The 576716-nt window shown below is 38.4% G+C and overlaps 6 protein-coding genes and 1 long non-coding RNA gene across 23 annotated transcripts in view; 3 read left to right on the top strand and 4 right to left on the bottom strand.

The window, feature by feature from the left end:
• Nucleotides 1-27336: 27336 nt before the first annotated feature.
• On the bottom strand, nt 27337-27886 carry LOC137268923 (uncharacterized). The gene is made up of 2 exons (XR_010955053.1): nt 27749-27886; nt 27337-27597 (listed from the first exon to the last, which is right to left on the bottom strand). It is a non-coding gene; the product is annotated as an uncharacterized lncRNA (long non-coding RNA).
• Nucleotides 27887-33112: 5226 nt separating this feature from the next.
• On the bottom strand, nt 33113-71498 carry LOC137268871 (neprilysin-like). Its single transcript, XM_067803454.1, has 23 exons — nt 71388-71498; nt 65304-65378; nt 59229-59425; nt 54529-54561; nt 53615-53776; nt 53041-53124; nt 52275-52477; nt 50463-50642; nt 48896-48982; nt 45062-45201; nt 44332-44425; nt 43182-43310; nt 42512-42610; nt 41730-41807; nt 40480-40583; nt 39282-39340; nt 38770-38821; nt 37187-37254; nt 35989-36119; nt 35552-35617; nt 34483-34581; nt 33924-34000; nt 33113-33578 (listed from the first exon to the last, which is right to left on the bottom strand). Exons 2-23 carry the CDS (start codon nt 65375-65377, stop codon nt 33479-33481), a joined length of 2316 nt encoding a protein of 771 aa, XP_067659555.1. The 5' UTR covers nt 65378; nt 71388-71498; the 3' UTR covers nt 33113-33478.
• Nucleotides 71499-81670: 10172 nt separating this feature from the next.
• Nucleotides 81671-87159, top strand: LOC137267573 (proteasome subunit beta type-6-like). The gene is made up of 6 exons (XM_067802056.1): nt 81671-81798; nt 82882-82949; nt 84786-84917; nt 85033-85162; nt 85994-86138; nt 86913-87159. The coding sequence occupies exons 1-6, from the start codon at nt 81697-81699 to the stop codon at nt 87041-87043; spliced, it is 708 nt and encodes a 235-aa protein (XP_067658157.1). The 5' UTR covers nt 81671-81696; the 3' UTR covers nt 87044-87159.
• A 2703-nt stretch (nt 87160-89862) lies between these two features.
• LOC137268000 (ankyrin repeat domain-containing protein 49-like) lies at nt 89863-95154 on the top strand. Of its 4 annotated transcripts, none has more exons than XM_067802465.1 (5): nt 89863-89969; nt 91314-91398; nt 92417-92513; nt 92905-93065; nt 94613-95154. In XM_067802465.1, the coding sequence occupies exons 2-5, from the start codon at nt 91327-91329 to the stop codon at nt 94946-94948; spliced, it is 666 nt and encodes a 221-aa protein (XP_067658566.1). In that variant the 5' UTR covers nt 89863-89969; nt 91314-91326; the 3' UTR covers nt 94949-95154. The 4 variants fall into 4 exon arrangements, with proteins under 4 accessions (XP_067658566.1, XP_067658565.1, XP_067658567.1 ...); XM_067802464.1 differs by having other exon boundaries at nt 89867-89969; nt 91302-91398; XM_067802466.1 differs by having other exon boundaries at nt 89867-89973; nt 91302-91398.
• Nucleotides 95155-112565: 17411 nt separating this feature from the next.
• LOC137268869 (agrin-like) lies at nt 112566-515577 on the top strand. 7 transcript variants are annotated; one of them, XM_067803446.1, is made up of 37 exons: nt 112566-113173; nt 251679-251714; nt 326663-326875; nt 383493-383729; nt 463374-463589; nt 464934-464984; nt 469831-470046; nt 470270-470379; nt 474767-474869; nt 475187-475278; nt 478170-478284; nt 480083-480301; nt 482246-482366; nt 486323-486435; nt 487486-487635; nt 490158-490250; nt 491386-491550; nt 492130-492270; nt 493432-493668; nt 494796-494951; nt 496959-497090; nt 497240-497392; nt 497962-498163; nt 499211-499423; nt 499965-500104; nt 500695-500802; nt 500963-501100; nt 501434-501556; nt 501861-501978; nt 502496-502607; nt 504178-504195; nt 507227-507343; nt 508485-508671; nt 508987-509068; nt 509899-510138; nt 510294-510397; nt 511016-515577. In XM_067803446.1, exons 1-37 carry the CDS (start codon nt 112714-112716, stop codon nt 511162-511164), a joined length of 5580 nt encoding a protein of 1859 aa, XP_067659547.1. In that variant the 5' UTR covers nt 112566-112713; the 3' UTR covers nt 511165-515577. The 7 variants fall into 7 exon arrangements, with proteins under 7 accessions (XP_067659547.1, XP_067659550.1, XP_067659549.1 ...); XM_067803450.1 differs by lacking the exon at nt 112566-113173 and adding an exon at nt 210687-210752; XM_067803449.1 differs by lacking the exon at nt 383493-383729.
• A 26295-nt stretch (nt 515578-541872) lies between these two features.
• LOC137268873 (D-glucuronyl C5-epimerase-like) overlaps nt 541873-576716 on the bottom strand; it is a 307371-nt gene continuing 272527 nt past the window's right edge. For all 8 annotated transcript variants that reach the window (XM_067803455.1, XM_067803456.1, XM_067803457.1 and 5 more), the window contains 5 exons: nt 555184-555330; nt 552587-552785; nt 551349-551520; nt 549670-549906; nt 541873-548985 (listed from right to left, as the gene is read on the bottom strand). In XM_067803455.1, the coding sequence (XP_067659556.1) occupies nt 547952-548985; nt 549670-549906; nt 551349-551520; nt 552587-552785; nt 555184-555299 (1758 nt within the window). In that variant the 5' untranslated portion in view covers nt 555300-555330 and the 3' untranslated portion in view covers nt 541873-547951. The remainder of the gene's footprint in view (nt 548986-549669; nt 549907-551348; nt 551521-552586; nt 552786-555183; nt 555331-576716) is intronic.
• Nucleotides 576514-576716, bottom strand: part of LOC137268878 (short-chain dehydrogenase/reductase 3-like) — a 308772-nt gene continuing 308569 nt past the window's right edge. The window contains exon 6 of the mRNA XM_067803467.1: nt 576514-576525. The gene's annotated coding sequence lies outside the window, so the exon portion shown is untranslated. The remainder of the gene's footprint in view (nt 576526-576716) is intronic.

Genomic DNA, 576716 nt, shown 5'->3' with positions numbered 1-576716 from the left:
GGTATATTTCTCCCGGTCACTTAATGTGTCTTTTGTCAGTAGTTACAATTCATAAATCTGTTGTAAACGGGCTAGTTCGCAGCATTTCTCTAGTACTGTTCCACCTGCAACGTGACGACCTTAGAGGAGTCGAATCTCAGTTCAGTGAAAATGTGCGGATAAATGAACAGACGCATTAAGAGTATATTCTATTCTAAGTAGTCTCTGAACCAGTCGCATGACCCGATGACCTTTGATTAGCTGACCACTAAAGCATTGTTTTCATTTATGTTTCCAGGAACATAAAATGTTTATATATCAAAAAACGTATAAAAAATCCCCGAATAGTACTCCTCAAGAACCACATTAGTCAATAACATTGATGTTGAAGAGGAACAGGTTTTATAGATTGACAACTTCTTCATTGCAATGGATGCAACATTACAGTATAGTACTTGATAATGCTGTTAGATTCTTCACAGAAATGTCCCGTCCATTACAATAAAATTGTCAATCCATACAGATTGTTCCTCTTCTTCATACCAACCTCAACATGCCACGTACAGAGGAAAGCAGACAGCGTGCATTTGTTGAAGCAACAGTTAAACATAATATGTACTTACGCCCTTCAGAGAAATCACATCTCACATAATCGATAAACTACAAAAGGACACATTTTTTTCTCCCAATCCTCCGCACGACCAGCATGTCCAGCTCGGATTATTCCTAATCTTTTCTGGGTGCAGTTTGAATCTCCCATGGCCCACGGAGCCATTTCATTCATGGAAGAAGATATCTCGAACCCAAGTCGAGACATTATAAATATTGGTTTGGCTACATGATTATGTCGTAAACGGTGAACGGACATTTAGTCCGATCCAGTGACATCTTTTGGGTTGAATTGTGCCAGACTCGGTGCCTCGGGGAGGTATATTGTTTGCAGCTTCACTACATTTCCGTTCAACCAAGTGTGGACAACAATTATCAAACAAAGTTGCATAGTTTGAAACACTGTTTGTAGAACTCTCCTGTTCCATAATCTGCATCAATCTTACAGACCTTCCAAATTCTGGACTCTGGAGGGTCAGAAGCCTCATCTACAATGTTCACACAAAGGTGTTGTGAATGTCATTCTTACCTATCTCTTCTTTCAAAACTTAGTTTTGATAGAAACATAAAATTCCGTTCCTTTTGAATTGGATGCTAAATTAGATGGGGGGTTTAAATGAGGAAAATTGAGACGGAAGGGAAATCAATGTGCTTCACGGACTATCAGCTTCAGGGAAACAACAGTCAACTGGACATCTTTGATTCAGTACACTGTATCGTAATGAGATATTCATGTTACATCTACCGCATGATGTCTCTGTGAGACTCTTGATAACCAGCACTGACTATAGTCCGGACTGATTCAAGCACTCAAGCATGTATTAGCACACGCAGATACACGTATATGTCTCTCGCCACAGGGCCAGTCCCACCTGTCCGGATTGTTTCATGTGCTGACAGATAATCCCGGATGGGCAGTAACGTTTTATCTTTGATGTACCATCTAGAGTCTGCATTGGAAAGTTACCGGGCAAGTAGGAGCAACATATATTAAGTTATATCTTTATAAGGGTTAACAGGTTAAAACGATAACACATTTTAACAACATTTTAACACTGCATTTAATGTTTCATAACAAGACATTCTGACATTCATGACAATGTAAATACACTATGAGGATACATATAAATGATAATCAATAGCCAGTAATATGTGACACAGCATCGAGGTACTGCACAGAAGATTTGTGTCCGCCTAAAAAGTGTCTCTTATACATGTCCAGTTGACGCTATTTTCGTTTTTTCAACAAATTGCACTTCTGGACGTTCAAAGTTGGTGAAAATGCTGGTCGGCGATAGGCTGAGATGTAGAGTTTCAGCATGGGATTTCACAATTCTTAAAAAGCGTTCATATCGTGTCTCGGTCCCCGTCTGATGCCAGGAGGAAGTTGTCGCCGGCCGTAGTCTTGGTGTACATCTCTGGAAGTGCAATGTCAGGGCGATGACGTTGAAGAGCACGTCTTGTCTTGGCCCTCGCTCAGTACAAAGAAGATTTTATTGCGGGATAGGTTGGGATATGACTGATGACAGCGTCTTCATCTCCATCTCCTCGCAGACCTAAATGAAAAAAAGCATCAGTATTAGATTTGTACAATATACTTGCACATACATTCATGTAAGAAAATTGAAATTTAACTTTAAATTTAATCTTGACATGTAAGAAACAAGTAATTATCTGTTATTTATTCTATGTACATGCTCGGCATTGATTTTGACGACTTCTGACCAAGATGCTTCAGATGAATTCGTCGATCTGGATCCTGTCGTTGTCATCTGGGTGGTTGTGAGAATTGTTGTAGGTTGTCACCAGGTTCTGTGTGTTGATGGTGCAACGACAAGTCTTCTGATATTTCTAGTGAATTCCTAGACTTAATACAAAATTTGTACCCAAAGTAACCTAAATATTGACCTCCACGACCGTTAGGAATGAAACGAGGAATTTGTTCATTTGCCATAGCTGCAATGACATAAAGCATACCCATTTCTTATTTATACCCCATCTAGTGAATTCGTTCCCTTTTGGAAAATACCACCTGGCCACTGAAAACTCACTGAAACTTATCATAACGAGCCTCAACCCAAGCGCAAGATTTAATCCGTTTACTCTGCATTACCTGACCAGATAAGTGGGACTACCCCTCGCCACAAACGTGCAATAATGTAAAACGTTATACATATTTAACCTCGTATATCAGTCTGTCAGTTCGTGATTCCCCAGTTGCACGGTGTCAGATGGGATCGTTGTCACTAATTACATTGGCTGGACCTTGACCGAAGATTGAGTCTCAGGTCATAGAGCATAGCTCTCCTTAAGATAAAAGTCATTTCAGGCTTCAGATTTCAGCTCTCTTTTAGGTAACAGTCACTTCAGGTCTGTACTGTATATTGTCTGTGCCTGTAAGCAGCACGTAACTCATCATTAGCCATTCCGACAAAAAATACCACGCTTGGGGTGAATTACACGAAACGCAACCCCAACAAAACCGATGTCCTTCTCTAATCATAGAACGTACGCCGGCCGGCAAAGTTACAAATAGATTGATCACTTCCGGTCATGCGCCATAGTGTCTGTGTGTGTGATAACTACACAGTAACCTTGGTACAATTCTGCGGCCAACGGCGTCCTTGTAATTGGAGGATGCTGACGTGATGAAAGCCTTGGATCAGCTGTCAGGATCAGCGTCATGACAGCATACATACAAACTGCCACGAACTACGTACACTTTGCTCTTTCCCTTACAGTAGGTTGTTTGATGTCTGGCAGTCTGCATGCTCAGTCGTCTGTTACACTCATGGTGAACTTTTTCTGGATGCAATGAAATCAGTTAAATATTAAAGGCACAAGAAAGACGCTTCCACTTGTTGCCCTAAGAAAGGGTCGACAATACGCGCTTTCCCTCACTGTCTCTCTTTCGCTCACACTCTCATTCTCTCTCTCAACATATGCACACACACACGCACACGCAAACACATACACAAACACACAAATATAACGAACATGGCAACATGCACTGACACCACTCATATGAAGTCATACGTTATTGTGCAGTGTAGGTAGTCTTTACAGTGAAATAGTCTCGTAGTGATTTTCATCCAAAAGAGACCACAATAGCAGCAAATGTATAATCATGGCGTCTGAGTGTTTTGACGACTGTGCTGATAGGCAACGTGATCAGGAAATGAACGCTTCTTTCTCATTTACCCATCCTCACATAACTGCCCTTTCCAGAGACCACAGAAAGCATTGTACTGTAATGATAACACTCTTAATGGCAAACTGTGGAATTAGGTTCTGTATATGGTTAAGCCATATTTTCAAAGACAATGCAGCAACCTGATCACATATTGGATTTCACAAACGTTATGTAGCACTGCATATGAGAAACGTTGATACAGTAACGCATCACATGGATTTCCTTGGGTTTCCAGTTTCAAATTGCTCTTTATACTCTGAAATCTAAGTTTCATTTCAACACACACGTTTCCTAAAGGTCGTGATGTAGTTAGGGGAGGGGGGGGGCGGAGAGGTTCCTGTTTTGATGATAGATTTAGAATAGGCTTTCAGCAACATATACTTGAAGCGGAAGGTGACTATGCTTTTCGTAGGCCGAAATCGGATGAATAGGCTAGTCCAAACTCGAATATTTACAGACCACGGGAATATTGCTGAGTGTGGCGTAAAACCTAACTCACTCACTCACTAACTGCATTAGCCTTGTGTCTAAAACTGAATAAGGTTTTCGTAACAACAACATCACATTAAAGATATCATTCCTTTTCACCATGTGGTTTTAGATAGCACTGAAAACAACCAATCGATTTCGGTAGAGCTGCTTTTATCTCGATTCTACGTCCAGTCACGTAAGGTCCAATGTGTGTTCAACTGAGAACGTCTCTGTGTAATTTGAGCTATCAATTGAGACGCAGTACTGAGACTTAAGTTTTAAAAAATGTTTAATTATATCATTCAAACATGACACGGAGGATAAATGAGAAGAATCTGTTCTCAAAATCGTTATGAAAAAATTGAGGCAATTTTCGAGTTAAGCTTGAGTTTAATAAGATAAAGAGAAGCAGGTGTGTCGAGGATGTCACGCTAGTTATCAAGCATAGCTGTTCTTGACCACAGAACGGTAAACAGAAACGATAGGAAATATGTTCCAGAAATTGGCATGCCCTTGAAAAGGGTCGCATGGATACTGATGTTGAATCAGACAGGGTCAGTAGTGCCCCGTTTCCCTCGTCATCATGCCATGTTTGTGGAGTCACAAGCTGATGCCCATGCTGTTGATCACCAGATTGTCCGGTCCAAATTCGGTTATTTACAGGCTGTTGAAATACAGCTGAAATATTGCTGAGGGCAGTGTTAATCAATAGACAACAACTCTTCGGTGGGGAATTGACACATTGGACCTGTTATATCCGGAAATCCTAATCGCCGACAATAGAAGGTACCATGTCACAAAAACAGTTTTCACATTTGGACACACAATTTCCTGACTTAAACATATTCGGCATGCTTAAGCACAGTCACCATGCAGGTATTAGCTTGCCCTTTCATGTCAGAGATAAGTAAACGAAGTCCCCAATGTACATGTTTGATTCGAATACTTGATATTCCAGAACAACCGGGAAATAGGGGAATATAGTATCGTATTTCTCGTAACACAAACTAACTGAATTAAAAGATACCCTTTACCCATATAATTCGATCCCACTCGAAAGTCCATTCATGTCCTGCAGAAATGTCACTTTTATACAAAGACGCAGGGATCATGAAACTTCATCTCAGCAATTGGCAGCCATGAAAACCGATACATTGTATCCGCCCGTGGGGACCCGACAGAAGCACTGACATCAAGAGGGAAGAGTCAACAGTTTTCCTCGGACCATGATTCTCACGAAACTGTATAAATGAAATGGTATTCAGTTGCATGTGGTCTGAAGTGAGAGACATCACGTCGAGTCTCCTGGCAACTTCTTTATTGCAGTGTTTCGGTGCAGTGCTAGTAAACGGTGTTAGCATCCTCCCAGAAACGTGGACATCCATTGCAATAAAGAACACTCCATATAACCTCTTCCTCTACATCATAGTAACTTGTAAGTGTCACTTTAAAAAATAAAACAAAACTATAACTACAGTTGAGCATACTAAATGTACTTACGCCCTTAAGAGCCACCACATCCCACACAATCGATAAACCACAAGAAGACAAATCAAATTTTCTCAGTCCATTGTTTTTGGCATGGCAAACCCGTCCAGTTCGGATTATTCCAATGCTTTCTGGGTACAGTTTGAATCCTCAGTGGTGCCATTTCATTCATTGGAGAAAATGTCTTCAACCTAAGTGAGATATAAAGAATTATCAGAGTCCTCATATATGCCTGCCTTGTTTGCCAACAAGTCGAGACATTATAAGTATTGGTTGGGCTGAATGATGATATCGTGAAGTGTTCACAGAATTTAATTAGATCCGGTGTCTGGTAACTTAAGGGTTGAGTTCCGCTAACCCAAACAGGGTTAACTGAACACTCGGGAGGTATCCAGGTTGTCCTGTTATTATGGGACGGAACAATTAAAACATTTTGGTAATATTTTTGACCGATTTAAGAGGTGGATTAAAAGTAAGATATCATAGTAACTGTTTGAATTATGTAATGTCCGTTTATATATATGCAAAGTCAGGTTATATTACTTGACACAAGGGGTTATCTCGAGATGGGCAGCATGTCAATGTCTGTTTATTGTAACAGGACCGCAATGACACAAATATTGAGTGCGTCTAACGTTTATCTAGTGAAGCCCATCAAGAAACGAAACCTTTTTCTCTTAAATTCTAATCATTGCACTACCACATCTCTCAAACATACATTCTCAAATGATATTTAATCATATATCATTGTTTGTGTGATTTTGAATGGAGATTTTACCAGGATGCATTAAGTCGTTTGGAATAACAACGTTTATTGTTTATCAACGTCTCAGGACTGCCTCCATATACAATATGTTAGGTAAACTGCGACATCCATCTGTGAAGTGGTCCAATTTCATGATTGCCGTCACAATCTATGGGATTTCATTTCCTCCTGGACCTAGAACAGCATTTCTTTGCATTTGTTTGACAGATAGATTTATATTGGTTGTTCATGGGGTCCGAACCCTGCCTTTCTATACGTTGATCCAATGGCTGTGATCAGTTAAAGGGAGGCTACCCCCAATTTTCAGGGTGAGTACACAGAGTATATTCAAAGAGAACTGAAGTTCTGTATTTCGATCCTTTCATGAAAAGTTATATGCATGTTTGCATCTGGCCGTTCGACAATCGCTTTGTCTCTAAAGATATTATTATTTGGATCAAACAATAACATCTTGAGAAACAGTCATCTTTGAGTGTAGTATACAGTCAGTGGAATATCCCAGGTATGTACCTGCTATATTAAGACAATAACCTAAAACCTTACACCTATTTAACCTCACTTTCTATGATTCTGGTATCTCATGATCTCCCGATTTCACAGAGTCATTGAGATACTTGTCACTAATTACATTGGCTGTACCTTGACCGAACTTTGATTCTCAGATCCTGGAGCATAGCTCTCTTTAAGATAAAAGTCATTTCAGGTTTAGTCCGTACTGTATATTGTCTGTGCCTGTAAGCAGCACGTAACTCATCATTAGCCATTCCGACAAAAATACCACGCTTGGGGTGAATTACACGTAAGGCAACCCCAACAAAACCGATGTCCTTCTCTAATGATAGAACGTACGCCGGTCGCCAAAGTTACAAACAGATTGATCACTTCCGGTCATACGTCACAGTGTCTGTGTGTGTGATAACTACACAATGACCTTGGAACAATTCTGCGGCCAACGGCGTCCTTGTAATTGGGGGATGCTGACGCGATAAAGGCGTTTGAAAGTCAGCGTCATAACAGCAGACATGCACTCTGCCACGAACAACGTACATATTCCTTTTTCCTTACAGTTGGCTGTTAGATGCCTTACAGCCTGTGTGATCAGTCGACTCTTACAACCATATAGAACTTTACCATGAGACAATTAAATCAATTAGATATTCAAGGCGCTTGTTGCCCTAAAAAAGGTCGACTATACACGCCTTCTCTGAGTGTCTCACTCTCACTCTCACTCTCACTCTCCAGACCCCGACATACACACCCCAACACACACACGCGCGCACAAACATACACACACAACGAACAAGGCAAAATACACTTACTCCATTCATACTAAGTCATATGTTATTATGCAATATCGTGTGAAACTGTGTGAAACTGATGTATTATTCTAACTCTATCGCTAATGTCACAGTAGCAGCAAATATATAACCATGGGGTCTGGGTCTTTTTGACGACTGTTCTGATAGGCAACGTGATCAGGAAATGAACGCTTCTTTCTCATTTACCCATCCTCACACAGCTGCCCTTTCCAGAGACCACAGAAAGCATTGTACTGTAATGATAACACTCTTAATGGCAAACTGTGGAATTAAGTTCTTTATATGGTTCATCCATATTTTCAAAGACATTCCAGCAACCTGATCACATACTGGATTTCACAAAGGTTATGTAGCGTTGCATATGCGAAACGTTGATAAACTAACACGTTAGAGGTTTATTTCTTCATATAGCATATCACTACTGGCACATTTCACAAATTGGGAATTGTGTCCCTAACAGCTTACCATACTGATAAGCTGACTGCCAGCAGCTACATCCGGGGCTCTGACACACGCTGCTCCTGCAGTCTGTGCACTCAAGTGATACAAAGACTGCACGTGTCATATGCCTGACACACACCATGCTGGCAATGGTCGATACATGTACTTTCTGTAATTACAGGTATGCAAGTTTGTTTAAATGAATTGTTCATATTAATACAGTTTCTGCAGTTAATGTATGAAATGTCTGTTAAACAAAGTTCGGCCTAACTACAGTTCCAGTGGTAGGCAGATAGGGAACGTAGAAAAAGGACTTTACTGTGGAGAGATTAGTGAAGAAATGAGCAATGCTGTTTTTCAAGTCCACATCGATTTATTTGGAACAGACCATGACTTTATGCAAATTAGTGTGCGATAATATTGTATTATAAATGACTTTTGAAATGCCCATTCTAAAATTAAACTCAGCTTCATTATAAACCACCAAGGCGTCTCACTTTCACAAAATGAGGAAACAGGTAAGAGAAGTCGTCTCATGTGTCAGCACAAAAAATACTAATATTTACAAAGAAATTTTTATGAGTAGGTTTGCATCATCCTTGTGTCTAAAAACTGAACAAGGATTTTGTTACAACAACTTGACATTAAAGATATCTCTCCTTCTTACAAATATATCAATACTTTTCACCACGTGTTTTTAGATAGCACTGAAAACAACCAGACTCCAATCTATTTCCGTAGAGCTGCTTTTATCTCTATTCTACTTCCAGTAAAGTTAGGTCCCAATGTGTATTTTGTATGATACTAAGAATGTGTCTTTTGTAATTGGAGATATCATTTGAGACGCAGTATTGAGATTTAATTTGCAAAGAGCTGTTACTTTAATGACATGATTCAAACATAACATGGAAGCAAGATAAGGAGAAATTGTTATCCACATTGTTATGAAAAGAATATTTCAGACAAAAATGTCGGTGTTGAGCTCGAGTATAACAAAACAAAGAGAAGCATGTGTGTCGGGGGATGTCACACACTTTGCTGTGCTTGACCATGGAACGGTAAGCAGAAACGATAGGAAATAAGTTCCAGAAATTGGCATGCCCTTGAATATGGTCACATGGATACTGATGTTGAATCAGACAGGGTCAGTAGTGCCCCGTTTGCTGCGTCATCATGCCATGTTTGTGGAGCTGATGCCCATGCTGTTGATCACCAGATTGACCGGGCCAAATTCGGTTATTTACAGGCTGCTGAAATACAGCTGAAATATTGCTGAGGGCAGTGTTAATCAATAGACAACAACTCTTCGGTGGATAACTGACACAAGGGAAACATTTGACCCGTGATATCCGGAAATCCCAATCGCCGACAAGAGAAAGCACCGTGTACATGTAGGTATCGTGTCACAAAAACAGTTTCCCATTTGGACACACAATTGCCTGACTTATACATCTTCGTCATGCTTAAGCACAACCACCATGCTGATTTTAGCTTGTCCTTTCATGTCAGAGATAATCAAACGAAATGCCTTTGTAATGTTTGATTCAAACACTTAATACTACAGAACAATTGGGGAATATAATATCGCATTTCTTGTGACATAAACGAACTGAATTTAAAGATAACCTTTAGAAGGAAGAATATTTATATGCGCCAACTGTTTTCCTCGGACCATGATTGTCACGAAACTGTATAAATGGAATGATATCAACTTTCATATGATCTTCAAGTGAGTTTTGACAAGTGCCCGGTTGCACCAACGTTGGCCTTAGTCGACTTTATTGTTCTGTTCTACTGAAATATCGTCTCTCTTTAAAATGGACACCCCCACTTGGACACATTACCAACTCTGTAATGATGTCGCAAAACTTTATGAAGACAAGTTTACCAAAACAGCTACCCAAATCTGGATAGAGCTATTACACGTCTTTAATGACAACGTGAAACCAGACCTTGTTAATGCGAAATCTTCTCTACATATTAGCAGCGAGTTCATTTGGGTTCTAACTTAAACGATGTATATATTTGCAGCGGGTATATTAACAATACTTGGTTCTTATCAGATATCAAATGCAGTTTTTAACAAATACTCAGATAACGTAAACCTCGGAGCATCAACATGGTATTAGTTTGTCTATTAACCCATATTTTTACACTTTAAAGGAGAAAATACACTATTTATGGGACACCTTAACCTTGTTTAATATCTTGTCTGAAGTATTCCTTGAAAACATTCACTACTTAAAGATGAGTTTTCGAAGCAACTAAATGCATGCCAAAGTGCATTATGCATTTAATTATGAATGATGAAACTAAACTGATATTTTCCAGAGACAGTAGATATAGAACCCCCCTGGTGAACTAAAGTCTCTCCCAGAAATTGAAAAGTGTCACAAAAAAATATTGCTTCAACTTCTGCTGGAAGTTCGGTGAAACTGATTTCTGTAATACTCTGATGTGTGAGCGAGTATTGTTTTACCCCACTTTTAGGAATACTAAAGTTGAAATTTGAATAGGAGTTTGAAATGTGCGACAACAACAAGCGACATGGGTGTTACAACTTCCGATAGAGTTTAAGTGCACCCGACTTCTGAAATAACCCGTCAAGGGATTATGAGTTGAACGGGACAGTCAGCACATTCATCAACTATAAGCTTCATTAAAGGAGAGGGGCCTTGTCGTCGTAATTGAAATCAGTCCCACCTTTGACCTCCCACTTCCTTTTTATTTGGCTTCACTATAATGACCTGCTAATCACAAAGTGACGGATAGAATGAACTTGTATATTTCTCCCAGTCACTTGCTATGTTATTTCTTAGTAGTTTACACTACATCTTTCTGTTTTAAGCAGACGAGTGAGCCTCAGTTTATTCCAGCACCATTCCATCTGTAATATGGCGGCTTTGGGAGACCCGCATCTTACTTCCTTAAAATGAATAGATGCTTTTGAAAATTGAACGATACATTCAGATTCACTCTATTCTCAGTAGTCACTTAACAACCATGATCCCATCCCATTTGGTTGGCTGACCAATAAAGTAAGAACAGAATCACAATTGTCAGTAACATGCATGTTTGGCAACTTCTTTAGTGCAGTTTTTCGGTGCATTGCAAGGAAACGATGTTAGCATCTACCCAGAGCCGTCGCCACCATTGCAATAATGAAGTTGTCACTCCATATAACCTCTCCCTCTTCATCACAGTAACTTCTAAATGTCACTTTAAAAAATAAAACAAAACCCTAGCTATAGCTGAGCATCTTCTACAGCATCTACGTACAGAGGAAAGCATACAGCGTACATTTGTTGAAGCAACGGTTGAACATAATTATGTACTTACGCCCTTAAGAGCCACTACATCCCACACAATTGATAAACTACAAGAAGGCAAATCACATTCTCTCAATACTTTGCTCGTGGCACGACCAGCACGTTCACCTCAGATTATTCCTAATCCTTTCTGGGTACAATTTGAATCTTCAGCGGTGCCATTTCAGTCTTTGGAGAAAATATCTTCAACCCAAGTGAGACATAAACAATTATCACAGTCCTCATATATGCCTGCCTTGTGTGCCAACAAGTCGAGACATTACAAGTATTGGTTGTACTGCATGATAATATTGTAAAGCGTACACAGAATTTAACCCGATCCGATGTCAGGCAGCTTAAGGGTCGAGTTGCGACAACCCAAACAGGGTTAACTGAACACTGGGGAGGTGTACATATTGGCCTGTTATTATGGGAGGGAAAAATTAAAACAATTTGGCAATATTTATGACTGATTTAAGAGGTGGATTATCATCGTAACTGTTTGAATTATGAGAAGTCCGTGTATGTATGTGCAATGTCAGGTTATATTACTTGACACTAGGGATTATCTCGAGATGGGCAGCATGTCAGTGTCTCTTTATTGACCCATGTAACAGGACAGCAATGACACAAACATTGAGTGCTTCTAACGTTTATCTAGTGAAGCCCATCAAGAAACGAAACCTTTTTCTCTTACATTCTAATCATCTCACTACCACATCTCTCAAACATACATTCTCAAATGATATTTAATCATATAGCATTGTTTGTGTGATTTTGAATTGAGATTTTACCTGGATATATGAAATCTTTTGAGATAACGACGTTTATTGCATATCAACGTCTCAGGACTGCCTCCATATACAATATGTTATGTAAACTACAACATCCATCAGTGAAGCGGACCAGTTTCATCTATGGGATTTCATTTCCCCTTGGACCTTGAATAGCATTTCTTTGCATTTGTTTGACAGATATATTTATATTGGCTGTTCATGGGGTCCGAACCCTCCAATTGCTGTCATCAGTTAAAGGGAGGCTACACCCAAACCATATTTCAGGGTGAGTGCACAGAGTATGGTCAAAGAGAACTGGTGTTCTGTATTTCGATCCTTTCATGAAGAATTACGTTTCATGTTTGAGTCTGGCTGTCAGACAAGCGCTTTGTCTCTGAAAACATTCTATTTGAATAGAACAATAACATCATGGGAAACAACCATCTTTAAATGTAGTATACAGTCAGTGGAATATCCCGTGTATGTACGCTGCTATATTAAAGCAATAACCTAAAACCTCACACCTATTTAACCTAACTTTCTATCAGTCTGGTATCTCATGATCTCCTGATTACACAGTCATTATGATACTTGTCACTGATTGCATTGGCTGGAACTTGACCGAACATTGAGTCTCAGGTCATGGTGCATAGCTCTCATTTAGGTGAAAGTCACTTCTGGTTTGCACTGTACGCTGTCTGTGCCTGCCAGCATCACGTAACTGGTCATTAGCCAATCCGACAGAAACAATAACACGCATCGGGTTCATTGCACGTAAAGCAACTCCAACAAAACCGATGTCCTTCTCTAATGATAGAACACGGTCGGCAAAGTAACAAATAGATCGATCACTTCCGGTCATGCGTCACAGTATCGTATGTGAGTCTACTACACAATGACCTTGGAACAATTCTGCCGCCAGCGGCGTCCTTGTAATTGGGGGATGCTGACGTGATGAAGGCAATGAAAGTCGTGCCAGGATCAGCGTCATAACCGCACACAAGAAAATGTCACGAACAAAGGACACTTGCTTTTTTCCCTCTCTATTGGTTGTCTGACTTCTGTCATTCCTCGCGTTCAGTGGGACCTACCTTTCTATTGATCGAGGTCTACTTTACCCTGAAAGAAAAATTATTAAAATCAATGAAATATTCAAGGCATAAGAAAAAATCTTGGGATTGCTGAGGTATCGTAATTACCAATCCACCTAAGGTCAACCCTACCCTTCCCAATACCTTTCTTCTATCTCTCCTAACATAATTAATGATGCTTTATTGCACAATGCGATTCATGCTTGTGTGGGGGCATTTATATTTCTCTAACCAGATCGCTGTTGTCATAATCCCTGCAAATAATGACTCCTACTGTTTTTACCAGAATGGAACAGTAAAAGCAAATGCAAATTTAATGACAGATAAGTGTTTTGGGGAATATGCCAATAGGCAACACGAACAGGAAATGAAAATTTCTTTTTCATTTCCCGTGCTCAAGTAGCTACCCATTTCAGAGACGCCATAAAGCATTGCACTGAAAAGATAAAATTGTTTATGGCAAACGGTGAAATTAGATTCTATATATGGTTAATTCATTTTTAAAGGGAATTCTAGCAGCTTAATCACATGTTGAATTTTAATAGCTTATGTAACACTACATTGGACAGTGTAGATAAACATGACGTATTACCCATTTATGTCAGTAATTAGGGTCGTGGTTTCACAGGTCAACCGTATTGACGTCGTGCATAAGTCGGTATCAACGGTACAACCACTGTGGTATTGTTGACGTCACACATAGAACTTTGTTCGTGAAGTTCAGAGCTCGTGATGTGTGACGTCACACATACATCACTGTTGACGTAACTCAAACAGTAGACAACTCGGTCTTGCTGAAGCTGTTTGGCTGGTTAATCGACTGATTGTTTTCTGGTGCTTGTGTTTCATAAGTTCCAACATTGCCGCAGTAATACAAACTATCCTTTGTCTGCAAATACAAGAAATAATGTTTTCTGGATGTCACTTACATAACAGTGTTTTAATATATATTTCACTATGGAAGCTTTTGAGACGTATTCTAATGAAAAACGTTATGGATCTAACTGTTTTATTGTCTGCACGACGTTTCTGGGTTACCCCTTGCCCCTTCGTCAGGTGGATTCTAACTAAGATAGTCTAGCGATATACAAAAGTTGGGATAAGATACTAAAGGTTGGGATGGTGCTGTAACTGTGGAAATAACAGGTGATTAGTGAAGTCTTGTGTCTAATTAGACCCTAGTTTCTTCGAAGTATAATTGGCAAAACTACCAGACCATCCAGTCACTGATATAATGACCAGGAATATGTGTTAATAAGGCAGCGACCGTTTTAGTCGCCTTTTGCAATAATCATGTTTCTGATTACCATCTGATCTGTGACACCGAACATTGCCTAACAGCGTCCCCTCGTTTGTCTTCATTGACCACGGAATGATACAGAAGCAAGACGATCATTAAAAGACTCTACATGAGGAAACCTCTCATTTGTTTGCGCACAGACTGCTTTTTCAAGGACTTAAGGACAATAAACATCTTATATTAGGGAATGTCATTATGTGTTTACGGGTGACAGTTATATTTGATAGGGTTATGGGTCCGCTGGTAAAACCTTTCCACGTTCTGACAATCTCAGTTACAAAGTTTGGACATATTTCCCTGCCAACAATCATTAAGAGAAGAGGTGACGGTATCGGTGGCATTTCGGTGTTATGTCATGGCTATGCAGCTGGACAGTAATTGACATGGCCCAGGTGTCTAGGATAGATAACGATGTCACTGACAGAATGTCTTGTTGCCATTTCAGGAGAACTGGGGAAGGCTGCCTAGACGCCAGACATTGAATGACTCCATCAGAATGCGTGTATATGTCGATTTGGTATCCATTAAAGTGATGGACTCAAACAAACCATCAAGGAAACAAAACTGTTTAACTTTACAAAGTCACTATTTTAGACTTTTATGAAACGAGGTCTTGAGATCAGGTTGATTACTATGTATATATAATTATATATCTATTCTGATGCCAGAAAGGAAGTCTGTCGTTCCCAATATATGGGGAATGCACGAAGGCAAGAGACGTCAAGACAAATTCATTAATTTGAGACTTTCTGCAACATGTACTGTATTGAAAAATATAGTTTTACTGTATATCCCTTGATCCAAAATCGTAACATAAATTTCTGGGGTTTTTTCATCTTAAACACAAAATGTTCTACAAGAACGAAAATATGTTTGTGGATTCCCAACTTCCTTGGATCTCAGAAACTTGAAGAAGGATTTTTGTTAGAGCAACTTGACATTTAACATTTTTCCTTCTTTTTGCACATCAAAGCTTTTCACAACCTATTCTAAAATAGAACCGAAAACAACCAGGCTCCGATTCCTCGTAATTCGGATTGCCATTTGAGACGTAGAACTAAAACATATTTCTAAAAAAGCTGATGTATTAATGGCGTGATTCAAACATGCCGTGGAAGCAAGATGAGAAGAATCTGCTCCCAACAATATTAAAAAAATGTGAGACAATGAAAAACGGTGCATCTACAAAATGTTGTGAATACATGTACAGAGCTTGTGTTGAACTGCCAGTATAAGAACACAAATAGAAGCAGGTGTGTCAGGGTTGTCACACTAATTACTGAGCGTAGGTGCGTTTGGCCGCTGACCGGTAAGCGGAAATGATAGGTAATAATAGCTCCTAGCAATCTACAAACTCAACGAGGAATGTTATTGAATATACAACTTCTCTATCATAAATCTGTGCGCCATTTCTACGAAGTTCCTTACACGGCCATCAAGCAAGTGTTAAGAGCTACACTGGAACGTTGCTCTAAAGAAATCTCCTTATCCAAAACATTAGCTTCTAAATACTTCTCAAAGAAATTTATTGACGTACCTTTGAATAAGGTCATACGAAAATGATGTAGAGGTAGAAAAGAACAGTTGTGTTTCACTTCTTATGTCATGTTCGCGGAGCTACATTACTGCTGGCGATATTGGTCAACATACGCTGTAATCAGCACTACACACATACTGTACCCATTGATGTGCGCTGCATGGCTTTCAGTCACGATATATGTATGAATCTGATGTAATCTTCATGATCAAGCACAAATGGGGGCATGGTGGGCGAGATATCTAAGGCACCAGGCTAGTGATCCAGCGAGGTTGAGGTGTCGAGATCGAGCCCACCTTTGACCGGGTGTAAAAACCTTGGAGTCAGCTTTCTGTACAGACTCTTTCAGTGTTGTCACAACCCCTAGTGTACAGTACACAATCCTGTGCACTTAAAAGAACCCACGAATCCGTTGGTATATGACCAGATGGTGGCCACATGAACACATGCATACACCTAGTTGCGGGTACAGCAACGTGCAGTAAACTTAGACAAAGTGCTGTGACCATGTGTCCCAGTCCACCCAACTCTCAACTGGGTACCTCGTTAGGATGAGAGCCACAATAAATTCGGTGCGCCTGGTGGCAGCAAGAGTTGTATACTCCCTAGGGAGTTGAGATTGAAAAACGATGTGCTGTTGAGATTGACATCCAGTGATCGAGGGGAAAATACCAGCGCCTTGAGCATGCACTTGTGCGTGGATATGTGCGCTATATAAATATCCTATCTATCTAATAAAAGTATCTATCTAAATGTACCTCACTCCAGCAATATATGTATACTTCTTTGATATAATCAACATTTTTACGGACGCGATCCATGTACCTCTCTAATATAATCTGCATAATTTTCATCAACATACATGCACCTTCCTGATAAAATCTGCATAATTCCCTTCATACATGCACCTCTCTAACATAATCTGCACAATTGCCATCTGCATGCACACACAATATCATATATCAATACACAAGATACAATATCACATAGGTGCAAAACAAGAGCGATCAATTTCGTACGTGGTCATTCTTGTTCAAAACATATCATTGAATGATTTGGTTAGTTCAAAGCGACAAAATGAATTGCTTCTAACTGCAAAGTATTCTGAACGCATAAGCATATTTCATGTTCCTGTTCCAGGGTGGAACATGTCACAAATACACGCAAAGCCAAATGAGTATTTCTCTCTTGCGAATACGGGTACATATGAATCTAAACACGACCGCATCGTTAGATGTCACTGAGTTGTCAAATCTGAAAATGGCCACTGACCTGTATATATTTACTCCAAGAAAGCGTCATAGTTTCCATACCTCCTGCATCTGAGATACGTTCATTCATGCTGAATGTCTCCCTCTAATTGTATTTCCTTTACTTGCACTCTTCTTCGGTGCTTGTTTTACCATGTTGTGTCCCACCTGCATCCTCAAAATATACTGAGCAGGGAAACAAGCCATCACATGAAAGCACAAGTGTTCCTCTATTTTTTCCCAGTTTTTTTTTTTCACAAGTTGCCCAAATACAAATCTTGTGAAGAATCCTGGAAACAAATAAAAGAAAACCTGTGCTTTTATGTGATCCTCCCAGTATATATACCTTAAGTAAGTATAAATTGGGGTACAAAAGTTCCTTGAGTTTGGGAATTTAAAAAAAACGCACACAGAAATATCCCGTTTTCACTTACCCGTGTGTAGGTTCTTTCATTTGTCAGTTTCCATTCATGAGACAAGTGCAGAAAGGGTATCTGTCACCAGCAATCAAAATATGGAATGCTCAATGGACATTTCCGCATTCTATACGTTCTACTCAGTACATAGGGCAAATATCTCGTGTTTTTATCTGCCATGGTCGTCAAAAAGGGACAATGTTTTATATAATACAACCACCGGCCTTTGAAAATGACCTACAAAGAGGACACTAAACTCACTGCCGTGTATTACCATTTGTCTTGAGTGAGTTAATGATTTGGTATCAACGAGTAAAAGCGAGTTTGATTCTAAGTCTTTCATGAGTTTAATAAAAATGATATTTCCCGGAAGCGAATTTAGTATTCTGTCTATTACTCTCCAAAATAGATTGAAATGTTAGTCGTATGTAATGAGACCCAGTGTAATATTGCCTATGTATACTCCACAGGCAAGTGATAATACCTTACGATATTTCTGCTAGTTCTGTACCGCATAAGTCACATATCTTGAGCACGTCAACCTTTATTGCAGAAGTGTTTTTCTTATTAGCCTTTGGGCAAGAATGTCAAACGAACGCAGATACAATCATCTCCAAGCACAACTAATGTATTGGAAACACTTTTCAGCGAGTAATACGATCAGAATTAACCCAGTTTCGGAGTGAAATCATGGTTGCCCTTTGGATTTTCATGTATGTTAATGTATATTTGTTATCATGGGAGAGTGATATAATGTATATTTGTTATCATGGGAGAGTGATATAATGTATATTTGTTATCATGGGAGAGTGATATAATGTATATTTGTTATCATGGGAGAGTGATATAATGTATATTTGTTATCATGGGAGAGTGATATAATGTATATTTGTTATCATGGGAGAGTGATATAATGTATATTTGTTATCATGGGAGAGTGATATAATGTATATTTGTTATCATGGGAGAGTGATATAATGTATATTTGTTATCATGGGAGAGTGATATAATGTATATTTGTTATCATGGGAGAGTGATATAATGTATATTTGTTATCATAGATCGATCAATCGATTGAGTGTTTGACTATTTGTGGTGTGCGTTTCATCGTCCATTTTAGACGGGAAAAAACTGAAATAATCTTTCCCACAATACAAATTAAATCGTCATGCTCGCAGTAGATATAGATTCATAAAACTTGATTTTGAAAAACGTGTAACCTCTGCGACGCATGTGATGTTGGCGATGTAGTTCATCGCAATTTCTTTTCTCTGCCCTTTTTTCAAACTTCACGGGAAAACGTATCTCCCAGACCATTCTGTTATAAAACGTACGTGTGAACTGAAAACGAATTAGTGTTTCAGGACAAATACATGTATGTTTTATAGGCTATCATGAACTGTTTTGAAAAATGAAAGCTTTATGTTTTCACAATCTACTGCCATCTAATTTTGTCACCTGCAAAATCTTTTTGTTCATGATTCAAAAACTGCGAGTCGCATGTAGTTTTTATCCTTTAACTTGATGAAAGTAAACCATAATCTAATTGATTCTCAAGCTGACTTTAGACCTTGACGCTACGATTTAAAAAATGGCGGCGCCCTGTCGCGGACATACGCCAGTCGGAGAATAAAATTAATGCTGTCTGGGAATGCTTTCACCGATTTACAAAATCTGAACTACTTTCTACTGAAGGTAAACTGTGTAATTGATTGATAGACAGTGGGATTTTGCATGGCAATGCTTACAACATAAAACACTTTCACTCTTGGAGGAGAGGTGGGTGCCAGATAATACTACTTACAATATTCTTGTCACTTCGACCACAATCTCGATCGCTTCCGACTAAAAAATCATTATGTCACAAGTTGTGTCATTTAAAATCCCTTTGGTTATTAATCATTTACTACAACTAATAAATGGTTTTGATCTTTTTAATTCGATGAAAACAGATCTATACAGCATCTTCTACATTGGAAGTGAGGTGGGTGTCGAACCACCCGGTTTAATTCGTACAGGCTTCCACAACGCTCGCTTCGCACTCACAAACAACATATTTAGCACGTACTTAGGGGTCCCATGGAAATCCGTGCATGGCGATACCATCACCCGACACCTGGAAGCATTTGACTGCAGCCCAACGATTCGGCGTGTGTTTGTTGACGTCCAGAAATCAGCAAATTGACGAGCTTGTTACGTATAATTATGTATTCAGCTCTCGTAAGCCTAAGATATCGTAACTTTTCTCGTAGCATCCGTAACTCCAGTGTTACAGCATAGGAGGTACAATGGCTACAAGAAAACTTACGAGATGTTAGGCTTAAGAGAGTTTTGTGAAACTGGCCCCTGTCTGTGGTTACGTTGGCCTGCGAGAATGAAGGAAACAACTTGACACTTTTAGACACGTGGTATTGATTAACCACGCGTTTTTAAAGAGTGAATTTGGTGGTTTGCTTAAGACTAACCACAAGTCTTTCAATAATGTGAAATTTATGTTTGTCTAGCAGAACTACGCCGCAATTTATGTGATATTGTCTGTTTTAATGGGCCATGGCGACCTAGAGACACACTCGGTGGCGGTGACTGTGACCGGGCAAGCCCGTCGTCCTTGACCTCGGTCAGTCTCATATCGACATCGTCATTAGCAATCTTGGTTAAGAAATTAGTAGTCACCAAAAGACTAGCCGCCAAATAATTAGTAATGTTTGTTCGCCTGGATGTTACTTGTTGATACTGAGTTGATATTTTACCATCAAGGGTCAATATCTTAAACAATATAATCATTAGATTTCCGTTATTTTTGATCGATTTGTAATGTGTTCGAGTTAAAGGGGTTTTATATATCAACTACTTGTAGCACGACTTTTGAAGTTATTTCTCACTCCGATACAAAATGACGAAGTTCATGTAAAAACTTTTCTTCATCACTTTTAAATACCCTTCAAAGACCTTGTAATATGAATAACACAGCATACGTTTACATTCAGACCTCGTCTGATTGTGTTTAGATATGTACAGTGAAACTGTCCTGTAAATGAATAAGTAAGTAAGGTTGCACGCTTCTTTAAGTATTCCATAAATTTCACAAGAAGAGCATACACCTGGTACTAGGGGCGGTGGGGTAGCCTAGTGGTTAAAGCCTTCGCTCGTCACGCCGAAGACCCGGGTTCGGTTCCCCACATGGGCACAATGTGTGAAGCCCATTTTCTGGTGTTCCCCTCCGTGATATTGCTGGAATATTACTAAAAGCGGCGCAAAAAACTGAACTCACTCACTCACTCACTCACTCACAGGCTCAGCGCGTATTGTAACATAACATACAGTGTATTTCGCAGCATTTGAGTTTTGATTTGCATTTTTGCCTTTGTGGTGCATCAACGCACATAAAACAACGTAATTTGTAATTATAAATAAACAAATAAATAAATAAGAAAATGAAAGTCTTTCATATGTAATGGTAAAAAAATGTGTTTATTGTTTATTCGTTCTTTAACTTTATATATACATATAATTATATATATATATATATAGAGAGAGAGAGAGAGAGAGAGAGAGAGAGAGAGATCGGCTGCACCCTCCATCATTCAACTCTTCAGCCACAAAGTTCACTGCACGTTGCTGTACCTCTTACACCGTACACGTGATCCGGGTTAGAATTAATCTACCCAGACTAAGAGGCTTCTAAAACGATCGGGTGGTCAGTCTCGCTGACTTGGTTGACACATGTCATCAATTCTCACTTGTTAAGATCGATGCTCATACTGTATTACCGGATTGTCTGATCCAGATTCGATTATTTACACCGCCGCCATGAAGCTGGAATATTGCTGAGTGCGGCGTAAAACTAACCTCATTCTTATTCCGAGTATCCCGGCCGAAACTTAAAAAGAGCTCTGGCCTGTTCTGCTCTTCTCTGCTCTGCTTTGCTCTGGTGCACTGGGCCTTCATTCTGAATATATAAATATTTGTCCGGATCTAAAAGCGTTTCCTCAATGGAAACATTAGATAATGAAGATATAATACACTCACGATACGACACAGTATCAACTGGACGTTTACATCATCATGATGCCATCAAACATCCATTTTTTATTTTTTTCATTTATTTTTTTCCAATTGTGGCATAAATCATCCAACGCATTAGATAGGCTGTTGTTAGCTGTGCATAGATTACTTCCCGCCAGTTGTCACGATAGAGCTCGTCAATCACGCCATTAAGCATTGCACACATACATCTTTGAAATCTATTTTCGGTTGTCAACGTTATCTCGTGTTTTTCGTTCTCTGATCCTTGTCACGAATGTCTCAAATGAACTTCTTCTTCAGATGAAGCCTCCAGGGCATAAAGAGAGGAACAGTAGGGGTTCCGTAACAATGTCATATCTAAAGACGTCAGAAGATCATATATGTTATTACCCTGCCTGGACTGAAGGGGGTGGAACAACGAGTGGATGGGTGGGAATTTATTAAGCTACGGTAAGGCATCACGCACACTCGTTACTATGTAAGTGTGCAATGAACACCGTTTCATCTCAAGTCATTGCAGAGTGAGACCTTGCACACGCAAACACACGCACACTCAATGACTCTCACGCACACTCACGCGCATACGCACACTCAAGGTATGGTAACCAGCAATATCCTATAAAGGGACCCAAACATACCATAGCACGCCCACCATGTGCTTTGAAAGCTTCCATCTAAAATATAACCTGCTTTTGCCGTAGTTAAGGGGTCAGTTAAGATTTTCACACCCCAGAGGTTTTCATTTGTCTCGGAAAAGTCAAAGGTATTGACCGTGACCTCGCGTGTACATAAAGTGGTTGAAATGAGGTTTAATGTCAAGCTGAAGATTAAAGCTCTGACACAGTTACCTACATGCACCTTGTATGAATGAGTCACTGATTCCTTAAAAATGACATTAAAGGCATAAGTGTACTTGTGATTTTCATGCATGCTTCCTTAACGTCACTGCAATTTCGTGGAGCGGTGAGATAGCCTAGTGGTTAAAGCGTTCGCTCGTCACGCTGAAGGCTCGGGTTCGATCCTCCAAATGGCCTTCAATGTATGAAGCCCATTTCTGGTGTCTCCGGTGTAATATTTCTGGAATATTTTTAAAAGCGGCGTAAACTAAACTCGCTCATTCTTGGCAATTTCGTATGATGCACACATGAATGCAATCCTCAAGTTTTTACATGTTATGATCACGTAACAACATCCCGTTGGTAACACTCTATGAAAGACATCAGCGTCGCAAGCAAAGGGGTACAATTTATGCTTGTCAACTTCTTTCTAATGTTTTCTGACAGACACGAAGAATATGTCACAACCACGGATATAATATGGAATCAACTGGTCCTGAAATCATAATATTTTTCAGAGTTTTCCGCAAAAACTGTAATTCAGTCCAAGAAATTGCTAACGCCATGCGTGCTCAATGCTCTGTGGGTGCTCAACGCAGTTTAAAGAGACCTATCCATCATTCACCGTTGATAGCTGGCGGCTCTGCCCTGACAGTATAATTCAGTATAATTAAACATCTTATCAGCACACACGTACATAACTATATTAATTATTCACAAACTCGTTGAGATCCGGGTGATGATTAGGTTTCAGTAGCTCATGCTTGTCGTAAGAGGCGACTAACAGCGTCAGGTGGTCAGCCTCGATGACTTGTTTGACACATGTCATCGGTTCCCATTTGTGCACATCGATGGTCATGCTATTTATCACTGGATTGTCTGATCCAGACTCGATTATTTACAGCCCGCCTCTGGAACATTGCTGAATAGGGCGTTAAAGACAAAACGTGCAGTGGAAGTCGCGGTGGCTGAGTAGGTTAGGCGGCTCACTTTGTGTGCTGGCGATTAGGTGCCTGACTCTGAGGGTGCGGGTTCGAATACCGCATGGGACTCAACCAAAAAAAGTACTAGAATTTGTACTTTAATTAGGAAGTGAAATCCCAAATATGACATATGCTGAACACGTTTATATTGTTATTAAATACAACAACTTCAGGGGACCTATATGATTATTTCATTTAAAAGTAGCATTTCATACCTCGACAACAATGGGCTATTCCAAAAAGAGTTTCTGTAGTGTGTAAAAAGAAAAATAACGATGAAAATCAATTGCCAGGGAAAAAATAACATCCGCCCATAAATCAGAGTTAATGAAAATCTTTCAACACGGTATCGAAACATAACTCTCCTAGAAACTGTTGCTGAAGGGCTGCAAACACAACGTCTAACTGACGTCTAACTAATTTAACTGGAAACTGAAGATCAGTCTGGGTATTCGTTAACAAGTGGGTTTGCTCCAGGGAATATACTGAAACGTAAACATTCATATTTTCGGACCATGTAAAGCATGTGCTTTCAAACATCCTTCGTTTTCCCTGAAAGCTTCCATCCCAATCGTTGGTTATACGGATACACACTTTTTATTAAAAATAAACAATTATTCGTTGTTTTCATCTTCAGGACGTTTCTGTCTGGATTACTGAGTGTTCGTTTTACACGGATTAGATTAATACCAACCTTGATTAAATTTGAACGTAATCAGACTTGAAACACTTGATATACCAGTGAGTGATCAATGAAATGAATATAATAGCATTTGATGAAAAGAACAAAATATAAATATTTATTTCGATTCACTCAAAGAATTGTTAAAAGCTGTGATTTCTAAAACTCGTATAAGCTTTCTTTCCAAAATACAACACTGGTTAAGACAAGGCTGGGGCGAAGTGCCTCGATATACAGCAATATGCCAGACTTCCTAGATGCCTTGTCATTCTTCCGTTTGTTATTGTGGCCTGAGCCACTTCGGTCACATCCGTCTTGACAGTCTTCATTACGTCAAACGGACATCATACACCACCGGTCAAAAACAACTTCCTCTTTTTAGCTTGGGAAGCAACTTTCTTTTCTGCATTTTTGCAACATTTACATTTTGTCAGTGGACATATGTATGAACGCATGATAGTGTTGTACACTACTAGTCAAAATCAACTTCCCTTTGGTTTGTGACAGAACTTTCCTTCTCTGTTGTGACACGATCGCAAAATCTTTGTGGCAATATCACGACACAATCAACGTATCAACCTTAAAGGTCACATGCAACCAGATTTAAACACAATTATTACTTATTCATCACATATAATTTACACTGTTGATTGGGGAAAACACAAATGAACAAATTATATGAGTACAATAGCGAATCAAAAGTTGCAATATTTCATGCTTGGTTTACTCCCCTCGAAACGAAGCAGCGGGAGACCGAACCCAGTCAGAGCGAGTGACTGTGCTCTCGAGCGAAGTGAGGTCTTTCACTGGCTGGTAGATTTGCTGATAGGCTAAGAGCTGACTGTGTGTATATACAGATGATCTGTTTGATCTGGCATTTTAGAAGACTGGTGGATAATAAGAAAGTAAGATTCTTTACGGATAACAACTCCTTTTATTGTATAAGATGCGGGCGGTGGGGTAGCCTAGTGGATAAAGCGTTCGCTCGTCACGCCGAAGTCCCGGGTTCGATTCCCCACATGGGCACAATGTGTGAAGCCCATTTTCTGGTGTCCCCCGCCGTGATATCGCTGGAATATTACTAAAAGCGGTGTAAAACTAAACTCACTCACTCACTGTATATGATGCGACGTTATATTTATTACCGAATATTTTTACCGCTGTCAAACAAAAGTGACAATGGTATAGAAATTCCTACAGAAACGTCGCACCATATGCAATAAAAGAAGTTGTTATCCATAAAGAATGTACATAGAGATTATGGGTTTCGTAAATTAATGGTCTGTGTATTTGCGTTTGACCCAATCAACAAATACTGTCGTAGTGAGATGGTGAACTACTACGTGACAGCAGAACGTGAAATTAACAATCTGAGTTTGCACCAGTTTCCGTCCGATCTAGTCACCCGAGAAAAATGCATGCAGTTTGTTTTGCAGCCTACATAAAATAATAACATATCATGTGTACAAGTATCACACCTGCCTGTCTGTGTAATTACATAACGTGACAGAGACAGACGTCAGGTGCACGAGCCATAAATCAATGTTCAAACTGCATGTGGTAATGGTTGAAGTTGTGTATTGCACGTTGTCATTAGCAGACAGGCAGGCAGACACATAGGTGTCAATAAAACAGACACTGAGTTTTGTCTGACAGAGACTGCTTGTCACAATCAACATACAGTGGAAGCTGTCTAATTCGGAGTCGACTAGAACCGACTTTTGTGTCCGAATTACGAGGAGTCCGAATTGGACTGGTGAGAGTCTAGAGTTAGCTCCCTTGACCGCGAGATACGCATGCACGGTACTTTTACCATGGTGTAACATGTTTTCGTGTGAATAGCGCAAAAGGTGGTCATGGGCATTATTGCGAATTCAGTAGATTATCAAAACTGTAATTACGTCAATAAATATCACCTCATCTTTTATAAATAATTTATTGTTAGAAAATTGTTGTTGTATATTTTTGTTTCCATGGACATGCTCCACAGACCATTTTCAAGCCGAGCTACTTTCATCCGTGAAATTAAAATTCCTAATGCTACTTTTTCTTGAATTCATGGTTTGCAAATCTGCATCCAAGTATGGGTCCAGTACATTATTGTTACTGTAGACCCAAGATGCTTGTAGTCACAAGACACATCTTTTGTTCTCCAACTTCGACCACAGTCTTGCACGCATCACTTGTGTTTTTACGACTCTCCTTCCCATTTCAAGCCGCTCGAACCTAATCTCTGCGCAGGCGCTATGGGCGCAGCGCAGCACAGTTGTTGGAACCACTTTTAGCCCCAGCCCTGGGGTGAAGTTAGTGAATTGCTTGAACTCTGATTTAGCTAGGATTTCTTCATCACGATATTTTTTCAATTTTTTAAGTTGAATTTGCATTTTCGACAATTTGTTACCTTTCGGTATGGACTTACAGTATTAGAATCTGTTGTTAGAAAGTTGTGTTTTGCGTTGCATATGACCTTTAAATAATGGTGACACTACTTGAGCGTAATGGCGAAATCGGTCATTGTACTGCCATGACACAATGGTAGCATTTCCGGTTTGCAGTCACGGAGAAACTTGTACAAATTCGCAGCATTAATCTTTTATGTGTCAGTAAATGAGTATGCCACATGTGAGAACGTTTTACATACAATCCCGGCGAACTCGTTAGATTATTCCATGATAAACAGAACTGAATATGCACTCCCAGTCGTATGTGAAGCTATCGTATGTGCGCAATGTGGTTTTGTAATACTGGAACCTCTCTATCCACCGCGAGTTCACCTCACCTAGGCGTCAGTTCACTTGGCTCTCACTTTAATGGAAGCTCACTTCAAAATGGTGCCAGGCCACTTCATCAGTGTTTCACAAAGAATTTTCAGATTAAAAATGTTTTATTCATACAAAAAGCGGGATGGCAAGCGTATTCTTTACGACTATCTCGTACAATTATCACAAAACAGCGCATGGCACCAATTCACCCGAGTCTCAGTACATCCTCATATCTCAATCGTGTCCTCGCCTAGGCGACAAAAGATCCTGATGCATCGCTTTCTCATTTGTTGGTTGAAGAGACGTCGGCAGATCGGACAGTGGAATTTGGTCACTTGACCGGAAGTGATTCCAATTCTTGAGACTGAAAATATTACATCCGGTTCGACGTCAACAATTCGAATGCTAAACGTATTATAAAATGTAAACCTTATATTGTATTTCCGTGAAAAACACCGACTTGTTACGCGCCTGACAGACTAACCGTAAAAGGTGTAATTAGTGTTCATACATACCCACCGAACATGACAACACTGTCATGACCGCCATGATGACTAGAGCAACATACACAGAACGCATGGTAGAAGGTCCCCCTTGCCTGCGACGACGACGATTGTGACTCTGATCACAGCAGGATACTCAACACTTCAGATTACACACATCTTGATTCACGAGTGAATCAGTGGACAAATTAGGTAACACGCTGGTTCAGTTTTATGAGCATCTTCTTGTGTGATGCGTCACGTTGACATCAAACGTCTTCCTGTTGTGCAATAGGTGTTTTAGGGGAATTTCCAGCGTTCTCAGAAAGAAGTGAGAGACGTTTTTCACCGAACACCGGTTTTACAAGTTTGAGAGTATAACATGTATCTTGTCATATAAAATGAAACTCTAGCGTTGGAAGACTGGCGATGTTCCTGTGGGTGATAAGCTCATAAAGGACTGTTAACCTGATGATAGTCTGTTTGGTGAAGGTATGATGATAACGGACTGTGTTAAGGAGGGGATAATCTCATGACAGACTGTTTCATGGGAGGGGATAATCTCATGACAGACTGTTTCATGGGAGGGGATAATCTCATGACAGACTGTTTCATGGGAGGGGATAATCTAATGACAGACTGTTTTATGGAAGAGGATAATGTACTGTCGGACTGTTTTATGGGAGGGGATTATCTAATGACAGACTGTTTTATGGGAGGGGATAATCTCATGTCGGACTGTTTTATGGGAGGGGATAATCTCATGACAGACTGTTTCATGGGAGGGGATAATCTAATGACAGACTGTTTTATGGAAGAGGATAATGTACTGTCGGACTGTTTTATGGGACTGGATAATCTAATGACAGACTGTTTTATGGGAGGGGATAATCTCATGTCGGACTGTTTTATGGAAGAGGATAATGTACTGTCGGACTGTTTTATGGGAAGGGATTATCTAATGACAGACTGTTTGGTGGGAGGGGATAATGTACTGACAGACTGTTTTATGGGAGGGGATAATCTAATGACAGACTGTTTTATGGGAGGGGATAATCTAATGACAGACTGTTTTATGGAAGAGGATAATGTACTGTCGGACTGTTTTATGGGAAGGGATTATCTAATGACAGACTGTTTGGTGGGAGGGGATAATGTACTGACAGACTGTTTTATGGGAGGGGATAATCTAATGACAGACTGTTTTATGGGAGGGGATAATCTAATGACAGACTGTTTTATGGAAGAGGATAATGTACTGTCGGACTGTTTTATGGGAAGGGATTATCTAATGACAGACTGTTTGGTGGGAGGGGATAATGTACTGACAGACTGTTTTATGGGAGGGGATAATCTAATGACAGACTGTTTCATGGAAGAGGATAATGTACTGTCGGACTGTTTTATGGGAAGGGATTATCTAATGACAGACTGTTTGGTGGGAGGGGATAATGTACTGACAGACTGTTTTATGGGAGGGGATAATCTAATGACAGACTGTTTTATGGGAGGGGATAATGTACTGACAGACTGTTTTATGGGAGGGGATAATCTAATGACAGACTGTTTTATGGGAGGGGATAATCTAATGACAGACTGTTTTATGGGAGGGGATAATGTACTGACAGACTGTTTTATGGAAGAGGATAATGTACTGACAGACTGTTTTATGGGAGGGGATAATCTCATGACAGACTGTTTTATGGGAGGGGATAATCTAATGACAGACTGTTTTATGGAAGAGGATAATGTACTGTCGGACTGTTTTATGGGAAGGGATTATCTAATGACAGACTGTTTGGTGGGAGGGGATAATGTACTGACAGACTGTTTTATGGGAGGGATAATCTAATGACAGACTGTTTTATGGAAGAGGATAATGTACTGTCGGACTGTTTTATGGGAAGGGATTATCTAATGACAGACTGTTTTATGGGAGGGGATAATCTCATGTCGGACTGTTTTATGGGAGGGGATAATCTCATGACAGACTGTTTCATGGGAGGGGATAATCTCATGTCGGACTGTTTCATGGGAGGGGATAATGTACTGTCGGACTGTTTTATGGGAAGGGATTATCTAATGACAGACTGTTTGGTGGGAGGGGATAATGTACTGACAGACTGTTTTATGGGAGGGATAATCTAATGACAGACTGTTTTATGGAAGAGGATAATGTACTGTCGGACTGTTTTATGGGAAGGGATTATCTAATGACAGACTGTTTTATGGGAGGGGATAATGTACTGTCGGACTGTTTTATGGAAGAGGATAATGTACTGTCGGACTGTTTTATGGGAAGGGATTATCTAATGACAGACTGTTTTATGGGAGGGGATAATCTCATGTCGGACTGTTTTATGGGAGGGGATAATCTCATGACAGACTGTTTCATGGGAGGGGATAATCTAATGACGGACTGTTTCATGGGAGGGGATAATGTACTGTCGGACTGTTTTATGGGAAGGGATTATCTAATGACAGACTGTTTGGTGGGAGGGGATAATGTACTGACAGACTGTTTTATGGGAGGGATAATCTCATGACAGACTGTTTCATGGGAGGGGATAATCTCATGACAGACTGTTTCATGGGAGGGGATAATCTAATGACAGACTGTTTTATGGGAGGGGATAATCTCATGTCGGACTGTTTTATGGGAGGGGATAATCTCATGACAGACTGTTTCATGGGAGGGGATAATCTAATGACAGACTGTTTTATGGAAGAGGATAATGTACTGTCGGACTGTTTTATGGGAAGGGATTATCTAATGACAGACTGTTTTATGGGAGGGGATAATCTCATGTCGGACTGTTTTATGGAAGAGGATAATGTACTGTCGGACTGTTTTATGGGAGGGGATAATCTAATGACAGACTGTTTTATGGAAGAGGATAATGTACTGTCGGACTGTTTTATGGGAAGGGATTATCTAATGACAGACTGTTTGGTGGGAGGGGATAATGTACTGACAGACTGTTTTATGGGAGGGGATAATCTAATGACAGACTGTTTCATGGGAGGGGATAATCTAATGACAGACTGTTTCATGGGAGGGGATAATGTACTGTCGGACTGTTTTATGGGAAGGGATTATCTAATGACAGACTGTTTTATGGGAGGGGATAATCTCATGTCGGACTGTTTTATGGGAGGGGATAATCTCATGACAGACTGTTTTATGGGAGGGGATAATCTAATGACAGACTGTTTTATGGAAGAGGATAATGTACTGTCGGACTGTTTTATGGGAAGGGATTATCTAATGACAGACTGTTTTATGGGAGGGGATAATCTCATGTCGGACTGTTTTATGGAAGAGGATAATGTACTGTCGGACTGTTTTATGGGAAGGGATTATCTAATGACAGACTGTTTGGTGGGAGGGGATAATGTACTGACAGACTGTTTTATGGGAGGGGATAATCTCATGACAGACTGTTTCATGGGAGGGGATAATCTAATGACAGACTGTTTTATGGAAGAGGATAATGTACTGTCGGACTGTTTTATGGGACTGGATAATCTAATGACAGACTGTTTTATGGGAGGGGATAATCTCATGTCGGACTGTTTTATGGGAGGGGATAATCTAATGCCAGACTGTTTGGTGGGAGGGGATAATCTAATGACAGACTGTTTGGTGGGAAGGGATTATCTCATGACAGACTGTTTGGTGATAGGGGATAATCTAATGACGGACTTTTTTTATAGGAAGGGATTATCTAATGACAGACTGTTTGGTGGGAGGGGATAATCTGATTACAGACTTTCTGATGGGAGGGGATGATCTAATGACGGACTGTTTGGTGGGAGGGGATCATGTACTGACGGACTGTTTTATGGGAGCGGATAATCTGATTACAGACTTTCTGATGGAAGGGGATGATCTAATGACGGACTGTTTGATGGGAGGCGATAATCCCATGACGGACTGTTTGGTGGTATGGGATGATCTCACGACAGACAGATAGGCAAGTGGTTAAAGCTTTCGCTTGTCAGTGCGAAAGCCCGGATTCCCTTGTCCAGTCATTCTCTTCCCACAGAGGTTACTCCTCTTCCTACGTAACCTCTGTTCTAATACGGCCATATTTCCCGGTCATCGAGAAATCCCTTGCGGCAAAAAATCGCAACAGGAATTGTCTCCCTTGTAACTATCCAATCAGAACACGCGTTAAGTAGACTTAGGTCCAATATGGCGGCCCCCATGGAGTTGGTGCGCAAAGTACGAAGGAAAGATTCGGTATTTCATGTTTAACTGAAAATCAGAAACTGGCAATAGAGAGTGCAGGGCTCAATGGCCAGGATATGTTTGTAGAAACAAAAACTGGTCGTGGCAAGTTTTCCCGCTGCATTCGGAAATTACCGACATTGTGCGAATTATCACTCTTGAAACAACGTCTCTGATTCGACAACTAAATCTGAATACCTCCAATCGCGAGTCTTGAACACTCGCACCATGAAACTGTCGTATTAGAACAGAGGTTACGTAGGAAGATATGACAGGGGTAACCTCTATGGGAAGAGAATGTTGTCCAGTGTGTGAAGCCCATTTCTGTGTCCCTGACGTGATATGAGAATATCGCTAATAGTGGAGTACCTTCTCTCCTCCTCCCACAGCAGACACAAGCAGTAAGAATATGATAATAAAACAAAGTTTTGCATCTATCATTTTTATATTATTAATCTGTATAGGTATCTGAGCAAAGTGGTGCATGCTATAAAGAATTCATAACCACAAAAATTGGGGTTCTGGCTGGTGCTCTTTACACATTCGGGACCCTGACTGTTGACCTGCCTGACGATCCTGACAGAATCGGGATTCTTGGGATACGTAGAGGACCCGTGAAGGTTCAGGCTAGAATTCAGTAACCTATGTTTGTCGTAAGAGGCGACTAACGGGATCTGATGGTCAGGCTCACTGACTTGTTTGACACATGTTATCGTATCCCCGAAGGACCATGCTCACGTTGCGAATCACTGGATTGTCTGGTCCGCCATGTAGCTGGAATATTACTGAGTGTACGTTATGCACCAAACCAAACCAGACTTACGCACGCTCAGAGCTGTTACTGACGAGCACACCTAGGCGCAACACCGATATTTAGTTACCTTCAGGGCGACACTTCCACAAAACCACCTTACATGAATGCACGGCTGTACAACGCTTCTTTCAATCCATATCTCAGTTGTTCCTTTTCATGCAGATGACGTTTGATTGAAAAACAAATTTGTTCCAGTATAAAGAGACTCCAATATTCAAAAGCTATCTTAAAAGACGTGTCCACAGACATCTTGTTTATTGTGGTGGAGCAACAGTTAATCGTGGTCACTGTTTATTATCTTCTCTTGCGAAAAAAATACAATATGAATGTATTATACATAGATAATATATTGAACGTAATATTTTATTTCCATTCTCTAGTTACAAAATTCTTACGCGCACGCACACACACATACTCGTATACGCACGCCAGCTTGAGCGCTGAGAGTTATATTATCGGTTAGTACACAACAGGGCATGAAACATGCAATTTCACACAACATAATTAGATATGTGGAATAATGAATCTTTCTTTCTTCATCCGGACAATGGATCAGAAACGAGGTCCCATGTATACACAGATATGTTCAGTATGTATTTTCTGCCGTAGTAGCGTTGACCCCCAACTCGCAACACCCTGATGTAATGCCTCTCAAGCTAGTTGGAATCCGAAGCACGGCGCATGCGCACGTTGGTACACAATCGCAGCTTGCAGTTTACCAAACTCTGCATTTCTTGGTGGGGTTCATGTTGGATCCTAGCTTACAGTTAAACGCCTCGGCAAATTCCGGCAGATTCTGCAGTGGAGACACCGCTCTGAGGCAAAAAACATTCATGAATCAGAAAAATCATTTTGTAGTTTTATACATGTATATTGGGGTAATCAGTCCCACCATTGTTTTTACCAATACGTTAACGCCATACATAACGGTGGTTGCACTAGATAGCTTTGTGAAAGTAGACCCTTTGCTTCGTTTCTCTATGGAATCTTAGCTATGCTGGTGTTTTAAATGTTCATTTTTTTAAACTCTGATTGCTTTAAATTAAAAATCGAACTTAAAGTCAGAATTAAACATAGAGCTGAGTCAATAAAGCGCTCATAAAATCTCCATTTGCTGTCGTGGCGTCACCAAGAGGGGCAGGTTAGTAAGGTTGACTTACCTGAGTCTGTTTGGGCTGTGGTAGTCGATATAGATAAGCCGTATCGCTCTCTGCCTTCTGATTTTAGTGCACCAGACCTGGGAACACAGAACGCCGGCTTTACGTCACAGCATCAGAAACCAGTCTCAGCTTTGAGACCTCAAAATACAAAGTGTGTCTAGTTCATTTAGAAACGCCTTGCCATAATCTCATCAAAGTTCGATATACAGACTCGGGGCAAATAATCAGCTCTTTTCCTCACCTGGTAGGCTGTCATGAGTTGCTCATTGAGTCACACCGCTTTTAGCAATATTCGAGCAATATCGCGCCGGGGGATACCGGAAATGGGTTTTACACGTTCTACCCATGTGTGGAATCGAACCCGGGTCTTCGACGTGAGGAGCGAACGCCTTAACCACTGGGCTACCCCTAGTTCCCACACACATACTAGTATTGCCGGTGTGTTGTAAGCGTGTATGCTCTGGCTCACATGAGCAAGGATACCCTAGTTTGGTATAAATTGGTCTCAGCCAGTCAGAAGCTTCCATTCATGTGTGAGGTAAATATCTGCAGTGCCTACCTGGGCCCAAGACAGGAAGAACAGTTGGTTGTGGTTCAAGCTCACTCCCGGCAGAAGCGGTTCCTCAGCTCCTCGCTCAGCGACCCACTTTCGGTACGCCTGGAATACAACCAGATTGTCTATACGTGCAGTTGGAGAGCTGGTGAAGGAAACTATGCTTGACAAGAGTTAGCAACATTCCAAACATATCAAGACAGGGTCAGAATTTTCGAATCTTGACCAAACGAACCAGTTGTTAAAGATTCAAACAAAAAAAACCAAACCCCGGATCGCCCCCGCGGACCAGTGGGCAGAGAGTCTGCCTGGATGATAAATGGTTGATCTCACAAACCTAACCTACCCTCCACATTACATCCCAACCTCCAGCATATTATGTGAATATATATCATTAATAAAATAGGGGATATTGGATTTACAACTTCGATAAAAGGCAAATAATGAAGCCACGGAGGAAACAGATGATGAGAAAAAAGGGAAAGTGCGACAATTTATTCCATGCCTTTGGAAATGTTTCATCTGTACTGATATATACATATATCTCCTGTATTTGTCTATTTATACAATGGTAATAAACATTCGAACAGAAGACATCTTTTCAGTGCTGTCGCAGAGTACACGTGGTAATCGTGACTGAACGCTATGTCACTATTTGACCTTGAGACGGCGGAAATCAGCTGCGTGACTTCGTTTTGAACGTTATATTTTCTGTTTTAAGTATGGCATATGATGTGAAGCCCATTTTTTTTAATTTCCCGGGCCGTCAAATAATTCGTGTGAGTGAGTATGGCTTTATGCCGCCTCTAGCAATGTCACGGAGGAGGGCACCGGAAATGGGCATCACACATTGTATGTGGGGATCGAACCCAGGTCTACGGCGTGACAAGTCAATGGTTTCACAACTAGGCTACCCTACCAACCGTTAATGAAATGTAATCGCAGACAGACCCGCTTAAAGCGTTCGCAGGGTTCGATATATATATATATGGTATCCTCGCAAAGTGGAGTATCCCAATCTTTTTTTGAGTGGTATATGTACAGACTTTACCGATGTTTAAAAAGATGTACTTACATTGAAGCTCTGTTTTACTCCGCCACTGTCGGCGATGTCTTCGCCTATGGTTAATAACCCGTTGACCTGAAAGTACACATAGATGAGGTTGTCATAGCAACAGACATGGTGGCCTCGAGGAATAGAGCCTAGAGCGAGGAATGTCGGAGGTTCGATTGTCACACCTGATATTAGTCACACCTGATTACGTTATTTGTTGATACCCTGCCTGGAGCTAGTACAAGTGAGTGATTTTACTTATCATTAGCAATATCCCGGTGTGAGGCACCGGAAATGGGCTTCGCCCTTTGTACCCCTGTATGGAATCGACCCCAGGTTTCAGCCTGACGTGCGAACGCAATAACCACTAGACAACCCTCTGCCCGCCTGGTGCTAGAAACTTAGAGGACAGATAGGTGAACACGAGATCAAATCAGTCAATCAGTCAATCGACGTACGTTTAGACCGGCTTCGGGGCTGACGAAGCTTGACGTCTGGTTCACGAAGCATTTTGTGGCATTCTGGAAACGGTTTATCACTTCCTGGTCCCACCACTGTCGCAGGTTTCCGTCCTTGTCCCTCTGTCGGCCTGAGATTGAAGAGGAATAACAAAATGTAATGGGCATAGTTACCTCCCCTGGCATGTCACATAGTTACCTCCCCTGACATACCATGTAGTTACCTCCCCTGACATATCACGTAGGTGCGTCAACCAAGAACCGGCCCAGACTGGTTATGATGTGAACTGCAAGCGCTACGTTTCTTCCCATTACTGGGTTTTTCTTCAGTAAATGGTCGCAGGTCGCATGTTAATTCCATGCTGAATTCTTGACTGGGATCCTGTTTACCTCAGGAGGCCTCAAATGGTCCACGCATTAAAATATTCGTCAGTATCGAATGAAATGAAGATGAAAATGCATGTCCGATATCTAAGGACGTACGGAGGAAAACATTTATGTTACTAACTTTCTATGGTCTAATAATCCATCCTCAGTACTTTTCGTTACACTCCACCACTGAGTCTAACAAAACATTATGGAAGGTCGCGTCAGGTAACCTTTGAGATTGACCAATTAGAACACAGCTTACTAAATCGTGAAAGTGCACATTCGCACATACCTTATGACCTTTTTATCTCGAAAAGGTTCGTATCCGAACGATTCCGAATGCTATTTAGCGTACGATCGCTTCCGGGTGATGCACACGGCGTACGTGCAGCCATGACAACGTTGAGTAAACAGTCGCTGAAAATCGCTGTGTTTGGCAGTATTCAAACATGTCATCTTGCGAAAATATTAGCTAACGGTAACCACGTCCACAGAAAATCCAAAGCGTATATGCTGCAGGTAAAAAAAACTCTGTGTGTTACATGCTGATTTTTGTTTCTGGAGAGATCTGTGTCGGTGACCTGAATATTTTGAAAGTCCCTCCGATCCCTAAATAGTAGCCGTTGTCTGATTGGTTAAATCTATTTAACCGTCTCGCGTTTGATTGGACGGTCATTGGTCGCTCAAAGGTTACCTGACGCGACCTTCTACTAGGTTTTGTAAGACTCAGTGGTGGAGTGTAACGAAATACACTGAGACTAAGTTTACTTAGACTGATCCATAACTGACAACACATCATATACAAATTCCATTTTAAGACACAGCTTACCGTAGTTGTCGAATCCATGGGTAATTTCATGTCCAATGACGCTACCCACTCCCCCAAAGTTGATTGAACTGAAACACACGAAGTTAGAGATTAAGCATTCTCAGTTACAGTCCAGGATATGTCAGAAGAACCCACTGCTTTTTAACATACTGCTTACATAAAGATGCAATCTCATTAAATTCAAGTGATTTACGAAGCCCGTTGCGTGTATATCTGCTAACCCTACATAGTATGATTAAATGAGTGAGTTAGCAATTTAGCAATTTAGCAGCTATTTCACGACGTAAGACACCAGCAATGGGGAATCGAACCCGCACGTTTAGCGTGACAAGAGAATGGGCTTACCATATGGCTACCCCAGCTAAAACATGATCATGACAAATTACGACTGCGTTTGTCCTCTAGCCGGCTATACAATTTATTTCGTTTACCACCACGCACAGGCAAACTGTAGCGCAAATGGGTTGCGCATCTTAGAGAAAATTACCAGTCCTCCAACATGCGAGCGAAGCGAGCAAAGGTTGGCAACATAGTTTCCTCGCTTAGGTTCGAAAAATATTTTTCATGTCGAAATAAAATATCGCCACCATCAAAAGTATACACCCATTTCTTCGCTGGGCTGTACTCTCACATTTCCAACCCCACGTTGAACAATTACTCACGTGAAATATTTTTTATTCAACATTTTAAGCGCAACTCGTAAATCAGACCGTTCTTCCAGTTCAACGGAGTGAAGGAACAGATGGTATTATTCTACATTGAACACTTACAGTTACCTCCCCAGCTTTATTCACACATTACGCCAGTAGTGTTTTTATGTAGAATAAATGTTACGAAAATTCTACCAATAGCGACGACAGATAAGACAAATAAACTCCAACAGGTTCATGATAAAATTAGGTAGTATGGTATGCTTTTCAAATATCCGCTTATTCTTGTTACGTCACTCCGTCCAACCGGAAGCTGGCAGGGGTAATGGAGGCGAAGAACGATCTGAATACAGCGAGCGGCACTTTAAATGTTAAATAAAACATATTTCACGTGAGTAATTAGTAAACATGGGGGTAACCCCATTTGCGCTACAGTTTGCCTGTGCACCACGGTACGGACGCACAGTTTGATATAACGAAAGAAAATCCCAGAAGGATTCTTAGTGCAAATACCCACTCGATGGTACTCCCATATGGGTGTAAATGACTTGATGCCCAGAAAAGGTAAGGTCTAAAAATAACATGACAACATAGCCACGCGGTATTATTGTTTACATTCGGAACTGCCCTTTTAGCTCGTTTCCGATGTAAAGCAAGCACATGTGCTGAATGCTTCTTTCACTCGTCCCAAGAATTACAGGTGACCTCCGTGGTATTCCCTAGTATTGTATCGCAGAAAAATTCTGATTTTTACTATATGGATGACGAACACAATCTCCAAAGCATTTTGTTAAATGGGACCGAAATCCAGTGTGATACAATGGCATTCTCAAAAAATCGTTCCTACAAGAACGAAGATCGTTACATAAGCATGAGAAGTGCACTGGCTATTTTTAAGACAAAGACAAAATTCACACTGATTGTCCTACTTACCTGGGTTGGCTTTCGCTGTAGAATGGCGGCTGAAGAATACCGGCAGGAAATACTAAAATTGAAGCAAACATGATAACCATTATAGATTCCATAATTTCATAACGTAATGAAATGTTATCAAATGATTAATGTTTGCTTCACGTTTCAGTGGTACAAACAGGCAGCTTCTGCATCAGCAGGGCGATGGCGTACATGGTGGTTAAAACGTTCGTTAAAACGTCACGGCAAAAACCTGGGTCTGATTCATGTGTAAAGGCCTTGTCTGGTGTCCCCCCGCCGTGATTTTGATGGAACATCGCTAAAAACGGCGTAAAACTAAACTCACTCATTTACTTGCATCAACATCGGTAAACCGCCTGGCTTCTGGGAGTGGTCATGCAGCGCCAGCAAGAGATATTTTACGCCCGTTTACTACGGTTTGTTGAGGGTTTCATGTTTCATTTTGACAGTTATGGGATATTATGAGATATGAGACTCTTGGACTTGTTTTGTACTGTACTGTGTCCACTAACCAATTTCATTCCATGAGGGGTTATAGAAGGCATTGATCACAGCAGGTTGCACCAGCCATCTGTAAACAAACAACTGTAGTCTACAAACATAGACGGATAAACACAGAAGGTAATAGAAAGCAACAAACATGGGTGAATGAATATAGACAACATCGTGGACAATAAACCTACGTTAGTAGTTTAGCATAGGGGTTGCTATTGCTATATATCACACACCTAGATCATTGTTAAATGAATATCCACAAATATCGGACAAGTAGATCTGAGCACAAAATACGAAAAAATATATTTAAAAAACCAACACATTTCACATTAGTGGTGACTGATCACATAATTTTAACAGCAAGACAAAACACCGTTGTGAACATACTAAGAGAGCAGCCCATGAATACAGACCAAACTGTTTTTAGAATTTGTTACAGCATTTCATCGCAAATGTTCATTTGGGATATTATCGATTACAGAATTTTCTTATTGATGATCAGGAGGTTAAATAAAACCCGTGAAGATCCAGGTCACAATTGATCTTCAGCAACCCATGCTTGTCGTAAGAGGCGACTAACGGGATCGGATGGTCGTTGCCGTGGTAAACACATGTCATCGTATCACAAATGCGTAGATCGATGCTCATGCTGTTGTTCACTGAGGTCCAGACTCGATTATTTACAGAGCGCCGCTATATAACTGGAATAATGCTGAGTGCGGCATAAAAGTAAACTCACTCGTCCACTCACTTTCATAGGGCAATAATTAATCTGTCAAGTCATGCCAGTTTAACTAAAGCAGTTTGAAATCATCGACACTGTCACTTCAGCACTGTCGCACACTGCCCTAAATAATCAACATTGTTTCAAATGTCATCGTCTCGAGAACTACTGATGTCAGAAACATCACAACCACAGTCACTTAAATACCCGTGCCAGTCAACATTGACTAAGTGTGGAAGCTGTCATAACCGGCATCTGTCCAATCCGGCAAGTTGACGACACTAGCATAAAATCTCAGTCCAGTCTGCTGCTTGTACATTTATCGTCAGCTCTACATTTCGGCACGTTGACTAAACCGGATTAATTCTTCAGTCCCAATGAGTGCCGATTTAGACAGCTTCCACTGTACTCTGTTTTATAACGTCTTTCTGGCATAATACATCGGATACCAACAGCTGCGTATGTAACATAGCACCAGTTTTCTCACTTACTGGGATCTGTCTACTTCCTGTCGGAGTTTACGCAGATTTCTTCTTGAAGCCTGTTGTAGCTCTAGTTGGACGTTCTCAAAATACAGACTTGAGTTGAACACATACTGAAAAATCAATTTTACGGTATTTAAAGATTCTGTCTGATTAATCAGTTTGTAAATATACCAACCAATCATCTGTTTTGATGTAACGTGCCTTGGTGTTATCAGTTTATCTTTCAGTTGATAAAATCACGTAACTATTTATCCCTGTCAACAAAATAACGAGCGCAATCATCAAAATACTCAGATATATCACACCACAACTATTGAAGCGAATAATAAAATTACACGCATCAACAATTAAAAACAAAACAATTACATCACTGAAACTGTCAGTGTCTTTAGGTGCACCATTGCCCAAAACAATAAACATTGTAAAGACTTTCTTAGTCTCAATAAACACCAATGCCCCCAAACAATCGACAGTGTTAAATTATCCCGGTGTTAATCATCACCATTGCCCAAAACAATAAACATTGTAAAGACTTTCTTAGTCTCAATAAACACCATTGCCCCCAAACAATCGACAGCGTTAAATTATCACGACGTTAGTCATCACCATTGCCCCAAAGACCTATTACAATTTCAAAGATCGCCACTATCAGAGACTGAAACACTTCGAGAATTAGTAACAATAGCCGTAACTACCTTGTCAACGTTAATACCACCTAGAATGCAGTAGTCACCACATGACCGAAATGCTGGGAGGTTCCATTTTCACTCACTCACTCACTCACTCACTCACTCACTCACTCACTCACTCACTCACTCACTCACTCACTCACTCACTCACTCACTCACTCACTCACTCACTCACTCACTCACTCACTCACTCACTCACTCACTCACTCACTCACTCATACGGGATCGCGTGGTCAGGCTTGCTGACTTGGTTGGCACATGTCATCGTGTCCGAAATGCGCAGATCGATTATTATATACAGATATAATTGGATTATTGCTGAGTTCGGTGTTAAACAAAAAACAGATGAGCACTCACTCATCTCACTGAAAGTAGCATCGTTATCAAAACCGAAAAGTCGTAACAACAACCCCCCAAATATCCTAAAACATCTCAGCTTAAAAAATGTTTACCTGCATCAGAAAACCTACAAACAACGAACACCTATCACAACGCCAGTTCCAGAAACCCATCGCCATCGAAGTACACACACTGTCAGTGCAAGCGTGGATGTCTACAGTTACGTACGTGTCTATATTGGTCATCAAGGTAGCTGTTGTTCTTCAAGGCTTGCGGATAACCAATCTTCTCAGTCATCACCTCCGCCTTAAATATTAAATATTAAATATTAAAACAAAATCTGCAACATCAACTTACATTATCATTGTATTTAGACACATATTTTTACTTTCGTATTCCTCTGTTCTAATCAACATTCGTTTATGCGCTATTTTGGTTTTTGATCATCCTTATTTTGGGGGGCTTTTGGGGGGCTTTTGTAGCCTATATTGGTTATAATTCAGATTATTTTATGCGTGGTGGGGGCTGAGGAAAGGATTTTGTAAAGATAAATTGGATAATTCAACATGGCACAACAGCAAATACCCAGTGCTTGTTTACCTTTTAATGCCAGATTCAAAAACGTACGTTCCATTTTTTATGGATACACAACTGATAAACCGCTGCTTTCTCTTCTGTGGACCTTGGCCTGCTTTCTCTTCTGTGGGCCTTGGCCTGCTTTCTCTTCTGTGGACCTTGGCCTGCTTTCTCTTCTGTGGACCTTGGCCTGCTTTCTCTTCTGTGGACCTTGGCCTGCTTTCTCTTCTGTGGACCTTGGCCTGCTTTCTCTTCTGTGGACCTTGGCCTGCTTTCTCGAAGCAATCTTTACTAAGGTTAACCTTAACTCTCTTTCTTTAACCTTGCACTAAGGTTACCTTAGTGACTTGCTATCCTTAGTGTTTTGTGACGCGAGACCCTTGTCTCAAACTCACTCATTCACTCACTCACTCTAAACCCACCCACTCACTCACCTTTTCCCTCGCGACAGCTCTGGTGGCGTCATCAAGCCAGGTAGCCTCTTCCATGAGGTTATTAAAGGAAGACCTCAAGTAGGAGATCATATTTAACATCTGTGATTGGATAAAATAGACGGCATCGCATTAACAGAGATAATGATCTGAGTATTTTCGTAAGGATATCATGCGTACCTCCTCGAATCAAAACTCTGCAGAAGATGTTACGCTTTCAGGTTTCAGATACAGTTGGCGAGGAAGGATATTTTCACTATCCTATCTAAACAACATGAGAAACCCTCTCTGATGCCTTCTGACATCATTGTGAAAATTGATTTTTGTGTTACATAAGGTATAAGTTGTTTTTCAGAAATCTGGTTCGATTCCCTAGATAGGTACACAATTTTGAGAAGGATGGAATGTTGTCGACAGTAAAACCTCATGCACTCACTTCCAGTAGATGGTCGGGGTGGTGGGTAGCCTAGTGGTTAGAGCGTTCGCTCTTTAAGCCAAAGATTCGATTCCCAACAAGGGTACAATGTGAAGTCCATTTCTGGTGTCCCCCGCCTTAATATCGCTGAAATTCACACACTCACTCAATTCCGGTGCTCCCGCTGTGATACTGCAGAAACATTGCTAAAAGCGGCGTAAAACTAAGCTCACTCATACAGCAGATGATCACACTTACTTTGGATTTCGCTGATTCCTTAAAGTGGACGTCAACGTAGAGACGACCTACAGCCAGCATCATGACGCTGTTGACGTATGTGCTGCACACCTTCCAACGCGGAGGTTCTACTGAAGTTCCATATAACGCCTGAGAATGAAATGGTTTCAATTTGCGGCATATAGAATTTTAAACTATTGAAAGAAGAGACGAGAGGCAAGGACACTTCAGTACCCTTCATCATTCAACCGGGATCAGTCGCCGTTTTGCAACGCTATCGTAACTTTACGACTCCCACACCTCAAAATAGACTTACGACAGTCGTAGCACTACGAAGGCGTTTTGAAACGGAGCCCCGACCCGTAAACATACAGGGCATAGGTTTTCGAAGCTCTCTTAGCGCTAAGATATAGTCGTAAGTACCATCCAGTAACATTAACTTACGACTAAGAGGGTTTCGAAAATTCATGCTCAGGGCCCCGTTCCTCAAGACGGTCGTGGCGATTCCACAGTCGATGGTCTATGTTTAAGCATGGGAACTTCGACTGCCGTTGCACTAAAAGCTTTGTGGAAGGGCCCCTGACCCGTAAAGATACCAGTAACTGTTGAACGTTAAGAGTTCGTCATTTAATCACAAATGCGGTTCTGTTTGCTGATCTATACACATTCGGGGCCTGACTGTTGGCCTACACATAGTCAGGTCCCTGACTGATGATCCCCACACAATGTGGCGATTTATGTAGGACCCTCGACGATTCGGGTTAGAATTGATCTTCAGTAACCCATGCATGTTGTAGGAAGCGGCTAACGGTATCGGGTGGTCAGGCTCGCTGACTTAGTGACATGTTATCGTATTCCAGTTGCGTAGATCACTGGATTGTCTGGTCCACACTCGACTATCTACAGACCGAGAATATACTATCTATCTACAGCTAGAATATTGCTGGTGCAGCGAAAAACTTAACTCACTCACTCAATCAATCAATCATATGCATATATATTCTTAGGTTAACAAGACACAACTGAGTTTCCCCATCGAAAGATTTGTTTGCTTCGTTTGGTCATAAATGTATTCACCAAGCAATATCTTATCACCCTACTTTCGAAGAATAGACTTAATACGATATACATAGTTGTATGAACAGCTTATGTTAGTGCTTCTGTGTGTTACCTTGTTGAATACATTGATGCTGTCGCGGAACGAGGAGTCAAGCAGCTTCGTTGCCTGCCTAACAAACATCCATATAGCATAGTTGGCCAACACTCTGGAACATACAAGGGATTATCGTTATAACAAAACTCTCTCTCTCTCTCTCTCTCTCTCTCTCTCTCTCTCTCTCTCTCTCTCTCTCTCTCTCTCTCTCTCTTGTCCCTTCCGTAGACTGTCTCAGTTTGTGTCTCTTACTCTCTGTCTCTCTCAATCCCAGTCTCCGTCTCGTTCATTCTCTCCATCTCATTCTCTCTCTCCCTCTCTATCTCCCATGCACAGACACACGCACATATACATATGGGTATTAATATAGCGCTATAGTGCATCCCATCTGCATACATGCATGCCCAGAGTGCTTTGTTTTCCCCCGATCACAGGATGTTAATCTCAACGGCACATCGTATTTTCAATCTCAATTCCCTGGAACTCTTGCAACCACTAGGTACCCGTTCACATCACGGTAGACTAGGACACGTAATCACAGTACTTTGTCCAAGATATACCTCATGCTGTAGTGCAACTTGGTGTTAGCACGTAGGTCTATTCATGTAGCCATAATTCATGGGTTCTTTCACGGGTACATAGCAATGAAAAATCAGACGGGTCTTCGGTCCTTTTGAGCGCTATGATCATTTCTACCAAACTGTTATACCAGGCAAAAACTAATCTCTAACTCTGCAGCCTAAATTACCTCTTCGGTGTATTCTCCAGGAGAAGGAATAGCCTCTCAAAGTATGGAGGAGACCAGTTGATGACAATCTCCTCAGCGCTGATGTTGATGCCCACGCCTTCCGCCGACATGATGTCACGTGTGTATTTCAACCAATCAAACTGGTGGGATAAATACCATCGTTCAAAGCATCTATACACATGCTATAAATAGAGCAGTGCTGATTGATATTTGTATACTTGCATATTTTACATTTATTGGATTTTTGTTTGGAGAGAAATTTAAACTATGTACTCATTGGAACAAATAAGGGAACGTTTGAAAGTAGAGTGTATTCTCTTTCAGATCCCTTTACAAGGTATGCATTGCACTGTGGGTGAAACTTTGGAAAACGATAAAGGAACATTTGTACTTTCACGTGTTCCCTTATTTGTTTCAATGAGCATATTATGAAGCTTTCCAAAAGTTACATTTTAACATAAGAAGAGGCAAATATTACAGCTTTTAGATTCAGTTATGCGCGTGCCCTTTGCTAAATGCTCTTGATCATATCAGGCAAAAAGCACATTAGAATTTAGTTCCTTTAGAACACTACACACATGGCCATTTGACGTACAGCGAAAAATACCTGGGAAATTGTAAAAATACTGTTTTTGAAAAAAAATCCACAGAAAATGATCCACAGGCACTTTATACTCGAATAGGAGGCGTGAATATGGAATATTAGTACTTTTTTGATAGAAAATAAAAGTGACGAGGAAAGACCATTCTCTTTTCCCCACATACTGGGCACAAATTAAACTCGGTTGGGCAATTCGAAGTTTGCAATACGATATATTGGGGTACACTTTTGGCAATCTCCGCTACGACGATCGGTAATTTTCGTGATGAAGTAAAAAATACTATTTATATATCCTTTTGATTACTCGCCCGTGGAAGATACTGCAGTGTAATATTAATTTTGTACGGCAGTATTACACAATATAGTACAAATTCTATGGATAGCAACTTCTTGGGTTTATAAATAAAAATAGTGAAAATAAACCCAAGAAGAACCCATAAAATTTGTACTGTATTACTATGCCAACTTGCAACAATGTTGACGTGTGACATCACTACCGATGACCGATTTCTTTCAAAATGGCGGCTTCGCTGACAAGAGTACACAAGATGTTGCGAGGACGTTTTCCTCGTTTCAGAGATCTTTTGTACATAAATGTGAGATGTAAGTAATCAGAATTATTCTGACTATCTGTGTATTGTTATATGTTCTTATCGTTTACATTGTAAATGACGGAAGAAGCCAGAAATGCCGATAAGTACCGTTGTCGTTCTGCGTGATTTTGCGTCAGTCATGGCGTCACGCTGCACTAAAAGTTTGACAGTTTCTTATGAATTACCAAATTATTTCATTGTATCTATTTCAATTTGTTATTTTTTGCTACGATACTCTTCCCCTGAATATACTAAGCGTATTGAGCCATTGTAAGCAATGATTAGAGGGCTGGATGTTGGAAAATTTCCGAAAATGGTACCAGTGTAAAATTGGAATTTTTCTTTGTTTACATTTCAGTCAAGCGCTGTCTTTCGATCACAGCGTTCGTTTTCATACAAAGTATATATTGTTTCGTTTTGTCTAGACAGTTGGTAGTGGTGACAAAGACCATTTGTAATTTGATTCTAAGATGCATGGGGAGTTCAATGATGCATTTGTCGTAGCTAACTATGAAGTATACATGATGTAATAGGCTTCTCAATCCCGGCCTTCTCGAAACGTGATTTTGTAAACGCTATCCAATATGGCGGAAAGCGCACTTCGACGTTCGTGTAAGTGTATTTTCGAAAACATCCCAACCGATTCTGGGTACATCGGTGACGTTTCAGAATTATCATTCCTGGTTACATGAAAACTTGATATCAGTGATCATTAATATGCTGTTTTTGAAATTCATTACTCCCAGTAATTATCCGATTTTCACATTTCAAAACATACTGCAAATAACGCTGTGAATCTCGATTTTGTACAGTTTGAAAAATGGCGACATTTACGATGAAGCCTATTTTGAAAGGCGATTTTAAGCACTTTAGCTTGGTCTCAGATAATAGTGGATGGTATCAAGAAACTGGGAATTTTCCGCAAAATTCAAAACTGTGAAGTACTTATATATGCGTGGTATATTTAGAATTTTATTGGACTTCCAAGTGAGGTATGTAGAGGAAGGACATATATGTCCCTGTGGCATCCAGGGGGTTTTTAAACCGTGTAATTGTTGATATATTCAGAACACTATTTCAGTGATAAAACCATTCATTTTATATTTTGGCTAAAAAGTGTTGAATTCTGACACAGAAGCCGATATCTTTTACACATTGAATGGAAATTAGGTTAGATATATACTAATCAGCAACCAGAGTAGTCTTTTTTCCGACGTCACTAAATGCACAAAACATGCTGTGACGTCAACTAAAATGTCGCATTATTTTCAGTTATTTCATTACGTTTGAAAATGTGGCTGTTACTCCGTTAATAATGATGGAAAATTAATAAAAATACATATACACAAACAGGAGAATATGGGAATCTAAGAACTAAAATATGTATCGGATAGGGACATCCAAATCGCTATTGCCTGATTTTTGATGTAGTACACTTGCATCTTTTCTTACAAATTGTGAAACTACCAAAAGGTATCCTCTCACATTGGGGAAATTTGTATTGGAATAGTTTGGTTCACTGTGAACAAAACATCACGAAAATATACTGTCCATATCCACAGCAAATTCTCTCCATGTGATCGGAGTTACATTGACCTAATGTAAACCATAGCTGAGTTATGCCCCCTTATCTTTATACGTGCATGACCTCTCTGTCGACGTTTGACGTCATAGTAGAAAATCGATTTTTGACATTTATTGCGGGTCATTTTTGATTTTGTGAGTATGACGTTATGCATTAGCACATACATCCATTTCATATACACTCATGTCGTTCAGATATCAAGCTGTATTTTCTTCGCTCACACTTTCCGTAAAGATGCCAAATTAAAAAATCGTAGCAGAGTGCTTTTATTGGTGCACGATAAAAAACTGAGAAATTTACTGTTTTTGAACACACACAAAAGTTTTGGACAACTTTTAGCAGTGTATATTTCTCAAACCCCTGAGGTAGCCGCAATTATATTTATACCAACGGATAGGAAATCAAATATTCTACATGTCTGTGCAATTTCATAGCCGTACGCAGAACCTGGGCCACGCGATCGCAAATCTCGCACAACGTTCACTTTTCAAACTTTATGAAAATGTGCGCCTGAAAAAAAACTCGGCATCCAGGGGGTTAAACCATATGAATAAAAATGGCTGGGTAGCAGCACTCGTTGTAGGGATAAACAAATTGGTTACATTTTCAATTGATCTTTTGTACAACAAGATCTGTGTCTTTACAGTGGCCGGTGACATTTTATTACTATAAATCATGTGTCACAGTTTCACAATATATTGCAATAGAGATTGCAATACACAAATACATATCACAATATACCGCAATGCCAAAGTTTGGAAATACCCACAGGTAAAGTTCACAAATAGTTTAGTGGCAATACAGTATTACAGTATTCTGATCCGCACGTTCTACAGTAACGCATCGGCGCTCAAAAACATTTACACTAGATATAAATTTAGATATACATTTTCTGATATAAGCTTCGAGCTCAATGTTGCATTGTCATGGTCACCCATCCTTGTGTATTCACAACCATTGTCCACGTTTGGGACCGCTACAGGTATCACGTGACACGATGACGTCCTATACCACGTGTACAAACAAACGGAAACACATGCCGTCTCAAAACCCACCTGTGAGTAGTTTTGCGCCATCTCTGCGAGGGACATCGGGTTGTACTGCTTGCTCTGGTCCATTCGATCAGCGAGCGGTACAGTAATCTAAAATAATAATATCAACAATAAATATAGGAATACTGATTTTTCATTTGCTAACAAAAAATACAAATATCGTTTGCAATATTTTATTGGTCGGTTGGTTTGATCTTTAACACAGCAATATTCCATCCATAGGCGGATCCAGGTGCACCCCTGAACCTCTCCCATTTTCCGGAAATTTTGTTAAATGGCCATAGAAACTCGGGTAAAAATGAAGCAAGCAACCCCCTCAACCCCCACCCCTTTTTTTCAAAAAGCTGTATCCGCCCCTGCCAGCTGTATGTAGCCAATCTAGTCAGGGCCAAACAATCCAGTGATCAATATCGTAGCATCGACATACTCATATATATGATATCTGAATGAATGAGTTTTGGTTTTATTCCGCTTGCATCAATATTCCAGCAATAACGTAGCGGTGGACACCAGAAATTGGGTCCACATATTGTACCCATGTGGTTAATCGAAACCAGGTCGGTGTGACGAACGAACGAACGCTTCAACCACTTGGCGACCTCACAGTCCCAATGGAATATCTGAGAAAGTCACAGGTGTGAATACAGACAAGGAATGTTTTTTGATAGGTGATGTACCTGGTAGACTTGTTGTTTTGGACCTTTGTTTGTGAGTGTTCTCAGCCTGATAACGTTAAGCACAGGCAATCTGCAGCACAAATGGAGATACTCAACAGAAAGAAACTGAACAGTCTTCGTATAGGCCTGTGCGTCAAGGTATGTACATTTTTTGCCAATTTAATTTCTCAATTGTATGCATAACTATAGTTAGGAGAAGACAAGGCACCGAACCTTTCAGTTCGTGATGACCGTTCGTTGTCCTCATTTCGACACGTACCCGGAATCGTGTGGTTCGTTACATTCGTCAGTTGTAAGCGGCTTTTGAATAGGTTTGAATAGTTACCCAACAACCTGTATAATTCAGATCCATCATTCAGTCCATCATTCAGTTGTTCGTAGCGCTAAGAATTCTGAACTATTCGTTCGTAACGCTACGAATTCTTAACTATTCGTTCGTAGCGGTACGGATTCTTAACTTTGATCGTTAGCAATGTGTTAAGAATATGTTAAGAATGGATTTACATTTCGAGAATAGCTAGTCAGTTTGCCGTAGAAATGGGCAACAGGTGGCACCGCCAGATTTACCCTTGCAGGTTTTCTGTGAATGCTAGCTAGCCAACAGCTTTGTCGGTTCGAATCCCAGATTGACATCATGGTCATCAATCAACGCAGTTGGGATACGATGATCTGCATTATTGTACCAAGTCAGTTAGCCTAACCACCCAATCACGTTAATCGTTTCTGACAACAAATATAGGTTGACTGAAGACCAAATCTTCACTGGTACGCTCGCTCCTTGCGCATAGCGTCGGTGCCTGCGGCTGATATTTTGTATCATTTTTTGTTCACTAAGATATTCCTATTTTTACTCTTGTCAGATAGCATCTGTTCTATTCTCGTTTAATACTCACATTCGCTATTTCTATCTCGAAGTCAACGAGATCTCGGATCTGATCTCTGGCGTCGACCGGGTCCGCCCCCAGCGCGACGGCAGTCCTGATGATGTAGTCCTCATAAGCTTTCAGTGTACTGCTGTTTCGGGCCCCCAAGTAGTACTGGCGTCCAGATAATCCTAGGTGCGGTTGGTCGAACTAGACGTATATGAAAACGACACTACATGTTATCAGGCAGAAGAAAAAATATTAAGAGCTTCTGGTTTTAAGGGAATAGCGGTTGCTGCCAATGTTTGAAGTGTTAGTAAAATTTCGGAGGAGGATCACTTGATTAGAGTTACCGCCCCCCCCCCCCCCCCCCCCCCACGGAGTCGTTCCGTGATTTCTGGCATTCGTCACCATTCGTTCCTTCCCGTAGCCTCCAAGAAAGATTTATCCCGGAATCAGACGAGTGGGTCTCGAATGCCAATTTCAAAACAAGATGACCTTTCTTTCACTCGCTTCTTATACAGTGCAAAGTTAGAGACAAATCAGAAAGCACATAGTGGGGCTATCTCTATTCAAGAACTGTAACATCCCCGTGCGTCTGACATTCGACAATGGCCTGTTCTGTACATTCGTACACACATTCTTTATGAAGAAATTATTTACAAGTAGATGGTATAGTCCCTATCTCTCTTTACATGATATCGCCCCAAACATGTTTTATGCTTAATAAGCAAAGCTGAAGGTAAAGACATTCTCTGATTTGATTCTATTTCTCATTTAAACGATCATAAATACTATGTGCTTATATAGTCATTCTTTCTCCAGAATAACATTGACAGTTATCGCTCACATAGACACAATCGACCACACAGCCGACAAGACAAATAGCGGTCAGTAGTCTGAATTCTAACAAATAGTTTTGCAACTTTGTCGTGTTATTGATGGAAGAACCATTCACAGTCGTAATTAACATTTATTGAACAGACCACAAACGGACGACAAGCCAAATGGTACCATGGGTCCCGAGGTACGTAGCGCTACGACATTCGTAAGTCTATGGTAAGCTATAGAGTTACGACATGTCGTAATCTTACGAACGCTTTGTGGATCGGCACTCTGGTTCCCGATGCGTTCTTAGAGTTACGACATGTCGTAACGTTGCACATGCTGTAACAGTTGCATGGCAGTGACGTTAGCAGCATTCATTACGACAGACATGGCCAACATAGTAAGTTTACGACGGGCCATTAATGGCATTATCAAGCCCGTTGTTAGGTGACGTCATAAGTAGCTCAGCTGTTGAAGTTCAATCACCTACGGCTCGATTGAACTTGGGTTCATTATTGACCATATATCTGGCTCACATTCGTCACATGTGCCTGCGCCATTATGCACTTTCCTGCCTGTGCCATCCATAACTATTGTACCATAAATTACAACATACAGCAATGAAAATATCGACTTGAAGTCTAACGTTGTTGATCTCTGAAAACAATGGCGGCTGGTAGTATGAGCAAAGGTCAAGGTCGAATGTCGTCACCCTCAATTGTGACGTCATCTCTGTTGTTCTATGACGTGCCTATATTTGTAAAATGTGTGTCAGTGACCTCCGTCGTTTTGTTGTTGGCAGTAAATGCTTCTAAACCGATGCCGCTGTTTTTATTCTTATTTTATTAAAAAGTCTATTCATTTTAGCTATAATAACGGTAACGTTATTCTTCAGGGCATTATCCTCCTTCGTCGGAAAGACCTCGGGCTTCTGCAAATGATAACGCCCTGAAAAATAGCGCTACCCTTATATCAATCCAGGAACTGTGCTGTAATATCCAGTCATCAACGTACCAACAGTTTTCTAACAGTGGTGTTGGCGGCGTCCGTTGAGACAGACATGTAGATGATGGGGACGAAATTATAGGAAGACAGCTTCACCAGAGTGTCCTCTAGGTTGAAGGCTGACTCGTTCCAGGAGGAGGAGAGCACCGGCCAGCCCCCAAACTGAGGCAGGGCGTCGACAAGGGGCTTCATTTTGCGCTCTTCTATTGCGTCTGCAATAAGTGAGGAAGGATCACAAGTCGTAATTCAGCTGACCAAGAATATACTTGGATCAAAATAAAATGGGTTGCAGGATTGTGTACCACCACTGTCACAAAGACGACGGAATACACTGAGTCCAAACTACTTCATAAGACTATGCAATCAACAGATTACATAAACAAAAAGGTCAAGCAGTTATTATAACTTTACTGTGATGGGACAAATCCAGCAAGCAGGGTTATCCTACTCACGGTCGTACATACAAGTGCAGTTGGAATACCAGACTGCCTGACAATGATGATGATGATGATGATGATGATGATGATGATGATGATGATGATGATGATGATGACAAAAAAGATGGTCATGTGAAGTAGTATGAATTACCTTAACGACATGAAATTCAACATGTTTAGGTGAAGTTGTCGAAAGCAATACTCTTGAAAGATAATACCTTGTCAAAAAAGAAGTCAAGTGTCAAGAAGTCACTCTAGCAATCAGCGGACTACCCTACTGTGCTAGTTATCTGATCATTGGTGTTAAAAATATAGGTGTTATGATTAAGTGTCCAAACCTAGGTCCATGCATGACTTGTACATGTTCTTAGCTTCTTTAACAGAAGTGGGTTCTCCCTCTGCAGAAGGTGCTTCGAGTAGATCTGGAATACAGTGGAATTGCAGGATTATTTCCAATATGTATAGTTTTGGTCAGAATCGAGAAACGTGTTCCGTGGTTTACTTTTCATCAAAAGACTATCTTGATAAGGATGGGAAGTATTCCATATTGAAACTAGATTACCGATTCCACAAGACCACCTGCAGTGATTGTCTATGACTCTCGTCCATATCATATACCTATCAATACCATGAAAACGTTTACTGAAACAATGGATGCAGTTTGTAAGAAACGCTAATAAGTGTACGGTAAGCAATGAAAAAGTTTACTGAAACAATGCTTGCAGTTTGTAAGAAAACGCTAGTAAGTGTGCGGTAAGCATTGAAGGTCAGTAACGGATTCTCTTTAAATTACTGCACGTGGTTGTCGTGGCAACAGGTTTTCTATCTTCTTGTGAGTAGTTAGGTATGACAACACTAAATGACTGCCACTGATTAACATGAACCATCTCTACTTTACAGACGTGACATTACTTTGCAGTTTGATGAGCAGACTGTCGTCGAGGATTGTAAAGATATCGTTGGTAGACTTGTCTTCAGCGATGATGTTCTTTTCCATCCACGAGCCGCAGGCGAATTCATAAAAGTTGTCACAGGGGTCGGCGTTCATGTTCATCATGTCATTGAGACGAGCGGCTGGTGATCAGAAATTCACTTGTTTAGAATCGCTTGACCACGTGAAGTGAATTCAATATCATAATGTTGTTTGTTTTGTTTGTTTGTTGTTTATACATTAACAACATTCTAGACGTTCGCTTGTCATCTGTAAATAATTTGAGCCTGGACCAGACAAGCCCCAGTGGTCAACAGCATGAGCATCGATCTACCCAATTTGGTATACGATGGCATGTGTCAGCCAAGTCAGATATTATTACCACCTCTTTCAAGCATGGTCTGCTGAAGGCCAATTCTAACCAGAATGCCCCTCGGTATTGTAATGACACAATATGGGATATAATTCTGAATTATTTTATCTGAGGCTACAAGCTTTTCCATGCCCCATCTTGAGCACTGAGTTAGTCTATCGCTACTATTTCTATTTGTCACTATTAACTAAGATTAATGAGTGAGTTAATGAGTTGAGTTGAGTTTTACGCGCCGTACTCAGCAATATTCCTGCTATATGATGGTGTCTGTAAATGATCAAGTCTGAACCAGACAATTCAGTGATCAACAACATGAGCATCGATCTTCACAACTGGGAACCGATGATATGTGTCAACCAAGTCAGCGAGTCTGACCACCCGATCCCGTTAGTCGCCTCTTACGACAAGCATAGTCAGATTTTATGACAAGCATGGGTTTGCTGAAGGCCTATTCCACCCCGGGGACCTTCACGGGTCCTAAGATTAATTAAAATACTGCGATGAAATTAATAACTTTCTTACCTGTGGCAACACATCCAGGTGTGAGGCAAACAGCTGAAACAAGAAGTATATTTTCAATGACACAGCCTAATGCTTCACTCCAGAGAAATGACCTCCCGGGTACACTATGTGTGACGCGCATTGATCTGATAATACTCAAACATGTGTAAATGCGACATAAAACATGCAAATAATTCACTCTGAATGCCGTAGTGGACTGTTTGTGATGTAGTGATTTTGAAATGGTGGTGTTATGTTAATAATATATGTATTTGTTTTGTGTGTGTTATGTTCATGATATATGTATTTTTTTATTAACACTATTGTTTATTACAAGCCAATAAAAGGTTCTCGTTTTGGGGTTAATGTGGATATCGTCTTTGTTCTGTACATCTTAATATATCTTAATAATGATGTAAGGGTTTCACTGGTATGATTTTTTATTTCTTTTTATGTTCATAGTATGTATTTTAATAGTTCATTTGAACGTGGTTTTAGCAATATTCCAGCCATATCATGACAGGGACACAATAAATTGCGTTCACACATTGTACCCATGACGGGGAATCGAACACGGGTCGTTGGCATGACGAGCGAACGCTTTAACCACTAGGCTACCCCAACGTCTTAATACAAAGTCACGCAAGAACACAGAGTCTTATTTAGATGTTAGAGGGATAAATTCGTTTTGGCTGAGTGACAGGGCTGTATAGCATTTCCATAGTTAGGTGACATTAACGTTCTTTTGCCGAAGATTTAATTGGCGCTTCAATCTGAACTGATTTCACATTCCAAACACATCGCGAAAATCTTAAGAGTTTTGTCCCACAGGTGATCTAATGAGTGAGTGTCTATGGTTTAAAGCCGCCTTTAGGAATATTCCAGCAATATCACGGCGGGGGACACCAGAAATGGGCATCACACATTGTACGCATGTGGGGATCGAACCCGGGCTTTCGACGTGACCATTACCCACTAGGTTACCCATCGGCCCAGGCCTCACAATATTACCTCCAGTTTTAAAGTGATGAAGAACACATTAACGGATTGTGAAATAAAAAAATGGGCTTCACATCTTATACCATGCTTGGAAACAGAAAACAAAACGTTCAAAACGCCTTCACACCGGTGATTTCCGCCGTCTCAAGGTCAAATAGCGACGTGGCGTTTCGTCACCATTACCACGTGTACTCAGCGACAGCACAGAAAAGAGGTCTTCTGTGCGTATGTTTATTACCATTATATAAACAAATACAGGCAATATATATACCAACCGTTTCGACGCTGTGGGCGACTATAAAACCCAAAACTTTATGAGACCGACGTGATAGTATTGTACACGTCCTATATCTCATTTAAGTAAACTTTTATCGGCGGTTATACGGGTACTGAATGTGGGTGTAGATTACACGAATGTCAATGATGGCTTACGGTGAATATCAAACGTTTTGTTCATGGATGCTACTAACATCAATCATGTCACAAGCGCAAGGCTTTTAAAGTCGCCATGTGATCAGACTCGGATCAGTTATATGAAACGACATGGTCTGGCATCTGCTTCACGTCTACGACACTGGGGCTGTAAACGCCTGCATTTGCCCCTGAGATACACATCACAATTGTAAATTTTGCATTCGGATACGTTTCTTGTTTCGTATCAATGTTGCGATCACAATTTTAGTGCGTGATGTTAAGAACATTTTGTTTGAAGCGTGTCATGTCTGGCTTTATTTGAGATTTATCTTTGATAATGGAGGGAGCTCTGACTCTCATATAGAACTCTTAATGGAGCTTTTAATAGTCACATAAAACACGAAGTGAAATAATGACTTCAGTTTCAGTCTGGCCTTGCGTTTATAGGTGTGTACGTGCGAGAAAGAGCATACTGTCCGTTCAGCTAATGTCTTCACATAGGGGGGTAAGTTTCTGAATAAATTTTCTCTCATGTATTTACATATTTCCGTACACTTCGGAAAAGAAATATTCAAAGGATTTCTCTGATTCTGATTTTGTGACATTAGTATTTGTAAGTACATTGATATTTGAATATAATCGTTATGGCATCTGAGACTGGTTGAGTGAGTTTTAGTTTGGTAATAGTTTTACGCCGCCTGTAGCAATGTTCCAGCTAGATTGTGGCGAGGCACACCGGAAACAGGTTCCATTCATTGTGCCCATTTTGAGAATCGAACCAGGGTCCTCGACGTGTCGAACAAATGCTACAACCATTGGATTACCCCGACGCCCTGCACGGGAATGCAACGTCGTTGATTTGGAGACTATTATTTTTGTATGAACGTGGTGGTGTACAGGGTATATCTGATTACAAACGTAAAGTGTTTTATTGCAACGTATTCTATTCCGTGACAGTTACTTCACCACCACACCCAAGAATGAAACACTAAAACTAAGACGCGCCATCGTTAAGTAACTGAAAATAACTGGCGAGTCAGTTTTGTCTCGACAAGGTTACATTTAAAATAATAAAACATTTTTCTCAAGTGTCAGGTTTGTTCGATGTTTACCCAACAATATTCCAACTGTATGGAAACGGTCTGTAAATAGTTGAGTCCGAACCAGGCAATGAGGGATCATTGCTAAACGCCCTTAAAAAAATCTTCATTTTCAAGAGGTGGGGGGCCCGAACCCCTTTAACATCACACACACGCGTGCCCGCACACCCACACGCCCGCACGCCGCGCACATAGACACACTTTTGATTCGCCCATGCTGCGGCCACATGAATACTCACGATCTACGAAGTTGGGAACCGATGACATGCGTCAACTAAGTCAGACAGTCAGATCACCGAATACCGTTAGTCGCCTCTTACGGCAGGCACTGGTTGTTAAAGACCAATTCTAGGTCATCTTCACAGTTTCAAGTGTTTGGAGGGAAATAGTATCGAAAACTCAGTATCGAAAACAAAAGCGATGAGAAAGAAACTATTTACCATCCCGCAAGAACTATCAATTTTACATTCACACCAAGAACACCACAATGGACACAAATGGCTGTTAAAGCGTCAGCCTCTTTTGTGTCTGTCTTAGGACAACAGAATCTGCGTTATATAACGTGGAAAGGTGTAAAAGCTTGAGTTGATTCGCATTTAAGATGCTAAGGTGCAAAATTAAATTTAACGTCACTTTATATCAGCCACATAGACACAAGCCGGTCGAGAAACATTTCTTTTTTCCTGCCGAACCTGAGACCGTGTCGCGAAATATATGTAACTTTATAATGTAACATTGTAGTGAGTAAGTAACGTATCGCGCCGTTTTAGCAATATTGCAGCAATATCACAACAGGGGACACCAGAACCTGGCTTCACACATTGTGGCAGTATGCGGAATCGAACTCGGGTCTTCGGCGTGGCTAGCGAACGCTTTAACCACTCGCCTCTGTAGCAATATAGATATGTGGCATGACCAGAAATTATTTAAAAATTTAGGAATATGTTTAATTGGATTTCTAGTGTAAACAACCTTGACGAGCTATCAGGTGCTTGGTTTCATTCAAGAGGGACAACTCCGTCAATCCTTTTAACATTAGTTTGTGAAGAGTTATCCCCCTTCCTTTACTTGCTAGCAGACGACATTTTCAGCGATCCTCCTAATTGTAGAGCATTATAACAAGGACGTAAGATCACCTAAAGTGATTTCAAGTAGAACAGGCATCCCTTTGTCCACTGTTTATCGTGTTTTGAAAAATATTGCAAATGGATATGGCACTGAGCACCATGGAGGCGCAGATACACTCAGAAAATTGACTGTCGGAGGCGGCTTGGTATTGTTGTTTCTAGAAACTAACAAAGGAGTGAAGAAAACTTAAGGCTGTGTATGATTGATAGCGGAACTTTGGCTGTCTGTAAGGAGAAAATTGAAACTGAGCAGCATGCAATGGATTGGCAGAAAAGTCGAGGATTCTATCACCAATCATGACACCTGAACAAAAGCAGCGAATGTTGAGTTGGTGCATAGAGCACAGAAATCTTAACTGGGACAATGTGATTTTCTCAGATAAACGTACCCTGAAATTCTGTACCAAATTAATTGAGAAACCTTTGTATCACCGCCCAAAGTACAGACCGAAATATAACCTGTTGGGTGACATATGTGTGTTAGGGGCAACACCCCTCTGTGTATTTGAAGAGAATATGAACAGTGAGCGGTACAGATATGTCCCTATGTTCTCAGGGACATTTACTCTATCTGCTCACATGTTCTATGGACATTTTTTGGATTTTCCACCAGGACAGCCAACCAAAACTTCGTTCAAATTATTCACATTCGGACCCAAAATACGACATTATTAGATTGGCTATAGCCCTGACCTAAATCCAAAAGAAAACGTTTGGGGTCTCAATAAGAAAAATCTGACAAATTTTGGTAGTATGTCCCGCCTCACTGAAGCCTGCATATTATTAATATAATTATAAATACTAACCTCTCACCTCTCTTTGAATTTGGAGTCATCTTCTGCTAATATTCATATTTAATACGTACGTAATGAATGAAAAAAATACACTCTTTAAGTTCTCAATAATTTCTGGTCATACAATGTCTACAAATGTAGGGCTGCTGAGTATCTTAATCCACCCATATCCCCATCGGATAAATATGAGAAATCCATTGTGCTTTCATGGAAAATATAGAGATTACAAGACGAGTGGATGTGTTAATTATGGGAAAAAATAGAAACACTTATTTGTATAGTCTCACAGGTTAGTTTGCCTGGCTTAGGAGACGTATTTGGCATCACGTGTGCGTGTTCGTTAGGCGCAGCGTTGTTCCGCTCGACAGCCAGCACGACGACCACGACGAGGAGGGCAACGGCAACGAGGAAGCAGAGAACTATCAAAGCCACCATCTTCTTTTCCATTCCAGACCGACGATTCCACCAACTCCCTTTGTCAAATCTGTGGAATAAAGTTAAAGGAGTTAAGGAAGCCTCCATGATGTTTGGGGCGTTAGGGTAATTTGGAGGCTTAACGGTTCGCTCGGCAGGCAGGAGATCCGATTCCCCATATGGGTACAGTGTGTGATGCCCATTTCTGATGTCCCCCGCCGTGATATTGCTATATACGGCGCGAACACTCACTCACTCACTCACCCGAGTTATCGTTCTTGGTTTGTCAGCTCCTTGCCCTTAGTCGCGTTGAGGAAAAAGTGGTAAATATGGAATACTGTTGGGGACATTCACGCGAAAATGCTATGTTCCTAAAACACGAGAATGCGTCATATTGCAATTTTTCACGCACTCGCTCACTTTTTGTCGTATGTTCTCTTATATAAGAGGTAGGAGATCGTCACTGTTTTTTTTTTAAGTTTAAATTAAACCGATTAAAAATATTTAGGAGATTTATCGGAGATTTATCAATGTTGGTATGATATTATTGAATGTTTGGAGCGTGCATCACCATTTGCACTTCCTTATTTGGAATGTTGTCGCTTTTGAAAAATGACTGGTGTATGGCATGTATACGATTTTCATTTTAAAACAAACGACTAGAAACAAACACTAACAAATGTGTAATGCAAGATGAGTGTCAAAATTAATGTGTGATTTCTCGACCTTCTTGAGGAAACGTCAAGATCAAGAATGGGACCCCATGCACGTGTATGGGGCTACTGCGGTGTGCATGTGCATATCGCGCGTTGTGTTTAGGGGTGGTAATAGAGGGAAATGGTGGTGCGTTCATAAGATGTCTGTCCTTGAAACGTTTGTTAAAGTTTACACTTCACTATTCACATTGAAAGTTCATTATCCCCTACTTTTTTAAGAGTATAGTATGCTCCTACTACTTGTTCTGAAACAGTTGAAAGATAAGAATAATACCACAAATGACATATCTGTTTCCATGACAACTACCACTTCTCGTTACCGAAAAAGCAAACTGGATCTTTTACGGATGAATTTTAAAGAAAACATCAAAATAAATCTATTAAGCGTATAATATATTATTGAGAACATCCTTGGCTAAAGCCGCTCTCAAATATGTTATTGAAGAAACGTTCTCATGCGAAATGTTCAAAAAACATATATCATCCATTCAGTATGCGTTTTATAATTGCTGTTATGGCTTCGTTTCGCAAGGGAGACAACTTCCATCGGCCGCACAACAATGCATTATCGCATATGCCAGCAACCAGACCTATATGTTTTTGTTAAAGTACATGATACATACCCAGGTGATGACCACCTATGATGGTTTACTTAACTCTGTCGAGACAACACCTGGGGCACTTTTTAATTCAATATTCAAATCATAACAATTATGCGCAACAGGAACCGAAGGTGACCATTAGTTCACTGAACCATGCATTAGACCTAGGTGTTTGTCATTCACAAAATATGCAAATCGCAATGTACTTTATTCGTCTAAGTGTATGTTGATGTGAGTGGGAATTATGTTCGTAGCAAAGAGAGACAGATAACACTCAGGCATGTATACTGAGACAAACAAATAAAGGAACATAGGAAAGTTCAAGTGTTCCTTTAAAATTTGCCAGGCTTCAACACCGGCACTGAACAGTGCTGTGGGACAAAAGGTTCACTCTCACTTTTCCAGAGTCTACTAAAAAATGTATTGTTAAGACAATATCATACCACATCAATGTATCTCGCCTTAATATAAATTTCACAAATTTTGTTGATAAAGACTATGGTTCATCTGGACTAAGTGTTATCAAAACTATCAAAACACTAACCCCTGTCAGCCAAATCCCACTATGTGAGAGACCCGTTTCGACAGAATCAGGTTAAGCGAGAGGACGCACAAGGGAATCTGATCTGCTTCATGGCAGTGTTCACTTATTTATTTCCCTCAGTATATATGATTTCAGTAAATACATTCTTCGTTGGGGTATCATGAGTCGGGAGGTTGTTTTCTATCCGATCTTGATTAGCCCTTCCCGTACCTCCACGTGTCTTTTGTACCATTAGGCTTAATGTGCTTTCTTCGCATACTTTATAACATTCCAACTTCCTGTGTGTTTGTTCACCCACGGCTGGATCCACGTGTTCCTGTCTCTAACACAATGATATGTCTATACAGGATATGATATTACCGTATTACTCTAATAAGCGCCGGGTGAAAAGAAGCTCACTAATAATTTCGGTAATTACTCCGGGTAAACACAAAAATCGCCGGACCTCTAAATAAGCGCAGGGTCAGGAACCCTGGGCGGTTATGCTAGGTAATACGGTGTATACAATCAAACAGCCTCTCCGTGCCATGCCATTTCTATCTCACACAGTGCGGCGAAGCCGATGGTTAAAACGGTGTCATAAAGGCCGTCTGTCTGTATAGATAAGGTTAAATAAAAAAGTGAAATGTTTCTCGGGCATCGGAGCACAATTTCTTATTGCTATTTTGCAAAAAATAATTTTGACTTTGCCGCATCCCGATCATCCATTTGTCCTCTAGAAGAATGAATGTCTGTAAGAACGAGTGTGACTGAATCTACACCTCATTAACGCATGTTGAACTTCCCAATCAGTATTTCTAAAAGAAAAAAATGAAAATGTGTTTCTCCCTCGTCACTTTTTTCCTATCAAAAATTTAAAATAGCGGTTCTACCGCCCTCGTCGTTTTTGAAAAAATCTGCCAGAGGAACATTCAGTTTATATATGCAACCTAACTGTCGCTGACATAAGTCTGCGTAACGTCTACGGTGTCTCTGAAGACTGGTAGCTTGTCCTTTTCTCCAACCCTGAATTCCATGCTGAAATAGTGAGTGAGTGAGTGAGTTTAGTTTCCCGCCGCTTTTGGTAACATTCCAGCAATATCACGACAAGGGATACCAGCAATTGAGTTCACATGTTGCAACCATGTGGGGAATCGAACCATGGTCTTCGGCGTGACGAACAAACGCTGTGACCACGAGGCTACCGCGCCGCCCTTAACGTTGTAGAAAGCATGGAGTTGCCACAGTTTCGAGTTTCTGAAACTCCGATATCACTGGTGTTACTTCAGTTTAATCATATGCCTTGCTGTCAACCTGCAATACACCTGTGCAACATACCCTTGAGACATGCGGTCTGTTTTTCGTTTCAAGAACAGCTCTAGCATAACGCTGACAAGAAGAATGAGTGAGTGAGTTTAGCTTTATGTCGCCATTAGCAATATTCCAGCAACGTCACGACAGGGGACACCAGAAGTGGGCTTCACACATTGTACCCATATGGGGAATCGAACCCGGGTCTTCGGCGTGACGAGCGAACGCTTTAACCACGTGGCTACCCACAGTCCCGCTCACATAATATCTTGTTTGAAGACTTTGTTATCATTCTAATAACCTAGCTTGTAAAAATGCAACCCTGATACATTTGACGTCATATTAGCAAGATAGATTTCCAGAATGTCTATTACTTTCTTTTGAATTTCTAATAGAGAATTTAAAAATATAAATGTTAAATTGGCAGTTAGATTGAAAGCTTCAGTGTCATTTAAATGGTCTCAAAGATAGCAGCCAGCTAAACTGACCAGTTAGTACGTGTCCTTCATAAATGTATATGAGAATCTCTGAGCGTCCTGATTCTCTGCCATTAAACAGTTGCCTGTTCAAGTGCCGGTTTGCTTCCCATGACACACTTTGTGATTAGAGTATAAGCAAGTCTTTCAGGTGTCCAATTCCTCTGCTCACCTTAATCCCAAAGGACATCTCGAACATAACTGGGCGCCGTTGAGCAAAGCGATTAAGGTGATCGTAACTCCCATACATTAACACAGACTTACGACTGTCGTAGAGCAAAGGTGGCCGAAACTCCCATACCTTAATACAGACTTACGACTGTCGTAGAGCAAAGGTGGCCGAAACTCCCATACCTTAATACAGACTTACGACTGTCGTAGAGCAAAGGTGGCCGAAACTCCCATACCTTAATACAGACTTACGACTGTCGTAGACTGTCGTAGAGCAAAGGTGGCCGAAACTCCCATACCTTAATACAGACTTACGACTGTCGTAGACTGTCGTAGAGCAAAGGTGGCCGAAACTCCCATACCTTAATACAGACTTACGACTGTCGTAGACTGTCGTAGAGCAAAGGTGGTCGAAACTCCCATACCTTAACACAGACTTACGACTGTCGTAGACTGTCGTAGAGCAAAGGTGGCCGAAACTCCCATACCTTAATACAGACTTACGACTGTCGTAGAGCAAAGGTGGCCGAAACTCCCATACCTTAACACAGACTTACGACTGTCGTAGAGCAAAGGTGGCCGAAACTCCCATACCTTAATACAGACTTACGACTGTCGTAGAGCAAAGGTGGCCGAAACTCCCATACCCTAATACAGACTTACGAGTGTCGTAACGCTAAGGTGATCGTAACTCCCATACCTTAACACCATACCTTAAGACAGATATACGACTGTCGTATCGTCAAGGTTGTTGGGCACAACTGCATCCTGAAAGGATGTCCAAGGTAGTCTCTCTCGTTTCACTAATTCACGTGTCTATCACAATCTAATTTCACACCATTATATATGTTTTAAGATCGTAAAATAATTTAAGAAACCACGAAAAAGATTTTCCCTTTAATTGTCCGATATGTTAGATGAAACTGTGAAAATTGGGGCTACCAAAGATAAGAACCCTGGATATTTGATAAAAGCCCTTGGAAGTGTTTGTGTATGTTGGTGGGGAAAGTAATCGCACTGACTAACATTATGCAAATTACTAAAGGATAATGTCCCAGTTTCCATATTGAGCTATCATTACAAAGCCTGCACGTGGTTGGTAAACTGCATCCAGGCAGTCAATGTTAGTCTCCCTTTATGACTCACGTTATAGTATGTCGTATCATTCTGGTGTCATGTGAGAAAACATGAAATCCCCTGCTCCGCGCAGCCGATCACTGACATGCATTCACATCACGAGTCGTGACCTGAGGCGCCCATATTGAACACGGGTCATTTTCAGTTTGTTATCATTCGTTTCATCCGCATATAACAGAATCTCTTTTGTTTGCTAGGTCAGTTGTGCGTGCCTTAAGCGTGTCCATTAATCTAAATGTAACCAAGTAGAATCTCTCAATATACGGATATCACGAATACGTTTGTGACGACTGGCGGACATAACAAACTGGGTGTTTGGGGGTGGGGGGAGAGGAGACATGAAAGGGCAGCCCACTTGCTGTATACTTTAGTCGCACAGCGTATGACGAGTCATGTACATTACAAAGAACAAATGTTAGTGGTCCTTTTGAGTTTGTTATGACCAAAGAATACTATAATTCACATTAAAGCAGCCACAGATATCACCATTATTCAGCAGCTTTCATATACATGTATTCAAGACACGCTGATCTCCCTACAGTTGTAATATATGCTCATGGCGTTGCATGGAAACGTGCTGTCCATTCGTCTCATGCGACGCACTTCCCGAAACACACTTAGGCCAGTGGACACGGGAAACATGATTGTGGGTTCGAATCCCAGGTTTCCTCGACTACGTGTCTAAGTTTGTCAGTGAGTATCACTGAGACCTGCATCACGGCATTTCCTCACACGAGAGGTAGGGTAGCAGTGTGGTTAAAGCGTTCATACGTCACGTCGAAGATCCCAGTTCGATTCCCCACATGGGTATAATGTATGAAGCCCATTTCAAGTGACCTCCGCCGTGATGTTGCTGGAATATTGCTACAGGCGGCGTAAAACTAAATGCACTCACTCGCTCACACTTAATGCTTCGACCAACTGATGTAAGTGCACTAATGTTCAAAACAGTGTAAACCCGTGCTGGTCTTGGTCCCTTTTTTAAGAACTAGCATTATATCATCGTTCTTACGTGATAGATTCCGGATACAGAACATGTTTACTTCCGGTGACGCTTTGGAGACTTCCGGCCTTACTTCCGTCCATTCTGAAATGGAAATAGATAAACATTGTGTAGACAATGCTTTCCTGGAAAGAAATATCGCCTCGGGGATATCAGATATATCATTTTCATTCTAATCTGATCTGATCTAATCATTGCACAGAGTATCTCTTGATCATAGGGGTGGTGGGGTAGCCTTGTGGTTTGGGCGTTAGCGAAAGACCCGGATTCGGTTCCTTAGAATGTGTGAAGCCCATTTCTGATGCTCCCAACCTTGACATTGCTGAAATAATGCTAAAAGCGGCGTAAAAGTAAACTCACTTACTCATAACTGGAGCCATATTACTAGAATCGAGCCAAAAGAAAGACTTTTGGTGGATTCAGTGTTGCAATGAGACACAATTCCCTGGACAATGAAGAATGCACCTTCCCATGATGACCACCCTAATATGAGCATTCTCGCATGTCCTCGTAAGCAAACATGTCTACTTGTTCACGCGTTTATGAGTTGGGATGGGTTTATCTACGTTGTTAAATTATTCAAGTCATATCACGGCCCGCCAAGGTTAATACGGGAGGAAAACCCGAAGTAATGCCTGTCCATAGCATTTACCATTGCTGAGGAATTGAGTGAGTTTAGTTTTACGCCGCTTTTAGCAATATTCCATCCAGCTCATGATGGCGGTTGGGGAAGGTGGGGGGTTGGGGGCACCAGAAAATGGGCTTCACACATTGTATGGAATCGAACCCGGGACTTCAGCGGTACGAGCGAACGCTATAACCACTTGGCTATCCCATCGCCGCTTATCAGTTTGAAGCCAAGGAGCACATAAGAAGCTCACAAACCTACCAACATAATCAGCGAAAATCTGTTTACGTGTCAGGCACGTTTAGGTCCAACACAAACTAAGTTAACAAAGAATTGTGTAATTCAGCGCGAAAATATTAAACTGAACACAATCAATCGTGGTGGTTTCATTCGCATGGTCACGTATGACCTTTTGGGTGGCTCTTGTCGCAGTGGCCCCTGACGTTCACCTTGACACTGCGTGTTCTTTTTCTTACAGACGTGCTGGACAATACGACCTACTTCCCTGTCAGTGGTGCCCATGCGTGTTTCTGAAAATACCTTGTTTACAGGACACAAATTATCCACAAAATCTACACTAACCGACCGACCAAATGGAAACCACAAGGGGTGAGGTTTCAAGTGGTTTGATGGGTAACCCAGCCATTAAAGCGTTCGACCAGAGTTCGATTCCCCGTATGATATAATGTGTGAACCTCATTCATGGTTTCCCCCGCGGTGTAAAACTAAACTCAGTCATTCATGCGTTGACACAAAAAAGCAAAGGAGGCCATTATCTACACAGCTTTTTATTCATGGGTATGAATGAACGTGCATGTACCAGTGTAAGGGCAATATAACAGTGAACTACCATTGAAGTCATAGGTCCTACTTACATTGCCCTAACACTGGTACATGCACATAAACTTTAAGCTTGAGAGGGATCTACTTATTAAACAAGAGCATTGTCCTCAACGTGATAAAATACATTTATACCCATGAATAAAAAGCTATTTTTTTCATTCAAATGTGCCGACTGACAAGATTTATTAGAGGTTTGAGTCCAGAATATAAAGAATGGGGGCGGTAGCGTACCTGAATGGTCAAAGCGTTTGCTCGGCATGCCAAAGACCCGGGTTCGATTCCCTACATGGAGAAGTGACTCATACATATCGTCACTGTGGCCATTAAACAAATCTAAATATCTGTTTAGCAGATCGGTGTATCGTTTACACCCTCAAACCTGCAGAGACTGTCAGCGACATCATCCTTTCGAGTCTCGCGGCACCCGGATAAGAATTTTGATTTTTGTTTTGTCTTACGCAGCTGGCAGAAATATTCCAGCTGTATCCTTCTTGTATATGAACAACTCCGGGTTGATAATTATGAGCAGCTTTAAATTTGTCTTTTTCTTGTAACGCCTCACTAAGCAATATTCAAGCTATATGGCGGCGGTCTGTAAAAAACCGAGTCTGGACCAAACAATTCAGTGATCAACTCATTAGTATCGATCTACGCAACTGGTATACGATGTGTCAACCAGGTGAGCGAGCCTGTCTCTTCCGACAAGCATGGGATGCTAAGGACCGATTCTGACTTCACAGTCAGCCTGTATCCTCAGACTCCTCAACACGCAATAAACCAGCATGGGCCAACATTAAATTTGTGTTCTTCATAACATTCTTGACCTATTTGCCACTGGCTGTGTTGGATACATGTGTTTAGTGTCTGAAGCCACGAAAGCAAAACAAACAAGTATGATTTTACGCCGCTTTTAACAATATTCCAGCAAACATCAAGGAGGGGCACACCGGAAATAGGCTTCACATATTGTACCCATGTGGGGAGTCGACCCCGGGTCTTCGGCGAGACGAGCGAACACTTTCACTACTACACCACCACACCATCCCGAAAGCAAAGGGATCCTGGACATTTGTCATGTACAATGTCATAGGGTTGGACAGTGTGAAATGTATGAAGCTGATTTCTCTTCGCTGTAAATCAGGTAAAATATATTGTGCATTATGATCACGATCACTTTCTGTTGCCATGCGTCGCAGTATTGGTGCAAGACGTAATGTTGCCTTACTGACACGGTTCTGAAATGCAATCATTATTGGATCAGAAAGACGGTATGTTAAGCGGTTCCGAACCATGAGAGCTGACCTTCTGAGTTTATGAATGACGTGACTGAGCATGTAAATGTTTGTCAATGCCTTGTGGAAAGCCACAAAGTATACTCTACATTTGAAATTTACATCTGGATTGCAGGGCTTTGAAAGGGAAACTAAAATGGTAATATAGTAACGTGGATATTCTAGGCCATGTGTCTGTCAGCAGACTTAATATATGTTAACACATGTGTGTACCAACACGCCCAAAGGCTGTATGCCTCGTTTTACACTAAAGGTTTGGATACGCGTTACACCATGACGGTAAAATGACAAGCGTTACCTGTGCACGCTCTAATTCAAAAATGCTATTATCTGTGGAGGTATTTTCGTTATATTTTGATTTTATTTTAATCCATTCATCAAAATCGATATGTCAAATAGTACAATAACAATATTATCATCTTATTGTGATTGAAAAATAACCACTTCACGGACGTTGTGAAACGTCATTGTAAAACGTTGTAACGTTGTAAAAGTGTACACATCACATGACATTGACAATTATTAAACTTGTGGAGTCAAACAACAAACAAACTCAAACTTGCAAAAAAACATTCAAAGTCTTCAAAAATAAATTGGGGGTTTAGTCACTAACGAACGAATGGACGATATTTTATACAATATGAAGACTGTGTTAAACAGATTAGTGCGTTAGTTGACCCTGCTCGAAAAACAACAATACAATGTCGACGTTGATGTGTGAGACACTGCCCATGGGTCGGACCTGACCTACTGACCAGGGACCTTGCACTAGATTTTCGAAGCGCTCTTAGCGCTAAGATAGTCGTAAGTGTTATACATTAAAATTAACTTACGACTATCTTTGCGCTAAGAGAGCTTATATATATAAAAAATATAGCCCCTGATCCACAAAGTGTTCGTAACGTTACCCGTCGTAACTCAACAGTTAATCATAGGGTTACGAACGCCGTAGCGCAATGAACGTTACAAACGGGACCCAGGGCCTAGATTTTCGAAGATTGCTTAGTTCTAAGATAGTTGTAAGTTAATGGTAATGTATAGCGACTTTCTTCGCCTTAAGAGAGCTTTGAAAATCAGTCCAGGCCCAGTCTTCTTAATCACGTTATGGCCATATCAGGTGGAATGACATTAGCTCAAAGTATGTAAAAATGAGTCACACAACACCCCTGACCCTTCTACATCACACATTTCTATACAACAGGGTGCCATTGTGTAAAACAAATGTGGTGGTACGTCTGTCTTAAGACATAAGTGATACGATCACTTTGTTCAGTAGCTCCCTGAAACCCGTTTCGCGCAGTTATCGTAGCGCTGTAACACAGACTTGCGACAGTCATGCCGCTACGATAGTTTTCAGGGCCCAAAATTTCGAAGCCCTCTCAGCGCTAAGATAGTCGTAACTGCCATACATTAACATAGACTTAAAACTGCCTTATCACTATGAGATCTTCGACAATCAAGGCTCTCACACGGGACCCCGAGTCTCATTTAACGTAGATGATCTTCACTCCTATACTTTAACACAGACTTACGACAGTCGTAGCTCTACGATCACTTTGGGAGAGGGGGCCAAGGTCTTCTTCACCACATTGTAAATTTCCAAGGGGAATACAGTGTGACTGTCATGTAAATTTAGTTCACCTGATACATTCCAGACACTAGATCTGTTTTAATAAGAGCTGCTTCGCATAAGGAATTGTACTTTTGAAAGTCGCACTTGACATTAAATTGTAAAATCTTTAAAAAACCTTATAGCCTGAAACAGTCACGGAAGCCTCGTACGCATTTCTTGGGTTTGTGTGTATGTATTTGGTATGTCTTGTGTGGTTGCTTAGGGTTTTTGTTTCCCTTTCGCTTGTTTGCTATTTGTTGTGTTTGTTTTGTTCATTTCTGATGGGGATGCTGTTTTGTTTTGGTTAGGGGAAGGGGTGGGTTGTTGTTGTTTGGTTGGTTGGGTTTTTTTGTTTTGTTTTGTTTTGTTTTTGTTTTGTTTTTTGTTTTGTTTTTTGTTCTGTTTTGTTTTGTTTTGTTTTTTGTTTTTTGGGGGGGTTTTTTGGGGGGTCACTCGCAGCCACCATGAAATACGAAGGTATACTGGACAAAATAAGTTAGGCATATTGGTGTCTTTTATATGTAATATTTTATCCGTGTGTCAATGAATAAATACACCATTATTCATAATTTTAAATTTTACTAATATCCGTAACTATTTATGGCCAGTATAAATATTTTCGCTCTATGTGTGGGTCATGGATGAGAAAGTCTGAAATGCCTGCTGACCACAGGTAGTGGTTTGATGGAGGTTTTATTGCTAAACAAATTCTTCCAGATGGCTACACCATCTCCTAAATGCACTTGAGCTTATCAAAAGCCCGGTTTAGCCCTGAGGTCTGGTGACGAGCAATGTACAATCTGCGAAGTTGGGTAATGATGTAACTTGCAAAGTGAAATGAATCTTCCTAGAATTGCCCTGGGGTGGAAAAATAAATCTATGGAATAAATTACACAGGTGGAATAAACTCTATCAATGGCAAGGTTACTTTAGTCCTACTATCAACAAACACGCGTGAACTGATTTATTCTGAATGACACAAACTACATAACTTTAACTGTTACTTACAATGTTACTTTTACTGTTACTTTAACAGCTGCTATATTTCTTACTTTATCTGTTACGTCAACTGATACTTAATGCGTTAATTTAACTGTAACTTTTTATTACTTACTTTATCAATCACTAACTATAACTTTATCTGTTACTTTAATTGTTTCTATATCTGTTACTTTGACTGATAATTTATTTGACACTTTATCTGTTACTTGATCTGTTACTGAATAGATAACTTAACCGTTACTTCATCTGTCACTGTGTCACTGTAACTGTCACTTTATCTGTTACTTCTGCTGTTAGTTCAACCATTACTTCATCTTTTACTTTATTTGTTCACGTTAGACACTGAGAAAGCTCCCCATACTTCATTCCCCTTGTGCAGAAGAATGCCGTCAACATTTGTAGCCGGTGGAGGATGGGGTGTGTGCAAAATGTTCTTCGTGTGGACTACATTCTGGGGTACTGACACCGGTGGAAATCGTCCACTATTTGTAATGAATTTCCTCATTCATCAGAGATTTGTTTGACAAATGTGCGTAAACATTCAGCCAAAACATTGGACTTAACCATCAACTTAGATACTTCATTAAATGGCTGGAAACAGTCATCGGAGACAATGGAAATTTAAGGTCTAAACAACAAAGGTATCCGCACCTAAAACATATCCATTTTCTTTTGTCCAGTTGTAAAGTTAAATGAAACAAGGCTGCTTTACCTACCTCCCCACTGTTGTAGCTAAGACGCGTGAAATCCCCTCCGTCTATCCCTGAACACCGTGTCGATGATATGACATATCCTACCCGAGTGAGTCAAATATCTTACGCTCACTCACTCGCTACGTGACCCGTCTTTGACCCGACCGCATGTATTGTCATCTGACAGAGGCTTAGATGAAAACGGGCGGAGGGACTCTGAAAAAAGTATACATGTACGGGTCACGTCAGACGAATATATACTATTTAAAAGAATTTAAACAGTCGAATCTACATGACTATGAATTCTTTGGGAGGCATTCAAGAAGTTGTAAAGGTGAGGGTGAAGCACGTGCTCTGAATACTCAACTTCGACGTCTCGGTGTACATGCTAGCGTTTGCTTGATAGTGGCGTTAGTGTCTACACCGACACGTAATGTCGTGTTCATTGCCAAAAAGGATGTGAACTATTCATAGAGCTTGGTTAGCTTTGATATCATTCCATGTACCAAAGTCGTATCCATTGGCGGATACGTCATGTTATTAAGCTGGGAAGAATGGCTTCATGTTATTAAGCTGAGAAGGTTTACTCCGTGTTATTTAGCTGAGGATGCTTTGTTGTTGTTAAGCTGAGGGTGACTTTAAATTGTTTAGCTGAGAAGGATAACTTTATGTTGTTAAACTGTGAGGGACAACTTTAGGTTATTAAGTTGTGGAGGCTTACTCCGTGTTGTAAAGCTGAGGATGATTTGTTGTTGTAAAGCTGGGAAGAATGGCTTCATGTTATTAAGCTGAGAAGGTTTACTCCGTGTTATTTAGCTGAGGATGATTTGTTGTTGCAAAGCTGAGAAGGATGGTCTTATGGTATCAAGCTGTGAGGGATAACTTTATGGTAGTAAGTTGTGAAGGATGAGATGTGTTATTAAGCTATGAAGGGTGACATTATGGTATTAAACTGAAGGATGAGATCTGCTATTAAGCTATGAAGGATACCTTTATGGTGTTAAACTAAAGGATGAGATCTGTTATTAAGCTATGAAGGATGACTTTATGGTATTAAACTGTGAAGGATGAGATCTGTTAATAAGCTATGAATGATGACTTTATGGTATTAAACTGTGAAAGATGAGATCTGTTAATAAGCTATGAATGATGACTTTATGGTATTAAACTGTGAAGGATGAGATCTGTTATTAAGCTATGAATGATGACTTTATGGTATTAAACTGTGAAGGATGAGATCTGTTATTAAGCTATGAAGGATGACTTTATGGTATTAACCTGAAGGATGAGATCTGTTATTAAGCTATGAATGATGACTTTATGGTATTAAACTGTGAAGGATGAGATCTGTTATTAAGCTATGAAGGATGACTTTATGGTATTAAACAATGAAAGATGAGATCTGTTATTAAGCTATGAAGGATGACTTTATGGTATTAAACTGTGAAAGATGAGATCTGTTATTAAGCTATGAAGGATGACTTTATGGTATTAAACAGTGAAAGATGAGATCTGTTATTAAGCTATGAAGGATGACTTTATGGTATTAAAGTGTGAAAGATGAGATCTGTTATTAAGCTCTGAAGGATGACTTTATGGTATTAAACAGTGAAAGATGAGATCTGTTATTAAGCTATGAAGGATGACTTTATGGTATTAAAGTGTGAAAGATGAGATCTGTTATTAAGCTATGAAGGATGACTTTATGGTATTAAACTGTGAAAGATGAGATCTGTTATTAAGCTATGAAGGATGACTTTATGGTATTAAACTGTGAAGGATGAGATCTGTTATTAAGCTATGAAGGATGACTTTATGGTATTAAAGTGTGAAAGATGAGATCTGTTATTAAGCTATGAAGGATGACTTTATGGTATTAAAGTGTGAAAGATGAGATCTGTTAATAAGCTATGAATGATGACTTTATGGTATTAAACTGTGAAGGATGAGATCTGTTATTAAGCTATGAAGGATGACTTTATGGTATTAAACTGTGAAGGATGAGATGTGTTATTAAGCTATGAAGGATGACTTTATGGTATTAAAGTGTGAAAGATGAGATCTGTTATTAAGCTATGAAGGATGACTTTATGGTATTAAACAATGAAAGATGAGATCTGTTATTAAGCTATGAAGGATGACTTTATGGTATTAAACTGTGAAAGATGAGATCTGTTATTAAGCTATGAAGGATGACTTTATGGTATTAAACTGTGAAGGATGAGATGTGTTATTAAGCTATAAAGGATTACTTTATATCATTAAATTGTGATGGATGAGATGTGTTATTAAGCCTAAAGGGATTACTTCGAGTCGTTAAACTGAAATGGATGATTGCATGAAAAGCAACTTCATGAAAAACGAAGCATTTATCACTATTGCTGGTTTTAGGACGTCACGAAAGGAAGCCTCCAGGTGCTACGTTACGTCCTCTATTACGAAATGCCACTGAAGCATAATCATCCACGAAAGAGATTCCACGATTCAGGCTCATCTTCAAAGAAGTCTAAAATGAGACATCACAGATGTACTAGTCCAAGGATGAGGTGAACAGACATTCACATCCTACAAACATTTCACGGGAAAAAGATGATTCTTGTATTCCGACGAACTCGGGCAGTTCAGCTTGAAGAAACCAGGCATCAGAATTACGACCTCGCTGTTCCCTGGGCAAATGTACATTGTAGAAGGTCAGACACTCGTTGTAGAAAGTCAGACACAGATTGTAGAGTCTCAAATGCACACTGTTGCAGCACAAACATACAATATTGCAGGGACAGACACATTGTAGCAAGGCAAACGCACATTGCAGAAGGGCAGACATACATTGTAGGACAACAAATATACACTGTAGCGTGGCAAACATACATTGTAACGGGACAGACATACATTGTAGAAGGGCAGACATACATTGTAGCAGGACAGACATACATTGTAACAGGGCAGACATACATTGTAACATGGCAGACATACATTGTAGCAGGGCAGACATACATTGTAGCAGGACAGACATACATTGTAACAGGGCAGACATACATTGTAACAGGGCAGAGATACATTGTAACAGGGCAGACATACATTGTAACAGGACATATATATATTGTAACAGGGCTAACATAAATTGTAACAGGGCAAACATACATTGTAGCAGAGCAGACATACATTGTAACAGGGCAGACATACATCGTAGGAGGGCAGACATGCATTGTAGCAGGACAGACATACATTGTAACAGGGCAAACATACATTGTAACAGGACAGACATACATTGTAGCAGGGCAGGCATACATTGTAGGTAGGCAACCATACATTTTAACAGGGCAGACATGCATTACAGCAAGGCAACCATACATTGTAACAGGACAGACATTGTTTCAGGACAAACATACACTGTAGCTAGGCAAACATACATTGTAGAGAGGCGGTCATACATTGTAGCAGGACAGACATACGTTGTATCATGGAAAACATACATTATTGAAAGCCAGTCACACATTGTAACAAACAACTGCAACATTGTAAGGTGTCAGACAGACACTGTAGTAAGACAACCAAACATTTAGGGGGCTAGACACACATTGTAGTAAGAAAACCAAACATTGTAGTAGATGCAAAGATACAATGCTGCAGGATAAACATACATTGTTGAAGGCCAGACGTAAATTGTAACAAGGCAAGCATACATTGTAGAAAGGCAAATACACATAGTAGGATGACAAACATAGATTGTAGGAGGACAAACATACATTGTTTAAAGGCAAGCATACATAGTTACAAGAAGACAATTATACGATGTAACGGGACAAAGATACACCGTAGAAAGGCAAATTTACCATGTTCGCGAACAAACATTGTTAAAAGGGGTCGACATACATTATATCAAGGTAAACGCAGATTGTAGAAGGACAAATACACATTGCTGCAGGATAAATATACAATACAGAAAGCCAGATGCACATTGCAGCAAGGAAGTAGGGGAAATATGCAATGTTGCTAATGTCACATACACTGCAGCAGAACAACCCTACTTTGCATAAAGCCAGTCACACATTATGCACATATTTTGTAACGAAGCCAACACACATTGTGGCAGGACAATCACTCTGTTGGAAGACAAGCACACATTGTACTTAGCCTAGACGCGGATTCTTGAAGGACAGACATACACTATATGAGTGGGAAACACATGTTTACCGCAGAGAATAAAACACAGACATAACACTAACGCTTCAGGGGAATCTGTTACAGGGCCATATAACAACGTGTGTAGATGATATCGGTTGCCTGGCAGGGTGCCTGAACGGATAGCTGAATTTACAAGAAAGTGATAAGAGCATTTTGATTATATTTGTGTTTTTATCCGACTCTTAAAGAGGTGAGTTAGTACCCGTTTCTTTTCGCTCTACTTAGCAGTGATAAACTAAACCAATGCCCAAAAGAAACTATACACCACAAAATATTACAGATGAACTTACAACAATGTGAATTAAGTGATAAAACCATATTGAGCCATGACACACACGAACAGACCCATCCCTTCCGGGAACCAACGGCGAATCAAGTAAACGAATGGTCGAAACGTCGCAGAAAACTTGACGACGTGTGATGTTCACTGATGCCACTATCATTTGGTCCTGACACTTTTGTCCCATCTTACAACTCCTGTTGCCTATTCATATTAAAAGCTAACCGAATAGGCCAGTGTTATTGTCTATTCATACAACTCACTACTCGAAGAGGAACCTGCAAAACTTTAATCATTCTATACACCTTCTACACAAGGCATTGAAACTGATGCCAAGCTCTGAAGTCAAGATCCAGCAACATCATACCAAACCAAGTCAGGAATGTTGAAAAGAAATTTGAGAAGGAAATTAAGAACTGATTTATATGTGATTCTGTGTGTTTCCAGAGTTTGAAGGTGAATGTGGTATGCCATGATATTTTTCCTGTTTGTCAAGAAATGGCTTTTTCTGAAATTAGAGTTGAATGAGTGATTTTGCCATTTCGAGAAATATCAAGGAAAATCTAGATTAGGGTAGCCCAGATATGAGGCTGCAACCAATGTGTCATTAGAAACTCTCCGACTCTGGTTCATTTGCATTTGTTATAACTCAGTCCCAACTAAGGATATTTCTCCTCCTTTATCCTATTTTTCATCTTCTAAAAATTGCATGTAGTTAAAGGAGGTGCTCGTGTTTGCACAAACGTTACCTCCCTTGCTTTAACTCCTCCCAGTATCGCACTGTGAAAGGAGACAATAGCATACAACCAATCAAGACCAGCGTTGCTTGTCTAAAAGGGAGGTAAATCTGTTAAGCCAAGTGAGCACGATTCATAGTTACTTCCCTTCAGCCGTCTAAAGCACGGGTTATCACATTCAGCGAGTGACATTGGCTACAGGTAACAGAAAAAATGGTACAACCCAAATGAAAATGAATTTGTCGATGAGCATCCATGTCCACAGTGTATATTTTCCGTACCTTACGAAAGGTTAAGGTTGATACATGAAACCTTTCATGCATCGTTGTCTGCATCTCCCTCAGATCTCTGAACTGAGTGTGACACCGTGGTGGGGATGAATATGTAGTTGCCGTATGCACTCCTCTTTAAATAAAACAGATTTTATGGAATAACACCTGATTCAGTTAACAAGGAAGATTTTAATAATTTGGAATGCTTTATGATACAGGAGGAATCGATATTCGCGAACCATGAAATTGCAGAAGGTAGCAACTTGTGTACTGAATGAAATGGACTCGGTCAGTCCTGAAAATAAAAGGGATCTGAAGTCCTGGTCACATACAACACTTTACCTATCCGGGCACTTGCCATAATCCTTAATCCTGACGTGCGTTCATCCTCCATTCACCTGCTTCAGTTCAGTGACACAAAACACCAATTCAAGAGTCTTCAATAACCTGTTTTTCAATACACTAATACCAAGACACTGCCACAAACACATCATAAAATGCACAGTGCTCAATACACTTGTCCAAGGGACACCTGCGGTAGTTTAGTCAGGCAACACTATAGAACGTGCTGGAAGTAACTGCCCCCGAACTGTTGGCTGATGTCTGCTTGACCATGCAGCCTTTGTCACTATGGGTGAACATACACTTACATCCATGTCTGTTCAAGGTCAAGCTATGCAACAAACAAAGCAACAAACCACTTGACCTGTCAACAGTAGAATGGGTTTTAGGGAGCCTTACGTGAGCGAGTGAGGGAAGGAGTTTTGTTTAAGCAATATTCCAGCTATATCAGGGAGGGGGACTACAGAAATAGGTTTCACGTATTATACCTGTATGGGAAAGTGAACCCGGGTCTTCAGCGTGACGACGAACGTTGACCACTTGATTATCCCACCGTCCCTGAAAGAAGCCCATAGTAAATTTTATCATACTGCTGTATGCCTATAGAAGGCAGTCTGTAAATAATCGTATATGTACCAGATAATCCTGTGATTGACATATGTCTTTGTAACTGGTTTATAGTGAAATGAATCAACCAGGTCAGCAAACGAAGGTACAGTGAGCTCTGACACGGCAGGCAGGCAGGCAGGCAGGCGGGTGGGCAGGCAGGCAGGCAGGGGGCAGGCGTTCGGGCTGACAGGCAGGCAGGCAGGCAGGTATGTAGGTAGGTCTGTAAGTACTCGAGCCTGGGCCAGACAATCCAGTGGTCAACAGCATGAGCATCAGTCTACGCGATTGGAATACGATGATCTTCACGAGAGTTATTTAGATAATTATTTCTTCTTTCTGTCACGAAAACCCATAACCCATTTATCTCCAGAACTTCGACCCGTGAAGGTCCCGGGGTAGAATAGGCCTTCAGCAACCCATGCTTGCCATAAAAGGTGACTATGCTTGTCGTAAGAGGCGACTAACGGGATCGGGTGGTCAGACTAGCTGACTTGGTTGACACACGTCATCGGTTCCCCATTGCGCAGATCGATGCTCATGTTGTTGATGACTGGATTGTCTGGTCCAGACTCGATTATTTACAGACCGTCGCCATATAGCTGGAATATTGCTAAGTGCTACGTAAAACTAAACTCACTCACTCACTCACCCAGAACTTCGAGGAGCAACTCGAAGCCATGCATGGTGTGATGACGCATTTGTTTTTAAAATATACTTTCTGAATGCATTTTGCCTGAAAGATTATGGTCACCTGAAGCTTTTCCAAAGAGTAAAGACTATTTTTGTTCAACAAAGTTCTACAAATAAAATAATCGCTTCATCTGCCGTATGGTAAATATGTATTCGAACGTTTGTGATGTGTGTTCACCCCCAGGGTTACTTGCATGTCAACTGGTTTCGTTTCTTTGTTACTCGACGGAAGATGCTATTCAAATAGATCGATTATTTAATTACTGGAAGTCGTGGACTAAATATAATAGTTGATTTGTCTACTGCTGTGTTAAAGCAAATGAAGCAGAGTCACTGAAAAATTAACCAGCTCGTATGTTTTTTTAATTTTTGGGCCACGCCGTTGGTTGCTTTTGAGAACTCATTACTTTAACGCCAAACCATTTGACAGATTCGGGCTTTTATGTCCGCTTCACGCTTATATCTGCACGAATTCCATTTGAGTCTAGTTTTAGGCCGCTTTTAGCGATGTTCCAGTAACGTCACTGCGGGTTACACCAGAATTGGACTTCGCACATTGTACCCATATGGGGAATCGACACCGGGTTTTCTGCGTGACGAGTAAACGCTTTAATCACTGAACTAGATATATTGGTTCATGGTATATTTTGTATTAAAGTATTAAAGAAGGTAACCATACATGTTGCTGAAACATGAAACAATAAAAGAATTGTTATTCAATTTAATCAAGTCATACGACAAGGCTGTTGTGGGTTGTGACGTTCATGGACTAACCGTCACCATTACACCTGGATTTATGACACAACATTTTCTAATTGACCTGGACATGAGAAATGTCAAAGTCAGCACATATTGCTAAAAACACTCCACGCCTTCACACACAGGGGTGAAGGTGGTTCAGTCGTTCTGTCTTTGTTAGCGCCAGGGAATACGAGAGTTGACACCAGTCATTGGTACAGATAAAAAGTAGTTAACTGGGTACCACGTGAATGAGTGAGTGAGTGTAGTTCTACGCCGCTTTTAGCAATATATTCCCACAATATCACATCGGTGACACCAGAAATGGGCTTACACAAAATACCCAATTTACGGAATCGAACCCGGATCTTGGCTGCTTCGCCGCCCCTCATCAAGTCAATGACAACAAATAGACGGGAATAGCATGACTATGATAACGATGATGAGTTTAGTTTTACGCCGCACTCAGCAATATTCCAGCTATATCGCGGCGGTCAGTGAATAATGGAGTCTGGACCAGACAATCCAGTGATCAACAGCATGAGCATCGATCTTCGCAACTGGGAACCAATGACATGTGTCAACCAAGTCATCGAGGCTGACCACCCAATCCCGTTAGTTGCCTCTTACAACAAGCAGAGTTGCCTTTTATTGTAAGCGTGTGTTGCTGACGGCCTATTCTACCCCGGACCTTCACGGGTCATAAAACAGTTGACATGAATGGAGTAGCAATTATTGTGTTTGATGCATTTTACCTGAACAAATAGGGATGGTTGCCGTTTTTAGTCAACAAACAACAATAATTCTTGTACGTCCAAGTACTTGATAGTACATACACATGAACACACACGTTAGACGCAAGGTTTCAGTCAGGTTTATGAACGAGGACAGAAGCTATGGGATTCCCCCTCGCTTTAACAAATGCTGGTCCGTAACTCAGTTTGCTGTCTCGCTGACAGTTACTGCATGCCTGCTTCCGCTCACGCATTTGCTTGAGTGAGTGAGTGGGTAGGTGAGTGAGTTCAGTTTTGCGTCGCACTCTGCAATATTCCAGCTATATGGAGGCGGTTTGTAAATGATCGTGTCTGGTCCAGACAATCCAGTGATCAACAGCATGAGCATTGATCTACGCAGCTGAAATAAGATGACGTGTCATCCAAGTCAGCGAGGCTGACCACACGATCCCTTTAGTCGCGCCTTTACCAGTGTGGGTAATTGAAGATCATTTCTCACTGGATCTTCACGGGTCGTATTTGGCTTGAGACTCATACTTGTATTACTCAAGTCACACTCTAAAACTGAAAACTGTTTTCATAAGGAATGAAAAATCCGTTAAATATCACACAAGTAGTTCTGTATACATCGACGTTTCTGTACTGAATAACCGACACTATTTCTTGGAAGGCAGGAAAGACTGGGTTTACCTCGGGGAATAACGGGGACTATTTCCTGGAAGTAAAGAAAGACTAAATTTACCTCGAGGAATAACGGGTATTATTTCCTGGAGGGCCAGAAAGACTGAGTTTACCTCGGGGTAAAACGGGTACTAATTCCTGGAAGGCAAGAAAGAATAACGGGTATTATTTCCTAGAGTTAATGAAAGAGTGAATGTTAATTACAGATAATGGCACTGGTACATACCACAGATGATGTGTTGAACGAAGGAAAACGAATACTATTTCCGGTATGAAATGAAAGCAAGATGCAAAGAGGATTAACAGATACTGTCACAGAGTCTCTCAAATTGTACATGCTTCTAAATAAACATCGTCATCACACACACACATCACACATCCCCGACCCTTTGTTGCAATCACAAAACGTTGCAATCACAAGACGTTGCAATCGTCGCAAGCGAATAGTTTACAGTAGACGTTGAATTTTTAAATATAATATCTACCATCTCCATTCAAACAATCGTACTCAAGTCGTTTCTGAGTTTCTGGTAAGGTTTGTTCCCAGAATCTGTTTAAAACCCCTTCCAATGCGTGCTGCCCACCACAGTGTCAGATTGTCTTCGTTCAAGAGAAATGCTAACAAAACCATATTTCAACATGCTTTTCAAAGTTTCGATCAGATTTTACGTTTTAGAACGTATGCGTTGACAATTGATTAAATTGGACCATCGGGAAGTTTAATTATTTTTAATTTTTGAAAATGTGGAAACGTGAAGGTTTACAATGACTGAATACGTTTGGCTGTTGATATTTCACTTCAGAAAGTAGGAAAAAATAATTTAAGTCCAATGTACAAAAGGGGACAATACATCAAGAAAGTGAACAACAAAAAAAAACACCATTTATACAGATATAACATGTACTAGTGAATTTCAGTTGCCCAATATGGTTTGTTATTTAAGAACATACTTAATTTAAGTATTGATGCATGGTGATTCTACTCCATGACGGATGTAAGATGAACGCTGCATGGAGCTTTGCAAGAAGTTACGTCCCTTGCACTCAAGTCCCGCAACAAACAAAATGGCTGCAACCATGATGACCAGCAAGTTTGGTGCAGGGTCTTCTTCTGCCGTGAACGGCGATTTAACACCAGACTGGCTGAATGCAGAACTTACAACTGGTGTAAGTATATACAGGGACAGGCGACATATGTTAAAAGCAGGTGTACGTTCGTGATATCAATGATATGATGCGTCCTCGCCATTCACATGCTCGCTCCTGAGGCTGAGATTTCCTTACCCTCATCGTGCATTGTCATTTGTTCGAAGCACGGTCATAGTGACGAAGGTCTTGTCTTTGAGAAAATGTTGAACTTGCTGTGTGATTAAAGATCCCAATGTTTTCTGTTAGGTTTATGTCGTATTCTTTTGAGGTTCTTATTGAGATCAATGTAAGATATCCATTAGACAACAAACACATTTTCTGAATTTAACGTTTGGTTGAAGTACTCGTAACTCTTTCATTAATCCTTGGATCCTATCTCCAGTGAGATACCCCAATACAATGATTAGTTTTATTAGTTTTAAAAATCTTGTTCAATGTAAAACCTTACACAGTCCATTGAGACGCTTCTTCCAAGTTAAGCATACTTTTACATTTTGGCAAGGTACCCCTTAGTTTCTGAGCCTAGTATTAGTTCTGAGTTAATGTTTGGCCTAGCTGCCTTTCTGTTTAGCAAATTAATGTAATTTGAAATAAGAATCATACATAAGAATTCAATGAATTTCAACAGAGAAATATAAATACTATATGATGTAAACATTCAGATGATGATCATTAGTGAAAGAGACTCTGATTATTTGGTAATTTTTGCCTGAGGTCCCATGAATAGTATTGCTAAGTTAGATTCTCTATGCATGCTACTTTGCCTTGTGGACACAATGTGTGAAGCCCATTTCTGGTGTCCCCTTGTCATGATATTGCTGGAATATTCATTAAACATGTTAAAAGAGGGGAACACACCCCACCCCCCCCCCCCACCCCAAATCCGCTCTCTCACTATGCATGCTAATTAGCCCATCTTAGGTCCTAGGAGGCAGGTAAATTCTATGATGAAGTTAAAAATTACTACTCCTGATAGATCAGTCTGTGGTTTCAAAATGAATTGAAACCTTGTAACCTTGTTTACCGACAAGAAGTTAGAATAGTCAAAACTTTTTCCGCAGTTCTCTCCTTCATATGTTTATCTCCTTCATATGATTTCAGACAACAATAGCAGCAGTTGAGTTTGATGGTGGAGTGGTGATTGGAGCAGACTCCAGAACAACTACAGGGTAAATGGTTTACTTTGGGATATTTTTACATTTACAAAAACACAGAGATGCTGGCTTAGCCCAGCTGTTAGAATTTGTTCATTACACCAAATGCTTGGGTTTGTTTTTGGAGAGACCCATGAAGGTCCCGGGGAGTATAGGCCTTCAGCAACCCATGCTTGTCATAAAAGGCGACTATATTTGTCATAATAGGCAACTAGCGGGATTGGGTGGTCAGACTCGCTGACTTGTTTGACACATGTCATCGGTTCGCAATTGCTCAGATCGATGCTCATGTAAAACTAAACTCACTCACTCACTCACTCACTTTTTGCACAGGTACTAAAAGAAGTCCATTTCAAGTGCACCCACCATAATGCTGCTAGAATATTGCTACAAACGACATAAAACCTGGCTCAGCGAAACAGTAAAATAAAACTGTCTCCTATTGTTATGCTTTCATGATGTTCATTGACATTCATAAATGTAAAGACATTATTATTTTATTATTATACTAACATTTGTAGAGTTGTGACAATATGCCCATGCCACGATACGATACCTATCACGATACTGGTAGTCTGATACATATGATATGATACGTATCACAATATTTTGTCCTTGTATACAGAAAAATAGAAGTACTGGAAATAATGTGCTGTTAAGCTATCATTACAGAGAAGGTATTCTTCTCCCAAGAAAAATAAAACACGTCATCATGGAAGACATTTTATTAAAAATGTTTAGCATGTGTCAGAAAAGTAGTGTTTCCCCAAAAAATGGAACAGCAGTGATCAACATTGGCACAGCTGACTTTTTTGCACAGATAACAAAATAAATTTGTGAAAATTATCTCAGTCGGAGCATGTCCATGGCAATATTTTCCACGAAAATCTAAATGGAAGTGGGAGACAGTTTTCGTAGACTGCTAAGTATGTAAGTATCGTGTTAGATCGATACATGACATTCGTATCGCTGTATCGTATCGTGCAGCTCTTGAATCGTGATAACTTGCGTATCGATTAATCATCACAACTCTAAACATTTGTATAGCGCCTGTATCCAGCGCAGCTGTGCAAAGGTGCTTTGTTTTTTCCCTAGATCACGTTATGTCAGCCTCAACATCATGTGGTATTATCAGTTTCAACTCCCTGGGATCATAGTTCATGCAGCTCTTGCAGACACTAGACAAATTCTTCCAAGTTTTATGCATGTATTTCTGTGGCAACCATGTCATGTACCAACGGATTCGTGGGTTCTTTTAAGTGCACAGGATTGTGTACTGTACACCAAGGGTTGTGATACACTGAAAGAATCTGCACACATAGTTGACCCTTTACACTGATCACAGGTAGGCTTGATCAGATCACCTCAAGCTCTGGTGCCTTAGACAAGGCAGCTCATTCTAAACACTCCAGCCCCACTTTTGCAATCAGTTCAGTGTGTTAGGATACTCATAAAAATATATAGAAGCATTTCCTTATATACAGTCAAGCCCCCTGTTTATCCGAACGCTTGTGTTGTTATTGAGATTGTCCAGATAAGCGAAATTTCGGATATCTGAACCACGGGCCATGTGTACAAAGAAATGTACAAAGAAATTACAAAGAAATGAACATAGTAGGCATCAGACATAATCTTCCTTGATTACACATAAACAAATATCAGTGCATACAATGTCTCATACCTGTTCATGCAGTTATGCTCGCTTGAACAAATTAGGATTAGCCTTTTGCACTGGCTGTGTAGAAAAGCAAGAGGACTTTACTTTAAGTAACAGTTTGAGGTTCTCACTGTCGCCAGCACACTCGTAGTAGCTAATCAGATCTTTAAATGTTGATGCTTCGCATGTTTCAGATCTTTCATTGCCAACCGAGTGACTGATAAGTTGACGAAGGTGACCGACTATATCTACTGCTGCAGATCTGGTTCTGCAGCTGACACACAAGCAGTTGCAGACATTGTCAAATACCATCTCAACTTCTACAAGTGGGTCTTCGTTAATGTCTTCTCGCAAATTTGTAGAGTTTTTTGTTTTCCAATAATCGACATTGAAATTATTCCAAAATAGATGTGTATAAAACTATTTTCTATTTTCTCTCAGAATGGAAATGGGCGAGGAGCCGGAGGTGAAGACAGCAGCCAATGTATTCCGAGACCTGTGTTACGAACACCGTGACAACCTCTCAGCGGGCATCATCGTCGGGGGCTGGGATAAGCGAGAAGGGGGACAGGTGAGTTGATGATGACCCTATGTAATATTAACCCCCCAGAACGCCCTATGGAAAGGTAAGTATTTAAATGTCTAAAATACATTTTAATAAATATGACCACCCCTCAGAATAACTAGCATCATTTGAAAATAAGGACTCTTAGGATAAAATGCACTAAAAGTTGGGTTCAGAAAAATGTTACTGGTATTACTACTGGGCCCTTATTCTCGAAACGTTCATAGCCTTAAGAATTCTTAACTGTGATCGTAGCCAATGTCTTAAGAATGGGCTTAAGAATTTGTAGGGCTACGAACGGTTCGAGAATAGCTAGCCTGACCATTACCAATGAAACAGTAAATCTTATATTACATGCTGTTAGTTGAACAACACGATAGATATGTGGACACTTGACCCTGGTTCGGTTCCCTGCGTGGGTACAACGTGTGAACCCCATTTCTGATGTCCCCTTCCATGATATTGCTGGAATATTGCTTAAAATATCCGAAAACTGTACTCACTTATGACCTACTCACTATACTCCAAAGTTGTGTGGAATCCGAGAAGGTCTGGGGTAGAATAGGTCTTCAACAACCCATGCTTGCCATAAGAGGCGATTCTGCTTGTCGTAAGAGGCGACTAATGAGATCAGGTGGTCAGGTTCGCTGATTTGTTTGACACAGGTCATTGGTTCTCAGTTGTACAGATTGATGCTCATGCTGTTGATCACTGGATTGTGTGGTCCAGACTCGATATTATTTACAGGCTGCCATCATATAACTGGAATATTGCTGTGTGCGGCATAAAACTCAACTCACTCACTCACTCAATATTGTTGTGTGGTCCTGTTTGCAGGTGTTTTCTATTCCCCTTGGTGGTATGCTGGTGAGACAACCATTTGCTATTGGTGGATCAGGCAGTACCTATTTGTATGGCTATGTTGACTCTCAGTTCAAACCTGGACTGTCCAAGGAGGAATGTCTGCAGTTTGTAGCAAACGGTAAACAGTTTGCAACTTTGACCTCTGTCCAGAGGCTATAATTGCTTCTTATCAAGCATACACTATGACTGAACTCTCCTGAAAATATTGACAAATATGAGTCCAAGGATACAATAATGGTTGCAGTTTCATGAAACGTAGGCCATATTAACTGTAGCTGCTGACCATATTCTGTAAATATCAAATCACTGATTGATATTATGAGCAAATACCTTTGGCCTCAGGGTAATTTTTCTTGCAGTCATCCAGTACAGTACAGCTCTTGCATTGATCAACTCAGCCTGACTAGTGACTCAAAAACAATGTCCCCACAAGCTTTTGGTGTCTAAATGAAAGTGACCCAAACTGTCAGTAACTTCAAAACACTGAAGGCTGTTGGTATCCCTAAAAAAGTTCCACAAGCAGCTTGTAGCTGGCTGAGAAATCCTGTTGAGTAGTTCTAATGTATGTGTTGATGATGACATTTGATCTTGTGTAGGAATGCTTCTCATGAGAAGCAGATAACAGGATCAGATGGTCAGACTCACATGGCTGACAGGTTATTGTATCCCAGTTGCATAGACTGATGCACATGTTTTTGATAACTGGATTGTCTGGTCCAGACTGAATGATTTACAGACCATCTTCTTGTTGCTGGTGTTGTCATTTTGATAATGCCTCACTAGGACTGATCAATGTCAAAAATCAAGAAATTAAGGTATAGCTCATGTTTTCCTCCATAATTTTCAGTGTAGTCCATGCAAATGTTTATTTGTGATTTGTACGTACTTTCAGCTTTGTCACTTGCCATGAACAGAGATGGTTCCAGCGGTGGTGTTGTCCGCCTAGCCTCCATCACGAAGGACGGAACGGAGAGATTCACACTAACAGGGGATCAGATCCCAAAGTTCTATGAGGGCCATTGATCTACATCTCTAACTTAAATCTGTATCATAATTTCACACACATCAGCTTGTCCATGTTGTTCTTGAGAAGAGCTTTGTGCTATGGTTATAATCTGAGATAAAATACTGTGACATCATTTATGAGTTTGTTGGTTCTGTGACATCATGTGACTGTGACATCATGGTGTTGGTGTATGTTCACAGCAATGACTGAGTTTGATGTTACACCACCTTTAGCAGGTAGCCACAAGAAATGGGCGTCACCCATTGTACCCATTTGTGGATAGGAACACAGTATGACAAATGAAAGCTTTAACCACAAGGCTACCCCACTGCCCCATAGGTTTACAGCAGCCATTGCTGGTTGTGAGCTTCCTGACCAGAGACTTGGGTTCAGTTCCCCACTTTTCTTGAGTTCTCCTGCAGTGATATTAAACACTCACCGTGAGATGTGAACAAAAGGGTCAAGTTGTCAGGCTTGCTGACTTGGCTGACATGACACTGTACCCTGATCGCGTGGACAGTTATTCAAAATATTCAAAATAATCACTGGATTGTTTGGTCCAGGTTGCCATCGTGTACCTTTGTGTACTTATGTGGTGTTAAGCTTCAGTCCACTAACTGCAAGGTTTATCTCTGACAGTGCAATAGGGTTGATATGGAGACGCTTGTGTGTACAGTGTATGGAGCTATGACGTTACAATCAATATTTCTTGTCTCAGCAGGAATGGTCTACCAAGGTCTCGGTGACATGCAGAGTCTGTGAGGTGTTGGGAATAGAGACAGGGCCAGTTTGAAGGGTTGTTAGTCGTTTCATTCCCAGTTCATGTCATCATGAAAGACAAAAATGTTACTTGCTGCCCAGTCTGGTCATAGGATAACACTCAGGGCAGTGGGTTAGCCTAATGGTTAAAGCGTACGCTCCTCACACAGAAGGACCCAGTTTGATTACCTACATGGGTACAGTGTGTGAAGCCCATGTCTGGTGTCACCTGTCGTGGTATTCCTGAAATATTGCTACACGCAGCGTAAGACTAAACCCACTCAAAACTGTCTGCTTGAAGTCGGTTTGTCTCCAATGAGAAACGGGAGCATGGTATAGGTCGAATTTCACGATAACTTCTGCATAAATCCGTACAAGAACAAGCGCATATTCACACGCAGACACACCTGCATTCAGTCAGTATGTGAGTTTAATTTGAAATCACGCTTTCGTCACCACGAGAAGTTATTCTTTTTAAAGCAGACTGATTTTACTGGCCGTTGTGTCACCATGAGTTTTGGGTTAACATCTGTCAGCTCGTGCAAATCATCAAACGAGTAGAAACATTTCACGCCCCTTCCACAAACTGGCTTCATTTGGCCAGAATTTAAAAAGATGCCAAAGCGATTGTTGTGCTACGACTTTCGTAAGTCTATGTTAGAGTACGTCAGTTACGATCACATTAGCAGTACGATCCGTTTGTGGAACGAGACACATGCAGAACATTACAGGACACGTCTATTGGTGTACTGTCCAGCGGTACGAAACCCATGTCAACCTACTGAAAACACTCACGGATCCCAGAGAGGGGTTCATGGAGTTCGGACCTCACCCCTTAAAATTCCTGGTTCCGTCTATGGAAAATATTAATTTTCACCAGTTTGGGCAACGTCATGAGATCATGAATAAAAACTGAACACTTCCGAATTATCGACATTGCAAAATAATGGAACAGGACTTGGCAATGCAGACCAATAGTCGTGAGCACGGACAATGATCCGAACTCTCAATGCAACAGTCAACCAGACCACAGGCAAAGTGTAGCGCAAAATGGGTTGCGCAGCAGAACGAAACTGACCAGTCTTTGTATATTTTCGTTCTGCTGCGCAACCCATTTTGCGCTACACTTTGCCTGTGACCAGACGACACATTCTAATATCCCACTACGGACACCCCAACAAATGTATACATCACAGTCCATACAAATCTATAACATTTGGCAATCTAGAATACTGCAAAAAATGAAGATGGTCCCTGGGTGCCTTTTTCATCATATCATTTTGCTTATATAAAGCTGAACAACCATTTTGCTTTAAAATACGTTCTTTTAAAGTGACTAGCTGTTTTTTTGTGACATTCGAAATACCTCGTGTGTTATTTTTGTTGTTCCTGATTCAGACGTTTAAGAACATGACAATATGCTTCTTATACAATGTCTTTACTGCTTGCAACGCGTTTATTGGGACAATGCCTGTCCTTCACCACCCGAGGCACTGTTTTCAACTGGTCGAATGGCTGCATGCACTCACGGCTCCATTACATGTACATTTACTCAAACTTGATTCAGTGAATGGAATTTTATAACATTCGATTTATTGATTGTAATCCTTTAAATTATATTTTGAGCACCGTCTCCATTGAAGACCCCAGAATCATACGAGTTATCATTTTTCTTCATCAGCCGACGGTGGTGTTCTAGCCATGTGGTTAAGGCGTTCGCTCGAAACGCCGTAGACCCGAATTCGATTCCTAATAGTGCCAAGCCAATTTCTGGTGCCCCCGCACCCCCTCCCTGCCACGATAGTGTTAGAAATCTAACTTAAAGCGGCGAAATATCCATTCATTATTCCATACTTGTCGGGTGGTCAAGCTTGCTGGGGTATCTCATTGTATCCCATATGCATAGCTCGATGTCAGTAGCTGGAGTGTCTGCTGTTCGTTTGAGTATTTTCACGCTTCCACCAAACCGTTAAACATGCGCACTGGACGTTTTGGGGACTGGATGATTTTATAAGCGACTCGTCGACTTTGGTACAAACTCGTAACAGCGCGTGGTTATGCAGCGACTCCTTCTAAAGGACAAGTAACTCCGCATGGCCTTACCGAAGTAAACATATCGATGACATCGCGCGACTGAGGTGTGTAGTCAGAATTTGCGGCTTTGTCTGGAAGTGCTTGAAATCAGTAGGTATGGGGAGTACTGCACTTTACCGGGCGCTCTTTTTCAGATGAATTTAGGGCTTCGACCCTAACCCCTATCCCCCCTAACCCAAATCCTAAAGATCGTATGGGGTGCCAAACCCGAAGCCCAAACACTAACCCTAAGGATCGTGAAGGGTGCCTAACCCCAAACCTAAGGATCGTAAATGATGCTGCTCCCGGTAAACTGCATTCTAGCCTTTGTATGTATAACACACCATTCATAATAGATTAATCTTACCTTCATCGTAACAACAGATTTGTTCATTTTAATGTTCAGTCAACACCACCAAATGAAAATCGATCACATTTTGATACAATAATTGACATTTTATGAAACGGGAAATTGAATATGCGATTGAACATAAATATGAATTATACATTCAGTAAACTAGAACAGGTATAAAAACACAATCAGTGAACTTATTTCTGTGTTGGAATGTTACACCGTGGACTCCATTTGAGCAAATATATGGTATGTACATAGGGTACCAGTCAAATCGCCTCAGGGACAAAACGCCCCGCCAAATTTGGTCAAAACGCAACAGATTTTTTTGTCAAATCACCACACGTTTGGTCAAGTTGCCCCAAGGGGGCAGTCAAACTGCCAAAATTCATATCATATTGCTTAATAATTGCCATAAATGCACAGTTATTCTCTACGTCCATATTATATTCCTCATGTAATGTTATGTAAACAGAGGGGGATACGGACAGAACTCTTTCCCATCAGCACCAAACTTCTTTCTGGCATTATCTTCAAAATTATTCTGAAATTGAATGTGAACAAATCTGTCCTTTTCGAATCTATAATGCGACAGAAACTGCTTTGTTAAACACTTGCCTTGAAATATGTGTATTTATACCATCCAAGGCCGTAGCATAGCACAAGAGCAGATATGGCTAATCTTTTTAAGTCCTGTTTCCAGTTTGAGAAGTAAATATATTGTAACACAAAGTTAGACATAGGGCTTCATATCTAAGGCCAGTACTGTAGGCAAGTTTATGCTTTGTCCCTTTGTGTTGTTTGTAAGCAAAATGTAGATATATTAATATTGTCAGATGATGACACACACATTTAGCTGAGGTGGACTAGGTGTGAGGCAGAACTGGGTCAGGGACATTTTTGGAAAGTACTATGCCATGTGTACTGAACAACACCTGTGGCAGGAACCAGTGAAAATCAAATGTGTTTGAAGATGAGCACTCAGGTAGAGTTGAACCAACTGAACTTTTATATGTTTATTGCTATAGAGGTTTTGCTTGTAGCACTTGAAAAGTGCATAGAGAATGTGTGCAGCAATAGTGATCTTTCAGTCCTGTCGGCAGACACAGATGAAAGATGGCTGAACCTGATGATTATGATGATATTCCTGACCAACTGGACCCTGAGTGTGCTGATGTTCTTCATAAGGTTAGTGATGTGAGCTAGAAGGTTAGGAAGGAAGATCGGAGCTAGAAATCAACTCAGGGGCACCAGAAATGGACTCCCTACTTTGTATGTATGTTAGGTCTTTAGCTTGATGGTCAAACACTAGCACTGGGTTTTCACACATTGTACCCATGTGGGGAATTATCCGATAACGCCCTAGCGCTTCAACCACAAGGCTGGGTGACCAACCCCAGTGCATTCTCTTCCCACAGAGGTTACTTGTCATATCTTCCTACATACCTCTGTCCTGATATGTCCAGTTCTCGTAGAATCCCCTCGCAGCAAAATATCACAACATGAATTTTCTTCCTTCTTTCTATCCAATCAGAACATGTGTTGCATCAATGTTAATGTAGCATGACTAATACAAGCAAATGTGGTGCCACAAATACCCCTCCTCTGTCGGGAATTGTGTTGATGTGACGCACAAGACATTTAATCGCTAACGTGTCCATTGTCAATGAAGGCGATGGAGACGTCGTTGTCTTGCCATTACATGACTGAGTTCTGTCTAGAAGAAGCATTTGTGCATCATGCTGGGGAAGAGGGTCTTGTTTTCCTGAAGCACATGGATATTATCAAGGCCTTTCAAATTATCTTTTTTGAAACAACGTCACTGATTGCACAACTATATCTGATTGCAACCAATCACAAATCCTGAACACTCACACTGTGAAAGGGCCATACTAGAACAGAGGTTCGTAGGAAGTGCAATAACCTCTGTGGGGAGAGAATGCCCCCACTGAAGCTTTGTTGTCATCATACGATTATAGTGTTCTTTTTGCCCAAATTCCGATTGTGTGAATTCAAATTCTTTCATTCCCAATTTTAGATATGATCTTGCTATTAAGCACCATCAAACACAACTGTGCAACTTCAGGGATCAAAAAGTACAAATCATGGTTTGAAATGTTGTTTCTTTTTTTGGAAGCATTTAAGGCGTTAACTGGTATTTAAGAGAACCAGTGTTCAAATTCTTCATTGCAACCTAATGTTTCAGATATTACAAGCTAAGGATGGTGAACCAAACAAGTTCCAGAGTTTCTGGGAGAATGATGAAGATGACGTCAGTGAGTTCACACAGGAGGAGATTGAAAGTGAGTTGTGGAACTGTCAGGCTACCTCTCAGAGGTCAAAAGCATGCAAGCTAGATTTCTTCATCCAGATGCTACAGATTTGCTATGCTGACTTGCATACCATAACACAAGTGGCCCAGATGTTTCAAGTTCTGATAATTGCTGTACAGAGTTGCATCCCTTAGATGAGATTGGATGAGGTGATCCTGGGCTATACAAGATGTATGTGCCCTTTGTTTCACCAAAGTGTTTAATCTTATTACATCTTACTTGATACACGGTTCATGATATGGCTGAAATCCTGCCAGTGTGACTCACTATCCACGTGCAGAGAAATGGGTCAGCTCCCAGCATTAAAGTTGAACTTAAGGACCAGTATGTTTGAAGAGCTGACTTCACTTGCATATTTCAGATGACCCTGAAAAGAGAATCTTGTGGGCTGCTGAGAACAACAAACTTGCAATTGTTGAGGAGATGTTGGGATCTTGTCCGCGACTTGTCCACTCCCATGACGTAGATGGCTACACACCTCTACATAGAGCATCATATAACGGACATCTCGACATTGCCAAGGTTATCCTCTGCCTCATAACAATTTAAAGCTTACATGCAATGCAAAACACAACTTTTCAGATTCTGATACCTTCCAGTATGGACTTACTGTAACAAATTATCAGAAATTCAAATTTGACTTAATATTTTCAAAAAACCAGCAAATCGAGTTCAAACAATTCACTAGTTTAACCCCAGCATGGGGTGGAGTAGTTTCAACAGCTGTAATGCTCTGCGCATGCACAGTAAATAGGTTTGCACAGCAGGTTCTACTTGTTACATAAAAGAGAAACATGTTGGTTGTGATATGAAGCCTCTTTCACTCCATATCAGATCGTATTGACACCTGTCTCTCTGCCTGCCTGTCTGCTAATGACAGTATGCAATATACAACATCAATCATTGACCAAATGCAATTTGAACTAAACACCTATCAGGCTGTACACCATCACCAAAGAACCTTGAGGGTATAGGCAAATGAAGCCTCAATGAAAGTCTTTGTTACGCTCACTGACCTGCTCTGACTTGGTTTGATTACCGAGGTGCTTCGTTTCAAGCATAGTAAGCCCAAGTACAAATTACTGCACTTTTGATTTGCAATTGTACGCTTTTAATTTTGTTTATTTGGTTTTTCATTATCCGCAATTTATTATTTATGTCATGGATAAATGATAATCATGTTTTAATTATGCTTATTTTGGGGGGTCGCAAGACTTTTTCTGTCTCGAGTGTAACTAAATATACTTTGTCCATTTGACATATGTTAAAGGTCACATGCAACCAAAAAATCAAACATCATTAAAACACATTTATCACTTATTCATGACACATAATATACATTGCTGCTTTTAAAAAACATTTGAGATGTTTATATTCAGTGTATCTCCTTTGAATAGCAGTAACCAATGCTTGTCTAAGAGTTGACTTTCTCCATCAGGGCTAGGCTGAATGACTGGTTTCATAACATCTTGCCATATTACCTTACCATATTACCTTGCCATATTACCTTGCCATATTACCTTGCCATATTACCCTCAACTTTACTTTAACTATATCCTTATGTTTTGAGTAATCAGTTGCTTAAGAACATCTGATAAAAATGAACAATTATGAAACAAGACACTAACTTACTGAAGTCAAATTTATCTTAATCATCTGAATGTTTACAATGTCTGTGTGATGCAACTCACCTTCTTGCAATCAGATTAGTTTTTAACTAGAGGGGAGTGATGATTATTTTAGAGGGGATTCACCCATTTTGTTTTGAGGAGGTAGGGGGACATCAGTTCTGTACACATGTACGAAGGGGGTCAGCAGTTTTGTGCATAAATCTATTGTAAAATTAGGCGAAGTGGGGAAGGGGATTGTTGATTTTGTACATGACATTGAGAGAGTGGCAGTCACTACTTTGTAGGTACATTTTTGGGGGGGTCATTCACTTGTACATGCTTCTCCATGAAAGCCATCATTACCCCCACCCCCACCCATAATTTGCCATACGTCTGGAACATTGCTATGTGTGGAAAACAAACAAACTGAAAGCAAATTGGTGTGTGATATTTTTCCAGTGCTTGTATTCCCATGGAGCAGACATCTCAGCAAAGACAGTGGATGGTTGGCAGCCATTACACAGTGCCAGCAGATGGAATTCGACAAGTGTGGCTAGTTTTCTACTGGACTGTGGTGCTGATATTAATGCTCAAACAAACGGAGGATTAACTCCCTTACACTTAGCCTCCTCAGAACAAGACAGTCGTGAAACCCTTGAACTCTTGTTGATGAACCCCTTCATCGATGCCAGCATTAAGACTAAAGTAGGAGAGACCGCTAAGCAGATTTGTCAAAGAACCAGTAGCCATCACTGGTTGTTTGAGATTGTAGATGACAGTGTGAATAAGATTTGATTTTTAAAATGCTTGAATTATGAGCTTTAAAAAATGCAACAATTTATCTAAGATTCTTGACAAGGTATTCATTTTGAGTCAATTCAGAAAAAAGTATTTTGTTCAAAATTAGAATTTTTATATTTTTCTAAATTCAGACATATTTTAACATTGAATTTTAACTCTGCACGCAATGAATTTTAAACATTAAAACCTTTTCCTCAGTATTTTTCTTGTTGTTCCTGTCACCTCACGTGCTTGAATCAGAAAATGTTGAATTCCAGTTTTGGAACTTTTAGTCGTGCATATTGATGGGTCCAAGGATGGTGGCGCAGTAGCTTGTGCCACTGTCATTGGATCCCGAACAATATCTTCTAGATTGCCAGACAACAGTTCTATTTTCACAGCTGAAGCAAACGCCTTACTAACGGCTCTTAAATATATTCAAAGACACCCTAAACGTAAACAATATATAATCTATTCAGACTCTCTTTCTTGCCTTCAGGCTATTAAAAATATTTCTTGCAAACATCCACTTTTAATAGAAATTATTGAATTGCATAATGATCTTGCTACTGGCCAATACGACATCGTCTTCTGTTGGTTACCCAGCCATGTAGGGATCTCTGGTAACACATTGGCTGACCTTGCTGCTAAGGCAGCACTCAACAAATCTGTGACAGCATTGCTTATTCCTCACAGTGATTACAAAGCGAGCATTAGATCTTATATCCGTGATCTGATGCAGAAGAAGTGGGACACCCAAGTGGGTATAAATAAATTACATGAGATAAAACCTTCCATTGGTTATACCCACTTGGGCTGTCAGTCCAGATTTGAAGAGGTTATTTTACGACGATGTCTTATTGGCCATACTAGATATACTCAGTCATATCTTTTAAAAGGTGAGGATCCTCCTTTTTGTATCCCTTGTGATGAGAGAGTCACGGTCAAGCATATTCTGCTTGACTGTGTTGAATTCTCCATCACAAGGGATAAATATTTCAATGTCAAAACTGTAAAGGATCTTTTTACAAACATTAATTCCCATTTAATTATAGGTTTTTTAAAAGAAATTGATTTTTTGATTGAATTTTGAACATGTTCTGTAAATAGATGTATTTTAATTCTTGGTTGTTTAGACTTGTAACTAGAATTGTTAGTGGCTGTACCCTCAAAGGGGGTTGAAGTATTGTAAAATTATTGTCCTCCTGAGAGGGTACGTAAGTCCACAAACAGTGAAAGTAAATTCTAAATTTCCAGGTTTTTAATCGTAGAATAAATGTCTTTTTATTGTATGGCTAGATTTCACAAATTGCTGACGGCTGAGGGAATGATGTAAATCCAGCTAGGGTCCATGCAGGTAGCAAAGGTACTGTAAGTCCCCATGGTCCCTAGTATGGTGATCTACCTTCAGTTGTTAGCAATCTATAGCCCATTTTTACATTGTATTGTCCTGTATAGATAAATTGTTTTAGGCATAGTTACTAGTTTTATATTATAATCTGTGATATCCTAGTTGTTTTACTGTCCTTCGCTGACAGATTTTATAATAGACATATATTTCATTTTAGTATTGAATGTTCTCGTCACGATATGGCTGAGATATTGCCGGTTAAATATTAACTCACTCACACTCGCATACATGGGGGTGAATAATGGCCACTGACTAGGTCCTAACAGGGTCATGAGGAGGTTGTTATATAAGATGGATTTTTATGGTATTTCAGAAAGTGATGTTGATGCAAATGGGCTATTGGTGCAATAATTTCCCCTTGATGCCATCTTGTGTAATATCTAAGGTGGTATTATAAGTGTTTAAGGACCACTAAACTCAATTTTTGGGTATTCTTTTTATCACTGCATATGAAAGACTTTTGGTTAGTCATAAACGAAACACCATTTTTTTTTTTAAAAAACCCAACTTGTAGTTAATTAATACCAAGCGCTTTAAAAGTTGCTGAAAAGCCCTCTGCTTCTCTGTCGCCCGCAAACAAAACGGCAGACAAGTTACGTAACTCTGTCGCCAGAGCTCTACAGTGACGTCGTAGAAGGAACGGTTTCCAGCTAAATGTATAGACAATGTGTAAGAAGCTCGTCATTTTGCTGATTTCATGACGTCACCAAAGACATGTCGAATTGTTGTGTTGACGTCAATTGTTCCTTCGGTTCGGGTGATGGTGTCACTATGCTCCACCAGACTCCGTAGTTTGTGCTTAAATTGGTTGTTAGTGTGTGTGAAGTGAGCTTTGTGGAAGCCTGTGGTGCATACTAAATCGGATGGTTCGCCCCTACCACGCTTCCAAGATAGAAAATGGAGTTCAAGTTTCATCGAGTTCATAAAATAAAGACTGCTTACGACACACTGCTGACCAAAAGGATTTTGCATGGATATAACGCTTTCTTCCTCGGAAACGAGGATGTGGTCGAAGTGACAATATTATGGTAAGTAATATTATATTGACCCCTTATATTGACCGATTCCAAGAGTGAAATTGTTATGTTATAAGCAATGTCATGTAAAATCCTAATGCCCATCAATAAAATACATATTTTACTACCACTAGAAAGTAATTTTGATTTTGTAAGTCGGTGAAAACAAACTTAAATAGCATTCATCCTCACACAGGGCGCCGCCATTTTTGAAGATCGTGAAGTCACGGGCTAAAGTCCGTTAGAATTATTGAGATTACGATTTGTTCTCATCAAGTTAGAAAATCAAAACAACTTTTACTGGTAGTTAAATATGCATTTGAATCATGACCAAAAGGAGTTTGCATGACACAACTCTTAACATAAGGACTTCTTCCAAGGAAACAAGGTGGGGGTCGAAATGACATTTATATTGCAAGCAATGTTATATTAACCTCCACCTCACTTCCAAGAGTGAAATTGTTATGTTATAAGCAATGTCATGCAAAATCCTATTGTCCATAAAAAAAATACATATTTTACTACCGGTAGAAAATAATTGTCCTTTTGTAAGTCGGTGAAAACAAACTTAAATACCATTCATCCCAAGACAGGGTGCCGCCATTTTTGAAAATCGTGTAGTCAAATCCATTTGAATTAATGAGATTATGTATGGTAAGTTAGAAAATCAAAACTACATAAATATGTATTTGAGTCATTACCAAAAGGAGTTTGCATGACACAACCTGTAACATAACCTATGCGAGGTCGGGGTCGAAGTGAAAATACTGCGCGATAAATTTCTTCACTTGCTAAATTTACTTAGTTTGTAACGTTCACTCACCAGTATGTAGACACTTGTCAAATAACGTCTTTATACTTGGTCTCATAATCCAAATTACTTTATAATCATACTTGTACGCATTTGCGAATGTATAACACGAATGTAATATGTAGACATTTCATAGTTTTCCTGTATGAATCATAATTCGTACGCACGCCCTAGTGTATGTTGTCTGCATTATTACACTTAACGACGAAAACAATGATTCTGTTGAAAGCTACGACAACTTATTAAAAACAAAAATTAAAATATTAAAATTTAAGTTATAAAAACAATGTCAGGCTATTACCTTCTTCGAGGAATGTATCCATCAATATCCACAAAAACAAGTGATATATAATTCATCTGCAGATTTCCCAAGTGATGTGTCTTTTAACAGTTTAATATACGAAAACGTGATGTATCGTTTCAGGTTTTTCACATTGCTGTATAGTTTCATTGGTTACCCGAGATACCACACCTGGCAACTAATTGCATAATGTGCGTCATTCTTGTTAAAAAGTTATTTAGTAAGCCAATAATGAGCAATCAATGTATTGGTGGTCAATCTTTTGAAAGAAGGGTGTTGTTTTACAGAGACACACACACGACAGAGTGTATTCAGAATAGATTAGTAAATGTACATACGTAAACGCTACCTTTTGACAAATCCTCCATTTAAATCCCCATAAAACTAATTAATCAATCAGCGTGTTATCGGTTAATCCTTTGATAGATCCAGACAAAAGAAATTCCAAATGGGGGCCTTTGTCGGGTAATCTAAGTGGCGTTACCACTAATTATACCTGTTATAAATTTACTAACTGAGAATCAAGTGAATGATAACAAATAACGTGTAGGTTTATACCACCTAACACGGATTACAACCTAGTGACACCAAGTAATTTTGACAGAATCTATGAAAACAAGGGTTGTAACTCGAAAACTAGGCAAAGCAGGAGACAAAACTAAATGATAGCAGATTGTGAGAACATATAGCTTTCATATTTCTCAACAGTTTTCCCGATTTCAGGTTTGTACAAACCTGTAAACGAAATAGTTTAACCCCTGAAATGTAGATGAATACTGCACAGACCCTCATTTCTATACCCACTATTACGTCACGGAGAGGCGCCGCTCTGATTGGTTGAAATTTCGTTTGCGGCTGAGAATTGTGCACTGTTGACAAAAAGGTCGATTTAAGGTAATTAAAGATCGAAATGAGCAGTTTTAATGACAGGGTTTCATTTGTAACGATGTCAGCAAGTGATTTTGCATTTGTACCCTATTAGAGTATATGTGACCTTTAAAATTTGGGTACTGGCGTTATTACCAATGGTTACAAGTGTTTCCATCGAGTCAACTATGTTACCAGAAATATCACAAACTTGGTTTTCTTGGGTCTTAAATGTTTGTTGTTTTGAATGTTCTGTGTCCACTTGAGTGTTTTCGTTAGCTGTGATGCTAGAACTTTTAAAACTTTCTCACCAGATTTCCTGTTTTATGATAGCTAAGAACTAAAGAGGTCATGAGCCAGCAATTTGGGGCAGAATAAGTATGAAACAAGTAATGGGAAGTACATGTATATGGGGTCTGTTCTTACGCACAATGCGAGGTCACAAACACATTGTCAAAACTTTAACTTTCTAATTTACATGTGGGATTTAGGTTTTTACTGCCGTGACTTTCCGTTAATAAGCAGATATATTCAGGTGCTATACCTACAACATACACGACCTTAGTATTGTATTTATTTGGAAAGCCCTGAGTGATGACTTACAACTATAAACAGGTCGAATGCAACTTTATTTTGAGTCCAGATGTTTTATAAGTGTCGTTTGAAGCTGAGACATTGTTCCAGTGCAATAAGAGCAAGCATTAATTGTCTGACTTACATATTTCACAGGAAGAGAGTTTGCAATAGTGTGGAATCAGACTTATGAAGGTAACTGTGCAGGTTCCGGCTAGAACAGTGGTGCATTTCATGAAACAACCTTTACTAAGGTTAACCTTAACTCACATTCTTTAACATTGCACTAAGGTTACCTTAGTGACTTACCATCACCTGAGTACTTTGTGAAAGATCTTCAGCGACCCATGTTTGTGGTAAAAGACGACTAACGGGAGGATGGTCACAGGCCCTGACTTCGTTGACACTACCATCATACCCCAGTTGTGTAGGTCAGTGATCTTTCTGTTGATCACAGGATTGTCTTGTCCAGACTCTATTATGGGAATATTGCTGAGTGAGAGATGAAACTAAACTCACTCACGCTTTGAAAAAGTTGTTGAAATAAACTTTGTCAGTTTCATGTTTAAGGGTTGCCATAACTGATGCCGATCTAAGACCACAAGGGCAATAAAAACAGGTTGGTGCTGTCAAACTTGGAAACTTAACCAGGGTGAAGTTACTATCCAACGAACAAAACAAACAAATGCACGTGTATGATCATATCTAAACGTTGGTGTTTGTGCTGACGTCGTTGCAGCTTTGTTTGTAAAGATAGGTTACTGAAGAAAGGTCGACCTAAGGATCCACCGAAACCTTCAAGATAAGTGAAAGGAAGGAAGCAACTTTGTGTCAAGTGTTCTTGCGCAGTGTCAAAGCGCACGTAAAATATCTTCTTCGAGCACTGCCCGGGCTTGTTGATCCCGAAACATTCTATACAGGACTATAAATCCCCAAGCCCTGCAGCTGATTGGCAGAAATCACAACTATTTCTCAGATAACTTGACCTGAATGGGTCTCACAGTCGTGTTTCAATGAAATGAAAAAATGTCAAGGACAAACTATCTCTTTCTTCCGTGGATGCATGTCTGGCTTTGTCCCTGGATCTGCCAATGCTTTGATTTGAACGCAAGGATATGACTTCTCATGTCCATTTAAAGCTTGGATGTCAAATCAGCTGCAACAGACCCGTGCCGCTTATGTTCGGACACTTGTCGTTATTTCCATGAACTGACATATTCATTTAGTGTAGCATAAAAAAAATCATGAATTTTCGTAAGAACAAAGTCAAATTTTACACATTTGTGAGGAATCAGCTTACCTATACAATCATATAATTTCCGTTTAATTTTCCGTTGTTTATTTGTCTAATGACAACGAGTTGAGCAATATATGCACAGCGCCGATAATTCCTTTGACATGGCGGCCTATAGGATTGTGCCTTGAGGATCCATACGTATGTTGATGTCATTAGCTAAATTCTGGTCGGAAAACTGAACTGAATTTATGTATGCAGTGCAGACATGATTTCACATTTGGCTATCAAATTTTACAACGATCCACCCCAAACTCACTTCATGAAAATTATTTATGCTTCACTGAAATAAAATGCAAGTCTATGGAAATTACGTCAAGTGTACGAATATAACTGGCACGGGTCTGAAATCTGTGAGAACCGGATGGGCCTTTCACTATTATTAAAGTTGTCATAAGCACTTAAAATATGGTAGTTATATCAATTGTTTGTCCATTCCTTCGCAACTGCCCAAACATGTCAGTACAAATACGTGATGACTGGGCGATATATTTATCCATGAGTAAGAAACATGAAACTGATATGTCTGTCCACAAATGTCCGTCCCGCCTGTTACACCTCCTTGTCTCGTTGACATACCTCTGGAAATGTGCCAAGTGTACCCTGTGCGTCTCAGATGTGTCGGCCATTGAAGATCAGACAGCCATCGTGGATTTTTATTTGATTTTATTTGATAAGCTGCTACATCACTCAGTAAGTGAGTGAGTTTTACGCCACTTTTAGCAATATTCCAGCAATATCACGGAACAGAAAATGGGCTTCACTCAGTTTACCGACGGGGAATCGAACCTGGGTCTTCAGCGTGACGAGCGAACGCTTTAACCACTAGGCTACATCACTGCCCTTGTTATATCATTGACAACCTTCACCTGTCAGAGAGGACCTATGGTACCCCATCAACCGTTGATCATGACGTTCAACAAGAATAAAAAATATACATGACTCTGATTTAAACGTTTTATAAACAGCGTTTTTCTGGTGAATGAGATAGTTTTACGCCGCTTTATCAACTACTTCAGCAGTATCGCGGCGGGGGACACCAGAAATGGGGATTGTATCCATGTGGGTAATCGAACCAGGGTCCTCGACGAGAGAAGCATTAACCACTAGACTACCTGGAGATTTATATAAAATATAGGTTTCTTGATATAGTCGTTTGTTATTGTCGGCATTAGAGATTCTTTTGAAGTGGATAAAAGTAAGAGAGGATCCTTTCTGTTGTTGCAGAAATTCTTTGCACAATTTATGTCACATGGATTTCTGTGCATGTGAAGAAAATTCCAACAATATCAGAAATGGGTGAGTGAGTGAGCGAGTTTAGTTTTACGCCGCACTCAGCAATAGTCCAGCTATACGTCTGTGAATAATCGAGTCTGGACCAGACAATCCAGTGATCAACAACATGAGAATCGATCTGCGCAATTGGGAACCGATGATGTGTCAACCAAGTTAGTGAGCCTGACCACCCGATCCCCTTAGTCGCCTCTTACGACAAGCACAGTCGCATGTTATGGCAACCAGAAATGGGCTTCACACGTTGTAACAATGTGGGGTATCGAACCCGGGATTTCAGCATGACGAGCGAACGCTTTAAACACCCCCACCGTCCCGTATGTTTCTTTGACCTTATGTTCGTTATGGAGATTTCATTCTAGTTTATATGTTGTCTGTACAAAATACCCCTTATGTTCACTAACATTACGAAAGATGGCGGACACCCGCATAATTCCTTGACAATATATGCGTGTCTTAAAGATGATTCCAAAAAAGTCGATGTCCGTTTTAGAGACGATTCCATAATGGTCGATGTCCGCTTTGGAGATGAATCCATTATCTTCGATGTCCGTTTTACCGATGAGTCCATAATGATCGATGTCCGTATTAGAGATGATTCCATTTCGATGAATGCCCGTTTTAGAGGTGAATCTATTTTTATACATGTCCGTTTCGAAAGAAGGGGGATACCCGCATAATTCCGTGACAATATACGTCCTTCTTGAAGATAATTCCAAAATAATCGATGTCCGTTTTAGAGACGATTCCATGATAATCGATGTCGTTTTAGAAATAATTCCATAATGTTCGATGTCCGTTTCAGAGATGATTCCAGTTTGATAAATGTCCATTTGCTGGCGGTTCGATGATTATAGAATGATTGACTTAGATACGAATCCATTTGTTGGATGTCCGTTATAGGTGATTCCTTAATGACAAATATCCGTTTGAGTATGTGATTTCACAGTACGTATAGACAAACTCGACGGGGCCACACTGCTCATGAATTTGGCCTGGATATGTATAAACCAGAGCCATGCTTAAGGATCGATAGTATCGCCATGTATTATCAGTGTATATCACACCTAGTTGACGCCCTCCTTGACTAACATTTATAGCGTACTACACACTGTGTTGTGTTATGTTGTTGACAAGTGCTACAACAATATTTCACTTTATACACCTGTTGTATACCGGCCAATCATTCCGCTCTGTTTAACCCTGGTCAAATATACGTTTAACTTACCCACAGGAAACTATAGCCCCTGTCACTGCTACACATCTTAAAGTTCAAGCAAAAGTAACAGTAATATTGGAAAGTAGGGAATAAAATAACGCCCGGAAATTGTGTCTCAGCTGAAACTCTTCGTCAGATAATGTAACGTGAATACTTGGGCTTTGAGTAAATCGATCGTCAGTTTCAGTGTGAGTGAGTGAGGTGGTTGGTTGGTTGATTGGTTGGTTGGTTGGTTGTTTTTGTTGCCGTTATTTAACGCTGCATTCAGAAGTATTTCAGCTATATGGCCTGTATATGGTCTGAAAATTATCGAGTCTGGACCAGACAATCCTGTGATAAAAAACATGAGCATCAATCTACGCATTTGGGAAAAGATGGCGTGTGTCGACTAAGTCAGCAAGCCTCAGTCCCAATCGCGTTTGTAGCCTCTCACAACTGAGTGAGTGAGTGAGTGAGTGAGTGAGTGAGTGAGTGAGTGAATGACTAAAAGAGTGAGTATGGAAAGATGTTTAACGGCGGACTATGTGTATCTATAGACCACTGGACAGATATAGCACCACGTAGAGCCGGATTAGAGTCTGGCTTCAGGGACCACGCTTGTCGTAAGAGGCGAATAGTGAGTTCGAATGGTCGTAGTCGCTGACTTTGATAAGTGCTATTCAGTGTGTCACAATGCGTATAGACCGGTGCCGATGATACCCGTCACTGAATTGTCTGGCCCAGACACGATTGATTACAGACCGTCGCCATGATTATTCCTGAGTGTGGCATTAAAGTGAGTAAGTGAGTGAGTTTAGTTTTACGCCGCACTCAGTAATATTTCAGCTATATAGCGGCGGTCTGTAAATAATCGAGTCTGGACCAGACAATCCAGTCATCAACAACATGAGCATCGATCTGCGCAAAAGGGAACCGATGACATGTGTCAACCAAGTCAGCTAGCCTGACCACCCGATCCCGTTTGTCGCCTATTACGATAATCATAGTCGCTTTCTATGGCAAGCATGTGTTGCTGAAGGCCTATTCTACCCCGGAACCTTCACGGGTCCAGTGTGGCATTAAACAACTTGGAAACAGTAAATTTATTAAAGGGACACTTCGCCTGAAAGTCTGAAATATAGATAATTTGAAGCGCGAACACCAGGCACCCAGGTACAGGGAACCAGGCCACTCCGGTAACAAACAGGGCGGGATTTCTGAATTAAACAGCACCCGCGAACCTGAAGTGAGTGAGTGTGTGGTTTTAGTTTCATGCCGCTTTAAGCAATATCACATCGGGTCACACCAGGTCCCGATTGCTCGAAATAAACTTAAGTTTTACTTAAATTTTAAAGCTCGAGCTGAGCTCGACAAAATGAAACAGCTGAAGCTTAACTCAGCTGCCTTTATAAAATACAAAACTCAATACATACTTAATTGATCTATCAACCAAACTAAAAGTGTATCGTGTGTTTGAGTTAGATATTGATTTCAGTTCATTCTAGGAAATGGGTTTGAGTACAAACTCAAGTCAAAACTGAGACTTAAGTTTGTTTCGAGAAATCAGGGCCAGAAATAGGTTTCACATATTGTACCCCTGCGGGGACACGAACCCGGGTCCTCGGCGTGACGAGTGAACGCTTTAACCACAAGTCTACCCAACCCCTTTGGATCGCAGAGGAATGAGTCAGTGAGTGAATTTTGCTTTAAAACGCATCATCTAGATAACAGCGACGATCCTGCCTGTGGTTTTGTTCCCCAAGAACAGTGCAAGATGAGTTCTAATTACTCTTGAGGACGATTTTACAAAAGCATTAGACAGAGTGTCAGAATATTGCTACACGCTGAAACAGCAGCTATGTAGCAGGGAGGAAACTGACCAGTCTTCCAATTTGCCTGCGTTTTTCTCTCTGTTACGCAACCCTATTTGCGCTCCAGTTTGCCTGAGGTACATGCGGTTAATGTCATATCCCATATATTCCTGAGTGTTGCGTTTATGTGTTTCCCAAGGAGCGCAAGTGTGTATTAAGCCACATGTTATTTGATCCAAACTACAGGACACTAAACCAAGAATGCGAAAATAATTGTGTGAGGCGGGCGCTTATTTCAAAACGAGGCTCCCCAACCTCGGTCCTGAAAAGATGAAATATGGTATGTTTGGAACGCAGACTGCAGGAATTTCCTCATATGAAACAGACGCCCAAACCAACTTCAAGTAAACGATGAATGTAGTGTTACATTTCTTTCTTTGCAAAGGAAAAGGTCCAGTTTTCATTTTTATTTATTTGTTTTTCATTTTATTTCACGTAGCAGTCTGTGGGAATTTGCTACACAGATTTTCATAATTTAATCGTGTTTTGTTTGTACGTTTGTAGATGCGACAGTCGGTCTGGTTTCCATTGTCTGCAAAGCGCAGCGCACCAGACACCAGGAACCAGACCGATGTCTGCATTCAGGTCCAGGCAGATCAGTGTGTTAATTACGGCGCTGTCAACCATGAACCTTTAAATAGTGAACCAGAATTTTAGCCTGACAGCCTGATCCAAATGATGGCTGCTTCTTACGACCAACTGTAGTGGTCTGGGGACCCATTGTAGACCCTGTCACCACGGGGTCCGGTTTTTAATGGGACAATCTCCTATTTCATGACGATTTTATTTTGTCTATATATTTTATTGCTTGGTACTTTCGGAAACTATTTTATCAGTGACCTACTATATAGAGCAATCGGAAATCCTAACCAACTGAATCTCTCTGACCCAGTGCCCTGTGAGGAACTGCACAACTCGTTGTTATCTTTTACTGTCAGGAAACGCGAGATATTAGTTGAAATTATCAATGGCGGCGGTGTAGCCCAGTACTTAAAGCGTTCGCGCGTCGTGCTCGTCACGCGGAAGATCAGGGTTCGATTCCTCACTTTTGTGTATTGTGTGAAGCCCATTTCCGCTTCACCTGCAGTGACATTGTTGGAATAAGAATAAAAGCGGCCACAAATATTGCTTACTCACTCCGTAGGAAGTCATCACGAACACAGACAGGCTGAACATAACAGAGGACATGAAACGAGATGCAGAAACTGCCAGTGAGTCTGGATTTAAATCCCAGATGGGACCAAGTTAAAACATTGCTTACACAACAGTGTCGGTACCTGTTGACAGGGTTCCGTCCTATTGCGCAACTTAGTACAATAACCAGTCCAGAATTTTGAGACTAATTCATTTAACTGGGTACATAAATAGCCATCAGTATACATCTAATCACTCGTATATACTACGTTCCTTCTGATCCTTACAAACACTTCGTACAACGTGCTCTGTCGTAAAACGGAAATCTGGATATCGTGGAAATCTCAAAACGAGACTCTGCCGCTAGAAACGTTTGGCGGTCTGGTACGGAACAGATATTATATCAATCTCACTGTGCGTTACAAAACTACACTGAATAAGCGTGAAAACCACATAACAGGTGTAACTAGTGATCCAGGTGCATTGTAAATCATTTTACGACCTCATCAAACAGGGACAGTCTGTGACGTCTTAGTTAAGGTCATACTGTCTAAACCTCACCATAAGACATAGGCACACGGTATTATTGCAGTTTAAAGTTTGTGAATACGATTTTCTTAAGAAACAAGGAACTGGAATTCAATGTGACCAGAGTTGTTTCTGGTGCCTATTTTCACCTTCACTCGGAAATTCGGATCGGTTGAAAAAGGCAGGTTATTGAGACTAATGTTACGTTATTACACACACACACACACACACAAACGTTATATAGGTAAGTAATTGTTTTACAAAACGTAGTAAGACATTTTTAATGCAGTAAATGATTTTTGGTGTACACTCTAGTGTAAAATTGAGGTATCACGACATATTTTGGAGAAGAAATATGTGAATCCCAAAGTTTTTAACATGGGACCTGACATGAAACATGACTACTACCATGAGGGGCAATTGTTAAACATTTTATATGTCGAGGATATATCATGATATCAACCACTGGTTTATCTCTTCTTCATCCCATGAATCTCAGAACTAATAGATAATTACAATGTGTGACCACCTAGACAGTGCGTGTTGCCGATTGTTCATTCTCTCAACCACTGGTTGAAATTACCAAGACTCATTGAGTAATGTGCCAGCATGGCGTTGCTGAAATATCTCTGGTGCGGTGGGGTAGCCTAATGGCTAAAGCGTTCGTTCGTCACGCTGAAGGCCCGGTTCTAAAAGTGGCGTAAAAGCCAGCTCACTGGCTGACTTTCGGCATCTCTTCACTCTCACTCATGGGATTGGCGCGAGACACTATAGTCTACCACCTACCATTCAGGTGACAATTTAGCTCGCCTTGTCTCGTCACATTTATCAAAGATGAAAACAAATATCGCTTGAGTACGCTTTGAAATTCAGATCTACAGGTGCGCGTCATTAATGCCACCAGACAAAGGATTAAAAACCAAGTTTCACACCTGTCAAAATGACACCTATAAATAATAGTTCTGAAATATGAAGGAAGTAGAAGCAATAATGAAAATATTTGGATGACATTTACACAAATTAAAAAGGGTAAATGGCGATATATCACGAGTTAGCATGACATTTGGAGCCACACAGCTTCCGGAAATTTGAATTTGTCACCCACTCTGCGGAGGTACCATCTAAAGTGTAAGTGATTAAGTATCAGGTTTAAAACGTAACATTTACCGTTCATTTATTACAAGAAAAACGTGTTCTTGATAAATCTTACTGTATGTTAAATAATATACATGTATAGTGAATTAGCCGATGTTCTTCCCTTGTCACGCCTTGACCTGGGTTCGATTCCCCACGTGGGTACAATGTAAGAAGCCCATTTCTGATGTCCCTATCTTTGATATTGATTGGACGCGGCTTAACGCCTTACACCGGACTATTGAGCGAATTATTTTCAGTCAAACAAAAACCCCAAATCCATCACGTATAAACATGGTGAATAAGGCGACAATGTAATTGTGCCGTAATTTTTCTAACGGTGGCAAGAGTCGTCAGAAGGTGACATATCCCCCCGGCCCCCACATATTTGAAAGGACCAATCATCTGAAGGCTACATCATAATTTTTTAGAGTAAATTTGAATCGTTTCCGTGGAAATCATGAAAAATATGAGTGCCATATATCTGTAAACAGCAAAAGGCACCAAAGGATCTGTCTCATATATCTGCCAAGATCTGTTGAAAGGTATCAAATGGTTTTCGACTCCGGAAACGAAGTCGATCCCTCCCTTTTGAGACAAAGTCCGAATTGTCTCCATGGAAACCGGGGAAAATAGAAATGTCGAAACTTTGTAAATAGCAAAAGGCACCACTTTGTGGTCTGCCTCACGTATCTGCCAAGATTTGCTGAAAGTTTTCGAGTTGTGCTCCAGAAACAAAGCCCATCCCTCCATTTTGAGATTAAGTCAGAATCATTTCTGTGGAAACTGGGAAATGATAAATCACAAAAGCTTGTAAATAGCAAATGACACCACTTTGGGGTCTGCCACACATATCTACCAAGTAACACTGACAGATATTTCAAACTTTTTGAGATGTGCTCCGGAAACGAAACACACCTCTCACTTTTGAGACAAAGTCCGAAACATGTCCATGGATATCGAGAAAATGGTAAATCACAAAAACCTGTGCATAGCAAAAGGCACCACTGTAGGTTCTGATTGATATATCTACCAAGTTTTGCAGAAAAAAAACGTTTTGTTTTTTATTTATATTGAATAGTTACGGACAGACGGACGGACGGACAGACAGACGAGGCCTCGTCTATGAAAGGCAGTCGGTGGTCGTAAGTTGTCTGCATTTCGAAAAAATAGCACGCAAACTAGCGCGTTATTTACACTTGTGCTCTGTGCGTTCATGAATCTGCTTTTGTATGAAACAGGAACTTATACACTGATAGTATTTGAGAGAGTGGGTTTAGTTTTACGCCGACTTTAGCAATATTACAGCAATATCACGGGGTGGGGAGACAGGAAATGGGCGATGTGGTTTTGAATGCAGTATTGGTGCCAAACATTCTGTAAAGGGTCGACCCATATTCTGAGGATAATTATGGTTTATCAGATCAGTCCAGTATTTACCTGTAATCACGGCCAGTTTACTTGTCCCCATTTTGAGGTGATGTGATATGGGGTTTAACGTCGTACTTAAGAATATGTCGTTGATGTGTCGCGCATGCATGCTTATATTATGTGTGGTTACTTGTACTAGCCCAGGCTTAAGCTGGTTTTATAGTGCTATCCCAGCTTTGGTGGCTGAGTGGGTTAAATTGCTGACGGTATGTGCTGAAGATTAGGATTAGGTGCCACACTATGTCCCGCCTTGGCCCCAGGTTCGATTTCGCACATAGGTGAAATGTGTGAAGCCCATTTCTGGTGTCCCCAACCGTGATAATGCTGGAATTTTGCGGAAAGAGGCATAGAGCCACAGTCTTTCAATCGCCAGGGAGTGGGATGGGACACAGATGAGACTCTATGCTGATATGATTGTTATCAACCTTCTCACGACATGCATCACTTATCTTTTTTCACTTTATACGTGTTACACAGCTACTTCATGGTACCAAGGTGACGTTGAATTCACTTCCTTCGTAAGTGTAACGGTTGGGTAGCCGAGTGGTTAAAGCATTCGCTCGTCACGAATATGACCCGGGTTCGATTCCCTTCATGGGTGCAATGTGTGGAACCCATTTCAGATGTCACCCAGAGGGTGCGATGACTGTGTGGATCAGATATCTGACTTTGTGTGTTGGCAGTTAGGTGCCTTACAACGAGAGTGGGGGTTCGAATCCCGGAAGGCACGTTCATCAAGAGACAGATTTGAATGTCCAAGGAGTTATAGAAACATAACTGTACGTATTTCTATGAACAAGATCGGCTATATTCTTCCGTATATTCTTTTCATATAGGAAATCGACAGCCTCGGTTGTATGTTTCCGACTAATTCCGGTCTGTGTCATTCCCCACCTGTAGCACATGACACAAACACACGCACAGTCGAAGAAAGTGTTCGTCTGAAACAACACGTGGTAGATCTCTTCGGGTAGCAGGTCCCTCACCTCGATTTTCTTAGGATATTCCTCGTGTTGTAATATACAACACGCGTGAGATTGCTGTTTTAAGCTGCACCCACCAATGCTCCTGATAATTCAAGATTTCTGTTTACTAGGAAAGAGTAACATGCAAATTAAACTCTTTCAAAAACACCCTTGAAGATCCGGGCTAGAGTTCCACATAGACTAACTCTAACCCCAACCACCTTTATCATGAAAGTTTATTTATTATCCATTGAAACTCTCGTGAAAATTAAGGGTGCACACAACCCCTCCCCTTCCCCTTCCCCTTCCTTCTCAAGAGTGTGCACACTTCCTTTCTCAAAAATCTCTATCCCCCCTATCTACTGCGCTGGTCTTCGGTAACCCATGCATGTAATTTTAAAGCGACTAACGGGATCGAGTGGTAAGCCTTGCTGACTTTAATTTCTATGCTGACTTGGATGACACGTTCCATCGTATCCCATTTGCGCAGATCGGTGTTCATGCTGTTAATCAATGGATTCTCTGGTTCAAACTCGATTATGTGCATACCGCCAACTTATAGCTTGAGTATTGCTGAGCGCGGCGTAAAGCTATTCTGACTCCCTTGTTCAGAACTTCAAACAAGACATATAATTAGTGAATTGCATACGGAAGTGCAATTTTGAAATAACTGGCTGCCCAAGCACTTCTAGTTTCGCCCATAAAGCGTCACTACTGAAACATATGTCTATCACCAATCAGCTCAGATGTCATGACTAATAATAAATCTGTAGTTGCCGTTGGCCATCGCACCTAGAGAGACAAGAACGTATGTCATTGCGTCAGATTTTACGCCGCTTTTAGCAATAATTCTTCCACGACACGGCATGGAATACTAGAAACAAGATTCATGCATATAACCCATGTGAGAATCGCTCCATGGATCACAAACGGTCACTGTTGCACGGACGGACACAGCTGTTTGAAAAGGAAGGGTGGGTGGGTGCATACCATAGAGAAAGAGGGGGTGCACACTTCATTTCCACCACGTGAGTTTCAATAGCCATATAATAAACTTTCAAGACGGGGTCAGGGAAGACCTCTGCACCAACACACACCTCGTTTAGCCCCCTGCCTTCCCCCACCCAGTCTGTGTTAATACGTACGCAATGTGAACTGATTCCTGCATGATTGAGACCCTGTTATCTAAACAATCAGTCCTCCGCACGCGCTCGTAACATTTGCACCAGCTTTCGCAAAACATATGTCCGGAGTGACGGGTGTCAGTGTATATGACGTCTATAGATGATGACAAGTAAAATACGTTTCATTGAGCGGAAAGGAGAACACGCGACATTTGACGGTTTTCGGCAAACATCTGAAGATCACTTTCGCCTGTTCATTGATGATGATAAAAAACATAAAAGCTTTCACGAAATTATGAGGAAATCCAGGGTTGACTCCTCATCTGTTGTATCAAATCGCAACCTGAATTCTTATTTAAGATTTGTCCTTCAAGTGGTTTTCTAACTGCCGCAAAGCATTACGTTCGCTCTTCACACATTAACACACACACTTTACAACCATAATACACTTAGATATACAACAAACGTGACCGACATCCCAAATGAAAAAAAAATGCATGAATGAATGCTATGTTTAAGATAGGTCTATTTTCCCTATCGTCACTGAGCATACACGTATAAAATATGGGTCGCATGCTACAGTTGACATCCTGGGTCGATTGTTTGTCGTCTGCTGTGTCGTTTTGACAGGTCGGTACAACTCGGATATTTCCGCCACATTCCGGGCGGTGTCGGGAAGTCAGTGAATGACAGTGTCTCGCCTGAGATATCACCTGGTTCAGGTAAAAGTTTGTGCATGGAGTATAACTGAGCAGCTGACGGATTTTTACCTGGATAATTTCGTCCGAAGAGGAAACAGGGAGGAATCTGGGCAGTGGTTTACACAGTCATGGAGTTAAGTCGATCGAGCAAAGGGAGACTTTGTCTAACGGGACTCGTACTGATAGTTAGCCTTCAGTTTACCTGTGGTCGACCAAAATCACCATGCGTTGATCAACCCCTTGAATACCGCGAAGAAGTGGCAAATGTTGTTATATCGGGAACTGTTAAAGAAATTATGCCCGATGCTAATGGGAAAAACATGTATAAGAGTGAAGTTGAAATTAAAAGGGTCTTCAAAGGTGACAACGTTGTAAATGCTCATGTAAATTTCGAGGACCCGGTGACCCATCGTAAAATGCTCATGATCAAAGGTTTCGGGGATGAAAGCATTTGTGACAGTGAAGTTCGAAAATTTGACACAAGGATATTTTTACTAGATGATGGTGCCAACGGTGATTTGAAACTCAATTCAAGTATCGTCCGAATATCGCTTCGGAACTTGGAACACATGGATGCCCTTGTGAAAGGTAGGAGTTTTCTGACAGAGATTTCTCGCCGAACTTTTGACAATTTGCACTGGGATTACACATAATCCATGTTGATACCTTTCAGTGGCACACAACTTTGTTTCAGGTTTAAGTAGAAAAGAGCTCAGTATGTCTCAAAACAGCAAAATTCTTGACAGCCCAAACTTGCAGTGTTTATTACACTGCACGTGGATATTCACACCCAACACGGTGCTATAAGAATTCTATATTTGTCGCTGATTCGACAGTAAATATGTTTTTTTCCAGCCGTCAGCATGTTTCCCAGCAAGTAATTCTATTTTGTATTTTGGGTAGTTTGTGATATTGTAAACACTAAGTGAGTATACAAACAGACAAAATCTGAGATTAGACTATAGTTTTTCATTCATGTTCGTTTCAACATTTTGGACGGACCCCTCGAGTGTTATGTAGCGCTTGTGGAATGTTTTGACTCTCTTAATTCGGTCACGGATTTGTATGATTTATTATTTGTACGCAGAAACAATACGCCTGTTGGGCGTAACGTCTGTGAATCTCACCCCGAGAACTTGGAACAGCGTTTGGAAAAAATTATAACGAACCCGTGCGGTATAATAATCACCTACATGTCAAATGTTCCGCTATAGGCACACGTTATCTTGAACAGTCCCACGTGTAGCATATCCGTAATCCTTTTAAATCACGACACATGCCACTACGGAAAAAACCTGTGATACCAAACTGACCCAGTTCATTAACCCTTTATCAGATGTCACTGCCATAAATAGCGCTTCTGCAATTTGCTGACACAGTGAAATCTCCCTCAGCCATGAAACAGTTCAACAGTAATGGGTTGAATTAAATCGTGTACTTCTCACATCATGCTCATGTTAATTGATGTGCTTGAGTAGGTAACACCTCCTGTCTAAGAGGATCAGTATTGGTGTTAATCACATCATTGTAGTATAATTAGTGTTAATGGGATAAGCATGGGAGATAGATTAATGCACTGTATGAACTAAGGGAGGTCACATTAGTCAGAGAGTGGCCCTAGTGGTTCTTGGGAATTATCTCTCATCAACACACGCTTATCACTGGGATCTTGTAAGCTCTGATATACAATTCTTAAGCTGGTTGGTGTGCTTTCTGTTTTATTTTTTTCAGTATTGTCAACAGTTAATGGTTGCAAAAAATTACATCATTTATATTCAGTAAATTCAGGCTTATGAATTCATTCATTCATGTATTTTGGGGGGCGGTGGGGTAAAACAAAGCTCTAAATTTACACTCCCAAACTGTGATTTCTTTTTCATGTTTTTTTTTTGTTGAGAAGATGAATTAGAAAATCCTTAGAGTGCTATCATCATTTTAAATAAACATGTGGAAAAATATTTAAATATTAATAATTTGAAAGATCTGTATGTAAAGAATCAGGTGCAAAATATTTTGTTTAGTTTAAAGTATCAGATTCATATTTCTGTCCTATATGGAAACACACAACACACAGAAAATAATGTTAATGTGACAAGCAAAACTATGATTTGTAACAACCAGATGTGTACATGCAAAACCAATGTTGGTAAGCAGAATAGCATGAAATGAGCCTTTACATCCTTGTAAAATTGAATATTTCAGCACGATACTTATAACCCTGCTCATTTTTTGATGAAGTGTTCATGAACTAAGACATGCTGTGTGGTTAAACGTATATGCACTGTGGGGTTTTATGAGCTGAAGAAAGATAGTACCCCATGGTATAATGTTTTTAAAAGAAAGAAAAATCTCCCTTTTTCAGTAGATTTTCATAGAAAAAATCTTTTCTGTGTCACTTATAACATGTTTGATGGTGTGGATTTTATAGTTCCCTTTAGCATTAGAATTTAACAAAGTTTTAAAATAGTGTAAAAACCATTAATTTATAAGAAGGTGTTCACAGACAAAGACTTAGTTTGTGTGGCCTAATAATCTATATCTATATCTGTGTGGCTTAATATCTATCACTACCAACAGGTGCCCCTTGGACAATACACAGAGTGTGGCCTGTAGCAAGGATATGTTTTTATGCCATGCCTTTTATGCATGACAGCAGAAGACTACATATCTGACCATGATAGTGCAGGAAACTGGATAGGTTTATGTCTCGTAGCAATGCTAAACTGATCCATGTTGGTTATGGCCACAAAGAACAGGAAAAAAGATTGGATATGTTTCTGTCAAATTCACATGCGTGGAAGTTTATTGTCTGAGATGTTTTTATGAGAAGCTTTAGAAGGTGTGATGTGAAGGTGTAGCTTTACAGCTGGTTTAGTCATGAAGGAGAGAGGAATTTGTATGCCTTGTGTCTTGTTTGCAGATGTTTTTTTCTGCTTTATTTGAGGTTCAGACAGAATATGGAAGTACATTTTAGTAAGATATTCATTTTACTGTTCACTGCAAAATAGTAACTATCCATCTGTAACAGATGGTAGAGATTGGAAAATGTTCAATATGAGGGGAAGTTCACAGTTATTTTATTACTTTAGCTATCCTACACTTGTCTGTTTGAAAAATGTTCAGTGGTATTTAATGTTAATACATGTGCTTTTATGGGCTTAAGTTACAAGACAAATAGAAAGTTTAAAAGATTTAGGTGTTACTGGTGTTACAGAATAGGGGGTGTCTGGGTTGAAGTTTTGGGAAAACTAAGGTCATTAATTTGCAGCTGAATCAAGATTTAGCAAACTAAAGATATAGTGTGTAAGGTTGATAAAAGTAGGAAGTGAGAGATTTATGACATATGAGTGAATATATGAGTGTTTGAGTATGGCTTGCATTGCTTTTAGCAATACTCCAGCAATATCACGGTTTGGCAAGCCCGAAATGGGATTCACATGTCCTGCCCATTTGGAGACAGACTCAAAGTTTGGTGTAACAATTAGATTTTGGTGAAACAAGTGATGTCTCTTACTTATAATACACAGATTTTGCTGTAATCTTCTTGGATTTGGTTTTTTTAGGAAACCTGGCGCTGTTCCTCAAAGTGATTGTAGCACTATGATAATCTGTACGGGAGTTACAATCATCTCAGCAATATGAACACTTTGAAGAAAGGGGCCATTGACTTTCCAGACTTTCCTGACTTTCCTAAGTTCATTGCAGACATTTTTATTGAAATATGCTGCTTCCATTTGGGACCTAAAATAAAATATGCTTTACTTGGTACTTGATTAGTGTGTGTTCAGTATAAACATAGCTTGCTGTACCAGGTTTAGGTGTCCTGTCATATAGTGTTTAATATTCATAGCATGAAGAGTTTTACCTGAGGAAAGCAGGGCAGAGTTAAGTGAAACACTTACTCCACAAATTAAGATAGTTTACATGACAAAGCATAATTCAGCCCAGGTCAGGTTGACAGTGTGTGAGTTTGCCTGTTGTCTGGGTTCACACACATTAACACACATACTCACACATCATTAACCAAACTTTGGGTCAGTTATGGAGATTGGTGCTTCAACACTGGTTGGAGGACATTACACCTCCAAACAGTCGCCTTTTAAGCCCTATTGGCTTGTTGTTTGAGACTGCACAGAGCAGTATTCCACCTATATGTCGGTGTCTGTACAAAATCAAGTCTGGACCAAATACTCCACTGTATATGACAGATTTGTTCAAAAAGCAGTAAATGGGTACCCGGTGGTATATGTCGTACTTTGACCTTCTAGTAACTCACAGGCAGCTTGGGTTATCCATGGTAATAATGTTCATTATGTCATATGAGCATGTCCCCATAGTGTAGAGTTTAGCACATATTAGCGAGCAATTGTTACTATTATGACACTACTTTATACTCAGGACTCTAAAACAAAGTGTTCACTGAGTTCTGACTCCGTTTTCTTGGCCTCAGTAAAACCCTGAGTAATTTTCATGTGTGAACACACATTTTACATTAACGTTTTCTTCCTTCTTTTCTTGATGAAGGAGTAGGAATATGCCGTGAAATATCCTCATCCTCAAATACAGAGACCCATGAAAGTCCCAGGGTAGAATAGGCCTCCAGCAACACATGCTTGCTATAAAAGGTGACTTTGCTTGTCGTAAGAGGCGACTAACGAGATCAGGTGGTCAGACTCGCTGACTTGGTTGATACACGTCATCGGTTCCCAATTGCGCAGATCGATGCTCATGTTGTTGATGACTGGATTGTCTGGTCCAGACTCGATTATTTACAGACTGCCACCATATAGCTGGACTATTGCTGAGTGCGGCGTAAAACTAAACTCACTCACTCACTCACTCAAATACAGAATTTGACTTCCAGATATTCTTCCCCCTTTAATACATAAAGTTGTCTGGATAAAATGATAAATAATTATTTTACAAAATGAGAAATTTGAAAAGATTATGAATGTTTGTTTAACGATAGCTTAGGTCATAGGGATATTCAAGTATTTTTTAAAGTGTGCAATATTTCCTCTTAATTCATCCACCTCGGTAACTTTTGTATCTGCCTACAGCCCCTTTGTTTCCTAAATCCATGCTAAGTTAGATTTCATGTTGATTGAATTGTGTTTTCGAAAAGTGTCAGGCTTGATCACTTGTGACAAAATATTTTGCTGATAACGCGCAATTATCTGCTAAATCTAGGAGATAGGATTCTTTGTCTTTCAATCTGCGAAGGTAGAGGAAGTTAGATTTCGTGCCGATTAATTTGACATCTTATGTTCGGAGATTACACTGTCTGCTGGGATCTGCTTTTCGTCACTTGACGCTAAGTGAAGTCACTCGCACGCTAACGTACACGTATAATGTTCATATATGCTGGGAAACCCTTGAATGGAGAAACAGGATCGCATAATTTGATCTAACAATGAAGATGGTATATGAATGTATCCTTGTGTAAAATCCTTGGTGGATAGTGTTGCGGCTACTTGCCTAGGGTACTACAGTTTCAAACTTAAATGTGTCAAATTTAGTTTGTGAAAAAGATTTGGTTAAGAGGCTCAGATAATGATGGTTCTGACGAGTAACCGGCAGCTCAAAGTTCAAGGACTTGTGCAAGGTTTTAAAGATGTACAATTCAAATTTAATTTGTTCTCTTTTGACTGTGTGTCTGTACAGCTGTAGTACACATGAAAATAGAAATAAAATGGTTTTTGGCAGTTTGTTTTGCAGTTTTGAACATAACTAATGTCTGACTGTTAAATTTTCTATGACTATTGTTTTCCTGTACTTTTGTTTTTAAAACCTTCTGTAATATCCTCTGAACTAAATGAGTTTACAGCAAATCATATCATTTTTAAACCTTGAAATTTCATCAAATTCAAAATGGACATTTGTGATGCGAGCTACAGAATGCAAATGAGATGTGATCTCCATAGGTTCACAGACATAATGTATTTTATGAAAATACGTCATATGCTACTCATCCTTTACTTCTTTCAGCCTAAATGATGTACAAAATAATTTAGGACTTCCAGGTTCATTTTTCCTATATTCTTTTTGAAAGTTTACAAAATGAAATTTTTGAGTTCAATTATAGCTTGGATTGTAATAAAGAAATGAATGCCCAAGAAACATTTCATTTCTATTTCTGGGAGTGCTTTAATACTTTCACATGAATTGCCATTAAACAGACTTTCAGAATGGTACATTTGTGTGTAAGGCGAGTCTTGATGTAAAAAACTGTGGTATTCCAAAAGGGATTATGAAAATCCTGATTCATTTCATAATAAGTTTTTCATCACCATTGTGTGTGTATGCAATTTTTTCAATCATTATGCATTGATATCTCATTCTTACTGTTTGTCTTATGAACAATTCTCTTGGAACAGTGAATCAACAGGCTGGTTCATGACAGTATTTGCATTGCATCACCTTTATGCGGTTCTTGAAGAATCACAGACTGAGTTTGTTCTGTTTTACTTCCCATACATTTTCACAGTGCAGGATGGTAAACATTTTGAATTTATTTGAATTTATTTAACCCTCAAAACATTTTGATTTTTACACCCATATAAGAAAAGATATTATGAAGTATATAGTTTATTTGTTTGTTATATTTGTTATTGTTATTATATTTGTTTGCAAGTTTTTTCTCATTTGATTATGTGAATCCTCTCTTTTATTAAGTGCACAGAACTAACAGGGAGGTTTAAATGAGATACAGAAACTAGCACATAAATACTGAAAGGATCAGTTTAGCTTCAAGTCTTTCATGCTGAAGGCAGGATGTGATACAATGTGTGGATATTGTGTGGAGGTTTATAATGGATTTGCCACCACTGTAGTGTAACAGATAGATGCATGGTTCAGATCATCTACACTGAGGAGCAGCTCAAGGCAATGGAAGTATTGGCTTACACCTTAGAAATTATACACTGCAACAGCCACAGATGCTGGGGTTTCAGAAATTATACAGTGCAACGACCACAGATGCTGGGGTTTCAGAAATTATACAGTGCAACAACCACAGATGCTGGGGTTTCAGAAATTATAGAGTGCAACGACCACAGATGCTTGGGTTTCAGAAATTATACAGTGCAACGACCACAGATGCTGGGGTTTCAGAAATTATACACTGCAACAACCTTTGGATGCTGGGAGGGTTCAGAAATTATGTACTGCAACACCAACAGGTGCTTTGAGGTTTCAGTTTTGTACTGCAAGAATCACAGATGCTTAGGGGTTTCAGAAATTATACACTACAACGCCCACATATGCTTCAGTCAGTAAGGATGACAGTCACTCACAACTCATTGGCAAAACCAGTTATTGAAGAGCTCGGCACAGTATTCTAGTTTGTTACAAGCTTACACGAAGCGCTGTGTTAAAATGACCCCATTGGTATTCCTGTTCTGAACTTCTCACACTTGCTGCAAGAGATACCATAATGAGATTACAAAGGTTGACCTGCTTGTCATTATTCCTTGACAATGACAGTTGTCCATGCTGTCAACCATTTGTTCCCTAGAAAGGAAAGAACTCAACTTTACTTCAATAAGTTTACCCATGGAATAAAACAACATTCACACACGCTGCTTCAGTAGTTAGCAATGATAACCATCCTACTGTCATGGGTTCTTGCAAATCTCTGTCCACATTGTCAAAGGCTTGTGTAAATTTGTGACACCACAAGATATGCTTGAAATGTTGATATGCTGGATTAGTCCATACCAGAATAACTGAATTTCTTGATAGAATTGATGAACAAGTTGTGTGAGGCGCCAAAATTCTCTACGGGCAGTTAGTTATGTTGTTACATTTGTAAGCGATGTATTCATGCCATGATCTGACCTAAATGAAAACCATCTATGATATGAATCACATATAAGTTTTTTCTCCAGCATGAAACTGATGGTGTAACTAAATTAGAAATTTTAACAGTAACATATTCATAAATAGCCACAATATTACTTATCAGGCTAATAGAAATTGTTACTCACTGACCCAAACAGCTGAAGAACAAACTCACTCACTCAAAGTCTCTGATTAAACAAGTAATCTCAGCTGATTTGCTGCTGCTGAAGAATTCCCAAAGCTACCCAAACCCTAATTCCTTAATAAATAATTACCAGCTTTTCTTCACAACCTCGAATTTTGCTTATTCCCTGGGTCTGGAGAGGGTCAATGGATCCTTGAACACAGAAGCTCGCCACAACACTGTTGGCATGTGATATTAATGTTGTCACAGCATGTGGCCCTGTTGGGAGTTCAGGTCTGATAAACTTTACCTAATTCTCTCGTCTTTTATATCAGTGACAGTGAAATCTGAAACTGGGTATGTGGTTTAGTGAACAGTTTGGATGACTTGAGTGTACTGTGGGTGCTCAGATCACTTTCAAGGAGAGTAAGACTGTGTTGTAGTGCAATAATGTCCTATTACAATATATAGATGTTCTACATTATGTTGTATGAAACTGTTTGTATGCATGGCCCCTATATGCTGTTATGCTTTAAGGTTTCAAAATGACATGTGAGAATCTGTTTATATTTTATCAAAAGTGTGTTTCTAATCCTTTTTGGCTACACATAGTTAAAACGTTTATTTTCATTTCTTTTTGAAAGAAGCAGCCTTTAGAATCTAGGTGATGTGAAGTTCAACTTTGAGTTTAAAATTATTTTGTAGACAGAGAGGTGTGTGTGTGCATGCATGCATGCGCATGTGTGTGCATGCTTGTGTGCATGCATGTGTATGCATGCACTTTTATGCATGTGTATCAGAACTTATTTTATTAATTAATTAACTTAATTTATTGTCTTTTGAACTGATGCAGTCAGGTAATTGAACGACTGACCTTGAACTGTCTAAACAAAAGAATAAAAGTATAAAGTAATAAAGTACAAAAATATTTCTTATCTGTGATATACGATAAAAACTGTTCAGCAACAAAACGTCTGTGTTGATACCATACATCTCTTATTCCTGGGGTGCTGATGTAGCCTAGTGATTAATGTGCTCGCTCATCATGCCAAAGACTCAGGTTTGATTCCCTACAGAAGTACAGTATGTAAAGCCCTTTTTCGTTGTCCCTGCCATGATATTGCTAGAACATTGCTATAAGTGGCATAAACCTATGCTCACTCACTTATTTCATCCAGAATGATGATATTTCCATTTGTCTTTAACATCACTGAGGTATACCTGATTGAATGTCGTCTGCCCAGAGGGTTGAAGGTCAATGGTTCAGTCTCTGGCAAGGTCATGTCGGAAGGTCATTGAAAGATGGTACTTATTATTGTCCTGCCTGATTCCCAGCATTAAGGGAATAAAACGAGGAAAGGTCAGCTTGTAGTGGGGTACTGTCAGACTGCAGTATTTAAGTGCATTAATCTGTCACCCACAGCCAAACTACCCTCATATCCTATTAACATGTACAAACATATCTCTGAAGTTAAAATGGCTGTCAGTTCTAAACGAAATTTGTTGACAAGATCCAGGTTTGTAGATTCTTGGCCATTAGGGCAGCGACGGAAAGGATTGTTGGTGATAATTCATTCCTTGATGTCCACACCAGTGTTGACTCTTAATCTAAGGTGTAAACCACAAAGCCATAAAGCTTGTACGAGCTCTGTGACGTTTAATCTGACATCTGCCATTATGAAGATATATATATAAGTCAACACAGGAGAGTGGAAGAGTGGACGTGGTCAGTGCTCGGACAGATCCTGGGGTCACTTAATTCTATAGGTCTATATTATATATATATATATATATATATATATATATATATAGGTCTATATGATGAGGGCTCTATAACTTAAGTGTAAGGATTTGAGCTGGTCATTTACTTCAGTGAATGAATGTTTTTTTAGGGTGTTGTGTTCATTACAATATTTAGTTTACAGCATTGAGTTGAGCATGATTTGAGACATAATAAAAGTGTTCATTAAATTGACTGAGTGAATATTGCTTTAAGTCGCTGTTTTAATGTTTTCATTTGAAATATTTTTTTTTATTTTAGGCTTTGAGTTGAGCGTAATTTGAGCCAGAGTGAATATGTTCATATGGTTGAGTGAGTGAATCTTGTTTTAAGCTACAATGTTGTTCCAGTAAACAAATTAAAATGAATATGTAGTATGAGTGCCCTGGGAAATGAAATCGAAAGAGTTAATGCTTATGAGAACCCCCAACTGATTAATTTCACGAGGCAGTAAATATTAAACTCATTTCAAATATAATTTACAGAACTAGCAACAACTGTTTATTTGACATTTGCTACGTCTTCATACACCCTATTACATTCTGAAGAGCTCAAATTGCGTAATATAGGGTTGTTGTTAAGGACTTGCGTGCTTTCAGATTTATCTCTTTTCAGTTTTAATTTTCAAAATATTATATTGCTGAAGTCCAAACTTTACAACTGATACAAAGAAAGTTTTGGTTTCATGATGATGCTTAAAACAGTTTAACATTTGAAATATTTAAGGAGTTTTTAATGACTGACATACAGCATTTCCATCCAATAATTTTGTATAATCTTGACTTGGAAAGTATAATTTTTAGCTTGTGACTAAAAAATGAATTAGTTTTGTGTTTAGTTATTAAATGTATTCCTACAGAAGTGACCAAGTGAACTGCTTCATATCAAATTCCTTAATATATATTTTCAGGGGCTAAATTTACTTTTATTTCAAATTTCAAAACTGATTGGCCATAAAGTCAGAAGAGTGTGTCTTCAATTGCCACCAGACCAGAAACGCTGGGTTTTCACGACAGACGCACACTATAGCAGGATTAAGACATTTGTGTTGGTCGCTCAAGCATGGATTTCAACTCGCGTCAGATAACCTTAAGGTCCATCCTTTACAGAAATAGTAGACAAGCTGTGGCCGGCTGTATATCACGGGTGACTTGACCACAGCCTGGTGTGCACACATTCCTGTGTGTAGAGCAAGGATTTATGCAGAGGTACAGCTCCTCTTGGCTGACCTTTGTGTTGGCATGTACACGATTTGTTCTCTCATGTATGCCTCTTCGTATACCAAGCCTGGATTTGGTAAATGGTGCATTTTATGGTTTTTCTTGAATAGTAAAAAGTGCATATTAACTCTCCAAACATTTTCAAAAACTCCCACTTTTCAAGAACAGTTAGTGGCAATACCCACCAGCCATGACAAACTAACTAGACATGTGAAAATTATTTTGTTCATTTGCTTCGGTTTAGCGATGTACATATTTTTTAGTCAGTGAGAGAGTGAGTATTGCTTAATGTTGCATCAGCAATTTTGCAGCTATTTGTAGTGATTCTAGACAGTTCATAAAGGATGTTTGATGTTTGGTTAACCATCAAGAAGTTATGAAATATAGACTGGACATGCAACATATGTCATATTTGGGATTTCACTCTCTTAGTGTAATCATAGACTGGACATAAAGATAATCTTGTGAAGTCCTAATCATAACAATATTTATAAGTTCACAACTTGTGATCTGTTAACATTAAAGATAACACGCCTTATAACCCTCACCCCATGTATTATTATATCACGCCTTCATTTGTTTTGCTTATGTGTTATAAATATGTTTTAAACACTACTGTCTTATAAGCCAGGATATGGCCAGATGTTAAACAATATTTTTAATGTTTGTACTGTTGCATCATAATTTTATGTTTAACATGTAACTAATTCAGTCTGTCCTTTGGTCTACCTGCCTGCCTGTCTGTTTGTCTGCCTGTCTGTTTGTCTGTCTGTATATGTGTATGCTGTTGTCTTGGGGTTAAACAGACAGTAAACTTAGTGTGTGTGGAGCCAATAAAATGAGTTAACACTGAGTCTACCAATAAGGCCATCTTTGAGCAATCTGTTCCTTTTTTATTCACTCAAGCTTTGTGTTAAACTTGACGTCAGTAAAATCTTAAGTCTATTGGTAAATCAAGGACATGTTCTGTGACAGTTTATCTGTGACAGTTTATCTGTGACAGTTTACTACACAATATATTCATAAACTCTTTAAGCACGCCTCATTGTGAAAAGGGGTATGTAATTTGAAGTGTCTTATTAATGCCATTAAAATCAGACTGTTTACTTTGATACAATTTCTTCAGCGTTATGAAGTGAAGATCACATCGCAGGATCTTGTTTTGAGACGAACTTTCTAATCACCCAGTTTGCATGAAGTCTTTTTACTTCAGAACAAGTGAACTAAACTTTCAGATCGATGTATGTGATTTCTTTGTCATAAAAACTTGTGTAAACTATGAGTTTCGAATGCAAAGCATGGAGCCATGTTGCTGATACGTTTTATATGCTTTAAACATTCCATTGTTTCCACTAAGTACTCAGGCTTCACAACATACTATCAAGGTTGTGTTTGGGGATTTTTGGTTTCATTCACAGAAACAAGACACTGATGAACTGAAACTGGATTGTGTTTGAAGCTGGCATGTCACTGGCCCAAGTATTCTTCTTTTAGTTTGGGCAGTTAAAGTTTTTTGTTTTATGCAAAAAAAGAATTGTATCTGAGTATAGAAGTTCACTGTGGTGTGAACCCATGCCCAGCTGCATGTTTTTGTGTGAACAGACCGCATGATCAGATCTGGATTATGAGTTTTTTCAAATTCGATATGAACATGCAGGGATCCAGTTTGTGATGAGGGTATGTTTGTGATGAATCAGTTTTGGTGGCTGTAAGGCTCAGCTGAATCCATGCTAGCCATTTACTCCCTCTTGAACACAACCACATCTTGGGCTCCATAGTACATATTTTGTTAGATTTCATGCGGACATGCAGAGGCCCACCACAGGCACCAATATGGCAGCCATAAGATGTTTGAGGTTAACACAGTCAGAGAGCTGACAAGATACAGTGTCTTCTGTAGGATGACTCAATGACCTGTTTCATGTAGACAGTCATTTCTTGGCTGAATGTTTTTATTGTTCTTAGAGTTCTAATGTATATATGTCTGCAACATGTAACTCTATCCACGGCTTTCACACCACCATCAGATAGTCTTATCCCCATGGGATTAGCAAGAAAGACAAGACTGTTGGTGTAAGCAAGCCGTCCCGTACACCTGTCGACATTGTATACATCATCTGACAAGTCACCGGATACTGATGCTTCGTCCATCCCTATTGTTCACACCAAGATCAAATGGACATCCACAGACATGCTCATTCATGTGAACAACTTCCATTTTTTAAGGTCCATCTTAAATAGAAGGGCGCTTATTCTGTTTGAAAACATGCCGTCTGCCCAGATAGCAGACTGTCATGCAGTCTTGTATCTGGCTGATCAACTGGAAAATCTTTTATCCTGTCTACCTCTGTTTCCCTTCCGGCATCTTGAAATCAATTTACCTATGTATACAGTTTCAGCCCTAGACTGAAGTCAAAAAGGTTTATGATAAAATGGGATTAGCATCCTGTCGAGATTCAATTCCTATCTTGAAGGGTCATGGCCCCACAAAGGGGCTAATACAATGGTATTAAATGAGACATGGTATACGATTTGCAAATTGATGATTAAGGAAATCTGATAATAGAATTTAGAATTCTCTCAGGCTGTTTAGTTTGGCCTTTTTATTTTATATTAAGGTATATAGTGCATGCAAGATAGCTTCTCTGTTCATTTGGTTTCCACTGCAAATTATAATTTTTGACATAAATTTTAATGATAAAATTGTGATGATTGCAGCCAAAATTTCAAACAGTAACAGTTCATATGTGGAAATGATTTAAACAGTTTTTTTATGAAAGAATGTAAATCATAAATGGGTCAAGTGTATTCTATGTTGAGTTAATATGTCATATTGTTAATTGTTCCCTCATCACGCTAAAGACCCGGGTTCGATCCCCACATGGGTGCTATGTGTGAAACCCATTTCTCATGTGCTCAGCACTTGTTGCAAATTGCTAAAAGTGGCGTAGAACCACACTCACTGACTCACCACTTACACAATTTTCTTTAAAATGTTTCATTTTGTAGGCTTATGTGATACAATAGTTCTGTAAACAAACATGTCTTGACTGGGCACACAGAACATTTTTCTGATCACAAAGGAAAATTGGTGCAAGATAAAGACTGAGGAAAATGATTCAAGGAAAATACGTATTGGGTGTTGACAGTGAATAAATTACAATCAGCAATGTCAGTTGAAGCACTTCATGAACTTTGTATATGAATAGTAATATCTGCAACAGTTCCAGGTAATACTGTCTCCAGTATTTATCTTACATATGTCTTACAGGTAATACTGTCTCCAGTATTTATCTTACATATGTCTTACAGGTAATACTGTCTCCAGTATTTATCTTACATATGTCTTACAGATAATACTGTCTCCAGTATTTATCTCACATATGCCTTACAGGTAATACTGTCTCCAGTATTTATCTTACATATGCCTTACAGGTAATATTGTCTCCAGTATTTATCTTACATATGTCTTACAGGTAGTACTGTCTCCAGTATTTATCTTACATATGCCTTACAGGTAATACTGTCTCCAGTATATATCTTAATATGCATTACAGATAGTATTGTCTCTAGTATTTAAACATATACCTTACAGATATTGTCTCCAGTATTTATCTTGCATATGCCTTACAGGTAATACTGTCTCCAGTATTTATCTTGCATATGCCTTGCAGATAATATTGTCTCCAGTATATATCTTACATATGCCTTACAGATAATATTGTCTCTAGTATTTAAACATATGCCCTACAGATAATACTGTCTCCAGTATTTAACTTACACATGGTTTACAGATAATACTGTATCTAGTGTTTGAGCTACACAGTCTTAAACATAATACCATCTCCAGTATTTAACTTACGCAGGCTTACAGATAATACTGTCTCAGATATTTGAGCTACACAGCCTGATAGATAATATTGTCTCCAGAAATTAACCTGCACAGGCCTTACAGATAATACAGACTCCAGTATTTAACCAACACAGCCTTACACACAATACTGTCTCCAGTATTGTACCAGCACAGGCCTTACACACAATACTGTCTCCAGTATTTTAGCTTACATATGCCTTACAGATAATACTGGCTCCAGTATTTAATTTACCCAGCCTTACAGATAATACTGTCGACAGTATTTAACTTACACTGCCTTAAAGACACTACTGTCTCCAGTATGTAACCAACACAGCCTTACAGACACTACTGTCTCCAGGATGTAACCAACACAGCCTTACAGACACTACTGTCTCCAGGATGTAACCAACACAGCCTTACAGACACTACTGTCTCCAGGATGTAACCAACACAGCCTTACAGACACTACTGTCTCCAGGATGTAACCAACACAGCCTTACAGACACTACTGTCTCCAGTATGTAACCAACACAGCCTTACAGACACTACTGTCAACAGTACAGGACTTGGCAAAGCCTTCCCTACCATGCTGTCAGTTTGGTTTACATAGTTTGGTTTACATTGCAATGGGTTTACAAGCACTGGACTGCAAAGAAAACTGTTTATCACATTGATGAATGCACTCACTCCCACTGTGTGTGAACAGTGACTCAGTACCTGCAACATTTGGCTGATCTGCTCTGTTCCAAACCATCGTACACTACCCGGACATACATTGCAGAGAATAAATAGTTCAAACTATTTGTCTCACTGTTAATTGGTTCTATGGTTGGTGTTCAATGTCAGGTTTATTCGAGAAATGGTGTATGTATGTAAATAATCACCCAGACAATCCCGCGATCCACAGTATGGGCATCGATCTATGCAATTGCGACGCGATGACATGTGCCAACGAAGTCAGTGAGTCTGACCATCTGATCACGCTAGTCGCCTCATACGACAAGCATGGGTTGCTGAAGACCAGTTCTAACCCAGATCTTACTGTTTAACTAGCACAGTTCTTACAGACAATGTGAAACTGATCAATTCTGTTCCAGACCAACATCGTCCATTAGGAAGGTATACTGCAGACAAGAAATAGCTGAATTTCTTACTCTGTCATAATCTGGTATCATGTCATTACAGACTGGAACTGACCTGAATGAAATAAATTTAAGTAACTGTCAAGTTGATTTGAGATTAATGTTAAATTTTTCAAAATTTTTGTAATCCACAAATGGAAAATTTTTCATCTTATTTTAGAAATATTTTCTTTGGTCTGCATACAATTAAGGAACAGTCACACATTGTATAGAGATTTGCTATATATGGATGGAAAGTGAAATATAGTTTGAAAACCATTATATGCAAAAAATGGTCATAAAGGAGGCTAACAAACAAACACTACGTCAGGGACATTTTTTTTTTACTCTGTATCTGTAGCAATAGTTTCAACTTTTGAAAAAAGGCAAAACTATTTCTCTAAATAATCAGGACACACAGAAATAACAAGTCTGCTGTAGAATATTTCTGGATACTCATTTTATCTGATACATCAGTACCAGGAAGCATTTTGTTTTTGTGTCAAAACAGATCCACCCGTTGTTATCTTTTCTTTAAAAATCTGTCTGAACTCCATCCTGCTAATCTTTATTAAGGTAAGATAACAAGAGGTAGGACAATCGGATTCAGGGCAGGGGAAGTGTTTTCTAGCAAATGTACTGAAGTGAATCCTGCATAATGAAACCTGTGAGTCACTGAATCTCTTGAAATGACCTGAGCATATCATAGAAAGATTTAGCACAATCAAAAGGGGTTGCACTTCCCTAAATCATCTCACTCACCTATGAGTTCCTCTAAGACTGACAATTTAATGTTCTGGAGAAGTTGGTTAATGTCTGCAGTCTGTAAAACTATCATGTATTCATATATACACTTTAAAATGGTTTTGTTATGAAACATAATGTGTTTTTAGCCGAACAAATATTGCTGGTGTACTCTCTTCAACCAAATATAATATATGCTTTGAAGCACAGACTGAATAAATATTATGTCTTAACTAGAAATCCCACACTGCCTCCAAAGAATACCAAATGAAATGTTTATCTCTCAAAATGAAATAAGGTCCTTAATATTAACAATTTATGAACCATTTAATTTATGAAAGTGTTTGATATTGAGAAAATAATGACTCTACGTTCTTAAACCCAGAAATGTTGTGAAGGCTGGACTTTGATAAATACCAAGAGTAAATTAGTTTCGGGTTTGGTCATGAAAGCAAGAATTGTAAAAACAGGAGGAAGATATTTACCACCTCACAATGGGCTCCTACACTATAGGAGTGGTCGTGCACCGTGATAGTCTCTACTTTAGATTGGCTGGGCATTCCAACAGCACAGTTCATTCACAGGTGAAGTAAGGACCTTCACCTTTGACCTGATTGTCTTCGACATTTACTTGTCGTGAAATATGACTTCTGAGATATTTGGTGTATGAATTATGAAAAATGTGATCAATAAAGTAAAGAGATGAATTGTGACAGATATGTTTTTAAAAGCACAAGAAATATGTTTTATCATTTGTGATACATATGCTGCTGGTCGGAGAAATTTCATTTATGAAATATGAGAAACATCATGTTTATAAGAATGGCAGTCTTTGATCTGAATCATGAGAAATATCCTGGATTTATTATAATATATCCTGTGTGAAAATGAACCAACACCTGATTGAAACATGAGAAATATGTAATATGAATGATAGGTAACCTTGTTTATTAATATTAATATAAAAAATGTTCCACATGAAATATGAGAAATATCCTACAGAATCTTCTGCATGTATGCTGTTTAAAAAAAAAGAAATATCCAGTATATGATTTATGATGAATAATCCCATGAAATCAAAGAATTATCTGATTGAAATATGAGAACTGTATAATGTGGATTATTAGATATATCCTCCATGAATAGCACAACGGTAATATTTGAAAGAAATTATGTAAAGTATCAAAATTATCACAATTACGCTAAACTTAAATATACTAGGTCAGTTCACGCAAACCAAATGCACTAATTTGAAATTATGAAAAATGATCAAATAAGAAAATATGAGAAATGCATAACATGATTGATAATAAATGAATAATTAATTAAATAATAATTATTAGTAAAGCAACATGGGTAAAGCAAGATGGAAGTTAATTTGCATTTTAGAATATGTGCAATGTTTTGGTTAAGAAAACATTATTTTCATTAATGTCTGAAGTTAGTGAGAGATGGATTTGTAAACATGGAACAAGAAATACCAGTGTAATCTGTGTTCATGTAATCAGTTCAGAGCAGTGTGATAATGTATTAATTATATGACATCAATCACACATTATTGTTTCGTGTGGCGTCTGTGTGGGCAACAGACGAGTGTCGTACCGGGACGAGTAATCTGATAACGGCTGACATCAAAAGCAGTGACAACGCTAATCACTTGTAGATCACCTTGATACAGTATAACAATATTGAGGTTCAATAGGTCGTCAGGATGATCTAAACTCTCCTGGGGCTGTTTGTCAACATTTGCACGACACTCTGTTCCATGTCTGCCATGTTTTTCTACATGTTTCTATCTTGTTTCTTCATATTTCTTTGCCAAAGGCATAAACCAAAAGCTTCTGGCGTTAATCTTGTGTGCTTGGTGGTGGGTTTTTGACATTGATGAAAATCATTTTTAGCTTTGCATGTACAGTTCTTAGAGTTCCTACCCGCTTGATTGCTCAGTCTTTTAGTCCTTCGCTCACTCACTCACTCACTTACTCACTCACTCAGTCACTCGGCCTAGTGGCCTAGAGGCCTAGAGGTTGAAGCATAATGATGGGAAAGCTACAATAACTTGTTGAACATAAGGGAATTGTATGATACCCAGAGAGTTGACTTTGATAATATGATGTGCTGTTCAGGTTGACATTCAATAATCGAGAGAAAAACAAAGTGCCCTTGAGCAGGAGAGCTATGGCGCTATGCAATTAGATTTGTATTAACACGATAATATTAATAATAAAACATTTGTTCGGAATGCCAAAGGCCCAGATTCAATTCCCTGCATAGGCACAATATGCAAAATCCATTTCGGGAGTCCCCACCTTGATTTTGCTGGAATATTGCTGAAAGTGATGTAAAACTCATGCTCACTCACTCTATGAGGAGTTGTTTACATGGCTTTTTTAAAATAATGACTTCCATATTCCTTTTAAATGTTGTATTCTTGAAATTGCCTGTTTGATATTCAAACTACAAGGAGCCCACAGAAACATTTCTTTTGAATCAAGAACAGAAGTGTTTCGTTAACCTGGTTCAACACACAGCGGTCATTTTTGGCGGAAGAGGCTCTTTTGACTGAGAGAGCTCCACCTGTGTTAATTTCAGCAACACAGAGCCCCTAAGTCGTTAATAGTGTAAAGAAACCGAATCGGTCTGGTCCTGATTTCTGCAGGACAATTGACCCAAGTTCTCACAAGGGTGATAAGTGTTGACAAAGAATTGTTGCCAAATTGGACTGTACGAGCTAGTTACACAGGTGAATGCCTTTCCCTAAATTACCCACAATGCTTATTGTACGTCTTTATCGTGTGTATGCTAGTAACCCAGTAATTTTACTTCTACTTGTCACAATGTACATAGATTCAGACACCGTCTGGGAGAGTGCATCCTTGTTGCTTGTCTGGAGCTTGTGTTCAAAAGATGACAGGGGGCTGGATGTTGTTTAATATTGTGAATTGGCTGAGGGGTAGGCATGTGGGTAAAGTGTTTGCTAATTACACTAAAGATCCAGATTTGATACCCACATGGATACAATGTGTGTAGCTCATTTCTGGTGTCCCCTGCCATGACATTACTGGAATATTGCTAAAAGTGGCATAAACCTAAACTCACTATTGTTGTCAGTATTTTTAGTATCATTTTAGAATGTGTCCATTCTGTTTGCTGTTGATAAAGGGAGTACCACAGAAATATGTCATGAGTTGCTTTAGGAGAAAAGTTCAAAAACGGCTAAAAGAATTATATGTTGTCATAACAGCTTATGATGTGAAGACCTTAATTAAGATGATTAATCAGAGAATTATCTGGACCTCTTCACATGCAGATATTCAGTCAAAAATATCCAACAAATGTCAGTAACAACTCTCAAACTGGAAATAAAAATGGTGCAAAATATCGTATGGTAATGACTGTCAAGACAGTCTGCCTGCCTGTCTCATGTTATATCTTTGCACTGGTGATTTGTTGAAGCTCTTCATTCATTTGTTTAAATATTACACTCATATACTGTTATTTCGAGTGCCATCAAAATATAGTATCTTCATTCTTTCAAATTTAACACTTTAAAGGTAACCCTGTCATGATGTGTCCCCATGAATAGCTGTTACTATTGCTTACTGTCAACAGAAGGTTTCATTTTAAACAGTCATTTAACTCATTCATGTAGTTTACTAAATGAAAGTAAAATTCTGCAATAATTCTGCAATATTATTTATATTTTGCCCCAAACAGAGTGATTTTTGTGATAGATAAATGCAGAATTAGAATTAAGAAAATACCTAACACACAATACAAGATTTAGTAACCTTGTGTCCCAGAGTTCACATGCATTCATGTAAATAAGTTTGATTTATGGAGCCCCCTTGTGTTCTACAGTGTGAAACGTGTGTGATACGTATGTGTACTCTGTGACTGATAACACAGGACCATGTTGAAATATTATGTATGTAAATGTTTGAGAGTTCAAACGGCTGCTCAAGAAATATGCTTCCGTTGCAATTCTTCCTACTCACTTGTATATGATCTTTGTCCTATACCCGCATACCGGCATACCTGAAATGTAGGTCACAGACTTCCATGCATTCGCTTGTGTCATTCTCAAGTGCGATATAACTCCATTTATTTTTTAACCATTGCTTGCAAATCTACAGCTTGCTCACCTGGGTTTCAATTAACTAGTCTTGATTCAATCCTCACCTCACGACATACCTTAAGTGGCATTCACCCGATATTGAGCTGTGCAATTCAGGTCACGAGTGTAGTCTATTCATTTGTATATAAATAATCTTTTTCACGTAACACATTCAGACCGATTGGGTGAAAATAGTCTGTAATGTGTATCATTCTGTTGCTGGCATGTGCAAGTCTTTGTGGGCGTGTTTGTATGTGTGTGAAATCTCACAGATCAGAAGTCATGGAGAAAGGGTTGTTACTCTAAACAATACACAATATTTGGGTTGTTTGACGGATCAGAAGTATATGTTTTGCTGTAAAGTTTATTTGATGTAAAAGTATAGTGTAAAGATTGTAAAATTGTTTATTTTATTCATGAATGATAATTGTTTCATGGACTTCAGCTCCGATCTACAAAGTCTTGGTAACATTTCAACGTGTAGTGACACAACTTTATCATGCATTTACGAATGCTGTTGTACTGTGAACGCTTCATGGATCGAGACCCTGGTACGAACACTTTTGTAGCTCAAGAACAGTATGTATGCTTGTACATGCATATGTCTCATAGTACGAATATACTTTATGGCTGCACTGACACGGATGCCAATTTTTAACGCACTTATAAAATTGTCATGGTTGTTGTGGGCTCTACAATGCAACAACGTGACACAGTTTAACATGAATAAATATCCCACACTGATTCAGTATCTGACTCCACGCTGACCAGTCCGTGTTGTACCCATTTAAAGCCAGGGCTAGGCAGGGAAAGAAAAAGTACCATCTTAATGTCCTTTTGTTTTATATATACTCTCGCCCTTGCAGATTCTGAATCCACTGGAGCAGTTTATGACATACATACAACACATATCTAACACAAATGCCTTGAACAGTCAGTTTATTAATAAATAGAAAGGTTAAATTGAAACATATATTGTCTTCCATCTTAAATAAAAAATTTATTTGATTTGAGAAAACATGGTTAAAAGAAATACATAAAACCATGTTGTAGATAGAAATCTGAATGCTCAGAGAGTCAGCAGGTACAAAAACTTCAGGACTATTCCGCTACACTGTCGGTTCACTTAACAACAGTCCGTGAAGACGTTATAATGGTTACAACTGGGTCCTTCTTTTGGAGCAGTGATGCAATGACATGTAATTATATCCCTCAAAAGGTTTAAATACAGTAACCTTGAATAAATCACAGTCAAAATTAAGAATGAATGTCAAGACATCCCATCATTAGCCCAATATTAAAGTTATAATGGATCCCTCAATTCCAATATTACAACACGTTTCAAGGACACACAGGTCATACCAGTGGGGTGTTATGTGACAGTCATAAAAGAATTCTTTTTTCAGTTCAACTGGTTTATTCTGACCTGTTCAATTTTTATATTGTTAGAGAATGTTTTTAATAATGTGCAAGCATGTTTTACCTGCTATATACATCTCTGATGTTCATTACAGTTACATAGGCTAGTTGTCATTGATAATTCATTCATTCATTCATTCATTCATTCATTCATTCATTCATTCATTCATTCCCTAAGAAGTTACACAGTTTTATTAATTCAATACACTTTTAATTTTACCTTTTTTGTCTGTTTTCATGTTTCCTAATGTTGACTGTCATTTAAATCAGCATCTTTTTTCAACTTTTGCAAACTTCGTGCTGTGACTTTTTCCATTAATTTCAGGAACAGTAAAACCCCAATATTTCAAGATGTCAATATATAGTTCTCTGAAAATTGTAGATGCATGTTGGCTAAAATATATTCATCTATTTAGAACTTAATTGTATGGAATTTGAAAAGTTGGAAATGCATTCTGTGTCATTGCAGAATTTCTGCCAAGAATTGGATTCTAGGTTCAACCTGTTTGAATTTGTCAGCACCGACCTGTTTATTTTGTTTTCACAGTCTTAGACCTGCATCAGTTCCTACATTACTTTAACACTAATTTGACATGCATCATGGATGAAGTTGGTTTCAAGAATTCTTTCAATGTGTTGTGTGAAGTAAATGTTTTTTAAAACCAGTCAGTATTTATAATAGCTGTGTCATAATGGTCTGTACACATTATACCAGAGAAAGAGAACAAATTGTTGTAAACCCGGGCCAGAAAGTGTCTTTGCAGGTAACTTATTACGATTTCTCTCATACTGGCCCAGAAAATAGTACATCTTCCCTTACTGGGTTAGGTTGCTTAGCATTGTAAATATGGTATTGCAATACACTCTTACCTCTAGTTTCAGTAAACATATTATATATCATACAGGATTTAGTTTTGCACTTTTCATGCAAAATATTTTAGCGTAAAAATTTATGCACTGAGAATATGATGATTAATGAGCCAAATACTATTGCCAAATTTAGCAAAAACAGCCATGTGTGTTGTGGCTGCCATTGAAATTGGTCACATGATCAGTTTTGACCAATCATAATGACAGATGTTTTCTTACAGCTGTTAGTTTAGGCAGTAAGTGATTGCACGAATGACTAACTACACCATGTACGTCTAAGCTTTCAACTCCATGAAATTTGCACCAAGCCCAAAACAGTGTGTTTACAGTATATTTTTTTAAAGTTATCTCCACTTGCCTTATAGACTTCAAACTTTTGCCCAGCATCAACACACTCCTTTCTCTAGGTGTTTTTTGATGAACAGTAGATTTATTTTACCTGATAATATTAAGAATTGGTGCTTGAAGAAGTAGCTGGATAGTGATCGGTGGTGTAAAAAATGGAGAAATAAGTGAAAAAATGTGAGGTGAATTTTGTAGTTGAAAGAGGACATTTGAAAATATTTTTTCGCCGTCCCAATTTTGATTGGACCATGATCCTTTTAACTGAGACTTTCAAACACCACAGAAGAATATTTCTTTGTTAATTCACTGTTATCAAAGTTAAACAGATTGTCTGGACATTATTGCTGCTAAGTATGACTGATTCCTAGATGAACAGCCACCACTTTGAATGGGACATGCTTTTCTGAATGAGATAATATCTCTATAAGTAGCATTTTAGAAACTGTATTGATACAATACCACGTACCATCAACACAAAGTCAAGAAATGACACATGATTCAGTGATCCTATGTACATATGCAACTTTCTGGGTTGAGTTTTCAGTGAATGAAACACACAAGAATTACATTTAAGAATTTGAAAGGATGCTCCAGAGACTTCATTGAACATTCAAGAGTTGTGGACATCAAAGATGTGGAGTGGAATGCACAAAGTTGTGCATGTTGGTGGAGTTGATGATGTTGAATAGAGATGAGGATGAGGTCAGGGGGCAGTCTGGCCTGAGTGATGGGAACAGTAATCTTGTGGTAATCCTGGCTTAGGTTGGTGTAAGTCTGTGATGGGAGATTTTTGTGAGCAGCCATGTTGACACACTTGTGGTCTACCTGTGTCTGACATGTGATCAGATCTCCATATGTGACCTTGGTAACCTTTGCACCAACTGACTGAAACTCTGATGGTGCTGATTGGTCTCATTCACGTTTGCAAACCCAAATTCTCAAAAAGATCATTCAGATTATCTGTAACATTATGATAACCGATGGTATCTTCTTCGAACAGAGGACATCCTGTTTCCTGACATTTGTCTGGTTCTGTGCTTTGATTTTTATTTTAACCCCTCAGATTTATTTATTTTTTTACTGATTGATTTGGGTAACTGGGGCATAGTTTTAAAATTTCTTTAAAGCCAAAATGTAGATCAACATTGTAACATGTACATTGCCATCATATATTAGAGGCAGTTGTGAAAGTAATAAAGTATCAGAAAGTGACACTGTTCCTGAATCAAACACACTTTTTTATGAAAAGAAAATGAAGGTATTAAAATGAAAATTTGTCCTTCTTGTGATTTTCAGAGGTGTCAAGCATATTAAAGATAATGAAAACACAAGTGGTATTACCCTGAGCTGCAGGGTAACATTCATTATGGACGTCCATTTGAATCCAATCCAACTGTAATCCAATTTAAAATGCAGCCATTGAAATAAAACATGAAAGTTATGAAAAAAGGCCATACAAACGTGCTGCATAGAAATTATCAGACTAGATTCTTAATTCAAGTTAATGTTATCTTCAGTTTTCAGATCTGTGTTGCAGTTGGACCGGCCCCAAGACAGAATCATTGCAATTTGATTGCAATGGCTTGTACATGTTTTGAATTAATGCCTGAACTTTATACTTGCATTGTAGGAAGTAGGTCAGTAAAGTGTCAATTGGTACAGATAATCTTCAGCTGAAACAATAGAGTGATGTCATAGCTGTATTCTAACTGCAGACAAAACAGTGTTTGAAGTATAACCTGAAGGTTGCTCACAGCTATTTAAAATTTCTGCTGACTATTTAAAAATGGAACCATTTCATTTGATAATGTTTTTAAGAAAATAGCATTTAATCTCATAATACAAGGATTTCATGTGCCAGTGGTACATCTATATGTGAAACTAAATCCTATTTATGAACTTCCATTTAATATACCAGTCATCCTTGTTTGTAATAATGACATGCAGGAGTAAAACCCTTTGCAGTTCATATTTTAATGTGAAAAACTGTCCATTCTTGAATGACTTTATCTTTACACCCATTTCCTGGTTCAGATCACCTCATTTGCACAATTTGTAAATTCTTTTAAGTTATGAATGGAAGGCATGGTGGCTGAGTGGGCTAGATGGCTGACTTGGTGTGTCTGGCAATTTGATGCCTGACTCTCATGGTGTGGATTCAATTCCTGGATGGGACACTACCCAACAAAAGTACTAGAATTTGTACTTTATGGAGAAAGTGCATTCCCAAATAAAACATGTTACCATGTTTTTGAAAAGGTATTTTGCTGCAATTGGTGGCAAACTTAATTTGTTAAATTATAAAGTATGATGAACATTAGATGTTTACCTCATTTTCAGCAGTGTTTCAAAAGAAGTACTTTTCTACCATGCTATCAGCTGGAATTTAAAACATACTCTCTTCCAAACACATATAATATTCTTTCCATTCCTATTGCCTAAGGGAAAAGGTACACATTTCCTCCTTAACACAGGGAACATCTGTGTCTAAGGTATTTTAATGTAACCATATTGTACATACCTTTGTTTTTACCTGCTCAGGTAAGATAAATGTCACTTGTTCAGGTGAGACTGCCTAGGTCATGTTTAAACAGAAGAAGAGAAGAGACTGGGTTCACTGAAATTATCTAGCCTTGTCTGTTACTAGAAAATTTAATACAATAATTATGTGAAGAGTATACTCTAGTTTAAAAGAGTGATTTTGACTCCAAATTTGTTTTGACCATCAAATTCATTGACTGCCTCTTTGAACAGTGAGTTTGATTATGTATGATTCCACTTTGAACAATGTCAGTTTGTTATTTGCTAGAAAGCCTAAAGTCATGTCAGTCCAAGGTCTGTGTTGGCCATATTAGGCCAACTCTAGTTTAAAAGAGTGATTTTGACTCCAAATTTGTTTTGACCATCAAATTCATTGAATGCCTCTTTGAACAGTGAGTTTGATTATGTATGATTCCACTTTGAACAATGTCAGTTTGTTATTTGCTAGAAAGCCTAAAGTCATGTCAGTCCAAGGTCTGTGTTGGCCATATTAGGCCAAACCAATTTTATTTAATTTAAAAATACAAAATAAAAGTGAATTTTCCCTGCTAAAAAATAAAATCCTAATGTTTTTATTGGTCCAAAATGTAAACTTACAAGAATTTTTTTTTTTTTTCAGATTGTCTTTTGCCCCATATACATTTCATAAATTGTAAAATACTTTAAGTATTTAGAAGGAATATTACTTTAACTGGTGATTTTATTTCTATTTTCTTTTCCTTTTTGTCTTATTTTTCTGAGGACAAATATCCGTACAACAAGAAATAGCACTGGTTTGGCCTTAGCAAAACAAGAAAACCCTGAGAGAACCTGGAATTAAAATCCACAGTTGTTCATATCCTGCATCTCTTAAGCAGATAACTCTGCACAGCAAATTGTAGAGCTGTTTATGACTGTGTTTCCCATGTGATTTGAAAATGTTCCTAAGTATCATGAAAACAAGACCAGGTGTTGTTAGTATCTGTGGAAAAGATGATGTAATGATGAGGGGCAATGGGGTTAGGCCTGTGGTTACTGCATTCACTTGTCATGCTTAAGAATCAGGTTTGATTCCCCATTCAGGTACAACTTGTTACCATGATATCACCTGCTGTGATAGTGTTGGAATGTTGGAATGTGAAACTAAACTCACTCACTCACTCACTCACTCACTCACTCACTCACTCACTCACTCACTCACTCAAACAGCCAACCAACAACCCCCTCACTCACTCAAAAAGTCAGGGGGTTGGTGGGTGTGCACAAACATAATATGGCTCAGAAAGAATTCCACACCCTTAGAAGATTAAATGCTGAAATCCTTCGGTTCAGGATTATCATCATTCCTCGTAGGCTCTTTCCTATGTCTCTGTGAATTGCTGCTTAAGAAAGCAAGGGAGGGACTGGGCTGCCCGCTGATTGTGGCATGCTTTGGGCCACTAGAAATGTGTCACAAGTATGATGTATTTCTTCTCAAGAGGTGTTTCTTGGGAAGGTGGGAGCATGGTGTTGGAATGGGACAACATACTTATCATGTTTGTGATGGTAGATCTTTGTATACAATCCGAAGTGATATTCTGTCACTCAGGGTATCATGGGACCTATTTCAAGGCCAATAAATGCATGTCCAGGCCAATAGTTAAAGGCACAATGTCACACTTTTACGACAATATTTTGGTTTACAAAATATACAATAGGCCATATGCACTCACTTTCGCTTCCTGCTCTTACAGTAAAGGACTTATCATCCCGCACAACTTGCCTGAAATTGATAATTCTAATTTTGAGGCAAGCAGCTTCCAAACAGACAGTATGCCATATATGGAATGTAACCAAAGCTCCATACATACGGCTTTGTTGGTGTTTGCCCAAATGACCTCAGTGACAAGTTGCATTGTAGGATGTGTGTAATTAGGGGTTGCTTGAAATAATCAGAGTTGATGAGAGTTGATTTAATACAGTGTGCATTAATTCATTCAAACTTTTTAATTTCATACTGTAATCTTAATACATACTTTTTCTTCATAACAAATCATATGCTAGCTTTGTTTTGAGCTGATAGTAAGTATTAATGAGAGAAATCCAGTATTCATTTTGAGATAAGTGTCACATGTTAGTGTGCCTTTAAGGAAGGGATAAGTTCAATTTAACGCTTTAAAATCAGTTGTCTTACAAAATAAGAGCAACATTTTCATAAGCCCTTGAGTGGTCACTAAATTTAAAAAAATCAAATTAGTATTTAAATTGTTAAACATCAACAAACCCGAGATGTTTGTGGCACATAATTTAACCTGAGATGGAACAGAATTTTCTTTATATATCTCTGTCCTCTTTCTTCTCTCAACCAAACAACAAGCAGAACAAATCAAACAGCTATCTAAACAACTGCCTGTCACACTCAATCACGTGCGCTTGCTCCAGAACATGTGTTGACAGCTGGTCAAGCTGTCCATCCCGGTGTTTGTATTCAGACATTACACTCTGCTCCTTTGTATTATCTCCCTTAGTCCCATGTCCCCAGTACAAGGCTGACACACCTCCCTTCATGTCCCCAACACAAGGCTGACACACCTCCCTTCATGTCCCCAATACAAGGCTGACACACCTCCCTTCATATCCCCAGCACAAGGCTGACACACCTCCCTCCATATCCCCCAATGCAAGGCTGATACATATCTCTCCATATCCCCAGTACAAGGTTGACACACCTCCCTCCATATCCCTCAATGCAAGGCTGATACATATCCCTCCATATCCCCAGTACAAGGTTGACACACCTCCCTCCATATCCCCAGTACAAGGCTGACACACCTCCCTCCATATCCCCAGTACAAGGTTGACACACCTCCCTCCATATCCCTCAATGCAAGGCTGATACATATCCCTCCATATCCGCAGTACAAGGCTGATACATATCCCTCCATATCCCCAGTACAAGGCTGAAACACCTCCCTCCATATCCCCAGTACAAGGTTGACACACCTCCCTCCATATCCCCCAATACAAGGCTGACACACCTCCCTCCATATCCCCCAATGCAAGGCTGATACATATCCCTCCATATCCCCAGTACAAGGCTGACACACCTCCCTCCATATCCCCAGTACAAGGCTGACACACCTCCCTCCATATCCCCCAATACAAGGCTGACACACCTCCCTCCATATCCCCAGTACAAGGCTGACACACCTCCCTCCATATCCCCCAATGCAAGGCTGATACATATCTCTCCATATCCCCAGTACGAGGTTGACACACCTCCCTCCATATCCCCAGTACAAGGTTGACACACCTCCCTCCATATCCCCAGTACAAGGCTGACACACCTCCCTCCATATCCCTCAATGCAAGGCTGATACATATCCCTCCATATCCCCAGTACAAGGTTGACACACCTACCTCCATATCCCTCAATGCAAGGCTGATACATATCCCTCCATATCCCCAGTACAAGGTTGACACACCTCCCTCCATATCCCCAGTACAAGGCTGACACACCTCCCTCCATATCCCCAGTACAAGGCTGACACACCTCCCTCCATGTCCCCAATACAAGGTTGACACACCTCCCTTCATATCCCCAGTACAAGGCTGACACACCTCCCTTCATGTCCCCAATACAAGGTTGACACACCTCCCTTCATGTCCCCAATACAAGGCTGACACACCTCCCTTCATGTCCCCAGTACATGGCTGACACACCTCCCTTCATATCCCCAGTACAAGGCTGACACATCTCCCTCCATATCCCCAATACAAGGCTGACGCACCTCCCTTCATGTCCCCAATACAAGCCCGATACATATTCCTCCATATCCCCAGTACAAGGTTGACACACCTCCCTCCATATCCCCCAATGCAAGGCTGATACATATCCCTCCATATCCCCAGTACAAGGCTGACACACCTCCCTCCATATCCCCAGTACAAGGTTGACACACCTCCCTCCATATCCCCCAATACAAGGCTGACACACCTCCCTCCATATCCCCAGTACGAGGCTGACACACCTCCCTCCATATCCCCAGTACAAGGCTGACACACCTCCCTCCATATCCCCCAATGCAAGGCTGATACATATCTCTCCATATCCCCAGTACAAGGTTGACACACCTCCCTCCATATCCCTCAATGCAAGGCTGATACATATCCCTCCATATCCCCAGTACAAGGTTGACACACCTCCCTCCATATCCCCAGTACAAGGCTGACACACCTCCCTCCATATCCCCAGTACAAGGCTGACACACCTCCCTCCATATCCCCAGTACAAGGTTGACACACCTCCCTCCATATCCCTCAATGCAAGGCTGATACATATCTCTCCATATCCCCAGTACAAGGTTGACACACCTCCCTCCATATCCCCAGTACAAGGTTGACACACCTCCCTCCATATCCCCAGTACAAGGCTGACACACCTCCCTCCATATCCCTCAATGCAAGGCTGATACATATCCCTCCATATCCCCAGTACAAGGCTGACACACCTCCCTCCATACTCCCCTACCCTCTTTGTAGAGACAACAGCATGTTTCAGGGAAAATATTCTGGTCTTCTTGTATTCATTACACTCACTCAAGTGTTAAATTTCATATCTTTCAAATTCCCCTCTGTGTAGCACTGCTGCTTTTTATGAGAAGTTGAGATCCCTTCTTCTACTTAGCCCTCCATTCATGTCCAGTCTCAGCACCATGACCAAAGAATTTTCACATGCATCACGGAAACAGATGTGCATGTGTTTTTAGTTTTCTTAGAACATCATCCTGTTTTTGTCAAGTATTTTTCAAGCATTGAAATACTTAAACTTCAAATATTTATTTTGACAACAGATTCAACTTTGAAAATGTTTTTGTAATTTTGAACTTGACAGTAACACGACGATGTGTGTTTGGCAGAGTGCTGAGCCTTTGTGCCTGTGCTTGTGGGTGGTTTGTTAACAAAGACTGTCTCTATGCAGAATACAATCCCTGGGTTATAAGTTCATGGGAGGAGACAACCTGAGGAACAAGGCATGATTTTGAGACGCTGTGTGCCAATGACCCTAAAAGCAAGCAGAAAAAATCAGGTTCTTATTTCCCGACTCCAATGTGATTTTGTTTTTACTGTTTTTACAAAGAAAATAATGATGATGATTTCTTCGACTTCAGTCGACATTCAACATTTCTTTCTATATAAATCTTATACTATATGGAGTAACAATAATGAGTAGGATATATTTTTTACCAAAATTATTTTCATTTGTTTCATTTATTACATGATACATGGTGAAAAGCCCATTTCTGCTGTCCCCACCATGAATTGCTGGAATATTGCTCAATGTTTCTTGTGAAACTCACTCACTCACTCACTCACTCACTCACTCACTCACTCACTCACTCACTCAGGTTCAGTTACAGGGCTTCAGAAACAATGCACCTGTGTTTGATGGATGAAAATAGAACTAACAAGGAATAATCAATTGATCAGGACGATTTCATACGTATTTTGATCAGGACATATTTTGTGCCAGCTATTTCCATTGGTTGATAGCAGCATTTCTCATTCTGACAAAGTCTTGTAACATTTGTACATTTCGGCTCACAGCTTGGCAGATTTCCATGTGTGTTTTAATCGGAAAGATTTAAAAATGCACTATCGTGTAGAATGTTCGGGTAGCGATTTGCCATTTCCATAACTGAAGTTTTACATAGCATAGGCGGATAAACAGTGAAAAATTAATTGACATGAACATGTGAAAACATGTCAGTATTTATCCATGCCTGCTGAAATACTCATTAATCAATTCCACATGAGGATCTCACATTTCTAGATGAGCAAGCAGCTAAATTGACCAATTTTCAATTATCCTTTTGATTTTTTTGTGCTTAATCGACCCACAGTACAAAGAACATCAATAATGTATTTTGATTTTGTTTATCAAACATAGAAATACCATTTCAATGATGATTATCGAGTGATGGCAATGACAGTGGAAAATTGGACGTTGATTCCCAAAGGTTTTAATGTTGATAAAGCAAACTTGATCATAATCAACAGCAGATTGTGGTGAGATGAATTATTTGAAATCAATTATGGAATAATCTTGATTTATTTGATGTTTGTCTTTTATTTGTACTGCTGATTATGTTAACGCTAGATATTCAGGATCACGGCTAATGGCAGTGTGAAACATGGTATTGACATGGAACTATTCTTCTATTGTGAGGACAGTATTGATACACTCAGCTTAATGGGGACCTCATTCACTGACTTGCAGTGTGTTATTCTAAATGATTGCGAAATTGGCATATCATTTCACTCGTTTTCCTTGTTTCCTTTTTTATATTAATTTCTTTTTTGATGAAAAAAAGTCATTCTTTTCATTTTTGTATTTTTATTTATTTCTGTGTTTAGTTACTATACTAAACAAAACAGGTTAGGGATATTGGTATTTTCATGGTTGATATTTTATCAGTGTGTCAGTGAATATATAGATCATTATTCATAATTTCAAAATATACATATATCCCTAACTACTTTTGTCAAGTATATATCCCTACTGTGATCAAGGTTAGGAGATCAGTATATGCATAAATGTTCATGGTCACAATACACAAGGAGCAAGGTGCATACGCTTGTGTGGCTTTTCGTGTGTGTGGGCGGGGATGTGGGTATGGGTGTGGGTGTGCTCGTGCATGCATGTGTTTTGGCAGTATTCTGATCAATTTCAATAATCAAAGATTCAGGCAGCAATGACCAAATGGTGGCAGTGACCAAATGACCAAGCAATTGATCACATCTTCTCATAATCGAACACAAACGATTTTATCACTAGTGTTTTAGTGTTTTAAACATTTGACAATGGAACATATCATAGAAGATGTCAGGACATGAATGCATGTTTAATTCTTAGAAAACTTAATTCACTTACTGAAAAGTCATGACTGCATATTCATGAACACTGCAGGAAGTTCATGTTCAAGGTATAGTCATTCTTTGTAACAACTTGCACCATTTTACATTTTACCGTTGCTAAATATAACAATGGCAAACCACATTATACTTATCTGCAGTGACATTCTGAATAGAAGAATAAAAAATGGAAAAAAAAAAAAAAATGACCCTAACCAACTATTTTTTGATGATTTCTCATTGGGAATGAACCAATCATCAGTTGTGAGATTTCACCTGCCACAGTGTGTGTACAGACATAAGTGTTGGGAATTGATTAATATCTCATAATTGATGATTCGCTCATTACAACCAATCAGTCATCAAACATAATTGGTTAGCTTCATTTATCAAATTTTCCTGTAAGGTTTCTTAATGCACAAAAGTTTGGGAACTTTTTTGCAAATAAAGATAAATTTAATCATGACTTGGAACAGGATCATAGTGCTAATAATAATATTATTTAATAACAGAGACAAACCAGCCTTTTAAAATATTGTTACTGCAAGCAAGTGTTCCAAAGTTGTTTGTGTTCGATTATGAGAAAACATAATAGATTGCTTGGTCATTAAGTCACCATTAAGTGACCAAACATCGATTGTTTCAATTAATTGGGCCACCACTAGTACATATGTGTGTTAGTATGTTTGTACCAGTCTGGATTCATGCTGGTTTGAATCTTCACTCATACACAGTATTCTGATGACAAGTCCTTCTTTAATTCCATTAACACTGCTCATTAAACAAGCATTCAAATTTAATATCATTTCAGTCTCATAACAATAACAAATATTTCTGTTCCCCAAAATCATACAATGCCCTTTCCTGTTGTTTCCTAAAGTTCTGATATTTCAGTAATAACAGATGAGCTTTAGAGAAAGATAATTCTATATTCAAACAGTTTAGTTACCTATTCTCATAGCACTAGTATTCGGTATTTGTACTTGTATTTGTACGCACGATGTCTATTGTTCGATTTTGAGTAGCTCTGAATTCATGCTTTGAAATATCCCCTCTTATAATTTAATGACGTGTTTGTTATCAATTGAGACAGAATTATGCCTTCACTGTGGAATTTTTTATCTAATCTGTGTCGGCCTGTTGACATAGTTCCAGAACGTGAGGGGAATGACCTGATGTGGTCGTTGAGTCTGGACAATCCTGTTTCACTTCATTCATTATATTAAAGATCCTTTTGTGAACTGTTAATATTTTGACTGCAGTCTGTGTAAGGTTGACTGGATGAGTGGGTGAGTGGGTGGTGGGTAAGTGAGTGAGCGGATTGGTGGATGGGTGGTTGGGTGGGTGAGTGAGTGAATGAGTTGGTGATTCATTCACTGGTGAGTTATTTACTGAATGAGTGAAAGTGGTTTAGTGAATCAGTGAAAATTGTTTAGGGAATGGGTTTGTGATATAGTGAGTGAAAATGATTTTGTTTGTGAATGAAGGAGTTGATAATTTAGTGAGTGAATGAAAGTGAACTTGTGAGCGAGTAAATGGGGCTGGTACAGCTTTGAGAAAGGGGGCTGCACCGTTTTCACGAGAGTTTCAATGGTTATTTAAAAACTTTCAGGACAAAAGACAGAGGATGATTGCACACAGCTGTACCAACCATTTTGAGTTAAGAGTGTGAATGAGTGAGTGAGTTTAGTTTGGGTTGAATGAATGAGTGAGTGAATGGGATTTTCGAGTAGACATTGAATAAGTACATGCTCCATTTTTGTTCTGTTAATATTTGACTTGATGTCTGTCTAGGACTGACTGAAAGGGAGCTGGTTGAGTTCTGAGTGAGTGAGTGAGTGAGTAAATGAATGGAGGATGAGTAAGCAAACGGGTGAGTGGATGAGTTAGTGAGTAGATGAATGGATGAGTGAGTGAATGAGTGGTGGATGAGTGAGTGAATGAGTGGTAGATGAGTCAGTGAGTGAGAAGGAAACAAATGAGTGAATGAGCTCATGAAATGATGACTGAATGTCAGGGTTTGGGTATGCGCATACAATAAGCAAGATCATGAATTTTCTTTCCTGAAATGTTCAGACTATCCACTCAGTCTCCAAACTAGGACAATTAAGGTAAAAGAACTATTGTTAAGTCATTACTACAGAGACACACACAAGTTGCACTTCCCGAAACAAAATTAGGCATTCAGTTTTGGTAAAATATCCAAAGTAAACAAAATATAATTTTAAAACACCAGTGAAAATCAAGAGAGCAAATTAATGTTTGGTTAACAGGACAAACAAGAGTTTTTGTAAACCTGAATGTTTGCCTTGGCAACCTACTGAATTATGAACCAATCAAAGAGATGGTCAAGGGGAAAAACTGGTGTCACCTTTTAGAATGGTAACTGAAGAATGTATTTCAAAATTATTCTATTTTGTTTTGAATAGTTTTCCAGAGTTCCCTCTGTTTACTTGCGATTGTCTTGGTGTTCTAAAATAAAATCAGCATCAATAGTTAAACTTTTGCAATCTCGGCTGATCAGCTTAAAAGGTTAGTATACATAGTTACCAAGGTAATAAAATATGGCATTGTGCAATATTCAGTTACTTATCCTACAACGTAATTTATCAAAGTGTGATGGTGGTGATACAGTTCTTAAGCAACTTGGACCAGATGTAGGGGTCTCAGTGTGCAGAGTTGTGCAGCTTAGGTTTGGCAGGAACTGAGGTTGGAATCCCAGCTTGATTGTTGTTGTTTCTGGGAATGTATGTATTATGCCCATGCTTGTGGGTTATCAAGGTGTCTCACAGTGTGGAGTTGCTCCCCTTAAGTTAGCCAGGAACTGAATTCAGGGGTTTGAATCCCAGTTTGATTGATCGTATTTGTGGTTTTTTAGTCAAACAGGAAACATTTAATTCTCTTATCAATCTTTCTTCTGACTTGAAGCCAACACATCGTGGTATAACTAAAACCTAACTCACTCGGTCATTCATGTTATACCAATCATGAGCACAATGTATATCTGGATCATTTAGCCAATAATGAACACTTAAAGGTAGATTCCGATTGATCAATCATATATGAAACTAATTTGGTGTAAAATTACCCCTAGCTGAGCCAATATGTGAGTCTCGCTCCAGTGATTACACACATTTGTTTGCTTCTCTTGTAATGCTAAGTGATTGTAATACCTGCTCAAAGATTTGTAATTCAGTACAGTTGACACACATGAGTTACTTCCCTTTGAAAACAGGAACCGTGTCTTAATACTGTTTTGTATTGTGGTTGACTTAATGTGAAAGTGTTTCATGTTGGAGCCATTGCTACTGGTATCCTTTCGCTTGTGAGCTGTATTTCAAATATTTGTCAAACAAACCTTGATAGTTCCTCTGTAAGTGGGATTATTTGGATCTTGTAATTGGTCAGCTGTCATCCAGAACTGACAGGGTTCATTTACTGTTTGGAAATCTCTAATAACTTTCACAGTCCTTCATTCATTGGAAAATATTTGGTGGATAATATTTTGATTTTAGGCCACACACGATGTGATTGTTTGCATTATTTCTTATTGCCAAGATGCAAAGTAATATAAATATGTTTTCTGCTCAAATGACTTTTGTTGCCATTCATTCATTTCAGTGTAAATGTTTATTGATATTTTAGACAATACATTTGTTTTGCTTGTTTAAATTATTATTTAATGCTAATAGACAAATCAAACAATTGTTTATGTTTCGGAGTTAGTTTAGGGTTAATATATATATATAATGTATATATTTATATATATATAAAGCAATGAAAAATATTTTTAAAAAACTCAATTTATCATTTGTAAATATTATTATTACTGTTTGCTTTAAAAGGTGAGTGTTTTAGTATTGGTTGGCCATTCAAGAATATTCCTTTATATGGTAACTTCCTGGATACACATTAGATAGAGTAATGTATTTTCTGTGTATTTCACCCGTTCATATCAATACGTATTTCGAGAAATATTATGACAGTGAAAGATGTTTCCAAGCATTTCATTATATAGGACATAATATTCAGCATTTCTTCTTGATACAATAAGAATTTTATTTTCTCATTTCCATTACATATTTAAGAATTGATGAACTCCTGACATGTATATCATGATATGCCTCACAACAGCCAGTATCAGCTCCTGTGCTTAGTACCCTTGCCCTCCAGATCGCTGTTTACTTTCACATTTTTGATATGTTTGTTCAGGCAACATCACAACTTTGTGAGAGGTAGGCAGCAGACAGAGTCAGTCTGCTGGACCACTCTCCTCATGTGAAATGTTTAAGCTGAACCCAGTCTCCTCTCCATAGCCAAAAGTAGGAATGTTAAAGTGTTAAAGTATACGACTTACTAACATCAGAGGACTCTGACTATCGTGAGTCTATGTTAAAGTATAGGAGTTAAATACATCTTAGGTCTGTGACTGTCGTAAGTCTGTTTTAAAGTATAGGAGTTACAAACATCTTAGGTCTGTGACTGTCGTAAGTCTGTGTTAAAGTATAGGAGTTACAAACATCTTAGGTCTGTGACTGTCGTAAATCTGTGTTAAAGTATAGGAGTTACAAACATCTTAGGTCTGTGACTGTTGTAAATCTGTGTTAAAGTATAGGAGTTACAAACATCTTAGTGCTGTGACTGTCGTAAATCTGTGTTAAAGTATAGGAGTTACAAACATCTTAGGTCTGTGACTGTCGTAAATCTGTGTTAAAGTATAGGAGTTACAAACGTCTTAGGTCTGTGACTGTTGTAAATCTGTGTTAAAGTATAGGAGTTACAAACATCTTAGGTCTGTGACTGTCGTAAATCTGTGTTAAAGTATAGGAGTTACAAACATCTTAGGTCTGTGACTGTTGTAAATCTGTGTTAAAGTATAGGAGTTACAAACATCTTAGGTCTGTGACTGTTGTAAGTCTGTGTTAAAGTATAGGAGTTGCAAACATCTTAGGTCTGTGACTGTCGTAAATCTGTGTTAAAGTATAGGAGTTACAAACATCTTAGGTCTGTGACTGTCGTATGCTGAAGTTATGACAGTCTTAGCGCTTAAGTTATTTGTGAAATGGGTCCAGGGCCTAGATTTTTTAGGCTCTCTTAACATTAACTTATGACTATCTTACCACTGAGAGAGCTTCGAAAATCTAGGCCCAGGGTTTTATTCCAGATAAAGACATGGTACAACAACGATTAGTTTCCGGAATATAGATAGCTCCAAGATTGCAACATGAATGAAGCCCAAGTTACACACTGAACTGACAATCTCACAGTTTACCCAAGTGTTTATCTTGGGGTGGTAATGGTTGTCTGGGGCAGTGCCTGGGTAGGGATAGAAGTATTGGCATGGGGGTTGATGTGAAGTGTTTGACAGGGGTGGTTTATGAAACATAGAGATAAATGATAGAGGTGAGAGGACCTCCACATCCTAAAAGAGTTTTTAGGAATATTGGAGTCTTGGTATCTGGTTTGAATGCATTCTTAATCAACTTAAATTGATTAGGGATCAGTAAACAAGCTGTCAGCATATATGAACACCTCTCCCTTGCAGAAACACATTATGATGACATAGTGATGATGTTAGTGATGTGTAAGCTGTACATAGTTCATATGAGACAAGGTATGTCGACATCATGAACTTAGAGGAAATACATTAGCTTGAGAAGGGCGCATGAAGCCTGGCTGATTTTACAATATACAAATGAACAGATTAAAGAATCTGCATATTTACTGGTACAGTTGCGTGGATATTTGTGAGTAATACTCAGTCTAATGTGTATGCTTTTTGGTAAAAATACATGTTATTTTGAATACAATGTATTCTAATGTATAATGTAAGGAAAAAGTGAAAACTGTCTTCATTTGCGAGTCCACGTCAGCAGACTCTCTGAGATATATCTTTCATATTTCTGAGCACTGGCATCTCTGATTATGTCGTGACTTTTATCTGAAAGCGCAGCTTGGCGTAGACTAATTTTTTTTATTTTACATTATACAAACACTGGCATATTTCTTCATGCATGACAAACAGAATTGACTTCCGTATTTTCTTATGTTTTCTTACATCAAAATCTGACAGGATAATGAATGTGATTCTCAGGACAAAGATTCATATTAAATCATACATGTTCCTTTGAGTGAAGATAACACTATAACCAGGAACATGTATAATTAATTCACTACCTGACAGGTAAGGGTAAGGGTGAGTGCAGTATGTAAACATGTGCTAGCAAATGTGTGCATGCTTTGTTTACTCTGTGAATGACAAGATGTTGTTCTCACCTGTGTGAGTAATTAACGACCCCATCGTCAAGTTGTTAACGTCTGTTGATGTCACTTCTGTGGCAAGAATGTTGATTGATGTCTCTGTTGACAAATTACTGATGTTATAAGGAATTCTCTGGATAAACTGTTTCACCGCTAATTTACCCATACCTGGCTGAAACAGTGAAACTGATGAGCAGACCAAAGCTTCCCACAAGGAAACATTATCATTAAATGTTTGCTGAACACAAAAAACCCTAATAATCTTGATTCCATTTAATTTTTCCACCTGTGAAAAAGTTTTTGGAAGTTATCTGTATACAATATATTTTTAAAAATCTGGTCGAAACCCATGAACTGATGAAACCCATGAACTGGTGAAACCCATGAAATGGTGAAACCCATAAACTGATGAAACCCATGAAATGGTGAAACCCATGAAATGGTGAAACCCACAAACCAGTGAAACCCACCAACTTGTAAAAAACATGAACTGGTGAAACCCATGAACTGGTGAAAACCTGAAGAATTCCTGTCAATGAACCCGATCTTTTCCTGTATGATAAAGCCAATGAACTTGTTTATATCACTGAATTTTCAGTCCCTTTTCACAGCAAGCCGATTGTCAAGATTCAGGAAAAGCATTGTAAATATACAGACCTCATCTTTGAAATGTCATCAGGCTTGCCATTGTTTTAGGTGCCCTTGGTTTGGTACCTCCTGATGTCTTGGTACAGATCAGGAGAGTGCCCGGGTTCTCCACCAGTATCACGGTCCTTCTGACACTCCGGGTTATGCAGAAGGCTGCAGTAATGGGGCATCTACGTTTTCTCTGGAAAGGTCTTGGTGGGTTTGACACTATTTTGAAGGCAGCATTTTCAGGGAGAAGTCCCATTCAAAGCTGCGAGTGGAAGGGATCACCTGAACCTTTGCTGCATATCTGTCTTGATCTGTTGAACATAACATTGCTGGAATATTGCAAAACGTGGTGTAGCACTCAACTCACTCACTCACTCACTAACTCACGACAATTCTAAGGCAAATGCAGGGATTGGGAAAGGCAGGGGCTATGGGCTGTTTTGCACATTAGAATAAAAAATAGCCCATTAAAAAGTTAACTACTGATGCGAGGGCAGTTGTACATTCTAAATTCAAAAAATGGCTAATGATCCTGAAAATGGACCATTGTCAAAGTTCTCTTCCCAATTCCTGCAAATGTTCTGAAATGCCTAAAGAATGTAACCCATAGCAAACTACTGTAAACAGCCAAATTTTCGCGACCGTTTAATTTTCGCGAACTTTGTGTCAGACTTGACATGACATGACACAAGAATAAAAACATGCAATAATATAGATATATCATACACTCTATTCAGGTAAGTCAAAGACACAAAAACAATACAGGTGTCATTGCTCAATCACGTGTCACGGCTGGGCTAATCTGGATTAACATGTCTCAATCACATTCTATTTTCATTGCTCTAACACCTGATTAAAAAGGATTAATTCTGAAATCAATTACATGAATATGTTGTTAGATCAACAGGTTTAGTGACCATCACTCGCGAGAATTTAAAGGCGGGGAAATAAGACAGTCTACAGTACTTCACTGGGCCACCCATGCCCTCTTCTACTGTATTAGGGTCTGAAGGGTATCCTTGTGGTGGAAATTTGCACCTGTCAGACTGAAGGCCTAGGTTTAATTCCCATAAGTGTTCAAAGAACATTTATGATATTCTGAAATGTGATATACCTGATTTTAAGAGACTTATTTTAATCACTCATGCTGCACAAGATATAGATCAGGGAAGCTCCAAACTGGAATTGTAGGTTTGCTGTTCATTCAGTTATGAAGAACATTTAATAAGAAATGAAAGGACTGGAATATTGCTAAAGACAACATAAACTATACTCACTCACTCACTCACTCACTCACACTCTCACTCACTCACTCACTCTCACTCACTCACTCACTCACTCACTCTCACTCACTCACTCATAATGGAAAATGTGATATAGCTCAGAAAGAATTCCACACCATAGGAGATTACATGTGAAATGTAGAAATGGCGTTCTTGCCGTCAACCATTGGTTTGACATGGCTACAGATTTCGTTAAAGCCTAAATGGTGCCACCATATGCTGGGCCTAGGTTGGTCCTCCAAGACATTTATGATATATTTTTGCATAATCTCCTTCAAATAACAATCATTCAGTTACACTTATGAATGGAATGACTGATCATTGTGTCATGTTCATGCTGTGGAAGGAAAGAAGAATATGATTTAAATGAATGAAGGAACTGAGTGTTTATGTCTCCACCATGTGGTTAGATTTCCATCAGCAACAATGACAATCACGCATCTGTGTTCCACACAATTGTGTTCCATGCTTCAGAAGCCTGTTGTTATATAATAAGTGCGAGACATTTGTCAGGTGTTGTCAACATGGAGAGTGTATACAGAGTTGTGGATGGGCATCCATTCTATTTTTCAGTTTGGATTGTAGTGTTTAATTTTTAACCATTTACAGTTTTATATTTTTATATCATATGTACCACACCCTACCATCATACTATCTCCCACCCAGCTGCCCAACATATGCCTTTGTATCAACTCTCACGCACTCTACAATCGATATGACACAGAGATAAATTTAAGGTAGCTGGTTTTCCTACCCAGACCTGTCAGAAACCCAGCTATCATAAATATATCTCCGCATGACATTTACCCGCCCTTATTATGATACTATTTCCAACCCAACCACCCTAAATATCCCTCATACCCTGCTGTCCAAATAACTTCCACTGAGCTAACCTGAATATATTTTTATATCAACTCTCACCCACCTTATGACTATCTCCCACCCAGCTGCCATACATACATCTTTGTATCACTTCTTTTCCACCCTGACCTGTGAAGATCTGGGGTGAATATGTCTTCAGCAACCCATGCTTGCCTCGAAAAGCGACTATGCTTGTCGTAAGTAGCGAATAACGGGATCGGGTGGTCAAGTTTGCTGACTTGGATGACACGTCATTGATTCCCAACTGCGCAGATCGATGCTCATGCTGTTAATCACTGGATTGTCTGGTCGAGACTTGATTATTAACAGGCAGCCGCCACATAGCTGGAATATTGCTGAGTGTGGCGTAAAACTAAACACATTCACTCATTCTCTCCCAATCTACTTTACAAATATCTTCCACCGCACTACCCTACATGTATCTTTTATCACATCCTTCCCACCCTACTATCAAATGATCTTACACCCAGCTACCCTATCTGTATCCCAACATCACATCTCTCTTACCCAGCTATCCAAATATCTCCCACCATGCTACCTTAAACATATCTTTATATCAGCTCTCATTCACCTACTATCCTACTATTTTCAACCCAGGATCATTTCTATAGTATGCATCGCCATGACTTTAGGTAAAACTGAGAGTCTACCAAACCACAAGCTACCATACATATATATCTCTACATCACATCTTTTCTATTCTGCTATCCAAATATCCCTAAATATATCTTTATATCTTCTCATACCCCTCTACTCCAACTTTTAGTATCCTACTATCTCCCAACCAATTTCCAAACCTTATTTTACATCACACCCCTCCCACCCTGCTGCAATCCTTTGCAAGGCTGTTTGCAACATGGGCTCTGTGTCTCAGTATTCCATGTGTGTGGACTATTAGCTGCTCTTCGTGTCACCTCACAAGGGGCAAGCCCTCGTCTAGTGGGGACATTTTTTACGCCTCGTTAACACCGTGTGACACGGCTAATCAAATTCCTTCCTCCCACCAACTGACAAATTCAGAGGTCATTTTTCGCTCGTTTGTTTCATGAAGAATGGTTGCCTTTCCGTTCCTGAGTCTTGTTTGCGAGACCGTCACATGCATTGTATTCAGTTGGGATCATTTCTGAGGTATTTTGTCTGGGAATTCTACCCCGATTTAAAGGTGCACAAGCATTGTGGGGAACTATGGGTATATTTAGCTACGTGAATTATGGGGAGTAAGTGGGGTGGGTACGTCTCACAATGGTGAAATTGATTGTATTTGTGATTTCATCTGACACAGCTTGACACCCCAGGGTCTGACCTTGACATTGTCATGCTCACGTCAACCCTACATTGTGGGTGCAAGTCTGCAAGGTGTGTCAACTTGATGACAAGAAAAAAAATACAGGGACTCAAAACTGTATTAAATTTCCATCAGCCTAGAAGAAAAAAGATGTATGTTTAAATTTTGATTTTGCAAAATGAATATATAAATTATGACCATTAAAATTATAATACATGGTAAGCTTGCTAGTGTGAGTATTTGAATGAATAAGTTGGTTTAAACATGACTTTGTACTTTATGAGGGTTTTATTACATTATGTAGGACAGTCAGTGAGTGAGTTTAAGTTTACATCTGCACTCAGCAATATTCCAGCCATATGGCAGCAGTCTGTAAATAATTGAGTCTAAACCAGACAATCCAGTGATCAACAACATGAGCATTGTTCTACACAGTTGTGATACAGTGACATGTGCCAGCCAGGTTAGCCAACATAAGCACCTGATCTGGTTAAGAGATTTAAGTTTTTACTGTCTTCAACATTGATGAAACCATTTAACACAAGTATTTGTTGATAATATTTCACGCTGCAAAAATTAAAATCAAAATCTGGACAAATAAGGATTTTACCCAACGATCTACACTGCAAGATTACAGTCTGTTAAAGAAAGTCTGATGAAGAAACACAGATAGGGCAATATGCAATGTAATGAAGAACAATATAACAAAGTATACAGCACCTGACCATCCATGGGATGAAATAAATATTTATTGTTGCAAATGGCATCTTAAAGGTTTATGGTCTGGCTTAGTGACTTCTTGATTGCATGTCAGCTTAACCTGCTGTTCTTAATATCACTCACTGGATTGTCTGATCTAGATAAAACTGAATGAATGAGTTCAGTGTTATGCTACTTTTCGCAATATATCAGCAATATCACGGTGGAGATAAAACATTGTGCATATATGGAATTGAACCCAGGTCTCCAGCGTAATGATTGAACATTTTAACCACTGGGCTACCCCACCACCCCATGTGAAAATTTAAAGATATTTGCGAGGTGTTTTCACATACAGTCATTTGCAGTGGTAAACAAACATAACAAGAATTTAAGGAATAGTTGTTTGCAAAATGTCAGTATATAAACAAGTTGTTGATGTACCCAGCAGGATTTCATTAAACCTTGACACAGAAATTTAATCTCTTAAAGTTTGGGCTTAGAAAATGTGATACAAAAGACTTGCTAAGTTGATTACGAAATATTCTCATCAAATCTGATAGGGCCCCTTTACACACTGACGGAATCTTCCCACTATTAAAGAGTCTGTTCACAATATCGCCTACTTTTGTGATCAACACGTACCCTGAACTCTGACTAGCTGGTGACAAAACATGAGAAGTATGTGAACAATCCCGACATGACACCGGACACCAGCACCGACACAGACAAGTCTCGTAATGTCTGCTATTTTCATATCCCTTTAATCTTAGTACAGATCTACCAGTCTGGCTTAAATAATGTTAAGCCACCCAAACCGACAACTCACATGTAACCCTCGTTCATTGACCCCAGCAGTTTGCGAGTACTTCAGCGATCAAGTGACTTTTTCTTATAGCATTTTGATAGCACAGGTTTTCTTTTTGTTACAGTTTATTGTTATTTTGTGTGAAGATCCACAATGCCCTGTTTCATGAGAGGCTTTTGTAGCTACTCAGGAGGGAGTTACACTACTGATCACAATTAAATACCACTTAAATACAATATGGGGCACAGGCGGTTCAGTCTTAGGTGTCTCAGTGCAAAGTCGTGAAGTGCTTCGTTTAGTGGTATCAGGATCCTTTGATAATGTACCTGAATTTCTGACTATGGTGTCATAGTTTTGCTTGCTAAATTGCCTCCCTTAGTTGTATCAGGATCCTTTGATAATGTGTATGAATTTCCTTAAAGATGTCACAGTACAAAGTGCTAACTTACTTCCCTTTGTTGTAGTCAGGATCCTTTGATAATGCAAATGGATTTCAGATTAAGATGTCATAGTACAAAGTGCTAAATTGCTTCCCTTTTTTGTATCAGGATCCTTCAATAATGTATTTGAATTAAGATGTCATTAATCAGAAATTTTGACACATTATCAAAGTATCCTGATAAAATTAAGGGAAGCAATTTATCACATGAAAGAGTGACACTTCTTGATTAATCAAGGACAATTTGCCATTGTACATGGCAATTTCTGCTGTAGGGTTTGCTATAACTAAATATCTAAACATATAGTACTGTAGTTCTCAGGAATGGATCCAAAGGGGCAAGAGTGTGTGCACCTAAACTTTGTGTGTTATCTCGGTTTGCTTGCATTGAAAAAAAAAAGTACTTGCCACAAGGTTTACATGCAGATGCACACACATTCCAAATCAGTGCAAAAAAATTAACCCTCATTTCAGCTCATCATCTTAAGTATGTACAGAGTCATGCAAAAAGTATTTGGACATTTGACATAATTTCCATAAACTTTCATGTTAATTTAGTGTAATATAAAAGATTTTCATGAATTCAATTTTCAAAAGATCTAAGTCAAATTTTGCTCATGTGTGAGGAATCATCTTACCTACAATCACAATTTCTGTTCAATTTTCTTTTGCTTTTTTTATCAAATGGCAACACATATCTACAGTGCTGTGAACACATTTAACATTGCACCCTATGGGATTGTGCCTTGGGTAATCATACCTTTGTTGATAAATATGATTTCATTAGTGAAATAGAGGTCAGAAAATTATATGCAAAGAGCAGAGGTGATTTCGCATTTGCCTGTCAAATTTTACAAAGATCCATCATAAACTTACTTCATGAAAATTATTTATGATACACTGAAATAACATGTAAGTCTATGGAACTTTTTGCAATGAATGGATATATTGCTATTCATAAGATAGATGGGAGAATTTGGTGGGATCACACAATGAGACCGGATGTGTATATTTACGTTAATACAGACATAATGATTAAAATAATTTTCTCAAAACCATTATAGAACATGAAATGTCTTTTCTCTTATGAACACTCAAGGTCATAAAAAGTCAGTATGAAAATAAATAGCTTTTAAATGGCATGGATTAAGGATGACAAAGAAACATCCATATTTCAATAACCTGTATGATTCATAGAGGCCCTACGTTTCCTCATAAGATCAAACTTTATAGCAGTTCATCCACGTACAGTGTGAAAATATCACACATTTTTCCGTCCTTTTTGGCCTGGTCGGAAATCCTTTTAAGCCATAAATGGGCCTTTCAGTATGAGGACTACTTCATTCGAGTGTGTAAAACGAAACTCAAAAGCACCGTCAAATAATGAGCCTGTGTCTGATGAGGAGTCCCCGTTGAGTGCCCTTCTTGTGGCCCTTTAAGTTTTTCTGCATGTTAGCCCTGAACTCATACCCCGCTGTGTGGAGTCGGTGCTGTGTGGAGTCGGAACCGGAGCTAATGCCACCAGAAGATGGTGTCATCAAACTATACAACAGAGGCAATACTCTATAGCTATCAGCACAAGCTCAGGTGTGAACACAAGCATGGATTTTGACACCAGTGTTGCTGTCTGTGAGATATTTTCACTTAAATTCTTTGGCACAATGTTCCGACCGCATGAGCGATCTGTCACAAATGACCTACCCTTGTCTTCGACTGAGGGTTGCTACAGGCATCTTTTGTAAATCATGTTATCTCATGATGGAGAGATTGGAGATAAATTACCATAAATCGCTGAATAAATGAGACAGTGTGTGAATGTTTGCTAAGGTGTTGTGAGTGTTTGGCGTTGATTTACCTTATTGCCAGAGGGACTATCTAAATGCTGTCTTTATTGGCTTAACTGGTTAAATAAGTGAGGAAGGATGGTATGATAGAATCTGAAATATGATATCATCATTGTCGTCGTCATCATCATCATCATCCCTATCACTATCACCATCACCGTCTTTTTTGCTTTTATATCGTTCACCTGACAAATCAGTAACGATGTACTCGGAAACATTGTGTTCCTCATAAAAAAAGTATTTGACATCCATTGATAAGTATGTGATGTGTATCACTTCTAAGTCATTCAAAGACTTGATCAGGTTTAAAAAAAAAATAAAATAATTAAATCTTATAATTAAAACATTAAAATCATTAAAATAAATGGATAGGAAAGTCTGAAAAAAATTATGCTAACCAACGTTTTTCGATGATTGTTGATAACAATGTTGGTAACAAATACATCTTCAACCAATTCCCAACACTACGAAAATGTTCTCACTCACTCACTCACTCACTCCATATAATCAAGACTTCCTACCCTTAACAAATGATCAAAACTTTCCATTCGTTAACTCACAAAGAATGAAAGAAAAAACATGAAACAATGCACAAGTAAATAAACAAATGAACGACAAACTTGATTTCTTTTTAAACCACTGCATGTAATTGGTTTAGCTGCAGACGAATATGGTGTTTGTATACATGTTTGTAAGTTGACAAGCAATTTTCAGCTAATTTCAGTTAAACTACGACCATTAGATTCCATTCAATCCATTACAAGTCCTTCAAACAGAGATGTATGTAAACAGCACTCGAGAAGGAAATTAACAACCAGACCACTTCATTTCCCCCCAAATGACCGCTGTAATCTTGCTTGACCGGAGCTGGAGTGTCCCTCTTGTCCAGTGGGTATTGTTATTAGAGTGTCGCATATCATTTTGTGGGTCAAAGTTCAGCCAAAAGGTCAAATTGTATCAGAGGACTTTGACAGTGCAAGTAGAAGAGGTTTTAATGTTTACCAGGGTGAAATTTAAGATGGTTGTAAATGGGGATATTGAGGATCAGACCAATATGGTGCACTCTAATTAGGGTATGATTATGGCTGGCCATTTGAAGGTGATTACAGGTATTTACGGGTGTTTAACTGACCACATGGGCAATTTCCCTTTCATGGCCATACTGTGGACATTTCAACCACTTATTATCTTGGATTAACTTAATCTCCACATGAAGAGGGATTATCATACATGATTCTATCGGCAAGACTGATATGGGTGCAAAGTGCGTTAGGAATCTACTTGGTATTAAGTGAATTGTTTTTATCATCCCTCTGCCCAAGTAAACCCAGAACACCTAAAGTAAATGATTATTTGTCTGAAACAGATTCTCTTTCAGCTGGTTTCATATGTAACAAATATCTTAGATTCTTTCACTACCATTCTCTGTTGGAGCTGGCTATTTGCTATAGATCATGAAATTGATAATCGTTAACACTAATTATCAATTGATAATTGATGTATATCAGAAAAATACCTTTGTACAAAATTGCCCCAAAAAGTATCTGAACATAATTTACAAGCAACCTGTGAATAAAAACAGAACTTTGAGCATTGTGTGACGGAAACTGTATTTTATCACTAAAGATTGCATAAGATATATTCGATGATCCAAATTACTTATCTATAACCATTATTAATTTTTCCTATTTTTTAGCCTGGAGAATTCAAAGTCTTATATTTCTGTTCCATTGCTTGAAACTATGGCCCTATTCATGGGAGCGAGGAGGGCGAGCTGTCTAAGGCGCCAGCCTAGTAGTCCAACGAGCTTGGAGGTGCCGGGATTGAACCCACCTGTGACCAGGTGTAAGAAACCTTGAGTCAGCTTTGTTTGCAGACTCTTTCAGTGTTGTCACAACCCCTAGTGTACAGTACACAACCATGTGCACTTAAAAGAACCCATGAATCCGTTGGTGTATGACCAGATGGTGACCACATGAATATGTGGAATCCGTTGGTGTATGACCAGATGGTGGCCACAGAAATACGTGCAAACACCTTGTTGTGGGTACAGCAATTTGCAGTAAACATGGCCAAAGTGCTGTGACTATGTGTCCCAGTCCACCCAGCTGTGAATGGGTACCTCGTAAGGATGAGAGAGACACGTTTAAGTCAGTGCACCTAGTAGACTGCAAGAGTTTTATGTTCCCAGGGAGTTGAGATTAAAAATAAAATGTGCCATTGTGATGAACATCCAGTGATCAGGAGATAAACAAAGCATCTTTGAGCCCTGATAATCATATTATTGATCACTGGATTGTCTGGTCCATACTCGATTATTTAAAGACTGATGCCATACAGCTGAAATATTGCTGAGTGTGGCCTAAAACTAAACTCAACCACTCAACATCATGTATCAGCACAGGATTGCTATCATTGCTTTGTTCGTTATTTGATTCAAGTGATCTATCATTATCAGTGGTCACCTGTTGGATTAAACTTTATGCAAAAATATTCATGTGAAGTCTGATACTCTGATGAAGCCTTGGTACAAATGATTGCAGGTGTTTTACTTAATCTAATAGGATCTCTAAAATATCTTATTTATTCAGATCATAAAATAATTATAAGTAAAACACAATGATTGTGCTCTTGTCTGTAAGCTTTTGTGTAATGATGTGCACAACTTATTATCTGGTGTTTGTGAGGTAAATTACGAAACAGACCGAACTTGAAGATACAAGGCCTTCAGGGTGAGAATGTTGACATCAACAAAATCAGTTGTTAAAAGTCTGTCATTTGAGTAGTATTGGTCTATAAGGTACTTTCAGATACACTGTTTAACAGCACTGAAACAAAGAGAAAGTGTAATGTTGTTTATGCTCCGAAGAGTTATCTCCCTTCTTGTGAGCGGCTTGTTTCCATTTGGAAACCAATTTTCTGTCAAATCTTTACATCCGTAACATCACAAGGCTTTATCTTTTAATAAATAATATTTTGAAATAAGTTCACTTGTATTTATAACTTGTTTTGATGAAACCTCTAAAACAAAACTGAAATGAGAACAGAAATACAGCTATTTTTAACAAGTAACAAATGTGCTCTCTCTGTTTTAAATGGAAAAAAAAAACACAACAATCTGCTATTCATAAAAAAATATAAAAAAACAATGAATGATAAATATGTTTATATTTCTACTCTGACCTGAAAAACACTTATTTCTGCTTGTTCATTTGTTGGTTTTCAGACATAAAATAATTTTAAAGTTGAAGTATACCATAGAAATATAGAAATATTTTGGGACCTTCTACAGTCAATTTTTAGAAAGGTTTTGTAAGCAAGTAAATATATTGATGTTAATGTAAGTACGCTTTTATTTTTACGTCAAACATTCCATCTCCAATTCAGTCTTCCCATTTTATATCACTATACCTACCCAATCTCACTCACTCACTCACTCACTGGGACACTTTGTTCATGGGATAGTTTAGGGCTGGGTATTGCCAAAATGTTTATATTGTGATATGTTGTGATATGTGTTGGTGTATTGCAGTATGTATTACAATGTATTGTGAAAGTGTAACACATGGTTTAAGGTGCTGAAATTACTGTTTCCTTTCTTTTAAAACAATGTCACTGGTCCCTGTGAGGACTGTGAGGATGTGATTGTACAAGAGAAATTGAAAATGTTTCCAATTTAAAGACTTTACTCTTAAGTTTGAAACTCAAGAACAATCGTCTGCAGTGGCATCCAACATTTTGGTTTGTTTAACCCTACAACAAGTGCTAGTACAATCTATGTATATATATTTTTTATATGCTTGAAAATGCAATTATATGACCAATAAACATTCTTAAAACTATTAATATGGATGTATAATAATATAACAGAAAATGTTATTAATATTTTTGACTGCATCATGAAAAGTACTGGTCATGCGCAAAGAAATTGCCAATCATATCAGGTGAACTGGGTTCAATAAAAGTGTACCGCAATATACGTGTTGTGAACTTCACATTGCAGTTTACCACAGAGCCAGTATTATCGCCCACCCTGATATAGTTGCAGGTTAACTTTTCTCAAAATGTCCACCAAAAAATCATCAATGTGATGATGAGACATTGCTTCATAACACCAAGGTAGTCTACAAAGTTAAACATACAACAAAAGAAACGATTAAGCCTGTCATATATCTTGTCAAGTTTATTTACACCACTAACACTTAATTGTCACTTACATTTGAGCAAAGTATATACTGTCTCTCAAAAGCTCCAACATCATTATTAACAGATGGATGATTTCAATAATAACCCAGCCTGTGAAAGAACATTTGGACACCTGTGACAGACACCTGTGACAGACACCTTAACAGAAACTCACATCCATTCCATGTATATCTATTGTAAATTATAATAATTTTGACAGGCATAATCAGACTGTCATCGACTTAAATATACACTTGACATGTAAAAATCACGTTGTATATCCTGGGAAGATGACAATATCCTTATCAAAAGTGGAGTGATGTATTCTGAAAGTTTGAGACACTAGATCGCTATATAATTTGCAAGAAATCGATTCATATATCCTGAGGTTTTCATGTGGACATTGAAAACACTGAGGTTGTGGTTACAAAACGAGAATTCATTGATAACTTTTCCTCACAAACTATTTTTAATTTCTAGAGCTGCAAAAGATATTAAGAGAATTTTTCACGCTGAACATACAATGCAGAGTCTGTTTGTTGTCAACCACTTCAAGCAGAACTTTTATATGCAATAAATTATCAGAGCTCTTTTGTGTTCTAAGCCTGGTTGTATAAGCAAAATGAAAGGTAAACCATTTGTAAACTTTATAAATGGATTCTTTTTCAAGAGAGATTTATTGTTTAACATGAAAACAGTTTTACAACCTTTCAAACAGTAGCTGCCGGCACAAATGTGGTTTACCCAAAATGCATTGCAAGGGAATCAAATACTGATCTGTATTATTATGCTCATCACAATGGTTGCCAGGGTCAAACAAACTCATTTTTTCGTTAGGGGTTGTTGGAGCAGCACAATGGTTAAACAGGGTTTGCTGCCAAATACCTGGGTTAAGTGCACCACATAGATAAACACTGAAACCCAATTCTAAGTTTTCCCTGCTGGGATATTGCTCAAATATTGCTAAAAGCAGTGTGACCTTAACAGGACTTACCTACTTCTTGCTCTCTAAGGAAGGTGGGGTAGGCTAATGATTAAAACGTTCACTTGTCAAACCAAAGACCCAGGTTTGATTCCCCACATAGGTACAATGTGTGTAGTCTATTTCTGGTCACCCACAATGTGATACTACTGGAATACAAGCCAAGTCGCTCGCTCACTCACTCACTCACTCACCATCCAATTACTCTCTCACTCACAAACCTACCTACCCACTCACTCACTGATTATTATAACTTCTTATATTACTGTCATGTGGCAAATAGTTATTCAAGATTCAAACACATCTGTCACACATTTTCTAGTGTTCAATCCCTCTTCTACTGTGCCACCCCCTGAGACATGAAGCCATATTTTATCAGGGGCATCTACTCTCATATAGATTCCTAATATATTAGAAAAGGTATTGAAAGGTTTGTAAGTTGAAATTGGTGTAGAAAATCCTGCTTGTATCCGTCGTATCCACCATTAAGTGAGACAAGGCAATAATGCTTGCTTACGAAATAATATTTCTGATGTCCCTGTCATGATATTGCTGGAATATTGCTAAAAACAGAATAAAACTGAACTCATTTACCCACTCAAGACCTCAGTTGCTGGGGCTCTGCGTAGATCACAATTAATCTGCGTAAGGCACTATCAGGGGCAGTTGGATGCTCCATGTAATTCAATGACAGCATTGCATAGAATTTGAATGTAAGATTATTATTGATTACTATGTTCTTACACATGCAAATACTCATGCAATACAATCATTATTTCGCACATTGTAAGTTCTTGATTTTATTTTTAAATTGTTTTAAATTTTATCATAGTCAGATTTTGAATAATTCTCTCCTTTCTTTTGATAATTCAAATTAAAAGACAATTGTATGGTAACGTGCAATGGATTCATTCCTCAAATCAATTGATTGAATAGCAACTAGAAAAATATGTATAATTATTGCTTTGGTGAGATTTTGAAAAGAAATATTGAAGTGCCACTTGGTAAAACGTTAATTCAATGTCTCCATGATTGATAACTATATTGACAGCATCTCGTAATTCTAACTTTGAGAGCTGATGGTGCAGTAAGTTTTAAGATCTGGATAATTCATCATCTGCCATGATCACTATCATTAGCTGATCAATCATGTTGTACCGATATTATCAAAAATGCGTAACGAGGCATAATCAAGTGTGATTCAAATCACCCAAGCTGAAATTGTTTCACATTATATTTTTGCGAATTGTTATTTTACTTCACGAAAAGTGAAAGTTACATGTGTTAAGACTGAAGAAATCCTGAATCGTCAAACTGATGTCATGTTCTTTTTGTGTGTCTCAAATGTTCATTTGTTCTTTCAGTAGATTAAATGTTAAAAAATTAATTATATGGCTCATTTAATCTCTGTAGAAATGCTTGAAGATTTCAAATTTTGAGGGAAATGGAAATTGTGTGTGCTCTCATCAAATATTTTGAATACTAAATTATGTTCTCTAAATAAAACAGTTGACCATGACAGTATCCAAACTTTATTTCCAAAACCACAGTGTCCATTGTCAAGATGTTCCAACTGAGCTCAACTTCAAACACCACTATCCAATGCCAAATGTCTTCTGTCACAACGTTGAAGCAAGTTAAACTCCATACACTGTCAGAAATACATTGTGTCATGTAATGATGTTCCTTTTCAGTTCAACCCTAAACACGGCTAACCACGACATAATATCCTCATTAATCGAATTCCATCAACATTTTTTTGTAAGATGAATATTATATGCTTCACTGGCATTTTAGAAGATGATGTTTGATGAACAGAGAGATTTTTCTGGGTTATGTCTTGTTTTTATTCTGGAGTACAATGTTTCAAGGACTGATATAGCTCCATAGTCAGATAGAACTACCATTCTATCATTCTGCTTGATGATGGGGCTAGAACAAGCCCTGTAATGTTGTACTCCAGAATAAAAAGAAGATGTAACCCAGACAAATCTCTATGTTTATCAAGATGAATATTGACAATGACAACAGAGGTGATCTTTAATTAAAGGGTTCCTTTAAAGATCAGTTTTATCATGAGTTAATTGATAAGAGCCTCATCAGATTCCTTAAATATGTATAGCAAAATTTATTTCAGAATATGTTGTCACAGAACTTCTGCAGATCATGCAAATATTTTTACTACAAAGTCGTCGAAAAGTTATGGCTGGAAAATATTTAATGCACATAAAAAAAGTCTCATCAAGTTAGTTAGAGGCATGTCATATTATGTCAGAGCTTTGGTATGTTTGAATCAAAGTCAAACTAACATCCTCTCTCTTTTGCTTGAAATATCCATCAGTCTGTTAGCTGGCAGCAATATCTAATTTGGGAATCAACGAAAGGAGCATCTTGGTGGACCAACTGGCTTAATTTTCCATTAACCCAGTTAGGATGTAATGAAAAGTATGAGTGAGTAAGTTCAGTTTTACACCACTTTTCACAATATCCCAACAGCATCACCGCTGGGGACACCAGAAATTTCCTTCATGCATTAAACACATGTTGGGAATCAAACCAGGGTCTTCGGTGCAATGAGATAATGCCATAAACACCAGAGTACCACACCAGAAATTTCCTTCATGCATTAAACACATGTTGGGAATCAAACCAGGGTCTTCGGTGCAATGAGATAATGCCATAAACACCAGAGTACCACACCAGAAATTTCCTCTCTCTTTCACTTAAAAACTATGTGACTAACTTTTGAAAACATGAAATTTCTTATTCATCTGAAAAAAAGTTCTGCAAGTGACAGAAACCTGTCAATTTTGGATCAGACTGTAGGTCTGACTTCATTAAACTTCAAATTAGCTTTTTTCTGATTAAGGAGCCAGTCTTTTAACTAAACCAAATACAATACCAAAACCTGGAGACAGAAATGCTAAAATTACTTCAAATATTATTTTGCTGGTTTATCTGGCTTGTGAAAAATTATTTCACACACTTTAACTCTTTCACTCTGATTTAATATGTAAATGTCGAAATGACGTAAGAGAAAAGTTCAAACAGCGATCCTACATATCTGAAGCCCCCATTAACATGGAAAAAAAGTAATGCACCTTAAATGCTCACTCTGTTCAAGGGCCATAACTCTTCTTGATTTGTCATGTTTGACTGCAGACATTTTAAGGTGCTTCGGTAGCCTTTGTATGTTAGGACATTGACTGCCCACAGACATGGCACCGATCAAACAAAATTGCAGAAATTGTTTGAGTAAATCTAGGTACTGTCTGGAATGTCAATCTTCTTTTGGGAGCTCATTTCACAACAGTGTGATGAAGATTGTGTAGCTTTAGTTATGTAAGGTCTGCAGTGTTCTTTTATGGTTCACTCAGCAATATCCCAGCTGTATTGCCGTGACCGGTAAATAATCAAGTCTCTGATAGACGACCCAAAGGCACTGAGTGTCAGAAACAGTCCAGACTGTCTGGTTGTTATGACACACAGTCATCCAAATGATAATCCTCATCCATTTTATGTCCCCACTAATGATAAACATGGGTTACTGAATTGATTGGTTAGGGTGGGCAATGAGATTCAGCTTTTAGGCTTGATCTTTAATCAAATATTCTTCATATATAACTCTTTATGACCTAAAATGCAGATTATCAAGGTCTGGGTTTTTGCTAAGAGTCTCCTATCTGTCTGCTTTGCCAAAAACAAGCATCTGTTCTTAGCACTAAGAGAGGTCAGGAAATGATTGAAGAACATTTCAAGATCAGGTGCTTTTCTTGAGAACATCTGAAAAGGATTCATCAACAGTGATAGCTTCTGAGTAGAAGAGAATGTTTTACGGGAATTGTTATTGATATGCAAGAAATACTGCCATCTGGGACGAAGCAGACGCATGGCATATTTCCAGAAATCTCTAGAATCCCTTGATCTTATGTGAGAACCGTTTTTACACATCTGATCACACATTTAGCCAAGAATCAGGTTTTTTTATGTAGTTACAATGCACATAAGCACCATCATCAAAACATGCAACGTGTTTAAGTTGTGTCAATGTGACTCGTTAGTGGTACGATTCAGAGTGCTTTCACATGCCGCTGCATACACTTAACACTTGGAGAAGAACCAGGAGCACAGATATTCCAGTTTCGTCTACAAAATAGCTTTTAAATATTCTAGAAAAAGCTGCAAGTTAGGACCTGGGGTTATAGTTTCCTTGTTCACGCTAATTATGTTTAAATTATTCTACCCATGAAGATCCTGGATAGAACAGATCTTCAGAGACCCATGCTTGTCGTACAAGGCAACGAATGGGATCGGGTGGTCAAGCTTGCTGACTTGGTTGACACTTGTTATTGTATTCCAGTTCCACAGATCAATACTTATGCTGTAGATCACTGGATTGTCTGGTCCATCCTTGACTATTTACAGCTGAAATATTGCTGAGTGCAGTGCAATATCAAACTCACTCACTTTAAAGTATTCTGTACACTGTAGTAATTTATAAAGATTTTTAAAAATTGGTAAACACCTAAGTGATTTTTAAGTTAGCAACTGAAGTTGATATACTATGATATAAATCAAATAATGTATGCTACCCTCATACAACTAATTCTAACATAAATTTCCTGTACCTCATTGCTGAGATAGAAGATCAAAGTTTCAAAAGACATGAAATACTGTACCACCTGCCATACAACTGATTCTAATTATGCATTTTTAAAATCATATTGTCTCACATGAATATGACATTTTATGATATATAGGTAAATGGGTTACTGTTTGCTTGCTGAATGTAAAATAACTAATTCTTTACAGTTTTAATTTTCCATAACCTCTTCAAAGTGAGATGGCCAATTAAGTTCTGAAGACATGAAATGTTTTCCTTCCACATGAAGCTGACATTTCATGGTGTTAATGATATACTACTTGCTTGTTATAACAAAACTGATTCTTTAAATTTTCTATAACCTCATAACATGCACTGAAAGTCAAAGTCCTAAGACAAAATATAATGTCATATCAGGTTTGTTAGAGACATGAATACTGCATTTGACCAAAGAGGAGGTCTTGTCGTGGGCAGTGCATAAAGCATTATCAGTTAATATAGTCCAAGGCCAAGAACATTCTGTTGTATGGTTGTATCACCATTAGAGCAATGGCTGCATCTGGCCTCATGGTATAAACGATGTCTGTTACAGAATCTGGAGACATCTGACATGTAGGTTTCTTGTAGCTTTTCATCCAACAAAGATTTCAGTAAACTGAAAATAATATATTAGTTCTCAGCTGACCTTCTTGTACAATGCTTTCAATCTTGACCATATGCGGTCACATCTGAATATAGAAAGATGTGGACTGGCGTCTGATTGGTTCATGTTCTATGAAACAGGTTTTAGAAGAATTTCTTCCCATCGACTACATGGTTGTGGAACAATTTACCTACAGATGTAAGAAATTGTACTTCACTATCATAGTTTAGATCAAGCATAATAACATCATATAACTCATCTCCTCTGCACTTTTCCTACGGCATTAGATAATTTAACATTTTACATACTCAGTTATGCCATGAAGCTAGTAGATTAAGTTAAGATATGTACAGAGCAGGGCTAATCACTGATCCAGTGGAAACCAGTGCAAAAATGTTCTATTTCTTAGAATGTTCTTTGTACAGTCAACATAGAAAGGTCATGCGTAAAGCTATTCAAGATGTATGTGGTAGTAATTTTGTGATTACGTTATCTTTTATTTTAAATGACATTGCAGATCTGACAAATCTTAAATATGAAATTATATGCAAAAATGTGCATCAATACATGTGCAAATCTAAACGATTCCAGTAGTCTTCTCTCTATACACCTTTTGTATTATAACATTTCCCTCTGTTATCCTTCAATCTAAATTCTCTGTTTCTAATAATTTCTTGTGATGTAATTAGTGATTGTAAATATCTTTTGAGAGGGATTTTATAAGTTGAAAGAACTTGTCCCCAATACTTTTCACATTGTGAATAAAGTATGTTTAGACTTAACTAAACTAAAAGAATTTAGGAAATGGTGACGCTGTGACTGTTTCCCTTATTGTATAGTAGTTTAATTATATTTCTTGTTGCTGCTTGCGATGAAGTGATGATGAAGATACAGGCAGAGTAAAAGGAGATGATGCCACAGGTGGTTTTACTGATGAAGGTGTTTTAGTGAAGGTATTCATATTGGTGCATGCAGATAGGCGCAAGAAAGGTGTTTTGATGATGTAACTCTGCGTTTGTTGTGACGAAGATGTAACACCAGATGTGGAGTGAAGCTGTTGTGATGATGGTGTTTTGATAAAGGTTTGGTGATGAAGATATTATGATAAAGTGGTAATGCTGTGACAGTGTAATGATGTGTTAGTGAGTGAGTGAGTCGAGTGGTATACCACTTATATCATATACCAGCAATATCACGACAATGACATCATGTCATCATGAAGATATGGTGATGATATAGTGATGATGAAGAATCAGTAGTGATAAAGGTTGTGATGAAGATATAATACCAATGATGACTGTGATGTTGGTGATGAAATGTGATGAGTGAGTGAGTTGGGTTTTAATCCTCTTTTAGCAATATACCAGCAATATCACAGCAGTGGACATCAGAAATAAGCTTCACACATTGTAGCCATGTGGAAAGAGTGATGAAGTAATTGAAGAAAGGTGTGATCACAAAGATGGTTTGATGATATAGGTGATAATTCCTTTTGCTGTTTTCAAATTGGTGTGAATTGTGTTTTGTTACATTTCAGTTGAAACTGAGTGACACAACTCTGTCTTTTTTTCTGAAACTGATGAATATTTTTGCATTAAACTATGCATGTGAAGTGACCACAAGCTCAATTATCGCCTTTTTAGATTTTGAATTGGTATCATTAATTTTGTTTCCAGTTAAACAGTTTAACCTATGTACTAAAACTGGAGGGGCATGTCATTTTGCTTTGTGCTTAAAAAAAAACAGTCAAGTTGTAAACCAATGTCATATGATTCCACATTGTGTGGCCCAGTGAAATATCTGCTTCATCACATGTCCACTCCAAGTGAGAGTTCATTTCTGCTATACATTTGAGGAGTTATATAGCACATACCACTTAGATACCGAAGGAGTCATTTCAGCAGAAGGCCCTCTCCGCGTTACTCCACTTACTCACACCAGTGAGTACATTGTGTGCTTCCTACCCAGAAATGTCAAACACTGGTGCTGACACCAAACATGCGATGCACTATTGGTAATTACATTGTCCCAAACATGACGTTGTGTGTGTCATGATAAGTGACAGTTTTCTGTGGTCAATTACGCTATTGACGAAACACTTGACATAGTGGGACTTTCCGGTCATTCGCTTATTTCACAAGCTTTTACGTTCATTACCCTTTAGGAAATTGCTGCCTAAATAGCGTCTTCAAGGCAATACTTTTAGATTTATTCTTTATCAATTAGTATGCCTCTCCTGAGAATAATAATCAATTATTTGAGAATAACGGTTGGAAAAGTTGTTAGGAAGTCAACTTCAGTGGATTGCCTTTAAAGGACGAGGGCCAATCATGAGTCTGTTTATGCCTAAATTAGCCGTGTCTATCTAGCCGGAGCCATTAATGACATTGACAATTATTGGAGATGTCATTACTGGTTTGTTCATCAACAACATTTACAATAGTTTCATTCGGGAGATTTTACCAGATGATTGGCGCTAAATCTCTCGGTGAGGATTTTCGGTCAGAACAGTTGGTTTCCAGTGTAGGCATTTGTCTGTGTGAAGGGTCTGTAAGGACAGCTTTGTTTATTTGTTTGTTTCAGGTTATCAGTAGGCAAGGAGTCTGGATGATGCCAAATTCCATCTCCTCCCTGTCATGATACAGCAGCTATGTCTTTGAATTAACCCAGGTAGCCAGTTGTGGGATTCATGGCCTGTAACAACTGAGGAATGTTTTCTGATTTAATCCCTGACAAAAATGCATTTAAAGATACTTGTTGTTTCCTTGCCTTGATGTTAAGCTTTGATAAATATTTCTTGCAATTCAAGCAGATGGGAGTGATTGGTTTAACAAGGCAATGGAGGTGCGTATTGCATGTGAGAGTCAGATGTATGAACATGGCTGGTCAAAAAGTGGTGACACCAACTAATCTTAGACATGTTGCTGGACAGTGCTCTTCATCAGCATTTCCAGTTATATTACTCAGATAGTTCAACAAGTTCAAAAGCAACAGGTCCTTGAAGCATACTGGGGTACAGCAAATTTGAGCTTGTCATTACTGGCATAGCATTTTCCATGGAGATGTTCCTTCAGTTTTGGAAATAGGTGAAATTCGCTTGAGGCCAGGTCATATGGAGAATGAGGAAGTTCTTCGAAGCCACAGCGGACTTTGCCAATCGAGAGGTGTGAGACGAAGCATTGTCATGTCAAATCAGAACTCCTGCCCTCAACATCTCTCACGTTGTACTCATATGTATAATCAGAAAACAAAGTATGCCACTTTGGGCAATATTCCAACAATATCACAGTGGGGACACCAGAAATGGACTTCACACATTGTACCCATTTGGGGAATCAAACCCAGTTCGTAGTGTGATGAGCAGAACTTTAACCATTATGCAAGCCCCTACTCAAAATGAAAGTAGTCTTAGGCGGGAACAGTTAAATATTTTTGGCACAGCCTGATCATTGACCAGAAAAGATCCAGTCATGGCAACTCTAGATTTAAATATGCTGAAAAGAACCGTAACTGCTTAAAAGACTCACTAGTTGGATAGTCTGCTTGTTTCAATGCCTTGATTCTATGTCAATGTAAGCCAGCCTCTTTTAAAAAGCTTCAAATGATCTCAATCACTGGATTATCAGCTCTAGACTTGTTATCTATAGTTGGAAAATTTAATGTGTAAAATAAACATTGCGATAATGGCTTTCATGTTTCGAAGATCAAAAGGTAGACTCCTCTGTCTGATGTCATGGAACTGCGATGTCAGAAATCTGACGCGACTGACAGTAAACATTTACAACAATTATCAGCCTCCCGATGTCCCTGGTGGCTTGCACATTAATGGAGATTCTCAAATAGATGCTTTCCGAATAATGGACAAATGAACACCATGTAACTAACAGTTGGACTTGTTTTTCTGAGAACTAAGGAATTGAGCTCAGAGACTGCACATGTAGTCAAACATAATAACAGGTTGGGTTCTTATCAGGGCAAATTATGTATTGATGTTCCTTCATTACAAAGACTTGCTGAATTAGGGTAATATCACAAGATCATATGCCTGTCTGGTGTGCTTCTGTCAATAAAGGAGGAGAGTTGTGTACATTATCATATTAACTGGTTACGTTGTTATGATCCATAGGGTCAGTATGTCTCAGAACATGGATGATGTAATATACTGAAGAGCAAAAGAAATGCAACTCTGAGCTGGCTCTATGGGTTTTTATTTAATAGAGGACATAAACATGAACTCTTACCTTTATGAGGTTTCATTTTTTTTAATCTTGCGTTTCTTTTGATGTTCAGTTTAGTTTTGATTGAGTGAATAAGTGGTGCATGCTTGGGTAGGTAAGTGGGGTTTGGGGTTGGTCAGTGAGTGAGTGAGTTATTTTTTTTTGTCACTCTACAGATCCTCAATTCTTCAACCTGTGAAGATCTTGCTTAGAATCGGTCATGCTTTTAGTGAAGAGTGACTGATGGGATCGGGTGAATGGCTTGCAGACTTTTGGTTGACACATGTCATTGTATCCCAACAGATCAGTGCTCATGCTTTTGATCGCTGGATTGTCTGGTACAGTCTCGATTATTTTCAGATCGCTGCCATATAGCTGGAAAGAATGCATAAAAAAAAACAACAATCCAAATCAAGTTTTTTTTTTAAATAATCAAATAATTGTTGTCAAATCATATGTTTACTATAGTATGGCATTGATACTGAAATGAGATGAAATTCACATTCAAGATTCTTGCATACATATGTGAGGCGAAATAGGGTTTTATCAATTAATTTCATATGATGTGTGTATGTGTGACTGCTTATGCCAACCCAGACTGAAGCTGGTTTTATAGTGCCAGCTCACTGAGATAACATACCGTATATAAGCATGTATACTTCACACAAACATATAATACTGACTCCTAGCCAACCAGTTCTTTGTTGTATCCATTAATGCTGAGTGCTATGCAGGGACCAACAAGTAACGTCTTTCAACGTGTTTGGGTATGATGTAACCTGGGATGAACCTGCGATCTTCCACCCTTCGGGTGGACACTGATGTGTGACTGCTAATGTTAGTTCACTCTTGTGCTGGTTTTATGGTGCCATTCCACTGAGGTACATGAGACTGTTTAACATTAACCTTCGATTTAGACACAGTTATACTGATCCTCACCCATCCAGTCCTTGATTTACAGCCATAATGCCTCGTGCCAAACCTGTTCCAAACAAGTTCCAACACTGGACATATTTTGGTATGATATGACCAAAGATCAAAACTTTCAAAGATCATGTTTCTTTTCCCATTCTCTGTCCAAACCATGATTCAGTGAGTGAGTATAGTTTTAAGCTGCTTTTAGCAATATTCCAGCAATATCACGACTAGGTGTGGGGAATCAAACCGGGGCTAGCAAATGCTTTAACCACTAGGCTACCCGCCCCCCCAATTATGAAGCAGAGGTTTAAACCTATAACATGCAACATTATCATTGATTGAAATGTTCATTTCTGAAAGCACCATTCAAAATTCACATCACTGGACTATTAAGAAACAGTTTAACTAAGAGAGGGAATCATTTGGTTTAATACTTAATCATAATGTCAGTTTGGGCAGTTTGTCACAGACTTTAAGATTGACTGACTTAGTATAATGAGAACCATGAATTATATTTATATACTATCCTGTTATTTTGTTCACAAATTTATGTAGGTAGAGGATATCAGTGACCCTGTAGTCTTGGAAACACTGCGTAAATGGAAAGGCTGAAATGAATGTCAATATGTCTTAAATTTCAAATTAGCAGTGAACACATTTTTTTTGTCAGTGGTTATATTTACAATAATTGATATTTAAGGTATAAATGTACTATTGAATTTGCCATGCATTTATAGTTAAATGGAGGGTGTCCTATAACTCTGTATATTTCCATTTTATCCTGCCCTTTCTGCAATGCTGAAGCCGTAACTCTGTAACTCTGTATATTTCCATTTTATCCTGCCCTTTCTGCAATGCTGAAGCCGTAACTCTGTAACTCTGTATATTTCCATTTTATCCTGCCCTTTCTGCAATGCTGAAGTCCTAACTGCAGCAAGTCTAGATTTCCTCCGAATTTTCTCTTTAGTTTACAAGGAATTATTTGTTTCTATCAAAATTATTTATTGTAACTATTTTTCCCCAAAACGAAAGGGGAAAATTCATAAACTTAGTGTTTACCTTTTCAACAATACTTACAATCAGAACCATAGAGCAAGTAGCACAAATTTTGACTGAATGAATTCAAGAAATGTTTATGATATAACCGATTCATGAAGGTCCAGGTTAGAATGGGCCTTCAGCAACACATAAAAGGTGACTTGGCTTGTCATAAGGCGACTAACATGATCATGTGGTCAGGCATGCTGACTTGGTTGACACATGTCATTGGTTCCCAATTGCATAGATCGGTGCTCATGCTGTTGATCGGTAGATTGTGTGGTCCTGACTCGAATATTTAGAGACTGCTGTCATATGGCTGGAATATTGCTGAGTGCAGCATAAAACTAAACTTACTCACTTATGATATAACCGTCTGACAGTAAGTGAGGGAGAGTGGTTTCACAGTGATTTTAGCAATGCTTCAGCAATATCATGGCAGGGGACACCAGAAATGGGTTTCACACAAGTACCCATGAGACCTTTGACATGAAAAGCAAACACTTCACCACTATACTATCTCACTACCTCTTACTGTTAAGTTGACATTCTAGACTGTGATGGATGTCGTCAAGAAATGTAGAGCTTGTCAACAGAACTAAGACAGTATTGACAGGTTCAGCATGATGTGGCATTGTTTGTCATTTTTCCTTTTTCAAATGAGAATGATAGGGGAGTTTTATTTTTATCATATGGAGCTCATATCTAAAGGTTGGTTGCAAGTTATTGATATGGGGAATATTATTCCATATTCCAGATGTATTGTCTTCCAGTTCAGATGAGTCTCAAGAGATACAACTTGTACATTTTTTGTGTTTCAGGTATAATCTTACTCACTCACTATATTTTACCTGAAGCAAAACAATGTTCACATTTTACTATAATAATCTTATGATTTACCTGAAACACAAAAAACGTACAAGATTCACTGAACTATTTTTGTAATCTGTAGAAATTGATCTGTAGTTCATCAGCTTTGTTTGCTTGAACACTGAGAAAAAAAAATCATGTTTTTAAAGTTTAGTTTTGAAATAATAAATAATAAAGCCCTATTGCTCCCGTTACCTGACATTGTACATAATGAAATCATGATTAAAATATCGTAATCCAAAATATTGGTGTTTTTTAAACACATTAGTGTGAATATTCAATTTTTTAAGTAAAAATAATGTCCCTCATTTGTATTAATAACACCAGGTAGGAGGTAAGATTGGGAGGATGAGTAGTGAGTAGGTGTGCAGGTGCAGTATCAGATTCAGGTAAATACTTGAAGTCACTTTATTCCAGGTAGCTCACCAGGTACAGGTTACTGTTATGTTCATTAGAGCCTACCTGAAGTTTTAGTTTTGAGTGTCATCTTTGTGAAATCCTTAAAGTTCTCCTTGTTTTGGGTCATAAACATGCAGGCATATTAGAACTGAGTGGGTGTACTGATCATGAGTAGGTGTATTGGCAGTGAGTGGGTGTACTGATCATGAGTAGGTGTATTGGCAGTGAGTGGGTGTACTGATCATGAGTAGGTGTATTGGCAGTGAGTGGGTGTACTGATCATGAGTAGGTGTATTGGCAGTGAGTGGGTGTACTGATCATGAGTAGGTGTATTGGCAGTGAGTGGGTGTACTGATCGTGAGTAGGTGTATTGGCAGTGAGTGGGTGTACTGATCGTGAGTAGGTGTATTGGCAGTGAGTGGGTGTACTGATCATGAGTAGGTGTGTTGGTAGTGAGTGGGTGTACTGATCATGAGTAGGTGTGTTGGTAGTGAGTGGGTGTACTGATCATGAGTAGGTGTGTTGGTAGTGAGTGGGTGTACTGATCATGAGTAGGTGTGTTGGTAGTGAGTCGGTGTACTGATCATGTATAGGTGTATTGGCAGTGAGTGGGTGTACTGATCATGAGTAGGTGTATTGGCAGTGAGTGGGTGTACTGATCATGAGTAGGTGTATTGGCAGTGAGTGGGTGTACTGATCGTGAGTAGGTGTATTGGCAGTGAGTGGGTGTACTGATCGTGAGTAGGTGTATTGGCAGTGAGTGGGTGTACTGATCGTGAGTAGGTGTATTGGTAGTGAGTGGGTGTACTGATCGTGAGTAGGTGTGTTGGCAGTGAGTGGGTGTACTGATCATGAGTAGGTGTATTGGCAGTGAGTGGGTGTACTGATCATGAGTAGGTGTATTGGCAGTGAGTGGGTGTACTGATCATGAGTAGGTGTATTGGCAGTGAGTCGGTGTACTGACAATGAGTAGGTATAGTGGTAGTTAGTGAGTGTACTGACAATGAGTAGGTATATTGGCAGGGAGTGGGTGTACTGACAATGAGTAGAAATACTGGTAATGAGTGGGTATACTGACAATGAGTAGGAATATTGGTAGTCAGTGGGTATGCTGATAATGAGTAGGAATATTGGTAGTGAGTGCATGTACTGATCATGAGCAGGTATACTGGTAGTGAGTGGGTGTTGTGACAGTGAGTAGATATATTGGTAGTTAGTGAGTGTACTGACAATGAGTAGGAATATTGGCAGGGAGTGGGTGTACTGACAATGAGTAGGAATATTGGTAATGAGTGGGTATACTGACAATGAGTAGGAATATTGGTAATGAGTGGGTGTACTGACAATGAGTAGGAATATTGGTAGTCAGTGGGTATGCTGATAATGAGTAGGAATATTGGTAGTGAGTGCATGTACTGATCATGAGTAGGTATACTGGTAGTGAGTGGGTTTTGTGACAGTGAGTAGATATATTGGTAGTTAGTGAGTGTACTGACAATGAGTAGGAATATTGGCAGGGAGTGGGTGTACTGACAATGAGTAGGAATATTGGTAATGAGTGGGTATACTGACAATGAGTAGGAATATTGGTAATGAGTGGGTGTACTGACAATGAGTAGGAATATTGGTAGTGAGTGCATGTACTGATCATGAGTAGATGTATTGGTAGTGAGTGGGTGTACTGACAATTAGAAGGTATATAGGCCATGAGTTGATGTACTGACAATGAGTAGGCATGTTGGTAGTGAGTGGGTGTACTGACAATGAGTAGGTGTATTGGAAGTGAGTGGATGTACTGACAGTGAGTAGGTGTATTGGTAGTGAGTGGGTGTACTGACAATTAAAAGGTATATAGGCCATGAGTTGATGTACTAACAATGAGTAGGCATGTTGGTAGTGAGTTTGTGTACTGACGATGAGTAGGAATGTTGGTAGTTAGTCGGTGTACTGATAAAGAGTAGGAACATTGGTAGTGAGCTGGTGTACTGATATTGAGTATTTGTATTGGTAGTGAGTGGGTGTACTGACACTGAGTAGGTATATAGGCCGTGAGTTGGTGTACTGACAATGACTAGGCATATTGCTAGCGAGTATATTAGTACTGACAATAGTTACTTGGTGTACTGATGAATTAGTCGTTCTAGGATGTATTACACTGAATGTGTGTATCAGTAAGGACAGGTGGTTGTCTGTAATGAGTGGGTGTATTGATGATGACTTTATTGATTGGCAGTGAGTAGGGGAATGGAATGGATGACTGACAGTTAGCAAACAGTAGGTGGATGGGTGGATCAGCAGTGAGCAAGCAGTTGACAAGTTGCGAGTTTCCTGTCACGTCATCATAATCCATACAATCTGGAAGACATTTCCAAGCGACTGACATCATTCCAGAAAACTATGTAAAATCCCTGGTTCACTCTAGTTATAACCTTTCAGGTGTCAGTACCAATAACGTTTTCCGACAAATATGTCTACGCCCGCCTCTCTATATACTTCGTCCTCTAAAATATTGCATGCTGGGATATGACTAATTCGCATTTCAAGGCTGCTAAAACTCACACACTTCACCCAATTATGTCTTATTCAATTATGTCACAATTACTGTCTTAAAATTCAGCAGTGCAAAGGACAGCTGGGTAGCTCCAAAGACCTCATGTCTATTGCCAACAATCTAATGTTCATTCTTGGCACCAATGCAAATTTGCTTCACTACTGGCGTCTTAGTTGGAGCTGCCTTCCTAGTAATTACCTCGTTTCTTTTTCATTGCTGGTGTTTTATCGTTTAGTTTAACTAATTAACAAGGCCTTTGAATACAGCTTTTGTTTGAAAATTGCTAGGTGACAGCTCTCTTGTATGGCAACCCATTTTCACATATATTGAGAAATTACCCGTATTTAGAGTTAAATTAAACATATCTTGAACTGAATTAAATTTTTCCTGAACTTACTGGAAGACTTAAGAAAGTCTTGCATAATGATAATTATAGCATATTTGCAGTACAGTTATGGAATCATTAAATGAATTAAACATATGATAAATAATTGCTGATTTTATGCCGGACTGATAACAGTCGAGATGTTGCTGAAAAAGTACTGATCTGACATAAAATGTTAACACTCACTAGTTTAATGACATTACAAGAGGATTATGTAATTTTATATATTCTGAATTGTGTGATTGTATTCCTGAGGTTCATAACTCTCCTTTTGAAATGGTTTCATGCGGTTGTTCTGGTACCTCACTCACTGTGCAATGCAAAGACATTTATATCTTGTAAAGACATTTAATGAAAACATCTGTTTTGCACATGTGGATAGAAACGATTGATTTTAGCTATCATGATTATATACAATATGATGGTAAGTGTTCATTGACATCATAAACACTTTTAGTGATATCATGAAATATTTTTCTTGATATCTGTATCATTTTAAGGGATTTGTTATTGTACTTCGATATCAGAAATTCATTCAAGATGTCTTCGATTATTTACTTTTATTTATTATTACTTATTTTCTGTTTATCTAAAAACATTATCGAAGATATTGACAACATTAGTCTGACTGAATGACTTAAATAAAATCTGCTGACACTGACAAACTGTTCTAACCACAGTGCCCCTTTAAGTCTAAGTATTTACATTTGTTTTCTCACAGAAAACAAAAACCCACAAGCTCATTAAAGAGTTCCCAGATTAAAAACAAATATTTGGTATGCGAATCTAACAGTAATTTACTTTTGCAGCGTTGGATGATATTACCCACCTAAAGTAACGCTTTCCCCATCAGCTTGGCAATACATCTTGCCTCTGTTTTGTTCTAGTGATTTCATTGTTGACATGCCAAATTAAAATCGAAACAAATTCACTTGCGCTGACATCTCCAAACAATTGTCTCCAGCATACTTCTAATAGCCTTTAAACCAGCAAAAACAGGATGCTCTTTACGACAGACCATTTTCATGCCCTGTTTCCAAGACAGGGAAAAATGTTTATAGTTTCTGGAAAGTTTTTAGTGTATGACTTAATGACTTCCCCCTTCTTTGGCTGTATCCTCCCTTTGGAACCGAATAGGAAACATAAAACAGTGCACTTTAGGACAAAAGAAACAGCTACGTGATATGTCTACTTGTTGACGTGTCAACGATTGGCAAGGTCTCCACAAGGTTTAACAGAACTCTCTTGATTGGACGAGTTGGCCAAATTGAGCAATTTAATCTTTGTAATGGAGAAATGTGAGCACAAGGCTTGCTTGGTAGATGCGCAAGCACGAATGATTGATGTTTCTTCTCTGCTGGTATGCTGATTAAGAGCAATATTTCAAACACTGCATACGTTTCACAGGGGTGGAGTAAATACAGGCTCTCCCCATTTTGTCAGGGATCCTGTTGTACGCTTTATTACCATCTTAAAGGGCGCAATCGTGTTTACCAAAATAATTTATTTGCAACTGGAAAATGATTATTTCTGTTTTGACTAAGACTGCTAATTAAATCTTACAGCTGAAATGTGTGAAATATTTTTTGGTCAAATATTTATCCAGTTTCAAGAACTGAAAAGTATGCAGGATCACAATTTTAGATTGAGAAAGTCAATTTCCATTTTATATTGTTTTTGTCTTCTTTCAACATTGAAAAACAATGTGTCAAAATCTGACGGTCCCAGGAGGGAGTAGTTGGTACGAGCTTGTGTCTGCATCTTCTGATGTATCCGACACTCAACATATGACCATGCACTCTGTCTTTTAAAGCAGTTGAGTACTTTCGTCTCTGTCTTAATTGTGCATGACAGCTCTGACGTTCAACTTCCACTGACATTTCGGTACTGAACTCTACCGAACTCCTTGCTGAATAGACGTTTTGTCTCAAGGAATATTCCTGCACTCATAATTTACAAAATGTAATATTCTACCTGTTTCAGAACTAAAGTTGGCCTTTGTTGAAAGTTTCTGATGTTTTCATTGTTTAGATACTGACATGTTCTGAGAGTCATGAATTCGCATGTACAATACAAAGTCACGAATTCACAGATGGTGATAATTATGTCAGTACCTTAACTAGAAACAAGCAACACACAGTTGAGGCCTCTGAAAGTGTAGATGTGAGATTTGTAGTTGCGTTGGTCTTATTGTTCTTCCAAATGTCATGAAATTGAAAACCATTTTCATCAGTTTGGCGTTGGTATCCAGGTCTTCACATTTTAATCAGTGACTCCTCTGAAAATGAGACTTTGTCTCTGGTACGTATAAGTAATCAACTTGTAGCTCTGGGAAATTGTTGTTTCACCAGCTTGGGTCAGATCTAATCCAGGCTGTCAGACATAAAAGTTGGACATCTGTTCATGATGAACTTGTAGAAATGTGCCATGTGTGAAGCCTGTTTCTGGTGTCTACCATTGTGGTATTTCTTGAATATTAGCAAAAGCAGTGTAAAACCTTGCTTGTTTGCTCAATCAATCACAAACCCCATTCCTCATAAGAAATCTGTGATAAAAGGAGTGTCAACTGTACAATTCTGGCTACACGAGCGTGTAATTGTATCAAGAGTATTACAACTGTTTAGTGTTGTTTGTAAAGAATTGAGACTAGACGAGACGATCCACTGATGGTCACTATGTGATACAACAGTCAGTAAGTGAGTTTAGATTTATGCTGCACTCAGCAATATTCCAGCTGTATGGCAGTGGTCTGTAAATAATCAAATCTGGAATAGATATTCCAGTGGTCAACAGCATGAGCATCTATCTGCACAATTTAGAACCATGTGACATGAACCATTTGGTTGACATAGGTCAACTAAGTCAGCAACCCTGACCACCCGATCTGTTAGTTGGCTCTTGCAACAAGCAGAGTCACCTTTTATGGCAAGCATGGGTTGCTGAAGGCCTATTCTACCTTGGGCTTTCATGGGTCTTGTTATGCAATAACTGCACATGTGTTTATGAATCACTATGAAATAGCTATGATACCAGGTGAGTGCATCCTTGACCACCGATGACATCCATCATAAACATGTCCAGTCAACTGTTCACGGAAACGAATTTGAAAGTGCATGGCATCACTCACAATAGGGAATGCATCGGACATCATTCTTGTCACTGGTGCATCAAATTTGGAAATTTCCACCACACGTCTTCACTAACTTTTAAAACTTTTACTGAGGATTTTTGTGTTGTAACATTAATCAAACAACTTTTGAAAACAGTGGCATGATTCTCTTTGAAATATTGGAATTAATACTTAGACATTGGAAGGACTCTTCACATAGACAAATCAAATTTGTTTATGACAGCAAGCGGATTATCACAAGCAACAATTTAATTCCTCATTCAGATCAGTCTCCACCCACAATTTGAACTAGTTCCTCTGAAATTAGAGGGGATAATTTTCGAAGTATTATAAGTGAGTTTGGTTTGGTCTGTCTGATTACTTTCCAAAACTGGCCTGGTTATTGGAAATGGAATGACAACAGGAACCAATATTACAGCAAAGTTTCACACATCGTGGAATATATTGTATATCAATGTTTGTAAATGTCAGTCCACTGTCTGACAGATATTCGATCACATCTGTCTACTAAATAATTTATGAAACACTACATTACAATTCATAGATAGTGTATATTACCAAAACGAAAATATTTAAGGGGGAATCTGTACATATGACCTTTGTTGTTAAGTGCCTTGTTGCTGAAAATGAAACTGTTTTTGAATTCATTGAATCAAGATTTTGATGAAAATTTTGCATTTTGTTAGTTGAATATTTGTGCACTCTTTTCACTATTTTGTTTCTTGATATATATATATGTCCATGGAGCTCGGACAAATTTCTTTTCTCAATGACAATCAGGAATGACCCTTTAAGTAAATGACATGGAATTCTAACTCATTTATTCAGGTCTTCTTACAATGTTAGGAATGTATCTTTAAGTCAGTCAGTTTTTTTTATATTAAATTTTTTTCATTGTAAAATATGTTCCTTTCGGAGTCAAGTTGTTATTGAGTTAAGTTTTCCTCTTGTAAATTAATGTTCCCCCTTTCTTTAATGTTCAGTTCTCATTCTTTCTTATGGATAGTACCTTTAATTCTGTGACAACAGTTATGAAGGTGTAATTGAATGCTCAACTTGCAGTGAAGATTGTAGCTTTAATTCTGTGACAACAATTATGAAGCAGTAATCGAGTTCTCATCTTGTGGTGAGTATTGTACCTTTAATTCTGTCACATCACTACTGAAACAGTTATTCAGTTTCATTTTGTAGTGAGCTATGTACCTTTAATTCTGTGACACCATCACCGAAGAAATGTTTAATTTTCTCATCTTGTAGTGTGGGATGTACCTTTCATTCTGTATGACAGCATTACAGAATCAGTTATTAAATTCTCATCCTATAGTGAGGAATGTACCTTTAATTCTGTGACAACACTTGTGAAGGTGTTATTCAGTTCTCATGTTACAGTAAGGAAAGCCCCTTTAAGACGTGTGGTGTTACTTTTGTTCAAGAAGGTGGCTTCAAAACCGGCACTCCCCACAGGATGCAGTTTTTCAAAAGTGTTTCTAATAATGTGCAGCTTGAAATACGTAAATGTGACATGATCCAAACACCCTTAGAAACACTAGTAGTTAGAACATGTCAAATAATGTTCAAGTTTATTAGGGTATAGATCAAAATATTTCCAGAGGTCAGCTTCCATGGAGACCAAGCACTGAAGAATACTCTTAGGGGAAAACAATTCCTTGAATGCTTTCACAAGTTGACTAAACTGTGCCGAGAATAAGATTGTATGATGTATTTCATCAGTTGATCAGCTTTGACAATCAGAAGAAATGAAGTCAGGCTCGTGAAGATCGTTAGCATAAGATTCAGAATCAATGTTTGAGCAAGACGAGCAGAGAGAGAGTATTTCCCTTGTAAATGATCAGGTAGTCACCGCCATGAGAGTTTTCATACTGTACCTGAAAAAACAGCTGTAATTTATACTGTGTTTTGATGAGCATGTCGTGTACAACAAATAGAAAATGTATTTATTGCTTGTGCAGCAGTCGTGAATGATGACTAGTTCTGTTGGAGAAGTTCCAGTAGGATATTTAACACGAGTATTGCTGCTCTGCCGATAATGAAACTGCTCCATGTGCCCGCATCATTTATCAGGAAAGGAGTCGTGTTCATTTTGGCGACAGTGCTAATTTAAAATTTAGAAACATTTGTAATGTTTGTGATAATTTGTGGCAATGTCTTTTAAAGTAGAGTTTCAAACTATGGTGTCATTTATCTTCAGTGCAGTTTTAGATTTTGAGTAGTTAATCAGACCTCTGTATAAGTCAGGCACTAGAAAAACTTGTGTTCAAGGAAGCCTGAGTGTTGAAGAAGGAATTTGATTATATTAAGTGTATTTATTAAATAATAGTCATTTTCTTGATTGTATAAGTTTATGGTCACTTGATTGAATAAGGTTATGGTCACTTGTTTGAATAAGGTCCTGGTCACTTGATTGAATAAGGTCATGGTCACTTGATTGAATAAGGTCATGGTCACTTGATTGAATAAGGTCCTGGTCACTTGATTGAATAAGGTCATGGTCACTTGATTGAATAAGGTCATGGTCACTTGATTGAATAAGGTCATGGTCACTTGATTGAATAAGGTCATGGTCACTTGATTGAATAAGGTCCTGATCACTTGATTGAATAAGGTCATGGTCACTTGATTGAATAAGGTCATGGTCACTTGATTGAATAAGGTCATGGTCACTTGATTGAATAAGGTCAAGGTCACTTAACTGGAGAATATTATGGCCAAATGAGGTTATAATTTGTACCTGTTGGCATGGGTATCATCTGGAAAATTAATAAATTATCTAGCATTAAGTGTTTGACCACATGTTTTGAGGGTGTTAAAAATCCAGATTCCATATGAAATAGGGAATTTTTAGTGCAAATTTAATCTATTATTCCACATGAATTTGAAATGGTTCAGAGTGAGTGACTATGGTTTTATGCCACTGTTCCAGCAATATCACAGAGTTTGGACACCAGAAATGGTACAGATTGTACCTAGAAATGGTTCAGAACACTTTTATGTTGATGGTGAAGCAATTCTTAAAGTAAAACTGCTTTTAGAAAATCAGTATTTAGACAGAAACACTGTTTAACGGAATCATCTAACCACCAAGCTTGCGTAAACGAGTTTGGAAATTTTCAATGTTGCACATACTAATGGAACAGTGTTCCTCTTTTGCAAGAACAAATTATGACCAGGGCCTGAATTCTGAAAAGAAACTTAAGTCTTTACTCAAATTTCAGAGTCAAGCAATTTGAAACAGACAAATTTCTAACTCAGCTGTTTTGCTAAAACCCAAAAGTCACAACTCAAATAATCTGATTCAAACTGTCTACTTTGTTTGTGTTTTCGCAAATTTGTGTAAAAGATATAACTTCAGTCAAAACTCCAACTTAAGTTTGTTTTGAGAAATTGGGGGCCAATTGGTGAGTGCCTCTGTGCATGACCTGCAGTAATAAGGTGATGATTGGTTTTTAAAATGACATTCAAAATTGAATGAGTGAGATTAGTTGTGGGATTAGTATCTTAAACACATACTCCATTTTGGATACTGTCATGTCTTGAATGATGATCCATCATGCGTATGGGCTGATTAGTTCTCACTGCCCCCTGCTTATCGTAAACCTTTGGGATTGCAGTGAGGCATAAGTACCAGCATGTCATGCTTTCAGTAAAACCTTTTAGGATTGTAGTGAAGTATAGGAGAAAACACGCCTCCGAGGTTTTGGTAGACAATGTGAAAGCGGAGGGGGAGGGATTTCCCGACCCTGATGATTTTTACATTGTCTGCCAAAACCATGGAGTGTTTTCTCTGACATATGTACCGTCAATAATGGATAATTACAATGTAGATGATCATTTAATGAAGCGCATGTAAAATCAATTTAATGACAGTAACTGTGAATAGATAATTCAACCTCACATCCTTCTTTGGCCTGGTGGCTGTGTGGTAAAGCATCTGCCTTCTGATCTGATGGTTGCAGTTCCAGTCTTGCTTGGAAAAACATTTACACTTTGAGCTTAATTTTGAATGATATTTTTCAACTGATTTCAAATGCTCATATATCATTTGAATGTTGATGTTCATATAGGGTTAGGAAAAGATGATTGCACAAATTAAAACCTGGGTAGAGGTTTTACTAACAAAAAGTAAAACATAGAAAGAGGTCTTTCAAGTGAAAAGTAAAACCTGTTCCTGCAAAACATAAACCTCAAATGCAGTTATTCTGTGAAAACAAGAGATGACCAAATATATGGTGAGAAGCACACTTCAGGTTTATGTGAATATGTCCTAGCCCATCATGCTTACAGTAAAACCTGTCAGGATCCTAGTGTATACTATGTCCTAGCTCCTCATGCTTACAGTAAAACCTGTCAGGATCCTAGTGTATACTATGTCCTAGCTCCTCATGCTTACAGTAAAACCTGTCAGGATCCTAGTGTATACGATGTTCTAGCCCCTCATGCTTACAGTAAAACCTGTCAGGATCCTAGTGTATACTATGTCCTAGCTCCTCATGCTTACAGTAAAACCTGTCAGGATCCTAGTGTATACTATGTCCTAGCTCCTCATGCTTATAGTAAAACCTGTCAGGATCCTAGTGTATACGATGTTCTAGCCCCTCATGCTTACAGTAAAACCTGTCAGGATCCTAGTGTATACTATGTCCTAGCTCCTCATGCTTACTGTAAAACCTGTCAGGATTCTAGTGTATACAATGTTCTAGAACCTTGTGCTTACGGTAAAACCTGTCAAGATTCCAGTGTATACAGCGTTCTAGCCCCTCATGCTTACTGTAAAACCTGTCAGGATTCTAGTGTATACAGTGTTCTAGCCCCTCATGCTTACAGTAAAACCTGTCAGGATTCTAGTGTATACAGTGTTCTAGCCCCTCATGCTTACAGTAAAACCTGTCAGGATTCTAGTGTATACTGTGAACTAGCACCTCATGATTACAGTCAAACCTGTCACCAGTATGGTGAAACATATGTCTTATCACCTCATGCTTGTTCATTGTATGAATTGTCTTGATGAGTGTAGGTGCTGACTATAAAGAGGGGTAAATGGTGACAACATTTGTCCCCATGATTTCTTTGCCAGTGTTCCTCTGAGGTATGGCAGTGGGTTAGCCTTGTGGTTAAAGCGTTCACTTGTCACACCAAAGACAAGGGCTGAGTTCCCCACATGGGTACAATGTGTGATATTGCTGGAATATTGCTGAAGGCAGCATAACACTAACCTCTCTGTCTGACTGTTCCTCAGAGGTATGGATAATTGCTTAGGTTGTTCATTATTTTCCTGAACCAGACCATGTATTTACAGCACTTAGGATGAAAAACACAACAGAAAAGACTCTCAAAGGAGGACAAGTCTCCATATTCTATTGACATTTCCAGAATGTCATTAGTCTAATGTGAGACACTATGATTTTGCGTCCATGTAAAATTATTTAATTGAATGATATAAATGTACATTTGGCAGACAAACAAAATGTTTGGGACACATGAATCAAAATTGCTCCGACTGGCAATTGTCGGAAGCCAACAACCTCCTTTACTCACAGACATCTTGGTTGTATGGACAAGTGCTGCACTACTCATACAATTGACACCAGCTAATGACATTGACCATCCCAGGCTGCCTGTGTATGGATGACAAGAGCACAGAGCTCTCTGAGCACACAGTCGGCAGAACCAGTTGACCATCACCTATAATTTTCATCACCACAAGCTCTGTCCAATTCCTTCCTGCTGAACTGGAATGGACAGTGGGGTAGCCTAATGATTAAAGAGTTTTCCTGTCACATCAAAGACTTAGGACAGAATCCCATATGGATTGTATATGTACAGCCACTCTTTGTGGTCTCTACCACAAATATAGCTTGACTCTTGCTTGAAGTATAGCTAACTGCACATAGAATCAGTGGAACTACTTATTTCCAATAATCATCCTAGGCAGAATGGTAGCCAAGCGGGGAAAGAGACAATCCAAAGACTTTAATTTGTTTCCCATGAGGTGTGATGGTTCTTTTTAAGTTGGATTATTACCTGAAATATCTCTGTGGGGATTCTGGTTGCAACCACAGATGCCAAAGGGTCAGGTTTGGTGATAAGTTGACTGGTACTTGTCCCCAGCATGGGATGTTGCTCTTAATATCAATCACTGGTTTGTTTGCCCCAACTGGCTGCTTTATGCATCAGTATGATTACACAAGTGAAGCTTTAGCCATTAGACTGCCCCACTGTCCCTCAGTAACAATTAGGTAACTGATAAATATTGCAATAGGCACTGTGGAATCCATGTCACACACAATCATATATCCTTGCTCCAAGCCCTGTGAAGATCCAGGGTAGAAAAGGTCTTCAGAAACTCATGCTGGCCACAAAGGGTGACTGTTCTTGTTTCTAAGGGACACTAACAAGACTGGATGGTCAGTCTTGCTGACCTGGTTGATACATCATCGGTTCCTCATTGCACAGATAGATGCTTATACTGTTGATTACTGGTGAACATCGATCTGCACAATTGGGAACCGATGACATGTGTCAACCAAGTCAGTGAGTCTGACCACCCGATTCTGTTATTCGCCTCTTACATAGTCGCCTTTTATGGCAAGCATGGGTTGCTGAAGGCCTATTGCACCCCAGACCTTCACTGATCTTGTACTTAGAGCATGTTTTAGAAGTGAGTTAGTGAGTCAAAGTGTTACACTGCAACAGTGTTACTTCAGCAATGTAACAGTGTTTTGGAAGTGGGTTCTCCAACCACAACTGGCAATGGTCTTTGGAGTGTTCTGAAAAGGTGTTCCCAGTAACAAGTCCTCATTGTCACTATGATTGCAGGCCATGTTAATTTTGGTTCTTGACATTGTTGCTCTCATCAAGGGTCGTACCATTTGTTAGGATGGAATGGATTCAGCACCAGCTATGCAATTACAGCAGAACCTTTACTTGCGTAGCTGTTTATTTGACAGAGGATACTTTAAAAAGCACTTTGTCATTTACTAATGAAACTTGGTCCCCAAACTACAATGATTAGGCACTGATTTGATTTTAGTTTGTCGAGGAAATGTGGTAAATGCATTAAGTGTTGTTAACCCTATGCTGCCAAGGCAGTTCTCTCTGTAACCATAACACCATCAGACAGAATTATATAGGCTATTGGATTACCTGGCTATCACACATTCACAATACTCGCAATAATTGACAAGATATTTGGTATTGACGTATCCACATCGCTTGTTCATCCATTTGTCTCATACCTTATCATCTTCTTGAAGATCATGGTTCAAACTTGAGGGAGTTCAGTTTCAGCCTGCTTTTAGCAATATTCCAGCAGTATCACACCGGGTACACCAGAAATGGGCTTCACACATTGTACCCATGTAAGGAATTGAACTCAAGTCATTGGTGTAACTAGCAAACTCTTCAACCACAGGACTACCCAGCCACCTTTAATCAAATGAGTAAAGATTTTAATCTGCTTTTAGCAATGTTCCAACAAAATCACATTACAGGCACCAAAAGTGGGATTCACATGTCATACCCATATAGTGAATGAACCCAAGTATTTAGTGGGAGGAGCGAACACTTTAACCACAAGACTACCCCACTGTGAAATTCAATATGTTCCTTCTGATGAATATTTCACATTGATATATACTGAAATAATGTTTATCAAAGAATGGGACATTCTGGAAGGAAGACATTTTATGTTAGCCATTATTCCTTTAGATAAGTTTCATCCTAACTTGAAGTCAGTGATTTCAAATTGACAAGTAGTTTGTAGAAGATACATATAAATCTTCCACACAGTAAATGTTGGAGAGGTCAAAGTCTGATAATATTTTAAAATAACTTCATATCTGAAATACAGAATTTATAATGAAGAACAACTACAACTCAGTGTATTATATTTTTATTGTATCTGAGGATAAGTGTCTTAAACAAGAGGAGTGCAAAGAAAAGGAAGAGGTTTAATATGAAATGGAGAATATGGACTTTGTTAGGTGTGTTTGTGGTTTAAAGGAGGATATGTTGGTATGTGACCAGATGGTGGCCACATGAATACGTATACCTCATAGGGATGAGAAAGCCACATTAACTCGGTGCACCAAGCAGCTGGAAAAGTTGTATGTTCCCAAGGGAGTTGAGATCGATAATTGTGCCATTTGAGACTCAATGATTCGAAGGGAAAACAATGAACCTTTGAGCAGGTGATCTCGATTTGGGGAACAAATACATAAATAAGTAAAATAAATAAATAAATAAATAAATAAATAAATAAATAAATAAAAGGTGCACATGTCATTATAAACAACAACAGAAATACTTACCATAAGTATTATGAAGTCAGCTCAACCAAACGTCCCAATGCATGCTGGTAGGAGCCAAATGCAGAGCGCATATCCACAGCTCACCTGACTTGGCTGTGATGACTGTCACAGATGTTGGCTGATGCTTATTGTTGCAGGTGGAATTATTATTGTTTACATTAATTATAATAACTTGAAAAAAGGTTTAATAATTTCATGACCAGATAATTTTATTTTGATGCATTTTTGCTTCTTTTTTTTTTATATTAGTGAAATCCAAACCGTCCTTGGACTACAATCCTGAAGATAAGGGCATATGCTAGATACAACTGTAATAAAATATGAAGGTCGCATATAACACTGAATTTTTTTTATAAATGATAATGACTTTAATAAATTAGAAGAAGACTATGAACCGGAAATGATAAACCCAGTAGCACTTTACACGGGCATAACTGAAGTGTCACCACAAGTCACGAGATGAATACACATTCCAAAGAAAATGATGTGGAATGCCTCATATATCTCATCTGCAATATCATGTATATATCTCATTGAATTTCAACCAATTTTTCTAATATAGCAATACAATAAAACAATACCTTGGATGCATAATACATCATTAAGGTACTGTTATGCCATTGTGAAGATAGACACATCCATTCATTCAAAACAGTTTGGTTAGGGAACATGTATCAAACAAGTTGAAAGTGCTTCCGTTTTGCCTAATTCTAGATGAAATTAAAACTTTGCTTATTTCAAGTAGAAATGTGTTTATTTCAAGTAGAAATGTGTTGTTGGACATGTTTCCATGAAATTAAAATACTCATCAAAGCTACAACTGAAGTCTATGAAGTTACTCTCTCAAATTTCGAAGGGGCTTTGGTAAAGCCCAGTGGTTAGAGCATCGGCTCATCACACCTAAGACATGGGTTTGATTCCCCATTTGGGTACAATGTGTGAAGCCCATTTCTGGTGTGCCCACACGATCACATTACTGGAATATTGCTAAAAGCAGTGTAAATTTCACTCACTAAAATTTCAAAGATGGGACAACAAAATATTTTCAGGAAGAATATATTTTCATGTTATGTACAAATTAACTAAAATCCTTTTCTGTCATGGCTTTAAGGACCTTAGCAATAAAATGTCAGCAGATCTAAGGGTGATGTACTGTAAGCAAAGTTTTCTTTCCATTTTAAAATAGCAACAGTCTTGATAATGAGATAAGTAGAGTACATCAGAGATTGAAAAATCCTGTCCTTTTGACTTTCTCACTCCCAAGCACGTGATAAAGGTCAAGTGAAAATACAAACACTCTAGGGGCTTGTTTGAAAAGACAATTTTCTTTTGCTACAGTAAGTAATACGACACTGTTTCATGTGTAATCAAGCATATGTTATTATTACTTTATCTTCTCTGTGTGGTTGAAGAGATACAAATGTCACCATGTTTGAAAAAGTCTTATTACCATTTTGTTTTGATGGGAGTTTTGACAATTTTATGAGGAGGCTTGTTTTGACAAATTTGTATGGAAAAGTACAAAGTTAAAAAGCACTATCTGATCTGAAGTTTTTGGAACCATGAAATATGGCAAGTTACGTACAATCTGAAAGGTGCTGTGCCAATTTTCTGATATTGTAAACCAAAAGTTACTGTGTTCTGTAGTCTGATTGGTTGAAAAACATGATTAAATGGTATTAGATTCCCAGAAACTGAAAGACTATTCACCACGTATTGAAACGTAAACAATTGTTTTGTTGTGTCATCAACAGTGGTGACGTCATTCAAATCATATTGTGACGTAAAGTTAGAATGACGTCACAAATGAGCAACTCCAGACGCTACCACGAGAACCAGCTGAAACGGCCAGCTGATGACACTTCACTGCTGTGTCTGTATTCGCTGTAAACGAGTGCAGACACTAAAACCCCTTTCGTTTACTTTTGTGTTTACAATGTCGATAAACATCATGTGTTGGCCAATTTCCAGGTGTTATTGAGTATTTGAAGCATGGGAATACTTCATTTGAAACCTGCAGTCTCTAAGAATGAAAAATCTTTTATGAATCACTGAAGGATAAAGTATGTTGATTAATCATGAATACCATCAACCAAAATTCATTCATTCCAAGTTATAGCCCTTGACAAGTTTTTTGACAAACCACCTTCAGAAACAAGCTAGGTGTTATGCATCCATTGTCTCAAGAATTCATATTTTACATTGTTTTGACATATCCCAAATAGGACAAGTTTCTTGGAAACCACTATGAATATTTTAAGGACATTTTGTATGCATTTTTAACAGATATATTTGGATCAGAATGAGAAACTATCATTAAATAATCTCATTTGGTCTTTTAAATATGGTGCTTGAAACTGATAAATCCTTGTAAAAAGTATAATCATAAGCTGATGTCTGTATCAAATATATATTATATATATATGAGTCATGAGCCTTGTTTGGTTAAATATTTTGCATTTGCTGGGATGAAGGTACAGTTCATTTCAAGGGCATAACTGAATTATTTTCTTTATGTATCTTTGAATATGAAACAAATAATTGTCTAACTGTTGTTCTTTGATGTTCAGAATAGTGAATAGATTGTTGCCAATACCAAACCTTTCATTGTTTGCCTTCGAAACTGTGCTAATGTTAGGACTGGCGTCTATCATTCCAACAGAAATCAAAATTATTTTTTCCCAACTGTTAGCAAGCAGTGATGGTGGGAGATATGGATGACTTTGTCTTCTGGCTTATAGACCAAGATGTTCAGATGACCTTTGTTTGGTTTGTTTGATGTTTGTTTGATCTTGTAACAAATCAGTCTCAGTAAACATTATCTGATTTTACATCTTATTCTAAATGATTTGCTCAGTTGTGCAAGCCTGAAATTTATAAAGGTAATGGTATGGTTGGTGTCAGTGTAGTGAATGAGTGAGCGAGCGCGTGAGATTGGTTTTATTCTTCTTTGGGCAAGATTCCAGCAATATCACAGAGAGTGAGTGAGTTTAGTTTTACGCCACGCTCAGCAATATTCCAGCTATATGGCGTCAGTTTGTAAATAATCGAGTCTGGACCAGACAATCCAGTGATCAACAACATGGAACATCGATCAGCGTTATTGGGAACCGATGACATGTGTCAACCAAGTCAATGAGTCTCACCACCCAATCCCGTTAGTCGCCTCTTACGACAAGCATAGTTGCCACGCATGGGTTGCTGGAGGCCTATTCTATCCCAGGACCTTCACGGGTCATATCACAGAGAGGGGCACTATGCTGCGCTTATCAATATCATAGCGAGGTACACCAGAAAGTCGCATCATGCAGGGAATTGAACCCCGGACTTCAATATGATGAACAAACACTTTAACTAGCTCTTGTCAATGCAGTGTCATTACCAGAATGTTAAATGGACGGTTATGTTTTCATTTTGTTCACATACTGAATGAGCACAAAGCCATTATCACTACAGTTTGGTTGAGTTTACAGTATTGTTTGAAATTGGTTTGTTGAATATTGACTAAATTGTATATGTAGTACCTGGGTGGTCATTTTCTCAATAATGGGACATTTTTAGTGGATACAGTTATTCTTTTTCATGCATGACTTCTAACACAACAGACACAAATCAATAATATTTACACAGAACTGCCTGTTTAATATGCTGTCATTCTTATACAGTGGGTAGTTGTAAAATCAGGATCAAACTTGAAAGTGGAAGGTTATTACAAAACATTACTTTGTATGGAAATGTGATTTGTTACTATCTATGAAATGATTTTTTTCTTCTGACAAAAGTTAAAATTACAACAACAAAACCCTAATTCCACATCAGTAAGAAGAAAGCACAGTTAGTTGTATGCGTCTGTCTGTATTATGATGAATCGTTGATGAATAGTTCTCAAGATGATACTAATTTGTACAGAAAGGTAAATATATCCTGCCCCGAAAGTGGCACTTGAAGGTCAGCAGAGTAGCCCAATTTTCAAAGTGTCCACTCGTCACACTGAAGATCCTTGTTCGATTCCCACATGAGCACAACATGTGAATCCCGTTTCTTGTGTCCCGTCCTGTGATATGGAATAGTACTAAAAAGCGGTATAATACCATACTCACTCACTCACACTCCAATGGCACTTGTCACAAATACATGCAAATGCATGTAAACTGATAACCCCCAAAATACACAAGAACAGCACAAGTTTCTTCTTTTTTGTCATTGATGTGTCAAATTTGGCAAGTTTTCCCACTTGTCTGCAATAAATCCTTCAATAGGCATTGCTGGGGTATAACACATCATTTGGTGGCATGTTCTAAATGGAAAGAGAACTTCCAGAACTCCAAACCGCAGACATTAGCTGAACTGATTTAAATAAGACCCCCAACATGAGTTCATGAGACCAGTTTTAGGAACATCACCCTCTCATGGCTTGAATAAATATGGCAGAAACTAGACTTAATCAAATTAATTTGATACATCGTGGCAAGAAAGGTTCGCTAAAGCATCAATGACCATAAATATTTGATTCCATTTCTGTCACTCAGTCTTACTGCATAATTTTATTTCCATCCTGTCACTTTTCATTTTATAATAAGTGACAAATACCTAAATCTTGAAAGCATCCTCGGATTTATGTACGTCTATTTGAGTCAGTATTTTGTCTGGAATATGTAATCAAATCTGAACTCCTAATCCCAAACCAATATGTCTGCCAACATAACCTGTTGTCTTCGGATGATTCCAGTGACCTACTTATCGCTGTCCACACAGCAGGATTAGCACAGCGCTGTGTATACTTACCGCAGTAATCCATGGTAATCTACCCGGCATGAAACTGCTTACTTGGAAACATCTAGATTTTGCCACCATAACACTGCAGATAAGTGGTCCCATTATGAAATCCCTGAGTCAGCAGATTAAACATATCAAGAAAAATCAGCTGGGTTTATACGCCTGTTTTGTATTAATTGCCAACAGCATGTTGATATTTCATGGCCTTCTCCAGAAAGCACTCTGTGAATTATGGTAGAATTTTTGCCCAACAAGATAAATTTTATCTGACAAATAAATGAAGATGGTTTTCCATAATGGTTTAGAATGTCAAGTTTGTCCAGGATAGGGAGTGTGGGTTGTGTCTCTTATGATGTGGATGAAGTCACTGATGTAACATGTGATGGGAAAATCAATACAATCCTTGGGGTATAATGGTGACATTCAAGTGTGATATCACACATGATATCACACATACACTTCCAGAAACCAGGTGTCATTGAAGAAGAACAGTTGCTGTCATGATGGAATTTCTGTGTTTTAAATTTAATCATTTCCATGTGTTTTTTCTGTCTAAAAGATAAAAAATTGTTTGTAACTAGAAGCAGGATTGCTGGAAGATCCAGCCTTGGTTAGACAGTTTCTACATAAATAAATCTTCTAGCATCTTTAGACCTCAGTTTATCATTGTTTATCAGTTTTGTCACAACTATGAGATATATTTTGTCTGTATTTTTTACAAACAAATCATTAATGCCTCTGTGTGTTAAATTCATGATCCATGTGTGTGGTGGTGTCTGGTTCTGTGTATTGAGTTCGGGTCACAAATAGGTGATGTTAAGCAACACTTTTCAGTCATGAAGAGTCCTTGGGTAATTAGCTGTGTTTGTCATCTTGACTCTTTTGTGTTTCTGAGATTTCTGTCTTGCCCCACAACAAATCATCTACTTGGTCACACCTAATAAAATCAGTTTGTTCAAAATTGCCTCTGTTAACCCAGCAGAAAATGGGTACCCGATGGGATGTCAAATGACCTTCTAGCACCTCCCAGGCAGTTTCGGATATCTGGGGTAATAATGTCGATCATATTGTTTGCTCTTTGAGTTTGTCCCTGTGCCATGGACTTTAGTGCTGTATAAGTGGCCAATTTTATTTTTATCATTAAATGTATATCTTGAGATAAATGATGATAATAAACTATAACTTAGTGCATGAAAAATATAATTGAACATAATGATTTTTTTCTGATTTCATTCATATTGTGTCAGTGGAAATCCTGAAATAAATATAACGATGCTACAGCTCACTCACTCATGCCATAGGAATTCTGGGTAATAAATTGGTTCCTGCAACCTATGCTGGTCTGAAGAGGCAAATAAATGGCTGTGTAGTCAGACACTGTCTGTGTTAATGGCGTGTCAGTGTATTCTGAAGACTTGGGTCAGGATCATTATATCAATGGCTGTATGCTCTGGTCCAGTCTCAATTATTTACTGTCTCCAGTAGTACAGCTGTTTTTTGTGAATGCAGCTTTAAACAACAATCAAACAAATATAGATGAATTATTTTCAGATGTATTTTCAAACAGGGGGCATTCTTTGAGGACACTCACTCACCTACCCACTCACTCACTCACCCACCACCCACTCACTCACCTGCCCACACCACCTGTAAAAACACCTATTTTCCCACTGTCACTCCTTACCCATAAGGTATATCCCCATTTATTTATTTCTCAGATATCGTAATTACCACAGCTATATGTTTAATGATGCCTGTCTCCACCATTCCGAAGCATTAAAACCATAATACCAGTCTTGAAATGTTTGTTCATGAGTACATAACATCAGCAATTTGAAACAAAAACAAACCTTTGATGTTTTGTTGGTTTTACACTTTCAATGAGATGCTATCACGATCCAGCTGAAGTGGATATTATCAACCCATCATTGTTTATCCTGTAGGTGCTTCGCTACTGTTTAATCCCCACAGTCCTTGTTAATGACAATAGCAACAAAATAATAGATTACTGCTAACTAAATTACAGTTCCGCTTTGTTGTAGTGGTGAGACCAACTTAGATCAAAAACGCTGAAACACAGAATAAATGCATTACCATGTCACGTCCAAGCTGTCAGTCATTTTCATTGATGATGATACCTGCACTTCAATGAGAGAGACAGTGTGTGCCAAGGTTTGTTTGTAGCTGTGGCTTGTGGGAATTAAGTAAAAGTGACTGAGTGAGTTTACGTTTATGCCGCTTTTAGCAATATTTCAGCAATGTCACAGCAGGAGACACCAGAAATGGGCTTCACGCATCACCTGGGTGGGGATTCAAACTGGGTTTTAGGCATGACAAATGATCGCCCATGGCCCAAACAAAAACTTAAAAGCATTCCTCTCTAATCAATTTTGTTTTGTATGTATATACAGTATTTTTGTATACCAAACTCATAACAAAACAATATCCGATAAAATATTCATGATGCCTAACTTTAGGTCAGTACATGATAGACGAAAGTCCTCCCCCTCTAATGCCTGTGCTTAGGACAGATACATTTCAGAAAGTAGGTCTTTGAACTATCCAATTTTTACAGATAACCCTTAGAAAACAATGTTTCTAAGCGTGCCATTGAGGCACTTGGAACCTATTTTAACTGTGTCTTTAAGATATCGATCATGCTGTTGCCATACTAATGCAATGAATATGACCACAGTGGTGTATGTATCTCTATCACAAGCATAACTCAGCCATGATAATGCCTTGCAATGATGTATATTTGGACAGTAGTCATCTTCTGGTGGGTAGAGGGTGTAGCCACGTGGTTAAAGCGTTCGCTCATCATACCAAAGGATTGAGCTCGATTCCCCGCATAGGTACAATATGTGAAGCCCATTTCTGGTGTACCCTGGTCAGATAAAAATGCAGGATTTAAAGGTCACATGCAACGTAAAACACAACTTTGCAGATTCTGATACCTTTCGGTATGCACTTACCGAAACAAATCATCAAAAATGCCAATTCAACCTATATAGTTGGAAAAAGAATGCAATAAAAAAAAGCCTGTGAAATAGGAGTTCAAACAATTCACTAAATTTCCCCCAGTGCTGGGGGGAAAAGGGGTTTCAACAGCTGTGCTGCACTGCGCACATAACGCATACGCAGTGAATAGGTTCATGGAGCTTGAAACAGTATGCCTGCCTGGAGTATGAGGTCATGAGCAGTAGTCTGAAACTTGTTGGTTGTGGTAAGCAGCCTCTGCCACAGAGAAAGTTCAATGTCTGGTTTATTGACACCTATATGTCTGCCTGCCTGTCTGCTAAAGACAATATGCAATACACAGCTTCAATCATTAACCACATACAGTTTGAACTTAACACCTATCACGCTATGTGCCATAAAGAAAATAAATTGATTTATGTCTCGTGCACCCGAGTTCTGTCTCTGCCACATTATGTAATTAGGCAGGTGTGATACTTGTACACATGACATGTTTTTATGTCCATGGGTTGCAAACAAACTACATCCATTTTTCTCTGGACTGGATCTGACGGAAACTGGTGCAAACTCTTGTCAGTTTCAAGTACTGCTTTGTATTTGGACGAATGACAGTTTCCAGCCACGCAGTAGTTCACCATCTCTACTGAGATGATATTTGATTGGATTGAACGCAAATTCAGAGAACGTGTATTTACAAAACCCAACATATCTATATATATTTTATATGGATAACAACTTCTTCAAGTATATATAATTTAGTGTGACAACAGTATATGAATCCATACTAAAACCATGCATCAAGTACAATAAAAGAAGTTGTTATCCGCAAAGAATCTTACTTTCTTGTGACTCACCATACTTCTAAAATGCCCATCAAACAGATCATCTTTCTGTACACACAATGAGCCCTCAGCATATGAACCAGCCAATCAGAAGCTGTTGTTTCACTTGAGTGCACACCCACTTGCTATGACTGGGTTCGGTCTCCTGAGGGATTCGTTTCGAGGGAAATAAGCCCAAGTACAAAATATAGCACGTTTGAATCGTCATTGTATGCTTATAATTTTGTTTATTTGTTTTTTTCACAAACAACAATGTATATTATATGTCATGAATAAGTTATAATTGTGTTTTAATTATGTTTCATTTTTGGGTTGCATGTGGCCTTTAGGTGATAACCAGTGTATTCTTTTCCACCCTTCTTGCAAATTTTTATTGCTGGAATGTTGCTAAAAGCAGCATAAAACTAAACTCAATCACTCACTCACTCACTCCTCTGTCTCACTCACTCACTTCTCAGTAAATGCTCAGTGTGTTTTCCAAACAGACATATTCAGTCCCTTATTAACTGTGAGCTCAGGGTATTCTGCCAGGTTGATTTCTGGTGGAAATGGCTATTGCGTGTCCGATGTAAATGGATTGCCATCCTGAAACATCAAATAGTCGTTTACAGAGCTCTTTGTGTCAGGTCATTTATTTGTTTGATGTTGTGCCCTTGGGCACCGGCTTTATCTGCTCCACAGATCATTGTTTGTTTGCATTGTTTTGTTGTGATACTTGACCACACAATGTGATAATACAGCTGGCCACTTAGTATTCTGGTGCACGGATTTTCAGTACTTTGTAAATGTTTTTAAGTCTGCTATATCAGCAAAAACACTTCAATTATTGATTAATGATAATTAGTCAATAGGCCATTTAGCTGTAGTTTTTTTACAGTGTAATGGTGGAGCAGTTCTACTTCACATGATGGTGTGATAGTGATTGATGTCGAGCTGATGTATGGTGACTGTATCATACCATATATCCTGGCTCGATCTTTGAGATCAGAGTCCAAATATTTGCTGACTATCCCAGTTACCAAACTACAGTTTCCTTAAATGAACAGAGATACTTTTCATTTGCAGCTGCGACTGAGTGGAATCAGTTACCAACATACATTAAAGACTGTGACACTTTCTCTCTGTTTAAAACCAGACTCAAAACATATCTATATAGTAAACATTCTGTGATGAGTCAAGTCAGTGAACCCTTGGACTGTGCACTTAAAACGTGAAATATTCATGGAGTCAAGAGCAATATAAATGGACTATAATTGTTATTATTATTATCATTGTCACAGGCAAAGGATTGATTGAGAGAGTTTAGCTTTACATCCGTTTTTAGCAGTATTTTGTCAGTATCATGGCAGGGGACAATAAAAATGGGTTTCACACATTCTACCTATGTTGGGAATCAAACTCAGGACTTCTGTTTGACCAGTGAATCTTTAATAATTTGGCTACCTCGCCACCCCTAAGCAAAGGAGAGTAGACGGATGGTGTAACAATGTACGAGGTTCCTGCCCATACTGAAAGACATGTCACAGGAAATACCTTCACTCCAGCAGTTGATGCGTTCAATGAAAGAATGAGTTGATAATGTGACAGTTAACCTTTAGTTTTATACTCCCCAGGAAGAAGAAAGGAAATCAAAAGAGTAAGTGAGTGAGTTTAGTTTTATACTGAACTCAGCAATATTCCAGCAACATTGGGAGTAGTCTGTATATAACTGAGTATGGTCCAGACAATCCAGTGATTAACATCATGAGCATCGATCTACACAACTGGGATAAAATGATCTGTCAACCAAGTCAGCAAACATGACCAGCTAATAGCCTTAGTTGCCTCTTATGACAAGCATGGCTTGCCGACGATCAATACTAAACCGGATCTTTATGGGTCACAAAATTCTCATGGATCTCTTAACATTGGATCGTATTAATAAGGATCTAAAACAGCTGATACGAATTAAAATATGTAGATATTCTTTAGAATAGAAATCTTACATCAGTTTAGCTGTATCTTGATTATCCATTTGTTGGTGTAATTTCACCTGCGATGGGAGCCATTAACTAATGGTGGTGTGGTCTGTATCTTTGTGGCATTACTGACCCTTGGGCAAGGATGACTTGGTTGTTGATAGTGCATTTGACAACTAATTCAATCAACACAAACATGTGGGATGTCAGAAATTTATGGTGGGACATTTGCAGGAGATGCTCAACACGTTCTGGTAATGTAACCACTCCACATTTGTCGGCCATTAATACCAGTGCCCAAGTTGTGAATCTGGTTCATAATGGGTCCCGAGTTCCACCTTGTGGTTGTACGAGCTCGTGAATGGATTTTATCCTGCTTTGAACAGTGTTCTGGTCATGTTTTTGGAGAAAAGCTCAAACTGATGGAGGTCCGAGATGTGTACCACCTTATTACAGGCATGGTTATGGTGCTGACACTGTTAGAAACATAATCTGGATGAACCAGAATGTGAATGTGAACCCTCAATTTTAGGATATAGAATATATAACCTGGGAAAAGTCCCATTCACTGTCTGGGCTGCATGTAGAACGGGCAAGGGTCCAGAGCTGATTATGAACCTTACCCACCTGACTGTGCCATGTTCTTCTGAACTGGCTTTGCTGCCTACTATCTTTAACCTGTAAAACATAATGGCAGGAGAGTGTCCACCAGGATCACAGCCCTTCTGACACTCTGAATAATGCAGAAGGCTACAGTTTTTTAAAGTTCCTTGTGGGTTCAACTGGGCAGTGTTTCCTAGGAGAAGTCTCATTCGCTATCCTGGCTGCCTATAGACAGGGCAAGGGCCCTGAGGTGATGATGAGTCTTTCCAGCCTGATCACCCGAACCCTCTCTGCTGAATACTATTTTTATTTAATTTGTAAAACATTATAATAATTATCCAATTAACCATGTCTTTGGTTATTTTCAAAGCTGACTAATCTGAAAATTGGATCAGACTAGAACTTCTGTGGTCTCTGGTCACGCCGAAGACCCAGGTTCCAAACCCCACATATATATTGCTATAAACAGCATCAAATTATACTTAGTCACTTCATTATAGGAGTAACAACATAGTGGTTTTAGTGTACCTCTTGTCCCACTATGCTGAACACTGAGATTTAGTTGATTCATCATTTGTTTGCCGTCTTCAATGAGGGAAGAATGTGGGAGCTAGGTGTCAGTCTCACAACATGTCAGCTTGTTGTAGGAGCTCTGATTCTCATAGATGCATTGTAGTGGAACTTGTCAACACAAACCTTGGGTTGACAAACCTGGAAATATAATCATCAAGATTATTTTATTCATAGTCACAATCCTAGGTTTCCTGCATATATTAATGATACTACTTCATATTGAACTAAGGTACAGTCCGTTTGGCTCAAAAGCGGACTGATGAATTACAGTGTAACTCCAAAACTAATAAACATAAAATATTCAATGAAACGCTGATCATAATCAAAACATCACACCAACTCTGTGATTTTTTGTCATAAAAGTGAACAAAGAATGTTGAACAATCATTAAAATATTGGCACAGTTCACTGTTTGTTACAAGGGAGGAGTGCAGAGAAAGGAACAGCCAGGTGTTCGAGAAGTTTAAGTATAAGTATTTATTTATTCATTAACCGTTGCTGTGCCATCTCCATACTTTCTCACACATCTGGCTGTCCCTTTGACGGGCAGCCATTGCCAAAAGAAAAGCTTAGAAATAACAATCTCACTCCCCCATTTCAGGCAAGTTTATGTTCTGACTGATAATGTTACATGCTAGATAGAAATGCAGGATTTCAGTGATAACTAATGTACTCTTATCCACCCTTCCTGCAAAATGTATGAGGTAGCCTAATGATTAAAGCATTCACTTATCACAGCAAAGACCTGGGTTTGAGTCCCCACATGGGTACAATGTATGAAGCCCATTTATGGTGTCTCCCACCATGATATTCCTGGAAAATGGCCCCAAGCAACATAGAGCCATAGTTACTCACCCATTAATAGGTCTTGGAGAAGTAGCATATACAGTTATGATGTTAGCATGGTACAGTATCTTGTTTCAGCAAATGGAGATGTTCTTATCAATGTCAGATGTGATATTGCTGGCATCTTGTTAAAAGATCATAAAACAATACTCACGCAGTATTTCATTTTGAATGTTTGGCTTAGATAAAACAAATTGGAATTGCTGTTGAAATGTGTGCTATGCTTCAAAAATGCCCTTGGCTGCTTTTTGACGTCTGAATTTAAATGTAATCAAGAATATTGAACTGCATTTTTAACTATGCAAGAATAGTAACTTGCCCTTATTTTTATTACATATTCATAACGATGTAGTTATAAAAAAATATATCAACAAGGTATTTAATATTCATGTTTATTGGACTATTTATCAGTAAGTGATAAATAGTAAAGAAAGATAACTCTACTCAAAATTTAATAGCTTTTTTTTTTTGAGCAGATGAAATCCAAGTTTATATGCAGTTTGAAACCATAAGCGGAAATTATCTAGTAGATCTCAGACAAGTAAGGTACCATTATCTGATTGCCTGAAATGAAAACTGACATTGACGTTGGTCCGTGGAATTTTTTAACCCCAGTAGTCCAACAAACCAACATGGAATCCCGTGTGCACAAATGCGTTGCTTATCAACAGCTGATCCAAGAGAATTACCCATATGGCATTTCCTATCAATTCAGGGTGACAAAGGGTCCCAGCTACCTATACCAGTAATCTTTCATTGGTTGCATGGTCAGACTCTTTGATTTGGTTGATCACTCATAATATCAAACAGTGGATTATCTTTGTCAGTCTTATTTGTGGACTAGCTTCTATTATGTGACAGGAACATTGATGAATGTGGTATGAAACAACCAATCCAACAAATCCAAATGGGTTATATTAAGAATGTAGATATATGTATGTTTTGGTGTGACGAAACATTTTGAAAAGGCTTAGTAGCTTAGTGGTCAAAGCATTTTCGTATCACCCCAAGGACATGGGTTTGAGTCCCCACATGGGTACAATGTATGAAGCCCATTTTCTGGTGTTCCCTGCCCTGCCATTGCTGGAACATCGCTAAAAGTGGCGTAAAACTAAACTCACTCACTTACTTGATTCCCCACATGGGTACATTGTTTGAAGCCTATTTCTGGTGTCCCCTGCCCTGCCATTGCTGGAACATTGCTAAAAGCAGCCCAAAACCCAAAATTCAGTGACCACTTTTGATTAACTGAAAGGTGAGCTTCAGAACCTCATTTCAAGTCACCTCTTTCGTTAGACTCATTTTCAAATGACAATGACCTGTATTTATTTCTACATACACCCATCTTCATTTTTTACAATGACTATGCGTTTCATTGGGTTTGGATGGTCATCAGGTTTACTTCAAACTCCAGAGCTCTGAGCTTTCCTTTTCGGAAATAATGCCAGCATTCTTATTTGAAAAGTTAATTAGAACCCCAGTTTCTCAAAGCAAGGATAAGATTCATCAGAGGCAGAAAAATCTTGGCGTTAGAAAATTCAGATGCATGCAGTTTCTGATTTTATGCTGAATTTACGTAGTATATATTTATTTCAAGGCAAGAACAGTAATTTCTACTTTGATCTTTTTAAATGAATTTGATCGTGACAAGTTCATGTGATAACTCTCAAATGAAATGTTTTGTTTAATCAATAATGTTTTCCATGGACAATTTGAAGTGATTTATCCATGAAATTTCATGAAAGCATCAAAAGCATTAGCACTGAACAAAGCAGTTTTTAGAAAAAATTAAATTAGCTGTCATTTTTAAGTAATAAGTGAATTTTCATGGTCTTTTTCAGCATAGGCATATCATCACTGAAATTATTGTTTTTAATTATGAGTGAGTGAGTGAGTTTGGTTTTGTGCCGCTTTTAGCAATATTCCAACAATATCACGGCAAAGCACACCAGAAATGGGTTTCACACATTGTACCCATGTACCTAATAGAACCCGGGCCTTCGGCATGATGAGTAAACAGTAACCATTAGGCTACCACACTGCCCCTTGTTTTCAATAAGCTGTATATAGAATTTTTATTTGTTTTATCTTACTTCAATAGTAAATGTTTGCAAGAAACTCTTTAGATTGGTATCCCAAGAGTTAATGTAATGGTTTGGCACAAAGAAACTACACAACACATTGGTTCTGGAAACTAATATTTGGTGACAGTTGTCACGATATGGCTGGATATTGCTTGAAATGATATCAGATCACACTCACTCACTCAGTCACTCACTCGCTTACTCACTCAATTATGTGATTGTCATGTGGTATAATTCAGGACTACATGTAAGCATGTGTGTCACACTTATTGTCATGCAGACAAACACCTGTTCTGTTGTGCCACCCCTGAGATGCCACATTTGGACACAGATACTCTACTCCAACACAGTATCCAAGTGTGACAGTACCTACATGTCAAGCTCTAATCTGAGTGTCAACAAGCGCCATCTTTTATCATCTTTTGTGTGATGAGGTTGGGATCAAACCTCAAACCTTCCCAATCTGACACCCCATCCTGTAGACCAAGGGTTGTGGGAAAGCCTTATGGTTTACGTGTCCACTCATCAAAGTGAAGATCTGGTTCCATACCCCACACATGACACTGGATACAATGTGTGAAGCCCATTTGTGGCGTCCCCTGCCATGATATTGCCTGAATATTTCTAAAAGCAGCACAACACCTGATACTCACTCACTCTCGACCGTAAGATGGTTTTGCACACCTACTAGTTGATAGCCAGCATGTGAGTGTTGTGGTCTGTCTCTCACTCTACAAGTCAGTGTATTGTTTACATGAGGTCTGACCTCTCCATGAAGTAGATTAAGAGGGATTAACGAGCACTCACTGATTAGATTAACAGCCAACATAAATGCTGTGTGAACATCAAATATTTATTCCTCTGTCTTCAGGGGAGCATAATGCGGTTAGTGTCGTGTCCCGAGAAAATTGGGAGAAAGCAATCGTTGAAGTATTCTTTTTGGCAGAATTTTATGAAATATTTTAGTTCTCGATGCTTTTTTTTTTTAGATTTTTCTTTATCAAAGTGAAATTTATGAAAGTCGACTTTTTAGAAAGATCCGGTTCTTTTTCCCATTCTAAGGTCTTGTTCGCTTCCAATCTGATAATGTAAAACTAATTTCAATTTGCCAAAATGGATGTGATCATTTTTTACTAACATTAGCAATATTGGCCTGCGAGAACTCAAAGCTGAATTTCTGAGGCATGTTTTCAGCTATACCTCACAACACATCATAGGGACAGAACTTTGTAGTGTTCTTAATGCAGTGATGTTATATGTTGAACTGGGCTCTTATTCTTGAAACGTTCGTAGTCCTAAGAATTCGTAACTTTGACCGTACCCAATGTGTTATGAATAGGCCTAAGAAGTTCGTAGGGCTACGAACGTTCGAGTATTGCTAGCCTAGTCAGTATGTTTCCAGCTTTATATAGAGGTAAACAAGCTTCTGTTTGTATGGGGCGGTGGGGTAGCCTAGTGGATAAAGCGTTCGCTCGTCACGCCGAAGTCCCGCGTTCGATTCCCCACATGGGCACAATGTGTGAAACCCATTTTCTGGTGTCCCCCGCCGTGATATCGCTGGAATATTGCTAAAAGCGGTGTAAAACTAAACTCACTCACTCACTCACTCTGTTTGTATGACGGCCTATCAACAATAAGACACATTCAGACTTAATCCAGCATCCCCTGGAATATATGTATCAAATGCAGGATAGTGTTATAACAATGTGACTTAAATAGTCAGACTTTCACAATCTTTACTCTTCTCGCTCCTATGCAGTAAACCTGTAAAGATCCAGGTAAAAATTCATCTTCACCAATTCATGAGATCTGGTGGTCCAATGTGCTGATTTGGTTGACAATGTCATTTGTCATGTGCTCATGCTGTTGATCACTGTATTGCCTGGTCCATACTTTATTATTTGCAGCTATATAAATGGAGTGTTCCTGACTGCAGTGTCAGTCAGTTAATCTGAATGAAGGAATGGATCAATCAATCAATCAATCCACCCATCAATCAACCAATCAATCAATCAATCAATCAATGAAGAAAATAATGGACAACACGTCAAAGTCCATTGCCACCTAGATATTTAATTGTCTTATCATTTTACAATGACAGATTGAAATGTACAAACTGTATAATTTCAATGAGCTGCCAGAAGGTATCATGCAAAACAATTTTCAAATAATTTTTTAAGGTCACTTAACCCAAATGTGCTGTTATATGTGGGTATTAGATTTTCTGACATTATTTAGCCACTACGCTGTCAAGTTTTCACATCATGTGTAATCAAGCCTAGCATTTGGACTGGTGAGCCATTCCTTCAGTGCAAGTCTGTGCCAGTGTCCTACAGGTTCAGCAGAAACTCAATGCTTTGACTGTGTTGCACCTCGGTGACTTGCTTCGGTTTCTTAGTAAGCAGTTTGATTGTGACAGATTTTTCTGGAATCTATATGCCTTACTTTGCTGACTTACACCATCCTTGAAATACTGCTCACCTGGATCTTCACAGGTCTACCCCCATGTCAAGTCTCATGACCCAACTGACACTGGGTAATTGTACCCCAACAGGAGGTCGTTGGTCTTGCTATCAACCACTGGTTCAAGTCAAGTTCTTTACAGACAATTCTTGTTCATCCAGCAGTTTTTTATCCTGTTTTGGCTGACCATCATCATTGATCTTATAAACGTTGGGTGAAAACAGGTAAATTGCTGACCAAAGCATATAAGTTTCACGTAAACAGTCTCATCCATCACCACCTCAGGCTCTCATTTGGTTCAAACTGCTTCCCTTTGCTGTAGAAGGTGGAACTTAAAATGGCCATCATTGAGATATTTGATATAGATTCCTTGGCCTTTTTCGGTTCATTTCATTTCATTTAGTCACATTAGCTTTCATTGTGTCCAAAATTAAGGCTTTCTGAAAATACTTTCAATCTGCCAGTAGTCCTGGGCCCCGTTTCACAAAACTCTCTTAAGCCTAAGGTATCGTAACTTTTCTCGTAGGATTTGTACCTGGCATACTGTAACATAGGAGGTGGAAATGCTACGAGAAAAGTTACGAGACCTTAGGCTTACGAGAGTTTTGTGAAACAGGGCTCTGGTTTGTAAGTCTGTTGGGAATAACTGTGTCATGCCTCCTAGTCTCAGCTGAAGACTCGCAATAAATCTTGGTTGAACTCGTCAGACCAGTGTATCCCATGTTGGCTATTATACCCTCGTGGTAGGAAAGCCGTGAAAACAGCTCTGTCTTCCAACTTTTGTCTCAAAAATCCATATACTTTCATTTCAGAACCATTCTTCCTAAAAGTTTAACAAAATATAAATTTGGATCACAGCTTGTTATTATTTTGATGCCTCTTGTTAAAAAATTTCAGTTTTGTGTGTCATTTTCAAATCGGGGCCATAAAATTGTTACAGTTATCTTTGTTGAATTTATTGTCATAAATAAAATTAGATGAATAATCACTAACGTGCAATCAATTATTATTCAAATGGAAAAAAATCATATAGCCAGTTTCATCATTATTTTTTCATAATTTTCAACAAAATTATGGCATGTATACCTGAACTTGCAATTCAAATAATCACAATTAACCATTCCTCCCAGATGTAATGTGTAATGAAATATCTGTGATAAAATATTAATTAAAACTCTTTAATTATGAAATATGAATCTGTTATCAATGAAGCATGCATCCTGATGAAGGTAAACTGCTTGACTGAAATCCTGTTCTGTCTCTACAACAGGTAGCAAAAGATTGTCGAGAAACTAACACCCATCCAGTCAGTATTGATTTCTGTTCAGTGAACGCAGTGAGGCTCTTGCAGTAGCGTTCTTCCTGTATTGGACGCTAGTGGAAATAGCTACACTGATGGTCAAACAACTGTAGTATGGTCAGCAATACGAATATGTATAGATTGTGTTACAAGGTTGGCAACTTGCAGTCACCTTTTATGTGGCACCTTTGTCAACGGAAGTGGTGACGGGATGGTGACGATCCTGATGTTTATGTTGGAGTATAACTGACAAGTGTTGTCATTTTGTGTGACAAAGTGCATGGGAATGTTATTTTTTTATTATGCTGTTCATTTGTGATTGAGACCCTTTCCAAGGATGTCTATAACAACTGTTGCTACGCTCAAGAAACGGCACTTTCTTCCTCAAAGTGTCCGTAAATGTGTCCGAGCAAATAGACTTGCTCTACTTTGCTGTTCATTTGGAATATTCTGGTGTTCTCTAGCAGTTGTCATGATCCTGCAGTACTCCAAACTAATGATTGAAGGTTTGTACACAAGTTTACTAACAAACTTTTATAATTACATTCACTGTTATATGCTATAATCAGTTTTAATATCAGGAAAACAGGATATTTCCATTGTCATCTAATTTCAAACAGCTGAAGATTAGTATACATGTTGTAATTAATGGCAAAGTCAATTAACCTGTTAGAACTGTGGAGGTGGTGGAGTGGTTAAAGCATTCATTCATCATGTTGAATAACCAGGTTCGATTCCCCACATGGTTACAATGTGTGAAGCCCATTTCTGGTGTCCCCTGTCATGATATTGCTGGATTGTTTGCTAAAGGTGGCATAAAACTAAACTCACTTGCTATAACAACCGTGGTACTGTTGTCTCCTAATTCAACGCCATTATCAAACTGGTTATTGTTATAATGAAGAAATCAATCATCTGCGGTGTATTGTCCAACAACCCAGTGACCCTCTAAGACCCAGTGTTTGTAATTATCCGCTGAGATTTCTATTTCAAGTCGCATCAGAATCTTATCAATTTCAAGACTTCCCAGACAAATATTTGTTGATAATCATTGAAGAATCAGTGTGTAAATATAGTCAAACTACATCCATCCCTGCAGTTTGTTTGGAATCATATATATTTACAGATGAACCGTTTGTGTCGATGATAACAATATTTGGTTTCAATTACTATCTTACTCTGAATTATTTGAAAGAAGACTATTCGGGAAAGATAAACTTCAAAGTTTTCTATTTTAGGAACTAAGCAAGTTTCTCCTAAGGAGATTTACCATCATAGAAAACTGAACATTTACGTTGTGTTGGCCATTGGCAAGCTTGTTCCATATCCACAGCAGTGTGATTTCACCTGTTTGCCATGTTCTAGATTGGTGAATAACAGAATCACTGCTACAAGTAAGTGAGTTTCACTGGAACAGTAGCAGAGCATCACAAAACGTCTGACAGTGTGACAGTATGACAGAAATTATCCTTCCACTTTAAAGTACATAGCAAAAGTACATTTATTCATTTGACGGGAAGGGTATTGGGGTGAAGGTATCTGCTCATCATTCTGAAGATCTGGGTTCAATTCCCAACATGGGTACAATGTGTGAAGCTTGTGTGTGGTGTTCACCGTCTTGATATTGCTGGAATACGGCTCCAGGCAACAAAGAGTCATAATGACTCACCCAGTAATGGGTCTTGGAAAATAAGCATGTACAGTCATGATGTTAACATAAAACAGTATTTTGTCTCAGCAAATGGAGACATTCTGATTTATGTTAGGGTATTTAGTTATTTTTGCATTGCATTGGTGTCTGCAAGAAAAGTTAATGTGTGTGTTTTTTTTGGTTTGGTTTTTTTAAAATTATTTTGATGAATGACTTCTGTTTGCATAAGGTTTTCATGTGAAGCCTAGATCCACAAGAAGATATTCCTTAGGTGATAAAAATCAATATGTCCTGGTGTATATTCCTGGAAATTGTATCTCAATGCTTTGTTGTCCATCACTTATCATGACATCACAGTCAAATGGCATTGCATTACATTACATAATATTCCTCTGAGGCTGGTTAGTAGCACTTTTCACTCAGAATGCTGAAAAAGCTTCAAAATGTGGTATTGGATGATTGATAGAACTTCTTGCTTGACATACCAATATGTCATCATATCCCTGTTACCTAGATCGATGCTCATGTTGTTGATCACTGGACTGTGTGGTCCAGGCTCCATTATTTACCAACTGATGACATAAAAATGGAAAATTGCTGAGTAAGTTATCAAACACCAAACAAGCAAGCAAAGAAAGAAACAAACAAAAATATTGCATTATTTGATATATAAGCATTAAAGATTAAAACTTTACCAACTTGTGTTGCTATATCTGTTTCACATTTAGATTCTCGGCCTAACAACATCACTGATCTATAATAATTGTTTGACTGACATTCTACAAGTTGTAGAACCAGTATATACCGGTATGACTTTATGGAAAACATGTTCTTGTTTATTGCGTGGAGCAGTGTTTCAAAACATGCTTTTAGGTTGATAGTTTATGAATCTACACACTATGAATGAAGTTGCATGCTTAATTATTGATCTGTAATGCCTCCTAAATTTCCTCCACCCTGAAAAGAGTTAATTCCCTACACAGGAACAATGGGTGAAGTTCATTTATGGTGTCCCCAAGTGACATTTGTTAGATTTTAGATTACACTTTCTCAGTAATTTGGCACAGATTCCATAACACTTTGAGGGGCGGTGGTCTGATGAAAGTTTTTGCCCACCACCCTGAAGATCTTGCTTCGATTCTCCATATGGGTACAAAGTGTGAAACCCATTCCTGATGTCTCATGCTGTGGTGATGCTGTAATATTGCTAAGAGTGGTTTAAAGCTCAAGTCAAGTTGTGGGAGTTTGAGACAGATGAACTGCTGGTGACACTTTGCATCTTTCCAAGAGAGTTGGTTTGAAGCCCAGATGAAACTCAACCCAAAACAATCAGTACAAATGTGTGCTTCACTGAGAAAACATAATTCCAAATATATGTTTAATTTTGACTACTTTCTAGAGGGCTTTGTGGATGTGTATTTGCAGGTAAAAAGTCACAATGTGTTTGTCATGCTAACAAGTCTAGAGTCAGAGCACAAATAATTGTTATCATGCTGTTCAAGTTTGCATGTGTTTTTGTAAAAGTTTCACATGTTTCAAGTCCCAAGTTCTGAGTCTCTGTGTTCTAGCAACTTAACAACACCCCTTTAAGACCAGTCCCATGTGTTACAAGCGATAGGACAGTCCCTAAGTCTCTGTCCCTGTGTTCAAGCAAATTAACAACGCCCCTTTAAGACCAGTCCTGTGTTACAAGCGTTAGGACAGTCCCTATGTCTGTGTCCCTGTGTTCTAGCAAATTAACAACGCCCCTTTAAGACCAGTCCCATGTGTTACAAGCGATAGGACAGTCATCTCCCGATAATCTATTATTGTGTCAACTCTCTCCATGTACTCCAAGCATGGAGCAGGCACAAGACCATATCAGCGGTTCAGACTTTGTCAATAATAAAGGAGGAGAAGCTAGCTCAGTGGTTAAAACAATGGCTTGCCAGTCCTGAGATCTTTCTTGTTTTAAATATATCATCATTGCAAAAGAATACCCGGTCCTAGCTATCATCAGAAACTAATTCCATTTTGTGTAAAGGAAGTAGTGTAAAATAATGTAAACTGGTGGTAATGCCAGGTGTTCGCAAAAAGGATAAGCATGTCCTGCCTGACTTGTGGCACCTGCCATTCACAAAATTTGTTTCGGAAAAACAGCTTTAATATGGTCCCTAACTGGTCTAAACCTTGGTGATTAATGCTTATGCATCAGATGTACAAGCAGGACTTGTTCTATGATATATTGAAATTAAGTCATTTCAGCAAGACCAAAATCAAATATTGAATAGATGTACGAAAATAGACATAAAAGGATCTTATTAAGAGGCATCCCATTTTTGGACAGGCTAAGCTCTCTCATTGCTAGTCCATGCACTGTGTTTAAGATGTAAAGCCTGTTCTTCTTTTTTCCTCATAAATTTGTGTTTCTCTCGTAAATTTGTTTTTTGATCTGTAGTTCTGGGTCTTTTTTGTTTTGCTTTTTTTTGTGATATGTGGTCCTGTACATAGAGTTCAGGTCACAAATCAGTTAAAGTTAAGGCATGTTGGTCACAGGAAGCCCTTTGATGGGTGACCATGCTTATGACCTTGACTCCTGAAAGTTACAAGGACTTAAATCCTCCCAAACAATAAAACACATGTGATACATGCAGTTTCACCCTAAGAATGTGTGTCTGTTTACCAAGTAGTGAATGGGTACCTGGTGGGATAAGTCATGTTAATGTTCTACCGCCTCACAGGCAGGCAGCTTAGGTAATCAGGGTGAAGGTCAAGTGCATGGAAACAGGCGCTTTATAAATGCTCATTATTATGAGTGGGATACTGTATGTCCTTTCTATCTAAGCAATTGGATTGTGTACCATAAAACTAACATAAAATTTGCTTTTCTGTGTCTGTATGCATATGAATCATTGTTTCAAAGTCAAATCATCAGGCCAAAAAGTTCTGAGGTACGTCCATGATCGATTATCTTTCAATGTCCATCAATGCCAATTTATTCCAACAATTTACCCACCTGAGAAGTACGGTATGGAGCCCAAGTCACACATCAGTTAAAGTTAAGGTATGTTGGTCGCAGACTGTCCTTTGGATGGGGGACCATGTTTGGCAGTTTTGACACCACAGAGTTTTGAGAACTTCAGTCCTGACCCAAAACTAAACACACATGGCATATGTAGTCTCATCTTAGACAAGTGCCTTTGATCACCCATCAGTGAATGGGTACCTGGTGGGATAAGTCATATGACTGTTAAACCATGCAAGTGCCTTACAGGCAGCTTGGGTTAAGTGGGGTGATAATGTTTTAACGCTTTACGATGCACAAATTGAATGACAGTTTTCAAGGGAGAAGTTCTGTAAACTGAAGTTATAAGAAAAAGTTGTCTAAAGCAGCAAGTTGAGAAAACTATCCAGAAATGAAAATTGTTGTAGCCACTTGTCCTGTAGTACCTGACACTTGTGTGTTGTAGGCATTATTTATAACAGTACACATGTCCGTAGAGACATTCCAGTGATATTGTCCTTGGATTCTGATTCACAGGGATACAGGTGATTGGATACCATTAGAGACAAAGTATGTTAGGTGTAAAGTGAAAAATAGCTGTAAAAATTGTATTAATGGATGTAAAACATTAGTTCATGTTCAGGTTGGAGAGAGACAAATGTGTAAAGCCCATTTCCAATGTGCCCTGCCCTCCTTATGATTGAAGATTGCTAGCACTAACCAAATGCCTGACAATGGCTACCTGAACTAGACACCATGTTGTAAGGACTGCCTCGAAATGGTATAAGGTATTGATGTCACCCACCTCGCTTGCTCACTCACTTACTCACTCACTCACTAATCCAAACATCCAAATCTTCCTCACTCACTCATTCACTAACCAAAATTTGCATGTTCTCTCACTCAGTCACCCAAACCTTGCTCGCTCTCTAACTCAGTCATTCACTTAAACCATGCTTGTTTTTTCACTCTCTTTGTATGTCTTTCACTCACTCACTCAAGTTTGATTCTCGCTCACTCATCCAAAGCTTGCTCATTGACTCATTCACCCAAACCTTGCTTGCCTTGTCACTCACCAAAACCTTGCTTGCTTTGTTTGCTTGCTTGCTTGCTCACTCACTCACTCACCCAAACCTTTCTTGCTCTCTCACTCACTCACCCAAACCTTGCTCTCTCACTCTGTCCTTATGTCTTTCACTCTCTCATTCACATTAGATGTCTTGTATTGATGATAATGACCTTTAGATATATCAAGGTCATCAAGACAAGACATCATTTACAATATCATATCTCCATTACAGTGGATGAACAGTCTTATAAATAAGCATTCATGCCTTTTTCACCATTGATTCTGAATGATATTTTCTCACACATACGAGGAGATACTGTTTACATGGGTGAATGATTCAGGGTTGTTTTACACCTTTTTTGAAAATATTTCAACAATGTCGTAATAAGGAACACCAGAAATAAGCATCACACAACAAACTGCAACACAACACAACAAACCACAATACCATAAGGTTCTACATCACTCCACAATACGTGCTGCAATACAACACAACACAACAAAAAACTTCACAATACAACAAACCACAGCAACACAGAACAAAGCTCCACAGTGCAACAAACTGCAACACAACACACTTCAACACACACAATACATCACAACACAACACAAATCACGCCACAAGACACCACCCTGTAAGAGGTGAGAAGAGTATTAGGTGGTCACAATGAAGGATCTTTATGGATAATGCTAAGGGAAAGAGCCGTAGTTGAATGTGTTCATTGCCTTTTTCACCATGGTAACAGACAAGTAATAGGCTTTAAATGACACTCTCCTTTACAAGAATATAAAATTTTCAGATATTTCCAATAATGCGTCAACTTTCAGTCTGTTTGAATTTTGTCATTGATTTGCAGATGAGACTGATTATTTGTGAAGACCTTTAGCCAATAACATTGTGAACATGCAAACATGTGGGACATGATGTCATGGAATTTTTAGAATTCAATGATTTAACAATCTTTTTCTGCATTACAGACAGAGAAAAACTTCAGCATAAAAAGTGCATTCTCTGAGGGTATTATCCATTGTTTGACTACAAGATATAAAGAAAAACTTACTCGATAACTGTCCAGGAAAATTAAGTTTTCCAGTACGCTGATAACTGGTTGTGTTCAAGCTGGTGACATGAAAAAAAAAAAAATTTAAAGATTTTGAATGTGTTACTGTCACAGACAAATGAAGCCATGCTATGGTAGAATAAATTTTGTAATTTACAAAACATGATATGGATAAAGTAGAACATGCATTCATTACATATCATTGGTTCGTTGATTTGTTGTTTAACTCTGCATTCAGCAAAATTACAGCAATGAGGCAGTGACCTGTACATGATGAAATCAGGACCAGACAATCGAATGATCAACAGCAATGAGAGATTTTAGAATGATTTTATTTTTAAATCAATATTGACAAAGTTCTTGAAATTCTATGTCGTTCTCATTGAATATTGTGTATGATCTTAATTCTTGTTGCCTCTTTCCATTTGGTTGTCACAACTGTCTCAGTGGTTTGAGTTGTGTCCCTTGCCTGTATGAGGATATGTTGCTCATGGGTAAATTTCCAGATTCCTCGCCACCAACAAAATGTACCTCTATACCACACCCTGCCATATACCACTTAACACTTTTGTACGATCTTGCCATTCAATGTACTCCTATTCACCCCACCCTCCTACATGCTTCATTAGAGGGGTTGGGAGAGTAGTCCAATAGTGAAAGCGTCTGCTTGTCACCTCAAAGACCAAAGTTCAATTCCCCATGTGGTACAAGGTGTAATGACCATTTCTGGTGTCCCCTGTCGTGTTTGTGCCCGAATGTTGGCTAACAACAGAGCAAAACCATAATCACTCACAGTCACTCATTCACTCACTCACTCACCCTCTCACTCACTCATTCACTCACGTTCTCATTCACTCACTCACCATCATTCACTCTCTCATCTTCACTACTCACCTTCATTCATTCTCACTCACTCACTTAATCCAACACCATCAAACACCCCACCCGCAAAGCCCCATTCCCCTACCTGTCCATCCCCACTAACCCCCATTCCCTTCTCCTATGGAATCAACCACATCGAAAACATGAACATATAAAACACCCGTAGCAGCATGTCAGTTTTATCACATTCCACGACCCAAACAACCATCGCTGAAGGCTCATTCATCTCCGTAAACATCATCCAGTATTCATGATGTTGGTTTGTGCATCAAGAACTGTATAAAACACCAAATAAACTCCAATATCCCCAAACAACTGTATCAATGCAAGGTCTATCACCGACATTTGATTACCATAAGTATTTAAACACCTATTAGACCAGTCGTGGTCGTATGCATCATGTCTAGACTCTGCAAGTAACATGGTCAGCTTGGAAAACTTAATTGATAGCCAAACATTGACACAGGTATTCAGATCTAAGAGCACTGGGTCTAAAAGGGAGGTTTCCCATTTCGGAACAACCACAAATTTCGACCAGTGTCAGAAACGAGAGTGGCTTGGGGGCCGTCACATTTTTAGTGAGAGTTGTGTGTTTTTTTAACATAAGGACTCTTCAGTCATCTTATAGCATGTATCATGTGACTTTCTTCTTGAGTGAGTGAGTGAATCTAGTTTAGTTTTATGCAACACTTGGCAATATTCCCACTGTATGACTTGTAAATAATCAAATCTGGACTAGACAATCCAGTGATCAACAGCATGAGCATCATTCTACACAAATGAGATACAATGGCATATGTCAACCAAATCAGTGAGGCTGACAACCTGATCCCTTTAGTCACCTTTTGTGACAAGCATGGGTTACTGAAGACCAGGGCCCCCTTTCACAAAGCTCTCGTAAGCCTAAGATCTCGTAACTTTTCTCGTAGCATTCGTACCTCCTATACCATAACATAGGAAGTAGGAATGCTACGAGAAAAGTTACGAGACCTTAGGCTTACGAGAGCTTTGTGAAAGGAGCCCCAGTTCCAACCCAAATCTTCACTGGCTTCTCCTTGAGGGGGTGGTGTGTCAGCCTAGTGGTTAAAGCATTTGCTCATCACCCTGAAGACCCGGGTTTGATTCCCCGCATGGTTATAATGTGTGAAGCCCATTTCTAGTGTGATATTGCTGGAGTATTAGTAAAGTGGTATAACACTAGCTTCACTCACTTCTCCATGACATTGACCAAAGCACCAAAGAGCATTTTCAAAACTCAGAGTTTATCAAATTTGTCACTTTTCGTTCAGGATACTAAGGTGAATATTTGAAAATAACATGTATGTTGTCTCACTTGACTGCAATGATTTGTTATGGAGAAATCCTGATCAGAAGCAAATGCATACAAATGTTATCATACATACGCTCAACATCATCCTTTCTTCCTTGAGAGGCATTTAAAAGTTGGGGCAGTTAGGAAGGATGACAATATATGAATGTGTTGCTGTGAGAGCAATGTTTCGGTGTAGGTTCTAACACCATTATCAAGCAAGTGATCATTTGCTTGATGGTAGCCTACACCGAAACATCAGTCTCTTAGCAATAAAGAGGTTGTTCATCCATATATTGTCATCTTATCTCCCCCACACAACTTAACTGGGTAGTCTAGTGGTAAGAGCATTTGCTTGCTACACTGAAGACCAGAGTTCAATTCCCCACATAGGTACAGTGTGTGAAGCCCATTTCTGGTGTCGCCCCCCTCATGATATTGCTGAAATATTGCCAAAGATGCCATAAGACTAAACTCACTCACTCACTCAGTGTAATTCCAGAGTGAAAAAATTAAATACTGATAAATAAAAGAAATATTTCCTCGTGTACGTTGACCAAATCAAACAAATTATGTCAAATGAGAAAATCATGTATTGAACTACACAAATTTATTTTTCTTTGATTTTGGCCACAGCTTATTAGTAAAATCTGTGAAAGGACATCGTGGCAAGTGTTTTTCAACAACAACAAAAGATATTGTGGTGTTAGGAAGCCAAAAACCCTCTGCGTGATAATTACAGACAGTGTAGACTGAACAGGAGGGTAGTTGCGGCTGAGGTGACGGAGATATTGAAGATTTGTAGTGGCTATAGATCGTATTGTCAAGATGGATTGGCTTGTGTAACCAGCTACCTGTGACAGTGAGAAATGTTGGCCCTTTTTTAGCTCGACTTTTTACCTGCTCCATGAACAAATTGAACAAAAACGATTCAACATTTGTTTTTATTAAACATTAGTGTAAAACCATTGTCTGTGAATATATGAATTCTGGTCTGACATATGCGTTTGGCGACACTTTGAGTCATTGATCGATGTGGATATGAATTGCAGACTGTCTTCGTTCAATCTGTCAGTTGGTATAAACTACCGTATCTGTTTTACTGAATCATGCATGATGGACATTAAAAAAAAATGTGATACAAGTCCACTGCTAGTCATTTGTTGAAAATCCATGTATATATTTGGCTTGGGATAACACGTTCTTCGGTTTCCTATTCCGGATCTGCTTTTTCAGATTTGAAATTGATATGTTGATATTTAAAGGCTTTAGCTAATATGACTGAAAGTCTGTTGAGCATTTTTCAAACCACATCATCTGTCATTGGATTCTTCAGAGTTGTACTTTTAATTTTGTACCTATGCTCTGAAACCATAAACTGGCTGGACCTGAATCTTTGCTTGAAAGGTTCCAGCAGTAGTGCCACAAAACATTCTGGTTCACCCTTTTAGCATTAACACCGCTTATGTTTTCATAATTAAAGTGAGCTATATATCATTCTACTGAAGGTTTAGTAACTAATAATTTGTTAAGGAAAGAGTGATAGTCAATAATTCATCAGTCATGCTGAAAATAAAACTGAAATGTAAAAAACTACCCACACAAAAAAACATGATACTTGAAGTATATTTAGCCACAAGAGAAATACAACACCCAGATGTACAGAAGGAAAATGCTTTGAGGATGTTGTCAGCCATTATTGGATTCTGTCATAGACCTTGCTCTTTTCTGTCATCTATAGCTCATTTGTCACTGGCACAGCATTAAGATGTGTTCCTGAAGTGTTAGAAACCTAAGATTCTGCGTTCAAATCCAATATTCATCTTCTAGAAATTTTGCACACCCCATACCCATATTTCAAAGCAAGCTTTACTGAAACTGTTATTCCAAGTAACTGTTCACTCTGTATCACAGTCTTGTCTCGGGATTTCACTTTCCAGAATGGAACAAAATCTTTCCATGTATCTTATTTCACATATGAAAACCCCAGCAATTCCAGTCCAGAACAGTCCCTAATATATGGGTTAGAAATTATCTTCAGCAACCCATGCTTGTGGTAAGACGCAACTAACAGGACCAAGTGGTCAGACTTGTGGAGTAATGGTTAACCCAGTTGTGGAGATCAGTGCTGTGCTGGTGATCACTGGATTGTCTGGTTCAGACTGGATTTTTCACAAACTGACACCATATTGCTGGAACATTGTTGAATGTGGCATTAAACAACATACAAAACCGTTCAAAACAGGCCGTCAAATCCTTTTTTTTGTTGTAAGAGAAGACTTATCCTGACTGGATATTAGCACTGTCCAGTCACTTTGTCATTGTGCCAAATTCTTTGATTGCTGCTCATGGTATCAACCACTGGTTTGTCTAACACAGATTTGATACTAAGGATAATATGACATGTCTGAATATTGAAAGTTGACTGAACTAAGGTTCATTCACATGACAACATTGTTAAGTTACTTTCTTGCATGTTTTTTATGATGTAGTATTTCCCCAACAACATGCTATATAAGTTTATATTTTGATGAAAGCAAAAAAAGAAATATTGTGCAGCAAAAGGGTACGTATTCGCATGTCAGCAGTCATTTGGTAGCTTCAGACCCTGAATTAAACATCGTGAGGATAGTTTGTCCATGACACTAATACTGTAGTGAGCTGCCTTTTGTGAAAACATGTTTATCTCTGGATTATGGGTTATTTAGCGTGTTGCATGTCGAGAAGCATTAGGTGGTAATGTTGTCTAGATGAGTACAGGATGTATCTGTGTAATGTGTTTATAAATATGATTTTGGGGTGATTGAGTAATTTAACCAAACACAACCCTGTTATTGTGAGAATAGCTAAATCTGTCAAACCTGACATCAAATTTCGGAAAGTAAATTTCTTTGTGTCAAAGTGTGTCCGGCCATTTGTACAAAATTCGGTGCCCTTTGATATTCCTGTGTTCCATTAACAAAATATTTTTGTGTGTTTTTCTTTTATTTAAATTGCTTGTTTTCTTTGTTTGTTGTTTAATACTGCACTCAGCAACATTCTAGCTATTTGGTAGCAGTCTGTGTATGATCAAGTCTGGACTAGACAATCAAGTGATCAATATCATGAGCATAAATCTTTGTAAATGTGATAGGACAACATCTGTGGTTCAGCACATCTGTCCACTGATCACATTAGCCACTGCTTTCGACTAAGATGGGTTGCTGAAGACTGATTCTAACCCAGATCTACATGGGTAGAATCTTGCTTGACCCATGGTAAAAAATTATATATGGCACAAGGTCTTCTGAGGCTAAAAAATGTCTTGCACACTACTGCAAAGCAAGAAATTGCTTGTGTGTTTAATGTCAGTCGTGAGACACAACACAAGTTAACTACATCTCACTGAAACAGGTTTGGTTTTAGGTTTTTGGTGGGTTTTTTTTTTCAGTTTGCTTTAATTCCTTAGCGATCACAAATTGAAACATGATATATTTTTTTATTGCAGTATGAGTTAGGCTAAGGCAGATATCCTTGTTGTTAGACACAAAAGATCCATATTTGATTCCCTACATTGGTACAATATGTAAAATCCATTTTTCTGCCCCCTGCATGATAATGCTGGAATATAGCTAAAAGAAGCTTAAAACAATACTCACTTAGGAAATTTGATCTGTAACCTACAGCCTTCACAGAACACTGAATCATTTTTAGAATGGAAAATGTATTGGGCCAAATCGAGCAGTTTGAAATTTCTTGTAATCTTCCACAAAGTAAATTTTAGATGAGTTCAAAACCCAAGTTCTGCTTTAAGAAGCAGATATAAAAATGGTCCTTATTTTAAACTGATAAGAAAGCTCACATTACATTTAATCTTTTTCCAGTGAAAGATTAAGGTGCCACGTCAGAGGGAAATATCAGTATTTTCACAAATCGTACAGGGCAGTTGACAACATATGTTTTTAACTATTGATTCAGTGGAAACGACAAGATGGTTTGGAAAGGGTTTGAGAGATTCACATTTTATAACATCAAATGAACACTCACTCATAAAATATTTTTTGCGTTGGATGATTTCCATTATTGAACATTTAGAGGCATGATATCTGTGTGTACATATATTTGTCTTTGGTTGGGAGAAGTCAGTGCAGTACATAGTTTTCAGCCATTGATTGAGGAGTGGTATTAATGTATTTCTAATGCAAACAGATTATTCACTAAGCCTTGTTTATTTGGACTTTTTGATATGATACTGTCTAGGAAGACCTAAGTACAGGCACAGAGAATACCATGAATAATACTGTTGTCCACAAAACTGCATGAAACAAACAAGAAATTTTTTTGTGTCCCCTTACTGACATTTTTAAATGAAACAAACCGTCACTACTACATATACACTGAGAAATTTCTTTCGGACATTTTTATTATTCTGTAAAAGCACTTATTGCCTCTGTATTCATTTAGTATCTGGTGTGGTGGTTTAGCCTGGGGCTTAAAGTATTTGTTGCCGAAGATTCGGGTTTGATTCACCGTATGTGTGAAGAAGACTTGTTCTGATATCTGCCATGGAGCCATGATATGGCTAAAATATTGCTAAAAGCAGCATTGCTATGAATGGTTAAAACATCTGCCTGGTGAGTGGCATTCAACGGGTTCCTTCCTAGGCATGGCATACGAAAAAATATTAAAACATGGTTATTTTTGTTGCCCTTCCTGGTGCTTGGATAAAACCTGTCGGTGCGTGTGTTTCGTATCAGTGATATGTGCTTGTTAAATTGTGGCATGGGATCTCCTGAAATGAACATTGATTGAATTGGAAGCAGAGTCAAAGATTGAAATGCTCAAATTCTGGCAATAAAATAGTTGATCATACAATCTATGTCAAAATATGTTGATGTTTTCATTTATCAGTTGGCCCATAATGGTCCGGGGTAGAATAGGCCTTCACCAACCCATGCTTGCCATAACAGGCAACTTTGCTTGTTGTAAGAGGAGACTAACAGGATCAGGTGGTCAGGATTGCTGACTTGCTTGAAACATATCATTGGTTCCCATTTGCGCAGATTGATGCTAATGTTGTTGATCGCTGGATTGTTTGGTCCAGGCTCAATTATTTACAGACCACTGCCATATAGCTGGAATATTGCTTAGTGCGACATAAGACTAAACTCATTCACTCATTCATCATTTAGAATGTACAGCAGCTTTAAAGATTAAATACAGCTTGAGATATCATCTTTTAAAGTAAATATGCATTAAAATTGTTTTTAAAAAATGGTTTGTCATGACTGGAACTTTTTTCCATGCAATAAGGCCAGCCATATTGTCATGTGGCCATATCACTAATCTAATACTGCTAACAGGCAACTAATGAGATCTCACTGATTCAGCTTGAGAAATGCAAATATCCCAGTTGTGTAAATCGATGATCATGATGTCAGTCACCGGCCAAGTCCACAGCTGTTGATGAGTATGTTAAACCACAAAAACAATCAAAACAAAAGAATATAGATCATGCCATCATAAATATCACTTTTCAGGGTAAAGTGGGTAAATGTTTTAGGGATTAATGACTCTAAAACCCAAAAACCATCATTCGTGGAAGGTGGTTGAATAACCCTGTGGTTAAAGCATTTGCACGTCTCACTGAAGACCTGGGTTTGATTCCTCAAATGGGAACATTGTGTGAAGCCCATTTTTGTGCCCATTCCCCAGCTGTGATATTACTACAATATTGCTAAAAACCGAGTAAAACTGAAACACTCACTCACTCAATCACTCACTCAATCACTCACTCACTCACTCACTCATCTTTGGGAAAAATACAAAATGTACTCTCAACTAACTTGTAATCACCTTCGTCATCAAAAGCTATGTCAGATCAACTAACAGCTGGAAAACTTGTCAAGTTTAGCCTGTAATTCAGCCTTGTGATTCTAAGATTCAGAATTTATCAGTATCTAACAAGAATCCAGATATCTGTCAGCATCTTTTGAAGAAAAAGATGCAAAGGTTTTTACATTTGTCATTAGCTGTATTACTTGATTCGTTTCTTAAGAGAGGGGAGGTTGACTTATTACTGCTGAAAATAAGACTTTGAAGTTTACATCAAAAGCTTAACATCGGCAGGGAGGGTTTGACTTGTCTTGTTACGATGATTGACATATCTGAAACTGTCTTTTTTCGGCATTTGGGGGTCCTAGGTGCAGGAATGAAAATAGGTATGAATGAATTTTATAAACTGTTCAAGTTGGAATGAAATCACCACCTTTGTTATTTTATGTTAAAATGATGGTTCACTCCACCATTTCTTGTTTCTTGATATTGTTAGAATATTTTTAAATGTAGTGTAAACAGTGAAGTAAAAATTTGATCACTCACTCACTCACTCAGGTCCCTGTGAGGTATGGCAGCACATCCACACTGCATGACATGCTGTGATAGTAAAGAGGTTCGTGTATTCTAGTCCAGTCAACCCATCCTGCAAACTAAAAACCTAAAAGAAAGTCCGAAACTCATCAGTACAGAAGATTTTATGCATTTTCCCCCAGCATTAGCCCGTCATCTTCCCTGGGGACTTAAGTCATCATAATTAACGATGTACTTAACCTTGCACTTAATGCTGCAGCAGCTGAAATTGACGATCAGCTGATGAAATCGATGTCCTTTCATGCACTCTAGAATCTGTTAAGTAGTGTAGGTAAATACAGTGCTTACTCATTTCGCAGTAATCTGAAATGGAAAAAAATCTCTTCACTTATCGTCGTAGATGGTTGAAAGAAATTCCAACACCAGGTTTATGAATGACAAGATCTCCCGCTTGTATTGATTTTGGGAATAATGCAGGCTTTTTTTATCTCATTTCTTCACAGCAATTGAATATGTGGTTAATCCAAACTGTCACTGTAAGGTATACTGGTGATATTAGACTTGTCAGCCTTTTAAAGGGGCAGTGCCCGCCTCTTAGTTCTCTGAACTATGCTCTCACCGAACAATGGAAATAGCAGCAGGTGATGTGGTCATTTCAAAATTGAAAAAAAACAACATTTTTTGTGAGTGAGTGAGTGAGTGAGTTTAGTTTTATGCCACACTCCGCAATATTCCAGCTATATGGCAGCAGCCTGTAAATAATCAAGTCTGGACCAGACAATCCAGTGATCAACAGCAGGAACATCAATCTGCGTAATTGTGACATGTGTCAACCAAGTCAGCAAGCCAGACCACCCGATCCCATTAGTCGCCTCTTACGACAAGCATAGTCACCTTTTATGGCAAGCATGGGTTGCTGAAGGCCTATTCTACCCCGGGACCTTCACGGGTGACATTTTGCTTGAAGTATGTATTTTGATATTTCATGGTCAATGAGAATTTTTGTCTTGATAACTCAGTTGCTTTGTGTGTCTATTGAGATCATTTTCTTTTATAAAAGTGGATAAAAATAAAAGTTGGAAGAAAGATTGAATTTCTTTCTTTGCCTGATTGTAGGTGTGTGAAATAATTCATAGTTTTCAAATAAGGAAAGGAGGTTTGATTTATAAGTCATCGATACATTTTCATTGCAGTTGTAATACCTATTTGTGAATGAAACACACTGAAATGTGTTTTTGTTATACAGGGATTGAATTTTTTTTTTCAAGTGTGCCGCATGGGCACTGTCATGATAATTTAAGTGTGCCATGTCAATTTCAGGTGTGCCATAAATTCACGGTCTATTAAACTGAACTTCAAACCATTACACAACTTGAAGTGAATGTTCAAGTTGATAATATATTGTAACATTCAAAATTAAATGAGTCAGTCAGTCAGTCAGTCAGTCAGTCCATTCATTCATTTATCCATCAATCAATCAATCAACCCATCCATCTGTCCATCCGTCCGTCCATCAGTCCACCCATCCATCCATCCATCAATCAATCAATCAATCAATCAATCAATCAACCAATCAGTCAATCCAGTCACCTACCCAGGACAGCAGGCTCCAGTCCCCTTCATTCATGCTCTGTACATCATCGCAGCATATCGATACAACCCTGATCATTTGTATCAAGTTACAAATACCTGTCAGTCATCTTGTATTGATATTTCTATTATTTTGGAAAATCAAAAACATTCTCACGAATTAATAAAATTACATGCTCCTAACATTCATACATTTCCATTTGTGGAAGATTGATCAAAAGAAAAATGAAACCCTTTTGCCATAAAATGAATTTAAAGGACCTATTCCATTCTAATTGCCTGTGATTGATGACACCAAGTTACAGAGCTACGCCTCAAAAACATTCCCTAAAATCATTTTTCATGCTTTGTGTTATCACTTATCAGATGTTTTTGAAAGCCTTAATTGCATTTGAACTGAAAACTAATTGAATTCTAGGTCTCATAAAAATAATAAAAAATGTTTGAGAGATGTGCATCTTTAACTCACCTGATATTTGTTTGTTTTGACTCAACAGGTGCTTTTGCTAGTATAGGTGAACTATTTTATAATGTGAATTAGGAATTTTCTGTTATTTAGGAATCAAGGGTACACAAAGTTGTTTATTGCTGTGGTTGCCGTGACAGATTTCAAAGGGTGTTTAGGAGTTTCACATTGTGATCTTACTCGTGAAGATCTTGGTTCGGATTGATCTTCAGTAACCCATGCTTGTCATATAAGGCCACTAACAGGATTTGGTGGTCGGGATCACTTACTTGGATGGCATGTGTCATCGTATCCCAGTTGCGTAGATTGATGCTCATGCTGTTAATCACTGGATTGTCTGATACAGACTTGATCATTTGTAGACTTCCTCTATGTAGCTGGAATATTGCTGAATGCTGTGTGAAACAACAGTTAATCAAACAAATCAAATGGCGTCATTGTGTCTCATATGCGTAGATTGATGCTCATGCTGTTGATCATTGGATTGTCTGGTCCACACTTCATTATTTACAGCTTACTGTCATATAGTTAGGATATTGCGGAGTGTGGCATTAACCAACCAACCAAATCACTGTGTAACCTGGTTCAACGTATCCCAAAAGAATTTGTGTTCATACTATCAACCATTAGTATATATAGCCTATATCATTAGGCTGGTTTACTTGATTTTGATTTGTTAATCATTCAGCTTTTAGTACCACCGAGGGGATTCAAGGTGAAAATTGGTCTCCAGGAATCTTGTTTGTTGCTGGAAGCAACAAGGGGATTGGATGTTTAAAAGAACCTGAAGACAATGGTCTTAAATCTGTGTTAAGGTGTAGGAGTTAATAGTTAATAGTTAATAGTGCTAAAATCACATTGTATGATGGCATCCATGTCTACAAACTAGATTGCCTATCACTGCACTCCAAGGGAGAAATTTATATGTTTTCTCAAAATGTTGTCTGGTGAAGGTTCATTTATGAAAGGATCATTATGATATATCTCAAATGTCAGAGAGTGTGGCTTCATGTAACAAACACATCAATTATCTTAGGAGATTTATAATGTATTACAGAAAGGGGCATGTGGGGTTTGATGGAATTTACACAGGACTTAGTGGTATGGATGAGGTACATGGATACTGGGTTGGGTTGGATGGTGTGGGTTGAATTATGTCAGTTGGGTGAATGATGTGGTTGGGTGAGTTCATGGTGTGTTATGGGTGGAGTTGAAGGATGTGGTTGGGTGAGTTTATGGTGTGGTATTGATGGGGTTGAATGGTGTGGTTGGGTAGGTTGATGGTGTGGTATTGATGGGGTTGAATGGTGTGGTTGGGTGAGTCCATGGTGTGTTATCGATGGGGTTGAATGGTGTGGTTGGGTGAGTCCATGGTGTGTTATCGATGGGGTTGAATGATTTGGTTGTGTGAGTTCATGGTGTGTTATGGATGGGTTTGGATGGGGTTGAATGATGTGGTTGTGTGAGTTCATGGTGTGTTATGGATGGGTTTGGATGCTGTTGGGTGAGTTCATAGTGTAATGTGGGTGGAGTTGAATGATGTGGTTGGGTGAGTTCATGTGGTATGGGTGGAGCTGAATGATGTGGTTGGGTGAGTTCATGGTGTGTTATGTCTGGGGTTAAATGGTGTGGTTGTGGCTGAGTAATGTGGTTCTAGTTGAATGATGTAGTTTGAGTGATGTCAACATGGTTGAAAATTGTGGATGTGGTTTGATAGATGTGGCTCTAATTGAATATGTAAAGTGGGGTTCAGCTTTTCTTCCAACTGCCACACTGTAAGAAAACTGAGGTTTTAAACCCAGTTCACTCACTAACACAAGTACCTAAATACATCATTGACACTACACTCAACACAGCCAGTGAAGAAACAGAACTCAGCAAGAGCCAGCATCTTTTGTTGCCCATCCAACAGCAAAGTGCAAATAGTCAGCCTGACCTGTTTATCCGTAGGGCAAACCTGAATATAGCTGTCTGTGAGACTCATCTGAAAGACACATGTATGTATTTGATCAGTCTGATTTAAACATAGGTTCTAGTGCCCTCGAAGTCATATGACCTGTGATTCTGATGCAATTGTTAGATATCATGCAATGTTTCTTTGACAATAAGCTCTAGGGTATGGCATGGCAGGCTGGCTGCATTTGGTCTGAGATGTATGATAGATATTAGATTCCAACAGATACCACCAATTTCAGCGATTATGATGCATCTGTCTAAGAATAGCTGAGAAAATGACATATCTTCCATATTCAAGCTCATGTTATGACATACATATTGAATATTGGCATTCAGTTCAGTTCCTTTCCATCGAGTGAGTTTGGGCAAAACAGCAGTTGAAAATGTCAGTGGCCCCCTACTCCTCTTTAGCCATGGTCATGACTACCACTCCTTTCCTCCTGCGTTTTCAAGACTGTAGCACATCTAACCTACAGGCTAACCTGTAAAAAAGGTGATAAAATATATCTGGGCCTAGATTTTCGAAGCTCTCTTAGCGCTAAAATAGTCGTAAGTTAATGTTTATGTATAGCACATACGACTATCTTAGAGAGCTTGAAAAATCTAGGCCCTAGTGGTTGGGTTCCATTTTTCCATTCTTGCTGTCCATCCATTTCTGTTCTCTTCACTCACTACTCTTGTTCATCTGTCTAATTTTCCGTCTATCATTTACTTTCCTTCAATCCACATTATCACCATGACAGCAGGTATGTCCATATTTGTCCATCCTTCCATTTTATTGCCATGACAACAAATACTTCCATCTCTGTCCATCCATCAATTTCACCACTGCTGTTTGGCTTAAGACTAATGTTTAGTCCCTAAAGATATGAAATCTAGTTCACGGATTAGTACATGTACCTGACATAGGTGATATCTACTTTCACGTCTAGTATTGATTCTCAGCCAAAGGTCAGACCTGCATATTTACAAGGAAAGTTGTGAATTGCCAATTTATGAAGTGGTTGAGAAGATTAGCTGTTTTCAGTGCTCTGACAAGGTGAATTTATTGCTGCTTATGATTAAATAAAGCTGGAATGTATGTCATATCCTCTCAGCTTGATGTGCGGAAAGCCAGAAAGAAGCAGGGTTTTTGCAATATGTTGCCTGATTACAGTTGGTCTTCAGCAATCCGCACATGTCACTGTTAGCAGTAGATAGGAACATGATATTTATTGCTCTTGATACTTGCAGGGTATGAAACTCCCAATGCTTACAGTCACACCATAGGGCTGTTTAGATGAAATCTTGCTAGCTCTGACGAAAACTTACCTGCCCTACAAAAAAAATATTTTACTTCCTATAGTTAAATATCAAACTCTCGCAGTTTGTGTTGAAAATAACCGGTCCCAGGCGGTTGGGCAGGTATTTTTGGATGCTGATAATAGGAAAGTATACACTTATTTAATGTTAAAAATAGTGTGGTCGTATGGCTACAGCCTTGGTGGTATCATGGTATGGTGGAGCAGGTTCTGGTATCGTGGTTTTATAAATATTGTGCCAGTAGCAGACAGTATCCTGTGTAGTTGTAGAGATGGCAACTGGTGTTTTTTGTAAATGAGAAGAACAATTCAAACAAACCTTTTCACTTTTTCCACATTTCAGTTTTGCTTCAGTGTGCAAGTTTTTATCTCCGTGTTGTGTCGGTGGAGGCTTTGACTGAAATTTGTCATGGTGCTCTATTACAGAGCAGTACTTTCAAACCATCCAGTGTTTCTCCTCCAAAGTTGGCAAATAGATAGGTCTAGTTGTAAACTGATGCCTTTTGGTGCTTGTGCATCTTTGGATAAAATACATTTTTGCATTTCCATGGCAACTATTTTGAATTTGACTGAAATTGGTGGTATTGATCCTCTCCAGAACAGAAATATAAAGCCTTTCAATACTCGCTTTCTGCTTTGTGGGTATCCAAGAGTGAGAGAGTTTAGTATTACACCGCTTTCAGCAACAATCCAGCAATATCTCAGAAGATGGCATTCAAGAACCTAATGGCATAAATCAAGAGTACCACTCTTTATCAACATTGCTGAGGTATTCCAAACCGTATTTATTTTAAATAGTCAAAACTACTTGATATTCAGGAAGAATATTTTACCATTTCATGGGATATTGGTGAGTTTGTCTTCTTGTTTTCTTTCTAAACACCAAACCCCCAAATATTTAATGACTCCATAATGACAAGGAGAGCTTCATGGCTCAATCTGGTGTCTAATTTTCTGGTTTTAGGTGTGTGTGCTGCTTTTAGGAATGTCTGACAGGTTCACACGAAGACAATGAATACCATGCATCTTTGGTTGGTGGGCCTCTTCCAGTTGGAGTTAATGCAGGAAATTAGTCTATTTTATCCTGTCGTTTTCCACAGTGAGATAACCACGGTAACCCTTGCATAAACACTGCTCAATCTGGTATCTACCTCTCCAATCTCCTGTGTTAATACCTTGATTATCTCCCTTGATGGACTCTCCAGACGAATGTGATATTTGGTGTGTGCAGGCGATTACGTCTGGCGACTACTATCGAGAGACATCATCTCATGTTGCTGTGTCTTGGTGTCTGGGTTGGTGTGTAATTAGTCATAATTGATACATTGCAACAAGGGGAGTGTGGTATGCATCTCTGAACTGCAACACCTGTCATTGTTCGTAATGAATGTTGAAACTGCTGTGTTTGTGCCGATCATTTGACTGCACTGACCCTGTGTTCAGACATCATTGTGGGAGTTGGGGTAGCCTAGTGGTCAAAGTCGTTACTCATCATGCTGAAGAGCCAGGTTTGATTCCCACATGGGTACAATGGGTGAAGCCTATTTCTGGTTTCCCCTGTCTTGACATTGCTGAAATATTGACAAAAGTGATATCAAACTCACTCATTCACTCAGACCTGATTGGGATTCCAGGAGGGGAATTGCTGCTGGTGTGGTTGTTACAGATTTGAATATCATGTTCCAGGCAGTGGTTGATATCATGAGCGTCAGGGAGAATACTAACATTCAGCCAGGTCACAGATGTCAATCTTCAGTCAAAGAGACTTGGGTGGTCTGTTGTCTAGGTGATAGAGGTGCCACATAGCTGCATCCTTCTGTCTGGCAGGAAATTCATCATCACTCTGCTCATTTAGTTTCCTTTATGTTTTATACTTCCCTCACTGGTTACAATCACTCACTCACTCATGACATGTTATGAATTGCTAAGTCCATGCTTGGATGTGGAAATCAAAGATTTTTTTATAAAATTTGACAATCGGGTAATACAAAGCTTACTGAATGCTACTGAACACGAAAGTCAGAAATATTCCAGTTAAATCCTGACAATATGAATGAACTAGTCAGGCGAGAGCATACAAATGAAAAAAAAAATAGGAACAATGATCTTTCCCATTGGAGTATTAGGAAGACAGTCATGCCTCCATTTTTAAATAACCTGGAATTTCATAACCTTCTCAGAGCTCCACGAAGCAATTCAGTAAAAAAACAAAAACAAAAAGGAACCAAGAATTTCAATTGCTTGTTGTTTTTCAACTTTTACGACATCAAGTAAATTATCGTTTTACTCGAAGCATCATTTTATTGTCATTTTACATGAAACTTTGATGGGAGACATTAGACCCGATTACACTTTGTGTTTTTAATGATTTCTCACCGGTCAGTAAACCATCCAGGATCTATTTCTCGTGATTGTTCAGCTACCCAACTTATGTAATTCATGTAAAGAATTTCCCAGAGGTGGTGGTTGAGGTGGAAGTACTTCACGCAATGAAAACACTTGACATGGAAATCCATCATGGAAGTGTTAGGACCAGGATGAAGTAGGATGGAAATTACAACACGATATGTAAGAGCTTTATGATATAGCATCAGTTCCTGTTCTGTTCCCTAAAGGATATAGCATTGATCCGACATTTGTGGCTGCTGTTTCTTCACTCAAGATGAACATTCTCCACTGGACGATACATCTTCAGGGATCTTCTGTATTGTTATTTGTTTGATTGGTGCAGGATCTCATGAGAATTTCACCTTTTGTCTGTATTTATAAAATATATAACATCAGGGGCCCAATACACAAAGCATTCCTAGCACAACATTGTGTGTAAGAAAGTGATATAGTATTGGGTCATGACGTTATGAACGTTAGCAGAATGGGACCCAGATCGATCAGCTTAAAGTACAAAGGCTTGCTGAGCAGTTTTAAGATTTTATCAAAAGTTGATATGATCATCCAACAATACAGGTGTGATTCTATCCAAAGTCTAAAATGATTCTTACAACTTTTTCTCTTTGTTAGCTGTATCAATCAGAAAATGGAAGAAAAACAATGTATGGATGAACAATGGCGTGTAACGTTTTGGTGTAGGTTCCCACACTGTCGTCAAACATCAATAACAGATTCTTTATTACAATGAGAGGAACCTGGCGTTGATGCTTGATAAGTGTTGCTTGATAATGGCGTTAGAGCCTACACTGAAACATGGCTCTCACTCTTATAAAGAAGTTGCTCATCCTCAGGTTGTTATCTTTCCATACGACTCTACTCTAATGCTTCCCAAAAGAGATAATATTAATTACAGCTGCAGTGATTGTTACTTGTTTAAGTGGCATTTTAGAAGCTGAGGTGTATAAATAGGACAAATTGTTATGGATAACAACTTTTCAATACAAATTGACAACGGTCCTGCTTGACAACAGTACAAGAATCTGTATCGAAACGTTGCAATCATGCAATTAAGAAGTTGTTATCCATAACAATTTGTCCTATTTGCAGTGATCGCATGTGTCTCTTGTGCACTACAAATGATCTGTTGTTGTTTAGGGCCACACTCAGCAGTATTCCAGCTATATGGCAACTTCAAATGATATGATACTGATTCGTTTCTTAAAAGGTATGATGCAATTATTTAAAGGGATAAGCACAGAGAAACAGTTACAGCAAACTATTATTATTACAAACAGATGGTTAAAAAGAGTTTATTTTGTATCCAGGCCATTTATTCATATTTTAGTCAAAATGAAGGAAATGAAAGCTTTTTGTTAAAACCATAGTTTCTGGCACTGGTCCCTGTTTGTCAAAGCGATCATAACCCGAAGCTGATGATGACCATCATACTTCAACAGTATGACAACTTAAACAGTATGACAACTTCAACGGTATGACAACAGTCATAGCGTTATGATCGCTTCGTGGAATGAGATCCACAAGATGTTAAATAAATATTATAAAATGTAAGCAGGTATTAGTAGCATAGCTTGCCATCCTTAGTGGCTTTTAGGTTAGTGATGTCATTAGATTGTGATGTCATGGTAAAAAATGACATCACAATGTTTTTCAATTGATAATTGTGAATTGCGGGTTAGAATTGGTCTTCAGTAACCTATAGTTGTCAGAGGTGACTAATGGGATAGAATTGTCAGACTCGCTAACTTGGTTGGCATGTTGCGTAAATCGATCCTAATGCTGTTAAACACGGGATTGTGTGGTCCAGATTCGAATATTTACAGACAGACGGCATATATCTGCAATATTGCTGAGTGCAGCATTGAACAACCAACCAACCAACAATACCACACATAATCCTGTAGAACCACTTAAGGATAAAAGATCCTGATGGTTTGTGTTATGCCGTGTAATAAAACATTAATCTACCTGTTGTTGTCGTTTGAATATTCCTTCATTCAGCACAAGAAATCTCCATGGTACCATATATCTAAAGAGAGGTCAGCTTGTTGTTGTTTTGATTGCTGTGAGATGTATCGTATTATCATGCTTGCGATGAGTGCTTGTAATGAAACATTCATGGTATTCTCACGAGGGACTGTTATACTAAAGTAACGTTCTACTGATAGATGCTAAAGATTGACTTGGGTTGATGGTCAGACAACACTTTACAATTCAGTCTAGACATGTAATGTATGCTTTTAGAAAATCGGAGACCTTGTTTCTGTGTAGTTGGGCTAATCGTCATCACAAAATTGGCCACAAAATGGAAGGCACAGACAAACAGGGTATCAAATTTACTATGACTCCCAATTAGCCTGGGGAAGGTGCACCTTTAAAAAGAGACTGCTCGATATCTAAAGCACTTTTTCCGAGTCTATCAGTCGAGGCATGGTTACTCAATGCGAAAGTGGTCAAATGTAACCTATGTTATATTTGGAGCTATACCTTGTTAGAAAAGTACAGATTCTTGTACCTTTTTTTTTGAGTTCAACACCCCACCCTGAGGCATCTGATGGCCAGTGCACAAAGTCAGAAAATTTACTTCAGTTTGAACATTTTTGCAGTACAAATAGTGCCATTATTAATACATATTTGTCTTCAACGGCATTTCATTTTAAATATGTTAGCAATATGAAGGTAGTCTATTAAAGAGAAAGTAGTGTATGAATCTGAATCCACTCCAAGATAGATTTTTTATCTGCCTGGAATATTACTTTTCACCATTGAATCCAACTTTTGTATCTGATTCAATATGAGCTGTGCAACATGTGCTCTGGAATGAGGCTGTGTATTACACCTTGATGAGATGGAGCTATATTTCATACCTGGATTGATGATAATGATAGTGATAATAATATTTCACAGTCTGGGCTTTGTGTAGAGGGACAAAGGGCTTTAGTTGATGATGAGTCTTACGTACCAGCCTGACTTTGACAGGATCACACATAATTTAATCTTCTTTAATTTACTACATATTCATCTTCATCTGTAAAACATAAATTTAAATGTCAACTTATAATTCACCTTTTCCATGCACAAGACCCATTCTCAAAGTGCTAACAAAGTGAATGGATACCATGCATCCATGCACACCCATCCACCCCCCACCCACCCACACCACGTATATTCCTTAATTCCTTAATATTTTATAGTAGTCCTATATATTAAAAAATAAGGAATATGTACTCCCAGTGTTGAAAAATTATCTTGAGCCCTGGTCATAGTGCAGTTAAAAGATGAGTCTTGAACAGTCATTTCAAGGAATTAAAGTCAACTGCTGATTTAATGGGTATAGTTCTTGATTAGAGGCAAAAGATTTCCTTCCAAACGTTTGCAATTTGAACTGAGACACAAGAGTAGGTTCAGATTCTGAAAATGGAGCTGTCTTTCTTGAGTGTAAGAGTGTAAGCATTCTGGACCTTTACCATTGATTCATTTGTACACAAAACACAATATTTTAATGTCTGTTCTTGATTTACCAGGAAGCCAGCGCATGTTTTTCATGATACTCACTGGTGTTAGGTGGGAGTGTTTAGATGTCGGTATGATTCAGAGGTCTGTATTTTGGACATTTTATATATTTGAAAGCAGTGGATGAAACCAGAATCAGCATTTACTACTTTTGGCAGTCTGTAATTCATTGAGAGCCATTCAGTCCAGTGATTGGTCATGAACAACATATGGGATATCATGATATCAGCCAGGCGAAAATATACAATCATCCAATCGTATTTATAAATCATGTCTTACGATAAATAGTGGTCACAAAAGACCAGACGAAAACAGGATTGTGAATGGAAACAGGAAAAACATTATGTATAATGGTTAGTATTCATGTGACAGACTGTGGTGTCAATCTTCTATCAGAAAGTATGCATCCAAATCTTGAAGGTTGTATTTGCCTTGTCTGTCTGTCTTAAGAAACATCAGGTAATTTTCTCTGCCTAATGAACTTCTGACATTTCTCATTGAAGAAGTTCAATTCTATGAACTCTAACAAATGCAAATGTTCCTGGGGAATAGAGCAAGGATGTGTTGTTTTTCAGCAAAATGCATCAGATGTTTGCGAATTAGTTTATTCGCCATGGAAACAGACTGCTTGAGTTTTTATAATAATACAGGCTGTTGTTGCTTGTTCATTTGGAATGTGGCCAGATCTTGTTTTGCCAATTAAGATGCAAAACACAAACTGAATGTCAACTGCAAAATTAATTGTGTTGTTGTGTTACAAGTCGAGTAAAACATGGTGATATCTGATCAGACTAGATCTCCAGTACCCCATTCTGGTCATGAGAGCAAATAAATGACTAGCTCACTCACTCACTCAAACATTATTGTTACTTGTACATTACCATATTGTCAGTTCCAGACTCCACTATTTACATATTGCCATCATACAGTTGTTATATTGCTGAGAGTTAGAGTGGGTGTTATATATTCAGCCCAGTTCGGGTTCTGGATCTGTGGCAATAATATCAGTAAAAAGGCAGTGTTAAAACATACATAGTATCTCTTTCCTTTCATTGTGTCAGGTATGGTTTGAATCATAGATTTGTACCTACAATACCTGTTTCTTTCATTTTTTAATACAACTGAAGAAAACTGGTATTATTACTTTGCTGAACACCTAGATATCTGCATTAAATACTGTTGAACACCTAGATATCTGCATTAAATACTGCTCAAAGATATCTGCATTAAATACTGCTGAACACCTAGATATCTGCATTAAATACTGCTCAAAGATATCTGCATTAAATACTGCTGAAAGATATCTGCATTAAATACTGCTGAACACCTAAATATCTGCATTAAATACTGCTCAAAGATATCTGCATTAAATACTGCTCAACACCTAGATTTCTGCATTAAATACTGCTCAAAGATATCTGCATTGAATACTGCTCAACACCTAGATTTCTGCATTAAATACTGCTCAAAGATATCTGCATTAAATACTGTTGAACACCTAGATATCTGCATTAAATACTGCTGAAAGATATCTGCATTAAATACTGCTGAACACCTAAATATCTGCATTAAATACTGCTCAAAGATATCTGCATTAAATACTGCTGAACACCTAGATATCTGCATTAAATACTGCTCAAAGATATCTGCATTAAATACTGCTGAACACCTAAATATCTGCATTAAATACTGCTGAACACCTAAATATCTGCATTAAATACTGCTCAAAGATATCTGCATTAAATACTGCTGAACACCTAGATATCTGCATTAAATACTGCTGAAAGATATCTGCATTAAATACTGCTGAACACCTAAATATCTGCATTAAATACTGCTCAAAGATATCTGCATTAAATACTGCTCAACACCTAGATATCTGCATTAAATACTGCTGAACACCTAGATATTTGCGTGAAATACTGTTGAACACATAGATATCTGCTTTAAATACTGGTCAAAAGATGTAAATGTGGAGTGGCCAATATTGAAGTGACTTAAATATCCAAGTAAGCGGGACAAATGTCCAAGTGTCCTTAAGTGGCATTTAGAAGCTGGTATGAAGAAGTGGAACACTTTCTATGGATATGCAAGAAAGAAGTTGTATATCCATAAACATGTTCCTCTTCAAATGTCCACGTGACTTAAATGACCAAGAGACAAATGCCCAAGTGACTAAAATGTTGAAGTGAGAAAAAATAATCAAGTGACTGAAATGACGAAGTGACAAATACCCAAGTGACTAAATTGTCCAAGTGACAAGTGTCCCAGTGACTTAAATGACTATGTAACAAAATTTCCAAAGTCCAAAGTCTGAGTGACAAAGTGACATAAAATGCAAGCGATAAGTGTCAAGTGATTTAAAAGTCTTAGCGACAAACACTCAAGTGACTTAAAAGTCTGAGTGACAAAGGGGGCAGTGGGGAAGCCTAGTGGTTAAAGTGTTCTCTCGTCACATCGAAGACCCGTGTTCGATTCCCCACATGGGTACAATGTGTGAAGCCCACTTTCTGGTGTCCCCCACCATGATATTGCTGGAATATTGCTAAAAAGCGGCGTATAACTAAACTCACTCACTCACTCAAAGTGACAAAACATGCTAGTGAATTAACAGTTCATATGACAAACATCCAAGTAACAAATGCTCAAGTGACTTAAAAGTCTGAGTGACAAGTGGATAATATTCAAGTGACAAATGTCCAAATGACAAATGCTCAAGTGACTTAAACATCAAAGTGACTCATTAGCAGGTTACGTAAATCTCATTCTATTCAGTCCAACTGAGTGAAATCCTCACTTCTTGCTTATGATGTCACAAAGAATTTTAACCACAACTATCTATCAGAAAGATTCAATCCATCAATGAAATCTAACAGATGGGAAAATGAATACTTTGACCTGTTACTTAAAAATTCCAATTTAGATTCAAGTAACATCATCAATTCCAATAATATATCTAATTGATCTTATTGGTAATTCTGTGATGACAATGTGATGAATTATTGCATAAATTATATTCATATAAAGAATACATTCAATCAGTGGTCATTTATTTTTACGTGTGATCTCATTTGCTGACCCTTTACCCTCACTCCTAGTGCCTAATTGCAATTGACATCTGTGTGATTTGGAATCGGTTGATGGCATGCTTAGAGACGGGGACCACATACCTAGACTGATGGATTCTACTGTTTCATCCCCTTGGGATTCTGGGTAGCAATAGTTCCTTCATCAGCCCTTGGTCATTAGAGATAAGGATCCTTGGTCAGTGGAGATGTGTAGGAAAATGTTAGCATCATCAACTGAGGATCTCATCCAGAATATTGCTAATTTGCTGATTTGCCATAAAGGAACAAACAAACATGTGATTAGATTGAGCATTTTGGGTTGTCAGTGTGGTAGCTGCAGATGCTGTCAACCACTGTATGGCAGTGGGGTAGCCTTGTGGTTATAGTGTTTGCTGCTTACACCATGGAGTGAGTGAGTAAGTGTGGACAAACACCACTATTAGCAATATTCCAGCAGTATCACGGAGGGTAACACCAGAAATGGGCTTCACTCATTGTACCCCTGTGGGGAATTGAACCCGGGTCTTCAGTGTGATGATCAAATGCTTTAACAGCTAGGCTAACCCCTACGATCCCAATATCATGCCAAAGAGCCAGGAGCCCGTTTCACAAAACTCTCGTAAGCCTATGATCTAGTAACTTTTCTCGTAGCATTCGTAGCTCCTCTGTTGCAGTATAGGAGGAACAGTGGCTACAAGAAAACTTACAAAATCTTAGGCTTACAAGAGTTTTGTGAAATGGGGCCCAGGTTCAATTTCCTATATGCGTACAATGTGTGACGTCCATTTCTTGGTGTTTGCCTCCATGATATTGATTGTGTATTGCTAATCCAATATCCATGGCCATACTGACTCACTCAAAGAACATATTCACTTACACATTTTTTTTTTATACAAACATGGAGTCACAGTTGTAACTGGCAATAGAGTCAAACTGACCACTGGGAACAATTGGCAGACAAATTAATGGGATTATAGTCCACAGTTCAATTCTTCGGCACAAGTCATTCTTAGTTCAGATCAATTGGAGAGATAAAGAAGTGTCCGCTGGAACTAAATTGTCTGTTGTGACTGTCAGATTGACTTCTCACTGTGATGGGTCCCAATCCACAAGAAGCATTGAGGTAGCTGAGTGGTTAACGTGTGGGCTCTTTACACATTAGACCTGGGTTCGATTCCCACCATGAGTACTGTGGGAGAAGCCCATGTTTGGTGACTCCTGCCATGATATTGCTGGAATATTATGAAGCCCATGTTTGGTGACTCCTGCCATGGTATTGCTGGAATATTATGAAGCCCATGTTTGGTGACTCCTGCCATGGTATTGCTGGAATATTATGAAGCCCATGTTTGGTGACTCCTGACATGGTATTGCTGGAATATTATGAAGCCCATGTTTGGTGACTCCTGCCATGGTATTGCTGGAATATTATGAAGCCCATGTTTGGTGACTCCTGCCATGGTATTGCTGGAATATTATGAAGCCCATGTTTGGTGACTCCTGCCATGGTATTGCTGGAATATTATGAAGCCCATGTTTGGTGACTCCTGCCATGGTATTGCTGGAATATTATGAAGCCCATGTTTGGTGACTCCTGCCATGGTATTGCTGGAATATTATGAAGCCCATGTTTGGTGACTCCTGACATGGTATTGCTGGAATATTATGAAGCCCATGTTTGGTGACTCCTGCCATGGTATTGCTGGAATATTATGAAGCCCATGTTTGGTGACTCCTGCCATGGTATTGCTGGAATATTATGAAGCCCATGTTTGGTGACTCCTGCCATGGTATTGCTGGAATATTATGAAGCCCATGTTTGGTGACTCTTGCTGGAATATTACTAAGAAGCATCATAGAACTAAATTGACTCACTCTCTCCCAATCTACACATTCGCAAAGTTCTGATCTGCTGTAACCTTAGTTCACCATACACGTACATATGTAGCAGCACTACACATCCATTGTGGACTATAACCCTGATAATGTTATAGACATATTCCAGAAAAGCCTATTAAGAAGCTTTTTGGGATGATTGCAATATTTCTGAATGATAATATATGGAAAAGAGCAACTCATCTTGCTGGGTTTGGCGATGTTAGCTACAGTTTTTTATTCCTATACAGCTTAGAATGAGTCGTCATCAACCCATTGAGGTGACTTGATGCCACAAGTCATTATCTCCAAAAGTAATTGCTGGGGTTTGATTCTCATGACATAAACCCCGGATAATCTGGCATCAATTATTTATTGACTGCTGTCATGAAGTTTGATTCTGGTGTTATACAGCAAACACATCTTATCATCAGAAAACACACGAGATCATCTCGTTCTAAGTTCTCAAACAAATGTTTTCAGTGGAAATAGTAATTTGTAACTCTTATGTTCGTGGAGATTGTACCTTTCATACCTTTACAAATTGTTGGTCCAAGATTACTCTCTGGAATGAGACCAAGCTTTTAAGTTTTCATGGGTTTGAAGCTCCTGTCCATAATGAACTCTATAAGTCTTGTCATTTTCATCATCATCAGACCACTGAAGGTCTGGGATGGAATAAGCCTTCAGCAACCCCTGATTGCCATAAAAATTCGACTAACGGGATCAGGTGATCGCTGACTTGGTTGGCACATGTCATTGGTTCCCACTTATGCTTATTGATGCTCATGCTGTTGATCACTGCATTGTGTGGTCCTGACTCAATTATTTACATTTGACCATCGTTGTCGTCATCATCATCATCATCATCATCATCATCATCATCATCATCATCTCCATCATCATGTCATCAAGATTGCTTTCTGGTGTGGGATCCAGGTACTTGTTTTTCCTGTGTTTGAATCCCATGTCTGTGATGACTACTCTTGGTGTTTCCACTCCATCAACCAGTTAGGAGTTCTGCCCATATTAGACAGTTCCGAAAAGCAACAATTTGATTCACCTCCCTCAAATTGTGAACCTTCATCATTCTCAAACCTTCCATTTTGCATGGATCTTCCATTCTGCAGTTGTTTTATGTGTCAGTTCCTGCAGGATCATGTCGACATGAGTGTATTTACTTTATATCAACATTACTCTGAGGGAATACTGGGTTGCTAGCTGAATAACTCAGCTGTCCACATGCACAATCCAATGATTCAGGGTTTTGCCCACATGAGGGATTACGGTTGTGAGTTGTCCGTCTGCTGCAACAGATTGAGATAATTTGAGGGGATTTTATTTCACAGCATAAGTTGACATAAATATGAATATGTAATGGAGAAATCATTTGAATCTGTCTCTTCCAGAAGTAGAATTAATGAATGACATCAAATTTAGATCCAGGAAACAGATTCATGTCATTTCTCTGCCTGAAACCGTGATATGGTTGACAAATATTTTCTCTGTACTCTGGGATGATAAACCATAGTTGCATCATTACCTGTTATACTGACCCATGAAGATTCATAAGAAGCGACTAATAGGATTGGGTGATCAGGCATTGTATCCCAGTTAAGTAAAACAATGCTCATGATGTCGATCACTGGATTGCCTGGTTCAGACGTGATTATTTACAGACAGCTGTCATATAGCTGGAATACTCCTGAGTGCATCGTAAAACTGAACTAACTCACTCACTTGTCAAATTGCACGTTCAGAATGGCTATGAAGTGTGCATAGCTGCAATGTTCATGCAGCCTACACCTCAGTTTATTCATTCATTCATAATGGCTACTAAATTCCTCCAAATCAGTGCCACTAACAAATGTGTTATGTCATCATGATGCTTTTGTCATCAGCGAGTGTCTAAGTTTGTTTTATTGTCTCTTGGAACAGCATTACCATTATGTCGTACTAGAGGAGAATAATCAGGGCTTACTTGCACAAAATGATCATAGTGATATGTTGATCGTAACTTCCATACCCTATCATGGACTTAAGGCAGTCTTATGGCTAAGATCACTTTGTGCAAGTGAACCCAGGAGCAATGCAGGTCACTTTATCAAACCCATAAATATGGTAATAATTTAAATCTGCAATCAGTGAGAAACCTTAACGTGACTTCACAAGATCTTGTTTTGAAACTGACCTGATCATTTCTGGAAGGGTCTTCTTCATCTCGGGAAAACTGTGCCACTCATGCCCAGAAATTGGTCATGTGTCAAATATTCACTACACTGATATATCACTTTCTCCAATTGTTTGTGGAGTCTTAGGCAGAAAGATGGTTCTGGCTGATTTTAGTAATATTCCAGCAATATCACGACACTGAAAAGGGACTTCACACATTGTACCCATGTGGGGAATTAAAACCTGGGTCTTCAAGATTGTGTCAAAGATGGTTATTAATAAGACTTTTGGCATGACATAGCAAAGGGCAAGCAAGCAAGCAATTTAGGAGATAGGTTCAGGGATTTCAAACCCCAATCCGCCAATTACTTGTTGTAATTGTCATGTATTCAACCTCATTCAATTATCACCAGTTTAGGTTAAAAAATAAACTTAAAAATTTCGAAACTATAATTTACTTCGTAATTTTTCAGTAAACATTCACACAAATTAGGTGCTCATTTCAGTGAGATTTCAGGCCATAATGTTATGGAGAAAATATCTTTAAAGTATTCTCACTTTTACATGCACCCTCTGCTGACCTCATTACAAAAGTTGTGAGATGCTCAGCATGAAGCTGGGTTCTCATCATGTTTCATTATGGCAGAATGCAAGAAACAGATACAGCACCAAATTATTGACCTACTTTGGCCCCAGATTTTCTCAGCTGTTAAAATCAATTTAGAAGGAAGTGCTCCCATTTTGGTCTTTGTTGTGACAGGTTCTTCATTTCCGTATGGAAATAGTTTTGTCCAAACCATCCCTGCCCAATCCTTCATTTACACTTGTTGAACAATTTGTTTCCATGTCAGCTTTTTTCAAAGCCTGGAATTGATTTTATTCATCTTCATATCAATTTATTTAAGTTTTTCCCCGAAAACATGTTTATTAAAGTTGATCGATAAACGGTGACATTAACTTTTTTGTTTAAAGGAGAATTATAGTGTCTGGGGGTGGCAGGAATGATTGCTTGAATTAGAGGGGAGATATTTTGGGTTGGTGGAAAGTATCTGTCGAATGTTTGTTTAATATGATTGCTTTGCTGTACCAGGTGTACTACTAATATTTGTATGGCTTGAAATAGGTTCAAGATTCCTGATGAGTGTTTACACAATAATTACTCACTCACTTACTCAGTATTTGAGAAAAGATTTGCTTTGACAGTCAAGATGAGTTCTTTGAGATTCAAGATTTACAATGCAAATGTTTGGTGTGTCTGTAGATGTGAATAACTGTGTCAGGACAATGTGAGTCTTGGTGCCTTCTGTGTAAATAGAACATGAGGTCATGTGTTTTAGTGAGGTTGAAGGGGTCATTGTCAGCACAGGTACTATGGAAATGTACCCCAGATACTTTTCTGTATACAGAAATGTACCCTAGCCAAAGTAAATCTATAGAAATGCACCTGGTACCCTAAATGGCAGACAAGTCCACTTTTCTCAAGCCAAGACAGAAACTGGTGTTGTTCCAGATCGCCTGACTTCCTGGGCATCAAAATTCATTTCATTTGCCTTGTATTCTAGCACAATTGAATATGGAGCTAATACTTTACAACTGAGAGCCGAAGGAAAGTATATTGTTATTTGTAACAAACACACACTGACATGTTGAATTTTTCCGCGGGTTGAAAGGCAGGAATAAAGTATGTTTGAGAATTTCTGTATACAAAAAGGCAACTGTGGTACATTTCTTAAGCCTAAGTGAGAACTGGGTGATGGAAGATAAAAAAGGATAAATTTAATAGAGAGAGTATCAGAGTGAGTGATTGCATGTTGTTTTATGCATTATATACAGTGATGATGCATTATGGCTGCCGTATGTAAAGATGATGGCAGATGTTTGAATGAGAACTGTTTCATTGAATAAGGAGCTGATTAGGAGAGTGAGTGTTTAAACCTGGGATTTGAGTTGTTCTGTGATTCCAAGCCACCATGGCAGGATACATGTTCAGCTTTCTCTTGTATTTCAGTCTTCGTTGAGGCATTGAGTCTGCAAGTGAATTCTGCCGCATTAGGAATTCTTACATTAGTAAACAGTGTTGAGGAAAAAAGGTTTTGAAATAGGTTAGTTTGCATTTGTAAACGGCATGTGAGATGATGTGTTAACCCATGTAGTACAGATTGCCTTGTCACATTGTGCTGTGAAATTAAATGCTGATAGTGGGATTTTTAGGAGGATGGCTGTAGTTGAGAATGGAAGTAGTCACTTGGATGATGGAAGTGGTAATTTAGAGGATGGTTCTGGTTGAGAGAGGAAGTGAGCCCTCAGATGATGGTAGTGGAAATTTGAATGATGGTTCTGGATGAGGATGGAAATAGGCACTCAGATGATGGCAGTGGGAATTTGGAGGATGGTTCTGGTTGAGAGAGGAAGTGAGCCCTCAGACGATGGCAGTGGGAATTTGGAGGATGGTTCTGGTTGAAAGAGGAAGTGAGCCCTCAGATGATGGCAGTGGGAATTTGGAGGATGGTTCTGGTTGAAAGAGGAAGTGAGCCCTCAGATGATGGCAGTGGGAATTTGGAGGATGGTTCTGGTTGAGAGAGGAAGTGAGCCCTCAGGTGATGGCAGTGGGAATTTGGAGGATGGTTCTGGTTGAAAGAGGAAGTGAGCCCTCAGATGATGGCAGTGGGAATTTGGAGGATGGTTCTGTTTGAGAGAATAACTGAGCCCTCAGGTGATGACAGTGGGAATTTGGAGGATGGTTCTGGTTGAAAGAGGAAGTGAGCCCTCAGATGATGGCAGTGGGAATTTGGAGGATGGTTCTGGTTGAGAGAGGAAGTGAGCCCTCAGATGATGGCAGTGGAAATCTGGAGGATGGTTCTGGTTGAAAGAGGAAGTGAGCCCTCAGATGATGGCAGTGGAAATCTGGAGGATGGTTCTGGTTGAGTGAGGAAGTGAGCCCTCAGATGATGGCAGTGGGAATTTGGAGGATGGTTCTGGTTGAGAGAGGAAGTGAGCCCTCAGGTGATGACAGTGGGAATTTGGAGGATGGTTCTGGATGAGGATGGAAGTAGGCACTCAGATGATGGCAGTGGGAATTTGGAGGATGGTTCTGGATGAGAGAGGAAGTGAGTCCCTGGAGGATGGGAATTTGGAGGGTGGTTCTAGTTGAAAATGGTTCAAATTACTGGGCTGGAATGAAGGTGATAAATATGCTAGGTGCTGAAATAACAGGTCACAGGATGCATTTCTGCTCCATTAGCCCATTATCACTCAGTGTTGTTCCTGACAAGTACAGTCCTGAGTGAACATATTTTAAAACTGTGACACATCATCTCCAACAATACTGTTACATAACTCCTCTCTTCATGATTCAACCATTAAGCTGCGAACATGTTTGTAGAATTACCCCATTGCATCATGGGATACCTGTTCAAACACAATCAGTCACGACACACCGTCTGTCATTAGTTGTGTAATCTGCGCTAATGCTGAACAGGAATTTGATGCCTGACCCACAGTTCAGCTTGCCCCAAGGGTACAGCAATGTTTTATGAGTGGCTTAAAGCATTATGGTATGTTTCCATGCATTTGTGCATTTCTTATATACACAACACCAAAAGTTAATTGTACCTTCTGAATACATTGAATGATTCCCCATGTGAGAAGATTAAATCAGATATGACTGATAGTTTTTAATGCATCATGTTTTTTTACAAATGACATGTCTTACTGGTTCGGAAAGGTTGAGTTCACAGCAACCTTTCCTTGGGGTACAAGGTGAATGAATGGATCTCATTGGTCCACCGTAGTGAGTTTGTAGATTGGGTGTCGCGATAGCACAGTACAGTAAACTGTACTAGTATATAACAAACATACTTATAATGACAGACATGACAAAACTATATCTGGATGGTCAGAGTTACTGACTTGGTTGACAGATGGAGTTGTATCCTAGTTGCATATATTGATGCTCATGCTGTTGATCAAAGGATGTGGTTTTGGATGTTGAGTAGAATGTCACAGTTGTCTTTCACCCTTGAAGACCTCCCATGCTTGTTGTGATAGATGAACAGAAAATGACATTTTTTTCTCTTTGAAATATTGTTATTATCAATTCAAAATACCTCTTTACATACCACCCACAATATTTCAGACCATTTCAACCAGAATTTCAAAACCTTTGTACATGTATCAATTTTTAAATAAAATTTTTAAATATTTTGCAATAAATTTCAGTTTTAAATGTCAAATTTATTTTTGTCTTGGGAGTAATGTCTAATACTGATGATTTATTCAATTTTGTCAACCATTTTGTAGCTGAATCATGAGGCTATTACAGAGAACATTTTGGGCAAAGGTGTTACCTTTGACATTATCACTGAAACATTGCTGGTATCCTGCTCCCTTGATATTGCTGTAATAATGCTGAGAGTGAAGTAAAACCATGCTCATTCACAATGATTATGATGCTTTTCAGCAGTGTAGATTGGTCAACTAGAGTTGCATCCCTTAGGTAGTCAGGATCTGCTGAATGAATATTGATCCCATAATCAGCCCAGTTATGCAGCTGGGTTGTCAGCATTCAAATAGAAATCAAATATGATGTTTGACTGTCACAGTATTGTTTATAATTGGTAATTTGAATATATTCACATATCAAGGTTCCAATAAACAATGATATGGATATTGAATTTGAATGTTTTCAACACTGAGTGGAAACAAACAGGAAGTTTGTAAAACACCATCTGTGAAAGTCAAATGTTATATCTGCTCTCTGCAATGACAAATACTCAGAACCCATTCATGAATTTAGCTCTCCTTTAATGGAAATACTGAAAACAATCATGAATTGCTGATTAATAATTACATACCTGCTAAAAAAAAAAGCCAAAGAGTTAGATCATTTATGTAAAATGTTTGTGAGACAGAGATGGTAACAGTAAAGTCATTCCCAAACAAAAACTATGATTGTGAATGAGTCAAGGTATTCATGATGCAGAAAAAATAAACTGTATTATCAAGATGATAATAAAACTAGCCTATGTTCAACAAAACAGTGTTTCACAAGAATGGTTGGCGTTAATAATGCCTCAATATGCAGATCTTTTTGAGGAGCCACGTTTTCCACGGAAGTTTATACTTCATACAAAAATTAACTTGTGTAGTGAAAATATTTGTCTTGAAAATGGTTATGGTAAGATAAGTCTAAGTGACTATAACCTTCTAGCGCCAGGCATCTTGGGTTTTCCAGGGTAATAATATGCCTGCCTTGACTATTAGCACTATCAGCATTCACCTCATGAGTGGTGTTTCTCCAAATATAAATGTTTCTCCCAATATAAATGTTTCTCTCAATATAAATGCAGATATTATTATTATTACACAGTTCTCTTGACCTTGACATCCATTGTAACCATGTAACCATGTGGTTTAATGTTTTTCTCATATCTATAGCACTCGAAAATAGCTTTAACTTCCTGAGTTTAAAGGCACAATGTCACACTACGCGTCTCTAAAGTTACCAGATACATTTCTCTCAAGAAAACAGGAACTTTCAATCTTCAGGGAAGTTACCTTATAATTTATTCCCTCAAAATTACATGTTTTGATTACAGTATTAAATTAAAAAGTTTAAATCAATTGAATTGACTCTTCTGCCCACTTCCAGCAAAGCATTATTTCACATGGACCTTGTAGAATTATGTTTCTTAGAGTGCTCTTCACGAAGATCCTATTCACAACTTCTAATTTAAACTAGTTCAGCAAACACTGACAACACCGAGTGCCATGTACAGATTTTTTTGTGTACAGAGCAATTGGTTACATGCCATATGTGGCAAGTGTTATCTGTTTTGAAGATATGTATCAAAGTTTCAGTTATCAGTTTCAGGGGATCGTAAGTCTTTTATTGCCTCAGTAGCAAACCACTACTTATGCCCCCAATATAAAAAATATGATTCAGGACAAATTTTATGGATAGCAACTTCTTGAGTTTATTTTCACAATGTTTCGGGGCTTATCCTAGCCCCCTCATCAGGCTGAGCTGAACTGAACAGTAAGGCTTAACTGTTAACTGTTAATTCAGACAAGTCTCACGTTGTGAAAATAAACTCAAGAAGTTGCTATCCATAAAATTTGTCCTGTATTACTACGCCAACTTCTGAATGCCTTTGAAGAATCACATGTAAAATATGAGTCAAATGTTGCGGAAAATGTGAGACATTGTGCCTTTACGTGTATGCATAGTTTTTTTTCTGTCTTGTAATGCCCAACTTTTTGTATTCATGATTTTCTGGCTGGAAATTATGAAAAAGAGAAAAGAACATTTTTGTATGTTGTACATGTATACGTTCAAAAACACTGGATTCATGTATTTTGCACTTTAGTTTGTTTTACGTTTTATATCCACTTTTTAACCCCACACAGAAGTTTCTGGTGAGCATAAATATTGTCTATATTTCAGTGCTTTTCTGATTTGTTCCATTTCTCATTTCTGGGGCATTATCAATGCTTCCAATGATGCTCATAGACTCCCCCATAGTGTAGCAGCATCAAAGCTAGAATGAAAGGATACTGTGTCTGGACAGATGTGAATGCTAGGCAGAAGTGTTAATTTCAAATGGGAGCTTGTTACAAGTAAGAAGACAGAAATGAGGCATTAGTTGGGGTAAACCGATCACAGTTGAACACGCATGTGCCATAAATAAAAATGACTTGCAATTGAAACCAGGAGTTGTAATGTCTGCAGAACTTTCAGCCTGTACAGAATTCTCGGTGATATATGGTGGTCATAAACATGGACGTGGATAGATTTGTAAGTCATGTCTATGAATGTCCATAAAAAGTGGTGGTCCTCACTGAAATTGTCCATGTCATGTGGTCTGAAGGATCAGTAGTAGTCGTGTATCTTTTAGTCATGTAAAACATTGTCCATTGAAGTTGTGATGGTTGCCAAGAATGCACATGAAATCTAATTGGTTGTCCAAATGTAGTCATAGAATCTAGTTGTAATGTCCAGGAACATCCATGAAAGGAGTCAAGACTGCTCGTAGCATCTGGTAATGATGGAACCTAATTGTAATGTCAATAAATATCCATCAAATATGGTTGACAAGGAGTAGTCATGATCAAAACCATGAATTCTAGTTGACAGAGTATGTAATTGTCATACCCAGCACTGGCCATGAAGTCTGGTGGTCATGGTCAAGTGGAAGCTGCTCACAGTTTGGGAATTACCATGGACACTGTGCACAGTTGTGAATCTGCATTCACATGTGAACAGGTTAAGAATTTTTATGACTAAATGACTGGTTAATATAAAAAATTCCTCTTCCTCGCAAGCAGTTGGTATTGTTGATATGACATTGTGTTGTGTCAAAACTAAGGTGGTTCATATTGCTTACATTTAGTCATGGAATGTTGGCAGACTTAGAGAATGGATATGCCCCAAGAGATTGACTAAACCTCTGAGAAAGAAATATATAAGAGCAATGGTGAGAGTGTATTTCAGACTTGGAATAATAAGTCATATTGGAATCGATTAGTGCATTTCCACCATCATGGATGGAATTCGTGGTCATCAATGAGAATGTCCGAATAAGCTGGCCATCCTGACCACAAATGTCCTGGATTTGACCAGGATTGATCAGGACTGGTCTTGACATCATGGTGAAAGTGTAAGTTGATCCCATGAACATAAGCATCATTGAACTGTGACGATTAATTTGGTTACAAACACAAAGAGTTGATTCGTTTTGTTGATTGGTAATAAAGTGCTAATATCTTTATTTTATTTTCCAGATATACCTTACAAGAAGCCAGATCTCCCTAAGAAATGTGAGTAGACAAATGAAACATTTGTTATCAAATTGTGTTCAGCTTTGGCCATGTCAGTAACAGGTACGACGTTTACAGTTTGGTAAATGGTAGCCAAGGATATCTACTGAATCTGATGTTGAGGATCAAGAATAGAATTAATACACTCAAGTCTCATTAATCCCACCTCCGTTTTTCTGACAACAGGCTTTATCCAACGCTTTTGTTGGTAACAGATTGAATAAATTAAACTTATTTAGTCTGACATCCTCGTTAATCCGACAGTTTGTTGTGCAACGAACAATGCCAGATAAATGAAATTTGACTGTATGTGATCAGAACAAATGTCCATCTGGTCTATAGGTGATCAGCACAAACATCCATGGAATCTGTACATGATCAGCACAAATGTCCATTTAGTCTATAGGTGATCATCACAAATGTCCATTTTGTCTATGGGTGATCATCACAAATGTCCATGACATCTATATGTGATCATCACAAATGTCCATTTTGTGTATAGGTAATCAGCACAAATGTCCATTTTGTCTATAGGTGATCAGCACAAATGTCCATGGGGTCTATATGTGATTATCACAAATGTCCATTTTGTCTATAGGTGATAGCACAAATGTCCATTTTGTCTATAGGTGATCAGCACAAATGTCCATGGGTCTATATGTGATTATCACAAATGTCTATTTTGTGTATAGGTGATCAGCACAAATGTCCATTTTGTCTAAAGGTGATCATCCCAAATGTCCATGAAGGCTATAGGTAATTATCAATATGTCAAAATTTGTCTATCCGCCAAAGATAAATGGTACCTGACCGACACTTGTCTAGTAATCTCTATTTCACATACATTCAAGTATTCTCATTTTCATGAAAAGACATCTTTTCTGAAATCAGAACGAAAGTACAGCAAATCATTTCAGTTCTACATGACTTTTCGTTACCTGGACTTGAGATTTTGAAAATCCTGACACTGCCTACTAGAGAGTACCCCCTCAAACATTGAGGTGTGGAATAACATTAGTTATGTCCTGACAGTTGAGTATCTGAACAAAGAACTATATAACAGATATAAACTGGAACTAAATATGTATATGAAATTAGTATTTCGTGTGTTATGACACTTTCTCACTACTAGTAGCCCTTTCATTATACATATTATTGGATATTACAATTTTCAAGACTGAAATGGATGATAAAGAAATGTTAGAAGTCAATCATGCAGGACATGACAGAGAAACTTCGGGCAGAAGGATGGAAAAATATGGCTGCATTACATATGTAATTACATATTTAATGATTATACCATGTTTTTATGAGACATTGAGGAGTATGTAAGTGAATGAAAGCAGAGAAAATTGCATCTATGGCCTCCATTCCACATGAAGCCAGTAAGTAATGAGGAACTATAAACCTTAACGCAGACAGAAGGAAAGGTGACCTTCAACTGCCTAGAGTCCACACACCAGCAGGAAGTTAACATGAATGTACGAGTGTGTTATGTGAGAAGACCAGTTCGCTGGTGATAAAATACAATTGATTTTAACTTAAGAGTTCATCAGTACGAGTCAATCCCGTAATTGCAATTCTTAGCTCAATTGACCACCTATAGATCTCCAAAACTACATCCGAACCACTTAAAACACTGGTCGCAATAGCAATATGTTCATGAACCAGCCATGCACTTTCAGTGTTGGCAGTGTATAAATTTGGAGCAAAACTGCATCCTTGGTCAGATATTTTGGGAGTGGTGTCATTGATGTATGTCATTGAGGTGTCTTAATGACTCCAGCAAGGTATGGGTCTCTAATTTATTGTTCAATACTGTATCTTCAAGTCTAATGTTTTTGACCTCAAAGCCATCTAACTTGGACATTACTGAAAGAGGTACTTTTGTTTTCTTATTCCCATGTATTAGACTCTATTTGTTTGATATTTGTTCTGTTGTAAAGATTGCTCAGTGGTAATGAAGTTTGGAAAATATTTTGAATGCATATCTGTTGCTTTTTGAAGACTATAAAAGTTTCTTTGGAGACAACTGAGTGAGTTAAAGTTTGATCTGCCTTTGGCAATATTACAGCAATATCATGGCAGAGGACACCAGATGTGGAGATTCAAACCCAGGTCTTCAGTATAACAAATGAATGCTTTAACCATCAGCCTAACACACCACCTCTCATTGTTAATATGGAATCAACAGACAACAAAAGTTAATACTACAGGAAATGTTTAAACAGTCCAAAATGAGACACTGTGCAGTTTTAGGTTATTCTGATAATAAATTGTGGTTTAGCCTAGCAAAGGTGCCATGTGTTTGCTGATAACACAGCAATAAAGAGAAAACCAGTTTCACATAATGGCATTGAAATTAGAATTTGAAAATGATTTGCAACTTAAAATAAATAAAAAGTTTTGTAGCCTGCCATGGATTCTTAGTTTACCAGTTGAGGTAAATCAGGTACCATAAGTTTGTTTATTACCTCATTATTTTTTCTGTTCCATTTGTTTTAACTTGTCTCATGCTGATAGTTCATTGGAATCTATTGAGGTTAGATGAAATTCAGTCAAAGAAGATTAGTGTTCTTATACACCAGCTTGTTTGTGTGTGAGTTCTTGACCAGTCTTTGTTTTATTCACTGGACAGTGAGTGAGTTTAGTTTTACTCAGCCGTATTCCATCTATATGGCAGCTGTCTGTAAATAATCGTGTCTGGACCAGACAATCCAGTGATCATCAACATGAGCATCGGTCTGTGCAACTGGGAACCGATGACATGTGTCAACCAAGTCAGCGAACCTGACCACCTGATCCCTTTAGTCTCCTCTTACAAGCATGGGTTGCTGAAGGGCTATTTTGTCCCGGACCTTCATGGGTCTCCTCTGACAGTGGGGTATCCAAGTGGCTAAAGCATTGACTTGTCATGCCAAAGACCCTTGTTCATTTTCCTACATGGGTAAATGTGTGAAGCCCATGTCTGGTGTCTCCAGCTCTGATATTGGTGGAATATTATTAATTGTTGTATAAAAACCTCACTCACTCTGGACAAGGATCACCAGGCAGGGTAACAAGAAGTGCCATCTTTATCAATTTTAGGATCAAAACAATCATTATCTATTCTTTGCATTTTTCGAATTTTTTTTTAATTAAAGACGACTGGTATGTTCTTACTGTGACTGATGATCTATTTTTTATAGCATAAAAATATGTAGCATTTTATATTTTTAAAAGTCACTATCACATCTGACCTTTAAATGGACAGATACTAGTTTGTAGAATAAAGTATCTTCAGGAAAATTTAAAATCATACCTTTGAGGGAACAGTCAGTTTATTTTAGAATGAATTATGGAACAAATGTGTCAACATTGTAAACCTGACCTATATTAAAAGTTAAATGCTGCATCATACAAGTGGTCCATTCTGAATATGATAATCAATGCAAGGCGCCCATTTTGTGGGGGATTGCCTTGAAGACAAATACCACACCTTGTTAATTTCCTTATTATACACTCATCTAAGTGATAAGTATATACCGCTATATTATTATGAGTATCCATCTAAACGAAAATTCAGTTGAATTACTTTCCAGTCATGATATTTTTTTGTTTAAAAATCAGGCAGTTTAGTTAACTAAAATGTTTGAAGTCTGCAATGCAAACCTTCCGCTTGTACAACCAACCGCAGTTTTTTAATCATTTGTGTAACTGTATTATGGGCATGGTTGAGAGTCTGAATCTAACCTATATGTACTCTGTTCTGTAGACTGGCTGGCTACGACGCGTAACTAACCTCCGATCACACCCTAATGGTCAATAGTTGTTCATCTTGTCAACCACCAGTTGACACCTCAAATGTTTTTTTGATGAATCGGGTATTCTGAGGATAGAATCACCCCCATCAACCGATAAATGACAAACAAGGCAACTGGAGTTGCTTATGATATCAATCATTGGTGTGAGCCCCTCTTTTTTCACAGTCTGATATTGTAAGTTGGATTTTGGATTTTGGATTTTGTTGTATTCTAATATGACACAGGACAAAAAGTGATAGGTTCCCTTGTCTGAAATACCTTCAGGAAAAAGGTGTCAAAGTAGAGGACTAATTCTGAATATGAACAATTTTGACATATAATTCCATTTCATTTTTGAAAAAGTGAGTGAGTAGTTTTATGCTGCACTCAGCAGTATTCCATCTATATGCCAGTGACAATCCAGTGGTCAACAGCATGAGCATAGATCTGTGCAATTGTGAACTAAACACTCAATCCCATTAGTCGCCTCTTATGACAAGTATAGTTGCCTTTTATGGAAACTTGGGTTACTGAAGACCTGGTCTAACTTGGATCTTCATGGGTCCACTTGAGAAGGAGCCTAGGGACCAAAGTGAGCAAGTTAATACTGAACCTGAGGATTGCAAGACTTGCTTCTTACAGGGCTTTAGCATTGCAGAAAGGGCTAGCAGAAAGGAGGGGAAAATAAAGCAGCTGAAAGACCTTATGGACTAGTGATGTGATTAGAAGATTTGCCTGCCCTACCAATAACTTGGTTGGATTAAAAAAATGGGTAAAATGGAAGAAACAAATCTCTCTTAGAATCAAATTGCTGCAATAGCCATTTGAAATTATTTACCCTCACTGGAACAGAGCATCTCCCACACAACATATATTATTAATATTTGTGAGTCAGTCCTTTTAAGACAGAGAAATAATCACTGATAATAATTCTATACATCTGAAAATATGTGATCTATTCATTTTTTTCAAACTTTCTGCTATTTTGATTTCTTGAAATAGATTATGTAGTTTCTCTTATCTAAAATATTTCAGTTTGCAAGAAAAACATCATGACATGATAGTGATCCTTTCCACAATATTCAGAGGACAGTTTATTTATGACAAAGATGGAATATTCCGAAACCTGAAACTGGGACCGGGAAATTTAATGTATTTTTTCGAAAGATGCTAGAAATTGAATAGCAAGTCCTAATTCAACTGTCCAGTGTGTTGAGATCCATGGCATTCATTGCTGAGAAGACACAGTTGGTTTGCAAACGATATGGCCAATTAACTTCCTGTTCGTGTCTGGCTCTGATAAAATCCCCTTTGAAGATGCTGACAAGAAATGATGAAGATGAGATGAAGATGCTGTCTGTCAAATATTACGTTATATAAATATGCCAGAGTATTCTGGGAAATCCCAGAAACAATCTGTGGAGTAGGACTTGTTTCAGAACTTACCAACCCAAAAACCTATGCTAATATTTTGAAAAATGTCTGCTGTGGCAGACGACAAATTTCCTCGATTACTTCCATAACAATACTCTTGATATTGCTTTGTATGCTTGGTGCTTTGAGAAGCCTGATTATTCCTCATGAAGTTCCTCGTCATTGGCAGAGTGCACACAATGCCAACAATTCTATTTTCCGAGTTTTCGAGCATCTAACTCAGTGACAGAGATGCACTGTAGACAGCCATGGCCATTTGAGATGTACAATCGTGGTCCATTAGTGTTAAATCATGCTACGTACCAACAATATCACCAAGGACCACTTAGCTACAGGAAAGAAAAGATATTATTTATGAGAGTTGTCCCGAACGCTGCATTGAATTCCCAGATTCCATATATACACCATTCTCAACAATTGTCAGGACATTTTGGTAGCAATTTTTTCTGACCTCACTTTGAATTTATCTTATACTGCAGAGCAGCAATCGGTTTTTATGGGCCAGTCCCAGCTCAACATAAGGAATATCATATGGCCAGTAATGCTGGTTTATATATATTAGATTGCTGGATTCGTTTTAGGGATGATTACTGGGATAGTGAATAGGCCTCTTTATGGGTTTGAAAGAGGTATGAATAATACAGCATCGACACTGAAGTAAGTATGAAAGGATTTATAAAACTCTCAAAGAGTATTGCATTCAGTTTCGTTTTCAAACCTATTCTTTTCATATGAATTGAAACTGAATCCCCTAAGTTGATTCGAAATATATCTTGAATGAATAAATAATATATATCTTGACTGAAGAAGCAGCCTTTGGAGCTGTTGCCAACAATGAAAAGATAAGACATTTGATTTGCACCCTCCTCGATAAAATAGGACATGGCTTTTTACAGTTGAAATCATAGGGCATAGTTTATCGTTTTCTGGTTTAAACTATTATTTCAACTATTATTTTAAATTTACATTTTTGTAGTCATTGAAAAAATTTAAAGCCGATAAAAATGTTTTGTTTATGTTTCATGGTACAAAGGCATAAAGTTTTTTATATCATTTTTGAAAGGATCAATGCATGCCCATAAAGTTTGCCTTCAAGCTAAGGTATTTTGTAAAACAACCTGAAACTTTGTGAAAAACACTTGGTCATGAAATAAATGTTGTCTGTCAAAGAGATGATGAAAGGTTACTGTATGCTTTATAGGTACTTCTCTTCTGCTGATGGTTTTGTAAAAACAGCAACCTCAAAGATACAATGTGTCTATTAAGTGCAGGTGCACTTTGTTAAGTAAAATAAACTTCTTTTGACTCAAATACAATGTATATGGTTCAAGACAAAATAACTTCTTGTGGAATTACGATCACGTATATGCCATCTGCTTCTTTAAGTGGTACCAAGTCATCATTATATTTTGTTTGTTATGTTTTTGTTTAATGGCACACCTGGTAAAACCTGAAATGTGGATCAGATCTTTATGCAGCTCATAAGATTATAAGAACGTTATTGAGGAAGATTGTTATTAAAGGGAAATTTGGGGGGTAATTTGATGGTTTGTTGTTCAGCACCATATTTAGCAATATTCCAGCTATGTGGCAGCAGTCTGTAAGTAACTGAGTTTGGACCAGGCAATCCAGTGATGAAGAACATGTGCATTCAATGTTGGTAGTCGCCTAGTATGGCAGGTCTGGGTTGATGAAGAGCAATTGATAATATGGATGGATAATACTGAAAACAACAGTAATAACAATAATATTGTGCCTCATATCCAGCTCTGAACAGAGATGTTTGAATGTATACACAGGTGTAATAAATACATTCATCCATTGTCTGGGCTTTTGTTGTACCTGTTTATTCAGAGAACTGAATTCATCCATTATTCTCAACATGCAGTTGAAACAGTTAATACTGATTCAGTTATGTGGAAATTTTATATAAACAGTTGTTTGATAAATAACTCAAGTCTGTTGAGTCTGGAAATACAGTGAACAGATTCCCAAGATTTCTCCATTGCAGGGTTGAAATTGACCTTCAGTAACCCATGCAACTAATAGGATTTGGTAGTCAGGCTCCCATTTGTGCTCATTCTCTTGATCACTGCATTTTCTGGTCCAGATTCAATTATTTATAGACTGCCGCCATATAGCTGGAATATTGCTGATTCTGGCGTAAAAATAAACTCACCCATTCATAGACATAAATTTATGTACAGTAGTCAAAACAGTTCATCAGTAGACCGGATTCTTCTTTAAATGGTATGTTTGAGTTGGTGTTATGAAGGAGGGACATAGGATTGAGGACATACAACTTTTATATTACAATTAATAGGATGCTTCAGTGATGATTCTAATACTATCATTGATCGAATAATGTGAACTAATGTTACCAAGAAGGACATTGTTCGCGGAGAAGCAGGAAGACTCTGGGAATTTTCAGCTTTTGCATTGTTGAATCTACGCTACATTCATACGCTTACCAGAGAGTTCTTATACATTTAAGATGTGTTACTGTTCAAGTGGAATAGGATTCCATTGAATTTGATTTGAAGACCACTCAAAGATACTGGGACAAGGATGTGGCAGCATCTTGAAACAATATGCCAGTTTCAACAGCGCCACCGTCTACATGCTGGTAGACATAGAGGAACACTTTTCTCAAATGTTGCTGCCAGGGTTTTGAGATTTTAGGTGCTAACTTCCTGTCGGGTTAGTTGGGTTTTTTAATTATTCCATTATGCAAATGGAACATAATTGCAATTCCAAATATGGATTAAGGCTCACATGCACAAAGTGATTTTAATGTTACCACTATGTTACGATTATGGGAGAGTAAGGGTGTTACATTGCAGTGCTTTTGTTCACATGGGCCCTGAATTGGACAGATGTGCTGGGCTCCTTTTGCACAAAGCTGACTTACAACAAAGGGAATCGTAACTCTCATGCTTGAATACAGGCTCAAGATGGCCATAGTGCTAAGATCAGTTTGTGCAACAGGGCCCTCGTCAGTTCAAGGCCGCTTGTCAATGGAAACTTAGAATTGTTTCTTTACATAATGTAATGATTGTAAGAGGCAATTTGGATGGTTGGATGGTAAAAGTCACAGACTTAGCTGATTACATGTCATCACAGACCTTTGACGCTGATAGTATCAACCAACTGATTGTCAAGTCTAGCTTTGGTTATTCACAGGTCACCATCATTCACAAGGCTAACTGGAAATTATTTCAATGGAACTCCACATTTCCACAGGTTTAATTTTCTCTCAAATTGGAAATGGCTGTCTGGTGCACAATAAGCATCCCAAATGTCCCTGGGCAATATATTGTATTTCTGTACAGAGATTAATAAGGCTTCAGTCAGGATCAACATCATCGGAGGAATTGTCTGCTGGTCACCTGGTCTATGTCAAGCACAGTCATCATTTGCCTTTTTTCTTAACATGCAAATTTAAGGAATTGTTTTGGACACAATCCAGATGTGATAATAATGTCATGGCCACAGTGGAATGATGATGGTGTATTTGGCCTGGTTTCAATGCAGTTAGAGAAGGAAATTGTTAATGTTGTCTATTAGTTTGCTTTTGTTTTTGAATTGAAATCTTAAAAAGTCTGGATGCCAATGAAATGTCAAATAGGACAGCATCCCCCTCTACACCATGACCCCCTCCTTATACACACCCTAACTTCCTCCTTACACACCCTGATCCCTTCCTTAAACACACCTGACCCCTTCCTTAAACACACCCTGACCCCTTCCTTAAACACACCCTGACCCCTTCCTAAAACTTCCTGACCCTCTCCTTAAATGCATCCTGACCCCTACCAACCACACCCTGACCCCCTTCTTAAATGCACCCTGACCTTCTCCTTAAAAACACCCTGACCTTCTCCTAACACACCCTGACCCTATCCTTAAACACACCCTGAACCCATCCTATACCCTATCTGGAGAGTTTGAAATGTTGAATGATGTGAGGGCCTGAGGGCGAGTAACGAAAGGAGGGGGCCTCACAGAAAGAGTCATTAGTCTGTGTTAAAGACCAGCAGATGCAGCATGGACACCAGTAACTTCACTGTGTTGGATGAAATGGACCCTGGGCTCATCATATAATGATGCCTGGCACAAATACACAAAATGGTCCTGGACCTTGCAGTACCGTTTATCATAGTTTGATGGTCTTCCTTCCGATGGTGGTCTGTCTGGATAAGTTCAGGATTTCGGCCTATCTCTATTGTGTCCAAATACAATGTGATTGATTGCCATGGCTCCATGTATTGCGCTGCAAGACATCGATAGATATGAAATGCATTGCTCTCATTCTGATTGTGATACAGCAGAAATTAATTGATGCCAAGTGATGTTTGATACTGGGCAGACGTTTGACAGGACACACTAAAATTACATGTATATTGAATATGTAGAAAGGCCTTTAGGTACTTTTGACCTTTTAAATGATACTTTATTGAACAGAATCTTGAGTTCATGACTTTTGATTGCATTTAAAGGTGAAGGTCTCTCATAAGTCATAATTGTGAGGAGTCCATTATATTCAGTCCATTTACGTGCAAATATATTGTTACGAAAGTGCACATTTACTTTGATGTATGGTTGTAATTCAGTGATGGCAAACCGAAGACAAGGTAGATGAAATTGACTGAATGTACAGTAGTTCATGAGAATACAGCACATGTTAAACATGGAGATGGTGGTTGAGGCATTCTCTGGTGACATATCTGAGAAAGACTCATCTTCAAAATGCATTTTGTTTCTGAAGAAAAAATATACATAGGTGAGGATCATTCGTATATTAAATTGTTTCTCCTTGTCATTTGCCAAGTATTATTCAATGCATTTGTCATAAATTTTCAAGTAACAGTCCTTCACAAATTGTAAAATTTGGGTCAGCAAACCAGTGGTTGATAGCATATGCTTAGGTGTCAGCACCCAGGGAAACTTTTAATCTTTACTCTCGCCTTGACATGGATGATACAGAAATAGCATGTTCGTGATGACCATGTCAGTGATGACCATGTCAGTGATGACCATGTTAGTGATGACCGTGTCAGTGATGACCATGTCAGTGATGACCATGTTAGTGATGACCATGTCAGTGATGACCATGTCAGTAATGACCGTGTTAGTGGTGACCGTGTTAGTGATGGCCGTGTTAGCAATGACCGTGTTAGTGATTGCCGTGTTAGCGATGGCCGTGTTAGCAATGACCGTGTTAGTGATGATCGTGTTAGTGGTGGCCATGTTGGTGATGACCATGTTAGTGATGACCATGTTAGCGATGACGTGGTAGTGATGACCATGTTAGTGATGGCCATGTTAGTAATGTTAGTGATGACCGTGTTAGTGATGACCATGTTAGTGATGACCGTGCTAGCGATGACTGTGTTAGCGATGACCGTGTTAGCGATGACCATGTTAGCGATGACCATGTTAGTGATGACCATGTTAGTGATGTTAGTGATGACAATGTTAGTGATGACCATGCTAGTGATGACCGTGTTAGTGATGACCATGTTAGTGATGACCGTGTTAATGATGACCGTGTTAGTGATGACCATGTTAGTGATGACCATAACCGATGGAAAATTATGTATCATTGGATTCATGAATATCGGGGATAGAATTGATCTTCAGCAACCCATGCTTGTTTTGACATGTCACTAATGGGATCGGGTAGTCAGGTTTGCTGACTTAGTTGACATGTCATCATATCCAGGTCGTGTAGATCAGTGCTCCTGCTGTTGATCACTGGATTGTCTGTCTGTATAGTTGGATTATTGAGTGTGCAGCATTATACAACAACCAAACTCAAACTCGAACTCATCACACCCAAAGTCCCTCGAGGAAAACGTTACGTTTATCCCCCCAACAATGATGCTCTTAGAACAATCTCGTACCAAATGACCTCCCCTTGGGTCCCCTTCTCTGTGCACACTGCAGTGCTTGCTAAAGTGAATTTCATGTATATATTAGTTGACACACACCTAGTCTGTACAGACAATTGAAGTTTATTCTCTTGTCTGATGCTGAAGGCCAAATTGGCTTTCACCGTCACCTGGAACTGCCAGACATAGAATTTCCTTGTCTTGTCTCCAGATGACCGGGATTTTTGACAACCAGGCTGGTTAGAAACTGAAACCATGACCTTGACTGTATTCCTGTCTGTCAAGCTCAACTGATATAAATGAGGAGAAGCCCATCCAGTGACAATAAGTAGCCTCATCTTTGATGGGAAAGATAATTATTGCTTGTCTGCTGGTCTGACTCCTGAAAGAGATGGTTGCATCAAAACTGATATATTGAGTCATTCGGAAGTCATCCAGTTGTTTGTGGAGATGGATCTGGTAATAGAATGGTAACTGTGCTTGAATAATGTTTTTGGTCTTGGAAATGGCAGTCTGTTTCTTCAGTGACATTTGTTGCAGTTTTTTACCATAGATTTATGTAAAATCTATAGAATATGGATGATATTCACAGACATAGTGATGAATCCAGATCCAAGTAGGTCCCATTTCATGGCATGTTTGAAAGATGATTCGATGATTGGCTCATGATAGGTCATGGTTAAAGTGTTTGCTTGTCATGCCGAAGGTCTGAGTTCGATTTCCCACATGGGTACAGTGTGTGAAGCTCCTTTCTCATGTCCTCCACTGTGATATTGCTGGAATTTTCTTAAAAACAACGTCAAAACATACTGACACATATTGAAATTTCTTGATATTTCTTTTTCTTTTTTCACTTTACAGGTAAGATCTTAAAATGAAATGTTTTAGTATGAAACAGAATTATTTCTTTAATATGTTGAAAAATAAATGTCTACCCAATTTGGCTGCACAATGAATGGCTCAAAGCAAGTCTGAATGAATACTCTCAGTCTGTCTATTCCTGGTGCAGGTATAATGATGACAGCTCCGAGGATTATGTCAAACACGGTATTTACAATGACGTACCAAATTAGGTCCTTTTCTATGGCAAATAGTGCTGGCTGGAAGATCAGACCCTAAGAATGTAAACATTGTTACAGTTTTCCTGAGAAATTTTCTCCCAAGTTGTTCCTTAAACATGCTCTTCGAAGGGAAGATCTAAAAAAAAATGGTATTAGTCGATAATGTATTCAAAGCTGATGAAATCGATCACTCTAGACCGTGATCAGTGTCTAGAGAACAAATGTAATTAACTTTCAAAGTCATGTTCTTTGATTTGCCTGCCTCAGCAGGTTTTGAATTAGCAGGAACGTTGAGAGCCAAAGTCTAGTGTACGTTTTCTCTGACACATTCCCAATTGACATTTGTCTTTAAAAAAGACATCTCACTTTTGCAGCCAATAAATGCAAGTTAGGCCTTTGAGATCTCCACACTGTGAGTAGAAACATCTTGTAGTTGAAATAGAATTACCAGCTGTATTCAACACCAACAGTTGTACTTGTGTTACGGAAATAAGTGTGTTCTTATAGGACTCTTACTGCAGGTATTGATAAATCAACAGAAATGGGTCATTTATCTACTAGAAAAGAAGAGAGGTGAAGTGGAGTTTTTGGGTTGGCATTTCATTGCTGCTCTAGTAATTCAATATCGACATTATTGCTTACTCTAACTCTTGGCTTTTCAGCTGGCAAAGAAGGTTCTGTTCTTACCTCCCATGAGATGTGTTTTTTTTTTACATCTGGCACATGACAGGAACTTGTTTAACATCTGTATTGTTTTATTTATTTTGGTGATTGGCTTCTGTTTTTATCAACTGCACTTTATGCGTTAACTAGGTTTAGGTGATTGTCACCTGTTTGGCAATTTTTCTTAAGTGTTAACTAGGTTTGGGTGATTGTCACCTGTATTTGGCAGTTGTACTTAATGTGTAAACAAGGTTTAGGTGATCATCACATAAGGTATGGGTGATTGTCACCTGTGTTGGGCAGATGTACTTTTTATGTCAGTTAAGTGTTGGTGATTGTCACTTGTGTTTGGCAATTGCACTCAATGTGTTAACAAGTTTTAGGTGATCATCACATAAGGTATGGGTGATTGTCACCTGTGTTGGGCAGATGTACTTTTTATGTCAATTGAGTGTTGGTGATTGTCACCTAAGTTTTGGTAATTGTACTTTTTATGTCAGTTAAGTTTGAGTGATTGTCACCTGTGTTGGGCAATAGTTTTAAATGTGTTAAACAGTTTTAGGTGATCATCACATAAGATATGGGTGATTGTCACCTGTGTTGGGCAGTTGTATTGTTTATGTCAGATAAGTGTTGCTGATTGTCACCTAAGTTTTGGTAATTATACTTTTTATCAGTTAAGTATGGGTGATTGTCACCTGTGTTGGGCAATTTTACTCAATGTGTTAACAAGATTTAGGTGATAGTCACCTGCTTTGGGCAATTGTACTTTATGTGTTTACACGGTTTGTATGATTGTCAGCTGCTTTTGGGAATTGTACTTTTAATGACAGTTGAATTTGGCTGATTGTCTCTGGTGTTTGGCAGTTGTACTTTTCGTGACAATTGAGTTTGGTTTGATTGTTATCTAAGTTTGGCAGTTGTACTTTTTATGTCCATTTTGGGGGGTTGATTGTCACTTGTGTTTGGCAATTGTACTTTGTTTTATGTCGATTGCTTTTTAGTTGATTGTCACCTGTGTTTGACAATTGTGCTTTTTTGTCAGTTGGGGTATGGTGAATGTTACCTGTATTTGGCAATTGTGCTCTCAGTAAAAATTAGGTAAAAAACATAGGTTTTTATACTCAAGATTTATGATTTATTTGTCCAGTTCCATTTTAGTGTTACATCTGACCACTTTCTAAATGGCATTGTGTATTCCTGTGATGCTGATGTCTTATTCTAACCAAACTCTAAGAAGATATGGAGTTGCCAATAAATGCTCATTCTCTTAAAAATTAACCAATCAATCTAGAAAAGAATCAGCTGAAACCACACTATGGGGTTATCAAATGTCAAAAATGATTGGAACCTGGTTTGAAGAGTTGCTTAGGTCCTGATTTAACCCAAATCCATAAAGACTTGGAGTTACCACTCAATACTTTTTGGTCAAGAAGGAACAAATTAACCTGAAAAAGAATCAAATGAAACCACAATAACAGCTCTCTTATCAAATGACAAAAATGATTGGATATTGGTGTGAGGACACCATTATCTGATGTTGTTCTGTAAGGCACAGACAGATATATCGTGTGCTTATTCCCATCTCCAAGAATGGTTGTGGAATGTTAGTGAATATATCCTGGTCATAAGGGAATATAGGTAATGGAGGCAAGCATGCAATCCTTCATGGGAGACTGTCTCACTGGAATGACCACTGACAGGTGGTTGTTTGCTGAGGAAATATCAGAATTATACCACCATTAGATAGTCTGTTGGTACAGTAGATAATCTGTAGGTAAATGTCGTTGGCAGAGTCTGTTATTTACCTGGATTAGAAAACATTGGAATTCTGGCACCTTTGACTGACTTTCTGCATATGTTGATGGAACTGTCTGAGGTTTATCTGTGAGAATAAACATAGTGATCATGTAACACTTAGGGAGTTGGTAAATGTTGATAGTAGAGTCTGTTCCATCACCTGAGGTTTTCCAGTATTAAAAGTGAGTGAGTCTAGTTTAATTTTTCAGTAATATTCCAGCCAGCAATATCAGGGTATGGGAAACAAGAAATGGGCTTCACACTTTGTACCGTTGTGGAAAATCGAACCCAGGCCTGGGTGTGATGAATGAAAACGTTAACCACTAGCCTACCCTACTGCCCTTACCTCTATTCAGAAAGATCAGGATTAAGCCATCAGTGTTAGACTAATGGCGATTTGAAGGCATTGTCTATTACACGTAAGCACCATGCACAAATGCACACATGCATGCATTAATAAACACACAAACAAATGTGTACTTGTCACCATATGCATGCAGCAATCTTGCATGCATCATGCAATCCTGAATCACCCCGCTTTTGCAAACAGTTTTCAATAGTCAAAAATGCACATAAAATGATGTTAGTAAAGACATTTGAGATATCAGTTTAATGTATAATTCATTCAAAAGAATGTTTTGCAGAATTTTAATTTCAAACATTTTTCTTATGAGAAATGATGGACACCAGATCACCATGATGTGTAGAGAACACAAAATTTGCCTGCCAGACATTGAAATTTGAAATTATTTCAATTTCAGTTTAAAAATATTGAAAATAGACCAGTAAAAATCTTTGTCGCTGCTCTGTTCTTGCTGTTCAGTTTAATGTCCCATTATAACATGCATGACTGTCATAAAAGGTATCATGACATTCTCGTTAATTGTGTGAACAGTGTCAGTTGTAAAGACAATTATTTAAGTGTGACATGCTGACAGTTGCACCCAAAATCATTACTTCCATATAGAACCTTTGTAGATCCAGGTCAGAACTGGTCTCCACAAATGCATGCTTGTCAGAGGTGACTAATGGGAAATTAGCAGAAGTGTGAGTATGCTTATACTCTGCCTGTAGCAATATTCCAGCACTATCACAGCAGGGGACACCAGAAATTGGCTTCACACATTGTACCTGGTGACGAGCATACAACCCTTTCGTGTGATGAGCAAAAGCTTTTACCACTGTGCAACTCTACCAAACTATTAGCTAAAGGAAACCCATACGTATCAGAAATATACTGTTGATATTACACTCTATGGGGTTTGATTCCACAGAAACACAGAATGTATAACATGTTCACAAGAATAGAAGAGCATTATTATATATGTAACATTCAGAAACTGTTTATGTTTATGTGAATATTGGATATTTAAATAACAGACATATCCATGCCACTGGTGCTTGCTCAAGGCACAGGTATTTGTTTCCTCTGATCATTAGATATCAATCTGGACTTCCTGGGAAGTATACAGCTCTTGCTGCCTCTAGGTGGCATCAAGTTCATTGTGGCTTTCTCATCCAAACAAGGTACCCATTCACAGCTGGGTGGACTGGGACACCTAGTCACAGTACTTTGTCCAAGTTTACTGCACATTGCTGTACCCTCAACTACGTGTTTGCACGTATTCATGTGGCCACCATCTGGTCATATATGAATGAATTCATGGGTTCTTATACTAGGGGTTGTGACAACACGTAAAGAGTCTGCACACAATATTGACTCCAAGGTGTTTACACCTGGTGAGAGATGGGCTCGATCATGACACCTCAACCTTGCTGGATCACAAGCCGGGCACTTTAGCCAGCTCGCCCACCACGGCCCCTTTCATTTTCATCAATCAGATCTGTCAGAATGTTTGCTCTCTTATATCATGTTGCTGGAGATGTCTCTGGAAGTGTTTCTACAGAGATATCTTGTCCAAGTAAAAGATGTAATTGGAACAAGAAGATCAGCAACCGCATTTCATCATATCTACTTTCGAAATTCAATTCATTATTTCTACTTCTTTTTTAACCAATACTTATTGTGAATGAAGTACAAGTTACTAACTTGTGTTTTCATCACATTGAAGAATTTTTTTCATAATATGTCAATATACATATATGTATGCAATATTCCAGTCGGTTTCATCTACAAGAAAGTATGTGTCACTTGATAATACAGAGTTATCTACTCATGCTTTGATGGAAAGGTCAAGCTAGCTGTAAAGATGGATTCCTTGTAAGCTTCATTGCATAGGTGGATCTGGATGGAACCATCCGAGTATTTGTGGTTGAGCATCACAATAATCAGACATCATGACCACTGTCCTGCTGCCTTATGATTATGTATGTTTGAATTACCTTGATTTTAAACAGAGCCTAGATTTTCAAAGCTATCTTAGTGCTAAGATAGTCATAAGTGTCATACATTAACTTACAACTATCTTCACGCTAAGAGAGCTTCGAACATTTAGGTCCAGGTTATTTACCCTATTTCTTGAACATCTGGTGTATATTGCCAGGGGATCAAATATTTTTTTTAAATCCACTTGTCACAGGGCAAGTGACTTTACAAAATAACTTGTTCTGACTAATTTTCCACTTGCCCTGATTTTTTACAACATAATAATGGTATTTGATGGTGATGTTTACTGGACTGTTTATTGGGAAGTGCTAAAAGTAAAGAAAGATTACTGTACTTTATTATCATTTCAAAATTAATAACTACATTTTGAGCAGACATGAAATTAAATCCAACTTATTTGCATTTAAACTTTTTAAAGTAAAGTTACTCATGAATTATTTCTTGATAATTTTTTGAAAATGTAATTTCTTTAGAAAAACACTAATCAACATGATTATTACGATTGATAACTAACATTATCATTGTGATGTTTTTCCTTTAAAAAAAGGAAAATTAAATCACTGGTATCTATTTGTCCTTTGTTGTTTCAGTAAATCTAGCAATTCATGTAAACTATCTCCAATAACACAATAGATTTTAAAACATAAAAATTTAAAGTCATAGAAATTATTCCCGATGTTGAATTACAGCACACATACCATATTCTGTCTCCTTATTGATATAGTTTCTGTTATGATAAAAATAATGCTCATTGTAGGTTTTTTATATATTTCTCGTTAGTTTTAACAAGCAGAGCTGTTTCCCAAGTCATTGTTAGAAAATGGTCAACCAGCTTTCATTAAGCATCTGAAGCTCTGCTATTTACTGAACCCAAATATTGACTTCCAACACACAAGTAACAAATAACTGATTGTGATATCATGGAACAGTTTCACTGATTATGACATCATGACTAATGATTATGACATCATGACTAATGATTATGACATCATGACTAATGGTTGTGACATCATCAATATGAAGGGTGTTTGCCACACATGTATACTTAAAAGTCAACAAAAGAACACTTACAGTGTCATGTTTATGCTCTGTTTAATACAAGATTGAGTTTACCATTGAAACAGAGTTAATTTAAAATCATTGATTGTGGGTGTTATTGATGTCTGCAGCAAACATTTATAAATATCAATTGTCAGACAGATTCATTGCAAGATGTCAATTAGGATAATCAGATAATCAGTCTACTGTAAATAGTAGTGGCTTTGTGTAAATTTGCAGCAGATTTGTGGATAGGTTCATTCCTGTAGAAGTAGTAATATGTCTGAAAGGAATAAGGTTTGAGGAGGCCCCTGCTTTGGCCAACTAGAAATGGCAAACTTTTAATTGTCGGAAAACTTTGAATATCAGCATGAAGTTTGTTCCAACATCTGACTTCTATTTTTCTTCCCTAAAATTTTTGTTCCCTTAAGACATAACACCAACAAGATCAAAAGCAGTGTGACCAAATGTGTGGAAGGGCTGATGTTTTTATCCTGCAATTTTATTGTTGTTGTTGTTTTGTCTTGTGTGTGTTCTCTTTTTTTTACTTTTTTGACTTTGTACTGTTCTAGTAAAAATCAGCTTGGGTGAAAACTTGCCCATGTTCAAGTATACAATTTTTTGTTGAAAACCAAACCTTGCTTTATTTTATCCTCCTCCTATGCATTTACTGTTGCTGAACATATAAACCTTGATGAAATATTCTTGATTATTAGTTGAAATAAACCAGTTCAAGTTTTCACTTAAATGAACACCTGGAAACAATTCGAACCAATTTATAAAACAATACATTTCTGAAACAATACATTTATAGCTGTGGGTCTTTAAAGAGCCATGGTCCTGCCTCATCCTTCGAACAAATTATTCTCTTTTTCCTTTGATCCATACATGATATATGAACACTATCATAGAGTATAATTATGACTGTACTGAGTGGCTGATAGGTAGGAACACAGGAACCAATGACTGATAGTCAATGATAAACTTCCATTGACCTTCCAACACATATAATCACTCATATTGCATGTCAATATAAAATGCTCTCACAAAGGAAAATGCAATTGGTATTCTATTTAAGGAGTTCTGTTTTCTAAACTGATCAAGGTTGGAGCAAACTTTAATTTAGTGCTGTTGTATGGGTATATTTTGTTTTTTTGGTGTGTGTGTTTTCTAGTTACCCTTGATGTACGCTGAATGTAGAATGTTAATCACAGCAATCACTGACTTCATGCCATCCCCAACAGTGGAGACCTGTGAAGGTCTCGGGGTAGAATAGGCCTTCAGCAACCCATGCTTGCCATAAAAGGCAACTATGCTTATCGTATGAGACAACTAACTGAATCAGTTGATCAGGCTCGCTGAGGTTGACACGTCATCGGTTCCCAATTGTGCTGATCGATGCTCATATTGTTGATCACTGGATTGTCTGGTCCAGACTCGACTTACTGGATTGGGTGGTCAGACATGCTGATACATGTCATTGTACCATAGTTGCATATACTGATCCTCATGCTGTTCGTCACTGGATTGTCTGGTCAAGACTTGATTATTTATAGACTGCTGCCTTGTAACCTGAAACAAGCAACAAACAAGCGTGGAATGAAAACTCATGATGGGAATCACTGTGTTGTCAGGTCCACATTATCTGGTCTGGTTGCACAGTGCAGTGTTAAAGACACGTATGCCCACATGCACACCCAACCACCACCCCTAACAAAAGAAAACAAAACAAAAAAACAACCGAACAACAACAAAATGTATCATATCAATATTTAGAAAAAGTAATTTGCGAATGCTTATCAGGAACAAGTCTGTCATTATTTACCAAAATCAGTAAAACAATATAGTCCATTGTTTATAGCTTTATTTTGTTCAGTAGAATTTAGTTTCCAATTCATGTGTTTCTGTGGCTTGTCACCTTGTCACCAAGACACGTTAATCATTGGGAAAATAGTCCTATTGTTTAAATTTTATTTGTTTGACTTTTCATTTATTGATCAGACAAGTAATATCCTGTTGGATCCTATTCTGTAAAGAACAAAACATTGTATCTTTAATATCCGTGTTCAAGAGCTGTGTTCAGAATAAACACCAATATATTCCCCTCTTAATAGTATTCCATCGACATGATTATGGGAAGGACATAAACTGCTCTGAAAAATGGTGGGTTTTCATGTCCAGTGCAACCCAGCACACAACATAATTTTGGAAGAACGGAAATTTCATCTTTATTGACAGAATCTTAAAATGGATCTTGATGTCTCAAAAACTTTACTGAAATTTGAAAATTTGACTGAAACATTGACAGGATTATTCACCTGTCGTAACCTGATTGTGTGCGATTAAAATATTCTTGAATAACAATGGAGTATGGCTGATGGTCTGATCTGAATAGTTTTATGACTTTCAGCAAGACGTCTGTGCGAAATTGTTCCACTGCAGATGACGTCTGCCCACCGTTATATCAAGAAGGATATTTTATTACCTAATAGCAGTCGTGAACGCCAACAATGTGTGGAGAAAATGTTTTATTTGCCTGATTATTGACGTATTGACTGACAATCTGAACTTGGCCTCAAATACAATTTGGAATTAATGGCAACTTTCTCTTTCCGTTACGAGAAATATTCTTTGAGGTTTACAGTAATGGAGCAGGTGAAGTGTGTTTTTTTATGTTTATTTCCTATATAGTGAAGTGGATTGTTGAATGTGTGATAAAAACTCACAATGAATGGTGACATTATCATATGGGTTGGCAAGCTACCTTCGCTGACATTGGATTTTTCATGTTCTTCATTTTGTTATAGGCAGTTCAGCTCTGATATGGACATTTTCAGGCCTGTCATAAGGAGTATGGATTAGACGAGCCAATGAGGAAAACACAGTTTGCCTTTAAGATTAATCCCAAACATAATCATTCTGGCAGAAAGGCTTGTTTGCTGTTGGGATTGGTCCTTTGCAACTGGTTATCTTTCCGATTATCCCTTATTAAAAATGAAATTCTGCTCAATTTTTTCTGTAATTTGACCTATTTTATGGCTGGTTTTCATCATGTTTGAAACATGCAAGCTAATACAGAAGAAAAATTTTAGTTTGCTTCTTTCCACAATTATATGTTGTCAAAGAGTGCATCTTTGAAGCTATAGGAAGGATTAACAAACTCATGAAACTACTTATGGCGTGATCAGTGTCATGTTTATTACATGTTCAACCTGTGCAGCATATGTTTGTTTGTTTGTTCCTTGTTTAACTTCACATTCAGCCATTTTCTGATTGTATGTTGGCGTTCTGTAAATAACCAAGACTGCACAAGACAACCATGACAATCCAGTGATCAACAGCATGAGCATCAATCTATGCATTTGGGATACAATGACATGTGTCAACCAAGTCAGTGAGTCTCACCACCCGATTCCTTTAGTCACCTGCTATGACACGAGTGAATTACTGACGACCAATTGTAACCCACATCTTCAAGTGTATATTTGTTAGATATGAAAGAAACTTTATTGATAACTTCTTTTATTTCATCAAGCATGAAAGAAAAATAAATATTTATTTATTAAAAATAAATAAATAATAAATAAACAAAATAAATAAATTCTTGTAAAAGAATTTTTATCCATAAAGTTTGAAAGTTTGTTCTATATTGTACTATATATTGTACTCAAAGAAGTATGTTTGTTTGCATGATACAGTAACCTACGTTTATGTTAAATATATTTATAACGAAGTGACAGATATAACAGTAAAACTCTATTACGGTTATAACAAACAAAAATTTGATTTCTTTTGATCCATTATAACCAATATTGGCAACAGGAATGAATGTGTTAAGCTTTACAACACTTTTAGCAAAATTCCAGCAAAATCACAAGAAAAAAGTCCATGAAGGGAATTGAAGTCAAGTCTTCAGCTTGACAAATGAACACTTTAACCACTAGACTAGCCCACTGCTCCTGGTAACAGAACCTGTGGGGATTATGGGAAGGAACTTAGATCCCCAGCAACCTGTGCAGATTGTATGAGTTGACCAAATTGATTGGATGATCAGGCTGAGTTATTTGGTTGACTGATTGTCATTTATTCTAGATCAATATTGATGATGTCAATCAGTCAGTTGTTTGTTTCATACTGGATTGTTTACAAAGCACTGTCAATGTATTAGCACTTGAACACCGCTTAGAGCAGGGGTGTAGACAAACACATTGGTGTAGATGGAAAGAATGTTGGTTCTGCTGTCATTAGAAGCTTGCTCGCTCGCTCGCTCATTCACTCACTCACTCACTCACTCACTCACTCAACTCAGTTCCTACAGAAATGCATCTATGTTTGATGGATGAAAATATAACTGGAATATTATGAGTGCATTACGACCACATCTTGGTTTCAACCTGTGAGTTTTTGTAGCCAAAGGACTGGATCAGAAGACCATGTATTCTAGACTTGCCAAATCCTTCTAGACTTGAGTTGGACTTCTCTTTCTGTGTATTTCAAAGGTTCAGGAGACACATGAATGATGCAGTTTGAGATGATGAATTGGTAAAATGGCTTGATGTCAGTACCTATCATTCAAACAAAAAGTAGTAACCCGTTCATTAATACATTCACCACCAGATGAGGCTCGGGACATATTCGTCAAATTAGCTGCGATGTATCTGTATATCTCGTGTATTCAGTCAGTTAGTTGTTCAAAATGGAGTAGGCCTCAACAATACCATCATTCCCTGAGAGTCAGCAATAGTAATGGATATTCATGATGTTTAGCACACCGGGATCGGAAATCTGGTAACTCATTTTGACTGGTCTTTAGTGAGTGTCCATTTCATCTCAGGATGACTGTGTGTTGCTATAACATTCATCGTCAGATTGGACATGAAAGCTTTAGGTGAAGAATTATCTGGTTATGATTTGGAAGCCTCTTAACCACTTAGAAAGGAGATTTATTTTCTTGAAAGCTGATGCAATAACAGTGTGCATGTTTCAAGAAAGGCTGACTACACTGAATACAGGAGAAATCGACTGAATTTTTGTTTACAATTTTACGATATGGTTCAAAGTTCAGTCACTCTGCATTTTGGGGTTTGGTGAAAAGTAGTTCTTTACAAGTTGTCTTTGAACAAGTTCAATGACTTTAGGCTGTTATTTCTTTTTTGAAAGATGGAATGGAAAGAATATTAATAGATTGCTAATTGCTAATGTCACTTCTATCTACTTAAAATACTGATAGTAAGATTATTAATATAGCGATGACACAAGGGCAATCTTCAAAGCACTGATATATCACATCTCAGGAGTCTTTTTCCCTTCAGTTTTTAAAGGGGCGGTTGGGTAGCCTAGTGGTTAAAGCGTTCGCTTGTCACGCCAAAGACCCGGGTTCAATTCCCCACATGGGTACAATGTGTGAGGCCCATTTTCTGGTGTCCCCCGCCGTGATATCACTGGAATATTTGCTAAAAGCGGCATAAAACCAAACTCACTCACTCAGTTTTTAAGATTAATGTCTGAAATGTTTTTATTGTCCCTCCAAGATGAACTGGCAGATCTGTCCTTGTGGTTAAAGCATTAGCTTGTGATGCTGAAGATCCTGGTTTAATTCCTTATGTGGGTCCACTGTTTGAAACCCATTTGTGTTTTTCCCAATGCGATGTTGCTTGAATATTACTAAAAACTCATCTCACTGACTCATTCACTCAAACCTTTGATTCTTTGCACAAGTTTTTATGCTTGGTTCTCCATCAAACTGATACTCACAACGCTTTCTGATAGACACCCTGCTGTAATGGTGACACTACATCAGAATGCATTTATTGTTCTATGAAACTAAAATTCTGTCCAAGCCCTTTTGACAAGTTTGATAAATCTCTTTTTATATTTTAATGGCATACAACAACAGCTAAAAAAATATTTTTCTGCCAAATTTAAATTTTTAGATGTTTTACCATTCCAGACTCATCATTATCGACATTTCTGGCATCGTTCATTCAAGAAGTGAAATTGTCCTGACAGTTTTGGTAAAACGACTTGATAACACATGAACACTAAAAAACAGGAAAAAAAATATATCATTTTATTTGAGTAATTAATAATTCAAGTTTGACAACCATGAATGTAGTTGCCATCATCGATTTATTTTGTAATCTTTCTGAGATTCCTGGGGTAGAAATATCCATACACAGAGCACAAGGACATTATAATTTCTATGATGTTTCATTTGATTTGTAGACCCATGAAAGTCCGGGGTAGAATAGGATTTCAGCAACCCATGCGTGCCATAAAAGGCGACTATGCTTGTCGTAAGAGGCGACTAACGGGATCAGGTGGTTGGGCTCGCTGACTTGGTTGACACATGTCATTGGTTCCAAATTGCGCAGATTGGTGCTCATGTTGTTGATCATTGGATCTTTCTGGTCCAGACTTGATTATTTACAGACTACTGGAATATTGCTGAGTGGGGCTTAAACCTAAACTCACTCACTCATTTGATTTGTATGTGCTGGTTGCACACAAGACTGTAAGCTGTTTTGTCATGCAAATTAAAATTTTGTGGTGAAAAATACAAAATATGAAAAGTTTTCTGAAGAAAGAAATAACACATGTCAGCAAAAATGTCGTTCATTTTGATCAAAGCAAATTTAATCTTACCTTTCCTGAGTTCTTCCCTGAACTTTTGAAAATGTAGAACGAATCAATATTCTTATGATATAAAATTCCATATCTTGCATCAAAATAGCAAATAAATTTAAAATTGGCTTCTATTGTAATCAGTTTTCTGACAGTGTTTGAACACACAATGCTTTCCAGTGACAACCAGTCCAACATGTTTAAGATTGTTACCGGTAGTAATCAGGATCAAAAGATTTATTTTCATGTCAGCAAAACATTCAGGACAGCATGGAGACTGGGAGACTTCACCAACCTGCAAATATATCCAATTTAGAAAATCTTATACTCATCCTTGGACAGAGTCATTCCCAGGAGTTATCTGGCCCTATGTTTGCTAAATTTTGATGGTTTCGTATTCCCAGTCTGGTTTGGCATTGTCATCGTCCACGATCTGCTGGCAAGACGAGACATATGATTATGGCTCTGGTTGAGAGTAATTGTTTCTGGCCATACATGGTAGATTCGTTATTGTCTCGAAATTGCACACTGGCTCTTAAAGTGAAATCCTAACTCTGATGGAATCAATGATAATTCCTGCTGGAGATGAAGTTTTGGCCTGTGGTTGTATTGTTCGTATTGTGTGGTATTTTTGCACCAGATGATCTGTTCATGTTGTCAAATCAAGTCAATGCAAAACAGATTGAGTTTCTGAAATATAGAATTCTGCCTCCACATATGAAAATATTTTTAAGGATGAACTGTTGGTGCAATAAAAAAAAAAACACATTACCAAAGAGAGAGTTTTTGAAATAAAGAAATCTTTTATATATGGAAATTTGATCAGGTGTGGTTTACAGGCTGTCAAGGGGACAGAGAATCATGAGAGCATAATGCATATTTTTGTGTCTCAGAGACTTAAGGCTGAGTTGCCTTGGAAGAAGTCTGGGATTACAGCTGAGAGAAGGTAGATGGGTCACCCATGGGTGCCAAGACCAGATTTAAGTCTTAGAGTACACCAAGGCCTGGAGAAGAAACACAGTGTCTCTGAATCTCCATGTCTGTATCTTTGTATCTGTGTATTTTTCTGTGTCTGCCCTCCTTCCTTCCTGCCTTTCTTACCACTTTATTTTTCTTTTCTTCTTTTATTTCCTCCTTCAGTTAACTTTATGCCTCCTTTCTTCATCCCTTCTTGTTGACCTTATATTCAACCATTTTTCCCTTTTTTATTTCCTGCTTTCATCTGTCTCATCTCCTTCCTAATTTATTCCTTCCTTCATGTCCCTTTGTTGCTGTCATTCCTCGTTTCCTTCTTCATTTCTTCACTCATATAGCTTCTCTCAACATGCTCAGATCGTCACCCATTGATACTTTCTTATATTGCTAATATGATCATTTGAGATGCTACATGCCTTACAACTATTTGCACACTAACCAACCAAAACACAGACTGCTTCCTTTTTTTGGCCGCCAGTGCTTAATGTATGCCTTTGCACAAATTCACATCTGAAATGGTAAGTTATTTGCTACTTCTTTGGTTGTTAGCCTGGACTTAATTGCCCCTTGAGATGTTATTACTGATATTTTTGTGGCTCTTGTAGAAGGAACATATTTTCACTTCCTGAAGAAAACTCCCTAACACATCATATTTTTAATGCCCTGCAGAAAGATTAGACATCATTGTTAAGGTCCTACACTATCCTGCTCTCTGGCCCTACCTCAGTATTTTAAAACGGTCAATTAAATATTTTGGTCGTGATATAGTTTTCAAGTGTTTGTGACTGAGTGGGAACATTTATATTGAGTGAAGGTTTGAAAGTCGGAGCCTTAAAGGAGAAAATGTTTGAGTCATGGAAAAGGATGTCATTACAGAAAAGGACGTCATAGAAAGGATGTCATTATATAAAAGGATGTCATAGAAAAGGATGTCATTATAGAAAATGTCATAGAAAAGGTGGTCATTATAGAGAATGATGTCATTATAGAAAAGGATGTCATTATAGAAAAGGATGTCCTAGAAAAGGATGTCATTATAGAGAATGATGTCATTATAGAAAAAGATGTCATTATATAAAAGGATGTCATAGAAAAGGTGGTCATGATAGAAAAGGATGTCATAGAAAAAGGATGTCATTATAGAAAAGGATGTCATAGAAAAAGATGACATTATAGAAAAGGATGTCCTAAAAAATGATGTCATTATAGAGGATGATGTCATTTAAAAAAAGGATGTCATTATAGAAAAGGATGTCCTATAAAAGGATGTCATTATAGAACAGGATGTCATAGAAAAGGATGTCATTATAGAGAATGATGTCATAGAAAAGGTGGTCATGATAGAAAAGGATGTCATAGGAAAGAATGTCATAAAAACGGATGTCCTAGAAAGGATGTCCTAGAAAAGGATGTCATAATAGAAAAGGATGTCATAGAAAAAAATGTCATTATAGAAAAGGATGTCATAGAAAAGGATGTCATTATAGAAAAGGATGTCATTATAAAAAAAGTATGTCATTATAGAAGAGGATGTCATAGAAAGGATGTCATTATAGAAAAGGATGTAATAGAAAAGGATGTCATTATAGAAAAGGTTGTCATAGAAAAGGTTAAAATGGAATGGTTAAAATGTTATGATGCATGTCGTCATGCCAGCATGGATTGTTGTAGTTGCCCATTTGTATTCCAGGCAGCTGTGATATCGCCATGTTAAATAACAGATACTGCTAACATTTCAATTATGCTTATATTTCATGAACATTTTGTCATTTCCCATAAATACAAAGGTCAAGGGTAATTGGACCCATTCCTTGCCCAACAGGTAAACCTCAAGAGTTTGTTGAATCCAGAGGGCAAAAAGTCTTGTCATATTGTCATCAACATGTACATTTGTCCAGTCATTATATTTCTTCATAGCTCAAAGCCAAGTCTATATATCTCAACATCCAGGCTTGGATTACTTCCCTTTGCTCCGGGCATGACATTAAGACTCTGATAGGTCTAACTGTAACTGAAAGGTGAGCTGGAAACAGGTTTCTGCCCAGACTATTTCTCAGACATAATTCGTGGTCGTCTTGGCTGTGTGTTCTAAATTTGATATTGTTATTATTAATGTCAGGGACCAGGGGTTCTCTAATCAGATATAATTACACGTTTTTATGATTAAAAGTCATGCTGTGTTAGACTGGACTCATTGTTGATATGGGTTGTGTATTCAGATAATTATCTTTTGGTGATGATAATGTTGGAATTTAACTGGTGCTTCTGGAGGACTGAGTTGGTCAGATATTTAATTCACAAGGATTTAATTCACTCACTCACTCACTCACTCACTCACTCACTCACACACTCACTCACTCACTCACTCACTCTCACTCACTCACTCACTCACTCACTCACTCACTCACTCACTCTCACTCACTCACTCACTCACTCACTCACTCACTCACTCACTCACTCACTCACTCACACTCACTCACTCACTCACTCCATATATATCATATCAGTGCAGAGACCATATAATATCTATTATACGATCTGTGATGAAAGTCAGAGTGCCAGATCTACATGTATATGTACTTCACTGCTGACTTGTCTATACAGGGCTCACTGGGCCAACTTAGTGTATCATAGTTCATCTACTTCAGAAATGAAAATTCAATCAGATGATGCACAGTGCCATTCCTGCATGGAATGAAATGGCAAGCGCTGGATGATAAAAGCTTGTTGAAGTAAGAACGATGATGGAAATGTATCTTGGGATCACAGAAGCCGAGCTGAGTATAATGGATATGACTGGTCCTGATGGTTTTCACATCCCTGGCCCATATCCATCGTTGTTGCAGAGTGTATTTTAAAGTATTAACTTTGTCTTGTCAAACAGTTCTCACTGTGTGGATCTGTATGTTGTTCAAGTAGTTATGGGAACATTTATCCTGGAGTGAATGTTGATGAAAAACCTCTTTTACATTCAGGGTGATAGCAACTCCTTAGTGTACAATATTTTTGTTTTTGTGAAACTCACTCACTCACTCACTCGCTCACTCGCTCACTCGCTCACTCACTCGCTTGAAAATATAAAAGCATCTTCATTGTTCAACTTGACATGTGATCAAGCTACATGAAAGGACAGAAATCTCTTTGTTCAAGACAACAAATTCAGGAATGATTACTCACTCACTCACCCTCTCACTCACTTGCTCTCTCACTCACTCACACTTCTGGTTCATTCTGTGTTTGAAACAAATATGTGCTCTAGTTGAAGACAATTGAAATTCAATAAGCACAAGTGACTTTCCATGTTTTTACATCAAGGAACTCTTTAGCATTTCCTCACACTTGGGAAAACAGACAAAATATTTTCCAAGTTTGTTGGTGTCAAATAAAATTCCGAGGCATAGAATACTTAATAACAGCAAAAGTTTTTTGCAAATGTTAAGACATGCAACCAGACAACACATGTCCTTGAGTTTTTTGGTCAACATTGTTCGCAGAAAATAAACTTTTCTTGAAGTTGCTCTCAAGATTGGAGATTGGAGATGCATCATGTTTTTACGGAGAAACAAATTAGTCCGCAGAGGATGTTCAGACTTTTTTAACAGTCCTTCTCATCCGTGAGACTATTTGCAAAGGTGAGAATTTCAGTATTTAATGAACATCTCCTGTCAATATGACGATGTGACATATTCTATTCATGAACCCGTAACCTTAGATTGTCAATATTGTGTATGAGATATGGCCATATGGGTTGTCTTCACGAGTTATTACAGTTTGGCTTGTTGTGTGATAACTCTCTCTGCAAGTAATCAGGCAGAGAGTTAGTGAGTCCCAGGTGGGTCGTAGCTCTCTCTCCAGACAGGTAATCTTGAACTAAACAGATCCAACTGGAAATTACCCGTCTAGACTAACAGACTCAATGTTGCAGCAGCGAATAGAACAGACAGGTGTGAATATATATTGGACCGCATAAAGAAGTTTCAAATTATGGCTAAGAAGGCTTGTTTTGGTGCAACCTTTGAAGGATGTGAAAAGTTCAGGGTCAGTTAACAAGTTTGTTAAATCTGATTATTCATCCTGTTTTTTAACAAAAAGTCCCAGGATGTGGTTATGGCATGAGTGCATAAGACACATACAGAAAGTGTCAATAATGAAGAGTAATTGTAAACCAAAAGTCACTGTGTTCTGTGATCTGATTGGTTGAAAAACATGATCAAATGGTAGTAGATTCCCGGAAACTGCAAGACTATTCACAGTGGCACATTGACACATGAACAATTGTTTTGTTGTGTCATCAACAGTGGTGACGTCATTCAAATCATATTGTGATGTAAAGTTAAAATGGCATCACAAATGAGCAGCTCTAGATGCTACCATGGGAACCAGCTGAAATGGCCTGCTGATGACACTTCACTGCTGTACCCGTACATGATGTAAACGAGTGCAGACATAAAACCCTTTGGTTTACTTTTGTGTTTACAATGTCAATAAACAACATGTGTTGGCCAGTTTCAGGGTGTTATTGAGGATTTGAAGCACATGAATATTTCATTTGAAACCTCAAGCTGACACCGTCAGTTCCAAATGCATTCCCGTGCTTCAGATACTCAATAACACCCGGAAATTGGCCAACACATGATGTTTATCTCCTAAGTACAGCCCTGAATATTCAGGCCTATTAAACAACAGATATATGTGAGCAGATAAAGCATGTCATATATGTGTACTAATGCTGTAATAGAAGCATTGTGTGCTTCAATATGTCTTACTAAGAATTCCAGCCATATAGCTGGAATATTGTAGCATAAAACTAAACTCACTCACTGACTGCTAAGAATTCCAAGAACATTAAGAAACCGTTCTGACTATACCTGCATGACTCACTGCCAACCCCTCATCAGCAATAATGCCCTTGATTATTGTGCCACCTGTCAACAACTACCTCTATTATATGCCTTCTGATCTTAGCATCATTTATATTAATGTCCCACACCACAGCAACATCCTTGATACATGCCCCACACATACCTGCACAGCCTTGACTCTGACACATCAACAACATCCTTCAATCTCTCCCCTCCATCACCATCCTTGATTCTCTGCCCACATCAACATCCTTCATTCCCAGCCCACAACAACATCCTTGAATCTCAGCCCACATCAACAACATCCTTGATTCTCTGTCCACAACAACATCCTTGAATCACTCCCCACATCAACAACATCCATGAATCTCTACCCACATCATTAACATCTTTTAATCTCTGTCCACATCAACAACATCGTTGAATCTCTGTCCACATCAACAACATTGTTGAATCTCTGCCCAAATCAACAACATCCTTGATTTTCAGCCCACACCAGCAACATCCTTAATTCTTGGCTCACATCAACAACATCCTGCAGTCTCTCCTCTCCATCAACATTCTTGCATCTCTTTCCACATCAACAACATCCTTGATTTTCAACCAACACCAGCAACATCCTTGATTCTTGGCCCACATCAACAACATCCTGCAGTCTCTCCTCTCCATCAACATTCTTGCATCTCTTTCCACATCAACAACATCCTTGATTCTCAACGTACATCAACAACATCCTTGATTCTTGGCCCACACCACAATAACGTCCTTTCTTTTGTTCCTGGAATGCTGTTTTTTCTTTAACAGTTCATTCTTAGACTATATTAACTAAAAGGATATATTAAATTTAACTTCAATTACAACATCTGTGAAAAAATGTTTTGTCTAAGACATTTGCTGTGACATGAAGTAATGTGACAAATTGGAAAAGTTGCCTGTTTTTTCATCAGGAGCTATTTCAGTAGTTTTTACATGATAAAAAAAAATACAATGATTTGTTCTCTGGCAAGTTGCCAAATTGGAGAAGGTGCTTCTTCAGTTGTTCTGCCAGCATGGCAGTAACTCCTCGTTTGTTGTGTAAGACTTATCGGTTGTGTGGTCAGATGTCAGGAAAACGCTTATGGCCCTTGACTTTGTAAATACGATCATCAAAGAGAACCATGAGTATGTCACTGTGTTTTTTCTCTGTATATTTGAAGTGTATTGATTTGCCAAGACATTAAAACAAACAGATTCAGTTAATTCTGTTGAAGCCCAATATTAAAGTGCATTTTTTTCTGAAAGTCAGCGATCCCTTATGTGGGTTTATGTTTTTGTGTTTTGATCATTACAAAAACTAGACCTCAGATTGTAGCTAAAAAAACCCATGCCCACTGTAGATAAAATTCCTGTAGCTCACTGAATGTAAAATTACAACTATACTATCACAGATCATATTTTAGCCCACTAAACAGATACAATTTAAAATTACAGCTATACTATCACAGATCATATTTCTAACTGTCAATTGTTGTTTGTATGTTTGTTGTTTAAGGCCGCACTCGGCAATATTCCAGCAGCCTGTAAAACGTCAAGTCTGGATGAGACAATCCAGTGATCAACAGCATGAGCATCAGTCCACACAATATGGACCCAGTGACATATGTTAAGATACATTATTATGACAAGACTGTAACAATTTGTTTTGTGCATTGAAAACTGTAGCGTTGCTGCTCATGCTGCTCATCACAGGATTGTCTGGTCCAAACTCGATAATTTAATTTTTAAGTGTGCAAGTCCAAAAAACATAGTTTACTGTATCCCTTACATGAAGCCGGCCAAAATGAAACAGGTACACAATGAATTGATTTCTTTGCTTGGAACTGTCCAACATCATGGTGGTGTTTTGATTTCACATGGTAAGCGACACAAATGAATCAAAAGATGTCCATGTAAGCATGAAGTAATTTAGACATAGGAATCTATTTCCTGTAATGAAATTACCAATTATATGCTGTTGTCAATTTTAAATTTAATTTACTCTGCTTAGTTTTGTATTACTATGAGCATGTTTATTGACAGGATTTTATGACACTTTCCAAAAGATGAAAAAATCAATCTAGGAAGTTGATTTTGGGTTCACCAGTTGTGTTAGGTATACTGGACAGACAATTGATCAGGAATGTTTTTTGTATTTTTTTTTGCGAAAACATAATTTCTTTATTGGTTGCATAATTTTCCTGCTTCAGTCTATTACAATTGTTTTTATTTTTTATTGGAAGCAATAGAAATGAGGTGATAATTTGCATGAAATTTATGAGCAAAAATAACTGTGACACCAAATTATATAAGATAATTTGATATAATCCCACACAAATGCTTACTTCCACCTCTCCATTGAAGCCAGTTCATAACTTTTGTTGTCAGTTGCTTTGGCAATCAAACTTGAGACGGCTCATTTCGACTTTGTTTTCTGAACTGTGGATTGAATGAATAAGCAGTTCGGATACAGTGTTACAAAAATAGCAATTTCAGACTAAATGCAGTATAAGTTGTTCACTGGTCACAAGGGGTCCATGGGCTCATGTACCCACAAGGTTTGTTTATGTTATGAACCCCTTGTGACAAGTGAACAACATATTTATCTTAAAGAACACCTGGAATTTAATTTTGAACTGTTTGAAGCACTTCTGTTGAATGTGAGGCGAATCGCCATTTTGCAGATGGCACAAGGTAAACAGATTTAGAGTTATCTCCCTTCCATTGATTTTCAATCGCAAAACATCGGAAATTCAATGCGTGATTCAATGGCATTCGAGGCAAAGAAGTACTACCATGAAGCACCAGAAGAGTTCGGAATTCCCAGTGGTGTACATTGAAAATAATACATCACTGTTAGATACCAAGTGACATCACCAGTAGAATTTGAAAGAAAACAGCGAGAAAATTTATGAGATCTTTTCTCCAATGCATAAGGCAATCCTTTTTCAACCCCCGTAAGGTATGAAAACCTCGCCTTAGATACAGCAGTATATGGTGTTACAAATTGGTTTGGACATGGTGTTCATTACCAACATGTGATAAGAACTTTCTACCACAGTGAAGAATATTCAATGCTTATCTTTGAGAAGGTTGTTTGGTAGCCTAGTGGTTAATGTATTTGCTTCTCAGGACGGAGACCCAGGCTAAATTCCCACGTAGGTACAATGTGTGAAGCCCATTTCTGATGTCCCTTGCTGTGATATTGTTGGGGTATTGCTTGCAGCAGTATGAAACATAACTCACTCACTCATCTTTGAGATTTTTTTTTTACGAGGAAACTTCAGACTTCCATAGTGATAAGTTACTTGTTTTTCATCATTAATCACTTTCAGATGTACTCAGATAACTTTGTCAACATCATTTTCACATTTTGACCATTTTCACTTTTTTTACCAATCTCAGAGTTTAAGGCTTTTTGTTAATTCATAATCACCCAAGGAAAGACCATGACATATTGTTCAATATAAGGCCAGGAAAATTGATTTTGTTAATTTATGGCGTGTTTAATATGGTTGAAGATGGCATAAACCGAAAGGGACTTCGACAACTCTGAATCAAAATGTTAACTATTGAATCTAAATTGTAGTTTAACTGGTTGATTTTGAAATGTTGATGAGACTGGGTATTGATTGAGTGTTTTGGCAGCATTGAAGGAGAGTTTGGGTTGTCCGTGAAAGGATAACTTGTTAATCATAACAGCAGCAACTTTTGTTCAGAATTTAATTTAACCTTTTTAACAAGTTGATTTTCAATCATTCCATCCAAAATTAAGATGTTTTATTAATGCTCAGGTTGTTTGGGGACTATATGAGAATATTAGTTTGACTTTAAGTGGACAAGGAAAATTGAGTATTGTTACTTTGTGTTATTAAGTGCTCTTTATTAGATTAAACTGCCACATGATGAGCTGGTGGAAAGGTAGTGTTATGAATGAGGTCAGAAAATTGGTTTAATATGAGTCTGTGAAAGCTGTCTGTGTGTTTATGTATACTGAGGGAAACAAATAAGGGAACACATGAAAGTACAAGTGTTTCCCAGGTTTCTTCACAAGCTTTTTATGGCATTGTGGGTGAGAATGTGAGATAAATAGAGGAACACTACAGTGAAGTGGCATTCCCTTGTGTTAAACTGTGATGTGTTAAACTTTGCATATTCCCTCTTCAGCCATCAGTTTGAAGTTGTGTGGAATTTTGGAAAGCACAAAAGTATTTAAGTCAGTCCCTCGTATTTGACTGTAATACCACAGTTCAACTCAGATGCTCAACACCGTTTTGTCGTCCTCACGTCTCAGTGATGGACTTTTGTGCAAGTTTATGATCATTCTTTTTTGTCTGACCCATGAAGGTCCCGGGGTAGAATAGGCCTTCAGCAACCCATGCTTGCCATAAAAGGCAACTATGCTTGTCTTGAGAGTGGTGGTTTGTAAATAATTGAGTCTGGACCAGACAATCCAATGATCAGTATCGTGATCATTTGTGTACACAATTGGAATATGTTATGTCAATTACGTCAGTGTGTCTGACCTCCTGATTCAGTTAGTCGCCTCTTACAACAAGCATGGTTCCTGACAACCAATTAACCAACCAACCAACCAACCAACCAATTTATGTGCATGTCACAGTAGCTGCTTTGTGTCTGGTATGACCTTTAATTATGTGGTGTTTTACATAAGATCTTAACCAAGATGTTCATCACAATTGTTTAGATATTACAAATGAAATACACTTGCCAATGGTTTTGAATCCACATATATGAATGTAATTCTACCAAAACAAATACACCACCATTATAACATTTCTGTATGCTTCGTCCTTAAGTAACATTTCATCCTGATCTGTATTCACCAAGTCCTACTTCTGCCCTCAATAAACTACAGATAGACAACTAGAGATTAACACCAGAGGAGGAGCCCAGCTTTGATGTGTGACACAGATGAATTCTTAATCTTAATGCCTCTCCCAGGGAAACTTAAGCTTTATCCCAACCTGTCTATGAATCCTCTCTGTGCCACTGCAGTGAGTATGATCATCGTTTGTTGGCCGACCTCGCAACGGAAGCCAGACAAACTGATCAGGAACTGAAGACCGTCGATGGTATAAAGGTGTATACCACCAATGAAAGGCACATTGTGAAGAAAGTAATGAGCTCCTCAGGAACACCACACAAAACTGGCCATCGGGAAGCGGTGGTAATTGGCCAGATTTTGATCGCTCCAATACAGGATCATGCTGATATCCAACGGGGGATAGGAAGACTGAAAGAACTTTCAGATAAACTGGTTTCCTTTGACGCTTTGAATAAAAATGTTATGATTTTAGATGGATGCTTGATAGTTTTTAATATTGTATGATCTGTAGTGTGACAAGCTTGTTCGATAAACTGAAGCAGTTGCCAAAGGTGGTAGTTTGCTTTGTGTGTATTGATTTTTTAAATCAGAAATTATAATGTTGTACACTTTCATGTGTGGTTAAAAGGTTTGCTTTGGTGAAAAGTCACTTTTTCTGATTATGCTCACAAAAGGTAGCGTAACACTTTTGGACAAATTCAAATGTAATGTTTAATTTTCAGTGACAAGTTATGGTGGGTTTTTTTCAAAATCTCTGTATTGTTAGCTGAGTGATCGAGCCAGCTTTTTATTCCACATTTATCAATACTCCATCAATATCTCAGCAGGGGACACCAGAAATGGTCTTCACACATTTTACCCATGTGGGGAATCAAACCTGTGCCTTCAGAGTGATGAGCAAACACTTTATCCATGAGGCTATTATGTGGGATTTATCATTGTGTCTGTGTACTTGGTGTTTGGGAAGGGAGAGTGTTGGAAGTGTGTGAGTTTAAAATGATTTATCTCAGGCTTGATACAAAAGACACTCAAACAAGATTTTGCGTATCATCAGATCTGAGGCCCTTGAATGGCATTTGAAAATAATACCCATAAGGAAGAAAATTTGATGAGTCAGCGTCTTTATTAAAAAAATAATAATAAAATTGATAACTTATTAAACTGACATCCATTAAACTCTCTTCCTTATGAGATCTTTGACTTTGACAAGGAAATGAGGGACCTGTCACCTGAACCTGGCAATTCGGTGTGTATAGTTGCCTCCCTTGGGTGTACCAGTAAGCTGTGTTGATTGATTACTGGTGCCAACAAATTGGTCAAATTCTGAGACCTGCCGCAACATGATTTCTTCACTCATTAAACTAGTACACTATTATACTGATCAAAGTGGTAAACCATCCATATTGACTTTCACACATTCAGGAAATGTGAGGAATCCTCATGGTATAAACCCATTTCTAGTGACCCCCCTCCCCACAAGATTGATCGCAGAGTCCAAGCAATGTATCATGTTTTTTCTCATAAGCAAACACAAGCAATTTTTTAGAACAACTATTTTAAGGGTAAAATGAATTTAATAAGTTAGTAAGGCTACGAACATTTCAAAAACAGCTAGCCTGAAAAATTATGCTAGCTAACATTATTCAGTTGTGAGATTTAAACCACTAGGCATAATACCATACTCACTCAATTACACTGAGACAGTTTCAGGCCATATTTTGCTTGGAAGAGCCAATGAAGTACACTGTTATCTGGGTATAGTGTGTTGGTGGTTGACATACTAACCTCTCACTGGACAGAATTTTTATCTGTTAACATTTGACTTAGGAATCAATGTTCTTTAAAATTAATATTTCTAATTTGGCATTTAGTTGAATATCTAAAGTAACAGGCAATTCATCAGTAAAAAGTTTTCCAGACTTTAAACACGTATAAATCAGCCACCTGCTAATTAAGGTTCCAGTTTTCTCTTTCAAGATAGGTAAAATGACATTATTGTAGTTAGGCATTTGCAGTTGTTACCATTTTTAACTTAACGAAAAATAGCATGTACATCTTTAATTTTATTAAGTTGTCTTCTTGAGTCAGGGACAAATTATCTTGGGCTTTGCAGGGCAAAAAAAGAACCAATCAAATCAATGGGACTGTGTGACTAATAGTTGAAGGGACGTTTAAGTGGTGCAAGTCTGATGCATGCTGGGTACAGAGGTTGATTGGATGGAATAATCTCTGAGAGAATCTAGTTATGCCTGGCGTCTGCTCTCCCATCCTGATGCCTGAAAGGTTACTTCTGTGTCACCTTCTTTAATTCCAGTTAAATAAATAGACCTTATGCAATGTGATCTGGTGTCTGACATTAGGTAGAAAGCTTATGTATTAGTCTGAATGTTTGAGAAACTATATCAACTGTCAATCTCTATCTCCATCACTACCTCTGTCATCAATATCTCAACTGTTCCAACTAATCATCATCATCATCATCATCATCATCAGTTTATAGCTTTTGGTCTTTTTCCACAAGACAACAGTTTGGTTAAGGGTCGGGTGGTGGGGGGTGCTGGGTACTGGGTGGGGTTCGAGCACTGTACCTTTGTCTCCATATTGCTGTGTACTACCATGCACTGCAAAGTGTTTTAAGCCTGTTTGAACAAAGTAAAGTCAAACATGACAAAAATATACAATTGAACCCCTCCATTTCTTGTTTTTTTGTTAAGTAATCACACTCCTCGGGTAGAGCTCTTATTGATTTCCCTTCCAACTATTTTATGAAATTTGAGGACACCCAGAGAATGTTATACTGCGATAACATGTGACAATGCATACAGTGGAAGCATAATTCCCCATGCAATGTAGCAAAGGAGTCATTGAGCTTTTAAGTACACATTTAAGAGAGATCGGAGTAGGTCGATAATGTAAATTAGATTTCAAGAGCAAGATGGGCAAAAAAACACCTTCACCTAACTAGCGTCATTTAGATGGTGCAAGCCGATCACCCTAGTTAAATTTTGTAATCTTCATCTTCAAGAATTTTTCCGATGTCTTGCCAGGATCAAGTATGAAAAAGATCCGAAGTCAAAGGTTTTAAGGGCTGCTTTTTAGACTGAGTTCTTTGGAGGTTTGGTTGGGGATTAAAATTTCATCCAAGTCATTGCTTTGTCCACAAGGTTTTCATATTTATTTTGGTCAAACACAGTTGTTATCTGGCTCGGGTGTTTCAAGTCTTGACAGAATCAATAAAAAACTTAACTGTAAAGCTTTCAACTTTTTTTGTCTTTGATTACATGGTGAAATTTATGTGTTTCAGTGAGTCCCAGTTAAAAAATACAGTTTCTTTGTATAATTGTACTTCCTTGCATAATGGTATCGATTTGAAATTTGAGACCTTAAGTAAAATGTATGTTGTTTTGAGGAGATGTTCGTTTTTAGTGAGTGTAATGTTGCCAACAGAAATAGGAAATAAGGTGTTCCTGTTGAACCTGTGTTCTCATAATACTAGAATACTAGAAGTCGACACTGACATTTACGACTCTTTTGTTCGATAAAGCTAGTAAACTAAATTTATAGTATATGTTTCTTTTAGAATAAGAATACAGATAAAAACTAACCTGTGATAGAAGTAGCACCATCATGTGATTAAAACTGTAGCTTTTTCCAAGGCCAAGTCCAATTTGATTACAGGCTTTGAATTAAATCATGTTTTTAAACAGCAGTCAACTTCTTGCAATGAGCTTAAAACTTTTCAAGTTGATCTTCATTCATGAAATATATTTGATACATTGTTGATTTATTGGGAACAGTGTGTTGAAAGATGGCATATTTATTTTTACATAGTCTTCAGTACTTTGTTCTTTTGTTTTAGGATTTATCATGATTTTTCTCATTATCACTTAAAATACTTTAGCCCAGTACTTTCAGATATATAAGCTCAGGATGTTGTCTCAGCAACTGAAAACAGTAGGGTTTAATACAAATTACTTCCGCATGTCACCTATAGTAAATACACGATGTAGAGTATTGTCCCATTGACATGCTGAGTGAGTGAGTGAGTATTGCTTATTGCCGCTGTAGCAATTTTGTAATTATTTGTAGCGACTTACATTTACGAGAAACCTAGGAATGTGGTTCAAGCCCCAGATTCTAAATGATTATTGTTCTTGGTTTGTCAATGCCATGCTTCTGTTTTGGGGTATGAGCAGTATCAGCCTCCCAGGACGAGACATACTTGTTGTATGAGATGATCGACAGTTATGACTTGCGGGTCAGACTCATGACTTGGATCATACTTGTCATTGCATCCCAGTTGCATAGATCTATGCTTATGGTCTTGTGTTGCCATCATAAAGGTGGAAAATTGATGAGAGCAGCATTAAACATAAAAAGAGGACTTGAAATGCAATACTGTTCAAATCGGCATTAAACAGTGAGTGAGTGAGTGAGAGGATGGATGAGTGAGTGGATGGGTAGGTGGATGGGCGAGTGAGTGGATGGGAGGGTGGGTGTGGGGCTGAGTGAGTGAGAGAGGTTATATTTAATGTCCTAAATGCTACAGCCATTTCATGACTTGAGTATTAAACAGAACTAACTAAATATGAAACATTGAGGCCAAGGAAAGTTTCAGTCATTCAGATAGAAATTTCAACAGCACAAAAGGCTAAATAGAGGTACAAATTCTAAAAATGAATGATTGGAATTTAATCATGACACACAATATTTATGATAGTGGTAAGCAAGGTTGGTTGGTTGGTTTGTCGATGCTGCACTCAACAATATTCCAGCTATGTGGCAGCGGTTTGTAAAGAATCATGTTTGGACCAGATGACCCATTGATCAACATCATGAGCATTGTTCCACGAAGATGGGATACAGTGACATGTACCAACCAATTCAGCTGCCCAATCCCATTAATCACCTATTACAACAAGCATGGGTTGTTGAAGATCAATTCTAACCCAGATCTTCATGGGTGGTCAGCAAGGGTAGCATCTGACACCACTCATTTTGCATAAAAAGAATGGTTTGTGAAATAATAGGGTATGGACCACACAATCCAGTGATTGACAGCATGAGCACCAATCTGTACAATTTGGATACGATGGCATGTGGGCAACAAGCCTGACCACCCAATCCTGTAATCACCTATTACGACAAGGAAGATCAATTCTAACCTGGATCTTCACAGAAGGTTAAGCTAGGATAACATTTGACACCATTCAATTTGCATAACAGTGTAAAAGTTTTTGTGTGACAGAACAGTGCATATTTGGAAAGGTCATGAAAAATATAAACAATAATTGATGATGACATCCAAACCAGCTCCATACATTATTACCTTCATAAACTTCGGTCAGAGCCATTATACAAACCTCCAGTTCGGGCCACAGCAAAGGACACAGCTGTTTGGAGGAAAGCCATCAAATATCAGTAAGCCTTATCTTGACAGGGAATTATTGAAAAAAAACAGCTCTTATTAAAGGAAATGCATCAGAAACAGACACTTTGAGAAGAAATATGGTGTTTATGTTCCACTGATCCATTGCACTTTACCATGATATCTCAGCTTAAGAATGTTTCAGCTTCTGAAGATGGGATGACAGAAAACATTCTGGAACAATTGGGAATGTGTTTGAAAGAAAGTGGTATCTTTTTCTTGCAATTATTATACATTTCATGCCTTTTACCCAATGCCATTTTTGGATTACTTTCTCATTTTTCAGGTTCATTTTCAGCTAAACCACTTAGATCATTCAAATGAAAGAAATTGCTCCTTGAAAATGACGACCTCGAGGGATATTACATAATGGAGGGTGGCTTTCTCCTGTCAGTCAGTCCCAGGGGATGAAGGGCTGTTTCGCAGATCTAAGTTGCGGCTCTGAACATATCAAATTTATCAAAGTAACTCGTTTGTATTTGATTGCATGCCTATCAGTGGCATCATTTTGTTTTCTTTAATATTGGGTCAGATTTAATTCTCAGAGAGACTTGGATACAATTTTTTATTTCAATTCATCAAAATTTTTGTGTAATTATTTATGTAAAGAGGATTTAGTTATTCCATGTATTCGTTATGATTTAAGACATTAGTGGGTTTTTAGTTCCACTATCATTTTGATATAAATAATAAAATAAAAATGTACATGAAATATTTCTTGAAAAACATAAGTATCACTATGCTGAAAATTCCAGAAAAGTATGGCCAAACTTTATGTCCTTTTTTGGAGATGATTTCATGAATGGCTTGAGGTGTTCTTTGACCCAAATGGCTTGTGGTGTTCTTTGACCCAAATGGCTTGTGGTGTTCTTTGGCCCAAATGGTTTGTGGTGTTCTTTGGCCCAAATGGTTTGTGGTGTTCTTTGGCCCAAATGGTTTGTGGTGTTCTTTGACCCAAAGTGTTGTGGAGGGCACTAGGACTCATAAGGTCTGACCAACATAGGGGCCCCGAACCCTGAGCAGTTGTCTCTGTAGTCATTGACAGGTGTCATAATGAGGAATGACAAGTGGACTGTTAACAGACTCTCAACTCAGCCTTATGTTTTTATTAAGTTGAAAATTTAGTTAAAATCCAAATTATCCCAAACTGACAAACAGGTGTTTAATAGAATAAGTCACATCTACCCCAGGGACGTTCAGGTAGTGTAGTGGTTAAAGGTCACATGCAACACATGTGAAATTTGGAGTTCAAACGATTCACAGTGATGGTGTGAATAATAGTATCAATGGCTGCACTGCACCCTAAGTGCATGCATAGTGATCTAGGTTTGCGCAGCTTGAACCGTTAAAGCAACTCGTAAAAACGCAGCAAGTGATGTATGCAAGACTGTGGTCGAAGTTGGAGAACAAGAAATGTTTCTTGTGACTACAAACATCTTTGGTCTGCAGCAATAAAAATACAAGTTCCATACTTGGTTGCAGATTTGTAAACCAATGTAACATTAGAAATACTAATTTCATTGTAACAAATTGTTCAGCTTGAAAATATAAATGTTTTAATGGATGTCATTGGAAAAATATGTTGATTGTAATAAGCAGTCTCTAAGCAGACAAAACTCAGTGTCTGTTTTATTGACACCTATGTGTCTGACTGCTTGTCTGCTAATGACAGTATGCAATACACAACTTCACCACATGCAATTTGAACTTAACACCTATTAGCTATACACCATCAACAAGATACATTGATTTATGGCTCGTGCACCTGACGTCTGTCTCTGTCACATTATGTAATTACACGGACAGGCAGGTGTGATGCTTGTACACATGATACGTTATTATGTCTGTGGGTTGCAAACAAACTGCATCCATTTTTCTCGGATGATTGGATCAAACACAAATGCAGAGAGCATGTTTTTACAAAACCCAACACCTCTATACACTTTCTTTATGGATAACAACTTCTTTTATTGTATATGATGCAATGTTTCAGTATGGATTCATATACCGTTGTCAAGCAAAAGTGACAGTGGTATGTAAGTCCATACAGAAACATCGCATCATATGCAATAAAAGACGTTTTTATCCGTAAAGAATCTTACTTTCTTATTACGCACAATACTTCTAAAATGCCATTCAAACAGGTCATCTCTACATACACACAATCAGCCCTCAGCAAATGAACTGGCCAAGGAAAGACTTTGTTACATTTGAGTGCACACCCACCCACTCGGCCTGGGTACAGATTGTACTCTTATAATTTTGCTTTGTTGATTTTCTTTTCCAATCAGCAGTGCATATTGTATGTCATGAATAAGTGATAATTGTGTTTTAATTATGTTTGTTTTGGGGTTGCATGTGACCTTTAAAATGTTCACTTGTCATGACCCTAGTTTGATTCCCCACATGGGTACAATGTCCATTCCTGGTGCTCCGGGCGGTGGGGTAGCCTAGTGGTTAAAGCATTCGCTCGCCACACCGAGGACCCGGGTTCGATTCCCCACATGGGTACAATGTCCATTCCTGGTGCTCCGGGCGGTGGGGTAGCCTAGTGGTTAAAGCGTTCGCTCACCACACCGAGGACCCAGGTTCGATTCCCCACATGGGTACAATGTGTGAAGCCCATTTTCTGGTGTCCCCCGCCATGATATTGCTGGAATACTGCTAAAAAGCGGCATAAAACTAAACTCACTCACTCACTCCTGGTTCCCCAGTCGTGATGTTTTTGGAATAATGCTATAAGTGGTGTAAAACCACACTCATTCACCCCATCATTGTCATGAGAGTGAACAGTGGCTGAGTTGATCAAGTGCTGGTTCATCTTGCTGAAGACCTAAGTTTGATTCTCAAGATGGGTACAACATGTGAAGCCCATGCTGATAATCCTAGAATATTCCTAAGACATTATGAAACACATTTGCTCACTCTCTCGCAAGAAAATGAGTCAGATTGATTCCCATGATCATTGGATTATCTGGTCCAGACTCAATTATCTATGCATCACTGCCACATAGGTGGAATGTGGCTGAGGCATTAAACAGCAAACAAAGCAAACCTTCATGGTCACCTAACAAGAACATTGGATTGTTACACTGCCTTCTGTCCTTGTGGTGGAGTTGGTGCTTATTCTATTAACCACTTGTATATCTAACACAGACTCAGTTACTCTGATGTAGGTGGAAAACTTAGCAGATTATGCAGGCAACTGTTGTCATTCTGGAATGGTAAACTTCAAAATGTATTTATGCTTTCAAAGCAGAGAGTCATCCTCAATATCTCAAGGGTATACGTTCTGATAAATCTCCACAATACTCTGGATACATCTTTGTCCTGATAATATAATTACCTCCCTTAGCTGGCTCTGTATTCTCCCAGTAGCCAATCATCTACACCGCCGTTACAACCGAGCTTGTGTCAACAAAGATGGTGGTCGCAGCTGGGGACCCGTGAAGGTCCCGGGGTAGAATAGGCCTTCAGCAACCCATGCTTGCCATAAAAGGTGACTATGCTTGTCGTAAGAGGCGGCTAACGGGATCGGGTGGTCAGACTAGCTGACTTGGTTGACACATGTCATCGGTTCCCAATTGCGCAGATCGATGCTCATGTTGTTGATCACTGGATTGTCTGGTCCAGACTCGATTATTTACAGACCGTCGCCATATAGCTGGAATATTGCTAAGTGCGACGTAAAACTAAACTCACTCACTCACTCACTCACGCAGATGGGAAGGTTTCTCATATTGCAAGTCAGGTTTGGGGAGAAATCACACAGAAAATTTGACAGGTCTGAAACTTGTGCAAGAACTCCTTCTGCCGCTTTCAGAGTACCACTACATGATTTGTTTAATCAGTTAGATAAGTCAAGAAGCGAAAGTTAGTTGTGATCAGTACCCTCAACTTCCCAGCTTTGACACCTGATTGGATAAAAAGCCAGACAAGGGAGGTAATAAAAACATCGGGCCGTAGATGCATCCAGGGTATAGTGGAAATTTATGAGAATGTATACCCTAGGGATATCGTGGATGCAGAGAGTAGGCCCTGTGAGGTATCCACTGTTAGTTGCCAAGGATCTGTTCAGTGATGTCACCAAAACGTGTTGCGACTTGGCGCCAAAACGGATGGACTTTTTAATAACATGATGATGAAAATATGAAACCCTGCCCAAGGGGATCACCATTATACTATGATTAACAGATGAAAACATTCCATGTCCTGAACAGAAATTTTTGGTGAAAAAAGATGAAAAACTAAGGATGAAAACTAATTAAAATCACCAAAAAAACAGTGATGAGCATGGCTGGCAACCTTTTTTTAAGTGAAATGTTAAGCTTGGATTTCTTTCTGTTGAGAAATATTCATGCCATATAACTGGAATCTGTACCCAGTCAAGCTTTTTGATAATCCAGTGGTAGTAATGTGGACCATGCAATCACTGAGTCAGTCTGGTCAGAAGACATCATCTTGAATTCATTGGGTAGGCTAGTTAAACATTTGACCTTGACCTTGCTTTTAAGGCAGTTAGATCACATTCCACCAATTTTCATTTCAGTAGTCAGCAAAAGTTTCATGATAAGTAAGGAAGTGTTCTTGTTTAATTTGTTCAATGTTTAATTTGACGTTGACATTGATGGAGTGCTTCCTTTTAATAAGAGTCCTTGTGTCATTTATGACGGACGTTTTATGATCAAGATAATGTTTGTTGTCAGAATATACTCGATATTTCTTTGAAATGTGTGTCAAGATTTCACCACTGAATCCATCTCCTTCTTTCATCCATTCTGGAATTTTTTATGAGGAGACTGTGATCTCATACTCTTACAGGACTGTATAAAAACACAAACGCTTTTGTCCCATTTCATAGCATGCTTCCAACCAAAAAAGCACCCATCAAGGTTAATTAAATTTGATTGTCCAGAGTGGACCCCTTTCCTTTCTAAATGAAATCATATCGACAGTTCAGTAAATAGTTTGACTCCATAAAACAATTTAACGGGGCTGTCCAATGGAGTTTTCATCCTCAGCAGTGTGAAAAACTGAGCCTTTTCATTTCAAAATAACATGACGTCGATTACTTAGTGAACGATCCAACACTATAAAATGATTAACAGGCACATGAGTGAATGTCGCTTTTGAGAATCGTCGGTTTCAGAGTCAATATTCATTCTTGTTCACCACTTGCCTTCTACCCTGGTCATTGATTGTAATTTAGACTTCTAATATTTAGACAGAAAGATGTGAACTGCCTTGGTGTTAGTGTGAAGACGTGCAGAGCTTTGACACTGAATGGCCAGTGATATTTAAGGGGATTTATGAATATTGTATGCTTGTATGAAGAAAAACTGGAGACATTGCGAACCATTGTGATCTAGTTTGTACCATGTTAACAGAGGTTAGTGTGAAGACACTCAGAGCTGTGACAGTCATTAGGAATTTTTTTCATTCAGACAGGAATAACAGAGGTTTTCATGCTGAGACGCTTAACAAATGTGACATCTGGAGCCTGGCAGTTTGAAGGAGAATCAGTGCTTTTATGAAGATTAGTATCACAGCATCCAAATCCATGACAGTTAATTTGACTTCAGTAACCAGTCATATGACAAATTCAGGTTCTGTGTATTTTTTTTGTGAAGCACTGTAAAGCTGTGATAATCACTGAGATGCACACAATGCAAAGTTCCAACAACAAAATAATAAAAGTTAAGTCATCAGTATTTTAAACTGGGGACCAGAAGGTCTTAACAGAGTCCAAGATAACTTATACTGCTTCACATTGAAATCAAACTAAAGAGATTGACACTTATTGCTGTGAGTGTAAAGCTGTGACAATGATTTTGTCTCTAAATAGTCTAAAGAAATATAGAAATGTTGAAAAGTTGTTGAATATTCATAATAAATTTCCTAAAAGCTTGAGATTTTAGGACAAATATTTATGGAATAAACAGTCTTGTGCCAAAAACTAAGTTTTTAAGAAGTGGGTCAGTAAGGTAGCTACGTAGTTAAAGCATTCGCTCATCACGCCAAAGATCAGGGTTCGATTCCTCACACAGAAGCCAATATTTGTGTTTAAAACCTCTTGTGTTCAGTTTTAAATCAAATTTAGAGCTATTATAATTTTGTTATATACCTCTGATTTTCCAATATGTTTTACCTCCTAATTATTTACTGTATATATGTGTAGTATCCTGTCTTATCTGCCCGTTACTTGCTTGACAACAATACAAGAAGCTGTATGGAAACGTCACTCCAACTGATTAGAGAAGTTGCTCATCCATAAAGTTTTGTCCTGGTTTCTTATTCCTCGTCAACTTCTGAAATGCCAATTAAACAGACTAATTTTTCATACTTCTTCTATTTGTATGAAGATGATACTATGTAAAAACCTTATCAATATTGGAATGGGATTGGGTAGCCTAGTGGTTAAAGCTTTTGCTTGTCACGCCAAAGAACAGGGTTCGAGTCCCCAAATGGGTACAGTGTGTGAAGTCCAATTCTAGTGTACTCCACGGTGATATTGCTGTGATATTGCTAAAAGCAGTGTAAAGCCATACTCACTCACTCACTTATCAATATTGGAAGTTTGGCCTGTGATCATTAACCATTGTACAGGTTACCCTTGGGCAGACGTCTAACACAGCAAAACAGCGATATTCCTGTCTGTCTCAGACACACATTAACCCAATGGCATATCGTTTGACCGTGGTCAATATTTGTGCTAATGCTGACATGACACCCTCATTTCTCTGTCAGATTAAACGAGGTGATGGGTTCATGGGTCCGTAAAGTCAATTACAAGCATACATTGCCAATTACCTGTGTTAGAGCCTTTAAAGAGAAGTAATTTGCCGTTTCCAAGGATGTTATTTAAGTGTGGATTTCTGCATTGTTACTTTGGGCATAAGGGTTCAATGTTTACTAAATGACAAGATTAGACTGAATTTGCACTTAAAAGCATCAACATTTGTCACTGTTGGATGCTTTTGTGATGCATGTACATTGTACTTTATGAAGTTTTGTATAAACACTAATATTTATTCATATTCAGATATCAAACTTTTTTAATTCATAGCTGTTCTAAAATCCGGGTTCGATGGGTACGATGGGTCCCCACATGGATACAATGTGTGAAGCCCTTTTTCTGGTGTCACCATGATATTGCAGGAATATTGCTAAAAGTAGCGTCAAAGTAAACTCTCTCACGTACTCATAGCTGTTCTATATTGCCACTATTGAAAAAAAGTGTGCACTGTTTTTCAAATTGATCTTAATTGAAAATACCCACAAATTAAGATTTGCTACTGTTTTAAAATTCACTTCCATGTATTCCAATAATTCCCACTTTGTTTAGTTTCACCAGTATTACAGTATTCACCAGTATTAGAGTATTCTCCAGTATTAGAGTATTCACCAGTATTAGAGTATTCACCAGTATTAGAGTATTCACCAGTATTACAGTATTCACCAATATTAGAGTATTCTCCAGTATTACAGTATTCACCAGTATTAGAGTATTCACCAGTATTACAGTATTCACCAGTATTAGAGTATTCACCAGTATTACAGTATTCACCAGTATTACAGTATTCACCAGTATTAGAGTATTCACCAGTATTAGAGTATTCACCAGTATTAGAGTATTCTTCTTTACTACGTATCTCCTCACGATAAATAATCCAGTAAACATCAACATCAAGTACCATGCTGTTTTATTCTTTCTTAATTACATCATCATGATTATGTCTTAGAAACCAGGGAAAGTGGACAATTATTCAGGCCAGGCACCTGCCCTGTGGCATGTGGTTTTTGAAAACAAAATTGATCCGTGATCAAAAACTTCATTTTCAGGTATTCCAATTTCCACTTTTCACATTCACCACTATTCCAAAATACCTACATTACCAAAGGCCAAACAGTGCCTCTCCCAATTCCACCCAGCTGTCACTCTTTCGATCCAAACCCTGTTTCCTGTCCAACGGTGAGTGGGTAGCCTAATGGTTAAAAGTTTTGATCATCACCCCAAAGACCTGGGTTCGACTCCCCACATGGGTAGAATGTATGACACCCATGTTCTTATGACTCCATCATGATATTGCTGGAATATTGCTAAAAGCCATACTCACTCGCTCCTTCCTCTTTCCATGAAGGTGTGTGCATTAGGTAATAGGAAGATCTTTCAATCCAAACCCTAGGCTGTTTCCTGTTCAAGGGTGAGTGGGTAGCCTAATGGTTAAAAGATTTGATCATCACCCCAAATACCTGGGTTCGATTCCCCACATGGGTAGAATGCATGACACCCATGTTCTTAGGACTCCATCATGATATTGCTGGAATATTGCTAAAAGCCATACTTACTTGCTCCTTCCTCTTTCCATGAAGGTGTGTGCATTAGGTAATAGGAAGAGTCAGATATCTCACTTGTAAATATACTGAACATCATTGAAAACGCACCACCCCTAAAATTGTGGATTTCTAAGAGCAGAAGTGAGCAATCTATGTAAATTTTACATATTTGTGTAGACCAATGTTTGATAAAGAAAAGAAGCAAAAAACAATCAAGCAAAACAGTGAAGATTTAATGCAGCTGACAATGAAATAAAGATGGGGTCAAAATGGAAAGTCAGTAGCGTGTATGACCCCCGTTAGCAGCAACACAAGCTGTACAACGTCTCCTCATTGAACGGATAAGTCTCTGAATAAAGTCCTGAGGCACTGCATTCCACTCTTGCTGCAAGGCATTGTCGAGTTCCCCAAGGTTGTTGATCTGCGGACGACGTGCGAGGCGTTGGCCGATATAATCCCACAAGTGTTCGATGGGTGACAAATCTGGTGACAATGCAGGCCAGTGAAGTAGAGGAATGTTGTTGTTAGCCAGATACTGTATCGAAACACGTGCAGTGTGGGCTCGTGCATTGTCATGTTGAAATGTGTGCAGATCTTGATGCTGGTGAAAGAAGGGAACGACGTTGTTCTGAAGAATGTTGTCACGGTAGTAAACGGCATTCACTCTGCCACGACAAACAATCAGAGCGGTTCTGTGATGATAACTTATCCCTCCCCACACCATAATGCTGCCTCCACCCCACCGATCGGTTTGCACAACACAATCCTGATGATAACGTTCACCCCGTCGACGCCATACCCGTAGACGCCCGTCAGCATTTCGCAAGTGAAAACGCGACTCGTCGGAGAACACCACACCATGCCAACGTCGTAACAACCACACACGATGCTGTTCAGCCCACTGTCGGCGTTCACGGCGATGCCTGTCAGTCAGGATGGGTCCAACGTAAGGGCGTCGACAACGTAACCCTGCCGCACGGAGACGGAGTCGGACGGTGGAAGCGCTGATCAAACCACGTCGACCCTGGACAGCGTTGGCGGTTCTGGCAGCGGGCAAGGTTCGATCCCGAATATGGCGCCGTACAATGTCTCGATCTTGACGAGGGGTGGTAACACGTGCCTGACCTGGGCGTTGCCGGTCCCTGCTGGTTCCTGTTTGTTGGTATCTGTTAGCAAGCCTCAGAATGGTCAAATGATGACACCCAAATCGTCGTGCAATGTTTCTGCTTGAAGCGCCGACCTGCAACATACCCAAGGCCTGTTCTCGTTCCTCTGGTGACAATCTTGGCATGGCGAAAAAACTTTACTTACGAAAGTACTGCGAAAATGAGAACGGTTTTGTGCCGAAGGTCATTTATACCCCTGAACAGCATGCTTTCTGCATGCAATTTGTGCCCTTCGTGTGTGATGTGCATGAATTTTGTTGTTTTCATGTGATGTGTTCGATGATGTGTTCGAACGATCCGTTTTTTACTGTAGAGCGTTATTTACAATCTAGTGTGTTATTATCAAAATTCCCACCATTAATTTTCCATTTCCAAAAGATTCTATTGCCTTTTTTCAAAATTTACAGGTGGTGCGTTTTCAATGATGTTCAGTATATATAGCAATCTTTCTTTTATGTGTGCTTGTTCACATGATGTATTGAGTGAGTGGGTGATGTTTTAAGTAACTTAATAGGTATGTATTTTATCATTTTAAGGAGTTAGGAGTAATTGTAACACATTCAAAACAAATAAATAAATTTTAATCAATTTTGACATTTAGAATAAAGATTACAGATGTATGTGAAAAAGTGATTAGAGTTCAGATCGGTTAAAAGGAATAATTTTCTGATTCATTTCAATCCACAAGAACAGTTCAAAGAGACCACAAATTTAATATTCCGTCTTCACAGTAATTAAGGTTTTAAAAAAAATACCATAAATCATCTGCAGCAGTCAAGAACTTTCAAGAACCAGCAGTCATAGAGTCACAGCTTTGAAAGATTGCACAATAATAGCTTGAACATCTACATGATGAAACTACATGTCTTGAAAAAAAAGTCAAATAGCGCTGAGACTGGAATATTCTTCCTTGGTGATGTATCATGCAAAATGTAAAACTGTTTTATTCCATATCGACATGATCGTCAACAGGAAGCTTCAAAGGAAGTGGTCAAATTTAACTTTATTCACGAGAGGTTAATCCAAAAATCGTCTTCTCTCTGTGTGTACAGACACATTTGTTTGACGCAATTAATTTGTCCGAGGCTCTTTTTCTTCTATGCAAATCTTGACGTGTTTTCGGACGATGGTGACCATCCGTCTCGTGGAATCAATACCACTTCTATTGACCTATGGAGCAATGTTTGACTTGGGATCATTTTGTCATGAAACTTTCATGTGACGTAATGCCATCGGTTTCAATGAGAGCTTTAGACCCTCATCTATCAGCGGAGGAGAATTACCATACATACCAAAGTCAAGACATATTCCATACTGATGGCAGATCTGTTTGATTTTGCGTCGCCATGGTTGAAAATATTGACTTTATCTCCTTTTCCATGAAAGCTGATGCCAACAATTTTATACTTTACCATATTCCTGTCCTGGAACTTCTCTTGCAATGAGAACCTTGTTTGTAGAGATGATGTCAAGATCTATATATCTACATATTTATTGGATAATGACAAACAGATGGTACTCCTTAGACAAATAGCAAACACGACTGACGTGTGTCTCCGGGGCTAGATAGGAGCGGAAACAATTTTGAGAGTTTATGTTCATTTGGTTCGGTCACTGACCTAACTTAAGTAATTTAGGTCTTTTGTTTGACCCACGTTGAAGAGCTCCCATTCCCATTTCATAGTTCTGATGAAAGAACAAGTTTTATTGTTTTTCTGTAAACCTTTAATCATAGGAGCTTGCTTTACGGCTCAGATGCTTCAAATGTTCTAAACTATGAATGAAAAATGTTATTTGTTTTTTGTAAAGAGTATTGACCATCTGCTTGTTGAAACTGAACATGACCGAATTTTATAGCTGAAGGTCTTTGAGTTCACGATGGTGCTTAGACCAGTGAAATGTAGTATTCTACAGTTGGAAAAAAAAATTTTTTTTTCTTGTTTTTTTTCATAATGAATAATTTATATGTTTGAATGCTATCAGTCTCTCGGCATCAGTGTTGCAATAAACCTTGAAAAACATACCACATATCCTCATGTTTTTGTTTAAACAAGATTGAATGAAATTCAATAAATTCAATGTATTTTTAATCACATGCAATTATTGATAAATTTGATTGTTTCTTTCGTTGATTTTCTGAAGACCAATTTTTTAAAGTTTGCAAATTCTTATAAGGAAGCCCATTTTGCTAATAGATATTAGTTCATCCCTATATATTTCATGTGGCTTCTTAGTGCTTATCTATGCCTGCAATATGCAAGATACAATTTTCTGTAGGATGACATGTATGACTACAGCGTTTGTTCACTGCAACTGTTGCATTTTATCATGGGCTTTATTTGCCATTAAACCGATCAAGCATAAATTGGTTAATGAAATGTGTTTGTTATTAATTTGATTAGTCAGTAATTAAACAATTTAATAAATGCCACATTTCTGGCCCATTTATGTTTTTATTATATGTGATAATATTAAAGTTTAAGCGAGGATTTTTGTGTTGAAACATTTCAAATGCACTGGGGCAGTAGGGGAGGTGAGTGCTCAATGAAGTGTTTCCCCAGCCCAAATCCCCAGATTTCTCACATGTGTGAAGGCCAGTTCTGGTGACCTCCAGCTGTGATATTGCTGGAATATTGCTGGAATATTGCTTTCAAAAACTAAACTCACTCACACAAAGCACTGGATATCAATGATGACAATTTGGTAATTCATTCAGATTTATATAAGCTACACATTCATGTCAATGATTCTCTTTTTTTCATCCATAAATTTGACCTAGAAGTTAATAAGGTTTTCGTGAACATGGTGACGCACATCACACAGCTTGTCGATCAAGAAGACCCTGAATTCAAGAGCTGTTTTCACTCTGCTCCACCGCTGTCGATTACAACAACACCAAGGTATTATTGTAAGTCACTCAGCGTCTTACTTCTCCGAAGTGTAGTCAATTTCTAATAGATCGTCATCTATTTCAAAGGCTTGAATGCATGCACTGTCTACAAGACATGTTATTGGCTTGTCAGTTGCAAGGCAGTGATTCTTAACTTGGTTTGATCAACGTAGGCAAGGCTTCGCTCCCTATCACATCCTAAATGTGTTTGTTCTGTGTCAGACAGGAATTTTATTTGCTTGTCATACAATATTGCATTCACTCTCATCTGATAACTCACTGTGATAGGTGCTCATTCTTCCAAGCTCATGGGTTTTGCTGATCGGCACCAATCGACGTATTAGTTTCACAATTTACTAATAATTTTTTCTATGGAAAAAGATGTGACAGAAATAATAAATAATGTCACAGAAATAGTTAATAATTAAAAAAAGTAAGTGAGTTTAGTTTTTCATCACTTTTTGCAATATACCAGCAAGGACAAACTTTATGAATAAGCAGCTTCTTTATGCAGGTGAAGTGATGTTTCGAAACAGCTTCTTGTATAATATCTCAAATGAGTTATTCCAGCAATACTACAATGAGAATGCCAGAAATGGGATTCATACGTTTTATCAATGTGGGGAATTGAAATATTTCTTCTTAATGAAGAAAATAACTGCCTAGGAATGAAAGGATATTACTGTTAGGATATATATACATATATATATATATGATTCCCAATGTGAATCCCCCAAGACTCATTGTCAGTGAGCGACTAGTATCAACAACTTGTTGCATGACTGTCAGAAACCTGAATGATCATAATGACATGTTTGTGTATTTGTTATGTCACATACAACATTTATCTTACAAGATTCTAACTCATGACTTGGCAACATGGATTTGTCAAGTGAAGAGGGCACTTGCATAAATTTCAGTATATATAGTTGTGATGAAAAAAGAAGCAGTGAGATCATGAATCAGTACTTTGTCAAAACTGGATTCATAAAACGTGTTTCAGTTTCTTGTTTCATGTATGGTTTCTATAGTCGTGGCTCCGAGATGATATCAGCACAAACACAAACAAACTCTGTGATGACTATGCGATTTGATCGTGATCCAATGATTTGTGGTAGAAATAAGGACATGTCCTGTATCTAATGACTCAGTGTCTGTAAGTTGTATTTAATCAAATTCAAATGCCATTCTTAACGTATAATATAAACAAGTAAAACGTAACATATCTTACATGACATGGTTTAAGTAAAAGAAATTACTCAGATCTGCTGAATCAGAATGAGCTGAATCAATCAAATCTCTTAATTATGGATCAACAGGCACCATGGCGTACACTGCCACGTTTTCAAGAATCAACACATTTGAGTGATTTCCATCTGATGAAACATTGAAGTGTTGTTTTGTCAAGTAACCTTTTTCCTATGTCCAATGTTAGTCAGCGTTCAAGACAAAACAGATTCCTGATCGGATTGTACACGAACCTGGAAGGTCTGTCAGTGCAACCCTGTTGACCGGGTAATTGAAATAAAAGATCCACACACAAACATATGTATCATGTATGGTTCAGATCACAAAATTTATTATCAAAGAACACCAGTGGACCCTTCTGGTAATGATCTGATATTAAACTCAAGGTCACCTCGGGAACTGGTAGTGTTAGTGTGTCTGAAAAATATTGTAAACATCCTTTTTTTTGTAAAACCACATCTTGTAGGAAATCGCATGTTGACACACAGGCTCATGGTGTTTACATTTTATAGAAACTGTTCTTGTAATCCAAAACAAAACAAAGTTCTTGATCAGGACAAATTCAGATTGAAAACCAAGACAGCTCCAGTATGAGGAAACCAATGGAGGTGCAGGATATTATCGAAATTGATATGTCTGCCTTTCTTTCATTTTGTTGTAAAAGAGAGTGATATTTTGTAAAACACGTCTGCTCTCTAGAAGATGTTGTCAGGAAGTTGATGTATGCAGATGACATCCAGTGACATCTCTTGGCTGGATCTAAGTTCTGTCTCCGGATTTACAACCACGCTGCTTTGAGATCACTCAAGTAACAGACATTTATAATACTCTCGTTAAATACCAGGATCCATGGAAGATCACGTGATCCCAGCATTGTGATTGGTAGACACGTCTGCCTTGTGGGTTTTGGTGCCATCTGCGACATGCCTGAACACACAAACGTGGAATCAGAGTTTTATTTCTGTATGGCTGTGGACAATGAGTGAGCATTTGAAGAGGAGTGGAATTAAAAGATGTGTGAAGACTTTTTCCCAATTTTATTGATATGCATGAATGTGTGTCCCGCCCTACAAAGAAACCATGTCTTGTTTTATAGAACATGGCTAACATTCTGAGACACATTGGACTTGTAGTGTTTACAATATGACATGATCCTTTTTCACCTCTCAGTTTTTTTATGCTTAATGCCACATTCAGCAAAAGTAGAACTATATTCTGTAAATAATCAAGTCTGGACCAGACTATCCAGTGATCAGTATCATGGGCACTGATACATGTTGGATATGGTGACATGTGTCAGCCAAGTCACCGTGACTGACCACTGGACCTTGTTAGTCACCGCTTATGACAAGCATTAATTGCCAAAGATCTATTCTAACCCAGATCTTCATGGATCCACTGTTCTTGCATAGTCAAAAAGATGATATGCTTTAACTTCCGATGACAAACTTTGGTAACTGGAAACAATTCCAACCTAGATCTTCACATGGTTGAAGTGACATGTATAGCCCCTTAATGCCAGGGAAACAACAAGCACCTTTTTTTAACAGCTTTTGGTATGACAGATGGTATCAAACCACAGACCATCCTATCTCCAGTCAGATGATCTGACAACAAGACCACAGTGACTTTCCAGACTTGAGAGACAGCAGTAAGGATATCCATTGTGCTCACTGGAGATCCTGTCAATGTCAGCTCTTTGATCTCCTGCATGTCATAGATTTAACATGAAAGGAAATTTTCCTCTAAATGGATAATAGTCATTTCACCATTATTAACAAATCATGTTGGAATTTTCTGATTTTCTGAAAGCTTTGTCATTTTCCAAGAGGACATTGATAGAATGTGTAGTCTTTGGTTCTTCTTAAAAGAGCAGATTAAGTTGATGCAGTATGTTTTTTGTCTTTACTTTTTGAAGAAATGAGAGTCATTTGCTGTCATTTAGATCTCTGCTTCATTTCCCTTGGCAGTCAGTGATGGTTTAGGAAGTGAACTTTGCTTTGGGCGATCAATGACTTGCCTGATAACATAGATCATTATTTCAGAGTATTGCCATATAGAACACATAAAAAGAACAAACAGGTACATAGATTGTTTTGGTTGCTCTTAAATATGTATGGTCTGAAACCATATGCTTTGAATATGACTGAATGTTGCCTTACATTACAAGCAAACAGATTAATGGATATATGACATTTTGACCATAATTCCAATTTGTTGTGACATGTAAGTTTAACGAGGGAGGAAATCTTGAAATAAGTTGACCATTTTGGTGGAACCCACAAAGGAATGGCACTGACATGACTTGAAATGTATTACCCACAATCACAGGTGTTGCTTGGACACACAGGGGATTCAACTCTTCAATGTAAATTGCAGCACCTCAGACAACTGGGCACCCTTGCTCCCAGACTGATACTTAATCTGAATAGATCTAACTTTAATAGAAACAAATCACTCCTTCTAAATTGAAAAGGAGCCCTGGGGAGATTGAACTAGAACCTGAGGAAATCTAGCCTTGCTCCATTTAGGGCTTCAGTGTTGCAGAATGAGCTGGATGGAAGGGAAAATATGTTCTTCAGGGACAATTTTGCCCTTATAAGTCATTAAACCAAAGTGTTTAAGTGGATTCAAACCATTTGACTGTGGTTGCTTGTCTTGTCCTGTCTTCATGCCTTGAGGGCTGATGGTTGAAGCATCCACCTGTTACACTGACGACCTGGGTTCGATTCCCCACATGGGTACAGTGTGTGAAGCCTATTTCTGGTGTCCCTACTGTGATGTTAGTGGAATATTCTAACAGCGGTTGAAATCATACTCACTTTCTCACTTGCTTGCTCTCAATCAATCACTCTCACTCACTCGCTCATTCAGTCTTTGTGCCTCATATCTGATAGTCAAAATTCAAATGCTCAATCAAGAACATACACGAACCATTGATTTCTTGTTCATGATTCAATTTCAAGACATTATGTTCACTTTGCTTAACCACTTAAAAAAAGTCTTGTTTTGACTTTTGTAACCAAACAAGATGGTGATTATGACAAAGAGGCGCTATTTGATGGTTTCTGTCAGAAGACATGTGCTTACTTAAGTAATATCTCCTACCTATCGATCCAATCATTGTCCACATGATTTTTGAAGATGATATCAAATCATTCCTAAAGATGAAAAGATGGCATGCCATTATTTTTGATTTGGTCAGCAAATGAAAGCATCAGGCTCTTTGAACACGCTAAAGTGGGAGCAGTTAAACTTGAATCATGTTGGAAGGAATTATCTGTAACGCGGTAGAAGAGAAAGAATGTAATTCTCTGGCGACAAACCTTTCTCAGCATAATCAGCAAATGATGTAAACTTGTTTCCATAGATTAATGTCATCTTTACCGTTCTTAAGGTTTTGTGAAACTACTTTGGTTGAGTGCCAGATCACTCAGATTGCAGGAAATGATAGCTTAAATGGCATGTTGAAACTGGAAAATGTGGCGCTTATTGATGTGGGTAAAAGTTCCACATGATCCTTGATACTTTGCTTGAATTACCTGGAATTCCTTTATAGAGAAGTAACACTTCTCCGCATTCTCTGAGATGTTTGAACATAATACTTGGTATGGGCATGTTTTAATTATTTTTTAACTGACTCAAACAGGATGCTTTCACAAATTAGAAATGTAAGAATCATGCAAAGCTAGCAGGATGAAGTGTCATTTTTTTTTTTAAAAGAGTTAATTTCAGTGAGGGTCCTTTGAAAAAATTTTGACTCACCGGAGTAATATATTTTTAGTGTAGTTTGATATGGTTCTTAGTCTTAACAAAGTTAACATCCTTTTCAAAAGACATCATATTCAAACGACCAATTGGATCTGTCCATCTGAACACTCGGGATGTCCTGATCAAATGTTCAGTGATGTTGTTTGTGTGAATGGTTCGACACTGAACCTGTTATGGTCTTTATGTTAAGGTGGGTGTGAGAGTGGGATATCGGGGTGTTTATTCCAAGATGGTTTCATACCAAAAGACATTAAAAGAAGGTACTTGTTGTTAACTTGCCTGATGATTGGCTGTTAGCAGGATAACAGCTAAACGAAGAACTGTGCAGTTTTGTGTCTCCATGGTGTATCCTTGTTCAGATCTTGAATGTTACCAGTTTGGACTACAAAATCGACGTGTAATTATGCACACATTCACACAAAAGTCTTGAATGCAATGTAAAACCTCATCTAACCAATCCAAATTAATCCCTATTCTGAAGTCAGAATAGAACATCTCATTTGTTTCATCATTCCAAATCCGTATGTTTCACATTCGTTATTTTGGCACAACCCCATCATTATCGGGTTTTGTTGACCAGCTTTATTGATATTGCTAATGCACATTGCCAAAGTTCGCAAACAATAGTAAAAACTGGCACCAAGATTCTGTCCCACTCTCTTTCCAAACAAGGCCTGTTCTGCTTGTCAAATCATTCTACGGCTTAATTACATTTTCTACTGACTTCACATTATTTTCTTAGAATGATTTATGCTGTTATTTTATGTGCAATTTGCTTAGAACCTGTCTGATAATAATTACAGCCACCATTAATTTCTATAGCAACCAACAATTGCCATGGCGACTGTAGGTTAGGATGGTAACTGATAATGCACAGATTTGGTGAATGATATATCTTTTTTTCATTTTCCCCTTTTGATTCTCGTGAAATAATTAGATAGTATGCAAGTGTTATAAAGAATCATTTCTTCTGGGAATTGAAGAACAATTTGTATTATCAGTCCACAATCCACTAACGATTTTAATAGAGAAGGCAAAAACAGATTATGTTGCTGTAATGGTATTTTTGTCTGACCAAATTACGAAAATGATTGACAATTGCATTGAGTAAGCATATAAAAGCATGGCCACCTCTGATGATCATGTTATTTGCAGGAAGAAGGTGAAATCGTTTAAGAAATTGTGTTTTCCCTAAGAGAGTTAGAATAATTGTTTGTAGTTGCTAAAAGCTGGTGTGCAGTCTTGACACTTGAGATTACTTGTTTATCACTCGTGGAGACAGACCATTGTGTACACACACATTAGCTGTAGGTAATGGATGCTGGTGCATGCATCACTGTCATTCTGCGTGTGACTGTGTAAATACAGTTTAAGTGACTCGGTTTTGCATTAGCCAGGGTCTTCAAAGCAGTTATTGTTGTTATGCGTGTTTTCTCATCATTTTGCCTGTGCTAAATTACCAACATGAACAAAAATATTTCCAGCGTTCTATGAGCAGCCATTCATCTGTCAGAAAACATTTCCTTGAAGAAAAGCTACCTCCTTGGTTTATGTCCCAAAACTCTCACAAATTCAATTTTTTCTTGTGTATTTTTTATTCTTCCTTTTGGTTTGTTTTTTTCTTTATACTGAACACTAACATGGGAAGTGTTTTATCTCTGGTGTTTCTTGTTGGGATAGTTGATAGAGTGTAAAACACACTCAGTCAGTCACTCTTCATGCGCAGCATTCACAAATTACACTGCTAGACTTAGTGCTTTTCACTCAGCAGCTGATACCTTTCTGCTGTTTCTTGCTGTGTTATTGCTGGGAGATTGCTGATTGTAATTGCGTAAATTGATGCTCATGTATTGGCTGGTCCAGACTCAATTATGTACAGACTGCCACCATATTTCTGCAATATTTCGAGTGTGGCATGAAACTCACTCACCCACGCTTGCTCACTGTGTGCACAGTAAATGTCATGAGAATATATACCAATTTCCTACAATTTGATCTGCTGTGGGTCGGATATTGCAGACAGAGGGAGAGTGTGGGCAGTTGTGATTTAAAAAAAAATAATACAACCTGCTCTCGCAATTACTGAAATGAAGTCATAATTCTTCAGCCAAATATATGTGTGGGTCCTCTTGAAATTCTTTGGTATTTCCATTTATAGGAAAATGAATTGTATGTTGTCAAGTGCTGACTGAAATCATATCATGTCTGCAGAATTTTCAAAGGTTAATCTGATATTGGGAATCTTTGAGCCAATCTGAGAGGACAAAATGGTTTCTGACAAGCTCATTGTGTGTCATCAGACACTCTGAGCAAGAATCGGTGCTGTCAGCTGTAGTGTTTGCTAGATCCAGACATTATTTATATGCTGCCAGGCAAAGGAAATTATATACCCAAGTAGATAGTTTCTAAAACAGGAAGATTCCAGAAATGGTTATGCAACAGTCTTGCATTATACAGACTCCAGGGATGGGATTCAGTGCTGTCAGCTTTGGTGCTTGTTTATCCAGACATTGATTTTCATATTCTGATAGGCAAAAATATACACTCAAGTTTATGTGGGGGCTAAATGAGGGAGTTTAGTTTTACACTGCTTTTAGCAAAATTCAAGGAATAGCACAGGGTAGATGCTAGACATGGCTGTTTATATACTGACAATGAAAAGAAAGTATGCACCCAAGTTGATTTGTCTAAAACCAAAACATACAAGAAATGGCTGTTCTGTGGTCATGTATTATATTGATATCATAAGTGATATAAATATTGACAAAAAAGCAATGAAAACATCAGTATGTCTTTTGTATACAAGATGTCTCATCTCTGAGTTCATCATCATCAAAGGCAGAGTAAGGATGGTTTTACAATGCTTTAACAATGTTCCATCAGTATCACAGCAAGGGACAACAGAAATTGGCTTGACATGTTGTGCCCATGTGTGGTATTGAACCGGGTCTTTTAGCATGATGAATGCTATAAGCACAAGGCAACCCAGCCATCCCATGATCACAAAGAAACAAACAACAAAAGTGACCCAAAAAATGTCCACATTAAAAAAAAAATCTGCCAAAGAAATGAGAAACATATAATCTGAAAATATCAGTCTGTGGTAGAATTTCGTGTTTAGATTCTCTTGCCTCTCAGACTTCTTCCCACACTCTACAAGGACATGTGTGAAAAGCCAACAACACTTCTGCAATAACAAATCAACATTTCATTCTGAAACGGAGCTCTTCAATAAACTACCAGATCCAAGCACCCAGTGTGAGTCTCATATATACAATACATCTTGTTTTCAGTGACATTAGTTCACGATGACGGGGAAATTTCAGGGAATAATGTGTTTCATAGGTCAAAGGTCATATCCAATCATTCAGAAGAAATATGACCTCAATCACCAGGTCAAAAGCAACATGTACCAGGGCTGCACTCACTGTGAACCAATCTATTTGCTAATAAGCTAACATCCTGCATGGGTTTTCCATTTGATTTTGATACAAGAACTGGTGCCCAATTGGTTAGCCTTTCAATTCAGTCATATCGAGATATCTGCTTGCTATCTTAATTGCGATCGCTGAATGCCAATGGTCGCACTATCTGCATATCAACCTGATACTGCTGATTCAATTGGTCATAAAGTTTGTTGATAATGGTAAGAGGTGATTTTTTCTTATCGTTCTATCATAACTCTAATGAAAAGAATGCCAGGCTTTATGAGATGGGTTCTGATTACCTTGCATACTTGCTGTAAATTTGTCAAAATTTTTGTTCGTAGGTGTTCTTTAAATATTAAACTTTAAATAATCTATTGACTTATTTCACATGGATTATGAACTTGGGCAAAAGTTCTTTCAAATTGTTTTCTAGAATTTTTGAGTATATTTTGATGGTTTCAGGCATGTGTCAAATTGCATTTCATTTTGCAGTTGGTGTAAATTAAAGGGGTACTGACTGCTCTAGAGTTGGTCAAGGTTGTATGTTATGTTGTGTACATTCAGATTTGAATGTCCAGTAGTTGGGCTTCCCAGTGGAAAGTAATTTGGACAGTTTGAGTCATTTTGTCTCTGATAATTTACATATTTCAAGAATATTTCACTTTTCAGAGGAAATCTGGATCCAATCTGGATCTTTGCCAGTGCTTAAGCTTCTATTGCAAGATATCTGCAGAGGAAACTATCTGAGATATTTGTCATGCTACCTGATTCCACAAATATTCAAACCATCTTATAGATACAGCTTTCAGTGGTAAACACATATTTATTGAATACCTATTACACCACCAAAAGCCAGATTGTACACCACTGAAATAACATAAACATAGTAGGTAATATATACCATGATGAGGTTTACACATGCTTGCTGATGTTTCCTAACTTCGAGCATATATTTCATACGAATCTATACCTTTGAAACATATGCCTGTGAAATACATGTAAATGCAGAGTTGAATGTTGGTGTATTTTAACACCCCTGTAAACGTATGTAAATCTGACAGTCAGATGATGCATAGATTTCAAACGTTGTTCATACGGCTGCCGGATCAACTGAGTATTTCCTAGCATTAGTATATTTGGGTAACACAATCATTTTGTGTGGTGTATTCTCCTTGGTAAATACAACAGTCCAAATTTATAACCAAGAAAATTCTATATTTTATGAAAAGGATAAGTTAAGCCCTTAGAGATATGTCAGTTATGTTTATAGCTAGTATTGTCAGAAGTATACTAATTAATTACTTCTTTATGTTGGTTTTGTAGACTTTGAAAACTATGTAAACAATGTGCTTCTATTCTCGTGTGTTTTTGTGAGATAGGAATATTATCTGTCACAGCTTTGATTACTTTAGCTATAAATGTGATGACTTGCTTCAGGCTGCTTGTACAAGATAGGGGAATGCTCTGTCTTTATAGCCAGTGCCTTTGGGCTTCCTGTTATCAGTGTCCAGCATTTCAGCTGTTTTATCTTAGTATTAATGTGATTTGGAGATAAAAGAATTCCAAATTTCGTGAATTCTGTGATAAAAATCCCAAAATATCGTCCTTGTAAGTGTATAAATATCTAATAAAGGTATGCAATCAGAAAAAAGAGCTTATAAAATGAAGGATAAGATAATTAATGAAGTTTTTACTTTGATAAAGTAACAAAATCCTTATCCGTAACTTTAATTGGGTTGTGATGTTGTGAAAAAATTGACAAGCATTCAATTAGGGTTTCAGTCAGGTTGTACAAAGCACAAAGAGTCAGACAGTGTCTCATAAGATGTGAAAAAAATGAAGTAGAGTTAATCAAATTTTCAGGAACAATTTTTATTTTGTGAGATTCTTTTAATTGTTAAATTACAATTGACCAACAATAATGTCATTCAGCTGAGTGATAAAATAATGGTTCCTTGTTCATTTTGGGTATATTTTTCACAATTATTAAAACAGTTGTTGACTTGGCTAACATTATCATAGTATCCCTGTTACATATTGATCACTGGATTGTCTGGTCCAGGCTTGATGATTTCAAGACTATTGCCATACAGCTGGAAGATTGCCAAGTGTAGTGTACAACTAACAAACAGATTGTAACATTTATTTCCCAATTTAGTTCATTCATGATCGGACCAAACATAATTATCTGAGGGAGAAAGTAAAGCAGGGAAGGAGGCGGATATGTAGGGAGGGAGGGAGAGAGGTTGCCAGAAATTTTATGAGTCCTATGAAGGGATTCAAACCACTGACCATCTGATCTAAGGTGTCCAGCTCAGATGATAACCAAAAGGCAAGGTAAGATAATGTCAGCAAGGTTGAATTAACTTGAGTGACCAGATGAAATTTCTTGCAGTTTATAAGTACTAACAAAAGTACAAGAATGTTTGACTATGCTAATTATGTGAAGCATTTGACCGTCGGAGCCATGCAAATTTACACATAGCAGTGCATGTGATCTTGACTATGGGTTGTCAGAGGCCAGGCAGCTGAGTGGGTTAGATCACTGGGTTTATGTGCTGGCAGTTAGGTACCTCACTCTCAGAGTATGGGCTTGAGTCCTTCAAGGGATTTGTCCAATACCCCAAATCAATAGAATTTATACTTTACTGACAGTGTAATCCCAAATATGTATTATTTATTACGTAACATGCTTATTTTCTACTGAATATAAATTTGTTATTTGATTCTATGTTTGCAATATTCTGGTTGGACAAAATAATTATTCTGGTCTTAATCATCAAAGAAATAAATTTGTCATTTTAATTCAAAATGCAAATAGGCAAATGATGAAGAGATGAAAGAGAGAGAGATTGAAACCTTTGATACCAGGGCGAAGATGTTTTTGGTTTGAATTCTTCGTTGATGTCATGGAAACTTAATATTACCAGAAACAGTTTTTCCTACATATCATCTTCAGACAGCGTGGCTTAGATTTCCCCCTTTCTATTAAAAAACTATCAATCATAGGTATGAACTGCATGTAGCACTTTGCCCACTCAGTTGAAAGTTTGATAATTATTCATATTTTGTCAGTTAACAATCCATGAATAACAAAACAGTGTTATTATCCACCTGTCAAAATGCACTTGGCCTTGATATCAAATAATCATTAAAAATTAGAATTATTTCTTTGGTCGTCAGAGAAGAAGAGGATAAATAATTCATTTCCTCAGTCTTGGTAATCTGAAGCTGCCAAAACAGTACGGTAATCACAGGTAATGAAATGCTGGCTTTAGCAGTTCCATCTCTGGAAGGGTCTGCATCAGCATTCCTATGAATATAAACGACTGATTTGTGCGACTGTTTTGGCAAAATGGAAATGCTGCAGTCCTGGAGAATCTGCATCTGGGTTACTGTAAAAACATGAGATTTGTTTCTGTAGAACCATTAATAGGGAATTGATGAAAGAGACATTGACGCCAAGAAGATTGTTTTTTTGTATGGAATCAATGAATTGGAAATATGATAAGTTGTAAAAATCTTTGAAGGACAGACTCACAGATGGAAGGTTAGTGCTTTATGGCTGGGGAGTATCTGCGGGCAGTTCTGTGAGGTTCCTAGATGTAAATCTGTGGTGCAGTTAGGTGGGTCAGATTTGTCCACAGACAGACAGCCAGCCAGCCAGATGATGATGGTGATGATGATGATGATGATGATGATGATGATGATGATGATGATGATGATGACGACAAAGGCAACAACAGAAATGTAATAATTATTGTATTTCACTAGTTTTGTTTCTTGCCCAACCTTTTTCTTGTTGAATGTTTTTAACCACCCCCATTAATATCAATTTATATGCCTAATCTGGACATCATGTATTTTGAAAACACAAAGGACTGGACATTCATATTAACTATACATCCTTCCATCCTTACTTCACATTTTAAGCAAAAACGGTGCTTTAGTATGTGCTTAGAAAGTTGGACCTGTTTATGTCATAGTTTATGAATGGTCTGGATGTAATTAGAAAAGAACAAAAAAAAAACAATGTGAGCAATGTTCCAAGAAATGTTATTTTGTTACTGTGTTTTTGACTGATTTCAAATAAATTTTGGAAGCTGAAATGTGAGCCATGCATTTTCTTAACTCAGTGAGTGAGTGGTATATACGTCACCCTTTAGCAATATTCCGACAATATCACTGAAGGAGACTCCAGAAATGGGCTTCACACATTGTACCCATGCAGGGAATCGAACATGGGTATGCAGCATGATGATAAGGGAACACTTTAACTGCTGGGCTATTCTACCATCCCCTTCTTTAATTCAATCTATCATTACATACCAGCTTAACAGAACATGGAAGACCACCAATCTTTCACCATTACACATCCCATGTTTGGAGCATATAAACTGAAGTCCTTGAGTCACATCTGTTTTTTTTTGTGCTCAAGTTGCATTAGAACTTCACATTTTTTAATGCTCATTAAGAAGATTTGTGTAAACATTATTTAACTCCTTTTTGGATTTTTTAGCCTGTCCTGTTTGAAGTTTTTCTTTACATTTCAGTGATGTCATACATCTTCAGTGCTTCTCAGAGTATGTTAAATCAATTCTTATCATTATCTTGGCATTTTGAAAAATTTAATAGTTCCATTTTCTAGGTTTTCATTCAAATTTATCTCAGTGATAAATAAGGTTTCTGGAGTCTTTTGTAGACTATTTTGCACACTGAATGCACACTGATATGGATGAGTGAATCGGTCAACACATCAAATCATTGAATTACTACTTATTTGTTATGCTGGATATCTTCTCAATCCTTTTCTTGTCAATTTGTGTTGACTTGATTAAAGAAATAGTTTTTGTAAAGCCAGGGAATTAATGTTTCTGTGTGATGGAGAAATATTCCAGTTCCAAATTGGATTGGATCTTTTCATTTGAAGTATACAAGACATTTTTAGTTAATTAGTTGATGTTTTGTATCTACATTATCATAATTGAATGACCTCTACCATGACCCTTTGACCTTAGCTATGACCTTTTGACCTGCAGACAGCAACAGTTATCTTTACAGTTTTGAATTGACCTCAATTATATGAAAGGGTCAAAGTGTATAAGAACATGCAAATGAAATAAGATTTCTATAGTGCTTGAGTCGAGATGCAATATTTGTGGAATGTCTGGGTCAATATGTGCAAGTTGAGCCACCAGTATTTGCTTGAAATATAATTGGACAAGTTTCAGGGTGTGAATAATTTGTGGTTCATAGTTTAGTTTAGAGAGGAATGAGTGCTTTTCTCAGTGGGAGATCAAACAATGTTCGGCAACTGAGTGCAAACTCAACTTGTGCAGAATTAGCTCTTTGAGAAAGAGGGAATAAAATGTTAATTCAGCTTAATTAATATTCATTGTATCAGTACAATATTGCTGTCTGTTTTGGAAAAAAGATAAATCATTTCTCTAATACAATCTAGTAAGACTTTATTTTTTCATTGTGGTAGTTTTCAATATATCATTTGTATATCTTGATGAACCAGTTAATTGCATGCATTTTGTCCAGTGATAAACCAGACAAACATGTAGAACCCATTTTTTGTAAACAGATGAATATGGTCTTAAAATATGTATTTAGGATGCAAGAAGACACAACACAACACAATAGCTTCACAATCTAACAAAATTAGTAATTTGGTCACAAAAAATGCAAAAAGGATTTCAATTTCAAATGTATGAAGTGTGAACAGAGTTTGTTTCAGAGAACCATAACGTTGTTAAAACATCTTGGTACATGTACAATAGCCAACTACAGCTGTGGTACTTCAGAATGTTGGTTCTTGATGAAAGCGTGTCCGTAATCCTGTGTGTACGCCTAATGAAAATTGTCATGCTGGTTGAAGCTTTAGAGAAATCAGTTTGGAGAGCATACAGCTGTTTCTACAACCAGGCAAGTATCAGTCAGCATTTGTTGCAGCTAATGACAGTACATTATACTCTGGGTAACTCAATAGTGCACTTGCAGATATATTTTTGTGGACTTTGTGTTAGATGCTGGTTGTCCAAGGCACATCAGTTTGTATGGATAGTTAATATTAATCCGGGTCACGATCCATGACAGTGGGTTTATATCCTGTTTTACCTTAATTTGATTGTTGTTATGTCCGCACCGTAATCTTGCTTTTAAATTTATATGTCGTGGATTTGCATCTCAGGTTATGCCTGATTGTAAACCCAAAGTCACTGTGTTTCGTAATCTGATTGGTTGAAAAACATGATCAAATGGTATTTGGTTCCCGGAAACTGCAAAACTTTTCGCTGGGTATTGACACATAGAAACATCACAAACAATTGTTTTGTTGTGTCGTCTACAGTGGTGACATCATTCAAAACATATCGTGACGTAAAGCTGATGTCACTTCACTGCTGTACCCATACTCGATGTAAATGAGAGGTTTACTTTTTCATTAAGTGTCGATAAACGTCATGTGTTGGCCGACGGTGTCGGTTCCTAATGTATTCCTAAAACACCCAAAAGTTGGACAACACATGATGTTTATCTGCTATTTCTGACCCTTGGAATGAACTTATCATGTACATGCCTCAAGATTCAAGATGTTGCAAGATCAATCAAAGTCAATGTTATAGAAGAGATATGTAGTGATTTCTATACCAAACAATCCAATGATCAACAGAATAAGCATGAATCTACACGATTTGCATGTGTCAACCAAGTCATTGAGTCTGACCACCTGATCCCATTAGTCACCTCTCACAACAGGCATGGACTGCTAAAGACCACTTCTGAACTGGATCTTCAAAGGTCCAGTAACTAAGTAATTCTTGGGACTGTGATTCTGGCAACAATTGTCATTCCCTCAATTTTTCTTTAATGCATGGTAATATTAGGGACAAGACGGACGTCGCTTGAGTAGAGCACAGTCACATAGCTAGTGTTGTCTTCATTTAGTGAGAGAGTGGCAGAGTGTCTGAGAGCACTGGTTTGAAAATCTCTGATGACATCAATAACTGAAGAACCCCCAAGGGAACAAGCCAGATGCATCGCTCACACACTCGGCAACTCCTAAATAAATGGTCAGCGTCGCGACCTCTATAATGTGATAATTTTCCTGCTGAGCAAATCCAATTTATAGAAAAATAAATGTATTTGTGGTAAGAAAATTGTCCCACTTTGCCCCATGGAATTATCAAGGTCTTCAGTGAATGTCTTAAACTGCATAGCTTCGAGCATAACAGACTGGCTGCAGAAAAGGATTTGATTTTCAGTGTAGCTGCCCGTGTTTCAACAACTGATTGTACTTTATGTTGCTGCTTTACAGTACCGTTTGTGAATGGAGGGAGGTCCTCTTGTTGTCCTAGTGCACCTGGGATGAGGGCTTTGTGACCTTCTGTATTAAGTCCCATCATTCACTGAGGGAGGCTGCGCAGGATCTTGTCATTGATGTTGCTGGAAAAAGTATATGGGATGTTGGTTTGGATGTTTTCAGAAATGCTGCTGAGGATGTTGCTAGGGACACTGCTGGAGGTGTTAGGGATGTTGCTGAGGTTGTAGCAAGTGTAGGAAATGTTCCTCTGGATGTTGCCCAAGATGTTACCAAGGATGTGGTTAAGGACACCGCTGGAGGTGTTAGGGATGTTGCTGAGGTTGTTGTAGCAAGTGTAGGAAATGTTCCTTTGGATGTTGCCCAAGATGTTGCCAAGGATGTGGTTAAGGACTGGAGTTGTTAGGGATGTTGCTGAGGTTGTAGCAAGTGTAGGAAATGTTCCTCTGGATGTTGCCAAGGATGTGGTTAAGGACACTGCTGGAGGTGTTAGGGATGTTGCTGAGGTTGTTGTAGCAAGTGTAGGAAATGTTCCTTTGGATGCTGTCCAAGATGTTGCCAAGGATGTGGTTAAGGACTGGAGGTGTTTGGGATGTTGTTGAGGTTGCTGGAGAAAGTATAAGGAACGTTGCTTTGGATGTTGTCAGAGATGTTGCTGGATGTTGCAACATATGTTGGAGAGATACTGATGAAGGTGAAAGATGTTGAAAGGGATGCTGTAAGAGTGTTGCTAGGGCTGTAACAAGCATGGCGTTACATTCTAACCCAGACCTTCATGGGTCTATGAGTGTATAGATCAGTGGCAGTATTAACATAGAATTTTGTTAACATTTTACTTTGATCATATCTCTCAAGTTGCTGGATATTTTGTTGGAATGTGCCAAAACTTGTACCACTGTGTAGTTTTATGTTGCCACACAATATGGTGGGTTGTATACTTTCTGGCTAAATTAAAAGAATGATCTGCACAGGAACTGCTTTTAGCAATATTCCAGCAATATCAGTGCAGGGGACACCAGAAATGGGCTGCACACACTGTACCCATGCTCCGAATGGAATCTGGGCCTTCGTCATGACGAGAAAGTCCTTTAAACGCCAGGCAACCACACCGCTTCTAGAAAATAAAATAACATGAAGCACATTGGGTCAAAGAGTCGTGGGGATATTATTTACATATCTGTCGACAACACTATCCGAAAACATATGCCCCACATGTATTGACCGATCAAAAGGAATCCTGTAGTCAAAGACAACACGTATAAAAACAATGTTATACCCATGTCCTTGTGACCTTGATCCAAAACAAATTCACCTTGAGGTCTTTATCAGATATGTTTCAGGAGTTGAATTGCAGTGGTTGTCAAGGATTATGTCACAGATACTCTGAGCTTATTTCCATGTTTTTCATCTGTGCATATTTTGTGAATGTCATCGTCTATTCACTATGGAAACCATGGTGGGTGGTTTGGAAGTAGAAAACATGTCTGAAATTGAATATTTTTTATTTTCCTTTTGCAAAGATTCCCACCAGACATCCATACAATATTTTATGCTGTAAGGATTGTATACTTTTTGCCAGAAGTAGGGGATATTTCAACTTATGTTGTCATCTTCAGATAATTCTTTTTTCTTACATAACTTTGTAAATTTTACTAAAAAGTAAGGAGTACATAGCAGAATGTCAGACAAAGACCCTGAAGGAGAAGGAAGACAAATCCCCTTGACGCTTCATGTCATAATTTGGAAATTTTTTTATATAGTTTGTCTAACTATTGGGAAACCTTCCACTGTTTAGTTAAGTTAACTGGAGGAAATTGTGTCCCTTTCATGAGTGAAGGTGTTAAGTGAATGAGTGAGTTAGTGAGTCCAGTTTTATGCCACACTCAGCAGTATTCCAGCTATATGGCAGTAGTCTGTAACTAATCAGGTCTGGTCCAGACAATCCAGTGATTTACATCAATGTGTGTCGATTTACATAATGGGGTACTGATGACATGTGGGGTCAACCAAGTCAACCACCTGATCCTGTTAGTCACCTCTTACGACAAGCATGTGGTACTGAAGATCAATTCTAACCCAGATCTTCATGACTGATTGTTTGTCAAAAAGTGATGGTTCTGGTTAACATAAAAATTGACTCAAGTATTGCTGTGTTTTTAGAGGCATTAGTATAAAATCTGAAGTGCATCCTGTCTTAATTCCTGCAGTGCTTTTATGGAAAGGATGCTTGTAATTTTTTCCGCATGTATTTTTTTTCTTTTGATCTGAAAATTAATTTTAGTGAGTAAGCATATTTTATGCATATTTGACAATATTCCAGGAATATCACTGCAGGCAACACCAGAAATGGACTTCACAGATTGTACCCATGTGGGGATTTGAACCAGGGTGTTCGATGTAATGAGTGAACACTTTACCTACTTGGCTACCCCGTGGCCACAATGATTTTTTAATGTCTTTTGACTGAAATGTGGAACAAAAGTGACACTTCTGTCTTTAATAATTCAGTTTCAGTTGTCTAGAATAAAAGGAATTTGGTTAATACTAGACAAGACTGGTAAAATATCTTACCATTTATGAGAGGACAGATTCAACCACACAGCATCAATATTGCGCTTTACACAATATTTGATAAATCAAACGAAGGGTTTGAGTGTCATCACACAAAGGTAAGCATTTTGCAGCATTGTTTAAATGCAAGACCTACTGCGGCATTGGCCTTTACTAGTCATCTTTGTAAATAGCAAGGACAAACATATCTGTGTTGGTGAAGTAATTTGTGCAAGCATTTTGAGAAGAATAGGTTCTGTTCATCTCTTCAGTGAGTGGAATGGATGCTGGGTGAGTGAGTGAGTGAGTGGTTAGGTGGGTGTGTTGATGTGTGTTTGGGTAAGTGAGTGAGTGAGCAAGGTCACGTCATATTCAGCTCTCATCAAGCATGCAAAAACAGTATGCCAGGTTATAAAAAGAGAAGAAAGTGTGGATTATATTTCTGGTGTGGGAGTGAGTGAGTGAGTTGCTATTGTTGTCTATTTCTGTTCTAACAATAAAACTAAACTCCATTTTTATTGAGTTTACTGAGGTATGAATAAAAGCAGAAATTTAAAAAAATAAAACACTTGCAGATAGTTTTGGTTTTTGTTGTGAAAATAACCAACTTCAGTGCATGAGAAACATTAAACTTACAAAGCACAGTTTATTACAAAAGATTCTAGGATCCCCAAGATTGCATTTGACATTTATCGGGGTATAAATGTGGAAACTGATGTGAATGAGTTACAATTACACATGTGTGGTTGAACCTTTGTTAAGCAATAAAATTCTGTAGAACCGTCAACAATACATTAAAATATTAGATGTCAGCTGACAGCTGACAATGGTGAGAAAAATATGACTTACTGTTGGTTGTGAATCCATTTAGCTGGAGTTTTATTCACTGATACAACAAAAGAAGAATATCCAGTAAACATTGCCATCATGGTACTGTAAGTTATCACATCGTGTCGCCTCCGGCTCGGGGAATACAACCTTACTCGGGACTGATAAAACCCCGTATCTCCCTCGACACAATGTGATAACTTATACTGTAACTCATGACAAAGATTATTCACTGCTACACTATTTTGATGACAGTTTTGCCACAAGCAGAATTTCACTGTGATAAAAAGATTACACACAACATCCAAACAAACTTTAAGTCTTTTGGCATGTATATTTTTCTCCGTTAGCTATTTTCATGATGAAATTTTTCAAATGGCATCCGAAGTTTAACTACATTATGAAGTGTATTGCAGTATCTTTTGACCTACATTTGGTGATATAATTTCATTTAACCAAGAATAAAAATAATGAGTTTTCCAATAAATATCATTTTATGTGTGCATGTGTTTCTCCAAAGTGATACCTGCACAAGCCATGGTCTGTCATTGCTGTTCCAATGCTCCAATGGTCGGTTACATCAAAAGGGAGAGTCTGATAAACTCGCGTTCCTTTGAGTATTTTTCCAGGATAGCTGTCAAGCCACATTAAACATTATTACACTTACTCTATGACAGGCATATTGATGTGGCTGCTGGCACTCATCTTGGCAATTTTGGAAGAGAATTCCCAGAACTCATGCTTTTTGTAACAGGCAGAATCACCAGCTTTGTTGACAAATGATATCACATCTCAGTAGATTGATGCTCATGACATTGATCACTGGATTGCCTTGTCCAGAATCAATTATTCACAGACCACCAAGAAACAAAACAAGAATAACTATATACTGGTCAAGTTTTTTGGAGAGATGTTTGGGCAGCCTTGTGGTTAAAGTGTTCGCTGCTCATGGCAAGCACCTAGGTTAAATTCTGTGTGAAGACGTGACATTGCTGGAATATGGAGAATAGGGGCATAAACTAAGCTCTCACACTCGCTCACATGACCCATGAAGATCTGGGGCAGAATAGGTCTTCAGCAACCTTGTCATAAAAGGTGACTCAGGATCAGGTGATCAGACTCACTGACTTGGTTGACATATGTCATCAGTCTTCAATTGCACAGTTCAATGCTCATGCTGTTGACCACTGGATTGTCTGTTTCAGACTCGCTGACTTGGTTGACATATGTCATCAGTCTTCAATTGCACAGTTCGATGCTCATGCTGTTGACCTCTGGATTGTCTGGTTCAGGCACAAATATATACAGATTGCCACAAGGCAGGCTAGAATATTGCTGAATGTGGCATACAACTAAACTCACTCACTCAGTCACTCACTCTCACTCGTGAAAACCTCTCAACCATTCACTCACTCAACCATTCATTGAACCACTCAATCACTCATTCCACCACTCAAGTGTCCAAAACTTCAAGTTCTCACTCACTCACTCACCCAACCACCCAACCACCCAACCACTCATCCACCCATCCACCCATCCACCCATCCACCCATGCATGCACGCATGCACTCACTCACCTACCTGATATACAATGCTGATACACAATGCTCACACAACTGGTCATAGAACTCTCATCAAATATGAAGTTGATAGTCTGAAATGCGACTGTAAAACTCAGGAACTATGCTTGGCTAGATCCTGTTTTTCAATAAACCCACATACAGGACGCTTTTTTCAAGTTAAACCCCCAAATTGCTACATGAAATGCCCTATTTATACGGAAATCCGGTTTCCAGAAGCGGAAGGTGAATTTCACAAACCAGTAATTGCCTACCATTATGTTCGTCTTACCAGACAGAGGCAGTGGGCAACAATGTTTGTTTAGTAGGGCATCACGCGTCTGCTGACATGAAATGATCGGGTGGCATTAATCCCTGTGGATTACAATATAGTTGATGGACCGTATCGTCAAATTTTGGCAATACAAAAGTGGGATTTGAAACCAATTTGAAAACAAAATATTGACAATTGCAGAAACTGAATATAGAGAATGTGTATTTTATTGTAGGCTTTTTTGTGAATTTGTATATTTGAATGTGGCAAGGGGAACTAACTCTGGTGGGTATAGTTGGAGATTCAGTATTTTGGAAATGTGTTTATCTGGAATAGATACATGAATAAAGCAAGTATACAGATGATCACAGTTCCACTGCATGTTTTTAAGCAGTGTAGAATCACCGACACAGTGTCAAAACAGCATACCTCATTGTCTAGTTGTCAGTCATCTAATGACTTCAACATCTGCACATGCATCTCAAGGCAACTTGACCTAAACAAGAACAATCCAGCTGGACTTAAACATGCCTAATCCCACTGATAATTGCTCTTGAATATGTTCAAGGATTGTTAATGTGGCCACCATGTTTTTCAACATGGCAGTCCTGCCAGCCATATTGAAAAACCCCATGCCTTTTCATAGATTTTTGTTTTAAATGGTCATGAAATTACATGAAGTTAGTAATTTGGCAGCCATATTGAAAAAAACATGCCTTTTTACAGATTCTTTTTTTTTAAATGCTCATGAAATTATTTGGAAAAAGTATGGTTATTGACATCCTCGTTTTTTCTTTTCAGCTCCCTGTGAAACAAATTTCTGTGCTTTCGGAGCAAAGTGTATGGTGAACAGTACGAGTGGAACACACTACTGCAAGTGTGATACTTCTTGCGACGACATCTTTGCTCCAGTTTGCGGTACTGACAAGGTAACCTACATCAATGAATGCCACCTCAACAGAGAAAGTTGCAGAACAAAGCGTCGCATCAAAGTAAAGGTTCAAGGACAATGTGGTAAGTGAAATACATTCCCCTCTCCACTAATGCCCTACCTTATACACTCCCAGGTCGGTTTTTCATATTATATATGTCCATCAAGAATGATATGCCAAATGTTTGCATGTTAAAAGTTTTCTTTCAGATTTGGTTGTTTTTTGGGGGTTACCGGGATGCAGTGAAACAGGTATATCTTTTTATGTCTTCTTGTTTCTTTTGTGAAATAATCTTTATCTTTTTATTTTCAGATATACTTCTATGACTCATTCTATTGTTGTTTTTTGTATGTTTTAAAAATATTTCTGCAATAGTGAATTTAAAAAAATAGCATTTCAGTTGATTGAACCAAATTGTTTGTTTTTTTAAATTGAAAAAATATTCAAAAGCGTGGTTGTCTTGTGGATATAAAAAATGATAATTGGTTACAATCCTTCCAATTGAGATTGGATTTCATTTGGGCTGTGGTGTACTGTTTCAAGGGTCAGCACATTTCAATCACATTCATTTTAAATAGACATTAATTTTAATTCAGACAACCTCGGAGGACAACTTTGTAAAGTTGATAATCATTAAACATTTGCAAACTCAGTCAAACTACATCCAAAACAAATTAGATATTTATGCTCCAATGCCCATGATATTTTACTTTATTTGGCTAGTGGAATTCCTGTCATTTAATGCTGCTATCTAATTAAATTATGTTTTCATATTATGAATATTTCAATTAATGTTAATTGATTTGTGACTGTTTTGTTCACGTAGTATTTTGTTTATTTCGACCACTCTGTGTCAAGAGCCTCACAAGAACAAATCATTGTCTTGATGGTGCGATTGATAAAGAACAGAGGAGACAAGTGGGATGCCAGATAAACGATGTAGGTTCCGAGCAATTTACACTCTTGTAATAAGCCAGTAAACTGGTGATATGGCTCAGAGACTCAGTTGAATGCATGACATCACATCCTAGTTGGATGGAACGATGGTTATGCTGTCAACCTGAGGATTATCTATGGAAAATTGCATGTTAAATGTGTCTTATCCCAAATCTCTCTCCCCTTCCCAACATCCCCCACCAACCACACACACATACCACTAGTGTTGTACAACCAACCAACCAACCCTGCCTCAACGTGACATTCCACCCACACACCGTCAAGTCGCATCCGGCACCTTCCAGAATTAAGTTCAGAAAAACAGCACTTTTTATAAAACGAACGTGTGTCATGGAATTAGTCTATCTTACTGAGTGACCCATTAAGTTGATATTCCATACTGACACATCCCAAAGTGAAAATGTCAACTTTGTGGGCCATGTTTTTAATTTAACATGAAAAAGAGAAACATTCAGTTTATTTTGTGTTTTCTTCCGTTATTTTCATAATCTGTCTGAAAACTATTGTATCAAAGAAGTTGATTAAAAAAAAATTCCTTCACAATGTGTTACTCCACTCAAGTGAAATATATTGATTCCAGGTTTGGGAAATAGCTAGTGTTTCATCATGTGTACACAATACCCCTCATAGTGTTTACAGAAATAATTTAAGATAGCCAGAAGCGAAAAACATTATCCATGTTACCTAGATTGATATCAAGAACAAGGAAATGACAGTCAGGATTGATGTTCATTTCAGATTAGCATCATTACTCTTCCATCTGCCTTGTGTTCTCTCTACAGATATTGACGTCAATTCCGAAATGAGCGAATGTCAATTTCGAAATGATGTATCAGAAACAAAGTACCAGTGAGATGTATAAAGAATTGATATCTGATGGCCTAATAGACGATATCTTCTCTAGTGCATTGTATCCAGTGTCCAATTACAAAGATTCTTAAAGCCCAGCATTATGTCTGGTTTATGTTGAAACAGTTTCTGAAATGCAACACGATTGGAATGGTTTGAAAACACCTTAATGGAAGGTATAGAATTTATAAAAAACAATAAAGCTGTGAAAATGTCAAAATACCAGGTCAGGTTTTTTTAATATTGAATGGGAAACAATTTTTATTACATTGTGGAAATACTTTTTTGAGTTAATGGAAATTTTGTGAGAAATTTGTTTTCTCAAAACAAGTGGAATTATACATAGATTTCTTTCATTTTTTAATTTAATAATAAAACTCTTTATTTTGAAAGTAATGGTGTATGTGGACCTGTTTTATATCTATTTCACTTGTTTTGCTGAATATTATTTATTCTCTTTCATTTATTAAATTCAGAGAAGAGATCTACCATTTTACATTCTGGTTGTGGCTTTTATTTGTCAGAAACAGGATGTTTTAGTTGATATTTTTTTTTTCTTTTCATTCTCTGAACATAGAGCCAAATGATTTGTCACAAAATTATTTTCCAGAACTTAAGCTCCAGAGTCAGTGTATTATCTCTTTGGTAAAACTGAAGATGGATTCATTTTCTGAAACAGGAATTATTTTTATGTCAGTTTCAAGCTCTATTATTTTTTATTATTTTTTATTCCCCAGAATATTTAATTGTCAGATCCTAATTAACTCAATAATCAAGACTGTGAGTGAAAGCCAAGCTGACCAAAATCACTCTCCTTCTCCAAAAGATGGAGCAGTTTTGTAGCCAAGTGGTTGAAGCATTTGCTCATCACGCTGAACAGCCAGGTTCAATTTCCCACATGGTTACAATGTGTAAAGCCCATTTTTTGTGTCCATTGCAATGATGTCTGATAAAGTGATGTAAAAGTGCTCTCACTTACACTCCAATTGATGCCTTTTGTTTCAGTGGAAATAAGTGGAATCCTATATGACAAAAAAAGAAAATCAGTTGTGAGGGCATTGGTATCTTTGGCTTTCATGACACAGTGTCCTTTGATAATTTCAGCTCCACTTCTCAAGGTCATGATCTCTTGGGCATAAACTTCACTGAGTAAAGACATACACAAGATATGTCTATTATCTGTATTTAGTTGCTGAGCTTACATCAAGATTCAGGGCAGCTGGGTAGCCTTGTGATTAAAGTAATCGCTCATCTAGCTGATGACCTGGGATTGATTCATCTTATGGGTACAAACCGCATTTCAGGTGCCCCAAACTGTTTTCTTCTCAGACAGTCATGACTAAGCATAGGTTTATGTCCAAGGTAAAGAAAGCTTTCATTTAACCTGGATTTTGTTATATTTTCATTCTGCCAAGGTAAGTTTTGCATGTATCAGACCAGCATCAAAAATATATATTCTTTGTTTCCATGTTAAAATATTAAAATACATTTCATGTCAAATTCTGAAGACAAAGACTCTTCGGACAAAGTAGGTCACAGAACCAGACCTTGTCTGAAGAGATTAATTATAATTTGTTTGAGTGTGTGACCAGGCTGATTGCCTGTCTTCATATCCAGACAGCATGGCTCACTGGCCATGCTGTTGACCACTGCTTGCCTGTCCTGAATCAACTATGCACAAGCTGCTATGCTAGCTGGAACAGTGCTGACTTAAGCATGAAGTAATTCACTCAATCCCCAAAACAGACTCAGTCATCATCACCATGCAGTTACATCCTTTTGAGGATCCTTACAAACCTTTATCATTTTCTATGATGCTTTTGTTTTTCACCTGAGTGTTTTTTTTTTTCACCTTAATGCTTTTTTATTCACCTGAATGTTTTGTCGTTCATAATGATGTTTTGTTTTGTTTTCACCTTTAATGATGTTTTGTTTTCACCTTAATGTTTTTGTTGTTGTTGTTTTCACTGAATGTATTTTTTCTTATTGAATGTTTTGTTTTTCTCCTCAGCGCTTCTATGTTTCCCAGCTAGAATTATGTTTATTTTTTTCAGTTGCTTTATTCCAGCATTGCAATGGTATATGCTATGTGTCACTGTTTCGTTAATCTTTGCAACATTATCCCATATGTTTGTAGCATGTTTTGATTAAAGAATGTCCCTGCATGTGTGTGTTGTTGTATTTTGTTCTCACCTTTATTTACTTTTTAAGCCTTCCCTGCTATCTAAGCCAATTAAGCCAATATGCCACCTGACTATTCTGAAGTACATGTCACCATTGAGGTGGATTATCAACATGGATATGTTTGAGCAAATATTTTGTTGAATAGTTGTGACATCATGGATACTTTCATCTGTGGGAGGCTTACTGTCAGCATTGAGCCATATTGTCAACTTGGGTTTGTTCTTTGAGCAGCTGTTTTGCAGCTGTTGTGCCATTACAGATACTTCTTTAAATAAGGGTTTTATTATTGACATGAGTTTGATAGTTGATTAAATAGTTAAGAAAACTTGTCAGATCATAGGAACTTCAATTAATGGAGGTTTTACTGTCAACATCAAACCATACTGTCAACATTTGTGTGCTATTTTAGCAACTACATCAGCAAGCATGTCAGGTTACAGATACGTGTGTTAGTGAAGGTTTTACTGTCAACATGAAGTCATATTGTCAACATTGGTTTGCTATTTGAGCAGCTGTTTCAGCAAACATGTCAGATTACTGATTCTTCTGTTAGTGGAAGTTTTACTGTCAACATCGAGTCATATTGTCAACATTGGTTTGGTATTTGAGCAACTGTTTCAGCAAACATGTCAGATTACAGATACTTCTGTTAGTGGAAGTTTTACTGTCAACATCAAGTCATATTGTCAACATTGGTTTTGTATTTGAGCAACTGTTTCAGCAAACATGTCAGATTACAGATGCTTCTGTTAGTGGAGGTCATACTGTCAACATCGAGTCATATTGTCAACATTGGTTTGGTATTTGAGCAAGTACATCAGCATACATGTGAGATTCTGTTAGTGGAGGTTTTACTGTCAACATCAAACCATATATTTAATGTATGTTTCTTTGAGGTCCACTTGATTTTTAACAATGACTGATGATGAAAACAGATTTAAATACAGACTTTATAAACCTACAAGTATTCATTATGTCAGTGAGCAGAATGATGCTTCTACGAATCTTTAGAATCACTCTGTTGAAAAGAATTACCTTCACCATGTTGAAAAGAATTACCTTCACCATGTTGAAAAGAATTACCTTCACCACATGGCTGGAATATGGGCAGCAGTAAACAGACAGTCAAACTCATTTATCATGCACCATCATCTATGAACATATATTTAAGAAATGTGTGCCTTTAATTTAGATTTGCCTTTGTTTCACATAAAACAAATTTGATTGACTTTGTAGTATGTGTTTGTTCTAATCTTATTAGCATTGTGGTTAGGTTTAAAGTATAACAGACTACATAAGCTGTTTCATTTATATGTTTTCCTGTAGACTAGTTAGTGAATTGGATTAAAGCATCATTAATAACTAATATCAATATCATTATTGAAAGAAAAAGTCTAGGGGATGTTCTGACTCTTCAACAGTGATTTAAAAACATGCATGTTTTAGGTAGGTTTTCTTCCCTTAAAGGTCACATGCAACGTCAAACACAACTTTGCAGATTCTGGTACCTTTCGGTATGCACTTACGGAAACAAATCATAAAAAATGCCAATTCAACCTATAAAGTTTTAAAACACGCGATGAAAAAAAAGCCCGTGAAATCGGAGTTCAAACGTTTCACTAAATTTCCCCCAGCGCTGGGGGGAAAACTGGTTTCAACATCTGTGCTGCGCTGCGTCCATAGTGCATGCACAGTGAATAGGTTTGTGGAGATTGAAACAGTATGCATGCCCATCGTCTGAGGTAGTGAGCAGTAGTCTAATCTTGGTTGTGTACACAAGTAAATAATCTACTCGTTACGTAAAACAACTTGATTGTGGTAAGCAGTCTCTGTCACAGAGAAAGCTCAGTATCTGGTTTATTCACACCTATATGTCTGTCTGCCTGTCTGCTAAAGACAACATGCAATACACAGCTTCAATCGTTGACCACGTGCAATTTGAACTTAACACCTATCAGACTATACGACATAAAGAAAATAAGTTATTTTATGACTCGTGCACCCCAGTCCCGTGTCTGCCACATTATGTAATTAGGCACGTGTGATACACATGACATGTTTTTATGTCTGTGGGTTGCAAACATATTACATTCATTTTTTTCGGATGACTGGATCTGACGGAAACTGGTGCAAACTCTTGTCAGTTTCAAGTCCTGCTTTGTACTTGGACGAATGACAGTTTCCAGCCACGGAGTACTTAGTTTACCATCTCTACTGACATGATTTTTGATTGGATCGAGCGCAAATTCAGAGAACATATATTTTCCAAACCCAACATCTCTATATACATTCTTCATGAATAACGACTTCTTTTCGTGTATATGAATTTGTTTGACAACAGTATATGAATCCATACTGAAACGACGCATCAAGTACACAGAAAGAAGTTGTTATCCATGAAGAATCTTACTTTCTTGTGACTCGCCATACTTCTAAAATGCCCATCAAACAGATCATCTTTCCGTACACACAATGAACCCTCAGCATATCAGCAAATGAAACAGCCAATCGAAAGCCGTCGTTACACTTGAGTGCATATCCACCCGCTGTGACTGGGTTCGGTCTCCCGAGGCCTTCGTTTCAAGGGAAGTAAGCCAAAGTACAAAATATTGCACTTTTGAATCGCGATTGCATGCTCATAATTGTGTAAGCAGCAATGTATATTACATGTCATGAATAAGTGATAAATGTGTTTTAATTGTGTTTGATTTTTTGGTTGCATGTGACCTTTAATGTATGATTCTGTATGTACATTTGGGCTGAACCAAATCACAAAGTTTGGGGTTTGTTTAAATCTGCATTGTTCAATTGGGCTGTCCTTGTTTTTTGAATAAAATGTTAAAATTTCTGCTGGATGAAAGAGTGAAAAGAGGTGATGATTTTTCAGATTTGAAACAGAGTTTAGTAGTCAGCTCTTAACATGGAGTGCAGAATGAGGATTAACTTGAAGCATGGTAATTCATTGCAATGATCCTATTGGCTTGAAATGAATTTTGTGAAACCCTTTTGTCACTCATCATCTTTCTTTAGGAAATATAGGCTTTGGTGATTAGTTCATAATGCGATTTTCTCAGCAGAGGAGGAAATTGCTGATTCAGAGGTTGTAGCTTCAGGTTATACTTTCAGTTTCTTTCTATTTTAAAAAATGGTATTCTTTCAGTCTTTGTGTGACCTCAGAAGATGTTTTTCACCTCAACGTACAATTGATTGGTAATATTGATGAAGCAATTATTTGGGCAGCATACTTTACAATAGGAAATGTCAGACATGTGTTTTGTAAGGTGAATTCCATGCCTGTTTGGATTGTGAAAACATACTTGAGAATTGGATAAAAAACATGTCATAAAATTGAACCATTCCATGCATTGAGCCTGAGGTGGAATAATTTGTAGAGTTATTTCCAATATTTGAACAGGGATTTGGGAAAATCATTCAAACTGGGTGGGAATCTAATCAAGAAAAAACTTGTGATGAGACGGGAAGAAAGTTTGTTTTTTATGCAGTGTTGCATAAATTCAACAGTTTTCACTTCAAGAAATGTATGTGAATGATTTCTTTGTTGACTGGTTAGGTGTGAGACATTTTAGGACCCACAAGGGCATGTTTTATTTCTGTTTATATTACTGATGTTTTTTTTAAGGGAAAAACGCTGAGGTTTTATGCCGTGATCAGTTCTTTTCAAGTTGAAATGCATACAGTTTTGTGTGTCTGTATTTCTGCATCCAAACTGTAATGCTACCAAATTTAGATACAACTCTGCAGTTGAACATGGATACCCCTTGCAGAAACAGTGAAGTGATTCAGACCAGTCATTGTTTTGTCTCCTTAGTAACAAGCAGCAGGCAGGGTAACATCAAGTATCACTGATTAATGTCCTTTCACATGATGTAGAGGGGATAAATGCACCTTTCTTTTTCTGTCTGTGATTTTAAAGATGGAGACTACAGAACAGTGGTGAAATTGTTACTTTTTGAGTGAAAGTTTAATATGGTCTCGATCTGCCAAAGTTTTCTCCATCCGATAATAATACAAATCTCCATTGAGCTTTATGCGTGACACTAAAAAACTTCAGTTCTTTCATGCTTTTAACTTTTCTGTTCTTATTTTCTTGAACGTATTGGTGTTCTCCCCACTGTTATATTGTTTGAGTATTGCTAAAACCAGAACAGAACCATACTCACTCACTCACTCACTCATTTCCACACACTCACTGGCTGATTGCAGCTGGTAGCATATCATTGTGTCATTGGTGTGAATCGATGCTCATGCTTTTAATCACTTGTTCTCTTGTCCACATTTGATAATTTAAAGACTATTTCATCTCTGCTCATTCTCTTTATGTAACAGCAATGCATGAATGATTAAATATACCTGTTAGAAATAGCAATATGCTTGACAGGGACCCGTGAAGGTCTAGGACAGAATAGACCTTCAGCAATCCATGCTCACCATAAAAGGTGACTATGCATGTTGTAAGATGCGACTAACGGGATCGGGTGGTCAGACTTGCAGACTTGCTGACTTGGTTGACACATGTCATCGGTTCCAAATTGCACAGGTCGATGCTCATGTTGTTGATCACTGGATTGTCAGGTCCAGACTCGATTATTTACAGACCATCGACATACAGCTGGAATATTGCTGAGTGCGGCATAAAACTCAACTCACTCACTCACTCACTTGACAGCAGTACTTCATCAAGTTTCTGTTGAAATTTAAGTTCCAGTGTTGAAAGAATGTCATCACTACTAACATGTCTTGCTGTTGTGTTCTAAGAATTCATTTTTAAGGAGTGTTCATGACCCATAATCTTTCAACAAGGGAAGATTATTTTGAACCTCAACTTGTTTTCATCTGTTTTCAGTTACATTAAGATATGGAAGCTGAGCCCTATGTCAACTTTAAAGTGTGACTGAAGTCTGAGCAACTATGTTCAATACTGAAATTCCATCTGACAGGCTTGGCTGTAATGCACAAAAAAAAATAGCTGATTATTCTAAAAGGTTGATTTGAAATGTTAAAATGTTGAGACGTGTGCTGTATGTTTTTTGCTAATATTTTAGATGTGAATTTCGAAAACCAATATCATTGTATGTTCTTTGTGATATTTTCAAAACCAAATAATCAAACATATTTCCTGATTGTCAAAGGTCAGGACAAATGTTCAGAAGATGTCAGGATCTTCTTCAGCAGAAATTGAATGTATTAAAGTACCATGTCCTTGACCTTCGAAAAATCACACTTTTGGATCAGCGGCCTTTGGACTTTGTCCACTTCTAAAGATTCATCATCTGGTGCAAATGCATTAAGTTTGAAGAAATAATTCTGCAAAATAATTTTGCCTTTGATACCAAGCACAATAGTGCCTCATTAAGCCATGAAATGCTTAGAGGAAACAGTGTATATGAAGTAGGCTCTAGTCATGCTTCTTCTTCACTGGCTGTAGGTCTCTGTTGAGGATTAGCAAGGTCTGCTCTGGCTGTGGTGACAGCCTCTATGGTGTAGTGGTTAGAGCGTCCACCCGGAGAGCAAAAGCTGCAGGTTCAATCCCTGGCCACATAATACAAAAATCCCCTTAAAACACGGCACCTGTTGGTCCCTGCCAGGCGCTCAGCATTTATGGGTACAGCAACGACTGGTCAGCTCGGAGTCAGTATGATGTGTCTCAGTAGGATATTTATGCTAAACTGTGACATGGTATCTCAGTGAGCAAACCAGCTGAAGTCTGTGCGAGTACAAGCATATTCACGTTGTGATACAAACGAAATATTCTGAAGAGCAATGATAAGCCCCATTTCCCCTCAGTTCTCACTGTGGCTTGGTGATTTGTGAAATGAGAGGAAAGAAGGTTTAATGGGGTTTCAAGATGACTTAACTTTCATAAGGACATGCATGCATGTATGTGGCTGGCTGTAACGATTCCCAGTTTTACAAGGGTACACCAATGCCTCAGTAATGTGTGAGGCTATGCCTTAGTGACCCATGTGTGTCGTAAAGTGTTCGGGTGGTCAGACTCTCGCTTGCTTGGCACATTTCGTTGTATCACAATTGCACAAATAGATGCTCATGCTGTTATTCACTGGATTTGATTATTTACAGACAGCTGAATATAGCTGGAATATTAATGAATGTTTTGTAAAACTAAACTCACTCACTTAATGACACAGTGCTCATTGCAAGCTGACCAATCCAAGTTTGATGCTAATGGCCAGGCAGGATAACAACAAGTATCATTTTCAATATAAGCTGTTTACTGGTCACGAGGGGTCTCGAATGTACATGAGCCCATGGATCCCGAGGGACCAGTGAACAATGTATTTATCTTACCAAACACAAACACCTGAGTTTTAAGTTTGAACTGTTTGAAGCACTTAAGTTGAATGCGAGGCAAATCGCTATTTTGCACATGACACAAGGTAAACAGATTTGGAGTTATCTCCCTTCCATCGATTTTCAATCGCAAAACATCGGTAATTTTCATGCTTCATGCATGATTCAATGGTATTCAAGGCAAAGAAGTACTATCATGAAGCACCAGAAGAGTTCGGAATTCCCAGTGGTATACATTGAAAATAATGCATCACCTGTAAGCTTGGTACATTGAAAATAATAGAATAGCGCTTAGCCAATCAGAAAGCGACATTCATATGTGAGGTAAGATAATGTGTAAAGTCCATTGTGGTGTCTCTCACGATATCGCTGAATGTGGTGTAAAACCCCACTCACTCGCTAACACATCTTCCTGGGCTGATGCGCTACATACTACACCATTGAGTCAGTCATATGCAGTTAGACTGTGCTGCTGTGTTGCTTCATATTGTTTAGGCAGTAGTTCCTTAATCCTAAAACTGATTAGACCTGTGAAGGTCCAGGGTGGAATAGACCTTCAGCAACCCATGCTTGCCATAAAAGGTGACTATACTTGTCGTAAGAGGCGACTAACAGGATTGGGTGGTCAGGTTGCCTTGGCTGGCACATGTCATTGCTTTTCAATTGTGTAAATCAATGCTCATGTTGTTGATCACTGGATTGTCTGGTCCAGCTTCAATTATTTACAGACCGCCGCCATATAATTGGAATATTGCTCAGTGCAGCGAAAAACCCAACTCACTCACCAAAACTGATCAACCTGATGAACCTGATATCCCGACCTTGTAATACTGAAAGACCTTAAAATGCGTTACTTTTTTTTTCCTGACAGAACGCAGCATTATCGGGTGCAGTGCGGATTAATATCCAAATCCTCACTTGGAATATTCTCATGCCAAACTGGAGAATATTGCTGAATGCGACCTAAAATAACACTCACTCAGACCTGGAATGTTGTATAAACCAACCAACAGTCATGCTCACCGTCACTGCAGGAATAATGTACAAATGGTGTAAAATAATAATCATTCTCTTAGCTGAAATATTACTGAAAGTGGCATAAAATGACATTTAATGTAAACTGTGGAATTTTGCTGACTCGTGTAAAACAATAGTCTCTCACAGAGCTTGAATAATGCAGAAGTTGGCATAAAACAAGGCTCACTCATTCAGCTAAAATCTTGCTGAATGTGTCATAAAACAAACTTACTCTCTCAGCGCTGAATGTTATGGAATATGGCAAGCATGAAAAAATGTCTGCTCAGCTACAATGTGACAAAACAACACTACTTTCTTGAAAGCTTGTCCCAAGGCAATATTCACTTTATCGTGGCACAGTGATTGTTTGCCAGGGATCCACTTTCTGCAGTCAAACTGAACCCTTCGTCCATATGTCACTGTCTTGAATCAACAATGACTGGAATATTCTGAAGTGAATATTCCTGTCACTTACATAAAACTTTTAGTGTCTTTGAAAATCTTTTGGTCTGGAATAATTGAAAATGGCCCCTTCACAGTCATGTAACAAACAAAATGTCTTCATAAATAACATCAAATGAAGGTTTGGTAATAAAATTTGTTGCAAAGGTTCTTGATTAAACGGCAAATTTGACATCGGAACCCTCATGCGCCAGGTCCTGCTTCGGCCTTAGAACCAGGATACTTTCATTTGCAGCTGACAATCGCCAGTTCCGTTTTTTCTATGATATTCTCATGCTTTAATTGGTTTGGCAAAGAATTTCCATGAAAAACATACCGCTTTAATTGAAAATGCAAGAGTACTTCGTTTATTAAGGCAGAGAATTAGACCTAAAAAGTTATTATTGATTTTTTATGGGTAATGGACTGTATGTGCAGATTAATTGAAGCGACACTAGAAAAACTACATCAAAAGAAGAAAAAATACTGAAATTGTGTAAACGAACTGACCGAGATGTTCTGTGAAAATGTTCCACACACCGTGAAGGAACGTGGATGTGTGCTTACGTGGAGAGAAGCTGTGAAGTTGAGAGATCATTCTCACCACAACGCGCCATTAAAAGACAACTGCTGTTCCACTGATTACTGGTCAAATAAGATGCTTGGATTCATGGCATTTTTTTAAAGCTGGTGTAGAATTGATAGGAGTCAATATAGAACTGAGTTAAATGCTACATTCTTTTGTGAAGGGGGATGATGGGGTCACAATCTGATGGGATTTCTTTTAAAAAAATCAAATTCAGTGAAGCAGATTTAAACCAATCAAGATTCACATTGGTTGAGTTTGAGGGCAAGGAGTGCATGTTTTGCAGGAACTATTTTTTTAATAAGAGGATATTTTAATGATTGTTACATAATCCAAACACAACACAAGCAGATACAGATTGAGTTACTCGTGAGTGTGCATACAGATGCACACACAGAGACAGACAGACACTTGCACAAAGACACACATGGGCACACACTCACATTCACAACTTAATGGAGCCGTGATGGCTGTGGCATAAACCTTCAGAGAAACACAACCGCCTTAATTCCATACCAAAATTGCTGAGTCATCAGACGTGATGTTCTTGTTTCAAGTTTGATTACTGTTTACGTTTGGATGCTATTGATAACACCAGCTTCCTATTGATGGACATCCTGACTGCCAGAGCCCTTCAGTGCTCGGAAGGGAAATGATATTGTTTTGAGGAGATACATGAATCACAGAGCATGGGAGGCAACTCTGCCTGGTCTCACTTAGGAAACGATCACTTTGGTATGATTAAAGAGAATCAAGTCCATCGTGTAGATTTCATTAGCATGGGATGTTCTCTGGACAATAGCATTTGTTTTTTTCGATTGAGAAGATACACATGTATATGTTTGTATGTAAATGAATTGTAAATGATTTAATTGAAAGAAGAAGAAGAAATCACTTTTATAAAATAGGTCAAACAAAAAGGCCACACACCCTAATATCTGGCACTGACTGATGAAAATGATGCAGGAATTGTGTTCACTTTTGCAATGATTTTGTACTGTTCTCTACATTTTTTTGTGACAAATAAGTGAACAACTGTATAACTAGTTCTGATAATGTTTGAGAGATTTGTCATAAAAAGTCTTGTCCACACTGCATAAGTCTTGTACAAGAAAGTGTGAATACAATGTTTCAACTCCATAAACACCAAGTTGATTGATTACAAATTGAAATATCTCAGTGTCATTGCTTGGGTTTCAAAATTAAAAAAAAAATGTCTAATTTAGGTAATCAACAGAATGAGGGAGCAGATGTATGGTAATACACAAAACAAAGTCAGCAAACGTAACTTTGGTAGAATATTATCATTCTTAACTTAATTGAGTAAAACTGAAGCATGATAACATATTTTGGTTTTGCATGCAAGAAAAGGATTCTTTGAGCCATGTCAGTGTACACAAATGTTATGAATAATATTACTGAGGATTTCATATAGAATGTTATATCTCTATTGTCACAGTTGGGCCCAGTTCTTTTTAAGAAGTTATTCATCCATAAGCCTTATCCTTGCAGCGTACTCCAAGTTCTAAATGCCTCTGAAAAAGTTGTCACTCTTGAAACAGAGATCTTAATGGGTAACAACTTCTTCTTTATTACATAGAGTGACATTTCATTGTAGATTCTTGAAGCTTTATCTTACACAATCAAAGAACGTGTTGTCACTTTTTTATAGAAAACAAAAACATTAAAATACATCTTGATGTTTAAAAACTGGCACAACTTCCATTGTTCACTCCAGCAATACCAAGACCATTAAACAGGGTTCGGCACCCATCTTATTATCAGAGAGTGGTCTGTAAACACTCCAGGCGGAAGAACTGCATGGGTCAGCTTTCCACATTGGTACAATGTGTGAAGCAGTTCATAAAGTTGCTGTCTTGCTGAAGTCATCATGAACTTGCTCCCCTTCAGTTATGTGGCTGCAGTGTTGCTGAAATCAGCATCAACCGTTTCATTAAAGTTTCATTTGACTTCAAAATTATTCATGTTCAAACTGAATGGACACAATTATCCGGAACAGTAGTGATGTTTGTGCTGATTGAAGTGTCAGTAAAATCACTCCTCAGTGGAGGAAAATAGTGATATTCACAAAGTATCTCTCATACTAACAGAACTCATACTAACTAACGGCTTTCCAGAAGACTTGACAAATTTTCATCTGTCATGAAAAAAGCAAATAAACAGAGACCCCCCATGTGCTTCGGTATTCTTCAGAATAAAAAGAATTGAAAGCCGATCTCATTGATCTAATTAAACTTTAACGGAAGGTGTACGTTGAGACAGAAATAGATTGGTGATTAAATAACCCTCTATTCATTAAGTTAGCATGCCTCTAAATGAAATATTCACCGTTCGCCTTGAAGAAAAAGTGAGGCTGGAGAAAACGGTATATCAGATCGACGCCATGAAGACTTCGCTTCAAGGTGTTAGAAAAAGTTTGCTGATAAAATCGTTACGTTGAGAGTAATTTCATTATCTCCCTTGAATGGAGGAAGAGGTACAATTGATTGGTATGGTTGTCTGGGAGGGTGCACTGCTGAAGATATGTGAAACGTGATTTGCACAGAGATGACTTTTGAATGTCACTGGTCCAATTCTTTGCATTTTAACAAGACTGTGGGTGTCATTTTGATGAAAGTCTGTTAACAGTAATCTTGTGTTAGAATATTCTTAAAACTCTTATTAGTCTTAAATCAAGAACAATTGAGAATGTTCAAATGCTATGATAAATTTCACATGATTGATAATCATTCATGTGTCTCTTCCATGAGATATTAGATCCAAATTATGCTTATTTAGTAATAGACATTTAGAGACCATCAAAGCTGTGATAATTTGGTTATTGCATCAGAGTATGTGACTTGTTACCATGGCTGTGTCAGAATCATCTGTATGGGACTTACGCCTCATATGGCGTCAATACTATTATCCTGACAGCTTTACGCGTGTACAACTGGAGTGTTATTTTCTTGTATCGGATAGAAGAAATGTTACGCTATTCCTGTGATTTGCTGAGGCCTGACTGGGTGTTTTGTTTTAGGGATTTTCAGTAGCACTAACTAAAATATATATATTTTAATTAAATAGGGACAAAAATGTGAAGATGGGAGTTCATGTTTGTATAGAATTTCCATGAGTGTATATTTAATATTTTTTTATAATGTTTATTAATTAGACATTTTTGTATTCTGGTTCTGAGCATGTTGTGAGGTTGCATACCAATTCTAGATTAAATTGCACTAATAGCAAAATGAAATAGTATCAAAATCTTACAATTACTATGGAAAGCCAGATGCATTAAATCAATTTTTTTTATAATTGTATGATGTAGCCCTTTTTTGGACATTAATATGCATTTATCTCACCAACACATTAAAGTGTGGTGCATAAATGACATGATTGACCAGTATCAGAAAGATGTGGCATAAGACCTCAGTCACTCAATCCAAACCTGGTTGAACTAACAATACACACAATGGATGTCAGAAATTTCAAGTACTCGGGGGATATTTAAAATCTGTTCGAAAGTAAATATACTCAAACATATTTTCTGATATTTAGAAAATATATAAATAAGTATGACACAAAGTTTATATTACGAATTTAGCATTTTGAGATGGTGGTGTAGTTACAGTTTACAACACTACTCGAAAATGTACCCAAGCTAACTCATCATCTCTGTCCTTCAGACCATCTTCTAAATGACATGGACTGAAACAACATAAACTGCGCAGCTAGCATAGTGAAGCTTTAATGAACACTGTCCCCAAATCATGAATCACCCATAAAATCTCTGCATCTCCCCATCTACATGATGGTGATATAGATGTTGGACGCTTCAGGAATATTTTATTTGAGTGTTCAGAAAATATTCACCACCACCACCATCATCATCATCATCATCATCATCACCACCACCACCGTCATCATCATCATCATCATCATCATCACTACCATCATCATCATCATCACCACCACCATCATCATCATGATCATCATCACTACCACCACCACCACCACCACCACATCATCATCATCATCATCATCATCATCATCATCATCATCATCATCATCATCATCATCATCATCATCATCATCACCACCACCACCACCACCACCATCATCATCATCATCATCATCACTACCACCATCACCATCATCATCATCATCATCATCATCATCACCACCACCACCACCATCATCATCATGGAAAAGTGCAAAATGTGGTTTTGTTGCAGTTATTATATTTTGTGTCACTGAGCAATTCATCAGTCTAAAATTACATCAGGCTGGGACAATTGGGCAGCTTGGAGGTTCAGATACTCTCTCATGACAGCTAAGACCCAGGTTTGAATCTCCACATGGGCACACTGTGTGGAACCAATATCTGGTGACACCATGATGTTGCTGGAATATTGCTTAAAGCAGCCAAAATCGTTATTCACTCACTTGTAAGTAAATTCATGTTAAATGCAACGTTTGTCCCATTTTGATATACTTCTCATCTTTAGCTTGCTCCTCATTTTAATATCATTGATTTTCTTGATAAGAGACCATTCAGTTTTCATAAAAACAATAAAATAGGATCACTTCTGAAAGTGTATGGTGTTATATAAAAGCTGATCAAGTCTTCATCCTGAATATGAACAACACTTGGGAATTTGAAATACCATGTTCTCATTAAAAACCCACAAATGTCGTCACTGTCTATTGCTAGACTGACTCCATTGTTTTATGGTACATGCCTCTCATGGACCATTACTTGAGATGCTTAACATGACCAAATTGGGAGCCAGACAAGTTCTCCAGACACTGCCCAAACTGACCCAGGCTAAAGAGATTAGCATTACTTTACTTCTACCTGAGACACTTCGTGTGATATACTGCCATGTTGCCACTGAGAGTCTTGCAGTCTATCGAAGCAATGCTGTTGAGATCATGTGTCTATCGAAGCAATGCTGTTGAGATCACGTGTCTGACAAGACAGTCATGAGAGTGTAGAGTATAGAGTTATGGAGAATTGTTAACTGACAGTCAAAAGGGTATCGTCATGGAGCACTGTTAACTGACAGTCAAGAATGTATAGTAATGGAGCATTGTTAATTGAATGTCAAGAAAGTGTAAATTTGGAACGTTGTTAACTGACAGTCACAAATGCATCGTAATGGAGCTTTGTTAACTGACTGTCAAGAGGGTATAGATTTGGAACATTCTTAGCTGACAGTCAGTAGGGTAAATTCACGGAGCATTGTTTAGTAACAGTCAAGAGAGTATAGCCATGGGGCATTGTTTACTGACAGTCAAAAGAATAAAGTCATAAGGCGCTGTTACCGACATCTCCACTCAAACTACACCTCCTCTCAAACTACACCTCCTGTGGAGTTGAAACTTCATGAATCATCCAAGCCATAGTGTTACTAAAAGTAAGTTTGAAATTGCTGATCCAAGTTTAAAGATGCCTTCCCTTGGCAGCCATATTGGAATTGTCACTTTCACCCATTACTCCATGTACTGTTATCCCCAGCCACACGTTTAGCGCAAAGTGGTCGATATAGTATTAGGCTCCGTCCATCCGCTCGTACATACGAATTGGAATTTCTTAAGAACCATTCACTAGATTCCTTTCATATTTGGTACCTTGGTTCATCATGGTAAAAGACAGGCCTCAGTCAGCTTTGGTGACCTTGACCTTCATTTCAAGGTTACAAGGGGACTTTACCCTTGTCAGCGAGATATCTCATGAACCATTCCCAGAATTTTCTTCATATTCAGCCCCAAACTTATTTTAGGGAAGGTGCAGGGGCCAGTTGATTTTGGTGACCTTTTCTTGATTTTCAAGGTCATGGCGACACTTTAAAGGTTTCAGCATGTTAAGCTTGTCAGTGAGATACCTCAAGAACACTTCTCTGGATTTTCTTTGTATTTGACATCAAGCTTCATCTTGGGAAGGTGCAGGGCCCAGGAGATTTTGGTGACCTTCACTTAATGTTCAAGGTCACAGAGATGCTTTGATGATTTCAGCATGTTGCAGGAGGTAATTATGAAATTTGACACACAAGTTTGTAATGTGCTAAATTTCAGATTATGACCTTTAACACCAAGTTTATTTTCATTGAGTTATTGTATCTTTGACTTCTTTTCTGAAATGTCAGTGAAACTGGCAAGTAGTTTAATCCTTTTCAATAATGAGGTGTCCAATGGATGCTCCAGCGATTCTAAATAATATTTTTAAACACAGTCACAATTGTTTTTCATAGTTTAGGTGAGGTTCAGAGACATATGACTCTGTTTTTGGTTTATTTTGCTTTAACAAGTTACTTTAAATTCTGATTTTTTGTTGAAAATGTTTTGTTCTAATATGTCAATGATATATAATTGTAAAGCAGTTGTTTCTGAAAAAACTAATTTATGTTGCCATTATGTCTTTGTGCTTTGCTATAGTTGCTTTCATCAATAATGATACTAATAATAATTGATTTCTAAGCACCATCGACGGATGCTTACTGACACAATGACAGAGATAAAACCAAATCAATAAATTGAACAATAGAAATCTACTGACTTTGTTCTATAATGGCAAAATCACTATCCCCCAAACTGAAAAGGCTCCTTTAAGACTTGGTGTTTTTGGAATTTAGCCAGTGAAGGCTGCAGACATCTCTGTGTAGTTTTAAGCCGTCAAATATCAGATTACGAGGGTCAGTTTGATATGTCTGTCTGTCCACCTTTATATACAGAGGTCAATCTGTGATCTTGGGCATCTGGCCAGAAACTTCTTGGTAAACTTTCCGTCAAGCCTAGCAACCTCTGTGTGATGTTTGTAATTTTGTTAGTTCACCTAATGTGAGCAAATACTTATGTTGTTTCTTCTCTCAAGAGGGATTGCTAAGTTCTCTGATGTTGTTACATGCAACATAATATTATTTTTGTGATTACACTTTCTTAGTAGGGTACAGATACAAGTACTTTAGTTGGGTTGAGTCCCATTCGGGATTCAAACCCACAGCCTCAGGGTCAGCACACAGTCAGCCACTTAACCCACCCAGGCACAGCAACTTCCACAAAAATGGAAGTTGGAAAACTGGCAGTCAAGACTGCAGATTTAGTATACTCTCTGATAATTTTTATAAGTAGTAATTCAGTTTTGTCACAGATGAGTTTGATGTTTTTTTTGAAAGCTTGAGGCAATTCTTGTATTAGATATTTATAATGTTTGTGAACATCAACCAAGAAGGATCCTTATTGATATGAATTTGGGATTTTAACCCATGGTTGTCAGTTCCTGGCTACCTAAGGGAGGTAACTTGATATATTCAGTTTGCATGGACTGATATACAGACAGACGTACCAGCATGGACGACAATTAAATATGTCAATATGGTTGTCATCCATGGGAGGGGGATTGTACTTGTCAAACACCATACTTGTGTTCTTCTTCAGGGTTTAATGTTTGAGACGTGCATCTTCGGCTTTATTCTTTCCTCAAACTGATAAGCTGTAATTGCTCAAATAGTGTTGACACTAACAGTAAACACAGCTCACATAGTTACACAGCTCACATACACGGTCACAAAGTTATATATTCACTCACTCACTCACTCACTCACTCATCATCATTCCTACTCCCTCACAAGTAAAATTACAAACACTGTAGAAACATTAAGATAATGTCAGAATGTTTCACTCACTTCATTGATATCTCACGCTGATATTTTCGTCATATAAAAGAAGAAAGCAGACAAAAAAAACAAACGTACAATCCCCTTCACTACAGCTCAACATCATGTGTGTAAACATTATATGGATTCTATGCATATTGCTCTGCCTGAAGGGCTAGAGAAAGATAAGAAAAATCAGACATTCATTTGTAACGCAATATACTTTGTTCATATGATCTGTAGATATATTGTAGAAGACTGATTCTCAAGGCATAATTTGCAATCACAGTCATAACTCGTTATTCTATTTGAGACAATATCTTTGAGATTTTCTAATTGAAATAAAGATTTGCTGCAATGATCTCTTAAGATTGTCAGTGGTATAATATTGCAATTTTGACAACATGATATGACCTGAAAGTATTGATCTGGTCTCGATGGTTTGTGCTAACAGTAAAAATTAAGGACTTGCAAAATGATGCGAAAACATTTGAGCTGAAAATATTTCATTTTGGCAGCATGACATGATTTCTGATTATTGATTTGATCTCAGTGTTGTGTGTGAATACGCCAATCTTGAGGTGTTGGATGTTCTGTAATGGCATCATTACAGCAGATTAGATACCAAATCCTTTGGGCACTGGGTAATTGGCCCAATACTTGCATGTGATTTGAATAGATTGTAGGAAGGAGAGGTAAAGCTTGGTCTGTTTGCAAGGAGTTTTTTCTTTGGTTCGGGATGGTGTCAAAAGGTTTAGAGTTAATTGTTTGACATGGTTCAAATTTCAAAAATAAATATATTGTTTGCACTCCAAAGGGAACAATGTTGTGGTCAGAAATGGCTGTTCACTTTCAGGACATTCGGTCAAAATAACAATTTTTTCTTTGGCATACGTATATCTTGCTTTGGAGAATATAGTGACAGAGGAACTGTTAAAAATACAGTCGTAGGGATTTTGCTGACCTGGATATCCATAAGAAATCTCATGGTGGTTTATGTGAGAAAGATACTGAAATTTGATGTGCAGAGTAGTGTCCCTTTGGTGTGAGTCTGTACAAGAGTCTCACTAGAACTAGATGGTAGCTCAGTAGGCTAAGATCCTACAATTTGAATTACAGAGTAGTGCCCCTTTGGTGTGAGTCTATACAAGAGTCTCACCAGAACTAGATGGTGGCTCAGTAGGCTAAGATCCTACAATTTGATGTGCAGAGTAGTGCCCCTTTGGTGTGAGTCTATACAAGAGTCTTACCAGAACTACATGGTGGCTTGGTAGACAAAGATCCTACCGTTTGATGGTCAGAGTAGTGTCCCTTTGTTGTGAGTCTATGCACAGATCTCACCAGAAGTAGATGGTGGCTCAGCAAACTAAGATCCTACAATTTGATGTGCAGAGTAGTGTCCCTTTGGTGTGAGTCTATACACAGATCTCACCAGAAGTAGATGGTGGCTCAGTAGACTAAGATCCTACAATTTGATGTACAGAGTAGTGTCCCTTTGGTGTGAGTCTATGCACAGATCTCACCAGAACCATGGTTTTCATGAAAGTCATGAACACTGATAGCCTTGAGGTTAAAGTGTTTGCTCATCATGATGAAGACCCGGGTTCAGTTCCGCACATGGGTACAATGTGTCAAGCCCATTTCTGGTGTACCCCTGCCATGATGTTACTGGGATATTGCTAAAGGCAGCATAAAACCAAACTTGCATGTACGTTCTGCATCCTCTTACTGTTGGTGCAGTGTGTATGATGCATTCTGAATGGTTTGAAAAATGTTGTTAGACTGGATACTTAAGAATTTTTAGAATTTTCATTATGAATACTCTTCTTCTTGCATATCGTGCTGTTTTGCAATCACAAGCTTCAAAATACCTTGCTCATTGGGGAAATTCACAACACTGATATAACAGTAAGTTTGAACACAAAGTGTATGTGCAAAATGCATCCACACTAATTTCTGGAATTGATAAATGTAAAAACATCTAATTAATATAATGTGAATGATTGATCAATATTGTTTTGTGAAATCAAAGTTAGATGGAGTGATGAACTCAGGTTGTCAAGGTGATTTAGTGTCCATGGCAACCGGAATCTGACTCATCCGAAATCTATTGTTTTTTCCCGCCATTGGCGCCACAGAATCCTGATATATTTACCTTTTATGAGACATCTCCCTTTTCTGCTTTGGAAACCCCGTGGAAGAGGTTAGATGGAAGTGACACTGAAGAAGTACCTGACAAGCTAGACACCATAAACTATCCACTGCAAGTTATTTATATTCAGGGGCGGTGGGGTAGCCTTGTGCTCAAAGTGTTCGCTTATCATGCTGAAAACCTGTGTTCTATTCCCCACATGGGTACAATGTGTAAAACCCATTTCTGGTGTCTCGCACTGTTGTAGTAATGCTAAAAGGTGTAGAACCATACTTGCTACTTACATTCATTGAGGAAAGGATGAGTAAAATTTCAAAACCACAGTAACTAATTTAGGTGCAATTTTTTGTATGAAATGATTGTCATTTGACATTTCAACATTGTGCAAGAACAAGAAATTCTGTGAGATGATGTCTTCATAAGGACAACATTTACACAACAATATTTACAGAGTTCAGAAAGCTACATGGGACGTGTTTAGAATAATGTTGGTCAACAGAATTGACACTACTTTGCATAGTTCTTGTGGAAGGATGTTTCCAAGTAAGGACAAATCACTGGTTATTCTATATATAAGATATAATGTCAGCCCTCCATCAGGCTAGTGGATGAGATCATTTCCTTTCAGTCTGTGCAGCAGAGCTTGCTTCCAGACAAGCAGTCCAAATTGACAGTAAACAAAATACAAACACAGCATGGCAGACATATTGTCATTATGTGTAATCATCGGAAGACATTTCCCCTCTGCATATACGCGTGCATGCGTGCATGTGTGCATGTGCGGGAGGTGGGATTCGGTTACCTTGTGGTTAAAGCATTGTATCCATGTGGGGCATCGAATCTGGGCCTTCAGCTAATGTTTTAACCACAAGGCTACCCCTGTGTCCCTTTGAGTGTGGATAACATTTATCAAAGCTTTAAATATTGGCCTTTTTAAATATTAAACATATTTAACCTGACATGCTGTCAGTATCGACAATTGCAGACTATCCATGGTTTTATCAGTTGCTGTGTGATGGGGTTGAAACATTCGCTCATCACGACAAAGATTTGGGTTCAATTCTTCACATGTGTGAAGCTCATTTCTGGTGTCCACCATCATGATATTGATGAAAAATCCATACATATTCACTCATTATTTACAGACTGGTGCTGTGCAGCTGGAATATTGCAGAGGGCACAACAAAATATCCAAGTCTTCGTTTGTCAGATTCAGACATATGCTTATGTGGGTTTAACCAAAGCGGTCCAAGTCTAACATTGCATTTGGCTTAAGTCTTCACTTAGTTGACATGCTGAGATATACTTCTCACCAAATGTTTAAGCTCACTAGTGTAAATATACCCACTATCTTCAGACAACTGTGCTAATTAAACTAAATTTGGCGAACTAGGCCATACTGTTTTCACGTGAACTGATAAAATAAATTTGTAACGTTGAAAACATTTTTGTCCTGAGTTCAGTAAATGATGCAAAAATCATTGAAAATTGTCAAATTCAACATGTAGTGAGTGTTGTAAGCAAGTCTAAACTTTGGAAAAGAAGTATATGATATAAAGGCTTGGGGCTCTAGGGTTTTGTTAAAGGATACCCATCACTTGAAATACAACATCACTGGACAGAGATGGGACAATGTTTCCAAGTTGGCAGTCGTAGAAACACATCTGACTAATGGTGTTCTGATTAACTAAAATAATCAAACATTGGTCTGTTTGACTACATGATCAAGCAATCCCCTAGATTTTCTCATAATCAAATGGAGACACATTTGGAGCACTTGTTTGCATTAACAATATTTTTCACAAGGTTGGTCTTGTCTCTTACATTTCATAAGCATGGCAAGCTTGTTTCAAGTTGTGACTGAAATTATCTTAAAGACAGTAAATGTTTAATCCTGACATACTGGTCATCCTTTAAAGATGTTACATTTGCAAATGCAATTTGTACGTTTGGACTACCAACTGCTGGAGACCTATATTGGTTCCCCACAGGGGTACACCCTTGTAAAGCTCATTTCTGGTGTGAAGCTCTAGTGTTCATCGCTGTGATGGTGCTGGAATATTGCTAAAAATAGCTTAAAATAATACATATCATTCTCGGCCATCAACTCCCTACAGCAGATTCGGCTTGGGATTCACTTTTGCATTTGTTATGCATACACAAACAGTGCTGTGAGTGTGTATGCGAAAGGGATTCTTTAAATCAACCAGACTTACAGGAAGTTTAATTTTAATATTATTTTATTTTATTTGTAGTTAGTTTTTGAATTTGAATCAGAGTTGACTAACATACTTGCTCAGTGGTATTTTGTCTGAATTTAAAAAAAGCTTCACCCAGAAAACATACAATTTAAAATTGTTGACTCAAGTTGAAAAACATAAGGGGCTTAAACTGCTTCAGTTTAAAGTATTGTTTTAGTTTCTTTCACCAATTCATCCTATAATTGCATTTCTGGTTTTAACATTTACACCAATCACTGAGAGCATGCTGGAGATCTCTTTTTGATCTGAAGGACATATTCTGAATGAAATTTAAAATTCCTGTAATTAAAGATGGCTTAGAATGACACTTCTTGCACTGTGAGTGAAGTTAGATTAGGAATTGATTTTCTCTCAGGACAAAATCATTAAGCCTTTTCCCCTCAAAGGGAATTCCTAGCTTTTGGCATCAGCGTAATCTTATTTTTTTGCTTCAGGAGTTCATCTAGTAAATGATTCAAAGCAAACCTTAGCTTAGATATTTCATCTGTGGCATACAAAGATTGAAAGGCAAACATATTTTGCTGTGCAAAAAGAATTATTTCAGAAAAAAATGTAGTCTTTGCAAGAGCATTTAGCTTTTGTGAAGAACATTGTGTATTCCCTGAGCTTGTGAATCTGCTTTTGTTACTTAAACATCTCTATAGATTGATGGATAGTTCATTATGTGTGTGGTGATTTTTCTTGGAAAATGTATGAAATATGAGTAAATTGCTTTTCTTTATCAATGTATGGCGTAAACTGCTTTGACATATTCTTGTAGATTGAATTCTGCAAAAATCTTGTGAGTTTCAGTTTTGCATGATACTTACAGTTTCACAAATAGACTTCGCTAATCTTTAGGACTGAATCAATGTCTGGCTTGGCTGACTGTTACTGATTCTATTGGACATGAATTCAATGCGATTCCAAAGATCGTTGAAAGTATTATTCATTTTGAAATTGTGTCATTGATCTTCAATGCAATGAGAATTTCTGTCACAGCACGTATATAACGCTATGGTGAGAGCCATCTCCCCATGGCGGTCATGGAGATGAGAGATTTAAGCCATCTTATTGGATTAATATCTGATCGCAGAGGTCATCAAGGAAAGGGCCAGTCTCAGTGAAACCTCTTGGGCTTCTAAGGGTCAACATGCAGTAAATGGTGACAACACTAATACTTTTGTCACAGAACAGACCGCTGCAAAATGTGCCTATTATGCTATGACTGTAACTTTGGCATGATAGTGTTGGATGTTAACGCCATCCTGAGCAATATTCATGTGTTATAATGTCCGCTTGTGTATAATTGAGATGAATCCAGATTGATAATGGGAATATTGACCGAGACAATGTGATGATGACACCAGTCTGACCAGCCATTGCTTTCGGTTGCCTCTTCAGACCTGGAAGGACCTCTGGAGTAGCTTAGTGCTTAAAATGTTTGTTGAGTTATTTCCCTTTCACACATCAGGATATGCATTCAATAGAAAAGCAAGATGTTGCCAAGATAATGTTCCTTGATGTTGCCGCACTTCACTCTTAATTGGTTCCATTGTTGAACATTTTATAAGATAAACACATCAACAGAAGAAGAATTAGATTTTAACTCTTATCTACCAACCTTAAATAGCTGTAAAGTATTACTTCCCTTTCACACACCAGGATATGCTAACTAAGACTATGTCTAGGTAGTGTTCCATGATGTTTCAGCAATGCACCCATAATTGGTTCCTGTATTGAACATGTTATTGAGTAACAACCCGGACAGAAGACTCTATGCTTTAAGAAGCTTTAAAGAGTTGCTTCCCTTTCACACACCAGGATATGCTAACCAAGATTATGTCTAGGTAATGTTCCATGATGTTTCAGCACTGCACCCTTTTTGTCAGTTTCACCAAAGCAGTTAATGGCAAGACGTCAGACTGACATAAAACAGACATAGAACTGACACGCCATGATATCACAGAAATATTGTTTCGCATTGCATGATTGCCTGGTCCTTCAGATAAGGGTTTCAGTGTGAGTGTCATGTTGCTGTGCTCTACCATGTAACATTCAGTCATTCTACTCAGTGTCGCAAAGATAGTTTGTGATAAATGCAGGTTACATTTCATGATGACCAATTTCCAATGTAAATGGCAAATGTCCATGTCTCAGATGTTTTCTTCAGTCTATCATGTGAATTCTAAATCAGGTAGAGGATATAAAATCAGTTTACATCCACTGACAGTGAGCTGTGTTAGAATTATTCATCATGAACTGAGCTTGACATTATTTGAAAAAAGTTATGAATCCACAAATAACTTCTTTGGTAGCATCATTTTCTTGATAATAGTGTTAGCATCTACCCCGAAACATCACATCCATTGAAACAAGGAACTTTTCTTCCTGTAATACATTGTTCTTCTGGATCTGCCAATGTCCAAATATAAATATGTGAATCAATAAACAATTAAAAGCTGAAGATTTATATTCCAACATGAAACAGGTTAAATCTAGAATAAAAATTATCATTTTTAGTTGCTGTCCATGATTTGAAATACTTTAAAAAAATACTTTGCTTAAAACATGCATCAGATCGTTATTCATTGATATTAGATTTTTACAACATGAGAGAAAAAAATGACATAGTTTTTAATTCATGGCACTCTCAAGTTTAAGTCAGTATAGCAGTTCTGGCTTATTTTCAGATTATGTTCACCTTTGAAACAACTAATCCCAAGGGCAACATCACTGAATAATTTATTGCTTGTTTTCTCCCATGATGCATTGGAGGTGTCATGTCACATAATGATGGTTAGACTCCAAGGATGCAATCAAGTTGCCCATATTTTTCCGATAGTATGAAAAGAAAGTCCTCAATAGTTATACAGCATTGCAAATCCAGGGTATAATTACAAGAGCTTGTTGGTTGCAAAGGTCATTGTACACCAGAAATGCTCAATGACCTAAGTGTTCCTATAACCTGGCAGAAAACCCAGTGGGACACAAGTACCGTTCCAGGAAACAATCATAGTGCAAAGATGATTACTACTTCAGGACCACTGGCTTGCAGCAGCTGTAGTGCTTAGATCACTTTGTGGAACAATGCCCACATTTGGAGTAGATCCCAAGTGAACTGTCGGTTGTTGTGTCATTTCAAAGGTCGTAATGCTGGGTCAGGCTTTGAAGCTGACTTTCTGTCATTTTGCCCTGACCGTTTTCGGTATTGCTCATGTCAACCACTGGTTTGTCTGACCAATACTTAATGATTAACAAATAGAGGAGTAATCATTTATGTGATTTGTTAATGTTTATTAATATATGTATATAAATGTATTTAAGCAAGCATGCTTCTACTGTCTACAGAAATGCTTGTGAAATATGTCTCACTTGGAATTGGAAATATTCAGACATTGTATCTGCTAATGAAGCACCTATCTTCAGCCAGTTCTTTGGTCTAAGTATCTGATTACCAATCGAAGATGTAGGTTCCATTGAGCTAGTGTCTTAGCCTAGTGGTTAAAGCATTTGCTCATCACGCTGACGACCCGGGTTTGATTCCACACATGGGTACAATGTATGAAGCCCATTGCAGGTGTCCCCTGCCCTGACATTGTTCACATATTGCTAGAAGAGGCGTAAAACGAGACTCACTCTCTCAGTCCTATCTATCTTAATCCAAAATGTTGAGTGGTTATCCTGAAGCTTAAAGGATACATTCATCACTCCAAAGACCAGTTTACAGTTTTCCGCTTGGCTACAATGTGTGAAGCCCATATGAGTTATTTCTCACCATGATGTTGCTGGAATATTGTTAAAAGCAGCATAAAACTAACTCACTCACTAATTAAAGAGTTAAAATATCTTGTCTTTGATTTATGACCATTGGACATTTGACACAAAAAGTCTAACACTCTTCTGATTGTCTGTTCATCAGCATGTAAACAAATTAAGAATTGGAAACAAAATTTCAGTTAAAAATCAATACAGTTCTGCCAGAATTCAAAGGATGTAACTTCATATGCCCACACAAGTTACAAAAACTGTGAAGTTAAATCACGCTTAATGTGATTCAGTTAACAAATTGGACCAGCCGACAATACTTTTTCTGAAACTTGGACATGTTGAATTGATTGTAAATGTGCTTTCTATTGAAATGATGTTTCTGATCTCTTATTTGATTTTAAGAACACAATAATCCCATCTGTACAGCTCATTGACCCCAACAGAGGACTTGGTAACTGTGAATGTTTGATATGTATTGAGTGAATTATTCAGTTTGGAGTAATGGAGTCCAATGCTTGGTTACACTCCAGGAAATTGCATACAGCTCTTAAAAGCATTTCCAGTTTTACAAGTTTATTACCAATTATACAGGAGAAATGCTCAGTTCCATATCTTTGATCAGCACAGAATGTTTTCCTCAAAACTGCCATTGTAAGAACAGCGTGAGACTTTGAAAGCTTTTAGACGCTGTCTGTCAAAACCAGGTTTATTCTTGTAATTATGCTTCGCATGTAAGTGATGGTAGCATGATGGCTCATATAAATTCTCTATTATGTTGCATTGAAGATAATTCTGGCAGAAATCTTCTTGGCTGCGAGATTGTACCGGCATTCAGCACTTGAAACATTTCAGATACAAGCCTGCTTTGTTGGGTGTTTTGCAAAAGAAATGTGAAAGTTCAAGGATATCAGATAATATGAAAGCTATTCTGAAAGTTTTTGATATGTTTTATTGTAAATGTAATATACTCCATGTGAAGATTGGCATCAGTTTGGTCATGACCCTTTCATGGGATCGGGTGGTCATCCTTGATGACTTGGTGGCTTCATGTCATTATTTTGTTGCTATGCAGATTGAATTTCCTTATGTATATCACTAGAGCTGGTCATCAAGATTGATAATAGTAAACAAAATATCTCTCGATTATCAATAAAAATCATAGATGTATTGTGGAGCAAAAATGTCAAATGTATCTGAAATAAATTAATTTTCGCATTTCTAGTGTGTGCTGACATGTTTTTACGATGATTATTAACAAAACAGCTTCATGAACATAACAACCTGATTTAGAACCATGATTTCAAAATTCCAAAATGTGTATCTTGCATGAGAAAATTAAAACCTTTTCTGTCACAAAATATAATTTATGAAATTGTCGACAATCCAATTTTCAAATCGATAATCATTTGATTTTTCCTAAAGGCAATATTTCTGATTATCCATCATTTTAGTCAGTCCAATAAATCACTGGTTTGTCTGATCCAAAGTCAGTTCTCTGCATACAGTAATCTTGCAAAAGCTGTTGTAAACTGACAATACATCATCACCATATTTTGACTGTCTCAGATAATGCTTTCACTATTTTGATGCAGTTATTTGACAAGTTGCAACCAACCACTATTTTGATGCAGTTATTTGACAAGTTGCAAGCAACCACTATTTTGATGCAGTAATTTGACAAGTTGCAACCAACCACTATTTTGATGCAGTTATTTGACAAGTTGCAACCAACCACTATATTGATGCAGTTATTTGACAAGTTGCAAGCAACCGCTATTTTGATGCAGTTATTTGACAAGGGCCCTTTCAGTAAACAACACCTCCAGATCTCAAACATCTGTAGCTCCTATACTCCAAACAAAAGATTAAGATAGTCGTAGCAATAAGATGATAAAGGCATTTGTCTGGATCTAGGCTGACCATAGCTCCTATCTTCTTAGACAGGCTTACAATTCTTGGATAGCAGGGCTTAGCTGAAATCCTGAACCTTATGTCTACTGTAAGAGCAGACTGAAATGGGATCTGAAGGATGGGTAGCGTAAATGTATTATACTAGCCTAAACTTGAATGTTCTGAGGCTATCTAGATGTCATCTGAATACTACACACAAAAACAAAGACTGCGCACTCTGCTTCATTACTTTGCAGTGATAAACATTAGCTGTCACATGAATAAAGTCTGATATGGACCCACATTTAAAGGTCACATGCAACCAACAAATGAAACATAGTTATCACCTATTCATGACATGTAATATACATTGCTGTGTGTGAAAAACCAAATAAACAAACTTATAAGCGTACAATCGCATTTCAGAAGTGCAGTACTTGGGCTTACTTTCCTCGAAACTAAGCCCTCGGGAGACTGAACCCAGTCATAGTGTAATGACGGCTTCCGATTGGCTGGTTCATTTGCTGATACGCTGAAGGCACATTGTGTGTACAGAAAGGTGATCTGTTTGATGGGCATTTTAGAAGTATGGCCAGTCACAAGTTAGTAAGATTCTTAATGGATAACAACTTCTTTTATTGTACTTGATGCGTCGTTTCAGTATGGATTCATATACCATTGTCAAAATCATATACACTTGAAGTTGTTGTCCATAAAGAATGCATATAGAGATGTTGGGTTTTGTAAATACATGTTCTCTGAATTTGCTTTCGATCTAATCAAAAATCATTTCTGTAGAGATGGTGAACTACTGTGTGACTTGAAACTGTCATTCGTCCAAGTACAAAGCAGGCCTTGAAACTGACAAGAGTTTGCACCAGTTTCCGTCAGATCCAGTCACCAGAGAAAAAATGTATGTAGTTTGTTTACAACCCATAGACATAAAAACATTTCATGTGTACAAGTATCACACCTGCCTAATTGCATGTGACAGAGACAGGCCTTGGGTGCACAAGTTATAAATCAATTTATTTTGTTATGTTGTAGAGCCTGATAGGTGTTAAGTTCAAATTGCATGTGGTCAATGACTGAAGCTACGTTTTGCATATTGTCTTTAGCAGACAGGCAGGCAGACATATAGATGTCAATAAACCAGACATTGAGTTTTCTCTGTGACAGAGACTGCTTTCCACAATGAACAAGTTTTTTTTATGTAATGAGTAGATTATGTACTTGTTTCTGTACACAACCAAGATTAGACTATGGCTCATGACCTCGTACTCTGAGCATGCATACTGTTTCAAGCTCCGTGAACCTATTCACTGCGCATACATCACAGGTGTTGAAACCACTTTGCACTGGACGCAATTTAGGGAATCGTTTGAGCTCTGATTTCACAGGCTTTTTTTTTTTTCATCACATTTTTTTTTTCATTTTTATAAGTTGAATTGGCATTTTTGATGATTTGTTTCAGTAAGTTCATACCGAAAGGTATCAGAATCTGTAAAGTTGTGTTTTACGTGGCATGTGACCTTAACTCTTGCATAACTGCCGACATCTAGACAGTCTTTCCTGAAGACCTGGGTTCGCTTCCCTTCATGTGTGAAGTTGATTTCTAGTTTCCCTTGCATTGATATTGTTGGAATATTGCTAAAAGTGGCACAAAACTATATTCACTCACTATATACTATTGTAACTCTTTCCTTTTCATATGCAGACTCGTTCCAGTCTGTCTTTGTGCAGTGACATCTTTATCAACTGTACGTAGGTTTTCTTTCCACAATCTCTCGTCACTGCCTGGGAATCAGCCATGCATCATTCACTTTATTTACAGATTATTTCAGGGCTGTCTTTGTGCTGTGATGTTTTTATCAATTGTTTGGAGGTATTTTTTACCACAACCTCTTGTCACTGCCTCTGTGCAGACAATCCTGTCATTATGAACCAAACAATGATCTACATATGTAGGGATGACATGTGTCAATTAAGTCAGCAAGCGTGATAACATTCTTACAAGCATGGTTTGCTAAAGAGTAATTCTAATCCAGATCCTCTCATATTTTATTCCTGTTACATTTTATCTCATATTCTCTTTTGAAGAATCCCTAAGAATCACTGCTTTCTCTAATGTCAATACCCTCCTGCAGTCACTGCGTAAATGTCACGAGTGATCAGATCCTTCACTTCTAATGCACAAAACAGGAGGTTTGTAGAAATGTGATATGTAAACTATTTCTTGACAGACACAAATTATGTTTACTAACGATAGATTGAAAAGTTTGCCATAAATAGAAAATCTATATTGGTCATATCTTAACCGATCCTTGCCAGCCTGAAAATCAGTGGAACTCTCAACAACTTTTTATTGGACAGATTTAGATAGAGATTGAATGAAGTTTCATAATCCCAAAGGAATAACCTGCCAATTTTCACAGAATCTTTGCAGACTTTCACATTGATGTTTCAAGAAACCCTCAAATGCCAGAACAGTTCCTTTGGGATTTTCTTTAACATGGTTGGACTCCATCTCTGAAAATACAATGAAAACCATTTTGTATGAGAAGGACATGTAGGTGGAACTTGTAGACAATGTCAGCCGAGCTGGTTTAACACTTCGGCACTCAAACTGTATCATTTAATAATGTACTGTGGACTTCGGCCACCCATAGCAGTAACAGATCCTCCATGCTGCCTTGAAATCAATATGACTGACAATTTCATAAAACAGACATTTTGTGCAAAATGATTACCCAATTAGGTTCCATGCTGGGCAGAAATCTTAGTAAAAATCAATGAGGACTTGTCAGGCAATGGGTTTGAAAAAGTTATGTCCAGATAGAAAGGAAGAATTGCGAGGTTTAAGTGTGTCGTTTCTTGCTTTGCTGTGCCAATTTCCTGAAAACAAAAAACTAAAAAATGACATTTCCTTGATATGAAAAATATAATTTAATTGAAGATGATGTATATATTTTTTTTTTCAGTTGTCGAGATTGGAACCATTTGTTGGTCTGAAAAGTGCATCATTTTTTGTTGCAGAATTGTGTCCCTTTTTTATGCCAGGATCCACTAATAAACGCTGACTATAAGACGTGCACTGATTGTGAGGACTGATTGGAAGATTGAGACTTTTACTGAGCAGGGGGCATGAAATGTTATTGACCTTTCAAAGAAGTTGTGTCCTTTTCTAATGACAGGATTCACTGATTAACAATACTTGCACTGATTGTGAGGTTTGTCTTAAATTTTGGGGATATAACTGAAGGTGGTGACTGAAATGTCATTGACCTGTGATTTTCTTTCCACATTCTTCCAGTTCACAGAGCTACAATGTAAATACTGTTCAGAACATTGTGAAATCAACTTCACACCTCAGTAGTTTGGCCCAGTTTCTTCTGTGACCACAGCTCTTCTCTGACAGTCTGGGTAATGATTCCAGTGTTGTGGATTGACAATGTCCTTGGTGGTTTGGCATCAATAAGTTCCTTTGTCTTCCAGTGGCCTTGCATTGTATAATCTGCACAAAAAATGTAAATTATTTAAACAGTAATCATTTTGGTTGACAGTGCAACTTATTGCTATGTTTGGCAACCTAAATTTATCTCATGTGTCTACCTTGAAGAAAACAAATGGCATCATTATCTGTTTTAGATATGAACAGATGATAGTTGCAAATGGTCAACTGTCTTGTGTTTGCATGACCAGTGCTGTTTACATAATTGATAACAGATGTCTGATGTAATATATATTTTTGGATGTCTGAAGGAAAGGTAGGTTTTGCTCCTGTAATATTCCTGTTTGGAGTGACTTTACTCACATACAAAATATTTAGAGTGCTGCACCTCAGTTGTTAATGGTAATTGTAATGTAGTCTTCAGCTATAGACCTCACTCACTCACTCTTTCACTCGCTCACTTACTCTTTCACTCACTCACTCACTCACTCCTTCTTTCACTCACTCACTCACTCATTCTTTCATTCACTCACTCATCCACTCACTCTTTCACTCGCTACTCTTTCACTCACTCACTCACTGTTTCACTCACAAGGATCATTTCAAAAGTGTCCAAATATCCTTCAAATAATAACGGGATTGGCAAGATTCAGGAAAAAAAGCATGATAAATATGCTGACCTCTCCTTTGAAATGTCTTGCTCGTGTCCCAAGTACACTGTCGTTGGGCTCCCCATTGTTCTCTGTGCCCTTGGTTTGATACTTCCTGATCTCTTGGTGCAGATCAGGAGAGTGCCCAGGTTCTCCACCGGGAGCACAGCCCTTCTGACAATCTGGGTAATGCAGAAGGCTGCAGTGTTGGAGAGCCTCCATATTCTCCAGAAAGTTATTGGTGGGTGCGACTAGTCAGTTTTCCTGGGAGAAGTCCCATTTGCTGTCTGGGCTGCGTGTAGAAGGGGCGAGGGCCCTGTACTGATGATGAGCTTCACCAGCCTGACTGTGCCAGGATCACCCGAAGCCTCTCGCTGCATTTCAATCCTAATCTCTAAGACATGATAATAATTATTTATTTACTATTTATGTAGCACATATATCCATGTCCATGTCAAAATGAACAGTTCCACAGTATCTATATACAAGTAAGTAGGAGAGATTGTTGGGGATCACTGATGAAAAGCTAATTTATAGAGGTATGTCTTTAGTTGGCTCCTGAACAGGGAGAAATCAGTACAGAGGCCGAGTTGCTGGGGAAGACTGTTCTGTTCTACAGCAGCAGAGTAGGTGTCCATGTAAATTATTAGACAGAAAATAATTTGCAATGAAATATCATTATTCTAACCAACATGGCTCCACTTCAGCTCGTTTACTGCATGTATTATATACTCAGTGTGTTTAATAATGATGATTCATGTAGTCCAATCAGATATCAGGTTTATATATCAAAGCATCCAATTTTATTTAATACTTGTAATCACTGTAGAAGTTTCAGATCTAACATAATAGCAGTGATGTTGAGCACGAGTCCACAGGAGGTAATGATGATGATGATGATGGTTCTTGACTGAAGCTGATCAGGAGGTCTTGGTGGGAGTCGTATCATGTTCTGACTGATATACTTGCCATAGTCAACAAGAGACGACAGGACAGACTTATATTTCCAGAAACGTTATATATATCCTTGAATTATGGGTTTAGGATGCTTAAAAACATCTGTTGTCTTGATGAAGAACTGTGAAACATGTCACTTAGTGATATCTGTATCACAAACATTAGCCATCATTCAATAGTTTCCAATATCAGCGTAACACAACACCCTTCATTACATCCCGACTGAAATCTGACATCTGAGTGTATCATATCCAGAAACAAGTTATACAGTGAGTGGGTAAGTTTAGTTTTACGCTGCTCAGAAACATTTCAGCTTTATGGTGCTGGTCTGTAAATAATCAAGTCCAGACCAGATAATCCAGTGATCAGAAACATTAGCATCAATCAATGCAACTGAGATATGATGATGTGTAAGCCAAGTCAGTCAGTCTCACCACTCGATCCAATTAGTTGTCTCTTTCGACAAGCATGGTTACTGAAGACCAATTCTAACCCATATTCATAGGTCACCAATGATAAAAGTAGCTGACAAGCATAGATAGACTCCTCAAGTTCATTGGAAAGTGAGGGTAAGTCTTGTACAAGTAGAATCTATAAAAGAACTGCTATATACAAGGTCAGCACATAGAGACAGAGGTTGTAGTGTTGGTACCACTGCATCAATCACTGCCTTTGCTCTGGATTAGACCTTGCTGTCTTTCATCTCAGGACCAAGGTTCCGCCTGACAACGATGAAGTCATAAATGTGAATCATCCTAGTGTGAGGTAACCAATGATTCAAGATGGCTGTAATAAAGTGGGGATTCCTGGCATGGGTACCATGTGTGAAGCCCAGTTCTGGTGTTCATTGCCATGGTATTGCTGGAGTGATGCTAAACGCAGTGTAGACCAAAACTTACTAAAATGTATCTTGACAGTATTCTACCCAGTCCACAAATGAATGGGTGATGTGAGGTTAATTTGGGTTTAATGACACACTTAAGAATATTTTACTCATACGATGGTGTCTTCTTGTACTAGCCCTGACTTAAACATATTGAGATAACATGCTGACGTTAAACACGAATATCCCACTCAGACACATTATACTGACTCCAAGTCAATCAGTCTGTGTTGTACGCATTAATGCTGAGCACCAGGCAGGCACCAACAAGAACCATATTTTAACTTCTTTCAGTATTACAAGACCATGGATTGACCCCGCAACTTTCCACTCTCTTAGCAGACGCTGTAACCATTTCAGCGTGGAGGCAGTGACAAATGAATAGTATACACTAAGGAAACAGCCTTTGAATATTTATTCAAATGTGTCCAGACACAAACATGTTCACTCTTCTAACTGTCTCTGTATTACATTCAGTTCCAATTTGAAGTATTGAAGACTGGTTCAGAATTTGAACATTCATATTGTACAGGTCATCAAGGTCTACCATCATTTTTATCTTTGCTTGCCCTAAGTACAAATGACTTGCCTTGGGCTGGCAGACTAATGTGAATTTTAAGCCTCGGTATGGAATGGCTCATTAATAATCTAGACCACAAAGAGGTGTTGATTAAGCTTATTGAAATTGATTTTTTTTTATCAGCATCTTTTACATTCTTTCTGTGTCAGATGCTGACATTTTATATGCTTGGTTGAAGTTTGAATGACTTTACCACTTTGTCTGTGCACATGTTTTTCTACAAAAAAGTATAAGTGTTGATGCTACTGATGATTTGCCATGAGATAACAGTGAAACTGTTCAAGGTAACTTCAGTCCTTACAACACTCACTTACCCACTGACATCTACTCACCTGACTCACTGACTCATCAACTCACCCACCAATCCAGTGAGCCTCATATTGACACGCCCTAACATGCACCTCCATCTCCTACTCACCCACCCATCAAACCCCTCATCTACTCACCCACCCCATCTTCTACTCACCAACCCATCAAACCTCTCATCTACTCACCCACCCCCTCTTCTACTCACCCACTCATCAAACCTCTCATCTACTCACCTGACTCACTGACTCATCAACTCACCCACCAGTCCAATGAGCCTCATATTGACTCACCCTAACATGCACCTCCATCTTCTACTCACCCACCCATCGAACCTCTCATCTACTCACCCACCCCCTCTTCTACTCACCCACCCATCAAACCTCTCATCTACTCACTCACCTCTACCCATCAAACCCCTAATCAACTCACCCATCCACTCATAGACCCATCAACCCTTCACCAACTCACCCAAACTCTCATCTACTCATCCACCCCCTCTTCTACTCACCCACCCATCAAACCTCTCATCAACTCACTCACCTCTACCCATCAAACCCTTAATCAACTTATCCATCCACTCATAGACCCATCAACCCTTCACCAACTCACCCAAACTCTCATCTACTCATCCACCCCCTCTTCAACTCACCCACCCATCAAACCTCTCATCTACTCACTCACCTCTACCCATCAAACCCCTAATCAACTCACCCATCCACTCATAGACCCATCAACCCTTCACCAACTCACCCAAACTCTCATCTACTCATCCACCCCCTCTTCAACTCACCCACCCATCAAACCCCTCATCAACACCCATCCACTCCATCCAGCTATGCATTACCCCATCCACTCATCTACTCACTCGCCCGTCCACTCTCTCACGAAATGTCATTGTAACTGATATCTAACATTATGTTCTCAGCCATGTGAAGCCATAACTCACTCAACTGTTTCTGTAACATGGGTCTGAATTCACCACATGACGTGGACAAATTTAAATCAAGTTTGGTGAACAAGATGTTAATGCTCAGGAGGTCGTACAACACTCACCTCCTGACACAAATGCATTTTCGTGACAGACTCTACAAGATAACTTACAAAATTGTGTCCCTTGCACCTGTCATTTGTTCAACTTTCTTCAGGAAACAAGAAAATAATGTACAATTAACTTTTTAGCGCAAAAAAGTCATACCCAACTGCAAGTCAATCTGACAGAACTCCTATCGTCTTCTTATTATGGAAATAGATGCTTGCCCATTACACCAACAATATCTGAGACGATTATGAAGATTTAAGAGTTTGGCAGGAAAAGTAATTTCATTAATCCCTCATAAATAAAGGTGTTATGGCTGCCAGGAGATTGTGACTATGATAAAAGGTGCCCAGACCATACATACGAGGGCTTAACAGCATTTGATTGTTCCCCAACAAGGGCTAATTTTATATAAACATGATAAAGCATTCTAGACGGTTGATGTGTCAGCAAGACACAGATTCTGTTGATTAGGTTCTTGGGTGATCACAGTGAATAAAAAACTTGATTACGTATCCTAATCTGAGGGATATATTGATCAGGATCAATATATCATTGGTTTGAGGTGTTTTGTGGGATCTTGTTTTGAAACAGGTGAGATGGATGATGGAAATCTCAGAACAGACTGAAGTTCCCTTGGGGATACAGAGAAAGGAAGGGCTTCAGTACAGTTGGATTGGTCTTAGGTAGAGGAGGGAAGATCTCCAGTAGAGAAAGAAAGATCTTCAGTAGGGATGGGGAGATCTCCATCAGAAAGCTGAAGGTTTGCAGGTGCATCTAACATGTTGTTGAAAGATTTCCAGTAGAGATGGGAAAATTTCCAGAGGATTTGTGAAGTAGGATGTTGAAGGTTTCCTCTTTCAGGGATTTTCCATTTGGGTAGAAACGATTCAGAGATGAGTTTGCTACTATTTGACATCATCCTAGAACAATGCATACAGCTTGACAATTTCTGCAGAATTTCTGCAAGAAGAGTTACAGCATGAAAGACTACTGATCAGTTTAGATAACTGATTATTTTCCAGTTGGTAAGTGGTTTTGTTTGCAGTCAACATTGTTGACTAGGAGAGTATGTGGACAGTAGACTATGGTCTGCAAGCTTGCCTCCTTACATTCCATTGGTCACCTAAACATGCGATGAACTCATAAGGTGTTACTTAACTAGGACATGAAGAGGTAAGTTTGGGCAGAATGTGGAGAGCTCATAATGTTGAAGGGTTTATTGTCAGTCAGAATCCACTGAGGTCTGTTACGAATGCGTTGATCCCCTAAAGAACAATTGGGTCAGTTGTCATCAAGTATAGACACAACTCACTTTAGGATAACATGAGTCCACTATGCATAAGAAGACTCCATAGTTTAGAGGTATCCAATGGCTACCTTTCGATTGCATGAGCATCTATGGTACCTGATCATGGCTAGGCCATTGACATTTAATGGTTGGCAGGTATCTACTGGCTACCTTTAGGATGTGTTGACTGACCCCCTGTTGTGTTTGATCACTGCTATGACATGAAGGGTTATCAATTGTCAGGGATTCACTGGCAATCTTCAGGGTGTGATATCAAGGGTTAATGGATGGCACAGTCTTTTGGCCACCTTTAGAATGTGATGGTCCTCTGTTGTTTCTGATTATGACTAAGGCATGAAGGGTTTATGGTTGGCAGGGATCCATTGTTTAGGGTGTGATGACACTCTGTTATATTTGATCATAGCCACAGGAAATCTTCGCTACTTGTAGGATGTGATGACCATGCATTGTTTCTCATCATGGCTAAGGTTTTCATGGATCAAGGGCTGGCTAGAATCCATTGTTTATGTGATGACCCTCTGTTGTATTTCATTGTGGCTACAACAGAATGGGTAACAGTTGTATCAGTTGGCTACCTTTGGAATGTATAGCCCTTCATTGTATCTGATCATGGCTACAAAATAACAAGTTTATAGTTGACAGGAATTCATTGGACACCTTTAGAATGTTTGACCCTTCATGTAATGGCCCTTTGTTGTTTCTGATCATGACTAAGGCATGAAGGGTTAACAGTTGGCAAGAATCCATTGTTTTGAATGTATGACCCTCTGTTCCCTCTGATCATGTCTAGGGCAGAAAGGGTTGGGTGGTCTTGGCAGTGATATATTGAGTGTATGGTAGACTGGTTCAATCTGCTTCCATCATTAATCATTTCACAATTCATTTTATTGATGGAATTGACATCAGGAAGGGTTTCAGATGGCAGTAATAAAATATTCATGAATAGATCCCACTCTTCCTCAAATTGTGTGGTCATGTTTCCATTAAAGTAATGAAATAAATCCATGAGTTATCAATAAAGGCATGTCGGCAAGCATCCTAAATGACATTAATGTTTCACAGTCTCTCTGCACACATTCAAACACATTTCCAATGTTCTGTGTACATAATAGGATTAAACTGATACCGTGCTGTGGCTGTTCTGGGATGAGACTTGTTTACCCACTTTTCAAAAGAGTTGTGTCCAGGGGAATGGGATGACCACAGATGGCAAGAATATTATCATGATCATAATGACCAGAATGTTTGTCAAAAAGGCCATGTATAGTGGTGTGTAGTCCCATGCATATTGCTCAGGTTACATATTAGTTTGAAGCAAAGCAGTGCTTGGATGGGTGACATGTTTGGCAGCTTGACTCCAGAGCGTTACAGTCCTGCTCCACAATGAAATTTGGTTGGTAGCGTGTCATGGTATCCAAATACTGATGTATACCAATGCTTTTGATATTGGTCACTGTTCTGTCTAGTCAAGACTTTAATATTTAAAAATGGTTGATTGTCTAGAAGATTTCCATCATTTTATTTCCATTTAGTTGCATTTTGAATCACACACCCATATGTTTCGACAGTTTTTAGCATTAATCAAAACTTTGTAGACAGTTGCAAACCATCAATAGTTTGATCAGTTTCTGGGGCAGTGGGGTAGTCTGGTGGTTAAAATGTCCGCTCATCATTCGAAAGACCCAGACTCAATTCCCTGGGTACAATGTGTGAAGCCCATTTCTGGTGTTCCTGCCTTGATATTGCTGGAATATTGCTAAAAGCAGCATAAAACTAACCTCACTCACTACTGATCAGTTGCTATTGTTTCACTATTACCAGGTATGGGCAAGCCTTAATTAAGCTCTTTGTATAATTTTCTGTAGATTTTAGTATCCACATAGTGACTTACATTATCACTGTTTAATAGACCAATCAGTTTTCAGTTAACTTCACCTTCAAACTTTAGTTGCTGACTCCTATTCCATGAAGCAGATATTACATAACTGACATACCAAGCATGCTCCTTAAACATGATTACATTGAGGAATAGAGCAGTCATGTTCAAGATCTGCGTTTGATGCCCTCCATGGACACTGATGCCCTCTTTGTAGGTATATTGAAAAAGGAACTCAAAACGATGCCTAAATCAATTCACACATGCTAACGACAGTCTCAGTGACCCCATCTGTTATTCTGGGTGATTATTGTGAAAAGTGGCGAAAATACACCTCACTTGCTGTCGCATCCAGACATGGAAAAACGCTGTGGTTTTATTGACCCCCCAATATCCGAGACTACACATCACGTGCGAACACAACCCCCATTAGTAATTATGACAGGCTTTTTATTTGCACAACTCTCATGCTGGTTGGTGGAGCAGAAGAACAGGTGCTCTGTGCTGGAAGGGATTCGATTACCAGAAGTGCTAGTCAGTGCTCTGGAATCTGGCTACCGGGACAATTACAGCCATCATTAAATCATAAGGCCATCTCGGGCACTCTACCATGTACTGTACTCAATGAGTTCAATAAGTATGTTGCCTTTATATTTACCTGAAGTAAAGTGGATGTTTTAGGTACAGTGTTTTGTTGCAGTGTGCTGTGATTTACCTTGACAAAATGGTCTTTTCAAATTGTCTTTTGTTATCAAGCCACCGTATGAAATGTGCTTGTTTGTCTGGATTGTTATAGATTTCCACTGTTGAGTGACCAAATGAAGACTGAATACTAGCATGTTATCCATCCCTGGCACCTGATGTCATGTGGAATAACATAATTGTACAATTATTTTTAGGTGTATCATATGGTGATGATTACATTTTTTTCAGCTGAACTAAATATCCTCATACAATGATGTACACATTATTTGTCATTCAGAAATGTGTTTCACTTGAAATATAGGTGTGTGAGATCAGATGATATCTTGTAGGAGATATTGTTTTGCCAGCAGATTTTGTACAGTGCCCTGACAACGCCATGATGTCGTGAACTTGATGATGTCACAATGCTATGTTTAGAGATGTGCATTTTTCATTGAAAACAAATGTGGAATGATTTTGGTCGATAAATATAATCTCACCCTTGTCTCTTGTGATATCAATTATATCAACACTTGTTATTAAAGGTAATATTTTGTTACTTTGTCAACTTGTGTTGATATATTTCATATCAGCAGACAAACATTCAATTATGTATCAATGTGTCACTGTAGCTATTCATTATCATTCCCTGTAAGTTAAATTGTTATATAACTTAATATATTAGCTTAATATATCTTTAACTAATTGTTATCATTCAATTATGTATCATCCTGCCACTGCAATTTAAAATTATCGTTCAATTATGTATCATTATGACACTGTAACTTAGAGTTATCATACAATTATGTATACACTATATCACTGTAACTAAGTTACTCTGTAACACTCACTCACTCACTCACTCACTAGGAAGTTGATAAGGATTACTTGTCATTTGCGAATGTCACGATTGCCTGTTTACATTTTGCGTCAACTCAGAAACTAACCACACAATAAATAGGAATTTTTGTATGAAACATACAATCAATAATATTTCTGTAGTTTGCTTTCACTGTGTAAAAATATCATCAACCTTTCATGAAATAACATAACAACAAAAACAGTCCTGTATCACTTTTTCTGTAATTTTGATGTTATACATGAAAATGTTCATAATTTACTTTTTTGCTTCAAACCACAAGAGTAATAGGGCTGAAAGACTGACTCGCCATTGGTAGCTGTCTATTTGTTCAAATTATCTTCTTCCAAGTGCGGTTTTCAATTTCATGACAATTATTTTGGGACATTGCTTTGGGAATTGTTCAAAGGCTGCTTTCGCCTGTGCAAGGAACCAGAGGTTGGGCTTAGTTTCATTACTTTTTTCAGTCAGTTCAATGAAAACGTTAAGTGAGTTACTGTTTGACAAATATCTGGTTCTAATTGAGTGGCCTTGCGGATTAGGTATTCACTCATTGAGGAACACTTGTACAGTGTTTGAAAGACATTTCCTGCAGCCCTGCCATGGTATTGATACACTATGCTATGCTGACAGGTTGTAAAATCATGTTCATTCTCTCACACTGATCATTCAAGGAATACTTGTTTGGTTGGAAAGAAAGTTGTTGGTGTAAAACTCCACAACAATTGGCAAATGTCCAAACAAGCTGTAATCTGTTATTCCATGTTGGCTTACATGGGACTAGATTTTCTAAGCTCTCTTAACGCTAAGATAGTCATAAGTTAATGTTAGTGTATGGCACTTACTACCATCTTAGTGCTAAGAGGGCTTTGAAAATCTAGGTCCTGGTCTTTAGGCTTTTGCCATAAAAATTCATCAGTCATATTGTTTGAAAGTATTTTACTTTTCTTACATCTGATGATGCAGCAGAGTTTTGGTAAGGAAGCTGTTGTTCAGTTTGTGCCACAAACCTAGACAGAGTTAAATTATGGCCAAAAAGAATGACTTCAAATGTGGACAAGATGGCAACTTCATGTATGTAACACCAAGATGGCTGCCAGTAGCCTTTCTGGAAAATTGCTATACAGTCAGGCCGCGTTAATCCGGACACTTCTGTTTTTCATCAAAAATGTTCGGATGGTGAAACGTACGGACTACTGAAACGAACTTTTATGAACACCACTACGGTAGAGTTACTTCCCTTCGGTAATACAAAAACATACGAACGTATACAAGTTTCAAAAGACTTTATTACAGTTTGTAGACACAACAACTTGAATATTGGTTTTGATTTTGACCAATCCAGTTGCGTTTGCACACAAAGCGATGGTGATTCCTTCTTTCGATTTCTTTGTGCCAGCCATTTTCTTGTTTGCCAGGGTCTGATTTGGTCTGAGTTTACGAAACAACCCCGTGTCATCCATGTTATAATCTATTAATTTTGACACGATCGGTGTTTTATACAGCAAGTAAGCATGACAGGCATTACTCAAACTAACCAAAAGTGAGACCTACTAATTGATCAAAATTACAAACTAACAACATGTTCAACTCGGAAGTGTCACTTAACAATTACCACTGATTGGGACTCACGGTGTGAGGGGATTATCCGAACCTTTTTGATGTACCGCTGGATTAATGAAGCAAAACTATGCATGATATGTGTAATTAGCTAATCTGTTACCGCTAATTAACTTCCGGATACGGAGAGAGAGTCACTGAATTAATGAATCAATAGGTAATGAGTTTACATAGTAAACAAGATTAGTTACAGATAGTTATTGTTCGGATATCGCGGGAATCAGATTATCGGGGTCCTGACTGTACACTGTGATCTGTTGTCAACATTGCACAAACCAGTTATTAATGAAGCTTGTTCCGAAATCTGAATTTGTAAATTTTTGTGTTATTGTTAGTCCTTATATTTCCGTAAAAAATGCTTGTTGTCTGTATACTCTCAGTGTTTGTGTGCATCAGCTAAGTTAAACTACAGAATGGTTTCTCGGTAACAGAACACTTTAAAACAGCCATAAGTCTACCAGACTCCAGAACATACATTCATGTCGCCAAAAACGCAATGTTGAACCCTATTTCAAGTCTCCTTACCTGAGTAACTGATCACTGGCCACACTGAAGCCATTTCTGTGCAAACAAAATTTGCTTTGTTATCTTTGAGTATTAACCAAAAGTGATACAGGAGGAAAAGATTGTGTGATAGATGTTTGCAGAAGTATGATTAGTGATGTCAACATTAAAAGAAAATGCCAGACATTCCAATTAACCAGCATCCTATACACAGTAAGCATATTTTGAACAGTTTAAAATCAGAAATATTCTCTGCAATAAATGGGTTGAAACATAACCAGGGGCCCGTTTCACGAAACTCTCGTAGGCCAAAGATCTCGCAAGTTTTCTCGTAGCCATTATGCCTCCTACACTGTAACATGAGATACGGATGCTACGAAAATAGTTACAAGATCTTACAAGAGCTTTGTGAAACGGGGCCCAGGAATGTGTAAAAGGGAGATGTGTTTTCACACAGGAAGAGCACATTCCACATGGAATGCTGAAAATTCATCAGAAAGTAGACAAATTGATACATCTAATTTCCAGAAAACCTCCAAAGAAATAATTTCCGTCCAAATAAGAAAGTACAATGATCCATCAAGTTTACCAAACCGGCAGCATGGCCATTCATCATAGTCGACGGGCTCCCATATCAAAACACACTACGGGGTGTACATGTAAACCAGTCGTAAACCAAAGCCCGCAAGGGAAAAAGCCAAACAGAAGCCATAACTTGAAATGCACATTTAGGGGGGTGAAAGGTGGCTGGGGATTTGTCATTTGCTGTTAATTATTTCTTGTACAGTGTTTTTTGTCCATTCTGTTAATGTTGTTTTTATCCCAGTGCCTGCCTTGGATGGTTCTTGTTTGTGTCAAATTCTTATGTGAGATAGTGGAATGATTTGGTTTCTGTGAGATAAAACAGAGATCTAAAAAATGCCAAAGTTTTGGAATCAAAGTATGTTCTCATTTATTTCTTGCCATTAAACTGAACACAGTGGCATAATGGAGATATATAGCTGAAACAATGATCAGAGGTCAACTACAAATTTGCAGCAATATTTTTTGTAGCATTAGCTTATGCTTCTGCCTGCATTCACTGAGGACAAAGGATTAGTCTTGTGTAGCTGATGCTTCTGTATGCATTCACTGAGGACAAATGATTAGTCTTGTGTAGCTGATGCTTCTGTATGCATTCACTGAGGACAAAGGATTAGTCTTGTGTAGCTGATGCTTCTGCCTGCATTCACTGAGGACAAAGGATTAGTCTTGTGTAGCTGATGCTTCTGCCTGCTTTCACCGAGGACAAAGGATTTGTCTTGTAAATGAAGCATTATTCTGGGTTTGATTCTACATGTTAAGATCATCTGTGGTGCTCAGTCACCTTCTGACCCACTCACTGGTGACCAAACCACTCACCTACTCATGTCACAGAGCTCACTCACAAATCTCACTCATTCACAAAACTAATGCACAAATTTCGCTCATGTAACTGACTCACAAATCACAAAATTCATTCTTCAGATTCACATAACTCATGCACTCACAAAACTAACTCACAAATCTGACTCACATAACTCACACAAATAGCAAAACTCATTTGTAAAACTCTCTTATAAAATTCAAACAACTCACAAATCTTACTCACAAATCAGAAAACTCACTGAACTTTCTCTCTCTCCATCTGTCACTCTCTCTCTCTGTCTCTCTTTCTTACAATGCTTACAGAAATCACTCACAAGTCTCACTCACAAATGACTCTAAATCACAAAGAGCACTGACAAAACACAAGATTCACATAATTCACCCACAGTTGGCCCAGTTGTGTAAGGTGCTGCAGTGTACTGTACACCTTGATCCACTCACCTGTTCCTGGGTTTGAATCTCAGATTTGCATTGTTCCTTGGTCAGCGAACACCATGCACCATGCTGTTGGATCAGCAAAGTAGACCACAGGTAGACTTGCACCACGTTTTATCCCCCCGGCATGTAATGCGGGGAGATATAGTCAACACCTCGTCTGTCCGTCCGTCCCCCATCTGTCCATCCGTCCCCCGTCCGTCCATCCATAATCAGTTTGTTTCCGGAGCATAACTCAAAAACTGTTCAATATTTTTAGAACAAACTTGATGGATATAGTAATCTCAGCCTATGGTTGTACCTTTTGCTATTTACAGATTTTTGGCATTTATATTTTTTTGGTTTCTCCATGGAACATTTTGGTGTACTATTGTGTCTTATGGTGGGGGTGAGCTTTGTTTCCGGAGCAGAACTCAAAACAATTCAGTATTTTTCTGCAAAACTTGGTAGATACATCAATCAGAACCTAAAGTGGTGCCTTTTGCTATGTACAGGTTTTTGTGATTTATTATTTTCTTGGTTTCCATGGAAACATTTCAGGCATAGTCTCAAAAGTGAGAGGTGTGTTTCATTTCCAGAGCAGAACTCAAAAACTTCTTAATATCTGTTAGTAAAAATTTCTAAATATGTGTGGCAGACCCCAGAGTGGTGCCTTTTGGTTTTTAAAGGTTTTTGTGATGTATTATTTTCTTGGTTTCCATGGAAACGTCTCAAAACTTAGTCTCAAAATGGAGGGGTGGGTTTTGAGTTTGAGTGATACAGCCCCAAAGAGAATAACATCATTTGATTGTGATGTCATACTGGTCGACAAGGCACTTATAACATGTTGAAATCTCCTTAGAAATATTGTGGTGCCCCATCTAAATATCTGACAAGGAAACCAATTCTGAATGATAAACACTGGGGTTTTTCCAGCTCTACCCCCACTCCAATAAAGGGATTGTTTAGGGGATTGTCATAATGTGGAGTAATACACCATATTCTGACAGTGTCTATATTGATGTTATTTGAAGAGGGAAAAGCGCTGGCTCTACCAGTGCCTTCACTGCAGAGAGGAGTAGGCTATGGCGTACCAGACAAACCATGTCTGATAAATGTAAGTGAAATTGATGGAAAATATCTGAAACTTAAGGCCTCCATCAAGGGAGATAACTCTAAAAGACACTTGTTCATTGACATCTAATAAGAAAAATGTCTTTATGGCTTCCATTTAAAAATGGATGCCAAATATCAAGGGAGCTAACTCTGAAAGAGGCATGATGTTCAGTGACATCTAATAAGAACAGTTGTCTATATAACTGATGTTTAAAAATACAGACATGTTAGGAATGCCAAGTATTATGGAGATCATTAAACATTTACACAAGAGCAGGATTAATCTTGGTCAATTACAGCTATTTCCTTTCCTAAACAGGGAATTATGTAAATACAAGAGCACAATCTGGACTCTGAGAACTTGCTTACTTAAGATGGAAAATTCAATGACCGTTATTGTCTTTGCTGATTGTGCCAGGCAAGGCAAATATTGAAATCATGACCCTGAGAATGAACCCTCTTAGTTGCTTGATGGTGCAACGTATATCATTATTATCCTGATAGTCAGTCATGCAGGGTATTTCCATCTCGCCAGCGACCATTTAGGATGACTGGAGCAGCAGCTCGGCGCCCAGGATGGCTGCTCGGCAATATCCTTCATGAACTTTATGGCTAGTGCTCTTGTCGGGTTACCGTACACAATGCAAACTGCCTTTGTGAAGGAGGATGGGGTACGTCATCAATTGACATGCACTGAATGAGTGAGTGAGTGTACGAGTGAGTTTAACAGCACTTGATCATGTTTTTATTATTTCTTTATTTTTTTTGTCGTTGTTTATATGGTTGAATAGTTTGAATTGCCTGATGTGACACAGGTCTGAAGGGAGGTGGGATGCAGGCAGGATGGGGTGTGTCTTCAGTTGACATGCACTGTATGAGTGAATGAATGAGTGAGTTTAATGACTCATCACGCCGAAGGTCTGGTTCAATTCCCATCAATTACTGATTCCGGGTTTGCCTGGTGAAACATTGCAAAAATGAGCATAAATCTAAACTCAGTCAGTCACAGGTCTGACATTTTTACTATGCTGCTCAGAAACAAGCAATATGAATTTGTCTACGTTTCCTTTACTCTGTCAGAGTATGTCAGAACATGTGTTTCAGTAGTTTGATGCGTGGTGTGATACAGAATTGTTTGATCAGCATTCTAGACGTTGGTGAGTCAATAATGAGTAAGTGAGTGAGTTTAGTTTAGTTTTACGCCACACTCAGCAGTATTCCAGCTATATGGAAGTGGTCTGTAAATAACCCAGTGATCAATAGCATGAGCATCGATCTGCGCAATTGGGAACTGATGACATTTGTCAACCAAGTCAGCAAGCCTGACCACCTGATCCCGTTAGTCGCCTCTTATGACAAGCATAGTCGCCTTAAGGCAAACATGGGTTGCTGAAGGCCTATCCTACCCAGGGACCTTAATGGGTCTCAAAAGTGAAGAAGGGATAGTGGGGTAGCATAATGGTTAAGTGTCCACTTGTCACATCGGAGACCTAGTTCAATTTTTCCAACATGGATACAATATTTTAGGCCCATTTCTGGTGTTCTGGCCCACTGTGATAGAAATACTCACATGTTCACTCCTCCAGTTATGAAACATTTGTCCTTGGGATAACTTCTTGTTTATTGCATAGGGCAAAGTTTCAATGTAGTCTTACACTGTTATGAAGCTAAAAGTAAGAAATGACACCAAGAATAATTATCCATGAAGTCGTTTGCTTCATTATTTAAATGATACAAGTTTGAGATTTTTACAGTGTACATGGTCATTTTGCTGAGAAACAAACAATATGAATTTGCTTATGGGACCACAAGAAATTGGAATCCCCTTAAGATTTTCAAAAAGCTGAATTATAATGAAATTCTTTTAAGCTTCCTTTTCCAAGTGCAAATATTCCACCTCACGATATTTTGTTTCCAGCCTCTCCCAGTATATATTATTCCTATTAGTTGGTATACTTTGCTTCTCATAAAGTGTTTGATGGAAGTACAGCTCTACACACCCAATGCTCAATACCAGTTACCAGTTATTGAAGTCATGTTGTAAAATTTATCGTTTCTTCAATCTGAGATCCAAACTCAATAAGAAACCACGTCAGGAAATAACAATCTATTATGTTACCAGTTACAAGTGAAAAGTTTGTATATCTTTTTTTTAGGTTTTTATCAATTAAAGAGAAAAACCATCATTTGACATTATGTGTTTCTTGATATATGAAGGCAGTTTAGACCCGAAAAATAACACAACAAAATATTCTTGATATATGAAGGCAGTTTAGACCCGAAAAATAACACAACAAAATATTCTTGATATAACAGTTCTGTCATGCAATATCACAGCACACATAACAGTTTTGTAAGTATATATCTCCAGTATACAGAATTTCTGCCTAGTAAGAGTCCATTCTTTGCTGTTGATTGGAATTGTCATCAGATGCTTTCGATTGTGTTGCCAGTATGTAGGAAAGATGCACACACAGCGATGAATATTTCACCATGCACAGTATCATTTGTAATCAGGCACACGGGAACTGTAACAGGAACTAGTCTCGGTTTTCGGGTGATATGACATTTGAATACAAACTCGTCTCCCATTAAAGCTGCTTTAATGTATTTCAACTTTATTTCCACATGTGGTGTCATATGCCAACAGTGACCCACTTCAGCTCTAATACTTCTAGTACTGTTATAGGATTATCCAGGATTTAAAACTATTTGCCCTTGGTAGCCAAATTGGGAAGAAAGATATATTGTATCCCAAATCTTTTTTTTCAAATTAAATCCTCTGTTTCTATTCATTGTTTAAGTTATCAGTGAAATATAAGCAACCTTATCAATAGTAACTCAATCATAATTGTATAAATTATGAAGATATAGTTCAAATGTGCCATTTTTACTGATATTTACTTTAGAACTGGGATCTGGCATTAGCTTCTGGCAGAACTAGATAACACCCTTCTATTTGCACAACATCACAGACAGAAATGTTGCAAGGTTTTTATCCCTTTGAGCTATGAAACCGATAGGAACATATCTAGCAGGACTGATGCAGCATGCAAATAGTGCTCAGCATTACCACTATGTAGAGACAGTTCTTTGGTTCTGTTATGTACCTTTCATAATTGTATTTCTGGATTCACCCAAAACACCAACATTTACCCATTGCATTGAAGTTTTAGGAAAATGTAAGTGCGGATGACTAGATATTGCATTTTGAAAATGGTCATTTTGTGCTTTATGTGAGATGGACCCAAACTGTCAACCTCAAGCAGGATTCTGGGATTCAACGCCTGAGATAACTGAGTAGTACAGGACAAGCTGACAATATTAACACATTGGATGGTTGCAACAGACAACAGATGGCACATTGCAGCACCTTTGATGATTTTGCAGCCTCCTTCCTGTTAAACCCCACCCCACACCCCACCTTTCCCCCAAGCCCCCAAGCCCCCAACCCACACCACCATACACACAAGAAACCCCTACCCAAGGCAGAGTTGCATACATATTCAGGAACGATGAATAACAAAACCAATGTGAAAAAGTGACGATTGGGATGAAGTCTGATGAAGTGATAATGGGGCTGAAGTTGGACAGGAAGGCCTTTAACAATATGGTGGACGATTGCTGTCTGAGTTAAGTGTGTGTTTCCAGCCGATGAGATAATACTAGGCTGGTGTGAAGGAGTAACCTCTGCAACTTGAATCTTTAGATGTGGATCGCTTCTGTAACCTTTGATGCTTTTTAAGAGAGATACAACGGAGACCAACATTACTTCATTGGTGCAACAGCCTTTTCAGTTCCAATGAATATTTTATGCATAAGACATGAATGCTTCATTAAATATTTTCAGAACATTTCTGAATATCCAGGTTTGACTTGGGTACGATTTGTGAATATCATTTCTGGTGAATATTGCTCAAAGCAGCATAAAACTAAACTCATTCACTCACAAAGATATAAATGAGCACTTGCTTCCTGGATTGAGGCTAGCAGAAATAACCTTGCATAATATAATAATTCACAACCCCATAATGCCTGCAGCGTGTTCTGACACATCGTGTGAGTGAGTTGTGTTTTACGCCAGTTTTAACAATATTGAAGAAATGGGCTTTAGACATTGTGACCATACAGAGAATCAAACCCAGGCCTTCAGCATGACAAACAAATACTTTAGCCATAAGGCTACCATTACACATTCTGTAAACTGCCATCCTCTCATTTCCTCATGTTATTGGTCACCGGATTGTCTGGCCAAGACTCGATAATATACAGACGGCCACCACATAGCTGGAATACGGCATAAAATTAAACTTCTCACTCATTCACTATTTTCATTTCAAATCTGACAAGTCTGCTACAAATGTGTGTTAACCCTTTATGTAGACAAATTTCAATCAATACATTCTCAAGTTTAAATGTTTGGTTATATCTGTTATGCTTTTAAGACTGAAGCTGACAAGACAAGTATCCTATCTCCCAACTAGCAGCTTATAAATCGCTTTAGCCATGTTTGGTGTTCAAGTTAATTTCCATCACTTTCAAACCAAAACCCTCGGTTCTAATCCATAAAAGAATGATTCATCTGGATGTGTATGTGCCATGAACTTCTCCTGCAAGTGAATCAAAGCAAAGAAACCAAATTATTGCACTATAGAAGTTTCCCCGGGTGAGACCAGATTTAAGAGTATCCTGTAATTATAAGGCCAGGCCTGCCGTAATTCACATTCATTAACCGATGGAAAGATCACTGCCTAAATAAAATGTATGCCAGTGATTACTATTGACTGAATAGTGTCAGTGGTGGAGGGTGATTTGGCGTTGTATGATAGGAATATTGATCACCTCTATTGATGAAGTGCTAATAGAGAAAAGAGGGGTATGGGTATTGATGGGAGGCTACAGCTGACATTTGTCATATCATCTGTCATTGTTATATGAACTAGGGGTGGGGTAGTTTAGTGGTTAAAGCATTTGCTCATCATGAAAAGGGTTTGATTCCACATGTGGGTACAGTGCGTGAAGCCCATTTTTGGTATACCCCACTGTGATATAGCTGGAATATTGTTGAAATATTGCTAAAACTATAGTCACTCACTCATTCACTTCACTTCACTTCACTTCACTTCACTTCACTTCACTTCACTTCACTTCACTCACACTCACACTCACACTCACACTTCACTTCACTTCACTCATTCACTTCACTCACTTCACTCTCACACACTTCACTCATTCACTTCACTCACTTCACTCTCACACTTCACTCACTTCACTCACTCTCACTCACTCTCACTCACTCACTCACTTACCCACTCACTTGATATGAGCACGTCCATAATTTTGTCTGGCATGAGAGGATCCATCATTTTGTCCGGCATGAGCAGATCCATCATTTTGTCCGGCATGACTGACAGATGAAAATGAGGATGCCAGGGCTCTCCAGGCTCCTGGCATCATTCTTTGACCACTGGACTAAGATGCTGATGAGTGGTCCTAATGGTTGCTGACTTTATCAAACACTTATTCAGTCAGGTGCTTATTCAAATTGTATGCAGTATATTTGTTACTATGGCACAAGAGTCACTAATTGAGAACTCCAGAACATCATTAACACTTGGAGTACAATGAATATGGAGAATTGACAAATGTAGAAAATGGTTCATTGAAATGTGAAGAAATTGGTTCGTTGAAAAACTCAAAATAGCCATCCAAACCAGTAAAATGTGTTGAACCACTGCCTGTCAAGCTCTCAACTCAAACCGCCCTTGTCAGTCAAGATAGCTCTGCAACGAGTCAGTGTGCCAGCCTGTAATTGTAGTCTTAAAGCCAAAGTTGAATTAAAGCTGAGATTTAATCCACTCAGGTTGAGGTGTTATTGGGATGAAATTGATGATTTATATTTTAAATTCTTGATATGATGATGTGGGGTTTCTTTCAATTACATTAGTTAATTAAATATTTAACAATCGGTACATCTCAATAACAACCACATTGCTGAAAAAAAAAAAAAAATTGACAAAATTTGTAATTTTGTAAAGAGATGATCAATAGTGACCAAGCTTTACTGTAATTAAGCCATTGACATAATTGTTAGCTGGCAATTAAAGTGCTAAAATGTGGGAAAAAGAATTGAATATGACTGTATGCAAAAATGCATGTTTTTTGTGCCTTTGCCAGGGCAGTGGAGGAGCCTAGTGGTTTGAATTTTATTCCACACATGGGTACAATGTGTGAAGCCCATTTCTCATGACCCCTGCTGTGATATTCCTGGAATATTGCTAATAATGGTGTAACACCCAACTTACACACTCTCTTGCAATACAGTTTGCTTACTTATAACTGAATTAAGGTGCTTTATATGGAAATGACATTACAAATGTGCTGGATATTACGGTCAAAGCACACCATTATCTCTGTAACAATGAATGTGTGTCCTCTTGAATTATATTCTCAACTCCCTGGGGTTAGTGCATCCCAAAGTTAATTGTACCATCTTGCTAGCTGTGTGTTTAGAGTATGAATTTTAAAATTGATGACTCTGGTCTGGACTGATGTAATGACAGTATGTTTTTGTTAGATAATTGTTGTTTAATGCCTCTGTCACTTAATGATGCAGATGGGGCTATGAGGTAGTTGATAGTGTTTGCTCATCATGCTCAAGGTCCAGGTTTGACTCCCCACATGGGTACAATGTATGAAGCCAACTTCTGGTGCCCCCAACCATCGTGCTGCTAGAATATTGATAAAAGCAACATAAATCTTTACTCACTTATTCACTTAATCTATTAAACCTGTGGTTGATAGTGTGAACACTAATCTACATCATCGAGGTTCACTGACTCAAAGGGCTGTGGGATAGTCTTGTGGTTAAAGCATTTGCTCCTCACGCCAAAGACCCAGGCTCATATCCCCACATGGGTACAAAGTGTGAAGCGAATTTTCTGGTGTCCCCTGCTGTGATATTGCTGGAATATTGCTAAAACTGGTTTAAAAAAAACTCACTCACTTACTGACACACAGAGAGGTGGGATAGCCTAGTGGTTAAAGCATTTGATCATTATGGGTTCAATTCCTTACATGGTACAACATACGAAGTCCATTTCTTGTGTAACCCATTATGATATAGGTGAGATGTTACTGAAAGTAGTATGAAATTAAACTCACTCACTCACACACTGATTTATTTGCATCACCGATCGTGACTCTCCAGCTGTGAGACTTGATTGTTCACTGGTCAGAATGATTTCGAGAACATGCAGAAATTTTTCATTTTAATACAGAATACAAAACACCAAAGTTTTGATTACTATGGACATTTTCTATTTGTGATATTCATAGCCGCATGTGTCAAGAATCCCAAAGGTTAAAAAATATTGAAATATCATCCCCATCAGGAATTGTGCATTTATCAATATTTAAAAAATAGTAATTTCCATTTCTCGGCCATGTTGGTGGATATTTATATTTTTTAGAGCCAAACAAGACAGAAACAATCGATACGAGGAGAGATCAAGGGGGAAAACAACCTCCAACATTCATTTTTTAGGGTAATTTTGTCTGACATAACAAATGTAATTTCACATGTTTCATTATGTTATTGAGAGGCTCCAGAATTGATTTTGGAAGCCATGCACAGTTCTCATCTTGGACTGACATACTCTGCTTGTTAGAGTATTAGATTTGCCTCAAGCTTTCAGTGTAAGATTACTGAAACCTTTGTCTGGTTTCCTTACATTACCATAGTGAACTATTACCGATGTCAAGTTATACGACATGACCAACTCAGTAGATGACTAGGGATGGTGAATTCAGGATTTATCTGACATATGGCGGAACTGCAAGGAATTAAATGTTTTATAAAGAGAAGGGTGTTTGCACCATTTCAAGCATACAGCTCATATTGTCAGAGATGCCAGCCTCTTACACTGAAGCGCGGTTTCGAGTGGAAAAGCAGATTCCCTAGTGAATGATTCATAAATATTTCAGAATTATTGGCCGAGTGTTATGGGAGGGAGGAAGGAACTCCAGTAAACGAGCAAAATTTGTGCTAGACATCTCTCTGATGGTTGGTTGACATAATGATTTGATTTTCAATAATACCTATGGAGAAAAGCTTGTGGAAGACAAAGGAAAAGAGTTTCTGTGCCATTATTGGATTTTGCTAGAATTTGGCGGCATTGTTGCAGAATGTGAAGCTGGAAGGCGGCAGTGTAGCTACGATGAAGCTACAGGTCTCGTTAGCTGGAGCATGGTGTATTGGGGCTTGAGTACATGTATTGGAATCGGGCCTGGAATTACTTTGTATTATCTGACTGGCCTCTGTCAACAACTACGCTGCAGTGACAACGGGTGGTGATTATATCCCAGCATTCTCGGCTGAAACTAAATCCGCAATCGTGACAATGTCGTCTGCGTGTGAAGCTTTACCGCGAATGGAGGAATGAATGTGCGATGCCGTTATTGATTTCCTGCAAGGATGCCGTTACCTACAGTTCCTTGCATGACTTGATGCCGTGTTACCGTGATTCAATTTTATGTGTTCACGTGTGACCAAACACCCAAGTTTTCTATTTATGCAGTAATTCTGCATCAAGCAAGCATTCTCCAGCATCAGTGACACATAGCATATACCATCATGCCTGCTGGAATAGCCAATATTCCACAACACACAAGTGCTTCATTGCCTACTGGTATGCCACGAGGACTTCATACAGTCAAAGAAAGATCAAGGAAGGTCTATATTTTTCAGAAAGCTGGTGTATCCCAACCTTGTCCAACAAACAAATCCTCTCTCTACAAGAGAACAGGGACAATAAAATCGTGGAAAACTCATTTTCAGAAAGCGAAATTCTCGGGTGTTCATTCCAAAGCTTCTTTGACGATGCTGGGGCATGTGGCAGTACAGGTTGTGATAGTGATGTTTTTATTTACTGACCCTGTAATGGCTTGTTATAAATTTCCTCCAGGAAAGAAGAACCCATGCGAAGATCACCCATGTAACTTTGGCGCCATATGTGTACCCTCACTGGATGGAACTTCGCACAGATGCACGTGTCAGAACCGATGCGACTCGTATGGTGACAACGTAGGAAGTACGCCAGTTTGCGGAAACAATGGAGTTGACTATAAGAACATGTGTGAGCTTGAGAGAGCTGCCTGCACGTCCATGAAAGAAATCCGTGTGAAATATTTCGGAAAATGTGGTATGTACTTGCTATGTTTAAGGTGTTGGGTCAAACTAACCTGTATGTTAGAAGGGAGTTAATCCTAACTGTCACAGTTTTGTTCCATAATCCAAACTCACTATTTATTTTACACGTTTTTTGCCACAGAATGTTCCATAACAATGTATTATTATTACTTGTTGGTATTTGGCACGGATGACCGTCTCATTGTTTAGTGTTTCAGATGTTTAGAACACACACTTGCACCTTTAGAAGCTTTCTTACCTCAGTTACAATACCAAACACATTCCATTACCCATCAAAGAAGGAGTTCCATCCTCTTTTAAAACATATTGATCAGTTTCATTTTTCAGACATGTTGATGAATTGTTTGTTACAGAAGTAATTTTCTTGAAATACTGACAATGATTATGATATCTTTGAAGAATTCAGAAGCATTCATAAGCTCTGTCACCTTCCTTTCTTGATGTCGAAGAGAATAAAATGGAAATGTTTAATGTTTTTGTTTCGATTAACCCTTTCTGCCCCATCTGTGATGTCTCTGTTTTGACAGATTACACGTAACAGGGGCAGACGCTGTTATAGTCTGTAACCAGGCAACTTGTATACCCATCATGAGAAATGGACAGACACAAGCAATAGAATATTATTTAATTTTGTATCCACCTAGTTTCTAGACTTGCAACATATTCTCATGTTTCTGTGGAAAATGTAGGACTCATATTCTTGTTGGTAAGATTAACCACAGACTACTGTGGTGTGGTCTTGTGTGTAGAGCTCAGGTCACAAATTAGTTTAAGTTAGAAAGTTGGGCACGTACAGTCCTTAGCTAGGTGAGCACACTGCTCAGTTTGACTCCTGAGAGTTTCTAGACGTTTAGTTTCTAGTTTCTGCCCTGGACCACACTGAAGCACATGTGACACTCATCGTCTCACCTTGGGCAAGTTTGTTCATTATTGCCCTTGTTTACCCAGCAGAAAATGGGTAACTGGTAGAACCATGTGACCTTCTAGCACCTCACAAGCAGCTTGGGTAATACAAAGTAATTAAGTCCATAATGTTGTATGATATTTGAAAATGCCTGAGCAGGAATGACTTTCTGTGACCTTATTGTTGTTAATTGTATATTCTCAGGGGCGGTGGGGTAGCCTAGTGGTTAAAGCGTTCGCTGCTCACACCAAAGACCCGGGTTTGATTCCCCACATGGGTACAATGTGTGAAGCCCATTTTCTGGTGCCACCTGCCATGATGTCGCTGGATATTGCTAAAAGCGGCATAAACCCAAACTCACTCACTATGTTCGCAGACTGATAATCACCAGATGATTCTGTTCTGTAGAACCTGTTAGCTTATTTGGAACCATTCTTTCGCTTCTCCATAAAAAGATTTATGTCCTCACAGGTTTTGTATATACAGTACTTCATGTCTGGTGAAGATTTTATCATCATTGTAAGTTTACTGCAAACTAATAAAATTCAGGAGTCTAATACCCAAAACTCTGGGAAAAATGTTTTTTAGTGAGGTGCAGTTGTGAATTTTATGTCTTCACTAAAATGTTAAGTTTTCCCTCTTCCTCTGAGGTAAAAAAAGTAGACAGCTGAAATGCTATCATGTTCTTTATTTTTTAAAGTTGATTTTAATGAGAGGTCAACACAAAAAAGCAGATGTGCACAGACAGCTGTTCCCTGCATTGCTTTTTAGTGATGAAAAAAACATCTAACCATCCTATTTTCATGTTATTGGTTGTGACAATAGAAAATATGTTTTACCAGTAAATTGATAATTTGTTTTTCAAAGCAAACTAAATATATTGGAACAAATAAGGAACATTTTCAGAACAAATAACAACAGACATCCAAAATCTCAGGAGTCATGAGACTCGGTGCCTCATCAAAATATGTAGCAGTTTTTCCAAGCATACTTTTGGTCGTAATATTGCTGAAAAATAACAAATAAATATCAGATATGCATATAAAAATCATGAATGTGAATAGAAAACACCAGTGCCAAGAAATTACTGGTTTGTTATCAGCAACAAACAATCACAGTGGGTATAAATGGTAATATATCAGTGAAAATCATGTGAGTGAATCACTGAAAATCAGGGGGTATATAGGTGGTTGTTGCAATAAGAAACCTGTACCTCTACCAGTAACATCTGCTGAGAGTATATGATTGTTGACAGAAGAAACCTGTACCTCTACCAGTAACATCTGCTGAGAGTATATGATTGTTGAAAGAAGAAACCTGTAGCTCTACCAGTAACATCTGCTGAGAGTATATGATTGTTGAAAGAAGAAACCTGTACCTCTACCAGTAACATCTGCTGAGAGTATATGATTGTTGACAGAAGAAACCTGTACCTCTACCAGTAACATCTGCTGAGAGTATATGATTGTTGAAAGAAGAAACCTGTAGCTCTACCAGTAACATCTGCTGAGAGTATATGATTGTTGACAGAAGAAACCTGTACCTCTACCAGTAACATCTTCTGATAGTATATGATTGTTGAAAGAAGAAACCTGTACCTCTACCAGTAACATCTGCTGAGAGTATATGATTGTTGAAAGAAGAAACCTGTACCTCTACCAGTAACATCTGCTGAGAGTATATGATTGTTGACAGAAGAAACCTGTACCTCTACCAGTAACATCTTCTGATAGTATATGATTGTTGACAGAAGAAACCTGTACCTCTACCAGTAACATCTGCTGAGAGTATATGATTGTTGACAGAAGAAACCTGTACCTCTACCAGTAACATCTGCTGAGAGTATATGATTGTTGAAAGAAGAAACCTGTAGCTCTACCAGTAACATCTGCTGATAGTATATGATTGTTGAAAGAAGAAACCTGTAGCTCTACCAGTAACATCTGCTGATAGTATATGATTGTTGAAAGAAGAAACCTGTAGCTCTACCAGTAACATCTGCTGATAGTATATGATTGTTGAAAGAAGAAACCTGTACCTCTACCAGTAACATCTGCTGAGAGTATATGATTGTTGAAAGAAGAAACCTGTACCTCTACCAGTAACATCTGCTGAGAGTATATGATTGTTGAAAGAAGAAACCTGTACCTCTACCAGTAACATCTGCTGATAGTATATGATTGTTGAAAGAAGAAACCTGTACCTCTACCAGTAACATCTGCTGATAGTATATGATTGTTGAAAGAAGAAACCTGTACCTCTACCAGTAACATCTGCTGATAGTATATGATTGTTGACAGAAGAAACCTGTACCTCTACCAGTAACATCTGCTGATAGTATATGATTGTTGAAAGAAGAAACCTGTACCTCTACCAGTAACATCTGCTGATAGTATATGATTGTTGAAAGAAGAAACCTGTACCTCTACCAGTAACATCTGCTGATAGTATATGATTGTTGACAGAAGAAACCTGTACCTCTACCAGTAACATCTGCTGATAGTATATGATTGTTGAAAGAAGAAACCTGTACCTCTACCAGTAACATCTGCTGATAGTATATGATTGTTGAAAGAAGAAACCTGTACCTCTACCAGTAACATCTGCTGATAGTATATGATTGTTGAAAGAAGAAACCTGTACCTCTACCAGTAACATCTGCTGATAGTATATGATTGTTGAAAGAAGAAACCTGTACCTCTACCAGTAACATCTGCTGAGAGTATATGATTGTTGAAAGAAGAAACCTGTACCTCTACCAGTAACATCTGCTGATAGTATATGATTGTTGACAGAAGAAACCTGTACCTCTACCAGTAACATCTGCTGAGAGTATATGATTGTTGAAAGAAGAAACCTGTACCTCTACCAGTAACATCTGCTGATAGTATATGATTGTTGACAGAAGAAACCTGTACCTCTACCAGTAACATCTGCTGAGAGTATATGATTGTTGAAAGAAGAAACCTGTAGCTCTACCAGTAACATCTGCTGATAGTATATGATTGTTGAAAGAAGAAACCTGTACCTCTACCAGTAACATCTGCTGAGAGTATATGATTGTTGAAAGAAGAAACCTGTAGCTCTACCAGTAACATCTGCTGATAGTATATGATTGTTGAAAGAAGAAACCTGTACCTCTACCAGTAACATCTGCTGAGAGTATATGATTGTTGACAGAAGAAACCTGTACCTCTACCAGTAACATCTGCTGATAGTATATGATTGTTGACAGAAGAAACCTGTACCTCTACCAGTAACATCTGCTGAGAGTATATGATTGTTGAAAGAAGAAACCTGTACCTCTACCAGTAACATCTGCTGAGAGTATATGATTGTTGAAAGAAGAAACCTGTACCTCTACCAGTAACATCTGCTGATAGTATATGATTGTTGACAGAAGAAACCTGTACCTCTACCAGTAACATCTGCTGAGAGTATATGATTGTTGAAAGAAGAAACCTGTACCTCTACCAGTAACATCTGCTGATAGTATATGATTGTTGAAAGAAGAAACCTGTACCTCTACCAGTAACATCTGCTGAGAGTATATGATTGTTGAAAGAAGAAACCTGTAGCTCTACCAGTAACATCTGCTGATAGTATATGATTGTTGAAAGAAGAAACCTGTACCTCTACCAGTAACATCTGCTGAGAGTATATGATTGTTGACAGAAGAAACCTGTACCTCTACCAGTAACATCTGCTGATAGTATATGATTGTTGAAAGAAGAAACCTGTAGCTCTACCAGTAACATCTGCTGATAGTATATGATTGTTGAAAGAAGAAACCTGTACCTCTACCAGTAACATCTGCTGATAGTATATGATTGTTGAAAGAAGAAACCTGTACCTCTACCAGTAACATCTGCTGATAGTATATGATTGTTGAAAGAAGAAACCTGTACCTCTACCAGTAACATCTGCTGATAGTATATGATTGTTGAAAGAAGAAACCTGTACCTCTACCAGTAACATCTGCTGAGAGTATATGATTGTTGAAAGAAGAAACCTGTACCTCTACCAGTAACATCTGCTGATAGTATATGATTGTTGAAAGAAGAAACCTGTAGCTTTACCAGTAACATCTGCTGATAGTATATGATTGTTGACAGAAGAAACCTGTACCTCTACCAGTAACATCTGCTGAGAGTATATGATTGTTGAAAGAAGAAACCTGTACCTCTACCAGTAACATCTGCTGATAGTATATGATTGTTGAAAGAAGAAACCTGTACCTCTACCAGTAACATCTGCTGATAGTATATGATTGTTGAAAGAAGAAACCTGTAGCTCTACCAGTAACATCTGCTGATAGTATATGATTGTTGAAAGAAGAAACCTGTAGCTCTACCAGTAACATCTGCTGATAGTATATGATTGTTGAAAGAAGAAACCTGTAGCTCTACCAGTAACATCTGCTGATAGTATATGATTGTTGAAAGAAGAAACCTGTAGCTCTACCAGTAACATTTGCTGATAGTATATGATTGTTGAAAGAAGAAACCTGTAGCTCTAACAGTAACATCTGCTGATAGTATATGATTGTTGAAAGAAGAAACCTGTACCTCTACCAGTAACATCTGCTGATAGTATATGATTGTTGAAAGAAGAAACCTGTACCTCTACCAGTAACATCTGCTGATAGTATATGATTGTTGAAAGAAGAAACCTGTAGCTCTACCAGTAACATCTGCTGATAGTATATGATTGTTGAAAGAAGAAACCTGTAGCTCTACCAGTAACATCTGCTGATAGTATATGATTGTTGAAAGAAGAAACCTGTAGCTCTAACAGTAACATCTGCTGATAGTATATGATTGTTGAAAGAAGAAACCTGTAGCTCTACCAGTAACATCTGCTGATAGTATATGATTGTTGAAAGAAGAAACCTGTAGCTCTACCAGTAACATCTGCTGATAGTATATGATTGTTGAAAGAAGAAACCTGTAGCTCTACCAGTAACATCTGCTGATAGTATATGATTGTTGAAAGAAGAAACCTGTAGCTCTAACAGTAACATCTGCTGATAGTATATGATTGTTGAAAGAAGAAACCTGTAGCTCTACCAGTAACATCTGCTGATAGTATATGATTGTTGAAAGAAGAAACCTGTAGCTCTAACAGTAACATCTGCTGATAGTATATGATTGTTGAAAGAAGAAACCTGTAGCTCTACCAGTAACATCTGCTGATAGTATATGATTGTTGAAAGAAGAAACCTGTACCTCTACCAGTAACATCTGCTGAGAGTATATGATTGTTGAAAGAAGAAACCTGTAGCTCTACCAGTAACATCTGCTGATAGTATATGATTGTTGAAAGAAGAAACCTGTAGCTCTAACAGTAACATCTGCTGATAGTATATGATTGTTGAAAGAAGAAACCTGTAGCTCTACCAGTAACATCTGCTGATAGTATATGATTGTTGAAAGAAGAAACCTGTAGCTCTAACATTAACATCTGCTGATAGTATATGATTGTTGAAAGAAGAAACCTGTAGCTCTACCAGTAACATCTGCTGATAGTATATGATTGTTGAAAGAAGAAACCTGTAGCTCTACCAGTAACATCTGCTGAGAGTATATGATTGTTGAAAGAGGAAACCTGTAGCTCTACCAGTAACATCTGCTGGCAAAACGTGGCTGTTGAAATAAGAAACCTCTAGTTCTACCAGTAACATTTGCTGATGATATGGGTGGTTGTTGAAATTTGTTCATTCCCTTAGAAAAGTTCAATTTCATCAAATTATTAACAACTTTTTTAACCAGATTATAAAACTGAATGTCTTTCTATTAGCAACTTAAATGTAAAGTACTATATTTGTGTAAAGGTGACGGGTTTAAATTCTCTGCAATGGTCCAGTTGTGCCCTTCCCTCCTGAGTTACATATATATCGTATTGATTCATTGACTAACGACTCCACCTATGCAGACCTGCGTGATTGGTTCTTTTACCTTTCTGAAATTGCTTTGACCCTCTTGTATATCATTGGGTGCGACGATGTGCAATTACTGCGAACTTCACTCCTCAAGACGAATGCATTCATGTTCTTAGTTGTCTCAAAGGAGTGGTTTTCATTGGTGGGGATTGGAATAGTGTAAATTATTTGTTAGATTTATATGGTTCTAACTTGTAGTGCTCTGGGACTAGAACTGTTCGTTGTTCTAGATTGTGTAAATTATGCAGTAGATTTCTCCAGTTCTTAATTGTGCTGCAGCACTGTGGATGAAATATTGGCAATCAGCAAACAATGAAGCTGGATTTGCTTGTGTATTTGTTTTTTATGGAGTTATGTTTCTGGCAGACTTCAACCACTTTATTCAGTGATGAAAGTTGTATTTCATGTTGTGTATGTTGGTGAAAAGTGCAGTCATTTTTACAGTTAAACCATTTGGGCAAAAAGGATTGCTGTTAAGCCATGTTAAGAATGGTCATACATAGTCTTCAGAAAAAGGACCCGTAATGATATAGATTAGAACTGGTTTTCAGCAACCCGTGCTTGTTGTAAGAGGCAGCTAACAGGATCAGGTGGTCAGGCTTGCTAACTTGGTTCACGAGTGTCATTGTATCCAATGTATCAGTGCTCATGCTGTTGATCAATACATTGTCTGGTCCAGATTCAATAATTTACAAACTGTCCCCTTATAGCTGGAATATCGCTGAATGTGACATTAAGCAACAAGCCAACCAAGTAGTGGTATATGGATGTTATAACCAAGTATTGGAGCAATAACAGGTTTGCGGAATAACAGTTTTGTCTGAAAAACTTCCTATCAAAACATATCTGATAATTCGAACATGCACACATTTGTAGGATCATTCCTGATTTTGATAGTTTCAAGGAAGGTTGATTAGATTCTGTGGACTGTTATTTCTGTCAATCTTATTGATTTTGCTTATCATACACTCATGATTTACTTGTTTGCATTCGTTTTTTCTGTATGAACTAGCGATGTGGCGACTAAGTCGCCTGGCATGCCTGTTGGCTATTTGCATGTTGGACACCACAGACCTCAGTACACAGTGGCAATAATGTTCAATTTTACAGTCTGTGATAAGCAGACTATGAAACAAACAGACCAATCCCAAATGTTCAGGGCATCCCTCGTCATCTAGGATCAATTGTTCCAAAACCATTTTCTATGAAATTGAGCTCAAATGGTGAATAAAACTTCTTCAAACTTTATGGAGTACAAGTTGCAAGTGAGTTGATTAAAAATTGTCAGCATGCAACTCATCTCAGTTTTTGATGTACCACCCCTTAGGAATAGTCATTGCCAACAGACGTAAGTGAAATGAAGTAATTGTGAGTGGTCATATGTCATGACTTCATATGAGAACGGATTTAAGTTTCACTTCCTTATGAGTTATTGGCGATGTCAAAATGAACGTTCCCAGCTTGAGACCACCTGACAGACTAGGTTGTGGATAAGACTTTGGAAATGTCATGTGGTGGGCATTAAATGCACAGGGACTCCTTTCACGAAGCAAACTTTACACTAAGGCTCACCTTAACTACCATTATCTGACACTGCGCTAAGGTTACCTTAGTATAGTGACTTATGATCAACTTAATGCTTCGTAAAAGGGAGCTGTGGCTTATAAGGTAGCACCTCTGATGACTGGTATCCCTGAAGCACTGCTTACTAGATTCTGACAGAAGGAAGATAACTTTGATATACTGCTTGCAAGGGATGATAGACATAGGCAGATCCATGAGGGGGGGTGGGGGGGTGCAGGGGTGTGATAAGATATTCTTATGGTATGACTTACCAACAGTAATAGGCCTAGGTTGTTCTTCTTGGTAGTCGTGAAGGGGAGACAGCTTAAGGCCACAAGCTGTGAAGCTAGTGATGAACATAGAATCCAGTCATACTGCTGCTAAATATGATTAAAAAAACAACAAGAAAAAAATGTATCTTGTCCAATTTGTCAAAAGGTGGTTGCAGTGACTTCAAAAACACAAATCTCCATTCTTGACCCTTCTAGATAAGACTCTGGAGATTGTATGTTTTATGCTTAGCCTACAGGACACAAACCTCTGTTGTCACAGTGTCCAGTATTTTGACTCTTTGATCCAAGATATATTCTGGAGGCTCACAAACTGTTATATTTAATGCTTGGCCTACAGAGGACAAATCTCCAGTATCACTGTTCCTAATATTTTCACCCTTAATTCTGAGATCAGATACAGAGGTTAGTCCTTCATGCTTCATTATATCCTATCACTCACTTTACAAAAACACATACTCAGCTCTTTTAGCCAATATGAACTCAACTTGCTCCAAGCAAATGTGGATCTACAGATCCAGATTTAAAACACTAAAATGCAAAAATGTAAAAAAAGGTAAAAAAAAATCAAAATCTGAAAAATCCATCAAATGAAATGAGAAGAAAATTTGGTGAAGCAAAATCAGTAAAAGGCATCCAATTACATCAACAGGAGCCAATATTTGAAAAACGTTTTTAGAGTAAGTGAATTGACTCATAGTGTGTGCGCAGTTTTAATCTGAATATTTTCTTCCAATCTGGAAGGTATTTTTTTCTTTTGAATCTAGCTTGTCCGCTAAAAAATTTAATTTTTCTAATACAAATATGGAAACAAATGGGACTACTCCCTTTTTTGTGGAGGAATATTTTTGTGAAAAAACAACAGAATCAGTCAGAGTACTCTTACTTTAAATCATTAAGTTACTGTAAATATATTAAATATCACTCTTACGATGAATGTGTAATGTTTTCCTGGTCTTGACTGAAATCTGTAAGAGTGATATCCTGATGTATCAGTTTGATGTAGAAAACCTGTAGTGATGCTGGACTGTACTGGTTCATGTGAATTCCCAAGCTCAGATACGATACTGATACATTTAGAAACAATCAGGAATCACAGGTTTCGGTCTAAATAAAGGGACTAATATCTGCAAATTGTGGCACCTAAGACAACTAGGCCAAATTGTTGTCCTTTAAGCAATAACAGTCAATTACCAAGAGCGTTCCCCACTGAACTCTCTGACCCAAAGATTTCCATGCTAAAGAAAACTGAATTATTTCTTGTTCGGTTGACCCAATATGCTGGAAATCTATAAATCCAGAAAAGAAGTGTGGCACCATATTCAGCCCAACATGGTACGCCACTGACCCCTGTCTGCTGACAATAATCTCAATGGTCTACTCCAGTATCGGCAAAAACTCCCAACATCCATATCATCAACACAGAATTACAACAAATTCTAGTCAGCATACACAATATTCAATTGATGCTGTTTTTGTCTAGACTGTCCCAGTAGGATACACGCCCCTAAAATATTATCTTGATTGGTGCACTGAAGTCATCCTTTCCCAACCATTTTCATAAGCAGAATGGTTTCTCATGTTCCCTACTCTGTATGTCATAGTTCAAAATGCTGAACAGAGTATGAATGGTTAAAGTAAGTTTTGAACCATATTGATGTAGAAGAAAAGGAAAATAGTGTGAGGAAATATCTAGTGGTCTGATTGGTAAAAGACATGGCTGATTACTAGATATGGTACTGTTTACTAGATACGATAGACATAGGCAAATCCAGAGGTGGGGTGGGTGTGCACACACGCACACACACGCACACACACACACACACACATGCGTGACCCCTTTTGTCCTGAAATTTTGTTATATGACTCACAGAAAGCCATGGTGTTGTATAAAACTCGACTCATTCATTCTCTATTTTGTAAAAATTACGACTTTTTTAACCCAAAATTCAAAAGTTATGTTGTCTATAAAGGCTAGCAGTATATGTACAATTCAGCTGTATATCTAGTTATAGGGTGTGTGTTAAGAATGATACAAGATGATAGTTATAGTGTTTCTAACACGATTTTATATGTAAATGTTGGTGTTGTTGCAATTATATGAGAAAACACATGTGTCCACGCTTACCACAAATTTTGGGTTTAAAACTCAGGGTATAAATTGTCAAAGTCCTCTTAGCGCTAAGATAATCACAAGTGCCATACAGTAACATAGACTCATGACTATCTTAGCGCTATGAGAACTTTGATAATCTAAGCCTAGGTTTACACAAATTCCTGGTTTCAGGGTGCCATTGTACAAAGTGAACTTAGCGCTATGAGAACTTTGATAATCTAGGCCCAGGTTTACACAAATTCATTGTTTCAGGGTGCTATTGTACAAAGTGATCTCAGCGCTGTAGATCCCATGACTGTAGCTCCCATACCTTAGCATAGACTTAAAGTAGTCTTAGTGCTGAGGGTGTTGTATACAACGGCACCCAGAAAAGCAAACCCTTTGAACCAGATCACTCTTGGCTCAAATCAAGCTGCACACCGTACGATCTAAATAGAGTTAGGGGCAGTGGGGTAGCCTAGTGGTTAAAGTGTTTGCTCATTACACTGAAAAACCAGCCTCAGTTCCCCACATGGGTACAATGTGTGACACCCATATCTGTGGTCTCTCATCATGATATTCCTGGAATATTGATAAAAGCAGCATAAAACTAAATTCACTCCCCTAACTTAACTCAATAATTCTTAACAATGGACAAAGTATTTTAGCAATTTTTTAAATTTGGTATCAGCAACAGAACAAATAGAAGTTGTAACAACAAAAAACGTTGCATCAAATATTTATAAAATAGAGTTCTGTTGTCAGTGTTCATCTCTCACTGATATCTGATTCAAGGACGTATTGGTTTCTGACTAAATGATTTAACTTTTTTGAAAGATGTGATTGCTTGTCTGTGTTTTGCACATTTGACATATTTTTTGCTTCACTTTGGAATGTCTTGATTGATTTTGACTTTCATTAATTCCGTTTTGACAAAAATATTTTCTGGTAAAGTTTCAAATTAATCACCTGCTGTCAAGCCAGATTACATTTCCCCTCTGAAAAATGTTTACTTCCTGAAATATAAAACATGTGGGAGTCCTACAGTCTGATGGACTCATCAAAATTCGTTGTTACCAGGGTAACTGGATTGTGTTGGCAAATTATTCAGATTCAGAATTATTGTAATTACTGCTGGAAAACATGTAATACATTTTTAGACACATTTTTATCAATGCTTTGAAAAATAAGCTTGATTTGAATAATAAACATGTGTTCATGTGTTTAGGTTCACATTGTTCTTGTCATTTCTGTTCTCTCTCATTTGTTCATGGTCAGTTGTTCGTACAGATGCCAGTGTGAACATCTGAATGTGAATCCTGGCAACACATGTTCCTCTGATCTTCTTATGAATGTGAATCCTGGCAACACATGTTCCTCTGATCTTCTTATGAATGTGAAACCTGGCAACACACATTCTTCATATCTTTTCATGAATGTGAATCCTGGAAAAACATGTTCTTCAGATCTTCTCATGGTCTTCTCTTGAATCTTTAACTTGGTAACAAACGTGTTCTTTAGAGCTTCCCCAGAATGTGAATTTTTCCTAAGTTCATAGCTCAAATGTGAAACTAGGTAGCACTTTGTCCTCAGAATTTCCCTCACATGTGAATCCTGTGAACACTTTGTCTTAAGTTTTTCCCCCGAATGTATATGTTGGCAGCGTGTGTTCCTGAGTCCAATGATCAGGTGAATAATGGAAACATTTATTCCTAAATACTATATTCAAAAACAAACCTTTGAAGCTGGTAAAATCCTACTTTATATTCTGCTATATTCTACACAACTGTACTTTTTCATATTGAACATTTTTTTGTCTATTTTTCATATAAATTCAAAATAGTGGATTCTGTTTTGCAAGACCTGCCAACTCTTTGGAAGCAGCTTCTACATCAGGCTGACTTTTGAAGCACCTATTGTGTGCACATTGTCTATAGTAAAGCATATTGATGAGAAAAAAAGATGCAGCACAGAAAGTGCATTTTTTTGTACATTATTTGTATACCCAGATCTGAAACCTTATTCAGCCTTATCAGATACACAGTATATCGTAGACTGACCATTATTGATGGTTTGAAAGCTGATAATACAGACTCGATAGATTCATCAACAACAAAGATGGTAATGTTTCGAGTCAGTATGAAAAGATTTGATGTCATATTTCAGTATAGGCATCCAAACATCCTCTAATATGACCCACTTCTAAAATGACAAGTTGAGGACTTGAAACACCTTTGATAAAGACCCAGATATTACTTTCAGACACGACTGTCCAATTCCATGGATTTTTGACAGGAGTTATGTCCTCTTGGGGGCAATTTCTCAAGATTTTTCCGGCACTGGTGAAATGTTCTGAAAAATAAATCAGGTTATGATAATAGGCCACATGAACAACTGTCAGTCAGCAAGGCTGTTAAAAAGAATCCCTTTGAAGACCATAATTCATAAACTGATGACAGTTAAATGGTTTATGTCTTTAATATTGAAATGCACAGCCAAGTGGAAGGAGAGAAATAGGGATGAACAGTGCAATGCCGTGACAGTTGTGAGTCCACGAAGGAAAATATCTTCTTGAAATATTGCAAATTATGTTCAACTAAAAATCAAATAATCATTTCGGGGTAATCTTATTCATAAGTTGTAGAGGTTTATTGAACAAAATTCTTAATATGCCATCATGGTTTGGAAGTAAAGTAACAATTTAGATTTCTCACACAAAGATGGAAGTGATTTGTCCTTGAAGCAGTGAATGTTCCTGCATTTCATGTTTAATTTAAAAATATTAAAAAAACATATGTTTCTTATGAAATGTCATAGGCAGATCTAGAACGGATGCAGGGCTGCCTGAACGATTATTAAGTGACCAAATTGACTCTCGTGAAAACGAGTGACTGTGACCTCAAAAACCCATGTCCATCCATGAATATCATTAGAATTATTTATGTGTTGACTATGATGGTTGAACTTCAGGGATATAGCTTTGTACTTGTGTAGAATTCTGGTGCACTTATTTACTTTACCGTACTTCCTCTTTGATCCTGTATGAAGTGCGTGGGTCAGAAGTCTGGTAACATTAAGTGACATGGTGGGATTAGTTCAATATCTGGGCTCACAAGAGTTTCAGGGGCTTTGGTCTTGTTGCAGGCAGTTGTCTTCTTTGGCCAATAAACAATGTCAAGACCTTGTTTAGAAATGGTCTTCAGTATTTATTTGTTTGGTTTGTTGTTTTATGCCACACTAATATTTCAGCTGTATGGCAGCATTCTATAAACAATCGAGTCTGAACCAGACAATCCAGTGATCAACATCATGAGCATCAATCTACTCAAGTGGGATATGTTGACATTGGTCCACCAAGTCAGGAAGCTTGACCACTTGATTCTGTTAGTCACTTGTAACAAGAAACATGAGTTACTGAAGACCAATTTTAACTCGGATCTTCATGCGTATGGTCTTTAGCAACCATTCAGTGATGAACAAAATCAGATGGTCATGCTTGCTGACATGGAGGGTCCATATCATCGTATTCCAGTTGTATATAATACATGGGCCCATCAAGTCTTACGGCAAGCATGGGTTACTGAAGACCAATTCTAACCTGGATCTTCATGCATGTGATCTTCAGCAACCTGTGCTGGTTGTAAGAGACAGCTCATGAGATCAGGTTGTTAGGATCTGGTTGATCCATGCCAGTGTATCCCAAATGTACACATCTATGTCCATCACTCGATTGGCTGGTCCAGACTTGATTATTTACAGACCGCTATCATATAGCTAGAATATTGCTGAGTCTGGAGTAAAACAATAAACAAACCAAAAACAAGTATACTTCACCAAGTCCCTTTAACTCACAGTAAATGGGTACATTGTACAATTATGACACTGAACAAGGTAGTTAATGGGTACCAGGCAGGATAGTATGGAAATATGATTATGACCTCTCCAGGGATCTGTGACTAAAATTAAATGGACTCTGATTCCTTTGGACATGATGTTGAGTGCCATACACAGGATTATGGATACCATTTTTGTTGCTGGTGTCACTCTGGATGTCAGAGTTCTATCTGCCAACTGTGAGAAGCAAGGCACAAACGTGCATTAGTCATGTTAATTGCGTCCATATACATTATGTGCTTTGCTGAGCGTAATTCAGCATCATATTATTAAAAGCAATTTCGCTTGGGGTTTCCTGATTTAGATTTTCTATTACTTTTGAAGCAAACAAATTGCATGTTTTGATAACATTTACAGTAAGAGTGTTAGGCTTTCAGATGGATGCTTAAATGCTACTACCTAACCAAATACATTTAGCCTGTTTTCATGCATGACAGATTCAGATCCATTGTAGGATTCAGAACAATGCAGAGGACTTAAAGTATATCAAATTATGGAGAACATTCACTTTTAATAAAAAGTCTTGTATTATTGGATGGCTTATGGCTGACAGGGCGGTGGGGTAGCCTAGTGGTTAAGGCGTTCGCTTGTCATGCTGAAGACCTGGGTTCGATTCCCCACATGGGTACAATGTGTGAGGCCCATTTTCTGGTGTCCCCCACTTTGATATTGCTGGAATATTGCTAAAAGCGGCATAAAACCAAACTCACTCACTCAATTACTAAGTTAATGATACCCATTGTTGTTCCTGTGAAATCAAGATGGCTGACCCAAGTACAGATCAAATTCCTGATCATTATTAAGGGAATGACCAAGGCCATCTGACATTTGCATCTCTTTTGCATTAATTATTGCTCATGATATCAGTCACTAGGTTCTGTGATCCAATTAAAATTGACAAACTTACGGCACACCTCATGTAGCTTGAATTTCAGAGTGTGCATTCAGCCACAAAAAATAACATCCGATGGCCTCAATAGGAAATAGACCACGAAAATCCCTGGACCCTGGGAGTTCTACAGATGTTTTGCAAGAGTATTGATCACCAAATTGCATGGCTTGGATTGTGTAAAACAGGAAGTGCCATCTCATGTCAGCATTTATTTAAGTAAAGACTTGCATCCTCTGGGGCTTGAGTTTCTGTGTCAAATTCCAATTACTCTCAGTCACATACCAATCAATAGAGCAAGTACCGTGATGTCAGAGAATATTTTAGCTGGAACTCAGTAATGGCTAGCTCAGTCAGTCATATTGTTGTTGTTTGTGCAATGGTTTACATTAGGATTATTTGCATACATATAGTACAGGCACTGATATCTTGTTTATTGGTGTCATTGATGACTTTTTGCAAACACCTGGTGTAACATATTTTCATGAACTCATTCTTTGATATGCATGCTAGTTTTTTTTCCCAATTTTGTTAAGAAAAGGTTAGCAGCTTAATTCTAACCTTTTGGATTGTCAGCTTTCTAAGGAAGTTAAAATTTTAACTGATGTTGAGTTAGGGTCATTGCAGTGATTCTGTATTGCCAGAAAATATATATATTATACTTAGTGTTGTAAGATTGTACCAGTGATACTTGCACACCCTCTGGAGCCCCTCTCTGTTTGTGACTTTGATAACAGAAATCATATGACAAATGACAAAATGAGTTTTCACTGATTCAGTATTTCCAGAAAAAAATATATTTTATAAGTAATCTTATAACATTGAAATAGTGACATTTGCAGCCTCTCCTGGTGTCCCTCTCCGCTGAAATCTTTCAGATTAAGTGTCTGCAGATTCCCTTGTTTTGAGGAGCTCTGATTGCCTCAGTATTACCATGAAGAATATGTATTAAAAGTATTCTTGTAACACTGAAACAGTGACAGGAGCATCCTCTCCTGAAGACCCTCGCTGCTGGCAGTTGGTGATTCCAAGCTTCACCAGGTTCTAATGTTTGTATAAATAAGTAATACCTTGACACGTCTGTGGTCAATGACCTCATCACCCAGACACAAGTTGTCTCATCCATCATTTATCTCGACCACCGATGACATTATTTATTAATTAGTTTAATTTACAAAGTGGTAATGTTTTCTGAAATGAGTTGTCATCCTGGAGCCTCCGTGACTAACTCCCATTGCCTCACCCAATAACCACAGTGAGGGGGTCTTCATGTATGGGTTATTGATTCAACAGTCTTTTACAACATATTGTGTTCATGTCATCAATTTCATTAATTGAGACACGTGTCCAGATACGTATTTTATGACATGCCATGAGCTACTGAATAATTCAGTTCCTTGTTCTGTTGCTTCCAGTCCTCTTGAAAAGGAGACATTCATTCATGTAACCTTGTTTACGTGTGGAGAACTAAAAACATTATTTGGATTTGTAATACTTTGGTTTTACATCAATGACATATTAAAGCAAATTTCAGTTTTTCATTGACAGTACTAGAGGTGAGGTTGTGGGTAGGCTTTTTATGGAAAGAGCCATGAAGATACGAGTAGGCTTCTGTCATCATCAACCCGTACTTGTCATTAGAGTTAACTTTTGGGATGGGGTGGTCACATTCACTGACTTGTCTGACACAGTTCATTGTATGCCAGTTGTGTTGATTGATGCTCATGGCATTGATCACTGGTTTGTCTGGTCCAGACTCAAGTGTTCACAGGCTACCTCCATATTTGGAATATTGCTGAGTCAGCATTGATCAAGTATGATGTCATAGTTCTACTTCTATTACACTAAATGGGTACCTGGTAGGATGTGACTGTTCCATGTCTCTCACTGGCAGGTAGATTTGTATGTTCCCTAAGAACTGGAATGAAAACATCTTTATACTGATCCATTCATTGTAGTGATAATGCAGCACATTGCTTCTGGCATTGTGCACTTCACAAGGAGACAGTTATCAGTGAAGTCAAATTTAAAGTTATTTCACTCCCACTAGCACAGTGAGGAGATTAAAAGCAAACAATTCCTTTAACCGTTGTTTTGAACTTTGGGAAGAACATAATTAATGACTAAATGTTCCTTGAGAGATCCTATGCCTTCAATTAAACAACTATTTACCCAACTCAGCAAAGATCAACTTGAATTCCAAGGTATTAAAAACTTCTGATTAACTTGGTGTTTTTTTCAGCTGACTATATTTACACTTGGATTAGAAAGGGCACCTGACAGCTTTCAGTTTAGTTAGCTGTGCACAATCTAAAATATTTATTCACTTCGTGGAAAGATTAAACAAGATTTAGCATGCTGTGTTTCAGTCAATCGATTTTGGTAAGAGCAAACAGTTCCATCCTCTCATGCATATTCAGGGCCTTGATGCTAATACATGCCAGCTAAACAGAATGGGATTAAAAAAAAGTGGTTTAATATAAAAAAATCTCTTTGTACACCTGTATCTTTACTACTCTTAAAACTGCCTAAATTCGGTTTTGCTTTCAAGTGCATGTGGAGATCAGGCTTGTTTAAATTCCAACTAAATACCAGTTTAGATCAGATCAATACTTGTATGTTGTAGGAAGAAAATTGCAAGAAACTTGTTTGCAAAATTAATGGCTACTGTGATTATGCACGTTTTGGGCAGGCCTAATGTCTCCATGGAGAGAATGCAGTTTTTTGTTGAAGGGGAATTAGCTTGATCATTTCTGGGGGCATTTAAAGACAAATTGTTCTTATATTTAGCTTTGAACATGGAACCTAAATGCAAATAAGTTCCTGAAATGTAAATGAGTAGATTGTGCTGTAAGCTTCTTATAGCAGTACTCCATGAAGATAAAGTTTGGAGCAGTATAAATGGACTTCACTCAAGTTAAACTGACAGCTGAATGAGATAGATGAGTTTCATAGAGCAAGGAAATAACAAATTCTTGTTATCAACCAAAACAGATACCGTGGGCGTGAATGGCAAGGTAGGGGTGACAATTACTGGAATGGATCCTAGACAATTTTTAATGACACCAGGTGTTGTTAGAAATGGTGGCATGGTCTGGTCTTCCATCCAGAACTAACGCAACAATGATGAACACCCTCTGTCACCATGTCAATAGAGGACACAATTCATGTATTGGGAGATGGTAACATTTATTTGCCTAGTACAAATTTATTTGTTGTCATACAAATATTTTAGCATTTGGGTGAGCATGTCTATAACAGACCCTGTTTGATTTACAGTGAAGGACAAACTACCTTCAGACAGCGACAGACATGATCTATGTTATGTATAGGTGTTGTAAATGTTTTTTTGGTGCTACTATTAGAGCTGTGACAATATACATTGTAGCGTTGATATTTGTGATACTTTACCTATTGATACGTATACTTTTTTTTCAATACCTTTTTTGTATCATGGTACGTAGTTTGACCTTAAAATTGTTAACTTTCACTAGAAATTGACAGTTATGTCAAAATTTACAGAATGAATTTTCTGTATCGTCACACCACTAGCTACTAATACTGCTTCAAAACAAACGTTTCATTCAGTGTGTTTATTTGGGAGAGGGGTCAGGTAGTGCAGGACATTTTTACCCTTTTAAGGCACGCATGATATCTTCACATGTTCCCTCCATTAATATAATTTTACTGCTCTTTCTCTTACACCTCTCGTCACGATATGGCTGCAATATTGCCAATGTGATCTTAAATATTAACTCACTCTTTCACCTCTTACACCCAAAAGTATTTGGTCCATTGGCCAATTGAGGCTGGTTATTCTCTGTTCTGAACTTTAAATGTTTTTGGAACAAGATTGATGGGGGAGGGCTAGCCTAGTCTTCTGACGCGCAACTCCTCACTGTGCAAAATTCCAACCCAAAGGTGTGCCTGTATGTAGATGATTTATGTTTCTAGTTCTTGTTAACGCAATACTGAACTCACCAGCCGTATTGTAGACATCCTAAACTTGTGTCACTACCGGCCTTTCCCTCGTAAGGAACAGGTTCCGAGTTGTCTTTGGAGCCACAGTGCCTGGTTGTCTCTGGAGTGACAATTCGTTGTTCAGATTTTTATCTTTAAGCCAAGACCTTGATAATTGTTGGTTCAACCCTTGCTACAATTCATGATTTGCCAGCACAGCATCACAAATTTCATGAGATCAGCATCCAGGACATGCTCTCTAGACTTTTCTCCCATGTTAAAATGTTACATTATTGTCATACTCAAAAAATACTGCTCACAGCAGAATCGGACCAAACTTCCACAATCTTTAATGATCATCTAGGGCTAACTGGGACCTTTCCTGCCCCGCAATCCCCATGGAGCCTGTACTATTTTTGAGAAATCAGGTCTGATTGGTTGTTGAATAATTCTTTGTCAGTGTTTCATCAAATGTCCCCCAAAAAAAGGTTCAACTGTTATGTCAAAATGGAGTTGATATGAACTGAGTAACTGTCCATGTAATTACAGTTTCATGATACTGAAATTAATCTTGTAAAAGAAGATAAAATAATATAAAAATCATATAATGATATTTTCTGTTCTGTATGTCTCAGTACTTGATCGATGATACCACGAAAGGGGGGAGGGGTGTTGTTTGAGAAACCTATTTATATATTGGTTGAAGAACGTCATGTGACTGCTTGTAGTATGCCACGATCTTATGTTCATGGATTTGGGTTATGTGGGATTGAATTATAATCGACTCTTGTTTTAATGATGCTCATATAGCATCTTATTCATTCAGTGCTCATACTGATATTCGTGAGCCGATATTCTCTGTGTTTCATAGAGAGAATGTAGTGATTTGAATTTTGAAGTTTTTAATTTTGCAAACTTTTCAGCTGCTCAGGGATAATTCCTCCATATAATCAAGTTACCTTGTCTTGAAAATGCTCAAGACTTATAGAAATAGATTCACTATGGCAGTTTAAAAATTAAACATTTTTCTGACTTATTGTTTTAGGGCGAAAACAGAATGTCATTGAGCTCCTACAGATGTGACATCCGTTCTCCTAAGACTCATTGGCATCCATCCAGATATTTTTCATATTTATTCTTAATAATGGTGACAATGGCATGTATTTTACTGAGACAGTATAACTTGAGATGTTCATACTGATTCTACTCATCTAGAACCATCTAAGTTAATACAGCGGAATCTGTCAAATGCAGACTGTGTAATGTGGTTTTCTAAAAATACGGACACCTTTCTGAGTCCTGTCAAAATTGTTCTAAATTTATCATTAAAGCTTTGTGTTGCGGACTCTCTCAATCATTGATAACAGACTAGGATAGTAGTCCTGGCAATCAAATTGCTATCAGAACTTTGCTTTGAAATCCGGACGTACACGTGTAGTAGCTGACTACAATAACAGTATGTTGAATAAAGATCTCCATTACTTCTGTTCACGTGGGTTAATAATTACACACACACTATTCAGTGTCACGTAACTCAGTGTTAGTTGACTCAGTATCAGTCTGCATGACATGGCGGAAAACATCGTGTTACATGGAATCATACAGAAACTGAAGTGGACCACATTAACAGACTTCTACCAGTGAAAGTATAAATATATTAAATATGCATATATTGTATAATTAAAAGAGAACTTCATGTATTCAAAGTTGTTGCTTGTCCTTAACAAAGGGAAGTATCTCGTCTTGGGGATGTCTATGGTAACGGAAATATTTGTACAATACAGGCTCTTTAAAACCTGGACAAATGGGTCGGTCCCAGCTAAGTCCGTAATAGACAGATTCAACTGTATAAGTAAACTTAAATAAACTTTGCAAGCACTGCCAAATTGCACAAACCAAGATTCTCCATTAGGCTAAGGACACTAAGAAACATTGTGTGCACACAATCAGGGAGATCCAGTTTCTGAAAAATATACTACCTGGGCTGCATATACTCCAGCTGTTTGAACTTTCTAATGATTCAGTAATCCATATATTATTAATTCAGTGGAATTACTACTGAGTGGTTTATCAGGGTTTCGCAATATATGTTTCAGGTTTTTCTTTGTCTATTATACAGCTCCTGAATTAATTTCATCATTTTGGGTGATGACATAGCCTTGTGTTTGAAGCCTTGAGTCATAACATCAATGACCAAGTTCAATTTCCCTCAGGGGTACATTGGGTAAAGCCCATTTCTGGTGTCACCGTTGTGACATTTCTGGAATCAAAAAGCAGTGTGTAAAAATCCACCCACATCACTAATTTTCCATGAACTTGTGGTAATGCTGCAGCCCGGTATGAAGCAAGTCTAGATCTTTCAAGGTTTCCCAAGATAACTAGGGCTCTTTTCAATTTAAATGTAGTTTATTGTTTCCATCAGGATATTTTCAGAGACTCGGTGTTGTTCTAGATTTCTTTGTGCAATGCAGGTTAAAGAGTTTGTCAGGAGCTAGAAGCCAAACAATTATGCTCATGTGTCTAAAGCAGGAATAATGTTCAAGTGATGACAGATCACAATAACCCCAGGCGTCTATAATCATGATCAGCATTGACAAGAAACTTGCACCACTGAAATCGATCAAGAGCCTCCGGGTTAAAACAGACGAGGATGCTTTTAGTCAGATTTCATTGTTAGCCATCAGTTGTGCATGAAATCAATTAGATACTTCTGTCTCCAACTTTGAAGACTGCCTCTGAAAACAATTTCCAATGTTAGTATCATTTTCAAAATTTGATTTTCTGTCTTGATTAAAATGTGTTTTTTTTAATGGTTCCAGAAGGGATGTAGCAATGTGAAAGATAACACACATGTCTTCAGATAAGCTTCAGATAAGCGCTTTCACAGCTGTACTACCCCTCCGTGCTCTGCTTGTATTTGTGGTTTAGGTGCGTTAGTGTCAAAGAATTAATCTTCATAGTGAAATGTTCTTTTTCACTATTTTTCTTCATGGCTAACATTTTGATGGAACATGCACATGATACAGGTGCTAAATAAATGTCCATTAATATTACTATCATTAATCCACCAAGACGGTAAGTTTGGATGAGCACCACTTTTAACTGAATTCTAGTTCTATAAAAACATGTCAGGTTGAAGTGAGAGGAAAGTCTAAAGTGAAACAGAACTTAGCACAGCCAACAGTAATTTTAAAGTAAATACCCCTCTCATGCTGTTTGTACTGACTCAGAACTGAGCTGACCTGCATTTGTTCTGTCAAAAACAAGATTGCAGCAAGCCAAGGCAACCATTAGTATCATTTTATAATTTACGGTTTGACACAGCTGGGGATCAAACTACCCAACTCCCTCTCTCAGATTCTATATCCACTCGATGAAAGAGGTGGTCAAGAAATTCATGGGGTGGGTTATAACATGGTATGACATTGCTCTTTATTCACATCTCTGCCAGTCGTCACATTCACTGCATTATCACGATTACCGGCCGTCTCGTCGAGCTTTTAGTCAAATTGGATGACCCAGCACAGAAATCTTGATGAATATGAATAACATTGAAACCCTTTAAGTATATAATCGCATCAGGTTGATTTGGGATAAACCATCAGAGCCCAAAGATTTATTGAGTCTTTTCTATCAAATATTAACATTTAATCAGTCACTATGGGTATTTTATAGTAACCTAGGGGTCTGGAGTTGCTCTGTATTAGTGTGTTTCATTAGGGCCGGAACCCTGAGGTTTGGTGAGGAGAAATTTATGACAGCTAGACTTGCTTTACTATTCAGCTAACTTGATTACTGTCCTGGAGATTCAGAGAACATCCTCACTTGGCTTTAACTATGCTTTGTCATGCAGTCACCGTGTCGTAAATATCAAGTGCCTGGAATCAAGTCAAATGAAAACCAGTTTATGTACCTTGTTGGAGTGGCTTTGAGTTTGGAGTTGTCAATATTGGCTGCCAGCCAACTTTTGGTTTGTCTGGCTCAGAAACCATAAGGGGTCATATCTGTGTTGTTCCCAAAAATTATGCATAGTTTCTGATCAAGGGAGCATGTACATTAACAGTGTTTGGCGGAAACAATTGACAGAAACCGTGTTGTATCTGTTCAAGAGGTCATATGTGATTCTTGATTTTGTTTTTCAGGGAAGGGGGGACACAAGTGTTGTCCAAAATTATCATGAACAAATTTGAGCACACCCACTTGCCTGTGATGAGACCACAGGTGCCATGTGTGATATTTTCTGTGCACACAACCCTACATCACCACAACCAGAAAATCCAGCTGTTAATTTTAAATTACAACTTCTGTGCAGGTGGCAGAAGTTCAGAAGTTCAGAGATTCAACTCTCAAAGTAACACTCTGTCTCCTATCCAGAAACCATGTTAATGCAATGATTACTTGATCCATGGTAGCTATGGCTGTCATTGTACAAGATCAAGACTTCAGTCCACAGTGGCTCGAAGCTCGAGTCATGGTTAGTGTCCTTACCTACATCTGGCATGACTCATAGGACTTGATAACACAGACTTAGCTAGCCTTCATTAGTGTCATCTCTATGCGGCACACAGCCATTTTCAAGAGTCATTGAAATCCCAGGCTGATACAACATGCTTAAAAAACATAGGAATTCAAAAACACCTCACCTCACCCACTTGCTTATAGGAGCTCAGTTATTTGGGACAGTGACTTGGAATATAAAATAATTATTTGACCAAGTACCCCTGACTTCCACTACGTAGAATTCTGAGACAAGCAAAAGTTAACTGTGATCAGTAAGTGCCCTCACCTTCAGGACAAACCTTGTTCAAACTCCATTGACATTTGAATTATAGACAAGGGTACTTTTTGCACCCAGATTGCTGCTTAATGCAAAGAATACCCAATAATCCAAACTCAGAACTTCCCATCTTTAGGCTGTTGGGAGGTTCAAACTCTTGTCAGTGTAAGGAGCTTCACAGCTATGTTGAGCACCTGGATCTGCTCAAAATGGTGTCCAGAGCTTGATTGAGTTAACGAAGCTCAGCAATTATAGGAGAATCTTTTCTGTCTCCTTACCTGAAGAGCTAATTCCACGCTGCGACAAGACGACGGAGAGCTTGAGATGTTTTGCATTGTTAATAGTGTAACCCTTGAGAGCCACAGAAAAGTATTTTCTGCCCTCCGTTGTGTTTAGGTGCAAAAGTTGCTTTCCTTGCCAAATGAAGAGTCATGTAAGTAAGGAATGGAATTCTTTGATCTGGTGGTATATCCTTGGTGAATTTGGATTCTTCAAAGATAAAAGTGTTTTCTATTTCCATGACTCAGCATGCATATCAAGTTGTGTAGAATATTAGTGTTTGTTCAGTTGGAGCAAGCATTTAGAGTCACATTGCTTGTGTACATAAATTTATTGTCATTGAACTTGATCTTTATTGTCAAACAGATATAGTGTCTGTCTGGAGAGTAAGGATTGTTGGAGGATGGTAGTCATGGAATCACAGGACTCGCCCTCTAAAAGAGACATTAGTGTCTGGGGGCATTGACCAGCAGATGCACACATACACAGCAACACACATCCTGGAACATGTGTGCACTCACACACAGGAAGGGACACATAAACACAGGAACACAGACATACACACACTCTTGCATGACACATGACAAGCAGACACACACACTCACGCATGTGATGTCAAACCGCTAGACCACGAAGGTGGCGAAATGTGTATCATCATCATTGACAGGAAAATCTTTCCTCAACCTTCATCTTTGAGAGATGTATCGTGTCTGGAGAAGGAAGACATGAAACCCTTCTCTCTTTCTCTCAAACATGTTTCAAGTAAAAGTGATTTTTATGTCTTCTTTCAAAAGAGTACCTAATTGTGACATAGTGCCTGAGTTAAGTCACTTTGAGCCTTTGATCTACAGATGGCTTTTATGAGTCTGTGCATAAGGACAGACTTCATGTGTTAGTCCCTCAGTCTTAAACTATCACTTAATATGGTAAAAGGTTTTTGAGACAGTCTTCTGACGGGGCAATATGTCTTCTTTCATGCTACAGAACATTCCCATTTGATCTTTATGTTTCATTTGGTAAAGTATTTCAAATATTTTTGTTTGTCAGCAATCTATACAGATTACGACCAGATCAAAGATGATTGAGATTGTTTCTTGAGTATGTAGTGGATAGATTCTCCATAGTGTATTCTCGTAGTGCAGTAAGACTGACATGCTGTCATCTCACTCACTGTACAGATTGAGAACAAACATCCTGTCTCATCTCTTGAAACAGATGTTGAATTCATCATATTTGGTTGATTCTAAAACTAGGAATTAAAAACAGGAAGATGTTACTAATATAAAATGAACTGCATACTTATCATGACACTTGTAGTGCCCTAGGGCGTTGTGCAGATATTCCTCTCAACGTAGACAGAAACATTTGGTTGATATTAAAACTTGAAAACAATCAGATTTATATCCTGAATTTAATACTTGTCATCAGTTGTTTTCATTGTGGGATTTTTGAAATGATATATAAGAAGTTAATTACACAGGCATTTTTGACAAACTAGTTTGAGATGATCTAAACTCTGCCAAGACGGTTGTTGCTCTTTGACATAGACTTACAGCAATCCAAACGCTAAGAGCTCAGTAGAGCCTTGGGCCTTATTTCACAAAGTGATCTTGGCGCTAACGTGACCCCGATAATATAGGTGTATTACACTTATAGCACTTAGGTATTATTGAGTCACAGGCCCCTCATCTCAAGAAGTGATCTTAGCGCTATATATGATACCAGACGTATATTTACGATACCCAGAGCGCTAGGTCTTCGGCACACTAATTGAAGTGCATTAACCAGAGCTATATGACCCATGCTGCCATTGATGTATTAACCAAGATATGTTCTTATGAGATGGTTATGGTTTTCAAATTTCTTATCTTTTTGCTTGAGGGGCTCTTTGTTTGGCATCCAAAGCCACTATAGAAGGTGCCATAGATTCTTTGTGGAGGATTCAGCCTGGATTCAATTAGTTCATAAAGACAAGACGGAAGTGTATCCACTCTTGTCTTCACACTTCAGAGGAACGACTAATCTCCAAAGCCAAGTTTATTTGACCTTAGAACATGGTTATGAAGCCTGGCAATAGGTCTGATAATGGGTCATTAACATATATTATTTGAAATAATGAACACTCCCTGGCCTTGGGAAGTGAGTTGTGCTACAAAGAAGTACTTCAGATTGAAAAACAACAATATTATTAAATAAAAGGAGTTGCTGCCTATTAATTTGTAAGTGTTATGATTTTAATTTGGAAATCAAATTAAACAGATTTGCAGACTTACGATTCATGCAACTCCTTTGAATATTGAATTCCTGCCATTGAAAAATATAATATATGCTCATCAAAATAAGTTAAGTAACCTCATAATAAGTTAAGTAACCTCAAAGCCAATAATAAAATTATGTGTTCCAGAACTTGTTTTACTTAGTATATATTCTGATCTTGTGAATATAAACTAAATGAGAACAAAATGAAATGAACTGTTACTCTTCCCACGACTGTTTTGCATATATAAAGGAAAGTAATTTGTTTCTGTAGAGCAGCACACTTGTAGAAAATATTTCCTACTTGATTGACAAGGTGTAGGGCAAAAGGTGGTATGCCATTTTCTTCAGCTGCTTTTCTCGGGCCTCTGTCTGTCTCAGAGGAGTTGGCCTTGCAATTACCAGTCAATTTACCAGGGTTGTAGTTTTTGTTGCCTGGAATTGTGGATCTTCTCATTTCCGTACATAATGACACATCTGCAGACATTCATTACCATGGTGACCTTTGATATATGTTTCATATGCAGGTAGCTGATTATCGTCTGCAAGTTGATAATGAAGTCATGTTAGTTCGATAGTCTGCAATGACAAAAAAGTCAATTATCACTCATTTTTATCATTGTGTGACGGTATTCGTTGCATTCAGGTCTCTCGGTGTAAAATGTGGAAAGCAAGTGTTTTAGTCACGATTTTAAAGGGATTTTTATGTTTTGAAAGAGCAGAAAAGTTCCAAACACAGAGATTATTAATTATTCATTCAAACATTTCAGTTGGGTAACTTGAAAGACGTGGTTTGGATAAGAAGGAGTACATAATAACTTGTGGAGCTCATCTTTTTCAAAATATGCACTCAAGCATAAATCAGTCTATGCCAGTCTTGGAGATATTGATTTGGAAGACTTTGTGATATTCAACTGCTTGCATCCAACTCGGTCTTGGGACACTGCATGTTTTACTGGCATTTTCTACATAAGTCTCTCCTGCAACATATCTCAAGGGGCATGTTAAACGTGAAGCAGTGATGAGTTACCCACAAAGCTTCAATGCTTCCATTATCTCCTGATAATTGAAATCAGAAATCTACAGTTGGAGGATGACATCATTTTGTCTCAACAGCAGTTAAGCAAAAAAGGTCCAAATTTTAATATTGTCCCATAAGATACAAACCTTGTCAGTTTTAACGTGTCTGTGTGGCCCAGTTGTCAAAGGCATCATGCAGAGTTGTGTCCCTTGGGTGAGACAGGTTCCTATGATAATGGTGTCTGAATCCCATGACCTACGATTTGTTCACTTTGTTCATGTCAAAGGATATACGTTATCTTTTTAAAAACCCAAAGGACTTCAAAGTGAATCATGTTGTGCATAGTTTGTGAAGTTTTCTTGTCACAACTTAATTTCTGTAATCTCTTTTGACATCTGCCACAACAAATTTGTTTTCAAAGATGGATGAGCAAACTTTTCAATAATTCATCTTTTGAGAAACATTTTTTTTAAGCTTCAAGTGTCAAAGAACATTTATCAAGCAACAGTTTTGGTTTCTTGGTTTAATTGAATGAAAGAAGATTTGTGATTTTTGTATCGTGAGTGTTTCAAATAATATCATCACACGCATTGTTTCCAGCAGAATAGTAACATCAGTCATTGCATCGACATTGTTGAATCAGCACGTGAGTGAGTTTAGTTTTATGCTGCACTCAGAAATATTCCAGCTATATGGCTGCCTTTGTTTAATCAAGGTTGCACACACACAGAAATGGCCAGATAAAAAATATTTTTTACCTTACCCTTCTAATGATGTATTGTCATGGTTGTGGATTTCATGAATTTTTATCAAATTTTTATAATGATAGAACTTGGAAATAGCATCTCAAAGGATTTGCCTGTCTGTAGTTTAATAGTTTTAAATTCATTCAGCTGTTGTGTTGTCTGGAAGGGACATTAATTTGACCCCTTGTCAGAACATATCGTACTGGTACGTAGATATTGATTACATTTCACAAGATTCTTTCCTCATGACTTATTCATGTTTAATTCCGTATTACACACAAATTACATTTATACCCTGTGCTGTTTCCGACAGATCTTCAACATAGGGTCACCAGGGCTGAGTAGTTTTATGCACACTCTTACTGACATGGAATCTGTGGCTGAATGATGAGGATTCAGTACTGGTTGTATTGGGAGCATTTGGTTGTTTTGGGTAGTATTTGCTAGTCTTGATTGTAATTGGTTGTGTTTTGTAGTATTGGTTGTAGTTGATAGTATTGGTTGTATTTGCTAGTCTTGATTGTAATTTGTTGTGTTTTGTAGTATTGGTTGTAGTTGATAGTATTGGTTGTATTTGGTAGTATTGATTGTAATTGGTTGTATTTGGTAGTATTGGTTGTAGTTGGTAGTATTTGTTGTATTGGTTGTATGGATGTGTTTGGTAGAATTGGTTGTACTTTTTTGTATTTGGACATATTTGATTGTAAGTGGGAGAGAGGATAATATTTGGTTCTTTGGCTTTAAACAGGAATGGTATTGCATGGCAATACTATTCCAATAGTTGTTTTTTTTCTCCTTGCATTGTATCATTTGAAGTCATTTCCCGAATGAATATATAGTTTATATTAAATAAAAACAAGCTGAAGTAGACTGAGTGTCTTTTAATAACTGAAAAACAAATTGAAACCATAATCAAATTTGAAGAGGCATAAGGAGCGGATAATTCTAATTCTTAGTGATCGAATATGGTAGTTCCTGTATGTTGCATTTATCAGTGGAAGTCAGTTACTGAACTATCAATAGTGATGCATACTATCGATGCATCGATAGTTTTTGTTTCTACCATTGGTTAATGCTATCAGAGGCTCAGCAATTGCAATCTATCGCTAGTTTGATGCATCATTACAACCCTAACTTCAAAGACTACAAGTTCAAGGGAGTTTCTTGTCCCTCAAAGTTCTAGGGCACTGAACTGAATTTTTAGGATCACATGAGAAATTTAATGATGAGAGGAATTCTAGCTACTGAACTGAAGGTTTAGGATCACATTCAAGGGAGTTTCAAGTCTCTTATCTGGAAGTTTAGAATCCTGCTCCCAGCTGTTTTATCTGAACTTTAATGATTACACCTGACATGCAAGGCCATTCCTGCACCTATCCAAAGTTGGGAATTGTGCCAAAGTTTTAAAGTTCACGGTTCGTTGCAAGATCTTCCAGTTGGTGTATTTACACTGAAAGCCTTTTACAAACTAATCCTGTCTTGTCAGGAAAACAATACCATCACATCAGGTTCCAAAGTGCATCTTGTCACGTACGTCTTACACTGTGCTGCACGGGTGTCAAGCCTCATTCCAAGTTCCTTCACAGACTCAGGATTAAATGTTTTTAACAGTTACCAGGGGATCCTTCCATCAAGGTCAGCCATAGGTTCCATGACCTGTTATGGGAGATTTAAGCTCCATGGTTTACTGAGTCGACACCTGAATATCCATCTTTATATCTTTGTATTCAGTGGATGATTTTAGATTTGATTTTTAAGTTCATCACATTTGTTATGTTTCTGTGGCCATTGCGCTTAAAGCCAATTTTTGCTGCTTGTTCGTTCCTCTCTGTTGATGGAACTGTCCTTTGTCATTTGATGTAGCTGTCTGGAAGTATGTAGTATTAGATTATGTATCAGACATACAAATTGCCAGTCGCTTCGGTCATCCCTGTAGTGTGTGACAGGTGTTGATACCTTAAAAGCCTCCATCAATATTTGATTAGTTGCTGGACATGGAAAAAATGGATAGAAAGCAAACTGAGGTAATTACAAGATTGACATTTCTGTCCTCGTGGAGATTCAGTGGATCTTCTTTTCCTCTGATTGGTGGTCCCTATGATTGGCACAAGAGCTGACAATGGTGGAAATTAGGTGATTCCTGTGACTGGCACAAGAGCTGACAATGGTGGAAATTAGATGATTCCTGTGACTGGCACAAGAGCTGACAATGGTGGAGATTAGGTGGTCCCTGTTCCCCATGACTGCTCCCAGAATGACAATGCGGAAGGCTTGGTGGACCCCAGTTCCCTGTCACATGGCTGAATAAAATGGCCCGGTTCCTTTTTCTTGTGAATCTCTATGGAACTGGCAAAATTTGGAATTAGGTAAACATACAGTTTATCAATCGCTTTCTGTCTGGCTTTTATGTGTACACAATCAGCTGCATGCAAGTCCATTTCACAGGAATAAACATTTCACTTAAAAAAATATGACTTCTGTGCAAGAACATGTGACCAGACAGTTTAAATTGATCGACCATACATATATCATGAGAACATGATAATTATCCAGGAAATATGACGTTTGTGCTAGAAGACCAGACTGCTGTTGAAAGTAGTTACGTTTTAATGAAATGGTCTAAATTGATATTGATCGACCATACATATATAGAGCATATATATCATGAGTTTATAATGATGATTTAGCAGTACTGATTGAAAGGTGAAGATCCATCTGCTGTCCACCGTCTGCTTGCTGTTACTAATAACTGCTCCTGATCAGAACAACAAGATCTAGACATGATGTTCCTGAACTCGTCTGCTAATAGTAGACAAAAATAGATGGTCCAATTACAGGCAGACGTACCTCCAGATCTCTTTTTTTTTGCTTTGTAGGAAAAAGTTAGTATGTTTACCAGTCTCTGAAAGTCCATAGTAGCAGTATTGTAGAAATACATTACATTTGGTCAAATTTCTTGATTGTTTGTTTAATACAATGGACTGTAAGTAATATAGGGGCAGTTAGGTAGTCTTGTGGTCAAGGTGTTCGCTCGTCATTGTGAAGACCTGCTTTTTATTTCCCACATAGATACAACGTGTGAAGCCCGTTTCTGGTTTCCTCTGCCATGATGTTGCTGGAATATTGCTAAAAGCGATGTAAAACTAAACTCCCACACTCACTGTAAATTACTGAATCTTTACCAGACAATCCGGTGATCAATATGGAAGGTTAGGATTCAGTTGCAAGGACACACTGTGAAGTCTCCCCATCCCATCTCTTGACACATTTTGTAACCTCTTGAAATCTCTTGTTCATATTGTTAGTGTAATGCTTCACTCAGCAATATTCCAGCTATGTGGCACCAGTTTGTAAATAACTGAGTCTGGTCCAGACATTCCAGTGATCAATAGCATGAGCATCAATCCATACAGCTGGAATATGGGTTGGTGAAGATTAGTTGTACCCTGGCTCTTCACGGGTTGGTCGTTCATTCGGGTGAAAGGATATGCCTGTTCATTTTAGTTTAGCACATTGATTGATTGATTGATTGATTGATGGAATGATTGAATGATTGATTGCAACTTTACACATGATTTGACCTGAATGTATGTATCATGATACTTCTTGAGTCAAACCTTTGTTGCATGATACATATTGTATCTTCAATGTGTGTCACCATTTCACCCCAAGAGACTGCTATAGGTTGCCTCAACAATTCCTGACGGGCATTGAACATTATTCAATCAGTCAGTTCTGAGCCATGTTTCCCCAGTGATATTCAATAGTTTCCACCTACAAAGTTTAAACCTGCCAGTTTGACAACATTTGCAAAGAAAATCCTTTAAATGAAATGTTTGATCATTGAAATGTGTAATGGAAATAAAGAACATGTTATTTTTCTCAAAGCATCTGGAAAACAGATAATAAAAATAAGCACAACTTTTACAAATTCAACTTCAGTGATCCTGAAATTACAGCCCCATTGAAACCAGCCTCGATCACCACTCAATCAGAAGATGTCGTAAAAACGATGGCCATGTTTCAAATTGCATGTATTCACAAGGCCTCACGGGATGTTGTTTGTGTATGATATCTGACAGAGTTATTCTGAACTTTAAAGTAGATGAATGAACTTGTTTCGTGTTTGTCTCAATGTAATACTAATTTATGGATGAGAAGTTGACGGAAACTGAATCTCATGAGCAGTGATAATCATACATTTGTATTTGCATAAAACTTCCTACTGCTCTGAGTTAAATATCAATTAGGTACCCAGGCATAGTTGGATCTTCAAAGATGGACTTATTATGAAGATCAAATGTAATGAAAAAGCTGAATCACTGGCTTATTTTTGATTCCCCAGATGTGTACAGTAAGTGCAGTCCATTTCTGGTATCCTCTGACATGAGATTTCTGTAATACTGCTTAAAGCTGCATAAAAACCAATCACTCTCTCAGACGTTTCAGCTCCACGTAAACAGTTCCAAGGTTGTTTTCATTTCTGTCCAGATCAGAGTTACAAAATATATTCCCTCCCTTTGTGTTAGCAGGATGTGTTGCTAAGATAAGAGACTGTAAGCAATCATCTGATCTTATCTTCCTGCAGTTACATATACAATGTATTAGGATTAAGATTAGGAATGTTCAAACCTGGTGACATGAAGAGACAGACAGACAGACAGACAGACAGACAGACAGACAGACAGACAGACAGACAGACAGACAGACAGACAGACCCGCATTTCACATCAGCTGAGACACTTTTTATCTAAATGCATAAAAGAAGTCACAAGTAATAAAGAATTGATTTAGACCATGTTAAAAGGTTTGAGTGCTTGGCAGAAAATGAAATGAATATCAGTTGTATTAGATTTGTTCTTCATCTCATGTTACACCATATCTTGGAGAGAGATGGTCCTCTGAGTTATTTAACAGATCTCCATTCTCCACTGACACCCAGAACCTCTTGGTGGAATCATGTCACAGGAATCAAGTTGATAGTTTGACTTTTATTATGAAATGACAGAAATAAGAAATGGCTTAACATTGGTGCCTGAGAGTCTGGAAAGGGAGACATGTGATGTCACAAAGCCCAGTTCTTGGCAAGAATGTCAGAACGGCATAGGTCAGAGGTTTAAACAAAAACCATGATTTCTTTACTCGCTGAAATTGAATTAGTGATCATTTACATGGGAGAACGCTTTCAGTATTAAAGGAACACCAGAAGAACGGCTGATTGTTGGTTGAGACTTGTTCTGGTACACTGTCATTTCATTATGTGGGGCAAAACAAACGAGTCAGTTTGAGCTAAAGGTGTCATTAGACATGGTGCTGTGGTTTCTTTCCGCATTTCTAAATGATTGTTATGAGTCCTTTTTGAAAATGGTCATTAACTGAAAAGCTTTCTCTTGTCATTTTGCATCATGATTGACAGGCCCAATAATACAAGGCCATACATTTCGAGGTTCATGTGCCAAGAAGATCTTTAATTCAATTAAGAGCTATGAATTTGCCTCTTGAACTAGGAACTTAACTTAGTATTTTTGGTCAATTCTTTTTGGAATCGATTTTAAATTGATTTTTTCTTTCTTTTTTATTTGAGAAAACATACCAATGTGTGTAGTGGGGATTATGATCTTTTTAAATAAAAATAATGATGTGATTGGAAAGGACGGTAAAAAAGATTTCTAATTAATTAAGCATTGATTTCTTCATGTCTTGATTTAAAAACAACATTAACAGTTAATGACACCAATACAGTAGAAAAGATTTCATGCTGTCACTGTGGGTTACATTCAGAATTATTTTTTAAGGAAAAGTTTTCAGAACTTTTATAAATTGTTACAACTTCAACTGAGCAAAACATTAAATTTTGAAAAGCAAATTGTTTCATTTTCTACAGTGATTTATTTTGTTTAAAGAGAAAGATTTATTTAAAATTTGTTGAATTAAAACAATAAAGGATTTCATAGTTGCAGTGATTCATTTTTATGTGTTCTGGATGAAAAGTGGAATGGATTATTTGCGCACTGTTGCTGCATTGTTTCCACACAGCTGAGACATTTGTGGGTTTCCATCTCTAGAACCACGACATGTATTATAAGAAGTGAGTGATTGAGTTTGTTCCTATGCCACTTTTGGCAATATTCCTGAAATATCATGGCTGTGAACACTCATTGCACGCATGTTTGGAATAAAACTTGACCCTATGGCATGACAAGTGAATGCTGTAACCACTGGGCTACCCCCACCCCACCTTTAGCTGTTTTGTTGTGATACTATGGTGACGTGTTTCTTGATTTCCACCATCCTCCTAAGGAAACCGATTGGCTTGTAGGTTTCACCAAAAGCTGTGACACTTTAGTTGACGAAATGTTTTAAAAATTCCAACATTTTTTTCTGAATGGTGACATTCATGTGGTTATCTCTTTTGAAACTTTTCAAACTATTTCAAATAGTCAGTGTTTATGACACACTAAGGTGAATAGAACTGAAAGAAAATGAATACAATTGAAAATTTAATAAGACTGGAGTGTGTGATAGACAGAATCACCCATTCTTCACAGAGAAATGTGATGGATCTATCTTTTGATGGAAAAGAAAGGTCAATATTTCTTCTCACAAAAACATCACCTCACATGACTGTCACTCAAGAGGCTACATCATTTTTCATTGGGAACCAAATATACACTCTATCGCTTCCCACAGACTCCTCTGTCTATCACATCCCAGCTGTCTCCAGTTTTAATGGAGAAGCACTTTTTGCGCAATTTGTCCCCTTTCTTGCTGGCTCAATATGCAACCAATATACAAAAGTGTCTCTTGAAGATCCTTCTAACCTTGTAAGGTACAAATCAATTCTGACTGAGTTCTTGTCCTTGTGAGAAGGGAGCCCCTACCTTTCTACTCAGTACTCTGAAGTGACGGTTCCATACACGTTGACCATCAGCGCCTGAACGTAGATGAGGCAACACTCTTGAAGAGCATGCTTACAGTGGCGGCCATGGGATTGTTTAGGTAGTTCTACTTACAAGAATTGGTTTACAGGAACAGAACGGGCTCCACATCGAAAGGATTAATTCAAGCACTGCTGTAATGGGCAGGAGTCAATTAGAGATTAAAGAAGATCTGCCAACTCAGATTTGGACGCCCTTTTCCATTTTCGTTCGGTAATGAGACGCCATTAGACGCACTTATCTTCCGTGATTAACTTTTCCCACAATCCCCTCCCACAGGATGTATTCATGCTTGGCTCTTTAAAGCTTTGTAACCTTTTCTTCTGTCATTTCATTGGTATTTTTAGGATTCCAAGTATTAGTACAGATTTGATTTGACTTCAAAATTCTTGGCAAGACATTTTACACAGAGTGCCAAGAATGTTTTTACACCTTGGAGGGAATGAAGTGTTCACGGTTATGTCTTTGTGAGCAAATCTTGTTGATCTGTGTGTTATAGCTGTGTGATGTGGCCTCATTAGTTCAGTCCAGCTGTGCAGTAAATTAAAGTCATTAGTTCATTCAGATGAAATAATTTTTGTAATATTTCAGTAGAGAAACTTTCTCTTACAGTTCCCATAATACCTTGATCAAAATATCATCAAATGTTAAAAAATGTAGAGGGACTGGTAAAAAAGTTACTTTTAAATAACACATCTTACCATTCATACTCACACATAATTATCATATTTACAAATAGAGTATATATTTGAGTGTGTGGGTCAGTTTAGTTTTTCACCACTCTTAGCTATATTAATATCATGGCAGGGGACACCCGGAATGGGCTTCACACATCAAACCCATGTTGGGAATAAAACTCAGGTGTTTTGCATGACGAGCTAATGTTTTTAATTAACCATGTTTTGCTTTGCTTTTGTTTCAATACCATGTGACATGATACAGAGAAACGTGACTATGAACAAACACATCAGCACCTAATATTTGTGAAAGAATAAAATCAGTGGTAGGTGAACAGTACAAGAAGCAAACAAACTCTAACACATTGCCTACTTTGGCAAGGGAATATAACTTATGTGAATTGGTGAAGTGTATTTTATATCATTAAATTTCCCTCTGAAATGTTTATGGATTGGCTTCACCTTATTTTACCTTCATTTTTTAAATGTAAAACTTTGTCAAAGTCTGTACAGAAAAAAAATATGAGATTTTTAATCATTGCTACAGACACATTTTTTTAAGAGAAGGTCTTAAGATGAAAACATGATGACAATTATCAGTTGCTTGTGTGCTGTGAAAAATCATTGAAAAAACAACCAACGATTCTACCTTCCCAAAGGAGGATCTTGTCAGTTTCTGTAGCAAAAAGTTTGGAAACAATTTTCAGTTCATGTAAAAACACATTTGTTGTCAGTATCCTGTGTAAAATTCTAAAGTGAATTCTTCTTAGTTTTGTTTACTGTGTTCTTTTAAATACTAGTATTTATCATTAATATTTCCAACTTTAATAACTTTGAAATAGTCAGTCCAAGTTTGACCTTTTCATGTCAGTAACACAATTTCCAGAAATCAAATTGAATAATATTGTTACAGGTTCTTTTTTGAACAAAGTTTAATGTTGAAGACTATTTTTTCTTCAGATAGTTCGTATATGAAAATGAACTGGCAGAGAGAATAACACTATTTTTATTTAACGTCTATTGAAGAACCATTTACAAGAAACAGTTGATGCATGTCTTTTTAGCGTATACCATTTCCATACAATGAGTCTTTCATTTAGTAGAGTGGGGACCCACTTGTCTACAGGAATGGTACGTCAATCACACTTTGGGCAATAGCATTATGTCATTTGTTAGCATCAACTTTGTGTCACTTGCATTTTCCTTATCATGTTGAAGATCCGATTGTACCTAAGATCTTAGCTATATTTACCATCCTATCTAGGAGTTGTAAACGATGGGTCTAGACAGCTAATATTATACAGTGTGCATGTTATGTTGTGTTGGCTACTGTAATCAGAGGCTCTTAACACCAAGTTCCGAGTAGCATGACCTCCAGCGACAGTCCAGACTTGATTCTTACCCAGGTTGATGACCACGATGGGTCTGTGCCTTCCAGCAGAAGTTCATTCACAATTATGATTAGTTGTATGACAAGGAGTACCTGAGGACAAGTGGCTTCTTTGGTGTTGAAGCAAGTGCATAGAGAGATTTTGCCGAAAGGGGTAGAAACCATCATGGATAGACAGCGATCTTGTCAATAATTGCTTCTTCAACCTGTGTTGGTCATCGCCAAGACTGATGGTGCCTACGACTGCAAACATTGGCTTGATTGATGTAATCATGGCACATGACAAATATGGGCTTATTAATTTTTTTGTTTGAAGAAGTTACAAATCACAAAAAGTAACACATGTACATGTTCCCAGCCACCCATAATAGGATCTATTTTTCTGCCGAAATACTCATTCTTAAGAGAAGTTATTGTTTTCAACTTTTTTAAGTATGGTGTAGGCTGTCCTATCTGATTCCTTTGTGACAAAGTTGTTCTGTTTGTTTCTTTCTTTGTTATGTGAAACCACACTCAGTAATATCACATCTGATAGCAACAGTCTGTAAATAAACAAGTGTGGTCCAGGGAATCCAGTGATCAACAGCATGAGTACCAATCTACATGTTTGGGACTTGAGGACATGTGTCGACCAATGTGCATAGTCAAATGCTGATGATGTCAGTCATTAGTTTAGTCCTAACTTGAGTATTTCAAGACCAGCATCATAGAGCAGAGTCATGACTTACTTCATTTGCTCTCATTGGAAATATTTTGTTATATCTAACTAGGGCCATATTCATCAAAATTTAAAGTTTAAATTCGACAAAAGCTGTAACATTATAAGTGTGACAGTTTCTCACTTCGAACACAAGACACATTTATTGGACGAGATTTCTGAATGCAGATCCAATCGAACGAAACCTTTTAAAACATTGTTTCATCACAACCAACATGGGATGTTTAAGTCTTTGAAGATCAGTTGCTGCAGACTGCCACTGACCTGTCCATTTAACGGCCGGCTCTGGGGCTACTCCAATCAGTCTTAGAAAGGTTTAGGTCATCCAAGATAAATCTGTGATAAGGGAGATCAAACACTTTCATTTCCTCGTCACACTGGAGGTCTGGGTCATGCTTTGGTCGTGATACCCATTCGATGTTTCAGTATGAATAGGAAATGAAGTCCAGTCCAATTCATGCTCAGACGCATACTATTCGAAATTTGCCTGAAATAAGTTGTGGATTCAATTGATCTTGATCTCAACCATTGGTCTATCCTTCTTACCTCTGTCACCGTCGTTTACAAAGTTTGACAGATTAGGAACCAATCGACTGTAGACATGGCTGTAGTGTTTGGCGAAATCAGATTAATGTGGATGATTATTCATTTGCAAAGCGTGAAATCAAAGCATTGTCTCTTGCTAGCTTGCATATTGGATGAATGAATGATCCTTGTATGCTGTTCCTCTGTGAACACTTTGGGTAATTCTTCATTCATGTATTTTTAAAATCATATGCGGGAAAGGAAAGATTTTGAGGTATTCCATGGTTCATGTTTTCAGCATTTCTTGTTCATGTTGGACAGTTTCATATATTGATCCCAAAAGAAGGGGGAAATGCAATTGATGAGACTTAAATATTGAAAATACATAGAGGATAGCATATGATAGTGCCAATGTTTATGACATGAGTGCATAAATGTTGGTATTTCCCAAATGAGAGCAAGGGCTATACCAATATTTAGGCACAGGTGTTGTAAACATAGTCTGACAAGGGCCAAAATATGATATTCTGTTTATTACCGAAGTTTTCAAATTGAGGAAAATATACCCAAATCTCCTTTCATCCGTACGCTGGCTGCCCATCATCGCTGTATATAGAACACAATGTCACATCACCAGGGCAAGCTGATATTTTGACCTAGGGCATTGTATGAAAAATATTAATCCCAACATTCACCCTCATAGGTATTATAAAGATTTCGAATAGTTAGGATTGACCTGACATACTATTAATATTTATCTGCATCAGAGACATTATGGAAGACCAAGATGTTTCTGATTTAAAGAAGCAATGTATTTTCATAAGTTCTGGTACACTGAGTCTAACATGCAAGCATTATCCATCCTCCTTTTCCTATCCCCGCCATCTTTATGCCATCCCTTACATCCTGCCTCCTGTCCTTCTTTCCATAACCGCCTCACCTGCACTTGTGGATACATGGAGAAGATGAAGACTTAATGGTCACATCTGCTGGTTCCCAGCATGCAGTGCTGATGTGTTTGTGTCTGAGCTGTAATGAATTAGTCATGCGAGTAAAAGGTTTCTTCTGGATGTCAGGTGCATGGCCTGTTTCAGACAACAAGCTTTCTATTTAGGGTTGCAAGGTTTCTGTTTTCAGTCACAGGTGTCACTTTGAACTATTTCAGACCATGATCACTGTTTTGTTCCAAATCATCTACAAAACTTTACACTTGTTTTGACATTACAACGTCACCCACTGATTCAGTTGAAGAGTTTCTTGCATAACAATGCTAGAGTTGTGTCCCTTGTACACAGGCTTTACTTATATATTATTTATTCCAGGAAAAACATAAAAAACAAACAATGGATGCAAACATGAATTAACTTCTTACATATTCTTTTCCTGCCCTATTTCTGAAAACATTTGAAAAAACAATCGCAAAAGAATGACCATAAACGACTCTGACCAATTCCTGATCCATAAAATAATGAAAACACTGGCCCCTTGAAGCTGTTCATAGCTCTTACAAAGAGTCACGTAGTTATGGCATTTGTTCAGCAAACCATGATGTTGCTTGAAAATTACTAAAAGCAGTGTAAGACCAAACTTGCTCACACACACTTTCCTGGTATATCCTGTGTTTGTGCCCTGAAAATGATCAAATCTTGACAATCTGGTGATTAAGTTGACAAGCAATTTCATGGGATGACCAACTGACCCCATTTGCCGTGTATTAAGAGAAGGATGGATTGCTGAAGGGCAGTTCTAACCAGAATCATTACCGACTCCTTGGTATGGTGCTTCCCACTAAACATCAAATATCATTCTAAAAGCAATGATACCTTTGATGGCTGAATGTCTTTAAATCTTTTCTTGTCAAAGATTAAGAAGTGCCTGTCATCAGAAAACATCACATTTTTCTTGTTGAAACAAGAAATTGAAAGTCAGCTTTGAATAAACGTAAATTGGCCATATTCCTTTGGTCCCAGACAATATTAAGAATATGTAAACCCGGAAATTTCTTCCAAAGAATCCTGTGTTTATACAGACAGTGCTGCATGATGAACAGGGATTCTGTTGACAAGTGCAGCCAAGTATTGTTGACTGTACGTGGTTGCCAATGCATCACAGATTGTATTCAACACCCCTGCAAATGCGTCTGTTAAGGTAACTTGGAATAGTATGGCTACAGCAATCTGGAGTACTATCGATTCTGATGACGGACACTGTTTGTCATGACAATCTAGGGGATATTAGTGAGCGATTGAAGTATTTCCAATAACGACTGATGGTCAGATGCTTGATAGAGTGTCATATCCCCTTGGTGATATTTGTCCATCATCTCGGGTCAGAGCTAGTTAGTTTTCATGATGTCCCACAGGACTCTGGAGTGAGTGAGGATGATTTTGGGACATATTCCAGCAATATCATGGCATTGAACACCAGAAATGGGCTTCACACATTGTAGCCATGTTTGGAATCAAACCCAGACCTTTGGCATGATGAGCAAATGCTTTAATCACTACCCCACTTCCCCAGGGACTTAGGAAACATGTAAAACTGGTCATTATCTTCAAGAATTAATGTAACTGATTTATTTATGCTGGGAAAGTAATACATAGTTTAGAATAATTTTTCCAGTGTACTTGTAACTGTTACATATTTAAGATAAGACAAGTTGCTGAAATACAGTTCCATGTTTTTTTCATATGGAGATACTGTATGGCATCTGTCAAGGTAATACCACATGTAAACAAACCAGAATATGTGGTCATGTGTAGCACAAATGCGTTCATCAGTGTTGCATTATCAGCTTCATTTTCTTTTGACAAACTGACATTAATGGGTCTAGTTGTTTTGGAAGGTTTATTATGACTCATGTACTTGTCTGTGATAACTTTGTTGCCTGAATGGTGCTGCCGTCATACTGAAAGACACATTACACAATTCATGTGATTGGCGTTTACAATGGCATGTACGTAGGATGTGAATTCTGGAGTAGATGCATTAATTCTAGTTGTGTAATAAGACTTGTCTGACACACTTTTGGTTGACTCTATGACAACTGATCATAGAGAGGAGCTATTCGGGGATGCAAGGTAGTTTGTGTGTGAATAAGCACAGACATTTATCAATTGCTGCAACATGTTTATCTTGGAGTATTTTAATGGACACTGTCAGTTCAGCAACTGACTGTTGGTGCGTGTCAGTATGTGTAAGAACTTGGTAAATTGACATGTCTGGTAATGAACTGGTGCCTGTTTATAGTGATGGAAACCTTTCACAAATGTGTCTTGTTTCCATGGCAACAATTTTGTTGGAAGTGTTCACCATGGCAAGATACATCGGTGACTTTGTCCCTTTGTGAAAACTTGGTATGTTCTCCACCCACCCATTCCTAAAATGTGAAAAATAATCTGGAAACTTCTTGCAGTTATCCACTTTAGAAAAAAAGGATGTAAAATGTAATAAGAGCAACACATTTGATGTTGATTTCAGTGTATACTTTTGTAAGCACTGTCATGACAACCTCCTGAAAAAGTAGCTTAAAGGTAACTTGACATTTACGAGGAAATGAATATGAAATAGAAATATGACTTATAATCTTTGATTCTTAGTGACAATTGCAACTCTTTCTTAACATTCAGTTTAAATTTCAATGTAGTATTGTTAAATTTAAAGGTACTTCTCTCTAAATTGAATATACAGAATATTGTCACATATTAAAAGGCATATATTTCAGTTACAGTGGTTCAGCCAATGACAGTCATTGAGAGAGAGTGTACATGTATATGGTTACACGCCACTTATCATATTCCTGCAAAATCACACTGGGGGACACCAGAAATGTGCCCAAGAGTCTTCAGCCTGAAGCAAGTGACTGTACCAACATGACCCTTAAATGATGTAATGGTTCAAAGATATACTGACTGGGGATTATTGTCAAGATATTGTTGTTGATGTGGTCACCTTTTTCTTGAAAGTTGATGAAAATAGCATTTCACAAGGCCAAAGTATTTCACAAGGATAAACTTCCAATGATTGCGTAACACCTGCTCAGAACCCACCAAACCTCTGTGACAGGGAAACCTGCCAGTGAAAATGTCACAGACAGTTTGATTAATACCCGTCCAAACTGTTTAAGGTGTGAAACTGGACATAGTGCTTCGTCTGGCTGGGGATTGGTGTTTGTAATCCTTTCATATTGCTCTCAGACAACTGTTTATCATCTGTCACTCTCTATAGGTTGAGATGTAGACTATGCCTGGCGCAGTATTGATGTCGGCCACAAGAGCTGGAATATGTCATCTGTTATTGATGGGTGGCAGATTTCTTTTGGGATAAAAGCTAAGTTGAGATAGCAAGCTTAGAGTTGATACTTTTCCTCTGGACCAGTCCTGTGGGGACTCTTGTGGGTGTAGGTCTATCAGGAGATGAACTGAAGTAGGTGTTCCTGTGAAGTAGAGTTGTTGTACTTGCAGATCATGACAGGTCTACGTCAGATGTATGCACTGATCATGGTAGGTCTGACAGATGTAGGCACTGATCATGGTAGGTCTATGTCAGATGTAGGCACTGATCATGGTAGGTCTGACAGATGTAGGCACTGATCATGGTAGGTCTGACAGATGTAGGCACTGATCATGGTAGGTCTGACATCAGATGTAGGCATTGATCATGATAGGTCTATGTCAGATGTAAGCACTGATCATGATAGGTCTGACATCAGATGTAGGCATTGATCATGATAGGTCTATGTCAGATGTAGGCATTGATCATGATACGTCTATGTCAGATGTAGGCATTGATCATGGTAGGTCTGACATCAGATGTAGGCATTGATCATGATAGGTATATGTCAGATGTAGGCACTGATCATGATAGGTCTGACATCAGATGTAGGCATTGATCATGATAGGTCTATGTCAGATGTAGGCATTGATCATGGTAGGTCTGACATCAGATGTAGGCATTGATCATGATAGGTCTGACATCAGATGTAGGCGTTAATCATGATAGGTATATGTCAGATGTAGGCACTGATCATGATACGTCTATGTCAGATGTAGGCATTGATCATGATACGTCTATGTCAGATGTGGGCATTGATCATGATAGGTCTATGTCAGATGTAGGCATTGATCATGGTAGGTCTGACATCAGATGTAGGCATTGATCATGATAGGTCTTAAGTCAGTTGAAGGCACTGATTATGGTAGGTTTACCATCACACAGGCTAGTAGGCAGTTTGTCTATTGTGAGATATGCTTGGGTGCATCAATAACTATGCATTTTTAACTCTTCTCACTCACTCCAGAATCACTGACTCCTTGCAGACATCATCTTTACGAAGAGACGTTTCGCTTCTTGATGTGAAAGATTATCAGTGTTAATTTTAAGTATCCTGGAGAGACATTGCACGACATGGAGACTATACTGACATTTACTTGACAATATCTACATCAAGCCGTGTCAAAATTTCGGTGTTAGTTTGAGATCTTTTACTTACAATTTTGTATTGCTTTTTCATCTATTTTTTGTCGTTGAAAACATGCCAGTGTACATGTAACATTCTTTGTGATCCATGTGACATTTTGATATTGCAGGAACATTGATTCACAGCCATCAAAGCATACAAAACAAAGAAATGTCTCATAAATCAATTTAAAATAATATGGAAACCTGAATCTCTTAAGCTTGAAAAAAAGAAAAACATGATAAATATCCTTTGATTCCTCGTCTGGATGCATAGCCATTTGTGTTGTGATTAACATTGTCATATTTCTGGAGGAAGGTCCACGTGGGCGATAATTCATGGTGATAGAAAAATATGGAGGATTATGTCTACTAAATCCTTCCATAGAAACAGAATACAGAAACATAATAGTGCTGATGATATAAAGAAGATTGGTTGTAACTGGATGACAATGGGTTTTGTTGATTACTCAATAGGGCTTCCAGGGTAGATACTCTCCCTGGAGCTCAGTATCAGCAGGCAGTAAAGTGGAATGTCTGGTAATTCACATACAGTGTTGGAGTAGGGTATAAAAAAATTACTAGCACTTTAAATATGGGCACAATAGCAAATGGAAAGACTGTGTTGGACATTCACCAAATTTAAAGACTAGTTTAGTGCTGATAGTTCAAGGATCATAGTCAGACCAAAGGTGGGATTCAAACTCATGATCATAGGAGCATCACTTGGCCAAGGGAAACAACTACTGTTCATTGTCAGTTTTTGGACACCTGGGCCTACACAGTTGTTCCCAGTGTGTATGCAAATCCAAAAATCCTCAATCCTCCATTTGAAATCAGACCACTTAACACAAGTGGCCAAGGAACTGAGGTGAGTTTCTTACTGAAAGGCCACAATTATTTCCACATTATGGTGCACTCAGGCAGACAACTACATCCAACATGTAGCTAGTAATCTGATCTAGACAGGTGCTTGAGGAGCATGCCAGGTTAATGCTTATGTGTTGATGGCTTAGTAAACCCTCTATGAAGTTTCCCTTTTAAGGCAGTCCGCAGTCAGGTCATGAAATTATAAATAAGAAATATTATTATTTTATTTCTTTAATATTTTCTGAATTATTGGTTGGCTTGTATAATGCTGCAATTTAGTTTTATTTGAAAGGGCAGAACAAGTTTATATCAGTCAAAAATAGATTGACCAATACAAATCAGGAGAAAATATCTGTATATATCTCCAAGATGCAAGTAAATCTTATCTTTGAAGTTAGTCTACCTGTAGTCAGGCCATGAAATTATTGGCTTGTGTGTATATCCCTGCATTTTGCATTGACAGCACAATCTCAGCAGGGTTATCAGCCCGAAATAGACAAACCAAACAAATGATCATAATATACCTGGTAGTTGTAACCATCAAATAGATGCATGTAAAGTTTGCCTTTGATGCTAGTCCACCTATAGTCAAGCCATGAAGTTATTGGTTGGGTTATCAGCCAAAAATAGATTAACTTAAACAAATCCCAAGAATATTTCCATGTCTGTAATGTAGATGTTCCAGCACACCAGGAAACCTGTCTGAATCATTGCTATTTTGGACAAATAACTTTTGCATGAGACAGAACATGAGACATTACTGCATGGTGCTTTGAGAAACCTGTGTTCACAACAAATGGTAATTCCCTACAAACTAATTCCCAATACAGATCAAACTCTGAGCTATATATTGTTTTGTATAAGTAAAAGCTCCCCCATACATCTCAGTCAAAATCTCCCTAAGGAGGTGGATTAGACTTGAAGAATGCTCTGTATCCCAGAGCTGGCAATAATGCCGTCTGCTCTCCTCCCAGCAGCCATGTTTGATGCCAGATTTGCTGGACATATTCCCTTAGATGTAAATAGATCATCATTACGATTATTATGTGATTAGACCACTGCCTATTGTACATCTGTCTTCTAACTCAACATTCCGTTCCAACCTTTGTCCTGTCAGTATGTCATTCATAATTTCAGATGATTGTACAGCCATAAAACTTCCAACTTTCATGAAGAGATTCAAACCAGCAACCTTCTGGAATATGTATTGTTGTGTCATGATTAAAATCTCAAGCTCAGACCTTTTCAGACTCCTTGAAATCACAGTGAAAATTTGTTTTAGCACAATTTTGTAATAATGGCAACAGCAAGCTTGAAAGTCCTTTATTCCTACCTACAGCTATCTCAACCATAATCCAACCTAGCAGATCAATACAAGCTCATAATTCACCAGTAGTAAACAGTCTTTGTTAGGAATATAGTCCCAGAGCTCAGTGATGCTAAATGGACCTAAAAAGCTATAATTATGGAAATGGTCCAATTATCATAATGAGTCGGCGATGTCTGTCTAGCGAACTGAAGGGAAGTCGTTTTTGCTGCATACTCTATCTTGAATGGGCTTAACCTTTGCGGGACATGCTGTATTTCTTGGCATGGCCAAATGCTATCGTGTATCCTGGTATATTGGTTTCCGACAGTCTTTGTCAGCTGAAATATCTCTGTCTGGCTTGGGAAATAATGTGAGAAATTGTGTCACTTTGAGGCGGGCATTGATCTGGAATTGTATCAGGGAGTTTTAGTTCGGCCTCTTGTTGTTTGTAGTGACCATGTCCTTTATTTGTACATAGCTAAACAAATTCTGACTTGAAGCACTATTGAAAGAACAAGCTTACAGTGATACACTCTATTTGTTTAACATGTATAAAAGGCGTGATTCATCAGATCCTGTTGAAGTATGCAGGTATCTATTGATATAGATATTGATGATTGCACGCTGTGTTGACATTTCTGAATTTTTAGACTGTTATTTCCTATCTCTCATGGATTGTTGTTATTATGCTGAAAGACATGATGGATGAATGTCAATAATTCAATATCATATTTGTTTATATATTTTAGAGATTACGTATGATTATGGAAACATTTTTTCAGTCTATTGTATGTTTCCAACTTTCTTAGATGCATGTGTTTAAGAATCGCTATCAAATAGTCATAATAACCTGTGTGTATACATACTATATGAAAAGATGATGGAATATGGAACCACTCTTAAATGCATGTGGAAAAAGACATGGAACCTTGTGATGAAGGTCAAAATAGGAATGTGTATTGGACCCCATTTTGTCCCTAATGACTCAAAATGTCTCCCAAAGATTTTATTTAATAATGTTAATACTTAATATTGACAAGATTACTCACAGTTTACATGTCCAGAATGAGACGTATCTTGACAAATACTTTTCAAAAGTGTTTCTGTTCCATTCTGCTCGGATTTACATGATACAACCCTTCAGTCTCCAATTGCCATCCAATTGTCACAAACTGCATTCATGAATACCTGGAAAATGTAATCATCTATTTAGTAATCTAGACCATGTAACACTGGTTGACCCTAAGTGGAATATCAGGCACCACTGGAAGGTGATACGGCCATAAATCTGATCTCAAATGCATGTATTCATCATTTGGTGGAAGCACATTGTCTTTCACAATGGATGCCATTAGCATCCTGTCTGAATCCCTCTGTTCCCAGCAATAAGTCATCAGCACAGTACTGTATGTAAGAACCAGCACTGCCCATGGCAGTCTCTGATTCCATTCCATCACACCTCACAGATTCCAGAAATGCCAAGGGAATCTACCTCTTTGCCAGTTAACATTTAAATGTTGTGTCTGTATGTTTTCGGTGTCAGGAATTGCCCGTTATTTTGAAGGGTCGTAAAACAAAGTTCACCTGGTGACATCTGATTATTCAGGATATTGGAAATGGTTTGAATGTTGGAGAACTTTCTATTACCGTCTGGTGTGTGTTTCAATAAGAACTGTTTTCTAATTATCGTGAAATTTAGGGAAATGTTTTGTGATGTCATGAGGTAAACTGAAGCAGTTTGTTGTCCGTTGTTCAGTCTGTTCCCTCCAGGAAGTTTCTCTCCACTTTTGAACATTTTGGATTTTATACATTTTTTGCTGTAAAATTTAAATCTTTTCTTCCATGAGGTAATATATATGCAAATTTGTGATCAATTTAGCTTTGGGTCCTGTCATATTTGATGTGAGACTAACTGTGAAATTATTACCATTCCTAACTTCCTAAGGGAAGTTTGGTCATATTCTGTCAGTGATGTATTTTGTCAGGAGTTTAATTGTTCTGTTTCAAATATTTCAAACTAATTTGATAAGTGTATTCATTGTAATTGATATTTTTGCTTTCCTGTGTTACATAATAGCCTGTACTTTACAATTTTTCCTGAAGGGATAGAATAGCTTGATGGTCAGAGTGCTTGGCAGAGTTGCATCCCTTAGTCAGATCCAATGAAGCATTCATGGGTTTGAATCCAGGTTCACATTAATTGTGTTTCTAGGTGAGATATCACTATATCCAAGCTGTCTGGTTTTATAAGAGTTTTCTGCACTTTCCTACAGATGTGCTGATTGAAATTCTTTCCAAAGTGACATAATTACTCACTAACTGACTCATTCTTTCATCAACTGTGTACATCCAGGAGCAGATATCTTCTCTTTCTGACTTTTTCATTGAATCTTTGCAATGTCTTATCTTCACACATCAAGCTGATTCTTCCCATGAGAAACATATATATTTTCCTTTTTAGGAGATGAGGCCTATTCTTAATTAATACTTGCACAAATCAACAAAATGTTTTAAAAGAAAACAACTCATGATCCTGGGTCCTATGTTTAATTAAACCAATTGCATAAAATCAAAACACAATATGTTTTACTAGCTTTCCCATTCTTGGCATTGTTACGAAAAAATGTCATCAACCTGTGTTCATGACAGAAGCCTGATGCTGAAGATTATGCTCAGTTCCATCGGATTCTGTTTCCATTTTTAAAAAATCACTATCCAAATATTCCAGTGCAATTTTCATCACTTGTGTTTGTACTCCAATTTGCGAGGACATCGTAAAGTTGGGGTTTCCTGAAGAGGAGAAATTCATGTCGACCGTTTTACAAAGATGTGGTGTTTGGGCTGCATTTATCGAGAGGGAGGAGAATTGTGGGAGATTCCTCTCAGACGTGTCGTTATTAGCATCATTGGCATTTCATTGATTTTTATTAATAGTTTGTGGGGGCTAGCAAAAAAAGTGAGAGCCCATTTTACATGAAGTTATCGATTGGGGCTGAAGGGTTTTTGTGTAAATTGTCTTATTGCAATTTTAAGGCATTGGTTGGGGGTTTGAATTCATTGAACTTGTTGAGACTCTTTTGGGACTTGTCCAAAGAAGAAATAGATGACATGTGTCATAGTTGACTGCTTTATCTAACTCTTTCAAAGTTAATGTTTATGCCGTTATTGTAAAGGGGGCCTAAGGGCTAAGGATACAGTCTCCAAGTAACCTCCTAGATAGCATTCAGACATTGGCCCAATTTTGGCCCAATGTTTACCAATGTTGGGCCAATGTCTGCCAATGTTGGCCCAACTATCTGGGCTATACTTACCCAAAGGATCGAAAAGGGGATGTTTAATTGTAAAGGGGATCCAAGGGCTATGGATAGTAAAAGGGTGTTTGATTGTAAATGGAAATCCAAGGGCTAAGCATTGTGCAAGGGATCCTAGGACTAAACATAAAGTATGTAGGTAACCTACACTAATCTTAAAAGTACTAACCCTATTAGGATCGTAATAGGGTGTTTGATCAAAAGGGGATCCAAGGTTAAGAATACAGTCTCAAGGTAAAAAACCCTACTTCCTAAGAACCCAAATCTTACAAATATTTTCGTACATCAAACAATGTTGAGGATGAACAATATCATTCTCTTTCAATGACATGCTTTATAACAGACAATATGTCTGACTCTGCCTGCAACATTTTGAATTCCCTTTAAAATCAGTGGTTTCCATAGGAAGACACAATTACCCACAAACCATATCAGTCAGTATATTCAACCAATGGACTCTCAGTTTAACATTGTAGCTATGATCGGATGAACGTATAGCAGATATATATCCTTTGAATGATTCACACTATTCTGAGAAGTCACTATTCCATCTTCAGAATCTAGCTAATGGGCCCTAAAAGCTCAATTATGGACACACTGTGCTTTAGACCGTATTGCGTACGTACCGTTTAACAACCTCTGGAATAAATCTCTGCGAGTGTACATAAATGGTATTACCCAAGATTTCCCATGGTTATTCAGGTTTGCAAAGCAGCTGATTAGAGATGCACTTTCTTCACCTTTAGTCCCCAAACAAATTAATTAAGGAAGTTTGAATCTATGGGATGAGTTCGCTCACTATGTAGTCTAGATTCATTTCCTTGTGCGAGTCACAGTAGAGAGTGAATACTATGTTTAGCACAGTAATGGAGATGGTCGTATCCCAGGATGCTGTCATCCCTCTCGTAGAATTTTATTGCTCAGTGGAATTGTCCGTGCGAACAGGGTTTGTTTGCGAAAGAAAATCTCCATTTTGGTTTTTCCTGGTTATTTCAATCTTCAGGAACACTTCCTGGTTTCATGGCTTGGTCGTGAAGCAGACATTAATCTGACTCGTGTTTATGAGAATTCTTTAAGGTTCAGTCAGGATTTCAATGTAGCTAATTGTTTTTTTAAACCATGTTGCATAGAAATATACGAGATAGCATGAAAAGTATGTATGTTTGAAAAATATGATTCCTATCTACACACCAAAGTCAGTAACATCAACGAAACATTTTAAAGCCTTGGAATATGTATTTCCTTATTCCCCTAAAAAAAAATGTTATCGTACATCGATCAGTCATGGGTCAAGGTCATGTTCACAAGGAAAATAAAATCAAGGAACAGGAAAAGGTTCGAAACAAATAATTCTTTTTCAATTATTGTGTTCTAATGCAGAGAGGTTCATGAATGTTTTATCTCCTGAGTATAAATACTGGTGATTGAGCTCTCCTTACCGTGTTATGCAACAGATTTATTCTTTTATGTTCCGGGACCTCAATTTCAGGATTTAATTTAATGAAATGTCATTCCACTGAATGGAATTAAGATACAAGAACTAGAATTCATGTCTGTATTTCTGTACACAAGGTTAAGCAAGTGGGTGCTGGATGAATGCTGTAAACATTCATCATTAGCTTATGGCTGGAGTTTTTTTTGTGTTGAGAAAAACATGTTTTTAAAGTATTTTTTTTACCTCGAGAGACCAATAGGGTACAATAATTAAGCGAAAAGAAAGAGCACAATTTGAATTAATCCAGTAAGATAATGTGTTCTGTATATATAAATGTGAAAATGTTATGTTTTTGTATGAGATTTATGATTAGTTTATAAGCTAAGCAGTATTTGCATAGGAAGAGTGACTTTGTGATGAACCTTCTTCATTGATGACCATTAGCATCCCTGTGGGGATTGCAGGACAGGATCAGTCCCCAGTACATCATTCTTGTCATACAAACACGTCCCCTGAAGGTCAAGGTTAAAACTGGTATTCAGCCATGCAGGACTGATGGGATTGGTGGGCAGACTGAAGACAAGGTCGATGCATGTGCCAAGGTTGATGCATGTGTCAGTGCCTGAATTGTCTCAACCTGATTATTTTCCAACTCATTACTGAAATATTGCTCAGTACAGCGGTGGTTAACAAGAAACCTGTACAGACTAAAATGGTGATCGGATGGCCAGTCTCTGAGATCTGATGTCACACTACCCCCAAAATGTAGGATGTCCATTATGTTTTTTTTAATATGTTTCACTTCGCAAGACTCAATTGTTTACAGTCAAGGTATAGCTGAAATATTGCTTACTATCAAATTGGTGTTAACGTGGGAAAATTCTAGTTTTGTCCTTGACATTTAGAGCTGTGCTGAAACTCCATTATTGGCAATTAATTCCCCTAATTTCCAGCAAAGCTTTATGCCTGAATAATCCTTATACCTGTTAAGGTGTCAAATTGAAAAAGTGTGTATCGTTAAGTGTAAATGGGAAATTGATAAGGCCATTTGAAACCCTGAATGACCTGCATTATCATGGCATCCGTAATGCAGTCTTTTCAAAGCATGCAATTTAAGCTTGGGGATAGAAAATGGTGCAGATCTTGTTTCATGTGATGTGTTTTGAGGATCACAGTGACTTAGGCTGGTGCCATTTGGTAACGACGTTCGTGTCAATGTCTGACAAGGCAAGGAGATTCAGCACTGGTCAGACTCAGTGGGTGAAAAACTGAACTGAAACTCAGAAAAAGATTACAAAAATAGGAAGGCTATACCAAAATACTAAAATTATTTTCACACAACTCAAATCAATCATTTCCTACTGCATCAATTTGCAGATAATTTTGGCGATGTGATTTTTATTTATTTTTTTTTAATCTTTCGCAAAAACATTTTCCTCATTTTCCATTTTCCTGTGTTTTGGACATGATTGAAAGCCTGTTTGGAAATTGCTACACATTTCAAGCCAAGTCCAGAAGACTGTCATGCTGAGTGTGTGATTTCTTGTTGAATTTCCCATGTGGTTTTTATATGTATGGCAGAATTCAATAACTTGTGTTTACCATTGACTGAAAGGCACTGAAGCAAAGGAAGAGACAAGAAACACAGTGATGATTAGATAAGTTTAAATGTTACGCCCAGGTCGATGAGAGGTTTTCGTATTGCTCACAGGTTATGATACACAAGCTTGACAAATGTTTTGCCTGTTGAAATCAGTAATGATTTTATGCCCAAACCTTCATAATGTTGACTGAAAGGTTTGTGAACTAATACTATATCTTCCATTGAGACTGTCACAAGTCATACTCCAATTTAGTGATGATGTACTGTCATACAACTTCTTCAGCTAATTTACATATAATGTAACCAGTTTTTATTTCAGATAAACTTGCTGACATTGTAGTCAGGATAGTCTTTAATAATGAGTGTTCACTTTACAGATTATTGGGCATTAAAGCTGAGTTCCAAGATTAACAACTTCACTGTTTCTGTATTGTCAGCTAGAAGTTTGCTGTCTGTAAACAACCATTGTAAACAAGCATTTGATGTCTGTAAGCAACAATTGTAAATGATAAATATACAGTTGGAACAAACTTCCATATATTTATTGTATTTAAATATGTGAAAGTTTTAAAATGTCACGGCAAATGTTTATCATATGAAATGGACAGTGAGTTTAGTTTTAGACCACATCTAGCAATAATCCAGAAGTACCCGAATACCAGAAATGGGCTGGACACATTGTACCCATCTAGGGAATCAAACCAGGGTCTTTGTCATGACAAGCAAACACTTTAACCACAAGCTTCCCTTCCATCCTTAAAATGGACAGTTAGTCAGTATTAAGGTGAATGGACAGAATAAGATGCGATGTAAATCGTCAGGTCTTGCTGGCACAAGGAAGTTCCGGGTTGAACGTGGACTAGGTGTTTCCTGAGTATAGGTCTGATGCAGCAATTACTGTCAGGTCTAGCACAGTACAAGGCAGATCTGTCGTGATGTCAAAGAGTTTTATTTCTTTTTGTTCAACTCCTGTCAAAATGTTCAATGCTCTGTACCAAATATGTGTCTCTTGCACAGAGCCATCATTCTGGCATGTATGAGTGTCTTATCCTGGAGGGATTCCCTGAAGTAAATAAGCCCAATCATTGTTGCAGTTGATGCAGACAGCCTGCAAGAGATGATTGGGGTACTTTGATGGTCAATAACCTGTGAAGAAAAAAATCAGATCACATATATATGCAGACACACACAATTAACATCTTTCTTGTTTAGGTGTATAGAATAGATGCCCAGTACCTGACCGTTAACCACTCAACCACTCAACCACTCACTCAACCATTTAATGACTCAATCACTTTCTCTTACCCTCCTGCTTGCCCTTTCAAGTGCCACTTTACTCCTTCACTCAATTTCTCAAACACCCCTCCACTTACTCAACAATACAAACTCATTCACATATTCACTAATTCACCCACAAGTTCGCTAACTAAAAATTCACTACTCACCCACAAGTTCACTCATTCACCCACAAATTTACTCACAAGTTTGCTCACTCACCCACAAATTGATTTACACACCCACAAGTTCGATCACTCACTGCAAGTTCACTCACAGACTAGTTCACTCACTCATTCACCCATAAGTTCACTCACTCACCCACAAGTTCACTCACTCACCCACAAGTTTGCTCACTCACCCACAAATCCACTCACCCACAAGTTCACTCACTCGCTTACCCACAAGTTTGCTCACTCACCCACAAATCCCCTCACCCACAAGTTCACTTACTCACCCACATGTTTACTCACCTGCATGTTCACTCGCTCACCCACAAGTTCACTCACTCACCCACAAGTTAACTTACTCACTCACCCACGTTTACTCACCCACAAGTTCACTCACTCACTCACCCACAAGTTTACTCACCTGCAAGTTCACTCACTCACCCAAAAGTTCACTCACTCACCCAAAAGTTCACTCACTAGTTCTCTCACTCACCCACAAGTTCACTTACTCACCCACAAATCTACTTACTCACTCCACTACCCTCTCATTACACCTGTCCCCCAACCTCTTGACCCTGAGTCTCATGACCTCCTGAAAGCCAAATAGTGTTCCTGACTCTGGTGAGTGTCACACACAGAATGAGTTAAAGCTCTGAGTAAGGCAGCAACAAAAAGACCCATTACAAGAAACATGACTTCTGTCAGCAAACAATACATGTGACAGCCTAAAAGAAATGTCACTTTTTTCATTGGTTGGTCCCAGAATGCCTCTTTTGAGTTCCTTTGAAGTTGGAACAAGGGAATCCAGCTTTACAAACCTCGGTCCATGCATTTTGACAGATTTAAAAAAACTAATGAGATTTTTACCTTTGATCGTTGTGCTGGTTAGAGTTGAGAAAATTTTTTTACTGATAACCTTTTTTTAGTCTCTGCTCATGGCCTCTGAAGTAGGGTATAAACTCTGACTTGCGAGGTTTGATGTTGTGGTGGATATTATTTAACTTGATCAGTGGAGTCTTTTAAAGTTGATGTTTAATGGGCAACCTGTAAGAGACCTCATGAGAGACCTTGAAATGCCTTACAGTTTCACATGCTGATCTCTAATTTGCTGGCATCAGCTGCTCCCTCCTGTGGGGACCCCAGAATGCCAGCAACGGTCTTCACAGGCATGAGAACTGAGAATGCTTTGAATTCAGGGTTAGAAATGGTCCCAAGAAACCTGTTGTAAGAGGCAGCAGAATTGGCGACTTGGTAGACGTGTGATCAGTGTACCTTAGCAGAAGGGTTGGTTGCTCATGATAGCAATCACAGGATTGTCCGGTCCAGACATGAACATCTACAACCACTGTCATCTATTTGGACAGTAGTTTACTAGCCAGCAATTATGAGAGTGCACCAGTAACAATTAAGTTTGTTAGTCATAGAGGTTTTTATTTTATTGAAAACTCATCTATTCTTTTTAATAAGGTATCACGCTTGAATAGTACCTTAATTGCTAGTCCAGTCAAAATATCTCGTTTTATAATAGTTTTAAAATTAGGAGTGGATGAGTTTGGTTTTATGTTGCTTTTAACAATAGCAGAATGGGGGAACATCAGAAATTCTCTTCACACATTGTACCTATGTGGGGAATCAAACCCAGGGCTTTTGGATGATGAACAAATGCTTTAAAAACAAGGCTACCCCATCCAACGTTCCAAATTAAGAAGCAAAAATTTATTTGTATATTTGTGTGAGTTATAAGCATAATGCCAAGTCTGGATTACGACAGTTAGATCCAGTAATTTTCATTGCAGCTTCTAACAAGACCCTTGCAGAAATTCTTTCACATTCTGACTTCCATTCAGAACATCTTTAGGAAACTTTATGCCACCACTCCACATGCAATCAAAGGCGTTTGTAAGAAAGGAATATTTTCATCGACCACTGAACACAAGTCGTCTGGAAACATGACCACTCTTCAAAGCTAGTTTAAAGAAACTTTGTAGAAGCTTAACTGTCATAATTGTCTGTTTTGACCAGAAATATATCTGAAAGGGAAGATCAAAGCAGACATAGGGATATTTATATGACTTCAACAGATCCTAGAATTCTTCCTCCCCATTAAGGCCTCTTGTTGGGATGCCCTCCAATGGTGCATTACAATTTTGCCCCTCGGCTTTGACTTGTGTCAAATGATTGATTTTCTTGGCACTTTGTCATGGTATCAGAATCAAGTCTCTCAAGCTCATGGGTAGCCCTTGATTTGGGCCCATTTGATCCAGCCAGGTCAACCTTGTGATTCCATGTTGTTGAGAGGGAGGGGGAACTATAGTTCTCAAGATTTTTGCCACACCTCTCCACAGGCTAATCATGAAATATTCCTTTATAGAATTTGTTCAACATTTTATGTTTAAACCTCTGATTTTATGTCTTTAGGAATGGATAACTGAGTTGGGTGTAAGGACTCTTTGTGCAGTCAGTATTCCTGGTATGTAACAGTATGGGAAAGAGCGAGTGCTGTATGCTACATTATAGGAGGTATGATTGCTATGAGGAAACTTACGAGATCTTAGTCTTACAAAAGTTTTGTAAAACAGGGCCAGATGCTGACTGAAAGTAATGCCGGCCAACTCTGAAAAGCCTAGAAGCAGCATTAAGACCTAATTATAACAGGTTTCTGTCATAACACGGAGGCAATTCAGCACATCAAATTGCTGTACCTAATACACCTAGGTCCATGTGACACCCAGAATTGTTTGAACTCAAGAGAGTGTTTTTGTATGTATATATTTATTTACCATTTCATTTTAAACAATAAAATATGCTCCAGTGAAGGCTAAAGAAAATGATTTATTAAAAAATAAGATATGTGGATGAATATCTTTATATGAAATAAGGCACAACGTTTTATTGTAGAATCTAAAACTATTATCAGGCAAGTTTGAATCTACCCTGTAACCTTGTTCTTTATTGTAAATAAAAAAGGTTGTTCATCCATATATCTAATTTTTACTGAGAATTCCAACTTATATAAACTTTCAAAATACCAAAAGAAAACAATGCCTGAATTTATGACAAAGTTTGCCGTATCAGGAGATGAGGTACTTAGCTTATCCTCCAGCTTCCATCAGCTGAAGTTGCTGATGCGATATAATGCAATTTTCTCAGTGATTCTCACCAAACTCATTAACAGCAAGGACTCAATTTCTACAGCCTCACGATGTCAGATGAGGGACTTAACAACAGACATTTGACATTACTGATACCAGGCTGTATGGAGTACATTTAGGCCATGAAGAGACACAATGATGTTCTTCTTTGATTTATTCTGGTAAAAAATCATTCTTGGCGATCATTAAGCACACGTCATTTAGAAAGTGGTCAAACTGTAACACATGTTATGTTTTAAGCTGCATAGGTTCATCTCACCTCCATGTTTGTTAATTGCCATGAGCCTGAGTATGGACAAACATGGAGGGTACATCTTCGCATGGGTCATGAGGCACCAGTGAATAGTTTATAATACATGAATAGTGTTCATGTTAGTTATCTGCTACATCAAAGATGATAAGGTCTAGGTTTCAAGTAATGGAATCACGCGTATATTTGTTGCTTTGAAAAGAAATTCATTCTTTTTCTTAACTATCAATAGGAGTTACATATGAAGGTCTGGATAAAGGGTAGTTAATGCACTGAATATTATGTTTTTTACAATATTTATGTGGATCCAAAGAAGTTTGAACTCTCTGATGAGATCGTCCAATGACACTGATAGTGTTACGCTTTTATGAGTTCACTAGACGCAGCAAGAGCAATATACTTTTTTGACAAAAAAGTGAAACGATTCATGGTTGTGAGTTCATTTTGTCTAGCCCTGAAGCTGATATATCCGTTTTAAGGTACGGGAGCTATTTATATGATCAGGGTGTTAATATAGAGCCAATAAATCAGATTTTTCACCAGTAATGTACAGAATTGTTTTTCATAATAGGACTGGCTCGATTTACTCTGTGCCACGTCGTTTAAGTGACTTGATTCATAGGTTACAGATATCCCAGTCTCACCCCTTGACTCAAAAGATTTGCTCCTTCCCATTTAACCTGTAACTCTTCAGTAGATAAAGTAGAAAAAGTACCCCTCCTGTCGAATTGTGCATGGTGCCACTAGATTCCATTGTATTGTGGGTAATAAGGTCAGGGAATTGGAGTGGCAGCATTTAGTCAAGATCGCATTCGGTGTTGATTTGATCAGCAAAGTTTCAGTTCTTCTGAGGGAAAATTTGATTTGGGCATTAGGTTGGTTGTATTTGAATTCATTGATTTGTGATTTGTCTTGTGGAAGGAAACTCATCAGGGACGACTGGATGATTCTTTGTATGGGTTATGACATGTTTATATGGTTGCAGTGTTCTTGTGAGGGCATCAGCATCTGGGTTTATTAATTTGTGTTTGGAGAATCCGGTAATGTAAACGGTTGCGTTTATACTTGTGGATATATCATGTTTAAATGGATAAAAAAGCTTAATGAAAGTTGTGGATAAAAGGAGCATGATTAAAAAGAGTCAAAAGCGTCAAAATCGTTTCCATGATAAGAAGGTTGAACCAGCTGAACAATTATTCCAACTTTGTCATCAGAATTACTACCATATGGTCATGATGACAGGTCATATCTTATAAAAAAGGTGCATTCCATTCTGAACAAAGGACTAATGATGTGTCTCACTTAAGGCAAATGAGTCAAAACTGTCCACCCAGCAGTGGATGGGTACCTGGTGGGTTAGGATCATCTGTTAACCTTCCAGCAGCTCACAAACAGCTTGGGTTATGAGGGTTAATAATGCTTTAGCACTTTGAGCATGCACAAGTGCATTAATACAGGTGCTAGATAGATAACCATTGTTATCATTAATACAGTTGTATTATCACAACAATGATAACTATTTCAGTGACTGTTCATTCCCTCCAGACTGGATCTGGATGTTCACCTTGGACGCACAATAATTTCGAACCCTTTTGGACTATTTTGTGTGTAGTTATGAGAAGAAATTGGAATGTGTGTGTGTTTGTTGTTAATGATTGCGGATTTGTTGCAACATTGAGTTCCTGGTCCACTTTCTCCATGTTTTCTTTGTGTTTGTTGTTTAACACCTCTAAGCAGTTATTGCAGGGGTCTCTAAATATTCATATCTGGTCCAGTCAAACCCTAGCCAATACTGTGAGCAATATTCCACAATATCACTTACGATAATACACCATCAGCCAAGACACTGAATGCATTTAGACACCTAGATCACAGGCATGGTTTTCTGTGACCCTCTGCTAATCCGAGCAAGAGTCTGTGAGACTCAACAAAGTGAGAACCTACTGACGATAAATCAGTCCTGAAAATGTAAATCTTCGAAACTATATCTTCGATGTATGGTGCTAGACGTGTACATTACCAGAATTACATCAAACAAATTGAATATGTATGACACAAAGAAGTCTGCATTTTCACTTCAGACTTTGCTTCTGTAAATATGAGCAAGATGATATACATTTGTTCCCAAAATACACCAGCATCTTTCAGAATGAGTATCTGAAGTACAAGATGTACAAAAATACACCAACATTTATCCCAGAAGACAGGTTACAACCTATTTTTGGAAATTTCAATTTTTGCCAACAGTGATCTATTTTGCACATCAGTGTGCTGTGATGAAATTTTTCGTGTAGTGAGCAGTTTCATTACGAGTCAGTTCTGCTTTGTCTCCTTCCTTGGCTTGATTGAGGTGGAAACAGTTTCCGTTCTCAAGGTTTTTGAGGCAACGCAACAGTTTGCAATGACAAGTAACAGTTGGGGCCTATTGATTTCACGTCCACATACGGAAATTGGTGTACAACAAAGAGCTTCCATTTCAATTCACTATGGTGTATCTATTGCCAAATTCACGTTTTTACTGTGTGGAACAATACTTTGAGAGACGTTTGAAAGTGAAAATCAATTCAAAATCTTAAACTGTCACCAGTCGTGACGAAAAAGTAATGTTTGCAATTGCTGTTGGCTGGCAAATTGAAAAACAGAATTTCCTCTCGTTTTTATGTCATGTGTTAGGGATGTGGCCATCATTGAAGTCAAGCCTCAGCACTTGTAGCCTGCATGGCTGCTTCAAACTGCAAGTTGAGGATCTTAAAGTGCAATCATTACTTCAGCATCTGCGGTCCGCAAACATCGGAAATGGAAGAACACATTCATTTCATTTACATTTTGTATATTATTACCTTGGCTTGCTTTCAAACTTTCCGAGGAAATTTTTCTCTGTAACAAATTTATTACAATAGATTACACTTGGCAATATTCCAACTACATGGCAGCAGTCTGTAAATAATGAAGTCTGGATCAGGCAGTCCAATGATCAACAGCATGAACATCAATCCGCACTTGATCCCATTAGTTGCCTCTTGGAAGCATGGGTTGCTCAAGACTAATTCTAACCAGATTTTCACGGGTTAAGGGGGAAAGAAAGTAGTCTAGTGGACAGTGTTTGCTCAATGTGAAGTTGACCTGGGTTTGATTACCAATGTTGGTTTGGTATGTAAAATGTCTCTTTTACTTTGTCTTCTTTTGTGTATGCTTGAATTTTCTTGAACATGTCATGACACCATCATTACCAATGTTAATCTTGGCCATCTTGGTTAATCTTGCTACATGATGGATCAGGCTTCACTTCAAGTCACTATAGGAAGAGCAGCTCTTTCAATATTTTCAATGTGAAAATATATTTTTAAACGTCAAAATATTTTTAAAATTTGAAATAAATGTGTGACACGACCAATTAAAAAAAGATCAAAGCATCTAATCATCTTGTGGAGGATCCTATAAAAATCTTCAAAGATAATTTTAAAATATCTCAGGCTTTGTAGGATAATCGAAAAAAACGTAAGCCTTTAAGATGGACAGAAGTTGGCAATGACCATAAACCATTATCAAAGCGGGTCTGTCTAAGACCCCTTTATAAGTTCCCTAACCTCAAAATAAGGAGATGGCCAAGCATTGATCTGGATGAAGTCTCAGATCCTCAGAGTTCGAAGAACTGCCAACATGAAGGCTAAAGGAACACCTCCTATGTTAAATGTCAGTGGCTAATGCAGGTTATGGTAATTTGCTTAAATGGAAGCAATTTCGTCAAAATGCCCAAAGTGAAAACTCCCGAAAGCATCTAGCATTAGCCGTCAGTGGCACAGTGCTTCTATGTTTTTTGGTGGAACTGATATTATTTTATGAATGTAGACATTGATATGTAGCTCCAGAATAATGTAGTTTATACGTATTGCATGACAATGGATAGAATCTGTTTCCACCCATCATGGCGCCGTCAGATCCTATATTACTTTCTAACCAGCAACACTGTACACATTGGGCACTAGTTATTTGAGAAGGATCTCACTGTTACATGAAACATCAGGACAGCTGAAAAAATGAATAAAAGGATGATTTTGTGGAAATGCTGGCAGTTTCCTGACTGTTGCTTTACTTTGTAACTGTCATATTGCATCCTACTGGGTACCCATTTGCTGATGTATAAGCTAGCAACAACAAGAAAAGAGTCCTATATAACATGTTTTCAGGTGTGCTATGTTCCTGTTAGAACAGGATATATGTGATGTATAGTATGCAATACATCAAAGGTTTATTCCATAATGCCGGAGACCCATGAAGGTCACGAGGTGGAATAGGCCTTCAGCCACCCATGCTTGCCATAAAAGGCGACTATGCTTTTTATAAGAGGTGGGATTGGGTGGTCAGGCTTGCTGACTTGGTTAACACATGTCAATTGCGCAAATGGATTCTTATGTTGTTGATCACTGGATTGTCTGGTCCAGATTCAATTATTTACAGACTGCCGCCAGTAGCTGGAATATTGCTGGGTGCGGCGTAAAACTAAACTCACTCGCTCACTCCCATAATGCTGGAAAAAGGTTTGATTCCTTTCCTGGACATTTTTTCTCGATAAACCACTCAGAAAAGTTCTGCTCTGAAAGAATCTATAGCTGTCCATAAATGTCACCTTTACGAGTAAAGATTCAAACAGCATACAGTCTATATTAAGCCAGTCTGATGAAAGCAATGTGAAGGACATCTACTTCACATGAAGCTCCAAAATATATCTCCAAAAACAATTTTTTGTTACTCGACCAACGACATGCCACCAGTAAATGTTGTCCTTGTGCCTCATGTTCAGGGAATATTCAGTGAACACCTCAATAAAAGCAAAGCCTACTTCGATCAAGACACATACTTGTCAGACTTACTTCCCCAAATCCCACTAGTGACACAAGATTTATAGCGTGAGGTGTGATAATGCCCCTTTTGCTTCGGTGCAATTTGTTTTAAGCTGAATCTGTTCTTTATGCATGGACAAATCCACGTAGAAATCTTTATGAGGTAAATCTGCTTCTGGATTGCAGGTCACACAATGCTGGAACGTTCATAAATTTGGCATTGTTGTCAGTGTCTATCCAAATGAAACATGCATGCTTTTTATTTTCCTGACAGATGAGTTGATGCTATTATCAATCATGTGTAAGATCTAAAACTTGAGTCAAAATAGAGGGTTCTACTTCTGGATTGCAGATCACATAACTCTATCGTGTCTTCATAAATTTTGCATTGCTAGTCATCAGTAGATGCAGCTCTTGAAAAGTCCTGTCTGTCAAAATGAAACAGACCAGCTTTATATTTTCCAGGACAGATTTTTTTATGTAATGACCAGTCAACTGTGATCCAAGCTTGTAGTGAAAACTCAGCATATTTGTTGTCTTCAAAAACATTTGTTTCAAAGGCATTTGTGAGTGAATAAGTTGTGAGTTCTCCTCTAAACCGTAAGTTATCAGTGTGTTGTGGTTCTTCTTTAATAACCTAGTTAAGGGTTCAAAACTGAGGGTTTAGCTCATAGATTTCATGTCACACAACTCTTTGAAGTCTTCATAAATTTTGCAGTGCCCTGTGTTGGTAGATGCAGCTCTTAAAGGAGACCTGTCTGTTCAAATGAAACAGGCAAGCTTTATATTTTCCTGTACAGAGTTTTTTTGTTTTGACCAATCAGCTGTTTGATGCAAACTTGTAGTGAAAACTCGTCAATATTCGTTGTTTGCAAAGAAGTTAGTGAACTACAGTGGATGTGAGTCCACCTTTAAGCCTAAAGTTATCAGTGTGTTTTGATAGTTTCAATAATAACCTTGCTGAGGATTATTTGGAAGAATTGGTCCACAGCTTATGTCTCTGATCAATACAAACACTGTACTTACGCTTGTACTAGACTTTCTGTAGATAAACGTATGTAAAGTAAGCTCAGACCCTCGCTGAATAATCACAAGTTATCAAGCTGCTTTTGTCGTGTGCTTTTATTCTGATGAAAGAAAAACCTAATGCACCTATTTCTGATTAGATTCTTTCATCAAATGTTATTAATATTTTTAAAATGTTTTTGAGTAATTTTTTTTGGTGGTTTTACATGTTTGTGCACTTTGCAAAATTCTTGTATTTCAACATGAAAGAAAAATGTCAAAATATGATTAAATCTGTTCAGTGTTGAATTTGAAACTTGCAAATGTATAAAGCACATGGGGCATTTAAAATTTAGTTGAAGTGTCAAACTTATAGAAATACAGGGAAGGAAATGCTGACAAATTTGTTTTAATCAATTTGAGTAAACTGGTTTACATGTATTCACTTTCAATGTGGATGAGCAAATCATGCCTTACAACCTGTTTAATTTGGTGGAATCTAATTCTGGCGATAACAAAACAACAACAGGGCCCTCTTTTTTGATGCATTTATATTTATATATTTACATATTTAAGGGTGGTTGTGTCGCTGGTGAGTTTTATAAACCATTTGCTCAAAGACCTTGGTTTAATTCACCATATGGGTAAGAAGCACAGTCTCTTGCGGCCCTAAATGTTGTAACGCTAGAATATTGCTTTAAATGCAAGAAACTCTTTTCACAGTTGCCATGACATTGGAGCAGGATTTGTGAGGTGTTTTGTTGATTGTAAGGTTCCGTTGTTTACAGACCTCCTTTGTATGCCAACAGTGTAGCAGTACAATTTAAAGCAACAAACAAATTGGTTTTTTGTTTCTTTTTCACACAATTCTGTATAGAGTATAACATAAACCATAGAGGTAATTACAAAACTCCCCTATTGTTTTTGCAGTGATCCTGTTTTCAGAAAGAATATGGCACTATGTATCATTTCCAAAGTGTATTCCATTATTCTTATACACTAAACATACCACACACCAATCCTGTATATTAACTTAACTGACATAATAGTTCTTTGACTGAGTGTTTTTCAATGGACAGAACCTGGAAGTTCAACACAAGGTAGTTACCTGCTTGTTGGATCACAGATTTTTTTGTCTTGCAGGGGCAGTGGGGAGCCTAGTGGTTAAAGCGTTCGCCCGTCATGCCAAAGGCCCGATTCCCCACATGAGTACAATGTGTGTGGCCCATTTTCTGGTGTCCCCTGCCGTGATATCGCTGGAATATTGCTAAAAGCGGCGTAAAAAAACAAAGTTGCTCACTCACTCACTCATTTTGTCTTGCAAATGACAGCTTTAGAAAAATCACCAAAATGTAATTAATTTTTAAAACACAGAATGTTGTTTCACAATAATAACCTGAAGAAGACTGAAAGAGGTCATTGATTTGATATCTTTTGTGCTGTTATCTTTTAGAAGCTTAACGTTTGCTTCTTTCAATGAAAAACAAATGAGGTGATTTTAATGCTGAAGTATGTGTTTCAATGACAAGACACAAAACTATGTGGCTTGAACTTGGAGAACCTCTGATTTTTCAAAGTAGTGATGTCAGCAGAGCAGCACAATTTTTAAAACCTGAAATGATTTTGCATGTTTGACATATATTTTAGTGATAGTATTTTTTGTTAATAATTGTGTTTCCTGTTTGTAATAAAGTACATTGGTTCAATCTGAGATCCAACAACAAGCAATAAAATATCCCCAACTTCAATTTCTTGGTTTGGGAAGGGAGTAAACTGTCCCCCACCTTGATGGTACAGGGATGTTGCCTGGTCTGTTAGTTTGGGAAGGGAGTAAACTGTCCTCCACCTTGATGGTACAGGGATGTTGCCTGTTCTGTTAGTTTGGGAAGGGAGTAAACTGTCCTCCACCTTGATGGTACAGGGATGTTGCCTGGTCTGTTAGTTTGGGAAGGGAGTAAACTGTCCTCCACCTTGATGGTACAGGGATGTTGCCTGGTCTGTTAGTTTGGGAAGGGAGTAAACTGTCCTCCACCTTGATGGTACAGGGATGTTGCCTGTTCTGTTGGTTTGGGAAGGGAGTAAACTGTCCTCCACCTTGATGGTACAGGGATGTTGCCTGTTCTGTTAGTTTGGGAAGGGAGTAAACTGTCCTCCACCTTGATGGTACAGGGATGTTGCCTGGTCTGTTAGTTTGGGAAGGGAGTAAACTGTCCTCCACCTTGATGGTACAGGGATGTTGCCTGTTCTGTTAGTTTGGGAAGGGAGTAAACCGTCTCCCATCTTGATGGTACAGGGATGTTGCCTGCACTGTTGGTTTGGGAAGGGAGTAAACTGTCCTCCACCTTGATGGTACAGGGATGTTGCCTGTTCTGTTAGTTTGGGAAGGGAGTAAACTGTCCTCCACCTTGATGGTACAGGGATGTTGCCTGGTCTGTTAGTTTGGGAAGGGAGTAAACTGTCCTCCACCTTGATGGTACAGGGATGTTGCCTGTTCTGTTAGTTTGGGAAGAGAGTAAACTTTCCTCCACCTTGATGGTACAGGGATGTTGCCTGTTCTGTTAGTTTGGGAAGGGAGTAAACTGTCCTCCACCTTGATGGTACAGGGATGTTGCCTGTTCTGTTAGTTTGGGAAGGGAGTGATATGTTCCTTCATTTTGATGGTACAGGGATGTTGCCTGTTCTGTTAGTTTGGGAAGGGAGTAAACTGTCCTCCACCTTGATGGTACAGGGATGTTGCCTGTTCTGTTAGTTTGGGAAGGGAGTAAACTGTCCACCACCTTGATGGTACAGGGATGTTGCCTGTTCTGTTAGTTTGGGAAGGGAGTAAACTTTCCTCCACCTTGATGGTACAGGGATGTTGCGTGTTCTGTTAGTTTGGGAAGGGAGTAAACTGTCCTCCACCTTGATGGTACAGGGATGTTGCCTGTTCTGTTAGTTTGGGAAGGGAGTGATATGTTCCTTCATTTTGATGGTACAGGGATGTTGCCTGTTCTGTTAGTTTGGGAAGGGAGTAAACTGTCCTCCACCTTGATGGTACAGGGATGTTGCCTGGTCTGTTAGTTTGGGAAGGGAGTAAACTGTCCTCCACCTTGATGGTACAGGGATGTTGCCTGGTCTGTTAGTTTGGGAAGGGAGTAAACTGTCCTCCACCTTGATGGTACAGGGATGTTGCCTGGTCTGTTAGTTTGGGAAGGGAGTAAACTGTCCTCCACCTTGATGGTACAGGGATGTTGCCTGTTCTGTTAGTTTGGGAAGGGAGTAAACTGTCCTCCACCTTGATGGTACAGGGATGTTGCCTGTTCTGTTAGTTTGGGAAGGGAGTAAACCGTCTCCCATCTTGATGGTACAGGGATGTTGCCTGCACTGTTGGTTTGGGAAGGGAGTAAACTGTCCTCCACCTTGATGGTACAGGGATGTTGCCTGTTCTGTTAGTTTCGGAAGGGAGTAAACTGTCCCCCACCTTGATGGTACAGGGATGTTGCCTGCACTGTTGGTTTGGGAAGGGAGTAAACTGTCCTCCACCTTGATGGTACAGGGATGTTGCCTGCACTGTTGGTTTGGGAAGGGAGTAAACTGTCCTCCACCTTGATGGTACAGGGATGTTGCCTGTTCTGTTAGTTTGGGAAGGGAGTAAACTGTCCTCCACCTTGATGGTACAGGGATGTTGCCTGTTCTGTTAGTTTGGGAAGGGAGTAAACTGTCCTCCACCTTGATGGTACAGGGATGTTGCCTGCACTGTTGGTTTGGGAAGGGAGTAAACTGTCCCCCACCTTGATGGTACAGGGATGTTGCCTGCACTGTTGGTTTGGGAAGGGAGTAAACTGTCCTCCACCTTGATGGTACAGGGATGTTGCCTGGTCTGTTAGTTTGGGAAGGGAGTAAACTGTCCCCCACCTTGATGGTACAGGGATGTTGCCTGCACTGTTAGTTTGGGAAGGGAGTAAACTGTCCTCCACCTTGATGGTACAGGGATGTTGCCTGCACTGTTGGTTTGGGAAGGGAGTAAACTGTCCCCCACCTTGATGGTACAGGGATGTTGCCTGCACTGTTAGTTTGGGAAGGGAGTAAACTGTCCTCCACCTTGATGGTACAGGGATGTTGCCTGCACTGTTGCTTTGGGAAGGGAGTAAACTGTCCTCCACCTTGATGGTACAGGGATGTTGCCTGCACTGTTGGTTTGGGAAGGGAGTAAACTGTCCTCCACCTTGATGGTACAGGGATGTTGCCTGCACTGTTGCTTTGGGAAGGGAGTAAACTGTCCCCCACCTTGATGGTACAGGGATGTTGCCTGTTCTGTTAGTTTGGGAAGGGAGTAAACCGTCTCCCATCTTGATGGTACAGGGATGTTGCCTGCACTGTTGGTTTGGGAAGGGAGTAAACTGTCCACCACCTTGATGGTACAGGGATGTTGCCTGTTCTGTTAGTTTGGGAAGGGAGTAAACCGTCTCCCATCTTGATGGTACAGGGATGTTGCCTGGTCTGTTAGTTTGGGAAGGGAGTAAACTGTCCTCCACCTTGATGGTACAGGGATGTTGCCTGTTCTGTTAGTTTGGGAAGGGAGTAAACTGTCCCCCACCTTGATGGTACAGGGATGTTGCCTGGTCTGTTAGTTTGGGAAGGGAGTAAACTGTCCTCCACCTTGATGGTACAGGGATGTTGCCTGTTCTGTTAGTTTGGGAAGGGAGTAAACTGTCCTCCACCTTGATGGTACAGGGATGTTGCCTGCACTGTTGGTTTGGGAAGGGAGTAAACTGTCCTCCACCTTGATGGTACAGGGATGTTGCCTGCACTGTTGGTTTGGGAAGGGAGTAAACTGTCCTCCACCTTGATGGTACAGGGATGTTGCCTGTTCTGTTAGTTTGGGAAGGGAGTAAACTGTCCCCCACCTTGATGGTACAGGGATGTTGCCTGGTCTGTTAGTTTGGGAAGGGAGTAAACTGTCCTCCACCTTGATGGTACAGGGATGTTGCCTGTTCTGTTAGTTTGGGAAGGGAGTAAACTGTCCCCCACCTTGATGGTACAGGGATGTTGCCTGGTCTGTTAGTTTGGGAAGGGAGTAAACTGTCCTCCACCTTGATGGTACAGGGATGTTGCCTGTTCTGTTAGTTTGGGAAGGGAGTAAACTGTCCCCCACCTTGATGGTACAGGGATGTTGCCTGTTCTGTTAGTTTGGGAAGGGAGTAAACTGTCCCCCACCTTGATGGTACAGGGATGTTGCCTGCACTGTTGGTTTGGGAAGGGAGTAAACTGTCCTCCACCTTGATGGTACAGGGATGTTGCCTGCACTGTTGGTTTGGGAAGGGAGTAAACTGTCCTCCACCTTGATGGTACAGGGATGTTGCCTGCACTGTTGGTTTGGGAAGGGAGTAAACTGTCCCCCACCTTGATGGTACAGGGATGTTGCCTGCACTGTTGGTTTGGGAAGGGAGTAAACTGTCCTCCACCTTGATGGTACAGGGATGTTGCCTGCACTGTTGGTTTGGGAAGGGAGTAAACTGTCCCCCACCTTGATGGTACAGGGATGTTGCCTGCACTGTTGGTTTGGGAAGGGAGTAAACTGTCCTCCACCTTGATGGTACAGGGATGTTGCCTGCACTGTTGGTTTGGGAAGGGAGTAAACCGTCTCCCATCTTGATGGTACAGGGATGTTGCCTGGTCTGTTAGTTTGGGAAGGGAGTAAACTGTCCTCCACCTTGATGGTACAGGGATGTTGCCTGCACTGTTGGTTTGGGAAGGGAGTAAACTGTCCTCCACCTTGATGGTACAGGGATGTTGCCTGTTCTGTTAGTTTGGGAAGGGAGTAAACTGTCCTCCACCTTGATGGTACAGGGATGTTGCCTGCACTGTTGGTTTGGGAAGGGAGTAAACTGTCCTCCACCTTGATGGTACAGGGATGTTGCCTGCACTGTTGGTTTGGGAAGGGAGTAAACTGTCCTCCACCTTGATGGTACAGGGATGTTGCCTGCACTGTTGGTTTGGGAAGGGAGTAAACTGTCCTCCACCTTGATGGTACAGGGATGTTGCCTGCACTGTTGGTTTGGGAAGGGAGTAAACCGTCTCCCATCTTGATGGTACAGGGATGTTGCCTGCACTGTTAGTTTGGGAAGGGAGTAAACTGTCCTCCACCTTGATGGTACAGGGATGTTGCCTGCACTGTTGGTTTGGGAAGGGAGTAAACCGTCTCCCATCTTGATGGTACAGGGATGTTGCCTGTTCTGTTAGTTTGGGAAGGGAGTAAACTGTCCTCCACCTTGATGGTACAGGGATGTTGCCTGCACTGTTGGTTTGGGAAGGGAGTAAACTGTCCTCCACCTTGATGGTACAGGGATGTTGCCTGTTCTGTTAGTTTGGGAAGGGAGTAAACTGTCCTCCACCTTGATGGTACAGGGATGTTGCCTGCACTGTTGGTTTGGGAAGGGAGTAAACTGTCCTCCACCTTGATGGTACAGGGATGTTGCCTGCACTGTTGGTTTGGGAAGGGAGTAAACTGTCCTCCACCTTGATGGTACAGGGATGTTGCCTGCACTGTTGGTTTGGGAAGGGAGTAAACCGTCTCCCACCTTGATGGTACAGGGATGTTGCCTGCACTGTTAGTTTGGGAAGGGAGTAAACTGTCCTCCACCTTGATGGTACAGGGATGTTGCCTATTCTGTTAGTTTGGGAAGGGAGTAAACTGTCCTCCATCTTGATGGTACAGGGATGTTGCCTGCACTGTTGGTTTGGGAAGGGAGTAAACTGTCCCCCACCTTGATGGTACAGGGATGTTGCCTGTTCTGTTAGTTTGGGAAGGGAGTAAACTGTCCCCCACCTTGATGGTACAGGGATGTTGCCTGCACTGTTGGTTTGGGAAGGGAGTAAACTGTCCTCCATCTTGATGGTACAGGGATGTTGCCTGTTCTGTTGGTTTGGGAAGGGAGTAAACCGTCTCCCATCTTGATGGTACAGGGATGTTGCCTGCACTGTTGGTTTGGGAAGGGAGTGAACTGTCCTCCACCTTGATGGTACAGGGATGTTGCCTGCACTGTTGGTTTGGGAAGGGAGTAAACTGTCCTCCATCTTGATGGTACAGGGATGTTGCCTGGTCTGTTAGTTTGGGAAGGGAGTAAACTGTCCTCCACCTTGATGGTACAGGGATGTTGCCTGCACTGTTGGTTTGGGAAGGGAGTAAACTGTCCTCCACCTTGATGGTACAGGGATGTTGCCTGTTCTGTTAGTTTGGGAAGGGAGTAAACCGTCTCCCATCTTGATGGTACAGGGATGTTGCCTGCACTGTTGGTTTGGGAAGGGAGTAAACTGTCCTCCACCTTGATGGTACAGGGATGTTGCGTGTTCTGTTAGTTTGGGAAGGGAGTAAACTGTCCCCCACCTTGATGGTACAGGGATGTTGCCTGCACTGTTGGTTTGGGAAGGGAGTAAACTGTCCTCCACCTTGATGGTACAGGGATGTTGCCTGCACTGTTGGTTTGGGAAGGGAGTAAACTGTCCTCCACCTTGATGGTACAGGGATGTTGCGTGTTCTGTTAGTTTGGGAAGGGAGTAAACCGTCTCCCACCTTGATGGTACAGGGATGTTGCCTGCACTGTTGGTTTGGGAAGGGAGTAAACTGTCCTCCACCTTGATGGTACAGGGATGTTGCGTGTTCTGTTAGTTTGGGAAGGGAGTAAACTGTCCCCCACCTTGATGGTACAGGGATGTTGCCTGCACTGTTGGTTTGGGAAGGGAGTAAACTGTCCTCCACCTTGATGGTACAGGGATGTTGCCTGCACTGTTGGTTTGGGAAGGGAGTAAACTGTCCCCCACCTTGATGGTACAGGGATGTTGCCTGCACTGTTGGTTTGGGAAGGGAGTAAACTGTCCCCCACCTTGATGGTACAGGGATGTTGCCTGCACTGTTGGTTTGGGAAGGGAGTAAACTGTCCCCCACCTTGATGGTACAGGGATGTTGCCTGCACTGTTGGTTTGGGAAGGGAGTAAACTGTCCTCCACCTTGATGGTACAGGGATGTTGCCTGTTCTGTTGGTTTGGGAAGGGAGTAAACTGTCCCCCACCTTGATGGTACAGGGATGTTGCCTGCACTGTTGGTTTGGGAAGGGAGTAAACTGTCCCCCACCTTGATGGTACAGGGATGTTGCCTGCACTGTTGGTTTGGGAAGGGAGTAAACTGTCCTCCACCTTGATGGTACAGGGATGTTGCCTGCACTGTTGGTTTGGGAAGGGAGTAAACTGTCCTCCACCTTGATGGTACAGGGATGTTGCCTGGTCTGTTAGTTTGGGAAGGGAGTAAACTGTCCTCCACCTTGATGGTACAGGGATGTTGCCTGCACTGTTGGTTTGGGAAGGGAGTAAACTGTCCCCCACCTTGATGGTACAGGGATGTTGCCTGCACTGTTGGTTTGGGAAGGGAGTAAACCGTCCCCCACCTTGATGGTACAGGGATGTTGCCTGCACTGTTGGTTTGGGAAGGGAGTAAACTGTCCTCCACCTTGATGGTACAGGGATGTTGCCTGTTCTGTTAGTTTGGGAAGGGAGTAAACTGTCCTCCACCTTGATGGTACAGGGATGTTGCCTGCACTGTTGGTTTGGGAAGGGAGTAAACTGTCCTCCACCTTGATGGTACAGGGATGTTGCCTGGTCTGTTAGTTTGGGAAGGGAGTAAACTGTCCCCCACCTTGATGGTACAGGGATGTTGCCTGCACTGTTGGTTTGGGAAGGGAGTAAACTGTCCTCCACCTTGATGGTACAGGGATGTTGCCTGCACTGTTGGTTTGGGAAGGGAGTAAACTGTCCTCCACCTTGATGGTACAGGGATGTTGCCTGCACTGTTGGTTTGGGAAGGGAGTAAACTGTCCTCCACCTTGATGGTACAGGGATGTTGCCTGCACTGTTGGTTTGGGAAGGGAGTAAACTGTCCCCCACCTTGATGGTACAGGGATGTTGCCTGCACTGTTGGTTTGGGAAGGGAGTAAACTGTCCTCCACCTTGATGGTACAGGGATGTTGCCTGTTCTGTTAGTTTGGGAAGGGAGTAAACTGTCCTCCACCTTGATGGTACAGGGATGTTGCCTGTTCTGTTAGTTTGGGAAGGGAGTAAACTGTCCTCCACCTTGATGGTACAGGGATGTTGCCTGCACTGTTGGTTTGGGAAGGGAGTAAACTGTCCCCCACCTTGATGGTACAGGGATGTTGCCTGCACTGTTGGTTTGGGAAGGGAGTAAACTGTCCTCCACCTTGATGGTACAGGGATGTTGCCTGCACTGTTGGTTTGGGAAGGGAGTAAACTGTCCTCCACCTTGATGGTACAGGGATGTTGCCTGGTCTGTTAGTTTGGGAAGGGAGTAAACTGTCCTCCACCTTGATGGTACAGGGATGTTGCCTGTTCTGTTAGTTTGGGAAGGGAGTAAACTGTCCCCCACCTTGATGGTACAGGGATGTTGCCTGCACTGTTGGTTTGGGAAGGGAGTAAACTGTCCCCCACCTTGATGGTACAGGGATGTTGCCTGGTCTGTTAGTTTGGGAAGGGAGTAAACTGTCCTCCACCTTGATGGTACAGGGATGTTGCCTGTTCTGTTAGTTTGGGAAGGGAGTAAACTGTCCTCCACCTTGATGGTACAGGGATGTTGCCTGCACTGTTGGTTTGGGAAGGGAGTAAACTGTCCCCCACCTTGATGGTACAGGGATGTTGCCTGGTCTGTTAGTTTGGGAAGGGAGTAAACTGTCCTCCACCTTGATGGTACAGGGATGTTGCCTGTTCTGTTAGTTTGGGAAGGGAGTAAACTGTCCTCCACCTTGATGGTACAGGGATGTTGCCTGGTCAGTTAGTTTGGGAAGGGAGTAAACTGTCCTCCACCTTGATGGTACAGGGATGTTGCCTGTTCTGTTAGTTTGGGAAGGGAGTAAACTGTCCTCCACCTTGATGGTACAGGGATGTTGCCTGTTCTGTTAGTTTGGGAAGGGAGTAAACTGTCCCCCACCTTGATGGTACAGGGATGTTGCCTGCACTGTTAGTTTGGGAAGGGAGTAAACTGTCCTCCACCTTGATGGTACAGGGATGTTGCCTGTTCTGTTAGTTTGGGAAGGGAGTAAACTGTCCTCCACCTTGATGGTACAGGGATGTTGCCTGCACTGTTGGTTTGGGAAGGGAGTAAACCATCTCCCATCTTGATGGTACAGGGATGTTGCCTGTTCTGTTAGTTTGGGAAGGGAGTAAACTGTCCCCCACCTTGATGGTACAGGAATGTTGCCTGTTCTGTTAGTTTGGGAAGGGAGTAAACTGTCCCCCACCTTGATGGTACAGGGATGTTGCCTGCACTGTTGGTTTGGGAAGGGAGTAAACTGTCCTCCACCTTGATGGTACAGGGATGTTGCCTGCACTGTTGGTTTGGGAAGGGAGTAAACTGTCCTCCATCTTGATGGTAGAGGGATGTTGCCTGCACTGTTGGTTTGGGAAGGGAGTAAACTGTCCCCCACCTTGATGGTACAGGGATGTTGCCTGCACTGTTGGTTTGGGAAGGGAGTAAACTGTCCTCCACCTTGATGGTACAGGGATGTTGCCTGCACTGTTGGTTTGGGAAGGGAGTAAACTGTCCACCACCTTGATGGTACAGGGATGTTGCCTGCACTGTTGGTTTGGGAAGGGAGTAAACTGTCCTCCATCTTGATGGTAGAGGGATGTTGCCTGCACTGTTGGTTTGGGAAGGGAGTAAACTGTCCCCCACCTTGATGGTACAGGGATGTTGCCTGCACTGTTGGTTTGGGAAGGGAGTAAACTGTCCTCCACCTTGATGGTACAGGGATGTTGCCTGCACTGTTGGTTTGGGAAGGGAGTAAACTGTCCTCCACCTTGATGGTACAGGGATGTTGCCTGCACTGTTGGTTTGGGAAGGGAGTAAACTGTCCTCCACCTTGATGGTACAGGGATGTTGCCTGCACTGTTGGTTTGGGAAGGGAGTAAACTGTCCTCCACCTTGATGGTACAGGGATGTTGCCTCCTCTGTTGGTAAAGTCTATCACATGATGCATCAGCTTGTCTTGTTGGTTACTGAGTAATGGTGTTGCTGGTAGTTGATTCATAGACGTCTCATTTGTTGGCATGCCACTAACATGCAATGATCAGTTTGTTGGTTATCTAATCCAGTTGTTGTTTGCTTTGATAAGTAATTTGAACACCATTCAAGAGAGTTTCAGATTCATACAAACCAATAGGTGATATTGCACGGGTAATCAGACCTCAAGATGCCAAGCCATATCCATTGTTGTGTCTCAAGAAAAAGGTCTGAGAAGATGAATCTGTCTGGGTTGCCACCTGTGAGATCTTTTTCCATGGCCCTCAGCAGAGCGCTACAGTATGTTTATTTTTATCTGTGATGTATGGATGGTCATTGGTGGAATCCTCAACGTTGTGACAATCACTGCCAGGCTCAAGTGGGCTAGTATGGATGCTGTTGTGGACAAGTTGACCCTTGGGAAGCTGTAATTGCAGGCACCAGGTGATGCTGGACAATAGAAACTGACGACAGATAAATGGCTCATCTCCCGATTTGGAATTGACATGCTCAGTGAGGAGTCCAGAGGGAAATCTGTCAATATATCTATTTCTTTTGAGAAATCCTTCGGAATTCTTCTTGGGATTGTGTCACTTGGTAATAATTATTTTTATCAGCTGAAGGTTGTTTAGACATTTTTTCACATTTATCCATTTGATTGTTTTAATTTGTTTGATGATATGGACATGAAATCAGACATCTCCATACAGTTGTTTGTTTCCAGCATCTAGGAGAGGCGCTGGGTAGGCAAATGGTTAAAGTGTTTGATCATCAAGTGGAAGGTCTGATTTAGATTCCCCACATGAGTTTAAGACCATTACTAGTGTCCCCTACCATGATATTGCTGGAATACTGTTAAAACTGGTAAACAAAGTTCCTTCTCTGTGTCTGTGTCTGTTTCTTTCTTGATCACAGTTCTCTCCAATTTTTCACACTCTCTCTCTCCAATAATAAATTGTCATAACAGACATTGACATGAAACAGGTAAAGAGCACCATAACCTCATTTTGGTACTTACAAAAGTCTGCTGCAGTAGCAGAACCATTATTGCTTGGTGCCTTTGTCTTTCTATGTTCCTGACAGTTGATCCAAGGGAATATAATATGTTCTTGAAAGAAAATACAAACCTCCAGGGTAATGAACACCATCCTCCTTAATGGTATGCATTTGAGTAGGAATGGTTTCATGATGCAGACCTATTGTCTTCTGATGGATGGAAGTAGGATGATGCAGGTTATATATCCCCCAGGATATACTGATTGTATTATACAATCTATGAGATATGTTCATAACACTGTTCCTGGATGGCTGTTTAATGATATTTTACCTTGGGTGATCATAAAAAAACACATAGTCTGGTAGACTTGGAAGGTCATGAATTGTGTCCAATGAGATGTGATCATGGCAGCACAAGCAATCGGATTTTTCCCATCCTTTGATATACACAACTCTTTGTCGATAGGATATATTTTGTGATATTGATAATCCTTCAATCAGATATATGTATCATTAATGTCTGCCATGTGAATTACCTAGCTATGGTCAGAAAAGGAACTCAAGGTAATTCTGTACTGGTGTTTGATCTTTCTCTGGGTTAGTGTGACCTGTGGTTATCTTTTTGATCAGGTACTTCATGCTTGTTGAGCTGTGTGAGACAACTCAACTGACGATATAGTTGGATAGCCTTGGGGATGCTCAGGGATGGGATAGCCCCTGAGGCCCATGTTGTATTTGTAGAAGCAGCTAAAGATATGATGGGAAATATGCTTTATTGAACTTACATGTGTGGTGTGGTGTGGAGTAGCTAAACTCAGAACTCATAAGTGCCATACATTAACATTAACTTATGACTATCTTAGCGCTTGGACAACTTCGAAAATCTAATCCCTGACCTGTCTATTTCAACATTCACCCCATTCACTGTAGTAGCCAAAACATTGTTCAGTTTGTTGTTGCTTTTGGTTGCTGGCTTTAGAAGTACTGAAGCAGCGTAAATATTGAGACTCCCAGGGCACCGTCAAAGAAACCCTGACTCAGGACCCAGGTTATAAACCTCACATTAACATTTTTGGCCACCACATGGATGGAGCCACCACATACTGGAGAACACTGGGGTATTGTCAGAAAATTGGCGCCATCTTATGGAACCAATGTTTACCAATTCCTGCAACTGGTAGTAGGCAGCTATTTCTGAATATAATGCTAATAGAATCATACACATCAAATAACTTGAAATGCATATAAAACAGACACTTAAATTGGTGTTGATGGCCATCTTGATGGACACAAGGTCATAAACTTGCAAGACATCAAGTCTAGATTACAGCAGTATTGAAATATTCCCAGCCTTAGTTCCTGTACATTAATGTTGCAGCAGACATCCATCTTGCATCCAACAATAAAAGAGACATTTTAAGCGTGTAGCTAATCATCCATCATCATAGGGTCTGTCATAGTATGAATCAATCAAAACAGGCATTCAAGGTGTGCATGTGTGCCTCCATCATTTAGGGCCATGCAAGGTCTGTGTGTATGCATCCATCAATGCAGGAGCATTCATGGTGTGCATGAATGCAAGCTCCAATTAGAGCCATTCAAGGTCTGTGTGTATGCATCCATCAGTACAGGGACATTGAAGGTGTACATATATGCATCCATCACTGAGGTCCATTCAAGGAGTGCGTGCATGCATGCATGCATCAATATAGGGACATTCAAGGTGTGTGTGCGTGTGTGTGCATCCTTCAGTACAGGAGCATTGAAGATATGTATGTACGCATCCATCAATACAGGGGCATTGAAGGTGTACACCATCAATTAGAGCCATTCAGGATGTGCATGTATACATCTATCAATACAGGGGCATTGAAGATGTACGCATGTGTATCCATCAATTAGAGCCATTCAGGATGTGCATGTATACATCTATCAATACAGGGACATTGAAGGTGTATGTATGTGTATCCATCAATTAGAGCCATTCAGGATGTGCATGTATGCATCCACAAATACAAGGTGCATTTATGGGTTCATAGTTTGCTACCATACACAGGTCAAGGACATTCACATTGTTTTGATATTTGATGGACACAACATGGCTGTTTTGTAGAATTTCAATCTGCTATTTCTCAATGACAGACTTTAGATGACTCAAGACGTGAATATGATGACTGGCTATAAATGGAAAAGAGCGAGTTCGTGTGTTTCAAGAATTACATCTTGTCTTGGACATATACTTAACAAAACAGGTCTATGATCTGTTCAGATCCTTCATTTGATGTCTTGTCAGACATATATCCTGTATGCTTTGTTGGGAACCAATGGTATATAGTGAACAGGGCATTAGTGATTTATCCCCACTCTCATCACACCAAAAGACGCTTGTCCACTTCATCAAAGGGATATAACAAGGGCTTGTCAGCCCAGACTTGGAATAAGCTGGCTGAGTGAGGTATCCATGTTCACCTGTGGCTTATCTCTGCAGTGAAATGGTTTCAGTGTTAATGGCTGATATTTTGTATAGGTTTTCTCATTTTAGCATAAAATATTTTGTTGTTATTGCGTGCCATGCAGCACTTACATCTTTGTTTTTTGTTTGAATTTATTTTTCAAAACTGACACGTATGGCTTTCCTAATTTATTTTGAATGGATGCCTCCAAGAACCATTCTTTGGATTTCCAATGGTCAGGATTGCCAGATGATTGTCAGTGCAGCAAGAAAGGGATAAATTTCTTCATGAAACTGACATGTTGCTTTCTTTCAGAATCTGTCTTAAAAGAAATGCTTTTTCTATTCGGAAACCAAAAAATTGCTATTCTAAGCCTTTATTTTCAACTTATCATGCCAAAATTCCCAGCAGATCAGTCAAAATGTGGATCAGACGTTGAATAAAATTTAAGACAACTTATTGATCTATGTCATTATGTGACTGTGTAAGAAACAATCATTTAAAACTGTTTAAGTTCTTTTCTTTCGTTGCATCTGGTTTCAGTACCTCTTTGATTTTCAACCTGTCCTGTAAAAATAAAATAAAAAATCAGAATGTTGCAAAGATGAATTGATTATCAATAGACGTTTCCTAAATAATGGTAAAAAGATGTCAGCAGAGGCAATGGCAAGAAAACAGCGGATGTATAGCTGATTCTTTCTCATTTTGATGGATATGGTTTAAACAGATTTCTGACACCATTTGTTCATGCTCCCTAAAATACCGCAGAAGAAAAAAGAATTCTTTGTTTAGTCCAAAAAAGGCTTTACCTATACATTTTCTTGGTGCAAATCTGAATCCATATTTGTATGTGTTAGAGCAGATGAGAAATAATTCATTATTTCCAAACAAGCTTTTGTGTGGGGGGGTGGGGTGAGGGGGTGGGTTGCTGGGGTGGGGTTGGAATAGTAGCAGTGGTTTACTTGACTAATACGGATTATACATGACCTTAGATATGCCTAAAACGTCTTTATCTGCTGTTGCTACGATCCGAAAACCTCCCCGTCCTACACACAAAAATCTTCCTTACACCTTAAACTTCTACATGCTCAGACTTCTGCAAGTTTTGGCTTTTATATAAACTTACAAAAACACCAATATGGAGCAAGTTCTACATGTCATAACTATTACATGTCAAAACCTTTGCGTGCCATACCTTTATACGATCTGGTAAACAGACTATCTCTGTTCTCTAGAGGCATTTATTGTGATGTTCCTGGTTTGCGTGATCTCAACAACAATGTATTAATACACCTGAAGAATGAGTTTCTTCTGTTTTCAGGCATGTGCGTGAGCTGTCATTGCGAATATTCCGATTTGGGCCATCTGAACCAAAATACATGCATGCATCTAACTTGCTGCCTCCGTTTTCAGACCTGTGCATGGGCGTTTATTCTGTTTCTTGCGAAGAGCCTGATTTATGCCATCTCAGTAGAAATACGTTCATGTATTTAGCGTACTAGCCACCATTGTTTTCAGACTAGTGCAAAGGCGTTTATTGTGAAGATGCTGATTTGTGCCAAAAATGCATATAGACACCAAGTCAATGAACTACTTCTGTTCCAGACCCTTGCGAAGGCTTTCCTTGTGAGAATCCTAAGGTGTGCCATCTCGACAAACAGCGCAAGCCCACCTGTCGCTGCAATATTCAATGCTCTAACGACTTTGAGCCAGTCTGTGCCACAAACGGACGTACATACAGCAATGAATGCTTACTGCGCAGAGAAGCATGCAAAGCTCGTAAAAACATTAACATTTTATATGGAGGCGAATGCACCCCAGGTTGGTAATATATAGTATGGAATGCTCAACCACATGTGTGATTAAAATTTTTTTTCTAATTTTTTTCCAAGTTTTTTCATTGATTTTCATTGCCAGAGTGATCCCAAGTAGCAAAAACCATGATCACTGTGGACAAAAAGACAACAGTCTACTGTCCTCATGTTTCCCAATGTAATTTTGACCCAATTTTATAATAATTAAATGACAAGTAAAAAGTTTGAAGAATTATATATCATGAGAAGAAAAGCTTTTTGAAATATTTTTGACATTTGGTGGCTTTGGGGCCAAGCAAGACATATTTCTGAGATCAATGTCTCTAAAAGTTTCATTTAGAATATCTGTAAATTAAATTTTGTGCACACATATGAATTCTGGTTTGGATTTAATTCATCATATTTCATATGACTGATCTGACACTCTTATTCTGGAGGGATTTGTGAGAGATTGGGCATTTTGGGCATCAAGTTATGTTATTTTGATTATTCAAAATCAATCTTTTTGATAGTTTTAATAGTATTTTAATTGGTTAAAATATTTATAGGTACATATCTTAAGTTATATCTCTTTTAGTTTTATTTTAAGTTCTGGACAAAATGAATTTTTGTTGCCATGTCCTTTTTCGAACTGCTACCAAAGTTTGCAATTATTTCAATACTTTATTTCATTTGAATTTGATTGAAACACTAAAACCGTCTTATTTTACACTTAAGTTCTTTAAAATCTTTTTTTTTTAATCTAAAACCATATACCTCTGCATATATCCTATTATGTAAAAGACTTAAAATAGAAAAAGATTGTTACCATTTACATTTTGTCTCGAAAGTTCAAATTCAAATATTCATTGCAAGACACAGATGCAAGGGTACAGTTTGATAAATGATTTGTTCTAGGGGCAGTATCCTGATTATAATTTATGTAAACAGGATATCAAAAAGCACAACTGATGTAATAAGACACCAATACAAATTACCGATTTCTAAGAAAATAGATGGATTCCAGCCATGTTGTTAATTTCAATTACGACATCACAAGGTGATCTTGCACACCAGTCAAAATGAAAGTATGAAATCATTTTAAGAGATACAAAAACATCAAAACATTGAGAGCACTTTACAATAAACAGTATGGCTGGAACTCATTTAGTGTCTTAACTCATTCAGCTCTGTAAAATATCAGGTCCAAAAAAAAAATGTTCACATTTTAATTTTTTTTGCAAAAAAGGAGCAAAAAAAAATGTTCACATTTTAATTTTTTTTTTCTCATAAAAATGTCAGTTTTTAATGATGAATACTGAATATAAGCTGTTATATCATGCCTATACATATGTTATATGTATGTCACCAGGAATAAACATTATCAGTCCTGGGCCGGTACAGGATGACTATAAGAAAGACGGTAATTTTGACACGCCCACTTTCTATTTCTAGATTACCCATATTTTTAATCACACACTATTCACCTGACGATGTTCCTTGCAGTTGAGAAAATGTTGCTCTGGCATCAACTATTTCTTTTAAATTCATAATTTACATATTTTTCCTTTAATTGTTGTGAATGTGCTGTTTCGTCCTTCTCGTTCTATATCATCCTAAAATGATGTAGGAAGCAGATTTTGTTATCAATATGAAAACATGAAAAATTGAGTCATAAATGATGAATATGTTTGTAACTGAATGATGTACATTTTGTTGATGTCATAGCAGATGATTTTAAATTTTTCACAAATGAAACCTATGACACGACATTAACACTTAGCACAAGCATTGCTATTGTGGCAGTCTAACATTTCAGCTTTTTAAGCCATGGTTTCCTAAATCAGTTTCAAATTTCAGAATCTACATTTTTATTCTTTTTCCAGGCTCTAACATGACCATTTTTTTCATCATAGTTTGAAATAGCCAATCAGCTTGCACTGTAGCTGTTATTGGTCAGAACCATTACAATGAGAACCAATCAGCTTTCAATGCTGCTGTCACAACAAATCAACCCACACATTTCAGTTGCCAAAGCAGTGCAGCTATGATTGGTTAATGCTTCTTATATTGTAGCCAATCGGCTTGCTGCAAGACATGATCAGTTGAATTATTGTCAAGTCAACTTGCTGCAAAATTTGATCTGTTAAAATATTCGCCAGTTAGCTTGCTGCAAGACATTATCAGTAAAAAAGTATCCAATCAGCTTGCTGCAAGATTTGATCAGTTCAGATATAATCCAGTCAGCTTCCTGAAAGACATGATCAGTTGAGAGCCAATCAACTTGCTGAAAGACCTGATCAGTTCAACATTAGCCAATCATACTGCAAAATAGTTTCAAAAGTTGAAAGAGAGGGAAACTTGAAACCAAGGCTGCTATCACTGTCGTGATTCCCATCTCCCAATGGGTGTTAGACCGTATGATGTTGTGTGGTGAACATTGTCCAGTTGTGTCATTATCGTGGCTTCCTATACCTGTCTGTATTTCATGTCAAGTTACAGATGTCATCTCTGATTGAATTCCCACATGGCAAGGTGAATGTGATAGAGCTTATAAAAAGTAATGATTTATGTGGTAGGATGTAGAACAGTTAAGAAATTTTGCTTGGCTCAAAAAACATTAAGTCTTGATATTGTGTCTTTTCAATTGTTAATCCATCTCGCAGGAAAACTTGTGTCTTTTGCTCCTTTGCGTTATCTTTACTTCTTAAAAATCTCTCTTGGAATTCTGACGGATAATATTCACCCCATTCCCTTTTGACCATAAACAGGACTAATGTTGCAAAATATCTACAAATTATGGAATAATTAAAGTGAAGGATTTAACCTGAAGTGTATTATGGTATGGCAAGGCAAGACTTGCTTCCACATAGTCAAACACTACTTGTATGCTTTTGTACTGGTTGAGTAAAAAATATGGAATGCATAGCTACACTGATTACAAAACATCATCGTTCAAAGTTGCTGATGTTGAGGTTGATTCTATTTTTTTATTGAGTTTGTGTGCAGAAAGTTCATTCAAGTAATTAATTGAAATAGAAGACATCCAAATATGGCGGTTATAGCATAGTGTTTGAATGGTTTCCAACATCCTGTTGATGAAACCAAGCATACACTTCCAGGAATTGATAAAAATGGTCTAAATTGGAAATCACTATCTATGAAGCCAGGGATGGAAGATTTATGAACCATTTCAAGAATTTTCAATTTCGTTTGAAAAATCTTTTCTTAAGTAAATTAGACTCATTTGTCTTAGCAGTTGTAGTGATCGTATGGAAAAGACAATTCTCAATTCTATTAACTGAATGAAACAAACTGCCCAAGCTTCAAGGAAATTAATGATTTTGCTGACTTAAAGAATAATGTGGTTTTTTTTCCATTGAGACAGATCCCAGTTTCAGTGCCAGTTGCAGCAGAACACATTAAGTGATTAGAAGTTCTACTGTCAGTGATAGAAATTTGACATATCGATACATCTTCAGCTGAAATTTCGTCTTTAAATTTTTACGTTTTCACTGTGAAATATTCATTTAATGTGCTTGTTAGCAAAAACATACATTTATATTCATATTTTTTTAAATATTAAGTAAGTATATTTTGAGCTTGAAATTAAATTGTTTTACAATTGTGACAGATGATATCGTAGATTCATGTTTTATTCATAGCTTATGTCAGTGGAGTTCTTTCGGGGAGGGGAATAATTTCACCATGTATTCACATACAGTTAAGTCAGAATAAGATTCTTTAATATTTGTCAGATTTTGAAATTATAAAGTAACTTAGGAAGTTTTGAGCTCATTAATTGTAAATCGACCATTAATCATCCATTTAAAATTTAGTTTTGAAGAAATAGATACTTTGGAAACCAAGCAGGATGAATTAGGGCTAAAAGATAATTTACAAATGTTTAATACATGCATGTTTAAAACATGACATTACTCTGAATTAAATTTCCTTAGCAAATTTCCACTTGATTAATAAAGAAACAAATCAGTACAAAATAGTTTTAAAAGATTTGGATATTGTTTTGAAATTGTTTATTCGCTCCTTTAGATATGTTCTTTTTTAGGTAAGATGTGTATAGTTTATCTTACATAAACCTTATATCACTATACAGTTGTCAGAGAATATAGTGTTTAAGGTATCAGGTTTTGGTGCCAATAGCTGTTCAAATGTCTGTTCCATCCTATCATGATCCAGTTACAATGCTCGGTTTGCCATCACTATTTCCATGTGTGTGGAACTAAGAAGATGTGGATTGGAATTGGTCTTTAGGCTAGCTATTCTCAAAACGATCGTAACCCTACAAACTTCTTAAGCCCATTCTTAACACATAGACTACGATCAAAGTTAAGAATTCTTAAGGCTACGAACGTTTTGAGAATAAGGGCCCAGCAGTCCATGCTTGTTGTAAGAGGCGACCTACAGGATTGGGTGGTCAGGATCACTGACTTCGTGGACACATCATTGGTTCCCCGTTGCGTAGATCGATGTAGATCACTGGATTGTCTGATCCAGATTCAATGCACTTGAGGGCAGCCTGTAACATGACACATACAGCTTCTCTGCTGTGTTACAATACTAATACTATAAGGTGAGTTGAAGTAGGCCTTAACATCACTCACAGTTAAGAAAAATGCACTGATACAGACAGTACAGTTTAGTGAACAAAAGAAGTTATCACTTAACAAAACCACTCAGTATGTGATCAAAAGCATTTTTGCATGCTGCCGCGTGAAGTTGAAAATGCAAGTGGGTCCTACCTGAATCAGCATGCGTGCGTGCGTACGTTAATCTGGTACTGCTCGGAAATAATGGTCGTTTCACAGTGGGCGGCAATAAGCGTTTCATTGTTTCTTTTCGAAATAACTGGAAAGTAAAAATCATAGCTGTATACTTACTCAGAGCCAACCAGTTTTGTCCTCTTGATGTCAAGCGCAGCACCAGTTTTAAACTTTCTGTGGGGACATGCTCATCAAGTAGAAAATACCGTTGGAGCACTGGAGAGCTATGAATTTTAATTCTTGAGCATTGGTGAGCTCTCCAATGCAAATTAGATTAGAATATGGTTTAGAAAAGCTTTGTCTTGTTGTGTGTCTGTGTTTGCTTTGGTGTTTACTAATTGTTCTCTGTGATGTTTCCTTTTCATGTTTGTTCTTGATGCACAATTGTGAAATCTTTTAAGTAAATGTGTGAGTGGAAATTTAACGTGACCTCAGCAATATCCCAGCCATATTGAGACCCCGTCTTTTGAAAATGACATCAGTATGTAAAGGAATTATTTGAAAAAAGATACGGTATGTTATGTACATGTTCAATATCTGTTCATATGAAATGTAATGATTGAATTATCTTTTTGATAGTTTTTCCTTTAGTATTAAACTGGTATTTAAGGATATGAATATTGATCTTCACAATCATATTAAGACTTTTTCATGAAGGTTTACCAGTTTTGATTCTGTTTCATAAAGACATAATTTATTTTTCTTGGTATTTCAAACTGATTTTCTATTTCAATGTGTAGCATGAAATCCAACCCCAATTTGTTCATGTGCCAGGACACTATTGCATGGTCTAGTTCACACTGTAAGAATGAACAATTTCTTACCATATTTGTTCTAAAAAATGCTGCATCCATTCTAGAAAAACTTTGTTGTCACTTCCATTATAAACTTTGCTATGCTGTAAGTGTACATACAAACTCTGCATCTAGAATCAAAATTATGCAACAAAAATGATTGCGTATGCATCTTTCAGGTAATGAGAAAATGGAATAAGAACATTTTCTAACTCATCACATTGTTGATAAAAGTCTTTTTCATTTTTGGTTGTTTTTTTTTTCATATATTTGGCAAAATATGAAATCAGAGATTATGATTCTTGGATTAGTAATTGAATGAATTTAAACAATTTTAAACACTGATGCAGATTTGTTCATATGTCATATAATATGCCTAGAAGCAGAATTGTACATTTGAATGTCTGTTGATTTCTGGAAGTTAGTGAGATGTTCTTTTGGATTGTTGGCTTAAAGTATTTGCTGCATGGAAAATAGAGCCTGTAACTGTATAACATCATGCATGGTCTATACCCATGAGAATCCAAAACGTATAAACACACACTCAAGATTAATCATCAAAATTCCAATTTTGCAGCAAAGAAATCTTCTAGTGAAAACATTCTGTGAAAATTCTGTCCAAAATTCAGTGTATGTTGAAAGTGAAAGTCATGTCTCAGTTGTTATAAGTTTCTAACCAATCACATTACAGTCAAAAACCCATGTGACAAGATTCGCTGCGGAGCTGAAGAAGAATGCAGTGTTGATCGTGAAGGACATGCCTCCTGTGTGTGTCCACCTCCATGCCAACCTGTAGTTCGGCAAGTGTGTGGCAATGACAGCACGACGTACGACAGCGAGTGTGAACTACGACGACAATCATGTGCACAGAAGGTGTATGTTGTGGTAGCTCACACAGGACCCTGTGGTAAGTTGAAGGTTTATGAAGCATATTCTTAATGAATTTGTTCCATGTGTATAAAATGCAAAAATGCATAATAATATGGCGATATGATGCATCAGAATGCATGGAACCTGTTTTTGTCTGACTTTACTCACAAACCTGTTCCATTCTTAAAGTTCTAACATGCCACTCAAAGAAGTTATTGACATTAGTTCTGTAAGTTTGAGAATTGTGTTTTTCCTTCCAGGTCATGATATTCCATGCAGGACATTCCGCTGCGACTATGGTGCAGTGTGCGTGGTCAGACATGGCCAGCCTTCCTGCCAGTGTCCATCCTGTAATGAAGACTTTGACCCGGTAGGTTGTCCATGTCTGTTTTGTCTCACATCCATTTGGATTCAAACCTTTGTCAAAGGAATTCCCTACATAATTTATTCACACTTTAGCTAGTTGAAAAGTGTAAAAATCTGTTCAATTTTTCTATGCTGTGATTTTGCTGGAGTGTTGCTAAAAGGAGCATAATGGACAAGTGATTCCAAACTCAGTGATGTCTGCAGCTCACTTTGGCCTGACACAAGCCCAGTCCAGTGATGGCATTCCACTGAATAGAAAAATAACAATTGAGGCATCACCCATAGGTAATGAAGTAATGCAATGTTTGTACCACACCATACCATGTGATATAAAACATGAACAGTGGTGTCAGTCCAGCAGTGCGTGTAGGCTAGGAGCGTGAACATAGGTCCCAATGTGTCATCTATGAATCATGGTGTCATGTCCTCATAAAACATGAACACCCTCTTCATGGTATTAGTCCAGCACTTCAGATCAGTGTCCATGTGAGCTAGAAGCATGAACGTTGGTCCCAACATGTCTTCGATGAATCATAGTGTCATGTCCTCATAAAACATGAACAGCCTTTTCATGGTGTCAGTCCAGCACTTCAGATCAGTGTCCATGTAAGCTAGGAGCATGAACATCAGTTCTGCCGTGTCATATATGAATCATGTATGATGTATTTTATGTGTCAATTTCATCAGATATGGGCTCAGAAATCAATAGAAATCCTTTTTGTGGAGAGCGCTGCCCATCATGGTTCCCGCTTATTTCACACTTATGTCTGACATCCTGCAACAATTGTTTCAGCTAATGTGTTTCTTGTCGTAATCTGTTTGAATTGCAATTTACATATTTTGGGAACTATATGTAGCTCTGAATATTTTATATAAATCACTAAAATCATTTGATGCAAGATTATTTTCTTATTGCTTGATTACATTTCATGCAAGATGTTTATGTTGAAACTGTGAACTTTATCCATACCATGAAAGTGATGGAATTATTTATGCTTAATTTATCATAAAAGCTTGTTTTCTTTCATTTGTTTTAGGCTCATGACAATATTTTGCAGAAATGGGTTTCAAAAAGTAGTTCACAAGTTATGACTATCTTGAAGCAATCATTTATTATAATGAAATAAGAGAAAGTTCAAATCAGTCATTTGAAGCTCAAGTTATGCTTGTCCGATCATTCAGTAAGATATATTACCTATTGAGATCCTCCTTAGAACTGGTCTCCAGAAACACATGCATGTGACTATTCATGTCAATGGGATGGGGTTTTCAGGTTCAAAGGGTGAGTGAGTTTAGTTTTATGCACTGTTCCACCAACATCACAGGGAGGACTCCAGAAATGGGCTTCATACATCGCACCATCCTTGAAAAATCAAACCCAGATCATAGGCTTGACAAGCTAACACTTGAACCACTAGGCTCCCCCACTGCCCCTAGGGTGAAAGACTTGTTGACACATGTCATCACTTACTAACTATGAGGATCAGTGTTGATGATCAATCACTGCATTGTCTGGTACAGACTCGTAATTTGTAGACTGCTGTCACATTGGTAGAATATTGCTGAGTAAGATTTTGGACAAAAAAATCCAAATATGCTGCATTTCCATAGCTGCACAGGTTGCCATGGCATCTAAGGTACAGCAGAGTTAATTGACCTTTAATAAAATCCCATATTTGCCCTTATCATTTCCACGGGTTTGTCAGGTTTGGGTTAAATGTGTAAGATTTGCATCAGATCAGACTGGCACCTCAGTCTGACGCAAGAAATACAATTCAAATCCTAGTTAAACCGACTCAATCACTTTTTCCTGACTCTGGGGGTCTGTGTTTGCTTTGATCCAAGATCAGTTACTTGTCTGTGTTTTACTTGGACCCAAGAAGTCTGTCTGTCGTAAGAGGTGATTAGATTGGTGACTCTTGGGGATTAGATTCACCCCGTCAACCGAGATAATGAGCCTGTCAACCGTATCCATTCGTTCTTTACTTAAGTAGCATTTAGTAGCTGAATTGATGAAGAGGAATACTTTTTTTAATGGACAGGCAACTTTTCTCAACAGAGGAGAAGCTATTACACCCCTATGGCTATGCATCATCTAATTAAGGCCTATCAAAAAAGCCCATCACCCCCCCTCTGTCCAATGTCTGTAATGACAACAGCCGTCAGTCGTCAGCCTTAACCTCCTCCATTGTATAAACTCAGATACCTTCACGTATATGTTGTCCTTGTGTCATGACACTGAACTTCAACCTCCTCAGTTGAATAAACTCAGATACCCTACCTGTATATGTTGTCCTTGTGTCATCACATTGAACTTCAACCTCCTCCATTGTATAAACTCAGATACCTTCACGTATATGTTGTCCTTGTGTCATGACACTGAACTTCAACCTCCTGAGTTGAATAAACTCAGATACCCTTCATGTATATGTTGCCCTTGTGTCATCACACTGAACTTCAACCTCCTCAGTTGAATGAACTCAGATACCCTTCCTGTATATGTTGTCCTTGTGTCATCACACTGAACTTCAACCTCCTCCGTTGTATAAACTCAGATACCCTTCCTGTATATGTTGTCCTTGTGTCATCACACTGAACTTCAACCTCCTCCGTTGTATAAACTCAGATACTCTTCACGTATATGTTGTCCTTGTGTCATCACACTGAACTTCAACCTCCTCCATTGTATAAACTCAGATACCCTTCATGTATATGTTGTCCTTGTGTCATCACACTGAACTTCAACCTCCTCCGTTGTATAAACTCAGATACCCTTCCCGTATATGTTGTCCTTGTGTCATCACACTGAACTTCAACCTCCTCCATTGTATAAACTCAGATACCCTTCCTGTATATGTTGCCCTTGTGTCATGACACTGAACTTCAACCTCCTGAGTTGAATGAACTCAGATACCCTACCTGTATATGTTGTCCTTGTGTCATCACATTGAACTTCAACCTCCTCCATTGTATAAACTCAGATACCTTCACGTATATGTTGTCCTTGTGTCATGACACTGAACTTCAACCTCCTGAGTTGAATAAACTCAGATACCCTTCATGTATATGTTGCCCTTGTGTCATCACATTGAACTTCAACCTCCTCAGTTGAATGAACTCAGATACCCTTCCTGTATATGTTGTCCTTGTGTCATCACATTGAACTTCAACCTCCTCCATTGTATAGACTCAGATACCCTTCCTGTATATGTTGTCCTTGTGTCATCACACTGAACTTCAACCTCCTCCATTGTATAAACTCAGATACCCTTCCTGTATATGTTGTCCTTGTGTCATCACACTGAACTTCAACCTCCTCCGTTGTATAAACTCAGATACCCTTCCCATATATGTTGTCCTTGTGTCATCACACTGAACTTCAACCTCCTCCGTTGTATAAACTCTTCAACCTCTTCAGCTAAATAAACTCAAATACCATTCAAGTATGTGTTTATGTATGATATTGTATATTGCTTGCTTAGTAATGGCTGTAGCTTCTACTCTGAAACATCACATCTATTGCAATTTAAAAGTTGTCTATCCATAGCTCTTGCAACTGTTCATGTTCATGTCCACTTCCACCCTGCACAGAATTCCTTAGACTAATTCTTTGTCAAAGCCCCACTTGCATATGTCCACTTCCACCCTGCACAGAATTCCTTAGACTAAGTCTTTGTCAAAGCCCCACTTGCCCATGTCCACTTCCACCCTGCACAGAATTCCTTAGACTAAGTCTTTGTCAAAGCCCCACTTGCCCATGTCCACTTCCACCCTGCACAGAATTCCTTAGACTAAGTCTTTGTCAAAGCCCCACTTGCCCATGTCACGTGTACCATAACATATAGCTGCAGTGTTAACTCTTTCAGTGCATTCAGAAGGAATATGAAAAGGCAGACAGATTATAGATGTCAGCTTCTTAAGTATGAAGAGACCAGTGGGGTAGCCTAATAGTTAAAGCATTCGCTCATCATGCAGAAGACCCAGGTTCTATTCCCGACATGGGTGCAATGTGTGAGGCCCATTTCTGGTGTCCCCTGCCGTGCTATTTCTGGGAAATTGCTAAAAGCAGCAGAAAACCCAACTCACTCACTAATTAAGAGGAAGACAACGTTTCTGGATAATGCTGACCCCTTTATCTGATTGATGTTGAAGATGGAAGGATATGCTGCAAAACATTGTGTTCGTATGTAGCAGAAGTAAACACATATATATTTCTCTAGCCTCAAGCCTGGCTGTGACAAGGGTTGACAGGGGCTTGAAAAAGCCTGAATTTTTTACATTTGATGCTAAAAAGGCCAAAGATATGTTTTAGCCTTCAATCAGCCTAGTGATTTGCCCTAGGCAGCCACTACATTTGGCAACACCAGACATGCTTACCTGTGTTGTTCCAGGTGTGCGGCGAAGATGGAATCACCTACAATAATGAGTGTAAACTCAGGCAGGAGAAGTGTCAACATCGGGTCAACATCCGAATCAAGCACAAGGGACCTTGCAGTAAGTCTCTCCAAGTCATCATTCTCTTGAAAATGTCTTAATTCTGAGAAGGTAACTCATCCTGGAAATACGATCTTTCCTGGTTTGTTGGCGAAAATAACATTTTTTTTCGTGAAATAAGGTTTAGGAGGAAACAGATTTGTAAATGCATTGTGGATTCTATGGAGGTATAAGTTCTTTCAACAGGTTCATGCTTTTGAGTCCTGTCAGGATCTTTCTGATAATTGTAACTGTACATTCTTACTAGAGGTTCATACTGTGGGTACTCTCTGGCTGTTCTACATCATAATGTTCATCACTTATGTTTGTTATTTCAGACGGTTGTGAAAACGTGAAGTGTGACTTCCATGCAGTGTGTAACAGTGACGGGCACCGAGCCGAGTGCGTCTGTATCGAGAAATGTACTGATGTAAGTATAGACTTTGTGTTGGAGTGAGTCGGTGGGTGCCTGTGTCTTCCACATCACCCACATCAGTTAGTCTGTTGAATGTAGTCATCATTGTTTGTCAGCAAGTGTGAGTGTCAGACAGGCTGAGTGAGTGATTGAGTGAGTGATTGAGTGAGTGAGTGAGTGAGTGAGTGAGTGAGTGAGGTTTTCTCAGTGTTAGCTACAGTCCACCAATATCGTGGTGGCTGACACAGGATAAATGCTCCACATGTACCCATATAAGGAATTAAATTTTGGCCTTCAGCATGATGAAGAGATGCTATAACCACCAAGTTACCATTCCAACCCATATCCATTGTGTGAGTAAGTGATTCAGGTTGTCAGAATGGGTGAGTACAAAACAGAGAGGGTGTGCATGCATGCATGCATACATGTGTGTGTGTGTGAGCAAGTTAGTGTGTGACTCAGTGTGTTTTGGTATATATTGATTACAGCACAATGTGTGCTGCATGTAATGTTTGATCACACAAAAAAACGATCCACCAAAAACAATGTGACACTTTATCAATGACACACACTGACACGTGGGCTGACGACACTGATCAAATGTCACCTGTCCCTATTGCATGCATGACAAGTTCCGCAGACAAACTATTGAATACAATATGGGAACTATTCAGCTTGACAAAACACAACTCAGAAAGTATAATGGAAAGAAAATATGGACTTGATTTCAAACTGTCTCCCCTTTCCGTATGATATCCAAAAAAGAAAAAATTAAAACTCAGAAGCATGATCATTATGATATCAACAAAATATGACAGTATGTATAGATTTCCAAAGCTAGGCATAGATCTGAATATGGTGGCTGTCACTGAAGCTTTCCAATTAATGCCATATAAAATCATTTTTCATAATGCAAAAAGATCATTTTCACATACAGTTGAGTAACATTTTCATCACATTCTGTTTAGTGAAATAACCATATCATGTGCTAGATTGTGGAGGCTTCCATTATATATTGATCAAGGTAGGAAGCCATAATTCTGGAATAATGCAATTTCATGAGCTGGTAGACTTGTTAATTCCTGTATATCGCACAGCGGCAGACATACCATGAGACCTGTGTGCCAGGAATAAATCTAGAATAATTAAATTTTCATTGGCACTCAAGGTGCTTTGTCAATGCCAGAAACCATTGGGGGCCAGTATTTCAGCTTCCAGATTATGAAATGGGATCATGTATAACACTTACTGTGAAAGAAAATTGAGGGTCTGTTCACTGGCGAGGAACTCCTTTCTCTGGTGTGGAATTATATCTGTACAATTTGGTTACAGTATGTCATAATCATGGCAGCGATAAATGATGTTTTCTGGATATGTTTTCTGTCAGGTTTGAAAAATGTGTTGCAGTCTGTAAAAAGTGACATTTCAAAACAGATATATCCCAGGTGTGCAGCAATACTTTTTTCTGTCTAGTGTGTGTGTTGGGTGTGATACCACTTTGAACACTTTCCAGTTGTTTCATAGTATGTGGGGCTGATGTTGAGAAAAAGCCTGAAATGTGGGTATGGCGCTGACAAATCTTGAAACGTAATTTTGGCAAAAGTGGATTTGAACCCCAGATCATGGTTTTCTGGTGTGGTCAAACCAACAATGAACTGTGTCCTCCTCATCACCAGCAGCATTTCTTAGGAATGCAAAACCTCAATCCATTAGTTGCTACAATGTTGACTGTAACATCAGCCTAAAGAGTATCGTTACAAGGTGGCTGTCAAATATACCCATAAATCAGTTCACCCCAAGCTCCTTTATTAGAATCAGCTGCTGAACACCCAAGGTCAGTGAATTATCAAAACATGTTCAAAGATAATGGCTTTGTTAGAATCAGCTGCTGAACACCCAAGGTCAGTGAATTATCAAAACATATGTTCAAAGATAATGGCTTTGTTAGAATCAACAGCTGAACACCCAAGGTCAGTGAATTATCAAAACATATGTTCAAAGATAATGGCTTTGTTAGAATCAGCTGCTGAACACACAAGGTCAGTGAATTATCAAAACATATGTTCAAAGATAATGGCTTTGTTAGAATCAGCTGCTGAACACCCAAGGTCAGTGAATTATCAAAACATATGTTCAAAGATAATGGCTTTGTTAGAATCAGCTGCTGAACACCCAAGGTCAGTGAATTATCAAAACATATGTTCAAAGATAATGGCTTTGTTAGAATCAGCTGCTGAACACACAAGGTCAGTGAATTATCAAAACATGTTCAAAGATAATGGCTTTGTTAGAATCAGCTGCTGAACACCCAAGGTCAGTGAATTATCAAAACATGTTCAGAGATAATGGCTTTGTTAGAATCAGCTGCTGAACACACAAGGTCAGTGAACTATCAAAACATGTTCAAAGATAATGGCTTTGGTTTACAATGTTTGGAGTCATATGAATGAATAGATGTGTGTGTACAAGTGTCCTCTCTGTTCTTGAATACAGTGATAGCAGGAATTGAGTGATTTCAGACAGATGTCAATCAGACAGCCTTTTCCTTAGAAAACAAGGCCAATAACTCTAAATTAAATTCCACTTGCTGCAACGATAGCTATTACAGTCTGGCCTCAAACTTCAATGATTTGTTTCCACACCCATGAAGATCAGGACTTGAGTTGGTCTTCAACAACCCATACTTTTTGTGAGAGGCAATTAACAAGATCGTATGGTCAGGCTTGCTGACTTTGTTGATACGTGTCATTGTATCCCAGTTGTGGAGATCAGTGCTCACGGTTTTGGTCACTATTATTTACAGACCACTGGAATATTGCTGAGTGCAGCATTAGACAGCAAATAAACCAATATTTGCTACCAGACAATTACTACTTGTACAAATAATTATCTATTCTTATATCCAGGTGACGGACCCCGTCTGTGGAGATGACGGAAACACATACAAGAACGAGTGTCTCATGAAAGTCACGTCATGCCGATACCGCAAGTTCATTTCCAAGGCTTCTGGTGGAAAATGCAGTAAGGAGACTCACCATAGCTTATTTCACAAAGTCTTAATTGTTTTAAGTAGACCATCACTCTGAACCTTACCACAGATTTATGTCAGTCATGCCTTTAAAATTGCTTTCATAGAAACAGATCAGAGTCCATGCCCAAAATAGTCAAAGCTCTGTATCAGCCATTGGTGTTGTAGATTTAATACAGAAATAAAACAATATTAGCTCATATATCATTGAATAAAACTGGTTGGCGCACATCAGGACATGTTCTATATAGGCTTTAGTAATTTTGGAGGTGCCTTCTCAGATTTGAGACACCACTCTCCCCTACTCATTGGCATACAAAGTAAGAGGTCGCAGCTACACAGCCATCATGACATCTTCAAAAATAGAAGTCTGACAACTGTTGATCTTGATCTAGTACTTTGTCCACCCATGTGATAAAAATAAACCAGTATAGCTAGATGGACACAGTCGTGTTACGATACCACCTTTTTCACCTTCCAAGAGCACTCTGTTTTATCCCTTTATAGCCAAGCACAAGGCAGGTAAGCATGTGTACCTCTGACTTTTGCTCTTCAAATAGACCATATCCACTAGACAAGGTAGGCTCTTTTGTCAAAAACTTAACTCGAACATTGAGCTATTTTGGAAATCATTATCAGCTTGATCAATACATATCATGAACATGATGGACTTGCAAAGTGGGTAGACAGTGACACAAATCAGGGCCTTTTCCCTTATCATCTATTCCACGGACCAAACACAGTTCAAAAGAAGTAAGAAGAGAAGGGAAGTAACTCTTTGATCAGACTTTAAAAGCACGGTTTCTTCTCTATTACATGTGAATGCCAATATGTTTGAGAGCTTTCTAAAAGAAAGCTTTTTACATAGTTCACTCAACCCCTTTGACACAATATGGTTTTGAAAAAAAATGGGTAAAGCAAGTTACAGAAAGAGATGCCTTGTTTGGTGCTACAAGCAGATTAAACAGGAAGATGACAGCTCTACCCATGGGCACTTTCCTCTGTGAAGTACGGACTCATTTTTTCGTTGTCTTACAAGTTAGTATGATGTATTTCCACGTTATCTCTTTGTAAGGCTACGTATGTGGAAACTGCAGAAGGAACTATTTTGGTTCTACCTCATTTTTATCAGGGTCGCAGACTTTGAAAGTATTTCCCCAAACTACAAGACTGTTTGAAAATGATAATAGTGCTTGTCAAAAGTTAGAAGGTTTAAATTTTAGGTAATCAAAAGGGGATGGATCTCTTTCTTAATTAGTCAAACTGCATGAAAATTTGTCACCTTCAATCAGAGACCATATCACACATTTGTAATTAAGAAGGTAACCTTCATTTGTTATACAATTTTAATACTGAGACATTTTCTAATCTTAAGCATGATTTAACATTAATACAGCAAAAAAATGAAAACTAAATATTAGATTAATAACTCAAGTTGGTTAGGGTTGACTTGCAAAGTTCTATCAGCATCTGTGTGGTGATTCATGATTGGCTGATAGTTTTTTGGAACAGCCAATCATGCGTGTGTTTACATTTCAGTATATTTGTTGTTTACAAGTTATTTCCTTGTTCCTGAGATTGATGATATCACATTGCTACATGACCATATCATGACCTTCTTGAAGTAAAAGGTTGTGTAGGATTTGAATAAAATAGACAGTATGTACAAAGAATGGGCAGACAAATGTAATGGATGGGAAGGGTAAAGTTGGTGTTTCACTGGTGCTGAAGGGGTCATACAGTGATAAATACGAATATTGGATAACAATCACATGTCTCATCTTTTTTCAGGCAGATGTGCTGGCCAAGTTTGCAGATTTGGCTCCAGTTGTGAGAATGGTGTTTGTGTTTGTCCGATCCTCTGTGAAACCACCCATAAACCAATCTGTGCCAACAATGGTCAGACATATGTGAACCGGTGTGACATGAGGCGTGCAGCTTGTGCGCAGAACATGGAGCTAGATGTGGACCATGAAGGGGAGTGCCCAGACCATTCTGGATCTGGTGATGGTACTTTTCTTGTTGTTTCTGTTGTGGTAGGGTCAGTGGATCAAGCTTTCTGGAAGATTCTGAGGACATGATGACTCGTTTGTTACCCATTCTTTTGAACATGTTCTGCAACAACCCTTTTGGTTTGGGGATATAGGTTTACGGAATATTCAGAGAACAAGCTGACTCTTTTTATCCCATAATGTTAAAAGCATAGCATTTTGCAAGGTTCCTGTCAAAGTGACTGAACTTATACAATACCAAAGGTTGACAACGGCTGAACAAACTTAAAAAACACCATAAAATGATTTATGAGACCCACTTATCTGCAAAAAACATGCTCTTCTCACCAACAAAAGGGAGTGGGGGGGGGACAGTTTTTGTGAGCCAGTCAAAATGAATCTTTGAAACTTATACTTGAATAGTTAGTACCCTGTTCATGGAAATAGGTTCCACCATTGACCTACAGAGTGATCTGGCATAAACCATGCAGTTCATACCAACAGAAGGGGTGAAAGGTTCCCATGAGCCTGTCAAGATGATGTACTGTGAGATACACATTAAAGCAAAGTCCCCAGTTCAATGGAAATAGATTCTGTCATTGACCTCAATATAGCTGTCCTTGGGTCAGGAAGGGATGAAAGGTTTGGTCATATTGTGCATGGATGAATTCAATTGACTTTTGGTTTGTTCAGCAGACGGCTTTTGTGTATTGGAACTTTTAATAAGTTTGACTGAAGATGTTTGGCTGACTGCTGACTCCAGTTCTATGATTCGCAAGTCATCGATGACCTTCATTTGAGTCAGACACCTAGCTTCCTTCTTCAAGACAGCTTCAGTCCAACTGAATCCTACCACATGTTTGTTAATGTAAACCATGTGATTTAGACATTTTCATTTAAAGATGTCCAGTGTACTTTTTGCTGATGCTGCTGTTTTTTTGGTGTGTAAATCTTTTAATTTTAAATTTTATGTATTTTTTCCTTTGTAAATTTACTGTATCTGTGTATTCAGTTTTTGAACTTTATGTTCCTTTGTTTACATGTTTTGGCAGGCAGCCAACAATCTCGAAATGTCATTTGTGTGAATCAATACAATAAGAATATTGTGGTTGTGTTAAATGAGATGTTGGTAACAACCCATTGACATTTCAGTCATAATTTCAGCAGGACATACCAGTTAATGGCTTGATGATCTTTATCTTACACATACATTCAGCTTCAGGTATATCAAACTTGAATATAGAAGTTTAATGAAAACAGTTGTTAACCTCAAATTTTGTGTCCACCTTGGAGTAATGTCCCTTGTATTTATGTTGCCATTATAGTGAAGACGCGACTGAGAAAAAAAACAATCGGTTCATAGGCATCGTTTATTTGGTCACAGCCATGTTTATGGAATGTTCCATCCAAGAATCTACTTGTGGGCCTATCATGATTTAGGCTTTCATGTTCTTGTTTTGTAGTGATTCCAATGTGTAGATGACATTAGTGTTAGTGTTCATTCTTCACTTGACGAATACATACGTCATGCACGAGAACCTTGTGACATATGAGTTTTATGTGACTTAGAACAGTACACAAATAACAGGCTTCACACTTACTACAAGTCACACTGTGAGATCACACTCTTACCAGCTGTTGGTATTTCAGGCAATTTAAATTGAAGCAAGAACAGATTCAATTCACAACAAATTGAAACTATACCTTGTGTTATTTTTCCAATACAGTCTGTATACTCATAAAATCTAAGCATTACAAAGTGTTTGCAACTGACAAAAAACAGTTTCATGTTATGAAACATTGAGACTCCTTTCATTTATTTGTGTTGATTCACACACCTGACATGAATAACCTTATCTTTCATCAAACAGCTATCAGGTAATGTGAAGGGGTGTGCCAGAGGTGGTCATGTGACATCAAATAATCACATGACCTATCATATGATCACCTGAGTTATTTTTAGAGGGTTCTGGTGACTTCATGGAGAAATGTGATGAGACAACATGCCGTTTTGGCGGCGTTTGTACAGCAGCTTGGGATGGCTTCTTTACGTGTGAATGCAACTTTAACTGTGAGGCGCTGAGGTGAGATACTACTTTGTTAGTTTGTTTTCTTTTTTGTGTGTTCATGGCATACAAGGCAAAAGTCCAGCAAAATGACACTGGTCAGTAGGGGTGAGTGAGTGAGTTTAGATTTATGTAAGTTTTAGGAATATTTCAGCAGTATGACACTTGTCTTCACAGGTGAATGAGTGAGGTTAGTTTTACATCTGTAGGGATTAGTGAGTGAGTTTAGTTTTACGTTACTTTCAATCTTACTTACTTGCAATATTTCAGCAATATCATGGTGGAGGACACCAGAAATGGGCTTCACACATTGTATCCAACTGAACCCCGGTTTTTGTCATAAAGAGCAATCACTTTAACCTTTAGACTACCCCTCTGCCCCAGCACAGGCCTGCAAACAGTTGAGTCAGAACCAAACAGTCCAGTGATTGATATCATGAGCACTGGCCCATGCAATTGGGGAGGAATGACATGTTTCAGTCATAGCAGCTATTCTGACCACCCATTCATACAATAGGTATTCAACCAAACCAGTGATTAACGAGACACAATCCCTTGACTTGCCACAAAAGGATTGCTGAAGGCATTAATAATCTTCAAAATGTTTAAAACTCAAGTTCCTAAAAAGTCGTGAGATCTTTGCTCCTAAGTATTTCTGGACAAGGGACAGATGATTGTATGAAATTCGTAGTCATCCCTCTTTTCATACAAAGGTATATGAAAATTCAGAAAGTCTTCCCTCTTTTCATGCAAAGGTATATGAAAATTCAGAGAGTCTTCCCTCTTTTCATACAAATATATTGGAAAGTTCAGAAAGTCTTCCTCCCTTTGTTAAACAATATTTCAAATTATCATTGTCTCTTTTTATGCAATGAGAAACAGATGAGATCGTTTCATATTGCTAATTCCCGTGGATAAAGGAGTGGAAGAAAAGTGGCTGTTTGACCATTATTGAACAATATATTACTTTCCTTATTACTCCACAGCTTACACATTTATTACTCGCTTGTGGAAAATACCGTAATGTAATATATTTACAGCAGCATTATACTAGTGTAATATGACTAGATGTATGATGTCATAATGGTTCACAGTTATGATGTCACAATAACACGGCTGTAGTCTAATGGTACTGGACCTTGCTTGACTGGGGGGGTCTTCACACTGTAGGCAATTTTGCCGCAGTTTCTTTCAAAATATGTTGGAGACTAATGAAACGAATACTAAACTCTCTTCTGTGAAATAACATTTTTTGGAAAATCTGTGAAAGATTTTGCTGGTTTCATACCAAATCATTAACTTGTTTAATTAAATTGATATTATACAGACGATCATTTAGTATCCCCTATGTCTCAAACGAGCTGAAGCAATCACCATTACAAGCCATGTGACTGGAAGTAAAGAAATTTGACATTTAAATATACTGAGGACATATTGCTACTAGCTGTGTAAATTGGTGAATGTTGTTAGTGTTTGGAATCAGTGTTTATTTTGCCTTGTTCAGTTAGTGTGTAGGTGAAAGAGTACAGTTTTCCTGTTTTAGCAATAATTCGACAATATCATGGCAGGGACAAGAGAAATGGTCTTTGCACATTGTACTCATGTGGAGATTCAACATGTGTCTTCGACGTGATGAGTGAATAACGGGATGGGGTGGTCAGGCTTACTGACTTGGTTGACTCACATCATCGGTTCCCAATTGCGCAGATCGATGCTCATGTTGTTGATCACTGAATTTTCTGGTACAGACTCGATTATTTACAGACTGCTGCCATATAGCTGGAATATTGCTGAGTGTGGTGTAAAACTGAACTCAATCACTCCACCACCCCAACGTGTGTGTTGCTTCATATGCTATTCTTGACTTAAGCTGGTTTTGTGGTGCTAGTCCACTGTTTTGTGGTGCTAGTCCACTGTTTTGTGGTGCTAGTCCACTGTGGTATCAAATCAGCATACATGTGCCACACAGACACAGCTTACTTATACCAAACCACCCAGTACTTCATTGCCTTCTAAAACCTGAGTGCCATTTGGTTGAACTCCAAAAACTGTCTGTTTACAATTTTATTCTTGTTCAGATAGGATATCAAGCCACAGACAAACAGTTTTAAATGTAAATATTGTCCAAGCTTCATAAATCAAGATATTCAAACCATGAATTCAGAAAGAATTGATTTTGATTTGACCTATTTTAAAAAGAAAACTGTCATTTTCATCCTGAAAGTATTTCTAGTCATGTGAATCTAGCAATCAATACTAAACTATCTGTGACGCAGACTTTTGACATTGATGTCTGCACTAGTCGAAATATGTCACATGATGCCAGCTTCTGTTAGCTGACAGTTAAATTTCTTTGTACATACTTCAAATAACCAGTACCGAAGTCGGCTTCACCTTTCAAAATGGCTTGCAACCAAACCCAAATCTGTGTAAAGTAATGCCAGTCATCTTTACTGCCAAAGAATTTTGTGCGCATTTCTTAAACCTGACTCTAAATGTGTTGAATGTTGGCTAGAAGTAGCTTGCAAAGGAACAAATGAATTGATGAGGTTTTATTTATTTGAATAGTTTTGCTGTGAATTATGGGTAATTACTCTGCAGTTGAGCAGAAACTGGCATGCTGTTTCCATTTAAGAGAATGCTCCAAGATGAATTGCCTCTTTTACATGTAAGCTAGTTATGGAAGACAGAGACCATTTAGTCAGATGGTCTCTGAAGAAAAGAGGGAAAAATACATGTTTTGATATATTTGAACAATTTTGCTGAATCATGAATAATTCACCTGCAATAAAGCAATATTTGACACTATTTGTACATTTAAGGGAACAGTATATATGATTTATGGCCTCTTTTGCCTGTTGGGGACATTGTTGGAAGAATCTTGAAAGAACCATAATTCATGATACAGAGCTGCTTCCCTTGAGTATGCTAGAAACCTTTGATTAAGGGTTTGATCATATTACATGATATAGATCTAGAGTTGCCTCCCTTGGATGTGCTAGAAACCTGTGATTAAGAGCTTGAATCCCAGAGTTTCTTAATCCTCTCAGTGCTGCCGTCGAACCCATTCGACAAGAGTGCAGGATAATGACATCTCCAAATAAAACTTGCAATAATTATTCAATGAGTCGGATTTACGTGTCATATGAAATATTCATGGAATGCACTAATTCTCAGCTTTATAAATATATAATCTTCAATATGTAAATTTACCTTAAGACGAAATGCCTGTGAATTAAAAATGTGATTGCCACATTTCTCGGCACGCAGTTGAAAATAACGGCCATTGTTGACTTTCAAGCTCACCACGTCGAGTGGCACCCAGTCTAATATTTTCTTCATAATGAAATATCTTTTGATAGTTTAATCAATATTTTTGTTCTTTGACGAATGGAAGGCTCACAAGTTTCCCATTTTCTAAAAATTGGTAACTTTCGGCTTAAATAATTACAAACAAAACCAATCTCAATGTTACATTATCGATTGGATGAACACCCACCCTCTTATCAGTGCCTTAAGCTGAAATTGATTCAGCAGGCTAAAGGTTAATAACCCACATCAAACTAACTTACTGTAAAAACTATTGAAACAGAGTTAAATTTGACTTACGTCATTTGTTTATGATATGTTTATGATATAATTTCCTGATACTCTATGTCTGAATTTGTCGGTGTTACACTTTGAAGCTCATGCAGGGATGTTAGATCCAACAATTCAGTTCAGAGAGTTGCTTCCCTTAGCATAACCAGGATTCACTGTAGGAACATGCTTTAAAACGCCAGTCCTTTTTTAGATTTTAGGTTTGCTACCTTACCCTTGCTTGTGGGTTTCACCAAAATTAGGATTGTCTATTACCTGTGTCACAATGGCTTTTCTTTCCTTGTAAGCTGACATGCCATTCAAAGCAGGGTCACGACAAACTCAGTCACCTCTACTGACATCACTGTAGCTGTTTCGAACTTTTGGTAATTCAGGTCGCCTGTGTGTGGATCGGATGGCAAATCCTACCCTAATCGGTGTCAGATGGAGTATGAGTCTTGTCAGCAGCAGAAAGAAATTCTCATCCAGGACAGTGACAACTGTGACGGTAAGTACAAATACATCCAAGCATGATACAAAATTTGTCCTTTATATTAAAATATGGTCAAAAGGACTTGTCAGAAACATTTTTTTAAATAAGTCCCTCATGTCTGCAGCAGGCACAACTGGACATGAAGTAGTGTTACTGAAGTGATTCAGGGCAACTATCCAGTTGTATTTGTCCTCAGAAGTTCAGTTCATGTGTAAAAACTAAAAAGTGGATTTGACATATTTCACTTTTAGTTCTTTAAAAATGTAATGTGTTAGGTCTTTGTTTTTATCTGTTGTATTCAAATGATTTTTTTAGGTTATTGTACACTTATATCTTGATGCCAGATACCATAGCTAAAGATTGTGCAATTTGCCATTTTGGGTTATATCCCTCAGGTGCATCATGATCCGATGATCTTTGGTTAGAGTAACAGATTTGCATTATTTTTGTACTCAGGAGTAATACTCAAGAGCTACAAATTATCACCCTGTGGCGAATGTGCCATGAAACCCAACCTACTCACAGACTGTTGTGTTATAATAACAGACATGAAAAGGAGCTTTAACTGAAAGCAGTGAATATCAAGATTTTATGGAGCTAAACTAAGTTAAATAATAATAAAAAACAATGCTATATTAGCATATGAAATTGAAAATGAATAGATTATTACTTTTTTCATATAACTGTTATATCAAAAAAGATGAAAATGCCAAGACTTCATTTGGATTAAATTTCAATGATATTAAAGACAATGTATCAGTAGCATGTAAAATGAAGAGGGGAAAAAAAGATATTTTTTATTAATATGTTTCAGTTTTAGTGCTTTCCTGCTCTATAGTAAACTTAAGGTTTCGATGGACAAAACATCAATTGTTTTCAACATTTTTTTAAGCATAAATCAACACATCTGTGAGCCAAATTATCCAAGCGCAGTTACTGAAGAATTTGATGCCATTTTCAAGACAAAAGAAGTTACCTTTCTAAGATTTCTATTCCAATTCAACATATCTGAAAACTGTCAAAATGCAGTCACTGAAGTGTTTGATACCATTTTCTTGACAACAGATTTTGGTCCTGAAGAGCCTTGTGATGGCAATATGCCATTGGTGAATGAAGCGACAGGGATGGACTATAACTGCAGCAGTGGGCGTGACAAGTGCCCAGCCGGCAGCTACTGTCACCAGAGTCTCACCTTCTCCAAGTGTTGTGGTGAAGGTATGGCAGCCATTTTGATATTCCCTGTTTCTTTGTTTGCAATGGAACTCTGATAATAATCAGGTTTCTCTGATCCGAAACCTGTTTCAAATGAAATCTGATAAATTCTCCATTATAGGGACAACTTTATGGACAACAGCTTTTACAATTCACGAGGGCAATATTTCGGAACAATTCTTTTGCTGTTTTCAAGTGATCTTGCAATCATGAAAGAAGGGTGTTAGCCATAAAGTTTGTCAACATATACATTCCTAGGTTCTAAAATGCCACTCAAAGAAAATTCACCATATTAGGCCACATCCTTTGAACTTTCTAATCAACCAATCAGTGTGGAGATGTTTATTCTGGTGATTAGTGTATTCTTTGAGAAAAGTGAAATTCGATTGGCTGAAAGTAATCTAATTCTCATTATAATCAGATCATTTACCGGGACACAAACTTCTCTGCTTAGTTCAGTAAATGCTAGTATCAGGTGAACCTAAGGTAAACTTTCATCATCCAATCAAAATAATGGATGCATATATCTTGAACAAATCAGATATCAGCTTTCTGAGATGATATGGCTTCATTTACTGCCCATTTAGAAAGTATGATTTTCATGGGGAAAATAATGCCCCAACCACAAATATTCCATCATAAATAGTAAAGACTGTAGAAAATCCACAACCGTTTGACAACATATATCTTCTTGTCTTCAATTCATAACTTCACTGTTATATTTATAGATGTAGGAATTAGATAAGTTTGTCTGCCTCACTCTCTTGTGTCGAGAATCCTTGATGCTGATTGGATGATTAGAAAATTCACTGGATGTGACTCACAGTGGAGTTGTCCTCAAATATCCTCACAGAATATCCTGAAGTAGTGTTAGTGAAATACTGTACAGACATTGATATGGAGTGGGGCAATTAAACCTTCATCCTCACTATGACGTTGCTTAACCCCCAGGATGCAGAATTTTTTTTCAGGCGCACGTTTTCATAAGGTTTTAAAGTGACCGTTGTGCTCGAATTGTGCTCGCATGGTCCTATATCTGCATTACAGAGAAATGTAGAATATTAAGTTTCTTAAATGTTGGTATAAATATTAGTGCAACTACCTCAGTGGTTTGAGAAATAGACACTGATAAGTGTTGTGCAAAAATTCACTATGTGCTTTAAAACAGTCATTTTCTCCGTTTTGTATTGTGCCCTTATAAAAGCACTGTGTGAGCAAAGAAAATACAGCTTGATTTCTGAACGACATAAGTGTACATGTGCTAATGCATAACATTATGCACACAACATTAAAAATGACCCATAATACATGTCAAAAATCCAGTTTCTTTTATGACATGAAACGTCAAAAGAGAGGCCATGCTTATATGAAAATAGGGGGACATAACTCCTCTATGGCCACTATAACTCAGGTCAACTGGGGAGAATTTGGTGTGGATACAGACACTTTTCTTCCATTGTCTTTCATTCACGGCGAACCAAACTATTCCAGTACAAAGTTTCCCAATATGAGTGGATATGATTTTGTATTTTCATAATTTATAGCAAAAGATGCCTGAGTGCTATGTGAGAAAGCAGATTTTGATTGCCTTTTCCAATACATGTTTGAGTTCTTAGATTCCTATATTCTCCTGTTCGTGTAGATGTGTTTTGACTAATTTTGCATCATTATTAACAGAGTAACAGGGCTCCAGGTCTTCAAATGTAATGAAATGACTGAAAACAATACAACATCTTGAGCGTTCTGTGATAATTTCCATTTTTATTGGAATTCAAAGTGAGGGTTGAAGAGGAAGGACATATATACTCTTAAAAAAAAGTAGGGGATCTTCATCTTTTTTTATTTACGATTAAAAATATTTAGGAGATTTATTGGAGTTAATCAATGTCGATATGATATTATTGAATGTTTTGAGAGTGCATCACCATTTGATCTTCCTTACAACCATAGTTATTTGGAGTGTAGTCACTTTGGAAACAAACACTAACACATGGGTGATGCAAGATGTATGTCAGAATTAATGTTCTAAGTGATTTCACCACCTTCTTGAAAACAAACCCCATCAAAATCAAGAATGGGACCCCATGCACGTGTATGGGGCTACTGCGTTGTGCATGTGCATATCGTGCGTTGTGTTAAGGAATGGTAATAGAGGGAAATGGTGGTGCATTTATAAGATGTCTGTCCTTGAAACATTTGTTAAAATTTACATTTCCTATCCAAATTGAAAGTTCAGGGTCCCCTACTTTGTTTGGAAGAGTATATATCCTTGTGGCATCCAGGGGATTAAGGTCAGTATAAATTGGCAAACTGACAGTGTCAAACACCTATTGCCCTGTTCCACAGTTTGATGCTGACACACCTAACCATGGTTTACTTACTCCCGAAAATTTTATTTCCTCCAGGAATGGCACTTAACCAAATCAGTGCTGTTGACTTAAATTGGAAAGATTTTGATTTATTTATGTAGAGTAATATCATTCTCTCTATTTGTAATTGGTATAAGAATCTTTTTTACTTTTCAGAAAAAAGTATATCTCAATGTTCGGACACCCAATATGGCTGCTGTTCAGATAATTTGACACCATCACCTGACTATGGAGGTCATGGCTGCCCAGGTAATCAGGGAGAAGTTATTGTGTACAAACAGCAGCAGACCATATTTAGCCACTATACCAGGAAAAACAAGCCAATATTTTTAACACTTAAAAATATACAGACTTCTGAATAGAAGTACTGAAATGTATATTAATCAAAGTTTCATTGATAGGCTAAACTTTTAATAAAAGCAAAACATATCTCACTGACTAATCACCTTTTGAACATGAGGAAATAATTCAAAGTCATTTCTGTAAGAACCTTCAAAATATTTGTGGCTATCTGGCTTTGAGCTTCAGTAAATTCATAAAATTGAAATGAATCCAAAATATTTTCACAAGCACAATCTGCATTATCAAGAAAACAAAGAAATCACATTCCTTTTCAAGTTGTGTATTTTCAAAATAAAAGAAGGTGTTGTTGCAGAGCACATTATGAATTTGATATGATGAAATAAAATATGAATGATGACATAGAATTATTGTTTTCAGTGGTGATTTTCAAGCAGGTTTTTGATCAATATTTTGTCTACCTGCCACTCTTTAATGTCATCGATTGAGGGATCCATATGTCTATGGAACTTCACTGTGACAATCTTTGTTGTAGCATTATATTTACAGTGAAATCTGCATTATTCAAGAGACCTACCAGAGTTACTTCCCTTGTATTACAAATGCTCTTTTGCCCAATGATGTTTATAAAATAGCTGCCTGCCACTGTGTCATGTTTGTTTCTTTTGATACAGATGTAATTTTATTTTTAAAATTTTTGTCTTTGTGTTTCAACTGTGTGTTTATTGTATTTATTTGAGTAATATGTATGTTCTGCTTTGGTAAAAAAAACAACTGACCTTAGACAATACAGATAAACATCTAAGACGTTAACAGTCCATGTTGCAAGAAACTGAATATTTCATGCAGTTTAAATACAGTAAATCAGATTGCCTTTATTTCTTTGAAATTAACAAATATTTGATCTATGTAATCTTTCCTATTAAATCTTTGATAAAATTGACATTCTTCAGTAAAACTCTTAAATCATTTACTAACTTTTCAAAACTTTCACAGTTAAAGTAAGAACTCTATGCCATGACTTTGATACCAGTATGATTAAATACAGACTGTATTTGTAAAATATATCCTCTGTGTTTCCTAGAATATTGCCACTGTAACAAGATGGGGTCCTACAAGACAACCTGTCACCCTGTGACCCGCCAGTGCAGCTGCAAACCCGGGGTTGGCGGGGTGCGCTGTGACCGATGTCTACCAGGATACTGGGGGATGCACTTGATAGAACAGAAGGGAAATGTTGGATGTATACGTAAGTGTTTGTTGAAACTCTGGATTATGTTTATTGGAGGAATTAACACTAAGATCATTATGACCACACGAGATTTCCTCATGATTTGCATGTCATGAGGTGAAAGATTATTTCACTTGTATGGCAATACAGGCATAGATCAGCTCAGAATTCAGTTATGATCTGTTTGAGAAGGGTGTTCAACTGCTTGTGGTGGGGCGGACTAGTGATTAAAGCTTTCACATGCCATGCCAAAGACCCAGGTTCAATCCTCCACATCTCCACCATTTCTGGTGTCTCTGGCCCCAGATACTACTTGGATGGGGGTGCATACTTCATTTTCACCCAAGCCTCAATGGTCATTTAACAAAATTTCATGACAGAAGGGAGGGTGCGCACACCTGTAACCCCTCTCTGGATTGGCCTATGCCTGGCCAATTGATAGAATATTTCTAGAAGCCACATATAACAAATAGAAATTTGATTCCAATCTGGAAATGTGATACCCGCATTGTCCTTCTCTGTCACATGACTCAAAATATTAAAATATGAACAAAGTAACACTCAAACCACTTACCTGTGTATGTTCTACCTCCGCAGCCTGCAACTGCAACATGCGCGGTGCTGTTCGAGAAGACTGCACCCAGATGAGCGGCCGGTGCATGTGTCGACCCAACATTAGTGGCATGAAGTGTAACCTGTGTCTAGACAAGAAATTGCTGGGACCCCTTGGCTGTGAAGGTTGGGACTTCAGAATTTTGTTCAGAAATGATGACAATTGTGAAGATGGCACACATGTTCAGAAATGATGACATTTGTGAAGATGTCACTTATTGTTCAGAAATGATGACATTTGCGTTTATTGATGTTTTCTGAAGGTTTTATAGTTTTTTGATAAATATGTACCAGTATACCTGGCTGGTGTTTTCAAGACAACTAATTCTATAGTGGAAGGCTGTCAAAGACTTTGTTTGTTTGTAGTAGTATAATGTTTATTCCCTTTGAGTGGTGAACATACGAAACTTCAACCTTGACCTTTGAGAATCTGTAAATGCCTTTATGTTTAGGTTGTAGATGAATGTGTTTGTTATTGTGATGTTGTTTGGAGTAGAAATGGTATATGGAAAGATAACTTTATACATCTGTGTTATCCTGATATGTCAACACAACTTTTTAAGTAAAGACCAGTTGTGTCCCCAACAATATACATGCAACAGGGTGTGGAGTCTTCCCATAGATAATATCTTTTCATCTTGCTGATGGGATTAACCTCTTTAGTCATGTGGACAGGATGTCTGACTTCAGATCAGAAGGTGTGTGGCACAAGACTGTCATGATGGCTACAGTTCTTGTTTTCATGTGGTTGCTACCCATCACGGTTATACATGGTAGAGAGAGTGTACACACTTTATGTGAATCTATGGAAGGGTATTAGCTCCATTATCATTCTCCATAGATTGTAGAGTTTCTTACACACATTTCCAATAAATATGAAACAAGTGACAGGACCCTTAGCACAGTTATATCCATTATAACCATGTTCGACATGAACACATTTACATTGTGGCACTAATATGCTACCATATATATCTGATGTGGTTTGGGAGTGGGACTTTATTCATAGCACTATGCCATTCATAAGCCAATGGTAAAGTATAGAAAAAGGTCATAATGTTACGAACACAACAGTATATGGATGTGTACCCTGGTTTTAATGCTCATGCCTGCACAAATGCTCAAATACTGAAGTACATTATTAAGCATGTTTTTTGTGGACTGCTTTGTAATGGAACGTAGCAAGACTGCTACAAAACATACAGTGTCTTCAACAACCAAAATCTGACGTGTGAAAATATATCAAACATGAGTGGGGTTTTCACTGAGGGTGATCTCTTATTTCAGTGAGCAGACAGCCAACATCGTGTGCAGAACTCAACTGCCAGTTTGGCTCCATATGCAAGGAGAAGAACGGTCAACTCTTCTGTGACTGCAGCCACTTCTGTTCTGGATACGATGATGAGGTTGGAAAGAGTGTCTGCGGTAGTGACGGCAACAACTTCCCTTCAGAATGTCGTCTGCGTCAGTTCGGATGTCAGATGCAGCAAGATATTCACATCCAGTACTATGGCCATTGCCGAGGTGCGTGAATATCCATTCCCTAAAAACTAAAATATTTATTCCTTACCAGAAGAACCTGTTCCATTTTTACCCTGAAGTTGACAAATGAGATTCGCTTGGATGTAGTGTGGTCTTGGACGGATTGTTCATTCTCTTATAATGATCATGAAGCACCACTGTTTCCCAGACTGGATTGTTTACAATCCATTTCATGTATCAGGAATATTTTTTACAGTCGATTAAAACGGTATTTTCTCACTTCAAGTTATCAGCACTCAACATGAAAAGCTTGCCGAGTCAACGCTATTAAACAGTGAGTGAGTTTAATTTTACGCCACACTCAGCAATATTCCAGCTATATGGTGGCAATCTGTAAATAATCAAGTCTGGACCAGACAACTCCGTGACCAACAACATGAGCATTGATCTGCACATTTGGAAACCAGTGACATGTGTCAACCAAGTCAGCGAACCTGACCACCTGATCCCACTAGTTGGCTCTTACGACAAGCATAGTCGCCTTTTATGGCAAACATGGGCTGCTGAAGGACTATTTTACCCTGGGACCTTCATGGGTCAAACTATTAAACAGCTGCATGACAATGGTGATGGGTTTTCATTTCATATGATTTGTTGCATGAATAGGTGTAGACTGTACTAGTCATGACTGTTTCCATTTCTGTTATGCAAATGCAAGAAGGTGCCATATTTGATATGCACATCCCACTTAAACGTGTAGTACTGACTCCAGTCTGGAAATGTGCATGTTTTATCTGCTCAATGTCAAGTTCCAGTCATGGTAGCAAGAAGTATCATCTCTTAATGTTATTTTGGGATAACATGTACTTGAAGGTGACTTTCACCTCCCTTTTCAGAAGCTCTCTCCAGTGAGTCAGGATGCATTAGCAATAAGTAAGCTGGACCCTTATTCTCGAAATGTTCGTAGCCCTAAGAATTCTTAACTTTGATCGTAGCCAATGTGTTAAGAATGGGCATAAGAATTTCGTTGGGCTACGAATATTTCAAGAATAGCTAGCCTGGTCACCAGTTTAGACATTTCAGATGAGTCCATGTACTTACTGATTATGAAAGACATGATTGTAATGGGTGCAAAAGTTAGAGATTAAAAGTGTTGAAACTATTTCCAGCGGCACCTTCCATAAGAACAACAACACCAATGCCATCTACGACCCGATCACGGAAAACGACTCGTCACATCACGGGACCCATTCCACCAGAAGTGGATGAAGCAGAGGCAGGAACTGACCAACCCTCCACTCCTGAAGTAGAGAAGACAGCTTGTGGTAGGTCTTGAAACATGGCAATGGAAAACATTTCGGTCCTCTTGATATGGACCTAGGTACAACTTGTAAAGCCCATTTTTGATGCCCCCAGCTATAATGTTCCTGAAATATTGCTAAAAGCAGTGTAGAACTGTACTCAATCACACACTTGTGCTTAATGTACTTTGAATAGGGATCAAAATGATTTGTCTACCATTCACTTACTGCATGTGGTGTTTGTTCATTAAGTGCTTTGTTGCTGTTGGGTGGTGGAGCAGAACTGGAATCATGCCAAAGGCCAGGGCCCACTTGCATGGAGCAATCTTAGTTACAATCAATCTTAGGCCCCTACAATCAACCTAACAATCATCATTGAATTACCCTAACCCACAAAGCGGATCTTAGCACGATTGTAGGACAACATCGATTTCAGATTGCAGTCTTAGCTAAGGGTGCAGGGTCAAATCCCTGATGGGACAACTAAAAAAACCACAGTACTAGAATTTCTTCTTTTCTGAGGAAGAGTAGTCCCAAATATAACATATGTTATATAAGACTGAACTCTTCAACACTGGAGGTACAAATTCCTTAAACTAGACTCTTGTCTACAGTTGTCTACAAGTGCACATACTATGCTGTGCAAATATCACATGGAACCGATACACAACACACACCTCCCCCAAATGCACCCTCCAAAATTATAATGAAAAATGATAATATTCGTGCAAAACGACCCATGAAGGTCTGGATTAGAGTAATGGTCTTCAGCAACCCAATGAGTTTGGGTAGTCAGACTTGCTGACTTGAGTGACATGTCATCGGTTCCTCATTGAGCAGATTGATGCTCATGCTGTTGATCACTGCATTTTCTAATCCAGGCTCAATTATAGTGCCACCATATAGCTGGAATATTGCTGAGTGTGGAGTAAAACTTAACTCAATAAATCATGAAAGACATTCCCACAAACCTAGAAAGGAAACGATTACGTGAAAGATGACCTATTTTTTCTATTTAGTATTTATGAGCTATGAATGTAATATTACAACCACAGAAATACCTACCCATGTTTTCGGAAAATACTGACAGACAAACAAATACTTCCATTATTCTGGCTCTAGATTTAGTGATTTAATAATTATGTAAATTAAACCATAGAAACCAACAATATTTCTTTATAATATAGCACCTAAACGTATGATTTGCCAGTGGTTGTCATAGAGATGCTGTTTAAGTTGTTCAGGTTATTTTCTCAAAGCAAAATGCCGAATAAACCCTACAAGTATTGATTTTATTACAATAAGAAAATGTGACATGGTTGTGGGAGTGTTGTGTATGTAGTATGTGTTTTTAATACTTATTGTTTATTGTTTAACCCCATCTCGTTTGTAATTGTTTTTTGTTATTGTGCCTAAGCATGTGTATTTTCCTGTTTGATTATATTTTAAATGCATGGATTAAAAACTCTCATCTTCCTTCCGAATCAATTTTAGAATTAAAAATGAGAAAGAAACTTGACTTTGCATGTTATCTAATTGTAGATTATTTTAATCACTGACTCTAATGTCACCAAAAAGAAATACTTGTAGAGCTTTTCAATGTTACAAATACATTGGGCATGTCAGACTCTACAGCAATGGCATTACATGCCAAGGGAAACCACTGATTATTTGCCTGAAACTAACTTGAATGCCATTTTGTCACAGACTGCAATGATCTTAGCCCCTTACAACTGGTCTGAACCAATTGTAAGTTTCGATTGTAACTTACAATGATCTTAGCCTACAATCGCTTTGTGCGGGGAGGTCTTGATTGTAGCTGAAGCCTAAGATCATGATCTTAAGGATTTACAATAATTGTAATTAAGATTGTTTTGTGCAAGTGGGATAAGGTTCAGTTCCCAAGTCTGTCATAAACTACACCTACATCCAGGCTCAGTCTCTTTCTGCTTTTTGTTATATGTAATATTAAGACACAATGTTAAGATATATAGAAGATTAAGATATTCACTCTAAACTTGACTCTTGCAGGCCTGATGGGCAAGATTGACGACCTCTGTCTTGAAGACTACAACTGTTGTGTCAACAACAGCCGCTGTCAGCTTGGTCTGTGCACTTGTTTCCAGGGTTATGTCCCTTCTGTTGACAACAGACAGTGTATAGGTGAGAACAGGGCTTTTCTTCAATCTTTGTATTGTTCACAGCAGCCTGAAACAGATGTCTGACATCAGTTCAACAGACATACAAAATCCTTCTTTATCCTTCATGGTGAAGTGCCTGTTAATGATTTGACCTATTCTTTGACTTTTCAGAGGTTGTCCGAAGTGACCCCATCAAAACAGAAGATATCGACAATGCATGCATGCACTCTCCATGTGAAAATGGAGGAGAATGTGAACTGGATGACTCTCTGGGTTACCGGTGTGTGTGTCCTCTTGGCAAGACGGGACCACTGTGCAAAGAAGGTAGATGTCATAAATACATTGATGATGATGATGGTGGTGATGTAAGTGATGATGATGATGTTAGTGATGATGATGGTGGTGGTGATGTTAGTGATGATGATCTGATGTCAGTGATGATGATGATCATGGTGGTGATGTTAGTGATGATGGTGATGTTAGTGATGATGATGGTGGTGGTGATGTTAGTGATGATGATGATTATGATGGTGATGTCAGTGATGGTGATGTTAGTGATGATGGTGATGTTAGTGATGATGATGGTGGTGGTGATGTTAGTGATGATGGTGAGGATGATGGTGATGTCAGTGATGATGATGGTGATGGTGATGTTAGTGATGATGATGATTATGATGGTGATGTCAGTGATGGTGATGTTAGTGATGATGGTGATGATGTTAGTGATGATGATGGTGGTGGTGGTGGTGGTGATGGTAGTGATGATGGTGATGGTGATGTTTATGATGATGATGGTGATGTTAGTGATGATGATGATGAAGGTGATGTTAGCGATGATGATGGTGATGTTGTTGAAACTCAGCAGTTCATTGTTTTTTCTCTTTCCATTTCAGACAATGCATTCAGCGTACCATCTTTCAGTGGGAAGTCCTATCTGAAGGTACCCCGAATTCGCAAGGCCAACAAGAATTTGAACATCGAAGTGGTGTTCCAAACTCTCAACAAAGACGGCATCCTCCTCTTCAACTCACAGAACAAGAACGGTTCAGGAGACTTCATCTCTCTTGCCATAAAAGATGGATTCATAGAATTCAGGTGAGCCTTACACTCAGATCCAGGGAGCAATAATCACTATCAATTCAACCGAAAGTGGTGTGCAACAGAAAGAAGTATTACAACTTTAAGACAGTGATCTAAAATAAAATAAATTGATGACTGCAGCATTGCTATCAAACTGTCCCATGTATTAGAATAAATATGGACATTGAAAAATCAGGTGTATTTTTAATACATATTGACATATGCAGGACATATCAATACAAATATTTCCAGCAACATGTAATTCCATAATGGACAAAACTGTAGTGTCCATACCCTTTCTCCTCCTGATATTACTAGAAATTATAATTTTAAGTTCCCAGTGCACAACAAAGTAAGCGTACGTCTTATTTCTTTTGATAGCATACTTAACAAGGTCTTTGATGTCATCAACATTGATTATACAGTTTTAGTATTGAGTCTCCTGATTCCACTTATATGTACAACTATCTTTAATCCTTGTGACAAAAACATTTGAGAACCATTTAGTCTAAAAATACCTTGAGATTCTGAACCAAGGAAAGGATGTAGCATGCCTACCAAATGAATAATCTGGCCCATGTAACTTTAGCAGTGGAAGGGTATTTCTTATATCAAGAGAATAACAACGGATTATGGGGCACAATGGGCATGCTGGCTTAAGTGCCAGACTAGTGAAACAGTGAGGCTCAGGTGTTGTGGGATCAAACCCATCTGTGAGAGGGTGTAAAAACCTTGGTGTCAACTCTGTGTGCAGACTCTTTTAGTGTTGTCACAACTCCTAGTGTATAGTACACAACCCACAACCCAGAGCAAACACTAGTTGCCTGATATAAATATCCTATAACATAACATAACATTAACCATTGGTGACTAGAACATTTCAGGGTTGGTAGGGTGGCCAAATGGTTGAAGCATCAGTTCATCACCTGGAAGACCTGGATTCAATTTCCCACATGGGTACAGTATGTGAAGCCCATTTCTGGTGTCCTCATCCATGATATTGTTGGAATATTGCTGAAAAGTGTGTAAGACCATACTCACTCACTCACCTTAACATTCCAGATACAATCTTGGTGGCGGTGAGTCGACTGTCCGCAGTAAGACAATGGTGACGTTGAAGAAGTCTCATCGCGTGGTGATCAAACGGAGAGGCGAGAATGCCATTCTCATTATGGACAACGAAGACCCTGTCTCTGGTGCCAGTGACCATACTCACACATCGCTCAACCTGGGAGATCCACTCTTCATTGGCTTTGTGCCAAATGCTTTGCCAGAGTACGTTGAATATACATGTTCAGGGAGGTGAAGGCTTCATGAATGGTTCTGAGGAGAAAGATGGGGAAAGCATAGAAAGATTGATGCAGGTGTTCTCAGAAGGGTAGGGAACCTGGTCATGTTTAAGATGGGAAAGGAGGTCGAAGGTTCTTGGAAGGCTAAGTAAACCTGGGAATGATTTAGATGGGAATGGGTGTTGGAGGTTCTAGGAAGGCTGGGAAAACTTGGGACTGATGTAGGAGGATGTAGGAGGATAGTTATGAGAGGATAATGGAAAGATGTTTACTTGTTCTCGGAAAAAGATGCAGAAATGTTGATTATGGAAGATAAATGAAAGGTTGGTGAAAGTTCTTGGAAAGACCAAGAAGATGTTCCAGGATACTGGTAGATATGAGGAATACATGTAGTTGTAGTTGTCAGATCTTAGTGCAGAAAGTACTTCAGAGGAAGACACCTTATCATTAACAGATTGAGTATTAGTCGGAAATGATGAATCAAGTCAAGGTGTAGCTGGTTTCCTATGTGTCCTATGTTTTTGCAGTGTGTATAACCGTATTGGCGTCAGTCTTGGCCTGGTGGGCTGCATACATGTCTTGAAGGCCGGAAACGAGGGCAACCTTAGGAACTACAACTTGGAGTACCCTAACAGGAACACAGACATTGCTGATGGCGCTGATATTGGTAAATTGAACATCCTTCTCTAATTTCCAGTAATATACCTACCGTAGAGAAGGTGTCAAAGGTGCCAATATTCATAAGGTTAAGCAGACCATGTGGTTTTCACTCCACGCTACTCTCAAGAGATGTGGTGGTTTTGTTTAAGATGTGAACTTACAAGATGACACAGACAGTTAGATTTTCTCTGGTACTGTACCCACATCACTCTTGAGAGAATGCGTGGTTTTGTGACACTGAACTCATCTGTCATTAATGGTGCACATGCTTAATTAAATAGCTCTCTCTATTTGTGTACTTAATGGAGGAAGTGACACTTGGAGTGAATGGTCACAATTTTTGGTTTTATTGGTTAACATCATCTTGGCTGATATACAGTATTTGTCAGGTGAGAGCAGTGTCTTTGACGGGTTAACATGATGTCAACCAGCACAGACGTGACTGTATTTTCTGGATTATTACTGCTCATGAAAAAAGAAATTCATAGAGAAATAGAGAGGAACAGGACATTTAAAACCTGCATTGAGGATGTAGCTAAAATTTGGGGTCTGAAGTACTTTAGGGCATCTTAATGTTTTGTTCTGTGTCTGGTGCAGGTGAATGCGGTAACAACCCATGCAAGTCTATGCCCTGTCAGAACGAAGGAGCTTGTATCATGCAGGACCAGAGGAACTACAAGTGTCTGTGTAGAGAAGGATTTACAGGTGAGAATGCTGTCTGTTTAGGTGTGGCTCAAAAATATATCAAAATTAAAAACTGAAATAATCAGTTGCCATGGAAACATTGGCGTCATGCTCATATGTCTGTAGTTAGTGAGGTACAAAGTTAGAGTGTTGCTCTGACACTAGACAATCCATGTTCCAGGGCTCCTGTGTGAAATCTTGGTGGACCCCTGTGCCAGCCAGCCGTGCCAGTATGGAGGAACATGTATAACAATGGGTAACGATGTTGGCTACGAATGTCTGTGCACTGAGGGAAGATCAGGAACCAGGTGTGAGAAAGGTAGGTCAAGTCAAGGAAAAGGTAAAGGTCACACTGCATTACTGTAACTATGGTAGTTACAGTGGTGGAAGATCTAATACAGAAAAAAGGGAAAACGTGTTTAATCTTCTCACTATATTGTTTACAACACATAACACATCTGTTGTGATAAATCATGTTAATAATTATATTAAAATCTGTAAAACCATATCTCTCATGGAAACCCAACATGGATATTGCCATTTAAAGTGAACCTGATAACTGTAGTGTTAGTGTGGAGGTAGCAATGATTCAAGTGAAGAAAACAGAGTTTATACAAATGTTACAAGAAATATCTATTGCTCTATTTTCCAGAATCGCTGAAGCGTGTGTTTGTACCACAGTTTTCTGGTGATGCGTACATGGAGCTCCCCCTGGAGGACAATGTGGGCAAACAGCTCACAATAGAAGTCTGGTTCAAGGCCTTCAAGCCTAATGGTACAGTGTATGACAGACAGTATAATATACCATGTGATCATGTGTCACATTTCTCAGAAATAGTTTGCAATGTCTAGACCTGACTTATATCAGGCCTTCCTTTATTGTAGGGCCACATTTTTTTATTCACTTTATGAACTTCATGTTAATGGAAACTTGTCAGTATTGGAGAAAAATATATTTCAGATTGTTTTCCCAGCAATATGATCAGTTTGACCTGGCTATCACTCAGAACCAAAGTCTGTTTTGCAAGAAAGTTTATATCCCAGACGTGGTTTAACAGCAGCGTGTGTGTGTGTTGCAGGCGTGATCCTGTTTGCGACCCAGTTTAATGGCGGCAAGGGTGACTTCATCTCCCTCAATATGGTCAAGAGGAAGCTACAGTTCCGATTCTCCCTTGGAGACCGACCAGCTAAACTGGAGTAAGTATCACCAGATCAGTTATGCGTCTTTACTGACACGGTATCAGAATGTTGTAATATAAGATCCTGTCTGCTCTTTGTTTATGTAAATCTGAAACTTAGTATTTCTTAGGTTGGTGAAAAATAGGACTGAATACACAATACCATTGACAAAGGCCATGTGTGTGCTTTTGTTCTATAACCTTTTCTGCAAAACTTGGTAGATATATCAGTCAGAGCCTTAAGTGGTGCCTTTTGCTATTTACAGGATTTTGTGATTTTTTTTTTCTCAGTTTCCATTAACCTTAACAAAGGTCAGAAAATGGTGATATTTTGTAGGAGTGTAGGGTGAAGGTCATTTGAAAAAAAATATTTTCTAGGAGTCAGATAAAGTTTGGTTATTCATGAATATCTTGTGCAGAGTTGTAAACATGAAGAATTAGTCTTAGGCTGTTTTTTCTGAACATGTCTTTCACCCTTAAACTGAACATGAATTTTGTGTGAATATATTCATGTCACTGTCCCCCCTGTTCCTCAGAACCAACAATCACATCCATCTCAACAAGTGGCACCGTGTGGTGATCACACGCCTGAATGAGAATGGACAGATGACCTTGGACAAACGGCCAACTGTCAAGGGCAAAGCACCAGTATGTATCATGTAGATTAATCATGGAATATTTCTTGCATGAATTTTAACATATCATGACAATCTCTCTATCCTGTTTTGACCTGGATACAGTCAAGTTGAGATTAAACAACCTCGGGTAGAGGAAAATCCAGTGTGTCACCAGTCCATCAGGAAAGATGAAGGAAAATATTATACACTGTTACATTCTTGCTTGCTGTCCAGCCTTGAAGACTGTTGTTTCTGATATGATGAGTAATTTTTTTTAAATAAAATGAATGTAACAATCTCAGATTAACTTTTACATATGGTTTACTGAAACACAGAACAGCACAGAACTTTTATTGCCCTCAGGCTTGGATAGTTGACACAAGAGATACAGATATACAGTAAAGTGTACATAGAATGGCAGGATTGTTTACATGGATGGTTGTACATATAGTATTTATAAAACACTCATTCGTTTAGAACAATCCCTCAACATAACTACAAAATGTGATGCCACATTTGCAAAAAGATCTGTTTGTTTCTGACATCAGTAATTTTATGTATAAAATGATTTGAACAATCTCGAAAAAATTTTCACATGTGTTTTGCTATTATGGACGAAGTACCAGAGTGTGTTATTTTCATGAAAACATCCTACTGAGGCCAATCTTGGACAAAATATGCCAATATTTTGAAATGAAAGCAGCAGTGTACAGTATTGTTTGGTACAAAGCGTAATGTTGTATAAATCACTAGGAAATCTACAGTGACTATGGAACGGTTCAGGGCACCAATAAGTTATCTTATGACAAGGGTGATAGTAACTCCCACTGACTTATGACACACATAGTGCTGAAGTTATTTTGTACCCAGGTTCATAAGGGGTTGCCACTATCTGAAATTGCCCATGTGTAAGAATTATTTGTGTTAATATCACGTCTCGTACTATTTTCTCTCTCCCTTAACCTGAGAATCAGTGGGAACGTCTCACTCTTAGTGGAATGGTTGGGGGAAAGTTTTTTGTGTTTCTAACCCAAGCCACCCTGTCAAAACTGTAAAGTTTTACATAGCATCAGGCTTGGATTACATGCTTAGATCTTTCATGCATCATCTTCATTAATTATTATTTTCAAGTTGGCTTTTGATTAATTTTATTGTTTATTCCTGTCAGTTAGAGTATGATAATCAGTTTTGATTCTATTAAATGTCATATTTATTAGTGATGATATGATAACCATTATCTGTAAAGAGAAGCTATTATAAGAGGTTGTTTTATCTTGAACTTGATGTGTTTGTGTTGATTGTAATCACTTTGCTATGGAAAAAAAGTAACATATATTTCACATAAATGTTGGTTTCTATTCCAAATTGCAGTTTCGGTTTTAGCTGAAAGATTTCGTAAACAGATAATTCAGTGAAAATGATTCTTTTGAAGGTTTTGTATTGATAAAGAGGTTATCATGATACTATGCTTCATGAATTGATGACCATTTCCAGGCGTAATCTGCTAATTCCACCCCTGTCAGTAATCCCTTTTATATGGATTCACAACAAAATCACTTGGTTTCGGTACTAGTTTAACTTGACGACTACATTTAATTCAGGAACCTCCACGAGCCCAGGTGAGTTCCGATCTCTTGTGTGTTCTCTGCCAGGATGAAAATTATCTAATCTGTCAAAATATTCACACCAGTAGATCAATGGGGGCAAGTAAACTACTCATCTCAACGTAGAGTGTCTACTGCATTAACTATTATTTTTGTGTAGCACCAAGAGCAGACATCAAGTGCCTGGAGTTTTGGTGCATAAAAAATCTTCTGTATTATTATTATTATTATCAATATGAAAATATATCCAACCTGTTTAATGTTGCATTAAAATTTTGATATCAGTAATGTTATTGTGAGTTTAGGAAGAAATTTCTAGGAATCTTTTTGGGGGATAACGACTTATGTGTTATTTCAGAGCCCTGGTATCTTTGTCAGTAAATGAAATGAATGATTCCGGAAAGGGCACGTACCCCTGAAACATTGTAACCAACTCAAAAAACAATCAAAATTGTGTTATATAGATGGGTTTTTTCACTAACATTTTAAATGCCATAATTATTCCAAGCAGTGATTGAGAAGTACTTCTTCGTTTATTTTGACCTACAGAAGAATCTTGTGAGAGAAATATTTGTAAAAAAATGATGTGAAACTGTTAGGTTTTTATGATACAATTTTTGCAAAAAGAGATGGATTGACGTAATGGACATAATTATCAACATACCTGTATCAAAGTCGTTTGGTCAGGTAGATAGTGAAAGTGATACAACTGTGTTTAGATGTGCATATGCTTTTGGTTTGCTTTGTAATAAAATCACTCTAATTAAAATCACATTAAGGCTTCATCAAATAAGAAAGTCAGACATGTATTGAAATAACTGCATAACTACTGGATAAAACAGCTTTGATATCTTTATATGTAGGGAGGGCAATGTATTGTTTTGACAGATTAGAAAATTTCACATAAGGTGGCCTCACTCTGAAGGTTTAATGCATGATTTACATGGTGTTCTTGTCTGAAGAGTTCTGCAAATCAGTTCTGACAATTCTTGTGCTGAAGCATGGCATTAATGAATGTTGTTCCCAATTTTCTTTGAAGCAATACTGTTGTTCTACATTTCATGTTTGATGTTTCTCATAGACATTAATGTTTATAGGAATTATTATTTTCTGTGAAACTGCATTTTTTATTCACTAGAGATTATATAAATTTGTGAAAGCATTTAGTTTTCTTGATTCCTTATGATACAAGAAAGTGTTTCTAGTTAGGATTTTTTTGTATATTGTTTAACTGATAGCCTGATTGTCACAGTGAATCACACAAGTTAGATGTGCACACAGGCACGGAATAAATGCTTGCATCTCTCACTTTGTATTTGGCATGAAAACTGTCAGTAAGTATTGAAAACCATCAATTTCTTAAAAAAACACAAAAAATGCAAGTTAACCATAATGAGAACCAATATTTGAAGTGGTAAAAGGGAAGTAACCCTTTTCAATGTACATGGTGTCATAAGAGTTATCTCCCTTTAAGTTTAACTGCAGTCAGGCATGAGTGAGCACTTGACATTTCTAAGCACCATCCTTGTACTCTCTGGAATTTTGTTATTATCACTGAGACTTGCGGCTCCTAAAATTCATTCTGAAATATAATAAATACTGAAAACTATCTAGACTAGGAAAAGTTGATAATGGAGAGATACAGGTTTTCCCAACTGATCATCATCCCTGCACACAGGTTCCATCCCACCAAGACACAATTTAGATTTTATTGCAAACTTGTGTCCAAACATTTTAAAAGTTGTTTCACAAATATGGTGTGTGCACAAATTGGAGATAGCAGACAATTTATGCTTTGAACATTTTCAAACAATTTTTCTGTTGTTTGTGTCTCTGACTTCATATATGTAGTAAGTAATACTCTACTGTAGGTAAGTTGAATCAGTGTGAAGTTAAGTCATATCAAATACTTTTTGTACAGTTATACCTTAAACTTAAAGTGTCAGTACTCAAGATGCCCTTCTATGATATAGCTATGTGTTAATTGAGGATCCTGATGGAGATGTTCTCAAGACACTTCACAGAAAATTTGGGTCAGTGGTCACAGCACTATGGATATATAAGGATAGTAAAGCAAAGTTTTTATTTGTTTAAGAGTTGGTTTGGACTTTTACATTAAGGTTTACAAAATACAGATTCGTGTTATTGTATGAATTCCATAGCCTTTCATCTGTTAGTACAAACAGTATTCCCCTAGTATCTCTTACTGATGAAATAGTTTTCATTTGTAATATTATAAAAATCTGACATATACTTTTCCTGCTTCTCTGATGTATTCTTTGGAAGCTATACCATTTTTTATTATTTTTGAAACACTGATATTTCTAATGAGTCTTGTTTTTTTAAGGTCTCATTTACTTGTTATAAATATTTTGCTGCTCCAAAGGAAAATTGAGGAGAGATATGAATGATGAAATATCAATTTCTTGGTTGTTTTGCTGTGTGATGCTTGGAACCTAAAATACTTCTAACATTGGTTTGTGATCCATTGTCATAGATACTGCTTCTACTGCTAGGATTGTGACTTGCTTTTATCATGGGTTATATCCAGGTTAGCTTCGACCTTACTAATATGCATATTGTAGCCATAGCAACCACACATCTGCTTCAGTAAATCTCTGATAAATGCCATCCAAAAAGAAATGTCTTGGATGGAGATAGTGATTGCAAACTTCATCTGCTTTTTATCAGAAGAACTTGAAACTTTAAGTTTCCTTTCTCAAACTTGAACTTCTTTTCAGTGATGTTTGGTCAATTCAAAGACATGGTTAAAATTTTGGGTTTACAAGTCTAACTTTAAGCAGCCTCTAGGCAGTGTTTGGACAGTTGGGTGGCAGTGTTGTTAAAGCATTTGCTCATAATACCCAAGACCTAGGTTTGATTCTCCACATGGGTGCAGTGTGTGAAGCCCATTTAGGCTGTCCCCTACTTGTTCAGTTCTACAACGTATTGATAGTATTGTGGAGATATATGCTGTGTAGGTTTAATGAATGATGAATCTTAGTTGATGTCTTTGTCTGATGAAGGAATTGTCTGGGTGTTCCAGGGCACTATGAAGGAGCTTAACCTTGGTCGACCTCTCTACATCGGAGGTTACAAGGGGGAATCATCCCTACCTGCCGGAGCAGAGATCACTGCCAACTTCTCTGGGGCAATACAGAGGGTAAGTGATGGATACATTATATCACATCTCTACCAGCTTCTGTGGGGCAGTGTAGAGGTAAGTGATGGAGAGGTTGTACTAGATCACTGCCAACTTCTTCGAGGCAATATGGAGGGTAAGTGATGGAGAGGTTGTACTAGATCACTGTCAACTTCTCCGGGGCAGTACAGGGAGTAAGTGATGGATAGGTTGTACTAGATCACTGCCAACTTCTTCGAGGCAATATGGAGGGTAAGTGATGGAGAGGTTGTACTAGATCACTGTCAACTTCTCCGGGGCAGTACAGGGAGTAAGTGATGCATAGGTTGTACTAGATCACTGTCAACTTCTCCGGGGCAGTACAGGGAGTAAGTGATGGAGAGTTTGTGTCAGATCTCTGCCAACTTCTCCGGGGCAATACAGTAGGTAGATGATAGAGACCAGGGTGGGTAATTGATGACACTCAGTGTGTGGTCATGGGACTGAGTTTGTGAAAAGGTGTTTTAAATGCATCCAGGTTGCTTTAGATTGTTTGACCCCAGGTCTATTATGTTTCATCAGTCATTCCATGGTAGCCATGTGGCTAAAGCATGGTAACCCATGGGTAGAGGGTGTGAAGCCCATATCTGGTATCCCCACCATGATATTACAGAACTAATGTCTCTCACTCTGACAAGGAATGATGGGAATTGTGTAGAGTACAAGTGTTCAGATGCCAAACATACACGTTCAGATTCCTCATGAGTTCTTCAGTTGTGAAGACCAGTGTGGGTAAATCTTGATGTGATATGATGTAAACTGACAGGGTCAGTCTTTACTTCATCACCCTGCAAATCATCCAATGAGGACTGGTTAGGGTAGGCTAGTGTTTAAAGTGTGTGTTCATCACACTGAGGACTCAGGTTCAATTCCTTACATGGGTACAATGTGTGAAGCCCTTTTGTTGTGTCCCTGCCATGATATTGCTTGAACAAAGCATCATAAATCTAAACACACTGACTCACTTCAGTCTTGGTCTGGTATATCAAAGCAACTGTCACCATGAGCCAGATTGACAAACATGGAGTACTGGAGATCGCTTGTCCTCTAGAATACCAACAGGATGTGTGTCAGGTCAGCTTGCCAGAGTTATTGCCCTTGATAAGTGTTTGTTAACCTTCAGATAACAATCAACGGCAAGACCATTGACAGCCTGATGGAGTCTGCGGAGGAGATGAGAAACATCGAGGAGTATGCTGGCGCCCCATGCAACATGAACCCTTGTATGAACGGTGGGGTGTGTATCCCCAAGCTGAACGATGCTGATTGCAGGTGCCCCCTAGAGTTCATGGGGGAGAGGTGTGAAAAGAGTAAGTGTTGATCAGTATGGAGTATTTAAAAACAAATTTTTATGTGTTGATGTAGTTCATGAATGGAATGGTGCTCAAGGATCCGCTCATCAAGCTGAAGATTCAAGTTTGATTCCCCATATATATACACTGTGTAAAGCATATTTTTTGTACCCCTGCCATGATAGAACTGTTTGCTGAATAGACATATATGGTGTTCTTAAAATGATGTGATGAGGGTCTAAAAAGAATAATTTGATGCTTCCTTTCTTATGTTTTGTTGGATTGTTGATGGGACCGAATATATCGTTGTGTAATAAAGGCTGTGCTTTATAGGGGCAGAACATGTTGACAAGGATCAACCAGTCAAGTTTGATGGAAATACGTATCTGCAGTATCCAAATGAGAAAACACAAAAGTAAGTATGTTTTGAAGACATCTAGAACACTGTATTTAGAAATCTGATGTAGTCGGACACTTGTGTTTGGGTCTCCTCTGTTTATTTGGATTGGTTTGTTTTACAAAGATAGACAACTTGATTCTCACAGTATGCCAGTTGAATACAGGTTTTATCACCAACTGCATCTGATTATCCCAACCAAAAGTTGTGAAATATGTTTAGGTAGGCCCACTATGCTTAATGTTCTACCCTACCTGTTAGTCCAGTGTGTTTACAGTTTAGAGATCCACGTTTGTAATGGAACTGAAACTAAGTGAGTTATGTCCCTTGTCATGTTTGACCCAGATTTCTAAGGTGTTGTTGTGGACCATGCAGAACTGACAGAAGCTACTTTTTGTGCCATCAAATTCCAGATGCAACCATTTGTGTGGAGCAATTGATAAGCATCAAAGAGTCTCACTTTGGTCATTTCTGTAGAAGGCGGTGGGGTAGCCTAGTGGTAAATGTGTTCTCTCATCACACCAAATACCCATGTTCGATTCCCTACATGGGTACAATGTGTGGAGCCCATTTCTAGTGCCCCCTACTGTGATATTGCTGAAATATTGCTAAAATATTGCTAAAAGCAGCGAAAAAAAATAAACCCACTCACTCATTTCTGTAAGCTGAGACAAATGAGGACTATTGGGCAGACATTAGGACACTTTGTTACCCAGAGTCCTGAATCTTAGCTCACTGACACTGAACACTTTCTGATTCAGAATGTTCATATAATAGAAAAATCTAATCTAAAGCTGTATTTCTACATAAAATCTTTTCTTGCTGATGTCATAAATGTCTTGTTTCAGATCTCAAGCACAGAGAATCAACAATATCAAAATAAAGTTCCGAACGAAGGAGCGAAACGGTTTGATTGCCTTCCAGAACAAGGGGACTAGTGTAATGGGAGACTATCTCGCTGTGGCCGTTGTCAATGAACATGTTGAGCTCAGTTTTAACCTTGGAAAGCAGAGTGAGAAAAATCTGTTCAAGATCCGATCTACAGTGCCTGTCAGTGATGGGAACTGGCACATGATTACAGCCATAAGGTAATGAACTGTTTAACAATAAAAACCTTTTTGGACTCTTTGGATTATGCATTTTGTCATCTATTTCAGATAACATTTAAAAATCTTTTTAATCATACACATTGTAATTAATCATTAGGAGAGTCATTCTTCTCAACAGTTGTCTTTGTTTACAGAGAGCTGTCTGAAGGTCGTTTACAGGTGGACAGTGAGACGATGCTGTCATCCATGTCTGGAGCTGGGGCTTCACAACTGGACACTGATGGCAATCTGTGGATAGGTAGGTTTTCATCACACCTGAGGATAGATAGGTCTTCATCACACCTGTGTACAGATAGGTCTTCATATCTGTAGATAGGGAGGTCTTTATAGAGGTTTATATCACATCTTGATGTGTAGGTCTTCATCACAGAATGTAGATAGTTAGGTCTTCTTCACACCTTTGGACAGGTAGGTTCATATCACACCTGTACATAGTTAGGTCTTCATCACACCTTTGGACAGGTAGGTTCATATCACACCTGTACATATGTAGGTCTTCATCACACCTTTGGACAGGTAGGTTCATATCACACCTGTACATATGTAGGTCTTCATCACACCTTTGGACAGGTAGGTTCATATCACACCTGTACATATGTAGGTCTTCATCATACCCATGGATATGTTTGCGGGATAGGTCGGTCTTCATCATACCTGTGGATAGGTAGGTCTTCATCACCATTGGGGTGGTCTTAAATCCCAATTTTTAATGAAAGTATTGTACCAGTTTCACAATGTTTGATTATATATGTTTTATGTTTTTTTGTCTTTTTCTGGAGGCATTGGTCTGCAGGTCATCCAAAAGTTTTGGTTTTTTTTGAATCGCCAAACCAAACACTCTCTCGCTTTGTTTCAGGAGGGAAGCCCGACCTGCCATGGGGACTTCCCCCAGAGTATTACTCTGGATTTACTGGCTGTATCGATGAGGTTATGATAAACAGAGTTGACCTTCACCTTGTGGAGGACCGTGAGACCCACAGCAGCACAATTGCTTTTTGCTCATAACTACACGACATGGTAGTCACATTGTCATAATAGGACAGCCTCACTTCTGCCCATTCCCACCTTGAATATTTTGTGATCCCCATCCTTCAAAGTTCACGACCTCTGATGTGAAAACTGGTACAGTAAGGGCAGTTGTCTGTGGTAGCAGAGAAAGGGAGAGGACTCTGCATCAAGATTTGTTATGCGGTGACCTGCAGCATATTCACAACCCCAAAAATATGTGACCTTAACCTTCAGTTTGACATGATCTCTGGGTCACGACATTGACATTTATGTGGTGTCATACACTGAGAATTATTCATTTGTGATTGTGAACACTTTCCTACCACAAACATTGATGCACAACCCTGTGAGCTATGTTCAATAGATGTACAGGACAAATTATTGTGCCTTTCCTTCGGATTATCACGAGCGGAACACTTCAAACAATGTCCATGGACCTTGGAAAAATTGACATATGATTTTTGAGTGGGCTCTGGTGAAGGAGATTGGGGACATTCAGAGTTGATCAGGAATCCATTTAAACAACCAAAAGTTGTGAATACTAGTACATTAATCATACATTAATTAGACATTGTGAATCTGATGAATTTTTTGTGAGAATGGTTACAAAGAGTACTTGATAAAATTATGAATACATTTTACAGTATCTTGTATAAAAGTATAAACCCAGTACTAAAAGCAGTATAAAAATATATACATGTAACATAATTATGAGCTTATACTTGTTACAATACTAGTTAATACTTCACCATACTATTCAAGATTTGGTATGATACTCATGACGAAAATATTACTGACTCAAAATTTCACAGCATAAATTTTCAAGAAAATATCATATTTTATTAAACAATCTGAGCCATGCTTCCTTTCACAAAAATGGATGGGTTAATTTGGAAGCCCAATCATGAGTGTATTGAAGTGATGGAGTATGGAGTTGGCAAAGAATATTAATTTTTGCATGACTGAAGTTGGATCAGTATATAATTGATAAAAATGTGTGATAATCATGGTCAGACAGATGCTTGGTGGTTCAGCATTGGTCATAAGATCTGAAGATCAAGGAGTTTGAAGACTAGATTTGATGGTATTCTTGTGTGCCCCCAGAAATCTGTGAATTTGCATTTTATTTGTATATATTGTATTGTGTTGTATTGCAAACATCATCAGTGGGGAAGACTGCATACCTAACTACTGATGATATGAAGGCCAAGAAAAGATACGTAAATGTGAACAGTTTTAGGAATGTAGTCTCTTAGGGTAATTATCAGTGGTGTAAACTGAAAAAAATCGAAAACAAACATTTTACAAATTGTAAATATTTTGTTTTAGTTCTTTTCTTGGCCTATAGTCACTAACATGTTTGGTCATAACATCGTGAAATATGTCCCACTGTCATAGTTTTTTCTGACAAATGCGAATTGAGCATCTATATTGTCTACTGATGATGGCAGAAGTGTATGTAAGTTGGTGCTTTGGCTTCACACGTTTCCGTCAGATAATTTTAGTAATTAGTACCCGCACCAGTGACAGAAAATTATCATTCCGTCTATCAAGAATAAAGAGTGTTTTAGAATGGGATCATTCGACAGGGTTCAAATTGTTTTTGTTTTCTATTAGTCAAGAAACCCGTTTGGCACTCTCGCGATCTTGATATGTGGACCTGCCGCAAGAACAGTTCAAGCACTGTTCATACTGTATGACCACCTTAAAATGTGATATCCTGCATATCTTACATGTGTAAATGTATGTTGACTAGATTTACCTATGGTGTTGTGAAACCCCATATGACTTTTAATTATAAATCATATCATGTTCTGGTCTGTACATCTTGACTGAATGTTCAGAATGTGTATCTTCAGGACGTTTAAAACTTGTCATGTGAATATCGAAAATTGTAAACATCTGTTCAGTTTTTGAAACATGGGTATTATTTGACATAAGTGAAAAGATCAGAGTTTACTTTGATGAAATTCTGAACATAAGTTTGTTATATTCATCTAATACATACCTATATATATTTTTGTATTTATAAAGCATTGCTGTACATGTTTAGAATGTTGTAGCAATGCTTATAGATCTTGCGATAGTGTTTGTAGCTTCAGTTTTCACATGTGATGCTAGAAAGATTAACGTAGCAGTTCATGGAGTTGTCCCACAGATGACATCCTTACCTTGTCATATCGCTCACGGGGTCAACCTTTGTAGTCAAGCGAACAAGGTATTGACGTTTGATCAGGTCTGAGGTTTGAATTTCATGTTGGGACTAAAAATTGTTCTGGCTGCTAATTGACATGCATTGAGTCAACAAGCATTATGTACATGAACACAGGATAATTTCTCACGTTAAGCATAATGTTTGCAGATAACCAAAGCTAATGATTCAATTATGCTGAAGCTAATCTAAAAAGCAGACAACATATTGCCAGGTACAGATAGTATTTAATGCTCTTCAAAATCCACTTTGTTTAGGTGGAAGTGGGGTAGCCCAGTTGTTAAAGCATTCACCCATCACTGCAGACAGTCCTGGTTCGATTCCCAGCTTCAGTATAATGTAGGAAGCCTATTTCTGGTGTGTTTGTTGTGAAATTGCTGTTAACTTTAAATAACACTTCTCAAGAGGTTGCACTGAGAGCTCGACACCAATGTTTTCGCCTACACTGGAAACTAGTACCGCAAGATATAACAGCTGTTCTGCATACCTGAAAGATGTCAGTGTTTAAATTAAATTTAAATCAAAAAGATTTCAGTTTATGATGCTAACTTTTCACGAGTGGTGTGTAAAATCATGACTGATCAAACATAATGATCAATAAAAAGTATGTGACATCGATTTATGTAATAGTAGAAATACAACTGCAACTACATTAAAACAGAATAAACCAAATTTCATAGTATAGTCCAATAAATCTCAAGCTATCATTGTTATTGGGTATATCTGTGATACTAATGTTGCATTATTTTTCAGGTTGAGTATTACATGATATTTATGTACACCATGCTGTTTGAAGTCAGATACATGTCATTGTTCCATTAGCTGAGAAGAAACTTTTAGAAGATGTCAATGAAGAACTTGTCTGTTGCAGAGGAACCGTCGTAAAGAATTTGAAAGAATTCTATTTTTTATGAAAGTAGTATTTATGGCTACTTGCCATATTGGTTATGCTGTCAGTTTGGTATATATACCAAATATTTTAAACAGTTTTACCTCAATATTGATGGAAAGAAAAGATGTCAACAGCTACTACCTGTATGCACAGTCAGTGGTATGTTTACATACCATTGTTTAGCATATATCACAAACATCTTTCACTCTGTTATCTTCCTTGTCAAATTTAACATTGTTGCTTTAATTGAAGTTTAAACTTTAAACACTCACCTTCAATGTGTGTGGGGAAAGTTACAAAAATAATTTATAATGCTAAAAAGATTTATATTCAGTGTTAGTTGCAGACTGGTTGAATAATAATTTGAATGGTCACACTTGATGCATTAGCTGTTACTGACATTTTTGTTGTTGATACACATGCCGTGTAAACATACTGAAATTCGCCGTATTTTCTATCAACACATGATTCAACATCCAGCAGCATTAACTTTATACAATACAACACCTGATTCAGCAATATGATTTTATCTTTTGAGTAAGAAAGTTGTGTACTGATTGAATTTTATGACTTTAATATTGTCATTCTGAGTCAGGCATAGAGACATTAAAAAAAGTTCTTTTGGTTTAACTTAATGAAATAACCCTGTAGCTGATTGGTCCATTTTCTATTCTAAGAATACCATGTCCTGGATGAAACAGTAGTGGTACTAATACACAATGCATCAATTTCAACAGTTCAGCAATGGATGGGTAGCCCAGTGGATACGGTGCTTACCCATTACACCTAGCACTGTGGTTTGATTCCCATCTTTGGTTTGAATGAAACAGTTCTTGATGGAATATCAAATGAGTGTAACTCACATTTAGAAATTGAAGCCTCTAAAACTCAGAAAATGACTCATAAATTGAGATTGGGTTTATTGAGATTTTGTTGGTATGACTGTCTCCTTTGTCCCTGATTTATTGCAGAGTGGTTGGTACAGAAAATGCCTGAATTGTTGTAATTTTTTCTTGGAAAAATACACAATTTTACTCAAAAATTCAGATTCCACTTATTGCGGTTGGTATACCTGCTACCATTGTCCCTGATTTATTGCAATGTGGTTGGTAAATAACTGCTTCCATCACATCCTGATGTAGCGCTGTTTCTACCACATGATACTTAGTTCGATTACTCACTGGCATTTAGCTCATTGTCTATATGTTATGTACAGAGTTTTGTTGACATATCGGCGAATTAATTGCCATTCACTGTGTATCTGAATGTGTATACAATATGATGAATAAATTTCATAGAAAATAAATCTGGCTCTCTCTTTATTTGGATGTATCCTTGTGGTGTTGTGTTGGGTCATTGTGCTGAAGACATGGGTTCACTTCCGAAATGGAAAAAGTAATCATTAAACATTGTGGTCAAACCATGTACTCAGTTTATTTTCATTTTTCAGTTCTGTTAAGTATTTGATACAACTGAATATCTTTAATGTCTGTGTAGTAGCAGGGCGTGGAGTCATCACACAGATGACACCCTTACCTTGTCAACTTGCTGACAGGCTTAATCTCTTTGGTCATGTGGACAAGGTGTTCGACTTCGGGTCCAAATGTCCGTAGTTTGAATCCCAGCATGGGACCCGAACAATTTGTGGCCACTACATCTGCAATGAAATCATATGACATTGTCAAGTATGAATGTTTTGAGCCATTTTCTGAAATCTTCTTCATGAACTCTCAGAGTTGTGAGACATACGGTACATGGTATATTTGGGACTACACTTTGTGTGTAAAGTACAGATTAAAATACCTTTGTTAGGTTGAGTCCCATTCGAGACTTTAACCCACATCCCCAGAGTCCAGCACCTAACTGCCAGTAAAGTCAGCCGTCTAACCCACTTAACCACCTTGGTATCCACACAAAAAAGGGACGTCGGACATCTGGTAGTGCTACAAGCATTCATTTTGCTGTCCTTGATAAGAAATGGTCAGTAACCTATTAAACATTTTTTTAGCTTGAGGATAATGGTGCACCAGTGGTTAGATGTACAGAGTTGTGTACTTTAGCCACGTCTTTGCTCCGGGGTTTGAAGTGCCAATTGGGACAGATTGTGTTTGCTCGGTTGTCAGCGGCATGCTCGCTGGTTCCAACTGGAAGTGGTTAATAACTGAGAAATGTTCTACTTTCTTCCGACTTTAAGCCTGGACATTGTAGTATAATTTGAATACTGTGCAAAGAAGTATTAAAACAACACATATTTTCTTTGATATGACAGGATTTTTGTGAAGAATGTCTGTGTACAATATGATTGATTAAAAAAAAATTTATGATGACCCACCTTCATGTCATGTACACAATCAATGACACACACACCATGGGACGTGTACAAAACTGATGAACTCATACCCAGAAGATAATTGTCACACTGAAATAGTGAGCAGTGTGAGATATAAAAAAAAGCATCACCAGGAATGGTGTATGAACAAACTTGATGGATAACGACTTATTTCACAACTGTAATGTTTCGATACAGATTTTTGTTCTTACAAGATTTTACAAGATCTAAATGGCCTTGTGATATAAGAGAAGTTATCAGTAAAGTTTGTTCATATTGTGCATCCCAACTTCTAAAATGATTGGGCTCATGAAGGTCTGGGGTAGAATAGGCCTTCAGCTTGCCATAAAGGTGACTTACGAGATGAGATCGGGTGGTCATGCTTGCTGACTTGGTTGACACATGTCATCAGTTAACAGTTGTGCAGGTTGATGCTCATGCTGTTGATCACTGGATTGTCTGGTCTAGACTCAATTATGTACAGACCACTGCCATATATCTGGAATATTGCTGAGTGCAGGTTAAAACTAAACTCACTCACTCACTCTAAAATGACACTCATTAAAGTTGCCAGGATGAAGATGCAATCGTTTGTGTTTATCAAGAATGCCAGGGGAACAAATCTCTCTCTGGCAAAAGAAAAGGGCAGAAAATGGTAGCATATGTTGTTTCTGTATGTTTGGGGTTTCATATACTTGAATTTGACAGGGTGTTGGAAGAGTTTACTGATTCATACATCAATTTAATATAAGATTACCCCTGATCAGTCTCATCGCTAAGGCTGTTTTGTATAATGCCACTTCAAGTAACCCATGAAGATCTGATATGATATAGGATATTTATATAGTGCACATATCCATGCACTAGTGCATGCTCAATGCGCTGGTATTTTTCCCCTCGATCACTGGATGTTAATATCAACAGCACATCGTATTTCAATCTCAACTCCCTGAGGAGTATGCAACTCTTGCTGCCACTAGGCGCACTGAGTTTATTGTGTCTCTCTCATCCTAACCAGGTACCCAGTTCACAGCTGCATGGACTGGGACACATAGTCACAGTACTTTGTCCAAGTTCACTGCAGGTTGCACCTGTTCATGAGGCCACCATCTGGTCATGTGCCAATGGATTTGTAGGTTTTTTTAAGTGCACAGGGTTGTGTACTGTACACTAGGGGTAGAACTGATCTTCATTAACCCATGCCTGTCATAAGGCAAATAACAGGGTTGAGTGATCAAGCTGACACTTATCCTATGACAATTTCAATGTAGATACAGTGCCTAGCCAAAAGGGAGTCATAATTAGTAAAATTCCCATAGAGCTGCATGTTAATCAACTGTTGCAAGAAGAATTTTCATAAACTGAAGAGAAGCCATTATATTTTGATATTTTGTATCTTGGAAATCATCTTCGGCTATGTGTACATACCTCATGGATGGTTGTTTCTCTGTTCAGAGACACAGACAACATTACAGCTGTATTTTCATTGATCTGCAGGGAATCAAGTATTGATGGACACGTGGTTGATATAATGAGCACTGTCCTAGGTACATCCACAGAATACCAGATACTTACCAGCCATATCGTTTAGTGTCCGTTACCTTAACCCCCAAACCTTACCCTAACCCTAAACCTAACCCTAAACCTTACCTTAAACCTAACCAAAAGCAACCTCGCTCGCTTTCAAAGATGGCGGAAGGTATCTGGTATTCAACAGTCTTACGAATTTGATTTTAATCTATCCCATAGACAGCCATGTTAAACTCGATTGCATGTCTAATATATGGTGTTGAAATAGTTGCGGCTTTCTTTTCGTAATAATCAACTGAATAGAAATTACGTGTATGTAGCTGAGATGATTTCCCAGGTGGTAGATAAATATTAAAAGCAATTCGGTCGAAAATATATTTTTGAAAATTATTCTTGCAAGAGTTAATTAACGTGCAAGTCTATTGGAATTTCACTGATGATGACTCACGTTTGACAGGCACTGTAGATGCTCATGCTGTTGATCTCTGGATTTTCTGGTCCAGAAAGGATTATTTACAGACGACTGTTATCTAGAGTAGCTGGAGCAATGCTGAATGCAACGTAAAACTGAACTCACACTCTAATCAGAGGCCATATAATCAAACACTCACGTGCATAATATTGTTTCAATTTACATGATAACAGGCATTTTTTGTTGCCTCTGATTATGGATAATAATGCTTACTGTATCGGTGTCCTGACGCCTTATGTGTCCCTTTGTCGTAAACGCTTAGGTCTAGCCACCCGTAAAGTCTCTTAAGATCATCCCCACCGGTCTGGAGATATTCTCCGCCAGTCCCTGACAGTCCAGTCAGTTTCCGAGCATACACACCACAAACTGCAACAGAACCGATTTCAACTGTTTTACGACCCCGAACCATTCCTTTATAACATATAAAAAGTCTTGGAAAATCTCAATGGTGGAACAAGGTCAAATTCGACCCTCAAGGTCATAGGGGTCATCTTCGCTTTCTTGGATTCTACTCAATTGTGCCATGTTACATGTCAAATGAAAACTCTCGTTACAGGCGTTTTAAAGGATATATGGTTTAATAGGGATTAGCCTCATCATATTTGTTTTATTTATATTGAAATATAAAAAGAAACCTAATTTCTGATTTCTGTGCTATTCTTTCTCCTATAAAGTGCTTTTGTGACGTTTCCTATCTCCCTACCACCGAGACTGTAGTTAGACCGAACTTCGCTTAACAGATAGGTCACACGTAACTGCATAAATTAATTATATTGTAGACATAAATGAAAAAAATCCATTATTTTGCTAATTCCGATAGTGCTTCAGTGGCCATCTTACCGGCTTGTTTAGGGATTTTACGTGCGGTTCAAAACATTTATAGGAAATACGGGCGGAGCTTAGAATCGCCACGAATAATCAATATAATTTAATCAACTTTAATCTTTAACATTGGTCTTACATCTCAGATTTGTGGGGATAATTTAGCCGAACCTTTTTGTGCTGATCATATTTAATACAGCCAATTCATTTTGATATTGTACCAGGGACATGGTAGCGATGTCACACGAATGGTCAGTGTCAGAAATATGTTAATGTCATTTTGGAATATCCGGTTTGGGATTTAATGGAGCTGGATAAAATATTATTGTATTAGCATTTTCAATAAAAACAAATACCCATTTGTGAGTCTTAAACTGAGATGTTTAGAAATACACATTTGGATATACATGTGTAAGTGTTACAAATGCTTGTTCTAATTTTTTTAGTTGTATCAAAGAGGTTTAATTCATTAAAAGAACTGAAAAGAACCTCCAGCAATTTTCAAGAGCTTCCGTGGTGTTAGATACTATTCGAATCAAACGGGGACAGAGTTATTGTTCCATTTTGAAATCCTTCCAGAGGGAACAGTCGCTATTCGACTTGTCCCGGAACAACACGAGCGGGTCACGAATGATGCAGCTTGTCTCAAATGCAAGCAACAATAACGTTATGTAACATGTCATAAGAAACACGTGCAAGTCATGAAGATCGTCTGAATGCGATAGGCTTGATTTGCGCATGCGTACCTCACACATAGAAAACACTCGTGGTTTGGCGATCAGTCGAAAGGGAACAAAGAAGGTGTCGACATTGAGTAGTTGACTGGAGACATCTTTACACAGACAAGTTTTTCACAGCAAAGTAGTTTAGTCTATGTTGGTGGTTTGTTGGATGTATTAGTGAAATTATCCGGGATCAGAAACTGATTTTGGTAAGAGTTCCGCAAGTAACTCCCGCTCAGGTCCTGATATGTCTTTTTCTATACAAATCTTAATATTCCCCATAACGTATAAACCCCCTTTAAACGCTTAACACCCACCCTAATAAATAAGTGCCCTGTTTTATAAACGTTATATATTACTGAAAATATGATGACCAAAAATAGAACGTGGGTTACTAGCGGAACGTTTTCCAAAACAGATTGCTCCCTGTATGGACACCAGGTAGAATGTCACAGATACTATTGACAGCCTTACAAGGCAGCTGAAGTCAATGGCCCGAGTCTCGGGTTGCTTGTCTTCGTTGCCAGGTGGCATTAGTCGCTCAGGTTTTGTCACTGGATTGGCTTCCTTGGCGCCAGCAAACCGAGCCACGGGCGGTGGGGTAGCCTAGTGGTCAAATCGTTCACTCGTTACGCCGAAGACCCAGGTTTGATTCGTCACGTGGGTACATCGTGAAGCTTATTTCTGGTGTCCCCATCCGTAACATTGCTGAAAGAGGCGTAAACGTACTCCCTCGCATCACCTGTCCACAGAACTGCACGGCTATAATGTTCTCAGTGCTTTATCGCCGCGGTTCATGTGTACAGTTTGTGTTTTCCTTAAACTGTCTGTAATTTGTTTTGCCATTTCACCTGTGGTATGTTCCTGCTAGTGTAATTATTCTTCTACATTGTTTCACTGAACTATTGTCTAATGAATACATGCTGTTTGTGAGCTCGTCCATCTTTTCAAGTAACTTTACCTTAATCTGCGCATACCCCTAAAATAAGCTGAAGAACTTATCACTTCTTGAACTTCCCAAAGCCAAGTGTTCGTACAGTAATCGCTCGTAAAAAATTATTGAAGTATGAAGTGAAATTTCCAGTTATCATTTTCAAACTGATAGGAACAATCATTAACCGTGATGCAGTATGATTGTCGAGATTTGTCGACATTCTTGAAAACCGTCAGAATCCAGAATGGCATCTAATGCTCGTGTATGGGGCTACTGCGTTGTTTAGGGGTGCTGATAGAGAAGTGGTGCTGTCTTCATAAGATTTTCGTTTACGTTTACACTCCCTATCCAGATTGAAACTTCTGGCTCCCCTGCTGTTTTTGATGATCGGGTGGTCAGGCTCGCTGTGTTGGTTAACACCAGTTTCTAATTTCGCAGATCGATGCTCATGTTAAGTGGTTTGTCTGGTCCAGACTTGATTATTTAGACCGCCGCCATATGGTTGGAATACTGCTGAGTGCGGTGTAAAACTACACTCGCTCACATACTATAGAGCCATGGTCTCTTCCAAAGAAGTGGTTTGGACTTGCAAAAAAAAAAATCATTGCTCATTTCGGTTGTTATCTTTCTCTTGTAAAGTCGATGGTCCTGCTGTTGATCACTGGATTGTCTGTTCCAGTCTCGATTATTTGCATACCGCCGCCGTAAGTGTAGCATAAAACTAAACATTGTTTACTCTCATTCGTATCACTATTCGTGTCATTCCGGCAAGCCGGGTGCATGTCTGATACCACCCTCGTCGCCGTCGTCTTGGCCAAACAGGCATAGATGAAAATAGTCAATCACTGTATCCCCATTGCTGCCTGGTTTAGTTTTCAGCCCGATTAGTGCAGCACAACGCTTAAAATCACATCACAAAAGAATTTGGAGATGTTGATGGTCTCGTTGTTTTAAAGAAGAGAATGGATAACAGATCCATCCCATTATGCCATCGATAAACCATGAGAAATTATTTTCAAAAAAGAGAGACCCGTGAAGGTCCCGGGGTAGAATAGGCCTTCAGCAACCCATGCTTGCCATAAAAGGTGACTAGGCTTGTCGTAAGAGGCGACTAACGGGATCGGGTGGTCAGACTAGCTGACTTGGTTGACACATGTCATCGGTTCCCCATTGCGCAGATCGATGCTCATGTTGTTGATCACTGGATTGTCTGGTTCAGACTCGATTATTTACAGACCGTCGCCATATAGCTGGAATATTGCTAAGTGCGACGTAAAACTAAACTCACTCACTCACTCAAAAAAGAGACGAGATTTCAAACAGCTCAATTTTGCCAGTGTGCTTAATTTTTGAGTGGTACATATCAGAGTGAGGTACACACAATTTACACAGAAATGGTTTTAGAATTGTTTTATTTAGAATGAGCATCTGATTGAAGGGTAATACTCCTGTGAAAAGTAATGAAAGCCTATACATGTCGGTGACAAAGTAAGCAATATGCAACTCCCTGATAGTTGATTCTTCATATGTACTACAAACGAGTATGGGAATACCCCGAAAAGTTTGATTCACTCAAACTCACCGAAACTTGATACAGATGCTTCACTACATGTTCTGGGGCGGTGGGGTAGCCTAATGGTTAAAGCGTTCGCTCGTCACGCCGAAGACCCGGGTTCGATTCCCCATATGGGTACAATGTGTGAAGCCCATTTTCTGGTGTCCCCCGCCGTGATATTGCTGGAATATTGCTAAAAAGCGGCGTAAAACTAAACTCACTCACTCACTCACTCACTACATGTTCTAACATGTCATTTAGCGTGCCGATTAAACACACAAAAAGTAACATCACTATGTTAAAGTTATGACTTTCAAATTTTAGGGTGTTCCCCTGTTTGTAGTATGTCTTTAGCATTTATTGTACCAAAAAAAGTTATCGCATCCCAATACCGTAGGTTAATACTCATGCTGTTGATCACTTGATTGCTGTCTGACCCATGAAGATTCTGGGGTAGAATAGGCCTTCAGCAACCCGTGCTTGCCATAAAAGGCGATTATGCTTGTAAGCTTAAGAGGTGACACGAGATCGGGTGGTCGGGCTGGCTGAATTGGTTGACCCATGTCATCGTTTCCCAGTTGTGCAGATCGGTGCTCATGTTGTTGATCACTGGATTGTCTGGTTCAGGCTCGATTATTTACTGACCGCCGCCATGTTGCGAGAATATTGCTGAGTGCGGCGTAAAACTAAACTCACTCATTCATTCACTGATTGTGGTCTAGACTAGATTAAGTCTGACCGCCGCCATATGGCTGGGATACAGCGGAGTGCGGTGTGAAATTAAACTCTGGTGATTTCCCCGACGACTGATTAGTATTGAAAAGTGAAATGCCCAACTAGGACTAGAACACGGAGATTTCAAATGAAAATATAAGTATTGATAACGTTTTTGCAATATTTTGTTTCGTACAATTTGTACTGCTATTTTATACATCAATATTGAAGCATGTCTTCTTGATAGTATACTGATGTTTCCACCTTGATGTTTTGCGTTGCTTTGATTCTATGAAATGTTGAATAAAGTTCCTACCTACCTACAATTTGTTAATTTTATTTTAACAACCGCCTGCAGCTCAAGGGAAGGCGCAGCAAAAAATATCGAAGTCCTCGTGGTCCGAAGCATAGTTTCCCAGCTTTTTTGTATAACGGGTGATCAAGTCCACTTTTACAATGCCTTGGGTACATCTCCATTAATAATATGCTACTTTCAAATGTTATAGCAGTACAAATATATACTGAACCAGTATACTGAAACGCTTCTTTGATTTAATTAACGGGAATAGAAACAAGTCATGACCTAAACACACTACATCGTGGAAGTGATCTGGGTCCGCTTGCACAAAGCGATATTAACGCTACAACTACCTTTGGTCTACATATTGTAGCGCCAAGATCGTTTTGTGCAAGTGAGCCCTGGCCCTTTGTCTGGACGGTCAAGGTTAAAAAGCGTGGAAACTATTGAATTAAATTGGGAAAGAGTATGGAAATGAAATTTATAAACGGAAATATCTCGAAAACCGTAGTGATTTCAGGGTTATTTCGTGACACATTCTGCATTAAATAATTTGAGCTGGTTGGCAAATGAGGTGTTTTCAATGTAGGTAAAGGTTGTCAAAATATTTACACATTTGTGAATGTGGGCTTTGTTTTCATAGTAACATGCATGGGTAAAAGAGTTGCGGCGAATGCTTCCTGTAAACGTATAACAATACATTAAACCTGCATATTTTGTACAGCGAGCTTGTTTTAATGAGTGCTCAAAAAGGGAACCGGAAGTGGCAATAAAAACTGTTAATCTTAGAATTGATTTTAGGCATACCATGGTTGTCGGAAGAGGCTTCATTGTCCGCCAAGTGCTGAGCCTCGATTTCGATTTTCGAAGAGCATTTATCCCAATGACAGTCGCAAATGCCATACATTAACGTGGGACTGTCTTCGCGCAAAGAGCTTTAAAAATCTAAGCCTAGGGTCCAAGGTCCAGTTTAACCCATGCTTGTCATAAGGGGCGGTTAACGGGATCGTCGTGGACCTTGACACCCGTGAAGGTCCGGGGTAGAATAGACCTTGAACAACCTATACTTGTCGTAAGAGGCGATTAACAGGATCCGGTGGTCTTCATCGCTGCCCCATTATTTACTGACCGCCACCATTTGGCTGGAACTTTGCTCTGTAGCATCACCTTTTGAAAACCGGCTCCGATGCTTACAATGGTTCTTCGCAATACCCGCGGTCATCAGGTGTGAAATATACATCTGAAATAGCACATTCTATCATAACCTATTTGTTTTGAGGCCTGATGTTACCCGTTACCCTGGTGTCAGGAGATGGGGTCACATCTGCATATTGTTCGGAAGTGCTTCAGATTTCTCGAAACAGTTTGAAACATCTAAATTTTTAAATTTTTAAACCGACTGCATTCTTAAAATCAAGACCAAACAAAATAAGGAATCTGCCGATGTTTGAGTTCAATATCGATTTCAGTTCATTTGTTTCGAGGAATCTCAGCTGATGTGTGACATTTTGTGTATTTTCTTATGAAATACACCGGGCCACATCTGCATATTAACAACAAAAAGAGAAGTTGTGAGACTAAAACTTTATTATCGCAAGCTGACATTGATGGAAAGGTTCAACACATCCGGCTGTGTCCAGTTTGTTTCTTCTATTCTTCACGGTTGCTGTCACTCAAGCGTTCCTCCTGGCACAACGTATCTGACGTATAAGAGTATCTGAAACACTACAGATAAAAATGGCAGTGGTTTTATTTCTTCCGGCGTTGACAGAACCAGTATCGGTCTGTTTTACATTATATACCTCCAGTATACGGAGAACTCAGTTTTGGGTAATATGTTGACAGGACCAGCATCGTCTGTTATGTCTGTATTCCTGGTTATGTGGTATGATGTTCAACAGATTTCAGTGAAATGATATACTACCGACAGAAAATAAGGGAACCAAGAAATTGAATGTAGATGACTTTGACTGTGACAGGGTCCGTTATCGTGGCGCATCTCCCAAACGCAACATCCAGTGACAATGGAATTTCGCATAATGCATGCCCAGCACGTGCTACACGTGCATACAGAAGTTAACTCCTGTAAACTAAACCTGTCACTAATGCAATAGAGATTGACACTTACTGACAGAAATGCCTCCGAGGCAGTATCTCGGTGAAGCAACAAAATGGAGAATTGTGGGGATGATAGAGGCGGGGGACATCATTATGTGAAGTTGCCCGGCAGATGGGTAAATCAAAAACTGTAATTTCACGCCTGTGGGATAAGTACCGTCAAACGGGTGGGGTTGCAACGAGACCTGGGCGTGGTAGACCAAGATCAACGACACCACGACAGGATCGTCTCTTTACGTTAATTGCTCTACGCGATAGGTTTAAATCGGCCCCTGCCATCAATAGAGAATTCCGCACACTCACTGGAAGACGCATTTCAACCTCAACCGTTAAAAACCGACTCTATCAAGCTCGGCTGAAAGCAAGACGGCCTTTTAAGGGTGTCACCCTTTCAGCTCACCATAAGCGCCAAAGATTGACATGGACTAGGCAGCATCAGGGATGGGCTATGCGCCACTGGCGTTACACCATGTTCTCTGATGAGTCTAGGTTTTGCCTACGATTCACAGATGGCAGAAAACGTTGTTGGCGTCGGAGCGGGGAGCGATATGTAGGTATCCAGACATTGGACTGGCCCTCTAAGTCCCCAGACCTGTCCCCAATTGAACATCTCTGGGACGTTCTTGGTCGAAGGGTGTACGCCAGGGACCCAGGACCCGCCAACCTGGCCCAGCTTGGTGCAGCTCTCCAAGAGGAATGACCAATACCACGGGCAACCATCCGGAAATTGATTAACAGCATGCGATCAAGGTGCCGTGAATGTGTTGCCCAACATGGTGGACACACCAGATATTGAACTTGACGCCTGAAATTAATTTAGTGGATATTTAAAGCAGTTTCAAATTCGCTATTATTTCATTAGTTCCCTTATTTCTTTTCGGTAGTATATTTCTGTTTCATGAGAGGTTGCTACATTCGATTCCACCCATTCATATCTCCCCATGAATTGCATCACCTTACCCGATATTTCTGTTGGGTTTTAAGTCACATTCATACACATTTGGGGTCCAAGTGATTTTTTTTTTTTAAAAATAAAAAAATAATGTAATGAATACACACTTTAACGAACGTCATTCACTTTAGTAGTTCAAAATGAGTTGACGAGGCCCCTCACAGTCAAGCAGAATATGCATGCACATATTCATGCACAAGAAGCAAACGTACTTATCTGCCCTTGATTCGCATCATGTTCGGGTTGAGGTTCAGACAATACATTATACCGGAAATACTCTTATCTGCCCTTGACTTGGATCACGTGACCGGATGTTTTCTGGCAAATTAATACGAACGTATTGAGCAGAAAATGTACTTATGTGCCTTTCATTTGCTTCACGTGACCTGATGTTTGGTTAAAAATGGTCCACCCTTTCTTCTACCGAAAACATACTTATCTGCCCTTCTTTTGCATCACGTAACCGGATGTTTGGATTGGGGACAGCTTAGGCATTCAGCTTGTTTTACTTGTATACCTCTGATTTGTATCATGTGACAAAATGTTCGACCATTTCATTTTACTGTAATTATAACCCACCCCCCACCCCCACCTCCCCTCCCTTGATTTGCATCACGTGACTATGTTTTAGTGTGGGTTAGGGAAAGGTTCGGACATTGCATTCTGTCGGAAATCTACTTCTCTGCCTTTAACTTGCATCAGCTGACCGGGTGTTTCTGTTTCGGGATGAGAGATCAATATATTCAAGCGGACAAATAGTTGTCTACCCTAGATTTGCATCACGTGAGCAGATGTTTCTGTCACGGTCAGGGAAAGATTCAGCTGTCAGTTTGTTCTACAGGAAACAGTTATGTACTCTTGATTTAGGAAAGGTTCGAACACATTTTAGTGCAAACTTACAAAAATACATACCAATTTATTTGTCACGTGACCAGATGTTTCAGTTTGCATAATTGAGGGATTCTACCGGAAATCTTCAATGCCCTTCATTTCACTCACATGACCGGATGTTTCAGTTACGGAAGGATAGAAGAATCCACCGGAAATATGTTTTTCTGCCCTTCATTTGCATCACGCGATCGGACGTTTCTGTTTGGGAAGGTGAGGGTTAAGACAAATCACTGTGTCCTACCGGAAATGTACTTGTCTGCCCTTGATCTGCATCACGTGAGCGGGTGTTTCTATTAGGATGGGGAGAGGTTCGGCAATCAAATTGCTCTAACGGAAACATACTTATCTGCCTGTTTTCGCATCACGTTATCGGATGCTCCTGTTTAAATTGGGGAAAGCAATATAATCTACTGGAAATATCTGACCTTGATTTGAATCACGTAAGGGGATGTTTGTTTGGGAACGGGAGAGCCACCTGAATTATTCTAATGTGCCCTTGATTTCCATCACATGAGAGGATATGTCTCTTTCGGAAGGAAAATCTAGTTATCTGCCTTTGCTTCATGTAACAGGAAGTGTATGTATGGGTTTAGGAAAGGTTCTCTGACATTACATCCTGCCGGAAAGTTACTCATCTGCTCTTGATTTCCATTGCATGACCGGATGTTTCTAATTAGGTTGAGGACCGGTTCAGCAATCGATATGTTCTACAGGTAACATACTTATATGCCCTTGGCTTTCATCACGTGACCGGACGTTTCAGTTTGGGCTGGAGAAAGTTTCGGACATTGCATTATACCGGGAGTCTACTCGGCTATACCCTTCATTTGCATCTGGTGGCAGCATGTGTCGGTTTGCCATTGGGAGAGCTTCGGCTATGAATTTGTTCTACCGGAAATATTCGTATCTGCCCTTGATTTGCATCACGTGACCGGAAGTGTATGTATGGGTTGAGGAAGGGTTCTCACATTACATCCTACTGGAAATCTACTTATCTGTCCTTGATTCACATTACCGTATGTTTCTGTTTGAGAGGAGAGTGGTACGACAAATCTAGTCAACCAGACATCTGCTTGTCTGCCCTTAGTTTGTCTCACGTGACAGGATATGTCGGTTTGGATTAGGGAGGGGTTCGGCAATGAAATTGTTCTACCAGAAAGCTATTTATCTGCCGTTTAAGTGCATCACGTGACTGGATGTTTCAGTTTGGGTTAGGTTCGGACACCCCTTTGTACTGTGAATATACTTATCTCCCCTTTATCAGTCACGTGACCGGATATTTCAGTTTGGGGAAGTAGAGAAGTTCCACAATATAATCCATCGGAAATCAACTTGTCTGCCCTTGATTGGCATGACGAGACCGGATGCTTCAGTTTGGGTTACGTTTGGACATGGCATTTTACTGTGAATATACTTGTCTCCCCTTTATCTGTCACGTGACCGGATGTTTCAGTTTTGGGAAGTAGAGACGTTCCACAATTTAATGTACCGAAAATCTACTTCACAACCACTCATTTGCATCAAGTGACCGGATGTTTTTGTTTGGGAGGAGAGAGGTACGACAAATAGTCAGCCAGACATCTACTCGTCTGCCCTGAATTTGCCTCACGTGACCAGGTTAGGTTCGGACACCGCATTTTACTGTGACTATACTCATCTCCCCTTGGTTTGTGTCACGTGAACGGATGTTTCAGTTTGCATAAAGGAAAGGTTCGGACATGACGTGCTTGTCTGCCATTGACTTTATTCACATGACCGGGTGTTTTTGTCTGGAAAAGAGAGAAGTTCCACAATTTAAACCACCGGAAATCTACGTGTCTGCCCTTCATGTTGATCACGTGACCGGGTGTATCTGTTTAGGCAAGGAGATGGGTACGACTAATCACAAATATTCAACCGGAAATATACTTCTCTGACCTTGATTTGCATCACCTGACCGGATGTTTCATTTGGGATAAAGGAGCGGTTCGGATATACATTTCTACCGGAAATCTATTTGTCTGCCCTTGATTTCAGTCACATGACCAGATGTTTCACGTTTGGGAACCCTAACCTGGACATAGACTTGTCTGCCCTTGATTTCCATCACGTGACCAGATGTTTCTATTTAGGATGGGGACACATTAGCCAATCAGTTTCTCTTATCTGAAACAAACTTGGGGACCAGTTCGTCAATATATTTGTTCAACCGGAAATCTACTTATCTACCCTTGATTTGCACCATGTGAGCGGATGTTTCTCTTTCGGAAGGCGAGATGTTCGTTGAATCAAAATATTCCACCGGATATATACTTAGCTCCCCTTGATTTACATCACGTGAGCAAATGTTTCCACGTGGGTTCCGGATAGGTTCGGAAATCAATTTGTTCTACCGGAAACATACTTATCTCCCCTTCACTTGCACCACGTGACACTGGAGAGGAACTTGGTTACAGTGAGTGGAGTCTTCTGCGACAGAAGCTTTGCAGTGTATCAGAGGTTTTGATGTATAAATAATAGTTTTATTGCGACAAGTGTTCCCATAAAAACAGTGTAAAACTAACACAAAGTGTTCCGGTGAGGGTTACATAAAAAAAGCATGTGTTGTTTTATCTGTGAAAAGAACCGTACGTATCAATTTCCAGGAATGATCAAAAGTCACAGTAACTTTGTGATTACGAAATTGATGCAACAGAAAATTCATTCATTGTCACAGATAATTCACAATCAGAAAATCGGGGTCTGATTCGTCCATTATGGTATCGGATTTGGACCTAATGTTAGTAAATTTTAATTCAACTCTTGTAATGTTGATTTCGTTGGCATACAGGACGATCATTACCTTGCCCTTCTGTTGCAAAAATCACAAAGACTCCATCTCACTATAACCAAGTTCCCTACCAGTGACTTGAGGGTATGTTTTTCTTTGGGACTTTGGGAAGGAGATAGTACGACAAATCTATTCTACGGGATTTCAGTCAGGGGATGTAAATTTGGGAAGGAGAGATGTTCAACAATTTATTCTACCTGAAATACACGAGACAGAATGTTTCGCTTTCGGAAGGAGAGATGTTCAGCAAATCAATATGCTCCGTTGGAAATCTACTTATCTGCCCTTGATTTGCATCACGTGACCGGAAGTGTATGCATGGGTTGAGGAAGGGTTCTCACATTACATCCTACCGGAAACCTACTTATCTTCCTTTGATTTGCATCACCTTATCTGATGGTTCTGTTTGGGAGGGGAGTGGTACGACAAATAAATATAGTCAACATCTACTTGTCTGACCTTAATGTTTCTCGCGTGACCGGATGTGTTGGTTTTGATTAGGGAGGGGTTCGGCAATGAATTTGTTCTACCGGCAACATACTTATCTGTCCTTGATTTGCATCACGTGACCAGATGTTTCAGTTTGGGTAAGGTTTGGACATCGGGTTTTATTGTGAATATACTTATCTCCCCCTGGATTTGTCACGTGACCGGATGTTTCAGTATGCATAAAGGAAAGGTTCGGAATATCTGCTTGCCTGCCATTGACTTTATTCACATGATCGGATGTTTCAGTTTGGGAAGGAGAGAAGTTCCACAATTTATTCTACCGGAAATAGACTTGTCTGCCCCTGATTTGCATCACGTGAGCAGACGTGCAGACGTTTCAACGTAGGTTCCGGACAGGTTCGGCAATCAATTTGTTCTACCGGAATCATACTTCTCTCCCTTTCATTTGCACCACGTAACACTGCTAAGGAACCCGGTTACAGTGAGTGGATTCTTTGTGATTTCTGCGACGGAAACTTTGCAATGTATCAGAGGCTTTGATATATAAATAATAGTTTTATTGCGACAAAAATGAACACGTTAGACAATCAGTTTCTCCTGTGGGAAATATACTTATCTGCCCCTGATTTGCATCACCTTACCGGATGTTTCTGTTTGAGTGGTGCGACAAATAACTATAGTCAGACATTTACTTGTCTGCCCTTAATTTAGCTCACCTGACCAGATGTGTCGGTTTGGATTGGTGTGGGGTTCGGCAATGAATTTGTTCTACCGGAAACAAACTTATCTCACCTTGATTTCTGTCACGTGACCGGATGTTTTTGTTTGGGAAAGAGGCAAATCAATATATTCAACCGGAAATATACTTATCTGACCTTGATTTGCATCACGTGAACAGACGTTTCAGTTTGGCTAAACAAAGGTTCGTACAATGCATTCTTCCGGGAATCTACTTGTGTACCCCCGATTGGCATCACGTGACCGGATGTTGTTCCTTGTGAAGGAGTGAGGTACGACAAATCAATATATTGAACCGGAGATATACTTATCGCCCCTTGACTTGAATCACGTGAGCAGATGTCTTTTTTATCTGCGTTGGGGACAGGTTCGGCAATCAACTTGTTCTACTGAAAACATACTTAACTGCCCTTCACCTGGACCACGTGAGCGAATGTTTTCTTCTTGTGAAGGAGAGCGGTACGGCTAATATATTCAGTGTGATTTGTATGGTTCTGTTTTGGAAGAAGATAATTATGCCATATCAATATATTCAACCGGATATACACTTATCTCCCCTTGATTTGCATCACCTGACCGGATGTTTCCATTTTGGTAGGGGACAGGTTTGGCAATCCATTTGTTCGGCCACAAATAGAAGAACGAAAATATATTTATCTGCCCTTGATTTGCATCACATGAAAGAATGTTTCTGTTTAGGAAGGAGAGAAGTTCCACTATTTAAACTCTGAAATACACTTATCTGCCCTTGACTTGGATCACGTGACCGGATGTTTCGGTTTTAATTGATTAGGGGGGGGAGGCTTCGGCCCACTAGTTTGCTTACATGTGCCCATGATGTTTTATATTTTTTTTATCACGTGAGCAGGTTATTTCGGAAATACATTTTGCCTTTGGTTTGCATCACGCGAGTGGATGTTTGTTTTGGGATACTATGACCTTTAAAGCGGCATGATTGTGGGTTTTTTATGGGTTTTTTTGGTTTTGTTTTGTTTGTTTTGCTGTACGTGTAAGTTGAAACATGAGTCCGATTTGAAATGGATTTTTGCTTGTGTTACTTCCTTTCCCCTGAATGCTATCTTTTGCAGAATAACAGAAGTAACACTAAGTGGTTCATAGCTGTTTGCTGAATTATTAATTACAGAACAGTCACTGTGCAACTAAGCTTGCAAAAGACGACAAACGGGATCTTGTGGTCAGGCTCGCTGACTTGGTTGATATTGACACGTTTCCCACTTGCGCGGATAGATGCTTATGCTGCAGATCACTGGTCCTGACTCTCGATTATTTACAGACCGCCGCCATACGGCTGGGATACTGCCGAGTGCGGCGTAAAAAGAAACTCGCTCGCTGATTGAACAACTGATTGAAGCGAATGAGATTTTGTTTGATGTCTGATCTGCGTGTGACTGAAAACGATTAATTTGCTAATAGAATGCCCTGAACATAATACCTTCCACTAAAGTGTTATTCTCAAACCACACTCACGAAACTGTTTTACATCGCTGTCAACTACATTCCAGCACTAACACGGCTGGGGGAACACCAGAAATGGGCTTCACACACTGTACCCATATGGTGAATCGAAACCTGGCCTTTGGCATGACAAGCGATCGCCTTAACCATAAGCCACCCCACCACCGTCATGACAAAGAATACATGTGCCGGTATCTTCCCATTATGACTACTCCCATTCTGACTACTAATTAAAATACACAAATAATGGACCACTTAACTGAATAATGTACTGTACCCGTATTGCTGATTATTCCCAGTTTGGAGATCACTCCTCTACAACCCAAACTAAGGTACTTTGAAAATTTAAGATACAGATTGATTGTTTTGAAAGTACCCAAGCTATGATATTCCTTCTACTCTGATCAAAGGTATAGATACTCACGCTTCATCCATACTTTCATTCGTTTTGAAAACCGGACATATTTGGAGATCACTCCTGTACAACCCAAGCTAAGGTAATCCCTCTACTCTGATTAAAAAAATAGAACGTTTTAAATACCATATTTATAAACAAGTATTTAAGACCCAGTTACACGTATTTTGATTTAGCTATGGCTGGTGTTCAGAGAGCAGAGTATTTTTATATCACAGAGAGGAGTCCGACAAGTGTTGCATGCTTGATTTCGATACAAGTTGAACAAGTCTGGAAATGTGTTGTTCCTAAGTGTAGAAGCAACTTGTCAACAGCTGGAGAGTTCATCAGAGCAGTTATTGGCGAGCACACGGTGAGTGTCTGGGTTGATGACGATGCACGTTTCCCCATTCCTGTGTGGAACCATTCCGAAACAGGTGGTCCACGGACAAATAATCACCTCGAGGGTTTTCACCACTAGCTCAACTAGAGCACAGTCACCCTAACCTTTTTTAATTCATTCGAGGCGATCAAGAGAATCGAGGACACGAATAGAAGAATTGCCCAGGAGGAGTATGGAGCACTGCACCACGAAGGAAAAGAATGTACAGAGATTTAGATGCTCGCATCCGTCGCTTGCAGGAGCAGCTCCAGAGACAACAGAAGTCGCCCATTGAATTTGTTCGGGCAGCAGGCTGTGTTGCAAAACAGTTTTTGTAAATACAAATTGTAAACTGAAGAAGAACAAATGACGTCAGAAGTTTCATTGAGATGTCAATTATTATTCTTAATTCACTTACTATACACCTGGAAATTAATCAAGCAACACCCCAATTTTTTCTATTGGAGCAACTTTGAAGTGTTCTGACAATCAAAATATGCCGGGTTGATATAGTTTGACACTTTTTTATTCAACAGACGATCTCTGACAAACAACTTAAAGGGAAAAAGTATCAAGACTTTGCTTTATTGCAACGAAATCCAAATTCTTAAAACTGTCTTAAATTCATGAAAAAATGGACACAATTTACTATTCATCCACAGACGTTGTTGTCAGGTGTATTAACACAAATGTCACATGGAAAGAAAGAACAGTCATCTGAGAGTCTGCACACCGACTTTCATCAATATCTAGTGTGTCCTCCCTGCGCACGCACCACCGATTCCAGACGCCTCCTCATTCCTTGGATGAGTCTCCGGATCTGATTCTGGGGGATCCTGTTCCACTCCTCATGCAGGGCAGCCGTCAATTCGTTGAGATTATGGACTGGTGGGTCTCTCTGCCTCACACGACGGCCAATAAAGTCCCACAAATGTTCAATGGGGTTGAGGTCAGGGCTCATGGCAGGCCATGGAATTCTGTCAATTGCATTTTGCCGCAAAAAATCATTTACAGCATGCGCCCTGTGAGGTCTAGCATTGTCGTCCATAAATATGGGTCTCGTTGCCAGAGGATGGTTCTCAAAATGAGGTACCACAGCCCTGTCAAGAACCTCCTGTTGGTAACGAACACCGTTAAGGTTGCCACGGATGGTAATGATATCCAACTTGCAGTTCATGGAAATGCACCCCCATACCATAACGGAACCTCCCCCAAAGGCCACAGTCTCCTGGATGTTCCGTGGAGCCATTGCTGTGTTCCTCTGCCTCCAGACCCGAGTACGACCGTCCACCATGTGCAGCAAGAACCGGCTCTCATCTGAGAAATGGACCTTCCTCCAAGAGGCAATGTTCCAGTGCAAACGGTCATTACACCAGGCCAGTCGGGCTGCCTTATGGGCTGGAGACAGTCTGGGTCGCTTGATTGGCCTCCTTGCCCGGTATCCTGCAGCTTTCAGACGATTCCGAACAGTCCTGTTCGAGATGGGTCTCCCTGGAAGCCACTCCTGTCTCAACCGAGAGCTCGAGTCGAAGGACCTGCGCCGTACAAGTCTCAGTAAAGCTCTGTCCTCCCGGACTGTGGTCTTCCTGGGTCTTCCTGGTCTAGGCAGGTCTTTAACTTCATTAGTGGCCCGGTATTTTTTCAAAAGTTTTGAAATTATGGAATGATGTCGTCCGATTTGAGTCCCGATTTGTCTTAGAGACATACCAGCATTCCTCATGCCGATTATTTGCCAACGAGTGGCCTCTGATAATTTCCTACGTGCCATGACATTGAAATGAATGAAAAACCGAATGCAATCGACAACCTGCGCTTGTAAACACCCCAGGGAAAAAGTGCATTTTTCGAAAGTTGAGGTTAAAGCAATGCACGTGCGCTGTGCAAGCTTCACGCGCGTCATATCAACCCATGAAAAGCTCATGCTGTATGTCAATACATCAAAATTGAATAATCAATCATCAAAATTACTTCGTTAAACTTTGTTAAGTTTTTATGTGTCTTTGAATTTGGTGTTGCTTAATTAATTTCCATATGTATATAAGGTGTACACCATGTATAGCTACATATATACCTAAAAGTAATTACCGATGTAATTAGCTGAATAAATGTTTTTGAACCCGGTACAACTATAGTTGTTTATGGTGCTGTTGGAACGTATGTGTAAGAGTATGTTGATGAGAAACTTGGAGTAGTCATAATGGGAAGATATCGATGGAACAGTCTACCATTGATGGAGGGGAGAGGTGGCAACCACTGGACTGGAACAAGTTGTATATTGGACGGGTAGTCAAACTGGGAGTAGTCATAATGGGAATGAACCCATCTGCCAATACTATTAATCAGTTTCGGAAAATGGTAAGAGTTCCGCCCGTACACCCTCCCCAATCAAAAGCTGACATGCATGTTTCACCATAATACATTCAATGAACTAGAACAAGTGTAAAAAAACCCGATCAATAAACTTATTGCACTGATGGAATATTACACCGGGGAAGTGAAAATATTTTACGTAAAAGATAGGGATACGGGCGGCAGGAAAATTCATTAAGGAATGACAATAGAAAGTAGATGTATTTTGGAATGCCTTATTACTGTGAGAGAATGATTATTGTGTCACGATGTTATTCAATTACTATGTGCAGTACTACGTAGTACATACACCGTAATGGACAAGAGTTCCTCCCGTTCCCGGATGCCAAATATTATTTATAAACTGATATATACTAGAACTATTAAGAAAACGTAACACGTCAATTAGATCTACTAAATGACTCACAAAAATAACTAAATTCTTTTAAATTAAGTACAATTTAGAGGGTTGAACCACTTAGTGTTACCTGCATTAATCTGCGGAAGAAATAAAATGGGGGAACGGAACGAACTCTTTCCAGTATTCCTGCAACATACCTTAATCCCCGCCCAGACTATTCACATGTGAGAAGTAATGTCACTGACCCACAACATCGCATCGCTTCTTCCAATGCCGCTCCATGATTGATCATATCACGTGTTCGCCCTTAGCTAAGCACGTGCAAATCAAGCTTTTCGCATTCCGCCACGCTTCACGACTTCAACGTGTCTGGTTAAACTATATCTGCTTACAACGTGTTTGTTGCGTGTCGAAGCTCACTGAACTGATTGTGTAAATAGAGTATACATGTGTTCTCAATATGATTTTCAAACATAATTTGATGCACGTTTTTATAGTAAGAGTACTTACCTATTAATAAAAAATTTAATCAATATAAAGGGGTTTAAATAAATGAATCGACTCCAATATAGTGACAGCTGACTGATGAATTCTTTTCAACGAGTGCACTCTTTCTTGTCCATTCATCAGATTGTGACTGATATAATACTTCCCTGAGGGACTGCTTGATCTTAATGGAAACAATCAGACAACCACTCGTACTTGAAATATTCTAGTGTTCAAAAATGGTGTAATCTGCCCCACGATCCAAATTCATGTCTGTCCTTTAAAGCAGACCATCGGTGTTACTTAGGGTTCAATGTTGTTGGGTTTTTTTTAATTTATTGAACAATGACATGGTTATTGGTCAAGCATAAAGTTAATCGATTGTTGAACATGCGCTCCATGTGTTTACAATGAATGTTTGACGGTAATATGACGGATGTAGTATGATCTGGTCAGGCTTTGTTAAAGGTATGTGTAAGTGAGTACTGTTTTACGCCACCTTTAGCAATATTCCAGCAACATCACCAGAAGTGGGCTTCACACATTGTACCCATGTGGGGTTTCGAACTCGGCTTTCGGAGTGCAAACGAACGCTTTAAGTATGAGGCTACCTCACCGGCCCACGCAGGTGTGATGTTTGTTTGTTGCTAATGGCATGGTAATGAAACCCTGTGGAGGTACAGTCAGTTATGGGAAAACATTTTGAACAGAAGTCATGTTCAGACAGTGCTCTATCGGTCCAGATATAAACACAATGCATGACCTCTTGTTGATGTTGATTTTCAGATTTTACGCGCGCTTTCCGACATATGTCATATGGCAAGCAGTTTTCACTTTCATAAAGAAAGTCTGATGATATCTCCAATTCAGTTAAGAATATTTTCCATTCAGTTCAAAATATCAGCAATTCTTTTCATGATATCATTAACATGCTTGAATCCTCAATTCATTTTCCGAGGTCAGGAATTTTATGGGAGATATTTATTATGTTATCTTCTTTCTTCTATTCAGAGACCCGTGAAGGTCCCAAGGTAGAACAGGCCTTCGACAACCCATGTTTGCCATAAAAGGTGACTCTACTTGTCGTGAGTAACGAGCTCGAGATTGGGTGGTCACGCTCGCTGACTTGGTTGACACATGTCATCGGTTACCAATTGCGCAGATCGATGTCTGGTCTGGTCCAGACTCGATAATTTACAGACCGCCGCCATATAGCTGGAATGTTGCTGAGTGCGGCGTAAAACTAAACTAATTCACTCACTTATTCCTCTTGAGGATATCTTCAATTCAGTTCAAGATAGCACTATTTTCATTCAAGTTATCCTTAAAACAATTTTAAAAAATAAGAATCAGATTTATTTAGTTGTGAAAACGGCTTGCCATATGACATACCCCTTCCTGTAACCTCCAAGAAGAGCTTGTCCCAGAATAACACGAGTTGGTCTAGAATACAATTCTCAGAGACGAGCTGAGTCTTCTTGGCCCATGTTTCAGTGAACATGAATTACGCATTTCTAATTATGGTAGATAAATGGGAGGAATATTGCGCGCATTCTAATTTTGCTTTTCTGTTATGAAAGATAGTTCGTTTGTTCGGTGTATACATTCCTCCTCACAGGATGATGAGTTTGGGGATCATTGAGGTACCATATTGGATCTGCATATAGCGCTGTCAGATTTGTCAATCAAATCCAGATATTATGATTTGTGGAGCAAATATAGGATAGGAGAAAGATGCTATTGTTATGATATAAAAAATCGACCAGTACCTACTCTTGTGAAACATGTTTTTTTTTTTTAACTATTTACGATTTGTTGTATATGCATTCGGTAGAAAATTGATAAACATTTGTTTAAACAATAACATGCACATTGTGAACGGAAGATGTGACAGTGACAGTACCTGAAGATATTGTATGTACGCTTCGGATGCAGTATCGTCTATATTTGAACTTATTTCAAACTTTTCTTTTGAAACCCGTTCTGAATCAGACTGCTTCCCGTTGTTTCCAGAGATGCATAGGTACATTTCTATTACAGATCTACAGTCACCAGGTTTTGAGAACTCATGCAAGGAGTTGATTCATTGTCATTGTCTGAACCATTTACATTTAATAAATGACATTTTTCTACAGTCTGCATGAAAACGAAAACACAGATTATGACAAATTCCCATCGAAAGTGGTTTGATATTGACTGCAGTGTGGCTAATTAATTTAAGCATTCTCGCCTGCATAGATTTCGAAACAGCAACAATGAGGAATATAGATATCTTGCCTGGCTTGCGTCAGAATGCATAATTGTGGATTCTGATTTTTTAATTGTCCTGCTGGAGTAAAACAGGGTTATGAGTCCATTTATGTTCTCTCTATACACTGAAAGGCCAGAGAAATGTCGCCATATTGAAAATGACATATAAGTATCAATGGCGTATCTGAACCTACCTTTTTACAGCCCGGAAGTCACGTTTCTGTAAACATGAATCATGATTGTGTAGTAAGTCTGTCGTCCACATGTACTTGGCCGCTGTGTTTAGGAGCTTGAATCAAACATAGTGCTGGTTTGTTTTAACACCCTATTTTCGCTGTTTTTAGACAATGTTTCATAGCACTCATATTCATCGAATATTGAATCAGTTTCTTCATTGCATGTTCTAACATTATATTTAAGGTGTCCATAAAGCACGCAAAATGCTGCGTTGACCTTGGCACGATTAAGTTTATATATGACTATTAATATTAGGGTGTTCCCATATTTTTGTTTGTAATACATGTTTCACCAACTTTCACAAAGGATAAGAGACGTATTTATCTTGGAATGGTAGGTAGAACTCGAAAGTCATCGAAACTTTCTACCGTTCTTATTTTCAATACAATTTTTTAACCAGACAGATATTTGAAAGCTGTGACTATTCCAAAATTCAGGCGTACACTGGCTAACTTAATGACCACTAACATCGATCATAGAATTCAGAGCACAGCTCGGTACATTTATCATGCATTCATGCATAGAAGAACTTGTTAAAATGACTCGTACTGCCTACGCACTGTTATGTACACACATTTTCCGTTTGTAATTTGTTATCTGCCGGTGGCCTAAGGCGATAATTGATGATGATGATGATGATGATTATGATGGTGATGATTTTATGGTTATAAAGTTGAGTCATGGATCATCGTCGTTTTAACATCAAAGACATTAAGATATCCATTTGTATGTTTTAGGTTAAGCTTGTTCAACATTACGGCAAACGAAGGAAGATGTTTTTAGATTGAACGATGCAAAATAATGTGCCCTCTAAGTACATTTTTTCATTTTTTACTCGTATGTCTTTTCCATATAAAGATTTACATTCGAAATACATAGCTGAATATTATCTATATAATATTACCTATATAAGCTTTTATACTACTTTCATCAACTGACATGCATGCAAGAATAAAGCTGCTGTACGATATTAATCATGCTGTTATTAAAGGGAACAATCCGATATAAAGTTATGTAGACCCATCGTATTTCACTGCTTGTATACAATTTACAGCCTGTACCATGACTGGTTGATTGGATCAGGACTTACTACTTGTTGCGACAAATACGGCCATGATGACTCCATACATGGGCTGAAGGCCTTTTGTCTAATAAACATCTGACTTTTTTTCTTTCTTTCTTTCTTTTAATCCCAGCAGGGAGACTATATATAAATATATGTTGTAGATTATCCCTGATCCCAGTGATATTTCTTGGTTTGCTGGAGCCAAACCAAACCCATGCTGGTGTTTCAGCAGTGTTAAATGTGCCACTTTCGGTTTCCCTCCAACATTTCACAAATAGAGGCTATCAAAGATGTGTCAAAGGAACTTAAAGCTCATGAAGCTTTCTTGGGTATATTTGCTTCAGGTTCTACGACAGACTACTGTCACTTCTTACAATCAGAATTTTCCTCACAGATGTCTTTAAAGCCTGTTTTTTCCAACTGATATTTAAAGATATTTAAAGTTGAAGATAGTTAAAGAACATTAAAGTTACATTTGGGATTACATATTCTATATACATACAGATTCTAGTAACTGTTACTGGGATCGAATCCTGGATCCAGTCAACACTATGAAGTTAGCCATCCAAGTCACTCATCTACCGCGGCTTCTACTCTCCAAATGGCACCGACTGTCTCCGTGGTGTAGAGGCTAGTATGGTATGAAATAAGGCCGGTCCAAGTGCCCGAGACAGGCCAGATTTCTGACAGACAGTCTAAATTTTAAGCTAGTCAGGTCGATGGTGTTGTAAAAATTGTTTTAAATATCCCATACATCTGATTTCATTCAGCATTTCTTGGTGTCTGGTCTGGTTAAATTCCATTTGAGCAAGGTTTCTGGCTTATTTCTACACTGCCGGAGAGTGGAAGGTAGTGGTTCGATTTCCATCCACATTGTACCAAAAGACGTTCAAATATGGAACTTTTTGGTCCTGCCTTGCACTCGACATTAATATGTACAAGGACTGGCTGTCTCGGAGCGAGTATAATGTCAAGTATTCATACTTAACTGCGGCATATTATCTCAGTAATCTAGCATAAGACCAGCTAAAGTCTGGGATAGTACAAGCAGCCACACCTATACACTGCCATGAGTGAAATATTCATAAGTAGAATGTTAAACCTAGTTTTGCCTCATGCAAATGGCATTGTGTATGCATGTCTTGAAGAAGTCTTAAAAACGTGTCTTGGGAACATCTCTAATCTGGAATAAAACAGGTGAGCAAATCTTGTCTGGCGCTTTATTCAGACATAAAATCCACTTTAAAAAACAACAGATCTTGTAGGTAGTATTCATTTTTTATTCATGATATATTTTGATTTTTTCAAAATACACTTTTTTCCCCCACAATCTTCTCTCACATATTAACATATTATTCCAAATATATATATATTTATATGTATTTATATGATATTTACAACTTAGACAACCAAAATATACACAGATTAACCTTGGGATGAACTGAGAGATGTCAGTAAGCTCGGTGTCACCACTCCCGTGGGACAGCATTGTAAACAAACATACACAACTAGGACACCACACACAGTTTGCATGTCAGTCCTCACAGTCCTCAAAGACTACAAGGACGTCCTCCAGGCTACACAGATGTACCAGTACAATATCACAATAATTCCATACATATTTCTCTCATTTGATATAAAGGAGCAGGGGTTGGCTTTCTACCTGCTTCAACTTTAAACGATAAATTATATAAACCCTTGTTGAGAAATGCATTGAGTGAGTATGGCGTTAGTTATACCTACCACTGCAGATCGCCCAAATGTTGATGCACAGTGGTTGACATCACATGAATGTCGATGTCATGGAGTGTCATTCCCTCACATCTGATTGAATGAGTGAGTGACAGTGGTTTTATGCCGTTTTAGCAATATTCCAGCAATACCATGGCAAGGAACACCAGAAATGGCCTTCACATAATGTACCCATGTGGGAAATCAAACCCAGGTATTCAGCATGAGGTGTGGATGTTTTTAGCCACTCAGTTACCCCACCATCCCACTCGGTTCAGAAACATAGTGATTGAGTGACAGTGGTTTTATGCTGCTTCTAGCAATTTTCCAGAATTTTCATGAGGAACACCAGAATTGGGCTTCACATATTGTACCCATGTGAGGAACTGAACCGGGTCTTCAGAAGAAGCGGCTACCCAACTGCCTTCTCAGAAACAGAACATTTTGAAGCCTCACCTCATTAACTGATCACAGGAACAACTCTGGAAATTTTCACAAGAGCATAAGAAGTCATTATTACTAATTTGTGAATGAATATTTATGTACTGAGCTACCAAACATCCCTCCATTTATAAAAATGTGAATATTCATTCACCTAACAAGAGAAGAAGGAGCCATGAAACATTGTATAAAAACAGAGGTTACTCTCATAATACTGTCACAATTATACCTAACTGCTAAATGCCCTTAAACATCTTTAAAAACTCTGAAATGCTGAAAAATGGAATCTAAACTTACGAAACATTGGATCATTAGATCATGGTGAACTGTGCTGCTAGTGAAGAAATCAGTTAATAAAACTACTCCCTGCGTGAAAATAAAGCAAAATAAATCACACAAAAAACAGCAATACAAATGAAGTCTACTACATTTCATTACACTGAAAGGTGTTAAATGATCCATTGACAAAAAATATCTATGGAACCATTGGCCATCTATTGATATGGTAGAAGTGGACCAACTAAAATTCTGTGCTTGGATGCCATTGGACACTGTCGGCCATTAGAATATGGAAGTAAAGATGTGTTAAATAGGTTATCTTACACATGTTACTTTTGTGTTAATTTTCACAACCAAAACAACAGACAAGCACTAAGATGAAGCTAACAGATGTTTCCATTTTCGTTTATGTAATAAGGTATATATTTCATTTATCATATAAAACTGACAAACATAAAATAACATACAGTGTTATCTATATTCTCCAACAAGGACTGTTCATTTAACATAGAACAGGAGCATCGCTAGACATGCTTGTGGTTCAGGCAAAAATTATATTGGCATGACAAAAGTGGCTTCAGACAGTGTTTAAGATAGCTGCATGGAACACTATAGCTGTTTACATTAGTTGGTTCACAGAATGTAGATGGTCAATAAATCTATATTTTTCAAATTCAAGAGAGTGAATGGATGGATTAGACTAAGGCTTAGTCTCTGAATATATATAATTTTGATAGCAACAAACTAACTCATATAAATAGAGAAGGAGCTCATGCGAGACAAGAGATCATGAACCTGAAAATAACCAAGACTTGCTTCATTTACGGCATAGAACTGCAAAGAGGGCTTGGCAGTAGGGTAAAATATTGTGATTCAGGGACTGTGAGACAGACTATGGATGAGTATTCTATTATGCAGCTTTTATCAATATTTCTGCAAACTGACCATTGGAGCCACCACAAACTTTGAAATCCAGATTAACACTGTTAGACCAGAACAATGTTACTTCTTGTTATACGGATCCGCCTGCCGTATTTCTAAAGAATAATAAAAAAAAAATAAAAAATTAATTTCCCCACTAAAAATATCAAATCGTAATGTTTTTATTGGTTAAAAATGTAAACTCACAATACTTTTTACGTTGTCTTTTTTTACCAATATTCACTTCATAAATTGCCAAAAGTAAAATACTTTGATGGAAATTTTTATTTTCATTTTTTTATTAAATTTTTTGTTAATTTATTTTGTTCCCCACCTGCCATGAAGTTTTCAGATAACAAAAATCTGTAAAACAAGAAATAAAACTGGTCTGGCCTAAACAATGAATGACAATCAAGATTGGTTATGAAGGTATGTTTTTTAATTTCTTCACAACAAATCATTCTTCTCCCAATTTCATGTTTTCACATCAATGTGAACCTCAGAAAACCCCTTCACACATTTTGTAGGTGGGAAACTGAATCACAGCTTTCAGAGAGTGAGTGACTTGAGGTACTGAGTCGCTTTTAGCAATATTCCAGAAATATCATGGCAGGGGACACAGAAATGGGGTTCACACATTGTATCCATGTGGAAAATTGAACTTGGGTCTTCAGCGTGACAAGCAAATGCTTTATCCACTCGGCTGACCCAAAGCTGGCATGGCTTTAAGTGTGAACTCCTAAACTGGGTCAAATGTTGATTGATATTGCTAGCGCATTTGGACTATAGATTCGTGAATGAAGAAGACCCTTACACCGTAACAGGAAATATTAAATAACCAGTCCCCATCAGAATACATGGATAAACAGATACACAGAACTCAACAAAGACAAATTATATATAACAATGGAATGTTTACTTTGATAACACACTGCTATACGTCCACATCACAATACATGACATCTAAATGCATTGCTAAGGCCAACGTATGAGTTTTTAGCATTGAGTATGTGTTATACTTAAAGCAGCAGGTGTGAAATATATGAGAGATCTTCCAATAGATTGTGGTATATTTCATTTTTCAAGTCAAATATCTAAAACTAAATAATCATATTTTCGAATACAGCTCATAGCATAATTGGAAACAAATCAATTTTGCAAATAAAATGACATCAGAATTTAAAAACTCGTAAAAGTCAGTTGAATCACCTGACTAACACTTTTGTTCATATTCTCAACATTAGCTTAAAGTCACTTGTTGAACAATGAATGAAAGCTTGTAAACCCGCTCTCAAACGTTAATCACTTGTCAAATAAAATCATATGTGATACAAATAATATATATCCCATCAGTGAAAGAGTTGAAGAAATGTCCACAGACTGGATGCTAATATAACTAAATCAGTTACAATAATCAATTCTGAAAGAGACATTACAAACTTCATTTCATATTGTTTATCTCTGCATTAACGAATAAAATAAGTGAAAAAACACCCCATGACACTAATTCATTGTCTTTCAAGGTAAATTAACCATTTCATTTTTATGTTTTAAGGTGAATCTCACAGATATGATGTATTAACTTTTCACTGATCATAGTGCTACTGACTTGTGCATATGGGGCTGATACTGCTGTCAAATAAGAATGTTACAATGAACTGTAGAGTGTATACTTGAGACATTAAGAATAATAGTGTGGTCTAATGTTCAACAATATATATAATATATACAAATACTTCCTTATAAAGGAAAATAGATTATACACTGAATCCCCCACCCCCACCCCCTATAGTTATAACATTGAAAAGTGTCAACTTGCTGAAATCCACTTATAATTTGAGGTTGTGACGATTCAAGGTGGGATATGATATAAGTATGGATTTTGAAAAAATAATGTTCAGTGTTAGATGTATTTTAAGGCTACAAAACTATGCTTTAATGTCGCTTTCAGCAATGTTCTAGTCATATCATGGCAGAGTGATACCAGAAATGGGCTTCACACATTGCACCCATGCAGGGAATTGAACCCAGGTCTTCACTGTGATAAGCAGATGCTTCAAGCAACATGCTACCCCAACACCCTCAAAATATCTAGGCAATAATTAGGGCAAATTGAATAGATAGAATTTTACCATTTGTTCAATTCATTTATCTCATACCTCATACTCATTATGCTTGGTAGATCAGTGAAGAATATGATTTAGAAGAATACTGATCAGCTTGTTCAGAAACTAATCATGTCTTTGTGCCAAATATGGATGGAATTGATTTCATTTTGGCTCTTGGAAAATTTGAATTTGTCACCATTATAGTGAAACTACTCTTCCAAATGTACTTTTGCATGATAGACAATTAAACTGACTCAATAACAAGTATAGGATTTTGCCTCACTGGGACAGATTCCATCATAAAGATCATTGCAAACTGATTGAACATTAATAAGCATGACAGGAAATTAGTCCAAAAAGGTCAAATCTGATATTTGAACAAGCTGACCACCAGCTGCTGCTAAAGGACAAAGATAAAGACAAACTAGCCACCCGAACCCAAAACATTTGTAGCCTTGAAAAACAGTCTGGATATTGGACAACACTGAAAACATTTCTGTTTCACTCGTATTCTGGCAACTAAAATCTGACCAATGACATCCATTAGTCAGAATCTGTATCACCACAGCTGCCTATACTTATGATGAAATTACTTTCTAGTAGATTCCTTTCACTGATATACATCTTACAGTATTGCTCAAGTCTGTTGAAGGACTTAACACACTCAGTGAACACTGCATGAGCTTAAATCTGAAGAACATGTGAGTATGAATGTTTATTGGCAGTGACTTCAATCTGTAAGCATTGAAAGATTTGGCGTCTGTGAAAGCAGTGATGTAAAAATAAACCTTAATTAACCTTAAAATCGGAGTGTGCATGTCCACAAAACTGAAAAATGTCGACTTAAAACATTTTGACATTCATAAAAAGTCAATATTTTGGCATCCGTGTCATGATTTTAGCAATATTTCATGAAGACTTTGTATTCTATCAATAGGAAGATTAAAATACAACATTTTTTTTTTATATTAATTAAAACCACTGAAAGCCTCCAAGAAGGAGAAATATCATCTCAATCTTTCCATTGAAAAGGGAGGTAATTTCAAAAGACATGAATTTACCTCCCTTTGTCCAAAATCCACCATCTTTCACAAGTCAGCAAGATTTGAATAGAATATCTTCAGTGACATGAGACAAATGAGCAGTCCACTACATTTATACAATATCACTGTATTGATAATAATGAATGTTTTAACATGGAAACATACACATTGTACAACCCATATTCGACCTATAATACATGCTTTTCACTAAAATACAACACCCTTTCTCAGAGATATTTTACCTGAAAGAGAAACAAAATATTTTAATCAAAGGGACACTTTTTCCCTAAGGAACCACAATGATACAAAGAACAGTGAAACATTACTTTTTTAAACTCCTATGATGAACTCGAATGTTTGCAGAAAACTTTAACTGTTTGAATTGTAGAAATTAGTGGATTTATTGAGGGTGCTGTATTTTAACAAGATGAAGTTTGAAAGCCTTGAATCACTCAGTTATATTGGAATCACAACCAAACTGGGAGCTGTATCAGTGACAGCTTTAATTACATCAACTCCATGCAGATGCTGTGTAAGCACCTCATCCTGAACGCTGAAATTGAGCATCTTTGTAAAAAGTACCAATTTGTTGGAGCATCACATCCTCAGCTTCCTCAGGTTGACAAAAGAGGAATAAAATCACGTTTAGAACGACAGACTGTAATTGGTTCTATGAAGTCGAGAGATCACAAATGATACATCAGTCCATCCACAATTCACTGATCATCCTCTGGAACTTGACTTTTCCCGTTGTGTATATACACTATCACTTTAATCCATGAATGTAGCATGGAGAAGGAAGCAGATTTCGTCTGATATTCTCTAGTTGTGTTTCGCTCTCTTACCCTTCATGTAGTCTATCCATCTAACAGCTGTTGTTTTGAATATGGGGTCACGCTCTATAACACTGAGCTCTAGTAACTGGTTGATATGTGTTGTATGATAATCCCACCGTGCACGGTTTGGGGCAAGACCTAACGTAATATGCCGCAGGTCATAAAATGTTCCCGACCCAGTATCAAACATTCCCAACATGAACTTAAGAGAAGTCAACCCACGTTGGTATAGACTATTTGCCATATCCGCAGCTTCACCTGAAGCTGTCTCTTTAAGGTCATACAGACCAAGAAGTGAATATATAAATCCATTCAACACAAAACTGCTTGGGGTCGTCGGATACTCCTCGTACCAGTCGTATTCACCTGCAAATTTTGCCAAGACTCCTCCTTGTTCACTACTGATTTCAAACAATTTCATTGCATCAATAGCGGAGATTAAATATTTCTGGTCCTTTGTCTTCAAGTATGCTCGCACAAGAAGTGACATTGCTTGACCTTGGGCCATTGCGGAATACCACCCCGGGGGAAGCTCAAGCAGATTGGGAATGAGTTTACGACGCACAGCAATTGGCCATCCTCCACGGTCATTCTGATGACTGACCAACCAGTTTGCAGCATCATAAAAATGATCCAAATGTGCTGATGATGACAATGTCAAATTGTCCAGATAGCCATGGCCTCGAATGGAGATCTCACGAATTTTGGAAAACTGATATTTCATTTTAATTCGTTTTGATTTGGAATACTTCAACCCGAGGCCTTTCTGAAGGTCTATAGATACATCCCTGGCTAAATGGTGCCATCGTCCTCTTGTGTCTCCGAGTCCATAATAAATATCTTTTCCTTCAAACATGATGAGTGTGTTGCTCAGCACATAGTGCAGGTTGAAGACAACTGAACTGAGAGTCTCCACAATCACAGTCAGACTGCCATTTGTAGAAAACTTCAAGTCAGCTGTGACATACTTGTTCACTTTTTCATCAGCAACTATTCTTATTCCTGGAAGTTTAGTAGAATCTGGAAAAGACAAAACAATTAGCAAAGTTTAGCTTCTGTTCAATCTTTCTGAATTAATATGTCATATTTTTAACACATCTTTCAGAATACCTTATCTCATTGTTTCACATAATATTTTTTATTTATGATTTTGCTGCTCTATATTGTTGAAGGTAATGCAACACAAAATTCATCTCTTAAAAATTATATATCATTTCATCTTTTCATAATAATATGAAATCTTTTCATAATAATATTTATCCATTGATTTGCATTTTAAACAAATTGAAATTTGGATGAACTTAAAAAAGCAAAAAGTTGGCTAAAGGGAGGTAACTCTTCGATACTTACAGTCTGGTGGTGTCACTTGGGCAAGTGCAATACTAGTTTTATGTCCAAATTTGCCTGGGATATCAAAGTCTAAAGAAACAGAAATGGGCTTCACATGTTGTACCCATGTAGGGAATAGAGCCCTCTCTTTGGCCACGAATACACACAACCATGAAGTCCAGTTTTCTTTGATGAAATCATTGTCTGAGATTGGTTTTACTCTGCTTTCAGCAATATTCCAGCAATATCAAGGCAAAATAGACAAGAAATGGGCTTCACACATTGTACCCATGTAGGGAATCAAACCCAGGTCTTCAGCGTGATAAGCAAAAACACTACAAGACTACCCCACCGCCTCTGATGAAATCAACCTACCTGATGTCAAAAACTGTAATACATTAGAAAATTTGGAAGCATCATTCTTCAAAACAGCAAATGAGCGTTGTTCTGGTACTACCCAGTCTGCAGGGCTGTCTTCCTCTCCATCTTCCAGGATGATGACGTCTGGTTCTCCATCCATTATGTACTTGCTGTGGTGACTTAAGCCATACTGGGCAATCTGTATTGGGTAGTAGTGACCCTCTGGTGTCCACTGTGTGGAGACTGGTACACCTGTAACACACATACAGTGAACATAGATGTCATGAGAGGACATCACTGTGTGGAGACTGGCACACCTGTAACACACATAGAGTGCACACAGATGTTATGAGAGGACATCACTGTGTGGAGACTGGTACACTTGTAACACACATAGCAGGTTAAGCGCAGTGCGAGGAGCTTACAGTAAATATAGATGTCATGAGAGGACATCACTGTGTGGAGACTGGCACACCTGTAACACACATAGAGTGCACATAGATGCCAAGAGAGGACATCACTGTGTGGAGACTGGTACACTTGTAACACACATAGCAGGTTAAGCGCAGTGCAAGGAGCTTACAGTAAATATAGATGTCATGAGAGGACATCACTGTGTGGAGACTGGTACACTTGTAACACACATAGCAGGTTAAGCGCAGTGCGAGGAGCTTACAGTAAATTATAGATGTCATGAGAGGACATCACTGTGTGGAGACTGGCACACCTGTAACACACATAGAGTGCACATAGATGCCAAGAGAGGACATCACTATGTGGAGACTGGTACACCAGTGAAACAGCTGGTTAAATGAGGTGCGAGGAGCTACAGTAACAGAAAGACACTGTGTGAAGACACAGTACACATAGTTGAGGTGCAAGGAGCTTATGGTAACAGAATGACAGCGTGTGGAGACCGGTACACCTGTGTATCACACAGTAGGTTTGTTGAGCTGCTAGGAGGTTATAATGAGCATAGCTGTCATGAGAAGACACCACTATATGGAGACTGGTACACCCAGACCCAGGTATCCCAGATGACTGAGTAGTTTTATGCTTATGTCAGCAATATTCCAGCAATATCAAGGCGGAGTACGCCAGAAATAAGCTTCACACATTGTACCCATATGGGCAATCGAACATATGCCAATGATACCATGAGTGAATACCTTAATCATCAGAATACCCTGCTATACTTTATCAAATAATCAGTATGGAAAGGACAATAAAATGTAAATTGATTTGGATGAATTATTGATCAACCTGGACCAACCAATTTTTAATCATTTTACAGACATAAACTCCAATAAACAATAAAAAGCAAATGTCATGTTGAAGAGCCTAATGTGGCTTTCACAATAGTTTTCAAAGAAATAAACACAGACACTATTTTAGAAAATATGGATCACAAAGGACTAACAGGACAGCCCTAAGGGTATTTTTCCAAATTGTACAGTTTTGAAAGTTAATAACATGTGGTGCAACATTTGTGTCAATTCTAATCACTTAAGTCCGTTCATACACGAGACATTACAACAGTTGAAGAAAAAATCCAATTATTAATTTCACCAACTGAAATACTTCAAAGGGATTAGAGATGTCCCAAACTGCATCACATATCCCAGTGGAGGATCCCGCAAAAATGTTCACTTGTAATTTTGGACTAAACCAAACAAAACAGCAAGAAAAAATACCTTCAAAACCGCTAATGCACTTTACTCGGTCCCTCTGTTCCACATTGTAATACTCAAACGACATGAAGATACCGCTGGGAGAATATTTAAGTCGAGGTTTGTGGATCTTTGAGTTCGCATGTTGCCATTCCAGTCTGTCATAACCGTCTGTGTTGACAACAGAACCATATATCTGAAAGAGAAATGGTCAAAATACAAACTTGTGACAACCATACCACACTCAAGTGAGTGAGTGAATTGATTGCTTTTAGCAATTTTCCAGCAATATGCTGGGGGACACCAGAAATGGACTTCACACATTGTATCCAAGTGGGGAATCAAACATGGGTCTTCATCAAGGTATACACTCTTCAGCAACACCATGAATGGGTGAGTGAGTGAGTGAGTGAGTGAGTGAGTGAGTGAGTTTGGTTTTGCAGATGAAGAAGATAGATATTTGGTACATGATACAAACATACCTGTCTACATTTCTACTGTGAGAGATAAATGAATCATCACACAAACATTCTGTCATGTTAAAGTGAGGGAGTCAGGTATTGCCCCACTTTTAGTCATAGTCCATCAATGTCACAAAGGGGAACACTAGAAATGGGCTTCACTCATTGTATCCATGTGGGGTTCAAAACGAACCCAGGGACCAGTTTCTCGAAACAAACTTAAGTCTGAGTTTTGACTTAAGTCCGAGATTTTACTCAAATCTAGGAAACAATTTGAGTTTCATGGAGAGATTACTTAAGTTGGGCTTTTATATTTCAAAACTGCAGCTGAGTTAAAAATTCAGCTGTTTCAAATTGTGAAACTCAGTTTGAGATTTCAGTGTGTTAAGTTTGAACGAACACTTTAACCAGATAGGGTACCCCACCATCCCTGTTATGTTATAGCTATTCAAGTCGATGAAAAATATCAAATGCCAAATAATTTTTATTTCTCAGCAAAGGTAACTGCACCAGAAAAGTATGAAAAAATAGTAAAATATTAATTTAATTAAAAAATACTTAAATTATATGGTTTGATATTGAATGTCACATACAGCAATATTTAAGCTATGTGTTGGAGGTCTGTAAATAATCGAGGACCAGACAATCCAGTGATCAACACCATGAGCATTGATCTACACAGCTGGTATACAGTGACCTGTGTCAACCAAGTCTGCGAGACTTACCATTCTAATCCGTTAGTCATCTCATTAGGCAAGCATGAGGTACTGAACATCGATTCTAACCCAGAGCTTCACAAACCTCAAAATAGTCCTGAATGAATCTGAATGGTACATAGACCTCTCCCCCATCCCGTCGACACTTGATGGCATAGTCGTCATTGATGACACAATCAATCTCCTTGTACTTGATGGCAGGGGTGTCCTTGTTTTTGATGGAGTTGGTCCCCCGAGGGACGTTCATGTGATCATCGTAGCTCCTCTCACCTGTAATGTCCTCTCTGTGGAAAAAACCCACTTCATTGTATCCAAAATCAAAGGAATTCTTGTCCAGTGCCAGATGAGAGTGAGTAAGTCAGTACTGCTTTACCTACCATCCACAATGTTGCACCTATTCACATGAGAGAATTTAGAAAATACTTGTCTCAATATATATCCAGTAACACCACCCTCCCCAAATTTCATTGCATCCAACATCAAATTAATTCTAGCCCAATGCTAACTCACAGAATTTACAAAATACTCTGGTCTCGAATATATATGCAATAATTTGTTTGTTATTTAATAAACAAAGTTCAGCAATAACAAGATGCATGATTTTGATCTATAAACAATTGAATCTGGACCATACAACCCAGTGATTGACATCATGACCACCAATCAACATAACTGAGAAATGATAACATGTCAAAATGGCAGACATGCAGTACCTTCACACTCAAGCCCATTTCAAAACACATAAAATCCTCTGTTTGGGATAATCTTAAGCCAAATTTGAATTTTGTGGCCAAAATGCAAATTTTACAAAATGTCACAAAATACTGAACAGATGTTTCAGAGTTCGTACTGAAATGCAGGCTAGGATATAGTTCATGAGTGAGTTAGTTGGGTTTTACACAGCTTTTAGCAATATTCCAGCAATATCATGGCAGTGGAACCAGAAACGGGCTTTACACATTGTACCCATGTGGGGAATCGAACCCGTGTCTTCAGCATGATGAGCGGATGCTTTAACCGTAAGACCACCCCACTTCCCCTGAAGTACATACAACAATATCCTGTGGGAATGTTATCTGAAAGGGATTCAAGAAGTTGGAGAGCACTTGAGAAGGATGACATTTTCTGGTATACATACTGGACAAAATATAAGTTAAGGATATTGGCTTTCTTATGATTGATATTTCATCAGTGTGTCAATGAGTTGATAGATAATTATTCATAGCTTAAAAATTTGTTAATAATGCTCTCAGTAATATTCCATGCATGACAACAGTCTGTAAATAATCAAGTCTGGGCAAGACAATCTAGTGATCAGCTGCATAAGTGTCAATCCAAGCAATCTGGATACGATCATGTGCCAACCAAGCCAGTGGGTTTGACCAACCATTTCCGTAAGTTGCCCATTATGACAAGCATGGTTACTGAAGACCAATTGTGCACTGTACAAGGTAGATGAACTCGTATAACTTCTTAACTGTATCACTGGAAAGTTGTTCAAACTACCTTTTATGTGAGGCGACTCTGAAGACGACGATATACATGACATCAAAGTGTAGCTGAATGCAATATACCAGAAGTTACTATCCATAAAGATGTATGTTTTCACTTCTATAACTCATTAGGAATAGTGTTTTACTGTGTATACAACCATTATGAATCTGATAGTGATACACTGACATGTCAATCCATCACAATGACAGTTTAGAAATAGTAACAGCCTACGATGCCAACCCTAGTCTGACAATGAAATAGTGTAACGACAAGATCGTATGTATGGTGCTGTGATGAATAACACAACAAGCTGAATGAGGTTTCAACAACATAAAGATGCCATCATTCATTGTTATTTTTTGTTTTACCATCAAAAAAAAAAAAATCCTTTTTGCATTAAATTTACATAAGAAATCTTCTGCTGAACAAGAAAGTTACAGCCAGTGAGTGAATCAGTTTAGTTTCACACTTCATTTAGCAATACTTCAGCAATATCACGGTGGGGGTCACCAGAAATGGGCTTCACACATTGTACAAGACATTTTTGGTGCAATATGGGAATGTTTAACCACTCAGCTAGCCAAATCCCTCATTGTAAACCAAAAGTCACTGTGTTCTGTAATCTGATTGGTTAAAAAACATTATCAAATGGGATTTGATTCCCGGAAATTGCAAAACTATTCGCTGCATATTGACATCCACAGTGGTGATGTCATTCAAATCATATTGTGACGTAAAGTCAGCATGACGTCACAAATGAGCAGCTCCAGACGCTACCATGGGAACCAGATGAAACAGGCAGCTGATGACACTTCACTGCTGTATCCGTACTCGATGTAAACGTGTGCAGACAGTAAAACCCTTTGGTTTACTTTTTGGTTTACAATGTCGATAAACATAATGTTTTGGTCAATTTCTAGGTGTTATTGTGTATTTGAAGCCCAGGAATATTTCATTTGAAACCTCTGGCTGACACCGTCAGTTCCAAATGTATTCCTGGGCTTCAAATACTCAATAACACTCGGAAATTGGCCAACACATGATGTTTATCTCCTAATTCGATTATACCCTCATCTAACTCATCATTGTGCCAGATTCGTATGGCTCACAATATTATACAATTGAGAGACACTAACCATTCACCATGAATGGAAATTGAATATGAATGATTTGACTTTAATGTCCTACCTTATGAAATTGTTGTCTTGTCTGTTGATGGCGCACTGGCTCCATAAACACACAGACAGGAAAGCAGACGACACGACCACTGCCGCGAAGAATTTGATGATTCTACTCTTTCGCATCCTCAGATTGCCTCATACGGCCATCTTGCATCTGAAACAAAGAAAGCAAAATATATACATATCAAAAATAAATCATATTGGGAGAGATCAACTGAAACTAACAAACAGGAAAAAAAGTACCTGCAAACAGGATAGATACATATCAACTGTGGGTATCTATGACCATAAACATGGTACAGTGTTGAGAAATCTGAAACATTCATGATTAAACAAACAACAAAACACATGTAGACACCACAAGAAGGATGACAAGACATGAAACAGAAATAAAAACTAAAACATCCTTCTTGAAAACATATTCCCACAAATGTCAACATTCTATCTTAAGGTTGAAAGCAACAACTCAACTATCTTCACACAATGAACAATGTTTTCTTTCAGCTGTTCAATCTCATGGAAGTATTCCCCTCCAATCTGTAGTAGGCATCTTTCTTGCATGCCGTTCATTTCCGTGTACAAAGCAGAACCAATCCCCTCATCAATTACCATGCAACCAAAACTACTTCCAAACAATCTCAACAACTGTTCCAAAATGTCAGTCCACCTAATGACACGATATATTAGTACAATGGAGACAATTGTTAATCTTCCATATCTTACGCAGAGATGCTTTTTAAGACTGAAACTTAAAACTTAAAACCAAGCCCAAATGTAGCGAGGTAGATATACATCATCTCCAATCCCGATGCACCCAAAACTCCCAGGTGTAAGATGAAGCAGACAGTATCTATCTCAGAGCTTCCTCCGTCATTATGATGTAACGCACCTGTCAACACTGATCTCATTAACCTGCAAACATTATACACAATATCCTGCCAGAGCTTTACCCAAACCTGGCAAATCTCTGTCCACACCTGTGAGAAATATTAGAAATAGTTTTCCATAGACAAACATTCCAAATATGTCTGAACACTTGGTGATTTTCTTCTAAAGTTCCCAAAGGGCCTCAGGCTATAATATTAATAAATAATTTATTTTCTTAAGTGAACATAAAACGAATAGATCCCCCCAAAATGGCTGTTGTGGTTGATTAGGTCATACACTTTGCTGGATGACAAGCGTGGGAGGCAAGTAGTCGCATTAATTGAAAGGTATATTTGACATTTGGATCGATATGCCAATACTATCCATTACAATTTCAATATCATGGCTGCAGGAGACTCCAAATCTCACATCACAACAAGTGTTTAGGTAAAAATAAATTGCAAAGCTGTCAAGATCCTAAAATGCATTGTGATATTTGTTTCATATATGATCAAATACATTTTATAAATACTTGTAGTCTTCTAATGAATGAAATCGATCAGAGACACCATAAACTGGTCTATTTTTGTATGAAGTGTTATTTTGATTTTAGAAGTATTGTGGTATACATAATATAGCAGCAAGCATTTCCAACATGGCAGAAACAGCTATAAGAAAGAAAATGGATTTATCAACAGGCAAAATAACTATTTGCAGACCTTATTGAGAAAAGTTATCAAAGGACATTTTTTGCTTTCCCAAGTCAAAGTTCACGGGTGAATGTTAAATGTGGCACAGTATAGCTATGGGCTACGAAAATGCAAAAGAAACCAGCATTGATCCAGTCTTGTACATGAAGCCACACTTGCTCTTGTAAGTCCAACAATCTGGAGGAAAACATAGAGCTAAATTTCACCTCGACTGAAAACTGAAGTCAGAAAACAGAAGAGTAAACTTTGATCACAAACGTAAAACAATTTCAATTAAAATACATGGCAGGCAGTCTCAAACAGGCCAATGTTTTCCACTTTGATGAAAATAAAAGATATGGCAAAAATACTAACAAACCATGCAGTTTACATGTATAGGATTCAAATCCACTGACTTTAATCCCTGCACTGAGTTATCTGTGCAGCTAACTGCATCAACTTTGACCACTGGACACATAACCATTAAAATAGGTCATTATCAACAATAATTGTAGCATAAATGTAACAAAACCAATTAATATATTCCTCTGACCTTAATGTCAAATTGAATAACAAACACACCAACCTTTTCCTGCAAAATCTCCTGAGGCTCTACAACACATTTTGAACTTCATTACAGGGAGAACCTTACATCCAAACAACACAAAACCACAGCAACAGGCTGGGGACCGTTGTTGACACTGTGAATGATGCTTTCATACTGTCTGAACTTGTTGGCTCCATGTGACGAGACTGACTCCATATCATGTCGACATCACATGTCTACTCTCCAGCTAACCCAAGGCAAGACAATATCCATTTTTTTGCCGACTCAACAACCTTTACCCTGACATGCAGAGAAAAACATCTATATGGAGATATCTTCAAATACTTTATGGCTCGGGTTGAGTGTAGGGTACAGACCCCCTTTGACTTTGGGTCTGCAAATTCATAAACACAATAAATCATCACAGTTGGGACCACATCATGTTATGTTTGTAACAGTTTTGGAATAGCTTGTACTGAGAAGAGCTCTCTGGGTTGTGAATATGATGGGATTTCCTAAAATGTGTTTGAAAGGAAATTTCTATAAGAAATGCACTAGAGAAGCAAATTTTGTTTAGAAACGTAAACATGCCAAAACTCTCCAATTACATCTGTTATGATTTACATCTTGAAAGGTTTCTTAAATTATAACTTTCATGTAAATCAGATAGTTTTAAGCTTTATGTGAGTGATGTTTTGTGTCATTTTGAGAAATATTACAGCAATATAATGACAGGGGACTCAAGAAATGGGCTTCATACACTGTACCAATGTGGGAATCAAATCTGGGACTTTGGAGTGACAAGCGAACCTTTAACCACTAGGCTACCCCAAAAGCCCAACAACACTGAAAAGTTGTGTTTTTTAAAAAACAAAAACTTCAAAACTCACTGAAGTTTCAACTTTTAAATGTAACACGAGCTTCTACACATCAACATTCAAGTTACAATAAATTTATACTGATCTATTGAAAACTAAGAGGCAATACAGTAATTTTTTACTTGTTTCTACTGATTACTTTACCACTGCGCCAGAATATTATTCGGTGAGCAAGAGAACAAGAAACTTTTAACTTTTCTTAAAACACAACCACCATAAATCAACTTTTTTCACAACAAAAAGGAAGAATATTTGCATGACAGTTTTAAACCATTTTATGCCGAACTCTCTTAAACATTGCAGAAAGTTGGAAATAAAACGGCCTTAAACCATCCAAATCTGTAGAAATTGTTAACTTGTAGTTTTGCCAAATTTTTCAGCTGTTGAGAGATTTTGCGAGAAGCATTAAGGAATCTTCACTGAGGATATGTCAACACTGAGGCTGAGTTCCTTCTCATGTTCTGCTGGGATTGGCACAAGAAACATCCGAGTAACTGAAAACAGCCGTTTGGTTTCTATTTTAAAATATCATATCTACCACAACATCAATAAAATTACGAAACAGCATAAAATGTGTAAAAATATTCAGATCATTTAATAACTATCTCAGTTTTCCTGCTATGCACTATAATCATGATGTACTGTAGGTCAGATAACACAGTACTACAGGTATGTACCATATTAGATACAGTGTGCTACAAGTACTGATCAATACCACAGTACCACAGGTTTGTAATGTACCCGATACCACATGCTACAGATTCACATGTAACACAATATTACAGGTAGGTACTGTATCTGGTACCACAATAAAACAAGCAGGTAAAATATCAAATACTACAATACTATATGTATGTACTACATCAGGTACCATCTTACTACAGGTAGGTACAATATCAAGTATCCCAACACTACAGGCAGGTATTGCATCAAACACCACAAACTACAGGTACTTCATACTACAGGTATGTAGTGAGTGAGTTCATCTTTATGCTGCTTTTTGCAAGATTACAGTGAATATCACGGCTGGGGAATACCAGAAATGGGCTCCACACATTGTACCCATGTGGGAAAATGAACCTGGGTCTTCAGCATGACAAGCAAATGCTGAACCATTGGACTACCCTACCGCCCTACTACAGGTATGTAACATATTCGGTACCACAATACTACAGGTATTTATGGTACACTGTATGTACAGCCTTAGATCTGTGGGTACAATGGCATGTTTCCATGCTGTATATCAAATGTATTATTAAACTTTTGCGTCTGCTTGTCCCCAATCTTTGGAAGAAAAAAGACATACTCACTGTTTCACAAGACATTAATCAAACACACAGTCCCGAGGCATGAATTCAAATGAAACACAAAACAACCAACTTGCTTACACAACAATATGTCCCGAACTAAACACAATTCAACCTCAACCTGGACAGGAAAAGAAGCCGTGCTAGAACTGCCCTTGATAACAATTCACACCAAGACATATCTTGAAATTCAAAAGGAACAAAATAGCCCAGTGATGATGTCTTAGAGATAGGAAGTGGGTGAATGAGTTTTTGTTATCTACTGTCGCTCAACAAACGCTTCTAACATCAGCACCCATTATGTTATCATTAAAAAAAAAAGTTATCTTAATAGAATCGGTTCTAGAACCCAACTGTCAGCTGCTCCGATGTCGTTTCAAAATGCTGTAAACATAGATATCAATGTGATATGTCTCCGCTTCATTCATTAATAAAGCAGTCAAGCTATCTGGGTCTCACAAAAAATGGATTTGTTAAAAAATTCTAAAATGACACTATCTTGTTATATTACTTCCTGTAACAACAGATATGCAATGCATTAAGTTTTTAATGCATTTTTTAAATCACAATGGACTCATAGGATTGTTTGCGCGTCAATGATCTCCTTCAAAATTTCAACACCGGTCAACAGTTCGACTAAAATTGTTTTCAAGTATTGATTCAAATATGATTATATCTGCATTAGACGCATAACACATGAATCCACACAACCTTCTTCATGGAATAGGAATCTCCTGAACCAAAGATGAGGTTACAGTTAATCTTTCTGCATGATATTCTAGTTACTTTCAATTGCCAACTTGAGCATTTATCTTTACAATACAATCATCCCAAATCAAGTATCATTTTTCAGTTCTATCAACCCCTTCTCAAGGCCTATTTGGCTTAACTTCAGAGTCCTTTCAAATCAAGAAATCCTTTACAGAATACTTTAGTAATTATATATAAGCTAAGGAATGCTTAATTCCTTCCAATTACCAGAGTTACAGAATCAGGTGGCGTTTCACTTCCGAGTTGTATATATATCTTTATTTGGAAGATTCTCTCGGTCGGTATTTCCAACTGGACTGAAAGTGTAACTCAAGTACCGACCAGCCTAGAGAGGAATTACAGAGTTTCTTTCACCGACAGACAGCCACAGTTCTTTCATCAGCGATGCCACAGAAATCCCTCCTTCAATAACGATAAGTCTTGTCTCGGTTTATCCTTCCTCCATCTGAATGCATGAGTTAGCTTCAACACTGCATATATCTAGCATCTGACTGCACTTCCTTAATGGGCTATTTGCGTGGAAATCTAATGCTGAGATACATACTGACCAATTATCGTGTAAAATGCATGGATTGCTTAATTTGGTCCAGTGAAAACTGGCGGGTGGAATTTCTTTTACGAGAGCAGATCACAGAACGTACTATGTTCTGATCTCTATAATCATCCAATAGGTTCTTTGATTAAAATGCCAACATTTCTTGCTAAAACCAAGTTTCAGTTCTCATCAAAATTATCTGTATCAGTACAGAGGATCAGAAGATAAAATGCTCAGTAGTTCAAGATGAAAATGACATATTTCTAGACTTTGAAGTGCATCCGAAAATGTACTTCTGTGACTTATGAAACAAACTTCAAGTGAAGGAATATTAATAAAGAAATTCCATCAAAAACTTGAACATGGGTGTGAACTTCATCTGAAATACCAAACAACCACTTTCTGGAACAATACCTCACAGATGTTTTAATCTGAAGGAACAGACGAAACCATTTTTCATTTGAAGATGAGTGAGTGCATGTCTTGGGTTTTACACAATATTCCAGTAATATCAAGGCTGGAGACACAATCAGAGTATGACAAAACCCAAATCTTCCTAAGGTACAAAGAAAATGAGTGAAGGAATTTAGTTTTACACCGGTTTCAGCAATATTCCAGAAATATCATGGCGGGAATTGAACCAGGGTCTTCGGCGTGAAGAGTGAATGCTTTAACCATTAGTCTACTCCACCCACCACCCCTACCCAGATACAAAGAAAAGTGGTACACAAACTGACATTACCGTGATAGCTGTCTAAACCGGCAATCTTTGGGACTGAAGAAACAATCCAGTTTAGACAATGTGCTGGATTGTAGAGCTGATGATAAATGCACAAGCCACGGATGGGACTGATCATTTATGGTTGGTGTTGAGAACTTGCTGAATTGGACAGATGCTAGTTTTGACAGCTTCCACTGTATGAAAAAACATTTCCTACAAGAGCGTTCATAAGAAATTAACTCTTGCAAAATGTTATACAACTTTTGCCTCTTACAAGTAAATATACAAACAGGAATATATTTGTCAAGAAAGTTGTTCCACACATGACACAACAGACGCAAGGGAAAAATTAACTGGCAAGATAAGTCTGAAACCAAACATTTTTCATTAAGACCGGAAGTCTTAAAAACATTCAAATTAGCTCCCAATGACAGTTAACTAATTTGGAGGATGCGATCAAACATGTCTCCCATCTGTTTGTGACACATTTCTGATGAAGACGGGTTCAGTAGGTGTAGAGACTGGTAGTAATTACATATGTTCTGTCTTACATCTACAGATACGAAGGTTCAGTAGAAACACACTAACAAACATCTGGAACATCAGCAACATTGCCAAAGAATGGAAATTCTTGACTTGAGGCAGTCCAAGACACAAAGCTGTCCTCTCAACCAGAACACCTTCAACCATTTGTGTTATGTGTTATCTTCTCTTTTACTAAGCTTTCTGGACTTCACCTAGACAAACGCTTTGTATATATCTATATATATTGTATATTATTATATTATATGTATTGTATATTGTATATTTTCTATATGTAAGTTTGACAGTAACAAAATATAACATTTAACTTGACAAGAATCCCCAGTGAGATGGGAAGATTCAGGACCTGGGAAAATCTAGACTTGCTCCATTTAGTGCTGCAGAGTGGGCTTGGAAGTAGGGAAGATAACGTGGTTCAGGGACTGTGAGACAGCTTAGGGTTAATCCAGCACAAATTTCCAAATGGACGATCCTAAAAATTGCTGTATCAACATAGATGAACAAGTTAAAACTTGACAGTGAATCAGCTCTATATTGATGTATGTTGCCAAAGGTTTGGGGGTTCAGGGGTTTGGGGTTTGCAGTTTGGAGCGACATATTTTTTGCTACCCATACCCTGCAGGCAAAACAGCTCAAACCTGTGCTGAAATCTTTGACTGCAGAAAAATACACAACAAAACACCATGTGCAGCATGACAAGAGGGTACTAAACAAAAAGTGTTCTTAAAATATTTAAATACACATCAAATTTCTATCTAAATGGCCTTATTTAAGTGTTGCCAGACAGAACACATACAAAACAGATACAAACACAGAAAAAAAAAAAATCTTTCAAAATCAAAGCTGTGACACTTTATACGATTGCATCAACAATGGAAAATACAGATATAAATAATACAGAAATATCCTCCATTAACTTGCATGAGCATTTACCATTGGGATTTACGCTCAAAGACAGAATAATTTTGTGAACCAAAAAAAAAACCTTAATGATGCAAACCTAAGAAAACGTGACATAAAGTAAGACTAGGCATTAAAAGGTTTTAGCAAACATACATAATTCACTCCTAAACTGCATTTAGTGCTCCAGAGAGTTTTGCAAGAGTCCACTTTTTCCCATCTGCATTGGTTCACACTTTTTCTCGGATTTACAATATGTGATAATTTAATTATCAGCTGAAAAACTGGGAAACATGACCTGCATTTTCAACATTGTCAGGATTATTTTAAAGTCCTGAAAGACATTTTTAACACTTGGCTAAATATTTATACCACATGGAATTTCTTCTTTAACAATAAACTAGAGCAACATGGTAGCTCATGTTGACATTGATCAAACGCAGCTTTATAACCCCACAACTGCTTTAAACATTTTGCTTCAATAAAACAACCTACCAAATTCTTTCAAAGCACTTCATCATGAAATGGACTTTGGAAAATGCTATTTTTTAAACTGTGGGGACAGCTTAACTAGAGTTACCTCCCTTCAACTTAAGGTCACCTGGCTTTTATCACAGTGGGGTAGAGAGTAATATGTATTTAGTAAAGAGTGAAGAGTCCATTATCAACAGTTTTATAAAAGTTTGATGCAGATTTGCTCAGATGCTCCCTGGCAGACAATGGGTGACATTTACCGATAACCAGACCAGTCCTAATGCCAATATTACTGTCTTTGTTCTTGGGCATTATAGTTGTGTAATGTCCACATTGGTTTACAATGCACGTCCAACAGTGTTCCCATTGATCTGTTCCAACAATTAGAAACTGACAAAAAAATAATTGATTATATATGTATCACAGTTTTGTCTGTGTTAGACCAACCAAAGGATAAATACTAGGAAACCTGACGTTAAGAAAGATGGACAATGGCCCTGACATCAATCTAGACAGATATTGTCATCCACTACTACTATGTTGTGAAGTAGTTGAAATAGAGGTTAATTGGACATTAGGAGCACACAAAAGTGAGTGAGCATTGTTTTACACCATATTGGCTATTTTCCAGCAATATTATCGCGGTGGACACCAGAAATGTCCTTCACACTTTGCAAATATTTGGGGAACTAAACCTATATCTTTGGTGTGACAAGTGGATGCTTTAGCCACTGGGCTACCCTACCCCCAAGTACACAAGAGTATACATTCACATATCAATACACTGACATAGATGTGAAATTATGTTCACAGGCACTTAACCCTTTTTCATCAGCCCAGCTCAAAATTTGTTGTGCCAGACAGTTTTCAGATCACCCTTGTGGCTACATCTACACAACATGATTTCAGTCAAAATGACCAGCCAATCCTTTTGATGACCCCCCTCCCTCCCCCATCCCCATCCAGGAAATATCCCCTCGGGGTTCTGATTACAAACACCTCCCCCCCAAGGTTCAATCTACATCCACTGCCTATCTCAGAGCTGTCACACTTGTGTAGTGTTATCAGGATAAGAGGCCCTCATCAAGCTAATTCACACAGCTGACTGGCAGTCTCATTAGACAAGGATCTCGTTTCGTTTGAAATACAATCCAGTCACAGATTACCAGATTTAGTAAGGACCCATTCTATTCTTCCTCTTCCACACCAACAGAATACTTATTTACAAAATCAGTTTCCTTTTTGCTTTGACATAAATGTTATTCTTGATATCATGAAATTCAACATGTCATAAAATCACAACTAGTGAATGAGTGAGATTTTGTTTAAATGTTGAAATTTATGAGTGAATGATTTCGATTTTACATCACTTTTAGCAATATTCTTGCAATATCATGGCAAGGGACACCAAAAATGGGCTTTACACATTGTACCTACAGGGGGAATTGAACCTGGGTTCTAGCATGATGAACCAATGTTTTAACGTCTAGGCTACCCCACCACCTCATAATACACCTCATCATATTTCTTTCCTAAACCTTCCTAATCAGACTTATCACCACACTGACAACTAATACCATAAAGAAATCAGCATTTAAGAATGTCTGATCTAAGCTGTTGCTTCGTAAATAATAATCTCTTTATCATATAATGAAATGCCAAATGTAATGGAAGTTCTTCACTTACTAAAATCACCTCATGAATAGACTACTTATAACAGTGTCATTGTTATGCAATAGCGTTTGAGGAAGCATGGCATGTATTGTGTTTATTTATGGTAGTTCCCTCATTTGCATATTTATCACACTGACTTATTGCATCAGTAACATATGTGATAAATGTTCAAAGTCCATGTCATTTACCTTTGTGAACAGTCTGTGAAATAATCTATTATCAACCAATCTTCATCTGTCTTCAAAATAGCTGAAAGTTCTCAATTCCATGTTTAAATTGTTTGCCTGCCTGCTAATTTTGTGTTTTTGAGCACTTTAACCATTTCTGTGTTAAGTGTGTTTCCTGTGACTATCAACTTTCCCCAGTTGTTTGATGTGGTTAAGTTTACTACTTGCAAGGATGAAATTAATTAGGGTATTTAATAACAGATTAACCTCAATATTATTTTGACATTACCCAAATTGATACCTCTGATGTGTAATTGATATATTTTTTTTTTTAGATTTCTGCATTTTTGACATTTTCACGCATTAGACAGAGAAATAGAATCTGCTCCGGATGAGAATTTAAAAAAATTTTAAAAATACTTAACAAAGCAGACACACCAATGGTTAATGTTTCATTTATTTTACCTTTTTTTTCCATTTCAGTGAGTGAACGAGTGAGTGAGATAAAGAAAGTGAGCAAGACTGAGAGTGAGAGAGATAGAGAATGAGAGAGTGAGTGAAGGAGGAAGGGAGGGCGATTTTTTTAGCATTTAACAACATTTGAGAAAAGGTACATAAAAATTCATGCTGATATGAACCTCACGAACAAAACTTCCCACCAACTGACAGTCGTGACCACTGGATTATCATACAGAAAGTTATAGTCTTCTATCAACATGTTTTATTGTCTTGACAGGATGCTTACAATACAATAAATCTTCTCAACATATTGCAAACAACATGAACCCAAACATCTCTAAACATCCTTTTTCTTCTACTGCAGAAAAAGACAAAGTAAAATTTGAACACTTCATTTTAACAGTGCAATATTTTACAACTGTGCTGAAAGATACGCCGCCAACAACATCTGCAATTCATATAATCCATTCCTCTCACACAACAAACCAACCAACATGTCTGATTCAGGAACTTCTAAAGCTATTAAAAAAGGAATAAAAATTCATGCCCTCAATTTTAAACCACCCAACTTTGTCAAGTCATTTTAACCTGAAGATGAAACCATCTGTGCTGGGAGAAAACCTTGGTGGTGTTACACAAGAGGAATGATCTCCCCTCCCCACAAACTCATCAAAATATTCCTGTCCTTGAAACCAACACAGATTCAACACTCTCAAAGCCCTTATTCTCAGCTTTTGGTCAGAAGTGTCACTGGCAATTTTCTTCTCACTCCCAGAAACCCAATAACCGCAGACCTCGTGCAACACAGCTCATGTCTGTTCTCTAAGAAATGACAGTTGCTACCAAATTGTGGCGCCACTGTTTGCTTCCCTTGTGAACACTTAGAAAAAGGCTCATATTTATATGGCTATTTTTTGTTGTTGGATATTAACATCTGATTGTGAAAATATATGACTGTAAAAATGTACACATAACATAAAAACAATTTCTTACTCTCTGAGCGAGTGAGTGAGTGAGTGAGTGAGTGAGGGAAGTGAAACAAAACACGAGCACTGATAAACCTATAAACTATGATCCAACTGTGATTCTCAACAGTCATAATTACAACTTTGGAAAATGCAGCTCAAAATTTAACAATGCCAATACTGTTTTAAAACAGTATTAGTTCATCATAATCCAGCCTTATCTTTTTTCATGATAATACAGAGATCTATAAAATAGTGACCAGTGAAAGTCTGGGGTAGAGTATGCCTCCAGTAACCCATGCTTGCCATAAAAGAACACTATGCTAGTCGTAAGATGCAAATAGTGGGATCAGGTAGTCAGGCTCGCTGACTTGCTTGACATGTCAATGGTTCCCATTTGTGCATATTAATCCTCATGCTGTTGATCACTAGACTGTCTGGTCCAGACTCACTTACTTACAGACCACCGCCATATAGCTGGAATATTGCTGAGTGCGGCGTAAAATGAAACTCACTCACTCACTCATTCATATGTAACTGAAAATATTGCCATAATCAGTGGCAATACTACAGAAAAATTAATGTGCTACAAAAATTAGTTTTTCTAAATGAGTGACTTGTTTTTTTCCCTGCTTTCAGCAATATTCCAGCAAAATCATGGCACAGGACACCTGGAATAAGCTTCGCACATTTAGCTTATGTATAAACAATGCTACCCCACCCACCCTGTACATTTTGTGATTGTACAGTTTATGAACACATGACTGATGGATGGGTGGACTGACTGACTGAATATTCTCAAAATCACCTCATGAAGAAAAAAGTTCTCTTTTCAAACTGTCGATATTGAACAGTATTAATGTATTATACATCAGTAGAGAAGCAAAGAATGAGGTTTAGCACCACTCCTTCCAATAAAATGTTCTAAGTTTATTCAAATAATGTCCCAAACATTGTGCGATAATATTTCATATTTGGTGTACACTTATGAGGAAAGACAATTACCGAGATAACCACTGTCTGCATCATATATTTTCCCATTTATTTAGAAGAAGACACTTTTGTCAATAGTCATGAAATGAAGGCAGCACTGCCAGGATTTAGGAGCCTTCTACCCCACAAGTTCAATGTAATTATGGACAAATAATCCTTAATAAAGAAAGTTGGGAATAATGCCTGGCATCACAGTGCACAGAATACATTTCTGAGGCATTACGTTCATAAATTCTTGAATACATCATATTGTGCAGTCAGTTTCTGAATTTATTGAGTTAAACAAAGATGAGAAGTTTATCTGTGTTATATCACGTTTGTATCTCCTGCTGTCTCCAGAGTCAAATCATACAACCAGGATTAAATTGATATAAGATGCAAGTTTCATGTGTGCAATTGACTGTTAGCAGTGTCATTGAAAAATGTTTAACAGGATTTTTTAAGTTGCCTTTCAGATCCATTAGTGGCATTGCTTGGTTTACAGACCTGCTGACCCCAAATGTGGAGAAAGTGACACCCCAAATTGATAGGTTTTTAACAAATTTCTGGCCATTATAATATTTTGACCTGCTGAAAATAAAAAAGTGAAAATATAATAGTTTATTCTGTGAAAGATGACTTTTTGACATAGATTCTTGTCAAGCAAGTGACAAATGTTGCCTTTCACAGAATAAAAGAAGTTGTATAAAAATTGTCCATAAAATTGTGATCATTCTACAAAATGCATTGTGCCACATCACGATTCACAATATGAGTATGTGTAGCACTATTTCAGCAATATCACAACAGGAACACCAGAAATGGGCTTCACTAATTTACCCATGTGGGAAGTCCTTCCAGGGTCTTCCCGGTGATGCTAAAGCTTTAAGCACTAGGCTACCCCCCTGACCCCACGATATGAACCTACACAAAATGCACCATGTCACAACCCTGAGTTACAATATATATTGACACAAAATAGATCCTAACACAACCCACAATGACTCCACACCAACCAAGCATCTTAGTAACACGGTTTGTTCTTACCAAACAGCTAAAGCATGAAGAAGAACTCAGAGAGTGATCTTCAACAAACGACTGGTTAACCACTGTGAACCATCAAAGAAAAATGAAATGACAATATTCATGAACTGTCAAGGCAGACTATTTTAATCATTTTTTTGGATCCAGAATAAAATGATCCCTGATTTCAGACAAGTTTGAATTCCCAGACAAGTGTTTTATCCACAAGTTTTTATCCATATTTCAATGTCAGGGGGGACTGTTCTGGCAATCACAACCACAACTCAATAGAAACGATACAGAGCTATTTCCAACAAATGAATTGCAGCAACGTAATTGACAGTGCCCCATGTCATAACATGACTGGATTGGCCATGAACATCAAGTGGTTCCTCGCATCGATTGATCAGATGAATTTGTCCCTTGACTCTCCAGGATTTAACTTTTGAAGCCTACAAGAAAACAGCCGGCGAGAAACAGGAATCAGCATTGACATTCGCTTGTGACTCATAGTTTCTATCAGGTCTGGTTTTTGTTGCGATCTGTAATTTCCTTTGAATACACAATGATTGTCTTGTTGGCCCATGGAAATTGAGTTCTTTTAAATGTCAGTCACAACATCGCGTATTACATTTCCATACCATCATGCAGCATCTATATGTACATAATGATACTGCTTTCCTTAATACTATTCATACATAATAATACTAATATCCTAAAACTGTACATGTAATGATAGCATTAAGCCAAACTATGAATATGAAATGATGTCTTTAAAGATATTATGTAGTTACAACAAATGTGAATCCTGAACACCTAGCTACATGTATGTAACAATTTCTTTTTTGATAATGTATCTATTATCATGTGTTGTGCCAATGGTACACATCATTTGATGGTTTTTCGTTTTATCATCAATGCCACACCAATTCAATTTCTTATGTGGGTCATTTGGTAGCTTTATGGTTAATCACACCGAACACCTGGGTTCGATTCCTTCATGGGTTCAGTATGTGAAGCCCATATTTGGTATCCCCTGCTGTGATATTGCTGGAATATTGCAAAAAACAGCATAAAACTAAACTCACTCATTTTGCAATGTCATTGTTTACTGATGTGAAAATGCAAGCCAGTAGGGATTCACACTGATTTTAACATTTTTCTAGTTATTTCACAGTGCATTGGCTTAATGTGAGGACCATTAATGAATACTTTGTGTGCTGGTGATTGGGTACTACCTGTGAGTGTGGGTTCGAATCCGACTTGAAACGAACAATTCTACAATCTGTAATTGACTGAGGAAGTGTAATCCTGAACATAACCTATTACTGAAGACCATGGAATGTGTAAGGGTTGATTTTCAGTTCAATGTCTTCAAGAAATGTAAAAACACTGAATTCAAGTTATGCTTCTCAAAAGGAGTTAAGGACCAGATGATACTTGCAATACCATGACAAAATAACCAAAGTGATAGGTATTGGAAAATACTTGTTAAGTAGTGTATAACAAAATATATTGTTTTCATTTTTACTACCTGAATTTAAAGAAAAATAAAAATCACAAAACAATTCAATATGAACCTTATCTTCCTACTTCAACTTAACAACACAGACTAAACGTGAACCAGAGCACTGAACAAAAACAACACTATTGATAATAACTTGATAACATCATGTTAATCACAACCTTCAGAGACAGAGAAACTAAAATAGTGTCATGCAAACAGCAAAGCACATAGTTCACAGCTCACCTATATATCTTCATGCATATATATCCTCAACATGGATCACATCTAGACATAAATATCTCCTGTCTTGACAGAAATGGACGCCTGTTATATTTCTGCCAGACAGATGTCAAATTATGATTAAATATTACATAATGACTTCCTATGTGTGAAGGGTCACTTCCTGATGAAGTGTTTGTTGTTGAGGACGATTCACTGATTTACTCTTGTAAATATAAAGGATTTAGGGATATAGATGTAAAAGTGAGTGAGTGACTTTTATGCTGCTTTTTAAAATATTGTAGCATTATTGCTGGGGACACCAGAAATGGGCTTCAGCTGCACCCATGTGAGGAATAGAAAATAGGTGTTAAATGTGATGAGTGAACGCTGAACTCTACCCCGAATCCTCATGGGTTGAAAAGAAAAGCGAGTTAAAAAAAAAAAAAAAAAAATAGGATGGGGAGAATGAGAAGATGGGCATGAGGAGAAAAGGAAGGGAGGGATAATAAGGATGGAAAAAAGAGGGTCTTGAATGATGGAAAGGCAAAGAAGGAGAAATCAAAATTTTCAATCTCAAACAAAACATTTACCCTCCTGTGTTACATATTCACATAAGAGGAGATATTTTCCCAAAGTGTTTATACAAATTGCCTCACACCTTATATTTTAGGGGGAAAGGTGCTTTAAAACATTCAAAGCCCCCAAACACTTCAGTTCACTGATAATTCAGAATTTAGAGCAGATTAATCAATAAATTCAAAACATTAGAAGAAAATAAAAAAAACAACCCATGAATCAAAATCAAATTTTGCTGATAAAAACTATATCCCAAACATCTTGGAAATAGTTTTTCTGTTTACTAGTTGATGACAATACATCTTAAAGAAAAACTCTGAGGGAAAAAAATCACCCTTGACCTGTTTACCACAAATCAACACCTGTACATTTCTCATGGAAGGTTGTTACTTGCAGTGTTCCTGGACCTAATGTCTGCCACTTACCCATCAAAGTACAACTTGTCCGTGTTCATTACCCTATGAAAACAAAGAGTGGAGTGTAATTGATTTGAACAACGCAATTGTCTTTGACATAAGGTCTCACCTGCCTCTCTCAGTCCTCCTGTTGTACATAGCCATGCTTAACTCATACACTGCCAATGTCAGCAATGTAATCAATCATTAACCCTTCAGGAGCTGACAGGTTAAGTATAATGTTTAGGAATGTTTTTATTCGACTATGACTCATGGCTTAGAGGATACTTTAAACCAGTAATTCGGAACCAGTTTCTTGTAAAACTGGTAAAAAGTGACACGTAATCTGTCTATCAATGTCACAGTTTAAAGATCTGCTTAAAAAAACCCTTTTTTAGATAGAAGACCTTGCCATCTGACAACTGAAGCTTGATCAAGCAGTTATAATTTTGAGAGAAATTCAGTTTCTATTAAATTGTTACTTTTACTATTTGGTGCAAATTAAAAAATAATTACCAGAAGAGATGAAATTATATTTTTAATTTAAAATAGCCTTATATCTGAGACAGCACATGGAACACCTAACAAAACATATATAATCAATGTCAGCTGAATAATAAAAACAAACTCAACTAAAAAATCATATTATATAAAAAAGATTTTCATTGCAATTAAGGCAATCACTATCAGCTGCTTAACACAAGCATTCCCACAAATGGAAATCCATACATAAAGTTTATTTAAATCTTGAAATGAAATTCTTTCCCTAGTTATTGAATTCAAGCCATGAGCCTTTAAGACAAGAAATCCCTTTCGTCAATACTAAGCAAAGCTGGACCAGAAGAAACCACTTAAGAATATTCCATTTTCTTTCAACTGAGACACAAAGCTCTCAAAGCTAAGTTTCCACATATGAGACAAACAACGGCAATACATTTTCCCCTATTGTTTGTACATTTCACTCAATTGTCCACAGACTTGACAGGTGAATGGCAGATGTGATTTTTGATTGACAAATCAGATCATTTTCCTTGTGCTTGAAAGAAAATATATGAAAATCTGTTTCTAATTGCGTGTCATGAATGTTGACATGTTTTGCCCGAATTGTGCCATTCGCAAACTGAAATTATGACACAGTGTTCATGTTTGAGTCTTTGCCATAATCGCGCCATTTTGCTCCTTACAAAAGCAACATGATACGCCTTGCTGTTTTATGCACATGTAAAGATCATGTACATGTCATTTTACCAGGTTGGTTAATAAACTATCTCAAGGCTCTAGGTCACAGTTTGAATTTACATAGCAGATTAACTGAACGAGTATGTAATACAAAAATCAATAAGAGTGGAATTCAGGATATTACCATAACCATATAAAAAGGTGAAAGGTAGGTCTGGACATTATATATTGTTCCAGTGAGCCAGGGATAATGCATTTGTTTAGATCAGCAAAGCTTTACTTACAAATGACATAACCATCTAAAGAAACTTGGTGTGCCTTCACTTGTCAATTTTGCGCAGTCAAAAAGATTGAGTAAGTGTACTTCCACATCACTTTCAGCAATATTCCAGTAATATCACAGTGGGGGACACTAGAAATGGGCTTCACATATTGTACCAACATGGAGAATCAAAGCCAGGTCTTTGGTGTGATGAGTGGACACTTGAACCACAAGGCTACCCCACGGCTTCACTCATGAGTAAAACAAAGAGTATGATCTAGGAACATCGTCATACCTGCAGTTTCTATGAAAATCTTTTTAATTTGATTTAATCTGAACCCGGAGGTATATCAGTTATCTTACCTTACCCATCTACTCACCCACCTGTTCACTCACTCACTCACCCATCCATCCTCTCACTCACCCACCTTACTCATCCACCTACTCACCCACCTATTCACTCACCTACCCACCTCTGCTCTCACTCAACCATCCAGTGGCCTAGTGTAATGGTGGAACAAACGAGAGCTGCTATTAAGAATTCCTCAGCTGAATGAGTTCACTGAGGCTTGCTGAATGGCCCTGCCGACTTTGTGGAATGTTTCCTGAATCACCATTGTCTGCAAAACCCAGTTCAGGACCCCTGGTCTTAAGGCTGTTCCACACAATAACATTCATATTTGAGACATTAGAACCTTAGTCACGATCAGCCCAGCATATGATGTACCTGGTAATTTAATCAATCACTTGTATGATCTGGATTACAAAAACATGTTTTATTATGTTGATATTGTAGTTTGCTGGTTGTTTGTATGGGTCATTAAACATGACACATCTTCGCTGTAATGTAATTTCCATCAAAGGAGCTCCTCATGGTTTGTTTTGATCAGTATTTGTACTGTATCATAGTGGATCTGAGGATCATATTTCTCACAGAACATGTATCTAATAGTGGAGCATAGATGTCTCCAAACATACGTGTTTCTCATGATAGAAGATCATGGGCAATGAGATGGAACACTAAGCAGGTGAGTTTAGTTTTACGCTGCTTTTAGCACTATTCCAGCTATATCAAGACAGGGGAATAGATCCCACTCTTCAGCATATCAAGCGAACACTTTAACCATAAGGCTACCTTACCGCCCTTGGATGGCACAGTGAACAAAGCATTTGCTTGTCACACAGAAGGTATGTGTTTGACTCCCAGTGAGTACTAAATGTTAAGTCCGTGTCTGGTGTCCATTGCTGTGATACTGCTGCAGTTATGCTAAAGGGGCAGAAAACCCAGCATACTCACTTCTGCATTTACTGCTGACCACCATCAGGCTAGTTACGCCTGAAAGTTACTAGCCCACAAAATACTTCAATATATGAAATTTGAATTTAAAAACTAAGGAAAAGATTACAAAGGTAAAATGCCATCAAAAACAATTAAGAAAATACGAAAATATGAAATATTTAATTGCATCATTAATCTGCTAATATCATGAACATAATCTTGCATCATTAAACAGTGAGTGAGTGAGTGAGTGAGTGAGTGACTTTGGTTAAGGCAGCCTTCAGCAATATTCCAGCAATATCATGTCCATGAGCTTACAGTCTGAGAACATGACATATTTTCCAAATAACCCAATGAAAATTCACTAGAAAGTCAGGCCAGTGACTGGGTAATTTACTGGCCCGACTAAAGTTTTACTAGCCATGAGCTAGCAGGCCGGAGACTTCTCCACACACTACCATAACAGCACTTTAATTTCCTCAGTCAAACATTGTACGATTCCAAGCCTATCTGAAGTATCTGTCAAGTCCTCGTTAATTCAGCTGGCATTAGAACCTTGCTGACCATCAACTAAACATTACAGTGAATATTTACCTTGCATTGAAATGAAAAATAAACATGACAAAAACACCGACATTAACAATTTTTCTATCTGAAACGTACCTCCCGTGTCAACCTATTAAAAGTTCAATGTTGCAAAAAGGGCTTTTTGCTATAACAACATAATCCATGACAACAAAACATAGATCAAGAAAAAGAATTTCATTTCAACTTATAATTGGGTACAGAGTATTTCAAAGTGAATTCATGTTTCGTAATTAAACTTCAAAAGCAAAAATTATTCATGATGATCGTATTTCTTCGCCAGAACACGTCAAGCCAATAGAAGTCTTGTTATCATGATTGAAATATTCCACATCAGGATCCCGAAACATTCGTCTGCTGTATAATTTCACCCAAAGGATTCCAGATTTGCATACAAGCTTGTAGACATGGCTCCATCTCGAACATTTGTCATCTTAATTATAGTCAGCCGTATTTGCATGCCCCTACTTTTCTGCCCACACTTTGGGGGGAGTCGCGTTTACCTTGGGAGAATCCTTCCACTACATTAAAGAGCATCTGATTACGATCAATTTCGTAGATATTTGCATGACCCATTAAACAGTTTAAACTGGCGGAGCAAAATATTTGCATTTACATTGAAACAATACTTTTCTTAATTTTAAACATTCGTTATCAAGATCTCATTTCAGGTGTATTGATCAGATCCTGTCGTCTATTTCCTCCTGGCTGAACAAACACGTGCATTTCAACAGTATTGATACTACTTGTTTTTACTTCATGAATTCCTTATTGAAGTGTTTTTGCAAAAGACGAGAGCAAAGTTTGGTTTCCCAGGAGAAGAGGAAATGAAAGTGCTAAAATAGCAGCAGAAAATAAAATTGACAACGTCCGTCAACAGGCAAGCCTTCAGTTATGCATTTCCCAGAGGTAGCACGAAGCAACAAAACTATGTTTTCACATTAAAGAATATTCCAGAATCATTTCACGTCAGCATTACAGAGATTTATAGTGTTAAACATTAAAAAAGGCTTTTTACTTAGTTTCAAAATCATTACAAATATTGCAAAAGATGTTCAGTTGATATTCATGGTGTACATGATAAAGGAAGTGCTTCTGTGAGTGTGCAACATCCATGTTTTGGTGAGTGATTTTAGTTAACCAATATTCCAGCAATATCATGGCACGGACACCAGAGAATGCCTTCACACATTGTACTAATGCAGAGAATTGAACCCAAGTCTTCAGCATGATGAGCTAACACTTTAACCACTGGGCTACTCAACCAACCCTCTATTGCAGAGACAAAAGACAATATAACTTCCAGAAAGTTCACCAGCTTTCCAATAACCCAGTGACTGACATCATGAGCATGACTATAATACCTTGTGTCATTTCTCTTGAACACCATACTCAAGCTTCAAGACAGTAGTGTCTACAAAGAATTGAGTCAAGATCAAACAATCCACTGATTGACATCATGATCATATTAACCTCTCTTTACACCACCAGATGAACAGAAAAGTAATAGTATCAAGATCGCTGATGTGTCATAAAAATCAACTTTCAAAAATGTTAATGACCCATAAGATAAAATAATGACAGTTACAAAATCAATGTTTGCACACAACGTAAAATAATACGATACATTGTTACCATACATTCATTAAATCAGGGCAGATGACTTTGCCACCTTTTATTGCTCTGTGATCAATAGTTGTTGATTAACAGCTGGCAGTATGTAACTTGCCGCAGTTAACAATAAACACCTGTTGACAGGAGATCGATCACATGAACCTAGGGGAGGGTTCAAAAGGAAATTTATATTTTTCATCAGTTTCTTTACTGAGACTTTCATTTTGTGACATCAACACTTGTTGAATAAAATCTGACAGTTATTAAACACAACATCAGTAAGACAGAAGGAGTGAGGTTTAGGTTGACACAACTTTTAGCAATATATCACACCTTGTTGTACCCATGTGGGGAATCCAACCCAGATCTTCTGTGTTACGAGCAAATACTTTGACCACTAGGCTACTCCACAGTCCCCTTTAACTAAGA

The sequence above is a fragment of the Haliotis asinina genome, chromosome 16 (assembly GCF_037392515.1).
Source record: "Haliotis asinina isolate JCU_RB_2024 chromosome 16, JCU_Hal_asi_v2, whole genome shotgun sequence".
Lineage (NCBI taxonomy): Eukaryota > Metazoa > Mollusca > Gastropoda > Lepetellida > Haliotidae > Haliotis > Haliotis asinina.
The sequence above is the reverse complement of the archived record's forward strand: the minus strand, read 5'-3'. Positions and strand labels throughout refer to the sequence as shown.

What these genes read in the sequence shown, in the direction of transcription:
- LOC137267573 (XM_067802056.1), top strand. Translation starts at nt 81,697, where the DNA reads ATGGCTGCAACCATGATGACCAGCAAGTTTGGTGCAGGGTCTTCTTCT. An exon ending in TACCATCTCAACTTCTACAA is followed by an intron (nt 84,918 to 85,032) that starts GTGGGTCTTCGT and finishes ATTTTCTCTCAG; the next exon opens with AATGGAAATGGGCGAGGAGC. An exon ending in ATAAGCGAGAAGGGGGACAG is followed by an intron (nt 85,163 to 85,993) that starts GTGAGTTGATGA and finishes TCCTGTTTGCAG; the next exon opens with GTGTTTTCTATTCCCCTTGG.
- LOC137268000 (XM_067802465.1), top strand. Translation starts at nt 91,327, where the DNA reads ATGGCTGAACCTGATGATTATGATGATATTCCTGACCAACTGGACCCT. An exon ending in CACACAGGAGGAGATTGAAA is followed by an intron (nt 92,514 to 92,904) that starts GTGAGTTGTGGA and finishes TGCATATTTCAG; the next exon opens with ATGACCCTGAAAAGAGAATC. An exon ending in GACATCTCGACATTGCCAAG is followed by an intron (nt 93,066 to 94,612) that starts GTTATCCTCTGC and finishes ATATTTTTCCAG; the next exon opens with TGCTTGTATTCCCATGGAGC.
- LOC137268871 (XM_067803454.1), bottom strand. Translation starts at nt 65,377, where the DNA reads ATGGACGGAAGTAAGGCCGGAAGTCTCCAAAGCGTCACCGGAAGTAAA. An exon ending in ACCTGGATGTGTTGCCACAG is followed by an intron (nt 53,777 to 54,528) that starts GTAAGAAAGTTA and finishes TCTGATCACCAG; the next exon opens with CCGCTCGTCTCAATGACATG. An exon ending in AGGAATCAGCGAAATCCAAA is followed by an intron (nt 42,611 to 43,181) that starts GTAAGTGTGATC and finishes ATCCAATCACAG; the next exon opens with ATGTTAAATATGATCTCCTA.
- LOC137268869 (XM_067803446.1), top strand. Translation starts at nt 112,714, where the DNA reads ATGGAGTTAAGTCGATCGAGCAAAGGGAGACTTTGTCTAACGGGACTC. An exon ending in CCATTCTGGATCTGGTGATG is followed by an intron (nt 480,302 to 482,245) that starts GTACTTTTCTTG and finishes AGTTATTTTTAG; the next exon opens with AGGGTTCTGGTGACTTCATG. An exon ending in CAAGGCCTTCAAGCCTAATG is followed by an intron (nt 501,557 to 501,860) that starts GTACAGTGTATG and finishes TGTGTGTTGCAG; the next exon opens with GCGTGATCCTGTTTGCGACC.